The following is a 552,603-nucleotide window of genomic DNA, read 5'->3' on the forward strand; positions in this document are numbered from 1 at the left end:
TCTAAATAACCTGATGTGCATCAATGTATGTATACATGTGCATCTACATGCAGACATCCTCTGGAAAGTGCTGCCTGATGGTTTTGCCTGCTTCCCCATCTGCTGCTGAGAGTAAATGTTATACCAGGTCTAGAGATCACTTCAGGACAGAGGTAGTTGATGCAGGGAAAATTAAGATTCAAGACAACGTTGAGACTGTATATCAGGTAAGCAACACAATTCAAGTCAGAGAGATTTTGGAAGGATAGTTAACATTGGAAACTTCACATTTCTGCATTGGCCAGCAGTTGGTGGTTTTCTTGTCTGTCTTAGCCCTCACAAATCCCAACAGAGTATGCTCCAACACAAGCCCTCCTGTGCCTGGCTTCCCTGCCCACGTTTCCAGGCAATGGTCAATGTTTCTTTTATAGAGATATTGAGAAATTAAGGATGTCTTGGGTTCAATGCCAATCTCCCCATCAGTTCCCATCTGTACCCTGATTCACAATCTTTCGCTCTATATCCATGGGTGGTATCCAGGTGCATAGGATGCACCTCTCTGTGGATTATCATTGTATTTCCTCTGAGTCGGCAGGCTCACTGAGAGTCTATAACAGTTACTGATTCTGGCCTGACAAAACCATGCATATAATGAGACAGACAGGCCACAACCATTTAGTTTCTGAGAGCTCAGGTGAAATTTAAGACTTTGAAGAAGTTGGAGTCAAGATAAAATACCCTCTTACTGATACTGTTGACAAACTATAAGCCTGGATACTACTCACTTCTGACTCAATATAGGAGTGTTATATTAGGGCTTGTCCAAAAAGGAAGAGTGTGGAGGTAATAAATTGCTGCCCAAGAAGAGTTAATGATGAGCTGAGTTCTACATTACAGGGTATGAGTTAAAATCATTTCCTGCTGAACCATTTGATTTGGTGCAAAATATTTAACTTCTCTGGTCGCAGTGTCCCATTTGATAAGGCAAAGGACTAGAACTACCGACTCTTTATTTATATAGAGCAAGAGGCTATGGTTCAAAAATATTTTCCAGAATTAGAGTAGTTAAATATAAGTCTTCTGAGGACAATAGAAGGGGAAGACAAAGTCAAAACTTGGGAGATTTGAGAGGCACTAATCTACAAAGTGGCTTGTTAACCATCCAGTTGCAGGAGACAGAATTCTGGATTCCTTTCTTTACCATCTGCTGCCTGGTGCACCAGGCTGTTTTTGTGAACATACATTGATTATTCCCCTAAATTTACTCAAGCGGATATGATAGAAAATTATTCCAAAAGTACCATGACTGCATTTGTCAAGGAAGAAATGGGTTAATGTTAGGAAGCCAGTGACTCTTTTGAATTCCAGTGTCTAAATGGCTATTGTTCCTCTCAGCATAGAATTTTCTAGAAGACAAAACACATACTAAAGCTCTAACAAGAAAATATCCATTAAAGATACAAAGAGACTGGGGCTCCACTAATGTAATATAAAAATTCAACGTGCAAGTAAGATGCCAGAGTTGGATTGATTGCTGTGTACAACAGTGACATGAGTATAAAGACTCCCTAAGGTTAAATTGGGCTCCTGCATTGAAATTCTAATTAGAAATATGAGTGCCCCAACTCTGTGAAAAGTACATGTGTGTTTAATTATTCTCCTTTTCACCTTATCTCTTCCATTACTTTATACCCTTTTCCCTCCTCCTTTCTCACTGTTTTCAAGAAACCCATGCTCCTCGCTTAATCTAAGTGCAGGCCTTCCTTTAAGCTGGCATTAATTGACAAGCAGTGTTTAATTATTATTTTTCATGTCTGAAGAGGGCTAATATTAACTCTCCATGAGCCCAAAGGTGACCTCAGCCCCCTTGTTTCTGGTGGCACCACTCTGCCTTCATCACTGGCATTTCTTTAGTCAGAGAGACATGCCACATGCTCTTCTTCATTTTAATGGTCTATACCTATATTTGTGCTAATCGAGGCTGCTGGGTGCCTCACTTATCTTCTAGCATTGCACGTGAAAAACTGGCACCTTGGACAACTGAAGATTAAGTCATGTCTACAGGACCCAAGAAGTATATATGTGTATTTTAAAGTAGCTTTGATGACTGTCGACCTCGAGTCTTCTTAAGGCCAGGAATGTACCTTGTGAGATTGGCATCCTCAGCTGACACCCAGCACCTGATATTGCTCCATGTTTGATTGACTAATAGCTATATCTAAAAGGACCTGCAAACCACATGTTTATACATTGGTGCCCTGGATTAAGACTGGGAACTCACATATTGCCTTAATCCTGACGATCTGGCTTTTCCCTAAATTCATCAATCACCAGAAATCTAGCTAGTCCACCTGCCTAATCAAGTTTCCAAATCAAAGCTGGAGAAGCCCTGTTGACATTAAGTGTGAGATAATCTGCTTTTCAAAAAGAGGTTTTATTCAGTCTTCTTTATCACTATATGTGTACCATGAACCTCAAGGATAAATTTATTCAGCAGATTTTCTAACTTAGAAACTAAAAGGCAAAGAAGCTCATGGCCTGAAATCTGAGCCTTTTTCTAAACACTTCTTAAGTTACAATGGGACCTGAAATGCCAAAGAGAAATGAAAGTTACCCCGGTAAGTCAGAAGTCAAATCCAGTAAGGACAGTTAAAGTAGAAAAGTGTCAAGGATTAAGACACAAGGGACGAGTAGGTCCTCTTTCCAAGATCAACAGGTGCTAAGCCCAGGAAATTCAGGTCAAAAACATGTTAGCTTCAGAAGTTGGTGTTGTCAGGCACAGCCATATGTCCCCAGAGTCTCAGGGTTTTAGGTGGTCCTTAGAAGTAACATGGCAAGTGGAAAGAGCACAAGGTCTAGAGTCCACAAACCCTGCACAGCAATCCTGATTCCATTATACAATCTTAGGCAGAACGTATCTTTAAAGTTATTATATTAAAGAGCTTTCTCATGCGATTATTGTGGAGGATTAAATGAGATGATACATACGAACGCACTTTGAAGATTTTCAGTTGCTTTATAAATTTTAATTATTATTCACTTGGGACACGCATTTCCTTACAAGTACTGGAAAATAAGAGTTCAACTGGTACTGTGGTTCAGACAGATATAGATTTGATAGGATTTTTCCCCCATTAGTTAGTTCTGCCATCTATGGAACATACAAAAAGAAACAACAAACTTTGGAAAACAAGCCATTCGTAAACCAGGAACTGCCCGCGTATGCGTTGTGATTGAAAGCCTTCAAACTATTAATGCCCATAAGGGGCAAGAATTTGGAAGGGATCCTATGTCGAACATTCTTCTTTCAATCTAGATCTATTAACTTGCACTATTAGTCATGAAGTAAATAAATCACGGACTCAAATTTATCTCTGCCAGTCTCCACAAATACCCGCTTGTATGCTAATTATCAAAGAAAATAGTAATTGTAATTCAAAAAAAATCCATTAGTGGTTTTCAAAATGTGGCCCTGCACCAGCAGCATCAACATCACCTGGAAACTTGTTAGTTTCCACATTCTTGAGCCCCATTCAGATCTGCTGAATCAGAACCTCCAGAAATGGGGCCCAGCAATCTGTATTTTAATAAGCCCCTCTGGTGATTCTGATGCTCTGTAGAAGTCTGAGAACCACTACATTAGATTGAGAACAAAAACAGCAACATAGCATGGTGTTCTTATTTGTAAATTATTAGGGATCTTAAATCATTTTTAACATGTTTTAGTATGGCTGAAATTTCAATACAATATCTACCATTAAAAATCACAACTAGCGAATGCATGACCAAGACAGCATAGCTCTGTAACTTGTATCTATAGGCTTGTTGTTTAATAAAGTTCACTTTTTCATCCTTAGTCTTAATAGATAAATGCCTTGGCCAATAATTTCCTACAACACTCAAGCAAATCAAACACTCTCATAACATTTGAGCATATTTTTATTTACTAAAGACTCTAATCAAGGTGGAAGCTCTTACAAGTAGTCTTGGTAGTAGAAATGTAAATTAAACTCAGTTAATTAATTTTTAACAAAATTCTTTCTCGTTTAACTTTTATTTATTTATTTATTTATTTATTTATTTAAACAGAGTATCACTCTATCACCGAGGCTGGAGTGCAGTGGCACCGTCTCAGCTCACTGCAACCTCTGCCTCCCGGATTCAAATGATTCTCCTGCCTCAGACTCCCGAGTAGCTGGGATTACAGGCACATGCCACCACGCCTGGCTAATTTTTGTATTTTTAGTAGAGATGGGGTTTCACCATGTTGGCCAGGCTGGTCTCGAACTCCTGACCTAGGTGATCTGCCTGCCTCAGGCTCCCAAAGTGTTGGGATTACAGACGTGAGCCACTGTGCCCGGCTCTTGTTTGACTTTTAATGGTATTTAAGCCTGGCTATTATGTTAATACCATGCCTTATCAAGCTTATAATGCACTTTAATAATATAGATTATAAAAATCACAATTTAATGGGGGAGGGTGAGAACAACATAGACTTTCAGGAAAAATAGAGGTTGGCACTTTTTTTATATACAATTATAGAAAAGAAATTTTATTTGACAAATGATTAGCAGTAAAACATCAATTTTTCTCCTTTTACCCATTTTACCATCAGCTACACATGTATTAATAAGAGCGTAAACATCTCCTAAGAACCAGTCAACCATTTTTTCCTTTCATAAATACCATGGCTTTTAGATATTATGTAAAAATGAACTTTTATTGCATGCTTTACCCCAGTGTTTACTTCACATCATGTTTAGGTGTGAGGGTTAGTGCCCCTTGGTGGGAGGACTCAGAAATCTTGGCTGTAGAATACTACCAGTCTCCACCACACTTCTGGGTCACTGGAAATGATGCCCAGATAGTTTGGAGGAAGCACTGTATAAATATTTTCAGAATAAGTTGGATTTTCCCAAAAGTTCCTCATCTGCAATTACCAATACTAAATGCAATCTTCCTACCACAAACCATAGTTTGTGAAGCTAAAAATAAAGGCAGACCAGAGCACTCTCTACTTTAATTTATTCTCACCCACTCTCCTTGTCCTTGCAACATCTGGAACCAGCATCAGGGCTTCCTTCCATTTTCCAGTCCCCTCAGCACCAGTAGCATCCACCTGGGGAGAGAAAGCCCAGCCACACCCTCCAGCCTGACTATAATTCTGTCTCCAGGCAACTGCAGTAGGATGTCTACACTTCTCTATTACCCCCTATTTTAAGTGTTGCTCCACACAGCTTGACATGACACTTCTTGCCTATGAGAAAGTTCTGTTTCTCCCCAAATGAAAACTGAAATCGACAGAATAACATTTGTAGCCTTAGGGAGCCTACTGATGAGAAAACTGGTGGTCTAGGATTTAACATGTAAATCTTGGAGGTGTGGGATTGAGAAAAAGGGAGTGAGCTGCTAAATTTATGAGAATACCATAGATCATGAATCATGTAGGTATAAAACTTAACATATCTAAATACTTTTTAAATAATCCTTCATAATAGCATTTTATAATTACAGCGGGACCCTCTGGTGTGTGAATTATGGTGTATTCATGTTTAGTTGCATTGACTGCACTCGGCTTTTAGCCATGTGCATAGCAACACACTGGGTATGAATTAATGTGCAATAATTCATGGCCTGTTGTGCTGTATTAAATATAGCATTGATTCAATTTTAGAACTGCAACATAATGACTCAAATATTTTTCAGAATGCTAAGTGCCCCATACAATTTTCATTTGAGAGCCTGTTTTCACATTTGCAACCCTCAGTTACAATAGTAATATTTTTCTACTGCAGAGCAAAGAAAAATGCAATTGCCCACCAAAAATTAAAATCAAATGCCAAGAGGAATTACCTCCTGAATCACCCTATTTTTTCCCAATAAATCTGAGTCTCCAAAAAAAATCTACTCTAAATGGAGGGAGAGAAGGTTTGAGGGTTTTTATTTAGGCCATTTGAAAAACTATTTTTTAAAAACTTTCAATGTATTTGTTCTCTATTATGCTGGGAATCAGAGCAAAATAATAACAGATCATGTTTAGAGGGGAAAATGCCTGGCGGCAAGTCAGGAGAGTGGTGGTTTAATTTTGATTCTGCCAATTTATTCTACAATTGCCAATGGTCACATAATCACTCTGTGCCTCGGTTTCTCCATCTATAAAATAGGTTTAATAGTATCTCATTTTCTATTTAAGGAGTTGTGAGAATCAAACTACATAAATCTGTGAAGATGCTATATAAGTATAAATTAGTACAGGCAGTGTGCCTAGCCCCACGGTAAGTACACTTTTAGCTAAAGTGCTTTCCTATCCACTATCTCACTGAAAACTCCCAACAATATGGTGGGTGGACAGGGACTATTTTCCCATTTCAGAGCTGGCTTTGGCCACAGGACGCTCTTCCTCTCAGTGGAAGACACACATGAAGCAGTGAATGACCTACACAGAATAAACCATGATTTGCAGTGTCACAGTTAGAATGCCCTCATAACCATTGGAGGAAGAAGCAGAGACAAAATGACACAACTCAGTAGCAAAGTGAAAATCCAAATTCCAGTTGACTGACTTTCAGCCAGACCAAAGACCACCTTTTTTTGAAAAGGTTGAGCAATTGCCTTGTAATTTCTGCTTGAGCCAGTGAGAAGCCTGGCTTATAAACCAAATCACCATTTTATAAATGATGGTATTCAGTCAGTCCAAATCTCAGACTGCAATACTTTTCCAGTGGAGATCCTTCCAAGTCTTCATGTTCAGAATGTACTTTTTAAATGACTTTTGATTTACTTTAAACATATTAGAAGATCTAAATTTTATTAATTGAAAGGGGTTATGAGACTTTTCTTTCGTTATTAGTTAGCTACCATGCCCTACCTCTTCCAGAATTCTGATGTTCTGCAAGAATAGGTTGTAAAAAAACCTGCGACAAAACCAGTGTCTCACATCTAGCTCATGCTTTTGACCCTGCCGTTTCGAGCATAAAATCACCTCTGGCACCAATACTGCAATTAAAAATCTTGGCCTCGGACAATTTAATTATATCTTTTGTAATATGAGAAAAAAATAGTTTGGGATCACAACTCTGACCAGCCTTCCTGGGACAGAATATGTTATAAACTAGGGATCAGTGTATCTTGGTGTATTCACTGCAAATATACAGACGTGGGAACATACTAACAGAGTTCCTTTAGAGTAAGTCAGACCCAGGATTTAACTGCACCTTCATCATTACCATTAAATGGCCTTGGAAAAGGGACCTCATCTCTCTAAGTATGTTCTTCAATTGTGAACAGGACTGATAACAGTTTCTACCTCATATAGCAGGAGAAATCAATGAAATACTCCATTATAAGCCACTGAGGACAGACCCTAACATATAGTAAGCATTCAAAAATGCTAACTAATATTAGGTTAGAGAAACAACTGGGGTCCAGATTTTGCATGAGATATTAATCCAATGCTATTTATTACGGACCAAGTATATCTGAAGCCTCACCTTTGCTCTCATGTTATAGGTTCATCATTACAGGATATTATCAAATATATGAATACTCTTAGCATACTCCTATCACTACACATAACCCTCAATGCACTCAGTATGTTCCTATGTTACAGTTCACATTCTGCCTTATACTAGACAGGGACTGTATACGCTGTGCAAGGACTAGGACAGTGCTATGCATCTATCAAGCTGGAGTCCAGTAAGGGTCAGTTGAATCATATGAAAGATGGCTGGTCTACGTGAGGTATTTGCTGTTAAGAGTTTTGTTCGGGATCCCATAGAGTAAGGCATCCACCAGCCAGGGCTTGCCCAGCATATTGAAGCAGATGCGTTTAGATAATGCAGTTATTGCTTTCTGAATATCCCCAGAGGCTTAAGTAAGGCCATGTATGAACATAAACATGGGGAATGTTAGACGGACTAGCCCAGTTCAACCCTAAGTAAACAGTGACTGTCATTTTGGGTCAGGCTTTTTAGAATTCCAAAATATTCTTCTGCACACGGGAAGACAAAGGGTTAGATGCTCCATGATTCTGAAACACCAATGACTTTTTCACTCTTCAATGCAAAATGAGAGCCCATTTAGACTTCTTTTGCAATTATCACCTATTTGAATTCTGGTAACACTTATTTAGTTAGCAATATAGCTCATTTTCGTGTTTAAAAAAAGTAAATAGCCGAGTGTTTTTTTTTCTGTTTATGCATTCATGAGGCAGCCATAATTTTGATCTTTAATATGACAATAGAGCCTTCTTTAGCTGCAACTAGTCTTCTGAGGCCTCATATCCTCTCTCCACAATCTGACTGAGAAGAAGATAAGAGAAGGCAGGCAGACCTCTTGGCAACAGAAATGAAGAAGCAGGCCTTGCTTCTAAGATCTCAGGTAGGTGGACCATATCCACCCCGGTCAGTCATAGTGAGAGAATGACTCAGTAAATGGCAATAGAATAATGGGGTAGACAGTTGTAGGAGGGATGATGACAATTCCTCTTGTTTCTCCTTTATATGGAACTTCCTGTTATTCTTTCTACCTTCTTTCTTATCAACCTTATCAACCTACTGGTTTGATAACTACATCAAAATACAACTGCACAGGTATTTTTTGTGGACCATGCTTAATAGGTTTTCAGGAAAAAGAGCAAGATGGACCAAGCTTTCAGTATTATACCTGTCTCAGAGAAACCCTTACACATGTAACACAAAAGTTCAACTGTCACCACTCTGCCTCCTTGGAGAAGTCTGTAGGTCTTCAAAGCCCTGGAGAACATATTAGGCAGAGCAGCTGGTAGAATTGCTAAAACACCTTGACAGGTGTGGATAGACTTTGCTGCTTCTCCCATAACATGCTCATACACAAACACAAACACACAAATGTATACACACACATATATATACATGTACATGCAAACATGCACATATTTTCACATATACACACAAACATACACACACATATGCAAAACACCTACACATACACATATATACACATTTACACACCAACATGCATGCACACACACACGGCACTCACCCAGTCACAGATATTTATTCATTGAAAAAATTTTCTGGTCTTCTCTGCTGTCAGATCTCACAGGTTTTTGTTCTACCTCCATCGCAGCTGTCACCATTCTCCTGACCTTCAACTGGAACTCCTAGTCAACACCGTTTCATGCTGCTTCTTTTGGAGGTTGTCCCGTGGAGTTACCAGAGGCAATGGGACATGATTATGCATGTGGGCTCTCGAGCCAGGCAGCTAGATCTGAATCCTGCTTCAATCACTTACAACCTATTTATTTTAGAACAAATTTTTAATCTTTCAATATGACACTTTCCTCACTTAGGATAGCAGTAATAGTACCTATGTTTTATGTTATTATAAATATTAAATACATACATGCTATGTATCTAAAAAGTGCTTGGCACATAGTAAGTCCTCAATAAATGTTAGCTCCTGACAATGTTCTATCCTCCATCATCCCCATATTCTACAAGATATGACTCTGTTCTTGATTTTTTACTAATCTTGCTTTAAAACTCTGAATATCAGATTTCTTTCCCTTGTATGATTTATTTCTAAGAAGACCCTCCCTTTTTTCCAGTGTTCAAGGTCCTTAAGTTGCATAGGCTTCTTATGATGGAACAGGAGATGGGGAAACATACAAAACTGCCCTGAACACTAGATTTTCTGAGATAAATCAAAATTATAATTTTGAGAATTCAATAGTGTCTGGTACATAATATGCTCCATAGCTACTGAAACAAACAAATTTTCTTGCTTTTCTCATTGAATATGAGGTGACTAATCCCAGAAGGGGGAAAATATTCTCTTCCTTCTATCTCTAGCCTGTTTCTCCACTCTGACTCTCAAAGAATACTCTAAGCAGTCAAACATGACTGCCTTCTCTCTCCAATCAGGCACAGAAACCTAATATCATGCCTTAAAACCCTTATGCGCTTCATAGACCATAGAGATTCATTCATTCATTCAGCTGCAGACAGAGACAGTCTCCCCCTACATCTTAGCATACTTTCTTCCCCAAGCTCCTAACCACCAAACTCTCCAACTATTTTTCCTACCTCCAGACACTCTTTTTCAATCTCTTTTTTTTGGATCCTTGTCTGCTATTCAACCCTAAGGAATGGTGTGCCCAAGAGCTCAGTCCTTGGCACTCTTCTCTTCATATCCCTGCATGCTTCCAAAATGATCACCTCTTATAGCAGGTCTCCCAAGTCAGTCTACAACTCCAGGATAGGCCTCTCCCTTGAGTTCTGGACATGTATATTCACTCACCCTCTCAGTCTCTTCATTTAGATATCTAACACACATTTCAAGTCAACACATCCAAAACAGAAATCTTGATTTCCTACTCCAACCTGCTCCTCTCCCAAGGTTCTCACCTGTGTAAATGGCAACACTGTTCTCTGAGTTGCTTGGACCCAAAACTTCCGCCTCATTGCCTATTTCTGTCTCACACATACTCCACATCCACATCAATCAGAAAGTTCTGTTAGCTCCATCTTTAATATATGTCCCAAATCCTAACTCTCATCCCTGCCTTTTCTTCTACCAACCAAGTCCAAGCCATCATCATAATGATAGGGACAAGAGGCAAAGAAATTCTAGGCAGAAAAGGGTGCATCCCCTGGTGAAGCCCCACCCTCAAGCCAAAACGCCTGAGACCACAGTCTAAATTGAGCACTTACATCCCTGTTTTCCTGCTTGAATGTTGCCTTTTCCAAAACAATCCATGGCCCACTCTGCCCCCATCCTGTGCCTATAAAGACCCTAGGCTCAGCTGGCAGAGAGGAGAAGCAGCTGGATGTTGGACACTATGGCTGCACATCAGAGAGAAGTGGCTTGACTTCAGAGGGACAGCTTGATGGCATAACTTCAGAAAAGAATTTGACCAGAGGTAGCCAGACTTCAGGGGAAGATTACCTTCCCACCCTGTCCCCTTTTCAGCTTCCCTTCCCACTGAGAGCCATTTCCATCAGCCCAAATTTACTATCCTTCAATTCATTCTTGTGACCTCATTTTTCCTGGATGCAGGACAAGAATTCAGGAGCCAGAAGTGTGGATGCAAAAGGTGGTCACACTGACCCTCTGCCCTTGCTGGTGGATGGCAGCCACCTGACATGAAAAGGAAGAGGATCCACTGAGCTGTTAACACTTAAGCCATCCATGGATGGCAGAGCTAACAGAGCACTGTAACACTCCCTCTAGGGCTTCAGAGGTCCTGAGCACCATGCCCCCAGATGCTGCTGTGGGGCCCACACAAAGTTTGCTCCTGCCAGTGCCCAAAAGTGCTCACCCTGGCTCCTGCACCTGCTTACATGTATGTTCCCTCCCATGAGGGGTGGAATGCAATGGGTCTGGGTGAGTGGAGTTCTCCCCTGCCAGAACCAAAGCAGCCAGCTGGTTCCAGCATTCATGCACTCCAGTTCCCACCTTGTTCACTCTCAAACTCCCTTCCGCAAGAAGTTGAAAGCTGTGGACTGGGTAAACGAGGCACCCCTGCTGTGAGTCCCGCAAAGGGTTCAGGGAAATATCCTGCTTTAATGTCACACTAAACTGTAGCAATGCCTTCCTAACTGGCCTCTGCTTCCACTTATCCCTCCTTTCCCACCCTGATAGTCAATGCAATGCAGCCAGCAAAGTGATACTTTTAAAACAAAATTAGATCAGGTCACATCCCTATTAAAACACCTCACCTTTATCTCATACTCCTGCCCACTCTCCAACCACACTGGTCCTCTTGCTAAGCTCACACCCACCTGAGGTCATTTTTATCTGCATTCAAACCTTTTCAGGTATATATCCTTTCTCCTCAGCGATTTTCTTAATGGTGTCTGGGAACTTGTCTACTGCCTCTTGTTGGCAAAAGCTGAATCTCCTGTTACTTGACCTTTTTAAAAGCCACATCCTTTCTAAAATTATCAAACCATCCTTTGCTGAAATTAAATTATCCAGCTTTAGATGTGGTAAATTCTTCACCTTCCTTTGCTTTAAGTTGTCATATAATGACTTAACTCTTTCTTGAATCACATTAGAGTCTATAGATATGCCTTTCTTATGGTAAATCTGCACCCACATACAAGCTGCATTTCCAATATGAGATAAAAAGGTATTTTGCAAAAAGTGCGAGGGTTTTGTACCTACTGATGTAGCTGCAGTGGCAGTTTCATGAGTTTCCTTTTATCTTTTTACAGTGGTCCTTACATTTGATTCACTTATCTTAAATGGTGGGCAACCACAGCTGCAGACCTCAGTCCATGGTACATAACAAGCAATTCAGCTTTCTCTTGTAATGGCATGACTTTTCTCTGCTTCTCGGGAGCACTTCCAGTATCACCAGTGGCACTTTACATGGAACCCATGGTGTTATTCAAGGTTTATGATATTGCACTATACAAGATTTGAAGAATGTGTAAAACCTTGAGAGATCACTTTTTACTGTGATACACGATTAACTACAGAGATGAACGCTCATGCATGATTAATGTCACATGGTGTTTTAGGCAGATACTGGCAACACTTGAGCTCACCACAATGGGAACTGAAGGTGGCTACAAAATTATTACAACACAATAGTATCTGCTACAGTTAATAAATGCAGGTATGATTTAATACTACATCTTTACCTCTGTTTACATTTCTCTCAACTGGGAATGGCACTAACTATGGTCTGTGTTATGTAAGTTTTGCTAAATTTAAACTTTTTATAATGGATTTGCGTACATTTAATGATAGTAAATGATAAAATAGATGAGTAGCCACATATATTTTGTGCATTCATGGTATACCTTTTCTTCAATTTTTCAATATTTTCAGGCTATACAAGTTCTTCTGTAAGTTTTTTCAAATTGTTGCAAATCTCCAATTTTCCAATATATTTACTGAAAAAAAAATCCATGAAAAAATAAGTGGGCCTGTGCAGCTCAAACCTGTGTTGTTAAAGGGTCATTGTACACGCAGACACACACACACACACAAACACACACACACAGAATGAGAGAGTGAGTTTGGGAAGTCAATGAAGGCCCCCACCAAGGAAACAACATTTGATCTGTTAAAAGAAAACTTCAGACAAATTAAATTTAACAGAGTTTAATTGAGCAAGGAAAGAAAATGATTTGTGAATTGGGCAGCCCCCAGAATCACAGCATATTCAGAGGGACTCCAGGGATGCCTCATGGTCAGAACAAATTTACAGACAAAAAAAAAAGGAAAGTGACGTACAGAAGTCGGAGGTGAGGTACTGAAACAGCTAGATTGGTTATAGCTCAGCGTTTGCCTTATTTGAACACAGTTTGAACACTCAGCCGTATATGAGTGGTTGAAGCATGGCTGCTGGGATTGGCCGAGAATTAGCTGTTGTTACAGGCACATACTCCTAAATTAGGTTTTCAATTTTGTCTACCTATTAAGTTAGGTTACAGTTCATCCACAGGGACTCAAATACAGAAGTATGGAGTCCTTTCCAGGCTATATTTAGTTCACTTTAGCAAGTACAAGGGTAGACAGCAGACAGGACCAGTTCAAAGGGGGTATGGAGATTATTCTAGGCAAAGGAAACAGCCTTTTTAGTGCCATACGGTAAAAAAAAAAAAAAAAAAAAAAAAAAAGGATGGCACTGAAAGCGGATCAGCACTGGCAGGTTGATTGTCCTTGCATGAGAGGTGCAACCTAGATGTTTTATCCGGCAGGCCTCTTCCTGTGAAAGTCAAGCACGCTGCCACAAAACCCCTCTCAACAGAGGTCGCAGTCAGTCTGATCCAAAGAAAAACATTATACATATTCATTCTTCCTGTTGGCAAAGTTCATGCCCTCCCTCTCTACACAGAGATAGAATCAGTGAAGTCTGACATAACTCCAGGCTGCAGACTCCCAGGAAAAGAGCAAAGTCTTTATGAGGAGAGACCTCATTCAGCCTCGGAGTGGTCCAGTCAGCAGTCACTCTGCTCTGAACCTGTCAGACTGCACTGCTGCTCAAGGCTGTTGTTTTGACATTAGCTTGACACATTCACATGTCGCCCTCCTTGTGTGAACTCCTACTCAGTGTTTTGTAATAACAGCAAAGACATCAATATTTAAAAACAATCAAATGTATGTTTGGTTTAAATAGGCAGTTAAGCCACCATCCCTTCTGAAATGTCTTCTATGTGTATTTGCCCATTTATATATATATATATATATATATATATATATATATATATATATATATATATATATATTACGTGAACCACTCATATTGGAAGTCTCTCATATGCTTCAGTTCAGTACAAAGGATGAGTATCTAATGAATCCAGGGTTCTACTTTCCTCTTTAAAATACCATGATGCAAGTTACTTTTCCACTTCCTATCCTGCTTCCATCCTCACTTTAAAGATGACATAAGATTCTATAGGTATATACGAGTAGATGAATGTCCTCGAAGCTGGTCATAAGGTACAAATATCTTAACAGACAACTCCCCCATGGAGGAAAACTGCTGAACTCATTCGTTTTATTTTCACTCTTCTACTTGGCAAGTGTAGATGAGGACCGACACTAGGTGCCTATGAAAGTGGCTGACATGCCACCTCTATCCTACCCCATATTTCCTTGGGCCCCTACATTTCAATACAATTTTCTTTTTGCTAAGAGATTGATGAATGAGGGCTTGTCTGGAAGTTGTTACACAGACGACTCAGGTCCTCGAGCTCGCTCATGTTGGGTAGAATTAACCTAATATTAACCTAATATTCTCTCTGTGGGGTCAAGACTCAAAACTTAAGTGAACAGGATAGTTTAAAGGGGAGTTAGCTGAACAATCAGTCTGGCTAGTTGCTTAAAAATAGTTTTTGGATCTTTGGATAGAATCCTAAAATGTTGGTGAAAGTCTGGAAGCCCCTCTAGAAGAGTCTCCAAAGGTATGACATAGCTCTCCATACTTCCTCAAACCTGGTAGAAACCAGAAAGTTTTTTTCATCCTGCACTCCTAAATTTTGATGTTCCTTAAAAATTGAGTAAAGACAGTAACAAGTATCTGTGAGTTATTTTACTATTTTGAAAGCCAAATTGAAACTATACATCTAACTAAAATAAATATAAATACACACACCAGGTTTTCTTTCTTTTTGCTTTAACTTGGCATTACATCAAATCAATAACACTGGTTATCATACATCAATCAAAAACTCTGTTTGGCAGTTATCTCCAGCTTATCTTAATAAACAAGCAAAACGAAGCAATTATTACTTTGTAAGTGCTATTTGGTAAACAAAGTTGTTGAAGTGTGAGTCCCCAAGGGGAAGAAACTAGGTTTTAAGGAGCCCTTGTGATGGCAAAGTAAAGAGACCCCTCACCCTGACTGTACTTATGTCTCTGGATGTCTGCACAGCCTCCTGGATTCACTTCATTGGAAATGACAGAGTTAGGCCAAGCAACTCTAGGTGAGACACATGCCAGGTTAAACAAGTCCTTTCTAGTCCTCACATCCCAACCTCCTTCTTCACCTGTTCCCCATGGAAACAAGACTAAAGCAGAAGTGACCTGGATATCAGCTGATTTCAGAGAATGGCCATGGTATTCTCTTCAGAGTCAAACTACGGGAATCTTTTGCAATCTCTCTCTGAAAAATACCTTCAGACAAGACAAAATATATTAAGTCACAGGCATGAAAAGTAGAAAGGCGTGACTATCCTTTGAGAGAACATTGCTTATAATTGGCAAATGATCAGTAATCATTCTCCGACTAGGGATTTTCATTTCAATTTTTCAAAGGTCTTAATTCAGACTCATTGTTAGAAATGTCAAACGCCAAAGCAGAATGCATGCAGTGGCTGACTTGCATGAAAATACTTGGACTTCTGATTTTTCCTTTCAGTATTTGGTCTCTTTTAGCTACTGTTATCCGAAAATTTAAGACTTGGCTTGTCTTAAATGTTGCCAATAGTGAGAGTGAGCAGGGCTATCTTAGTGTACATCTGTAGAAGTCATCAAACTTTGTTGTGATAGTCTCAACATCTGGCCACTCCATCCCAATATTTTCCATCTCAGGTGACCCATATTCTCCAGGTCCTCTCCTATACAACCGTGTCCCTAGAAAAAAATCTTTAAAACTCATTCATGTGAAGGTATAGATGATTGGCTTTTCATCCTAGGGTTACTCTTTTCTGGACTGGAGCTAGGATCCAGGATGCATCTGGTGAGTAGAACTGGATAACCCTCTCCACTTCACCAATGTTTATTTGCATGAGTAATATTCATGGAAGGTTTGTGGAGGGCCCCTGGGGAGGAGTCAGGTGAGCTCAATACAGGGAGTGCATGGTTGTATCCTCATCTGCCTTTCTGCCACATACACACAAAACCTGACCAGATGGACTTATTTTGAGTCCCTATAAGACAGAGGTTAACTTAAGAAACAAAGGGGTATGTATTTACGAAAGACTGTGATAGAGAACTATTACCCCAACTCTGTCATAGACTGCAGGCTGTAGAGTCAGGACAGCCTCCAGGGAAGGAAAATTGTGCCACCAGGGCAACATGCTTATAGGGGCCCCCAGGACAGAGACAGTGTCAAGGTCCATTGATGAGGAGACAAAAACATCACAGGTGGCTCTTTCCAAGACACACATGAGACACTACCTGGCCTGAGGGTACCAGAAGAAAGTAGAGAAGAGTCTAGAAAAGAGGGGGTTGTGGGGATTGAGATCTATGGAACCCACATCCAGTGAGAGTTCCCTCACAATTGTATAAGTCAGGAGAAGTATTTAGAAGACAGTTTGGTCCACCTTGCAGCCTAAATTCACCCGTGTGGCTGACACCTTTTTAGGAAACCTCCTTCACTAATTGTGCCTTCCAATAAAGTGTATTATTAGTAGCATCATTATTGTCATTACTGGTTAGTGCATAGAGTTTCATCCTATTTTTTAATATTTTTTTTATCTTTTTTACCTATGAGATGGTATGATAATAAGTACCTTTGAAATTGGCATATCACTTTCCTTCTGCAGCAGTTTAGTTGCCTTGTACCAAAGCTTGAATTTAAATAAAATGACTATGACTATACATTGGCCCTGCCCATTAATGCCAGATGAATGCATTGCTGTATCAGTAAATACCAAATTCATTACGGAGTGTTACTCGGGCTCTTACAAATGAGGAGTCAGATCACTCCTCAATCTCTGTGCCTGCCTTTGCGTGTCTTCTACCAAGGAAAGTGATGCTCTGAAATCGTGTTAAGAATTTTGATCACAGATATTCGGTACACATTGCATAGGTGGGAAAAAAAGCGGGGGTGGGCTCCTGCTTCCCCGACTCACGTTCAACCCCTGCAGTTTTCCTCACCTTGGATGCTGTATTCAAGACTTTGATTCATTTTTCCATATTATTACCATCTCTTTCACAGCTGGGGTGAAGGAAAGGAGTGAGAGTGCTACATAGCTATAGGGAAAGTCCTACTTTAAGGGTCAGAAGCCTTTTGCAAGTGATGTGCTTGAGGCTTAGGGTTCTTTTTCTCCACTGTGTCTGAGAAGGGCTATGCTGATGCTCCTGACCCCTTCGGACCATCATGCCAAGGAAAATCTGGCCATGTGTTAGCTTGGCTCCACTAAAATTGAGCTGTTCACCCTGCTCTTATAGCTATCGTTATTTTTAAATTGTTGCACACTAACAGGGATTATATCATTTAATCCGTTCTGCAGCACTAAGAAATACAGGCACTATTACTAGCTCCTACTTTCCACAGGAGAAAATCGGAGCTTGGGGAGTTTTTTGTTGTTGTTGTTGTTGTTTGTTTGTTTGTTTGTTTTTTGAGACAGAGTCTGGCTCTGTCGCCCAGGCTGGAGTGCAGTGGCGCGATCTCGGCTCACTGCAAGCTCCGCCTCCCGGGTTCACGCCATTCTCCTGCCTCAGCCTCCTGCTTGGGGAGTTTAAATAACCACATCTATGGTCCCATCGACAATAAGAACACTTTCAAACCCGTGTCTGTGTGCCTGCCAGCTTGAGTGTTAACACGGCACGACTCAACTGCCCCACAGCTCCAGCTAGGGGAGTTAAATCCAGAACCCTCCCAGTCACCGGAGCAACATGCTGATAGGTTGTGCTGCAGATATGACTCTCTTTCCCAAACTCAGGGCCTGTTTTGGTTGCTTTCAGCTCCCATTTTAAAAGTAGCAGTCCGAGGATTTGCTCTTGGCCTGTGCATTGGAGTGCAGAATTTGAACCTTCAGCTGGTATTCCTGAGACCCATCATTTCTCAGTCTCTTAAGAGAGGTTGGTATTAACTATGTATCCCTTCTTTTCTCTATGTATGTATATTAAAAAAACTTTATTAAAAAAAACTACATGTTTTTATGGACTGGCAAAGGTAGAGATTTACTTGTTAAACCAGAAGGAAATTTTTAAATTATGACAGTGATTGTCAAATATATGCACCATTCCACTATCCTATTGAGCCTCATCATACCTCTATAAGGTGAATGCCATTAGTGTCTGTGCCAATGACAACTCAAAGTCTAGTCCACATACTGGTACCAATCCACAAACTGTTACTGGTCTGCAATCAAATACTGTAGTAATTGAGAGTAAATGTCTAGAAACAAAAGCAATTTGAGAGAGTAATTTTATGTCTGTCAAATTTAAGAATAAAACATTTAAACACTTCTAGGAATTTATTTTTATTGTGTTTTATAAAAGTATCACTCTATGACAGACTGGAAATTTTTTTGAAAATCTGGTTCTTTAACACAAGACAGTTTGAGAAACACTAGAATTGACTTTACAGCTAAGAGAACCAAGATTTAATGAGGGAGATTAAGTAATATGCCCAAAGACACATAGCCTAAGGAAAATGGAATTGCCTTCCCCTTAACCATGGGGGTTAGAATTGTAGAACCCTGCTGTGAGTTTTTTTCTTCTTTTGCCTCCTTTGGGGTCTATGTTCTAAATCTCTAGGCTTTAACTTGGTTGATTTCAATAACACAGGGCCAGGAGTTAAAGAGGTAACAGCCCTTCTCATTATTTACATTCAGCAGCTTCTCCACTGTTCCCTTCTCACCCTCCCTGCCTGCCTCTCCTTCCTCTGTCAAGCAGGTCCCACGCAAGCAGGCTAGTATGGAGCATCAATCCCAAGCAATTTCCATCTACCTTGTGGTTTGGGGTCATCAGGCTTTGCAGCAATTCCAGTTTTACTCCTTGAATGAGATGATTTCTGGCAGTTTTATTCTAAAACCCAGATGTCAATTAAAAGATGCCAGAAGAAATATCTGCAGGGATCAACATTTTACAGGGCATGAGGCAGAGGCCGTGCAGTGAGGACATCTCTCTGTCCACTGCTTTATGGGGGTCACTTTACCAAGGGCAAAACATCCCTTCCTAACTAGAAGGGATACACTGCAGAGAGTCTGTGTCCTTTCTTAGGGTAATCATGTTCCCACCCATCCCCACTTTGACATTGTACTTTGTTTGGCAAAAGAAAGTACCAACATGGCCAGTGTTACCAAATATAAGAACAGCGACTTTTTAAGACTTACAGTGCCTGTCCTCTTGAATAGAAAGTCATTAGAAAAATTCTACCAAGTCAACCAGGAGAAACTTTACCACCAACAGCAATCAAACTTGAAGAAAGACTTGTCTATATTCAGAAATCCTGCTCCCAAACACTGGGCAAAGCAGAGAGAACTGAGCTGTCAGATACAAACATGTCTGTCTCCTGCCTACTGAAGTTGACAGGATTAATGCTCTATGCCCAAAGGCCACTTTTTCTTCTTTTTTTTTTTTTTTAAAAAAAAAAAAAGAAAAGAAAAGAAAGAAAAAAAACAGGAGCAATAATGAAACCAAAGGAATAGCTGGAGCAATTAATCCAAAACTGTATTCTGAGAGCCCTGGGGTTTCTGGGATGGTGTCATAGGATCATGGGAGATGCAGGTGGAAAGAAGGAGGAGAAGAAGAGGGGAGAATGGGCCACTCCCTTCCTTCTTTAACCAGAGTAGTCTTGCTTTTATCCATTTCTCATTTAGGCTTCTCTGTAATATTCAATTTGAGGAAAACATTCTACTCTTTATTTAGAAAAAACTACTTATAGGTAGACCCCATTTTATTGCATTTTGCTTTATTTCACTTTGCAGATTTTGGATTTTTTACAAATCAGAGATTTGTGGCAACCCCTGGCATCAAGAAAGTCTATTGGTGCCATTTTTCCAACAGCATCTGCTCACTTCATGTCTTTGCATCACATTTTGGTAATTCTCACAGTATTTCAGACTTTTTCATTATTATTATATCTGTTACAGTGATTTGTGATCAGTGATCTTTGATGTTACTGTTGTGATTGTTTCAGGGCACCACAAACCACATCCAAATAAGACGGCGAACTTGATAAATGTTGTTTGTGTTCTGACGTGTTCCACTGACCACGCATTTATCCATCTCTCTCCCTCTCCTCAGGACCTCCTGTTCACTGTGACACAGTGATATTGAAATCAGGCCAGTTAATAATCCTACAGTGGTCTCTAAATGTTCAAGTGAAAGGAAGTGCCACACATCTCTCAAATTTAAATCAAAAGCTAGAAATGATTAAGCTTACTTAGAGAGGAAGGTATGTCAAAAGTCAAGATAGGCCAAGAGTTAGGCTTCTTGTGCCAAACAGCCAAGTTGTGAATGAAAAGGACAAGTTCTTGAAGGAAATTAAAAATACTGTCCTGTGAACATACAAATGATAAGAAAACCAAGCAGCCTTATTGCTGATATGGAGAAACTTTCAGAGATACACATGAAAGATCAAACCAGCTACAACATTCCCTTAAGCCAAAGCCTAATCCAGAGTGAGGCCCAATTCTCTTCAATTCTATAAAAACAGAGAGGTGAGGAAGCTGCAGAAGAAAAGTTTGAAGCTAGCAGAGTTTGGTTCCTGAAGGTTAAGGAAAGAAGCCATCTTCGTAACATGAAAGTGCAAAGTGAAGCAGCAAGTACCGATGTAGAAACTGCAGCAAGTTATCCAGAAGATCTAGCTAAAATCACTGATGAAGGTGGCTATGATAAACAACAGATTTTCAGTGAAGACAAAACAGTATTCTATTGGAAGAAGATGTCAACTAGGACTTTCATAGCTAACGAGGAGAAGTCAATGCCTGACTTCAAAACTTCGAAGGACAGACTGACTCTTGTTAGGGGCTAATGCAGCTGGTTGAAGCCAATGCTCATTTCCCACTCTGAAGATCCTATGGCCCTTGAGAATTATGTTAAATCTAATCTTCCTGTACTTTACAAATGGAGCAAGAAAGTTTGAATGGTATAACTTCTGTTTAGAGCATAGTTGCTGAATATTTTAAGCCCACTGTTTAGACCTACTCTTCAAAAAAAGATCTCTTGCAAAATATTACTGCTCACTGACAATGTGCCTAGTCACCCAAGAGCTCTGATGAAGAAGTACAAGGAGAATAATGTTGTTTTCATGCCTGCTAACACAACATCCATTCTGTGGCTCATGAATCCAAAAGTAATTTCAATTTTCAAGTCTTACTATGTAAGAAATTTATTTTTGCCAGGTGCAGTGGCTCACACCTGTAATCATAGCACTTTGGGAGACTGAGGTGGGAGAATTGCTTGAGGCCAGGAGTTTGAGACCAGCGTAGGGACCATAGTGAGATCCTGTCTCTACTAAACTTAGCCAGGCATGGTGGCATGCACCTGTGGTCCTAGCTACTCAGGAGGCTCGGGTGGAAGGATCTTTTGAGCCCAGGAGGTCAAGGCTACAGTGAGCCATGATCGTGCACTTCAGCCGGGGTGACAGAGCAAGAACCTGTCTCAAAAAAATAATTAAATAAATAAAAATTCAAAATAAAAATAAAAGAAATTTATTTTCTAAGGCTATAGCTGTCATGGGTGGTGTGATTCTCTGATGAATATGGGAAAAATAAATCAAAAACTTTCTGGATAGGATTCACCATTCTAGATGCCATTAAGAACATTCATGATTCATGAGAAGAGGTCAAAAAACCAACATGAACAGGCGTTTGGAAGAAGTTGATTCCAACCCTCATGGATGATTTTGAAGAGTTCAAGATTTTAGTAGAGGAAGTAAATGCAGATGTGGTGGAAATAGCAAAAGAATGAGAATTGGAAGTGGAGCCTGACAATGTGACAGAATTGCTACAATCTCATGATAAAATTTGAATGGATGAAAAGTTGCTTCTTAGGGAAGAGCAAAGAAAGTGCTTTCTTAATACGGCATGTATTGATACTTCTCATGAAGATGCTATAAACATTGTTGAAATGACAAAAAAGGATTTAGAATATTCCATAAACTTAGTTGATAAAGCAGTAGGATGGTTTCAGAGGACTGACTCCAATTTTGGAAGAAGTTCTACTGTGGGTAAAATGCTATCAAACAGCATCTCATGCTAAAGAGAAATCTTTCATAAAAGGAAGAGTTGACTGATACAGCAAACTTCATTGTGGTCTTATTTTAAGAAATTGCTCCAGCCACCCCAGCCTTCAGCAACCACCACCCTGATCAGTCAGCAGCCATGGCTCAGATGATCATTAGCATTTCTTAGAAATAAAGCATTTTTCAATTCAGGTATTTACATTTTTTAGACATAAAGCTTTTGCACACTTAATAGACTATATCGTAAACATAACTTTTACAGGCAATGGGAAACCAAAAAATGTGTGTGTCATTCACTTTATTGTAATATTTTGTTATGGTGGTCTGGAACCTGAACCCACAATATCTGCAAGGTATGACTGTATTTAATCACAGTTTTGTTCATAGACATTTTGGTTTGAAATCAGAAAGTTATAAGCCTATTTTTGAATTGAACTGGGTTTTAATTTTTTATTTTTGTAACTTCAAACTTTTATTTCAGAAATATTTGGCTCTAGAAATGAGTCAGACATCTCATTTTAACTGAGACATTTTTGCCAAACAAAATGAAAAGAAAATATGAATATTCTCTCCTCTTGAAAGAGAGATGTTGCTACAGGCTCTGACTTTTTTGTTGCTGTTATAAGAATTACTTAAACACTTGTTAAGGGAGATTTAATAACGGAAATGAGGAGCAGAGTAATGGCCTTTCTCCATTAAAATTTTTATTTGCATTTTACAAGATGCACTTAATTATTTTACAACTGAAACTATTCTCTAAGGTCTTGGTCTGTACATAACGAAAAACTTCTAACCATGGAAGTGATGTTTCCCTGGGCTCTATAGTTAACCAAATCCTCTTGTTGATAGCAGTAGGAATCCTGTGAAATCCACTGGGAGATATGAGTGAGATGAGCTTCCCTATTGTATTATAGGTTTGCAACCAAGAAACCAATAATTCAGTTGTGATGCAGCCATACCCAGAGATATTTTCCTTCTTGAAAAAATCTCAAGTTTCAATTTGGAATTTTGTCAGTTTTAAAATACCAGCATTAGTACCATATTAAATTTGTTATCTTTACAGAACAATCTGGTCCCCATTAAAAGGTTGTTATTCTAAGATTCCTTTCCATAATAATCATAATTATGGCTCTAAATCCTTTATGTACATTATCTCTAACATTCATGATAATCTGGTAAAAGAGGTATTATTATATCCACTTTATAAAGCAGGACATCAGAACTCTAAAAGTCAGATGACTTGCCTAGGACCATAGTACTCAAATAAATGGTATAACATGGTTCCAAGTTCTTCCTGACTGGAATCCATATAGCCACCTTGAGGGTAGGAAGGAGGGTATGAGTTAGCATCACTTTTATTGAGCATTTACTATATGCTAGGCACTGGGCAGAGCACTTTACATACACTATCATTTTTTAATCTTCACAATGCCACAAGATAGATACTAGAATTATCTTCATCTTACAGGTTAGGAAATGAACTGAGGCTTCACCTGGTTCAGTAACCCAAGTCATAGATCTGGAAATACATGAAGCCAGATCTAAAGCCCTGATCCACCTGACTCCAAAACACAAATAAGACCAAATTTATACTTCCAACAAATAATTCTTCTCGAAAGATGACTTGCTTAGTCTCATGATGCCGCCATTGTTTAAAATTTTTCTAGAGTTCATCTTTTGAAATTGCCTTCTTAGAATCAGTTTGTGAACCACATAAGAAAAATTGTTCCCTTAAACCAACTTTATAATAATACTACATTCCAGATGACTTTTGGATTTTTCCAAAAATCAAATTTATCTCCAAAGGATAAAGATTTGATATTACTGAGACATTACTCCCTTAGGGGCATAATTTCTGTATGTTCTTTTAAAAATTAGTATCTCACAGCTCATGACGATCTCTCAGTCCCATTGTCCAACCAACCTCAGCCGCATTCCCACACTGTCCCTATCCCCGGACATATTTTCTGTGCATGCTCTCATGTGATAATTCACAGAAGAAAGTCAGACATCTCTGTATGAAAGGAGCATGAACCTGAAAGAAGAAAAAGAGAATGATTATTTAGGAGAATTCTTAATTCCCCAGAATTCTCTTCATGACAACTCAGAGCCTTTTCCCATAAATGAACATTTTAACCTGGTAAAACAGTCCTATTCCCCGGAAATGACAGATCACTTTCAATATTAGCCTCCATTTTGCCAAAACCTTCTCAAAGGGGCAGGTGAAGCTTGTGTATCTGTAGCCATTGAGCATTTTGATGAAAATTAGTATCATTTTGAAATTCCAAATCACTCATAGGATATCACTTTTGAGCTAAAATCCTACTAAGTTGGGGAGAGATTGGCATTTAAACAGATGTCAGCAGTGTTTGGGGAAATGTAAATTGAGGTACAGATGGTGACTGCTAGGGAGTTAAGAGCATCTGTGTTCTAGGAGAAAAAAACCATATTTGTGAAAAAAAATTTTAAATAATAACTGAAATTCCCAACTCGATTTTGAAAGAAGACAAGAATATATTCTCATTGGATGGCACTGTTTGATAAGTTTCTTATCATGTCAAAGATGACTTGAATTTCTGGATCCTGGATCTAAATTAGATTCAATATGGGGAATTATATCCCACATCTTCAGTAAGCCAAAATTAGAACTTCTACTACAAAAAGCACAACTAACTGAGGGTTAACATGGTCAAGTAACCCAAGTCATACATTTGAAATATATGAAGCCTAGATTTTGGATTCTTCTGTTTCAGTCAATTACATACCTCAATGTAAGCTGTAGGGAAAACATCAGTTATCTGTGATACAGCGGTTAAGAGCAGGGCTCTGGAGACAAAGAGACTGAGTTCAAATTCTAGCACTACCCCTTTGTAGCTATGTGACCTTGGGACACATTACTTAATTTCTCTAGGCCTCAGTTTCCTCATTTGTAAAATGAAGATAAAAATAATAATACCTAAATCCATAGGATTGTTTTGAGGATCAGAGCCACATGTGAAGCGCATAAAGCCTATGGTAAGCATCACTAAATGTTAGCTAGTATTAAAATAGGCTTTCTTTCTAATCCTAGGAGATCTATACAGGACTGGGTATCACTAACCTACTGTCTCCCCGGGTCCCCCATCCCCACCCCTATCATGACCTAGTGAGAACAACAACCTATAAATCTCAGAAACTGGGAAATCCATAGTTTGTGCAGATCACCAGGCTTTAACAAAGGTCCTTTGTTCTCCCTTCTAATGGGTCTCTAGAGATTTCCCATCAAAAGAATCAGTCACTCTGAATATGAACACCTACAAGTTTTTGTTTTGTTTTATTTTGTTACTGTTGGGTTTATTTTTGTTGTGGTCAAAAACACCTAACACAAAATTTCTCATCTCAACCATTTTTAACACTACATATTTGTAGTTTTTAGGTTAGTCCTTTTTGTGAGATGCAGAAACCTTTTCAGGTCGCCAGGATAATTCAGAAAGTTACATTTCTATTAATGTCATTAGCATTCTAGAAACCTAGTGTGCTAAAACACTTTTCCACTAAAAGATCTAATTTACAAGGCGGAGAAGACTGAATCAACATCTCTCTATTCTGTGTGTTTGTTTGTTTGTTTGTTTGCCCCTAAGGATTCTTATGCTCAGCTGCTCATATTAATCTAGTTTTTCAATGAGTTTTCCCCTTAAGGGAAAATCAAGAAACCAAAAGGTTAATCAATTCAGTCATATTAGGGAGCCATGTAGGAACCATATCAAAATCCAGACTCCCAGGTTACAGTTTAATGTGCTGTACATCTTCCTGATTGGAATGAGTTTATGCATTAGATACCATACACAAATGGATGCATTTAACTTACTTCGTTCACGGCATACCCGCAAACTCATTTACTGGATCCATAAGCACTTGTAAACATTGCTAATGGAGTTTGCTAAATGAATATTATAAACGTAATCCAAATGAGCTCTCCACGGAAATTGCAAATCATATGAAAAATATAGTGCATTTGGTTATAGCACATTTCAGGAACGGTATGTTTTAGTTAATTGTGGTAGTATATTATACATGGCTAAATGTCAGTACTAGCACCTAGAAAAAAAAATAACTCTTTCTGCTTGCTGAATACCATTCAACTGAGGATATTAAATATGATATAATCCATAAATCAAAGGTACTTTATTACTAAAGTAGATCTTTGTGGCTCACACTGTATCCCTGGGAGGAAGCTAGGGCTCTTAAAAAGATGTGCAAACTCCTTTGGGCTGTTAGAATTATCATTAGGATCCCTGAGACAGTTTTCAAAATGGTGCACCCTGGTGGCTTGAAATAGTTACTACATCTTTCAAAAGACATTCACATTGGGATTTGAATCAAAAGTTATGCTCTTTAATTAATAAAACTACAGAGGCAGTTTTAAACATATGGTAGTCTTTTTTTCTTTCTTCTTTTTCAAATACTGTCATATTTTCAATTATGTTTTCTATAATTTACGGTTACTTTATTTGAATGAAAATTCGGTTTTAAAGTCATCTCTTGCCCAAACTGGAAGCAAGCCATAATCTGAGACTTCTAAAAGTTTTCTCATCTTGATGATAATGTATTTCAGGCATTTGCAAACTAAAAACGCTATTCACAAATGGAAGTCTGATGCTTATAAGAGTTCAATCCTCTCACAATGTGAACTTTCATTCTTTTGTTTTATAGAGTGAGAGACTGAATATACAAATGGACAGTGGTCAGATCATATGTAAAAACAGAGCTTTGACTTCTAAAATGGAGTCATCTTCCCAGGAAACCAACCCATCATCAATAATAGCTGGCCTCCTATAAGTCAGACTTGTAGGAAATCAGACTGCTATCTCTGGTAACAATCCAGAAAGCCAAACAATTTCCTCTGGAACAGTCAGCCTCAAAAGGTCAGGACTTCATTAATAACCCACATCTTCTCTAATCTTTGTCACTGCTCCCAACTTAGGATCAACCACAAAAAGCTAAACATGCACCCCTAATAAATCACATCAGATGCCCTGCTTCTATTAATGGTTAGTTCATCTACAGCTTTCCAATGCCAATAGCCTCCAGTTAGGGCATACCTGAAGCTTTCCCTTTGTCTACTGTGAAGTTTCTCCACTTCTCTACCTGCCTTTGAGTCTCTGCCAAAACAAAAGTGACAGTGATTGTTGTAGCTGACTCCCTTTCTAAAGCAATCTCTGAATAAATGACCTTTGCTTGTTCTCATTTGGTTGGTCTTTGCTTATTTCTACAAGAACAACCCAGATAATGTTTTAGAGACCAAAGTAAATGCTAAAATACATTTTATCTGGCATATGGAAAGAACTGTTGGGATTTATATTCTGGTAGAGATTATCCTTTGAAGCGTTACAGAGCCTATATCATTCTGGAAGAAACTCTTCTTGAGATATACTTTTCATGTATATAAACAGATTTCCCAGGACAAGAAGGTATGAGCCAAGTTATTATACAGTATCATGAAACTTTCCCTTTTTTTTTTCTTTTTTTGAGACAGAGTCTCACTCTGTTGGCCAGGCTGGAGTGCAGTGGTGCTATCTTGGCTCACTGCAACCTCCACCTCCGGAGTTCAAGTGATTCTCCTGCCTCAGCCTCCTGAGTATCTAGGGATTACAGGCACCTGCCACCATGCCTGGCTGGTTTTTGTCTTTTTAGTAGAGACAGGGTTTCACCATGCCGGCCAGGCTGGTCTCAAACTCCTGACCTCAGGCGATCTGCCCGCCTCGGCCTCCCAAAGTGCTGGGATTACAGGCATGAGCCACTGGCGCCTGGCTGAAACTACTTCTTATTAGCTATTGTTTCTTAATACCCAGAGTAATATAGCCCAACTGGATTATTACTTTAGCTACCAAGTACTAGATTCACCTCTTTTTGAACTCATCTTGGACATTATTTCTCGGTTCCTCATTCAAAGCAAATACTAAACGTCGGAGGCTGTGTTTGTAAATGCAAAGATAATAATGAAAATGGACCCCCCAGCCTTCACCCCAGTCCCCAGTGCCCAGGATGGAAAAGCATTAGTGTGTGACCTTTCCCTTTTTTAAGTTTCATAATGCTGCTTTATTTTTACCTCATTTTTATTCTTTTCTAACTTGGGTGGAGTTCTTAGGCTAAATAGAAACTGGAAAACAACCTAAAACAATAACTTACCTTTGGTAGCTGAGGATGAAATGTGCTGAGTAAACAAATACTATGGCTAGTAAATCAGTATACCTACCAAACATTAATGCCCAAGTTTTAGAACAATAGGTCAAATGTTATTTATTCAGTTATACTAAATGTGTGTTTTTCTTTGTTTAGGTTTTTTTTCTAAATCTAAAAGTGTTTTAAGAATCATGCAGTGACCTGGAGTTATCATTATGAACATGAATTATCATTATATACATAAAGCATAAACATGCATTGATTTGGCCCAGATAAAAGGAGTTTTCCAGGGAGATATGCATTTTTTTCCCCAAAAGATGCCACCAACTTCTACTACTTTCAACAGGACTCAAGATACTATTTGGAGATAAAAATGCTTTGATTACCCAGGTCTGAGACTACAGCACAAAATGTGAGTGCTTATTTTCTCTTTAATGGGCATACCCCAGATGCTACTGAGAATCATAAATCTCTTTTACATCACTATAGGATTTTCATTACAGGAGATCTTTAAACATGACATAAAAATATTCCCTTCATAATGAAGCTTATCTTATATTTCCAATCAGTTTAGCAGACCTTCAGGGAATTTTTCTGTTTCTTCCATTCCATTTTTATGACGAGGTGGCTAAAACTCAACATAATATTCTAGACAAGGATATGCTGTCAATTTATATAATGGCACCTTAATATTGTCCACATTATTCTCACTCCTCTTCCAGTGGCTTATTTTTAGCACTGTTGCCCATTGAGCAAGGCTTATGATCTTTCTCTTGGAAGGTTATGGCTAATTCAATACCCATCACTGTGTATGATTAGCTTAAATTGTTCTTTCAGATGTGCATCACCTCACACTTGCCTGTTTCAGATTTCATCTTCATCATATTGTCCAATTACCTGGTTTTGTTAAGTCTTGCTGGAATCTCTTGTGGTCCTTATTGGACTGAAAATTTAGGGTCATTGAATAATATCACTCCTTTATTCACCTCATCTTATAAATGGTTAATAAATATATTCAACAACAAAGATCTTTTCTGGCACAGATCTCCAGGGCATTCAGCTATTAACCTCATTCTGCATCCACAACTGGACCCACCGCCATTCTCTCAGGGCTCCTTCCCCGTCTTTTTAATCCCTGGTCTGGCTTTTACCTCTGAGGCTACAATGAATGACAAAGTTTTCTTATCAGCTGCTTGGAAGGTAATTTATCAAAATGCCTGTATGGGTCAAAAAAGCTCATATGCACGTCTGGCAGTGTTCATGTGATCAAAACTTAAATGGCAACCAGCATACACAATACCGTAGCCCGAGTTACGCTGATGAGCCATTTTGTATGCTGCTCCCCCTTCTCTTTCTCTCTCTTTACTTCTTTCTTTTTGTTAGAGGAATAAAATGCTTACTTTCAGTTACTTATAAGCCCTCTGGGCTCCTCTTATTAGAGGAGTCGTTGGACCTACCATCTGCCCACTCTATCTCCTTATCTGTTTAAAATAGTAACTGGATTTGACTTGAAACTCACATGACTGTGAGGTGGTTTATGATTCACACAAAGTGCATTATTTATCTTTTCCTGTGGAAACTACACAACCTAAAGAAAAGAATAAGGTTTCAATGTCATCTCGAGAAAAGGAAAGGTTTTACATTGCCAAATGAGTCAATATGAGGAGTCAATTCAAAATTGATTCTTCTGAACATTGGCCAAAAAAGGAAATAAAGTATGTCTTAAAGGGTTGGTTATTCACTCCCATGGCATAGTTTAACTTATATACAACTTTCTAGCAAGACACCCTCAACTACAGGGACATCTGTGTGTGTGTGTGTGTGTGTGTGTGTGTGCGCGCGCGCGCGCGCGCGCGTTTGGCTCTGTATAAATGTGAATTCTTAATTTAAGTGCAATGTGCATTGCCACCTTATCATCCTAACTACACAGAATTTTATACTCTAGCTAAAACTAACATAACACTCTCCTGCATCACCCCCAGATAAGTTCCAAAATGCCTCCTCAGAGCTCTAAGGTAAGTGGTATCTCATTTAAGGTAGGTGGTATCTCATTTCAACTTACAGTTTGAAATCACATAAATAGTGACAGATTCCATTTACCTTTCAGATTCTAGCAGCAGTTAAAAGAACCAAGAGGAAGAAGTGGTTATCTGGACAGGGCACTCATTTCAAAACATGTATTACATTTTCAAAGATCCTAAAATTGCTGATGATAAACCACTTAATGGCACAAACTCTCTCTTCACCAAGAGCATTTTTTGCTGCCCTCGTTGCCACCCTGTAAAACAAAATGTGGGGGAACAATCGTAAGGCTGCCCTTTTAAATCAGAAAAATCATACAGAGCAAGAGCAGATAAAGTAATAACATCTCAGTGGGAAAAGTTACATTCCACAGGTCTCAAATCCCATTCCAAACTTAAAATTGAGAGTTGTTTCATACCCAGATAATTTGCAGATTCAGACTAATGTGTGCCTGCTATTTCAAAGCTGGTATGTTGTGAAGTCTTCCTTAATATCTAGTACATTTATGATGGTTTTGGAGAAATTATCATCCAGCACTGGCATTGCCACTGCTAGCATAAATCAAGTAGTTTGGGGTTGTGCAAAGTGGGGGTAAAATCATATCAAGCCAAACAACAGATGCCAAAAGAAGGTGAACATCTCAGAGGTGAATAATAACTTGAGGGGAGATATCATGTCTTCACTTAAATCTTTCACAGCTTTTTAGTTCCAGGCATTTGGTTCAACCATCAGCTGTTTCACTGAGTTAGACAAGCCTGTGCTGCGTTCTGGTTTGGCTATGCATTTATTCAGTCAACAAAGATTGTTTACTGCCACTGTATGGCATTACTCACGATACATATGAGTATAAAAGTGAAAACAAGTGTCAGAACTTAATAAATGTCTCCTCTCAGGGCTCCACCTTGTCTAGGTTTCCTCATCCTAATTTTCTTTTGACATTGTATGATTTTAAGATATCATAAAGATGACAGCAGCAGGGGACAATTTTATCCCCACTTTGCACAACCCCAAACTACTTGATTTATGCTAGTGGTGGCAATGCTAGTGCTAGATGATAATTTCTCCAAAACCATCATAAATGTGCTAGATATTAAGGAAGACTTCACAACATACCAGCTTTGAAATAGCAGGCACACATTAGTCTGAATCTACAAATTATCTAGGTATGAAATTGAACTCTCAATTTTAGGTTTGGAAGGGGATTTTAAGATATCATTAAGATATCATCTGAAGATTGTTACCATACAAAGAACAGTGGGAAAACCCCTTATTTTATATATTTGCATTTTTCTTGCCTTCTACACTTCTTTTATAGAGCATGTAGTCATGCTAACTGAAGCACCAGAGTGTAGCATGCAACAACATGGACAACATGTCTGAATTTGGTTAAGCCCACAAAGCTTGAACAATCATTCAAGATATTCACCTAAAGACCTGGCTAATGTTACCCATTCTTGGCATCAAAATCTGTGAAATGATCACCTCTAGTAAATTTCTATTTTTAAATCTATTGAGTGAAGTGAAAAGCGTTTCACTATCAGTACCTTATTCTTTAATTATAAAGCGCTATTGAGTTTCAGTTATCATCTCAAAGAGATGGAGGAAAAGGGAAATAAGTTCTAAGTTAATACTTTCCATGTTGCTGGTGGGCCAGGGAGGAGGAGGTGAATTCATTTTCCATATGTGATAATATATTTTAGCAGAAATCCTTTGTTTCATTTTCGTTTTTAATTTGAATTGACAGCATAAACAATAGCCTGGATTCCTGCTTCCTGCTAAGCTATTTATTTTTGTAAGACCTATGTTGTCATATTAAGACTCTTTAATTTTTTTCTGATTACTCAATAAATCTCTGGTACTGACGGAATTCATGCCATTTATTCCTATACATCACAAATTAGTTGATTATATAATATTAACATATAAATGATAGTATTTTAATTTTGTGTGTGTGTGTGTGTGACAGAGTCTTGTTCCATCGCCCAGGCTGGAGGGCAGTGGCACGATCTCGGCTCACTGCAACCTCCACCTCCCGGGTTCAAGCGATTCTCCTGCCTCAGCCTCCTAGGTAGCTGGGATTACAGGCGCCGCCACCACATCCGCTAACTTTTGTATTTTTAGTAGAGACGGGGTTTTACTATGTTGGTCAGGCTGGTCTGGAACTCTTGACCTCGTGACCCACCTACCTCAGCCTCCCAGAGTGCTGGGAATACGGGCGTGAGCCATTGCGCTCGGCCAGTATTTTAACTTTTATGAAAAATGCTTCCAATGTTTTCCAAACATTAAGATATATCGGCCTGGCTTGGTGGCTCACGCCTGTAATCCCAGCACTTTGGGAGGCCGAGGGAGGGGGGGGGTGGGTCACCTGAGGTTAGGAGGTCGAGCCCAACCTGGCCAACATGGTGAAACCCTGTCTCTACTGAAAACACAAAAATTAGCCAGGCGTGGTGGCGGGCGCCTGTAATCTCAGCTACTCGGGAGGCTGAGGTGGGAGAATTGCTGGAACCCGGGAGACGGAGGTTGCAGTGAACCAAGATCGCACCATTACACTCCGACCCGGGACAACAACAGTGAGACTCCATCTCAAAAAAAAAAAAAAATAATAATAATAATAAATAAAAGATATATCACTACTCGCAAAGTCTTAACTAAGATTGTTCCCTACATTGAAGCCACTATTTTCTCGCTGATAATCACGCTCTCAAAGCCCTAAAGGGTTGCACAAATTGTTACTCCCCATTATCTCTTTCTTAATATCTGGCCATTTATTTTTATCATCATCTCTGTCTTAAAAATTCAGCTGTCTGAGTTTTCTTTTTAACCTTTTCCAATCAACAGTACCTCCCAAAAATGAGGAATAAGGAGAAAGAGGAAAAGAAGCAAAAATAGAAGAAAAGTTTTGAAAGTTTGTTTCTAGTGGCTTTGATGAGCAGTTAAAAATAACCAACTTTGTGCTTTTGAATTTGCTGGCGTTGCTTGACAAGAATGGGTGGGGGCCCAGGAAGCAGTCGTTGGACCTCTGGCTCTCTGCTCATCTGTTACTGTATTTACCCAGAGAGTGCTAAAGCAACATCGCTGAATACTTGGTCACAACCTCTTTCCTGTTCTTCTTGTTCTACTGCCTCAATTTGGCCTCAGAAAAAGTGAGGGAAAAGAGGAATTAAGAAGTACAAAATGGGGGGCGGGGAGATCCCCGCCCCATGGAATGGATCTTTGCCCTTTAAATATCCCATAAAGAGTTTTGGTTATCATACTTTGCAATCCTATTCAGTCCTTCAAAAATTTACTTTCAAAGAAAGATGTAAGCCCATAGAAAAGCATTCCACCTGATTCCCAGAACTTAGCACAAATTCTGGCATAATCCAGTCTTAGAAAAAATAATATAAAGAAGTATACAAGAGCTCAAATATAATATGAAATTGTAATAATACAAATGATATCAACAGGTTCTCCATGCTAAGTGCTTCAGAAATGCATCATTCTTTTTCTAAAGCTCTGTGGAGCTGAGACAAAATTCTTCCCCAAAACAGCAGAAAAAGTGAATGATGACTAACTAGAGTCATTTGCTCCCAATTTTCTGACCAGCCTGTGCTGTGTAGGAGCCCTGCCTCACTCCCACCTTTGGTGTTTGGGTCAAGACTCTGCAGGCAAGCCCTGTTATCTAGAAACCATATCTTAAGGTGTCAAGTGTCATAAAGCTGACCAACTTATAATCCTGTATTTGTCTCTCAAACACCCTTGGTTTTATCATGCATGGAAGCCATCTCACAAACAGCAAAGCAGAGAGGAATAAAGGTTTTTAAATATATATACAAAGCAGAGAGGAATAAAGGTTTTTAAATATATATATATATAATCAGGCCACATTGAAAGAGCTAAACACTGGACACTTAAGCAGCAAAAATCAGTGTGATATGTACAATAACAAGAGTAACTGCAAAACAAAAGTGTGTTTGTTCAATGACCCCACTCTAAATAATCCTACTCTCTAAAGTTGCAAATAAAGAATAAATAAGACTATGTGCCATGTTCTCCTTTATTCTTGATGCTGTCCAGAATAGGTAAATTGTCCTGTTTTAAAGTCGGGTCTCTTACTAAAAAAGCCAAGGTCTCAATGCAGGATTGACGGTAGTCACACGAAGTTAAGGGGTTGGTTGATACCTGGTAAAGATTATGTGAGCTGGGCCATCAAGTTAGTTTATTTCAAAGACCCCCAAATATGTGGTCTGTCCTCAAAAAAATAAACATTTTTAAAACCAAAATTGTATAAAATATACACCGAATACAAGTTAAACTAAGGAAGAACAATAGTGACATTAACTATGCCATCAGCCCAGACACTCACCCACAGAGCTAGAATCTTCTGAGCTCATTTTAATGACTGTTAAGTCTTTCACTAAAGCTTCAATACATCAAATATATTCATTATCTTCCAGGTTTTCAGGAGCTAATTACTAACGTGATCTTCTCCTGAAATACTGTGCTTTTAAGTTAAAACAGACAAATTCAGTGCAACATAAGCTGGTTCTGTGGAGGTTATCTCAATGCTCTGAAATTCTTACTCATCTGCTTTGGCTATGTAAGTGGTGACCCAGTGCCCTTATCTGGGTCATCATTTCACAAAAAGCCAACTTAGTTACTTGATTTAAAAAAAGAAATTCAAGTACAGAGTCTGAATAGTAAATATTTCTATTCGAAGTGTGAACACAAACATGTTTCCTTAACAGTTTATCCACTGGGAAATATTTTTAGAGATGGGTGATGCTGTTCTTTCTCTAAGTGCTCCTAGAGCAAAAATGTGTGTGACTTATTTCTAAACTCAAGAAATGGCATTAATTGAAAACCCAGGTGCCACAAACCTGACGAAGCTAAACGGTGCTTCCAGTGCACCTTGTTTTCTGTGTTTTCTCCTCCACTAGCTGTTCTGGCCTAAATCGAGTCCCTCGGACTTCCTTTGTTGTCTGCTGCTTTCATTACATGTTACACCATAGATTAGCCCAGATCATTGTCCATCTAAACCCAGAGCAATTTTAATTGAAAGAAAAAGAGCATTCGAAAGTTGAACATTAAGACTTTAAAAGTCACAAAGTAATAATAGTGAAATATCTCATTTCCTTCCGTTGCTGGATTCTTGGTGAAACTGATTGTTGTGGTATGTTGGTGCTTTCTGATTTGGAAGATGAAAATGTCAGAAATCTAAGCATCTAAGAAGTAGCTACTTAAAATAGCTAGTTGGGAGAAAACCAGCCAGAGGAGTTTAAAAAAAAAGTATAAAAGCAAGAGCCTATTGTTTCATTAAGAAAACAACAAAGATATCTAAAATCTGAATGAGAAAATATTTAATGAACAAAGAAATATACTTTATTAGCTATAAAACTAAATTAAGTCTCTCAGGTTTTAACTATAATTTCCCTATGATGACAGGATTAGGGGTCTGGGGAAGACACCAAACTGGGCCTCACATATGCCATCTCGGCAAAGAAACAGAGGAGACACACCACAGCAAAGTGAATCATGATGTCTGTCTTCATGATAGCTATATTGTGTCACATATTTAATACACTGAGCTCCCCCAAGGAAATAAAAACACTTTCTGCTTCAATTAACTGACTTTTTTTTCTTTTTTTTGAGACAGGGTTTTGCTCTGTCACCCAGGCTGGAGTGCAGTGGTATGATCTTGGCTCACTGCAACCTCTGCCTCCCAGGTTCAAGCGATTCTCCTGCCTCCGCCTCCCAAGTAGCTGGGATTACAGGTGCACACCACCACAACCAGCTAATTTTTGTATTTTTAGTAGAGACAGGGTTTCACCATGTTGGCCAGGCTGGTCTTGAACTCCTGGCCTCAACTGATCTGCCCACCTCAGCCTCCCAAAGTGCTGGGATTACAGGCATGAACCATAGTGCCTGGCCCCAGTTAACTGACTTTTAAGAATAATGAGAACTAAAACTTTTTTCTCAAATAAATATGTATAACTTTAAGGACTTTGGCACTTTCAAAAACTTCCCAGAGTCAAAAGAAAATAAAAATTTTAAATATTTTAGTATTTCTGTTGTTTCAGAAAGGAAGTGCTGTCTTAATGGACTTGATATCGTCATCTCCTCCCACAGCTCCCCAGGGTAGAGACTGTTTTATACAGTAGCTATTCTGCTCAAAGCTTGTCAGAAGCAGGTCCAGGACCAGGATCCAGATGTATTTCCTGCTATGATTTAATATTACATTTCAGGCAATAAGTGCCTAAAGCAATTGGTTTCTCCACTATAGGAGAAACAGAAGAAAACCCTAGTGAGAATATTTGCATGTGCTATTGTAATAGTAAAAGTGACAGTAATGTGAGTGTGTTTATTAGAGTACACCAAACTGGAATCTACTAATTTTTTGTCATTTGATTCTGGGTGGACAGTATATTCTGCCTTATTGTAACATTAAACCCTGTCATGCCGGACCCCTATTAACTTCAGCAGGAATGGCACAAGGTTCAAGAGGCCAAAGAGGAGACCTGGAACCAGAAAATGAGACATAGGGTTTTATTAGCAGGAAACTTACCTCCAGGAACAGTCCAGTGGCAGCGAGCTGGATAGCAGAACCTCATGGCCCAGTGGCAGCAGGCTGGGCAAGAGAACCGCAACTGCTTGCTAAAAGCATGCAGTTTATACAGCATTTTCACTTAGCACCCTTTCCCTAACAACCTCCAGCCAGCAACCTTCATCCAACCCCAAACAAAGGGCCCCAGTTCCCCACATGGCCTGCGTTCTGCGGGACAGACCATGGGTCCAGATGTTTATCATAGACAAGGAATGAATCTCTGGGTTGGCTAATCCTGGACTCCTCTGCTCAGAATTCCAAACACACATTCAGGTGTGCCTGCCATACAGGGTCATCTAGGATATGCTTAAGTTACTGCTATCAGGTGCATCTCCCATACAGACACATCATCCTATTACCTACATAATACCAAACAGACACTAAATCAATGAAATGAATTCAAGTAAGAATCTATTCTAATCCTCCCTGGACAGTAATGTGATGGATTTAGAGAAGGGCAGGGCTACTTTTCAACAGTTTTTACCATCTCAAGTGTGACTACCACTGGCTCACGGTACCAGCAAGGAATACAGCGTTGTTTGGGGAAGAACACATTCAAATAGTTCTACCATCTTTAAAACATGCCATTTTGCTGATAGGTATCTGAAAGATGAACAAGGTGTGTATTGAGAGAATGAACTCACCTGCCTTATATTTTGGACTTCATTGGTCTTTTCTGAGCTCCTGTTATTTAATCAATTTTCTTTTTCTTTTTCTTTTTTCACACAGTGCTTACAATTAGCTTTTTTATTTTTTCATGTTTATTCAACTTTCATTTTAGGTTTAGGGAATATATGTGAGGGTTTGTTATCTGGGTCTACTGTGTGATGCTGAGGTTTGGGATACAAATGACCCCATTACCCATATATTGAGCATAGTAGCCAATAGTTTTTCAACTCTTGCTCCCTCCTTCCTTCGCCTCTCTAGTAGTCCCCAGTTTCTACTGTTGCCCTCTTTATGTCCATGAGTACCCAGTGTTTAGATCAACTTACAAGTGAGAACATGCAGTATTGGTTTTCTGTTCCTGTGTTAACTCACTTAGAATAATGGCCTCCAGCTACATCCATGTTGCTGCAAAGAACATGATTTCATTCGTTTTTATGGATGCATAATAGTCCATGGTGTATATGTATCACATTTTCTTTATCCAATCCACCATTGATGGACACTTAGGTTGATTCCATATCTTTGCTATTGTGACTAGTGCTGCAATGAACATAAGAGCGCACATATCTTTTTGGTAAAACAATTTGTTTTCTTTTGGACATATACCCAGCAATGGGATTGCTGAGTCGAATGATAGTTCTGTTTGAAGTTTTTTCAGAAATCTCCAAACTGCTTTCCACAGTGACTGAACCAATTTACATTTCCACCAACCACATATACACATTCCCTTTTCTCCACAGCCTCACCAGTATCTGTTGGTTTTTGACTTTTTGGTAGTAGCCATTGTGACTGGTGTGAGGTGGTATTTCGTTGTTGTTTTGATTTGCATTTCTGTGATGATTAGTGATGTTGAGCATTTTTTCATATGCTTACTGGCCACTTGTATGTCTTTTTGGAGATGTGTTTGTTCATGTATTTTGTCCATTTTTTAACAGGGCTGTTTTTTGCTTGTTCAACTGTTGAAGTTCCTTATATATTCTTGGATGCATAATTTGCAAATATTTTCTCCCATTCTATAAGTTGTCTGTTTACTCTGTTGATAGTTTCTTTCGCTGTGCAGAAGCTGTTTAGTTTAGTTAGATTCTACTTGTCAATTTTTGTTTTTATTGCAATTGTTTTTGGGGACTTAGTCCTAAATTCTTTGCCATGGCTGAGGTCAGAATGGTGTTTCCAAGGTTTTTTCCTATAATTCTTATAGTTTGAGGTCTTACATTTAAATCTTTAATCCATTTTGATTAATTTGTATATATGGTGAAAGGTAAGGGTCCAGCTTCATTCTTCTGCATATCACTAGCCAGCTATTCCCAGCTATTCCAGCACCATTTATTGAATAGGATTTCCTTTCCCTGATGCTTATTTTTGTCAGTTTTATCAAAGGTCAGATGGCTATAGATGTGCAGTTTTATTTCTGGGTTCCCTATTCTGTTCCATTGGTCTACATATCTGTTTCTGTACCTGTAGCTGTTTGGGTTACTGTAGACTTATAGTAGTTTGAAGTCAGGTAATGTAATACCTCTGGCTGTGTTCTTTTTGCCTAATATTCCTTTGGCTGTTTGGGCTCTTTTTTTTTTTTTTTTTTTTTTTTTGTTCCATGTGAATTTTAGAATAGCTTTTCTAGTGCTGTGAAAAATGACATTTGTAGTTTGATAAGAATAGCATTGAATCTGTAGATTGCTTTGGGCAGTATGGCCATTTTAATGATATTGATTCTTTCAGTCCATGAGCATGGAATGTTTTTGCATTTGTTTGTGTCATCTATGATTTCTTTTAGCAGTGTTTTGTAGTTCTCCTTGTAAAGATCTTTCACCTCCTTGGTTAGATGTATTCCTAGGTTGTGTGTGTGTGTGTGTGTGTGTATGTGTGTGTGTGTGTCTACTGTAAATGGGATTATGTTCTTGTTTTGGCATTCAGCTTGAACATTATCAGTATATAAAAATGCTACTGATTTTTTGAACACTGGTTTTGTATCCTGAAACTTTACTAAAGTCGCGTACCAGTTCCGGGAGACTTTTGGCAGACTCTTTAAAGTTTTCTAGGTATAGAATCATATCATTCACAAAGAGAGATAGTTTGACTTCTTTTCTTATTTGGATGCTTTTCTTTTTTTTTTTTTTTTTTGAGACGGAGTCTCGCTCTGTCACCCGGGCTGGAGTGCAGTGGCATGATCATGGCTCACAGTAGTCTTGACCTCCCATCCTCCCACCTCTCAGCCTCCCAAGTAGCTGGGACTACAATAAGTAGCTGAGCGCCACCATGACTAATTTTTTTTTTTCATAGAGATGGGGTTTCATCATGTTGCCCAGGCTGGTCTCAAACTCCTGGGCTCAAGCAATCCACCTGCCTCAGACTCTGGATGCCTTTTAATTCCTTCTCTTGCCTGATTACTCTGACTAGGACTTCCAGTACTATATTGAACAGGAGTGGTGAGAATGGGCAGCCTTGTCTTGTTCTAGTTCTCAGGGGAAATGTTTCCAGCTTTTTCCAATTCATTATGATGTTGGCTGTAGGTTTGTCATAGACAGCTCTTATTTTGAGGTAGGTTCCTTCAATGCCTAGTTCCTTGAGGGTTTTATCATGAAGGGATACTGGATTTTGTCAAAAGCTTTTTCTGCATCAATTGAGATGATCATATGGTTTTTGTTTTTAATTCTGTTTATATGGTGAATCACATTTATCAATTTGCATATGTTGAAATAACCTTGCATTCAAGGAATTAAGCCTACTGGGTCATGGTGAATTAACTTTTTGATGTGCTGTTGGATTCAGTTTGCTAGTATTTTGTTGATGATTTTTGCATCTATGTTCATCAGAGATAGTGGCCTCTAGTTTTCTTTCTTCCCTGTGTCATTTCCGGCTTTTGGCATTAGGGTGATCCTGGCTTTGTAGAATGAGTTACAGAGCAGCCGCTCCTCCTCAATTTTTTGCAATCGTTTCAGTAGAATTGCTACCAGCTCTTCTTTGTATGTCTGGTACAATTTGGCTGTGAATCCATCTGATCCAGAGCTTTTTTTTTTTTGGTTAGTAGGCTTTTTACTGCTGATTCAAGTTTGGAATTTGATATTGGTCTGTTCATGGTTTCAATTTCTTCCTGATTCAATCTTGGGAGATTGTGTGTTTCCATAAACGTATCCATTTCCTTTAGGTTTTCTAATTTGTGTGCATAGAGGTGTTCATAAACTCTCTGAGGATGTTTTGTATTACTGTGGGATCAGTTGTAATGTCACCTTTGTCATTTCTGATCGTGCTTATTTGAGTCTTCCCTTTTTTCTTTGTTAATCTAGTTAGTGATCTATCAATCTTGTTTATCCTTTCAAAGAACCAACTTTTGATTTCATTGATTCTTTTTATAAATCTTTGCATCTCAATTTCATTCAGTTCTTCTCCAATTTTAATTATTTCATTTCTTCTGCTAGCTTTGGGGTTAGTTTGTTCTGGTTTTTCTAATTCCTTCCGGTGCAATGTTAGATTGTGAATTTGAGATCTTTCTAACTTTTTAAGGTAGACATTTAATGCTATAAGCTTTTCTCCTAACACTGCTTTTGCTCCATCCCAGAGATTTTAGTATGTTGTGTCTCTGTTTTCATTTACTTCTGCCTTAATTTTGTTGTTTACCCAAAAGTCATTTAGGATCAAGTTGTTTAATTTCCATGCAACTGTGTGGTTTTGAGAGTAATGCCCTTATCTGTCCTTTTTTACTTTTTGTTGTTGGTTTAAAGTCAGTTTCATCTGATATAAGAAGACCAGCCCTTGCCCTTTTTTGTTTTCCATTTGCATGATAGATCTTTCTCCAACACTTTACTTTGAGCCTATGGATTGTTACATGTGAGATGGGTCTCTTGCAAATAGCAGACACATGGGTCTTTTTTTCTATCCAACTGACACTCTGTGCCTTTTAAGTGGGATGGTTAGACCATTTACATTCAAAGTAAATATTGACACATGAGGCTTTGATCGTATCATGAACTTGTTAGCTGGTTGCTTTATAGTTTCTATTATGTGGTTGCTTAAAGAGTTGGTGGGCTATGTACTTAAGTATATTTTTGTGGTAGCAGATATCATTCTTGTTTCCATGTTTAGAACACCCTTAAGGATCTCTTATAGGCCTGGTCTAGTGGTAATAAATTCCCTTAGCACTTGCTGGCTTAGAAGAATTTTTATTTCTCTTTTGCTTATGAAGCTTAGTTTGGGGGGGTAAGAAATTCCTGGTTGGAATTTCTTTTATTTAAGAATGCTTAAGATAGGCCCCCAGTATCTCCTGGCTTGTAAGATTTCTGCTGAGTCAATTTTCTTTTTGAAGACATTAAGTAATATACTTTTCAAATTAATCCTTTTCCCTAAAAAGTCAAAGCTGGTGTTCATACAGTTCACACCAGTATAGTCATGCCAGTTATACACAACTGACAACCATTCTGATTAGTCAGAATTAGTGCCTGTGTTGATCGGTTGGTGAATATTTTGAATATCATCCCTCCCTACCCAAAGTTAGTATGTATGCTTACTTTTTGTTGTTTCTATTCATTGTTGGGCCAGATGGATCTGATAGGAAAGCCTGAATTTACTTTTAACTACTTAGATTTTAATCCAAGTTCCACAGTTTAACTAGTTTTGTGACTAATTTCTGGAGATTAATTTTCTCATCTGTAAAATAAAGATAATAACATATGTCATTATATATATATATATAATGGGTTTATTGAGAAGATAAATTTAATTCATGAAGAGTGCTTTGATCAGTACTGATTCACAGTAAAATGTTGCATTATTGGTAGCTATTATTAGGCATTTAAAGGCCTAACCTCTAACTGCACTCTTCTCACATACTTTCAACATTCTTCTCCTGAAAAAATAAAGGAAGGGAGGGATTAAGATTAATTCATAAGCATTGTAGATTATCTGACACAAAAAAGGACAGAAAAAGGAGACAGAAAAATATAATTTTAAGACAACCTCTTCGAGCTCAAGACAGACTTCCTAAACAGACATCACCTGCCTAGAAAGAAGTTACAAATATCAAGTGAGTTCAAACACAGTATATAATATACTTTCAAATATTTCATGCCATGTGGATTGATTTGTATTTTGTGAGAATATCCTTTAATCTTGTATTTATTTAATGTTTATATAACACAATTCCTTAAGAAATTTGTAAGCTAGTTTCTTCCTTTCTGTAATATATTTCATCTGGGTTAAATAATAATTAGCATTTATTGAATGTTTATGAAGTATCAGGCACTATTCTAGGTGCTTTGTGCATATTAACTATCTTAATGCTCCCAACAAACCTATGTGGTATAAGTACTATTATTATTTCCATCTTCCAGAAGACTAAGCTAATCCATAGAAATGTCTTTAAATTTATATAGATTATACACCTAACAATGATGAACCTGAGATTTGACCTAACATCTGGCTGTAGAGCTCTGGCTATCAGCCATTCTACTATACAGCTTCTTTTCTGGATGCAACATATGTAAAATTTCCTACTCTCTTTTATAGATGTGATTATTTCGGATGTTAAATAACAATTGAATTAACAATTGGACCCAAATCCACACCTACCATTTGCCACTTCCTGCATAGGTCATTCCAAAAGTGTTTTGAATTAAATTGAATATAAAAGTCTTTGAAATAAATTTTGGAAATAAGAGTTGACCAAGTAAATTCAAGAAAGGATACACTCAAAAAGGAATGGACCTTGATCAAGCAAGGTATGTTTTGTTAGTTTACTAGTGATGTCCAAAAAACCATTACAAATGATATTTGGATCCACCTGTTTCAGATAGATCCCTATACCAATAACTCTCAGTTTTATTTTTTAAATAATATTGGTTTAGGTTAGAAAAATAATCTATGATATTCATGGACATATAGGAAACATGAAAAAGCACAAAGGAGAAACTAAAAATCCGCCATTATCCTACCTCCCCAAAATAGTCATTCTTAATAATTGAGTTCTGTTAACTTACAGTTTTCTAGGGAACAAAAATATTACTTCATTAAGAATCTTATTAATAATTATATAATGACAGCATTTTCAATTATTGATAATTGAGGAGACTTGAATCCACAGTAACCATGGAAAGCAGTTTGGAGATTTCTGAAAGAACTTAAAACAGAGCTACCATTTGACCCAACAATTCCATTACTTGGTATATGTCCAAAAGAAAACAAATTGTTCTATCAACATAAAATGTTATCCATAAAAAGAATGAAATCATGTTCTTTGCACCAACATGGATGCAGCTGGAGGCCATTATCCTTAATGAATTAACACTTAGGTCTAAGAAATAATTAATGTATTCATAAATATACATATGCAACAAAGTATAAATAATACATAGGCATAACTAGGAATATGGGCTTTAGAATCATGCATTCAAACCGCTGGCTATATCCTTGCCAAAGTATATAACTTTGGTCAAAATAAGTAAGTTGTCTATGCCTCAGTTTCCTTGTCTATAAAGTAGAAATAATCAACTGTATGTTGTGGGCCTTTTGGGAGACATTAGAAGAAAAGATATATAGAAAACTCTTAAAGCCATTCCTGGCACATCAGGGCACTTAATACATTTAATTCTCCCCTTTTCTTCCTCTCTATGCTTTTGGGTTAGGAGCACATTTATCTCTTCAACAGTAAATGACATTTGTTTACTTATTTATTTATCTAGCTAGTAATAGTGGGTTCAGTGAATATTGAACTCAACTCAAGCATGGGTGGTCTTTACCAAAGATTTATTTACGCTGATTTTGCTTAGTTTCACAATCATTCGTAACATGTCATAATATGACAGTATGCATTTAAACTTGAACAACTCTCAAGTATATAACTGATGACTTTGACTTTAATTAGAATTATTGATCTAAACCTTCTGTGTCAAGCCCAGCAACAGTCAGCTCTTTGCTGAACATGTCAGCTGGTTAGGATGAAGAAATTAGGAAATTAGGGAAAACAATTTTTTTCTTCAAAATCTCAGGTGGGCTGCAACCCAATTTAAGATGGGATTAATTTGGTCACAGATCATATGTTGGACAGCCACGGTTTAAAAAAATTATTTGCCTGGAATGACTAGTTAGTATCTATCATGACTCTGCATTAAACATATTCTTCTTTGACCTCTTAGATCTGTTAGGATCCAAGATTTCCCTCTCTGTTTCATACTGGTTGGTATCTGGCAGTTTTTGTGTCAGAATTGCCTCCCTGATTGCAGAGTTCTCAAGCACTCTGCCTGAAATTACTCAAATTTGGAATTATAAGGGTTTTCCACAACTACACAGATTTGGTCAGCCATATTCCTATTATTCTGACAATTTCTGATCCTATTTACTATTACACAAATTCTTGTAACATGGGAAATTCTAGAGGCATGACACTCTTTGAGTATAAACTTACATCTTGATTTTATATATAAAATATCTCCTTTTGCCAGTGAATGTAGGTGCCACTGTGAAAAGATTATATTATTTTTCCCTGCTTTAAATGGGGACAAAATGAGTCTAAGCTGTTTCCTGGAAGATTCTTCTCTGTTACTCAACTTTCCTCTAGAATTATTTCTTTCCGTTTCTGTCAAATATCTCCCCCAACTCTCAGTTGCAGCAGTTAAGGTTAAAGCTTGTTCTTTGTGTGAGTTTGTGCCTCATGTGAGTTTGTTATTTAATATACGTATATGTATATGTGCATACATGCACATACAATAAAATACATATTTTAAATGTATATATATATTTATTATTTGTGAGGTACATGTGCGCTAATCTTACCTTAAGAAACAGTATCATTCAACTTAAACGATGGCAAAATTGATTTTCTAATTAAATCACTGCATGTTGTTTTCTCAGCAGCTCTGCTCTCATCTGAATCCCTTGCTCTCCTCAGTCCCACGCACCATCCATAGCTTGTTCTCTTCCTTCCCACTGTGCTGTCTTCTATCAACCAGAGCAGTCAAATCAACCCTTAGAGTGTTCTTAAAAGCACCATATGCCCAACAGAAGAGCACTTGAATTACTCTGTATACCAGAACCTGCTGTACATCACAACAGATTATTAACAGAGACCAAAAACTAGGACACTGTGTGATCTTATAACCCATCTGAAACTACCACCTGAGAGCACTTCTTGGTCCATTTATTGTATTTCCCAGAATCTCATTTCTACCAACTAAATTAGTCAGACACTTACAGGCAACTTGGATGCAAATGACTTCTGACCTAAAGCTTAGCCATCCTGCTCCTTTCTTTATAGGCATCACATATATTTTTAAAAAAAGAGTACTCCTTAGCAAGCTGCCTTCTCCAGAATGAAGAAAAGCAATAAAAACAAAGAAATTTTTCTAAGTAACTGACTTGAGCGTCTTTCTTTGTGGAGTTTCCCATAATAAAAGAAGGAGAATGACAGGGTCGAGATAATTTGTTTAAGAACACAGGCAAATAGCATGTAGTTTTTTCTTTTTTAATACATAAATGCTTCTGATAGCTTTATTTAGTTTTCTGATTTGCATTTTCTATTCAAGGCCAAGTCCTGCCTTGTGAAAATTTTTCAGATTGCCTCGCCTCCATTGCGCTATTTAACTTCCCCAGAGTTAAAAACTGTATCTTTTTCATGGAGGCCTGACAGCAGCCTAAAGAAGGCTGTGTTTCATTACCACATCAAATGATTTGGGGTCAGAAAAACTAGGTAGCCTCCCTCCAGCCTTACGTTCCTCCAGAAGAAAGACACTTTGAAAGAATACAGGAATGACAATCTATTCTTAATGACATTACCCTACAAGGCAAAGTATGTGATAAAGTGACCTTACATGGTATAACCTACGTAAATGCAGTTGAGTCTTGTGAGATGTGGCAGGTGAGAGGAATATAAGAAGTTTTACATGATGACACCAAAGGGAGAAGGCAGGATAGGAGATGATCACTTGAAGCAGCATTGGGAGGAATGGTTGCATGTGGACACAAATATGGGGATGGGCTTACTTCAAAGAGAGAGACTGTGGAATATTACAACTTCATGGCCATGCTCTTATACATACACATTTTTCCTAAAAAATATATATATCAATAGAGATGTATAGTTAATCTAAAATGATTCTTAAACTGTAGTATCTAAAATAGACACTGCAATGTAAAATAGATTAAAACTCACACATCAAAGTTGCAAAAGTCATTCAACTGTCCCTCTGCCAGTTATATAAAATCATAATAATGAAAAATTAAATTCATAATATTAGTATATCAAATTGTATTGTTATGAATATTTGTTTGCAGGCATTTTATATTGTCTAGGTGCATTAAAGGCATGGTTACAAATTATTAATACTAATAGCCCTCTAAGAAGAAGAATATTGATCTTCTTTAGTGTAGAAGAAAACAATTTTATTGAGAATTCAAAGACCTGGGTTCATGTTCCATTCTGCTCCATGACTGAAGCATGTCATTTTGTTGCTCTGACCCTGTCACATGTGCTTACAGGGATGCCTTCAGAATCAGGTACACTGTGAGGTACCATATAAATGAAAGATATCAGTACATAAAGGTTTGGGTACTTAAGAAAAGTTAAGTATCTTACACACACAGCTATAATGGATTGATTATAGAGTCAAAATACTTTCAATGCTGTTCTTGTACACTTTTGCTTACCACTGAATCAATTTCTTTCACAGGAGGATATGGATATGGCTGCCAACTTCAGATTAGGAGCACATTTTATGCCGAGATCTATAATATTTAGATAATATATTCACATATATTTCCCTGTTTTGCATTTTATTTTAACCCTGTATAAAGTGGCATTAGTTGAATGCTAGCATAGTATGCTACCATCTGAAACATATGGGGCTAGTCTCTATTAATTCAGGTAAGAAACTGATTAAAGATAGAAAGTGCCCTCCTTTCTTGTGAGAGGGAAAGGCAGGGTCAGCAGATGCAAAGATCTAAGTAATACAGCAGCATCCAGCTGCTCAAGAACTAAAATTAGGTTCCTGGGAAAAACGAATTGCTGAGGAGAAAGAAGAAATTAACAATAAGAAGCAAGGATTATCATTCCCTGCGGCCTCTAAGTAGAAGATAGGGATCAAATCTCCTTAAGTCTTGAGATACCGTCTAAGAAAAGCCAGTTCTTCAACCTTCCTCTTATTCTGCAAACAAGTTCTGCATCTCTCTACAGTGAAGCTTCAATGGAGTTAGAGAGAGCAAAGTTAGAGAGAGCCATAGAGATACCTTCAGGATCCATTCTGACTTCATTGTGCCTTCCTGGGCTGCTGACTACATCCCTCAGGCTTCCCTGAAACCAGAATTCAGGAACAAATGAGGTTTCCCCAATCAAATGTCAGCAAAAGCATCATAGCATGAGGTTTTCTTGGTTTGGTGTTCAGTGTTCAGTGTCCAGTGTCTAGTTTTCTAGGTGTCAAGAGGTAGTCGCACAGGGAAACGATAAATGTTTTAGATGATGGATATGCTAATTACCCTGATCTGAACACGATACATTATATGTATCAAAGCATCACTATGTACCCCATGAATATATACAACCATTATTTGCCCATTAAAAAAACTTAAAGATATCATTTGTTATCTTTCCACTCTTTCTTTCTTTTTTTTTTTGAGACAAAGCCCCACTCTACACCTAGGCTGGAGTACAGTGGTGCAATCTCAGCTCACTGCAACCTCCGTCTCTGGGGTTCGAGCGATTCTTGTGCCTCAGCCTCCCAAGTAGCTGGGATTCCAGGCATGTGACACCACACCCAGCTAATTTTTGTTATTTTTAGTAGAAACGGGGTTTCACCATGCTGCCCAGGCTGTTTTAAACTCCTGACCTCAGGTGATTCACCTGCCTCGGCCTCCCAAAGTGCTGAGATTACAGGCGTGAGCCGCGGCGCCTGGCCTCTTTTCACCTATCTTTAACACCTAGCATGATGCTGAAACGTACTGAAAATACTCATTAAGTAAATTGAATGATATAATCCTAAAAAGAAAAGAAAGTGCCACATTTTCTTAATCCAGTCTATCACTGATGGACATTTGTGTTGGTTCCAAGTCTTTGCTATTGTGAATAGTGCCACAATAAACGTAAGTGTGCATGTGTCCTTATAGCAGCATGATTTATAATCCTTTGGGTATATACCCAGTAATGGGATGGCTGGGTCAAATGGCCGGTCGTGGGGTAGGGGGAGGGGGAGGGATAGCATTAGGAGATATACCTAATGTAAATGACGAGTTAATGGGTGCAGCACACCAACATGGCACAGGTATACATATGTAACAAACCTGCACATTGTGCACATGTACCCTAGAACTTAAAGTATAATAATAAAAAAAAGAAAAGAAAAGAAAGTAAGAGGCAATGGCATCTGTGAGAGCAGCAGCTGTATTCTGTATCCCACTGTCCAGTGAACAGCTTCCTGGGTGCCGAGAGTCAGGGATGGTAATGCCAGCTTTCTGATCGCAGCTTTCTCATCCCTGGCTTGCAGCTACAGCAATGTATTCTGGAACTTCAGAATTTTCTGTTGTAGCCTCCTGATTCCTTCTATTCCCAATTGCAGCATCCAGCAGTTTCCTGGGGCCTCAGTTCTGCAGTCCTCCAGGAGCCATTCCTGAAGGTCAGGCCTGAGGCCTGCCCTTCCAGCCCTTCTAGCAATTTTGTAAGCGCTTAATATCCTGTATTACATTCCTTTCTGCAGAAAATATCTAAAGCAGGTTCTATTTTGTAAACTATACCCTGATGCCAAAGGTTTTGACACAAATGCCTACTTAACTAATTGTCAAGGACTGCCTAGAGCAATGCATTAAGAACATTGAAACTGAGTCCAAATTCAGTGAAAAAGATTTTTTATGCCTGGCATGGGAGAGAGGGTCATTATACGTTTGCCACCTTATAATACATCAGCCTTACCTAACAAATCTCCATGTGTATGTACTAATAAATATAAAATTTAAGATAGATAAAATTTCAAAATTTTATTCCTATGCAAACGGATATAGTGAAAATGAACTAGACAGACCAAAATTAAGCAAAGATCGCATAGAAGGAAATGTTAAATTTATTCACAGGAATGCTAATTGAACCATATGCGAGTTACAATTTATCAAACTCGAAATAGCAAAAGTTACTTCAATACAATCCCACTAGTCTAAACCTAGTCTTTAAAGATAAAATTGTCTGGCCATTTTGTTCTTTGAAGTTGCTGAATTGTGCATTGATGGAAAGGATTTTAAAGGATTAATTTTAAAGAAACTTCAAATCAAAAATCAAACTATTAGAAAAGAATATAACAACAACCCCCCAAAACCCCTGTGTTCCTGTTCCTTTATAACAATTTACCTTGGTAGGGTAGGTTGGTGAGGTTTAGCCCCCATTCCGAATGGTAATCATTCTTTTCCTGAGAGTGTTAATACTTCAGTCATTTAAGCTTCCTAATTTGATACTTTTTGGTTAAGAAGGAAACCTTAAATGAGGAAAGGAAATGCTGAGAGGAAATTACTTGAACAGAATTTAATAGTTTTGTGATGTGAAGCTGTGATCACATTTTTTTCACAGTATGAGTCAGTCATATAAATGTTTGGTTTACTTAGTTTCTTAATTTGATTTGAAACTAAACGAAGCAAAACTTGTCAGCAAAATGTAATTTTTCCTGAGTTACACTACACTGATTTCATTATAATATAACATTCATATTTGTAAATGAAACTGGTTTAAATGGCTTTTGGTCAGCATAAAACTGATTTTTAAAAGTATGTTTTTAAATGAATTTGTGGTCCATGCTATAATTTCAATAAACCTGCCTCCTACATGGGGATTTGAAGATCACGGTTATAGTTACTATTAGTGTCAACACAATGTAAGTAGAGTTCATTATGAAACTCACTGGGGAATTCTAAAGTGATTACATTCTCTTTGTAATCCACAAAAAGGAACTCTTCAAAAGATAACAATTCAGTGAGATGAAATGGGAATCATCTGGTTCACTTGTAAATCATATCCTCATTTTTTCTGCTATGTCATTGCTGTTCTATCCTATTAACACCAGAGAATGAAATTCAAGAAGGTTGGTTTTTATTTTGCATCCTTATAAAAATGGAGAGCGGATTGAGCATCAGCTATTAGGGTAGCTTCCTACCTAGTCTCTGGCAGAGGCCTCCATCAAACCCACAGAAACTCCAAACCACCTTTTTTAATGCAATCAAGTATGTTCCCTAGTGGTTTCATGTTATAAGCAATTACTCAGTACTAATTTTTTTCTTTTAAATTTTACACCAATCTTGTTTTCATTTTTCTATTCCCCACATATTATTCTCAAGTAGTCAGAATGAGCAGTAACCAACTTGACACCTGGAATGCTCCCATGACCAAGCATTGTTTTAAGCTACTACATTTGTGGTAACTTGTTAGAGATGCAATAAAAAACCAATACAGGAGTATTGTAAGAAAGCATAATTACAGGGCCTACTATAGTGCCTGATACAGATTAAGCCCTGAATAAGTCTTAGTTTCCTCCCATAACTTATCTAGGAAACTCCAATTCATTTACTCACCAAAAGCTTAATACTACTACTACTACTAATAATAGCATATTCTAGGCACTGAACGCAATTCTAGAAACTCACGGAGTTTACCTCTTAATCAAAGAAGCAAAATCACTTTACATACTTGAGGTAATTGTTCACACTCTATACAGATCAGGCTCAAGGAGGCGTTTGTTTTTCTCATCTATCACACCACAGGCTCCCACACACTCACACTCACACATGTCAACAAGACCTACCGACAGCTGCTCATTTCCTAATCTTTGACCTGCTTGCTTTGGGTGAGTTGGTTTCTGTGGCATTTTAAATGGAGAGACTTAGTTATGTTTTGCTTTGCATTCAGGGAGCAGATGAAAGCTAAATGCTACTGATAGATTTGGTCTTCGTGTGCCTATCTCTGCCCACACAACCACAAAAATTCCAAAGGTCAAGACAAAAATACCCCTATGACCTCTAATGGCCACAAAGCACAGAAGTTCAAATCACTCTCTTTAAAGGGTTAGACAGGAGCCAGGGAAGCCCGGAAGTGAGGATGGGGGTGGAGTAAAAATGAAATTGCTGCCATTCGCCTTAAAGGTTTCATAGTTGGAAACACTGAATCAAACATCTATTTTGGTAAGTTCAAACTTACAACCTTGAGTGCAGGTGAGCCAGGGCATAAACTCAAGCTGTTTTTCCAAAAGAACTGTAGAACTTGCTAGGCAAGAGTTTATTTAAACAGCCAAGCATCCTGCCTTTGCCTTCTCCTGCTCCACCTTTCCTAGAACGCTTCCTAATTTATCCAACGAACTCAGACCCATCACAGAAGAGAAACAGTTCTCTGACTAGTCCTTGGGACAAAATGCTTCCGGATGCAAGGGACTTAGAAAGTCCTTCATTATCCTGCCAGCGCTGGGTTCTGCAGGGTCTTCCACCCCAGACCAATTCCTCCCGGTAGGACTCAGGTAGTTCTGCTTCTGTAGTCACCATTAAAGTCCCCTTTCCAGAGTTAAGAATCCTACCCAGACATGAACAGCTGGGGGTCAGTAACCACTGAGGAGTGCTCAGCAGAACACATTCTCACCTTGTGATCTTTGTAGTTTGACTCTGCTTCCAGTTGTCTCCTTCTGCTATATTTGGGTCCCTGTGACTAAAAGGAGGACCTACTGGAGAGGAGCAGACTTTTATTAGAGCAGGGATCCTGGTCAGATAGGTTAGGGTCTCAGCGGGGGTTCTGCCAGCCTCATAAACTGATGTTCACTCTGTGATTGCAGCATTCCACTGTCCAGGGAAATCAAGCCTTGCTGTCAGAGAAGGATCTAGCTGCTCCCCTCCGGAGTGATTCTGGAGGTCTTTTGGTTTGCTGGAGCTCTCCTTTCTGCTTCCCTTTCTTCTCTGTGTGTAAATGTCTGTGTGATTTTTTTTAATGTTTTTATTGATGTTGAGACGTTGGTACAAAAACAATACTAACAGTGTACGATTTGGTCTCCTGGTTTCCCACATCTCCCCATCCCCTCTAGCAGCTGGTATAGCTGGAGGACTGTTTATTCCATGGCTTATTTCCCCTTTATCTTTGATGTCCCAGGATGTCAAAGGTTGTAAATTTAATATTGATTTTATAAAGTAGTTTTACTCTAACATGTCAGTTATGATTAACTTCAACCTGGAAGAAGCTCAGCCACCGATCTGGATTCGCACGCAATGTGGCTCCCCAGCTCTCAGACTCTCTGAGTGAATGTTTTATTTATTAGAGTATGTAGCAGGTTTGTAAAGGCCAGAACAGCCCTAAGCCCCCAGAACCTGGGCCCTTACATTAAGCTTGAAAACCTAAGTAGATCAGAGAGACATATCATTTGCTGGCATGTCAACAGACAGAAGAGTTTATAGATCACATTATACCCCAGTGCATATAACCAGAGAGAGAGGAATGAGAAGTCTTAGTTGAATTTCAACCCCTCCCTCCCTTTCTCCAGGCCTCTAGTGCTCTTATGTTCCACCATCAGGATGGGGGTTATTGCTATAATAACAGCGATAAAAGCTGACATTTATGGAAACTTTTCAGCGTGTTGGCCCCTTAAAAAGCGTCAAGCCCAGTGCTAAGAATTTTCTACGTGCCATCTCATTTAATACTTACATCAATCCTATGTAAAGAGTATTTATGATTACCATTATCATTATTTATTATTATTATTACTCCCATTCTACAGATGAAGGAACTAAGAAATCACACTGCTGCAACTTTTGAAGTTAGAATTCAATTCCAGGCATTCTGATCCCCAACACCCTACATTCTAGTCCCTAATGCCGTAATGCATTACATATCAGAAAGCTGGAAAGTGACATTTTTGCACCAATCATGCTGAGATGACATCTTTGGCTAAATTCATATTTTCTGCTCTTTTGATGCAAACTGATCTTCAAGCAAAATAGTAGAATTCATCCCCAAATTCCAATTCATCCCCAATTTCTCTGTTAAGCGAAGGCAAGTGGTGTTTTTTATCCTCGTTACTGAACCTCTCTCCCTCCTCCTACTTTGGAACAATTTCTCCCTGGATGATGAAGCGCAGGATGTTCACCACTTTGTAGCGGGAAGCTCTTCCTGAAGCCATGTGGCTGTGTTCCTGCTCGCCAGCTGCTCACTGCAGGTGCCGCGAAGGGGCCACACGGCCGCTCAGGTTAAAGATATGGATCACAGCCTTCTTATCTTGGGAATCTCAGCTTACAACATTTTAGCATTGCAGAGGCCAATACAACAGGGAGCAGAGGTGTACTTGGGTGCTTTATCACCCAAGTTCAATATACTGCTGGAGCTTATGCATGGCCTAGGTCCTCCACTTCTTCCTCCAGGCTGAGACAGACCAGGCAAAGAGTCTGTCTGGGACTGCTTTACCTGATATTTTCCTTCTTTCTCTTCCTGTATCTTAACAATAGGGGAAAGGATAGATTGAGGTAGAATGAAGATGGTGCCAAATTCTTTGACACACCTCCCATCAAGAGGTCGAATCTCTGTTTCATCCCCTTGAATCTGGGTGGGCTCTGTAACTCCTCTGTCCCACAGAATACCGTGGAAGGAATGCCGACTCCACTTCCACTTCCACTTACATGCCACAAATAAAAAGCCCAACTATCCTGATGGAGAAACCATAGACAAGGCCCTGAGATTACATGGCAAGGGACAAAGGCCCAGCTGAGCCTGCCAAGGCATCACACATGTGAGTAAAGCTGTCCTGAACCCTCCAGGCCAGACCAGACACCAGCCAAATGCCACCAAGTTATGCCAGTTAAAGCACAGGGAGCAGAATTGCCTGAATTCCTGACCCACGGAACTGTGAGATGTAATAAAATGGTAGCTGTTTTGTGGTAGTGGGCAACATAGCACTAGAAGAGAGATAGAGGTGCATAGGTGCCTGGCATAGATCACTTCAGCTTTGAAGGCCCCTGGACTTGCAGTTGGCATTCACAGGTGGAATGCTGCTCTACCTAGCCCAACTTGATGCATTCAAGCATAGAGAAGAGCGTGGTGCCTTCTCCAAATAACTCTTAATTTGTGACTTGAGACCATTTCTGCGAGACAATCACTTGTGTACTGTCCTGGGGAGCAAGTCTTCCCAAGTGATTACACATTGTTAATGAAAGATTCATCCTTTAGCACATTCGCGTCTCATAATTCATGGGCCAGTTGGAACCCAAGCCTAAGCCAAACACACTGAGCCCATGCTTTATTTTTCCCATTAATTTCCTCAGCTACCACATTATTTTCAACAGCCAGAAGGTAACTCTCTTCACTTCAGAAGAAACACATAGAAAGCCCTGCTCCCAAGTGGATAAGGAAACACATTATTTGTTGTAAGGCTTAACAGTTATGGTGAAAGACATAAAGGTAGGCTCTTTAGTTAACAGTTTTCAAAAATAATTTCATTCTTCTATTTAATGACGTGCTTTCATGTACACTCTCGTTTAAATGACTGAGAAAAGGCAGTATATTTTGGAAACATAATGCAAAGTCTTTGAATATTCACAGTTTGTCAACCCATAATATATTTTCATGGAAATGAAATGATTTAAAAACAACCCAAGAAAAAGAAATAACGGAGACTTGAGCCCATTGATTTGACAGAAGATGCTGAGGCTTTGGAGGTTTGGGGTTTGATTGCCAGACTTGCCATGTATCGAAGGTGTGATTTGGCACAAGTGACTTCAGCACATCTCTGAGCCTTACTTTCCTCCTATGAAAAATACCTACCCTATGTGATTGCACACAGGCAAGTCCTCATCTCTGGCTCTGCTGTAGTAGGAAACCAAGCTAAAACACTACCTACAGGGAAATATTAAGTTGGCAGGATTTTATTATTGGAGGAATATATAAAATTGACCATACACTGAAATATGCGACTGTATTAGTCCCTTTTCACACTGTTGATAAAGACATATCTGAGACTGGGTAATTTATAAAGAAAAACAGCTTTAATGGACTCACGGTTCCACGTGGCTGGGGAGGCCTCACAATCATGGTGGCAGGTAAAAGGCACATCTTACATGGTGGCAGGCAAGAGAGAATGAGAGCCAAGTGAAAGGGGAGGCCCCTTATAAAACCATGAGACCTCCTGAGTCTTATTCACTACCACGAGAACAGTATGGGGAAAACTACCCCCATGATTCAGTTGTCTCCCACTGGGTCCCTCCCACAGGACATAGGAATTATGGGAGCTACAACTCAAGATGAGATTTGGCTGGGGACACAGCCAAACCATATCAGCAACCATTAAGAAGAGTGAGAGGGCTGGGCGCGGTGGCTCACACCTGTAATCCCAGCACTTTGGGAGGTCGAGGCAGCCGAATCACGAGGTCAGGAGTTTGAGACAAGCCTAGCCAACATGGTGAAACCCCATCTCTACTAAAAAATACCAAAAAGTAGCTGGGCGTAGTGGCGGCCACCTGTAATCCCAGCTACTCGGGAGGCTGAAGCAGGAGAATCGCTTGAAGCTGGGAGGCAGAGGTTGCAGTGAGCTGAGATCGTGCCACCGCACTCCAGCCCAGGTGACAGCGTAAGACTCTGTCTAAAAAAGAAAAAAATGAAGAGTAAGAGAAATCAATCCAGTTGATTTGGGAAATTTCCATGACATACTGTTGAGTAAGAAAAGCAAGATGCAGGAAAAAAAAAAAAAAAAAAACTCAACCTTCTATCTGTATCTAAGCATAGCTATTTTTAATTTCATATATGTGAACTATAAAAGGGTACATTACTCATTTGCTAAATGAGGTAGGGGGTGTGGAAATGAAGGGAAGGAGGTTAGGAAAACAAAGCCAAAGAGGGCCTTAAAAGTGCCACATGTATGGCATGATGATATGACTCCATTCATGTAAAATCACACATACATGAATCCAGGCCTATGATGAATGAACAATAGTTGTCAACATGCTAATGGTAATTATATCTGGAATGTGGTGCTTCAGGTAGGCATTTACTTTCTTCACTCTTTTCTTGTTTTAAATTTATAATAAGTATAGATTAATTATAAAATCCAAAAAATATTAAAGCAACAAATATATAGACAAAAACTGAAGAAACAGTTTAGCATAGTGGTTAAGACCATGGACCCTGAGGCCAGATGGCCACATTTAAATTCTGGCTCTGTCACTTATGACTGTGTGGCATTGGGTGAGTTATTTCATTTCTTTGGGCTTCTGTTTCCCCATGTGTATGGAGATAATAATAATGTAGTACCAACTTCACTGGGCTATTAAGAAAATTAAGTGGCTGGGTGTGGTGGCTCATGCCTGTAGTCCCAGCACTTTGGGAGGCTGAGGCAGGCAAATCACTAGGTCAGGAGTTCGAGACCAACCTGAGCAACATGGTGAAACCCCATCTCTACTAAAAATACAAAAATTAGCCAGGCGTGGTGGTGCACCCCTGTAATCCCAGCTACTCAGGAGGCTGAGACAGGAGAATGACTTGAACCCGGGAGGCAGAGATTGCAGTAAGCAGAGATCGTGCCATTGCACTCCAGCCTGGAAAAAACAGAAGGAAAGAAAATTAAGTGAAAAATATAGGTAAAGTTTTTAGAATGGTGCCTGGCCCATAGTAAATGCTACACAAAGGCTAGCTGTTATAATTTCTTTTTAATTGATTGTTAAAAGGGGAAAACTGAAGGGCTTAAATGCTACAACCTTTAGTTTGTCAGGGAGAGAAGATATGCCTCACTGTAGTCATGGCCTGTATGAGCATCTGTACATAGCTATTCTACTCTGGCAGGTAAGGCAGCTTCTATTTCCAGAAAGAAAGAAGAGGAAGAAAAAAAGAAGAGAGAAGGAAGAAAGGGGGGTAGACAGAGTTGGAGGAAGAGGGGGAAGAAGGCAAACAGAAAGGGTGCAGGGGGAAGAGAGGAGGAGGAAGAGTTGGAGGAAGTAGAAAAAGAAAAGAATAAAACGCTTCAAAGATTCCACTTGGATGCTGGTGAGATAGGGTAGGTCTGACAAACTCCCCCATCCCCCAAGGTGTCCTACCTGGCCTGAAGAATTCACTTCCCAGCTTTCTGGTCACCCCAGTTCTTCATGAGGCATGCAAGTTCATGTTAGTGATTTTATTTTTCTTAATTGAAATGTAACTGATCATATAGTACATTTTGCTGACATTCATGTCACATTTCCTGGATACCAGATTAAAAAATACTTCTAATTAGTTATAAATGTGAATGTATACACAACAATTCTGAAACGGTTTCTTCATCAAAGTTTGCTTCCAAGTATGATACATGTGACTTTAGTGCCAATTCTTATTAACTGTGCACTGCAGTGTGCCGACACCCATGACACATTTCCCCAAATCCAATCACAAAAATATTTCTAATTAGCCATAAATGAGAATGTACACAAAACATTTCCAATAGCCACTCTGTTCCTATCAAAGTTCACATCAGAGAAAACTTAAACTGTTGCCGCTGAGAGCCTTGCTCCGATTTCAACAACTCCTGTTTCAGAAATGCTTAGAAAATTGACTCTTTAGATCTTGCTAGGTAACAGATCTGAGGCAGATTCATTTCAACCCAAGTCCTTTATTTGATATACATGTGCTCCTGAACCCACCTAAAATGCATACCATAGCCCTTCAAAGGCAGTGATAAAATTACTTGGTTAAATATTTTGGCTGGATTTCCTGTTTTCAGAGGCCTGGGCTTTGCAATCTGCAACTTCTGCATCTGCACGTGGCCACTGGGGCAGTATTAAATGGCACTACAACTGCCAACCTCCAAAAGAACCAGGCCTCACAGGGAAGGCTCCAGGCACCCATCCACCACTATGAGCCACACTGAACGATGACTCTAGGCCTCAGTAACTGCCTTCAAATCCTTGGACCTTTAGCTTTCTATAGCAACGCCTGGCTTTAAGCCTCTTAAGATGATCACAAATCATAAAGCACCCTCCTCAGTTCAAAGTGTCAAGTTTATAAAATCACATTAGTTATAATTCAGATATTCTCCATCCTCAAGGCTGTGAAGCATTCTGATCTGCTCTTAGATTTCTGTATAATCTTTCCTTCGTTTTATAACAGGCTTTGTCTTCTGTTGCTCTGTGCAAATAGCACCCCTTGACAAGTCATAAGGCCGTGATATGTGCACGGTACATCGCAGTGAAAGAGCAGCTTTATGCGAGGGGAGGAGAAACGGTTCTGTGCAACTTTGCTTACTTTCACTACCTTTAAAAACTCATTAAATAGGATTCTGCCTTTTACTTGCTGAAGTGTTTAAAATCCATTTTAATGAAAAATTCTAATCCTATATAATCACACCATAAGTACTTTCTTTCTGTTCAAAGAGGAAACAGTGTTAAATTTTAATGCATACCTCTGGCAGGCTATAATAAAAGTGTTCAGTCAGTTTTAAATCCGATTAGTGTAACTGTTACAGATTAGAAAAAAAATCCCAAGTGATTGGAGCAAGTCCCTAACTCAAGAAAACTAACTTAGGGGGCTTTCATGTCAGACTCAAAGAGAACATCAAGACCCCAGAATTTGTTCAGAAGCTAATAAAAACAAGGACTTGTGCCAGGGATTGCAGGGATGTAAAGGCAAGCTTGCAAATAGGAAGCAGATAGGACAGAATGCAACCCGGAACAAAGTGGACTTACAGCCGGAGAGAGAAAAGTGGGAAATCCTGCAGGAATTCTGAAAGGACAAAATGACATCCCAGGGAGAGAAGCACTGAGAATTTTTAGAGAATGTAGCTTCTAAAAGAAGCCTTGAGGGGGAGGAGCCAAGATGGCCGAATAGGAACAGCTCCGGTCTACAGCTCCCAGCGTGACCGACGCAGAAGACGGTGATTTCTGCATTTCCATCTGAGGTACCGGGTTCATCTCACTAGGGAGCGCCAGACAGTGGGCGCAGGCCAGTGGGTGCGCGCACGGTGAGCGAGCCAAAGCAGGGCGAGGCATTGCCTCACCTGGGAAGCGCAAGGGGTCAGGGAGTTCCCTTTCCGAGTCAAAGAAAGGGGTGACGGACGCACCTGGAAAATCGGGTCACTCCCACCCGAACATTGCGCTTTTCAGACCGGCTTAAAAAACGGCGCACCACGAGACTATATCCCACACCTGGCTCAGAGGGTCCTACGCCCACGGAATCTCGCTGATTGCTAGCACAGCAGTCTGTGATCAAACTGCAAGGCGGCAGCGAGGCTGGGGGAGGGGCGCCCGCCATTGCCCAGGCTTGCTTAGGTAAACAAAGCAGCCAGGAAGCTCGAACTGGGTGGAGCCCACCACAGCTCAAGGAGGCCTGCCTGCCTCTGTAGGCTCCACCTCTGGGGGCAGGGCACAGACAAACAAAAAGACAGCAGTAACCTCTGCAGACTTAAATGTCCCTGTCTGATAGCTTTGAAGGGAGCAGTGGTTCTCCCAGCACGCAGCTGGAGATCTGAGAACCGGCAGACTGCCTCCTCAAGTGGGTCCCTGACCCCTGACCCCTGAGCAGCCTAACTGGGAGGCACCCCCCAGCAGGGGCACACTGACACCTCACACGGCAGGGTATTCCAACAGACCTGCAGCTGAGGGTCCTGTCTGTTAGAAGGAAAGCTAACAAACAGAAAGGACATCCACACCAAAAACCCATCTGTACATCACCATCATCAAAGACCAAAAGTAGATAAAACCACAAAGATGGGGAAAAAACAGAACAGAAAAACTGGAAGCTCTAAAAATCAGAGCACCTCTCCTCCTCCAAAGGAACGCAGCTCCTCACCAGCAACAGAACAAAGCTGGATGGAGAATGACTTTGACGAGCTGAGAGAAGAAGGCTTCAGACGATCAAATTACTCTGAGCTATGGGAGGACATTCAAGCCAAAGGCAAAGAAGTTGAAAACTTTGAAAAAAATTTAGAAGAATGTATAACTAGAATAACCAATACAGAGAAGTGCTTAAAGGAGCTGATGGAGCTGAAAACCAAGGCTCGAGAACTACGTGAAGAATGCAGAAGCCTCAGGAGCCGATGCGATCAACTGGAAGAAAGGGTGTCAGCAATGGAAGATGAAATGAATGAAATGAAGCGAGAAGGGAAGTTTAGAGAAAAAAGAATAAAAAGAAATGAGCAAAGCCTCCAAGAAATATGGGACTATGTGAAAAGACCAAATCTACGTCTGATTGGTGTACCTGAAAGTGATGGGGAGAATGGAACCAAGTGGGAAAACACTCTGCAGGATATTATCCAGGAGAACTTCCCCAATCTAGCAAGGCAGGCCAACGTTCAGATTCAGGAAATACAGAGAACGCCACAAAGATACTCCTCGAGAAGAGCAACTCCAAGACACATAATTGTCAGATTCACCAAAGTTGAAATGAAGGAAAAAATGTTAAGGGCAGCCAGAGAGAAAGGTCGGGTTACCCTCAAAGGGAAGCCCATCAGACTAACAGCGGATCTCTCGGCAGAAACCCTACAAGCCAGAAGAGAGTGGGGGCCAATATTCAACATTCTTAAAGAAAAGAATTTTCAACCCAGAATTTCATATCCAGCCAAGCTAAGCTTCATAAGTGAAGGAGAAATAAAGTACTTTACAGACAAGCAAATGCTGAGAGATTTTGTCACCACCAGACCTGCCCTAAAAGAGCTCCTGAAGGAAGCGCTAAACATGGAAAGGAACAACCAGTACCAGCCGCTGCAAAATCATGCCAAAATGTAAAGACCATCGAGACTAGGAAGAAACTGCATCAACTAACGAGCAAAATCACCAGCTAACATCATAATGACAGGATCAAATTCACACATAACAATATTAACTTTAAATGTAAATGGACTAAATGCTCCAATTAAAAGACACAGACTGGCAAATTGGATAAAGAGTCAAGACCCATCAGTGTGCTGTATTCAGGAAACCCATCTCACGTGCAGAGACACACATAGGCTCAAAATAAAAGGATGGAGGAAGATCTACCAAGCAAATGGAAAACAAAAAAAGGCAGGGGTTGCAATCCTAGTCTCTGATAAAACAGACTTTAAACCAACAAAGATCAAAAGAGACAAAGAAGGCCATTACATAATGGTAAAGGGATCAATTCAACAAGAAGAGCTAACTATCCTAAATATATATGCACCCAATACAGGAGCACCCAGATTCATAAAGCAAGTCCTGAGTGACCTACAAAGAGACTTAGACTCCCACACAATAATAATGGGAGACTTTAACACCCCACTGTCAACATTAGACAGATCAACGAGACAGAAAGTCAACAAGGATACCCAGGAATTGAACTCAGCTCTGCACCAAGCAGACCTAATAGACATCTACAGAACTCTCCACCCCAAATCAACAGAATATACATTTTTTTCAGCACCACACCACACCTATTCCAAAATTGACCACATACTGGGAAGTAAAGCTCTCCTCAGCAAATGTAAAAGAACAGAAATTATAACAAACTATCTCTCAGACCACAGTGCAATCAAACTAGAACTCAGGATTAAGAATCTCACTCAAAGCCGCTCAACTACATGGAAACTGAACAACCTGCTCCTGAATGACTACTGGGTACATAATGAAATGAAGGCAGAAATAAAGATGTTCTTTGAAACCAACAAGAACAAAGACACAACATACCAGAATCTCTGGGACGCATTCAAAGCAGTGTGTAGAGGGAAATTTATAGCACTAAATGCCCACAAGAGAAAGCAGGAAAGATCCAAAATTGACACCCTAACATCACAATTAAAAGAACTAGAAAAGCAAGAGCAAACACATTCAAAAGCTAGCAGAAGGCAAGAAATAACTAAAATTAGAGCAGAACTGAAGGAAATAGAGACACAAAAAACCCTTCAAAAAATCAATGAATCCAGGAGCTGGTTTTTTGAAAGGATCAACAAAATTGATAGACCACTAGCAAGACTAATAAAGAAAAAAAGAGAGAAGAATCAAATAGACACAATAAAAAATGATAAAGGGGATATCACCACCGATCCCACAGAAATACAAACTACCATCAGAGAATACTACAAACACCTCTACGCAAATAAACTAGAAAATCTAGAAGAAATGGATAAATTCCTCGACACATATACTCTCCCAAGACTAAACCAGGAAGAAGTTGAATCTCCTAATAGACCAATAACAGGAGCTGAAATTGTGGCAATAAGCAATAGCTTACCAACCAAAAAGAGTCCAGGACCAGATGGATTCACAGCCGAATTCTACCAGAGGTACAAGGAGGAACTGGTACCATTCCTTCTGAAACTATTCCAATCAATAGAAAAAGAGGGAATCCTCCCTAACTCATTTTATGAGGCCAGCATCATTCTGATACCAAAGCCGGGCAGAGACACAACAAAAAAAGAGAATTTTAGACCAATATCCTTGATGAACATTGATGCAAAAATCCTCAATAAAATACTGGCAAACCGAATCCAGCAGCACATCAAAAAGCTTATCCACCATGATCAAGTGGGCTTCATCCCTGGGATGCAAGGCTGGTTCAATATACGCAAATCAATAAATGTAATCCAGCATATAAACAGAACCAAAGACAAAAACCACATGATTATCTCAATAGATGCAGAAAAAGCCTTTGACAAAATTCAACAACCCTTCATGCTAAAAACTCTCAATAAATTAGGTATTGATGGGACGTATTTCAAAATAATAAGAGCTATATATGACAAACCCACAGCCAATATCATACTGAATGGGCAAAAACTGGAAGCATTCCCTTTGAAAACTGGCACAAGACAGGGATGCCCTCTCTCACCACTCCTATTCAACATAGTGTTGGAAGTTCTGGCCAGGGCAATCAGGCAGGAGAAGGAAATAAAGGGTATTCAATTAGGAAAAGAGGAAGTCAAATTGTCCCTGTTTGCAGATGACATGATTGTATATCTAGAAAACCCCATTGTTTCAGCCCAAAATCTCCTTAAGCTGACAAGCAACTTCAGCAAAGTCTCAGGATACAAAATCAATGTACAAAAATCACAAGCATTCTTATACACCAACAACAGACAAACAGAGAGCCAAATCATGAGTGAACTCCCATTCACAATTGCTTCAAAGAGAATAAAATACCTAGGAATCCAACTTACAAGGGATGTGAAGGACCTCTTCAAGGAGAACTACAAACCACTGCTCAAGGAAATAAAAGAGGATACAAACAAATGGAAGAACATTCCATGCTCATGGGTCGGAAGAATCAATATTGTGAAAATGGCCATACTGCCCAAGGTAATTTACAGATTCAATGCCATCCCCATCAAGCTACCAATGACTTTCTTCACAGAATTGGAAAAAACTACTTTAAAGTTCATATAGAACCAAAAAAGAGCCCGCATCGCCAAGTCAATCCTAAGCCAAAAGAACAAAGCTGGAGGCATCACACTACCTGACTTCAAACTTTACTACAAGGCTACAGTAACCAAAACAGCATGGTACTGGTACCAAAACAGAGATATAGATCAATGGAACAGAACAGAGCCCTCAGAAATAACGCCGCATACCTACAACTGTCTGATCTTTGACAAACCTGAGAAAAACAAGAAATGGGGAAAGGATTCCCTATTTAATAAATGGTGCTGGGAAAACTGGCTAGCCGTATGTAGAAAGCTGAAACTGGATCCCTTCCTTACACCTTATACAAAAATCAATTCAAGATGGATTAAAGATTTAAACGTTAGACCTAAAACCATAAAAACCCTAGAAGAAAACCTAGGCATTACCATTCAGGACATAGGCATGGGCAAGGACTTCATGTCCAAAACACCAAAAGCAATGGCAACAAAAGACAAAATTGACAAATGGGATCTAATTAAACTCAAGAGCTTCTGCACAGCAAAAGAAACTACCATCAGAGTGAACAGGCAACCCACAAAATGGGAGAAAATTTTCGCAACCTACTCATCTGACAAAGGGCTAATATCCAGAATCTACAATGAACTCAAACAAATTTACAAGAAAAAAACAAACAACCCCATCAAAAAGTGGGCGAAGGACATGAACAGACACTTTTCAAAAGAAGACATTTATGCAGCCAAAAAACACATGAAAAAATGCTCATCATCACTGGCCATCAGAGAAATGCAAATCAAAACCACAATGAGATACCATCTCACACCAGTTAGAATGGCAATCATTAAAAAGTCAGGAAACAACAGGTGCTGGAGAGGATGTGGAGAAATAGGAACACTTTTACATTGTTGGTGGGACTGTAAACTAGTTCAACCATTGTGGAAGTCAGTGTGGCGATTCCTCAGGGATCTAGAACTAGAAATACCATTTGACCCAGCCATCCCATTACTGGGTATATACCCAAATGACTATAAATCATGCTGCTATAAAGACACATGCACACGTATGTTTATTGCGGCATTATTCTCAATAGCAAAGACTTGGAACCAACCCAAATGTCCAACAATGATAAACTGGATTAAGAAAATGTGGCACATATACACCATGGAATACTATGCAGCCATAAAAAATGATGAGTTCATGTCCTTTGTAGGGACATGGATGAAATTGGAAATCATCATTCTCAGTAAACTATCGCAAGAACAAAAAACCAAACACCGCATATTCTCACTCATAGGTGGGAATTGAACAATGAGATCACCTGGACACAGGAAGGGGAATATCACACTCTGGGGACTGTGGTGGGGTGGGGGGAGGGGGGAGGGATAGCATTGGGAGATATACCTAATGCTAGATGACGAGTTAGTGGGTGCAGCGCACCAGCGTGGCACATGTATACATATGTAACTAACCTGCACAACGTGCACATGTACCCTAAAACTTAAAGTATAATAAAAAAAAAAAAAAAGAAGCCATGAAGGACAGAGAGAACTCCATAGATGAGGGAATAAAGGCATTTCTGCTGAGGTGGGAAAGGTAGTTTCCATAGAATCAGGGAAAGTTCCTTTTTTTTTTTAGAACTTCTCATGGCCCCATGAGAAGGGGAGGGGAATTCCTCTTTGTTGAGTGCTGCAATTGTACAGGCACTAGACACATACATGTGTTTTCTCATTTAATCCCCACAGCATCCCAGCACAGTGGGCATTTTATCCCCATTTTATAGATGGGAAAACTGAAGCTCAGAGAGACTGTAAGACTTGCCTGAGGTCAAACAGCTAGCCACTGGTGACACTCAGAAAAAAAACACAGTTGAGCCCCTCTCAGTGTTTAGTCTCAGGAACTCCTTGAATCACACCTTCCTCTTAGCCATCATTAAGGCCTAACCTGTTCTGAAAGAGTTTCCTGACCTCCTGAGTCAGAAATGACATTTCTGGTCCCGAATTCACAGCATTCTGATTTTCTATTACCCACATGACACCAATTGTGCCCTGCCTTAGGTTGTTATTTCTCATGGAAACGTGCACCTCAGTGCTTCCGAATTGGTAGGGTCAGCCGCGGATGGCAGGAATGATTTTAAAACCTGAGAAAATGCACATACATGCACTTAAATATTTATATTTATAAAACTGCCCTGTCACTCACTTCACCTCACTTTCTCCCACAGTCTAATACATATAGAGGGGGTGATAGCTGTCTAAACCCTGAAGGCACCAGCAATGAGCACTTAAACACAGTCCAAAACCACCCCTACTCAGGTGAGAACAAGTAAGCTAGCTAGACTCAAAATCAGGTGACTTGATGTTGGGTCCTAATTATGACATTTACTAGCTGTGCCATCCTAAACAACTTATCCTCTCTGAGATCCAATTTTATCATCTATAAATTAAAAAACATTGTATCTGCTTTACCTGCACTTTAGGATTATTGTGCAGATAAGATGGACAAACCTGTAAAGTCATGCATAGCATTATGGTATTAACGTGTGTGGATTAGAAACACATTGAAAATAGAACCTTGTATCTTGCTTTTTTCTACATATCCTCAGTGATTGCCCATAGTAGATATTTAATAATAGGTGTTGAATCGCAGATGGAACTCTTATAACGTTGGGGAAGTAACAGCATATCCAACCATGATGTCAGGAAAGGTACTAAGACGTCCTCCACCTGGGATAACATTTGCCACCCTTGCCTCCCCAACCTAGATATGTTCTGAAGGCAATGTCTGTTTGAAAGGCATGGCTGTGTGGGGCTTTGTGCCTTGAAATGAAAAGCTTTGGGCTCTATTTTATGATCATTTACCAACTTTATTCCATCATGTTCTCCATTTTTTACCTCCAAACCAAGATGCTCACCTATACCTCTTCAAAGTTAAGATGCAACTTCTGCCTTAGATCAATCAGTGGCTGTTCAAGAGCAGAGGACACTTTTAACTTTTCAAAAAGAAAATTCTAATGGGTGACTTAAAAACTTAATTTCCTCATTAAAAAAGGACCACGAAGGGGAAGTGAAAGCCAAATACAAACCCCCACAATAAGAGAAAAAACTGTAAAAAATAAAAGTAAAAACAGGGATTCATGAATGCAGGAAGAAATTAAAACAAACCTGCAGGCCCTCATAAATACAGCAATCAGGCAGCTCCACGCATGCATCCCACATTTGAATTTTTATTTTATGTGGAGTATTTTTGTATCTGCTTTGCCTAAATTTGGCCTGTTACCAAAGCCTAATGACTCTACTTTATGTTAAGCTTTTCGAATGAACTAAACTTAAAACTAGGAAAAAAAAAACTGTTAATTTATCTTGCAGGAAAAGGTGTTATAATTTGAATGAAAAACAGCAAGCAGACAGATAAAAAGGAGCTGGTACAACACTTGGGCAATCAGTTATGGTGTTTTGTACCTGTAGGCTGAGAAATTGTCTCCAGTGTTGGATGATGTTATTACCATTGCCTATTTTCACTTGTACATTAGGTTCAAGCATAATCATGCAAAAATTTGAATGTTCTCCACAGATTTACTATTTTAATAAGCTCATAATGTTAAAACACTATATATGTTGACAGTGGTACTTACATTGTATTAAGAAAACAAATCAAATCATTTTCTTTAAAATGATAAGTAGCCTAGTTTGACCTTTCTATAGGCACTGGTCAGTAGAAATGAACCTCTACAATAGTCTTCTCTCCTACCTTCCAGTCTTTTATCCCATCTATCAATAAGGACACTATTCTCACAGACCATGTGGACTTATCATTTTGGAAACTGCCCTTGTCCTATTGAAGGCCATGGGGCAGAGTGAGACAACAATAAGCTATATTCATGAATATTCATGGCACCAAAAATATTTTCAGATATAAGAAAGCAGATGTGGTGTCTAGTTCATAAATCTGGATTATGAAGTAAAATCTATGGCTAAGTGGGTGATATTCAAACAGCAGTAGTCATAGCATCCATGCATGAGCAAGGGGGAGAATCATTGGCATAGGTAAATTCAAGTTCAGAGGAAACTGGAGGCTGACATTGAATTCAACATGGAAACAGAGAGACAGTAGTGTATCCAATCTCAGTAGGTCCTTTTGGGTCTCTATTTTGAGAAATAATTTAATAGCATTTTTAAAGATATGGGTTCATTGTAAAAAAAATTGGAAAATATAAACAAGCATGAAGAAATCTATGGTTCTATTTCTCAGAAATAATCCTTGCTACTGATTTCAGATCTTATTATTCTAGGCTTCTTCCATGCATATTTTAATAGGTTCATCTGACACATACTGATTTTTAAATTGCCTTTTCCACTTAATGTCTTGTTAATGTCTTTTCATGTGATTAAATATTCTCCAACTGCAGTAATACTTTAATAGCTATATAATATTCCATTAAGGAACACTATGCTGCCTATGGTTGGATATTTATGTGCCTCCACAACCTAAGATGGTAATGAACTTACAGCGAGTTCTTTTTGAATACCAAAGTCTGACCATCCCCCACGCCTCACGAGACATTTTGCAGCTTTCCTAAAGCCTCTGACTCTTGCGAATTTAGTGACTCAGACTGTCCCATCGACTTCTATTTAATTTTAAGGATGTATTACACACACACCGCTCAAAAAAAAGCTCCTCAAAATAATTGCATCTACATCAATTAACATTTTTATTCTATAATTCCATAAGGGCATTTCATATATACCTCTATTTTCTTCTGCAACAACACCCTTAGAATAAATACAACACGAGAAAGTATACACACTTAAGACGCACTGCACAATTACTTCCACCTAATCCAAAGACAATTTTCATTTATCTATTGATTCACTCAAGAAATATTTATTGAGCACCTATTGTATGACTTGCAATGTGCCACATGCTGAGACAGAAATATTTCAGAATCTACATTGGGTATGTCTTGACTTCAAAGCCAAAGCCACAAGGAAAGGTTTATGTTTTTCCTATATTTTCCTCAGATATTAAGTACAGAACCAGTACTTAATTTATGTTATATAAAGATGTCACTCTACTTTTGAATGGTATGTGAACCTTTTTCAGCTTGTTGCCTGATTGATTGATAACAAGAAAATCTAACGAGTCTCTCTGGACACAAATAATTGTACCAGTCAGGGCCAAATACCCAAGGTTTTCAGCAGTTCTGTCCTTCTGTGACCCTTAGATACCAGTTATGCAAGACGCTCATCTTGATAATTGAGATGAGCAAATGAACAGTTATGTTAATAACCTTCCCATCCCTTCCCTCATGACATTTTAGGCCCTGTCCATCAAAATTCATCCAATACTTCCCTTGTGTCTCCTCATGCTAACCTATGTCCTTTTATCCCATCATTTCACTTATACTACATCTGCCCTTATTTCTCAGTTCTTCACTGGTTCAGCTCTAAACCGAAGGCTCCCCCCATTCCATCTCCCAGCCTCCAAACACCCTCCAAAACTCCTATCAGACTAAACAATGGCCTTCTCCTCCTAAGTACTTCAAAGAACACTGAAAGCTGGCCTCAAAAATCTTCCCCGACTGGTTGGAAGGAAAAGCAGCTTTCCAAAGAGTTCCATCTCAACAGCATGCCATTCCCCATGGAAAGTGTATTTGGATATAGATAGTGTTGTTACATATGTATGAGAATATGTCTTACTTATTCACCTGCCTTTTTTCAGCCTGATTGTGAGCCCCTGAAGACTGAGAACATGTTTTCTCTGTATTCTATAATGATCCCACCCCCACAGAGTCATACTGCTAAATGTTGGTGCCACCTTTCTTCAAGGCAGCGATCAGTAATTACAATATTTTTTAACTGGTCAAGTCTAACTGGGAATAGATTTTTAGAGCTGAGAGGTGACATTGCAGGTTACCTAGTCCATCGCCCTCTCTTTTTTTTAAGCTACAATTCTTATCTACCATGTGTCACACACCATGCTAAGCTCTTTAAGTGAATTATCTCATGTGATCCTCACAAAAGCTCCGAGGGTAGGAACTCTAATCATCCATATTTTTGTGTGCATACCAAAACTCTCCTCATGCTTTTTCACAATTAAGTATACACAAATGAATGAATATTAACAGCTCAGCCAGGATCAGGACTTGAGTAAGACAGAAGAAGCACCTGGGGAAGAGAATGTAAGGAGACACTCACTCTCAGGGTTGTGAAAGTGCCTCCTTCGGTTTTGCACTCTGGGTGCCTCCCTTGCTTCACTCCAGTCCCAGCCCCATCCTAAACCTTGTTGCATGTCAGCTACTGCTCTAAATATATTTATATATTTAATACTTACAACAACCCCATGAGATAAGTAATGTTAGTATCTTCTTTTACAAATGAGGAAACAGATTAAGTACTACGCTTAAAAATCTCAGAGTTAGCAGAGACAGGGATGGGATTCAAATCCAGTCATCCTGACTGGAGGTAGACATATAATTGAATGAATACCTGAATGAAGGAATAAATAAATAGAATGCTATAAAATGTTGGGAAATGCAGAAACCTTTACATTTTATATTTACTTTTTATATTTTTACTTCTAATCCACTTCACTGTTTCAGTTAATAAATAAAGCCAGTGTAGTGAAATGGAACAAGTATAGATTTTGGAGCTAGACAAGACTGGTTTTGAACAGTGCTTCTGTGTGGACTTGGGAGATCACTTACTTATCTGCTTTAACTTGCATTATCTCATTTTGTAAATTTTTATGAGTATTAGCCAAAAAGTACATAACCAGCATACAATGCCTAGAGCTGGGTGCAGTGGCTCATGCTTGTAATCCCAGCACTTTGGGAGGCTGAGACAGGGAGATTGCTTTAAGCCAACAGTTCTAGGCTAGCCTGAGCAACATAGTGAGACCCCATCTCTACAAAAAAAAAAAAAAAAAAAAATTAGCAGGGCATGGTGGCATGTGCCTGCAGTCCTAGCTATTCAGGAGGCTGAGGCAAGAGAATCACTTGAGTGCAGGACTTCAAGGCTGTAGGGAGCTTCAAGGCTGTAGTGACCACGCCACTGCACTTCAGTCTGCAAACATTTATCAAGTACTCAATGTAAGGTAACTTTTATTATTTTATCATGTATATTTTTGGGACAAAAGAATCATACTGTAGAAACTATGGCAACTAGATATAATATTCACAACTCTAATGTAAAATATGGCTACCATGGACAAATCACATATTGAAGACTCTTGTATCAGTCAGGATAGGCTAAATTATGCTGAAGTCACAAACTAAAAGCCCACTTCTCAGTGGCTTCACACAACAAAGGTTTGTTTCTTATTAACTGTACGTATCTGAAGCCAGCCATCAGGGGCTCGGCTTTAGTTACTCAGGGACTGGAGCTGACAGAGGCACTATATTGTAATAGCCGCTCCTTCTGGAACGTGCAGTAGCCTCAGTCACCAGCAGAGGGGGGTGCTAGAGGGCCTCATATTGGTAAGCACATATTAGTATTGGAAATGACATATGTCACTTCCACCCACAACCAACTGCAAAAACTAGTCAACATGCTCCCATCCAACTGTAAAGTGGTAGAGAAATGCAGTCCTCCCATGTGCTTGGAAGGAAAAAGCAATCAGACATGGTGAGAACTAGATGATTTTCCCACAGACAGGTCCCTTAGCCCATAAAGCTATCAGAAACAGTCTTAGATTATGCAAACAACTGAAGGACTATTTCCCAAGTTGGTTTATTCTCATTGTTGAAGAAATGAAGCATAGAATTGGGTTCATAATTTAGTGGGGTTTTTTTTTGGTAAGAAATGCATTTTATCCTCATGCTGACTTAGCACGGTCTGAACTGGTCAGTTCAGGTTTGGGGAACAGCCTTATATACAATCATTGCTGGAGTTGTCCTGAGTATGCCAAAATAAAAAATGCTGTCAGCTAGAAAGAAACTTTGCACAACAAAGTGTTAAATGGAATAGTACCAGGCAAAATAAGGTAATGCTCTTTTGCTGTCTAGCACCACATAAGATGCTAACTGAAAGAGTAAATAAAAACACTCAACGTGCATTTAGCTTTCATAATTTACCTTCTGCAAGGTTGATTTCTAGTATGCAGAATATGCCACATTATTTAGGCTGTAAAAAGGAGCTGCTTTACACTACCTGCCATGTACAATTATAATAATCTGTCAGACAAATATAATTAGGGAGTGTGATGTCTGTTTGAGTGTGAAGGCTTTGATTGTGTGGTATTGTCTGCTCTCCCCTGTGGCACAGCATAAACAATTGTACTCAGTGGTAACTCTCAGCCAGGACTAATGCTCAGAGTCAGGAACGCCCCATCAAATAGCACAGATGGTTGGGTTTAGGTTTGAGGTTGTTGGCTTGTTTGCGTCCACCTCCCCACACACAACCCTTTCAAGTTTTGGTCAGCAAACTTGACTAAAATAAAGCCTTCTGCAATACAATCTGGTGGGTCTCCAAGATATTGTTAACAGATCATAAAAGTGAATGGGAGACTCATGCAGAGTATGGTCAATTAACAAGTCCCAACCATTTCAATGATGAAAAACAGGCTGAGAAAACAATGCGTGGGTCACTTTAATGATTAAAAAAAATTAGGTGACACTTCGTGGATTTAAAAGATAAAGTTGTTATTATGTAGAGTAAGTTGTGATTGTAACTTGCTATTAGATTCTCACACCAGCTGGCAAAATAGAAAAGGTAACCATCATTTCAGCTTTTCATAATAGTATTTAGTAAATTAGATTGGAAGCATGTTTCATTTTAAATTAGTCAGTAGTCTTCTTGCCATTCCATCTATACTAACATGAATCAGCCTATTTTACTTAATTTTATTTTATTATTATTTTTTGAGACAAGGTCTCGCTCTGTCACCCAGGCTGGAGTGCAATGATGCAATCTCAGCTCACAGCAACCTCCACCTCCCAGGCTAAAGCAACCTTCCCACCTCAGCCTCCTGAGTAGCTGGGACCACAGATGCATGCCATCACACCTGGCTATTTTTTTGTATATTTGGTAGAGATAGGGTTTTGTCATGTTACCCAGGCTGGTCTCAAGCTCCTGGACTCAAATGATCCTGCCACCTCAGCCTCCCAAAGTGTTGGGTTACAGGTGTGAGCCATGGCTCCCAGCTGATCAGGCCATTTTAAATTTTATTGCCTAATTGATTATCTTTTTATCACTGTAACCTTCATAACCAGAGATTTTGCCGTGGGACTTCTCTACAAGAGACTCTTTTTGCTCTTTAAGAGGAGACTTACCTAGATGGTACTTAAGAGGTATCAACTTACCAAATTCTGCTGTGTTGTAATTCATGTGGTAGAGAAGTTTGGTATTATAATCCGAAACACAGCACCTAAACTAATGGTCAACCCAAAGGAACAATGAAGATTCGACACCTTGTTTTCTTTTAAATTACAAATATGTAACATTCTAATGGTATCTGGACCAACTTAGAAAGATCAACAACTTTGCATTAACAACAGAGGTTTCTTGCGTCTACAAGAGAGCATTAATATTTTCTCTCTCTCTGGACAAATGAGAAAAGAACCCCAGAGATGAATTCTTATACTTCTGGTACTTTTATCCTAGCTAGAGATGTGAAATAATTTTCTGATTGAATCCACTATTGAGAAGGAATATTATTTTTACAATATTTTGATGTTTGAGTCTGCCAATGTAGACTCTAAGGAATATAACAAACCAATAATAAAATAATGACAGATCATAAAACCTTTGCATTGGAAAGACCTCTTCCCAAGTTGAAATGATTAGTTCCTCCCTTGGATCCCACTGCACCTTGTATAGTTTTCTTTTCTGGCTATTATAAGGATATGTCTAACTCTATTGGTCTACAAATTTCCTGATGCCAGAGGTTATGTTTTACTTCTCTTTGCCTCTCTAAGGCTTAAAATAGTGCCTACGTTATCATGAATAGGTTACCATGAATAGCTGAATTGATAGATGGATAGATGAAGGAAACAAATTCTATATTGTAATAGTGGATATTTGTTGGCCCCTCCCCAGAATCCATTTCCTGCCTTCCTATCCCCACTTTTCAACAGTTCCAACTTACATTCGAAGATGCAGGTGGTTCAAGGGAAGCACTTATCATCTCCAACTCCAAGAGTCAAATATGCAACCTATGTTAAACCAATCGGCACATTCCATCCAGCTAATCAGTGATTGGCTCTGCCTTGAGCACGTGACTTGAGTAAAGGCTTGCATTCAGAGTGAATCTCAGGATTGTTTCTGGAAAGGAAGAGACAAAGATGCCCTTTGCTGTTGGCTGTAAATGTGGAAATGTGTAGCCCTGGAGGCTGATGGCAGTTATCGCAGGACCATGAGGAGAACTAGTCTTAGGATGGAGCCAACAATAAGAAAAATATAGCAGAGGCAGAAAGAAATTGGAAACCTCACTTGAAGCCAATCTTATCTTTGGACTTTTCAGTTACAAAAAAAAAATGAAGAAGAAGAAGAAGAGGAAGAGGAAATTTTCTTATGTTTTCATATCAGCATGGGTCAGATGTTCTGTTCTTTGCAAAATGATGTATCCTGATACAATTGTGAATATCATTGAGCAGATGTGATTTGAACAAACACAATGTACTTCAAAAATGTTGACAAATCCTAATCCAAAAACATATATACCATTTCTGCCAACTAGAAGTGTTGAATACCCTTAATTCCCATTTTCCACTAAAAGGAACCAGGGCTTCTTGAAGAAACAATTGATTCTAGGTTTGGATAGGAAATGTACAAGTTCAGCGTGGAACATGTGGTTATACCAAAAATCAGGAAAGTTCTCAAAAGCTGCTGTGTCAAAGATCTTAGAAGCCAACTTGAAAAGGTTCCCCAAAATGGGACAACTTGAGCATCAACAACATAATAATAATTTCCATGGCTTAAAATTAATCAAATATAAACATTCACACATTCGTAATGGTATGAGGGGAAACAAATCTCATTCATCTTAGAGAATATTATGAGAACATCTAAATAAAGAGAAACAATCAAGCACATAACCTGCTTTCTTGTATGAACTGTATCCCAGGAAGATCTAATCATTATTGAGGAAAAGTTTCTCTCTATAGACATGAAGAGAGCCCCATGTCACAAATGCTTAATGCAATAATGGATTGAGGCAATAAGCATCAGTGGCTACTAAAACCCCCCAAAATAGAAACAACTAGACATGTATGCTTCTTGATGTAAGTACACCATATCACCAGTGAAGTGTTCTTGTCAGGTAATCAAACCTGAATGAGATCAAGCTTCTAAATCTAACTACTATTTCACAGGAAATTTTAAAAGAATGCAATCAACAAAATCCAAAATGTGAAACTCTGTAGAGAAAATGACTCAATTTTCGTCAACAAATAAATTGCAAGAAACAAAAAGAAATGAGGGAGAACTTATGGATTAAAAGATTTATAAGAGACATAACAACCAAAGGTAATATGAGGACCTTACTGAAATTTGGATTTGAACAAACCAACCATTTAAAAAATGAGATAATCAGAGATATTTGGAGGCTAACTAGCTATTTGATGATATTAAGGAATTAGTATTAATTTCAATTAATACTAATGATTATTTTTATTGGATGGTGATGATTTTTTAAGGATTCTTCATATTTTATAGACTCATACAAAAGTAGTTATGGGTGCAAACGTATGGTGTCTTGGGTTTGCTTCAAAATAATACTTCGGGAATGGGGGAGAGGAGTAGTAAAGATTAAACAAGATTGGCCATGAGTTAATTGTTGAAGATGAATGATGGGTATATGAGAGTTTATTAGACTATTATCTCTACTCTTGTGCAATAGTTAAAATTTGCCATAATAAAAATTGTAAGTATATCATTCTATTATCACTGAAAATCATACATATATGCCAACCTTCCTTGTTTTTACATAAACAGGCTGCCATTCTTTGATCACATTCTAATTTAACCATGTTCTATTTCACCTGCATACCTAGCCACCATCACTGCAGTCTGCCTGCCTTCTTCCCAATGAGCATTGTCCCGCATGTGCACACTCATCCCCATGGAGGTGGTCATAGCATATCCATCATTCTCCCAGACCACACACAAAATTCATTTTCATACACATGGTTTTCTTCCATTCATTCTCTGACACCTCTGCTCTACACCCATGGCACCGATCATTCCAATTCCCATATCTCTTTTAAAAGGGACATGCTTCCTAACTCATGCAGACAGAGACATAGAGCAAGTGCTAGTTTGAAGAGTTCCAACATCCACCTTCCTGTGGGCCTCTATACATAATCTGGCTCAGTCTAAACCTCTTAAGTGAAATGCTCTCCTGGAAATAAAATCTGCTTTCTATGTTCTATTTTATTTTAAACTCAATACAAAGCAATGGTCCCCAAAGAAAAGTTATGCTGGAGTTAGGTTCACACAATTTCCCTGAAATGTAATATGAGATTTAAACACAGATGATATGACTGGTTAATAAATGTCACCATTGAGCAGCTTTGTTCACCTAATAATATCATTCAGATCATTATAAACAAATTGAAGGGGTTCTTATGTGAAACAAACACGGCAGGACTTATTCCTGAGTAACACAAGACCAAGGCAGGGCAGCCAATCCTAACGGGCAGCGAGAAGGGGCAAGGCCAGCGTGCAGCTTTGTGGTATCCCGGGAGGATTTTATTTCCAAATATAAAATTCATGCCATGCTCACAGGCAGAACCTTAGAATAGTCATAATGATCTAATGACAGTATTACCATGGAAGGCTGCTACTAATACCTTGAACTACTGCCGTTCTATACAGATCCAGGGATATGATTTCAAAGCTCATGTGGAATGAAGACTGCCCCACCTGAAAGCAATCTACCCAAGTAAAAAGAAGAAGGAAGAAAAGAAAAGGGCAGAATGCAACTGAAGCCCACAATTTGGGATATCTAGGATGGGGAGGTCAGAGTTGGTTCTTTGTGGGGTTTCTTTTATTATTGTTGTAGTTTGGGGAGGGAGTGGTATTTTATGGCAAAGAACGAGAAAATATCTCTAAATTGGACAGCATTGCCTGCCTCGGACTTTTTGAATTACCTCTGACTTAAAGATTATAAAGTGTTTATTTTTCTCTTCCAAGAAGGGAGGGCATAGTAATTTCCTCCATTACCCTCATGCTCTCCTCCCTCTGCTGTTGAGGGGACAGTTCATTGATGATAGCTCCCTTGTGCTCAGTCAACACTGATGGCAAAAAGAAAGAAAATAAACAGCATATTACCTGTGAAAGAATGGGGAGCCCCTATAAGTCCAACCTAATAAACATCCAAGGACTATTGGGCCTGTCACTTGACATTTTGATGGAAATGGCTGTTGTTGTATTTCTAGAAATCAAAGGAAACATCAGAACCTTTGCAAACAGGAAAGCTGCATAACATTTCAAATACCAGTTAAGTGCCTATATTTATAGGTAGTGTTCACTGTTTCAAATATAACCCTGCAATTCTTTTGGAGAGAGGTTCTGACAGGGCTAACAGACCTGTTTAATATATATATATATATGTATATATATATCATTTTTAAATGATGCTGAAATTTCCTTTTATTCCTTCGATAATTTGCAGTTGGAATTCATAATTTTAGCAGTATTTCTCACATATAATGCCAAATTCGGTAACACCTACTTAAAGTGCATTGTAGCATGTGTTTAAGATACATTGAGCTCTTTGCAGAAAAGGTGCTATAGAAATCTAATAAATAATAAGTAGATGATTGACAAAGGATAACATTAGGAGCTCATTTTTGAAACTTTATAAAAATACATGCATTTGGGTTAATTCTCAGCTAGACAATCTCCTTGGCAGGTAGTGTGTAAGGGATCCTACATGCCCCAGATTTTAAGGTTCTGGAATATGATGGAGAGGAAAAAAAGGTCATGGCCTGCAGAAGATAGTTCTGAGGTTACAATAGTTCTCAACAAGAATCCAGGCAGGAATCCTCCCAATTTTGGCCTTGAAAATGCATTCACTGATGTTATTTGGAATGTGAAAGAAATCCAAAATATATAGAAGGTAGAGTTATAAAGGGCGGCTGGATTCAACCACATGGCCAAATTTGAATCAGCAAACTGACATTCTCTAAGATAACACACATTATGTCCTTTAAAATTAAAAAAGAAAAACAAGAGCCAAGTATCATTACTCATTTGTTATTTTGTGAGTTGGTTCAACTCAAGAATGCATAATTTTCTGGTTCTAATGCAAACTAAGGAAGGACGAGAGCCAGATATAAACAATTTCCTCCTTCTGGAGTAAAATATATAGCTATCCAGGGATTTAATGTGATTATGAAAAGAGACCAGATGCCTTGAATCTTGGCTGCTACAGGACCTGGCTTGGCAGCCTATAGGTTGATCTCAGAGAGGTAAAGATGAGTCTAAGAGGACTACTTTAAAAATGGAAATAAAATGGTTTATAAGTAAGCAAAAGCAGGAACAAGCTTATCGTAAGCAGAGTAAGCTGATGAAGGTGCAGATAAAACTTCATCAGAAAACCTGTGTAGTATCGTTTATGCCAAAGCATGACATTTGAATCTTCACATAGGAGTATGAGTTTCCAATGCATTTGGTTTTGGGATTACATCTTGGACAAGTTCTTTCTCTTTTTTTTTTAATTTTTCTTTGGTGATTTTATTGACTACTACTACTAATATGTGCATTTTGTAGAGAAGTTTTATATATGCCAGCTAAATAAAATCCTTCATACATGTCTCCAAATGTTGGACAAATGTAGATACATTGTTTATGCCAATGTCATTTGTTATATTGAAGTTGCCCTGATCATTTAATCTCCCTGTTTATTGTGGTTGGAAGTACTTTACATACTACCATATCATCTACAATTTGATCTTATACTATTTTATTTCTTCTTCTTAAAGTGTAATATGATATATTATATGCCCCTCCCTAATGAGACTAGAGAAAGAGACAGGCAGCCATCTTGACTCCATGAGAAAATAGTTTGCAAACCAAATCAATATACCAAGGATGGAGGAGTGGAGAGAAGGAAAAAGCCTGAATCATAATTGACATTGCTGTGCTATAAACCAACCCAAGAATTGTCCCCTGTCCCCACCTCCTCTCATATAATATCATTAAATCTTTTTATTATGGAGGCTACATTTTAGTTAGGCAATCTGTTTCTTGCAGAAGAAAGCCTCAGAATTAATAAAGTAGGGTTTGAGGTTTCAAAACCCTAATCCCTGAAAGACTCTGAGCATAATATTTATGCCAACAGATTTGGAAGCTAAGGTCAAGCCAATTTGACCTAAAAGCTAATTCCTTGGGGCAAAGAAAGAGAGAGAGAGAAGAAACTAAGAAACCTAAGACATTAGTATTTCCTAAGAAGAAGGCCTGCTCCTTGCTAAACTCCTGTCCTAATCTCAGGAAGAAGAGGAAATAAGAGAAATTCCAATTACATGTGCACAGAGAGGAGACAGAAGGAGTCAAGAGAGAACAGGCCAGCATAGCTTGTGATCTGGATCAGGAAGGTGTAGCCACTTGAATGACCCATAAATGGAGACCATGCAGGAGTGAGGAGGCTCAGGTACGCCAGATTGGACAATTAGGGACCAAACATATCCCATCCCCCACCCTCATTCACATCAGTACTTCATAACCTGCCTGGAACCTACACGATCCTTAGGGAAGTGGGGGCTGGGGACAGCAGTGTAGGAAATCTGAATTGATTAAATTTGAGAACTTAAAATCGAAATTTTTGAAAAATAAGAAGAGTGTTCAGACCAGAGCTTATGGTTTGACATTTACACTTACTATTTAATTAATTAACTGCTGGTAATAATGATAGAATGCCAGTTCCTACATTCAAGAAGCTCACAGTTTAATAGAAAAGACAGGCAAGAAAACAGTCAACCATGATACATGAAGTGTTTGACAGATAAATATGCAAGATGGCAGAGTACAAAGTGGGGGTTTGGGGTTGCAACTTGAGCTAAGTTTTGAAGGGCAAAAGCAGTTAACCACAGATGGTGTGGGGAAATGCGGAGTTCTGTTTGGGTCTTGTTGCATCTGAGGAATGATTTTTGTTGTTTACAATCAGGGAATCTTGGGTGTGTCTACCTGTTAAGGGGAATGAGGCAGTAGAGAAGTGGATGATGAAAAGAGTGGCTGGAAATTATGTCCGGAGAGCTCTGAGGAGGCAGAGAGCAAAGGGACACAGATCACAGGCTCAGAGGTTGGCTTTGGCCAGAATAAGGAAGTTGAGAAAAGGCATAGATGGAATACTGCAAATACATTGTACACACCTTGAGAGTTGACAGGAAGGTAAGAGAGTTCGTGCTAGATGACCTCTATTTTATGTGAGGAGTGGAAGTATGCAGGATTTTAAGGAGGGGAGTTCTGTGGACAGATTTGTATTTTAAACATCACACACCGGGGCCTGTCGTGGGGTGGGGGGCGGGGGAGGGATAGCATTAGGAGATATACCTAATGTAAATGACGAGTTAATGGGTGCAGCAAACCAACATGGCACAGGTATACATATGTAACAAACCTGCACGTTGTGCACGTGTATCCTAGAACTTAAAGTATAATAAGAAATAAAAGTAATAAATAATAAATAAAAAATGAAACACTCTGGTAGAGAGTCAAGGAATGAATATATGAGAGAAGCTAAGAAAAGACTAAAAGCTGACAGACTTATTAAGAGATTATTGGAGTCATTCGGTGAAAAGAATCATCAAGGCCTGAATTAAGACAGTGACATTGGAAGGGAATAAGAGGGAATCCATAGATATTTCTAAGCCAAAATCATTCTAAGAAGTGATTGTTTAGTTATCAGGAATGAGGGAGAGAGAGAAAAGGAGGAGGATACCTGAGACATATTTGGTTTATCAGAAATTTGAGCAGGAACAGGGAGAAGTTTTAGGGAGAAAATAATGAGCTTAACTTTGAACACATTGAGATTTAGATAAAGATATTGACAAATTATAGATTTAGACAGGAATTGATTTAGATGTAGATATAGGCAGTTGGATTTGTGGCTCCCGAGTTCAAGAGATGAGGTTTTAGCTGGAGAAAGTGTGGAGAAATCTGTTCTCTCCAGAAGGGTGGTTGAAACAATGGGGATGTAGGTGAGATCAGCCTGTAGGAGTATGTGAAGAAAGGGGTTTTACAGCCTTTGTTTTTAATCCACTCCGTAATTCATCAATTTGTTAACCTCCTCTGTATTCAATGATTCCTAAATATCTACTCCACTTTCACACTTGGAGTCAATATTATTTCCTCTCATTTGGTGCTCCTATTGGTCAAGGGAACCTCCAAAAGCCCACACAAGCCATGGGAAGTAAGATCCACTATAAATATGTCCTATTATAATGAATTTATTTGTTATAGTTCTACTGTGAAGGCTTAAGATTACCAAATGACTATCTCCTTAGAAGTATAAAGCAAGCATAGTAAGCTAAGAGTCAGAATCCCCTTTTGTCAACTCTGACACTACTTATGGCATATTGGACAAATTTTTGCAATAGCTGGTTACTGAGGTTGATGCTCTCATTATGAATACAGTACAATGTATTGTTTTGCTCTTTAAGCAATCTTATATACACAGACATGAAATTATCAAAAATGCTTTTAATCCATTTCAGTGCATGTATTATAATACACTAAATATATTTCCTTTTTTCATCACAGAAAGTCAAAAGATCTGTTTTTCTTGTAGTATTCATAAATGACCTTAAAACTGACCCACATATAACCTACTAATTACCCTCCATGTACCTTCCAGACCCTGATTAATTGTGTTTAGCGTTTATGTGAGACTGTGACTCTACTCTGGAAATCATCTGTATAGCTTGTAATTCCCAGTGGAAAAAAAAATTGCTGTGACCTATACAGTTGGAGAAAAGAAAACACAGCTACACTTTTCCAAAAGCAGAACAAAGCAATGAAATAACATACCTTTCACTAGGGACTTGGTGTTATCTGAAACCCTATAATCCACATCCCATTCTGCTTTTTCAATAGGTTGGATGATTTCAGTGTGCGAGTCAGAGAACTAATCAATTTTGAAACAGCATCTGCAAAAATAGATAATGTTCATGTAAAGGTCAACCTAGTCATAAAACCTCATTGGTGTGAGTAAATAAACACACAGGCTTTGTATAGAGGGGTTCCCCTAAACAGAACAGCAGTGCAGGATTGGCAATGTGATACTGCATCAATACCATCAAAAGAATTTACCAAGCACCAACATGTAGAATGAACTATGTGATTAAACTGACATGGTCCCTGAACTTCTATAATGTAATTTAACTTCTGTGCTCCTAATGGAACACTTAAGAATCTAAAACTCATTGGGTCCCAAACTAAACTTTTCTCCCAAATTGCTTTTTCTCCTGTGCTTTCTATGCTAGTGAAGGAATCCATGGCATCCAAGATTTCTTTCTCTCCCTTACCCGAGTTACCAATCCATCTTTAAAGTTTATTGGCTCGACCTCCTAATTATCCCCTGAACCATTGCCTTTTGCTTCATTTCTATAGCCATCACCGTTTTCACTAAGACTATTGTAATATCAATTGCTCTGAACTCCCCTCTTCCAATGTATCCCTCACACTGTTGCTAGAGTGATTTGACCTTCAAGTCTCAGTATATTGCTCATCTGCTCAAATGCCTCCCAGTCAAAACTCTCTACCTTTTCTTTTGTGCCATTCCTACTCATCTTTTAAGGCTCTCAGATCATTCAACTATTCATTCACTCAGTAAATATTTATTAAGCACAAACTTCATGTTACACAGTGCTAGGCACTGGAAAGACAGTGATGATATAGTCCTGGTCTCACAAAATTTGCAGTGGCAAGAAAGTAAATGAAATAACAAAATGTGGCCGGGCGCGGTGGCTCACGCCTGTAATGCCGGGAGCACTTTGGAAGGCGGAGGCGGGCGGATCATGAGATCAGAAGATGGAGACCATCCTGGCTAACACAGTGAAACCCCGACAATACTAAATATATTAAAAAAAAAAAAAATTAGCCGGGCATGGTGGTGGGCGCCTGTAGTCCCAGCTACTCGGGAGGCTGAGGCAGGAGGATGATGAGAACCCAGGAGGCAGAGGTTGCAGTGAGCCGAGATCGCGCCACTGCACTCCAGCCTGGGCGACAGAGCGAGACTCTGTCTCAAAAAAAAAAAAAGGAAAAGAAAAGAAAAGAAAAAAAGAAATAACAAAGTGTGATAAATATTGTGAGGAAATAACTTTGGTAGAAACAATTTAAAAAGAACTCTGGGGACCCCAAATATTTAAGGTGTGGGTAGAGGAAGAAAGGTCTCCAGAGGAATGGAAAGTAAGGTGGGAGAGAATATGCTGCCCTGGAATGTCAAAGAAAGAGAATATTTCTGAAAACAAAAGAATAATTAAGAGTATCAAATCCTGCCAAAAGGTCAAGGAAATAAGGACTGAAGATTATCTTGGAATTTTGCAGACACTTGAACACAATTTTGGTGGAGTGGTGTCGGCCAAAGCCAGCATGAAGTGAGTTGAGGAATGAATGAGAGATAAAGGAACGGGGGTAGCAAATATAGAAATTCAGCTGTGATGGAAAGCGATTTGGTAGCTGGAAGGGAATTTAGGGTTGAGGGAGACTCCCCAGAAGGACCCATGCAATTTTTAGTGCCTTCTTAATAATATGATTATTGTCTTATATTATGTAATATTTGGCTTTCTGTTCCAGCACTAAAAGGCAGGAAACACATTATTTCATCTTTATATCTGCAACTCTTAGCACGAGTTCAGGTACAAATAAGTACTCCATAAAAATCAGTTTAAAGGCTGAATAAATTAGTGATCTGCTGTAATCCAAATTTGAAATTCATTCAATTGCCATCATCCTTGACTTGTCTCTATTTTTCCTCTTATCTGCCCTTCCTGACTAGTAGCCCCAAGGGTTACACAAGCTTTGTGTCCTTGAACTCCTGCTCTGGCCTGTGTACACTCCTTCCGTACGCCAACCCCTGGAACTTAACACATGTGCAATTGCTCCCATCACTGTTCTCCCCCATAAGTCAGCCTGTGTACTTTTCCAACTTCTCTAAGACTTTTTATACCCAGAGGTATTTGAGGACTGTTCTGAATGTTGTGTTCCAATCCTTGCTTGTTCAGATGTGGTCATGGATATGGCTAGACTCGAGCATAGATCTTTCCATGTTCCAAAAAGGCAGGCTTCTACTTTTCCCAAATAATAAGGTATTGTTTTATTATATATTCCATCAACACTTTATGCCAGATGTTTGCTTGACAAATTACAGCTCTGAATTCTTGATCCAGTGTTTTACCTGATGAAGAGACATACTTTAGATATGATTATCTACCACAAAATAATTTACCAAGAACCAGATTTGATTATTTGTATATTTACTCACTTTATATTCATTACATGTATTTTTATTTACTTTCCCAGTCTTCATTACTCCAGACTGGTTAAGGTCTTAAGGTCATAGGCTAAAGTTAAACACTCTTAACATACAGACTCCCTGCATCATGATATTTCTGCAAAAAATTAAGACAGTAGGAATTTTCTCTGGACAAAGCACTTTTAAAAATCCAAGGGGAATATTTCCTTCTTATTTGTGTGACACAACTTTTTAATGAGCAAGGCATATGCCTTCTATATTTGATAACACAAAGACAGACAATATTTCATACATAAAAATAAGATTTTATCAGAATAACCTAAGATGATCTAGATTTGGCCATTTTGTGTTAGCTAAACATGACCTGAAAGAAGAATTTTAGCTGTAATAATGTAGTGATTCTAAAATTTAAGATATTCTTTTAAAAGTTTCCTCATTCGGTTGCCTCATTGTAAGTACATTTTGCAGACAGCTCGTATTTAGAGGATGCCTCAGAAAATAATCATTGTTCAATAGGGGCTTCATCGACATTTAGCTTAATTTAGCTTCACATCTTAACATTTTTTAGCCTCCTCCAACTAATTCCATTTAGAAAGCAAACTCTCCTGTTGTGCTGGTTAGTTCCTCTGGGAAGCAGACACCATGATGGAGTCTATAATGCAAGAGATATGCCTGAGAAAGGTAAAAGGGAGATGGGCTTAAAGGTAAAAGGGAGATGGGCTTAGACTGTATTTGCATGTACTATACAAAAGGTGGAGCACATGCCAATTATCCATGTCAAAGAATTTGGAGGCAGTGAGCCAGTGAAGATTATGCAGGGGCTAAATTCTCTCCTTGGCCACCTTTGACTTAGACACAGAGTGGTTGTTCAATCAATACTGGCTCATTTGAAATTTCATCGAGCAACAGCAAAGTTAAACATTTGCAAGGTCGCACGCAGTCTCCTCTGAATTATAAAGCACTTTTTGAACATCCTCAATGTAAAGAAGGCAAACTGAGGCACAGTTCATGGGCAGAGCCAGGCAGAGCCTGGAGCTCTTGCCCTCCAACGGGCGATCCTAACCCAGCACATTCATTCCCTTCCCCTCCCCCTGCTCCAAAGCTTGATGTGTGTTGAATACACTCGGTAGTTCTCAACATGTTTTTTCCTTACAGTTCTTTATTAGCAACATTCATTTAGGTTTTGGACTCTTGTCAAATGTAATGTGAATGGAGACCAGATGCCTTTTCTGAACTCAACAGAACAAGAGGAGAGTCACAGAGCCCATCTTGCCACAATCAAAACTAGTGCTTACAACAACACCCACTGTTGGTGACAGGCTGTGTGGAACAGGGCCAGTGCTGATCTAGCAGTATATGCCAGCTCAATGAGTCAGAAAAATGTTTCAGATGTGCCAGGTTGCTCAGAAATCCCCATGAGTTCCTGGGCAGAATAATTGTTGTGTTCCCCAAGAGCAAGGAACCAAGATGATCAGAAGCAACATCCCTGGGATGGTGTGTGTCATTCGTGTCCCTAGCTGGCAGCAGAGGGCCATTGCTTTGAAAAGGGTACCGTAGACCCACATGAAGGGCTGCAAAGGCCAGGGGTAGGGTATCTGGCAGCCATTCAAAAACACAGGATGGGGGAGAAGCAATTGTGGGAAGGAATTCAAGGCAGACAAAAGGATTAACAGCAAAAAGATGCAGGGTGTAGGGGGAAGGATGATTATCGTTTGCTGTGGGTTTAGCAACACTAACATGTTTTTATGAATATTTACAAGAACATTTGGAAGCTGTGTCTTCTGCCCACACAGCCTCCACCCCCAAGCCTCTTGGTAGGAACTGCATCATATTTAATGAGGCTGGGGGTGGAAGGGGGAACCAGGTCTTCTTTCCTTCCAGGTTGCCATTACCGAGCCTAGTTGCCAAGACTCCCAGGGGCAAATATTAAGTGAAGGAACGTTCGAACAAGAGAAGCCAGGCCTAGGTTTCTCTGCTCATAATATGAAGCCTGATGGGTGATGAAGGGAAATGAGAACTGAAAGCAATGGTATCAAAAAGACATGAAAGAGATGAAGTGAGAAAGTCTCAGGAGAAAGGTCCATTTTTATGCCAGTGTTCTTGACTTCTTCAGTAGAGTAAAAGAGTTTATCAGTGTCTCTAAGTTAAATGAACTGTTAACAAAATCCGATCAATTCTCATTTCTTGTGAGTGGACTAACAGGTCAGCCTCCTGTCCCTTCTGACTCCTGCTGCCTGGCTTTAGTCCACTTCCTTCTATCACTACTTCCACCACAAGAGGCTTCTATCCTCGTTGATAGTCTAAGTTTTCAATCCCCTAAAGCATTTATCTAATTATGTATTGAGGCAGAAGAGTAGCAGTCAGGACCACAAGTTCTGGAACTACACTGCCTCCAGTCTAATCCAAGCCCCATCACTCTGGGAAAGTTACCTAGCCTCTTTATATCTCAACGTTATCATCTGTAAAAAGGAGCTGGTAACAGATAAGGGTCAGTGGATGTAAACCAAGGAAAGCATTTGGCATTCAGTAAGAGCTCAATAAGTGTTAGCATTATTATTATAGACCATCCTCAACTTTCATGCAACAAGTGTCTTGCATATGACACGTGTTTACGTACATTATACATTGATACCCCTAAAATACTGAATTGAGACTTTCAAATGTCATCTGACTCACAATAGCGTCTAGTTAATCAAGGCACTTGACTACCAGCTACTGAGAGAGAACAGGAGGTTTCATGTGTGGGAATCTCTGGCAGTATTAACCTTGGGACTGATGCAAATCAAACGTTCTGGCAGATTTGTGTTATCTCTTCAGTCATGATCAGCTATATTGTAGAAAATCATAATTACAGTTGTTTGTTTGTTTGAGACGGAGTATCCCTCTGTCACCCAGGCTGAAGTGCAGTGGCACAATCTAGGCTCACTGCAACCTCCACCTCCCGGGTTCAAGCAACTCTCCTGCCTCAGCCTCCTGAGTAGATGGGACTACAGGCACGCGCCACCATGGCCGGCTAATTTTTGTATTTTTAGTAGAGATGAGGTTTCACCATGTTGGCCAGGCTGGTCTCAAACTCCTGACCTTGTGATCCACCTGCCTTGGCCTCCCAAAGTGCTGGGATTACAGGTGTGAGCCACCGCGCCTGGCCTAATTACATTTCTTTTCTAATAAAGTTGCAGTTTGTTTGTCCTGGAGTTAATGTTCACATCTTTTTATTGTTGTTCATTTGTTTGTTTCTTTGTTTGCTTGATTTTCTATGTTCTTTTCTCTAAACCTTTCCAAACTCTTTAAAAGAAACATAAAATCCCTTTTATCAAAATCTCCACATAATCAAGTGATCAAATTCATTTCATTTAACTGAAGACAGACTTGCTGGAACTTTCCATCCTCCTGCTCTGATCTGTACTAGTGGCTGTCAGCATTCATACTGAAATTTGTTCCTAACTATCATCTAAGGGACTTCTTATCTCTCTCCGACATTGGATTCTTTATTTGTTGTATCACCTATATTTCTCTCTGGTTCATTTCTCTCCTTTACTAAGCACAGTCACAAATAGCTTCTTAGGAAAGAGTGCATTGAATGTAAGCTTTTTGAAAATTTGTATACCAAAAAAATTATTTATTCCTCTTTGACACTACAATGATAGTATGGCTGCTGGGTGAATAATTCTAGGTTGAAATAGTAATTCCTCAGACCTTTGAATTCACGTTTCCACAGTATTCCAGTCCACTGGAAGGCAGACTTCCAGTGTTGCTGTTCAAACCTCAGATGTCATTCTCACTCAACCCTTTGATATGATCTGGTTTTGTTCTTCCTGGAAGCATTTAGTGTTTAATTCTTTATTCCCAGTGTTCTGAAATTTCAGGATGATGTTCTATCATGTGAGTCTTTTTTTCTTTCATTTTGCTGGATACTTAAAGACAATTTCCAATCTTTAGACTGATGATGTTCAATTTGAAAAAAAAACTGTCTTTTTCTTTTGTAATTTCTGCCTTATTATTTTCTATGTTCTTTTTTTTCAAACTTAGATGCTGACCTCTTGGATTGAACCTCCAGGGTTTTTTTAATTTATCTCCTACTTTATCTTTTTTTGTCTCATTCTATTTTCTTGGGGATTTCTTAAATTTTGTCTTCTTAGCCTTTAATTAATTTGAAAAATATTTCTATCACATTTGTTTTGGTTTCTTTTCTTTTTTTTTTTTTTTTTTTTTTTTTTTGAGATGTAGTCTTGCTCTGTCACTCAGGCTGGAGTGCAGTGGCACTATCTTGGCTCACTGCAACCTCTGCCTCCCAGATTCAAGCGATTCTCTTGCCTCAGCCTCCTGAGTAGATGGGATTACAGGCGCCTGCAAAAATGCCCAACTAGTTTTCTGAATTTTTAGTAGAGACGGGGTTTCGCCATGTTGGCCTGGCTTATCTTGAACGCCTGACCTCAAGTGATCCACCCACCTCAGCCTCCCAAAGTGCTGGGATTACAGGCATGAGCCACCACACGAAGCCATACTTTTTTTGTTGTTGTTTGTTTTTTGTTTTTGTTTATTTTTTTTAGTTTCTAAGATTTCTTACTTCTTTTCTGATTTTTTTAAAGTATCCTCTTCTGGTTCCATCAAAAGATATTACAAAGTGTTTTATTTTGTTGTTTACATTGTCTTAATCCTTGATTCTTTTTTCTTCTGAATTCTTTAGTGAGTTAGCTAGTTAGTTCTGTTATTTTGGTCTCTGTTGGAGGCTTTCCTTAAATGTCTGGCAATCTGTCTGTCTGCAGACATTTAAGAGTGAGATAATAAAAAGCTGACTGGAAGCCCATGTTCACCAATATACTTTTCTTATCGGCAATTAAGCAGAAATCCAGACTTTTCTTTAGGAAACTCCCCAGATGTCAGTATCCATAGGTCTTTCCTAGGAGCTGGTCTCTAATCTTCTGTCAGCTAGCATTAATGGAGCTTAGTAGCAGAAGGAGGCTGAGAGGAGCTACTTATTTTCCACTGTAAGAACTTTCATTCAACCTCTCTGTTTCTAGTGGGGCCCTTACTCCTGTCTTCCACTGTGCCTGGTGCACCAAAATCCAAAGGCTCTCTTATTCAACATATCTAATAAATAAATAATATAGTCACATTACATATACATATAAACACACAAATGGGATTATACCATCCACATTACTCTTTATCTTGCTTCTTTCTTTTAACAACTTGTCAGAGATGCTTTTCTGTGTCAGTACACACAGCTCTACTTTTCACTAAGCATAACTGTTCCCCAGAGGCATCATCCTTAAAATGACAATTTGATCTGAAAATCATGTTACCTCTTTAAGGAAAAATGTCCAATCAGAAGAAAACTCATTTGCATAAAAATTAATACTTGCTGTTTAACAGACCTATCACATCAAACATGATCTGAAACAGCAATGAAAATGTGTCAGTTTGTCATCATTTATGTTCATTTATTATATTTATGTCATCATTAATATTATTTGTACTTCTATTCATATATCTCTACCACCTTCTCACTATTCCCAAATCACTACACTGTAAGAACCCAAAATTCCAAAATCTTTTCACAGAAAATCCAGTGAGTGTTCTATCCATAGGCCTCCATTTTAATCCCAATAAAGATTTTCATGTGAAGCAATAATGAAAAACTGGGGGCAAAGAGTGGGAAGATGCAGAATATATAAATGCATTTTAGGCTGCTGATCAATTGTTTAGCTAAGTAAGTTAAGAATCTCTCCATACCCCCTCCAAAAAAACTAAAAACAGAAAACAAATGTAAATTTTTCTTTAAAATATGTTACTTTTTGTATTTTTCCCCTTAGGGATTATATTGGTCAAGTCATTTGATTGCAATTGACAGAATCCACTCCCATTATGTTAAGCAAGAAATGGATATATTAAAGTATGTTAAATAACTTACAGAATTTTTGGGAAGGCTGAACAAATGGACCAGAGGCTAGTGGTCTAAAGTGAAATCATGCCAGAAAAGTGGTCTGAGAAGAAAACTGCCACCACGCCATCAATATCCCTTGTGCCACTTCCTTGTCAAGAGTTCATCCTTGCAAATACTCATGTCCCCCAAAAGCTGGATACCTCTAACACAGGCTAACAGACTGGAAGCTATTTTGTTTTGTTGCTCATTTCCGAATTGACGTCTTGCTTAGATGGTCTGTGTCCTAGATTAAAAGTGGCTGAAGATTTTTTAATAATTAAAATAATAACTATGTTTATTGAATGCTTTCTAAGTTAGACTATTGTAAGTACTTCCCAGGTATGAAATTATGAATGCAAACGTCCTCCCAGCTCTCATGTTTGCCATAAAAGTTGAAATATTCTTCCAGTCCTTTTAAGATGTTTTTCCTTTTGGTCTTTGTAATTTTTCTTCAGCTTTATTAAAATTGATAATGCAATAAACTACATATATTTGAGGTGTATTGTTTGATAAGTTTTATTATATAACTTACTGTTGATAAGAGTAGTCTCCTGTTACCTGCAAAGAACATGTTCCCAGATCTCTCGGTGGATGCTTGAAATTGTGGAATGGTACCAAACCCTACAGGTATACTGTTTTTTCCTATATTGAACATATATGTATATATAATAAAGTTTAATATACAAATAGGTACGATAAGAGATCAACAATAATGAATAATAAAATAGAGCAATTATAACACTATACTGTAGTAAAAGTTATATAAATGTGGTTTCTCTCTCAAAATACTCTAACATTTTCAAACCACAACTGAAACCATGGAAAGCAAAACCACAGATAAGGGGGGACTATTGTATACACCTATGACATCATTACCATGAAAAATCCATTTCATGGTAATGATTTATCCATTTACCTCCAAAATTTTCTTCACAACCTTTGTAATCCATTCCACCCACTTCATATTCCCCTATCTATAGTCAATCACAGATCTGTTTATTGCTCATATAGATTAATATGCATTTTCCAGAAATTTTAACAAATGGAATCATTTAGCATGTATTTTTTTGCCTGACTTCTTTTATTCAGCATAATAATTTTGAGACTAATCCATGTTGCTGCATGTATCAATAGTTCATTCATTTTTATTTCTTGATAGCATTTCATTGTATAGATGTAGCATATTGCAGTTATCTATTTATCTGTTGATGGATAATTGGATTGTTTCCAGTTTGGGGCTAATTCAAATAAAGTTCCTATGGATATCCATGGGCAGGCATATGTTTTCATTTCTTTTGGATAGATACCCATAAGTAGAAAGGCTAGGTCAAATAGTAGGTATATATTTTACTTTCTAAGTAATTGTCAAATTGTTTTCCTAAATGGCCATACCATTTCCAAATGGCCATAACATGAGCAGTCTATGAGACTTCCAGTAACTCCAAATTCTCAGCACTTAATATGGTCAGTCTTATTAATTTTAGCCATTTTATTGGGTGCTTATTATAGTTTTAATTTGCATTTCCCTAAAGACTGTGATGTTGAGCATCCTTTGTGTGTTTAATTACCATTCATATCTCTTCTTTGATGAAGCATCTGTTAGAATCATATGCCCACTTTTAATTGGATTGTTTGTCTTCCTATAATTAAGTTGTGAGATTTCTTTATATATCCTAGATACAAGTCCTTTGTCAGATGAGTGTTTTCAAATATTTTCTCCCATTGTCTCACTTGCCTTTTCAATTTCCTAAACATTGTATTTCAAAAGCAAAAGTTCTTGATTTTGATGAGGTCCCACTTACTGATTTTGCAGTTTGTGCTTTTTGTTAGTACTTATAAAATCTTTGCCAAACCCAAAGGCACTAATATTTTTTCCTATGTTTTAGTTTAGGATTTTAAAAATTTTAGCCATTAAGACTGTGATTCATTTTGAGTCAAATTTTTATGTGGTGTGAGATCAGGGTGGCAGTTCATTCTTTTGCATAGGGTTATCCAATTGTTCTAGCACCATATGTTACAAAGATTATATTTTCTTCCTTGAATTTTCTTAGCATATTTGTCAAAAATCACTTGACCAAACCTATTCGGATCTATTTGTGGACTCCTGATTCATTGAGCTGTATTTCTAACTTTGTACCAATACCACACTGCCTTGATTATTATAGCTTTATAATAATTCTTGAATCCTACAGTTAGTACTTCTACTTTGTTCTTCTTTTGCAGTGTTATTCTGGTGTGCGTGTGTGTGTGTGTGTGTGTGTGTGTGTGTGTGTGTGTGTTATTCTAAATGCTTTGCATTTCCAAGTAAATTTTAGAAATGTATATTCTAAGCTGGACGATTTGTACAAAAGCCAACTGGAATTATGATTATATTACATCTATGCATTAATTTAGGGATAAATGACATCATAATAATAAGATGTCTGATCCATGAAAACAATGCATCTCTCCATTGACTTTGGCTTTTTTTAGTTGCTTTCAATGTTTTGTAGTTTTCAGTGTATATGTCTTATGTAAATTGTCAAATTTATCCCTAAGTATTTCATATTTTCGATGTTATAAATGGCATTGTTTTTATGTTAATTTCAATTTCTGCAAGGGAAAATGGCAGTGATTTTATACATATATATATAATTAATTCTCTTCATTCTTCATCTAGTTCATCCTTAGCTCAAGTTATTGTTATGTTTCATCAGCTGAATTCTCACTACAGGTCTCTATTTTCACTTACTTATTTAAAAAATTGATGTTAAGTTGTTACTTTCTAAATATGTTGATAACTAAGCTATCAGATGAGTCATTTAATCTATTCTGATTTTGTTTGAATGTTAATACATAAGTTATGATTAATTACATATTTTATGTATAAATGTATTTTATCAATTGATTGAGTTAATTGGTAAACATACCATGCCAGTCCATTTACTTAAGTTAATCATTAGAGTTAGATGAATAGTAATGTCAGAACTAATATATGTGATAACATGAAAAAAATGAAAGGGGAAGAAATAAGTATTTATAAAATCTAATTTACTTCAAAATAATATTTTTAAAACTGTACCTGAGTAAATGGAACTACAACCTGAAACTGTGACTTCAAATAGAGTTTAGGGTCCAATTTCTTGACACTCAAACAGGTTAAAGCATTGGAGAAAATTAGTGCTTCTCCAAGGAGATAAGCCATGACAGGTTGATCGTGACTGAGCTTCTCAATGAACCAAATGCACATACAACAACTAAATGGATTTCAAAATTCTGAATTGAAATCTGTGTTGTTAATGGTTTTACTGCATAATATCCGCAGAGATGCCTTGATAGTGAGCAAATGATCAAAATCAATGTCAATATGCGAAACAGTTTAAGTCAAAATACACATGACCCAAGCCTTTTAGTAGGTAACAAGTTGTCTTAATCATTTCAAACTATACTTAAAGAAGTTATTCAAAATTCCGAGTGAATAAAACACCTTTTTTCTTTCAAAATCTTTTTTTTCAAATTAGCTTGTCAAGGCCAAAATGATATATCATTACAGACCTTCAATATGACTGCTTTTCAAACACAAAATGTCTGTTACAAATTTCAGATTTGCCTGATTAAATTAATGTGAGGTTTTTTTTTTGTAGAGAAAAATTTTTTAATAAAAGACATATTTTAAAATATAGTCACTTGCTTCATTCCAGACACCTTCTATAAAATCAACACATTTCAAAGAAAAGTATTCAATTATTATGTTTCTCAGCTCAACCAAAATGAATTTGGATTTTGATATTATAGCTGTGCTTCCCAATTATAGATTTATGAACATTTGGCCAGTTTGAAGGGTGGTCCTAGACAAAACATTCATCATAGTCACAGTGGTCCTAAAAATGGGAAAGCAATGTTCTCATCTACATTGAACATTTCTCCAACTCAACAATCACCAGGGGAATTCTGAAAACTGCATTTCCCCAGGTGTGGGGAAGATAGGAAGTAGCCTGCCCTTGTCCTAATTGGCTTTGACCAAATCAAAGCCATTACTTCTGTTGTTTCTACAACAGTGAAGTGCTTTAGGTAGTCACAGCCATTCATAAAGCAGACATTCCTATGGGATTTTTGCTGTCGTTGTCAGAAGCTTCCTTACAAAATACACAAATAGTATAAGAAAAAGACACACAATACAGGAAATCAAGAAAGAGGTGTTATGAGGAGAGAGTTAAATGGTGAAGAACATCATAACAAATAGGTTAGACAAATATAGAAATTTTACATTTAAAATTGTTTGCAATGATAGCTTGAGAGAGAGAAAATTATATGTAACCTATATGCCTTTTGTTATGCAACTTCTCATAGGCAAAGGGTGTTCACAGCAGGGCCAGGAGTTTTATAGGTTAGTAGATAAAAAGAAAATACTAAGCATTCACAATATTCCAGCCAGAGATAGTACTTGTGCTGGTTACTTTCTGTTTGGATTGCTAGATCCATTCACCGTTCTTCTCTGCCCTGCTCTGTATACCAGAAGTCTGATCCCTAAGGACTGCATTACCCAGGCTTTTCATATCACGTGCCCAACCGGGAGCTCAGGACATCAGAGTGTAGGAAAAGAGCTGGTTTAAGATCTTTCACAGCTTCAGCTCTTTCCAGTCTCTGGTAATCATCCCTGCTCTTGGCCCCTTCAAGACTGGGTGGGAATGGTAGACCTATCCTCTGCTGTGAAGTCCCTGGATGTATTATCTTTGCCTTCTGATTTCCATAACTCTGCCCACATCTCTACAAATCATCCCTTCTTCAAACTTTCTTCAGCTAAACCTTACTGAGGATGTCAACTGTTACCTGCTAGGACCCCTACCTTCGGATCACTGCTAATATTCTGTTTTAATCCCATTTAGTATTTTAAGAGTATACTTTCATTTTGAATAATGTATTATACAGTAAGCCCCTGTATTAGTCAGGGTTCTCTAGAGGGACAGGACTAACAGGATACATGTATATACAAAAGGGAGTTTAAGGAGCGTTGACTCTCACGATCACAAGGTTAAGTCCCTCAATAGGCCGTCTGCGAGCTGAGGAGCAAGGAAGCCAGTCTGAGTCCCAAAAACTCAAAAGCAGGGAAGCCAACAGTGCAGCCTTCAGTCTGTGGCCAAAGACCCTAGAGCCCCTGGCAAACCACGGTATAAGTCCAAGAGTCTAAAAGCTGAAGAACTTGGAGTCCGATGTTTGAGGGCAGGAAGTATCCAGCATCAGAGAAAGATGAAGGCCAGAGGACTCAGCAAGTCTGCTCTTTCCACCTTCTGCCTGCTTTATTCTAGTCAGGCTGGCAGCTGATTAGATGGTGCCCACCCAGACTGAGGGCGGGTCTGCCACTCCCAGTCCACTGACTCAAATGTTTATCTCCTTCACAGACATACGCAGGAACAATACTTTGCATCCTTCAATCCAATGAAGTTGACACTCAATATTAACCATCACAGCCCCCATGTTATTGAAAACTTTTTACTAACATCATGTGAAACTAATTTATTTAACCTCCTCCTGGACTATGAAAATTTGAAATAACATAAACAATGCTACAAAGAACATTTTTATGTATAAAATGTTGTTTGGATTTTTGATTCTTTCCATAAGATGAATTTCTAGAATTTAATACTGGATCAAGAGTAAAAACACATTTAAAATTCTTTATACGTACTGCCAAATTGCTTTCCAGATTGTACAGATTCACAGTTACTACTATAAGTGCTCACCATGCTACATCATTGACAGCATTGAGTATTATCATCTTCTATCTTTGCTAATTCCATGAGTGAAAAGGCATGTATCTTTTTCATTTGCATTTTTGTGTTACTTGTAAGAAGAAATTTTCTAACACTGGTTAGTATTTTTTCTTTGATTTTTTTGAATATCTTTCTTTGTTTACCTAGTACAATTTGTATGAGCTCTTCATATTTACAACTTTAATTATATTCTTCTTGTGTTATTTTTATTGCAAATATTTTCCTAGCCTATATTTTGTCTTTGAATTTTGTTAATGATTTTACTGCTTTTTAATGTGATCAAATCTATCAATAATTTGTTTCTTCCTTTTATTAAGCTTGCAAAGTTCATCTTCACTTGAAGATCAAAAATATATCCACCTATATACTTTCTGTAGCATTTTGTTTCAAAACATTTTCAAACTCACAGAAAAGTTGTAAGAATAGCTTGAATAACTCATCTATTCTTTAGCAAGATGCATTAATTTTTAACATTTTGCCACATTTGCTTTATCATCTCTCACTGTCTCATGTATATGCATGTAATTTATTTTTCTAAACTATTTGAGAGTAGATTGCTACAACATGACCCTTTGCTTCTTGATAAATGAATGTGCATTTTCTAGGACCAAGAATATTTGGTTTCAGAACAGTTTTCAAATTCAGAGAATTTAATGTTGATACCATATTTTTACCTTATCTGCAGTCTATGTTCCAATCTTTTCAAATGTTCTCATAATGCCCCTTATGTCATTTTTCCCCCTCAGGTACAGGATCCAGTTAAGATGATGTATTGTATTTAGTTGCCATGTCTCTTTGGTCTCCCTTCATCTGGAGGAATTCCTCAGCTTTTCTATATCTTTCATATCTTAATTTTTGAATAATGCAAGTGAGTTATTTCATAGAATATCCTCAATTTGAGTTTATCTGTTTCCTCAAGAGTAGATTCAGGTTACACAGTCCCAGTAATGTTTTTATCCTTCTCATGGTATCACATCTAGAAGCACACAATATTCATCTACCCTCATTGGTGATTTTAATTTTGATTACCCGGTCATGGTATTGTAAGGTCTTTCTTCTGTGTAATTAGGGATTTTTCTTTTGTAATTAGTAACAATCCATAGGAAGATACATTGAGAGCAAGCAAATATCATCTTCTTCATACTTTCCCCATAGATTTAGCATCTGTGCGTGACTTGCTCCAACCAATCTTTACTATATGATTGCAAAATGCTAATTTTCCAACTCTACTTCTCCCTCTACACTTAGTGGACAGAAAAGTCCTCTAATCTTCCATTCATTCACTCATTTATCTATTTTTATCACTATGTATTCATAGATTTCTTTTTTATTCAATGTTTATTCTATTCTTACAATTGATTTTAAATCTTTGGTCTGCTTTGTTAATTTTTAGCACAGTTGATTTTATTATTATGAAAAAGCTTTATTCTTTGAGAATTTGTGCTACTGTAATTTCAAAATATTTTCATAATTATTATTCATTTTATCTTCATTTGAACTGTCTACTGCTACATAAAAAACCCTTCCAAAATCTAGTGGCTTAACACAACAACAATTTATTATTTCTCACAATCTCACTCATTCAGCCTCAGTTAACTGTAGGAAGATCCTGGAGGGTCTCACTCACATGCCAGGGTGGTTAGCTGGGTCTCTGTCACCACAAGCTCTTGCCTGGGCCTCTCTGCATGGTGATTTCAGGGTTCTACGAGGGCAAGAGTGGAAGCTGCCAGGCTACTTGAGGTCTTGCTTGGAAGTCAAAAGTCACATAAATTCATTAGAACAAGTCACCAGACCAGCGCAGAATCAAGAGGCAAGGAGATGTATTATTCCTCCTGCTGGGAGGAGAGGCAGAGTACTTGTAGCCATCTTTAATTCACCGCAGTCCCAACAGTAATCCCCAAAATGAAGACAGCTGGTTATTATCATTTGTCTTTAACGATGAGGAAACTGAGGTACGGAGAGGTACATCAATATAGTATAAAGCAGTGTCACTTTGAAAATGGACTGCACTCCAACACCACTAATATGAAAATTCTCAGATCCCACCCCAGGCCTACTAAGTTAGTATAGAGATACTATCTCCATACTATGTTATTACTATAATAATAGAGATACTATAGAAATAGATACCATAGTATCATTCCACAATAATACAGATGCTATGCCTAGGAATAGATACCAGGAATCTGCACATTAATAAACTCTTTAGGTGACTCTTATGCACCCTAGGGTTAGAGAAGCAGTGATACCAGAACAAATGAATTGGAAGTGAGTGAAATAACACTTGTGGTCCAGCCTTGCCACCTGCTAGCAGGGTGACCCTAAGTAGATCATGTACCCTTTCAGAAGTTCAGTTTTTCTTATAGGAAAAAAAACTGCTAATAATATCTGCTTTGCCTTCTCCAGCAACCTAATATGAATATCAAGAGATGTTGCATGGAAAAGCAGGCAGTGCAATAATGATGAATATGGTAATATTGTCCAAGATTAAATAATGTATTAGTAAGAGAATTAAGACTAAAACAGCTGATTTTCTGGTCTTAAATCTCTTTAGGAGCAAACACTAACTGGGCCAGAAGCTTTTCAGCCTTTCCTAGATCTTCAGAGCTACAGCAAACCGCAATACTAATTACAAAGAGCAGGCAAGGAGTCAAGTGTGATGTGCTTTCAATGAAATAAAGAATCCCTTTTCTCTCCTCTCTTCTTCCTCTGTGGCACAGACCACTTCATTCCCTAAACAAGCTCACAGACCATCACAGCAGGGCATGGCCATCTTCCTTTTCATGGGAAAGGATTATTGAGTGGGAAGTGCTCAAGATGAGTGAGTGTTACTGGGGAGTAGGAGGTGGAGTGACAATCCTGGCCTAGATTGTGTTTTTCAAGTTTGATGCATGTCAGTGAAATGGCATCTACAGCCTGCTGAAGCTTTTGGAGAGTCAGAATTTGAGAGCTTGTGGGTGAGAAATTGCAATCTCTCCCTGATTATTCACCTCCTCCAATCTATATGTTTAATTCACCCACTCTCAATCTAATCTTCCCTGCAAGCAATTTTCTAAATTTCAAAAAGCTGGTTGCTGTCTTCTCAACTGTCTCCATCTTCCTCAAACTCAGCCTAATGTAGAAAGGAGGTTGGAAAGTTTAGATAATTCCCTCATCCTACTTAACCATAAACCTAATTTTCCAACCGAGAAAAAAGGTGATGTATCCAGGCATTAAAAAGAAGTACCACCTATTGAAAAAAAAGGCAGCATAGATTTCCTGGGTTCAAAGCCTAGCTCCAACCATCCTTTAATGACCTTTGGCACTTACTCTGTTCCTTTCCTCTTCTTTAAAATGAGAATGATGATTATAACACAGAAATATTATAAGAACAATGTAAGTTAATACATACGAAGCCCTTAGAGCAATGCCTGCCACATGAAATGACATGGAGCATTATAGATATTTCTACACCGTACTAGATTACCACAGCAACTGCCTATCTGGTCTCCCGCTTTTAATTTTTCTTTGCATCTCATCCATCCTCCTATGATGAACCTTTCTCAATCACTGTTAAGTCCTCCTTCCCCCAACTTAAATAATGTATTACCCATTGCATGCACTACAAACTCCCTGGCTTACCATTTAAGATACTCTTCTCATCAGTCCCTTTAACTCTATTCAACCACATTACCCAATATCTCTACAACGCAGTTTCTTACCCTCAGTGCTATTGAAATTTGGGGCTAGATAATTCTTTGTTGTGGAGGGGCTGTTCTGTACATCTCATCAGGGATGTTTGGCAGCATCCCTGCCTCTACCCACTAGATGCCAGGAGCAACCTTCAACTGTGACAACCAAATAAGTTTCCAGATATTGCGCAATGTCCTCTAGGAAATAAAAATCTCCACCTAGCTGAGAATCACTGCTCTACAAGACCCATCTCTATTGCTACGCTTTCCTTATCATTTCTGAAATGTGCCTGAACCGATCTCATTTAGGTTCCTTTTCTCAAATAATGTTACTTTTTTAAATTTGGCATAATATACATAACATAAAATTTACCATTTTAAGTGTACAGTTCAGCGGCATTAAGTACATTCACGTTGCTATGAAATCATCACCACCATCTATCTCCAGAACTTTTTGATCTTTCTAAACTGAACTCCTTACTCATTAAACAATAATTCCCATTCCCCCTTCTTCCAGCCCCTGGCAACCACCATGCTACTTTTTGTCTCTGTGAATTTGACTACTTTAGGTATCTCTCAGAAATAAGCATCATAGGATAGTTCTTTTCATGTCTGCTTTATTTCACCTATAATAATATCTGCAAGGCTTATCTGTATTACAAAAGGTGTCAAACTTTCATTCTTTTTTGTTATTTATTTATATTTTATTATATTTTAAGTTCTGGGATACATGGGCAGAACGTGCAGGTTTGTTACATAGCTATACACGATCCATGGTGGTTTGCTGCACCCATCAACCTGTCATCTACATTAAGTATTTCTCCTAATGCTATCCCTCCCCTATCCCCCTACACCCCAACAGGCCCCGGTATGTGATGTTCCCTCCCTGTGTCCATGTGTTCTCATTGTTCAGCTCCCACTTATGAGTGAGAACATGCGGTGTTTGGTTTTCTGTTCCTGTGTTAGTTTGCTGAGAATGATGGTTTCCAGCTTCATCCATGTCCCTGCAAATGACATGAGCTCATCCTTTTTTATGGCTGCATAATATTCCATGGTGTATATGTGCCACATTTTCTTAATCCAGTCTATCATTGATGGGCATTTGGGTTGGTTCCAAGTCTTTGTTATTGTGAACAGTGCTGCAATAAACATACGTGTGCATGTGTCTTTACAGTAGAATGATTTGTAATCCTTTAGGTATATACCCAGTAATGAGATGGCTGGGTCAAATGGTATTTCTGGCTCTAGATCCTTGAGGAATCACCACACTGTCTTCCCCAGTGGCTGAACTAATTTATACTCTCACCAACAATGTAAAAGGGTTTCTATTTCTCCACATCCTCTCCAGCATCTGTTGTTTCCTGACTTTTTAATGATCTCCATTCTAACTGGCGTGAGATGGTATCTCATTGTGGTTTTGATTTGCATTTCTCTAACGACCAGTGATGATGAGCTTTTTTTCATATTTTTTTGGCTGCATATATGTCTTCTTTTGAGAAGTGTCTGTTCATATCCTTCGCCCACTTTTTTCTTGTAAATTTGTTTAAGTTCTTTGTAGATTCTGGATATTAGCCATTTGTCAGACTGATAGATTGCAAAAATTTTCCCCCATTCTGTAGGTAGTCTGTTCACTCTGATGGTAGTTACTTTTGCTGTGCAGAAGCTCTTTAGTTTAATTAGATATCATTTGTCAATTTTGGCTTTTGTTGCCATTGCTTTTGGTGTTTTAGTCATAAAGTCTTTGCCCATGCCTATGTCCTGAATGGTATTGCCTAGGTTTTCTTCTAGGGTTTTTATGGTTTTAGGACTTACGTTTAAGTATTTAATCCATCTTGAGTTAATTTTTGTATAAGGTGTAAGGAAGGGGTCCAATTTCAGTTTTCTGCATATGACTAGCCAGTTTTCCCAACACCATTTATTAAATAGGGAATCCTTTCCTCATTGCTTGTTTTTGTCAGGTTTGTCAAAGATCAGATGGCTGTAGATGTGTGGCGTTATTTTTGAGGCCTCTGTTCTGTTCCATTGGTTTATATGTCTGTTTTGGTACCAATACCATGCTGTTTCGGCTACTGTAGCCTGGTAGTATAGTTTGAAGTCAGGTAGCGTGATGCCTCCAGCTTTGTTCTTTTGCTTAGAATTGTCTTGGCTATATGGGCTCTTTTTTTGTTCCATATGAAATTTAAAGTAGTTTTTTCTAATTCTGTGAAAAAAGTCAGTGGTAGCTTAATGGGAATAGCACTGAATCTATAAATTACTTTGGGAAATATGGCCATTTTCACAAGATTGATTCATCCCATCCATGAGCATGGAATGTTTTTCCATTTGTTTGTATCCTCTCTTATTTCCTTGAGCAGTGGTTTGTAGTTCTCCTTGAAGAGGTCCTTCACATCCCTTGTAAGTTGTATTCCTAGGTATTTTATTCTCTTTGTAGCAATTGTGAATGGGAGTTCACTCAGGATTTGGCTCTCTGTTCGTCTATTATTGATGTATAGGAATGCTTGTGATTTTTGCACATCGATTTTGTAACCTGAGATTTTGCTGAAGTCCTTATCAGCTTAAGGAGATTTGGGGCTGAGATGATGGGATTTTCGAAATATACAATTATGTCATCTGCAAACAGAGACAATTTGACTTCCTCTCTTCCTATTTGGATACCCTTCATTTCTCTCACTTGCCTGATTGCCCTAGCCAGAAGTTCTAATACTATGTTGAATAGGAGTGGTGAGAGAGAGCATCCTTGTCTTGTGCTGGTTTTCAAAGGGAATGCTTCCAGCTTTTGCCCATTCAGTATGATATTGGCTGTGGGTTTGTCATAAATAGCTCTTATTATTTTGAGATATGTTCCACCAATACCTAGTTTATTGAGAGTTTTTAGCATGAAGAGGTGTTGAATTTTATCAAAGGCCTTTTCTGCATCTACTGAGATAATCATGTGGCTATTGTTCTTGGTTCTGTTTATGTGATTGATTGTGTTTATTGATTTGTGTATGTTGAACCAGCCTTGTATCCCAGGGCTGAAGCCGACCTGATCGTGGTGGGTAAGCTTTTTGATGTGCTGCTGGATTCAGTTTGCCAGTATTTTTCTGAGGATTTTCACATAGATATTCATCAGAGATATTGGCCTGAAATTTTCTTTTTTTGTTGTGTCTCTGCCAGGTTTTGGTATCAGGATGATGCTGGCCTCATAAAATGAGTTAGGGAGGAGGCCCTCTTTTTGTATTGTTTGGAATAGTTTCAGAAGGAATGGTACCAGCTCCTCTTTGTACCTCTGGTAGAATTCAACTGTGAATCTGGTCCTGGGCTTTTTTTGGTTGGTAGGCCATTAATTACTGCCTCAATTTCAGAACTTGTTATTGGTCTATTCGGAGATTCGACTTCTTCCTGGCTTAGTCTTTGGAGCATGTATGTGTCCAGGAATTTATCCATTTCTTCTAGATTTTCTAGTTTATTTGCATGGAGGTGTTTAAAGTATTCTCTGATGGTAGTTTGTATTTCTGTGGATCAGTGGTGATATCCCCTTTATCATTTTTTATTGTGTCTATTTGATTCTTCTCTCTTTTCTTCTTTATTAGTCTGGCTAGTGGTCTATCTATTTTGTTAAACTTTTCAAAAAACCAGCTCCTGGATTCATTGGTTTTTTGAAGGGATTTTGTGTCTCTATCTCCTTCATTTCTGCTCTGATCCTAGTTATTTTTTTGTCTTCTGCTAGCTTTTGCATTTGTTTGATCTTGCTTCTCTAGTTCTTTTAATTGTGATGTTAGGGTGTCGATTTTAGATCTTTCCTGCTTTCTCTTGTGGGCATTTAGTGCTATAAATTTCCCTCTAGCTGTGTCCCAGAGATTCTGGTATGTTGTGTCTTTGCTCTCATCAGTTGCAAAGCACTTATTTATTTCTGTCTTATTTTCGTTATTTATCCAGTAGTCATTCAGGAGCAGGTTGTTCAGTTTCCATGTAGTTGTGTGGTTTTGAGTGAGTTTCTTAATCCTGAGTTCTAATTTGATTGCACTGTGGTCTGAGAAACTGTTTGTTATGATTTCCATTCTTTTGCATTTGCTAAGGAGTGTTTTACTTTCAATTATGTGGTCAATTTTAGAATAAGTGCCATGTAGTGCTGAGAAGAATGTATATTCTGTTGATTTGGGGTGAAGAGTTCTGTAGATGTCTATTAGGTCTGCTTGATCCAGAGCTGAGTTCAAGTCCTGAATATCCTTGTTAATTTTCTGTCTCATTGATCTAATATTGATGGTAGGGTGTTAAAGTCTCCCACTATTATTGTGTGGGAGTCTAAGTCTCTATGTAGGTCTCTAAGAACTTGCTTTATGAATCTGGGTACTCCTGTATTGGGTGCATATGTATTTATGATAGTTAGCTCTTTTTGTTGCATTATTCCCTTTACCATTATGTAATGCCCTTGTCTTTTTTATCTTTGTTGGTTTAAAGTCTGTTTTATCAAAGACTAGGATTGTAACTCCTCCTTTTTTTAATTGTTTTTATTTTTTGATTTCCATTTGCTTGGTAAATATTCCTCCATCCCTTTATTTCAAGCCTATGTGTGTCTTTGCACATGAGACAAGTCTCCTGAATACAGCACACTGATGGGTCTTGACTCTATCCAATTTGCCAGTCTGTGTCTTTTAACTGGGGCATTTCGCCCATTTACATTTAAGGTTGTTATTGTTATGTGTGAATTTGATCCTGTCATTATGATGCTAGCTGGTTATTTTGCCCGTTAGTTGATGCAGTTTCTTTATAGTGTTGATGGTCTTTATTTGGTATGTTTTTGCAGTGGCTGGTACCAGTTTTTCCTTTCCATATTTAGTGCTTCCTTCGGGAGCTCTTGTAAGGCAGGCCTGGTAGTGAGACAAAAATCTCTCAGCATTTGCTTGTCTGTAGAGGATTTTATTTCTCCTTCGCTTACAAAGCTTAGTTTGGCTGGATGTGAAATTCTGGGTTGAAAATTCTTTCTTTTTAAGAATGTTGAATATTGGCCCCCACTCTCTTCTGGCTTTTAGGGTTTCTGCAGAGAGATCTGCTGTTAGTCTGATGGGCTTCCCTTTGTGGGTAACCCGATCTTTCTCTCTGGGTGCCCTTAACATTTTTTCCTTCATTTCAGCCTCGGTGAATCTGATGATTATGTGTCTTGGGGTTGCTCTTCTTGAGAAGTATCTTTGTGGTGTTCTCTGTATTTCCTGAATTTGAATGTTGGCCTGTCTTGCTAGGTTGGGGAAGTTCTCCTGGATAATATCCTGAAGAGTGTTTTCCAACTTGGTTACATTCTCCCTGTCACTTTCAGGTACACCAATCAAACATAGGTTTGGTCTTTACACATAGTCCCATATTTTCTGGAGGCTCTGTTTGTTCCTTTTCATTCTTTTTTCTCTAATATTGTCTTCACGCTTTATTTCATTAAGTTGATCTTCAATCTCCAACATCCTTTCTTCTGCTTGATCGATTTGGCTACTGATACTTGTGTGTGCTTCACAAAGTTCTCATGCTGTGATTTGCAGCTCCATCAGGCCATTTATGTTCTTCTCTAAACTGGTTATTCTAGTTAGCAATTCCTCTAACCTTTTTTCAAGGTTCTTAGCTTCCTTGCTTTGGGTTAGAACATGCTCCTTTAGCTCAGAGGAATTTGTTATTACCCACCTTCTGAAGCCTTCTTCTGTCAGTTCATCAAACTCGTTTTCCATCCCTTGCTGGTGAGGAGTTGTGATCCTTTGGAGGAGAAGAGGCCTTCTGGTTTTTGGAGTTTTCAGCCTTTTTGCACTGGTTTTTCCTCATCTTTGTGGATTTAACTACCTTTGGTCTTTGATGTTGGTGACCTTTGGACGGGGTTTGTGTGGTCATCCTGTGTGTTGACATTGATGCTATTCCTTTCTGTTTGTTAGTTTTCCTTCTAACAGTCAGGCCCCTCTGCTGCAGGTCTGCTGGAGGTCCACTCCAGAACCTGTTTGCCTGGGGTATCACCAGTGGAGGCTGCAGAATAGCAGACTGCTGCCTGTTCCTTCCTCTGGAAGTTTTGTCCCAGAGGGGCATTTGCCAAATGCCAGCTGGAGCTCTCCTGTATGAGGTGTCTGTCAACCCTGGCTGGGAAGTGTCTCCCAGTCAGGAGGCACAGGGGTCAGGGACCCACTTGAGGAGGCAGTCTGTCCCTTAGCAGAACTCAAGCTCTGTGCTGGGAGATCTGCTGCTCACTTCAGCGTCACCAGGCAGGAACTTTTAAGTCTGCTGAAGCTGTGTCCGCAGCCACCCCTTCCCCCAGGTGCTCTATCCCAGGTAGAGGAAAGTTTTATCTATAAGCCCCTGACTGGGGATGCTGCCTTTCTTTCAGAGATGCTCTGCTCAGAGAGGAAGAATCTAGAGAGGTAGTCTGGCTACAGTGGCTTTGCCAAGCTGTGGTGGACTCTGCCCAGTTCAAACTTCCAGGCAGCTTTGTCTACAAGGTGAAGGGAAAACCGCCTACTCAAGCCTCAGTAATGGCAGACAACCCTCCCCCAACCAAGCTCGAGTGTCCCAGGTCGACTTCAGACTTAACTGTGCTGGCAGTGAGAATTTCAAGCCAGCAGATCTTAGCTTGCTGGGCTCCATGGGCTTCAGCCCCCTTTCCAGTGGAGTGAACGATCTGTCTCACTGGCATTCCAGGCACCACTGGGGTATGAAAAAAAAAACTCCTGCAGCTAGCTCAGTGTCTGCCCAAATGGCCGCCCAGTTTTGTGCTTGAAACCCAGAGCCCTGGTGGGGTAGGCACCCAAGGGAATCTCCTGGTCTGTGGGTTGCAAAGACCATGGGAAAAGCGTGGTATCTGTGTGACAGCTACATCCCTCATGGCACAGTCCCTTACGGCTTCCCTTGGCTAGGGGAGGGAGTTCCCCAACCCCTTGCACTTCCTGGGTGAGATGATGCCCCACCCTGCTTTGGCTAGCCCTCCATGAGCTCCACCCACTGCCTAACCAGTGCCAATGAGATGAGCTGTGTACCCCAGTTGGAAATGCAGAAATCACCCACCTTCTGCATTGATCTTGCTAAGAGCTGCAGACTGGAGCTGTTCCTACTCGGCCATCTTTGATCTGGGATCCCCAGTTTCATTCCTTTTTCTTTTCTTCTTTTTTTTTTTTTTTTTTTTTTTTATGAGACAGAGTCTTGCTCTGTCACCCAGGCTGGAGTGCAGTGGTGCGATCTCAGCTCATTGCAACCTCCACCTCCCAGGTTCAAGCAATTCTCTGCCTCAGCCTCCCAAGCAGCTGGGATTACAGGTGCCTGCCACCACATAATTTTTTTATTTTTAGTAGAGACGAGGCTTCAGCAGTGCCTCTGCTTTCAGTTCTCTTAGGTATATACCCAGAAGTGAAACTGCTAGATCATAAAGTAATTCTGTTTAATTTTTTGCTGAATCATCATACTGTTTTCCACAGCAGTGGCACGATTTTACTTTCCCACTAACAATGCATTGGAATAACTTCAAGTAACTTCATACCCATTCTCACTGAGTTTTAGTTTCTGTTTTTTTAATAATAGCCATCCTAATGCATATGAAGCGATTTTGATTTGCGTTGAGATTTTGATTTGCCTTTCCCTAATGATTAGTGACTTTGAGCATCTTTTTATGTGTATATTGGCCATTTTTATATCTTCTTTAGAGAAATCTCTATCTAATTCTTTGCCTATTTTTTAATCAAGTTGCTTGGTTTTTTATTATTTGTAGGAGTTCTTTATTTATTTGGAATATTAATCCCATATAAGATACATAATCTGCAAATATTTTCTCCCATGCCATTGATTACCTCTTCACTCTGTTGGTAGGGTCTTTTGATGCACAGATGTTCAAAGTATATTGTTTTAATTTAAAAAACTAAATTAAAATTAAAATTAGATTTTAAATTAAAAACAGAGAGTCCTTGAAAGAGCTGTCCAGCCAGGTGTGGTGGCTTATACCTGTAATCTGAAAACTTTGGCAGGGCCAACGCAGGAGGATTGCTTGAGCACAGGAGTTTGAGATCAGCTTGGGAAAAATAGTGAGACCCCATCTCTACAAAAAAAAAAAAAAAAAAAAAAAAAAGCCAAAAAAAATTAGCCAGGTATGCTGGCACATGCATCTAGTCCTAGCTACATGCATGTGGGAGATATAGGTGGGAAGATGGATTAAGCCCAGGAATTTGAGGTTCCAGTGAGCTATCAACACACTGCTGCACTCCGGCCTGGTGACAGAGCAAGGTGCTATCTCTAAAAATAAAGAAAGAGCTGTCCTCAAACAAACATAAACCTGCAATATGTAATTTAGTACTACCTGCATAAAGCATATATTGATTTTCTGTTACTGCTATAATAAATTACCATAAATTTAGTGGCTTAAAACACTACAAACTTACAATCTTACAGTTCTGTAGGTCAGAGTTCTGAAATGGGTCTTTCAGGGCTAAAATTAAGGTGTCAGTGAGGCTGCATTTCTTCTGGAGGGTCTAGAGGAGAATATGTCTTCTTGCCTCTTCCAGCTCCTAGAAACCAACCATATTTCTTGGCTTATGGCCCCTTCTTCCATCTTCACAGCCAGCAGCTTTGCATTGCTCTCTGACCATTCTTCCATAGCCACATCTCCCTCAGACTCTCATCTCAGAGGAAAGGTTCTTTTAAGAATTCATTTGATGAATTTGGGCTTATTCAAATAATCCAGGATGATCTCCCCATCTCAAGGTCCTCAACTTTTCTCACACCTGCAAAGTTCCTTTTGCCATATAAAGTAACATATTCACAGGTTCCAGAGATTCAAATGTGGACATCTTGGAGACTCCATTTTTCTTCCTGCCACAAAGAGTAAAAAAAATATGAAGCATAAGTAAACCTGGAATTGGTGTTGTTATATGACTTTCTGAACACATTTTCTCTCTCTCATCTCAACTGAGCAGCATGGTAACTGCATCCTCTGGACTTGTGGATGCTAAGTGAATTTCTATAGACTCTCATGACCATCTGCTTTACTGACCAAGATATTTTATGAATTCACACTCTCTTTTCTGGTTTAGAATAATCAATATCAGAAACAGATGGGGTGAAATCTTCTGAAGTTTCTTCATAACTAAAGTTATCATAACTAAAGTTTGTCATACGTGAAACAAAGGAAGTTAGAAAAATCTAGAAAACTTTAAATGCTACCTCCAGATTAAGTTTTAGTATATACACTATAAATATATCCAGTATTCATAGAAAGTATGCTAATTACCTATATAAGTATGTAATAGATGTTCAACCAAAAGTAGACAATGGGATTCTCCCTTAAATATTAATACCCCAGAGATGCCTGGCACTAGACAATAGAGAAAGAGCCATCATATGTAATTATATAGGTTGTTTTCAGCACAAAGTGCCTAAAATCCCTCTTCTGCTCCATCCCTAATCCGTGCCCCCAGGACCATAGAGAAGACGGCGTATTAGTCCATTTTCATGCTGCTGATAAACATACCTGAGACTGGGCAATTAAAAAAAAAAAGAGGTTTAATTGGACTTGCATTTCCACGTGGCTGGTGAATCCTCACAATCATGGCAGAAAGCAAGGAGGAGCAAGTCACGTCTTACATGGATGGCAGTAGGCAAAGAGAGAGCTTGTATAGGGAAACTCCCCCTTATAATACCGTCAGATCTTGTGAGACTTATCTGCTATCACGAGAACAGCACGGGAAAGACCTGCCCCCATGATTCAGTTACCTCCCACTGGGTCCCTCCCACAACACATGAGAATTCTGGGAGCTACAAGATGAGATTTGGGTGGGGACACAGAGCCAAACCATATCAGATGGATAACCTTTTTCCTGGTTTTCACAAAGCTTTTTTTTTTTTTTTTTTTTTTTTTTTTTGAGACGGAGTCTCGCTCTGTCACCCAGGCTGGAGTGCAGTGGCGGGATCTCGGCTCACTGCAAGCTCCGCCTCCCGGGTTCACGCCATTCTCCTGCCTCAGCCTCCCAAGTAGCTGGGACTACAGGCGCCCGCCACTACGCCCGGCTAATTTTTTGTATTTTTAGTAGAGACGGGGTTTCACCGTTTTAGCCGGGATGGTCTCGATCTCCTGACCTCGTGATCCGCCCGCCTCGGCCTCCCAAAGTGCTGGGATTACAGGCGTGAGCCACCGTGCCCGGCCTTCACAAAGCTTTTGTATAAGCTATTGGTGGCCTGACTTGGAGGACATTGGGTAAGAAAGGAGAAACACCCTTAGCAGCTCCTTACTGGGACACACAGTTAGCCATCTTCAGGACCCTAAGAGAGGCTCAACATACACTTTCCAAAGTATTCTAGTTCACGGCCAGCAGAGTATGGAGTAGCCAACAGTGATATATAACTCCTATCCCTAGATATATAGCTGAAATATTCTGTGCAGAGTCAAGCTCACAGTCTCCATATGTAGACATCAGTCTTTCACGGCCTCCACCTTAGCTTCTATCATCCCATTCTATATCCATTTTGGCCAGGTCTACCATGAACTGTTCATTTTAATTCAATGGTCCCTTTACCAACCAATACAGATAGAGCACCAGATATAGCTGCTTTCTGAGAGAAAACATCAGCTTATCTAAAATAGGCCCCAAAAGTGACAAGGGGATCCACCAAAGTAAACCCCACTTACATAAGGCCAATCACTTTTAAGCTTCTCATTTTATCAAAATATATTTGACTAATCTCAACATCAGTCAGTTTAGAACTACAGGCTAGCCACTAAGTCAGGGGACATAGGTTAAGAAATGACTGGTTAATAGTAAAATACATATAAAATAATGTTATTATGTTTCCAGACTTTATTGTTACCCTGTACACAAGCAGAGAGGTAGTGAGGTGGGGTGGGGGAGGAAACAATGAGTCAGAGAGAGAGAAAGATGCATTAGAAACCACCCAGCATAACCTCATATACAAAGATAAAATTCATCATCATCGAAAGAATTCTCTGAGATGCTTTTTGTTAAGAGCCCACAATTTGCTTTTTCCCATGCAAAAATGTACTATTCAAACACTGACAAACAATATCTAAGAATCCCAAGTGGAGATAATGCTATACCATTGGCTTGTCATTCATTTTAAGGACTTTTTATTGTAGAATAGGGAAGAGCTGATAGAAATGATATGGTTCTGTAGAAATAAATATTTTAGTAAAATCACACACATTTCTGCAGATCCATACATTGAATGTCTGTTTCTTTTAGAAAATCAAATACAAATGAATGTTGTTGGAAAGAAATGTATTGGAATTCCTTTTCAAAATCTTTCTTTTCCTTTTGTATACATCTTAGAAGAAATGAAATGCAATCCTTTACAGAGGCAGTGAAGTGAGAGCCTGTCTAATGACTCCAGGATTTTGAGTAAAAGTACACTGTAGCACAATATTCACAACGAACAAATAAAGATGCAGTTTGCAGTCTGCCTGGTTAAGATTTCCAGGCTCGTGTGCAGCCTCTCCCCAGTGTGCGTGGTCATATCTCTAAGCACAGCAGATTTCCTACCCATGTCCTGAGTTTTCTGACCTTCAGTCCTTTGGACAGACTTCCCACTGTCTGTAATCCCCATTTCCCCTTATCAACCTGACAAACTCCCATTTATCAATTAAGGCCCAGCTGACATGCCATTTCTCATTAGTTGCCCTGACCTTTTTTCTGCCTTTTCCTCTACTGTGACTGCAGAATTATTAACTTAGCATTTGTGTTTCCAAGCACTTATATTATGTGTGCTTCTATTACAGCAACTATCACAATGCGTTCTTACTTGTGAATGTGTACATATGCCATCCACCTCTAGGCCTAGCTTCTTCAGGAAACTTTATTCCTCATTTTTCCAGTACCCAGAGGCTAGCACGTTACATGACATAGTTTGGTGAATAGAATTCAATAGAGGAAACGTATAATAAATGAACTTTCTTTTCCCTGAGATGATATCTGTCCCAGAGAATATAGAAATATCTTTACAAGACCAATAATGAGCTTAATGGTACTTAATATCAATTATGTTCAATCTTCAATTTCAGAAATAGCTTCAGTTAGGGTTTTTTTAAACCAATGGCAGTTAAACGAAGATATTAAAGGAAATCTTATTGCAGCAATTGCTCAAGTTGAAACAGGTTTGAGAACAAATCCAATTTAAATACATGCCATTTACTTCTATTTACCTATAGGATGTTTAAAATGGAACACTTTGGGACAGAATTATAAAAGTCTCCATCTTCAATTGTGAGTTGTGATGAAGTCTTTTTTACAGCTTTTCAAACATTATACTGTGGTTGGTTATTCAAAAGTTCAAATTATCACAGATTGTTCCACAGTCATAGATTGCTAACTATAACACTTATTTAAATGAACCTATCCTCTATGGAAAGCCCTGATTCCAAAGGATTAGCTGTTGACTTCCACAAAATGGCACAAATTAGGACAATTTTCCTAGGCCCTCTCTGTACAATTTCATGCTCTTGTAATGATGGCCAGCAACTCAGGGCACCAGCTGATGAAAAGAGGTGTACCTCCTCCAACTGGGGTTTTTTAAACACCTGTGGCTGCAAAGATTTTTAAAATCTTAATACCCAGCTAGTGATGTTATGGAGAAATTAGCATTTTCATAACATTTTGATGAGTTTTGGTAGACCAAAAAAATAACTAGTTTGGAGAGCCACGCCAAGAATATATATCAAGGCCTTTTTTTTTTTTTTTTTTTTTGAGATGGAGTCTCGCTCTGTCGCCCAGGCCGGAGTGTAGTGGTGCGATCTCGACTCACTGCAAGCTCCACCTCCCGGGTTCATGCCATTCTCCTGCCTCAGCCTCCCGAGTAGCTGGGACTACAGGTGCCCGCCACCACGCCTGGCTAATTTTTTGTATTTTTAGTGGAGACAGGGTTTCACCGTGTTAGCCAGGATGGTCTCGATCTCCTGACCTCGTGATTCGGCCGCCTCGGCCTCCCAAAGTGCTGGGATTACAGGCATGAGCCACCGTGCCCGGCCTATATCAAGGACTTTTTAAATGTTCAGATGCTTTCTACTGAATTTTATCCCTAAAACTCTCCCATAAAGATCTCAATGATGCCAGACGCAGTGGCTCATGCCTGTAATCCCAGCATTTTGGAAGGCTGAGGCAAGAGGATTGCTTGAGGCCAGAAGTTTTAGACCAGCCTGGTCAACATAATGAGACCTCGTCTCTACAAAAAAAAAAAAAATTTAATTAGCCAAGCATGATGGCACGCACCTGTAGTCCCAGCTACTCAGTAGGCTGAGGTGAGAGGATTACTTGAGATCAGAAATTTGAGGCTACAGTGAGCTATGATCACACCACTGCACTCCAGCCTGGGTAACAGATTGAGACCCTATCTATAAAGAGAGAAAAATAAAAAATGAAAGGATCTCAATGGTGATGTTTCCAGGTGCTCTCTGAGTCCTTGCTGCATGTAACACTTATTTCTTTGTGCCATTTGTTTTCTGAGAGCAAGTTCATCTTCCATTTACCCAAAAGATCTCAAAGCAGTGCCTATTATTTATGCGGTTGTCATGGCTGCTTTTCTGCTGGAGTCAGTTTTTCTCTCACTTGAATGGTTATGCAAGAATATTAGTCATTATTTGAATAACTTGGTCATATTTTCTTGCATTTATAGAATAACATATTCTGCTCTGTATCATTTGTAGCAGCAAACATAAAACCAGGTTTGATTTCAGAACAAATCCAATTGAGTTGTTCAGCTGATGGCATTTGGGGGAAAAGAAAAAAACTAGACTTGGAAACTGTCCCTCTGTTTTTAAATTGTTTAACCCTTTATCAAAGGAAATCTTACACATATGTGAAAACAAATACTTGTCTTAAAAAGCAGAGCATATGTGATGGGAGAAGAAGTCAAGAGCACTAGATACCATGATGGTCCCACCTCATTCCCTCCCCTGCTGCCTGGCCTCCTCTGAACACAATATGAAAAACACTGTCCCATTGTCTGTAAGTTCTTTTTTTTTTTTTTTTTTTTGTGACAGAGTCTCACTCTGTTGCCCAGGCTGGAGTGCAGTGGTGCAATCTTGGCTCACTGCAATGTCCACCTCCCGGGTTCAAATGATTCTCCTGCCTCATGTCTGCAAGTTCTTGATTGAGAGTTGAAACATTCTGGTTTTGGTTCTCTATATTTGAGTACAGAGAACTTTCATCTCAAACAGCACTTCTTGTATAGAGACCAAGAAGAATGCATAAATGGACACATTCAAGTATGTATTGCTTTTATTTCCCATTATTTGAGTTCTTAAACAAAAATGCTATTTTCCCTGATGCATAGTTTCACTCTCTCCAGCAGTTTGGGTCTTCTGAAATGCTTGCTCCCCTTTCCATGTTATGAGAAAAAAAGAACAGAGCAGGGCAAAGATTTCTGTGGTCAGAAGACCAGTATGGCAGTCCTGGTTTTGCTTTTATCACCATGTGACCTTTACTGAACATTCACCTCCTGGTGTGTTAAATGAAACTAGCAATATTTACCTCACAGAGTTGACATTTGCATTTGATTAAACGAAATAACACAGAAAGTGCTACATAGAAGTCCATTTCTGCTGTCAACAGTGATCTTAGAGTTGGAGAATTTTGCTGCAGGTGTAAAAGATGCAAGACAATCCCTAACAGCCATTGTTTTTACCACCATGGACTGATTCTCTTTCTTTTAAAAGACAAAATATCTAGCATTATCCCTTCCTAATTTTCTGGAGGAGGGAGGGGGTTAGCTTTCCTAAGAGCCCAGGGCTTGTTCAGGACCCCTAAAACTGTTTACCAAATGCACCCCCCAACGTGCCTGAAGTCAAATTGTGAAGTGGCATTGGTCGCTCAAGTGTCCCATCATCCTTAGGACATTTACCCAACCTCAAATCGCCACCTCCTTTTCCCAACACATACACACGGGAAAGCTTACCTATGTTTGATCTCATCTCCTCAGGAGCCCTCTTAGCGCAGCCAGCAGGGCGTGAGTCTCGTAATCTGAAGGTCCTGATCTCATCTCCTCAGGATACCCTTAAGTTGTCTAAATTAATGAAGAACCTGTGGGTTAAAAAGTGGTTCATGTATACATTTCACTATTGCCCTCTTGTCATTCCTATCTTCAGATCAACGTTCCTCATTATCAGGTCACTTACCTACTCAAAAGCCTTCCATTTCCTCCTGTTTTAATTCTAATTCTGATGCCCTTGAGATCCTGGCACAATCCTAACCACACAAAGTTATTTTCCACCACTTCTGTTGGGTTCCTGCCATTCAAGTCTTCAACTACCAATGTGACAAGGCCCTGGGATGATCTCTCTGCTTCTATCCACTCCCTAAAATTATTCCCTCCCTCAAGGCCTAATCCTCAGACACTGAAACCTTCCTCCTACTCCAGGCCTGCAAGACCTCTCCTCCCCAAACTTTCTACAACTCTTGGAAATGAGAACACATAGTTTAGTTATTAATTAACTACTGCCTTATCTTTGTTGTTTTGTTTTAGTGTCTCTTATCTGCCTTCTTTCTCCATCTACATTACAAACTCTTTAAAACAGGAGTAATCCATGTTTGTGTCTCTCATCCTTCCTAGCACATGGTAGAAAATGTTGGTGGCCTGTGTGGCTTACCTTGCATGGTATTTCATTGTAAAAGTCATAGTAACCACACCAATGGAGGAAATTGCAAGCCAGGAGGAATGCTTGGGGGAAAGACAAGTTGGCCCTCTGCGTTCTCCATGCATGCTATGTTCTCTTCTTTCCGCATAGAGATCAGACCTGGACACAAGCTCACATTTTTTGGCTCTAAGAATCACTATGAATTAACTCACTGCTACGTCTCACTAGAAGTTCCCTGGAAGAGGTAAGATTTGCTTGATTGATATACAATAGAGATTCAGCTATCTAGAATACACGGGTAACAAATGAGACTCCATAGTTACATTTCCAGGTAAACAACAATTTACTCCTAAATTTAAAGCATCATCATCTTTTATATTTTAACCATTTGAGGAAATGTGTGCTACATTCTAAAATGTGTAATATATTTCCCTGTTTTCTCAAACAGGCTAACAGCAGCTTGATTTAATAACAGAACAAAAGCTCTCAAATTTTTCCTGACAACTTCTCCTACCAGCAGAAAAGGGTAAACATCTGTCTCCGAGGGAAGAGTCACGAAATGCCCCACTTTTATCTTAAAATATTATCTAAATTTTGTATTTAATACTAGATCTTTGCTTGTTGAAAAGTGAAGTCAATAATTTAAATCAATGGTTCCCTAATATTAGTTCAAAGTGAAACTTTGCCAAATGACCTCTTTTAGGAGGTTTACATCCTTCTTATTTAGTTAATATTTTAAAAAGCCTTCCATTATCAAATGATGTTGACAGATGCCCTTAATTGACAAAAAAAAAAAGAGTTCCTCCCTTTTTAGTTTACTAGTACTTAAAAGAAAGAAAAAAACAGGACCTGCTATTCCAGTTTATAATAAAGCTGGAAAAAAAAGACATTTCAGAAAGGTGTTCACATGAGTCCCACATTTTCTATACCCCTAGCATGCTGCCTTATGCCCCAAGAGTATGCATCTTTATGAACCTCAGCTTTGGGGTTTGCTCTCAGGACCTCCAGAAGTAGGCAGGTTCCTGGCTCCACACTGAAAATCCCAGACCGTTATACGTGTCAGGTTTTCCCACTTTCCATCAAGTCATAGGCTGTCTGTATCTCCTTTCATGTGCCTGCTGGAACAGACTTTATCTCACTTTTACATTTTTATGATGAGGAAACCAGCTAGGAAAGATTTTATATTGAATGTAAGGATTAGAATAAGTATTCCTGAGTGTCTGAAGAATTCTCCTAGGAATAAATATAAGAGCATTAGTGTGTGAACATCGTATCTATTTGGTCCACTTGTTATAGCTACAGTCCTCTCTTCTGTATTCTTGGCTACACTACAGATTAGTAAGGTTCCTGGCAGCTAAATTTTGACTTGATGAATTATTACTGAACTTAAGCAATAGTATAAACAACAAATTTCCCACTTGAATTAAGAAATAGTACTTCATAGGAAAAGGCTGTGTAAAAAAAATCAGCCCCAAAACTCAGTGGCATGCAACAATAAACATCTATTCCAATGCTCATAGATCTGCAAGTCAGCTGGGACTCAACTCATCTAAGCTAGGCTCTGTAGGCAACTTTGCTTCAGATTGAGGATCTGACTGGGCACGACTCTGCTGCAGATTGGGCTCAGGTCTGTTCCATGTGTGTTCATTCTGAGATCCAGGCTGAAAGGGTAGCAGGTACCTGGGGAAACTCTTCTCATGGTGATGTCTAACAGGGCAAGCCCATCTACTTAAGCACATTTCAGTCCTCTGCTAAGGTATGTCTGCTAACATCTCGTTGGCCAAAGCAAGTCTCATGCCAAACCCCCAAAGTCAAAGGATAGGAAAGTATTCTTCACCCACCATGAGGCCATGGCAAAGGTATGGATGTATAATCTCCCTGCAGGAGAGTGAAGAATAGTGAGAAATTCAATCTATCACAGGCTGGATAACTTCTGACCACAGCCACTAATCATAATGGACTTTCTAGAAAAAAGAAAAAACAAGTTTTAAGGCAACTTCTGAAAGTGGAAGGGAGATACCTTGTTGGATATAAAGTGAAAGCTTTCAATTATGATATGCTGAATAAAGGACATTATGAAGGAAATGGAAAGTCATGCTTCCTAATATGGCAGTTGCATTAGGATGCATGTAAAACTGAGTTTGCTATAGGCTGGTTTTATAAGTGATAATTGATTGCAAATTATATTGACAGTTATTGAACATAATTATTCACCACAGGAACCATCCTTAATCAATTAATCAGGGCACAATTCAACTTCACTTCTTGCATGTGGGAACAACCAATTTTTTTTCTTTTTTGCTTTTTTTTCTTTACCTACTTTGTTTGCTGTTGAAACATTTTAACAAATTAATTAGATGCTAATTCTCAGCAATAAATGAAACCCTTAAGGTGCTCAAATTGTAAACTCCACAATAAAACCTGTTTATTCTCAAAGATGTGCCTCAGATTCTGAATAAACACAGATCTCTTCCAGGGGTTGCATTCAAGGAATGGGTCCAAGTTTCTCACTGTCATCAGCCAGGAGAGATATCTCCAAGGACATACTACAGGCCTATCTCTGTTTTATTCAAATTTTAACCAAATACTTAAAAAAATACACTGAAACCAGGCTTTCTGAGTTTTCAACTGACTCAAAGATGGAAAGGATAGATAGCATATTAGACACAGACTTCAACTTCTGAACAGGCAGAATGATACACAGAAGCTTACAAGGTAAAAGTCAATACGGAGAAAACTAATGCCGTGTTTTCAGTAGTGTTGCAAAGTCAAAGCCTCCAAACAGGATGGAGGAGATAAAAAGAGAGCCACTCACATTAAAAAAAAATCTAGCTGTTTCAGTTAACATCAAATAATAGAAATCAGCAGGGAAATGTAACTTCAAAAGCACTGTTGAATACGTGGACTGCATGCATATCAATAGCGCTCAAAATAAGAAATGTAATAGTCTCATTGTCTTCTGACCTGGTCAGACTCCAGGGAGAGTATCAGATTTAGTTACCAGTGTTATTGTTTACAAAGGAAATTAAAATACAGAACTGTATATACAGGGGTCTGAGATTAGGGTAGAGAAGAGTTTCAACACCAGATTATATGAAGAATGATGGAAGAAAAAGAAGATACATTGCATGAGCAAGGGAGAAGTCAGGAGAGACACGAGAGTTGTCTCTAAATAGTTATAGCATTGGTCTGACGGAGAGGGATGAAAATAGATTCTGAGCAGCAATCTCAAAAATCTGAGAAAGTCTTCATTGACAAAACCTTCAGGAAGGCAGCTTTCAGCTCAGTATGAATCTTAGAGGTCTCCTACCCAATCTCTTTGTCTCATGGAAGTGGCCCTCTTTTATAAGCACTCTGTGACCTAAGGCCCATGTCAGCCCCACAAGTCTCAAGATTCTGTACAGGAAGAACAGATGTGTCAAATTTGTTATTACACTGAATTTTTAAAGTTCTTTCCTCTATTGAAAAATCAAGTACATCTTTGCAAAATAAAAATAGAATTTTATTATAGCAGTACAAACATTTTATGCTATTCTTTATAGTTTCAAAACTATGAATATCCAATCAAACTTCATAATTGCTTTCATAAATGCCTAATTAAACTATAAATATTATTAAATATATCCATGTACAATAAGAAATGGAAACATCTGGATGAAAAATGGAAAATTTAGACAAGCAGCTGGATATTTTACCTACACAATGCTAGACACCAAGACATTCAGAAACATCAAATGGCTGATAGAATTTTGGCATTTCATCTGGATATTCAACTCTATCTTCAGCTTTATTTCAAATTATTTCTTAGAGTCTCAGCTTCTCTATTTTTTAATGGGAATATTTTATACACTCCTCCTACTGAATAGCATTATCCAGTCACAGATAAAACACTGTTTCTCTTCCTCTGCCAGCTCCCCCTACTCTGATCCCACCCTCCTTCACTTTACTATTCTACAGGGATACCAGAAATGCAGAAAGAATCAAGACGGGGCTTTGGGGATCCCCCCCCCTTCCTGCAGCCTCCTCTTACAGGCCATGTTGACTGCCAGAAAGTCCAACATGACTCTCCAATCTGGCTTTGGATGTTCTTCAACCCCTCACCACCCTGGCCCCCACTCGTGTTTCCATCTTAAATACCAGTGATTCATTTCCAATTCCATATCCTCTCTGACCTCAGTTTCCAAGGCACCATCTCCTTTGATATGCCTGATGGCCCACGCCTTCACGATGCCTGCAGTCAAAACAATATGATGAAAATACTAATTCCAACTTAATCAGCACTACATTAAATTCAAATATTGCTGTAAGTGGTCGACATGAATTAACTCATTTAATCTTCACAACAATCCTACAAGCAGGTACTGTTAATATGCCCATTTTGCATACATGGAAATTGAGGCAAGGTATTTAATAACTTGCCCAAATTCTCATAGACATAGCACCCCAGACCTCCAATACAAATTCTGGTTTTCTCACTTTGGAGCTTCTCTCTTAGCCACTACACTATACTGCCTGTCCCGTCAGTCTACTCTAATTTGTAAACTTTTTGCCAAAATTAGTGTTCTCAAACTCAAAGAAGATGGTTATAATGGATTATTCCCATGTTTGAAGCAGTATCTGAAACTCTGTCTCTTTCTAGAAGCCTACATATATTTGGTACATGGAAGATGACATTTTTTTCCTAAGAAATTCCAACAACTGCCTTCCAAGGATAAAAATACTTGTCCCTTATTTGTTCTCCTTGCTCTCCGAACAATATAAATGCAGCAGGTAATCTTGTACCATTTAAATATTTTACTTGTTTTATAAAGGTTAATCCACATGAATAAAATATCTCAGTTAGTCAGTCATTCATTTGACAAGTATTTACCAAACTGTTCTAGGCACTGATAAGACAAAAATCTCTACCCTCACGGAGCTGGCATTCTTGTAGGGAAGACATAATAAGCAAGATAAATATATAAATGATACAGTATGTTAAGTGATGACACATGCGAATGAGAATATAAAGTAAAGAAGAAAGAGATGCAATGCCAGAAAGGGAGTGAAACTTTAGATGCCAAATCCAGGGAGAGCATCGCAGAGAACATGACTTTTGAGTGAGACCTGTAGGAGGGAGGGCCTGGCCATGAAGCTGTGGAGGAGAGGAGCATTCAAGGCAGAAGGGACAGCCTGCATTTGGAATGGGTCCGGCATGTTCCACAAACACCAGGAAGTCAGTGTGGGCAGAGAAGAGAAAATGAGGCAGGGGTGGGGAGGGAGATGAAGGCGAGAAGGAGGGAAACAGAAGATAAAGGCATAAAGGCAAGGAAGAAAATAGGGAGGGGGATCTAGAACATGAAGAATCTTTTAGGCCATTATAAAGAGTTTGGCTTTCAAGAGTGGGCTGGGAAGCTACCGGAGGGTTTTGAGTCTAGGAGTGGCAAGATCTGACTTATGCTTAAGCGGGATCCTCCGACCGATGTTGAGAACAGACAGCAGCAGGGCAGGAGGAGAAAAGGGGCCAGGGAGGAGGTTAGCACAATGATTCAGGTGAAAGATGAGGGTAGCTTGGACTAGGTGGTAGCAATAGGAGAGATAAGAATTGATAGAATTCTATTTTGAAAATAGAACTGACAGAATTTGCTGACAGATGCGGGGCATGAAAGAAAAAGTGGAGTCAAGAAAGACAATGAGATTTTTGGTCTGAACAAATAGAAGAGGATTGATTAAAAACTCCTTGGAGAGAGAATCAGCCACATGTATTCACTTAATACATAATGAATATAAATTTTAAAATAGTAAAATGAATTGAAATTCCTCCAGAAACTGTTAAGTATGTGTAAAGAAAAGTAGAATAATATGAAGGTGTGTTATTAAAATATAGGATTCTTCTCCATTTAAATATGACATTGATGGTCCTATGTAACCAGTAAATAAAAAGAAAGGCTTAATTTTTTCCACGGTGATGTTCAGATAGCAGATACTAAACACAGCATTAAATATTTGCCAGAAAATCTGATAGTCAGATTTTGATATTTATTAAAGACTTTCCATATTGAGTTTAATTAAGGATTTGATTATGAATTCTACCTTGAAGGCATGATTACTACTTATCTCTTCACTCTTGGGCCAAAGAGAATTACAGATGCTGAATATCTCTCCATTGCATCCATGAAATAGTCATTAGTTTGAAAAGACATCTCTTTTCTCAGTGCTGAAAATTGCCTAGAGAAATTTAATTCATTCATCTTTTATGGTACTCTTGTAAGGAATACTGGATGTATTTTTAATATCAGAGCCAAGAAAATAAATGAATCATCCTAACTAATTTCCTGATAAATATACAATTGTCTTTTATTACCCTTTTATTATCACATATTAGTCTTTTATTCCTGTTAATACTGTGAAATATGGCAGGGAAATAATGCTGCTTTTTAGAGAGTGTGTATAAAATTCACCACTCACTTTCATTACGTAACTTGGCATCTTCTGTTCCTAGCTTTCCCATTTCCAGTGTGTCAATGGAAAAACCTCACCATGGATGGAGAGACTCACTCTTTAAGTAACCTTATTGTTAGCTAAATATCTTGCTATCGTAAAAAGATGAAGGGTTATGGCAGCCCATTTTAGCTCTTGGAAACTTTTGAAACACACTATTAAATGCATGAAGAGTCACATGGCTATTCAGCAAAGAAGGAACTTCTGGGACATAGCTGGTGTCTCTTCCCTAATGGGATCCAGTCAAAAGGCTAGAATATCATAAACTGGCAACCAATGGCAGGCCCACAATCCCTCAAAAAGTAATGGTTCACTGCCAGAAGATAAAGTATGCATCCCCAACACTCAGATTGCCAACTATTTCTCAGGGTTTGGTTCCCTGGCCTGGGACTCTGCCTTTGATTCCCCAGTCTGGGACTCTGCCTGAGGAGGTGGCATGGTGCGGGGTCCCTTCTCAGTGACCTAGGGCTCTGGTTTTCTTTCTAGCTCCCAGCCCAAAGAAAGCCTTTATTTTCCCCCTTTGTCATGGGAGTATGGGTGAGTGGGGAAGCACAGAGCCTGGCTTCATAAATATCTTTCATATCCATCATTGATACAGTGGTTTGATCTTGAGTTAATTTGGCTTCGATGTGGCCTCCCCAGCTGTAATTTATCTCTATTCCTCCTCCAGCACATCAAGCAACTGTACAACTTCTCACTTGATTCATCCATCACCAGTGTCAAAATATAACATAGAAGTTTTTCTTTCTAGTTAAAATATAAAAATATGAAAGGAAGGCTATTTTCTCTGATCTTTCTCTGACATGATCCTGTCAGAATCTTCAGGTTCTCTCTTCTCTTCTCTATACTTGTCCATGGGTTAAGTGTCATTTATTAGTGATATATCCCCTTTGTTTTAGACAATGTCAGTCATGACTGTAACCATAGGTAACCTGTTTCTCCAGAACTATAGCCTAGTTTTAATCTTCACTCCTTTCTCAGTAATCCTGCTGGGAGCTATCACATATTCAGATAGCTTTTGCAATCTCTACATTGCAGTTGGTTTCTATAACATTCCTTTCAAAAAGACAGCCTCATCATAATACTGAAAATAACTACGTTTTCAGATTGTTCTCTAATTGTCTTACATATAATAATAAATATAATTATAAAAAGAAGAAACTACAGTGTATCCATTTTGGGTATTAAAATTAGTTGAATCAGTTTTCCTGCTAATATTCTTCCATGAGAATCACATTCAGAACTTAGAAACTGCAAATGTTTATTTTTATTGAAGAAAGGTAGCTTGCTAAACATATTTAATATCAGGAATAAATATGGATTTGTGAGAGAGAGAATAGATTTAGTGCCAATCATATATCATTGTTTTAAAGGTAAACTAGAGAGCTTTATCCAAAACAAATTTAAATAAAGTAAAAACCCACCTCTCTCTCTCTCTTTGTAGCTCATAGACAAATATTTAAACATAAATATGCAAACCAAGGGATCCACCTTCATCTGGGTTAAAATGTATACTGAAAAAGTATTGAGAATAAGAGATATCCTATGTTAGTTACCAAATGTTTGGGAGCAACAATTAAAAAGTGTAGATTACAAGAGTTTTAAAGATGAAAAGATCATTCTGGGCTAAGATTATCCACAAATTTTTCAAGAAGGAGGCAGAATTTGAGGTGGGTCTTTAGGACAGGTAGGATTTAGAAAACTGTAGAGGAACTGGGAGGCATTTTTCAATGGGAAGAGTGACGTCATAGTGAGCATACTGAGATGGTTGTAAAAAATAAAAGGCAAATGCATCTAGTTAGAATTGATAGCATAAGCAATCACGAAAGATCATACTACAAGACAGAATGAGAGCAGACCTGGAGGACCTTAGATGGCCAAGAAATGTGAACTTCCAAGGATACTACCCAGAAAGTGAAAAGAAAACCCACAGAATAGAAGAAAATATTTGCAAATCATATATCTGATGAGTCTAATATCAAGAATATATAGAGAACACTAAAAAATCAGTAATAAGGGAAATAGCCCAATTAAATTGGGAAGAAGAAGTATTTGAATAGACATTTCCCCAAATAATAAATGCAAAGGACCAATAAGCACATGAAAAGATGTGCAGTATCATTAGTCATCAGGGAAATGCAAAACAAAGCCACATTGAAACTTTACACCTACTAGGATGGCTATGATGAAAAAGGCAGATAATAACAAGTGTTGGCAAAGATGTGGAGAAATCAGAACCATCACACATTGCTGTAAAATGCAAAATGATATTCCAACCTGGAAAACATTTTGGCAGTCCTCAAAAACTCAAAATAAAAGGGCCTCATAAACTTACATTTATGTTACCAGATGACTCAATAATTCCATACCTAGGTATATGCCCAAGAAAAATAAAAAGAAATGTTCACACAAAGCAACTTGTATACAAATGTTCATGGAAGCATTATTCTTAATAGTCAAAAGGCAGAAACAACCCAAATGTCCACCAAGTGAACAGTAAATAAAGAAAATGTGGTGTATCTACACCATGGAATATTATTTGTCCATAAAAAGGAATGAGGCCGGGCTTGGTGGCTCACGTCTGTAATCCCAGCACTTGGGAGGCCGAGGCAGGTGAATCACCTCATGTCAGGAGTTTGAGACCACCCTGGCCAACATGGTGAAACCGCATCTCTACCAAAAATACAAAAATTAGCTGGGCGTAGTGGCTTATGCCTGTAATCCCAGCTACTCAGGAGGCTGAGGCAGGAGAATTGCTTGAATCCGGGAGGCAAACGTTGCAGTGAGCCAAGATCATGCCACTACACTCTAGCCAGGGCGACAGAGCAAGACTCCATCTCAAAAAAAAAGGAATGAAGTATGGATACATGCTACAACACGTATAAACCTTGCAAACATTATGCTAAGTGAAAGAAGCCAGGCACAAAGGCATTTATTGTAAGATTCCATTTATACATGAAATGTCCAGAATAGGCAAATGCATGGAGACATAAGGTAGATTAGCGGTTCCTAGTGGCTGGGAGGAGGGAGAAATGGGGAGTGACTGTTAGCAGATATGGATTATTATTATTTTTTGATAGGGGGTGATGAAAATGTTCTGGAATTAGGCTGAGCATAGTAGCTCATGCCTGGAATCCCAACATTTTGGGAGGTCAAGGTGGGAGGATCACTTGAGCCTAGGAGTCAAGACCTGTTGTACAACATAGACAGATCCTGTCTCTACCAATCATATATATTTTTTAAATTAGCCAGGTCTGGTGGGGCATGCCTGTAGTCCCAGCTACTCGGGAGGCTGAAGTGGGAGGATCACTTGAGCCCAGGAATTTAAGGTAACAGTGAGCTATGATTGTACCACCGTATTCCAGCCTGGGTGACAGACTGAGACCCTGTTTCAAAAAAAAAAAAAAAAAAAAAAAAAGGGAAAAAGAAATGTTCTGGAATTAGATAGTAATAATGGTTGCACAACTCTGTGAATATACTAAAAACCATGGAATCATACACTTTAAAATAATGAATTTTATGCTATATAAATTATATCTCAGTAAGAAAAAAATACACAATGAAAGAAAGAAATATGAACTATTAATATATCTTTTAGGCCCTACATAGCTACTGAAGATTTTTGGGTAGCAGAGTGGAGTGTTCACCTTTGCATTTTGATGCATCTTTTTTTTTTTCAAACGGGGTCTTGCTCTGTTGCCCAAGCTGAAGTGCAGTGGCATGATCTCAGCTCACTGCAACCTGTCTCCCAGGTTCAAGCAATTCTCCTGCCTCAGCCGCCCAAGTAGCTGGGATTACAGGCATGTGCCACCATGCCCAGCTAATTTTTGTATTCTTAGTAGAGATGGGGTTTCACCACGTTGGCCAGGCTGGTCTCAAACTCCTGACCTCAGGCGATTCACCCACCTCTTCCTCCCAAAGTGCTGGGATTACAAGTGTGAGCCACCGCGCCCGGTCTTAATGCATTTCTTTACCTTAACTTATCCCTTGGCGTGTAATAGCATGTCTCACAATGTGTGCCTAGAATAATTTAATGCCATGAAATGCTCTAGCAAAAAAGCTCTCCCTGGTCAAAAAGCTGGTAAACTGTATATCTCTCAAATATTTCTTATTCATATCAATGCAATAATGGCCCTAAGCAGTCCTGCAATAAAGAAACCTATTTAACTTTGTTCACGAGTATTTTCTCAGACTCACTTGACCATGGAGCATCCGCTTATCTCTCAAGAGCACAGTGTTCCACAGAAATCACACATTGGGAAATGCTGGCCTCTCAACCTGCTTAAGTTCCTCTTATCTAAGATCCCATCACTCCCTCAATGACCTTTGTCTCCTTTCTTCTCTCCAAGCCCCGTTTTTGACCAGCCACATGCTCCTTGCCATCTGGCACCCAGCTTTATTACACTAAAATGTTTCTCTCAAAAGTTATCCAAAATTTCCTTGATACTGATCTAGTGGGTGGATGTTTGTTTGTTTGTGCCCCAAGTAAATAAAACTTTTTATGTGGTGATCATGATGACTATCTTTTTCTTGTAATTTTCTGCTCCTCACCTCTTTGAACACCTTTTTTCCTCCTCCTGATGCCTAAGTGATAGATATCCCCACAAAGTTGTATTCTTCACCTTTTTTCAATTTCTTGAGACAGGGTCTCACTCTGTGACCCGAGATGGAGTGCAGTGGCACGATCTTGGCTCACTGCAGCCTCGACCTCCAAGGCTCCAGCGATGCTCCCACCTCAGCCTCCAGAATAGCTGGGACTACAGGCATGCACCACCAAGCCTGGCTCTTTTGTATTTTTTGTAGAAACGGGGTTTCACCATGTTGCCCAGGCTGGTCTCAAACTCCTGGCCACAAGTGATCTGCCCACCTGGGCCTCCTAAAGTGCTGGGATTACAGGCATGAGCCCCCGCACCCAGCCCTCTGTACCTTTTTTATCTGCTGGAACCCTGGGTGATTTTATCTAACTCATGATTTCTGGAGGTCTTGAAACTCTTTGCCCCAGCGTCTCACCACCGCTCCAGTTGCTCATTTTCTACTGCTGGCTACACCTGCCCACCAGAACATATGAAAAGGCCTTCTCAGCCTCACTGTTCCCACAAAATAAGGCAGTGAAAACTATCTTCCCTACTACTGGAAACCCTGGAGTCAAGAAACATAATCACTAGAATATATTTTCCAATTTAAAATTTCTACTGCATCGCTTTTTACTCAACTAGTTCCTAAAGGAATTTAAACTAGCTCGCACCTTATATACAAGAAGCCCTCAATAGCTATCTGTTGAATGTGAAATATTAATGTGATCTTAATTTGTTTTATAAGAATTTCTCTCTTAAGCATTGCTGCTAGAATTTTAAATATTCAAAAAAAGAAATTAATCATCACAGGCCCCCAACTTACTTATATCTCATGCAACTAGCTCCTTATCTAGACTAAGATAGAAAGTCTCCTTCCCTTTGGTAATTACCATTACCATTACCATTATCACAATGTTCTTTTCCTTCTAGAGGGAAAAGTTCTCTCCCTTTATGGCAATAGACAGGACGTTGGTCAGGATAAGGTCAGAACTTTAGACCCCTGGCGATCCTTATCTCTCCCCAACCATCCCCTTCCTTCCCTTCACCCTGCACATCTCACTTATCTGGCTCCCATTTTAATCCTTCAGGTCATCCTCCTTCAACCTCTCTCTGCCAAAACTTCCTCTCCATCACAAGAGCCACCACCAGTGCCTTTGATCCACAGCACTCCACGTCCTATTGCCCACAGATGGGAGAGGGAGTTCTCCCATTCCACTTGGGGATGGGGAAAATGACCTACCCTGATATTCAATGGCATTCAGAATACATGTTTCTTTATTATACTCTTTAAATATTATTATTTAATAATTATTTAATATTAATATTTTTAATTGGTAGTATATTAATATTGTTTAATAATGTTTAAAATAATAATTGCCTTCTGCATTTCAAATACATTTCACCTACTGGCCAGGAAACTCAATAACCATTTATCACAGTGTTTTCATGGAAAAAAAATAGCTTCTGAGTTTTAAATGTAAATTTACAAATGAAATTAATTGCTCAAAAAATGTTCATATATTGGGAACTGTGTTTACCCTGGCATAGAATTATTATTATCTATATTATTATTATACTTGATTCTAAATTCCTGTCTATGTTTTGTTGCTATTGGTAGCTCAAGAGATTAAATCAATGCAATCCAAGAAAGACCTCCCCAATTAACTTTTAGAGTTGAAATTCAGGAGACTGTGTCTCAGACTCTTTCAGGTAAAGTGAACAAATATTTTGGATAAAACACAAATGAATATTTGATTTTCCAACTAACTCGATTTTGTGAACCTTTGTAGGTAAAGTCAGTCAAGGTTTTAATATTAAAATGATGAGAACTTTTTAGCCACTCTTCAATCTGCTTCGGATTTCTGCCACCACCTTAGGAAGATGTTATACTGCTGACGACGAGGTGTGACTTTGTCACATCAAAATACATATACACCTATGCTTAAGATGGAAAGGTGATTGTAAGTCTCACAGTTCGAAGGTACAGCAGGATGGGATGGAGCAGAAGGTTTAATAATGAGAAATTACAGTTTTCTGCAATTCTTGAGGATCGGAGGGAGGAAATTATTTGCTTTATGCTGGTGGCAATTTCCCTAAACCCTGTGAGATGACATAACTCAAGCTGTTGTAAATGCAGACATGGTAGCTACCAGCCACAGCTCTTGGTTGGAGCAAGATTCCCTGGGGCATAAAGTATATTGAAAAACCTTTCTAAATAGGATTGATCACTTAATTTGACTGTTTTAGAGAACATCTTATGTAGTCTTCCATTTCTGGCACTTGTGCACAGCCCCTTGGAAGCTTAATCATTTCCACCATAGATGTGTGTACATCTGCACATATATTTTAATTAGATCATCTAATCACAGAGATGATCATAAATATAATGTATTAAAAGTGTTAGACACTAGTTATAGAATATTCCTTACCTTGGCTTTCACAATATAGTACCATAGCCAGTAAGTTCTTCCTCCGAGAAAAAAGTTAAATCTATAGATGCATGCTTGTGTCTGTTTTCCAAAATACATATAGTGACATCAACAATTGCGACCAGGCCTCAAAACAAAACAACCTGCAGCACAAAGAGGACCATTGTGTTTAAACACAGAGGAGCTGATAGGTGTTCAGTTAGCCACACACTTTATTTTGAGGGGTTAACTTTTGCCTCTCACTTATACTTTTTCTTTCATGAATGAGCAATTAATTACTTCACTGCTGTCGCTGTTTCAGCACTTCAATTTACAATAGCCCTTTGTTTTCTTGCAAATGAAAAAAGCTTTGAAGGATTTCAATCTTCAAAAACACAGAACACTTTCTTTCTCTTTATTTCTGAACACATAAAAAAAAGTCTATTCTTATGTATATTTAATAACAGGCTTCAAAAAGAGCCTTATTGTGCACCTTAACATGATCTGATTGATTCTTGCAGCTAAGTCAAAGGAACACATACAAATCCTAGTTCTGGGAAACGTTTTCTATTTAAAAATTCTAAAGTGTAAACTTTATAATAAACTAGGGGAGAAACATAAATATGTTGTATTTCATTTTAGATACAGTTAAGTACAGTTTAAACACAGATGATATAATGTGACTTGTATAATTAAGTGCTTCATCTTAAGTCACAGAAAGTTCAGTGCTGTTACAGTTAACAATTAGAAAGAAAACTTTCTATGTCTTTATTTATGTTTGTATCTTGAAAACAAGGAGATACATGTTTGTATTTACACACACACACACACACACACACATTCTTCACGGGCAAAGGAAAATAAAACACTGAGGCATTGTCTGGTAGAATTAGTGGGCATTGATCATACCTGAGACATAAATCCCTAATATTCATCTTTTATTTCTCAAAAACAGATTGTTGATAGAGCAATAAATTTGGCTAGGATAATACAAATCCAATGATTTAGAATGTTTACAGAATTTAAATCTTCTAGCTGACTCACTAGTCTGATCAATTCAGCATTAACCAATATATACTTCCTGTTTTAGGCCATGAAATTAAAAATATGAGCAATTCAATTAAATGTATAGAATAACTTCCATCCTCAGTGAAGAGGAATTGAACTTAGTGTATGTTAATATCTTAGTCTTGCTATTAAAAGAAAAATTATAGTCCTGAAACAAGTTTGCTGATTGTAAATCACTTCTTTCTCATAATATTGGCGAGAATGCCCATGAGCATAATATCCAAATCAGTTAATAGAGGACTCTAAGTAGTTAAACTCCAGCAAATTGAGAATATACTGTAAGTACGCAGCTGTTCACTTAATCTTACATTTTACAAGTGCAGCATTTTGTGTTTTTTAATGTGAATGTCTTCTTCCTGGTCCACTGAGAACTCAAGGTGTTTTACCATTTATGTCAAAATCAGATACAAATTAAAACAGCAAGGCAAGATGTATGCTGACCTGACAACCCATCACCCCATCAGCTCATGTCTGCAGAAACAGCTTGCACTCTGGTGGTCAAAGTGACCATCAGCAAGGTCCTGAGCTTTGGAGCTGCACTCCATCATTTTTTTTTTTTTTTTTTTTTTTTTTTTTTTTTTGAGACGGAGTCTCGCTCTGTCGCCCAGGCTGGAGTGCAGCAGCGCGATCTCGGCTCACTGTAAGCTCCGCCTCCCGGGTTCACACCATTCTCCTGCCTCAGCCTCCTGAGTAGCTGGGACTACAGGCACCCGCCACCACGACCGGCTAATTTTTTTTTTTTTTTTTTTTTTTTTTTTTTGTATTTTTAGTAGAGACAGGGTTTCACTGTGCTAGCCAGGATATCTCGATCTCCTGACCTCGTGATCCGCCCGCCTAGGCCTCCCAAAGTGCTGGGATTACAGGCGTGAGCCACCTTGCCCGGCCCATCATTCTTTATTCAGTTAAATAGTGGTTCAAAGTCAGAGTCATCCTGCTGAGCTCCTTGGTGGATACTGGGCATCCACAGTTAGGTTAGATTGACGGGAACACAACTCTTTATTTATGGTTACCTCTGTACCACCAGAGATAACCATGGGATTTCAGGGCCTTCAACGAACACAGCTGGAATCCAGTGATCTAGAAGTCCTATGTTTCAGAGAACTGGAAGGATCTGGTGCAACCCTGAAACAAATACTCAGCTTTCCAACCTTGGAGTTCTATCTTAATACAACCACACGGAAACAGCCTCACATAAAATACAATGGACCACTTGAAAAGATATTCTATCTTGGCCTAAATTCCTGGCTGGGACACACTACTCATCTCTAGTATAATTTTTGATATTTGAATATATTACCCCATACATGGCTATGGCATAATGTGTTTAACCAATCTCCCAGTGCTGGCCATTTCTAGTGTTTCCCATTTTTACATTAAAATAGTAGCTCTGCAACAACTATCCACACAGCTGTATTCTTTAGAGGATAAACCTCAGGAGTTAAGAGTATAATCATGAGTGCACGGCAGACTGAAGTTCAAACATTAACTCTGTCACTTTCTAATGGTGTTTTCATGGGCAAACCACTTGTCATCTCAAAGCTTTAGTTCCTTCATCTGTAAAAGGAATATAATTGCTCCTAATTCTTCGGGGTCTTGTGAGACTCCAGTGAGAAAGTACATGTAAAATTATAGTAAATAATTTTCAGTTTTCTCTTAAACACCTAGTCGACTATATTTATTTCCTTAGGATAAATTCATAGAAGTGAAATTACTTTACCCATGTACATTTTTAAAACTCCTGATGCTTGTTGTCTAATTTTCCTCAATATACACAATTCCCAATAGTAATATCCAATTGTATAGTAATTATTTGTGAATTGGCTTGTACCTAGAACTAATCTGAGAAGTACTTAAAAGAAGTTCTAGGTCTTACTTCATCTCTGTCCTCTGCCTACCACAGGGACAGATATATAACAGATGCTCAATCAGTGTTTGTTTAGCAAATATCTATATTTTCCCTTCTAACATAAATAAGCACATCCTTTTTTTTTCTTTTTGTTTTTTTTTTTTGGATATGGAGTTTTGCTCTCATTGCCCATGCTGGAGTGCAATGGTGTAGTCTCAGCTCGCTGCAACCTCCGGCTCCCAGGTTCAAGCAATTCTCCTACCTCAGCCTCCCAAGTAGCTGGGATTACAGGTGCCCACCACTACGCCCAGCTAATTTTTGTATTTTTAGTAGAGATGGGGTTTCACCATGTTGACCAGGCTGGTCTCAAACCCCTGACCTCAGGTGATCTGCCTGCCTTGGCCTCCTAAAGTGCTGGGATTACAGGCATGAGTCACCGCGCCCAGCCAGCACATCCATTTTTCAAACAGCACCGCCTTTTCAGCACCACCTTTTCAGAAATGGGCAAAGGCCCTGCTTCTCATTCATTCTGGAGGCCACTGCTGGTAAACAGAATCAGGTGGGTGACATAGTCAATAGCAGCAGTTCTCACCTAAGGTGCTTATTTTAAAATGCAAATTCCCATGTTCTACTTGCAGAGATTCTGATTGAGAAGGTCTCAATAGGGTCCCAAGTATCTGAACATTTAATTATTAACTTCCAACCACCACCACTCCTGATATAGGTAGTGTATGTATTCAATTTTTATAGGCACTGTCTCTGGAATCTTTGCCTCAAAATACCAGAATTCTGAGTTCTTTCCAGCCCTGTGAATCTATAACACATTTTCTAAAAACATGACTAATCAGAATAAACTCAGAATGCTTGTAATTTATACATAATATTTACCGATTAGTAGAAGGTGCATTGTTGCTAAACTAGATAAGCTTTCTGTTGATATGGGGGGAAAACAGATAAAATAAGGATGAAGAGTTCATCCTGATACCTGTCCACACACAGCCAAATTTCATCCTGGTACTTGCTCATGGTATGATAAGAACTGAGTTGATCTGCTTGATTTTCACAGAAAATAGAAACTGTGCTACCATGAGTCTCATTTTGTTTGATCCAGATTTTCCAAAGACAAGAGCTGGGAGTGGCCTCCATAGAGGCCACCAGCATCGAAGCCCATGAAGGCAGAAATAATCAGCTTCCCTGTCACCTGCTGTCCTTTAAGGGGCATTCCAAAACTAAAAGACTCAGGTGAAGGTTTGAAGAAGGCAGCCCTCAGAAAGTTCTTCAAGGTCAGCAGGAAAAATTCAAGAACCATCTGCTCATTTTGCAATGGAGACCCAGAAGCCAAGCCCAAGAAAGGAGCATGCAGAACTAAAAGACAAATGATGCTAGTAAAGAGAAGCTCTTAAGCTTGACTGCCAGTTCATGTAGTTTTGGTTTGTATAGTTCTGGATATAGTTCTATATCCAGCTTTTCTCAGAATGGTTTCCAATTACCCAACTACCCTGAGTCTCAGATGAGAAAACAGGGATGCTATCGCATCACTTTTGTCTTATATAAAATAGGGTAGAGTTGTTGGGAGTAATATATTAGATGACTTAGCAGAGTGCCTGTTACAAAATATAGGTGGTAAATCATTTTCCTTCTCTTTCCCTCTCTACCCTCACCACATCTTTACCCCCAACCTCTATCTCTGTGCATCTGAATAGGCCTGCTAGCTCACACATTCCTATGACATATTCCTGTGGCACATTCCTATGTCTTTTTAAATAGCAAGCAATAATTTGTTGAAAACATGATTATATACCAGCATATTTGTTACAGAGTATATACTGAAAATATAAATCATGATTCACCTGGGTGTGGTGGCTCACGCCTGTAATCCCAGCACTTTGGGAGGCTGAGGTGGGAGGATTCGTTGAGCCTGAGAGTTTGAGACCAGCCTGGGCAACACAGGGAGACCCCATCTCTACCAAAAATTTAAAAAATTAGCCAGGTATGATTGCACACACCTGTAGTCCCAGCTGCTCTGGAGATTGAGGCAGGAAAATGGCTTGAGCCTGGGAGGTGAAAGCTGCAGTGAGTTATGATCATATCACTGCACTCCAGCCTGGGTGATAGAGAAAGACTCTGTCTCCAAAAAATAAATAAATAATGATTCATAATCTCAATGAATTTATAGTGTAATCCGGGAAAGAAAACTAACACACATGTATAATCAGGGAAAGAAAACTAACACATATGTAACAACTCTGGAGAATACTGAAAATTTTATTAAATTTTATTATTAAGTAATTTGATGTATTAAAATTTAATTCATTAAAAATTATCTGCTGAATCTTCCATAAGTACTTTAGAATTCAGAGAAAGAAGGAATCTATGAGCCCGAATCTCCAGGGAAGGCCTCGAGGAGTGGTCATGGTTTAACCTTAGTTCTGAAATAAAAACATTCACTGATTATTTACTATGTGTTAATTATACTGAATACTTTACAAGAATTATTTTATTCAATCTTCAAAACAACCCAATAGTTATGTATTATTATTCTCATTTACTGACATAGACGGTATTTTTCCCAAGGTCATAGTTGGTAAGCAAAATAAGTGGGACTCCATCCAAGGTCTGGTTGACAGCAAAACCTGTTCTCTAAAAGATGGGAAGGATTTGCATAAAGAGAAAATGCAGTGAGTGTTACAAGACAGCAGAATAGTATCACCAAGTGATTGGAACTGGTGATCAGATCAGGAATGACTGGCATAGTCAGGAAACTATGGGGTGGTGAAGGTGGCTAAAGGTGAGATTTCATAGTGAGAGAGAGGCCCAAGGAGCCCAACTGTTAACCTAGTGCCACAGATGAAGACATCAGGTTTTACAGACTGTCAGCCACAAGAAGAGATTCAATGAGTTCCCTGATCTGGTTAGAGAAATGCAGATGTGAGAGAGATCAGGCTTTGGTGTCTGTCACCAGACAGGTCTCCTGGTTCTGTCCAGGTGATTCAGCTGTGAGACAGGTCCCCATCCTCCCTCTCTGCTCCCCAAGAGAGGAGTAAATGTTGCTCTGTATCAAGACTTCCCAACAAGTTTAGAAGAATCTCTTTAAAATGACCCTTTTTATTTCAGACACTCAACTTGTTTTTGACTATAAAGGCAATTGCTTGAGAGGCTAAACTCCTCCAAATCACAGGGGGCCAGTTATTGCCTGTGACCTCCAGAGGGAATGAGGCTTTCTTCAGATGCGACATCTTAAAACTGGCAAATAAAAATGCCCATTTTAAACAGCAGAGACTTGAGTTAAAAGAAAATTATATTTTGATTCAACTTGCTCAAAAAACACTTTAATGCTTACCCCAGATTTGCTTTGCTTTGCAATCTAAAAACATATAAATGTGAGTAAATATGTATGTATATCTGTGTGTATATTATATTATGATGTATACATGTAAGTATATACTTGACAACATTCAAACAGGCTTTGAGAAACTTTGATTCTCTGTGTAGTGACAGGGTTCGGGATAGGGTACCCCAAAATCTAGCACCTTGGCATTTAGGAAAACAGCAGAAGCAGGACAGTCTCTCTGACCTCCTGTCCGCCCTCCCCTGAAATGTAGCATAGAAACTGGACTCCCCCTCCTCTCTTCTCCCCCAGTGCAAGCCATAAAACCTAGCTGATCTTCTCCTGAAGTAGGTCATGAGACCCCCATTCCAAAGGGGTCCTCCCTATACCAAGAGGAAATAAATGCCTGAAGACACAGAGGCACATAAAAGAATCTGAACAGGCCTTGATAATTCCCCCCAGATTATTATTATTATTAGGTCTTATCCTTCATCCTCCAATCACACTTTTGCATGACTATCCATAAAAATGCACCGGGTTTCCTGTTTCTTTGGGTCTTCGTTTCTGAAGGCGCTTGTACCACATGAAGCTTATATTAAATAAACGTGTATGCTTTTCTCTCATTAACCCATCTTTGGTTATAGAGGCCTCTCAGCCATAAGCCTTGTGGTGGGTGAGGAAAAAGATATTACTTTTATCCCCTACCATAGCTAAGTTTTAAAAGAATATTCTAGAGAGGTCTAATTATGGTTTAACAAATTAGGACAGTATAGGTCAGTTTCAGTTCACTGTTGGCTGGGATTCCAGTGTTTTCATTATGCCCTGGCTTTATTTTTATAGTAATAATCAGGAAATCATTTAACCCAGATATTAGCCAAATGTCTCATCAAAGAAAATATTTTTGCTCAGATAGCTTTGCCTTTATCATTACTCTCTCCTTTTTATGAAAGTACCATTCAGTTTACATTAAAGATGTAAGATATAACAGACAGGAATAAGAAAAGGGGCAACTCTGGGACAGAGAAATGTTGAGATTTGTCCCAAGCATTGTTCAGGCAACACTACTCTGCAAATAAGCCCTTTCAAGACCCCAGTGCACCAGGCATTCTGCACACTTTCACATCCAAATCAATTCTAGTCTATGCCATATACCTACACAATTCAAGTTCTCATCGTCGTATTGGTAAAACAAATAGTCCATGGTATTTGAGACTCAGATATAAAAACCATTCTATATAAAATGATGACAAGTAACATGAAGAATAAGGCAATATTATATTCTTGAATTTGTAGTCATGGAATCACTCTAACTGTCCTCGTATCAAGAGAATGCTGCTGGAAGGAAATGTGGCAGTGTGAGGTAGCAGAAAGTACACTGGCTTTGGCGACAAGTTCCCAGAGTTAGCGTTCCTTCACTCCCCCCACCCGACCCCTGTTCCCTGACACTTGCTGTGTGACCTTGAATAAGTTATTTCATCTCTCTGACTTTTTCCTTGTATGTAAATTGAAGGTATGAAAATATCTATTTATCCTATTCAAGATTTTTGTGAAGATCAAAGGAAACAATCCAGTTAAATGCCTTTTGGAAATTATAAAGCATCAATAAATATCATTGTTGCTGCTTTCACTATGATTTACAAGGCTAAGAATTCTTGTACCCTGACTAGATAGATTTAGATTTGCTTAGAAGGACGTGTTTCCTATAAAATGCATGCTTGGTCTTCCTTCAGACACTAAACCGACGCCATAATACAAGCTCATGCATTTAACTGTCGTTTCCACATAAGGTTTATTTGGGACTCATACCATCAGATCCCCTTGCCTTATGAGATGCTCAAAACACCTTTATCTATCCTAAAAATTAGAATTTCAGAAGCCATTGTGTTGTTCTCCAGGCCTAAGTACACTTTTTTCACTTATCAAAGAAAGATTATACAGCCAGAATAATTCGTATATTGCTGCCTCTTTAAGACATCTATTCATTGCTCCTGGCTTGTATTGAAACCAGATGGTAAAACCAAGACTGGAACATCCTTTGGTGTCCAGAAGGAGGCCAGTCTGGCCAAAGCATTGTCATTCCTGTCAGCAACCAGAGTCAAAAGCATTTTTATAGTTAATCATCAGGAGTGCCTACTGGCTCCAACAGGCATTCATGCAGTATTTGTCAGCGTGAAGGCTCTGTCCACACTACAGATGACACCATGTCGGCGAGAACTGTGTTTCAATATCCTTTAGCAATGAGCTGAGCAAATTTTCATGGCTGATTCCCAAAGCAAACCATAATATAAAATTTAGTGCCGGACTTCTTTTTTTACCAAATTGAGTGGATAATAATACCTTTTATTTCTAAAAACTAACCCCTCACATCAAGTTTGCCCTGGAGCATTCATTAAAACTCAGGAAGTTAAACAACTGCAGCAAATTACCACAGATAACTTTAAAGAAATTAACCCACCTTAAAACGAACTTTTATTTCAAAAGATGTGAAGCTGCAGTTTTAGACTCTGAGGGGCCTAAGTAATTTCATGGATGACAGCCGACTAGTAAAAATCCTGTCTCCACCTACAGTTGCAATAATCATTTGCAGCAAAGAGATGGTGAATACAAAAATAACATAATTGGGACAAATGCACTATGCTTTGGAGTTAAAATAGAGGAGTTTTCGTGGCCACAGAAAAGGAAGGCATTGAATAATAACACTTTAAAACATGTCGAGGGGGTGAACTGATCAGGCCTTGTATGTAGCTGATGGAGGCTATTCATCTTTCAAGTACTATCAAGAAGCAAATCCGGATATCTGGAAAGGAACATCCAAAAATGGCTTTTCCACTTCACAATAGAGGCTTGTCACCATATCAGAGTGACTCAGATGAATATTTCATATGAAAGATTCAGGTAAAGAAATTTGAAGGAGATGCTTGGGGCAGCAGAACTCAATTGCAATTACATACTAAAATATTGCAAGAGGATCTAACACAGATATGATTTCTTTATATGATGGAATTGTACAAGCAAAACAGTGTTTAGGACACAAACCACAGAAATTTCAGGTTGTAACTGATGAATACTTGCAGAAGCTAGAATCCCATAATACTGAAGCTATTCTGCCTTCCATGGTATCTATATAGTGCTTATAATTCATGGTTTTTTCACCAAGCAAAGTAAGATGAGATTTATAATGGCAACCCTAATATTCTCTAGTTCATGGAAGTTAAGATACCTGATGCAATGCAGATTGATTTGTTTTGGGTTGATAACATTTGAAATGTGATGATCAATGTCATTTATCTTCCTCTGTTTAAAAATGTTGCAGAAATTACCTAAGATATGTGGATGCTGATGGGAGCTTGCTGATTTGGTTTGGTCTTCATTGTTTCTGAACGAAGAGTGACTATTTTATCACAAGTAAACCCATGGTTGTCATCTGTAATGCTCTCTATTATTTTTGAGTTTTTACACTGAGAATATGTTATAACAGCCATCTAAAAGGACAGAAGAAATTTAAAATTAGGCATTTTAGTCATAAATCCTGTGAACAGGAATTATTTAATAGCCTCTGCTATTTTGAAAGGGCAGCAATTGAAAAAAAACATTTTAGAAAAAGAAACAATCTAAAAAATTTAGTCAGATTTTTGTTTACAAACTGTTGTGTTATGGCTTGTCCCGTGTGAAGTTTAAGAAAAATAGTACCACACATCTTAAAAAACCAAACACCACAGTAGAGAGCAATAATGTAGAATATAGTACAAAGGTTTATTTCCAAGAGCCCACTGCCTAATTTAAATGTCTTTTGACTGGCCAATCATTTTCACTGGTATGCCAAAATGACTGGAAACAAGCTTCCTCTAACCCCTCACTCTAGTTATTAACTGAGCCAATCAGAAAAAAAAAGACCGATTTTTAATCTACACAGTAAACAGGTTCATACATTTAAAGAAACATGGCTCTCTTAGCTGCCCTTTGTTAGATTAGAGAAAAGAAATCTATTTCATCCTCAAGGAAAAGTTATTTCCTTTGTTTTCTGACATATAAAATGAACTATAAACAGCTTTACCGTAATAAATTAAAATGTCCTAAAAATCATCCCAATACTATAAGAGATTTTTATTCATTAACCATGACTAAAAGACATTCAATGATGAAAGCTATATTAGGCTAAAAAATATTGTTCAGAAAGGAGTTGCAGGATTCTGTCCTTTTTTTACTCCACGTATTATATAAAAGGAGAGCTGAAAATCATCTGGAAATAATTTTTAAGCATTTTAAACAGGGCCCCTGATATTAATTTTCTCCTCACATTTATATTAAGAAGCTAATAAAATATGGATTACATAAAGTCAAAAGATCCATATAAGCCTTCACTTGTTATATAAAGGGCCAGAACCTTATGTAATATGCATTTTCTTACTAATTCTTCAAATTTTAAATGCTTTGTGTGATAACGAGGAATACTGAATAATGGGGTTTAAATGTTTCTAAAAACTGAATATGCACAGAGCGTTTGAGCTACTATTGCCAGTAGTTTGGTGACATCTAGTGGAAATAGCGACTTCAGCCTACCTTCCTGAGTTAACTTTAAATCCTATAGCAAAGGGAAAGTGTTTAGAAGATGGCTAAATCATCAATTCCCTACCTTCTTTGCTAAGTAACAAGAGTGAGCGAATTTAGCTAAGCCTTCTGAAGAAAAATAAAATCCACCCCAATTACTGTGAACAAATCTGTTCTAATTATAAAATACACGGTCTTTGTAAAGAATTTGGAATACGCAAAAACATACAAGAAAATAAAATTATCCATAATCCTTCCACCCGCAAGTAAACACCAGTGATATTGTATGTCTTTTCTTCTAAGCTTCATAATATATTCTTGTTGGTGTTGTTTTTTTTACTAAGTTTGGTTATTATAAATATATAATTTTATATCCTAATTTTTTTAACATTATGTGAGCAGTTTTTGTATTTATCAGGTATGAAAAATAATCTTAGTTATGAGAGGCAGAGAACTATATCATCACTTATTTTTCAAAGTAGGATGCAGCAAGCCAACAATTCTGTGAATCCTGTATGGCAATCCATGAATGATAGAAAAACATGGTTCCAATAAAGTTCTTTTATTAGCACAATACACAAAAAGACCATGTTATTTATAGAAATGTTAAAAATGTGTTTTACATCTACAAAATTTTAAGGACTTACTATATTATCAGACACTAAGGGTATCGTAAATGAGTGAGACCCAGACCTTACCGTAAGACACGAGTAGTCTGATAGGGAAGATTTAAATATTGTTTAAGACAATGGAATTATGATCAGCCTGTGAACTGTAACAAAGGAGGGAGGTATTTAGAGAATAGGTAAATGGAAAATCTTCAAACAGAAGATAATGCCTGTGTAGGACTTGGAAAAGTGAGTAAGAATGAAGGGTGTTTCACATAGAAGAAAGCCTAGACGAAAACAAGAAGCATGGAATGGCCTGGTGTAGGCTGGTATCCCTGGAGAAAAGTCATCACTTCAGAAGATGTGACTAGAAAGGTGAGCAGAAGCAGATGGCTGAAGATCTTTATCATGGAGGTTATGAAAACCCACTAAAACTTCTTTTTTAGTAACATGATTACATTAGCATTTTATAAAATCATGCTGACTGAAGTGTGGAAAATGAACAGCAGAGGAAAAGACCAGCCAGTGGGCTGTTGTAGCAATTCAGGGGGGAGACAGTAAGGCCTGGACTAAGAAAAAGCAATGAATTCAAACAGAAGACCAGAGAGCAGAAGGCTGTTTAAGAGGGGACAATCGCACAATTCAAATATGCTGGATGATGGAGGAGGTACCAAGGATGACCCTAGTTCTGGTATAGGGGATTGATGTCTAGAATAGCATTCAGACAATTATTAGCTAAATGTTTATGATTTTTAGATTATGTGCTGCAATACAGTTTAGGATTGGACAAATCCTAATTTATTTTACCATCATATGATAAATATTAGGGAAAGGGGTGTGAACAACTTATAACACCAGTCCTAGTTACTAAGCATTTTCTTTGGCATAGAGGTCAAAGAAAAAGAAAATCTGGCATGGTCTCACCACCCTGATGAGAAAAAAAAAAAATGCCTCTACTGTAGGCACCGAGTGGTTAACGTCTCTAATTGGCCTTAGCACAGTGCCAAGACTCAGGGGGTAAGAAGAGTGCTAAAGAGGTTGGAGACATAATCAAGGAGATTCAAAAGAAAAACTAATTTCAGCTGTCACTGAGCTTTGTCTATATAGAGTGTCATTAGAAAGAGTAAATGACCTGCTGAACTCTTTGGTATTGAGAACACATTTCTAAAATGTGGAGAAAATCAAAATTACATCACTCAAAGGCTGTCTCTATATGCCTCTGTGCACCTACATACATAAAAAGTGAAGAAGAGAGAGAGCTTGTACAGCATGCAACCTGGAGACCTGAATTCCCTGAGTAATGGTTACTAGTGATCTAATTCACTAAGTCAACAAGAACTATGTATCGTGCCCTTGCCATGTGCCCAGTGCACCTTGCTGCCAGGCAGTGGACATTTTCGGCTACCACTGATGGAGTGCTCACTTTGGGCTAAGTGCTTAACAAACATTATCCAGCTTAATCCTTTCAACGGCCTATGAGTTTGACCTCATGATGCTTAGGGAGGTTAAGCCATTTGTCCAGGGTCACTCAGCCAGTAAGCGGAGAAGCTAGGGTTCAAACTCTGCTTTCTTCTGACTCAGAGCTGTACTTTTAACCATTACACTATCCTGGGTCACTGTTCTTTTGTTTTCTTTTTAAAAATCATTTTTCTTACATTGCGCTGTTATTTACTATTCCACGAACACAAAGAACCATGCATGGCACTAGCTGAATCTTAATATCGATACAGAGTTCCATCCCAACTTCAGACTTGTGGCTCCACAACTGACTAGGCAGCGTGCTCCTATTTTGTTTCAGGGCATGCAGAGCTGGTATGTGAGAGACAGGTGGCAGCCAGTTGCTATGGCAATTGCCTGTCATTAATGATAAAGGGTAATTACTGCAGCAAATTTCTGTTTCGCTTGAAAATGTGACTTGCCCCTTCCCCAAAGGGAGCACAACCCTTTATACCCTCTCTACTCACCACGGCCTATCATCTTGTATAAGCTTTACCTAGACCACTTGGCTTTGCTGCAAGGAGCTAAGTAAAGCCTGACTTCTTAAAGATTCAGGAGAAGAAATATTAGATGAGTCACAGAACAAAAAAGGCTCAGAAGATACACATTTTCCTCCTCTACAGACTGTCTAAACTTGCTTTCCCTTAATTAAGTTTGCAGGAAATAATCCCAAGTATTGCACATTTGTGGACCAAGTTCAATGACTGCTTGAATGGCCATATGTGGTCAATTACTAGATGCTAAGACTGCAAGACCACGTAATTTTTTTTTAGATGATGAATTTTTTTTATACTTTAAGTTCTAGGGTACATGTGCACAACGTGCAGGTTTGCTACATATGTATACATGTGCCATGTTGGTTTGCTGCACCCATTAACTCATCATTTACATTAGGTATATCTCCTAATGCTATCCCTCCCTGCTCCCCGCACCCCACGACAGGCCCCGGTGTGGGATGTTCCCCACCCTGTGTCCAAGTGTTCTCATTGTTCAATTCCCACCTATGAGTGAGAACATGCGAAGACCACATAATATTTTCAAACTGACTTACAGAACTATAAATCTGTGTCTCAGTATGATTTTCAAATCTTTCCAAGCCAGCTAATAACCCTTTTGATGGTAGAAACTGTGCTTTGTATGGCAGGGGCAATATGGAATGAAAAATTTCATTAGTACCTTTTAATTCAGTGTTCTATATGAGTTTAAATAGGAAAACTTCTCTCCATAGTAGGTTACACATTATGGTAGGTAAATATTGTCATAAAATAAATGCAAAGTAAACAGCCAAGAAGCTGGAAAGCAACACAAAATCAAACACCTGTTAGTCTCTCGTTTCTTTCCACCCCTAAACTTGGGGTCCAAGTATGTCTCCTGCCTTAAGTTTCTTTTGAAATGCAACCCATAACTGCTTGGCACACTGATGATGGATCCCCAGGAACTGTTCCTACAAACAGGAGGTCTAGTGATGGCACTAAGTTCTGTCTCATAATCATCTTTTTCTTTTTCAATCTAGCTCCCACTTATATTCAATATCTAGCTCACAGAGAAGTAGACAACCTTTTGATCCAAAATAATGGTGCATTCTCCACAAGACTATGTGCTATTCCTTGGAGACTAATGTGCCAACATATCTAGAATCCTAGCCTCAGAGTTTGGCCTGTTAACTGGAGTTGCATTTTGTTCTGTCAAAACTTTTTTATGTGGCCACAGAGACACTGTAGCAGAGAAAGTTTGGGCAGAAAACAGTCCAAGGGGTGGCTCACCTATATGTGCTGTGCAACAAAGGTGGGAAAGGGGGAGGGTTCACTAGTATTTGTCATCCCCAAAACTGTGATTGTGAGAATCATAGAGATTTCAAGCACCCTGGAGCCTATGGCATAAAGACCAGGCTTTTAACCTGGGAGCAAACATCTGTTTTGATCAAGATAGGATGGCTCTTTTTCATCTTTCAAGCCTGCAACTGACAGAAAGAAGAGTTACATTCAAAAAGCTATATTCAGCTCACCTATTGCATTTCTGTTCCATAGTACAGCAAATTAAAGGCAGGAAGTCTGGAGGAGAAGGAAAATTGGTAGCAGAATGGATGTGAAAGAGGAAATTGGAGTCAATAGGGTTTGAGATCAATCTTAGCCCATATGCACATCCTTGTTCAATAGGGCTATTACTACTCCAAACATTTGATTAGCTAATTTTTATGAAGGACGGGGGTATTTTTACCTGTTTTGTCCCCAAATATATCCCAAACCTTCTGAAGAGTGCCTGGCCTATGATAAACTCCTGATTAATATTTGTTGAATATATGGCAAAACCATTTTACTCTGTTTCCTGCCATTCTAATCCTTAAATCATTTTATCTTCGTTTCAGTTGGAATAACCAGAAAGGCCCATTAATAAGAGGAAGCAAGACCAAATAAAAACAGGCTGAAATGTAAGACATAGCCCTGATTTCCTTACCTGCTTCCAAGATTTAAGACTGAGGCTAGCAATTTCACTCCTGCAATGTGCTTTGTTAATTGAAACAAAAGATACAGGTCTTATTTCACAGGCCTTCCTCTAACAAGGGATGCTCTCTGAGACAAAGGGAGCGGGGCTCAGGAGGCTCCCATCAATTGGGAGGAAAGCTAGTGAAAGACATAGAGCTCTGAAGCACCTGAAGAATCCCTAGACTCTGTAACTACAGACCTCTAAAGAGCCCCCGCCCCACCCCCAGGATTTAGGAGGAACTGGACACAATAGTTACTTCCTCTGAATTTATCCTTTCCCTTTCATCTTCCCATTGACAACAGGCTAGCTTCATCAAAGAGGAAAATCACACGTGGCTGGCCCTGTTTCCCAGTAAACTTCCTCTCCCTCAGCCTTACCCTTATTATAGTGTTCATTCTCAACCAAGGACAAATTTCCCCTACTCCTAGGAGACACTTGGCAATGCCTGGAGATATGTTTGGTTGTGACAGCTGGGGTGGCGGTGGGGAGGAGGAGGGATGCTACTGGCATCTAGTGGATTGAGGACAGGGATGTTACTGAACATCCTATAGTGCACAGGACTATAATAGCCCCCAAACAATGAATTATCTGACCCAAAATGTTCCTAGTGATGAGGTTGACAGACCCTATTCTCCATTACCAGGTACTGTGTGTCAGATGCTAATGCCAAATACTTTCCACATGCTTAATCTCATTTAATCCTCACAGGATGATTGAGGCCTCATAAGAAGTTGTGAAGTGAATTTTATTATTATCTTCATTTTACAGATGAAGAAAATAGAGGCTTACAGAGTTTAAGTAATTTGTCCCAAAGTCACACAGCCCATGATGGGGAGCCTGTCACTATACCCAGAACAACCTGGCTCTGAAGCCACACATTACTGCCCCTCTAACTTTTTTAAATGTATTTGTAGAGACAAGGTCTTGCTATGTTGCCCACGCTGGTCTTGAACTCCTGGCCTGGCCTCAAGCAATCCTCCTGCTTCTACTTCCCAAAGCCTCCCACATCGGCTCACAGGTGGGAGCCACTGCACTTGGCCTAGTTCACATTTTAAAAGTAATAGCCCTTGTAATAACAATGGGTGCATAGCCCTTGCTTTATGCCAGGGACTGTTATAAGTGCTTCCCTTCATATGTATTAACACACTAAATCCTCCAATCATATGAGGCAGGTATTAATGTTACCCACATTATACAGATGAGGAAACTGAGGTTTAGAGAGGTGAGGTCACACAGCAGCAAAGTGCAGACCTGGGATCTGGATGCAAGTCTGACTCCAGTTTCTGTAATCCTTCTTAGCCACTATTCTATTTTGCCTAGCACACCTACAAAGCTGGGGAAATGGCCAGATAAGCCTCTCAGTGGAATGTGACCCATCCTCCTTCACACCTGTACCTCATATATGTTAGTGGGAGCTAGTCTTCGCTCCCTTTGCTATTCTCTGTAGAGCTGGCTGCCAAGACCTCGGTAGATCATGATACTGAAAGTATGGAGATCAGAAATAAACTCCTCTAGCTTAACTAGCCCCTGAAGGCAAACCAGCATCACCCTCACTTACTGCTTTGAAATTCTCTTTCATTGTTTGCATAAAATTTCCTTTTATTAAGTGTAAGATTTGAAAAGGTTTTCAAATAATTACTACAGTTAGTCTAAATGTAGAAAAGCTAAAAGGAAAACTGTTTGCAATTAGGATTTGCATAATTTCTTTAAAACTGCCTAAGTCATCTACATTTGCAGCTAAAAGCAGGGCAGTATATTGGATGAAACAAAATGGTGAAAGCCATTTGCCTGACCTTTGACATTTCTTTTAAAAATACCTCAACTTGTTATAGGAACCCAAGTAATTAAACATTTAAGCCCTTTTTTGGAGAATTTTTATTAATTAAAAAAATTTCTTACATCTCATGTGAACTTTACAAAAGGACGAAGGTTAATTTGTGGGTTTTCAGACATGAGTCAGTATATCTTGTGAATCATTTTTCCTCATAGAGGGCCCTCATAATTTCTCAAATTCCATCAGAAAAATACTTAATTTCTCTCACTTAAAAAAACACAGGTTTTATGGGTACCTATATATAACTGTAAATTTACATAAATATATACATCGCCTACTGCCAATTAGTACGCATTTATGAACAGTGCTCAATAACCCTGTTGATAAGTGAAAGTACATCAGTGATGAGATGTCTCTGGGAAACCAATGGGAATCTCAGCAAGTATTTAACTTAAGAGTAGGTGGAGGAGACTCATTACTGGCCTGGCTTGTTGCCTTGTTCTGTTTGAAACCTCGATTAAAGAAATAACAAACATGGAATGCTAATTAAACTGTTTGACCAATTTCAATAAACAAGCAGTCTAATTTGGGGAGTGCAGAGAGGGGATAAAACACTATGGCTCTGCTATTCGTTTTCTTACACCAGTTCTTTGATTCCTGCTACAAGAGTTCATGTCCCCAAAGGCCTCCAGATCAGCAGGGTAGCTGATTCTAGGGTAAAGAGAGAGAGAAAATGTGTCAACTTGGTGAAGCTCACCACAAGCTACAGCTTGCAGGACTCCCTGAGATCACAGCCCATGATTGCAGCCTGTCCTGCTCACGGACTGTCACCTAGTACAGCATGTTATAAGCAGTGAAGAATGTGTTTAAGTATAAATAGCTTTGCCCGGCTTGAGCAAGCAAAACTGTTCCTTTAGTTCAGTGCACACACAGCTTGGAGGCCAGTGTCCTGGGCATACCAGTTGTATCTCCACATAAAATGAATGTCGGCAATGCCCTAGTATATAATATTGTCTATTAGACAGTGCATAAAGGCCTGCACTGTGTGTACATACCGTAGCCACACAGAAAACATTACCAAATGAGCCTGCTTTTAGCCTACTGCCTCATACGGTGGTAATGAAGGAGAACTGCCTTTTGATTTGCAACTATTTGCTGTTCTGTAGGAAAAACAGAGCTTAGACCATCTTGTTCCATTTGTTGTTGCCATGCTTAATCTTCTGATTCATGAGAAATTATTACACCCAGCACCTATGGGGAATTTAATTGTTTGGCTCCTACTCCTCTGGCAAATGTAATTGTGGAGGAGGATGTATAGATTAACATTTTTTAAAAGCTTCAGCCAAGAAAAAATAAATAAAAGGAGGTGGAGTTTTTTGTAAAACCTCATACTGAATAACATCCAGGGTTGAAATAATGCCAGAACTGAGCTTAAGAGAAAACATCAATACCTAAACGGGAGGTCAAACCAAGGCCACGCGGCCCAGAAGTTTGATCCCATCACCATTAACTTGGACATCAGCACACCCCATCTATCTCATGGATATTTGTAGATAACTGGAATACATTTTCCAAGTGTGGATAAAAATATAAGATGAAGTGGTTTTGTGCATTTCTTAAGTCTGTTTTCATCGCTTTTTAATGCTAAAGCTCCAGTGTAGGGGCCAAGGGAAAATTGCCCCTTTGCCCTCTGAAGCATCGCTGAAAAATCAACTCAAAAAGACAAATTAGGCAGGGCGCGGTGGCTCACGCCTGTAATCCTAGCACTTTGGGAGGCCGAGGCAGGCGGACCACAAGGTCAGGAGATCGAGACCATCCTGCCTAACACAGTGAAACCCCATCTCTACTAAAAATACAAAAAATTAGCCAAGCATGGTGCCACGTACCTGTAGTTCCCGCTACTCAGGAGGCTGAGGCGAGAGAATCGCTTGAACCCAGGACGCGAAGGTTGCAGTGAGCCCAGATCATGCCACTGCACTCCAGCCTGGGTGACAGAGCGAGACTCCATCTCAGAAGAAAAGACAAATTAATAGGAAAAAAAGGCATACAGATTTATTTAATGTGTATACACAGGAAACTTCAGAATGAAGACCCAAAGATACAGGGGAAATCATCCATTTTTACAGTTAAATTCAACAAAATATAGACAGCCATGTAGAAATATGACTGGACAAAAGGGGTATGATCTAAAGCTAATAGGCTGAGAGGGAAAACACAGCAAAGCCTGTGTGTTCGGATTCGTCCTGGCCTCTCTGAGCAGCATTCCTTCCTTCTGGGTGTGGGGCAGGACCCTCTCTAGAGCGAGGGTCTTATCACCTACAGTCAAAGGAGGTAGGTCAGATAATTTATTTATGGCCAGTTTTTACACAGAAAGGCAGAGGAAAAGTTAGAGTAATATTTTCAGGTTTTATGACTGGCTTTGGGAAAAAGGGGTTCTGGTTTCCATGCCTGCATTGGGGAAGAGGGATTCTAGTTTCTATAGCTAGCCTTAGGGAAGAATAGGACTGAGAGACAGGCAGGCAGGAGCAGAAGGTCCAAGAAAAACTTCTGCTTCTGAAATTGCTTCTGAGACCCTTAGTTTGGGGTATTGTTTTCTGAGCCCCACCAGCAGGAAAGACCTGATACTTCATATTGTGTCAATAAACTTTTGGGTGCTGCTAAGTTATGCAGACAGATGGATGAGTGCTACAGCAGACATCTTAAGCCCCACCCATGTTCCTGGGATGCTTGCATTTTAGCAGCAGGTTTACAGCTGCCAGGGTCAGTACCTCTGTACCTGGCAACTTTCTGGAGCTGTGGCAGACCCTGTTGCCTATAGTAACAGGACAATGACTCTCTCAGGAGTCAGTGAATAACTGCCCCAGCTCCCTCACCCATTAGGAAAGATCATTTGCACATTTGACTTTTATCCTTTCCCAGAGTGTCACCACAGGATTTAGCTCCAGTTGCCCATGGCGGTAGCTGGCTTATTACCACCATTTTTATTGGCTCCCTTTCCTTCCTTTAATCACCTCCCTATTCCTCTACAGATACTCCCTGCATCTGGAATCTTTGTCTCAGGATCTACTTCTGGGAGACCCCAAATAAAGATAGGTATTATCCCTCAAAGACCGCACAATCTGATGAGGAAGATGAGATTATAAAAGGACAGGAAAGGAGATGAAATAGCTACATCAATTGTATGGTAAATGTAATTATGTGGGTCAGAGACACCACACCCCAAGAAATGTGGTGTTTTCTTTGTTTATTATCTCTCTCCCTAGGCAAGCCCATATAATTTGTTTATTCAACAAATATTCATTGCATGCCTACTACCTGCAAGGCAATAGCAACAAACCAAAAAGTCCCAACTTACATGGCATATATATGTATAAACTCCCAGGTCATGTGGTAGTAAGTGTTGCAAAGAAAAATAAAGCAGGTGTATTTGCCTGGTTGGGCCACCATAATAAGATAACACAGACTGCGTGGTTTAAGAAACAGAGTTTTTTGTTTTTTGTTTTTTTTGTTTTGTTTTGTTTTGTTTTGTTTTTCTCACAGTTCTAGAAGCTAGAAGTCCAAGATCAAGGTGCCACCAGAGTTGGTTTCTGGTGAGGCCTCTCTTCCTGGCTTGTAGGTGACTGCCTGCTCACTGTGTCATTGCATGACCTCTTCTCTGTAAAGAGAGAGACCTCTCTGGTGTCTATTCTTCTTCTAATCACACTAATCCTATTGAAGTAGCCCCCCACCTTTGTGACCTCATTCAACCTTTATTACTTCCTTCTAGGCCCTATCTCTAAATACAGTCACACTGTGGGTTAGGGTTTCCTTATATGAATTTGGGGATGACACAATTCAGTTCATAAGACAAGGTAAAGGCAAAAGTAACCATAGAAATTAAGCTTATAATCTTCAAACCAATGAGGAATTTAGCTCTAACATTTATTCAGTATCTGCTTGGAACGCATGTGGCTGGGCAGTAGTTGACTACTGTCTTTGGTCTGAATTTTAATAGGATAAAATTTTTAATCATGACTCCAAAGGGATTTTATGAATGAAAATGCCTTCCATTCCATTTCTATCTCTATGGTTTGCCTTTCTCATGTTGCTATGATCTGCATGATAAAGTTACTTGTATATAAAGTCTTCAGTTGATAGTAGAAGCAGCTAATTTTAAATCTTTAAATGAATGTTCCTAAGCAGAAGGAATGAGTAAAACCATGGTGTGGAAACCCTAAACCAATCCATAGGAGAGCAGAGGGGTCTTTGAAGCTGCTATGCCAAGTATTGATGGGCTTCAGAGAACTTTTAGAAGAAGAAAAAGTTTAATTGTTAAGCTGTTTTCAAGGCCTGCCTGCTTTCTCCAGAATATGCTGGGCTCTCCTTCAAACATGCACAACATGACCAAATCAGGGAGCTGTATATAGATCACACACACTTCCCTCCTGCTCCCCACAAAAAAGACAGTCCATGCCTTCAGTATAATTATAGGGTACAAGTAATTAAGGTTTTGTTAACTACCAGCTCTTTTTGCAAAACCTATCAAATATCAGAGACAGTATAATGCTGTAATTGCATCTATGAACCTGTGTAACATTTGGACAAAGAGTTCTAAAGGTCAAGGTATATAATACACATCTAATATATTTCTCTGATGAACCTAAAATGTTTAGTATGATGTGAAATGAAGCTAAGCACAGAACATGTGTTTCTATATGAGATGTTCTTTTCTTTAGCTATTATCAAATACTATTTTCAAAGAATTTTTATCATGTACTTGCAATTTTACTTATTGAAATTACAGAAGGATTTCATTGAACATATACTTGGCTTAACCTTTAGGCAATAATGAATGGTATAAAAATCTCTGCTATGTTTTGCTATTGATATGGATCAAGACTCAGTTGATACTAATCAAACACAGGTTGCTTGGTCATATCAAGAAATGACCTCTTTAATGTTAGAGGGTCCCAAGGCTCAATAACTACATCTACAGGTTTTCATCCAGTCTTGGCTTTAAATCCCAGCTGTGATTCAATGACTGTCAAATTTACATCTTCAACACAGCCTTCAATCCTGAACTTAGGACTCATGTATCCAATTGTCTGCTTGATATCCCCACTTGAACATCTATTAGTTATCTCAAGGTCAACGGCTTCAAAACTGAGCTTCCTGATTTTATTCCATCAAATCTGTCCTACCCATAGCATTCCCCATTCCAGTCAATGGTAGTTCCAACCTCCCAGTGGCTCAAACCAAAAATCTGTGAGTTTTTACTCCTTTTTTCACATACCACATCAAATCCACTAGCAAATCATATTGGTTTTACCTTCACAACATATGCAAAATCCAACCTTTTCTTCCCTTCTCTACTGTTACTACCCTGGTCCAAGTCACGAAAATCCCATTCTTGAATTATTTCAATAGGCTTTCCTGTTTCCAGTTTTGACTGCCCTTTCTATTTTCACCACAACAGCCAAAGGAATCCTTTCAAATATGTCATATTATATCACTCATCTGCTTCTCATCTCACTCTGAATAAAATACAAAATTCCGTTATGGTCTTCAAGACTCTGCATGATAAGACCTTGAACCTCCTCTCTGCCTCACTCCATTCCGGTCATATTGGTCTCTTTGCTGTTCTTTTATCAGGCCTGGCAAGTTCCTTCATTAGGGCATTGGCCCTGCTGTGACTTTTGCCAAAAATTCTCTCACCTTAGATCCCTATGTGGCTGACTCCCTCATCTCCTACAAGCCTTTGCTCAAGAGTCACTGTCTCAGTGAGGCCTACCCTAACCACCCTGCTTGAAATTGCAACTCACAACACCTCTTCCTACATTCCTGCTGTTCTTTACTCCTCTGTTTTCTCTTTTATCACCTCCTACCCATTATACACTTTATTATTACATTTATTGTTTATTGTCCAGCTCACCCAGGCAGACTGCAAGGTCCATGAAGACAGAGAGCTTTCTCTGTTTTGTTCACTGCTGTATCCTAAGAACCTAGAACAGTGCTCAACACGCAGTAAATATCTGTTAAATTAATGCAATGCCTTCTTAGAGATTTCTTTGTCCAAGAAATATCACTAGGGTTTCATTATAAGAAAAACAAATCATCAAAGAGAAGGAACCACCTATGGTCACCACAAAATAATAATAATACATAATAAGAAGAAATCCAATCAAATAAAGTTTTAAATTTGAAAATGCTAACAATTTTATTTAATGATATGCTTGCTAGAAAAAATAATTTCTGAAACTTGGAAACTGGAAAAAGAAATGGGTATTATTTCAGTGCAAGGTTGTGCTTAATGTTATTGCCTGGATTATTTTCCAGTTCTGTAGGGGCAAAGGTTAAGGTATAGTGTTTTGTTTAATAAATGTACAAATCATTTCCGTCCAGTAGAACAAATGACCACAAAGACTTACAGTGCTGTTGGACATTAACTAATTCTGTATCCAACCCAGAAATCCATTAAATTTCTTATAGGCACCTATCTTCTCAAAGCTCTTTGGACTAAAATAACATCTTACTGGTTCCCTCATTACTTATGAGATAAATAAAATCTTTGACATCTGTTTATTCTACATATTCATAAGAGTCATGATTTACCCTCTTTGAAAATTATATTTTAACATATTCAATGAGCAGTTAATATTTTTAGTACTTGGGAACTATAGTGAAATATCTCAATATTTTAAAAATGAAAGAAGATTCTCAGAACATAAAACTCGACTATGTCGTGTTCATTAACACAAAGATTCAATGTGCTAAAGTCATCATTCTTTGTAAGTTAGTTCATAAATTTATTAGAATCCTAACAAAGCCCCAATCAAGTTTTTTATTTTTGTTTGTTTGATTTTTGAAACAATTCTAAAGTGTATTTGGAAAAAATAAAGAATAATAGTCAGGAAACCAATGAAAGAGAAGAGCTGAGGGAAGATTAGTCATACCAAATATTAAAACATATTTAAAAGCCTCAAATTAGAAGATATGATACCAACACATGAACAGATATGCCAATGGGACTAATAGAAATAGATCCAGATACATAAGGGAATTTAGCATAAGTTAAAATATAGCAAAAATGGCACCTCAACACTGTGGGTAAAAGATGGCCCATTGAATGAATGGAGCTGGAGTAAATTCTTGGGGAAAAATTATGCTGGATTCTTACCTTACGCTTTAAACCAAATAGATTCAAGATTTCACTGTAAAAGATTAAATCATATATATATATATAATGTATGTATTAGTCCATTCTCACGCTGCTATGAAGAAATACCTGAGACTGGATAATTTATAAAGGCAAGAGGTTCAATTGACTCACAGTTCTGCAGGGCTGGGGAGGCCTCACGGAACTTACAATCATGGCAGAAGTGGAGGCAAACACATCCTTCTTCACATGGCAGCACAAGAGAAAAGTGCTGAGCAAAAGGGAAAAAGGCCCCTTATAAAACCATCAGAGCTCGTGAGAACTCACTCACTATCACGAGAAAAGCGTGAGGGCAACCACTCCCATGATTCAATTACCTCCCACCGGTTCCCTCCCACAACACTTGGGGATTATGGAAACTACAATTCAAGATGAGATTTGGGTGGAGACAAAATCAAATCATATCAATATACTAGAAGAAAACCTAGGAGAATCCCTTTATGTCCTTGGAATAGCAAAGGCTTTGATAAGTATGACTCAAAATCCAGAAGCTCCTCCCCAAAATACTTGGCAAATTTAAGTACATGAAATGTTTTTAAAGTATATGCGTACTCTGTGTGTGTGTGTGTGTGTGTGTGTGTGTGTGTGTGTGTGTGTATTCCTCCCACATGTCAAATACCACGCACAGGTAGAAAGACAAGCAAGAAACTTGGAAGTTTCACCTCATTATCATAGATAAATGGGTAATCTCCCTCATATTTTTTAAACTCCCGTAAATCAATAAGAAAAAAATAACTCAATAGAAAAATAAGCCCAGTATAAGAACAGCCTGTTCACAGAAAAGAAAAATAAAATGCCTCAAATATCTATATTCAAATCAACTCTTTATAAAAAGATAAATGCAAAACAAAACTATGCTGAATATCACTTTTCACTTATTATATTGGCAAAAATCCAGACATTTGATAACAGTCAATTGGCTATGTGAACAAAAGGCACTTTTATACATCAGGAATATAACTAGGTATAACCCCTTTGTATAGGTTTCATGTTCTATGGAGAGTAATTTGACAACACCTGTCACAATTACCTGTATGTATCCTTTGACCCAGCAGTTCTTTTCTGGAATCTATCAATCTATCCTACAGATATATTTACATATATGCAAAATAGTGTCTGGAAAAGTTTTGAAACAACAGCATTTTTAGAATAGAAACAACTTAAATGCTCATCAGTAAAGACTGTTCAAAAAAATAAAGATCATGGTATAGCCAAACAATAGAACACTAGTGAACTGTAAAAGAATGAGGAAGTTTTGCAAGTATTAATATAGAAAGGTCTCTGAGATTTGGATGAAAAAGGCAAGTGGAATGTTCCCAATTTTGTGAAAAAAGAAGAAAAACAGAGAATTTCCTTACATTTGTTTTTTATATACAAAAAGATACTTTGTATTTTTAGTAGAGACGGGGTTTCACCGTGTTAGCCAGGATGGTCTCGATCTCCTGACCTCGTGATCTGCCCACCTCAGCCTCCCAAAGTGCTGGAATTACAGGCGTGAGCCACTGCAACCAGCCCAAAAAGATACTTTAAAGGGATTCATGAGAAACTATTAACAATGCATAATGGCCATGAACTGTGTCATTCAGATATGCTACTACAGGGAGCATCACTGGCTTATGGCCCCAGCCACCATCCCTCTGGATCTCTACCACTATATTTGTGCCAAGGCCAACGTCCCACAGGCTGCTCCTACACAATGACTAAGTAGGAGCACTAAGATTAGGGCACTAAGACAAACCCATCCCAGCAAACCAGGAAGCTTCTCTTATAAGAGACTCCCCATCATTATTAGCCCAGCTGACCTTTCTTGGAACTAGGCTGCAGTCTGACACTTCTATCCAATCCTATTTCCTTCTCTCTCCTTCCACAGGTTACAGACATACACATCTAATCCCATTTTGGTGGCTGCACCTCAGTGGGCCACAGGGGTGAGAGATGAGGCAGCTTTGAGAATGGCATTATTATTTTTGAACCACATATTATATAGTCAAAAATTTAATTTAAAATACTCTCTAGGGCCGGGCACGGGCTCACTCCTGTAATCCCAGCACTCTGGGAGGCCGAGGCAGGTGGATCACTTGAGGTCAGGAGTTCAAGACCAGCCTGGCCAACATGGTGAAACCCCTGTCTGTATTAAAATTCAAAAATTAGCCAGGTGTGGTGATGGGCTCCTGTAATCCCAGCTACTCGGGTCGCTGAGGCAGAAGAATTGCTTGAACTCGGGAGGCAGAGGTTGCAGTGAGCCAATATCATGCCACTGCACTCCACCCTGGGCAACAGAGTGAGACTCTGCCTCAAAAAATAAAATAAATAAAATACTCTCTAGCAGTGTTTTTCAAAGTGTTATCTATCCCAGGGTCTCCTGCAGCTAAGTCCTCTCCTGGGAGTCACTCCTGATCCACTAAAAAAGTATAACTCTTGGGGGTCCAGGAATCTTCATTTAAAGGTCCTAAGATAATACTGAAATACATAGTTAAAGGACCAGAGGGTTAAACTATAAGATGAGCATGAACTGGACCAAAATATAAACGTGTAAAGTGAACTGAAGGAACGAAATGGCCATTACACTTACATGTTGATTAAATTATGCAGCTCATCCTAAACAAAGAATATGTGGGATGGGTGAAAGCAAAACAAAGCAAAACTAGAAAGAAGGATCAAGCAGCCAAACATAACTTTTCCAAGCTTCTTCTAGGACAGAGGGAGCAATACTCAAAGGACCTCCAGTATTCTGGTTCCATTTATAAAACCAATTCTTCCCTAAGAAGGATAGCTCAGGCTATCTTCCTGCTTCCATTAAATATTAAATAAAACCTCATCCCATTTATTTGATTACCTGTCTCCAAGCGACTTTGTAATAATAATTTAGGTTTCCCACACAGTTCTGCCTATAGGAAGAGATTGATAGTTTCTAAAGAAAAAATACTCTATGATATCAGATAAGAGCATGAAAAACACTGTATTTTACACATAATTGAATTCATTCAAATTATGCTATTCTTTTAACTCACTATCCATTTCTAGAAATGCTTATATTTATTTCACTTTCATTCTCCTTTAATTGTCTGACCCATTATGTTCCAATCAAAACTAAATTCTAGGAAGTACTTGTGTACAGCCTTATTGTGAATCTTGTTTTGCCAAAATAGTGAATAGAAAACCAAGTCTTGTTAATTATAAATGCTGAGATCTCTATTTCTATTAAAGAATGCAAGACTATGAAGTTCACTGAGTTGTTAGAATTATTGCTTTAAAGTGGACATTATCTTTAATTATTTGGTATCATTGTGATGGGATGACAGAAAAAAATATAGGCACTCTTTTAAGACTATTTCTTTGATATAGTCGTGTGCCACATAACAAAGTTTCATCCAATCACAGATTACATATACCCTGATGGTCCCATAAGATTATAATGCTATATTTTTACTGTACATTTTCTATGCTTAGATAGACAAATATTTATCATTATGTTACAATGGCCTACAGTATTAAGTAGAGTAATATGCAAGCCTAGGAGCAATAGGCTATCCCATATAGTCTAGGTATGTAGTAGGCTATTATCATCTATGTTTGTGTGTGTGCATGCTATGATGTTCCCACAGTGACAAAACTGCCTAACGATGCATTTCTTGGAATGTGTCCTCATTGTTAAGTGAAAGTTTTCTATATGGTCTACATTCTGTGGGCTGACCTTAGTTAGTTATTGCATCTGCTTGCGAGTTTACAATTAATGGTCAATTTTTTTTAGTTGACTTTCCAGAATAACTAGCAAAGGCTAGCCACTCAGTTTTAACTTACTTTATTCTACAACTTAAAACATTGGTGTTGCCATACCTTGCACTTTGGCTCTACAAAAATGATAATATTTAATGTTTTCTTGAGCCTTTACTCCAAATCTTCAGAGGCTAAATGACCTGATTCCCTCTACAGGCAAGTGAAGATAAAAATGATGTGCTTTATTTTATAATTGATTCTAGATGGAAAGAGAAGAGAGAGAAAGAACTCAATATACTTTAAGTATGCTTTTCATTCTGAATATTTGCAAATGAAATCCGTGATGTAGAATGGAATTCCTATGAAAGCTCTGTTCTCATTATGTCTTTGGTTTGCCTGCTAGCTTCAGCTGTGTTACTTTTATTGCCGTTTTCAGCAAAAACTCAGAAGAGAAAGGATAGAAACTCAAACAGAATGACTAAATTGTAATACAAAGATAATGAACGCCAATGCAACAGGACAGCAAATTAGAAGCCTGGGAAGCTGTTAGCCATAAAAAAAAAAAAGAAGAAGAAGAAGAAAAGAAAAAGAGTTTTATTTCCACACTTTTGAGGCGTCCTTTGGAAACCAGAAAAACTTAACAATACAGTTAACCCAGTTACTGTCAGAGTGGTTCTACTTTCAAAAGAAAGCCAGGCTAACATTTTAAACAGCAATTACATTTCATGAAAAGGGAAGAAGAGGGAGTGAGAGGAACATCAAAACCCCAAAAAACATGATGATGACAAAACAATCAGAAAACAACTTAAGATCTCTATTCATCTCAGCTTTCTGAAATGAGCATTTCTAGTTCTTGGCACTCTATCAGTCTTGCAAGGACCTGGAGGGTGGTGGGGCAGGGTGGGTAGCACCAGTGGCTGCCAAAGGGATTCATATGTGAAACAGAAATTCTTGCTTCCCAAGATGAAGTAAAACAAGGGTCGTCCACCCAGTGAGGAACCAATGAAGTGAGTAAAGGCTCTTTTGTAGCCTTCTCAAGTGACTCCCCAGGAGTCTTAGAGAGAATGGCTCACCTTGAGCTTATCTAGGAGAGTTTTTCTAGAATAAGTTTTAATCTTCCAAGACACTAAATTAAGATCAAGATTCTTCTGAGTTTGTGGAAGTCATGATATGCCGGGGATTGATTACAAGTGGAGCATCTCAAAACAATAACAAGTAAATCAAACTCTGGGATAGGCTTTCAAAGCTGCAAAATCCAAATCAGTTTCCCCTGAATATTCCAAGTGATTTTTTGAGTTTCCAAAGAATTTTCCTCAAGAAAAAAAGCCTCAAAATCCTTAAGATGATCTTCACACATACTTCTGCCAAGATTTTAAATCTGATCAAATACATTTAATGAAGAAAATTACTTTTTATAGCAATTATCTTATTATCATAAAGGTGTTTTGAGAAAATTATTTATGAAACCTCTTTTTTTTTGTTTTAACCCGGCAAGCTAAACATCTTCCATTTATTTTTAAATGAAGTGAAAATTAGCCAGGTGTGTTAGATAAGCTTTCTATACACAGGTCTAAATATTGACAAAGGCAGATTTGTCACTGGAAAAATCATCAGTCTAGCAATTATCACGTTAGCATGTGAAGTGGAAAAAGATGTGAAACTTCCAAATGTGTCAATACAGATTATTTCATTTCCACTAGCTATCAGCTATACTGTGAACACCAGTTCTTTAATGTACACTGAGCAAGCAGTTCGGCTAAAGAAATTTCTCCTCTGTGCCTGAAAAAACTAAAATCACAAGGTAGAAGGTCTGGTGTGGAATCACATATGTTTCTAACTATTGTTTCAAATGACCTAAAAGAGGGGGATGGGGTACACATGATGACAAAAGTACTTTTCTGTATTGTTTGATTGTATAAGAACTGTATTTGGACTCCTCTTTCATTGGGTTATGTGAGTGTTTCTCTCAGTTCTCATCAGTCCCAACCCCACAGGCCTTTCAGGAACACCTGTAAAGTCCTATCACATTACTATACTGTGGCACGGGGAAAATACAGATTATCTCAGTAATAATTATCTTGTTGCACACTTTAGACTTCTATGGACTGCACTTGAAGGTGAGAGAGATTGCCACTAATTTTTGGTGTTAAGAAAGAAACAGGTGTACGTAAGAGTAAATTCAGGCAACATGAACATTCCTTTTTGTCATTAGAGGATTGAGTAACAAAGTAAGATAATGCCGTCCATGCTAGAACATTCCTAAATATATCCCTTGATGGATATATGCTCTCCCAAAATATGGCACCTTGGCATTTGAGGAAACAGCTGAAGCAAAAGTCTCTCTGAGGCCAAGGCAGGAGGATCACCTGAGGTTGGGAGCCCGAGACCAGCCTGGCCAACATGGTGAAACTCTGTCTCTACTAAAAATTAAAAAATTAGCTGGGCATGGTGGTGGGCATCTGTAGTCCCAGTTACTTGGGAGCCTGAGGCACAAGGATCGCTTGAACCTGGGAGGCAGAGGTTGCAGGAGCTGAGATCACGCCACTGCACTCCAGTCTGGGCAGCAGAGCCAGACTCCATCTCAAAGAAAAAAAAAAAGTCTCTCTGATTTTCCCCTACCCTTGTCTGACATACACCACAAATGCTCTGATCTTCCTCTAAAATATGTCATAAGGCCAGATGTGGTGGCTCACACCTGTAATTCCAACACTTCAGGAAGTTGAGGCAAGAAAATTGCTTGAGCTTTGGAGATTGGGACCAGCCTGAGCAACATAATGACACCCCATCTCCATTTTTAAAAATCAAAAAATTTAAAAGTGGGTCATAAGACTCTCGTATGCCCTATACACAGAAGAAAGGAATATCACACAGGGAGGGACACAGAGAAGAATTTGAGCAAACAGATTCTTGCTAAGTTCCCCCCAGTTTATTACCATTGGATTATACCCCCTTTGGTCTAATCATATTTCCCCACAACTTCTTTACCAAACTTGGCATAAAAATACACAATTTTCTCTCTTTCTTTGGGCCTCCATTTCTAAAGATTCCATGTCACCTATAACTTATATTAAATAAATTTGTTATGCTTTTCTCTCGTTAATCTATCTTTTGTTATAAGGGTCTCAGTTATGAACCTAGCAATGCGTGAAAAAAAGAAATGTTTCTCCTTTACATTCTCATGGACACATTTTTGTCCCTTTTGCCTTCCCCCTTTTCTATTTTTCTATCCACATCTCTCTTCTTCCTGTGCCTCAGTGTTGTTTCCATTTACTAAGCCACCACTCCTTTTCTTGCTTGGTGTTCATTGATCCTCATCTTGCTGCTAATCACAATTCCTTCCTGGTTTCACCAAACTCCCAGACACTAGCTTTTCAAATCTCTAAAAACATGGAGGTCATTCTCTCTGTCCAAGAGTGGCATGTTGAAACTCCCCAGTGAGTTTTCCTATATTTTTTTAAATATTGTTTTCTGAATTCCCATTTAGTTTTGTAAGGGCTGAAAGGTGTGATATCTTTCCTCACCCGTTATAATCATCACAGCCAACACTCCTATAACAAAAACCAGGATAACAAGAAAAAAACATATTTCTTTAATCAAACTTTTACATGACATAGGAGGCTTCAGAAATGAAAACCTAAAAATCCAGGGAAAATAATTTGTTTTTATACTTAGGTTCAATGAAGAATAGACAGCTGTGTAGAAATGTGATTAGACAAAAGGGTATGATCTAATGGTAACAGACTGAGGGAGGAGATCCAGCAAAGCCTGCTTGTTCAGATTCTTCTTGGCCTCTCTGTGCAACATTCTTCCTCCCAGATTTGGGCCAGGATCCTTATGGAATGAGGGCCTTCAAGAGAGAATGGAAAAGGGAAAGAGTAGCCTTTCTAGGATTGATGGCTTGCTTTGGGGGAGAAGGATTCTAGTTTCTATGACCCACATTAGGGAAATGGAATTCTGGTCTCTATGACTCGCTTCAGGGGAGAAGGAGGGGCAGGAGGCAGGAGGGCAGAAGAAGGGCAAAGAGAGGCTATGCTTCTGGGGCTGTTTCTGAGGCCTTCCAGTCTCCTTTAGCTCAAAGTACTCAGTTCAAAGTATCATTTTCTGATACAGTTTCAACTTAGTATTTGGTTGCCCTAGTGGTCTTCACTTTGTAACAATTTACTTACTCCTTAAGCTTTTATAATCTTTTCTCTGCCTTTCTACTTTGCAGAAATTTCTCTCTTAAAGGTCACCAATTGCTTCCTCATCACAGAATCTAATGACACTGGAGGCCACTCATCTTTTTCTGCAAGATTGGACCCTCTTGGCTCTTTGTTGAACCTTTCTCTACCTTTTTGCACTGAAACACTGTACTCTCCTGACCACTCCTGTTTCCTACTTATCCCACTTTGAGAAGGTAAGAATCTCCACAGTTCTGTTTTTGGCTCAGGCCTTTCAGTCTCACTGTATTTCCATATAGTGGGTGGAAATGAGTGATGATGGCTTGATGGCTCCAAAACTTCCATTTCTGATCCCAACCTCTCATAGATAAGAAGTCCCAAGTGTTTGCTGAGAATCTCCACCTAAGTATCTTTCTTGCATCTCAAATCCAGTAGGCATTACTGCATAAATAAATGCATTATCAATCTACCTCTTCAAGTAACCTTCCACAACTACCTCTATTAACATGACCACCAATCATATAAGTCTGATTCATGTCATCATGAACTCCCAACTTCATTCTCCATATCCTATAAGTTCCTGAGACATGGACTCTTCCACTCTGGTATCTTTCTATCCTATTGCCACCATTCTAGTTCAAGTGTTTCTTTTCTTTGCCTGGACCAGTGGTCAGCAAAATGAACCAACAGCATCAGAATTACCTGGAAACTTGTAAGAAATACAAATCCTCAAACCCCACCTCATACCCACTTAGTCTGAAACTCTGGGGATGAGACCAGCAGTCTGTGTTTTAACTGGACTCCGATAACTCTGATATGCACTAAAATTTGAGAACATAAAGTATTGCAGATGACTTTTATTTGGCCTTCCTGTCTCCAGTCTCTTCTTTCCCATGCCACTCTAAGAATTACCTTTCTAAAGAGTAACTCTGATCATGCCACTTCCTTGATAGAAACATTTGACCCTTTATTGTCAAATAAAAGCCAAACTCCTCATTATGACATCTGAATGTAAAAAACTCAACAAGTTAGAAATAGAAAGGAACTTCCTTAGCAAAAAAAAAAGACATCTATGAGAAACCTACAAACATCACACTTAATGGTAAAAACTGAATGCTTTTCCCCCCAAGATCAGGAAATAGATGAGATAGCTACTCTTCCCACTCCTATGCAACATGATACAGTAGGTTCTAGCCAGTGCAGTCAGGCAAGAAAAAGCAAGTAAATAATATAGATTCGATTTTAAAAAGAAAGAAAAAAACACAGATTGAAAAGAAAGAAGTAAAACTGTTTTTATGCACAAATTATATGATCCTAAAGGATCTTTTTTTTTTTTTTTATTTTACATTCCAAGATACATGTGCAGGTTTGTTACATAGGTAAATGTGTGCCATGGTGGTTTGCTGTACCTCTCAACCCATCACCTAGGTATTAAGCTTGGTAAGCATATTTTTCCTGATGCTCTGCCTCTCCCCGCCCCCCACCCCCAACAGGCCCCAATGTGTGTTGTTCCCCTCCCTGTGTCCATGTGTTCTCATTTGTCAGCCCCCACTTACAAGTGAGAACATGCAGTGTTTGGTTTTCTGTTCCTGCGTTAGTTTGCTGAGGATAATGGCTTCCAGCTCTATCCATGTCCCTGCAAAGGACATGATCTCATTCCTTTTTATGGCTGCATAGTATTCCATGGTGTATATATACCACATTTTCTCTATCCACTTTATCATTGATGAGCATTTGGGTCGATTTCATGTCTTTGAACTTGTGAATAGTGCTGCAATGAACATACACATACATGTATATTTATAACAGAATGATTTATATTCCTTTGAGTTATACCCAGTAATGGGATTGCTGGGTCAAATGGCATTTCTGGTTCTAGCTCTTTGAGGAATCACCACACTGTCTTCCACAATGGTTGAACTAATTTACGTTCCCACCAATAGTGTAAAAGCGTTCCTATTTCTCTACAGCCTCACCAGCATCTGTTGTTTCTTGACTTTTTAATAATTATCATTCTGACTGGTGTGAGATGGTATCTCATTGTGGTTTTGATCCGCATTTCTCTAATGATCAGTTACGCTGAGCTTTTTTCATATGTTTGTTGGCCACATAAATGTCTACTAAAACTAATAAATAAATTTAAAAGGCCACAGGATATGAGATCAATATGCAAAAATCAACTATTTTAGTTCTATGTAATAGCAACAAACACCAAAAGTAAAATTAAGAAATGATTTCATTCCCAATAAAATCAATAAAAATAAAATATTTAGTAATAAGTTTAACAAAAGAAGTGGAAAACTTATACTCTGAAAATTGTAAAACAGACTGAAAGAAATTAAAGATCTAAATAAATAAAGTTACATTCCATGTTCATAAACTGGAAGCTTCAATATTGTTAATATAGTAACATATCCCAAATTGTTCTGTGGATTCAATGCAATCCCAGTCAAGATCCCAGCAGTCATTTTTGTAGAAATTGACAAGCTGATCCTAAAATTCATATAAAAATTCAAAGAACCCAAAGTAGCCAAAATAATTTTTAAAAAGAACAAATTTAGAGAACGTATACTACTCAACTTCAAAACTTAATATAAAACTACAATAATGACAACAGTGTGATAGGTATAAAGGCAAATATATAAATCAGTGGAAAAGAATTCAGAGTCAGAAATAAATCCTGACATTTATGGTCAATTGAGTCGTTATGGGTACTATGATTTTTTTCAAAAAATGTTACTAGGGCAAATAGATGCCACATGCAACAAAACGAATTTAGACCCTTACCTTACACCTTACACAAAAATTTCCTTGAAACACATCAAATACCTAATTGGAAGAGCAAAAGTTATAAAACTTCTAAAAGAAACCATAGGAGAAACTCCTGGATATAAGCAGAAAATTCTTAGATATGACACTAAAAGCATGATCCAGAAAAGAAAAAAAAAAATGACAAATTGGGCTTCAGCAAAATTAAAACATTTTACTTTCAAAAGTTACCAATAAGAAAAATAAAAAGACAAATTACAGACTAGGAGAAAGTATATGCCAATCATGTGCCTGAAAAAAATGGATAATAGGCAAATGACAACATTCTCAATGTTATTAGTCATTAGGGAAATACAAATTAAAATCACAGCAAAATGGCATACCCACACATTAAAATGACCAATCAAAAAGAGTGACAATACTAGATATTGATGATAATATGAAGAAATTGGAACCCTCACACATTGCTGGAAAGAATGTGAAATGTTACAGCCGTTTGAAAAACAGTTTGGCAGTTTTTAAAAAGTTAAACCTAGAGTTACCAGATGACCTAGCAATGCCACTCCTAGGCATATACCCAAAAGAAATGAAAACATACATTGACACAAAACTTGTACAGAAATGTCCATAGCATTATTTATAATAGCCAAAAATTGGAAGCAATACAAATGTCCGTTGACATGAATGGAAAAAACCAACGGGATAAGCATATCCATACAATGAAATGCTATTGCGCAATGAAAAGGAATGAGCTTTTGATACACACTACAACTTGGTTGAACCCCTAAAACAGTATGCTAAGTGAAAGAAGTCAAAAATAAAAAACTGCAAATTGTACAGTTCCATTTATATGAAATTTCCAGGAAAGGCAAATTTATAGAGACTGGGAGCAGATAAATGGCTGCCTGGAGCCGGGTGGGGGGTGGGTACTGACTGCAAATGAGCATAAGAAAACTTCTTGGGGTGAGAAAAATGTTCTAAAATTGAATCACAGTGAAATTTACCCAAAACTCTATAAAGTTGCTAAAAAATCATTGAATTGTACACTTACAATGGGTGAATTTCATGGTATGTAAATTATGTCTCAATGGAGCTATTTTTAAAGAATTATTTTAAAACTCTTAAAAAAACACACATAAAATCACTTACATAAATTATGTACCATAAGTTCTGTTCTATTTGTTCTGCAGCAGTGTAAAAACCACATATTTCGCTAAGGTTGAAAATAAGTATGAAGAGAATTAAGAACATTTTGTTATGTTAACCCATGACGGCACTTTAGTTAATGTCGTTGTTACTCAGTTGCTTTTCTGTTTAATGGCTTATGCCAGCTAGTTTATTCATATCATACCTGTGGTGGTTAATTTTAAGTGTCAACTTGACTGGGCTAACAGATGCCCAGATGGCTGGTAAAACATTATTTCTGGTGAGTCTGTGAAGGTGTTTCCAGAAGAGGTGAGCAATTGAATCAGCAAACTAAACAAAGATTGTCCTCATCAATGTAGGTGAGCATCAGCTAACCCAGGAAGGGCCTGAACAGAACAAAAAGGCAGAGGAAGACTGAATTTGCTCTCTCTTCTTGAGCTGGGACACCCACCTTCTCCTGCCCTCAGACATTGGCGCTCCTGGTTCTCAGGCCTTCAGATGCAGACTGAGACTTACACCATTGATTCTTCTGGTTCTTAGGCCTTTGCGCTGGAGTTACAATGACACCACCAGTTTTCTGGTTCTCCAGCTTCCAGACAACAGATTGTAGACTTAGCCTCCATAATTGTGTGAGCCGGTCCCTCATAGTAAATCTCTTCCTATATATCCATATATGTCTTATTGGTTCTGACTAATACGATACATAAGCTGTATTTCATCACTTGGTAAAAGTTTTCTTACTCTCAATATTTTAGCCATGGTTAGTTATGGTTTCTTTATTACTAACTGTGATTATTTGGAAAGAATATTTAAAAGAAAGTCTTTTTCTCTCTGTGAAAATCTCCCCAGAACAATGTCCCATAACTTCTGTGCATTTCTGTCATGCTATTTGTTCTCTTTCTTCTGCCCTACTACCTCCTCTTCTCTCACCTGGTTCAGAATTTCTGAGACAAATAGAAGAAATCAGTAATATCCTCAAGTTAGGGAAACAACTATGCTTCAGCATGGTTTCTCCCCACTGTGCCATACTGCCTGTATGAAGACCAGAGAACAAATGCAGTAAAATTCTAATAAGACTCAATAAATAAAATCTGAAAATATAATCATGTAAAATGCACATGCATTATTGTGAAATAAATAAATAGACCAGGAGTGGCTACTGCCTACCGAGCCAAACAGAAATTCCTATGAATCTGGCTATGCATTCCAAGCCCACTTGGTTCTAGCAGCATTTTGTCATAAAATTGTTGTGGTTTTCTACTCTACCTTAATTTTAAGTGGAGATAATTTGGAGCCCTGTAGCTAGCTAGAATGACAAAAGAGTGGCAGTGATTCCAGGAACCCCCGATTGGTTGGTATACACTTTATCAACCTGATCTAAAGAGATTATGTAGAAAGAATACTGAGAATGTAGGGGTCTGTTTTTGCCTCCAATTCCCAAGAGCTGCCTGGATATCTCCACCCAATATTGTTCCTTCTCACACCTTACATTCTTCCTCCATGCTCAAAAGACAAGAATTTAGCCCACCCAATTTGTGAATGAGGGGTATAAGGAGAATGGGAGTCAACTGCCTATTGTGTTACATCTGAATGCACATTATCATTGTGAGTGTAATTGTAGAGTTTTACTAGATCTAGCAATCAAAAGAAAATTTTGAATCCAGTACAGAAAAGTTATAAAATATCTAATTCAAAGTTAAACAAAAAGTATTCTTCTAGTGCTGGTCATTGTGGTTGACTTAGCAAGATGATATGTCTAAGTTAATCATGGTAACCCATTTCTCGTTTCAATTACTGGTTTAAAATTGGCACGTGACTCAGTACAGCCATTAAATATGAGAGAAGTCAAGTGGGAGCTTCTGGAAAAGCCCTTTTTCCTTTAAAAATAAAATAGTTTCAAGGAAGAGACAGTAGCTCACATTCCCCTGGATGTTATTGGGTCTGGATAGGAAACTTGGAACTATTGCAGCTATATATACTATATATCTTGTAAATATGAAGCCAATGACAAAGATTCTCTCCTTGACCAAACTTTAGTCAGGCTCCTTTGAACCCTCTACTAGGTACAACCTTGGGCTTCTCTGTCCTTGGAGAGTCCAGTTTTAGTAGGAGTCCTGAGAAGTCAGTTTAGCCAGAATCCTCCCCCAACCCCCAATATCTGATCATCCTCAATATCCAACCAAATTATTCATCACCCAACTTCCCTCAGGTAATATCTGAACACCCTGGCCTGCCTTCAGCAACAATCCTATTAGGCCGGTTTAGCAAAGAATTGGCCTCTTCTCTAAATAATTTTCCACCCGCCCCAGCCCTGTTCCTTAGCTATGAATCCCCCTCTTTCCTTGTTGAATTCAGAATTGAGCCCATTTCTATTCTGAGGTCTCTTTCCCCTATTACAATAATTTCTGAGTGAAATCTGCCTTTACTTCTTTAACTACTTAACTGTCCACCTCTGGTTTTCTTTGACATCAGCCGCTGTAAGAAACCATGTTTGAGGACAGCAAAGCAGGAAGAAAAATGGACCTGGGTCCTCAATGATCTTTGTGAGCTGCTGATCATACAATGAGTCAAAGTTTATTTGTTTGTTTGTTTGGTGGTTTTTGTTTTGTTTTGTTTTGTTTTTATAACTTGCTGCAGAAAGTATCTTAACACAATGCTTTTCTGTGATTGTTGAACCCGGGCATTCCATCCTAGACTAAAAGCATTTTCATAGCTTTGATCACATAGAAGAAATATCATTTCAAAAGAAGATGGTAAAAGGGAAGAGGAATAGTAAGTGGTGGGTTCAGGAATGAAGGATGACTCTTATACTTAATCATATAGTATCCTCTTTTCCCCACATTTTGAGAACCATATCAGTACATCTCTGAAATCAAGAAAAACAAGACAAAGAAATAATATACTTGCCCATAGCCTTAGGGGTCCCAGGTCCTGGGTAAAGGCATATGCAATTTCACATTACCTAGACAACCACACCCAGTGATCTCTGTGGGAAACTAACACTGATCTTGGCCTTGCAGGGTGCCCAAGAAACTCCCCTTCCACCCATTAGAACAGCACAGAGCCTTTGAAGAATATGTTAAATGCCTTGTCTTTGTAGAACATTTTTAACTTGCTACAGTACTTTCAAATCCATTAGCTAATTGCAATCTTCAAAACAGTGTGCTAAGGTAGACATTACCCCCATTTGACAAATGACAAGTGCAGAGTGCATGGAGAAGGTGAAAACATTTGCTTAAAATAACCCAACTAACTACACTATGAATAGTCCATAGCCTAAGATTACTTGCTTAGAAAAGCAAATATACTTGGATCCTGTTATAAATATGCTCTGCTCAAGATTTTCCAAGATCCAGAAGGGCCACAGTGTATCTGAGTATATGGGTATATACTGAATACATGCTTACCTACCTTTAATCTCTGCTGTGGCCAGTTTCTATTTCAGCCTTATAATTTTCTGCATTTCCTTCCTCTATTGCTTTTCATCCACACTTTATTTAGGAAATGTTCAACAGAGAAGCCAGAAAGGTACCTCCTTGGAAAGGTAAGGAGAAGCAATGAACGACAGAGATCAGCTACAACTGGGAAAGGTGCAGCTTTTGCATTGATCAAACCAAAAAAAAGTGGTAAAGACTAATGCAGTTCAATTTTTAAATAGAGTTCAAAATAAAACCAAACCCTTAACATCACACATTTACAAAGGAGTCAGTTGTAAACATACCAAAACAACTAATGACAGAAAAGGGAAATTGGTCTCTGCTTTCTTTCTTTTTTTTTTTTTTCTGAGACGGAGTCTCACACTGTCGCCCAGGCTAGAGTACAGTGGCACAATCTCGGCTCACTGCAAGCTCCGCCTCCTGGGTTCCTGCCATTCTCCTGCCTCAGCCTCCCGTGTAGCTAGGACTACAGGCGCCCACCACCACGCCCAGCTAATTTTTTGTATTTTTAGTAGAGACGGGGTTTCACCATGTTAGCCAGGATGGTCTCGAGCTCCTGACCTCGTGATCTGCCTGCCTCGGCCTCCCAAAGTCCTGGGATTACAGGCATGAGCCACCGCGCCTCTAGAAAGTTTTAAAATAACAATCAAAGGACTAAATAACCAGTTTCAAAATATTTGTTGTTAAATTTAATCCTGTTAAAGATAAGATTCAAACTGTTAATTTCAAGTGCTAGAAAAACAAATCAGAAGTGATGGCCACTACTATAAACTATTCTTTCTTTGATTACCAGTGTAGGAACATATTATTTTACAATACTTTGGTTTTTTATTAGAACTTCACTGCGCCAAAAATAAAAAAATAAAATTTGCACTATAAGTTTTCCCGTTTTGTGTGATATAAGGCACAATCAATCTGTTCATTCTCCAGACTTACTGAAGACACGTATTTCTATATTTAAAATTACCCTAACAAGGTTTTATTACAATGACTCCTATAAGAAATATTCCTTTTCATATTCAATTATATGAAGATTTGTTACCTGGCTTGCCTTGACCTTTTCATTAGATATTATATATATAATTTATTAGAAAGAGAGATTGACCAGGGAATTACCTTCGGAAATGAGGAGGTAGGGAAAGAAGCAGCAAAAATTCTCAGCCAGACTTTGAACAGGAAGCTTTAGTAAGAGACCTAGAGAAGAAAGATTTAAAAAACTAGATGATACACGGAGAGTACAAGTTACTAGAAAATTGACTAAGCAATTTCTGATACAATAGTTTTCTACATTTATAAGCACTCTAAAAGTTTTATTTACATGTATGTACTGTGGGAAATAAAAAAGCAAAATGCATAATCACCGCCATTTAGTAACTTTATAAAGAACTTTCTTGAACATATTTCAGTAGCTTAGAATTTGTCTGTCATAATATTAAATATGGTAGAATAGATGAACTTAAATCTCATAATTGTATAATTTTTATCTTTAAGAAGTATATTTGAAGTTTCTAATGATAAAAAAAAGAATTTGAGGCAAAGAGAGACAATGCACATAACATATAGCCAAAGAAAAAAGAACTCCTTTAAAAACTTACAGTGAATATCTTTTAAAAATAAAAGAAGGTTGACACAGAGATCCAGGAGCCAAGATGGCCGAATAGGAACAGCTCCGGTCTACAGCTCCCAGCGTGAGCCACGCAGAAGACGGGTGATTTCTGCATTTCCATCTGAGGTACCGGGTTCATCTCACTAGGGAGTGCCACACAGTGGGCGCAGGTCAGTGGGTGCGTGCACCGTGCGCGAGCCGAAGCAGGGCGAGGCATTGCCTCACTCCGGAAGCGCAAGGGGTCAGGGAGTTCCCTTTCCTAGTCAAAGAAAGGGGTGACGGACGGCACCTGGAAAATCGGCTCGCTCCCACCCGAATACTGCGCTTTTCCGACGGGCTTAAAAAACGGCGCACCGCGAGATTATATCCCGCACCTGGCTCAGAGGGTCCTACGCCCACGGAATCTCGCTGATTGCTAGCACAGCAGTCTGAGATCAAACTGCAAGGCGGCAGCGAGGCTGGGGGAGGGGCGCCCACCATTGCCCAGGCTTGCTTAGGTAAACAAAGCAGCCAGGAAGCTCGAACTGGGTGGAGCCCACCACAGCTCAAGGAGGCCTGCCTGCCTCTGTAGGCTCCACCTCTGGGGGCAGGGCACAGACAAACAAAAAGACAGCAGTAACCTCTGCCGACTTAAATGTCCCTGTCTGACAGCTTTGAAGAGAGCAGTGGTTCTCCCAGCACACAGCTGGAGATCTGAGAACGGGCAGACTGCCTCCTCAAGTGGGTCCCTGACCCCTGACCACCGAGCAGCCTAACTGGGAGGCACCCCCAAGCAGGGGCACACTGACACCTCACACAGCAGGGTACTCCAACAGACCTGCAGCTGAGGGTCCTGTCTGTTAGAAGGAAAACTAACAAACAGAAAGGACATCCACACCAAAAACCCATCTGTACATCACCATCATCAAAGACCAAAAGTAGATAAAACCACAAAGATGGGGAAAAAACAGAACAGAAAAACTGGAAACTCTAAAAAGCAGAGTGCCTCTCCTCCTCCAAAGGAATGCAGTTCCTCACCAGCAACGGAACAAAGCTGGACGGAGAATGACTTTGACGAGCTGAGAGAAGAAGGCTTCAGACGATCAAATTACTCTGAGCTATGGGAGGACATTCAAACCAAAGGCAAAGAAGTTGAAAACTTTGAAAAAAATTTAGAAGAATGTATAACTAGAATAACCAATACAGAGAAGTGCTTAAAGGAGCTGATGGAGCTGAAGACCAAGGCTCGAGAACTACGTGAAGAATGTAGAAGCCTCAGGAGCCGATGCGATCAACTGGAAGAAAGGGTATCAGCAATGGAAGATGAAATGAAGCAAGAAGGGAAGTTTAGAGAAAAAAGAATAAAAAGAAACGAGCAAAGCCTCCAAGAAATATGGGACTATGTGAAAAGACCAAATCTACATCTGATTGGTGTACCTGAAAGTGATGGGGAGAATGGAACCAAGTTGGAAAACACTCTGCAGGATATTATCCAGGAGAACTTCCCCAATCTAGCAAGGCAGGCCAACGTTCAGATTCAGGAAATACAGAGAACGCCACAAAGATACTCCTCGAGAAGAGCAACTCCAAGACACATAATTGTCAGATTCACCAAAGTTGAAATGAAGGAAAAAATGTTAAGGGCAGCCAGAGAGAAAGGTCGGGTCACCCTCAAAGGGAAGCCCATCAGACTAACAGCGGATCTCTCGGCAGAAACCCTACAAGCCAGAAGAGAGTGGGGGCCAATATTCAACATTCTTTAAGAAAAGAATTTTCAACCCAGAATTTCATATCCAGCCAAACTAAGCTTCATCAGTGAAGGAGAAATAAAATGCTTTACAGACTAGCAAATGCTGAGAGATTTTGTCACCACCAGACCTGCCCTAAAAGAGCTCCTGAAGGAAGCACTAAACATGGAAAGAAACAACCGGTACCAGCCGCTGCAAAATCATGCCAAAATGTAAAGACCATCGAGACTAGGAAGAAACTGCATCAACTAACGAGCAAAATCACCAGCTAACATCATAATGACAGGATCAAATTCACACATAACAATATTAACTTTAAATGTAAATGGACTAAATGCTCCAATTAAAAGACACAGACTGGCAAATTGGATAAAGAGTCAAGACCCATCAGTGTGCTGTATTCAGGAAACCCATCTCACGTGCAAAGACACACATAGGCTCAAAATAAAAGGATGGAGGAAGATCTACCAAGCAAATGGAAAACACAAAAAGGCAGGGGTTGCAATCCTAGTCTCTGATAAAACAGACTTTAAACCAACAAAGATCAAAAGAGACAAAGAAGGCCATTACATAATGGTAAAGGGATCAATTCAACAAGAAGAGCTAACTATCCTAAATATATATGCACCCAATACAGGAGCACCCAGATTCATAAAGCAAGTCCTGAGTGACCTATAAAGAGACTTAGACTCCCACACATTGATAATGGGAGACTTTAACACACCACTGTCAACATTAGACAGATCAACGAGACAGAAAGTCAACAAGGATACCCAGGAATTGAACTCAGCTCTGCACCAAGCAGACCTAATAGACATCTACAGAACTCTTCACCCCAAATCAACAGAATATACATTTTTTTCAGCACCACACCACACCTATTCCAAAATTGACCACATACTTGGAAGTAAAGCTCTCCTCAGCAAATGTAAAAGAACAGAAATTATAACGAACTATCTGTCAGACCACAGTGCAATCAAACTAGAACTCAGGATTAAGAATCTCACTCAAAACCACTCAACTACATGGAAACTGAACAACCTGCTCCTGAATGACTACTGGGTACATAATGAAATGAAGGCAGAAATAAAGATGTTCTTTGAAACCAATGAGAACAAAGACACAACATACCAGAATCTCTGGGAAACATTCAAAGCAGTGTGTAGAGGGAAATTTATAGCACTAAATGCCCACAAGAGAAAGCAGGAAAGATCCAAAATTGACACCCTAACATCACAATTAAAAGAACTAGAAAAGCAAGAGCAAACACATTCAAAAGCTGGCAGAAGGCAAGAAATAACTAAAATCAGAGCAGAACTGAAGGAAATAGAGACACAAAAAAACCCTTCAAAAAATTAATGAATCCAGGAGCTGGTTTTTTGAAAGGATCAACAAAATTGATAGACCGCTAGCAAGACTAATAAAGAAAAAAAGAGAGAAGAATCAAATAGATGCAATAAAAAATGATAAAGGGGATATCACTACCGATCCCACAGAAATACAAACTACCATCAGAGAATACTATAAACACCTCTACGCAAATAAACTAGAAAATTTAGAAGAAATGGATAAATTCCTCGACACATACACTCTCCCAAGACTAAACCAGGAAGAAGTTGAATCTCTGAATAGACCAATAACAGGATCTGAAATTGTGGCAATAATCAATAGCTTACCAACCAAAAAGAGTCCAGGACCAGATGGATTCACAGCCGAATTCTACCAGAGGTACAAGGAGGAACTGGTACCATTCCTTCTGAAACTATTCCAATCAATAGAAAAAGAGGGAATCCTCCCTAACTCATTTTATGAGGCCAGCATCATCCTGATACCAAAGCCAGGCAGAGACACAACCAAAAAAGAGAATTTTAGACCAATATCCTTGATGAACATTGATGCAAAAATCCTCAATAAAATACTGGCAAAACGAATCCAGCAGCACATCAAAAAGCTTATCCACCATGATCAAGTGGGCTTCATCCCTGGGATGCAAGGCTGGTTCAATATATGCAAATCAATAAATGTAATCCAGCATATAAACAGAGCCAAAGACAAAAACCACATGATTATCTCAATAGATGCAGAAAAGGCCTTTGACAAAATTCAACAACCCTTCATGCTAAAAACTCTCAATAAATTAGGTATTGATGGGACGTATTTCAAAATAATAAGAGCTATCTATGACAACCCCACAGCCAATATCATACTGAATGGACAAAAACTGGAAGCATTCCCTTTGAAAACTGGCACAAGACAGGGATGTCCTCTCTCACCACTCCTATTCAACACAGTGTTGGAAGTTCTGGCCAGGGCAATCAGGCAGGAGAAGGAAATAAAGGGTATTCAATTAGGAAAAGAGGAAGTCAAATTGTCCCTCTTTGCAGATGACATGATTGTATATCTAGAAAACCCCATCATCTCAGCCCAAAATCTCCTCAAGCTGATAAGCAACTTCAGCAAAGTCTCAGGATACAAAATCAATGTACAAAAATCACAAGCATTCTTATACACCAACAACAGACAAACAGAGAGCCAAATCATGAGTGAACTCCCATTCACAATTGCTTCAAAGAGAATAAAATACCTAGGAATCCAACTTACAAGGGATGTGAAGGACCTCTTCAAGGAGAACTACAAACCACTGCTCAAGGAAATAAAAGAGGATACAAACAAATGGAAGAACATTCCATGCTCATGGGTAGGAAGAATCAATATCGTGAAAATGGTCATACTGCCCAAGGTAATTTATAGGTTCAATGCCATCCCCATCAAGCTACCAATGACTTTCTTCACAGAATTGGAAAAAACTACTTTAAAGTTCATATGGAACCAAAAAAGAGCCTGCATCGCCAAGTCAATCCTAAGCCAAAAGAACAAAGCTGGAGGCATCACACTACCTGACTTCAAACTATACGACAAGGCTACAGTAACCAAAACAGCACGGTACTGGTACCAAAACAGAGATATAGATCAATGGAACAGAACAGAGCCCTCAGAAATAACGCCACATATCTACAACTATCTGATCTTTGACAAACCTGAGAAAAACAAGCAATGGGGAAAGGATTCCCTATTTAATAAATGGTGCTGGGAAAACTGGCTGGCCATATGTAGAAAGCTGAAACTGGATCCCTTCCTTACACCTTATACAAAAATCAATTCAAGATGGATTAAAGACTTAAATGTTAGACCTAAAACCATAAAAACCCTAGAAGAAAACCTAGGCATTACCATTCAGGACATAGGCATGGGCAAGGACTTCATGTCTAAAACACCAAAAGCAATGGCAACAAAAGCCAAAATTGACAAATGGGATCTAATTAAACTAAAGAGCTTCTGCACAGCAAAAGAAACTACCATCAGAGTGAACAGGTAACCTACAAAATGGGAGAAAATTTTCGCAACCTACTCATCTGACAAAGGGCTAATATCCAGAATCTACAATGAACTCCAACAAATTTACAAGAAAAAAACAAACAGCCCATCAAAAAGTGAGCGAAGGACATGAACAGACACTTCTCAAAAGAAGACATTTATGCAGCCAAAAAACACATGAAAAAATGTTCATCATCACTGGCCATCAGAGAAATGCAAATCAAAACCACAATGAGATATCATCTCACACCAGTTAGAATGGCAATCATTAAAAAGTCAGGAAACAACAGGTGCTGGAGAGGATGTGGAGAAATAGGGACACTTTTACACTGTTGGTGGGACTGTAAACTAGTTCAACCAGTGTGGAAGTCAGTGTGGTGATTCCTCAGGGATCTAGAACTAGAAATACCATTTGACCCAGCCATCCCTTTACTGGGTATATACCCAAAGGACTATAAATCATGCTACTATAAAGACACATGTACACGTATGTTTATTGCGGCATTATTCACAATAGCAAAGACTTGGAACCAACCCAAATGTCCAGCAATGATAGACTGGATTAAGAAAATGTGGCACATATACACCATGGAATACTATGCAGCCATAAAAAATGATGAGTTCATGTCCTTTGTAGGGACATGGATGAAATTGGAAATCATCATTCTCAGTAAACTATCGCAAGAACAAAAAACCAAACACTGCATATTCTCACTCATAGGTGGGAATTGAACAATGAGATCACCTGGACACAGGAAGGGGAACATCACACTCTGGGGACTGTTGTGGGGTGGGGGGAGGGGGGAGGGATAGCATTGGGAGATATACCTAATGCTAGATGATGAGTTAGTGGGTGCAGCGCACCAGCATGGCACATGTATACATACGTAACTAACCTGCACAATGTGCACATGTACCCTAAAACTTAAAGTATAATAATAAAAATAAATAAATAAAAAATAAATAAAAAAAAGAAGTCAACACAGAGAATTTAAAAAAAAAATAAAAGAAGGTTGTATATTCATGAAAAAAGAATAGAAGAATAGAAGGGTATGAAAAGAGGGAAGTCAGAGAATATTCAGAGAAGGATTTCTTGGGAATTAAGCCAAATTTTTAATTTTTAATTGTAGGGTAGGAAAATCAGTTTGGGTAAATCTTCAATAAAGTATTACAGGGGGAACAAAGAAAACCAAGGGGAGGAAATTCTCAAAAATATAACACAAGACATGTTCTCAGAACTGAAAAACATAAATATCTAGAGAAGAGGACCCCCATAATGAATGAAGAAGAGCCACACTAAGGTATCGTCATGAAATTGCAGAACACCAGGGTAAAGAGAATGCTCTTCAGAAGCATATGAATACTAGAAAATAGTGCAGCAAGGCCTTCAAAATTCTGAGGGAAAATTATTTTTAACTTATAATTGTATACTTATTCAAACTATCAGCCAAATGTAAGATTAAATCCATTCAAATATGCAAGAATTTACAAATATTTTGGTCTCTCATATGCTGTTTTCTAGGAAGCTACTGGAGGATGTACTTCAGCAACATGAGGGAGAAAGAGCAAGACATGGATTTCAAAAAGCAGGAACTTCAACACATGAGGACAATGAAGGGAAATCCAGATTGACAGCTATGTAGCAGCCGGGAAAGCAACTAGTCCAACTGGAAGCAAGAGGAAGAACAATGGCTTCAGGAGGAATGTCTCAGGGTAAGAGTTTAAAATGTCGTAGTGCTTAAAATTGTGTTTGACTATTTAAAAAAAAAAATGATACTATATGACCAAAAAATATAGTGAAAAGTACATAGAAATTAGAAAATTTTAAAAGAGACAAGTATTAACTCCAGGGAAAACAAAAAGTTGCATGAGAAAGGAATCTACTTGCTTCTTACAGTCAAAAATATTTTACAAGATCATGATTTCACAAATTTGATTATTGAATTAAACACTAATATATATATATTTTTTCAGAATATGAGAGAGAAGAGGGCAGAGGAGAGCATAAAATATTTAAAACCCCTATTACTGAAATCACTGTTGCATAATTATAACTGAGAAAATTATTACAGTGAAAGAGACCTAACCTAACCAACTTTATCTTGCTTCTAACCTCTAAGCTGCCCTTGTTCATTCCTGGGCATAGGCCGAACTAATTTGGGGAGGAACTTAGCTTATAGTTTAACTTTGAAACAAAAACGATTAACAACCCTTTCCCAAAACAAACTCCCTTCCTACCTGGGGACTAGACTGTCTTTGCAGAACTAACAAATGAGCCACAAGATTAGAAATTATGGTTTAGAAGTCATGCAGCTGAAGGCTGCAAGACTCTGACATCCCAAAATGTTCCTGGGGGATAACATCACTATTGTAAAACCTAAGAACAGTGCTTGAGATATTTTGCAGCCCCTGCACTTGATGGATCAGCTGGCACCACCCAGATCAATAAACTGGCTCATCTGGTCTTATGGTCCCCACCCAGGAACCGGCTCAATACGAGAGGACAGCTTTGACTCCCTGTGATTTCATCTCTGATCAAACCAAGCACCACTCCCAACTCACTGGCCCCTACCCACAAAATTATCCTCAAAAACCCCCATCCCGAGTTTTCAGGAAGACTGATTTGAGTAATAATAAAACTCCAGTCTCCCATACTGCCAGCTTGCGTAAATTAAACTCTTTCTGTATTGCAATTCCCCTGTCAGTCTAGGCGGCAGGCAAGGAAAACCCATTGTGTGGTTACATTACCATTATGATAAAATGGTAAATGTCAAAATTTGATAAATTAAGGTTGGCAGGAGGTGAGAAAGGGTCAGAAACTGATCATTTTATTATAAAACTTTGAGTTCACTTTGGGGGCATTGATGGGTTAATGTATCACCTGGATAAAAATATAACTTAATTTTCTAAAAAGTGACAAAACTGTGAAAATACTACAGTGTGGTGATACAATGGGAGGCAAGAAATGTAGCTTCTCATTCCAGTCCTTCTAACTCCAAAAGATTGTGGCCGTGTCTCTCTACTTCCATGTCTTTATATGAGGTCATGGCTCTAAAAACTTCTCTCAACTTTACACTTTCAAGCTCAAATCTACCCATCTTCTGTGTGGCTATTTCTTGAGATCTCCCTTAACAATGATCCATTAACTAATCATAAAAATACTAAATGAACAGCATCCTCTCCAGGATCTTAAATAGCTAGAAATAAACACATTCTTCTCTGACCCAGAGACATTACATGCAAGAAATAAAGCATTACCAGGTAGTGAAAGGAATGCAGGGCTCTGACAAGATCTTAATTGACTCACTAAGTTATGGAGATTTTAGGCAACAATTTACTCTGTTCTTAAATTTTAAAAGTAGTTGCCATAGCAACTCCTAGACACAGCATATGGTATGTCTGGTACCTCCAAGATAACAGAGCAGATTCTTGATGAATTTCCCTTACAATATGTTGTGAACTTTTGTACTTTTTAGTGTTTCAGTGGGCAATGTTATATGGTGCTAGTATTCACTGATATTATCTATATATTTTAACGCTTATTTTGAAGGATTTACACTTGCAACACACAAAACTTAAATGCTTCTCACATCTCTTAATTTTTTTCTTCATAAAATATTACTACATACTAGTAGAAAAATTAGCAAATGAACAGTAATCTTTAAAGAATAAATATAAATAAGGATGAAATCATATGGAAAATGTCTAGCTCATTTATAGGGAAAGAAAGAAAAATTAAAACTAGATACTATTTCTCCTCTAATCAAACTCCTCTAATAAAATGTTGAAGAGTGGGAGGAATTTAAATTGGTACCGCCATTCCAGTAGTTAATTTGGGACTATAAGTTCAAAGCCTTTAAGACGTCTTGCCATTTGACCTAGTAATTTTGTTACTACAGGTTTTTATCCTAAAGGCATTTATAAAAAAAAAAACAAGGATTTATATGCAAATTTTTATGAAGAATTGTATATAATAGTTAAAAACTACAAATAATCTTAATCTACAGTAAGAGGAAATTTAAAATTAAAAGTTACATAAGCAGTCTCCTCTTATTGGGCATTCAGATTTGATGCAGTTTTTCTATTACAAATTTTACTACTATAAATTAGTATACATTTTATTACAAATTATAGCATTATTATAATTACAGCATATATGCATGTGCTATATGTATGTACTATATATACATATATTAAATTTAAAAACACATTTTTAAAGAATGTTGACAAAATAAACAATTATACTATATTTATAATATACTGCATTTATGCAATCATGGAAAAAGCATGGAAAGGTATATCTCCCCATGAAAAATAAAGTGGCTGTGGTGAACACCAGAAACTGACCTTCGACGAGTCAGGCCCTTGTATAATCCCCTACCCTTGAGTGAAGACAGAACTGATGACTTGCTTCTAACCAATAGAATATGGCAAGGTGATGGATGCAGACTGGAGAGAGAGATTATTATACTGGCTTGAAAATTCAAGCTGTCATGTGGCAAGGAACTGTGGCCTTCCCTGCCAGTGGTCAGTAAGAAAACAGAGCCCTCAGTCACACAGCTGCAGAGAAGTGAATTCTGCCAACAACCTGAATGAGTTTGGAAGCATATTTTTTCCTAGACAAGCCTCCAGATAATAACACAACACAGTCAACACGTTGACTGCAGCCTGGTGCGATCTAGAAGCACAGAATTATTCAGTTATAGTGTCCCAGGAATTCTGACCTGCAGAAACTGTGAAATAATCAACGTGTGCTGTTGTTTTAAGCTGCTAAGTTTGTGTTGATTTATCACACAGCCTAGAAAATGAATACAGTGACTGTCTCTAGAAAGTAGTAATTTGTACAAATTTTCCTTTCTTATTTGTACTTTTCTAAATTTTCTAAAATGTTATAATAAGAATTTCTTTGCTTTTAAAATCAAAAGATGTTATTTTCAACAAATCATCTGGAAGCAAAAAATAAGTATGCTCTGCAATTTTTTAACTGATTTTGAATGTGGCAAAAGAATATTTTTTAAAAGTGTACAATGAAAATATAGCACTAAGATTACCCCAGATTTCTATTTTTTTAAATGATCTTAACAGAAGATTTTATTTAAATCATGTTAACATAGACTGTTTCTGAAATTTTAAGCTTTCTATATTTAATAATGCCTGCTGGGAGGAAAAAAAAAGAAATCATACTTGTAAATTTTTCTTTCCAATTTTGACCATGACTTAAAATGGAAAAAGTTATGTTGATTGTGGCTAAATGTTCTCGTTTTTAGAGGCCATTATGCACTTTAAATTCTCTGTTGGCATTTTAATTTCATTTTACAAAATAAATCCCAACTGACAACAGAATAAAGCAAATTCTAAGTCAACTAAGCGAAAAAGTGTCACCGCAAACAGAAAGAACTTTGCAAACTGATGCAACATTTCATATGGCTCCTGAACCTAAATTTCCAAAGTTTCAACAGGAAATAAAATGTGTGTATGTTGGGGGGAAGTATTGACAACTGAAACCATCTCCACAACTTACTGTCTACAACATGATGTTACTATTCAACTGTCTGCATTAACATAAATTTACTATTGTAGGAAGTTCTTGCCAAGAAAGATTAAAATTGCAATAACCATTTCTTGTTTCAGGAACTTCCCAAAATTTCATTTATCTGACCACTAGACTACTCAACTTACCGTTATTAGAGTAAATACCCATTTCTCAAGATAATCGATAGCTTAAGCTCCTCAAATGACAGTTTACTCTTTAAGATTTGATTTGAAACCCTCACATTCGAAACTATCATATCATGAATCTGCCTAATCTTAAGCATTATAAGATGAATTTTAACTCAAATTCTCAAAACTTCATAAATATGCTACTGTTACTCTTCCTTCTCAGAGATGTCACTAAGATTGTCAAGGTAGTGATCTCTCATACTGCGGTAAACAATAAGCTTGGCTTTGTTTTATCAGCAGGGTATTTTGATGGTATTTTCAGGAAGCTAGCATTCAGCAGTCTTGGAGTTTCCCCCAGTGTATGACCAAGACCTGCTCCCTGCAGTGGCTCTCCACAAAGAACAGAGTGTTCCTCAAAGGCCACTTGAAACTCTTCCTCAGATATCTCCATGACAATAGTAGTGAGGTAAGTCTACTTTAGGTTTGAGCTTCAATTCATTTTATTTTATTTTTTAACCTCCCCACATGATGAGTTTATTTTGACTCCTAAAATACAAAATTCTTTTTTAGGAATTATTTTATTATCTGATAAGATTTACAAAACTTTTATCCTTAGTGAAAACCTGACAATTACTAACAATATTACTATTTAATTCTATCTGCCCTTATTTTTTATCCTTGTTGTGCATCTGTGAGAGGAAGTTCATTGGGAAGAGAACTTCCCAATGATAGGCCGGTGATAAGACCATTGAGCCATTCTGGAAATCGAGATTTTCAAAAGGTTTCTCCTCAGACTGGTGTCTTTTGGGCAAACTCTGTCCTGGGTCAATTATCAAAACATCATGAGACCTTTCCTCTGTCCTGAGTTGTCCCTGAGATTCTGGCTCTGAGAGACATTTCCTCTGTAAATCTTTTCATCCACTGGGAACTACAAATAAGTTGAGTTTGCAGCTGGAGATGGCACAACCATTAGGCTAGAGATCCAATTCACAAAGTGCATGAGCAGACTGTTCCCAGACCCCCATAGCTTAGTCTCTGTCTAAATCTATGTCCCTACCTACCCTGAGCTGGACTCCTCCTTCTCATGTGTATTTATGCCACATCTCAAATTCTTCTGCTTATCTTTCCAAGTAACATAATTTCACAATATAGAATTTATAGTAGCCATGTTGGTGAGCTTAGATATAAACAAAATTATTCATTTGAAGGGTATCATAGAACAAAAAAAAAAAAACAGTACCAGTGGTCTGCATGGTTTTATTGACATGAGGAAGTATGCCAAAGAAATTCAGATGGCAAAATTGCTTTATTAGAGATTCTTTGGCCAAGAGAAAATAAAAACTTGAAAAAATTAAAACTAGCTCTCTTCAAGATACCCCAAATCTTGATTTGAAGTGAATAACCTTTACTATTCTTATCCATCTTATGCTTCTACATTTCCTTCTGTTCCTATAACTCCTCCTGATCTGCCTCCCTTGCTTTCTAGCCACCCAGTAGCACCCAAAGCTAAATTAACTCTTAAAATTAAACATCCTGCAGAACAGAAAAACCCCTAATGGTTGAATATAAGTTCTGGTATCATTTAAGTGTAGCATCACTGTTAAAGAATTCCCAGAGTCTAGATAAGATAGGGAGTGATATGGTTTGGCTCTGTGTCCCCACCCAGATCTCTTCTCGAATTGTAATCCCCAGGTGTGGAGGGAGGGACAAGGTGGGAGGCAATTGGATCATTGGGATGGTTTCCTCCATGCTGTTCTTGGGTTAGTGAGTGAGTTCTCATGAGAGCTGATGGTTTTAAAAGTGTTTGGTAGTTCCCACTTTGCTCTTCTCTTTTGCCTGCCACCACGTAAGATGTACCTTGCTTCCCTTTTGCCTTCTGCCATGATCGTATGTTTCCTGAGGCCTCCCCAGCCATGCAGAACTGTGAGTCAATTAAACCTCTTTTGTTTATAAATTACCCTGTCTCAGGCAGTATCTTTACAGCAGTGTGAAAATGAACTAATACAGATAGAAATTTATAGAAGAATTTAGTATGATTTTAGGAACATAAACTCCAGAGCTCCCAAATCTATAGCAGTTGGTTCACATTTTATGAGAACCTTATATGCAAAAAAACTTATGCAAACAATAAAATGGGAAGACCCTAAGAGTAACTTAAGGACCCTAAATTTCATAGGTAACCCAGTTGTTGATAAAAGCAGTAGATGTTGGAGAAAGTTTTTTTGGAGACTCACCCAAAAGCATTTCGTGTGAAAATACATTTGACTCAAGCCTCCAGTTCCTGAAAGGGTACTGTGCAAAAGTATCCAGCAACTGTGCTATTCAGCAACTTTGGTATACCCTTGTGTAGCAGCAATGAATAAATGGAATTTGAAATAAAAACACAATACTATTTACATTAACATTCCCCCAAAATGAAACAATTAGGTATAAACCTAAAAAAAATGTACAGATCTATATGAGGAAAACTATAAAACTCTGATGAACAAAATCAAAGAACTAAATAAATTGAGAGATAGTCCATGTTCATGGGTAGGAAAACTCAATATTGTCAAGATGTTAGTTCTTCCCAACTTGATCTATAGATTCAAGGCAATCCCAATCAAAATCCCAGCAATTTACGTTGTGGATATAGACACACAGTGATATATAATAGAGAGCCCAGAAATAGACCCACATAAATATAGTCTACTGAGTTTTGACAAAGGAGCAGTAGCAACAAAATAGAGAAAAGACAATTTTCTCAACAAATGATGCTGAAAAAACTGGACAGCCACATGCAAAAAAAATGAATGTTTAGAACAGCTAGATGACCTTGGGTATAGTGATGACTTTTTAGATACAACACCAAAGGCAAGATTCATGAAAGAAAGCATTGATACGTTAATTCATTAAAATTAAAAACTTCTATTCTGCAAAAGACAAGGTCAAGAGAGTGAAAAGACAAGCCACAAGCTAGGAGAAAATATTTGCAAGAGACACATATGATAAAGAATTGTTATCTAAAATGTAAAAAATAACTCTTAAAACTCAACAATAAGAAAATAAATGACCCAATTTTAAAATCAACCAAATACCCAAACAGACATATCACCAAAAAAGATGTATAGGTATCAAGCCAGACACAGTGGCTCACGCCTGTAATCCTAACACTTTGGGAGGCTGAGGGAGGCAGATCACGACATCAAGAGATCGAGACCATCCTGGCCAACATGGTGAAACCCCGTTTCTACTAAAAACACAAAAAAATTAGCTGGGCATTGTGGTGCGTGCCTGTAATCCCAGCTACTCGGGAGGCTGAGGCAGGAGAACAGCTTGAACCAGGGAGTCGGAGGTTGCAGTGAGCTGATATCGCACCACTGCACTCCAGCCTGGGAGACAGAGTGAGACTCCATCTCAAAAAAAAAAAAAAAAGGAAAAAAAAAAGACGTATAGATGTCAAATAAGCATATGAAAAGAGGCTCCACATCATATTTCATTAGGGAAGTGCAAATTAAAGCAACAATGAGATACCACTACACACCTATTAGAATGGCCAATATCTAGGAAACTGACACCACCAAATGCTAGTGGGGATATGGAGCAACAGGAATGCTCATCCATTGCCGGTAGGAATGCAAAATGGTACAGCCTACTTTGGAAGACAGTTTGGCAGTTTCTTATAAAACTAAACATACTCTTACCATACCATGCAGCAATTGCACTCCTTGATATCTGCCCAGAGGAGTTGAAAACTTATGTTCATACAAAACTTACACATGGATCTTTATGGCAGATATATTCATAACTGTCAAAACTTGGAAGCAACCAAGATGTCTTTCAAGTAGATAAATGGGTAAACAAACTGTGGTACATTCAGAAGATAAAATACTATTCAACAATAAAAATAAATGAGGTATCAAACTACAAAAGATATGCAGGAAGCTTCTTACAAAAGACATGCATATTACTAAGTGAAAGAGGTCAATCTGAAAAGACTACATACTGCATGATTCCAATTATACGACATTCTGGAAAAGGCAAAACTATGGCAACAGTAAAACGATCAGTTGCTGCCAGGGCTGGGGCGAAGGGATGAGTAGGTGAAGCACAGAGTCTTTTTAGGGCAGTGAAAATAGTCTGTATGATACTTTAATGATGACTATATGTCACTATACATTTGTCCAAACCCATAGAATGTGAACTCTAAGGTAAAATATGGACTTCGAATGATTATGATGTGACAATGTAGGTTCATCAATTGCAACAAATGTACTCTTTGGTGATGGACGTTGATAATGGGGGAGGCTATGCATATGTGCAGGCAGGAGTATATGGAAAATTGCTGTACTTCCTCTCAATTTTACTGTGAACCTAAAACTGCTCTTTAAAAATAAAATTTAAAAATAAATATGTTGGACTCTAATTCAACCCTGTAAACAAAAAAAACGATGAATCCATTGAAGAGTTCAAAGATAACTCTCAGGATGATCCCCTGGTGGCACCAGAAGTTCTAAAACTAAACTTTATAAAATTTTTATGTTAAATTGCCCAGCATGATTAGGACAAAATTGCCTGCTATACTCAATTAACAGTAGTGGGAAAAATATCAATAAAATTCTGAGTATGCCAGTGATGCATAAGTTATTTGTCACTATCACAATCCTGGTATAGTTCTAAAAAAATAGAACATGCAAGAGCCCAAACCCCTATTCTCTACGGACATCTCCAAATGATTTTCATACAACTTCCTGAAATGGGTTTTGAATATCTTCTGGTCATTCTTTACATATTAGGGATGGATTGAAATAATCCTTACCAGAGAGTTGTGGCTCTTAGGGTAGCAAAAAATTACTTGATTTTGTGTTCCCAACTTGGGGGAATGCTAACATTTATCTCAAGTGACAGGACAGCCTATTTTACTAGGACTCATATTAAATAATTTTGCAAAGCTCTGTTGCTTACTTATAAACTTCACAGTCCATATTACTCCCAATCTTTTAGAAAAGCAGAAAGAATAAATGGAATTCTGCAGTTCAAATTAGGATAGTTCTTAAGACATTTGAGCTTTCATGACCTAAAGTATTTTTATTGGCTTTAATGACAATGAAATCAACTCCTTGAATTCACTGACTCTCTCCTTACAAATTATTGATATATTGTCCCATGAATCTAAAAATATCATCTCTAACGCTATACACTATTGCAAGCAGGCATAACTAAATACTGAAAGAGATTTATGCAATATACTCAATCTCATCATCAACATTTGTGAGCAGCCCTTCTTCAACATTTTCCTAGACAATCCTTGCATAACATAAAACTTAGAGACCTAATTCCTAGAAGAAACATGAGAGAAAGACAGCCCTTAAACTCCAAAGTAAAGACTCCATCATGTTCTAACATAGCAGTAAAACTTCAAAGGACTGATTCTTAGATTCACGTGTCTCAATGAAAAAGGGAATAATCATCCATGAATCACTAAAAGACTCTCCCAACCAGCAATCTCAAGCTAAAGATTCTCAGAAACCCTACAAAAGTAGACAGTCTTCAGGAGATGGCTTTGCCCAAAATCTTTGAACCAAATAAATGTCTACCTGTTATGTCAATAGCCTCCACCCAAAAGCCATTGAACAAGACCAGCGACTGCCCACTTCAATACACATTCTTTGGCTCTATTTTCCTAGTAATTTCTTCTTTTGCTGGTCTTAAGTCTATCTTTATGTTACCTATGAAGCTTTATTCAATGTCGTTTTTTACATTTCTAGTTACTCAGTTCCAATTTATGTATGAACTGGCTAAGCCAAAACCACTCTGACTATTGGATTTGTAGACATTTTCCTTTGGAAGCCACCCAGCTTCCCTTGGTACCAGTTCTTTGTAATAAAGCATTGGTTTAGTGGGTAATTGAACTCAACTAATAATTAAGGAACTTTAGATAGCAAATACCACAACAGGCCAGAAACACAGAAATCTAAAATGCCCTGTTACATTGTATTAGGAAAGGGAGGTTCCTGTCTCCACCAAATACTTGAGGACCTATTGTGATAGCTAGATTTTATCACTAAATTGCACAGATGTAAAATGTTAAAGAAAACTAGGAAACTAAAGCTGTGTATTTGGAAGTAATCTCACTTTTAAAGTAATCTCACTTTTACTCTCAAGTAAGACACACTACAGACTGCACCACAAATTATTTTGCTTTAGATAGGCCTAATGTTTTTGATACACATATTTATTGCATGGCACCAGACCATTCTTGACAAGTGGCCCCAAAATGTTACAATATTATTTAAAGCACCATATGGGTGTTTAGGGCAAAAAACATATTAACTGTGGCCCCCAACAACTGGTATTGGATTTGCTGCATGAAAGTCAATTGACCACTAGTTGCAAATTGGACAGTGCCTAGTTACTTCAATAAACTAATGCCTGACTTCGGGATAGTTCCAGGATCATTTCGAGCCATCAGATTCCCCCTCTCAGGAAAAAGGGATTACAGTCATACTCTATATTCTAGGGAATTGGTTCCAGAAACCCCATGGACACCAAAATCCTCAAATGCTCAAGTGCCTCACATTAAAATTCATACTATTTTTATATGACCTATACACATCCTCTTATATACTTTAAATCATCTCTAGGTTACTTACGATACCTAATACAATGGAAATGCTAAGCAAATAGTTGTTTTTACTTATTGTTTTTAAATTTTATATTATTTTTTATTGTGTTATTTTTATTGTTTTTTTTTTCCAAATATTTTTGATCCACAATTGGTCGTATCCACTGATGTGAAACCTGCAGATACGGAGTGCCAACTATATAAGGTAATTTAAGATTACAGGCATGAGCCATTTTTTTTTTTTTTTGAGACAGAGTCTTGCTCTGTTGCCCAGGCTGGAATGCAGGGGTGTGGTCAACAAGAGGCCCATAGTTCCCAGGGCTTTCCACCATAGGTCTCAACACACTTCTCTCCCCAAACACTGCTGAAACATCACAGAATGACCTTTGGTCCTTCCACAGACAAGGTAGCTCATTCTCCCTCAAAAGAACATGAGTTCAAGGCCAGGCGCAGTGGCTCACACCTGTAATCCCAGCACTTTGGGAGGCTGAGGTGGGCAGATCACTTGAGGTCAGGAGTTCAAGACCAGCCTGGCCAACATCATGAAACCCCCATCTCTACTAAAAATACAAAAAATAGCCCAGCATCATGGTGCATGCCTGTAATTCCAGCTTCTCTGGAGGCTGAGGCAGGAGAATTGCTGGAATCCGGGAGGCAGAGGTTGCAGTGAGCCGAGATCACACCACTGCATTCCAGCCTGGGCAACAGAACAAGACTGTCTCAAAAAGAAATAAAAGAAAAAAAAAGTGGCTCACACCTGTAATCCCAGCACTTTGGGAGGCCAAGGCAGGTGGATCACCTGAGGTCAGGAGTTTGAGACCAGCCTGGCCAGCATGGTGAAACCCTGTCTCTACTAAAAATACAAAAATTAGCCGGGTGTGGTGGCATGCATCTGTAGCCCCAGCTACTCGGGAGGCTGAGGCAGGAGAATTGCTTGAACCCGGCAGAGGTTGCAGTGACCCAAGATCATGCCACTGCACTCCAGCCTGGGTGACAGAGCATGACTCCAACTCAAAAAAAAAAAAAAAGAACATGAACTCAAAGGCCAGATTATCTAGACACCTAAGGAGATCACCTATTATAATAAAAGTCAACAACATGAATGACACACACCAACTGAAGTGAAAATATTGAAGTAGACATGACAAGAATATAAAATAAACAGAATAAATAATACTTAAACAGACAAGGTGACAAATGATATAAAATAGGAACAAGAAGTTTTTTTTTAAAGAGTGGGGCCAATCTCACAAAAGAATACATTAGAGGTTTACAAAAATATCTGACCATCTTTAGCTACTTAAAAATCAGTGGCAGGGGCCAGACACAGTGGTTCACACCTGTAATCCCAGTGCTTTGGGAGGCTGAGGCAGGAGGATCACTTGAAGCCAGGAGTTCAAGACCAGCCTTGGTAACATAGTGAGAACTTGTCTCTACAAAAAACTAAAAAAGAAAAAAAAAAACATTAGCTGGGTATGGTGGCATGCCCGTGTAGACCTAGCTACCTGTGGGGCTGAGGCAGTGGGGATAACTTGAGCCAAAGAGTTCAAGGTTGCAAAGAGCTATGATCACACCACTTCACTCGAGCCTGGGCAACAGAGCAAGATCCTATCTCTAAAAAATCAGTGATATATTGAGGGAGGGATATAACATATTTAAGCATGTTATTTTACTCTTAATCTAGTTATATTCTGGTGGTGTAGATAATCTAGTTGAGAATTAATTTTTTAAAAAACAACTGGAATTGTGGGTCACAGCTAGGACTAGAGATTCTATTTAAATTTTTTGTGTTTCCTATTCCCTGTATATCTTAAAAAAAAAAAAAAGCAAGCAAGCAAAAAGCCTTGCTGGCATGTATCTGAAAAAAAAAACAGAGATATTCCAGAATCAAAAATGTTGTTTTCTGTGTTTTTCTATATTGAAAGCATATTGCTTTAATAATAAAAGAAAACTATTTCCAGAAAATATTCAGGGTTTCTTCTCCTCCCTTGGAAATGAAAGAGACTATTTAGTTGTAACAGTCCATTGATCACAGATTTTTAGCTAAACCTGCTGCTACTAAAAATCAATGCTAAGTGAGCAATAGGTAATATTTCCCCACGCCTGTATTTGATTTCGACAGTTACGTTCATCCATACCAAATTCATACATTGCAATGCACCAGTGTAAGGAAGACTTTGCTTTTTGGCCTTATTTTTGAATTGAACTCACTATGCTCCACTCTGCATAAATGATCTATAGCAAACTGCACAACACCTTTATACATAACTTCCTTTAAAATGCAATTTGAAATGACTGCAATTGTTATAAATGGAAAATGCCAATAGGATTGCCCAAAGAAAATCTAGTGAGATACATAACAAATAAACCAAGAGTATTTATATATTAGAAAAACTGTAGCTCTAATGACTCTGAAATATGGTACACATAAAAACAATTTCTGTTTACAATTCTTCTTTTTAAAGCTTCTGATTCCCATACAAACAATTTGGAAGGTAATAAGCAAAGCAAGATTGAACTCTTAATCTTCCATTTCCCCACTCTCTGTCTGGACCTCTTTTAGGATTCCCTACTTTGTTGACTGACATCAACATCCTTTCAAGCCCACAAGTCATTTGTGATACCTCTCAACCCCCATATCCAATCCACTACCAAGTCCTGTGAATTCATCTGCTGGATATCTCTCAAATCTGTCCATCACTCTCTGTCTCCACCACCATCATTCTGGAGTAAGCCATTATCATGCTGGCCTGGACTACTGCAGTAAACTAACTTGTCTCCTGGAATCCACTGATTCATTCTTCAAGCCATTCTCCAAACTATAGCCAGACAGGACTTTCTTGATTCAAATGTGATATGATCTATATCCCCATACTTTGCTATCAAAAAAAATGAAAATATTTAAGCTAAACACATTAAGAGGTAAATATTTCTTGCCAAGCAAGGAAACATCTGCAAGTGAAAAATTCACAGGTAGTTCATTGAGCAGGGGAAACTCAGAAATGTGTGTGTCAGAAAGGGAGAGTTATGGTGTTTGTGTTAATTAAGCATTGAAAACTAGCACTCTGCATTGGCTAAAGATTGTTCTTTACATAGTTGGTTAAAACAAGTGAGTTCCGTTGTTCATTGGTCATGAAAGAGTCTTCAGTTAGATTCAATAAGGATCTGATATCCTACGGGCCCCCTGGTCACTCAAATTCATGATCCTTTATTAGCTTGACCTGGTGGAATTATCTGTGATGAAACACAGCGGTCAGTTTTAATATTTCTCGTGCAAGTACTACTGTTTGGAAAAAAATTTTCACTTACATTTAAGTGAAATTCCCACTCCCAGTATTGCAGGCTTCCCATTATTCTGCGATCTGATTATTTTTACTTCTCCAGCCCAGTCATGGTCCTCCTTAATTCCTGCCCACACTGACCTTGTCTCAACACTCTTCCTTGAATATTTAGTACTCCTTCCTACTACATGAGTACATACTGTTCCCACCATCCCACTGTTAAGTTGGCATCCCTTCAGCTTAGTTAAATTGGCATTAAGAACTCAACTGTCATATCTTTTTCCCCATCCCTCCAGTGCAGGTAAGACTCTTTCATTACACACCTGCCAATAAAACTTGTGTCTATCCAGGAGGACATTTATCTCAATTTATTTGATTAGTAGGCTTAGTTAATTAATATCTGTCTCCTCCTCTTGACTAAAAGCTACCTGACAACATGGACCGTATTTCCCTTTGCTCACCATTGTATCTTCGGGAACCTCCTAATGTGCCAAATAGAATAGTGCTCAAGGCCGGGCACAGTGGCTCACATCTGTAATCCCAGCACTTTGGGAGGCCGAGGCGGGTGGATTACCTGACGTCAGGAGTTCAAGAACAGCCTGGCCACCATGGTGAAACCCCATCTCTACAAAAATACAAAAATTAGCCAGGCATGATGGCAGGTGCCTAAAATCCCAGCTACTCAGGAGGCTGAGGCAAGGAGAATCACTTGAACCTGGAAGGCGGAGGTTGCAGTGAGCTGAGATTGTGTCACTGCACTCCATCCAGCCTGGGCAACAGAGAGAGACTCTGTCCCAAAAAAAAAAAAAAAAAAAAAGAATAGTGCTCAAAAAATATTTCTTGAACGAATGGTTGAATGAATAGCCTATGTTTACTGATGGGAGTTTGTGACTATAAAATATTTTTTAAAAAGGGAAATTTTATGAAAGTCTTAGTTTGCTCTGTTTTTCATAAAATTTAATTACAAAGGTATGAAGACATGATCTGTAGGTTTGGTAATATAGAAGAAGCAATGGTGAGAAGAAAAAAAAGACACAGAATCTTCCGTTATTTCCTGAAAGCTGTCATTAACTTGAGATTTTGAGAAGTCATTCTTGGACTATCCCATCAGCTATATTACCTGATGCCATCATTTTAAGTCCTCAGGCTCAGGTTATACTTAAATCCATAGTACCCACATAAATTCTTGGTTTCATTACTTTTTGCTGGTTGATTTCACAACTTTAATATTAATTAAATATAGCCATTTTTGTCCATGTGCCTTTTGTTTCTAATAGCTTTAGCTTTTCTTTTTAACATGGTAAGCCTGTTCTCCAAAAAGTTTTATGTAAATATATTTTTATTGATTTAGCAATTATCTGATGCAAATGGACTTAGAAAAAGGATGCCTGAAGAAACGTAAGGCACTAATAGCACTAAAACAATTGTAAAATAATTGAAGCTCCAAATACTGTCTGAGTTTATGGAGTATTTCTTTACAATAAGAATTATGAAATTATAGGAGGAAATTAGATTATGTACTTTATTAAGCTATTATCTTCCAGTACTTAAAATCATTATAGTCAGGCACTTTTTAGAAATTGCATTACTATTATACATGACAGATTAAACACAAGTTTATTTCTACTCCCTCCTGAATGACAGTGAAGAAAGCCTGCAAAGACAAACAGAACAGAACACATCACTAGATACGAATTTGGAAGCTGAAAAGCATATATAGATGGATGATGGTACTGATCTGGCAGGCCAGAGAAAGCATAAACTTGAGTCTGGAGAATGAAGCCAATAGGAGTCAAGCCGGTTCATATGCTCTCAAGCCTGGGAATTAGAAGCACCTTGGAATGGTAGAGGGCAAGGCTATAGACTGAAGAATTTGTTGAAAGAACCTGTAAATAGCAATGAGAGTCCCAGACCCCCTCTTCCAACCAGCAAGTGAGTTCACTTTTCCCACCCTGGCAGAAATTATTCCCTGGCAAGATTAAATCTAAAGAACTCTGGTCTTGGGTCATCAGATACAGCTAAGGGCAGAGGTGCTATAATTAAAACAAAAAATGACTAAAAATCCACATATTGGATGGTAAAGCCCAGAGCTCTCTTCTCTCATATGACTCCCAAAACACTGGCAGCCAAGTTTATATCTTCCCTCAAGAGAAGAAATTGGAAGACCAGCCCAAAAGAAAAATCTATAGTTGCTGGAATTTAAGACACCCTCACAAAAAGGCCAATGCACCCCCTACAATCCTACACCAGTCAGTAAACACCAACTTCAAAAGTTAGATCATCATATCAGCATTTTAGTGCATCATTCTTAAATGTAGAAAACCAAGGAGCATTTGTCAAAATTCTATCATTCTCTCAAGGCCCTCTCAAATGTCACCTTCTCCAAGAGGTTTTTCATGAGTCATCAATTTAGTGTGGCATTAACTATAATCTATCTTGTTGTGTAGTCATTGTAAATATCTTAACATCTGTTAGGCGGGTGGCTCTCTCCTTGACAGCAGGAACATGTTTATATATAACCAGTTACCTTCTGAACAATCACTTGGCTATCATACTTTCCTCAAACATGTCCCAAACTGAACTCATTATCCTGCCTTCCAAACCTGTGTTCTCTGTCTCACCAAATGGCACATCTATCTACCTGGTTGCTCTTGTCAGAAATCTAGCACCTCCTCTATTTCTTCATATACATTCTTTCAACAAGTTCTGCTCATTCTACTTTCTATATGTATCTCAAATACATCTCAGCTCCATTCCCTTGCTGAAAACCCATCAATGGCTTCCCATCCCATTTGAAATAAAATCTGAACTCCTTAAAAAGGCTGATGATGCCTTACACAATCCAACTTCTGCCTTCCTCTCCAGCTTCAAAGCCTCCACACTCTCTCTAGAAATGGAAACTTTGTAAGACTTCTTCCCTCTACTTGGAATATTTTCTTCCTACTCCTCCTCTAACTCCTACTTACTCCATAGGCCTCAGACAAGACTGCCCCACTTTCATCCCCAAAATATATCAGGTATCTATATTATCTTTCTGCTTGGCACTCTGTAGCACCTATGCTTTCCCTTCATAGCATGTATATTCATTTATTAAATGAATACAGTTATTCATTTAATATCTGCCTCATCTATGACCCCACAAACTCTGTGAAAGCAGGATGATGGCAATTTTACTTACTACTATATCCACAGCACAGGACATAGTCTGTAATAGGCATTGAAATATTTGTTGAATAAAGAAGCGAATGACCATGTTTAATTTGCTTGAAAGACCAATGCCTGGTGAGTGCAGGAATTGAAAAAAAAAAATCAGACAGAAGAGACATTATCAAAATGGAATCTTTAATATGTGGAAAACAAAGGAATGAATGAAAGATGGATCTCACGTCTGCTGTGACTGGGAAATGGACAGGGCCACTAAAATAAGTGGAAGAGTTAGAAAGACATGCTGTTTTGATAAGGAGATGATGAATTTGGATTTGGATAAGTTGAGTTATAGAAGCCAATTCCATTTAGGTTAAAAATGCAAGCATGTAATTGGGGATATAGGTCTATACCTCCGAAAAGAGGCTGAGATGAGAGATAAAGCTATTTTGGAGTCATCTTAGTAGTGCCAAATATTTCATCAGCAGCGACTTTCAAGTAAACATATACAGTTAGTGAATCCTGGACTTCCTTTTATAAGATTTCTCACACTTAAAATGACTTATTCAATGCCTGTCTCCTCCCACTCAACTGTAAGTTTCATGAGGACGGTATTGCTCTATCCTTAGGAAGGAAGCCACTACAGTGTAGGAAGTCTGGGAACAGGGTGGTATGGAAAGCCAAGTCTTAGGCTGTTAAGTGAAGAATTACTCCTTTTCTCCACTAGCAGTATTAGCAGCCATGCCAAAGAAATTCCCATTGTATGGTGAGTCACCATTGTTCCCCCAGTGGAATGAACAAATGATTTTAAATCACTCAATTGTCTAGTAGCATAGTTGTAATTAAAATGTGTGTTTCTCAGTTCAATATCCTCTCCCTGGTGTACAGCTATTATACAATGCACACTTCTACTAAATATCTACCTCAATTTACCCCACTGCGAAAAGAGATTATCCCACTATCTCAGGTACTTTTAAGATACAATTTGTTATTTAAAACCCCAGAGAAGTCTAGACTTGGAAAGCGTATACCCAGAGACCCGCTGATATCTTCTCGCTCTACTCTTATACACAGAGATTTGTATCTTGCCAAGTTGGTTAAAATTGATTCTCAAGCTCAAGTTATGGCTATTTGATTATGTTATATAGATGCAACTCAAAGTACTTCATCAGAAGTTTTGAACATCAGGGGCAACAGACAATCCCTATGATTAATCCATCTTCTATCTACAGATAATATGGTAACAATGTGACTTATTTTAAAATAATTTTATTTGATAAAAATATACCAGCACTCTCTCTCTTTGTTAATGTTTTTGCCCCTTGACTTCGATTAAATTCAACAAAACGTGCTTGAAGCATAAAGGCATTTAACAAATATTTCCTAAAATGAACTGAGAAGTACCGTTACAACATTCCCCATTTCTAGAAGATAAAGTAATATGGAACCTACCTTCAAGCAAAAATCCAAGATTCCTACCATTAACATTAATCCAGTCCTGATCTACTTCTCAGTCTGTTTTACTTTTTGTGAACTGTGCTATATTATGAAACCTAAAATCAGTGTTGAGAAAACTAAATTATATGCCTACATTTATACAAATTATATAATTGTTCACATGGTGGATTATTACAGAATATTACCAATTCATTAGTTACAATAAACTTCTTTTCCAAAGAGTTATATAAGAATATAAGACACACATGGAATTGCTTCATTTTCAGCTTTTCCCCCACAGTACAAATCATTTTTCTCTGTATAAGATGTCACTATCTCTCCAGCAGGTTAATCCCAGGAGGTTTAGCAACTGCAATTACTACATTTAAATATTCCACATATCTGTCAAGACTTCAAAGAATTCTGTGGTGTCAGTTTAAATATAAATATATATAATTCTAGTTAATCATCACTTAAGGCAGTTTTGAAAACCACATTACTTACTGCTGCAAATTTCAATGTTATATTGTGTATGTTGTATAGTTTTCTATATTGCAACTCTTTCTATTAATTTATTGGTTAAGAAAATGTCCATACTGATTCTGCCAAGCATAAGTAGTCTCTTTATATAGAAAATACGTAGTTTCTCACTAAGGTAAACTTGTCAAGATCATTTTGTCTAATCATGGAAGAGAAAAGAACACCAGAAAAAAAATCACTTTATGCTTTACATAGGGCTCAAAGTCAGGTTTGAAATCTCATATAAATACAGTATTTCAAGAAAATGCTAGCAAAACATATTACAAGCTTTTCATTTGTTTCCTCTGCTTCTAAAGGAAACCTTTATATTTACCAGTGACTACACTAATGGTCAATAGCTTTCATTCTTCTGTTGCTTTTTAATGTAAGTGTAGATTTTGTGCATTTTGTAAATTCATCTTATAAACAGCTTCTGTGACCCTCAATGAAAATCAAGCATTTTGACGGTGTAGTAACTACAGCTACATAATTTTGCACCAGGATGGGTCATAGGGTTGCTATATTTACCTTTAAGTTAGATTTGTTCATGTGTCTGTATTTATTTATCCTACTTGAATAGCCCTTACAGTGAAGATAAAAGTGTAATTATTATTACAACAATGAAACCTTCAGGGTGCCAGAACCTAATATCCTAGTGCCCAGCAACCATAACTAACACCAGTGAATAGCACTTCAAGGCTTTTAATCTCCATGACAACCTACCTTGCATTCTTCAATAAAATACCACTTTGCATGCATACAAACATATTCTTTATACACAGCCTACTTGTTAATAAATATCACCTGCACCGAACACCAAAAAAAAAAAACCCAAAGCCTTCTTTTTAAATAACTCTAAGTTCTCCCTATAAAACTAATTAATTGAACTCAGAAGGTACTTAATTTATATCTTTACATCCATAGCACACCTACACAACACGCCACCAAAAGACTTTCTGAAAGAGATATTGAAACTGATACCTTCTTCAATTTGAAATGCTATTCTACCCCTAAAGCCTTCGTGGGTATTGTATCAAAAACACTTTGCTGTCATGAGTAGGTCATTTCATTTTAGACCTAGGCATTGCTGATGTTCTGCCATGGGGTGAACTACACTGCTACAGGCTTAAGACTTTGTTTATTCCCTCAACTGTTGAAGACAAGTCTCTCATTTTTAGGGTAAGACTCATAGGTTTGTTGATTGTTCTGGCTCTTGCCTTCTTCTTTGGGACCCAGCTTTTGTTCATTTTGCTCCTTATTAATTCTTACAATCAAGAACAGATCAGAAAGAACTGGGAGAGAAAGCCTGAAACTTTTAGGGGGTGGTTTTTCCCACACACTTTACTTAAAGTTACCAGGGTAGAAGAAAAGGAGTGAAGTAGAAGTAGTATCTAAAGCGAGATTTGAGAGTCTCTGTTGATCTGGTTTATTCATATACCATTTTTCAAAAGGAACGAAACTGGCTTATTGCATAGAACCTTATCATCTTTTAAAATTGTCCATCTCAGGTGGCTTCTGTATAGATCAGGAAGCCATCAGAAGGAGTTCTTGTACATTCAAGAATCTCACAATGCAGGCCATTGAAGAATCTGATCAAGACAGATAACAATTCACTTTTTAGATGATATTTTGCTTTCTTTTGAAAATTATTTATCCTTTTGTGTCTCTGGTTCCTTTTTAAAATGGTTTCTTTACTCTGTTGCCTACTTAAGAGACTAAGGTTCTATTAATTACTATACTGATCACATAAAACTCAATAGAATTTGAAAAGAATATTTTGAATATAACAACCTATCTAAAGAAAACAGCTAAAAGGCCTCTTTCATAAATATGTCAAAAAATAAATTCATATTGTCTAAACTAGCATTTTCTTCCAGATAACAGTTTAGGTGTACAGAAGTGGAATTCTTCTCATTACGCCAATAATGTCCTCAATGCTATAGTCTCACCTTCCTAAAACTAAAATAATGTGGAAGCAAAGCCTAGCCATGACTCCTCCTGTCTAGATAATTTCAAATTAGTTGTACTCATCACACCCATAAGCCACTATTTTGTTTTACCTGCACAGGATGACAAGTCTATTTCGCTGTCTCCTTTTTCATAGTTTCATAGTGGCAGTGTTTTCAGGACTCCGAGGTTCATTCTATTCATTACATCAAACAACCGGTACAAAATCAAAAAAGCAATTATGCAAACACTGTAACGAATTCTAACAAACATTTTATTAAAATAATTCATTGTTCTCTTTGAATTTTACAAAACAACCAATTTAAGTAATTTTTCTTTTTATTGTATGATATAACTGGATTGTTTTTCCTCAATTGACTGGCTATTTTGTCATGTAAAAATAGTTTTCAGTGTATTAATTATCACATGACTACAGCAGACAACAAGGCAAGGGCCTATTTTAGGGTTCTGAGAGCTTAGGCAACCAGGCATACTTTATAAAATCACATGGATCTAATGTTGTTGGGATTTGGGTCAGTCTAACAATGATGGTTTTTCTGTTTATGTGACAGCCCTTCCAACTATGCTTTGACCACTTTGAGGTCAACACTGAGAGCCAACACTGTGTGTCTTCCCAATATTCTCTAATTTCCAAAGCAGTGGCCACCATATTTTTTTAAAATGCATCACAAATGTCTGTTTAATTGAGCCCAGTTGAACCCCAACTAAAATCACTTTTGAGCACAATATTCCAATTAGTTTCTAGCACATTTCTTGCTTGGTATTGGTTAGAAGTCTTTTGCATTTAAAAAATTTAAAACTGGCCCACTTAAGCAATTTCCAATTGCTTTGATTTGGGCATTAAAACAGAATATCAACGTTTCTATTTTTGTGTCTTTAAATATTGCTGTGAATAGTAATAATGCATCCTCAGCAGTAGCCTCATTCCCTGACACTATCATGGTGAGAAAAGCACTATAGTAAGACCCAGTAACTCTGATTGAAAATAACACTTCCCCCACTATTTTTAGGTGAATGTAATTCTTACAAGAAATTTAAAAGAAATTATGAAAATACCATGTAATTTTCCTTCTGCCTTCAGGAAAAATAAAACCAACCCCCCACCCCCAACCCCTGCCTCAAAAAAATTCTGGTCTCTGAAAAGTCACCAAAGAAGAAGACTTTATGTGACTAACTTTGTCACACATTCCAGTGATTCACAGCACTTATATGTAACCCAAATTTCAAATGCAGCTAAAACATAAACTTATCATTTCTTGGTTAGCCCTCGGTAAGGCTAGTAAGATGTCTTCCTATGTAAGGAATAAAATAATTCTCAGGCCCTTTGTGGCCTTGTTTACTGCAAGCCAAAGAATTGAGAGCTGCAATTGTTCTTCCCATCCCAGAATTCGCTTCCGACCAGCCAGCAATTTAATGTTTTCATTTTCCACAAGCTGTTCACCAAGCTCTCAAAGGCTGGGTTTTGCCAAAATTAGTGAGGTATGAAGGCAGCCATGCCCCACCTTCTGTATTTATGTGTTTATAGTTGCTGTTTATAGAATCAACTGACTACTCTTTCAGGTTATGTAGAGATGCTGCTTGCCTGTAGATTGCTGGTAAGCAGATTCTCTAAAATCAAAACCCTGAATTTTAGTGTTGCCAGTTTCCATGGTGCAAATGTTCCCATCTTTGCTGATGTCATAATACCAACATGAGGTCACTGAACAGGAAGTTAGGAAAAGATGCACATCCTCTGCTCTCCTGAACCAATAAGAGCCAGTTCCAAGACACCATAACTGATTGCTATATTTTAGGATTTTTTTCTGATTATAAAGGTAATTGGCATAGAAAATTGGAAATAATTAAAAGTAAAATGAAGTAGAAAACAATACCTAGAATTCTAAAAGCTAGAAATGCCAATGATGTAATTGTTAATGTGGGACACGGTACTACTGCCTACCACAAATAACCCTTATGTGGAATTCTAATAAATCTGGATTTCAGTGTATCTTTCTAGAAACCATAGAAATTTCAATATATGCTCAAACTGAAGCCATTCCTAATGGGAATATCAGAAAAAGAAGAACTTGGAATTCAGAAGGAAAAGTAAAGAAACTGGTTAAGAATTAATAAAGGCTTTAGCAGTGAACTTTTAAGATAGCTAAAGCTGGAAGAAAATAAACTCCGAAGTTCAAACTGTGTTCCTGTATTTGTTAGCTCTCAAGGGAATTGAGGGTGAAGAAGGAGCTAAAGGCAGGAGCTTTGGCAAGATATCATCAAGCCAAATATCAGATAATCTCATATGTTTAACTAAGCTGAGTTAATTAAATAATGATTGCCCAAGATTTTTCCACCTCGAACATCCAAATAACGACAGATGTCTGACACCAAAAACACAACCCTAGAAGTTGGAGTCAACAGTTCAGTTCCAAGTCCTATCACAAAAGTATTAAGCACGGAAATTATCTGCAATATAGCAAAACAAATTTAAAATGATTTTGTAAAAGAATGTAGAAGGAAGGAGACCTTGAAGCATGAGAATGGTAATAAAAATATTATTGCAAATTCAAGATATATAAAGTGATGTGGGTATCTCCTTATTTATGGTGCTATGCTTATTTTTTTAAATAAACTTCAAAAGCATTTACAAAGTATTCTAAAGAGTTATCATTAATTATGATTCACTATCCATAGCTCCAAACTGTTGAGGTTTTCAAAAACTTAAAATTTTTATAGATGAGTATTTCTTTTACGTATTTCCCTCAAAATATACTCTTTCTTTGCACTATGATTTTATTGGTGAGACAATTCATTAATTGTGTGGTATTTCTCTAGATTTTACATAGCCTAATTCAGCCCATCTTTTAAAACAAACATTCTTATTGAAGTAAAACATGGATAAAGTACACAAATCTTAAGTGTCCAGTTCAATTAGTAACAAAGTAAGCACACTGATGTAAACAGTACCCACAGCAAGAAATAAGAACATTATTCAGCACTTTGAAGGTCCCCTTGTATACTTATCCAGCACCTACTGCCCAATCTTCCCTAAAGAAAACCACCATCCTGACAACAAACACCATAGATTAGTTTTGCTTTTTTGAACTTAATATAAATGAAATTATTCAATTGCATTTTTTTATATGTGACTGGGTTTTCATTCAGTATTATTTGTGAGGAGCATCCTTATTGTTGTGCATAGTTATTTATTCATTTTCATTGCTGCATAATGTTTCATTCAACACTATTTCTGACACTTTTAATCTATTATACATTTCGTGCTTATTGTTTGCCTGGTATATACTTTTTACATCCTTTTCTTGCAACTTATTTGGTCCTTTTTAGAAAAAGCAAAAAAATGTATCTCTTGCAGACAGCATACAATTGGGTCTTATTTATTTTAAACAGTCTGACAATCTCTGCTTCTTACAGTATTCAGCATAATAATGATATTCAATGGTATACCTAAATCGAACTATATTTGGTATAATCATATCTTTGGATTTAGATCTACCTCATTTTGCTATGTTTTCCATTTTTCTCATCTATTCTTGTGATTTATGGGTTTTTTTTTTTTCAGTTTGTTTGTTTGTTTTTTGTTTTATTTTTGAGAAAGGGTCTCAGTCTGTCGCTCAGGCTGGAGTGCAGTGGTGTGATCTTGGCCAACCACAGCCTCTGCTTCCTGGGCCCAAGCAATTCTCCCACCTTAGCCTTCCAAGTAGCTGGGAGTTGTGCGTCCCCACACCTGGCTAATTTTTGCATATTTTTGTAGAGATGGGATTTCACCATGTTACCCAAGCTGGTCTCAAACTCCTGGGCTCAAGCAATCCTCCTGCCTCCGCCTCCCAAAGTGCTGGGATTAACAGGCGTGAGTCACCATTCCTGGACTATTCTTGTCATTTCTATTCCTCTGTTCCTCCTATTCTGACCTCTTTGGGGTTAAATATTTTTAATAATTTTATTTTAATTATTCTATTAGCTTTTTAGCTATACCTCTACTCCTAGTGGTTGATCTAGAGATATGCATCTTTAACTTGTCACAGTACATTTAGAGTCAATATTATACCATTTCATTTAAAATATGAGAATCTTGCAACCAAATAGCTCTGTTAACCCTCTCATTCCTTGTGCTATTGTTGTTATTAAAGACCCCAATACAGAAAACAGTACTATAATTTTTGCTTTTAATAATGTCTTTTAAAGAAATTAAGAGAGCCAGGCACAGTGGTGCATGCCTGTAGTCCCAGCTACTTGCAGGCTGAGGTAGGAGAATTGCTTGAACCCAGGAGTTCAAGTCCAGTCTGGGCAACACAGCAAGATCCTGTCTCTATTTAAATGTTTTCTGGAAGAGATAGATTAAGAGAAAATAGAAAAATATATGTAGCCTTTTATATTTACTCAAATATTTATCATTTTTAATGCTCTTTATCTGTTCCTGTATATACAAGTTACAATTGTGTCATTTCTCTTCCATCTAAAGAATTTCCTTTAGTATTTCTATATTACAGTCTTGTGGCAACAAATTCTCTTGGTTTTTGTTTATCTTCAAAGGTCTTTGTTTCATCTTCATTTTTGATGGATAGTTTTTCTTGTTTTAGAATTCTTGACTGACTTTTTTTCTTCTTTCAGTGGTCTAAAAATGTTCCATTGTCAACCGGTCTCAGTGATTTCAGAGGAGTAGGCAGTGGAAGCAGAATGCTTACTGTTATTTCCTTGTTTGTAATATATTGTCTTTCTCTGGCTGCTTTCAAGATTTTCTCTTTCAGATTTATGATTTTGACTATGATGTGCCTAGGTGTGGTGTTCCTTATAATAATTCTCTTTGGAGTTTGTTGTTTCTTGGATCTGTAAGTTTATTTTTTATAAATTTTCAACCATTATGTTTCAGGATGTTTTATCCTTCCCTATTCTATCCCCTCACCTTTGGGAGATCAGTTTACACATATATGAGACCCCTTGATATTGTCCCGTTTGCCTCTGAGACACTATTCATTTTCCTTCATTCTTTTCTTCTTTTTGTCTACTCTTCAGATTAATAACTTGTATTGATCCACCCTCAAGTTTACTGACTGTTGTTTTCTGCCATCTCTAATCTACTTTTAATCTCACCCATTTAATTTTTAAATTTAATTAATGTATTTTTCATTTCTATAATTTTTTGGCTCTTTTTTTAGTTTCTTGTTCTCTGCCAAAATTTTCAGTTAATTTGTTATTTTTCCTTTAAGTTTTTTTAATGCATTTATAATAGCAGCTTTTAAATATTTACGTTTTAATTGTAGCATCTGAATCATCTGGTGACTAGATCTTAATAATTGCATTTTCTCCTATAGATCACATTTTCCCACAAGTTTGCATACCTAGTTTTTTATCGTATTCTAGACATTACAAAAGCTATATTATAGAGACTCTGGAATTTATATTCTTCTTAAGAGCGCTGATTTTTGTCCTAGCAGGTAGTTAACTTGGCTAATCTCACAATCTGAACTCTATTTCTCTAGTAGTGGGCAGCAGCTAAAATTTCTGCCCAATTCTTTCATATTCCAGCTGCTGATTTTCACCAGGACACTGGAGTCTCTTGGGCATATATAGTAGTCAAGTGGGGGTTTGGGTGGAATTTATACACAAATTTTGAAGTTCCCTCCTTCCGCAGCTTCCTCCTTTCCAGGAATTTCCTCCTCAATCCTTCCAGCTTCTCTGCCAATCTAGAACTCACTTCCTCTTTTACCTCAAGCCAGTAAAACTGCAACTTTCTGTTACCCAGAGCCCATGAAGTTTGGTACTATGGGGCCTCAGAAAACAACACTCCAAAATGAAGGCCACAGAAGCAGACTCACAGGCAAAGGTTTTTCTTTGACCCCTCCTACCCTTGTATCTCTCAGTCCCGTTCTTCCCGGAGGCCAGCCACAGAAACTAGAAACCGTATTCCCCAAGACAGTCATAGAAACCAGAAGAACCCCTTCACCCCAAAGCCAACCATAACACCTAAAATATTCTGTGTAAGAACTAGCCATAAAGAAATTAATCTGACCTACGTTGTTTGCCTGTAGGTCATAAGACCCCCTATTCCAAAGAGGGTCCTGCCCCACACCCAAAAGGAAGGAATACTGCTCGGAGAGGCCAAGAATCCAGACAGACAGGCCATGCTGGGCTTCCCCACTCAGTCTATTACTATTATATTTTTGTCCAACCATATTTCTACATGGCTGTTTATAATTTATTGAACCTAAGCATTGAAATGGACAGTTTCCTCTATATCTTTGGGTCTTCATTCTGAAGGCTCCTGTGTATACTCATTAAATACATTTGTATGCCTTTTCTCCAATTAATCTGCCTTTGCCAAGTTGATTTTTCAGTGAACTTTCAGAGGACCAAGCTCTTGGTCCCTACAGGATGTACCCTCAGGCAAAAAGGTGCATACTCACAAATCTCACTGTTGCAATTCCTGTCTTTCAAAGGTAGACTCTCTCTGGTATCTGAGTGTTTTGTTGGTCTCCAGTACTTTCAAATGGGTGGTTAGGGTGTGGAGAGAGGTGTAAATATATCATATATAATAGTTATCTGTGCGAAGGTTATTCTGGTTAAATAACTCTGCCATTTCTGAAAGTCTGAGTAAATACATATTTTCACTTTCTGCTTTTTTCACTTAACATTATATCATCTGGCTTTTTGTGTGTTATTTACTGTGTGATGTTGCTTTATGTGCTCTGATTAGCTGTATTCATTACATCTGTTGTTCATCTGGATTCAGAGCCTTTAATTCTACCTTCACATTTCCTATGTGAAGTCCTAACATTGTTTTGTACTGTCAGTTCAGTCTGTAAAACCTGGCAAAGCAGTTAGAAAATGAAACACCAGTCATTTTACGTCATGAAGCCAAATTGAGTATTTTAATCAATTCAACTTTTAATAATATGATTTGATCCACATAATAGTATATTTCTAATTTACAGTCAACAAAACCATTTCCTTGCTTTTCTCATAGTAAAAAATATTTCATTTCTCTGATTTTAAAAAGTTGATTTTTGTTCTTCCATTATATAACTTTATGGGGAAGTGTTGTTTTTCTCTTTTATTTTTCTCAGCAAATTTTAGCATAAGAGTAATTTGTAGCATTTTGGAGTTATCATGGCAAAAAGTTTACTTTTCTACAGATCACATGAAAGTTTATTTAAGAAAGACTCAGCTAAAGTTTCTTTATTCATTTATTCAGCAGATGTTTCATAAGGGTTTATTGCATGCGAGACAGTATGGGAGGTACAAGGGATATTAGAATAAATAAGACACCATTCAGAGCCTCCAAAGGCTTATAATCTCTAAGGAAAAACAGAGAAGTCATTTAAAATAACAATAAATTTAAATAAGTACTATCAGTGATAAGGATAAGAAGAAGAAATGAAAAAATTCACAGGAAGGAAGTGTTTCCTTCTGCTTGGAGAGATCTAGAGAGTCTACTTAAGTGTCAACAGTTGTGCATAATCTTGAAAAATGACTGTTTGCCAGAAGCAAGAACTTGAGGAAAAATACCACACATCTGGTACACTGCAAGTACTTTGTCATAATAGGATATACTAAGCAAGCAGAGAAATGGCAGAATATGAGACTAGAAAAGCAGGCAGGGGACAAATGAATAACAGCCCTGTGAATTATATTTGGTATAGAAGTATCTGAATTTTATTCTGTGGATGATGAGAAGTTATTGCAAGATTTTAAGTAGGATTAACATAACGAGATTTGAGTCTTTGAAATATTACTCTGACTGCAGAGTGGAGAATGGATTACATCAAAGGCTGATACAGACGGGATTTGGCCCATAAGCCATATTGTTTGCCAACACCTGGAATAGATGATTCCTCCCAAAGCAACGAGATTAGCTAGAAACCTATTGCAATAGTCCAAGTGAGTTATAATGAGAGTTTGAATCAGAGCAGTGAAAATGAATGTGCAGAGGAGGAGAAAATTCTAGAAACATTAAGAAAGACTTGGTGACCAATTGGATTTTGTGGCTACTTGGGGAAGAAATTTAGGAGGACCTTCTTGAACAATACTCCACAAGCATAGGCAACAAAGGAAAAATGGACAAATGGGATCACATCAGGTTGAAAAGCTTTTGTGCAGCAAAGGATACAATCCACAAAGTGAAGAGATAACCCACAGAATGGGAGAAAATATTTGCAAACTCTTCATCTGACAAGGGATTAATAACCGGAATGTATAAGGAGCTCAAACAACTCTATAGGAAAAAGTCTAATAATCTGATCAAAAAATGGCCAAAAAATTGAATAGATATTTCTCCAAAGAAGACATACAAATGGCAAGCAGGCATACGAAAAGGTGCTCAAGATCATTGATCATCAGAGAAATGCAAATCAAAACTACAATGAGATATCATCTCACCCCAGATAAAATGGCTTATGTCCAAAAGATAGGCAATAACAAATGCTGGCGAAGATGTGGAGAAAAGGGAACACCAAACACTGTTGCAGGGAATGTAAATTAATACAGCCACTACAGAGAACAGTTTGGAGATTCCTCAAGAAACTAAAAATTGAGCTATCATATGATCCAGCAATCCCACTGCTGGGTATACACCCAAAAGAAAGGAAATCAATATATCGAAGAAATATCTGCACTCCTATGTTTGTTGCAGCAATGTTTACAATAGCTAGGGTTTGGAAGCAACCTAAGTGTTCATCAACAGATGAATAGATAAAGAAAATACAATACATATACACAATGGAGCACAATTCAGTCATAAAAAAGAATGAGATCCAGACATTTGCAGCAATATGATGGAACTGGAGATCATGATATTAAGTGAAATAAGCCAGGCACAGGAAGACAAACATTGCATGTTCTCACTTATTTGTAGAATCTAAAAATCAAAATGATTGAACTCATGGACATAGAGAGTAGAAGGGTGGTTATTAGAGGCTGGGAAGGGTAGTGGAGGCCTCAGGGGCAGTTAATGGGTTCCAAAAAAAACTAGAAAGAATGAATAAAACCTATTATTTGATAGTGCAATAGGGTGACTATAGTTAATAATAACTTAGTTGTACATTTTAAAATAAGTTAAAGAGTGTAATACGATTGTTTGCAACTCAAAGAATAAATGCTTGAAGGTCATGGATACCCCATTCCCCAAGATGTGCTTATTTCAGGTTGCATACCTGTATCAAAACATCTTATATACCCCATAAATATATACACATAGTATGTATCCATAAACATTTTAAAAAATAAAAACAAAATAAAATAATAAAAATATTTTAAAGAAATTTAAGAGGACGCCAGGTTTGGGTGACTTGAACAATCAGGTTATGATCAATAAGAATGAAAAAAAAAAAAGAGGATCAAGAGATCAGTGATCCAAAAACCTGACCAGGTCACAAATTACAGGTTTGTTAATTGTATTATTACAATACATTAAATATTTTAATCACTATATAATGAACATATTTTCAATAGAAAATTGTATTTGTCCACTTAATCCAAAGAATATGTTTGTTATAGAAAACTGAATTTGCTCACGTAAACTGCAATGAACTAACTCACAAGTCTCATTTAGTTTCCCCTGAGGAACAGAAAATTTCAGATTCCCTTGGTTTAGCTTTTTCCTTGAGGATTTTTGAAATAAAGGCTACTTCTAGCTGCTTCAAACCTGCTACACCCAGTGTAAAAGCACTTTCTTCCACATCCTGGAAGCCCCATTTAAATACAATGCTGAGCCGATGGACCATAAATGCAACCCAATGTGGTAATTCCTAAATTCCTATTTAACACACTTGATCTCCAACATTTTAGTATGAATAACAATTAGATCCTGTGAGACGGGGTGTTTATAGTATAAAAACAGGATGAAACTCAGAAAGAAATAAAGCCCCAGAAAATCATCAGTCTATGTAGCTTAGTTATAGTAGCTGTACTTCATTAAATTCAGGTTCATTTTAGTTCATATACGTTAGTATTCTGCAAAGTTTATTGCCATCTTCTCTAGGCATTCATTTTCTCAGATAGGATAGTTTTGCTTTTTTTCTTTCCAAATCTTACATTAGTCCCTGTCTCTATAATTACTATTCTCTAGATTTATAATTGTTCCACTATGTCTTTCTTGAGTTGCAACAACCAGCTATGCACACAACCTTCCAGGTGTGGATTCACTATACTTCTATTAAAAGGTAGGATTTTATTTCCCCTGTTTTCTATTCTATGCCAGTTATGTGAAGCATTTTTATTGTTTTGGGGGCTCCAAGACAAATTAGATTCTCAAGGAAACTCTATTATTATTAATGTCATCAGCTAATGTCTTAGTCTGTTTTAGCTGCTACAACAAAATCAGAGGCTGGGTGGCTTATATACAACAGAAACTTATTTCCTGCAGTTCTGGAGGCTGGGAAGTCCAAAATCAAGGTGCTGGCAGATTCAGTGTCTCTGAAATGGGCCCATTTCCTGGTTCATAAGTGGTGCCTTCTCACTCATCCTCACAAGGTGGAAAGAGCAAGGCAGCTCTCTGGAGTCTCCTTTATAAGAGCACTAATCCCATTCTTGGGTGAAGAGCACTCATGATTTATTCACCTCCCAAAGGCTCCACTTCCTAATACTATCGCCTTTGGGTTAGGATTTCAACATACGATTTGGGGAGGGGGAGGAAATATGAACATTCAGACCATAGCAGCATACTAAAATTTTTCCTGTCTATATCCTGTTTCAAGTTATTATAAAAAATATAAAAGCAGTCTGCTCCCATATACAAAGGACCAAGCAATAAGACCAAAGCAGCTAAAAACATAAAACTTAAACTAAAAAGAAACTCAGGAACCACTACCCTTATACTTCCCAACCAATTAGTTTCAAATTTGAATTTGTGACCCTAATTATGTATATAAAAGAGACAAAATTGGAAACTAAACATTGTTTTGGCTTGCCAGGTGCCAAGTGAATAATGTTCAAAAAAGGTTTGCCTTGCCTTTTATTAACTACACCTAGGGGAAAAAAACAAAAACAAAAACAAAAACAAACTGTGCACTGATTACTAAGAGCTAGTATGAGTTCTTTGAGAAAGTATGCTGCTAGGAAGTGACTGAATAAGAATTACATGAAACTAATCTGATTTTTAATTTTCTCACCCTGCCCCACCCCCAGCTATATAATTACTGGCCTGGAAAAGTCAAAAAGGTGCTGTAAACTGAGTGTATCTATTTTCGGCCACAGACAAAGAAGATTGAATTAACCACACTCCTCCATTCCTAGCATAAGCCTTGTGTCTTGTTTATTGTTGTTTTATTTATTTTCTCTCATCCCCATACCTCTCTCCCAATCTCCTCAACCCCATAGCACCTATTTTAATTATTTGAATATATATCTTTTGTGTCTGTGTTCTTTCCAAATGGATATTTGTTTGCACATAATTATGCACACACATGCACACACACATATATAAAACTCTGTAACTTTCATTACACAGTATGTCTGTAAGATTCATCCATGTTGCCATGCAGATAGCATACACCTAATATATTACTTTTAGCTGCTGTTAAAGCAGCATCAGATATTTCCCTAAGATATTTGGCAAAATATCTCATGTTATCTTTAAGAATAAGATGGATAGACTGAAACTGTGGCAGCAGAGTACAGGGAAATTCAAAGTTGGAAAACAATATTAAAAGTGTGTTGCTTTGACAGATATCCCAATTATGCAAACTATATGAATGTATTGAATTATTACTTGCATCTCAAAAATATGTATGTCTATTATGTATCAATAAAAAAAGTAAGTGTGTGACTTAATGTAACAATGTCAACCTCTCTAAAGGAAGTTACCAAACCTGTCCTTCGGCCACATTTCAATACTCAATAGCTACACATCATTAATGGTCACCATATTATACAGCATAGATGTAACATTTCCATCATCATGGAAAATCCTACTGAAACACTGTTCTGGAGCTATGCCCAAATTTCCTCATCCACATTGTTACCAGCTAGTCAGGAAAGGAGTTATTGGTAATTCTGGAAGAAATAACTAATAAGATGAATTTAAATGTCAAGATTCAGAAAGATCACAATAGGTGATAATGTTAGCCATACACTGAAAAGCTTAAATTTAATAACAGTAACTATAAACCCCTGCACTTAGATTCAAAGTTCAAAACACAGTTGCTCAAGTATAACATTCAAGGAAAAACCTACCCTGTTAGAAGTTCAAATTTAAAAATCCTAGCGGGTAGAAATGGGGTGGTGCTGTTAGATAATCATAAGCTTACTCTGGGCCAACAGTGTGCCAAAGTGGCTAAATGTAATTCAAACATAGCCTACTAAATGGGAGGACAGTGTGAAATAGTGCCTATGTAGGTCCATCTCTATGCAGAGAATCATGTTCATCTCTGACTGTAATGCTTTGAGAAAGAGCTATCCAAGTGTATTAGTCCATTTTCACGCTACCTGAGACTGGGAAATTTACAAAAGAAAGAGGTTTAAGGGGACTTACAGTTCCACGTGGCTGGGGAGGCTTCACAATCATGGTGGAAGGCAAGGAGGAGCAAGTCACATCTTACATGGATGAGAGCAGGAAAAAGAGAGAGTTGTACAAGGGAACTCCTCTTTTTAAAACCATCAGATCTCGTGAGACTTATTCATTATCATGAGAACAGCAGGGGAAAGATTTGCCTCCATGATTTAATTACCTCACACTTGGTCCCTCCCACAACAGGTAGGAATTCAAGATGAGATTTGGGTGGGGACACAGCCAAACTATATCACCAAGATTATGCCCAGAGATGGGAAATCATGAGGGTAAAGCATGTCATACCAAGTGGAGGTGAGGTCTTTAAATATTTTAAGATCTGTTTAATTAAAATAGAGTGTTGTTACAAATAACAATACTGAGTACAGCCAGGCATGGTGGCTCATGCCTGTAATCCCAGTACTTTGGGAGGCCAAGGTGGGCAGATCACTTGAGGCCAGGACTTCAAAATCAGCCTGGCTAACATGGTGAAATCCTGTCTCTACCAAAAAATACAAAAATTAGCCAGGCGTAGTGCTGCACACCTGTAGTCCAAGTTACTCAGGAGGCTGAGGCATGAGAATCTCTTGAACCCGGGAGGCAGAGGTTGCAGTAAGCTGAGATCATGCCACTGCACTCCAGCCTGGGTGACAGGATGAGACTCTGATTCAAAAAACCAAACAAAGAAACAAAAACAAAAAACAATACTAAGTCCAGGGATTTGAAGTTACAGGAAAGTGGATTTCAGACTCAACAAGGAAGATATTTTTCTAACAAGTAGAACTGCCCCAAAATGAAATGGGTGTCTTATATAGAAAAAAGCCTATAGTCTTTGCACCTGTTCATGCAAACGTTGAATACATTATTTTTCAGAACATTGTTCTTAAGAATAATTATTGTATGGAATGAAGATTGAGACAATCTCTAAACTTTTCCAAGAGATTATAATATAAACATGTATCTATCTAAACCCCAAGTAATCTTGTATAATTTTAGTGATCTGCCTTCAGAAATCTATAGGACCACATTCTTTACCTGAGTTACTATGTTTAACACCTACTTTGGATTCATAGTGGTCAAGCAGCTAGCAGAACACTCTTTAGTTTTGCTGGGTCATTTCTAAAGAAAAGGTAGATATTCGCACCTGTCAATCAGCTTCAGTAAGGAGCCAAAAGTGAAATCAGTTGTCAGTAACCCTTACAAAGCCACCTGGTATTGTTCTCTTGCCTTTCTTTTTTCTGTTTTCTGTTCATTCCCTTATTTTTGTTTCCATACTGCCTTATCTTTCTTTTCCTTTTCAAATTTCACTATACCTCTTTTAGTCTTTCCCTTGTCTTTCTGATTTCTAGACTTTTCTTATTTTTAGCTCCTATTCTTCATCCAAATACATGCCTTTCTGAAGACCCACCACAATTATTTTAAGTTAACTCTCATCAACCAGAGATTTCCCTTTACAGAGAGAATCATTGTTTTCTGTTTTTACCTGAAGCATGCTAGATCAATATAACAGGAACTATACAAAAGAATACTACTTTAATTCATTTTATGAGCAGTATATCAAGAGTAGATACAGGTTTTGTGGTACCTAAATCTTATATAATCTAGAGGTACTATCTTTAATTAAAATAGCAAACACTTAGATATGAAAGCAAGTATCAGTTTGTAATGAGTGCAATCAAAACAAAGCAAATTGAAAAATTCTTAAAGCTGATAAATGCTATAAATATCTTAATACCACAAAAATTACTATTTTGTGAATGAACTGTCTGATACACTTCTGTTATTTTTTCCCATGTTTTTTGTCTATTGTTTGAATCCCTCCTATGGCAATGATTTTGCAATATTCTCCACAGAAAGAATAACAGTACTGCTATAAATTTGTCCCTGACAAATAGGAATATGAGATGAGTCCTATCTCATGCAATTCCTATCAATAAAGAAAAGACTTAGTGGTGCATTTATTATCAACTCTGCTCTATTATCAAGTATATGCCTGACAGGATAGAAATTCTACTTTAACTGGAGTCAGTGAGAATGAAATCCTACAATTTTCCATGTATAATGATTGGAAAAATTTTCCACAGGCTAGCTCTGGTTTAATGCATTTCTAAAGTGTTTTTCTCCTCCGCTACCCACATATTACTGGTGGCAGTTTCATAAGATACATTGATATCATGATAAGACTCTAGCCCTGAAACATTACACTGTAACATGGAGTGAGTTGGCACAGTAGGTAGTAGAAGTATTCCTGACAGCCATCCCTACACCAGAATGGCTAGAAGTGTAACTATACCTGGAGTGGTTGCAGACCGTATAAATGAATCTCCTTACTCTAAGCTCAATGAATTCTCAGGCACTCTTACAAATAAAAATGCACTGGCTTCTAAATTAAGATGTTTGCCCTGATACATTGGGTAATTTCCTGGTTGTTCTAGTCTAGGGTATATTTTGAATATCAAATAACATGTTTAGGATATTTTCCCTTTTGAAAATGACAAAAATCACAGAGACTCTTATCAAAAAGCTTTCCTTTTATTCGTGCTCATGTTACTTGCTGCAATTGTGCATCAGGTGGGAAGTAGAACATGGCATGGGTGCCAAAGGGTGCAGTAGTTAGACTCTTCAAGTGACTCCAACACAAATGAGATCATGCTTGAATCTCCTGATCAAATTTTAAATAACAGATCTGTAGCCAGTTAAAGGCATATGAGAACTATCAACACAAAAGCACGTATCCTCAATCTTCACTGCACGGAAAACCCCCTGGGAGACTTCAGCAATGTCAATGCTTTGACTAGTCTCAAATCAATTAAATCTGAATCTGTGAGCATAGGACCCAGGCACCAGTGTTTGCATTTTGTTTTGTTTGTTTTTAATATTCCTTTTTGTAGCCAGGGTTGAGAACCACCCCCTGGTTTCAGCTTTGAAAACTAGTAAGTCAATGCTGTCAGACGACCCAGTGCCCAGTTTTACTTCAACTGACCCTTGGGGTGACATTTCTCTTGTACAATTGTATAGCACCAAATATTTTTTACTCTCTGGCCCGCCATGACAATCCCAAGCAGAAAAAGAATGCAACAGGTTTAAAGAGAAAGGCCTCTGATTTTGTTGTAGCAGCTAAAACAGACTAAGACATTAGCTGATGACATTAATAATAATAGAGTTTCCTTGAGAATCTAATTTGTCTTGGAGCCCCCAAAACAATAAAAATGCTTCACATAACTGGCATAGAATAGAAAACAGGGGAAATAAAATCCTACCTTTTCTCTATTATTTCAAGAAATTATTGGACACATCAAAGCCCATTATAAACCATGTATGGTCCATTGATGCCACCATTAGAACTTCTGAGGATTTGAATGTGGCAGGAAATTGTACTGCCCCCATGATTTACTGAGAATAGTTTACCAAGAGCAACACACTACTGAGAATCCACCCAACTTCTCAAAGAGCAAACTATTTTCCATTCTGAGGAAGATTTTATTTTTTAACAGTGTTGTGATGGCAGCAAAATTGTGGAAAAACCATTAGTCTCCAATAACTGTTGGTAACAGATTCTACCTACATTCCCCCTTTCCTTTGAAAATCCTGCTATCAGGTAATAATTAGCAATTAGCGAACACTCAACTCTACATGACTAAGAAGAGCATTTCTCAATCTGTGTTCTTGGGAACACTAGTTTCCTGCAATGTTAATATGTGTTATATAAAATGCTGCATATTCTGCCTTCTTTGAGAGTCAACAGACACATTTGAACATTAAAGGCTCTTCGAATTCCACATAAATAAATCTGCTTAACATTACTTAACCAAATGTTTCCCAAATTTATGTAACCATGGAATCCCCACCTCAAACACACATAGACACATATACATTTCTAATATGTGGGGGTTTTAGTGATTTGGGGATTTTGTTTTGGTTTTTAGAAGAACACCTATAAAACTAGTAGTTTTCTGTGAATCATGGTTTGGAAAACAACTTCTCCTGAGGAAATCAAAACCAAAGTTAAACAATAATGCTTCAGGCCTGGAATTTCAAGCTTGTGGGGACAGTAGGCATTCTCATAGCTGCTAAAATCATATCGGGTGGGCAGTTATTTGTCACCATCCAGCATAAAGACCCTTATCAAGCCTATTGCTATGTCATTAATTCTAAAAAAGATATGTCCAGTAATTCAGTCCCTCTGATTTCTCCGGTTTTGGGAATGTCTGCTTCAATGTGGCACACAAGCTATAGCAGATTGGGCTCATTTTGAGCCACAGGCAAAATATTCTAAGTTCAAGTATTTACCGAATTTTACTTGCCAGTTTTCATGGCATGTGTGATATTTTTAGCTGACTAGTGATAGTCTTTAAATCCAACAACAGTACACATTTTATATGAAAAATGCAGGATATTGACAAAAACTGCCTCCGTGACCAAACTTGAATCAGACTCCTTTGAATCCTCTCCTCTGCTAGGCCTCAACCTTTGCACTTCTATGTCCATCTTTGTATCACCCAGTTTCAGCAAAAATGCTGCCAAGTCAGTTTAGTGAGAATCTGTGCCCTCAATATCTGATCACCTGGATATCTGAGCAAATTCCTCATACCCAAACCATCCCCCAAGTGATATCAGATCACTCTGGCCTGCCTTCAGGTCCATTGGTTTAGCCAGAATCCCCCCTTACCTCTGATGCTTCCTCTTAGTAATTTTCCATCCACTGAGCCCTATCCAACTGTAAGTCCCCACTTGTCCGTGCTGTGTTCAGAATTGAGTCCGGTTCTATACTGAGGTCTCTTTTCTCCTACTGCAATCATTCCCAAATAAAATCTGTTCTTACCACTTTACTGTCTAACTCTGTTTTTTCTTTAACAATATGCAAGCTTGCAATAATAAATTTACAGCAAAAATAAACACTTTCATCTGCTTAAGAGGGCCTTATTAAAAGTACTTCGATGTATTGAAAAATTAGACTGACAGCTTTGAAACACAAAGTCCTCTGTTTATCCATAAAACATATATATGATTGCCACCAGCAATTCTAAGCTTCCTTTATGAGTTTACCTCTGTCTGCCCCTCTAAAGAGTGAGAAGAGGGTTCAGATTCCAGGCCCATTCAATTCTTGGCTCCTCTGCAAAGACTGCCAATTAGAGTATTTTGTGATATGGACATCTGTCCACTGGACTGAGACCAGCTCATTTCACAAAGCAGTTGTCAAGTGGTATCAACTTTCTGTGACAACCTGTGTTGGATTCAAACCCGTGCCCTTTGAGGTTACATGGCTTCCTCTTCTATCACTAAATCTTTTAAATGCCCAGAAGTTAGACACACTAATTTTCAAAACTAGCTAATTATAAAATCATAAAGTCATCTTTATTTCCCTTAATTCATGGAAATTTTTCTGATGCTTGCATTTATTGTCAAAAAATGATCCTCTATGTACACTTTTATTCTTGGAAATCTGGGCATTTTTCCAGTCACTTTGAAAGAAACGTATGTATTTAACATTATTTAAATGGGTGCTTTTTGGGCACCTACTACCTATTAGGCAGTGTGGAAATGCTACCAGTTTCCATTATTTTTTTTCTGAATTTATCTGCTGAATAGCTGAACAATTTTTCTCTCCACTATACCTAGTTTTTCTTTTTCTTTTTCTGTTTTTAAACTCAGTACAGTACAAGGTAAGAAGAGCAAAAAGTTTTATAAGGGGAAAGGTAATGTTTGAAGTTACATTAGTTTGAATGTAGTTTAGTTTCTCAACTATATATAATTACTTTGAAGGGGAAAAATCATAAAAATAGCTTTATTGTTACATTTTTGCCAGTGGGTGTGTGAAGTAATTTAACTTACAGGTAATGATTATGTAATTGTATTGATACAGGGCATACAGCCTACCAAGCTTAGTGAATCATCCAGACTGACAAGAGGAGGTGTAAAAATTCTGCCTGCTTCTTTTCTGTCTCACATCCCTGCCTTTACAAAGGAGAGAAGTCTTTCTCACAAGTTGGGGAGGGTGGTGGTAAGTGAGGCATCAAAGCTCCAAGATCACGGATATAAATGCATCAAGACAATGTGTCAATTCCTTGTGGTATAATTTTAAAAATTAATTGGATGGTGGTGAAGCTACCCAGCCCAAATGATGACTGTGCCATAAGAGATACAATGCAAATGGCTGACAGCAGCTACTTACCATTCAGAAATGAAGCTCTAAACTTTCACAAAGCTCCATTAAGATACAAATTAATTTCACTGAACTGTTCCATGTTGTTTGTCCCTGTTTTACCTCTGTAGGATACATTTGTTGCATAAACCCAACCATTTATTTGGACAGGAAGAAACAACACAAAATATAAAGGTCTAGTTATAGCATGGTATGCTGAGGTAATTAAAATTTCTATTTTTGCAGCCAATGACCTCTGTAGCCATAGCTGATTAAAAGTACAAAAATTTTAGATCTGGAGAATATTTGTGCCAAGGACAATGCTTGACCAAATATAATTAACTGAATTTAGATAAATTCTCAATCTGGCTTTCTTTAACTTGAATAGAAAAATCACACACTTCGTTGAACATGAATGGATTTGAAAATGAACATTTGGATTATATGCGAGGATATTTTCCCAGAATAATAGACCCAAGATTTTTTGATGTGCTGCATAGAAGTTCTTTGTTGACCCAAAGAATATATCAGCCTTCTGTTTTTACTCTCTAGTTCTATTTGCTGATTTTTGTTAATATTTATAATAACAGAAATAGTAGGTGAGGGAAAGCAGGAGAATAACAGATCCATTTAAATCTTTACTCTTTGTTTTTTCAGTGCTTCTTGTTCTTTTTCTTGGGGATAATTAGAGATAAATGGTATGGTATTATATTTGCTTGGATAGCAATACAAAAATGCCTATTTCCATCATTTTCAGTAATAGACTTTCAAGCTATATTTTCCTCAAACTTGATCCTCATTATTCCAGTAATATTTAAGCTATTAATTTCTCCAGAGAGTGCTTTTTGAAAATGGTAAATTATAAGACAAATCCCAAAATTACATTTTCTTTAATTTACAGTATTGTTCAAGCTCTACTGTTAGCATAAATGAATAGTCTGAACTGCAGTCTGAAATAAAGCCTTGAGCATTAAACAGTTGGCTTGGAAACAGAAACATTAAGAATATGATTGAAATTTTTTTACAGAAGATGAAATAACAGCATGCGCAAAAGCTCATTTATGATAATTCTAACATTTCTGCTACAGTTACAGAAAAGTAACAACATTTACCAAAAAAAGAAAGAAAAGAAAGAAAGAAAGGTGAAGGGTTTCACTTTCTAATCAACTGCAATGATATCAATTTTGCCCTTACTGAAAAGTGATTTTCACAGTTATAGAAATTTAATTTTTTTTCTGAGTTTCAAATTTGCCTTTTGGAAGGAACACAAAACAGGGCTTTTCAAAACAAAAGTCAATTGAAGCAAAAGTTTTTGTACTTGATGTAGGCATGTTGTAAACACATAACAATAGCAATAAATACAGTCAAACAGCATGATACTCAGAAAGACAATGAAGTCTATAAAGGTCTACAAACATCATATTTATTTTATTATAAAAAGGCATTAATTATGCTAATATGTGATGAAATCATATGAAATTCAAGGTATATTTAAAATCATTTGTTTAATATGTTTTATTTCATACTAGTTATGTCTGTTCCTTTATTTTTGTTTTGCCTTTTTTACGGGTGGGATTTGAAAAAGGAAGATAGAGAATACTTTTTATAAAATTATAAAGAAGACCAATCTTCTTGAAAATATTGATAATCTGATAAATTGCCAACAATAACCATCTGAGGCCTAAGCAAGCGTTTGTGATTCTTCAAACGAAAAGCTTCAAATTCACTCCAACTAAGAAAATCACTTCCTCCATCTAGTGGTGACTGATTGTAATGCTACCGAATTCTAGAACACTTTTCAACTTTTTTAAAATGTCGTTTTGTTTTTATACCTATGCTTGGGTCAGATAATTGTATTTATGTGGGAAATTAGGCTAAATTGTGTTAGTTTTCTTAAACATTTTACTACAATCTGAAGAAACACGGCATTACTATCTGCAATATTTTATCTCTGAGCCAAAATGCATAAAACATAGCCCTTACCATTGTAGGGCTTACAATTGAGCTAGGGAGACTTGACATATATGTATGAAAGGATAAACTAAAAAGAACACACATGAACTCTCAAATGGGTGATAAAGGCAATGTCAGGGCTCAGAACGCAATGCTCTAAAACATGGCATCTTGGCGTACTGAGTATTTTCAGCTGAAGGAAATTGAGAAAACCACAAAGCAGAAGGTCTCTCTCACCTTCTCTCTTGAAGGCCTTCATGTGACAGGTGTCCTGGAGGGGAGAAATGTTTCACAGAGATGCTAAAAAGAATCTGAACAAGCAGGCCTTGCTAAGTTTCCTCCCAACTTCCCCCTCCCCGCCCCAGTTTATTACCAATAGATCATGACTTTTGATGGTCATCATTGCTTGAAAAAGATTTGGCAGAATATATGGAACTGAAATGGCCTTTATTAAAGAGATAGAAGGAATTACATAACCAGGGAAGACTAAGAAAGGCATTTCAGACAAAAGGAACAGTTACAAACTGTTACAAGAGACAAGATAGATGCCTCCAATTCTGAAATCTTTGGAAGACAATGGGTAAGTCGTGTTCTGCAAAAATGGGTCTATGTGTTTGGTCAAGAGGAGTGAGAATGGAGTAGAAAGTAAAGTCGTTATAGCTATTGTAGATATAATACAGAGATTTTGTAGAGGGTCTTGAATGTCAAGATAAAAATGCTGGACTATATATTATTAGAATGAACCTCAGAAGTTCTAATGGTGGCATCAATGGACCATACATGGTTTATAATGGGCTTTGATGTGTCCAATAATTTCTTGAAATAATAGAGAAAAATATCTTTACATGTGCACATATGAATTTCTCTAGAAAGAATGTCCATAATTGTCATCAGATTCTCAATGGGGATCATTGCTCTGTTAATAGGTTTTGAATAGCAAACTGACATATTGAGTTTTGGAAAGATTCGTCTGACATTGATGTGTAGGATAGTTTGATATGGGCAGATAACTTATTCTTCATATTTAGGCTGATCCATCCCCCCAGCACAATATGCTGCCCTGGTTACTTGGTACTTTACTTCTCCCCTCTCTGGGCACTCAGTATTTCTTTATAAAATATTTTAAGTCTTTAACTAATTCTATGATAATCTATAGATCCATATACACGATCTCATCAAAAATAGCCTTAAGCATTCATAAAATTTAGATTTGGTGAGTACCGTGTATTTTTCTCAACACTGAGGTGCTTTCTGTCTGCACTTATATTTATATTTGGGATTCAGGCCTTTAATGATAGCAGTCATCATAAAAGTTTCCATTTGTTGAAGACTATATGCTAGGCACAAAATTAAGTATATGTGTTCAACAAATACTTACTGAGTGCTTTTTATGTGCCAGGTAGGTCATAAATCTTACAATAATCTAATGAGTTATATTCCCAATATATCCAATATGAGTTACAGTCCCCTGACTTTGTACATGAGGAACCTGAAGTTTAGGAGTTAGGCAACATTCACATCATCACCTTTTTCATAGCTAGTACAGCTTTGATTTCAACCTAGATATCTTTGATTCAATAAGCTGTGTCAAAGGTGGAACTAAAAAAGTATTTGGTCAGGATGCAAGATTTCTGAATGCCTGTATCTTGTCCTACCATTACCTTACCTTTCCTTCCTTTCCCTTTCCTCCATCCAACCAAGCTTTATCCTCCCTAGCCCCTTTCCATAACAAAAATGCCCAAGGGATACAAGCACAGGGCCCAAAGCCAGGTAAATGTACTTTTTTACTCTGATGCTTTTGTCCAAAGGTCCAGTGTCTGAACTAATCAGGAATCAGTGGCCAAGGCCCTTTTCATAGCTTGGTAGTCCCCAGACTGCTTTCCTAATAAACTATCTGAAAGTTGTTAACTGGTATTGTACCAGAGAAAAAGTAGTATCTTTTCCTCACCCATTGCAAGGCTCATGGCTGAGGCCCCCGTAAAAAAAACACAGATTAACAAGAGAAAAGTTTACAAATTTAAATTCATGTGACATAGGGAGCCTTCAAAAATAAAGACCCAAAGAAACAGAAAACGTGCATGTTTCCATGGTAGGGTTTGATGAAGAGTAGACAATTGTGTAGAAGTATGATTGGACAAAGAGGGTAAGATCTAATGATAATAAAATCAGGGGAACTTAGCAAGGCCTGCCTGTTCAGATTCTTCTCGGTATCTCTGTATTTTCAAGGCTAAGGATGTTCCTTTTCTCCAGATAGAGGGAAGGTATGATCTGCTTCAGGGGAGAAGGACGAGAGGAAGATGAGAATGGCCTTTCTGCTTGTGCTATTTTTTCAAATGCCAAGGTGTCATATGTTGGGGTAGCATGTCCTAAACTCCACCAGTATGCAAAATTAAAGTATTCCATAACCAAAAACATCAGAGAAGTACTGCACTGCATAGTTCCCTCTTGGGGTTTAAATGTGAATATTCACAGATTAAAAACTGAGAAGCCTCACAGGAAGATAAAGATGGGTAAATCTGCTCAAGACTGCTTTTCTCAAGTTTGTTTGACCAAGAATTTTCTTATCTTAAAACTCCTAATAGGGAGCAGAATAATGTCCCATGTCTGGGAAACAGTGGCTATCACAACAATAGGCTACAATGCTAAAAACAGGCCTCCTCCAGTGTTCCATTGCAGGAAAGCCTTCAGCACTTACAAAATTGACTTTCTCTGACCCCCAAATATTTCATGTGTTCACTTGTCCTAAATGCCAGACATTCAGCATGTGGCATAAGAATATGAGTACAAGCCTCACACTCATGAAAAATTATAAAACACAAATTAAATGTGATCACTGCTTCAGCACTTTACAATGTAAGCATCAATTACTTGTTAACTATGATTTCCCAAACAAACCCAATGTAATTGAATCAGGAAATATCAATATCCAGACCCACATGATTCTTACTAGCCATAAACTATAACAAAAAAAAAAATCAAAGAGAAAAAGAAAAAATCCTGGTTTCAGCTTCACTGGGGTGCTCGCCGATCTATGCCCGCTGTCATGAGTGCCCCACCTGTGAACGTAAATTTCACTTGGAAGATAGAGCATGTAAGGAGGTTAACTGTGACCTAGAATTTCAAATCTGAGGGGACGGGGGAGCAGATGTGGACTCCAACGCTTATCCACACTGCCTTTCTCTAGAGAGTACTTGAAACACTCCTGTTTTCTTTGGGATTTTAGAAATTGCATTTCTGGCACCTCCACTAGCAATTCTTTCCTGAAACCCCATTCTCCACCTCACATCTATCCCATATATTTAAAACCTCAAGTTTTCTCTACCTTTCTTTGGTCTCTGCATTCCTGGCACCAAACTCTGAAGTGACCGAAAGTTCCCTCTGAGAAACAGCGAAACAGCGAAACAGCGAAACAGCTCCCATGCCTAACTTTTGTATTTTTAGTAGAGACAGGGTTTCACTATGTTGTTTGGCCAGGCTGGTCTCAAACTCCTGACCTCAGGTGATCCGCCTGTGTCAGCCTCCCAAAGTGCTGGGATTATAGGCGTGAGCCACCACACCTGGACCATGCCTTCTTATGAGCAAGGAAAACCACATTAATATTAGGCAATTTGCATAGCCGTAATCTGATGCACTCTCTCTGTTTCTTCATCCCCAGTGGTATTCCTGGTTGTGGGTAGCCTAGGGCTGTCAGAGAGGCCTTGTTCCCACATTGCTTCAGCTGGAAGGAATGACCCAGGCCAGTGAACTGGTCTGCTATTGGTGGTGTGGCTCAAGGGATCTAATGCTATGCATGTGCTCATAATACAACCCAGATCTGCACTGCTGCTTTCAGCTGAAGTCCATAACAGAGGCATCTGGAGAAAGCAGACCCCAAAAATGGGAGAGGAAAACAAGAAAAAGCCTCATGCTTTCAAGCTTGCTAGAGTATTTGTTAAGTTCACATGGAGAAACAACAATCTTTGCAGTGAAAAACTGTAGAAGGAATTATCATAAGAGTATTTTTATCACCGTTACTTGCTAAGTTAATGGATTGTGCTTTAATTCTTGAATGGTAGAAAATACTAAAAGAGCTGATGAAGTTCTCGGCCTTAAAAGACACAGTCTCCGAACTTCTCTAATTTTATTTTGATACTTATATGTGTCCCACAGTAAGTATTTGCTGCTAACACTACATAATGAGTGGCAATCTCAAAGTTACAATAAATTATGCATAATTTAGTCTCTTAGAAGGTCTATAAATACAGCGTGAAGTGTTCAGCTTGTTATTTGATGCAACATCTGAAATCAGATTGCTCTGATGCAAATGTTTATCTCAATGTTATAATTGTGGCATGAATTCTTCTGAATTTATTTTGTTTGCAAAGAGCATTTTATTAATTAGTTACACCAGTCTCAAGGGTATTAGGTTTTTTAGAGCCATCAGTGTCAAAACTTCTGCAAATATAAAATTATAACTCATTTTTAAAAGAAAATAAGTTTTACGAAATGATTTTTAAAATACCATTTGAAGAGCATAATATATTCCTAGGGGGTATATTTTCCAAACATTTTGAAGCATTGAAATATTTATTAATATTACTATTTATTGCTTATTATCATCCCATGTTGTTTTTTTTTTGACAAAAATTAGAGTACACAGGTCTTTGCATCCAGTTGTGATGAACTAAAATGTAAAACCAAGAAATTTTACCTTATTTTATGAAAAACTTGTCTATGATTCTTGCTTTTTTGTTTCATTTATACGTATTATCAAGCTATCAATTGTGTTGAATTTTAATACAGGAATATATTGCCTCCATTTGTTCCTATTTATAGGCACAACTTCCACTATTGGAAAGCATATTTTGTATGTTGTTAGGTTTTAGCCCAAGCTGAGGTTTGAGGGGAGTTGGTGGACAGGTGGCAGGTAGCTGGAAAAACACTTGAGGAATTGTAGGCAGTTGCAACATGACTTTATTTTTGGTGGGGCGTTAGCCATATATACAACATTAGCTATATCTTTTACAAACAATAGTGGCTCCAAGCTAAGCACGAGCTATGTGAGTGGTTACCTAATGTGCCTTACATGGAGTGGTTGCATAATGTGTGGGGTTGCGCACCTGCGCTCCAAACCGGCTGAGTTATTCTTCACTGGAAGGCCACCTCAGCCTAATCCTGACTAAAGTGCCGCCATCTCCCTTACACTCCACCAGTTAGGCCAAGGGCATTTTTTGGGTAATGACACATGCTCATAGAGCAGAGTCCTGAATTTATAACCTCCTAGGATTTTAGCTATGCTACTTATGACTATTCGGGCCCAGCATAGGCTAGAGCCCAGGAATGTTTACCATTTTTGCGGGGGGTTTGTAGTAAGGCTTTTGACCACCTTAATTTTTCACGGGACCCCTTGCAGGGCTGCTGTTATATTTTGCTGATTATTAGGTATAAAAGTACAACATTGTGTTTTTAAGAGGGCACAGGTGCCTTCTTGGGCAGCAGTTACTATGTTTAAGGCCATTTGGTTCCAAAAGGTAACACCACCTTTTGATTTAACTTTATTAACAGGATGAAGGCCACTTGCATGTAATTTAGAGCCTGAGCAGTCTGCTTTGCAAGAGAGGTAACTTGTGCTTTTACACTTATGATGCCCGCTTTAGGAACAATTAATGCCAAGGAGTAGAACCACCAGGGGCTTGTGGCCTTTGCAAAAACCAAGAGCGTAGTGCTTTTCAGTTATGTGGGTGTTGGGGCAATGTGGGGAGAACAGTAGCAGGTACATAAGGCCACCCCCAGGTACAACGTTTAGTTCAGTTTGCTGTAGGTAAGGCTATCCTGTATTTTTACAAACCCATAAACTCCCAGGGGGCACAAAGTTTAGTGGGGCCTGATCTTGGCGGGGCCACTTGTCTCAACAAACCTTTGGTGTAGTGACACGTGTTATGTTTGCAGAGGCCATGACGGGTACCCATTCCACAGTGGTGTTACCATAATGTTGCTTTGTGCACTTCAGCACCAGGGCCAGGGGTACTATATGTTCCCCCACTAGCCAGCCCCACCTATTACAAATGCTACGGGCCAGTTAGGGGTTGGGCATGCCGTGGGCTTTGCAGCTTTCTTTCTTTAAAGCTTGCTGTGTTGTGTTCCAGGTGTTAGCTATGGGACCCCAAGTTTTTAGCCATGTTTAGTTTTTGGCAGACACTGAATGTATATGCCAAGGCAAGCCATTTGCAGCTGCTGCAGGAAGGGCAGTGCAGATTTAAGAGTTGGAAACATTGATTATGTTAGCATTAAGTGTGGGCCCAGTTTACAAGGCAATTGGAGCATGGTAACCTATGGTTGAAATGACAGAGCAGGCACAGGTACTAACAGAGGTAAATTACATTTTTTAGGCAAAATACAGGCTAACTTTTTATTCCTGGATAAAAATGCAGCCGCCAAGGGCTTCTGCCCTGGGTGATGGTACTACACCTTTTTAGCTCCCCATGGTTTCCTTGGGTTTTGTATTTGTCCCAAAGTTACGAGGGAGCTTATAATAGGCCACACAGATAGTACATATGTTTACTGGAGAAGAGTTGTTTCCTGTCTGTTTTTCTACAAACAGTTGACCGCAGAGGCCATGTACTGAACACTTAAGGAGTGACATGCAAGTTATGCTGTAGGCCCTCCCCACAGGGAGCTTCAGTGGCCAACCACCCGTAACTGGGGGCTTGGAGGGTTTATGGCCGTAGCCAGGTTGTTTCCCTGCCTTTGGGGGTGCTGCAGCAAGCAACAACAAACTACTGTTTGTTTTTATACCTGGTTGGAGAAGGTTATTTTTAGTGTGTATTTGCAACTGAATGGGGGGTGGTTGCTTGGTGTAACAATGCCTTTACAGGGCGAGCTGCCTTTCTGTGGCCACTTATTTAAGGTTTGGAGCACCAGGTTTAGCCTGGAACTTTAGCCCTGCAAAGAAGGGGGTGTGACATGCAAGTGTAACTTATTTTTTAAGAGCCCTTTATGTTTTTAAATTATACCCACAGTTTGCGGGTTGTACGGCACATGGAATTCCCACTTTATGTTTATTTGTTGTGCCCAGTGTTGTACCTGTTGTTTAGTAAAATGTGTTTTCCTGTTACTTTTAACAGCCAGGGGGAACCATACAGGGCACATAAGTGTTGAAGGGCTGGGATGGTGTGCTGTTGGTCAGCCACCCTACAAGGGTAGGTGAACAACAGGCCTGTGACCGTGTTTACCGCTGTTAGCGCATGCTTATACCTTTGAGACGTTGGCAGTAGCCCGATGTAGTTTGCTTGCCACCTGGTTAAGGGCACTTGCTGTATTGTTACTTGTGTAACACTGGGCAGCTGCCTCCATTTAGGGTATGCCTGAGCACAAGCCGGGCATTTTTGGCAAGCCTCCCAAATATTTCGCGTGGGCAGGGACAGACCCCAACACTTATTGACTTGTGGTGTTAGTTTACCCCCTGCATGTTCCAGTTTTTGGTGTAGCCACAAGGCCACATTTTGTGTAGATGCTGACTTCAGCCACTGGACCTTAGTCAAGGCATCTGCCTTATTATTGCCAGGGGTGGCCAAAAGCACATGGCTTGACAAATGATAAATAGTTACACTTTTTTGATAACCCATTTTTCAGAGGTTTTGCCACATGGCTTGGCCCCAAATGGATTGGTGGCTGACTAGCCAATTTTGTATTTTTAAAGTAGTTAACCATAAGGTAGACCTTGATAGACTCCCCAGCTATTGGTACAGATTACCATAGGTGGTTTTTTTTTTTTTTTTTTTTTTTTGGTGATTACTATTTACACTGCTTTAAGTTTAGCCCATTGGCTACTTTGTTTACACCTGGCTTCAAACCACATGGTGTTGGTACTAGGTTGGACTGCAACAGCAGTTTAAGCAGCAGTAGCACCTTGGCTAGACCCATTTGTGTATCATGCCCCATTGGGAATCGGCGGATGCCCTTCCTTAAATACTGAAGGCTTGGCGTTTAAGGGTGCTTTAGGCTGACCCCTGGCCTTTTTTGTGTGTTAGAACTACAGGTTTGAAGACTTTTTGCAATGTTGCTGCTACGGGGCTTGTACTTAGAAGTTCAGCTTCTACCTTCATCACTATACTGAGAGCGTAGTGGTTAGGACTACCTGGGTTGGAATCACGGTGCAGCCAGCTTACACCTGTAATGCTTTGCACAATGCTGTTCACCTCCATGTACTCAGTCTCCTCGTCGGTAAAGTGGAGATCATAATTATACATGCTTGCTGGGATTACTGTGGAAGTGAAATGAGTCAGCGTATATTCAGTATTTGGAACTTGCCTGGTACATAGTCAGTATATATACAGCATTCGGAACTTTCTCATACATGTCAGATAACATTGTTTCTAAAGTGTCTAGTGACTAATTTTCAGTTCTTACATTACTGAACTTTTCTGAGACATCTGCAACTTTAAATCAGTCCCTTCCTTGGAATTTATTCTCCCCTTTTATGTTTATGAGACCTTTTGTTCCTGATCGCCCCTTCTTCTCTAATCTCGCTAAGTCTTCTTAGCTGTCTCCTTGATTTCTACTGGCAGTGTTTCCTTGGATACTTTTTTCAGACCTCCTTTATTCTTACTAAATATCTTCTCTCCGAATGACAGCTTCCATTTTCATGGCTGCTACCTGTATACCAATGACTTTAAACTGCTTTCTTCATCCCTGAACTTTCTTGAGCTCCGGATCTTAAATGTTGACAACCCTGATGTCTTAGCAGTTTGGGGTCTACTCAAAGCCCAGTTATCATTGATGAGGTCTATAAAACATTTATAGAAGAATTAATGCCAATTCTAGAGAAACTCTTACATATAATCAATGAGAAAGGAATATTCCAAAATCACTCTCGAAGAGGCCAGTATAACCCTGATGCGAAAACCTAACAAAAACATTAAAGTGTTAGAGTGTTTGAGAAAAGTGAAAATTACCTTTCTGATAAAGACTATGTGAAGATCTCTCGAAACTAAGCAATAGGAAAATTAACAACTCAATAAAAATGAATGAAGGATTTGAACACATATTTCATGCACATGGAAGAGGCCCAACGTCATTAATTATTAGGGAATTGCAATTTAAAACCACCATTAGATGCCACTACATACCTACTAGAGTGGCTGAATTTTTAAAATCATACTGATCATACTAAGTATTGGCAAGGATAAGGAAGAACAGGGACCCTCATACATTGCTAATGGAATGTAAAATAGTTGTACCATTTTGGAAAGCCTTTGAGTAGTACATACTCCTACAAGGTAATCCAGCCATTCCACTTTTAAGTATTTACCCAAAAGAAATCAAATCATATAGTTATACCTGTTACTTGCACTTAAATGTTATAGCAGCTTTATTTGTAGTAGCCCAAAACTGGAAACATCACAAACGCCTATTAATAAATAAACAAATTGTGTATTCATACAATGGAATACACAAAACAATAAGGATGATGCATCTCCAAATAATTATGCTGTGTGAAAGAAGCCATACCCACTGATTCCATTCTTATAAAATTCCGGAAAATGTAAACAAATCTATAGTGGCAGGCAGCAGATCTGTGGTTGCCTTGAGACAGAAAAATAGGAAGGAAGGATTACAAAAGGATGTAAGAGGAAACTTTTGGGGATGACAGATGTGTTCATGCTATGTTCGTGTCTTGATTGCGGTGGTGGTTTTACAGGTGTATTTATAATATGGGTAGTTTATTGTATGTCAATTATACCTAAGGAAATCTGCTAAAAATAGATTTAACAAGAGAGACAATAGCTTAGAGATTATTTTAAAAAAGATTCTTTTAAAGGGTTTTAAGTGACTGAAGATGAATTCCTGAAATGGAGGTAATTTTGTCGAATAAATATATAAATATAAATGCTTACTCTTTATTATAGAATGTATATAATATATGTATTTTTATTACATTGCCAGCTCATGAACAGCAAACTCAGTTATGACAATAATTAAATTCTCATCATTGATATATTCCTTTCAGTCATACAAAAATTATAGCTTTACACATTTTTTAAATGTTGTAAATGAAAGTATATTTGTCAAGTAGAAGGTCATAATATATTTTATTTAACAGCCCCAAATCATAAAACTTTTCAGTTGGCAATATGCCAGAAAGACTTGCGAAACTGTTTGAGGTCAAGGGTCACGGTGTATTTCAGTTGTGCCTATCAGATAGATCGAGCCATGGCGAGAGTCACACTGTAATCCCATTATGCCATAGCTACACCTTCTTGTCGGATGCTCCCAGGGATTTATATGCATAAAGGACAAGGCCAGGTAAATGTATACTCTTTGTTACCATGAGAGTTTTTCTCCAAACTCAAGTCTTCTAGCAAGATGTGCATCACCCACTGTCTTTTTTTTTTTTTTTTTTTTTTTTCCTAGGCAAGAAACAGGCTATATTGGACATCCTTTACATCTAATGTTGCATCCTCTTGGCCCACTTCTTGGTCCCAGAACTGTTGTTACAACAAACTGTAGGAAGATGCAGCCTGGGAGCACCCCGTTTTAGACTTAGTAAGACTCTCTTGTTTTGTGCTAGACTTCTGTCAGCATGTGGGATGGCTTTAGAAGCTGTCTGATCCATTCTGGTGTACTAAAACAAACCATTGATAAATGGGAGGTACTATGGTTTTTGTGCCCACAAAGTCCATGTGTTGGAAACATAATCTATTGCAATAGTGTTGAGAGATAGGACCTTTAAGAAATGATTAGGTCATGAGGGGTCTGCCCTTATGAATGGATTAATGCCATTATCACTGGAGTGGGTTAGTTATCCAGGAGTGGCTTCCTGATAGAACAGTGAATTCGGCCCACTTTCCTGTTGCGTGCACTCACTCTCTCTTTCTCTTTCTCTTGCCCACTCTTTGCCCTACAGCCATGGGATGATGCAGCAGGAAGGCCCTTATCAGATGCTGGCCCCTCACTCTTGAGATTCTCAGCCTCCAGAGCTGTAAGTGAATAAATTTTGTTCACTTTAAATTACCTAGTCTCAGATATTCTGTTATATCAGCACAAAACAGACTAAGACAGGACAGGAATTTGAGAATAAATACTCCCACCTTGTCTATTCAGCAGATAATTCTAATGCACATCCTACACAGTTCTTATCCCACCTGCCCCATGGTGAAGAGAGAGAAAATCCCATAAGAAACTAGACCTCAAGAAAGACACACCTAGGTAGAGTCAGGAAGTTAGATGAGGGAGAAGAGGAGTCTGGCATTCTCTCTAGGCTGTGCCAGCATTTATGTATCTTTGTATCCCTCTAATATTTAGCTAGTGTAGCTGTTTAATAAATGTTTTGAAAAAAAATTAATATAGGGAGTACAGTAGGGTAAAAATAAAGGAAGTGTATTTCTAGAATATATTTAATTATAAATTATTATAGAAGTAGGTGTGATGGCACATGCTTGTAGTCCCAGCTACTCAGGAGGCTGAGGCAGGAGGATCACTTGAGGCCAGGAGTTTGGGCTGCAGTGCACTGTGATCATGCCTATGAACCACTGCACTCAAGCCTAGGCAACAAAGCAAAACCCTATGTCTAGAAAAGAAACAATTATTAATGAACAGCCAATATATTAGCTGTCAAGAAGAATTTGCTAAAAAATTTTTCATTTAAAATTCAGAGACTAGAGAAACACCATGTGTAGTATTTGGCTTCTAATCAGAATTTTATTGAAATAAGCCTATTATTTCTTCTATAATGAAAATTTTTATTTACATCTTCTCTCTGCAAACAAAATGTTAGCAAGGGTTAGCAAGAATTGATTGGAAGCAAGAGAAGGATAACAGGAGGGAACTTGAATAAATGCTGGCAAAGACTCCCCTCCTGCTGACTTTACTATTTTCAAAAAGCAAATGAAGAAGTATGGAAGTTATTTAGTGGAATGTTTAATAGTTTTTAAGGAGCTTAGTTTCAGTGTAAAAACATTGACAAGAGCTATTGACATTAATTTATGTGAATAGATGAAAACATAGTGAAACTTCTATTCAGGAATATTATAAACAATAAGTTTTATAAATATTTATTGCAAAATCTACCAAATTATAACTCTTTACAGTGCATTGTTCACTTAAATTTTACTGTCATAAAGTCACAGCACAGTCAGAGTCTGGAGTGCCTGGTATAAATGTTTAGTGAATGAATTATAATCAGAGGAGGTCTCCCCACCATGCTGACTCTCTCTAATACCATCAGGGCTTTCCCTTTGATATTGCCATAGCTGGGGGTAGTCTAGGAGGTCCCTAAAGGAGCACCCTCCCTAGGAAGACCCCATTTTCCCATAGGAGAAGGACCTTACTAGTGTTCTATTAATAAGAGGAAAGTGTTCACATTTGCATTAAATTGAATGCTCAACAAAGTCTTGGACAGAGTAGGTATCCTGAGGAGGTAGGTAGGGGCCTTGGAAGGGATCAGGTACATCTGCATCTATTTTAGTTTCTTATCTTTGTTTTAGTACTAATTATGTTCTTCTTTCTTTTCAGGACCTTAACATTATATTATTCTTTTTTTTTTTTTCCAGAGATAGGGTCTCGCTCTGTCACCCAGGCTGGGGTGCGGTGGTACAATCATAGCTCACGGCAGCCTCAAACTCCTAGGCTCAAGCAATCCTCCCAATTCAGCCTCCCACGTAGCTGGGACTACAAGCATGTGCCACCATGCCTGGCTAATATTTTTTTGTTTTTGTAGAAATGGAGTCTCACTGTGTTGCTCAGGCTGGTCTCAAACTTCTAGGTTCAAGCGATCCTCACGCCTTGGCCTACCAAAGTGCTGGGATTATAGGCATGAGCCACCTCACCCAGCCTATTTTATTCTTAAGAGACTTACCTGAAGTTTTAAAATGGTAAAATTTGTATTTATTTTTGCAATAACAATTTTAGTTTTCCCCAGGATAATGGAGATGACACCGTCAACTAAAGAACAAGTTAGGAAGTTCAGGAAAGAAAGAAAACCACAAAGAAAAAAATGAATAAGTTAGTGTTGGAAGACGCTCTTAAGTAGTTGTTCCCAGTTACTGGTCAGTGGGCCAATATAGAAAAGTGATAAAATTTTCACTTAACCATTGATTAGTGAGAGAGAGAGAGAGAAATAAAGGGAGAGCAACAAAAAGAGGAGTCGCATAATTTGCAAGGTTTCTTTTTGAAGTAATCAAAATGTTCTAAAATTATATCCTGGTCATTTTTGCACAAGTCTGTAAATATACTAACTACCATTGTATTGCACACCTAACAGGTGAGTTTTACAGTATGCAAATTATAGCTCAAAGATGTTTCTTAAAAGTTAAACAACTGGGCGCGGTAGCTCACACCTGTAATCCTAGCACTTTGAGAGGCCGAGGCAGGTGGATCACCTGGAGCTCGAGACCAGCATGGACAACATGGTGAAACCCTGTCTATACTAAAAATACAAAAAAAAAAAAAAAAAAGACATAGCTGGGCATGATGGTGGGCACCTGTAATCCCAGCTACTCAGGAGACTGAAGCAGGAGAATCACTTGAACCTGGGAGATGGAGTTTGCAATGAGCCTAGACTGCACCACTGCACTCCAGCCTGGGCAACAACAGCAAAAACTCCGTCTCAAAAAAAAAAAAAAAAAGTTAAAACAAAAAGGAACAAACATAGAATATGATAAATTGAAGTTTGCTGAGCACTGGCAAAGTATAGAAATGTGTTTTTTTTATGTCTGGAGAAAGGAATGGATATTGAAGAGTTAAATAAGAATCTTTGTTGCTGCCCACTTGTACCAGCTATTTTCTTTGTGGGAATGCTCTTCCCATTCCTCCACCCACTCCCACCCCCATATTAACAAGGCTAGCTTCTCTCTATCAGTCGTAACTCAGGTTCAATATCATCTTTTCATTAAAGTATTTTCTGAATGCTTAATCTAGAATAGCCACCCATTTACTCTCTGTAACTTACCATATTTTAATACTTGCATTGCAGTTATCATGATCTGATGTGTTTATGATTAAAAATAAATATATACATATTTATTTTGAAAATTGAAACCATATATAACAAAATAAGTTACTGTCTATGTAAATATGACTTCACTATTCTACTGTCTCTATTAACAAGACTTTATTATTCCTCCATCTTCATCAATATGATTTACTTTTCCTGGAAACTCTTACCCAAATGGACAAAAGATGCAAACAATTTTTCAAAAGAAGTTTCATTGAGATGTAATTAACATACCATAAAACTCACCCATGTTGGATATAGAAGGCAATAATAGTTATTACAATTAAGTATTTGTGCAAAAATTGCCACAGTATAATTTTAGAACATTTTGATCACCCCACAAAAAAATTTTGTGCCCATTTGCAGTCAATTCCCATCTCTCTCTAACAATGTGAGGCAACCATCAATCTCTTTTGGTCTCCATAGATTAGCCTATTCTAGACATTTCATATATGCAGAATCAGACAATATGTGATCTTTTGTGTCTTCTTTCACTGAATATACTGTTTTAGAGATTCATCCATGTTGAAGCATGTATCAGCACTTCATGACTTTTCATTGTTAAATAGTATTCCACTTTATAGATATACTAAATTTTGTTTATCCATTTATCAGTCGATGAACATTTGGGTTGTTTTCACTTTGAGATTATTATGACTAATGCTACTATGAACATTTGTGCACAAGTCTCTGTGTGAAGACACACTCTCATTTCTCTTGGGTAGATTCCTTGGATGGTTGGGTCATGTGGTAACTCCTATGTTTAACACTTGAAGAAACTACCACACTGTTTCCCAACAAGTCTGAACCATTTTTACATTCCCAGTAGTTGATACATGAGGGTCCTCATTTCTCCACATCTTCATCAACACTTGCTATTTTCTGGATTTAAAAATATACATCTATTGGTTATATGTCTTATGGGATCTCTTGTGGTTCTGATTTGCATTTTCCTACTGCCTAATGACATTGAGCATCCTTTCATGTGCTGACTGACAATCTGTGTATCTTCTTTGGATAAATGTCCATGTAAACCCCTTGTCTATTTTTAAATTGAATCATTTGTCTTTTTCTTGTTGAGTTGTGAAGGATAGCAAAATTTGCCACCCCAAATTACACCATTTTGGCATAAAGATTATTTTGAGCTAAAGGCGATTGAGAAGAAACAGATACAAGGAAAGCTCTCTGCTCTTCCCCTAGTTACCGAAAAGCAGGACATAAATTTGTAATTTCCTCTGCCAAGAAATACAGAAGTGAATTGCTAGAACAAACTCTAGACCTTTATCTGCTTAGGGATGTCACCAATGGAATCTGCCTAACAAACCTTGCTAAAACTAGCCCTTATCTACCACTAGTTTCCCCATATATTTGCCTTCCCACAACTTGCCACCCCAGAAGCTGAAAGTCCTTTTGCTTTGTTTTGTCACTTCTCTAAAAATGTATGTTTCTTTCATTAAGATGCTATGTAAGCCCAAGTTCTAACCACCCCTTTGAGTTACTCATCTTTAAATGCTCCCACGTGTATGTGCAATGCACATATTAATAAACTCCTGTTTGTTTCTCTCTTGTTAATCTCTTTTGTCCATTTAATTTACAGGGCACCGCCAGAGAAGGGCAGAGGGAAAAAGACTTTCTTCCCCTAAAGTTGTAAGTTCTCAATATATTCCAGATACAAGTCCCTTATCAAATTATGTGATTTGGAAATATTTTCTTCCAGCCTCTAGGTTTGTCTTTTGCCTTTCCTGATCATGTCATTTGAAGCATGAATGTTTCTAATATTGATGAAGTCTAATTTACCAAATGTTTCTTTTATCACTATGATTTAGTATTGAATCTAAGAAATCATTACCTAACCCTGGGTCACAATTTACTCCTATGTTTACTTCTAAGAGCATTAAAATTTTAGCTCCTGTATTTAGGTCTATGATCCATTTTGAGTTAACTTTTGTGTGTGGTGTATGATACGAGTCCAAATTTTTGTGTGTAGTGTATGGTAGGCATCCAAATTACTTTAGCAAGTGGATAGCCAATTGTTCTAGCACCAATTATTTAAATGACTCTTTTTTCCTCCATTGAATTGTCTTTGCACCTTTGTCAAAAGTCAATTGCCCATAACAGCTAACACAATCTTGTTAAACAAAAATTAAGTTGGAAGACTTATACTTCCTCACATCTAAACTTAACACAAAGCTATTATAATTGAACAGTATAGTGCTGGCATAAGGATAGACATATAGATCAATGGAATAGAACTGAGAGTCTAGAAATAAATCTATATATATGTAGCTAATTGATATTTGACAAGAGTAACAAAACCACTCAATAAAGAAAGAATAGGCCGGGCGCGGTGGCTCACGCCTGTAATCCCAGCACTTTGGGAGGCCGAGGCGGGTGGATCATGAGGTCAGGAGATCGAGACCATCCTGGCTAACAAGGTGAAACCCCGTCTCTACTAAAAATACAAAAAATTAGCCGGGCGTGGTGGCGGGCGCCTGTAATCCCAGCTACTCGGGAGGCTGAGGCAGGAGAATGGCGTGAACCCGTGAAGCGGAGCTTGCAGTGAGCCGAGATTGCGCCACTGCAGTCCGCAGTCCGGCCTGGGCGACAGAGCGAGACTCCGTCTCAAAAAAAAAAAAAAAAAAAAAAAAAAGAATAGTCTCTCCAACAAAGATATCAGGACAATTAAATAGCCATATGCAAAAGAATGAAGTTTGATCCCCACCTTGTTCCATCTACAAAAATTTACTCAAAATGAATAAACTCAAGACTTAAATGTAGGAGCTAAAACTATAAAACTGTTATGAAAAAGAAATAGGGATAAATCCTTATCACCTTGAATTTGGCAATGGATTCTGAGAAATTACATCAAAAGCACAAGCAACGAAAGAAAAAATAAATTGGACTTCAAAATTTTAAAGTTTTATGCATCAAAGCACATGATAAAGAGAAAAATAAACAATGAATGGGAGAAAACAGTTGCAAATCATATATTTGATATGAGTCTACAAGTATGCAGAATACGTAAAGAATTCTTACAACTCAACAGAAAAAAAATAAAAATGAGCAAAGGACTTTAACAGACATTTTTCTAAAGATATACAAATGGCCAATAAACACATGAAAAGATGCTAAACATGATTAGTCAATTAGGGAAATGCAAATCAAAACCATAATGAAGTACTGCTTCACACAATTAGGATAGCTATAATTTTTTTAAGAAAGAAAAACAAACAAAAACAAGTGTTAGTAAGGATGCAGAGAATATCAGAGCCCTCAAACATTGCTGGTGAGAATGTAAAATGGGTCAGCCACTGTGAAAAACAATTTGGTGATTCCTTAATAAGGTAACATATCATTACCATATGATCAAGCAATTCCACTCCTAGGTATATATCCAAAAGAATTAAAAACAGGTATTCCAACAAATACTTGTACACAAATGTTCACAGAAACACTATTAACAATTGCCAAAAGGTAGAAACCACCCAAGTGTCTATCAACTGAAGAATGGATAAACAAACTGTGATATGTCCATATGATAGAACATTATTCAAAGCTGGGCGCGGTGGCACATGCCTGTAATCCCAGCTACTCAAGATGCTGAGGAGGAAGGATCATTCTTTTTTTTTTTTTTTGGAGGGGGGGAGGATTTAAAGATAGTAAACTTTATTTCTTAACATATGATCCGTCAAGTTTGAGACACATTTGCAAGCAATGATACTAGCCTTTTAGTCCATCCCTAAAGAACAGAGGATCCTGGAAATGTAACCATATCAATGCAGACCCTTTTACGTTATTAAATGAAGTAAAATGGGTACCCTTGAGTGATTTTTTTTTTAATTTTTACAATCTTTCTTTAGAGATGGGGTCTTATTCTGTTGCCCAGACTAGAATGCTGTGGTGCCACCATAGCTCACTGCAGCTTCCAATTCCTTGGCTCAAGCAATCCTCCTGCCTTAGCCCTCAGAGTAGCTAGGACTACAGGTGTGTGCTACCATGCCCAGTTACAAACCTCTTTTTATATAGACATATTATAAGCATCTTTTCATGTCAATATAGATCTGCCTCATTCTATAATTGTATGAATGTATCATAATGTTATAATTTCTCTACTAATAATACATTGAATATACATACCTTTATTAATATGCATTTCTATTACCATCTTTACTTAACGGTCCATTATTCACTAAATCAGAGCTTCCTTCTAGTATGCCTGACTTTTGCATCTCATTCATCCCAGTCATGCTTTTATTATATAACAGGGCACACAGTAGACACGAAAGATATTCTGTAAACTGGAGGGGATACAGGACATTTTTGAGAAGGTACAAAGTCCTCAGATGGGCTTAGAAAATTCACTGTGTAATCCATACATTATTCTACTCAATTTGCACATCTTTGGGTTGATGTATATACTGCTACGGTGTCCTCGCCATCACCTAAATGTGACTCAGTCTGTTCTACTGTAATTATCTTGTGAATTTCCTTGTCCTGTACTTTTATTGTTGGTCTTCTTGCATTGATGATACAACAGCAACAACATTTTTAATTATTGTCAAAAGATTAACTTGCAATGTACAGAGTTTACTCAAAATTTTCTTCTTTAAGGAAAAACACTGCAAAAAGTCAAGAGGATACCAAATTGAAACACACAATGGTGCCTCTGAGTCAATATGAAATCATGATGAAGTAGAAATAAAGCCTTTCCGAGATCGCAAATTAAAAAAAAAATGATGCAAATAGAAAATATCCTTCACTTTTAAGGCGTAGTCCTAACTTCAGGTTTTCTGTCCTGTATTTCCCATAATTACTACACATGCCTCATGCTCTAATTTTTTAGTTACAGTTGAAATAAGGTTTAAACTCCAATTAGGCTTTTTTCCTTGCCAAATTGTATTATATATATTTTAAATACTACTTCTACCAAATGTTTTAACTTACTTTCTTCCAAGGATATTTGCTTTTTGACATTTTACGGAAGGCTATTAGAGGATCAGCCTCCTATTCCCTATGTTTGCCCACATAAATGCACGTGGGCTGTGGGGGTAGAGCATGGAACAGGCAAGCGCCTGTAATTGTGACTATTTCTGTAGAAGAGGAGGGCCTAGGGTGAATTTCCAATAGCCATTGTTGCTCTCCTTTCACCATCTACCATAGCTTGCAAGAAAAAATTACTATCAGTTTAGCATCATACACCTGAAGCTGCCAAGTTCAACTCCAGCTCAAATCAGATATATGACAAATTTCAGGACAACAATGACTCATACATTTGTAGCTAAGAATTTTAAGCCCAGGAGGTTTCACACATTAAACACATACTTTAAACACAGAAATAGAAGATAGTCTTTGCTAAAATAAGTGAATAATAAGAATATGTAAGCATGAAAATACATGGACATTCATAGAACATCTCTCTACAGCTTATTAAAGGAGAGGTACAGACAGGGTCCTGGTTTACTGGTACAATTTGGCAATCAAAACAGTTCCTGAAGGAGATTAAGATGGCTGTTCCTCTTTCTAGATTTTGTTTAATTTCAGCTTTATACATTTTTCAGCTTTATATATTTTCCATAGAATCCTTCTACCTTTTTGCTGAATTTAGCATCCCTTTCATTAATGTAGTCAATATCTGCATCATTATTATAGGGACATCTTGAGCTATATTTGTCTCATGCTTCAATTTGCTTTTCCCAGTCTATGAGCATCCTATCGATTTCCTCTGTGGAAGGCACATATTCCGTGAAGAAGGCTGCTGGATATTGGGTAGAACTCCTGTCCATAGTTTTCTCTTAGTTTTAATTTCTATGTCAGGTTTGATCTGTTTCGTCGACCATGGCACTGGCATACCTGGGCAGCAGCATAATATGAAATTCCCAGATCAGGGTTTTTCCTCTTCTATTTCCTTCCCCACCTCAGAAGGATCACTTGAGCCCACGGGTTCAAGACCAGCCTTGGCAACATAGTAAGATCCCATTTCAAAAAATAGAACATTATTCAGCAATAAAAAGGAATAAAGTACTGATCCATGCTACAATGCAGATGAGCCTCCAAAACATTATATGAAGTATAAGAAGTCAGGCACAAAAGATCACAGACTATATGACCCCATTTTTATGAAACTTCCAGAATAGGTAAATCTATAAAGACAAGAAGCTGACTAGTGGTTTTCAGTGGATAAGGATAAGTGGATGGAAGTATATGCTTGATGGTTATGGGGTTTGCTTTGGGGATGATGAAAATATATTGGAAATAGATAGAGGTAATGGTTGCACAACATTATGAATGTACTAAGTGCCATTAAATTGTACACTTTGAAGTAGTTGATTTTTATGTTATGCGAAATTTACCTCAATTCAATTTTTAAAAATCTATTGATCATAAATATAAGGGCATTTCTGGACTCTCAGTTTGATTCTACTATCTATATGTCTATTCTTATGTTACACACAAAAAATTTTATTCTTCTCAAGAATTCCCTGAAAAACTCATTTAAATGAATGTCAAACTCTTCACCTATTTAATAAATAGCATCAAATGACTATTTACTCCCAGACTTCAAAGATTTGCTTCAAAATCCTTGCCTTTCTGGGTTCACAATTCCTAAACTATTGTATCATAATTTTTATCCAATCTTAATCAAGCCTTTATATTAAAAGAAGTACCTTAAAACATCCTCCAAAACTTTATAAATATTGTGAATTTGTCTTCTCCACTATCAGGTGTTACTAAAAATATCTATCAAGGTAGTGCTCTCCCTCACCACAGTAAGAATAAACTCAGCCTTGTCTTACTAACAGATTATTTTGGTGAACTTTTCAGGGAGGCCGAATTCAATGATCTTATAGGTTTTACCAAGAACCAATGAAGGGCTCCAAGGCTCTTCATGATGGCCCCAAGGCTCTGGACAGTACACTCTTCAGAAATCGTTTAAGCCTCGCATTTGGTGGGCAAAGGGTATCTCTGACCATAACAGGGAGGTAAATATTGCAATGGGCCAAGCTCTGAATACTTTTTGTTGAAAAAATCTCAGCTTTATTTTTGCCTCCCAGTACTTAGGAACTAGTTTTAGGAATCTTTTCATTATCTGATAAAGTAACTTTTATCTTGGTGGAAATCTGCCTTTGTACTAATAACATTACTTGTCTTTGTCCTTGTCAAATATGTCTTTGTAACATGCCCTTAAGGAGAATGTTCCTAGGGAAAGAATGGGTACAGGCCCCAATAAATGTCTGTTTTCACAAGCTGGACCTGAGGACTGAAATGTATAGGCATTCTTTAGACAAACTCTTCCTCGTGTCACTTAAAACTTAATGTAAATTTTCCTGAGTCTTTTGTTTTGCTCTTTTGTCTGTGGATGCCTGGTTTGGTGAGAGCTTTTATTAAAACTTGTTATACAGAAGCTGCAAATTAGTGAGATTTACAGATAGAGATGGCATAGCCATTAGGCTGGGGAAATGATTCATGACATATATAAGCAATACTTTCAACTTTAGGGCTTTTTCTCAGTCTAAACCTATATTTGCAACAACTCTGGGTTGGCTCCTAGTTTTTACATGTATTTATGCTGTAACAAATTTGTGTGCTAAATTATCTGTATGGCATAATTTCACCGAGTATAATTTAGAATTAGGGTGGCCATTTGATGCAATTTGACATAAACAAAATTATTCAGTTGAGAGGTGATTTAAGGGCAAAAATGAAACAGAATCCCAAAGACCCAATGGTCTGCTGTTTTTTTTGTTTGTTTTTGTTTTTTTTACTGGTTTGAGGAAGGCTTAATTCCAAAAAGAACTAATATTCAAAAATATCTTTCTGAAGAGGAAGGCAGAGGAAGAATTGAAACAGAAGAGGAAAATTCCATGTGATAATGGAAACAGAATTTCGAAGGTGATAATGCTGCTGGCTTTAAAGATGAAAGAAGGGACCATAAGCCAAGGAATGCAGCTCTAGAAGCTGGAGAAGGCAAGGAAACTGATTCTCCCTTAAAGCTTCTAGGAGGAACAAGCCCTGCCAATACTTTGACTTGAACCTAGGGAAACTGACTGGGGCTGGCCGGGCCTGGTGGTTCACGCCTGTTGTAATCTCAGCACTTTGGGAGGCCGAGGCGGGTGGATCACCTGAGGTCAGGATTTGGAGACCAGCCTGGCCAACATGGTGAAACCCTGTCTCTACTAAAAATACAAAAATTAGCTGGGCGTGGTGGCACCCGCCTGTAGTCCCAGCTACTCGAGAGGCTGAGGCAGGAGAACCACTTGAACCTGGGAGGTGTAGGTTGCAGTGAGCTGAGATCGCGCCCCCTACACTCCAGCCTGGGCGACAGAGCGAGACTCCATATCAAACAAACAAACAAAAGAAACAAAAGAAATTGATTGCCTTCTAGCCTCCAGACTATAAGAAAATAAATGTGTGGTGTTATGAGCTACCAAGTTTGTAACTAATAAGAGACAAATGTAGCTAGTTACCTAAAAATCTTCTCCTCTATTTTTTCTAGCAATGTTATTGATGTATAATTGACTTAAAATAAGTCATATATATTTAATAGTACAATTTGATAAGTTTTGACATACGTAAGCACCTATGAAACCATCACCATGTATAATCAAGACACTGAATATATACATTACTCCCCCAAATTTCCTTGTGCTCCTTTGTAACTTCTCCCCATTCCCCACCCAATCCCCGGGCAACCACATATCTACTTTCTATCATTATAAATTAGTTTGTATTTTCTAGAATCTTACGTAAGTGAAACTATACAGTATGTATTTTTTCTGACTTTCACTAAGCATAATTATTTTAAGATTCATTCTTGAAATATTGTGTATCAATAGTTAATTTATTGTAATATGTATTGTATTGTTTATACATTTATCAGTTGTTAGGCATTTTCCATTTTTGGTTATTTACAAAGTTGCTATGAACATATGTATGCAAGTCTTTGCTGGAATGACAGGATTATAAGGTAAACGTGTATTTAACATTTTAAGAAACTAGTGAACTATTTTCAAAAGTGTTCATATCATTTTACATTCCCACACAATGTATGAGAATTCCAGCTCCTCTATATCCTTGCTAACATTTGATATAATCAGTCCGTTTAATTTTAGTCATTCTAATATTAGTTTAGATACTACCATTCTCCTTTTGTTACTATTTGCATAGAACAACCCTTTCCATCCTTTCACTGTTAACCTATTTGTGTCTTTGAATCTAAAGTGAGTCTTTTAGAGACAGTATATAGTTGGATCATGTTTTTTTTTTTTTTTTTTTTTTGGTCCATTCTGCCTATCTCTGTCTTTTGACTGGAGAATTTAATCCACTTACATTTGGAATAATCATTGATAAGGAAAGACTTATTCCTTTATTTTGCTATTTGTTTTCTACATGCCTTATAGCTTTTTTGTCCATTTCCTGCATTACTGTCTTTTGTATTGAGTTGATATTTTGTAGTGAAATGTTTAAATTTCTCATATCATTTTGTATACATTCTTCAGTTATTTTCTTGTGGTTACCATGGGATTACATAACACCCTAAAGTTATAACACTCTAATTTGAATTTATAGCAGATTAACTTTAATAACATACACTACTTCTCTAACAGCTCTATCCCCAACCCTTTTGATTGTCAATGTCATAAACTTATATTTTTATACACTGTCCAAAAACATAAGCTAATAACTTTCTAACACATCAGTGTCTTAAATTACACAGAGAATAAAGCATGGAGTTGCAAAACATGATTATCGTAACAGCTTTTAGACTAATACTTGTTTATTTTTAAATGTATCAGTCTTTTAAACCATTTAGAAAAAACAGTTACACATTATTTTTATAATACTAGGTTTTATAATGCAATTTTGATTTGACAATTTTTTTTCTTTTAGTACTTAAAAAACATAAGTGCATTGTCTTCTGGCCTCCAAAGTATCTGACGATAAATCTGCTGTTAATCTTATTGTGTCCAGAATTGGTGGGTTCTTGGTCTCACCGACTTCAAGAATGAAGCCGGGGACCCTCACAGTGAGTGTTACGGTTCTTAAAGATGGTGTGTCCAGAGTTTGTTCCTTCTGATGTTCAGACGTGTTCGGAGTTTCTTCCTTCTGGTGGGTTCATGGTCTCGCTGGCTTCAGGAGTGAAACTGCAGACCTTCGCAGTGAGTGTTACAGCTCTTAAGGTGGAGCATCTGGAGTTGTTCATTCCTCCCAGTGGCCTCGTGATCTCGCTGGCCTCAGGAGTGAAGGTGCAGACCTTTTCAGTAAATGTTACAGCCCATAAACGCAGTGCTGATCCAAAGAGTGAGCATCAGCAAGATTTATTCCAAAGAGTGACAGAACAAAGCTCCCACAGTGTGGAAGGGGACCCTAGCTGGTTGCCGCTGCTGGCTCAGGCAGCCTGCTTTTATTCCCTTCTCTGGCCCCACTCACATCCTGCTGATTGGTCCATTTTACACAGAGCTGATTGGTCCATTTTACAGACAGATGATTAGTCCGTTTTACAGAGAGCTGATTGTTCCGTTTTGACAGGGTGCTGATTGGTGCATTTACAATCCCTGAGCTAGACACAGAGTGCTGATTGGTGCATTTACAATCCTCTAGCTAGACATAAAAGTTCTCCAAGTCCTCACCAGATTAACTTGACACAGAGCACCGACTGGTGAGTTTACAAACCTTGAGCTAGACACAGGGTGCTGATTGGTGCGTTTACAAACCTTGAGCTAGACACAGGGTGCTGATTGGTGTGTTTACAAACCTTGAGCTAGACACAGAGTGCTGATTGGTGTGTTTACAAACCTTAAGCTAGAAACAGAGTGCTGATTGGTGTATTTACAATCCTTTAGCTAGACATAAAGGTTCTCCAAGTCTCCACTAGAGTAGCTAGACACAGAGCATTGATTGGTGCGTTTACAAACCTTGAGCTAGAGACAGGGTGCTGATGGGTGTGTTTACAAACCTTGAGCTAGATACAGAGTGCTGATTGGTGTATTCACAATCCTTTAGCTAGACATAGGTTCTCCAAGTCCCCACCAGATTAGCTAGATACAGAGTGCTGATTGGTGCATCCACGAGCCCCGAGCTAGACACAGAGTGCCGATTGGTGCATATACAACCCTCCAGCTAGACATAAAAGTTCTCCAAGTCACCACTGGACTCAGGAGCCCAGCTGGCTTCGCCTAGTGGATCCCGCCCCAGGGCTGAAGGCGGAACTGCCTACCAGTCCCGCACTGCACGCCTGCACTCCTCAGCCCTTGGGCGGTCAATGGAACCGGGTGCGGCGGAGCAAGGGACGGCGCCCCTCTGGGAGGCTCGGGCCCCACGGGAGCCCACTACGGGGTGCGGGTGGCAGGGGGGGCTTAGGCATGGTGGGCTGCAGGTCTGAGCCCTGCCCTGCGGGGAGGCAGCTGAGACCCAGTGAGAATTCGAGTGCAGCGCGGGTGGGCCATTAGTGCTGGGGTACCCGGCACCCTGTCTGCAGCTACTGGCCCGGGTGCTAAGCCCCTCACTGCCCAGGGCTGGCAGTGCCGGCCGGAGGCTCTGAGTGTGGGGCCTGCCGAGCCTACGCCCACCCGGAACTCGCATTGGTCCGCCAGAGCTGTGCGCAGCCCGGATTCCCGCCCACACCTCTCCCTCCACACCTCCCTGCAAGCAGAGGGAGTCGGCTCCAGCCTCGGCCAGCCCAGAGAGGGGCTCCGACAGTGCAGCGGAGGGCTAAAGGGCTCCTCAAGCGTGGCCAGAGCAGACGCAGAGGCTGAGGAGGCGCTGAGAGCGAGCGAGGGCCACCAGCACGTTGTCACCTCTCATTATGACCCCTTGTGACAAGTCACTTCTCTCTTGCAGCTTTCAAAATTCTCTTTGTGTTTGTCTTCCAATATTTTGATGATAATATCTTGGTGTGGGTCTCTGAGTTCATCACACATTGAGCTTGTTGAGCTTCTTGGATGTTTATATTCATATCGTCCATCAAATTTGGGAAGTTTTTAGCCACTACTTTTTCAGATATTCTCTCTTTTTCTTTCTCTTCTTTTTCTAGGAATACCATAATGCCTGTGTTGTTTAGCTTTATGGTGTCACATAGGTCTCTTGGGCTCAGTTCCGTTTTCTTCAATCTTTTTCTTTCTGTTTCTCAAACTCAGTAATTTTCATTGTTCTATTTTCAAGTTCACTGATTCTTTCTCCTGCCTGCCCAAATCTGCCTTTGAATACTTCTAGTGATTTTTTTCATTTCAGTTACTATAATTTTCAGCTCCACGATTTTTTTCTTTTTAGGCTTTTTATTTCTTTAATGATTTTTCCATTTTGTTCAGACATCATTTTGTTGACTGTCATTTCTTCCTTTAGTTCTTTGAGCATCTTTAAGACAGTTGTTTTAAAGTCTTTGTCTGTCTAGTAGATCTGCCATCCAGTCTTTTTCAAAGATAGTTTATTGTTTTTTTCCTTTTGAAAAGACCATACTTTCCTGTTTCTTTGTATGCTTTGTGATTTTTTTGTTGTTGTTGAAAACTGTATATTTGCATCTAATAATGTCGTACCTTTGGAAATCAGGTTCTCTCCCTTCCCTAGGTTTTGCTGGTGTTTTGGGTTTTATTATTATTTTTGTTGCTGTTATTGTTATAGGTTGTGTCTGTGCTGAGGATCAGCCTGAGGTTTAAACTTAAGGCCTTCTCTGGTCTTTGCTGAGCCTGCACCTTCACCTGGGCGTGTGTGGTGACTTTCTAGTTTTCCTTACATATGCAGTTGCTTTTGAATGTCCTAGTCTTCAATGTCTTACTTCCATAAGGGGAGACAGAGAAAAATAACAGGAGAGAAAAGGCTCTGCCTCTTTAAATCTCCTGGATATTACTTTAGCCAGAGGAGTGGGAGGGTTTGCAACAATGGGGGTTAGTGCAACCGTAATGACCACCACCTCTTTTTCTATACCTCTGTGATCAGATGCAGCAATCAATGATCACAGCACAGATCCCCAATATTTTTAGGACATGGTCCTTTTTGCCTGTTCTGGTTCCTGCAAGCTGTGTGCAAGCTGCTCCAGAAACATATTCACAGCTGCCCACTATTGGGCTGAAGGGTGGGACTGTTATTTAAAATAACGTTATGAAACTACATGCTAACATAAATATTTGTGTTTTCTAAAACAAAAATAATTTAGTGAGAAGAATGGCATTGTTTTACCTTTATATAAATCTCTCTGGTGGATAATTTAATATAAAATCACTGGATTGGCTGGGCACAGTGGCTCATGCCTGTAATCCCAGCACTTTGAGAGGTCAAGGCAGGCAGATCACAAGGTCAGGAGATCGAGACCATCCTGGCTAACACGGTGAAACCCTGTCTCTACTAAAAATACAAAAAAATTAGCGGGGTGTGGTGGTGGGTGCCTGTAGTCCCAACTACCAGGGAGGCTGAGGCAGGAGAATCACTGAAACCCGGGAGGCGGAGGTTGCAGTGAGCTCAGATCACGCTGCCGCACTCCAGCCTGGGTGGCAGAGTGAGACTCCATTTCAAAAAAAAAAGAAGAAAAGAAAAAGAAAATCACTGGATTTTCATATCAGTTTCTGCATTCAGTCTGTTGCAATATCACACCCCATGCAGCCTCTGGAAAACTCTATTGTACACTTGTGAGAGAATATAAGTGAAAAGGCAAACGGTCTTAGTATTATTTTGAAGATAGTTTGACCTCATGAACCACATTTTGAAAATTGTTGATCTAATTCATCCTTCAGTCTAGTACTAAAAAGTCGTCTCTGTACTAATATTAACAAAGCTTCTACCTAATACTAGATGATATCTGAGGTTCTTTATTAAACTAACGTCCTACAGTTCTATAGATGAACAAGCAAATTTCTCACAAAAAAAAACTTTGCTATTAGCTAATTGTTTTAGATTAATATTAGGTTTCTTATCACTGCTCCTATCTCTGCTGGGTGTGTGAATTGAAATATTGTAATGGAAAATGAACAAGCTTTGTGTCCAACCAAACAAGCTATAGTTAAAATACCAGTTCTGCCTACTGTGGCCTTGGACAAATTATTTAATCTTATTAAGCCCTAGTTTCATCACCTACTTTGTCAAGATTAAGTAAATCAACATTTAGTTTTAGCACAGTGTTTTGAATGTAGAAAGCATTAAACAAATGTTAGTTCCTTTTATGTTTTTCCAATCATATACCTTTTATTAGTTAACCTCACCTACAGGAAGACTCATTGCCCCATTATGACCACTGTGGGAAGGCTAAAGTTTAATATCTATTACTGTACAATACCTAAGAAGTGAGTCAACTTGGAGATACTAGACTTGCAAACCCAAACAATTTAAAAAATTGTACAGGGGTTAAATAGCAAACATTACATCAAACTGCCCTGAAATTCTCACTATTTCAGCTACAAATATGACCTATTAGAGCTAGTTTATTAGCTCTTTCTATAAACATGGATTAACTCAAATCACTACCAAGGTGGAAAGTAGACAGCAGGTCACTAAGGAATGTATCATATGTTCTGAAGGGCAGAGAAAAGGAATATGAGGCTAAGATCCACCTGGGAGGAGAGTTCCTTTGTGCCTTTCAGTGGCTCACAAGCCTAAGGATACTGGGCATGGAATGCCAGATGCCATTGAAAGGAGAAGGAAGGGGATGTTAACTGTATGTCTTACCCATTTGCCTAATTATAATTACCATTAAATGTCCTCTCACTTAGAGCTCACAAGAAACCTGTCAGGTAGTTATTATTTACATCTGATTAATGTGTAGTGAAGCTCAAAGGATTGGGTACTTCATACTTAGCTAGTAAGTAAAACGGCTAGTATTTAAACCTCAGCCTGTTTTGCTTTCAGGTTCGCCTCTTAACATTGCACTACTTACTATCCTTGAAAAATGTTTCCTAAAGAATGGCCCTAAGTGTTGAAGCTAAACTTTGAGCAAGTGCCTGCTTCCTAAGTGATGATTCTGTGCCCTAGACCTTTGTGAGAATTTGAAGTTTTCTTTCACCCCCAACAAAACACTCAGGTAAGGATTGGGCTTATTATAACTGAGTCACTTTATCAATTCAGTTGCGGAGTCATTTTCCGCAAGTATTCTGGGAGGGATTAAAAAATCAAAGTACACAAACTGAAAACAGTTTTGATTGCCAGCAATTGTATCCAAGAATGTTAAAGATTCAGTTCAAGCATGTTGTTCATTACTTGATTTATTCTGGGTGGCATTACCAATGTGTGTTCCTGCATTTGGAGTTACTCTTAACTGTAAAGAGGCTCTGATTTCTATGTAAACACTTCAGGCCAAAAGACAGCAATTTTAAAAAGCAATCCAGACAATCATTTGTTTGAAACACCAACTTAGAGAGGAGTAATGTTAACATAAACATACCACATCTTTGACCTATATTAAAACACATGTCTCATATTGGCTACAAGCAAACTTTGAGTCCTTTGTAAAATCCATACAGTTACCCAGCAGGCATGATGTCAATCCAAATCACTGTGGTTACTGTATAGCTACTTATTATCCAAACAACCCTGAAACAAAAGACCTGAAATTCGCTGTTTTGGATGCTGCTTCCTGCTGCCAGGAGGAGGTGTGTTTAACTTACAAGAGACTGAACAGCAGTTAGATGAACACTTTAGATCAAAAGATCCAAGTAAATAGACAATGAAGAAAAGACTTCTGTTTGATAGCAGACAACATACTTTCCCAAAAATGTATCTTAATTCAAGTTCAAAAATTGATATAAAAAGACTGGTCACGCAAATGAATGTAAGAAACATATTAGTAAACACATGAATGAAACTGTGCTCCAAAGAGTTAAAGAAACCAATAACTAACAGACATTCTTGAATTTGAAGGTTAGTCAATAATAAAAGGAAACAACTTGCCGAAAAGCTGAAACTCCCTCTACTTGAGGGATTTTAAAAAACTGGATGAAACAATGAACTGAACTGTTGGAAACAATGTGGCCAACTGGAGTTTGCGCAGAGCAAATTTGTTGATGTCACAGCCTGAATTTCTACCACATTTCATATTAAGTCCCCCTAAATTTGCACCTGTGACCCATGAGGAGGCACAAAGGGATAACTGGGCGTGCCTGAGGACTTTCCAGACCTCCCCTTTTCTTCCACCAATCACCTACTAGTCTCAGAATCACCCCCTAAACCTTTTCTAATAAAAGTAAAGCCAACACAGAGAGACGGCTTTGAGCTGGACTCCTGTCTTCTTGTGAGTTGACATATAACAAAAAGCTTTTCTTTTCCCAACAGCCCAGAGTCATTGTATATTGGCTTTTAGTGCATCAGGCATCAAGCCCTTTCTGCTTGAGAAAATGAATACAACTCCATTCAGAAACATATTAGCACTGCTGACAGCATAGCAGAAGCTTGGCAAATTATTATTAATCATGGAGTCATACACTAATAATGGTCATGTACTTATTTCGTATGATATTATCATTATGTCTTCAACACAAGAGATGATCAACAATATGGGCTATGGCTGGGGGCAGTGGTTCACACCCGTAATCTCAGCACTTTTGAAGGCTGAGGCAGGAGGATCACTTGAACCCAGGAGTTCAAGACCAGCCTGGGCAAAATAGCGAGATTCCCCCATCTCTACAAAAATTAAAAAAAAAAAAAATTAGCTGGGCATAGCAGTGCGTGCCTGTGGCCCCAGCTACTTGAAAAGCTGAAATGAGAGGATCACTTGAGCCCAGGTGGTTGAGACTGCAGTGAGCCATGATCATATCCCTGCACTTGCAACCTGAGTGACAGAACATGATCCTGTCTCAACAATTAATAGTAATAATAATGATAATATAGGCTAATTTATTTTGGAATCATGGGATGAAAATTTTGTAGCATTAATGCCATAATTAGAAATACTAAGTATATTCCAAAGTATTCAAATATTGCTGAGAATCATAGAGGAAGCCTAAGTAACAGATAAGGACAGTGAGCACAGAGAGGGGAAGAAGAAAAAAAGACCATTAAAGGAGGAAGTAAAAAACAAACCTGAGGTAAATACGGGAGCAGTAACAAGATCATGAGTACAGTAGGAATGATTAAGATATAAAGTCACCTGGAGAGAAGAGAATTACCTCTATTTCATGCTTTTACATTCTTGTTAGAGGTTAGTGAAGTAGAAGTTTGGGAATAGAGTCCTACAGTGGCCTGTATTCTGAGTAGCTGATTGTGACATATTTTATGTGAGCCACATAAAATGCAGGTGTGAGCCACTGCACCCGGCCTCAAAGTACACTTCTTATAGTATGACTCTATTAGGGCTCTGAGTCACAGAAAACTTAATTAAAAACTTTCATTCTAAGATCTCAGGGATGGTCTCTAATCAAGGCAACAGATAAGTGAGGGGTTATCAGATACCAGGCAGAATATTAATCGGTATTGCTGAGGAGACAGGCTAGAGAGAAAGCTAGAAATTTATCCTCAAGGTGGAAGATAAAAGAAAAGTGAACAGACATTCAGGGATGGATCTGCCTTAAGTATGAGTCAAGTATTTGCTTCAAATGTGGGTAGTGGCTGAGGGTAAAACAAAAATCTGATTCATCTGAAAGGCAGGAAGGGTTACCAGAAGTTCAATATGGCTAACACAGAGGAGGAATGAGTTCCTGTAAAGGACAATTTAGTCCAAAAGTGTATACTAATTCTAGTGGGCGCTAATTTAAGAATGAGTGCCAGGTTTATCAGCTTTACAGTATAAGATAGCATTGTTATTTCTCTAATTAAAGAATACCATACCTTCTTATTTGCATGTCTTTGGGGGTTCAATAGCCCTAACTCTGGAGGCAATGGTTTAGGGGGCAAAGCAACACAACTTTGGATGGCCTCCTAACAGGATGGATGTACCCTAACTCATTCAATTATCTTCCTCTTTATAGTTGTTTCCAGTTAGCAGCCACTGTAAGTAGTGCTTCAAAAAGCACTAGCATGCTTATTTCTATAGGAGAATCCCAAAGTTGAGAAAAGCCTGAGTTACTTTCCAAGAGCTGTAGCAATGTATGCTCCTGTGGATAAGAGTGTACATTTGGCCGGGCGCAGTGGCTCACGCCTGTAATCCTAGCACTTTGGGAGGCCGAGGCGGGCAGATTACGAGGTCAGGAGTTCAAGACCAGCCTGACCAACATGGGGAAACCTCCATCTCTACTAGAAAAATACAAAAATTAGCCTGGCATGGTGGCACATGCCTGTAATCCCAGCTACTCAGGAGGCTGAGGCAGGAGAATTGCTTAAATCTGGGAGGTGGAGGTTGCAGTGATACGCCACTGCACTCCAGCTATATGGAAGATATAAAGTTAGGCCTGTACCTTTTATCATATACCAAATGCAAGCTCCAAGATCGCGCCACTGCACTCCAGCCTGGGTGACAGAGCAAGACTCTGTCTCAAAAAAAAAAAAAAAAAAAGAGTGTACATTTTACCACCACACTCTCCCAGTGTGGGATATTGTGAATTGTTTTAATTTTTGCTAATCCAATAAACTTGGTATTTGGTTGGTTGATTTGTATTCCCAAAAGTGAGGTAGTACAGTTGAGTATTTTCTGTGTCTTGTCCTCTTTCATTTCCTTTTCAATGAATTACTTGTTCATTTCTTCTGCCCATTTTTATTGCTTTTTGAAAAAAATTATAAAAGTTTTTACATTAGAATTGTTAACCTAGTGTCCTATGTTTTATAAATATTTTATCATTGTCCCTCATTTATCTTTCAATGTGTCATGGTGACTTTTGCTGTTCAAATATTTTAAACTTTAACATAATGAAACATACTCATCTTTTATTTTATGGTTTCTAGGATTCCGGTCTTGCTCTGTCACCCAGGCTGGAGTGCAGTGGTGCAACAGCTCACTGCAACCTCCAACTCTTGGGCTCAAGGGATCCTCCCACCTCAGCCTCCTGAGTAGCTGGGACTACAGGTGCACACCACCACACCCAGCTAAATTTTTTAAAAAATTGTTTTTCGTAGAGCCAGCAGTCTCACTATGTTGCCCAGGCTGGTCTCAAACTCCTGGCTTGAAGTGCTCTTCCCGCCTTGGCTTTCTCAAAGTGCGAGGATTACAGGCAAGAGCTACTGCACCTGGCCCTGCCTTGTTTGAGAAGTCTCTTCTACCCTAAAGTCACAGTTACCGTTCTAAACTTCTCCCCAATATACTTTTGTTTTATTTTTTAAAATTTCAATCTTTAATGTTTCTAGAATTTATTTTGGTATATGATAAAAGGTACAGGCCTAACTTTATATCTTCCATATAGCTGGCCAGTTATTTCCAGTTCTTGTTAATTTATGAATGAACCCATCCTTTTCCTGAAAAGGAAATATCACCTTTATAATATATTAATATTCTCTATATAGTTTCATTTTTCTGGATTCTCTTTTTCTTTTTTGTGCTAATACTATATTTTTTGTCTGATTTTTTTTTTTGGCTACTCTTTGTAGCAGCTTTGTGGTAAGTTTTTACTCTCTAGTAAGACAAATTGTCTACTCCTGACCTCTGTTTTCTTTTTCTAATATGTCTTAACAATTCTTACATATTAATTTTCCTATATGAACATTGAAATCACTTATGTTCTCAAATTATATTTTAAAGTAGCAGGTTCTATATCTTTCTTTAAAGAAAATTTCTTTAAAACTGTATTTAAAATTTAAAAATTATTTTAAATTAAATTGAATTCTAATTTGATTTTGTGAATTTTCTTTAAAATTTATTTCTACGCATTTTATCATTTCTGTTACTCATGTTGGTTGTGGTAAAAACCTTTTAGAGTAGATTATAGGAATTCTTCTGCCAAAGCAGTTTATGTTGTTTCTTCCATGTAAAATTGATGACCCTTGGTCCCAGGAGTGTTTTTGTTTTGTTTTCTGCTGTATGTGGATTGAATAGGAAGAGGAAAGCAGGAAAGAGAGGTTACATTAGCTATGACTAAAATTTTCTAAGAATTCAGTTCTCAGCTAGTTCACATTACTGAGGGATTATCAGAGACTGAATAAAATTCTTAATTTTATTCTTCATTTTTTGCAGCATGTATTAAGTGGAATACTTATATCAATTTCACTCAATTTAAAATGTTTATAAGCTCTCAGAATGCCTGGTCTGATGGCCAGGTTTGTTAGATTTAAGTACGTCCTGCAATGAATATTTTCTTTCAAAAGTCCTTAAATTGTGGCCGGGCGCGGTGGCTCACGCCTGTAATCCCAGCACTTTGGGAGGCTGAGGCAGGAGAATGGCATAAACTCAGGAGGCGGAGCTTGCAGTGAGCAGAGATCACGCCACTGCATTCCAGCCTGGGCGACAGAGAGAGACTCCGTCTCAAAGAAGTCCTTAAGTTGTATGTACTCAGGCTCTTTGATTTAGTCAGTGGGTATTTATTGAAGATCTTTTTTGTTCACAAAATGCTGTAACATTACTTGAATATTGTTTGTATTCAAAATCACCTATACTCACTCTGGGTGAAAAAAAAAGAACAACATTTTAATTAGTACAGATAACCAGATAGTCCATTCAGTGAACACCAACCCTAGACAATTAATACAATTAAGCCTGGCTAATCTTATGGAAAAAAATGTGAATGACTTTACAGGGCTCTCCACCACTGATGAGAACTGAATCTCATTATTCCAAGTGATGGCCAGGCTGCGGGGTGATAATGACTTTGACAACATTTTAGCGGAAGAAATTGAAGAATTAATTAAGGGTTGTAGAGAAGAACTGACCAAGGAGAACTCAGGGGACAAACTGAAAAAAAAAAAAAAAAACACAAAACCTTGCTCATAGAGTTGTATAAAGAAAATCATATATATATATATAATCTTTTGGGTGGCTTTTCCAGGGCATTTTTAACTTTTGTATACAGGTCAACTTGAGAATTTAATTCCTGTGAAGGATAAGAATGGTGGGAAGGTGCCAAGAATTATGAAAGACATAGGAAAATATATAACATAGTTTCTGCCTTCAAGAAACTTCAAGGAGCAATATATTTAACGGGGTCATATTAGATATGTAAACATAAAATAATACACTATATCATGAATGACAAAATGTGTGGTCAAATCATTATATGTAATTGTAGAAAGAACTGTTGAATGAATGAATGGACATAGACTATCCAAACATTAGAAATTTATACGCTCATTAAACCTGATTTTGTATCTAGAATGTATTCAATTTCTAGCAATCTTCCTTAAAGAACAAAATTGCAAAATTAAAAAAAAAGTTTATTATCTTAAAAATTCAACTGGTGATAAAGTGAAAGGTAAAAGTTCTCCATCTCTTCCTACTCTTATTTACCAGCCCGCTCCCAGAGATGTTTACAGCTTAGGTATCCATCCCAAAACTTTGTATACCATATACACACACATACTTTCAAACAAGGATACTACAGTCCTTCTTAAACTTTTTCAGTATTTCATTTCAGTACCCGCTGATCTACTTCATTACTTTTAGTGCCCGCAGCGTCAGTATATCAGATGCTAAAGTATCATAACTTACATGTATTTAACCCCTTCCTTATTTGTAGACACAGATTATTTTCTATCTTCCACTGTTAAAAACAGTACATCAGTTAATAGCTTTACACACCCCCTGTGTCAGATTACCTGTAGCATAGGTTCTCAGAAATCTAGTAAACCTTTCAAACTGTATTTTTTTTTTTTTTTTTTTTTTTTTTTTGAGACAGAGCCTCGCTCTGTCGCCCAGGCTGGAGTGCAGTGGCGCAATTTCTGCTCACTGCAAGCTCCGTCTCCCGGGTTCACACCATTCTCCTGCCTCAGCCTCCCGAGTAGCTGGGACTACAGGCGCCTGCCATCACGCCCAGCTAATTTTTTGTACATTTAGTAGAGACGGGGTTTCACCATGTTAGCCAGGATGGTCTCGATCTCCTGACCTCGTGATCCACCCGCCTCGGCCTACCAAAGTGCTGGGATTACAGGCGTGAGCCACCGCGCCCGGCCCTCAAACTGTATTTTTGACAAAGGCTAAAGGTATGCTGTCATGGTTTGGTTTGTACTGATCCGTTTAGGTAATTCAATGTTATTAGATGTGAGGATGATCTGGTGGCAACATCAATCACAGCCATAAAGGTCAGAGTTATTTAGCGCCCCTCACCCCCTAGCATTTCCAGTCCTTCCTTTAGTTTCTGGAAGCTCCCAGATGTCTCTTCAGAAGCTTAAGACGTTTTGGATCAAAGACATACTGTGGTCCTCGATAAAGGAAAAGATACTGTTGTTTCAATAATCTCACGGGACAATACTTAATAATCTCGTAAAGTGAGCCCTTATCTGAGGGGGGAAATAAAATTTATTGCCTTCTAACACCATCAAATAGTTTATTTGAGACCAGGAATTGGTCCGACCACTTATTTTCAACTTTTGGCTGAATACGGGTGAACTTGGCTTTTTGTTTTCCCTAAACCCAGGACAGAAATAAATTAAAAGCCCTGACTGTGCCGGGATAGGACTGAGAGGCCCAGGAAAGGCTGCACTAAGTACTTGGAGGGTTTGTTTTTTTCCTTCTTGCTGCTGCTGCTGTTTCCTCGAGGATGAAGGGAAAGATAAAACCCTCCTGCCTCCGTTCGTGCTTTCATTCGCCCCATTCCTCGAAGGTGACGAAACTTCAGCACATCTCTGTCCATTTTGGAAAAAAGAGGATCCCCTCAAGAGCAAATAGGCGGAAACAATGACCCCGCGCCCGGAGTTTTTCTGAGCTCCTAAATAGGGAGAGAGACCCGACAAAACAAACAAGCGAAGGCGACACAGCCAGGTTAGCACCGAGCAGCAGCGCAGGAGCGCCAGAAGGGCGGGAGCACACGGGCCCTTCCCCACAGCCAGCGCCTCCGCGGGTCCCACCCCTCGAGGGCGGGGCCGACCGCTCTTTCCGGGTTTGCGAGCGGAAGTGGACGAATTTGAATCCTGTGGGCCGTTGAATGTGGCTGCTCGCGGTCGGCGTGCCCCGACGTACAGCGGGCCGGGAAAAGTGGCACTGAGGCTCTGGAACTTCTGCCCAGCTCTCCTTGGTGAGTAAATGGGGAACGGGAAGACGCAGAACGTTCCAGAGAGAGAAGCAGGACCGTGGGGTGGGAGAGGGTGTCAGGAGGCCGGACGTCGCAGCCGGGGCCTCGCAGTGCTTTTGGGGACGTCTGGTGCTGGGGCCCGGCCTGGAGACTAAGGGAATTCGGGGCACTGGGGGCGTTTGCTGGACCAGCGCTCTCGACGGTTGCGCACGCCAGCCAGCTCTCAGTGTTGAGGATTCGGAGGCCCTGCCGGTCCCCCGCGAGTAAACCTTGTTTATACGCATCCTCCGTGGCTTTTTTTAAACCCGTAGTTTATTATTTCCACCAATTCGGCTCGAATGCTGAAATTTTAACAGTAGTTAAATCTCACTGTGAAGGCGTTGCCACGTTTAAACAAATCTCTTTTAATGAAAGATGGAAGGTTGGGGCGGGTTTAGAATGAAAAGATGCTCTACGTGGCTCCGCGTTCCTCCTGAGAGAGATACCCGGGCAACCTTGATTAACTCTGGACTGCAGGGAAGTGACAGTCTTTGAAATGCCTGAGTGGGATTTAAACTGAAATTCGAGTGTCCTTTGTATTTAAAACCCGGATATTTTTCTTTCACGGTTGACATTTTTCATGTACCGCAAAAATCCGAGACTCCTATTTAAACCGGCTGTGGTAACAGCGGTGGTGATTAACTAGGGTCTTAGTTTGCAAACAATAGGGATAAGGTTTAGTTCCACCGCCCTGCCTTTTCGCCTCCCTCATTCATTGGCCAACTGGGTTATTATGGAGTCTTTTTGGAAGTAATCCACTAATGCTTTGAGCATCTGTTTCTTTGGGTTTTATTGTTTTGGGCTTTTTTTTTTTTAATTTTTAATGATGAACTATCTGAAATATGGAACTCTGTCTAACCCAGTAGTAAAGTCATGCCTTCTGGAATGGTTTAAAAGTGTGCCATAAATGTAAACTATAAATGGGAACTTTAAATGTGTACAAGTTTTACATCTTTATTAAAAATCGTCAGTTTTGTGTAGCTTAATACGAAAAGATATTTTAAGTTCCTTTTAAGGTTTTAACACCAGGATATTGTACCATTTAAATGTATAAATATATTTTTAAAAGTAGGACTTCATAATAATCAGAATAAAAACATTCCTTCATCCAGTGCTGGCTATTCCAGCACCCCCATTCTTCCTGCTATTGAACTTTTAAGTGTTAGCCAGGAAGAATAGACTTAAATACTCGGTGTTTAGGATAGTTAAAATATGAGCATTTTTCATATAGTGTCTTTGTAACAGAGACATTGGCTATACTTCTCTAAGCCTTTCTGCTCATTTCATATGTGCTGTCAACAAATGGTAATTTTTAAAAATTGATCGCTATATCCTAATCTCTTTATTTTTTTCTACCTGAATTATTTTCATTGGATTTTTGCTCTTTCTTAAATCAGTGAGTTTCAGAATTTATTGTGTATACACTACCTTGAAGGATTTGTTCAACAATGCTGATTCCTGCACTTCAGATCTCAGATTCTGAATCAGTAGGTCTGGAGGATGGCATTGAACAGTCTGCATATTTAACTGAAAGGTTAGAAAATACTGTGAGTTTTCAAAACACTGATTTGATCTTTCCTAGAAAGGCATTATAATGTGTTGATTAAAGACATGGAACTGGGGCCAGATTGCCTTGGTTTGAAGCCCATCTCCACCACTTGATAGCTAGGTGACCCTGGGCAAGCTGTTTAACCTCTCTGCTTCATTTCCCTCTACCGTATGATGAGGTTACCTACTTTGTAGGATTATTGTGAGGATTGAATGAGTTAATATATACAAAGACCTTAAAATAGTGTGTGCCACATAGCAAATGATACATAAGTCTCCAATTACATTGAGTTACTAAACTGTAAAAACCGCATCACATACATTCTCTCATTAATCTTTACAATATCGCTGAGGTAGTTACTATCTTCAAATAAGAAAACAGGCTAAGAGGGGCTCGGTAATTTGTTCTCACACAACTAGTAACACGTTGGAACTGAAGTCGGAAATTAGATTTAACTCAAAAGTTTATGCTTTTTTAAAAAAGTAATATTTCTTGCCTCTCTTCAGTCTCCCTCCAGATGTTGCTCCATAAGTATCTCTGATGGCTTCTCATTGTCTACCATATATAATTCAAATTTCTTAGCTTTGCTTTTTATTTACAGAGCCCTTCAGAGTCTGGTACCAACTTCTCTTCCCAAGGACCATCTTCATAATATTACACCAGTCTCTTCCAACCTGCTGATGTTCTATCAATACTACTAGAATTCTCCAAATCTATCTCTTATTACATTTTATGCATATTTAGCCATTGGCCTTTTTATTTCCCCTTAAGATTTTACTCAAATGGGTTTAAAGACTTCTCCAGGCTGTGCTTTTTGCTTATAAATATATAGTGCGAGACTGCCCTTGTCCTTTTAATTTTTATGTCTGCAGTGCACAGTGCAGAACAGTGAGTGTCATGATACTCTGAAACTGTGTATGTTCAGTGAGTACTTATTATTTTAACAATTTAACACATTTTGTCTTGGGTTAATGACTCAAAAAGTTGTTGCTTTTTTTTTTTTAAGGCTTGGCTTTTTTCTGAGATGATAGCATATAATTCTGTGTAGTTTAGTAGAGATTTTAGTGATAGCATATGGTTTATAAACTATGGAAAAATAAGTATTGAAATTATAGGCTCAGAGGACATTTCAAGTGGCAAAAAATCAGGAGCAATGTTTGTTAATATTCATGAATTTAAAATGCTTTATACATATTTTCTCACTTAATCCTCACAACCATTTTATTATCTCTATATTAAGATGAAGAAACTGAGGCACCAAAAGATTTAGTAGCTTTTAAAATGTATTTTTAAAATATTTAATTTCCTCTTGTGTGGGCGGCAAGCCACCCAGGTGCCGAGGCAAGAGACTGGGGGCACGAGCTGTTCCAGTATAATAAAATAATAAAATAAGAATAGTTATACTAGATATAGATCTTAGATATGATTATATATGAATATCATTAATCATTAGTTTGTAGCAATTACTCTTTATTCCAATATTATAATAATCCTCGCTCTACAATCATAACCTAGGAAAAACCAGGCCATACAGAGATAGGAGCTGAGGGGACATAGTGAGAAGTGACCAGAAGACAAGTGTGAGCCTTCTGTTATGCCCGGACAGGGCCACCAGAGGGCTCCTTGTTCTAGCGGTAACACCAGCGTCTGGGAAGACGCCCGTTGCCAAGAGGACCATGGTCTAGCGATAGCGTCAGTGTCAAGGAAAAACACCCGCTACTTAGCAGACCGGGAAAGGGAGTCTCCCTTTCCCCGGGGGAGTTTAGAGAAGACTCTACTCCTCCACCTCTTGTGGAGGGCCTGACACCAGTCAGGCCCACCCGCAGTTACCTGGAGGCCTAACCGTCTCCCTGTGGTGCTGTGCTTCAATGGTCACACTCCTCGTCTGCCTTCATGTTCCATCCTGTACACCTGGCTCTGCCTTTTAGATAGCGGTAGCAAATTAGGGAAAGTACTAAAAGTCTTTGATATGCAGAAATAATGGTGTAAGCTGTCTCTCTCTCTGCCTCGGCTGCCAGGCAGGGAAGGGCCCCCTGTCCAGTGGACACGTGACCCACGTGAACTTACCTATCATTGGAGATGGCTCACTGCCCCTTTGTCTTGTATCCAATAAATATCAGCACAGCCTGGCATTTGGGGCCACTACCAGTCTCCGTGTCTTGGTGATAGTGGTCCCCCGGGCCCAGCTGTCTTTTCTTTTATCTCTTTGTCTTGTGTCTTTATTTCTACAATCTCTCGTCTCCGCACACGGGGAGAAAAACCCACCGATCCTGTGGGGCTGGTCCCTACACTCTTGGTACAGTTTTTTTTTTTTTTAATTATGAGTGGTATGTTAGATGTAATAAAAAGTATCTTAATTCAAAATGTTAGGGAATTAAAAAACAAAACTTTTCTTTTTCCGTTTGATCACTTAAGACAGTTGCCTAATCTTGCCCACAGCTTTTCTTTAAAAACCTGCCCAACAATGTAGGGACATCATTCTCATGACCAGTAGGTAGGGTTGGTCTAAGGGACATAAAGCCCCATACCACTTAAAGTCCCATACCACTTCCCCAACAAAACTGGTACAGGTATTTATATCAGAGCTGCATATCTGATGCAGGCTAGACCATTCATGTGATTTCTTGATTTTGGAGTTGGGATATCACAAGACTATTGGAAGCCAAGCTGGAAAGGTCTTATGTGTTGCTATGACAGTGGAATCATGAAGAAACATGAAAATGGACATATGGAGCCAATGGGTGGTAGGGTGGGGTGGGGTAGGGGAGGATGACATCTGTTTCCTGGGGACTAGTTATATATTGATAACTTAATGTAAACTTGTAACTTTGTTACTTTTGTGTGTGTGTGTGTGTGTGTGTGTGTGTGTGTGTGTGTGTGTGATATAGAGTCTCACTCTGTTGCCCAGGCTGAATGCAATGGTGGGATCTTGACTCACTGCAACCTCCGCCTTCCCGGTTCCAGTGATTCTCCTGCCTCAACCTCCTGAGTAGCTGGATTACAGGCACCTGCCACCACGCCCGGCTAATTTTTGTGATTTTAGTAGAGACAGGGTTTCGCCATGTTGGTCAGGCTTGTCTCAAATTCCTGACCTCAAGGGATCTGCCCGCTTCAGCCTCCCAAAGTCCTGGGATTACAGGCGTGAGCCACCGCGCCCAGCCATTGCTTTTTATCTTAAACTTATCCTTTTGTTTTAAATAAAAATTGTTAACTTTTAAACAAGTATCTGGTATACAATTTGTATGCAATAAAAGTCACCCATTTTAGGGGTATAGTTCAATGAGTTTTAGTAAATGTATTCTCTTGTATGAATATACCACAGTTTGTTTTATCCATATACATTGTTACAGTTTTTAGTTATCACAAATAAAGTTTCTGTTGACCTTTGTGTACAATGGACATATGCCTTATTTCTCTTGGCTGCATCATATGATAGGTGTACATTTGACCTTTTTTTGAGGTAAAATTCCCATTTATAAAATTAGCCATTTTATTTGAGACAAGATCTCTGTCACCCAAAGCTGGAGCTCAGTGGCACAATCATAGTTCACTGCAGCCTCCAACTCTTGGACTCCAGCTGTCCTCCCACCTCAGCTTCCCAGGCAGCTAGGACTACAGGCATTTGCCACCAAGACTGGCTAATTAAAAATTTTTTTTATAGAGACAGGATATCACCATGTTGTCCAGGCTGGTTGCAAACACCTAGCCTCAAGCGATCCTTCCACCTCAGCCTCCCAAAGTGCTGGAATTACAGGTGTGAGCCACCATGCCCAGTCAAAAATTAGCCATTTTAAAGTAGACATTTCAGTGACAGTACATTCACGATGTTGTGCAACCATCACCTCTACCTAGTTCCAAAACATGTAACCTTTTATGTCTGACTTCCCTCATTTAATATAATGTTTTCAAGGTTATCTATGTTGTAGCATGTTTCAGTACTTTATTCCTTTTTATTGCCACATAATCATTCTATGGATATACCACATTTTGTATATCCATTCATCAATTGATGTATAATTAGGTTGTTTCTTTGTAATGTATTGATTTAGTGATCTCTTTTGTGAATAGTGCTGCTGTGAACATATGTATGCAAGTTTTTGTTTGAACTGAAATATTTCAATTGTTTTGGTTACATAGCTAGTGGAATTGCTGGGTGATATGGTAGTCTTGTTTAATGTGTTGTGGAATTGCCAAACTGTTTTCCACCCTTGCATCATTTTACTTTCCCACTAGCAATATGTAAGGGTTCTAATTTCTCCATATCATCATTAACACTTACTATTTTAGTTTGTAAAAATTATTATTATAGCTATTATAGTGGACATGAAGTGGTGTCTCATTGTGGCTTTGATTTACTTATCACTAATATAATGAGCATTTTTTCATGTGCTGTTGGCCATTTGAATATTTTCTTTGGAGAAATGTCTTCAGATATTTTGTTCATTTTTAAGTTGGATTACTTGTCTTTTTGTTGTTGCATTGTAAGAGTTTCTAATGTATTCTAGATACTAGACCCTTTTCAGGTTATATGATTTCTGAATATTTTTTCCCATTCTGTAGATTGTCATTAGATGCACAAGTTTTATACTTTGGTAAAGTTCAATTTATTTTTTTCTTGTTGCTTGTGCTTTTGGTGTCATATCTCAGAAACCATTGCCAAATACAAGGTCATGAAAATTTACCCCTAGATTTTCATTTAAGAGATTTATAGTTCTGTCTTTTACATTTAGGTCTTGATCCATTTCGAGTTGATTTTTTTTAATGCGTGTGAGGTAGGGGTTCAACTTCATTCCTTTTTTTTTTTTTTTTTTTTTTTTTTTTTGAGATGGAGTCTCGCTTTGTTGCCCAGGCTGGAGTGCAGTGGCACAATCTCGGCTCACTGCAAGCTCCACTTCCTGGGTTCATGCCATTCTCCTGCCTCAGCCTCCCAAGTAGCTGGGACTATAGGCACCCACCACCACACCCGGCTAATTTTTTTGTATTTTTAGTAGAGACTGGGTTTCACCATGTTATCCAGGATGGTCTTGATCTCCTGACCTCATGATCTGTCGCCTCGGCCTCCCAAAGTGCTGGATTACAGACGTGAGCCACCACACCTGGCCAACTTCATTCTTATTTACATGGCTGTCTGGTCGTCCCAGGACCATTTGTCGAAGAGACTGTTTTCTTCCCATTTAATGGTCTTGGCACCCTTATTGAAAATTAGTTTACTATAAAACGTGAGTTTATTTATTGACTCTTTCTTCTTTTCTATTGATGTGTATGTCTGTCCTTGTGCCAGTACCACATTGTCTTGATTACAGTGGATTTGTAGTAAGTTTGGAATTGGAAAATTTGAATCCTCCAACTTTTTCTTTTTGGGGATCCTTTTGACTATTCAGGATCCCTTGCAGTTTAGGCTTAGCTTTTCCATTCCTGCAAAAAAAGGCCATCGGGATTTTGACAGGAATTGTATCAAATCCATAAATTGCTTTGGGGAGTATAACCATCTTAATGAAATAGTTTTTCAACCTATGGATGCAAAATGTCTTTTCATTTATTTACAGTTCTTTAATTTCTTTCAGCACTGTTTTGTAGTTTTCAGTGCAAAAATCTTGCACCACCATGGTTAAATTTATTACTAAGTAATTTTTATGCTATTGTAAATGGAATTGTTTACTTAATTTCCTTTTTGGATTGTTCATTGTTATATAGAAATACAACTGATATTTGTGTGTTGATCTTGCATCCTGTAACTTAGCTGAATTCGTTTAGTAGCTCTAACAGTTTTTTGTGAATTCTGTAGGAAATTCTACATATAAGATCATGCCTTCTTTGAATAGAGTTACTTCTTGCTTTCTTGCTTTATTATTCTGAATAGACCTTCTGGTTCAGTGTTGACTACAAGTGGTGGAAGTGTGTATCTTTGTTTTGTTCCAGATCTTAGGTGGAAAGTGTGCAGTCTTTCACTGATAATTATGTTAATTACAGGTTTTTCCATAGATGCTGAGGAAGTTCCCTTATATTCCTAAATGTTTGAGTGTTTTTATCATCAATGAGTTGTATTTTGTCAAATGCTTTTTCTGCATCTATTGAGATGAGCATGTGACCTTTTCCTTTTTCTCTATTAGTATGGTATATTATATTGGTTGATTTCCATATGCTGAACCACCTTTGCATTTCTGGGATAAATCCCACTTGGTTATGGTACAAAATTTTCTTTATCAGAATCAGTTTGCTGGTAGTTTGTTAAGGATATTTGCATCTATGTTCATAAGAGATAATTGGCTTGTAGTTTTATTTTCTGTGATGTCTTTTTCTGGCTTTGGTATCGGGGTATTGGTGGCTTCATAAAATGAGTTAGGAAGTGTCATAATATCTTTTGGAGGGGTTTGAGAAAGATTGGTGCCAATTTTTCTTCAAAGGTTTAATAGGGTTCACCAGTGAACCCATCTGGGCTAGGACTTTATTCGTTGGGAGGTTCTTCATTAGTGATTCAATCTCTTGTTTGTAGATTTGTTGAAATTTTCTATTTCTTCTTGTCACTTTTGTTATTTGTTTAACCTATTGTTTAATTTGTTAACTTTTAACTTCTTAGAGTACAATTGTTCATAATAGTCTCATTTAATTCTTTTTATTTGTATTAGGTCTGTAGCAGTGTCCCACTTTCATTTCTTCTGATTTAGTAATTTGAGTCTTCTCTTTTTTTTCTCTGGGTCATCTAACTAAACGTTTTCAATTTTGTCGATCTTCTCAAGCAATTTTTATTTTATTGATTCTCAATTTAAAAATTTTTTTATTACATTATCTGGACTCTAAATTATTTCCTTCCTTCTGCTAGCTTTGGGTTTAGTTTGGTCTTTTTCTAGTTTCTTTGGGCATATAGTTGGGTCATTGTTTTGGGGGCTTGATTTTATTTGTCTCTAAGTATTTTCTAATTTCCCTTGTGATTTCTTTTTTGACTTTTTGTCTATTTAAAGTTGTTATTTAATCTCCATATGTTTCTCAGTTTTCCAGTTTTCCTTTTATTGATTTCTAGTTTCATTCCATAGTCATTGGAGAGGATATTTTGTGTGATTTCAGTCTTGTAAAATGTATTATTTTGTGGTCTAACATGGTATATCCATGGATATTGTTCCACGTGCATTTGAGAAGAATGTTTCATTCTGTTGTAGGGTGGAGTGTTCTGTATATGTTAAGTCTAAACTATTTCTCCTTTCATTTCTGTCAAATTTTGCCTTGTATATTTTGGGGCTCTTATTAGGTGGGTTTGTGTTTATAATTGTCATGTCTTCTTGATGGATTGAACTTTTTAGTCAGTCTTTAATGTCCTTTGAGTCCTGTAACAATCTTCAACTTAAAGCCTGTTTTGTCTGACATTAGTATAAACACCCAAGCTTACTTTTGATTACTGTTTGTATGAAGTATCTTATTCTGTCATTTTACTTTCCATCTATTTGTGTTTTGATATCTATAGCTTGACCCTAGTAGATAGTGTATGTATGGATTTTAAAAAAATTCATTCTGTCAACCTTTGCCTTTTAATTGGAGCGTGTAATTCATTTACATTTAATTACTGTTAAGGAAGGATTTCTGACATTTTAGTATTTGTTTTCTAAATACTATCTTTCTGTTCCTCATTTCCTTCCTTATTGCCTTTTGTTTAATTGATTTGTATAGTGTACCATTTTGATTCCCTTCTCATTACCTTTTCTGCACATATTTTTTAGTTATATTCTTAGTGGCTATCTTGGGGATTACAATTAATATCTTAAACTTATAACAACCTAGTTTGAATTAATACCCACTCAGCTTTCATAGTATACAAAAATTACACTTCTGTATATCTCATCCTTCTTCCTAAATGTTATTGTGTCAAATTACATTTTATATTTTTTGCTTATTTTACATTTATACATAATGTGCCCAATAACATTGATTTATATTTATTTTACGTGTTTTTCTTTTAAATCATAAAGGAAAAAGAGAATTACCAAAAGTGCAATAATACTACTGGCTTTTATATTTACTTCTGTAATTACCTTTACTGGTGTTTTTATTTCCTCGTATGGCTTTGACTTACTGTCTGGTGTCCCATTAGCATCTCTAGTAGGACAGATCTACTAAAAGTTTCCCTTTCACCCTAGACCCCAGGTCTACCAGACCTTCTGAGAAACAGCCATTCTTGTCTGTCTCCTGGATGATTTTCCAGAGAATATAAGCTTTTAAGAAACTTTTTATTGAGGTATAATATATATGCCAAATATATTTTAAGTACATAATTATGTTCATTGTAAAAAGTCAAACAATGCCAAAATTTATAAGAAATTAAAAGAAAAAGCCCCTACCCCTTCTCTCTCCCCAGGGATAACCACCATTAACAGTTAGGGACCTAAAAACTTTATGGTCTTTCTTGATCTCAGAAACTTCTGATCTTTCTGAATTCCTTTCACCCTTCCTTCTCTCCATCGAATTACTTCTCCTGCTTTGCATATAAGAACCCTAATAGGTAGGTATTATCATCTCCATTGGACACAAGGCAGAGCAAGGAGTTCAAACACAGAAAATGTATAATTCAAGTGTAATGTTCTTTCTGCCATGTTCCTCTGCCTGGGTCCTGCCTGGAATCTTAAAAGTTTAATTGCTCTGTCACATAAGGTAGCAGATACATTGTCCTGTTAAAATATAATTAAGGCCTTATTTTTTAGACAGGAGAAGACCTGGTTCTGTGGGAGTTGTGACAGAATAGCCTTTATTGCCTGAACTGTAGTAAAAAAGATGCCACCTGCTTTAAGAAGGGTACTTTGGATTGGGCTGGTTATTTAGAGCCTGACTTGGTCAGTGGAAGGGGCTAGGACTGGAATAAGACCTGCCCACGAAGTCAGGGTTAGGACCAGCTGGTGAAGGGGGGGGATTATATTACTTACTATCTGATAATCCAATCCAAGGAGATTTATATAATCCAACCAAATGGCAGAATCAGCAAGAGCAACTTCCAGAAGAAATTCCTGACATTCCCCAAACATCCCAGGCTTTCACACACTGTTGTACCTTTGCACACACTCTACTTAGAATGCTTTTTCTGCCTTGTCTGCTCAGAATATTTATTTTTCACAATTACGTTATAATATCACCACCTCTGTAAGGCTACACTGCATGTGTGTGAAATATTTGTTTACTTGCCTGCCTCCCATGTGAGTATGTGTACTCATCTTCACTTTTGAAACATAGTTTTGCTGCAGATAGGATTCTTTGCTTACAGGTTTGGGTTTTTTTCCTGTCTTTCAGCACTTTAAATATGTCATCTCACTGCCTTCTGGAACTCTATGGTTTCAAATGAGAATTTGGCTCTTAATCTTATTGGGGATATTTTGTATGTGTTAATCACTTCTCTCTTGCTGCTTTCAAGATTCTTTGTCTTTGTTTTTGTCAGTTTGACTATACTGTGTCTCAATGTGGATCTCCTAGAATTTGTCCTGATTAAAGATCTTGAGCTTCTTAAAAATGTGTAGATTGAAGTCTTACCTGTATAGATTTCAGTCTTCCATGAAATTTGGGAAGTTTTTGGCTATTATTTCTTCAAACATTCTTTCTGTTCCACTTTCTCCGGTCCCTCTTGGACTCCTATTAAGCATATATTGGTATACTTGATGGTGTCTCATAGTCTCTTGGGCTCTGTTTATTTTTCATTTTTTTTCTTTCTGCTCTTCAGACTGGATAATTTCAACTAACCTGTCTTCAAGTTCGCTGATTCTTTCTCCTGCCTGCTCAAACGTGCTGTTAAACCTCTGTAATGAATTTATTATTTCAGTTATTGTACTTTTCAGCTGCAGAATTTCTATTTCCTTTTTATCATTTCTACTTCTTTATTGATATTCTCTATTTGTTGAGACATTGTTGATTGTGAGTTTTTTGCCAGGTTTTTCTGTGTTTCTAGGGAGGTACAGGCCTGCAGAGCCCCTTGCTCCACCATTTTCGTGGATGTGTTCTGTATTACTAAGTTTGAAGAGTTTTTTCAGAAAATATATTGTGGATCTAACTAAGTCCTTTATCAGATTATGATTTGCAAATACTTTCTCAGTCTGAGGCTTGTCTTATTCTCTTAACAGTGTCTTTTGATGAGCAGAAGATACTAACTTTAAGTACAGTTTATCTTTTTTTGTCTTGTGCTGTCAGTATTGTATCTAAGAAATCTTACGTAACATAAGGTCACAGAAATTTTCTCCTCTGTGTTTTTTCTAGAAATTTTATAGTTTTACATTTTGTATTTAGAGCTGTAATTCATTTTGAGTTCATTTTTTGTGAGACAAGTATTCTTGTGGGTGCTGTAGTGGGTTTGCTTTTTTTTTTTTGCTATTTTAATGTGCATTTCCTTTATGACCAGTGATGTTCATATTTTCTTTTGCTTGTTGGCTATGTTGTGTTTTTTTTAAATGTCTGGTCAAATCTTTTGTCCATTTTGTTCATTTTATTGTGATGTCTATTTGAGTTGTAAGCATTCTTTATGCATTGTGGATATAAATCCTTTGTCAGGTATATGTTTTGCCAGTGTTTATTCCCAATCTGTGTTTTGCCTTTTTCTTTGCTTAACTATGTTTTTTTGATTAGAAAGTTCTTAATTTTGATGTTTAATTCATCAGTGTTTTTTATGATTCAGTTTCCTAAGAAATCTTTGCCAAACCCCAAGATCATGAAGATTCTTCACTATGTTTTCTTCTAGAAGTTTTTTTTCTTGTGATCCAATTTGAATTAAGTTTTAATATATGAGGTCAATGTTCTTCCCCCCACCCTCCGCCCAAAGCATTCAGTTATTTCAATACTATTTATTGAATAGACTACCATTTGAATACAGTGAATTACCTTGGTATCTTTGTTGAAAAGCAATTGTCTGGGTCTGTTTCTGGCCTTTCCCTTGTGTTCTATTGAGCTATATATCTGACTTTTCCCTTATGATCTATTGAGCTACACATCTGTCTTGATTAACATAGCTCTATAAGAAGTCATGAAATCACATAGTTGGAGACCACTTTTTCTTTTTAAAAATGTTTTTGCTATTACAAGACTTTTGCATTTTTATATAGGTTTTAGAATCAGCATGCCAGTATCTTAAAAAAAAAAAAAACCTGCTGGGGATTTTGGTTGGGATTGTGTTAAATTGACATCTTAACAATATTACGCCCATGAGCATTGTCTATCTCTTCATTTATTTAGGTCTTTCATTTCTCTCAGCAGTGTTTTGTAGCTTTTCAGAGTGTAGTCTTTTTCCACATCTTTTACTAAGTTTTTACCTATTGTGAATAGAATTGTTCTCTAATTTTCTGATTAATTCTTGCTGTTATACAGATTTGCCTTGTTTCATTACAACTTGTTAAAGTCACTTATTCTTATAAATATGTTGGTAGGATTTTCTATGTAGATGATCATATGTGAAAACAGTTTTACTTCATCCTTCACAGTTTTGTCTTCTTTTCCCTTGGAGTACACTGTTGAATCAGAGACTAAGGTGAACGTTTGTAGATTCCCTTCGCTAGGTTGAAAAAATTTATTTTACCCACAGTTTGCTTTACAGTTTTGTTATGATTGGATATTGACATTTGTCAGATGCCCTTTTGTATCTGTTGACATTGTGTCACAGTACAGTGTGGAAATTAATGCACATTTGTAGATGCCCTTTATTAGGTTGAGAAAATTCCCGTCTGTTTCTGGTTTGTCCTACAGTTTTATCATGATTGGTTGTTGAATTTTGTCAAATGCTCTTTCTGCATCTATTGAGATGGTCATACTTTTTTCACCCCTTATTGTATTAACATGGTGTATTACTTTACTTTTCAGATGATATCTAATCTTATATTTCTAAGATAAATCCAGTTAAGATATATTATCCTTTTTTTTTTAATTAAAAGAAAAACTACCAATGATTGACTAAATTTGCCAGGTACTCTTGTGGCGTTTATGTGTTGTTTCTAATTCTTACAATAACCTGTAATTAGCTTCTAGTTTGAGGGATGATAAAATTGAGGCTGAGGTCTCAGGAAAAAACATATAGAACATGAAGGAAAGTCTAAACTTCATACCTTCAATGCCCCTAGTACTCTTTCTACTATACCATGCTACTTTTTGTAATAATTTATGGTTAAAAAACATTGAAGATCATATTGATGTTTTATGTACTTTTTTTTTGGATGGAGGTCTCACTATGTTGCTCAAGGTGGACTCAAATTCCTGGGCTCAAGCAATCCTCCTGCTTCAGCCTTTCAAGTAGCTGGGACTACAGGTGCATAACACTGTGCCTGGCTTTTATGTACATTTTTAAGATATGTTTATTATTTCCTAGAATGTAAATAATTGATTCATGAAAAAAAAATTCTAATAGCTTTTGACCTCTACCATTGAATGTCTTTCTTCTAATTTTATCTTAGCTGTTGCTGTGAACCAAAGTAACTAACAAATCTTTAAGAGTATTTCTTTTTGTCTCCAAATTTGTAGGAGCACATAAAGTGTATTAACTATCTATCCCGAGGTAACATGGGTGTATTAGTCACAGTTCTCCAGAGAAACAGAAACAACAGGATATGTGTGTGTGTGTGTGTGTGTGCGTGTGTGTGTGTCTCTGTGTGTGTAGAGAAGGAGAGGGAAGGATTGATTAATTTATTATAAGGTATTGACTCACATGATTATGTAGTGTGAACAGTCCCATTATCTGTTTGCAAACTGGAGACCCAGGAAAGTCCCGCAGTGTAGTTTGAATGTCTGGAGCCAAACAGCTGATGGTATAGGTTCCAGTCCGGATCTGAAGGCCTGAGAACCAGGAACACCAAGGACAGAAGATTGATGTCCTACCTCAAGCAGTCAGACAGCAAATTTAACCTTTTTCTGCCTTCTGGTTTTATTCAGGCCCTCAGTGGACTAGCTAATGTCTACCCACGCTGGGGATGGCCATCTGCTTTGCTCAGTTCACCAGTAAACTGAGTAAAGTTTACCAATCTTTTCCAGAAACACTCTCACAGACACATCCAAACATAAGTTTAACCAGATATCTGGGCGTCCTGTGGCCTGGTAAAGGTAACACATAAAATTAACCATCACACTGTATTAATCTTGATCTTGAATTTTTTGGGAATGTTTTATATTACTTTTAATTCAATTATTTTTAAACCTTTTTTTATTTTGAAATTATTCTAAAGTTACAGGAAAGTTGCAAGAAAAGTACAAAGAACTACATATGCCCTTACCTAGATTAACCACTCTTTATTATTTTCCACATTCACTTTATCATCCTGCAGTATTGTACATTTGCATGTAACTTCCCTTTTCTGAACCGTTGGAGAGTAGGTTGCATATATCTGGTCCCCCTACCCCTTAATGCTTCAGTATTTCCTAAGAACAGTGATAGTCTACTAAATAACCTAAATATGGATACCAATTTCAGGAAACTTAGCATAAATACAATACTTTCAACTAAATATTGTTTTGGTCAATTGCCTCGGTGATGTCCTTTGGAGCAGTTTTATTCCCCAGTGCAGGATACAGTCCAGGATCCTTCATGCATTTGTAGTAAATAAAATACAGTTCATCTTTTTTTTTTAACTTTTTTTTTTTTTTAGGTTTGGGGGTACATGTGAAGGTTTGTTACATAGGTAAACAACATGTCATGGGGGTTTGTTGCACATATTATTTCATCACCCAGGTATTAAGCCCAATAGCCAATAGTTATCTTTTCTGCTCCTCTCCCTCCTCCCACCCTCCTGCGTCAGGTAGACCCCAGTGTCTCTTGTTTCCTTCTTTGTGTTCATGAGTTCTTATCATTTAGCTCCCACTTACAAGTGAGAACATGCGGTATTTGGTTTTTTGTTCCTGTATTACTGTGCTAAGGATAATAGCCTCCGGCTCCATCCATGTTCCTGCAAAAGACATGATCTTACTCTTTTTTATGGCTGCACAATATTTTATCGTGTATTTGTACCCTATTTTCTTTATCCAGTCTGTCACTGATGGGCATTTAGGCTGATTCCACGTCTTTGCTATTGTGAATAGTGCTGCAGTGAACATTTGTGTGCATGTGTCTTTATGGTAGAATGATTTATAGTCCTCTGGCTATATACCCAGTAATGAGATTGCTGGGTAAAATGGTAGTTCTGCTTTTTGCTCTTTGTGGATTGCCATACTGCTTTCCACAGTGGTTGGACTAATTTACACTACCACCAACAGGGTATAAGTGTTTCCTTTTCTCCACAACCTTACCCGCATCTGTTATTTTTTGACTTTGTGATAATAGCCATTCTGACTGGTGTGAGATGGTATCTCATTGTAGTTTTGATTTGCATTTCTCTAATGATTAGTGATGTTGAGCTTTTTTTCATATGCCTGTTGGTCGCGTATATGTCTTCTTTTGAGAAGTATCTGCTTATGTCCTTTGGCCACTTTTTAATGGGGTTGTTTTTTTCTTGTAAATTAAAGTTCCTTATAAATGCTTTTGATAAAATTCAGCAGCCCTTCATGTTAAAAACTCTCAATAAACTACATATTGAGGGAACATACCTCAAAATAATAAGAGCCATCTATGACAAACCCACAGCCAACATTATACTGAATGGGCAAAAGCTAGAAGCATTCCTCTTGAGAACCGACACAAGACGAGGATACTCTCTCACCACTTCAACATAGTTTTGGGAGTCCTAGCCAGAGCAGTCAGGCAAGAGAAGGAAATAAAGGGCATCCAAATAGGAAGAGAGGAAGTCAAACTATCTCTTTGCAGATTACATGATTCTGTATCTAGAAAACCCCTTAGTCTTGGCCCAAAAGCTTCTCCAGCTGATAAACAACTTCAGCAAAGTTGCAGGATGCAAAATCAACATACAAAATTCACTAGCATTCCTATACACCAAAAACAGCCAAACCTAGAGCCAAATCAGAAAGGCAATCCCATTCACAGTGGCTACAAAAAGAATGAAATACCTAGGAATACAGCTAACAAGGGAGGTGAAAGATCTCTACAATGAGAATTACAAAGCACTGCTCAAAGAAATCAGAGAAAATACAAACAAATGGAAAAACATCCCATGCTCATGTATAGGAAGAATCAATATCATTAAAATGGCTATTGTGCCCAAAACAATTTACAGATTCACTGCTATTCCTGTCAAACTACCAACAACATTCTTCACAAAACTAGAAAAAGCTATTTTAAAATTCATGTGGAACGAAAAAAGAGCACAAATAGCCAAGGCAATCCTAAGCAAAAAGAACAAAGCTGGAGGCATCACATTACCCATCTTCAAACTATACTACAAGGCTCCAGTAACCAAAACAGCATAGTACTGGTACAAAAACAGGCACATAGACCAGTGGAACAGAATACAGAGCCCAGAAATGAGGCCACACATCTACAACCATCTGATCTTTGACAAAGATGACAAAAAACAAGCAATAGGGAAAAGACTCTCTGTTTATTAAATGGTGCTGGGATATCTGGCTAGCCATATGCAGAAGATTGAAGCTGGACCCCTTCCTAACACCATACACAAAAACCACCTCAAGATGGATTAAAGACTTAGATGTAAAACCCAAAACTATAAAAACCCTGGAAGACAACCTAGGCATTATCATCCTGGACATAAGAATGGGCAAAGATTTCATGACAAGGACTCCAAAACCAATCGCAACAAAAGCAAAAATTGACAAGTGGGATCTAGTTAAACTTAAGGGTTTCTGCACAGCAAAAGAAACTACCAACAGAGTAAACAGACAACCTACAGAATAGGAGAAAATATTTGCAAACTATGCATCTGACAAACATCATGTTTTATTATGCAGTGCTGAATCAGAGAAATTAATTCTTTATTATGTATGGGACATCCATAGACAACATTTCTGAGTTGTAAAAGGAATTTAGAGTACATCGAATAATGCAATGCATAGACTAAGTTGAACCTTTCTGATTAGTGATTTAAATCAAGTCATTTCTATAGCAAGAATGTTCATTTCTTAAAAATGCTAGATTAAAAAAATCAATCAATTTCTCTTTCAAGTGCCTGATTCCAGCATGTTTTCTGTATATTCAATGTCACCTTTTTCAGTAAGATTAGGCACTTTAGAAAATGTTGGATGGGGCCAGGCACGATGGCTCACACCTGTAATCCCAGCACTTTGGGAGGCAGAGGCAGGCGGATCATGAGGTCAAGAGATTAAGACCATCCTGGCCAACATGGTGAAACCCCGTCTGTACTAAAAATACAAAAATTAGCTAGGCGTGGTGGCGTATGCCTGTAGTCCCAGCTACTCGGGAGGCTGAGGCAGGAGAATCACTTGAACCCAGGAGGCGGAGGTTGCAGTGAGCCGAGATTGCGTCACTGCAATCCAGCCTAGCAACAGAGCAAGACTCTGTCTCAAAAAAAAAAAAAAAAAAAAGAAAAAGAAAAAATGTTGGGTGGTTAGGATCTGTTTATTTATTCAAATGTTAGCCATCAGCTGGAATGAGAAGGAATTTGACTTACTTTTTTTGTGTTAGTTATCTGTTGTCGTGTAACAGATAACTCCAGAACTTGCTGGTTTTAAACAATAAACATTTAATTACTGATAGTTTCTGTTGATCAGGGATTTGGGAGCTGCTTAGCTGTGTGGTTCTGGCTTAGGGTCTTGTATGAAGTTGCTCTCAGGCTGTTAGCCAAATTGCAGTCGTATGAAGGCTTGATTGGGGCTGGAGGATTCACTTCTAACATGGCTTATTCACATAACAGAAGGTAGAATGGCCTCCATTCCTTACCAACTGGGTGTCTCCATGGTGTATGTTGAAAATTTTTATGACATGGCAGCTGGCTTCCTCCATAGCATGTGATCCATGATAGTGAGGAGGAAGTCACAATGCCTTTTATGACATTGTCATTTCTGCCACAGTCTTTTTTGTTGAAGCAAGTTAGCAAGCACTAAGCACATCTACAATCAAGGAGAGGGGCAGGCTTTACCTTTTGAAGGAAGAAGTATGAAAGTGTATCACTGACTGATCAAGTAGAGGTAAGCAGTGGAGGACACTCAGAATACCTTTTGACAGAAGGTATTAATTAAATTGTTTATTTTCCAGGGAAGGGAATGGTTTTATTTTGTTTCTAAAGTCCAGTCTGTTATTAAGACTTGGACTGTTATTGAACTATACACTTAGATATTATTTTTTTTTAATTCTGCTTGGGAAGTCTTAAAATTCATATTCTTGAAGGAAAACATCTAAAAGAAATTATGAAATTCAACTGAAATATGTGAATAGTACTTATTTTTTTTACTAAGGTTTTGTTTTGGAGACTTGTTTGAAATAAAGTGATCCTCATTCAGGATTTAGAAACAAAAGTTATACTCCACATGCTAGGGATTAGGAAGGCTAATGTGAACTGATCAAAAGTATGAATTATGGAATGCCTTTAGAATAATCAACTTTTAGGTAATTTGATACTGCTATAATTTCAAGCTTAGAGAAAAGTTGTAAGAATGGCATAAGGAACTCCTATATATCCTTTATCTAGATTCACTAAATGTTCATTTTGTGCCATTTGTGTTATTCTTTGTCTCATCCTAGCCCAGTCAGCCTAACACCACCAGGGATAAACCAGTAGTCTGATAAAATTAAGTTTATTGACCCACGCCAGTGAGAGAGAGTGCAAACAAGAGGGACCACAGGGCTTCTTACCAAATGGAGTTACAGTAGATTTTATACAGGATTTTGGAGAAGGATAGCATTTAGGTAAAATTTAAATGCACTACATTTTGTGGTGTCTAGGTTGGATGACAGTGTAAATCTGTATTGTCGAATGACTAAAACATCCTTTATAAATTAAACTTTTTATGTTTAAGTGAAGTACTATTTATCATGTGTTTATGGAATTTTCTGCAATAAATTCATGTGTATGGATGGATTTATGATATGTTGAATTCATCACCAGAGGTTGAACTGTAGAGAAGTCCTTTAAGAGGAGGCATTTTATCTTCCTATTATATTTTATCAATTTTAAGATGGACTCAACCCTTCTACACACACGCTTCTTTCCATATGGATATTCAGTTTTTCTTGTACCATTTGTTTAAAAGATTTTATTTTCCCTCGTTGAATTGCTTTGGTGTCTTTGTTGAAAATGACTGGAAAAATATGGATCTGTTTCTGAGTTTTATTGAGAACTGGTCTTAGATGTATCAGCATGTTTAAAATGATGTTCTATAGATTGTGATCCTCAATCAATTTGTTCACTTAAGGCAGTTCTGTAGTTATTGTTTGAGAATGTATAAACATCAAAAGCGCCATCGTATACCTGTAGAGAATTACTAGTGCCTCTAAAAGGAAGAAAAGAAAGAAAAAAATCCAAGAGACAATAAAGGAGTGCTCCTTTAACCCTACATTAATAGTTGTGGAGAGGAGCTAGGAAAAATAGTACTCTAGACCTACTTAACTCTAAAGCCCCCTTAAAACTGGGCTCTTAGTTGTTTTATACATTCTTTTAAGAATACCAATCTTAATGGCATAGAATATTATTTTGTAAGGAATAAACAAAATATTGAAAGCTTAGAGTCAAAGCCATTTAAGAGATTTGAACTATGACTTTTTAGGAAAGCACAGAAATATATATGAGCAAAACTATGTTTAAATCCAAAACACTTTTTACAGTCAGTATGAAATATAAATTCTAATTGTAAGGAAGCATTGTATAAGTTTAATTTGGTTAATCAGTCTTCATAAAATAATCTGTGTCCTACATTTTGTGGTGTCTTAGATTTGATGAAATCTGATAGCAGTTTGTATTTGTGGTTTTCACTCTTTGATATATAATATTCTGTATTATTTTTTGTTCTCTTTCATTATTTTCACATGAAGTACCATGGTGTAACCTGCAGTCACTCAGTTATGGGTTAGTGTATTCCCACTAACTAACTCCTTGACCTTGGACAGGTGTTTAACCTTTCTGAGAACTGGTTTTTGCAACTATAAATGAGATTATATTTACCTAGTGGCATTATTATGTTTTATTCTTTTCCACTTAAATACCAAGAGATTGCACATACATTGTACTTAAATCTCATTAACATTTCTAGTAGGCTGTTCATATACCCTTGGTGAAGTGAAACTTTAATGTTATTAAGATGTTGGTCTTCTTTTCTTTGATCTTTTAGAGAAAAGTTATATTTCAGTAATGATTATAAGTATTTTTATTTGTTTAACTAGTGGAGAGTGAGGAGATAGGGACAGACCAATGTCTTTCAGTATGTAAATGGTTGAGCACTACCGTACTAGAAGAGGTAACAAGACAGTCAGGTGCCTGCAGCCCTGTATAGAATCCTGGCAAATGCAACAGCCACAAATACGGTATAGACTAATAAAGGATTGTTTTTGTTTTTTTTTGTTGTTGTTTTTGAGATGGAGTTTCGCTGTTGTTGCCCAAGCTAGAGTGCAATGGTGTGATCTTGGCTCACTGCAACCTCCACCTCCCGAGTTCAAGCAATTCTCTTGCCTCAGCCTCCCGAGTAGCTGGGATTACAGGCATGCACCACCACGCCCTGCTAACTTTGTATTTTTGGTAGAAACAGGGTTTCACCATGTTAGCCAGGCTGGTCTCGAACTCCTGACCTCAGGTGATCCACCTGCCTCAGCCTCCCAAAGTGCTGGGATTACAGGTGTGAGCCACCAAGCCCAGCCAAAGGATTGTTTTATAGGCTGCACAAATACGAATGGCATGGCTATTGATGATGTGATTTTTCTTTTTTCCTAAATGATGAACAATTCTGGGTAAAGCTTTGAAGAAAAATTAAATAGAAATTTCCTTGATTGACATAGGAGTTGTAGTTCTGCAAATATAATTTGTTAATATGTAAAATGGGCTTAGGTTCTAGGTTAATTACAAGTAGATTTTTTTAACCTACTTGAATGTCCAGATGGAAATTTGAAAGTCTAGACTATCGTTTGTTGTGTAGGACTGTTTGGAGCATTGCAAGATGTCCTATAATCCTGGCCTCTTTCCACTAAATACCAGTGGTCATCTTAATTGTTTTGACAGCTAAAAAACATTCCCTTCAATTTAAAAAATGTTCCCGACTCTTAACACCCCAGTTGAGAACTACTGATCTTAGATGTATTAAAGGTAAGAAAAATTTAAATACTAGAGTATTAGATGACTTATTTGTCATTATGCATTGACTGCAAGTAATAAAAGTTGTTAATTTGAGACTTTTACAATTAAGATGACTGTATTAATGTTATTTTTCCTAGTAAAATGAATGAAAGTAAACCTGGTGACTCACAGAACCTTGGTAAGTAACTGTATTTAAAATAATTTTATTACAATGAGTGTTTTAAATATGTTACTTAAACATTAGGACTGAAGAGGAATGAATTCCCTGGCACAAGCTTAGTTTGTATGTCCACATACTAAAGTATAATATTGCATATATTTATTTCAACAAAAACCTATCAGAAGGCAATTTATTTGCCAAATTTTATATTTGTTTTATGTATATAAGATATGGTTCGTATCTCAATAAAACAGTTATTTAAAGGAAAAAATGCAGATGAGAACAATTTAAACAGTGTGTAAAAGTTTAACAGGAAAAGGAAAACTGGCCAGGTGCAGTGGCTCACGCCTGCAATTCCAGCACTTTACGAGGCTGAAGCAGGCAAATCACTTGAGGTCAAGAGTTCAAGACCAGCCTGGCCAACATGACAAAACCTCATCTCTGCTAAAAATACAAAAATTAGCCAGGAGGCGCATGCCTGTAATCCCAGCTACTCGCTAGGCCGAGGCAGGAGAATCGCTTGAACCCGGGAGGCAGAAGTTGCAGTGAGCAGAGATCGCACCACTACACTTCAGCCTAAGTGACAGAGCGAGACCCTGTATCAAAAAAAAGAAGAAAAGTTAAAGAAAATAAAAGGAAAACTTACCTCTACGTGCTCACAACAATCTTCCCAAATAGATGCGGTCCGTTTTGACCTTTGCTTTTAATTGTTGTTTTCTTCATTTATTATAAACAGTATCTGTTGTCTTGCTACAATGAAATATGAGGAATTTAAATGATTACACTCTTCTGCCACTTCTACCTCATCCACTGTATTTTAGATCCTTTTAAATTCACTCTAAAATTAAAATATTATTCTTACAACTCTATATCTTGATCATTACTTTTAAAGTATCTTTTGACACCACATTATGTTGGATAAGGAAATTTATGCTCCTAAACCTCTTCTACTTTCTTTCCCTGCTTCTACCTCCAGCCTTCTGTCAGCTATGCTAATAGTTCTGAAACTTTTAGTACTTCATGGACTACCTCTATGCATTTGCCAAATGCAAATACACATCTACTATTGATACTTTTTCCTAAGATGGACTGTTTCTTTATTTACATGAATGTATTTAAGGTAGAAACTTTACTTCATTATTGTAATAGAAACCAGTATCATTTACTACACTAGACACCAATCTTAATAATAAATATAATGAAATCAGGACAATTTTACCAAATTTTAAACATTAAAAGCAGGAAGGTACAAATGAATATAAAAATAATCTACTTATAAAAATGCATGCCTGAAACCTAGTCTGTTCTGCATTCAAGGCCCTCCATACTGGGTAGAGGGAGACAAGGGGAGAGAGGAACAAATGGAAAACCACAGGTCCACAGCATACAGCAGATGTACCTCCATCCAGGGTTCATGGCAAGAGTTTCCCCTCTTCTATAGTTTCAGCCAGTTCACAAGGACTCCTCTTTTGTAGACTCAGCTAATTCTACATAATTCTCTTTCTCTTGAGCTTTATGCACACTTGCGGGTAAAAGTGTAGGTATTGGGGATGGAGTTAAGGTGGAGCTTACTGGTGTAGAATGTCCAATATGAACAAATGGCAATTTGCTGGAGTTAATGTGAACAGTTCCCTTGTATGGAAGGGAAGGAAGAGGAGCTGAAATCTTTTAAAGGGTTAGGAGAGATACTTCGAGTTATGACTTATCCCTTTAAACCAGAGTGAGGGAGGGCAGAGTAGTTAGGCTATTTCACTATATTAAATACGAGCTCATCTTATTTCTTTTCAGTTCTAGAATCTATTTGGTGAGCAGCCTATTAACAAATATAATACCTTTTAACATGTGACATCTATTCTTGATTGCATGTATTATTCAAGGTAAATAATACTAGTTTCCATAACTGGTAAACCCTGACATCTTACTGGTTTAAAACAAGAGAAGTTTATTGCTTGGTCAGGTTACAGTCCAGTGTGCATGGTTTAAGGAAGATGGAGCAGTTAGGGAGTTTCTGCGGTATGCAATCATTTAGAGATGCAAGCACCCTTCATCTTGTAGGGATCTACTTCTTAGGGATCCTGTCTTTTCAGCTAGTGATTTTCAACTTGTTTCATTAGCATCTTAATAAAATTTTCTGTATAAATAAACATGTAACAGAAAAGATTAGTTATTATACTAACATTTGGTTCTATGTATATGTCATATCCTGTTAATTATTTTAATATACACTGTCTTAGTCCTCACTAAGGCATAGTTTGAGGTAGGTACTATTATCCTCATTTTTATGATGAGGAAATGGAGTCATAAAGCACTAGTGAAGTAAGCTAGTCATGGAAAGACAATACTGCATAATCTCCCTTATGTGTGGAATATAAAAAAGTCAAACTCATAGAAACGGTATAGTGCTGGTTACCAGCGGTTGGGAGGATTGGGAGATGTTGGTGAAGGGATACAAAATTTTATAATAGACTGGTGGAATAAGTTCAAGAGATCTGTTGTACAACATGGTGACTATAGTTGATAACAATGTATTGTGTACTTGAAAATTAGTAAATTTTAAGTATTCTCACCACAAGTGGTAAATATGTGAAGTAATGCATATGATAATTAGCTCCATTTAGCTGTTCCACAATATGTACATATATCAAAACATCGTGCTAAACATTGTAAGTATATACAGTTTTCTAAAAAAGGATTAGTTGAGTCTTAACTCAGGTCTCTCTGACTCTTCAAGTTGTATTTTTGTGTGTGTTGGGAGGGGTGGATAAAATAGGCATAAAATTCATACTTTAACTATTTTGAGATATACAGTTTGGTGGCATTTAGTACATTTACAATGTTGTGAAACCATCACCACTATCTAGTTCTAAAACATTTTAATCGCCCTCAAAGGAAACTCTGTACCTATTAAGTAGTCACCCCTCATTTTCCGTGTCCCCAGCCCCTGGTAACCACTAATCTGCTTTTTGTGTGTCCCTGTGGATTTACTTATGTTGGATAAAGTAATCCATAAGTAAATTGAGTAATATTGTGACCCTTTGTGTGTGTTTGACTTCTTTCACTTAACATAATATTTCTAGGTTTATTCATGCTGTAGCATGTATTACTACTTTCATCCTTTTTATTGCTGAATAATATTCCATCATATGGGCATACCATATTTTGTTTATCCACTTATCCATCCTTTGATGGACATTTGGCTTGTTTCTGCTTAGCTATTGTGAACAGTGCTGCTGTGAACATTAGTTTACAAGTATTTGTGTGAACATCTGTTTTCAGTTCTTTGGTATGTATATCCAGGAATAGAATTACTGTGTCATATGGTAACTCTTTGTTTAAATTTTGAAGAACTGCTGGACTATTTCCCAAAGCTCTACATCATTTTATATTTCTACCAGCAGTGTGTGATGGTTTTGATTTTTTCCAGTCCTTTGTCAATACTTGTTATTGTCAGACATTTTGATTACAGCTATCCTTGTGAGTGTGAAGTGGTATCTCACTGTTGTTATTATTTACATTTCTCTGTTGACTGCTGACCAGTGATATTAAGCATCTTTTAATGTGTTTAATGGCTCTTTGTATATCTTCTTTGGAGAAATGTCTATTCAAATCTAGTGCCTATTTTTAAATTGGATTGTTGGTGATTTTGTTGTTATCAGAGTTTTTTTAATGCATCCTGGCTACTAGACCTTTAGATGTGTAGAGTGTCTTTCACTCTCTTGATAGTGTCCTTTTTTTTTTTTTTTTTTTTGAGACGGAGTCTTGCTCTGTCGCCCAGGCTGGAGTGCAGTCACACAATCTTGGCTCACCACTGCAACCTCCACCTCCCAGGTTCAAGCAATTCTTCTTCCTCAGCCTCCCGAGTAGCTGGGATTACAGGCACACACCACCATGCCCAGCTAATTTTTGTATTTTTTTTTAGTAGAGATGGGGTTTCACCATGTTGGGCAGGCTGGTCTCGAACTCCTGACCTTGTGATCTGCCCGCCTGGGCCTCCCAAAGTGCTAGGATTATAGGCATGAGCCACTGTACCCAGACAATAGTGTCCTTTGAGTCACAAAAGTTTTACATTTTAATGAAGTCCAATTATCATTTTTTTCTTTTGTTACCTGTGCTTTTAGTATCATGTGAACTCTGAGAAGCCATTGCCAAATCCAAAGTCACACAGATTTACCCTTATTCTTTCTGCTAAGAATTTTATTGTTAGATCCTTGGCTGGTATTTAATTAATTTGTATATATGGTGTGAGGTAGGGGTTCACCTATGTTCTTTTGCATGTAAGGAGCTAATTGTCCCAGCAGTATTTGTTGATGAGACTATTCTTTCACCATTGAATGGTCTTGGCACTCTTGTTGAAAATCATTTGACCATAGATGTATATATTTATTTCTGGACTCTTCTTTTTCATTGATCTATATGTTTATCCTTATGTCACTACCACACTGTTTTGCTTACTGTAGTTTTGTTGTAAGTTTTTAATCTTCTCCCCCTTTTTTTTTTTGGTTAGTCTAGTTAAAGGTTTATCAGTTTTGTTGATCTTTAAAAAGAACCAACTTTTTTTTTTTACTCCCTCTATTGTTTTTCCATTCTCTATTTTGATTATATCTACTCTAATCTTTATTTTTTTGTTTCTTCTGCTAGCTTTGGGTTTAGTTTCTTCTTTTTTTCTAGTTCTTTAAATTGTAAAAGTAGGTTATTGATTTGGGATTTTCTTTTTTAACATAGGCTTGCATGAGCCTAAACATCAGCCAGAGGTGAGAGCTTAGGATTTCTTGGGTCATTTCTGAGTATGTGTACATCTCTGGGCATGCATGTGGACTTCTAGATTCTCCAGTTATTATGCAGAAGGTTTTCCAAATTTTTATTCCCTCATGTACCCTCTTTTCCCAGTTTCTTCTTTCCTATGCCTTTCAGTCTATCTGCTGCTTTCCCTATCTGTTATCCCTTGTCCTAGGCTGCTACAGCTAGTATATTTGTTTCAAATGTTTTTTGACAAACAGCAGAGGCTCCAGCCCTGAGAAAGTTCTGAGGCAGGTGAAAGAAAGGCAAGCATCTGAGCTCATCCCTCAGGGAGCCATCATACAGGTCAAAACAATCACATTTTTTAAAGAACAAGGTCCATTTTACCCCCTCTTGGACCAGTAATCTGCACCAGGAACACGGGCCACCCCAAGACCACTGCCCAGCTGGGCAGTGGGGAATGGTAGGTGGGTAAGTTAAGATGTTCTCATCAAAATTAGTAGTTTGTTTCTTCATTAAGCATTCTCCTAATTTTTGTAAGTTTTTATTTAGATTGTACAGCTTCTAAAAATTAATTCTAACAGTTTTTGGCAGTTTAATCAGAGTTTTGTAGTTCCCCAGTGTGTCATTTTCAGTGACGTTACTTCATAAATTGCCATTTTAACTACACAGTGAAATTCATCATTAAAGACTGGTGAAGAACATAAAGTTACATTAATGTTTCAGAAGTAGGTATTGGAAATTTTAAGTTACTGATATCAATATTATATGATTTGCTCTCAGAAAGAATTTAACACAGAAATTTAGAGAAGCACCAATTCCATAGGGTTTTTTTGAAATATTTAAATATATTTTTATATCTATTTACTTTTTCACTGTTAGCTTGTGTTTTCTGTCGAAAACATGATGACTGTCCTAATAAATACGGAGAAAAGAAAACTAAGGAGAAATGGAATCTCACTGTACATTACTACTGTTTGGTGAGTATAATTTATAATTAAATTCTAGAAATTTGGTGTTCTAAAGAAGATAGTAAGATTCTGACACTGATTTCTGAGAATTGGATAAGTCATTTAACTTCTCCAGATCTCATTTTGTCTATCTCTAAAAATAGACATTTTGTTTTTTGATATTGAATTCTAAGATTCTGAAGTTACTTAGTACATACAAAGACCTATCATTATTTCGTGTTTGTTTGTTTGTTTGTTTTTCTTTCTTTCTGTTTAAGGCCTAAGTGAAAAAAGGAAAAAATGATTAGGTCTATAAAGGAGGTATTTCTTTTACCACTTTCTTATTTCATTTGTTGCTAGTGATAAATCTGAGAAAAGATTTGTTTGAGGGTTCAGGGAGTGGAATAAAAGTATTTTATTTCACACAGAACCTGAAAAGAAACGTCTTGGCTAAAGGTGATAAATATTTTTGGAAAAGGAAACCAGTTACTTTATGTATCACTCAGAAGAAAGCAAACGAGTGATTTCATACTCAGAATTAGTCTCCCTTTGTTCCCCCTCCCCTCCACCAATTTCTCACCTCACTGAATTCATGCCTTAAGATATTAGTGGCACATTACCACCTTAGCATGCCAGGCTTGCATTAGTACATACAGTGTTTCTTGATACTATATAGTTATCTGCTGCTTAAAAAATTATTCTGAAATTTAGCAGATAAAACGTTTGTCATCTCACATAGTATCTGAGGGTCAGGAATTTGGCTGAGCTGGATAGTTCAGGCTCAGAGTCTCATGATATTATCATTGAGATGTCAGATTACAGCTGAAGACTTTACTAGGTTGCAGGATCCATTCACCTCTGATGGCTCTGTCATGTGGCTTTTGGCCTCAATTTCTCCTAGCTAGCGTCAGGAAACCTCAGCTCCTTACCTCCTGGGCCTCTTAGTAAATAAGGCTACTCGTGGCATGGCATCTGGCTTCTCCCAAAGCAAGTGATGAGAGAGACAGAGAGAGAGAAATCAAGATGGAACCATATGACCTAGTCATCACAGCCACACACTAATGTCACTTTTGCTTTATTCTGTTAGAAACAAATCATTAAGTCTAGTAGCCCACACTCAAGAGGAATTAAGCCCCACTTCTTGAAGTATCAACAAATTGTGGACATATTTTCAAATCTACCACCATCCATGTTAAAATTATTTCAGTGCTTCTTTGAGAAACCACCTGAAGTATTCCTTGGTCCTCTAAGACTACAGTCTTGTGCCTCCGTACCTCAAAGGTTAAATAGAGTAGTAGACTGGCCTGGGAGCTTATTTATAAGAGAACATGAAGTTGTCATTCCAAATATGTTTATAAGTTACAGACGATTATGTTTTGCAGTAAAAAGAAAATCTTTCCATTTTTGTAAGTTTATTTTACTTTTTTTTCAGTCAGGAAAGGATTATTTTACTTTTCTATAAAGTAAAAGGATTATTTTATTTTTTTCTATAAAAAGTAAAATAAAAAGTATTATTTTACTTTTTATGCAGTAGAATTAGGAGAGCCATTTTATGTGTCTGCAGGTTATGTTTTCATAACAAATTCTTAGTGTGTATCACTTGTTATCACTTGTTTTTCTTTACGATATACTGGTTAAAATTCTAATCACAAATTTGCTCTACATGGTGTTTTCAAATTATGTAATACATTTAAGTTGATCAGATCAAAATTTCTCTTATGTTCTGTCTTATTCAATGAATATAATACTTTAAAAAAAAAGTACTGACCCCAGACTTAACCCTTTTAATATTCTATTTCATTATGAACAGAAAAGTATAGTGATGTTACAAATGGCAATAGAATGCTAGAGCGGAAAGAGACTTAGATATAGTCTAATCCAGTGTTTTTATTTTCATGTTTAAGGTTTGAGACATTAATACTTGCCTAGGGTTCCAGAAGTTTCAGCAGAGCCTGGCTTGCAAGCCAGGATTTCTTATTCACATTCTACACTTTCTCTGATTCAGGCTTTCTTAACATGTATAAACAATGAAGCTTAAGTCAAATTTTTAAAAAGTCAAACATTTATTACTGTCACATTGGGGGTTAAGGAAACTTTCTAAAATCAAACATTTATGTTAACTAGGGTTCAATAGGTTTTCTTGTAAATAATGCCTTAATGATTCAGAATTCAGCTAGATTTAGAGTTAGCCTGAAATGTCACTGAATTAATCTGAATTGTCTCCATCTGTATTCACCACTCCTTTTTGTTAAGCTTAATTGTAGGTGTTCTTTCTTTCTTTTTTTCTTCCTCTAACCCACCTAACCACTCACTGCCTTCTTTCCTATCTTTTCTTTTTCTTTCTTTTTCTGTTACTTCCTGGAATACTTTTAGAAACTAATTAGGATATACAAACTGATAATATACAGTGCCATCTAAATCAAACAATGTAAGTAGCCTCTTACTTTGACCATGAAAAATAACTACTATAGATAACTACTTGAAATTTGAGCCATTTTATGTCTGTTTTTTATTAGACTGAATAGTATGGATATATATTTTTTTAATGCCCAACTAGTTTCTTAGAGTTTATTTTCTAATTGAGAATATATTCATAGTTGATGTCAAGTGGAATTTGGCAGAGAGGCAAAGAAGAAGAAGGAGTTTATGGTTTTCTAATAGAAGATATCAGGAAGGAAGTGAATAGAGCTTCTAAACTGGTAAGTAAATTATTTTACTATTAAGTAATGTCATAAATATTGTCAATACTTGGGAAGTCTTTTCTATCAGTTTCTGTACTAGAAATTTATGACTTTGATTATAGGTTTCAATGCATATTTTGTCATTTAAATATGGTAAGTTTTAGGAGGACAGTTTATATTTTTGCCCATTAAAGAAAGCTTAATTGACCCTGGATAATACATGTGACAATACTGACTTCACTTCCTTATCTTATTCCAACATGTCCATCAGAATTGACCATCAGAATTATGATCTGATGGTCAATCTTCTCTGACCATCAGAATTATGATCATAACTCCACTCTGCTGTTCTCTAAACCTTTGATCCTGAGTCAACCCAACCATATACTTTTTTATTCTTATACCTCAGTTTCTGAGATTGGAATGTTGGGTTGAGTTAGAAATTACACAGCTTTCCAGACTGGCAATTCATGATCTCCATATCTCCTGACCCTTCTCTAACATTGTGTGATTATATTCAGTACCCTTTTCTATTCTCTAGGATAGGCATTCTAAACTTTAACTCCTTGCTCATTCAGTTATCATTTGTGCATCTTCTATATAACAGCCACTATGCTGTATGCAGGGAAACGTCTCCATATTGTCTAAGTAAAAATAATGAGAAAGAATGAGAAGATTTGAAGTACAGGGAGTTCTGTTTAGAGAATGTGATACTGGCATTAATGATTTTCATGGGGGAGCATTTTGGGTGATGAAGGGATTCATCATTACACTGGAGGGGAAATGAAGGACACTGACACATTATAGTTGAAGAAGTCAAAGAAAGATTATCCCATAAATGCTGAAGTTGTTTAGACTTTGTTTTCCACAGATGCCAAAGTCTTGAGGTGGAGGAGTGACTAGGAAGTTAGCAGATAACAGAAGGGTAAATGTCATTAGGCTCAAAGGTCCAAATTTTTCAAAGTGTGAAAATCAAGTAGTGGCCTATAATATTCAACAGAGAACTAAAATAATGTTCTCTTTGTCCCCTTTCCTGCCCCTGTCCATGTCCCACCCCATGTCAAGTCTGGAAATTAAGGAGGATGGAAAAATAAGCAGCTTTATTCAAGAAGGTCTACAAGGGAAGCACATAAGAAACATTTATTCTTTTAGTTGAGGCAAAGAAGTGGAGGCAATTATTTTTGAAGATATCAAGAAGGTAGGAGAGTTAATGGTAAAAACAGAGGTTCTAGGGCACAAGGAAGAACCGTGGGAGAAAGGTGAGCATGAATCTAAGGACTACGTGAGATGTTAAACGTGAGATATTAGTATCATAATTCCTAAACTTCCTGGTGATAGTGAGCTTGTGGTAAAAGGTGGTCTCTAAAGGTCCCCTTATGGTTTGGAACTACAGATTGAATATCCCTTATCCAAAATGCTTGGAACCAGAATTTTAGATTTGAAATTTTTTTCAGATTTAGGAATATTTGCTTACCAGTTGAGCACCTCTAATCTGAAAATCCAAAACCCAAAATGTTCCAATGAGCATTTCCTTTGAGCATCATGTTGGCACTCAGAAAGTTTCCTATTTTGAAGCATTTTGGATTTTAGATTTTTGGATTAAGGGATATTCAACCTGTACTTATTTTCTTAAAACATCCGAATCCTCTCCAAGTATATTGTGAACCCTTGAAAAGAAGAGTCTCATTTGTGAACTCAAACTAGAATTCCTTGTTGTCAGTTCATTGGGAGAGTTTCGGGTTGGCAGGTATTCTCCAGTGACCTAGGTGGTGCTCAAAGGGGTCAGCAGTAACTCTGTAATCCCTGAATCAGTGACCATTTTAATTGCCGTCTTAAGGGTTCCAAGGTGTTTTAGGTACTGTTCTGTATTTTGCTAATGATTGATTCATTTAATAATTTTTCTATTTATGTACCACTGTTACATTTCAGTTAGCGGCACTGGTAGTATATTCATTTCCTAGGGCTGCCATAGCAAATTGGCTGCTTAAAACAAATTTATTCTCTCACCATTCTGGAGGCCAGAATTGTAAATCAAAGTGTCAAAAGGGTTCCTTCTAGAGGCACTAAGGGAGAATTGATTCCATGCTTCTCCCCTAGCTTCACATGGCTGCTGGCAACCTTTGGAGTACCTTGGCTTGTGGCAGCATAACTCCAATCTGTTTCTATCTTCACAGGCCTTTCTCTGTATATGCCTGTGTCTTAAATCTCCCTCTCCTTTCTCTTGTAAAGACCTCAGTTATTTGATTTAAGGACTACCCTAAATCCAGGATGATCTCAAGATCCTTAACTTAATTACATCTGCAAAGACCGTATTTCCAAGTAAGTTCACATTCACAGGTACTGGGAGTCGGGACCTGAGCATAACTTTTTGGAGACCACTCTAAATCCACTGTAGGTGTCTCAACACTTTTTCATTTGGTCAGAATAGAGTGATCTTAGCCTTTTTTACAAATTGGTTTATAGTATTTTCCTATTCTTCTTGGTGAGTGTTGCCTAATTTATGTGCTTTCTCTTGAGATTTCAATGAGGTGTTTATGTATATAGCTTTTATGTTTATAAACCCTTCAGTTTAAAATATTTTAGTAGGAAGGAAAAGGGGCTTCTCTGTCTTATCCACATGTTAGGCTAGAGATGTTTTCTTTATCGAAATTGTTATAGGAGTGAATCTTTGGTGTCTTTAGATTGTTTCTGGGTAGAACAGTTTTTCAGGAAATTTATTTAATATACCCTTACCACAGCTGTTACATGATGAAATAATTTTCAGATTCCCCACCAGGAGTATTTATTTATGTCTTGATCATATTATAATACTCAGATTTTTTATGTTGTGACCCCTATTTTCACATACTCTTCTAGAAATGCTGTGTTTGCAAGAAAAATGGTGCTTCAATTGGATGTGTTGCACCCCGATGTAAACGAAGTTATCATTTCCCATGTGGACTTCAGAGAGAATGTATTTTCCAGTTTACTGGCAATTTTGCGTGAGTTATTTAACTGTTAAATATGAAAGTTCAGTGTTAAAGAATAGTGGAAAATACATATCCCAATGATATAATACTACAATAAATTTTCTGTTTAGAGCATCAGAGTTTAGATATAACATTATATGTATTACCCTCCCGCCCACCCTTATGGGGTCATTTCTATGTGCCAAGTCTTGAGAATTACCATGTCTAGGATGGACCTAATGATTAGCTTTCATTTTCAATTTTCAGCTTTTGGATATAACATGAAATTGTTAATTTATCCATAATTCAGTGAAAATCTCCACCTTTACATAATTCTAGATTTCTGTGTCACTCTTTAGAATTATTGTAGACTTATTCTTCACAGGGCTGTATGCATTTCGAGTAAATCAAAGGCATGTAAATTTGATTGAGTACACAAAGTAAATATTATGCCCTAGGATACCCCTGAAAATATTTGCTTCCTGAGTACAACTTTAAACATCAAGGTTTTATGAATTTTGACTTTTGGTATCATAAGTATTCCATTTCTTTTAGTAGTTGTGTTTTTGACCTATTTAATGGATTGTTATCATGTAAGAAAACTACAGTTTAGAAAATACAAATGGAAATAAAGTGAATTGGGAATAGGTTATTAATTGCATTTTATGTGTTATATGACTAAACTATTTTTTAGGCGTAAGTTCCTGCCTCCCTTAATTTTATACGATTTTGAGCACAACGTATGCACCCATTTGTTGAATACAATAATGTATATACTGTATTGCTGACAATATTACACAGGATTCTCAACATAATTATTAGTTTCTGAAATTCTGTATAAGTAAGTCTCACTACCAGAAAAGTTCAGATTTCGAAGGTCCAGCTCTCTCCTTGGTCATAGATTGTGAGACTTAATTTTTAGTGCCAAGGCTCCAGTCTGTTGTAGGTGAATTATGAGACAGACACAAATGAATTTCATTTTATATATGTGAATTACAGTGTTTTCCAAGTTTTGCTTTGCAGTTCATGAGATTTTTTTAAAATAATTTACATTTTTAGGTCATTTTGTTGGGACCATCGACCTGTTCAAATAATTACATCTAATAATTATAGAGAGTCCTTACCATGCACCATTTGCTTGGAATTTATTGAGCCTATTCCAAGTTATAACATATTACGAAGTCCTTGTTGTAAGAACGCTTGGTTTCATAGAGACTGTTTACAGGTAAGATACATATTTTGTAAGCTTTCTCTGATTGATATAAAATTATGGCTTGCTGATTTAAATTTTAAATTAGAAAGAATTGACGTGTATATTACCTCTTACTACTTGTTACTTTTAAAACAGCTTTAAAGCACTTAATTTGAAGCAGATTTTACATACAAAATTCACCCTATTTAAGTATACAATTAACATTCAATAAATACTTCAGATGAAACTTTTTAATGTATATTTATACTTAAAGAATTTTGTTGTTTTTACCTAAGGATTTTGTTTGATTTCACAATGAATAAACTAGATTTTAATTCCTAAGTTTCATTTACATATTTATGCTGGAAAACCAGGATATTTGAAATGATAAGAAGCTTGATAGCAAGTTAAGATATTTAAACATTAGTAGGCTTTTCTTCCCAATGGTAAGCACTTTACCATAACTTCTTAACAGGGAGCTGATTACTGTCAATTAATTAAAAATATTGGTTCTTTGAGAGTCATCTTACGTATCAAACCTTATTACTACTTTTCAAGTAAATAGAATATGATAAGACATAACATTAGACAATTTAATAATTCTTTGATTCTGAAAATACTTGAAAACTTGAAAAAGATTCCAGTTATTAGTAACATCAAATATGTAATATGTACATGTGAAAGTGCCAGCTGATGAACTTAAGTTTAATACTGTTTTTTAAAGTTTATTATTGTTTATTAAAATGAAAGGTTATTATTACTAATTGTCCACAGACATATTTTTAAAAGTTAAAAGATGTAGGCCGGGTGTGGTGGCTCACGCCTGTAATCCCAGCACTTTGGGAGGCCGAGGAGGGTGGATCACGAGGTCAGGAGATCAAGACCATCCTGGCTAACACGGTGAAACCCCGTCTCTACTAAAAATACAAAAAAAAAATTAGCCGGGCATGGTGGCGGGTGCCTGTAGTCCCAGCTACTAGGGAGGCTGAGGCGGGAGAATGGCATGAACCCGGAAGACGGAGCTTGCACTGAGCCAAGATGGCACCACTGCATTCCAGCCTGGGCCACAGAGCGAGACTCCATCTCAAAAAAAAAAAGATGTAAATTCTCTTATTTCAATAAAGTCTTAAAAATACTAACAGTACTAAAAGTAGTAAAGTTTGACTGATACCTTTTTTTTTTTTTGTATGGACCTTGAACTTTTATACTTAGGATTATTCAGTTAAAAGTGCAGGATGAAGGCAGGGCACAGTGGCTCATGCCTGTAATCCCAGCATTCTGGGAGGCCGAGGAGGGCGGATCACCTGAGGTCAGGAGTTCGAGACCAGCATGGCCAACATGGTGAAACCCTTTCTCTACTAAAAATACAAAAAAAAAAAAAATTAGCTGGGCGTGGTGGTGCACACCTGTGATCCCAGCTACTTAGGAGGCGGAGGCAGGAGAATCGCTTGAACCCGGGAGGTAGAGGTTGCGGTATGCTGAGATAGCACCACTGCACTCCTGTCTGGGCGACAGAGCAAGATTCTGTCTTTAAAAAAAATGCAGGATGAAGCCTGTTTTGTTGGGGAAATATTAGAAATTCGGTTAATACTTGCAAAGAGGTGTTTATAAAAGGATCCTAGAGAGTGCAGTTAATAAACAACATTGTGAAGTGTTATCCTTACCTGTTCATATTATATGAGAATCTTTAAAAAGTAATTTGTTTTAATTAAGGGTTTGTATTTGGATGAATATAATTGCTGCCAAATGTGTCATCTTGTTAATTTTGTAGCAGTATGTTATTTTTCATAAGATTTTTCTCATTTATTTGTTAATAATTAAGCAAAGAAAGGTTCTCATACTTGACCTAGTATCATTAAGGCCTTTTGTGAACACTCTGAAAATACTGAGTTTTAATTTTGTCGTTAAAAAAGTAGAAATAATATTACTAACAAAAAAGACTAGGTCTACTTTATGCAAATATAACTGAAGATCACAGCCACATGGACACCTGTCTATGATGTAAGAAATATCACTAAGCAATTATTATTATACTCGATTAGAGCATACTAAGGATGGGGCTAATTCTTGAGTCACTCTCTCTAAAGGAGTTCCAATAACTTTTGTACTCTGGTATCGGTCTTAACTGAAATAACATATGGAGTCTTATCCAATCTAGATAGCTGTATGTGGTTAAACAAATGTCATTATTTGTAACCACTACAAATAATATACATTGGGATTTTGGGAGAAGAGACTAGAGATTGCTATCAAAGAAACTGGTAAAAACTTTCCACTCTGTGTCTACAGAATTGTCACTATTTTTGTTCAGCTTGGATTTTTCCATCATTGCTCTAGTCTTGTTGGTATCTTCCATGTGTCTTATCCTGTTTTTTCTCCTCTATACCAGATACTTCCTTTTATCGTATACCATATTTAGTTAAAGATCTTGGCATCTGTCTGCAATTGCTCAAATATCCTTTAGGTTCAGAGATTTCAATAACCTGTTGTTTCCCTCCCTTATATGGGTGGGTGGGTGGGTGGGTGTGCGTGTGTGTGTGTGTGTGTGTGTGTGTGTGTCACTTGCTAATTGTCTGAACCTGGAATCCTCTTTATTAGCTTCTCTCTTCACCATCCGTAAATCATTCCCCAAGTGTAATCAAGTCTACTTAGTATATTCTGTGTATCCTTTTTATTGTAATCCTACTCTCACTGCTTTAATTTCAGACACTCTTTTTGGTAGGAGACCACTAGTTGGTCTTTCTCTAGGGCCTTAGTCCCTATCAATTTATTCTTCATACTACTGTCTTTAACTTACCTACCTAGCCTCTACTTAGTTCAGTTTGGCAAGAATGTAATCCTTAACTATATTATTAATTGTATTTTCCTAATTACACATTCTCTCTCTTGCCGGGGAAACTTCATATATATTATTCCCCATCCTTGGAATGTCTTTTGTCCTATTTTCCTGGCAAACCTCTATTTCTTCTTCTAAACTTAGCTTTTGCTTTACTAACCCTCTGACATAATTATCAGTATAGACTTAGGTACTCCTTCTTGTTTCTTTCATGTGTATACTTAAAATACTCACATACTTTTACACAGTATTGTAGTTTTATACCTGTATACCTACTCACTAGAATTCCTTGAAGTCGAAGCTGTCATGTTTTTTGGTACATAATACCAAATGTTGTTTGTATTTTTGGTACATAGCATGGTGTTTGGCATCTATAAAGCAGGAGTTAACTATCTGTTAAATAAATGCATGCTACTAGTTTTTACTGGGGACTGGCTCTTCTTTCCAGTAGGCTTACAGTTTCCTGTTTCCTTCTGAGTACCCTCTGTCTGGTGCTTCTGTATCTGTATTTGCTATAGCAATGAGGATAGGTTTTATACTTCTCCCGTTTTGGGAAGAAAGCTGTCTTAGAGATTGAGTTAAAAACAGAACCAGTGATGATTTTTATGTAACATTTAAACCCCATTTCTAGATGAGGTAACTCAGGAGTTTCATTTTTTTCTCACATTTTAAAGGGCAACACAACATTTAGTAACATTACACAGTAAGTAAAATGACATTGCACAATAAGATTGAAAAAAATATATGGGTGATGTAAAGCTAAGTATTAATTAGCTTTTTTTTTAACCATTGGAAAAAAGAATTATAGATTTTAGCAGTGGGATAACTTAGTTTATAAGGACAAAGTTTGAGAACCCACTAGCATAGAAAATGTTTTCATAATATATTGTTAAAAATAGCACATGTTCTGTTACATAATATATCACCTGATAACAGATTTAAATCATTAACAGTAGACTTTTTATTTTCCACTGTAGGTTCAAGCAATAAATGCGGGAGTGTTTTTCTTTAGGTGTACAATATGCAATAATAGTGACATCTTTCAGAAAGAGATGTTGAGAATGGGAATTCATATTCCTGAAAAGTGAGTAACATTTAGCCTTATGATAAAAAAAAGATATTTTAAATGTAGGATTTAATAGCAATGGAAATGATCACTTATGTCTGATTCAGTGAGCATGGACAGGTAGCCATTTCAAATGGTGAAATGCAAAACCTTCTCCTCCCCCACATGGCCAGTTCTTGGAAAGCAGGGACTGTGTCATAAATGTCTCATTCATTGATTTATAATCTCTTTATAAGTAGCTCAGCTATGTCCAATTTTAATTGATTGACTTTGTACACTTATAATAGGCTTCAAAATGTATAAATTAAGAGAATCAAGATGTGATTTAAAATATGTAAGAATTTTTTTAATACTTAAACATGAAGAATCCAGAAATAATGATAGTGAACTTAAAATTAAAAATCGAAAGTGAAATATTTGGAAAAATGTGTTATAAAAAATTTCTTGTTAACTTTTCATTTAGCATGTGAAAATTCATTGAGACTAATTAACTGTATGATAAAATAACACTAATGGATTTATATCTTAAAGAGAATCCTGAAAAGGACAAGTTTTATTATTCTCCTAAGTATATAAAAGTTTTTATTTTAGGCCAGGCATGGTGGCTCACGCCTGTAATCCCTCCCCTCACTTTGGGAGGCCGAGGCGGGCAGATCACCCAAGGTCAGGAGTTCAAGACCAGCCTTGCCAACATGGCGAAACCCTGTCTCTACTAAAAAATACAAAAACCAGCCGGGCATGGTGGCAGGCCCCTGTAATCCCAGCTACTTGGGAGGCTGAGGCAGGGAGAATCGCTTGAACCCGGCAGGCGGAGGTTGCAGTGACCTGAGATTGCACCACTGTACTCCAGCCTGGGCGAAAGAGCAAGACTGCGTCTCAAGAACAAAAAAAGGTTTTTATTTTTAGATTCATTCCTGATCCTCTTATGTAACATTATTTATAGGTCAAAGCATATTTTATATCTTCTTTTATAGAGATGCTTCCTGGGAATTAGAGGAAAACGCTTATCAAGAGCTTCTGCAGCACTATGAGCGTTGTGATGTTCGAAGATGTCGTTGCAAAGAAGGGCGAGACTATAATGCACCTGATAGGTATTTCTGAAAGTTCAGTTGTGCTTAGTGGTTCCTTGTTTAAACCTTCTGCTGAGAAAGTAGATTTTATAGTTAGTGAAACGTAGTTTTTCTCTTAGGATGTTAGAAGTTTAAATTGAGATGAGGGATATTTTCTAATGCACATTTACGTCTGTTTACAGAGAAATTTTTGCAGTTAGTATAGTTGTAACCTATTTCTCTGTTGTCTTATCACGAGACTATTTTCTAGAGCCACACTGTCCTATCTGGTGGCCACTAGCCACATGTGGCTGTTGAGCACTTGAGATTTCCCTTTTCCAAATTGCAAGGGTGCTGTAAATACATACCAAAGACTTAGTTCACTAGGGCTGCCATTAACAAAATGCCACAGACTGGGTGGCTTAAAATAAATTTATTTTCTCATAATTTTAGAGGCTGGAAGTTTAAGATCAAGTTATTGACAGGTTTGGTTTTTTCTGAGGCCTCCCTCCTTGGCTTGCAGATGGCTGTGTTCTAGCTATGTCCTCACACGAGTTGTCCCTCTGTCGGTGTGTTGTCTACGTCCTAATCTCTTTTATTTTTATAAGAACACCAGTCATTTGGTTTAGGGCCCACCTATCTGACCTTATTTTACTGTAATTACCTCTTTTTTTTGTTTGTTTGTTTTGAGATGGAGTCTTGCTCTGTTGCCCAGACTGGAGTACAGTGGCATGATCTCAGCTCACTGCAACCTCTGCCTCCCGGGTTCAAGCAGTTCTCCTGCCTCAGCCTCCCGAGTAGTTGGGATTACAGGCGCATGCCACCATGCCTGGCTAATTTTTGTATTTTTTAGTAGAGATCGGGTTTCACCATGTTGGTCAGCCTGGTCTCAAATGCCTGACCTCGTGATCTGCCCGCCTCGGCCTCCCAAAGTGCTGGGATTACAGGCATGAGCCACTGCGCTCGGCCATAATTACCTCTTAAAAGGCCTTATCTCCATATATAGTCACCTTCTGATGTACTAGGACTTAGGATTTACTTCAACATATGAAGTGGGGAGAGACACATTTCAGCCCATAGTCATATTATTTTAATACGACTTAAAGAACTTACATGACCAAATAACTTAAAATTTGTTGTTAATAATTTTTATGTAGATTACATATTGAACAAAATTATAACATTTTGGAAATAAAAATATATGTTATTTAACTTTTTTATATTTTTTAATGTGGCTACTGGAAAATTTTAAATTACATATATGGTTTACATTGTATTTCTATTGGACAGCACTGTTCTAGAGGGTAATTTAACTAGATTCATCTAGCACTGTTCCTTTTGGACCACCATAAAAAGGGTTTGGCATTTGAAATTTATTGATTACTCTTTTGTAATGTCAGTGGATACGGCTCTTTTCTACAACAGTCATTTTGTGCATTTGAGGTACAGTGTACTGTGTTGCATAGTAGGAACTAAGAATATCTTCAGTTTTTAAGATGTAGGATAAGTAACAAATCCAGTTTACAAAATTTATATAGGAAATTTCAATAATTTGTTATCACTGTTATGTAGTCTTACTTAACATAGTAAGCTCAGTGTATAGAGCAGAATACTGGGAGCCTTGTTTCATGAAACAAGGTTGAGTCAGCTACTACTTAATTGTGAAGATTCAGCTGAGGTCTAGCCTGCTCTGGAAAGTTTCCTGTTAGCAGCTCTCCTCATTCCTGATTCCCTACTCTGGGCTAGGGGTTCCCTTCATTGTGCTTGTTACAATATAGTTGGCGTTATTTAAATTTAATGCTATTAAACCAAAAATTCTTAGAAGGCAGAGATCTCATTGAAGGTATCAAGTAACATGTATTCTTGCCTGTGTTACTTGATCTAGTGACCCTGATTATTCATTCGTTAACACCAATAATATCTCCCTCAAGAGTTTTGCTGAGGCACAGATGAAATAATGTATATAGAATTTTAAGAAGCAATACATTCATAATATTGATATTTTTCAAATTTATTTTAGGCTGTTCTTAACCTATATGTATTTCTTGTATACCATTGGTCTCTCAATCAGTAGCTACAACTCTTCTTTCCAGGACAAAGATATTGTCTATCTGAATGACTGCTTTGTAATCTCACGCCCTCTCATCCTAGTGAGAAGAAGGCAGTTTTAGTGAAAGGCAGCATGGTTAGTGCTTAAGAGCATGTCTGAAGCTAGATAAACTGAAATGGAATCCTCACTCTGAGACTTGGCTAGTGTGAACTTGAGTGGACAAGTTATTGACCCCTCTGTGCCTTGATTTCCTCTTTATAATGGAAGTGACAGTGGTTCTCTCTACCTTCTACAATTGTGAGGATTAAACTTTTCATATGAACACAGAGAGAACTGGACCTGGAGCATAATAAGCACTTAGGTTAGCTGTTTCTTCCTCCGCACTGTTGTCACTGGGCAGAGACACACACATACACAGGACAGAAATTAACATACGCACACCCACACAGAGGGATGATATGCCCCCACCTCTGGGGTAGGGATGATATCTAGTTACCTCTCTTGCCACTCACACACACGGGGAGCTAAATCTGTTTCTAAACAGAGAAGGCATAGTCATACCCAACAAAAAGGCTGGAGCCCTACACTACAGCCCACACTTGTAGTCATGGAGAAAATATGAATATGGACTGGCATACACCACATAACACAGTGGGGAAACATGGAGCTGGGAACAGATGACAGAGAATATAAATATGAGCCAGGTAGATCTGGATTCTGTTGAACTGCACAATACCTGAGGTGTTTGAGCAAGCTTATTTTAGGAAATATTCCTCACCTTGAAATTTACTGAATGTTTCTTCCATATCAGACACACTGACACAGCAATCTCCCTGTAAGCATAGTCATCTCTAAGTAGAAAGGAAAATTTATTTTCTCCCTCTTAGTCATATTTTGTCTGATGTTTATATTCTTTGTATGTGCATATACATACAAAATATTTGTTTATATTCTTTGTATGTGCATATGAGTGTGATAAGTTAGTTTTGGTTTTTACATTAGAGATATTTAGAGAAGCAGATAATCTTTTTCTTCCTTTAGTAAATCGATTGGGCGGGTGTGTGCGTGTTTGTGTGTAAGAAGGCAGGCCCTGTGGACATTGCTAGTGGTTGAAACTAGAATAATAACAAAATGTAAGTTCTGCTTTTCTTTGTGTCCTCAGCAAATGGGAAATAAAGCGCTGTCAGTGTTGTGGTTCCAGTGGCACACATTTAGCCTGCTCCTCATTACGGTCATGGGAGCAAAATTGGGAGTGTTTGGAATGTAGGGGTATTATCTACAATTCAGGTAATTTTTTTGTAATTTTGAATAAAGTTTTTATTCAAATGTATATGATTTAAAAGTTTTTACCTATATCTCTATTATGCTAACATGGAAATTTAAATCTGTAGGAGAGTTCCAAAAAGCCAAAAAACATGTATTACCCAATTCTAATAATGTGGGGATTACAGATTGTTTGTTGGAAGAGTCATCACCTAAATTACCCAGACAGTCACCTGGATCCCAGAGTAAAGATCTACTGAGGTATGTATTTTGAATTGGAGAAATACATAAAAATCTATTTGGAGAAAATTATGATAGGAAATGCCATATACATTTAGAATATTAGGTGATCATACAGTAGTCTAGAAGAATGTTTTTCAGCCTTCAGGACCCAACATTTGATCATGAAATCAATGCAACCAGCATTTTAAAGAAAATGAAATGGGATAGAATAGAATACAAAATACCAAACTGCATCATACGTGGGAAAAGTGTATCTATCCTACTGCATCATACGTGGGAAAAGTGTATCTATCCTAATTATTTTTTTGTGTACTGAGTAATGATGTAAAATATATTTTTTATTATAGATCACTTTCAAGATAGTTTGAAAAACACTGGTCTGGAAAATGTACTTAAAATGTTATTTGATTATAGAGTAAGACAGGAAAGTAAAATATCAAGCATACCGTGTCACCTTATTAAAAGGAAAGAATCCTATTTAATATAGAAATTTTTTTTTCTTTTTTCTTTTTTTTAGAAATAAAGTCTCGCTCTGTTACCCAGGCTGGAGTACAGTGGCATGATCATGGCTCACTGCAGCCCCGACCTCCTGGGCACAAGTGATCCTCCCACCTGAGCCTACCAAGTGGCTGGAACTACAGATGCATGCCACCATGCTTGGCTAATTTTTAAATTTTTGTAGAGATGGACATCTTGCTATGTTGCCCAGACTGGTCTTGAACTCCTGGTCTCAAGTAGTCCTCCCACCTTTGCCTCCCAAAATGTTGGGATTACAGGTGTGCGCCACTATGCCCTGCCATTTTTTGATGTTATAATCATTGTTTGCCTGTTTACTGTCAATGGCAGGAGTCTAAATGTCAGCTCTTCCCTTTAGAAAGTTTAAGGCATACATACTATTATCAAATTAATTTCTGTTCCCATGAGACAAAATAGGCCGGGCATCGTGGCTCACGCCTGTAATCCCAGCACTTTGGGAAACCTAGGCGGGCGGATCCCGAGGTCAAGAGATCGAGAACATCCTGGCCAATATGGTGAAACCCCGTCTCTATTAAAAATACAAAAATTAGCTGGGCATAGTGTTGTGCATCTGTAGTCCCAGCTACTTGGGAGGCTGAGGCAGGAGAATTGCTTGAACCCAGGAGGCGGAGGTTGCAGTCAGCCAAGGTCGCGCCACTGTACTCCAGCCTGGTGACAGAGCCGAGACTCTGTCTCAAAAAAAAAAAAAAAAGGTAGCAAAATAATAAGTTACTTTCAAAATCTTAAACATTTAAATAAGACTGGAATTACATCTTTATAATGTTGGGTATTTGTTCAGCTGTAGTTAAGATTTTTAAGTTTATATAGATTTGCAAAAGAGTTTTTAGAGCCTTGCTTTACCCAATAGGGAAGAAGTAGAAAATTAGTCGCTAAGCATGATGAAATACTTTCTTGTTAAAAATAATTTCAGGCTGGGCATGGTGACTCATACCTGTAATCCCAACAGTTTGGGAGGCTAAGGTGGGAGGATCATTTGAACCCTGGAGTTCGAAACCAGTCTGGGCAATATTACGAAACTCTGTCTCAACAAAAATATTTTGAGAAAATAGCCAGGTATGGTGGTGTGCACCTGTAGTCCTAGCTAGGCAAGAGGCTGAGGTGGGAGGATCATTTGAGCCCAGGAGTTCAAGCTGCAATGAGCTATGATCATGCCACTATACTCTCACCTGAGTGACACAGCAAGACCTTGTCTCTAAAAAGTTTCAAGTTTAAAACCTTAGAAGATAGTAAAGAGAATTTTTGTGAAAACATTTGATAACTGGATTTGCAGACAGGTAGAATATTAAGTACTCTTTCAAAATGTGAAGAATATCTGTTTTACTATGCCACTTGTGTTAGCTCTACTGAAAAATCTGTTACAAATATTGTTATAACACTTTTAGTATCAAAATAGATGTTCACATTATTTTAAAATAATTTTAATATTGAGATTTCCAAAGACGCTACACCAGGGAAGCTTGACTCCTTGCTCCTGCTTTAACATGCAGTCATATTTAGAAGAATAGCATCAGCATTCCCCTGATCCAGGCAGGAGCAAGGAATCAACCTGCTATAAAAAAGGTATGTTTCTGAAGAATTATCTTACTTCCAAAGGACTTTCGCTTTTATTCAACATGAGTTAATGAAGAGAGGATCATAAGAAAAAAGAAAAAGCAAAACCTGGCCTACACTAGGGCACTGTAACGTCTTGGGGTGGGACAGATTCATACTTGGTATGGAAAATGATCCATGGGCATTGCCCAAAACAAGATTATTTTTGAGAACATTAATTCCAGTTACAGATGGAGAAACTGAGGGAAGGAGTGATTGAGCTGGTTTATATCGTCACTTGGATTGTTAAAACAGATTGCTGGGCTTCATGCCGACAGGTTCTGATTCTATAGATGCGCTGTAGGGCTCAGTAATTTGCATTTCTAACAAGTTCTGGGGTAATGCTGCTGCTGCTGCTGCTGCTGGTCTGGGAGCACACTTTGTGACTTACTGATCTAGACTAAAAGGTACTATTTTAGGAATTGTGAATTCTGTTTATAATATTAGCTCTACTGTTAATTATGACTTTATGATTTAAAATATATTGTGTAATCTCTCAAAGACATTTTCTTATATAGTAAGGAGAGATTACATTTGCTTTTTTTAAAAAAGGACATAGTAAATGTGAAGTAAACTACAATTAAGAAAGTTAATTATAGCCATTAGCCAGGAAGGTGAGAGTTTGAGCTTGCTTCATTCATTCATTCATTCATTCATTCATTCATTCATTTATGAGACGGAGTTTCGCTCTTGTTGCCCAGGCTGGAGTGCAATGGCGTGATCTTGGCTCAACGCAACCTCTGCTTCCCGGGTTCAAGTGATTCTCCTGCCTCAGCCTCCTGAGTAGCTGGGATTACAGGCATACGCCACGACGCCCAGCTTATTTTGTATTTTCAGTAGAGACAGGGTTTCTCCCTGTGGGTCACACTGGTCTCGAACTCATGACCTCAGGTGATCCGCCTGCCTCTGCCTCCCAAAGTGCTGGGATTACAGGTGTGAGCCACCGCGCCTGGCCTGAGATTCTGATTCTTAAACCGGAATTCACTGGTTGGTCAAATTTGAGATAATTATCTATCAACTTTCTTGTACATGATTCTAATTTGGTAAAAGATTGGGGTGAGGAATCAAGAATTTAAAACTAAGATTATCAAATAACTGTTTTTGGTTCTAGTAGCAGCCATTGTTACAATTTTGGGTGGGAATTGGGGAAGAATATCCTATTAATCTTTTTTTCCCCTCGTCTTGTTTTATTGGCTATATAACTGCTGTTTCACATAAAGTACTTTAAAGTACTTATCTCTATATTTAAATTCATGTTTTATAGGCAAGGCAGCAAATTTAGAAGAAATGTATCAACACTATTAATAGAGTTAGGATTCCAAATTAAAAAAAAAACTAAAAGATTGTATATCAACAAAGCCAATATCTGGAATAGTGCCTTAGATGCATTCAGAAATCGAAACTTTAATCCTTCATATGCAATTGAAGTAGCATATGTTATTGAAAATGATAATTTTGGAAGTGAGCATCCTGGATCAAAGCAAGAATTTCTGAGTCTCTTAATGCAACATCTTGAGAACTCATCATTGTTTGAAGGGTCCTTGTCAAAGAACTTGTCTCTAAATTCTCAAGGTAATTATTTTATTTATTGTTGTATATACCAAATATCACATGTATAGAAAAAGAGATAGATAGCTGGTTAGAATTGATATTTAATACCTGTGCTCTAAATATACTGTTCACTTTGTTAATAAACTACTGATAGAATCACAGGAAAGTGGGAAGGGGGAGTGATAGTTTAAAAAGTAAATTTTGTGGTGAAACATTTTTTATTTAAGAATATACATTCTTTATAGCAATATTCTCCTTAAAATAATCCATAATTAAGTGTAACTTTATCTTAACTCTAATTTCATTTTAATAGAGTGGCCAAATGGGGATGATTATTTGAATTCTTCCTGTTTGTATATTTGGAATTTGCGGTTAACATAGAGTTTTTATAACATAGTTTCCTGGTCCACATGTAACCAATTTTTCAGTATACTTTTGTTTGCAATATTTTTTTTTTTGCACAATTATGTATATGATGGTTTTCTGTCTTCACTATTGGTGAGAACTTAAGGTAATTATAACAGGCATCTCAAAACAGTGGGTAATTCTGGCATTCTCTTTTAGGGGCTTTTATACTACTTTTGCTGTAATAGGAAATTTGAAAGAAAATGAGAAGGCATTTCATTTCATTTGAATTTCCTACTATATTTTCTGTAAACATCCTAACCATTGCCTAAAGCATCATTTTTACTCTGTATAGTTCACACAGTTTAATTATAAACTCCCTTTAAAATAAAATGTAAAAATAAAGAAAAAACTTTCCAAATAGTAATGTTAACTCAAGGCAGCTTTGGTATGGTGGAGAGTACGTGAATTTAAATCACAGAATCTGAATTCAAGTTTGTACACATCTAGTTCTTTACATCCTTAATTACTTACTCTCTCTGGATCTCAGTTTCTTCATCTGTAAAATGTGACTATGAATATGTAGCTTGTAAGGTTATTACACAGGTATTGTTAATGTCACTTATTAATAAGTTGCTTTCAACAATTTAAAAATTAAGGAAAAATTTACTTGTTTTGGCACATCAAAGTTGCTAATACATTTGAAATGACAATTTTAATTCAAGCTCTGACAGTAAGGTAAGACAGCATATACTGTTGGGAGTAAACTTGTGCCTTTGGGAAAGATTATTTAGTGATATAGATCAAGAACCTTAAAAATGTTCCTATCCTTTGACCTACTAATACCATCTGTAGGAATCCTAATCAAATAAATATAAACAAGAATATGTGAGTATGTTGACTGTAACATTATGTCTCATAAAGTTAGAAATATCACTTAGCCAGGATAGCCAGGGGGATGGTTTGCATTATAGTACATCTCTAAGTTAGTCTAAATGCATTTATTAACTGTAGATTTGAGTAATTTTGAGTAGTATGATAAAAAGTTTACAATATAATAAGTGGATAAAGCATAAGTCAAACTTTTTATATTTATATACACAAAGAGGTACAAGTACAGTCATTTGTCACTTAGTAACAGGGATATGTTCTGAGAAATGTGTCAGTAGGCAATTTCATCATGCAAAGATCATAAAGTATACTTACGCAAACCTAGTTGGTGTAGCCTACTACACACCAAGGCTCTATGGTAAAGCCTATTGGTTCTAGACTGCAAACCTGTATAACATGTTACTGTACTGAATACTGTAGACAATTGTAACACAATGGTAAGTATATGTATATCTAAATATACAAAAGGTAATGCATTGTGCTATGACAGTATAACATCACTAGGTCATAGGAGTTTTTCAGCTTCATTATAATCTTAGGGACCACCTTAGTGTATTTGGTCATTCTTGACCACAACATCCTTATATGGTGCATGACTGTACACCAAAGTGTTCACAGTGGTTATTATGGTGGTAGGTTTATTGTGTTTTATGTTTTCTACAATAGATTTTTACTTTATATTCAGAAAAATGTGTCTTTTTTTATATTTTAGGTAAGATCTATATTTTCTACATAATGATAGCTTCTAAGAATTATATTTATCTAATGCTTAGATTTTTGGACTAATTTTTAATATAAAAAATGATGGTTATCTTATAATAATAGAAGTGTATTTGATATATTTTCATCTGTATTTACAGCTCTGAAAGAGAATCTTTACTATGAAGCTGGCAAAATGCTTGCCATTTCTTTAGTTCACGGTGGTCCTTCACCTGGTTTCTTTTCTAAAACCTTGTTTAACTGCCTTGTTTATGGACCAGAAAATACCCAGCCAATTTTAGATGATGTTTCAGACTTTGATGTGGCACAGATTATAATCAGGGTAAGCAATGTATCTGTTTATTAAAATGCACACTACATTCTAGGTATCTTTTAATGTAAATGACTGATCTGCAATAAAATAATAGTATTATCTATGAAGGAGTTAGGGATTGTAAACATATATTTCTGTTTACCAGTGGAGTTCTGAACCAGTTAAAAGATAGTTTTAAAAGTCAGATGGCTGGAGATTAAAGTGCCACGTTTAATGTTGGTAAAACCAGTTGGATAATGTGATTTTGGTCTGTGTTCACCATGGCTTGTGAATACTCCTCAGAAATACATGGATTTGCCTGCCTTGCTAGAGACAACGTGAGGCAGATTCCCTATTGCAAGCTAGAAAGCAGATGAAAGTGCACTTTGATGGAGGCCGATGGGTCTGAAGAGAGGAAGGATTTGGCTTACCAGTTAGAATACTTTTCCTTCCTTCTATAGGGAGGTATGAATGATAGATGGAGAGAAAGACTAGGCTGAATTTCTTCCAAAGGGAAACAAGTGGTAGGGATCGGGGAGGACTTAATGCGTCCGCCTAAAAATAGTTCATTTATTCAGCACTTATAATGGGACCTGTACTAAACATGTCACATGTGCAAACACTCATTTATCATAATGCCATATAAGTGTCATTGCCAACATGTTACTGCTTTAAAAACTGAGACAATGCAAGCCATTTAACTTTTCTTCCTTAACCTCCCTCCTACTTAAGCATATTCTATCCATTGTCTCAATTAACAGGCAGTGTTGTTTAATGATTAAAAGCATAGGCCTTAGCCAGGCGTGGTGGCATGTGCCTGTAATCCCAGCTACTCTGGAGGCTGAGTCACAAGAATAATTTGAATCCGGCAGATGGAGGTTACAGTGAGCTGAGCTCACACCACTGCACTCCAACCTGGGCAACAGAGGGAGACACTGTCTCAAAAAAAAAGCACAGGCTTGGAAGTCAGATTTTACTTTGAATGCCAACTCTTATAACTACTATATGTTGTGTCACTTTGGGCATATTAATCTTACTAAACCTCAGTTTCTAAATCACACAGTAAGCACTATTGAAGTGTGAGTTGCTACAGTGTATTACAACAATTCTGTTTATTTGCCCTAAGACTGCTTATCCTAACATCATGTTTTAAATTGACCCTTTAATTCTTCGTTTTTCTTTTTGTGCCCTCTTTACTAAAAAAAAAGTATATTTAAGCTTCATTGTCTCTACTTCGTATTTCCTATTTATTTCTTGTAATCAGGCTTCTGTCCCTACCACCAGTCTCAAGTTAGCTAGTTCATAGTTTATATCCAGGGAGCTAAATATCCATGTCCAAAGGCCTTTTCTAATTTTTCATCTGCTGTGACTTCTGCAATTACCACTTAGAATTTCTCTGCAATATTTTATTTAATATTGTACTTCCTCCTACTTCTGATGATTCTCTCTTCTTTAATGCTTCTTACTTCTTCTTACCCCTGAAACTTAGCATTTTTCAGTGTTGTCTTAACAGTCATCATTCTTTATTATTTGGAGAGCTTCTTCTCTCCTGTAATCTTTCTGAATGATTTACAGACCTGTATTTTTGAGCCCCCGGACTTTTATATACAGATAAGACCTGGGTCTTGCTAGCACATTGAGTCTAACATGTTTAAGATAAAAATAGTATTTTTCCCAGAATTTTTTGTTTGATTGTTTTTTGTGGGGCTTTTTTGTGTTTTTACCTGTTTGCCTTTTCTTTCCAAGAGACTTCTTACTTCCAAGCTGTCTTGGAGAGTCATTTTCATACTCCTCCATTTTCCAGTTATATGTCAAGTCACCTGCCTCTAAGACTGACTTATTGTCAACCTTTCCTTCCTGTTTCTAGTGTGCCTATTTTACCAAACTCAAATTTTCCCTAGGCTTAGACAATTAGAATGTTGTTCTAATATTCTTATTTGGGATGATTCTTCCAAAAGTACAGTTTTGACCATATTGCTTTCTTCCTCAGGAATCCCCCAGTGGCTTCTCATTGCCTGTTGAACGAAGTTGAAGCTCTTCATTAGGGCATTTAAGACCTTCACCTCTCTTCATGGCTTTATCTACTCCAGTTTCTGTACTTTTTATCCAGTGTTTGTTCATTTATTTAAGAAATACTATGTATTCTGTACTGTTTTGTTACTAAAGATAGAGTAGTGAAGCAAAGTATCTGCCTTCTTGGAATTTACATTAAGAGAGAACACAGAAGATAAACAACAAATGTAATATGCCATCACGTAGTAAAATGTATTATAATGCTAAATAAAACAGAATATGGCCGGGCGCAGTGGGTCACGCCTGTAATCCCAACACTTTGGGAGAACAGGTGGGTGGATCACCGGGGTCAGCAGTTCGAGACCAGCCTGGCCAACATGGTGAAACCCCATCTTTACTAAAAATACAAAAAAATTAGCCAGGTGTGGTGGCGCGCGCCTATAGTCCCAGCTGCTTGAAAGGCTCGCTTGAGCCCGGGAGGCAGAGGTGGCAGTGAGCCGGGATCATGCCACTGCACTCCAGCATGGGCAACAGAGTGAGACTCCATCCCAAATAAATAAATGTATACATAAATACATACATGCATACATACAACAGAATAAAAGGAGATGGATAAGGGTTGGAGTATATACAAGTTAGGTTTTAGGCTAAACTTCTGTATCTCATAGACCCAGAAAGACAGTGGCTCAAACAAGGCAGATGTTTACTGTTCTGTAAAATCCATTGTCTAGATTTTAGGGTAAGAGTTGGCAAAAAATGGCCTGTAAGTCACGTTCTGGCTTGTTGCCTGTTTGGTAAATAGTTACATTGGAATGCAGCCATGCCCATTTGCTACTGATCTGACTGCTTTCACGCTACAGTGGCAGAGTTGAGTAGCTGCAACAGATACCATATAGTTTGAAAAGCATAAAATGCTATCTGGCCCTTTATACAGATGGCCCTCTGTTTTCGAGATAGAGTTGTGATTTACAAAACCGTCTAAGGACTTGAGTTCCTTCCTCTCATTATCGTGTAACACTTAGCATTATTGTTTGCATCCACATGGTTGAAGCTTGCTCTTAAAGGAGAAAAGTGGAAGTTGAGAGCAGGGAAGTTTGACATGTTGTTTTTACTTACATCCCATTGAACAGTCATGTAGCCCCACCTAGCTGCAGCAAAAGTTTGGCTATGTGCCCAGCTGAAACTCAGGGTTGAGGGTTTGCAGGGATGAGGCAACATATACCCAATTATTACTCCGACAGGGTGTAAAGATAGTATTTTGAGCAGAATAGTCATGAAAAACTTAGGAGATTTCAGCAGAGATTTTGAATGAATGAAAAGAAGTCATGTAAATCTCTAAGAATGTTTTAGGAAAAGGAAATTGCAAGTAAATTTTCTGTTAATGGATTGTTTCCTATTTTTAACTTTCTCCATCTGTACCTTTAAGAGCTAACCTGTATGAAAGTGTCTTGCACATAAATGGCCAAGTATTTCTTTGTTTATGCTGTTCACTAAAATATTCTTGATAAAATTCTGTCCATCTTTTAATTCTCAGCTGTTACTCTTTTTCATGAATTCTCAGGTCATCTTTCTTGCCTATCTAGTACTAGGTAACTTTTCTCTTTTTTTTTCTTTTCTTTTTAAGAGATAAGGTCTCAGTCTGTCACCCAGGCTGGAGTACATTGGTGTGATCATAGCTCACTGAACCTCCAACTCCTGGGCTCAAAATCCTTCTACCTCATCTTCCAGAGTAGCTAGGACTACAGGTGTATACCACCCACACCAGGCCTTTTTTTTTTTTCTTTAGAGGGGGGCTAGCTGTGTTGCCCAGGATGTTCTTGAACTTCTGGCCTCAAGCAGGCCTCCCACCTCAGCCTCCCTAGTAGCTAGTCTTACCTAGTGCTATATAATTTTTCAATGTCAGTTATTTCCTTTTTTATAAATAGTTTCACGTAGTAAAGTGGCATTATACTCTGGATTTCTTGAAGGCAGAAATAGACAAATTTGTTGAACTGGATGATCAGACATTTATTCTAGAAGAATATTTCTTGGTTTACTTTTACTGCACCCATATGTACTAAGAAATTTGAGTATAAATTAACAAGTATCATTTGAAATGTGCATGTCACTCAAAAGTAAATGAGTAAAGTGGCTGTATTTTCTCCTTCATTACAGATAAATACTGCAACAACTGTAGCTGACTTAAAGTCAATAATAAATGAATGCTATAACTACCTTGAGTTAATTGGATGTCTCAGACTTATAACGACATTAAGTGATAAATATATGTTAGTAAAAGACATACTTGGCTACCATGTAATTCAGAGAGTCCACACACCCTTTGAAAGGTAAGTTGTTTCTATTAATATATGGCTCTTTCAAATTACATGTTTAAAGTGGTTAATTATCTTGTAATGTGAGATATATTTGGTAATAAGTGAGATGTTTTTCTCAGAAAAAAATTTAAATGCTATTTTTAAATAATAACTTAAGCCTTTTTAGGATGGTTACTGTTCTGATCATTTAATAAGCATTGTGTAGGTCGGGCATGGTGGCTCACTCACACCTGTAATCCCAGCACTTCGGGAGGCTGGGGCAGGCAGATCATTTGAGGTCAGGAGTTTGAGACCAGCCTGACCAACATGGTGAAACCCCGTCTGTACTAAAATACAAAAATTAGCCGGGCGTGGTGGTGGGTTCCTGTAATCTCAGCTACTTGGGAGGCTGAGGCAGGAGAATTGCTTGAACCCAAGAGGCGGAGGTTGCAGTGAGCTAAGATCATGCCACTGCACTCCAGCCTGGGTGACAGAGCAAGATTCCCTCTCAAAAAAATGAAAAAAGAATTGTGTAAATGTATGATGCTTTCATAGAAATAACCACTGCTTCAGATTATAATTTTTTTCTAAAAAATATTCTTTTTAAAACTCTTACCACATGAGCCAACTATTCTGTCTCTGTGCATTCATTTAATAACTATTTATTGAGTACCTTTTATCTGCTGGGTAATACATATATTGACCGTTCTTTGATTAACAAGGTATGTATGATTCCTGCTGTCCTTTAGTTTAGAACACTGGTCTAAGTTAGACAACTTATGTATCTCCTTACACTCTTACAATTTTTTTAAACAATGGAAATACACATATGAAAGTCTGTAATCACCATCCAGATCTAACACTTATTAACTTGTGCCTGTCTTGTTCATCTTTATCCTACCCTTGTTATTGACTCCAGTATTATTTTAAAGCCAATACCAGATATCATCTCAAACCTGATAAATTCATTTAAAAAAAAGTAGTATCATTAATCCATAGATTTAAATATATTTGATGTGTTTAAAATCTTTATAGTTACTATTACTACTGAAGTTTATATGTCTTGGACCAGTATAAGTCTCTTTATATTATTGTTTTTAATTCTTTCGATGTGAGCCTTAATGGTCTTTGTAAGCTTTTTTGCTATATGGTATCACAAGGTGTTTCAGACTCATTTTGTACATTTTAGCCTAAGGAACCTTTGTTATTTTTAATGGGAAATGGGTAATTCACAACCACAGTCTGGATGCTAGAGATTCTTAGTTTTGGTGGGTTGGTCATGGTATCTAGACCTTTTCATTGAACCCAAATTAGAAAATCAAGGGTTTTTAAATCTATTTTAATCTATTTTGTTTTTTTTTTTAAAATCAAACTTTTTTTTAAAGATACATTATGAGTGTGTCCTGATAATTCTAATTCAGATTCTCTATTGCATGATTTTTACTTAACATTTTCTTTGTCCTGTGTTGAGAATTCCAGTTCTTAATGACACTGGAGAATTTAAGTATGAAGCAACTATTTCATGTGATTTATTCCACATTTCATAACCAATAGTCTCAGAATAACAATACTAACATTATCAAATTGTTGTGCTTATAAGTCATTGGAATATTTTATGTGTGGCTAAAAATTGAGCATAAATTGCATTTTCATTTTTTATTTTTAGTGATTAGTTTTTATTAACATTTCATTTTATTTTAAAATTATATAAAATGTTTTATATAGTTCCAAAGTCAAATGTATAATAAGAATATATTGAAAGTATATACAAAGAAGTATAGGTTTCATCCTTACTATGTCCACCATTCAACCCTTTATGAAGTAACCATTTTGGCAACTTTTTTGTGGTTTATTCTTTTATTATTTGTTTTTCTTTTTAATGATAACAGATAAACATGTGTGTTCTTAGCTCATTTTATGCTGCTATAACAATACCTGAGACTTGGTAATTTATAAAGAAAAGAAATTTATTTCTCACAGTTCTGGAGGCTGGGAAGTCCAAAGGCATAGTGCCAGTATCTGCTCAGCATCTGGTGAGAGCTGTCTTGCTGTGTCATAGCATTGTGGAAGAGCAAGTGAGCACTCAACCCATAGGTGTGCCCTCGAAATCAGGCTGAACTTACCCTTTTTATCAGGAGCTCACTCCCACAATAATGATATTAATCCATTTATGAGGGCGGAGCCCTTGTGACCTACTCACCTCTTAAGGACCCTATCTCCCATTGCTGTTATACTGGCCATTAAATTTCAACATGAGTTTCGAAGGAACTCATTTGAAACCATAACATTCTGCTCCTGGCACTCTAAAACTCACGTCCCACTCACATACAAAAGAGTATCTGAGGAGGTGAATAGGAAATTTAGAAAGTCAGGCAAAAATGATATGTTTGTTCTTTGCTTATTAATGAAAATGTGCATTTTAAAATATTCAGTTGTTACTTGCATTTCTTTTGTTAATCATATATTTTTTGTTCATTTTCCCTATTGATCTTTCAGAAGAATTTGTATTCTTTGCATAAAATTAATTTTCTGTCATATAAAATATCTGTCATTTGCTTTATCTTAATTTCTTTTTAGCAATACATGGGTTTTAAATTTTTATGTAATGAAGATTTATCACTCTTGGTAATATCTGGGAAACTTTATTTTTATAATAATTAGCTTTGAAGTGTAAAACACTTCAGATTTTGATGTCTTTCTTACTAATAAAAACTTGTTAGTTTTGAAACTATAAAGCCAAATAATGTAGGTACATAAAATATTCATTTGATATTAATGTATTTGCTTGTTATGGATTTGAAAGTATCATGTGTAGTATATCCATATCTTCTCTTTTTCCTCACATCTGAAAATATGATTGTCTCTTGTGGGGGTTTTTTGGTTGTTTTTTAAAAATCATTAGCTGTTTTGAAAACATGCCAGATAAAATGCTGGAAATATTCCCTAATATAATACCAAACACACATGTATGAATGTTGGCTCATTATTTTTCTTCTCTTAAGTTTTAAGCAGGGTCTGAAAACCCTTGGTGTTTTGGAGAAAATTCAGGCTTATCCAGAAGCATTTTGTAGCATCCTGTGTCATAAACCTGAGAGTCTTTCTGCAAAAATCCTTAGTGAGCTTTTTACAGTACACACATTACCTGATGTGAAAGCTTTGGGGTTTTGGAACAGTTACTTACAGGCTGTTGAAGGTATGTGGATATTTTATTTTACTTTTAACGATCTCAGAATATTTGTTTCAGCATATTTGTTGGGGGTTTTATTTGTGTATGTTTTGCCTTTTGGTATTAATATTAAGATGCTAACTCCGTATTTACAAAAGAAAGTTATTTCAAAGCAAGTTTATATGACTGAATTAAAAATAATGAGAAAAGATTACAGAGTAAATTTATATTTTGTAATTTTTTTCTCTAGATAAGTTTAGGTGAAAGGCATTCTTTCTAGAAAACATTATTGTCACCGCATAGAACAGTTTTAATCCTAATAATCTATTTCATCATTTTCAATTTGAAGTTAAACTAAATTATTCTTCACCCACTGGTCAGGGCTATAACAATGATATTTATCATTGAGCATTAGCAGTGTAAAATCATTCTGCCTGATAGAGTGGAGAAGAATTTAACTTATAGTTGAAATTTTGTTTAGCTAGATTTTTGGTTTTTTACCGTTTAGTCTTTCTGTCTGTATTTGTTATATACAATAAGTAGTTGTACTAAATGATTGTATTAGTCCTTCTACTTTGAGATTCATTTATGTACTGTTTGCCTGTTACTACATCTGACTTTGTGATTTAGTTTGCCCAAAACAAATGTGGGAGTCTGTGCCTTTCAGTATTCCAAGTCTATTTGGAGAAGAATCTATGATGATAGCAATATATAACATGGATTTACTTTTGTTTCTTTTACTCTTTTATTGGTAAATTTTTTCAGATGGTAAATCTACAACAACAATGGAAGACATTCTTATTTTTGCAACTGGTTGCAGTTCCATTCCTCCAGCTGGATTTAAACCCACTCCTTCAATTGAGTGTCTGCATGTGGATTTTCCTGTTGGAAACAAGTGTAATAACTGTTTAGCAATTCCCATCACCAATACATATAAAGAGTTTCAAGAAAATATGGACTTCACCATAAGAAACACTCTAAGACTAGAAAAGGAAGAAAGTTCTCATTACATTGGACATTAAAATGTTTCCTTGAACAAAGAGAAGCTTCTTTAAAAGCTGCTATTGATAACTCTCTTTTATTTCACTAACCTTTTCATCATCACTTTGAACAAACTAGTTAGCTTCTTGACCTAATAAAATTTATGATATGAATATAAAGGAATATTATAGCCACTTAGGCTAAAAAAAGGTTTTTTTTGTTAAAGCATACTAGTCAAAATTGGTGATAATTTCTCATTTTCTTGATATAGATACTTCATAAACCTCAATATAAATACTCTCAAAATGGTTGTATGGATTTTATTTAGGTATGGTAGCATGGTTAATAAAAGTAAAAACTGTTTTACTCACATTTTTTGTAAATTAGGATTACATATAGAATGCCACAATTTCTCTAGGTTTATTCAATTTTCAAATTATTCCTCATTTTATTTTAAAGCATTAAATAGAAAAGCTAATTGGTTAAATTTTGTTATATAAATCAGAGTCATATATTCTGGGATTTGTGTTACTATGCATACTTTTCTAGGATGTCACCAAATTAGTTGTTTAAAATGTTTTTAGATTACTGATTTATATTAAGATGACCCACACTGCAATTAGATTATGCCTAGTGGGAAGTATTATATAAAAAGCAGAATTAAGCTGGGCACATGTGCTTGTAATCTCAGTTATAAGGGAGGCTGAGGTGGGAGAATCGAGATACTCAGCCAGCCTGGCAATGTAGCAAAGACTCCATCTCAAAAAAAAAAACAGAATTGCACAAATTTTCTGGAATCTATGGACATTCCATGAGCTTAAACACTTTTGAGGTGGATAACATTTAGTTGAAAATACCTAAGAAAGTGTGTCTTCTTTAAAGCCTTGGCTTTAATCATGGGAAATTGTTGTTGTTGTTGTTGTTGTTTGTATCCTATGTTTGGTATTCTGTATGTCTGATCCATAATCATTTTAGATATTTGAATGATCTCTGTGGATTGGTAGGTTTGGCCATTTGACCATTATTTATTATCAAGTTGGTTGTATGCTAAGGTAAGTTGACGCCATAGCATTATACAGTTATCTTCATTGCTCTTGAATGATATCTGTTATATAAGCAATGTATAAATAAAGTAAAAAGGATAGAATGAAAAACCCATTCTAATGTCACCACTCAGAGATAAGTACCGTATTTCTGTGTATCCTTCTATAAACTCTTTACTTCTGTTTCCTTTATTTTTTAACTTTAATAATGCTACTAAAAGACAATACCTAAAAGTAACTGTACTAACAAAGTGCTAACAATGTGAAAATATATAGTCCCATAGTCATGTCCCCATATTTATACTCCCACAGAAGAAAAAATTGGAAAACAAAGTCTGATGTCCTTAATCTATTAACATATTTAAATGATATAATGGTTCAGTTTTCCATGAAAGTAAATCATTATGGGAAGTAAAATGTTTTAACCATATTTTTCTTAATACACAAAGCAGGTGTCAGCTGTTGTATTCTCACCCTTCTTAAGAAAAATCATTACATTATTGATATTTTTTAAGTAACAGAATAGATTTGAAAGAGATAATATATCTCTTAATACCAAAGGAAAACTAAAACATAATTCTAGTGTACTTTTCTTTGTTCCCTCATGTCTTTTTCAATCTGTACACTAACATACCTAGCAAATTTGTTTTACTTTAACTTGAAATATTTAAGAACATTAAACAAGACATTTCTTTGGCTTTGGTTGAATTTTTTTGTCTCACCAATAGTAATTGAAAGATCAATTATCAAAGAGTTTGAATAGCTAATATAAACCCCAAAGTCACCATACAGTTTTTATTCCAAATATGTTGATAAAAAGATATTTGTTTCTTTATCCACCTTATTTTTATTACAGCTAAAAACCAATACAAACCAATAAAACCTAGTTAAAGCTATTTTCTGGTTTTTAGTTGCAATTAATTTCCCCTAGGGTAGAAATTAAAGCTGATTAAGTCACACACACATACTTTGTTGGGGTGGGGGTGGCAGGTGGAGAGGCAGTGTACTTGGGTTAGCTACAATTAAAAACAGTATTTCAATTCCTCATTTGACTTATTTTATATATAGACAGGGCCTTAGTGATAAGATGGTGTAAATAATTTAGGATATTCATGTTTTAAAGTGAAGCATAAATATTTATTTTGCAAAATGTTTTCTAGTTTGAAGGATGTTCCATTATTACCATTTTTAGATTAATCTGTATGGTCAAGGAATATCAGAGAAACCTGTAGGTTATTTATTTTCTGCAGTGTCATTTTGTCAAATGGTTGGTATTATAATTGTTCTTTTCTTATTAATTTTATAACCAGTGCATAATTCTTACATTAGATTTTAAAAAAGAATTATGCTATAAATCTTTATAAATGTGTACATATATTTCTTAAATATTGCAATTGCCTAAATGTTGTATATTTTAAGGCTGTTTTCTCTTGCTCTTAATGTTGAGGAAAACTATAAATTGATCTATAATGCATCTACTGTTAATGGTTTTGGTTAGTTTGATATTCATTGTTTTTAAACACTTTCCAATATGGAAACTTTAACACCTTTTATACAATTCTCTACTATTCAAGATATTCTTTAAAATATCTCACCAGAAACTTACAATTTTATACTTTGTAATTTTTAGTTTCTGTAATTTGAGGAAGTGACTTTTTTTGTTTGGGTTAAGTAAAAAGCCTTTGATTGATTACCAGCATGAGAATTCACCTTGGTTTCTATTTTATGCATTTGTAAATTTTTCCCCTAATTATATGGAAGCTATTGGAACTTTTGTATTCAGTGCTAAATACTAAGTCAAGGGGAGTATATTAGGTAAGTTTTTTCAGTGACTGTGCCTTTAGCATTCAGTCATTATAAGAAAATGATCAGAACAAAATCATTACATTATAAACATGTAATTCTTTTATATAGTGATTATCATGTACTGCATTGTTACTTTAAAATAAGCTATTAAACTAGTTTTTATGGTTCAAGTAATGCAATACAAAGTTTCATGCTTCAAGTAATGCAATACAAAACATAACCCATTTAATGATGAATTACTTGAATGTATATTATCTGTGGTTTAGGAAAATTTGGATTGTCTTGAAGAGACTCAGTTTTCAAGTTCTGATTTTGACCATTATCTCTTCTAATTCATAAACATATCCCAGTACCTACACTATGCCAGGTATTATGCTAGGTGATCGTTTATATGTCAGCCTATTTCCCCCCCTTTTAAAGACTGCCAGATTAACCAAAAAGCGTGACATTTATAACAATGTTTTATAAATAAATAAATGTGTTTATGCCACTAAAGGTAAACTGCCTATTTAAACTAAGTAATTTTTTGGGATTTAATAAGATTAAGATTCTGACGAAACTGAAAGATACAAGATTCCTTTACTCTCCACATTTGAGAGATCCTATAAGCAAGCAGTTAGTGTCTGACACCCAGGAACCTATAGAAATGAGGGAATCTGTGTTAAAACTATGTATCCTCTAATGTAAAATAGCTTACCAGAATAAATTATTTAAGCCAAAAATCTGGACTCAGATAAATGGCTATAGTAAATTAGGTTAATGAACAATCTGTAGCCATAGATTATTTTCAGTCTTTCTGATTCTAATAAAACAAATACCTTATTCAGTCTCAGCCTTACAAGGGCTATTTGTCTATGGTTGCTGTTCTTCTGTGAGGTGTATTTTTCTATAAATTTATTGCCCACATTCTGTGCACTTGGTCAGGAGTTTTTATCATTTCATATATATGCAGTGTACATCAATTTTAAAATTGTCTTCGTGGTTTTAACATGACTCATAGTCTTGGGAGAGAATCTGTGATGGAACTGAAGTGGCTCAATGATGGATTTGCATTTGAAAGTGGAAGTACCCAAATGAGCAAAATTGGGCTCTCAGACATTTTATATTTCATAGAGACTGTAGAATGCAGTAGAACTTTCCCATAGGGCAGAAATAATTTGTTTAGTTGGAACACACCTAGATCATTGAAGATTCCTTCAAAATATTAGTAATAGTACTGAAGACACACATGTATTCCAGTTAATTTCTTAATGAATGTGCCAATTAGCTATAAAAATGAGATTACATAATTTTTTTTTCTTTTTTGAGACAGAATCTCACTCAGTCACCCAGGCTGGAGTGCAGTGGCGCGATCTCTGCTCACTGCATCCTCCGCCTCCCAGGTTCAAGCAGTTCTTCCTGCCTCAGCCTCCCCAGTAGCTGGGATTAAAGGCGCCCACCACCACACCCGGCTAATTTTGTATTTTTAGTAGAGACCGGGTTTCACCATGTTGGCCAGGCTGGTCTCGAACTACTGACGTCAGGTGATCTGCCCACCTCTACCTCCCAAAGTGCTGGGATTACAGGCGTGAGCCACCGCACCCGGCAGAGATTATGTAATAAGATAACCTGTTTTAAATGTCACAAAAATAAATTTTTATTAATGAAAAAAGCCAGTGTTTCACACTATAAAACAATATATAATCGTTAGGCTAACCATTTCATTTATATAATTGTGAAAGTTAAGCTTTTGAGGTACAGAGTGATTTCATTTCAGAATTTGGTGCAACTTCATAATGAAGCGTCATCAATGAACTCGGGAAATGAGGTGTCATTGTGTATCCATTTTGGTCATACAGTAAAATCTATGGATTAAGTTAGAAATCATCTATCCCATATATTTTGCGGTCACGTGGCTTCAAGTGTACATTAAACCGCCAGCACAAGACCAGCCTGGCCAACATGGTGAATCCCCGTCTCTACAAAAAAAAAAAAAAAAAATTTAGCCGGGCGTGGTGACCCCTGCCTATAGTCCCAACTAGTGGGCAGTCTGAGGTGGAAGGATAGTTTGGGAGGATCGCTTGAGTCCGGGAGGTCGAGACTACAGTGAGCCGAGATTCTGCCACTGCACTCCAGCCTGAGCGACAGACAGTGAGATACTATCTCAAAAACAAAACAACAACAAAAACCAGCACATCAGCCTGGCCTGATGGTGTGCCCCTGTAGTCCCTAGCTACTTGGGAGACTGAAGCAGGAGGATCGTTTGACCGTCAGAATTTGAGGCTGCAGTGATCCCTGATTGCGCGCTCCAGCCTAGGCAACACACCCCACTACTGCTTGACTTCCTTCCCACGGCAAGGTGATTTTGCAATTACTACAAGGAAAGAGGAGAAATGCTAATTTCTCATTTTGTACCTCCCTGGATCCCGTGTCCATGCCGGCAGAACGCCACCATAAAGCTACACCTTTTTTTTTAAAGAGATGCGACTGAGAAATATGCCAGATCAGAGTAATGCTCCAATGCTTTCCGTTTCTCTGGAGAAAGGAGCAAAGGGAAGACTCCTGCTGCACTGAGAAACGAGAGCTAACGTTAAAATGTTGCCTGTGTTTCAGGAGCTTCATTTACTTCAGTCCTGTGGTCCTTATACTCCTAGAGCATTATCACCCTTTAAGTGCTCTGTAAGTCACCAAACCAACAGTTCAGTAATTAGGTTCTTAGCACTACACGCTCCTACCCTAACAGCTCAATTTAATGTTGCTACCATTTGAGAGAGTGTGGCTTGATTCGGTAGGATAAAAACTCTTAGTATTCGCCTAACATTACGGGCCACTGAATTAACCTGCACCGGGTCTCCCAGTTCTACCGAGAGTGGAGGTCTTCCTGGAGGAGGTGGGGTCCGGAACTCAGGCACACCCTTTGGCCCCGCCCTTCCGGGCTTTGCTTCCGGGGCGGTAAGGGCAGCCACGTCATCCCCCCGCTCCGCTCCCCAGCCGGGCAGTGGCTCGTGGGAGCCAAGATGGCGGCGGCGGCGGCAGCGACAGCAGCAGCAGCAGCCAGTATTCGGGAAAGGCAGACAGGTACTGACTTATTCTCTTCTCCTTGAAGCTTCGTGACTGCCCCGACGACATCCTTCTCCTCTGGTGCGTGCAGCTCAGAGACCGATCTCCAGGAGTTTAATCCAGTCCCTAGAACATCAAGAGCCCCTCCCCTTTGAGTTTTTGGGGAGAAGTTGCCATTAGCTTGAGGACTCGGTTCCTCCTGTGGTGCAGGAGAAGGAGCTTCAGCGGTGGGCGGATTGCTACGGCCCTGCTCTTGTCTCCTTCCTAGTGGGCATCAGAAGGCCATCACAACAAGATCTAGCAGCTGATAGCTTCTTATCTATGTTGCCACCTATGAGGTCTCCGAGTTTCTGTGCGTGGTTCAGTTCTCCTGGTTTTGATTTTTAAGAGAACTCCCATTTTCTGACACTCAGAGAATTTAGGTATTTTCACAGCGGCTTGCTTTGCGCCACTTCTCTACTTCGGACCAGTCTTTTGGGGGTACCTGCAGAAAAATGCCTGGTGATAAACATTTTCTCCTTCAGCTTGCTGGAAGGCATTGAAGAATGGCAAAACAAATGAATTAATAGCTTTCTCATTTTAATTGTTTGACACATTGTTTTAAAATAATATTTTATCTTCAATAGAGCATGTTTATATAGCTTCTATTTATGCAGAGAAATGTAAAAAGGCACATATTCTTCTCTTGAGTTTTGGGTTTTTTTCCGTCTTAGAAATTAGTTTTGCCTTACTTGAAAACTTCTCATGACAACTTGGTTTATACCTGTTAGCTACAAACTAAAGGTTTATACTTGTTAACTAGTTGTCTTAAAAGTTTTCAAGCAATTTATTCTGAGGAGCTAATAGAAATAAGGCATCAAGAATGTGCATACTTGGAATTCTGTTTCCTGAAATTATGCTCTGTTGGATATAAATATGAATAGGAAAATAAATTTATAATTCATATGACCTACAGAAGGGATTTGGGCTGTACTTGATTCCTTCCTTTGGCATTTAAAGAAAAAGTGATAGACTTCAATTTAGTAATGACACACAAAAGATACTGAGTTGCGTTCTGCTTTTCCCAGTAAATAATTTAGTATAACCTATCAGGTGAAGTCAGGCATAACTAAATATAGGGAAGTTCAAATAAGATTTGGGGCATACCTGCCATTCGTTGTATATGTTTAAACAAATGGAAGCTCCATTTGTTTTAATACTGTGTTTCTGATGACTATACTACATATTAAAATAACGTGTCAGTAAAACTGTACCAATACAAGAGAGCTTTTTGAAAAATAAATTTGCGTGGCCGTAAACTTGTATGCAGAAATTTTGTAGATCATTAAAATCTAATCGTTTGTATTTCTGCAGAAATAAACATAGTAAGATTTTACAGAATTACTAGGTAGTGCTAGATCTATTTTTTATCAAATTTTTACTGTCATTGAATTCTGCCTTATTTTCAGAGGAAGGTAAATCCTTGTATATATATTATAATGCAGAATTAGCTATTTCCCTCATGCCTATGGAGAATGTTTTGGGAGATAACTCACAGTCCTTAAATATTCTAGATACTAGAATATTTGGGTGGATGAGATAATAGTTGGCATTTATTGAGCATTTACTATTGTTAGGCATTGCATTAGGTGATTATGTATTATCTCCATTTTACAGGTGAGGAAAGTAAGATAGAGGTAAACTAACGTGCCTGTTTCTTGCTTTGCCTGCCTGAAAAATCTTTATTGGTCTCCTGAAAAATCTTTATTGATCTTTTGAAGGTCATCCCACAAGCCATCTCCTTTCTTCCTGGTTCACTGTCCCCTCTATCCATACCTTCAGTTCAATAGGTAGAATCAGTTGCCTCCTGCTCCGTGTTACTGTTGTTCTTCATTGAATGCGTCTTCGTTACAGGTTCTTGCACATCTTCCCAGCTTCTCAACATTGCAGGGTCCCATTAGTGTTCTCATCTAGCGCCTTAGCTTTCAGTATTATCTGTATGTTGATGATTCCCAGGTTTATATCCCTAGTCTGGCCGTCCCATCTGAACTCAGTCTACTCCATATCAGTTAATGGCAGTTCCGTCCTTTTAGTTGTTCAGGTCAAAAACCTTGAAGTTTTCTTGACTTGTCTCTTTCATGTCTCATGTAAGATCTTTCAGTAAATCTTGTCAGTTCTACTCTGAAAATACATCCAGGATCTGACTGTTGTCATTGCTATTCCGAGGTCCTGTCCACCATGAATTTCTGCAGTAACCTATTTGGTCTCTTTGCTTTTACAATCCTGTTCTCCTTCATTATTTTTCACACAGTACCCAAACTGATCATGCCATATGTTTGCTCAAAATCTTCCAGCATCTTCCCATTTCAACCATGATAAAAGCCAAAGTGATCTTACAGTGTTCTACAAGGCTTTATACGATCTGGTTTCCATGTAGCTTTTGGACCTCACTCCCTATTTCTCTTCCCTCTCCTTGAACCCACCAGGAATGCTCCCACCTTCGAGCCTTTGTATTTGTTTCTTCTTTGTGGAGTACTGTTTCAGAGATAATCTCCATGGCTCACTCCCTCACTTCCTTTAGGTCTTTACTCAAATGTTACCTTCTCAGGAGGCTTTCCCCAATTATTCTGTTTAAAATTACACCTCAACTCCATCTTCCCCTTTCCCAATCTTACCTTTCTTCAAAGCACTTACCATGATCTACATACCATATGTTTTACTTTTTTTTTATTTTATTTTTTTTATCCCCCAATTAGAATGAAAGCTACTTGAGGACAGGCGATTTTATTCACTGTTTTGTTCAGTTGCTAGATCCCCAATAACTACAGTGCCTGTGGTGAGCACTCATCAAACGTGTTGAATGAATGAATAGTGTGTATGTAAGTAATGACATTAACCAAGTCTAGGAATATGGATACAGGTTGAGTATCCCTTATCCAAAATGCTTGCGACCAGGAGTGTTTTTGATTTTGGAATATTTGCATTATTACTGGTTGAGCATCCCAAATTTCAAAATCCGAGCACCAGCTTAAAAAATTTTGATTTTGGAGCATTTCAGGTTTCAGATATTAAGACTTGGGATGCTCAACCTGTAGTATATTTAGAGCCAATAAGAAAAATGGTTTGTCATTTCAGATAAAGTCATGGTTTAAGCCTTGGGTAAACTCTGATAAAAGTAAAATTACGTTCTTGTAAACTCTGAACACAGGCCGTGTACTCCATTAACAAATCCTTTTTGTTATAGGTATAGGTATACCTATATAGGTATAGGTATATAGGCATATAGGTATACCTATATAGGTATAGGTATATAGGCATATAGGTATACCTATATAGGTATAGGTATATAGGTATATAGGTATATAGGTATATCAATAGGTATATTGATATAGGTAAAAGGTATATCAAAATACCTTTTAATAAGTTAGCCAAGGCTCAAAGTTGGAGAAAATCTCAGACTGGGCTGAGAAGGCGAATGTAGGATTATCTTATTTGCTGCTGCTGGCCTCTTTCAGTTAGCTAAGGCCTAACTGTGCAGCATACTAAACACCTGAGGCTCACATGGCAGCTCAGGCTTTCGTTCTTCCAAGTTGTCAGGCTTCAAGAGTGTGAACAGCTGTTCCCAGAAACAGGGTTTCCTCCCTCTTGGGCGTGAGTGCCAGGGTGGTGGTGTCTTTATTGCCTGGAGGTGGAGGAAGAGCTCTGCAAATGCACAGTGGGAGAGTTAATCCTGAAACCCCCTCCGTGCTTCCTGTGTTATTTCAGTTTTAAGTGTTAAACTGTTTTTTTGTTTATATTAAATATATTTAATATTATAAATACATTAAATAAAATACATTTTTATTTAATGTAAAACCTGTGGGCCTCTGAAGTAGGTAATATTGGTAATGTGTATTTTTGGCTGGACATTAGGTAATAACATTTTACCAAAAATTATGTCTGTAGGTGTATGGTAAATACACCTGATAGCAATAACTTAAGCGTGCCCTGAGAATGACCCTGTATTGCAGACACACCTGGATATGTGTTTCAAGCTAGGGAATCAAAATGGCCCACCTGGAGATTCATTCCTTGTCTGTGAGGAACATCTGAGCCCCCAGCCCATCCAGTGAAACATAGGCCATGCAGTGGATCAAGGCCCCGAGTTTTGGGTTGAATGAAGGTTGCCAGGTGGAGGTTGTTAGGGAAATGTTAAGTGAAAATGCTGTATAAACCACATTTTTGCTATATAAACCACTTTTTGCATGCAGTTATGGTTCTCCTGCCCAGCGCATTGCCACTGAGTATACAGTTCTCCTGTCCAGCCCACTGTCACTGGACTCTCCTATGTGTGTTGCCCCCATTAAAACCCTGTGTCTCATTTCCTGGCTCCGGGTCTCTTCTTAGGCCTCTCAAACATGGGTATCTTCCCCACTGGAGGCAATAAGGGTTCGGCACAACAGTATGTACACACACATAAGTATGCAAATGTATCACTGAAGTACAATCTGTTCAGTAATAGCAGTTTTAACAGCATTATACCTACCTCAGCAAGCAAGCATTTAATAGAAGTTTTTCTTGTGAGTGAATGAATATGCTGTAAGTTGATATTCAGGTGATTTTAGTATTACATAGTTCTCTCGTAGGACTTTGGAGTATAGGTTATTCTGTATTACTTAAAGCCTGATGCAAATGTTTTTAACAATCAACCAAGTGGATTTTAAGGCTGTCAATTTTATAAAAATTAAATCAAGAAATTACAACTAGTATACTCTCTTGAATATTTGGCCATCTCAGTTTCACGAAGAAGTATATTAAGGGATTTTCATTTTCTGTAACACTGTTACAGATGAGTGATAAATAACACAAAATACTGTAACAGACCCGTAACTGTGATTTTTGATGTTGTATATTTGCTTAGCTGGAATTATCAGTTATCTACTATATGGGAAAGTCTGTTTTCCCAAGGGACATAGAATTTTAAGCAACTTTTCGGTGAATCTGACAGGATAAATTGTTTGTAAAATATACTCTTACATAACTATAGACAGATCTGTATGAAGGTTTTGTATATGAACCAATTGAATATGCCATGGATAATTTTGTTTTTAGAAAGACTGATCCAGGCCGGGCGTGGTGGCTCACGCCTGTAATCCCAGCACTTTGGGAGGCCAAGGCGGGTGGATCACCTGAGGTCGGGAGTTCTAGACCAGCCTGACCAACACGGAGAAACCTCATCTCTACTAGAAATACAAAATTAGCCGGGCATGGCAGCGCATGCCTGTAATCCCAGCTACTCGGGAGGCTGAAGCAGAACTGCTTGAACCTGGGAGGCAGAGGTTGTGGTGAGCCGAGATCACGCCATTGCACTCCAGCCTGGGCAACAAGAGCGAAACTCTGTCTCAGAAAAAAAAAAAAAAAAAAAAAAGAAAGACTGATCTTTCTCACTAGGCCACTCACACTTAAAAAAAAAAACAGACAGACAGACTGATCCTTCTCACTAGACCACTCAGACTTAAAAAAAAAAAAAAAAAAGACTTACCTTAATCTATGCTTTCAGCCAGACAGTACACAGGCAACAGCATCAGTATATTGAGGCCATTGCAAGTTCTTCCTGAACATTTCCCGCGATTTCATCTGTGGACAGATGCTTATTGTGTTTTGGGAAATCTCCCAAATACATGTCAATTAGCTGTCGATGGAATAGTCTTACAAGATCTGACCCCTAGTTCTACACATATAGTCATTTGGTTAATCAGTTTTACTAGAGTTGATTAGTTTATTTTGCTTTGGGGTAGTGAATGATGATGGAGGAAAAATAAAATCCTAAAAAACAATGACAATATTTGATAAAACTTTTTATTTTCAGTGGCTTTGAAGCGTATGTTGAATTTCAATGTGCCTCATATTAAAAACAGCACAGGAGAACCAGTATGGAAGGTAAGAGTTTATCTTAATGGGAACTGATTTCTGTTTTTCTCAGCCCTTATTGGTGGTAATTGGAGGGAATTTATTGTAATATGGAAGAAGTAACACATATTAGTTATCATGAATGTTTTATCCTTATTTAACATGATCTCTTAATATGAATTGTTTTGACAGACATTCTATGGAGTGAGACAAGTGATAAAATAGTAATTTTCATCTAGGGAGTCCAGTTGATCTCTTTGGTAGGATGTCACTGATAGGTCTTTTTCCTGGTTGATATTTTGTTCCTTAGCTTTTCAAGTCCAGACTTTGGATTTTATAAGCTTGCTCGGAGTTAGTCACATTCAGAGGGCCTGGATTATTTTAACAAACTCATGAGAAAATGATCTGTAAACTGTAATACCACTTTAATAATTTATGAGATATAAAACTTAATTGAACCAGAAAGCAATCTACAATCTTTTCCTTTGAGAAATACTGGAGAGCCTTTAAAAATTCCAATTCTTTAGGCTTCTTCATTTTAAACTTCATGCAGACTCTCTTTCTTCAGATGTTATAATACAGTTGATTGGGTTTAAACTTACTGGTTAACAGTCTCTTTATATTTCTCTCTTGCTAAAAATTAAGAACAAATCAACATGTTTAGAATTTAGGGTGTTTTGAAAACTCTCTTGAGTCTTTATAAGTCCTTTGGGTTAACTCTAAAAGTAGTTAAAGTTGTCTGTATTGATTTCATAGTTTAAGCTCCAGAGTATTCCCTAATTTTCTCCTTCTTGTTCCTTTGTGGGCATCTTCCTATTGCCTCTTGCATAAACTATACTTGCTTGTTTCTAAGACCAATATTGAGCTTTTGGTTGAAATAGTTTGAGAATTTCTTGGGTACAAATTTTTGTCAGATACTTTTCCTACCCATCACTTTTTATATCATTAAAATTAATAATACACATGTATTGAGATTAAAAGAGGGAAGATTTTTGAAAGATGCAACGTGAACCTTTTATAACTAGAGCAGAAAGATTTTTAGCCTCTTTAAAGGAAATCCTGGCATTTAAGAAAATGTGTTTTCATAACAACATGTTTCATTCTCTCATTAACAATTTCTTACTCCATAAATAATTATTGAGGTAGTTGTGAAAAATGCTTACCAGTTGAGGATCTCTTTTATTTGTCTTAACCGTGAAACTAATTTTGAGTTAAAAAGCCCATTTGGAGTTCTTACCACACCTCAAAGCTGTCTGTTTTAATACTTTGAGAATGTGAGGAAGTGTATTTGATAGACTAAGTCTATCAAATACTCTTTAGGGACTTAATTTTTTTTTTTTTTTTTTTGAGATGGAATCTCGCTTTGTCGCCAGGCTGGAATGTAGTGGCGCAATCTCAGCTCACTGCAGCCTCCGCCTCCCAAGTTCAAGTGATTCTCCTTCCTCAGCCTTCAGAGTAGCTGGGATTACAGGCACGTGCCACCACACCCAGCTAATTTTTGTATTTTTAGTAGAGAAAGGGTTTCACCATGTTGGCCAGGATGGTCTCTATCTCTTGACCTAGTGATCCGCCCACCTCGGCCTCCAAAAGTGCTGAGATTACAGGCGTGAGCCACTGTGCCACAGCCAGGGACTTAATTTTTTTTAATGAGTATCTTTTTAACCTGAGATGCTTAAAATACTAAATTTTTTATTGTGGTCCTGGAACTTGTTATATATTAGTTTTGAAAATGGCTAATTTTTACATCTCTGTTTTTAGAAAAGATATATGTGAACTGGAAAAAAAATAAGGGTATGAACGTGAATTGGCTTTAAGTTCAAAGTTTATGATAGCTTAAGGATTTTATAGTCTCTATTTTTTTAAAACCTAGAAAAAAGAATTTTATAAGAAGAAATTGATATAATTATTTATTTTAGCCTGAGTAGTAATGCTTTAAGAACGTATTACTGCCTGGATGGACATTTGGGTAAATAATGATGGAAAATATTAAATTGAGGCAAGGATAACAATTCAGTATATATGATGTATTAAAATTTACTTCAACATTGTCTTAATATAGGTTCACTATTGGTTGTTCACTGATAATGATGGAAAATGTTAAATTGAGGCAAGGATAACAATTCAGTATATATGATGTATTAAAATAAAATTTACTTCAACATTGTCTTAATATAGGTTCACTATTGGTTGTTCACTGATAATGATGACACATGGTTTTTTTTAATAGGTACTCATTTATGACAGATTTGGCCAAGATATAATCTCTCCTCTGCTATCTGTGAAGGAGCTAAGAGACATGGGAATCACTCTGCATCTGTGAGTTTTTACATATTTCTAATAGTGGTATTCATTTAAAGAACATTTATAGAGAAAAATAGTGTTAGGTTACAGTATTTATGTAGTATTGAACATTTTTTCCCTGTATCTTCTTTATTCAACCCCTTATTTCTGGGATTTAAAAAAATCCTCAGTCTGAGGCTTTATAATTTCAGAATTTAAATTTTCTGCCTTGTGGCTTTTCCTTAGATTTGGTTTACCCTCTATGTAAAGGAAAAGAACTAGTAATCTTAAGGTCTCTTCCAGCTCTAAAAGTGTTTTGTTCCTTTAATTTAAATACACAGATTCTCCTTGACCTACAATGGGGTTACATACTTATAAACCCATCATAAGTTGAAATTTTGTAAGTCAAAAAAATGCATTTAATACACCTAACCTACCAAACATCATAGCTTAGCCTCTCCTACCCTCAGCATGCTCAGAATACTTACATTGGCCTACAGTTGGGCAGAGTCAGATCTAACACATAGCCTCCTTTATAATAAAACCGGGCACGGTGGCTCACGCCTGTAATCCCAGTACTTTGGGAGGCCAAGGCGGGCAAATCACAAGGTCAGGAGTTCGAGACCAGCCTGGTCACGTGGTGAAACGCCATCTTCACTAAAAAAAATACAGAAAATTAGCCAGGCATGGTGGCAGGCACCTGTAATCCCAGCTACTTGAGGCTGAGGCAGGAGAATCACTTGAACCCGGGAGGCAGAGGTTGCAGTGAGCCGAGACTGTGCCACTGCACTCCAGCCTGGGCAAAAGAGCAAGACTCTGTCTCAAAATTTAAAAAAAATTAATTAATTAAAATAAAAATAAACTGTTGAATATCTCACGTAATTTATTGACTGCAGTGCTGAAAGTTGAAAACAGAATGTTTTTATAGGTGCTTAAAATATGATTTCTATTGAATATGCACTGCTTTTGCACCATCATAAAGTCAAAAAATCCTAAGTTGAACCATTGTAAGTCAGGGAGTGTCTATATTTTTTTAAAAAAAAGGAATATCTAATTAATCATTAATATGAAAAATTTAAGTGACTATGAAGTAATGACTGTTAATCACCATAGTGGGCTATCTGTGTTGTCTTAACTGTTAAGTTTGTGTGATTATATTGCTTCTGATATGTTTAATAAAAATAAAACAAATGCAGTACTTTATGGGCTTGCCTAGTAGAACATTTGGAGAAGGGGCCAGGCACAGTGGCTCATGCCAGTAATCCTAGCACTTCTGGAGGCCCGGGTGGGCGGATCACTTGAGGTCAGGAGTTCGAGACCAGCCTGGCCAACATGGTGAAACCCCGTCTCTACTAAAAGTACAAAAATTAGCTGGGCATGGTGGCGTACCCACCTGTAATCCTAGCTACTTGGGAGGCTGAGGAAGGACAATTGCTTGAACCCAGGAGGCAGAGGTTGTAGTGAACCGAGATCGTGACACTACACTCTGGCCTGGGCAGCAGAGCAAGATTCTGTTGAAAAAAAAAAAAAAAAAAAAAAAAAGAACGTTTGGAGAAGGACTGTGTTCATGGATAGATACTAATACTTCTGTATACTAAAAGAGTCCAATTTTATGGTGTTCTAAGCTATTTGCATTTTGTTCTATTTATGATGTTATAACCAATTTTTATGATATCATATATTGAATTGAAATGTACTCTTACTGGGAATATAGTTTTAGATTTTCGATAAGTAACTTGACAGAATCTGGTTTAATCAGCTCAAATTCTTCAGTTGTATAATGAGCATTTGTTAATAGACTGTTATAGTTTGTCAATTCCAAATGTCCTTTTTTACATTTCTGAAATTAGGATCTATCTTATCACTGATGATATGTCATAACTGGCAGCATTTTTATTTCTCAGTAGTATATAAAATATATTTTAAAAATTATGTTTTAAAATTGTTACCACCTTGGGTTTCATGAAATACGGTATTTGATGAGTTTTCCTTTCATTTTTATGTCAGACTGAAATAAGCAGGTTTGCTTTGATAATGTGTTAATTTTTATGGACTGAAGTAAAGTTTAACTTCATGCTATCCTTGGAAATTGTGGTTTATTAATAAACATTGAGTGCCATTGTCTCTGTACTAAGTGTTTAACTCCTTTATTTACTAATGGAAGGACTGAAGTTTAGAAGGCTTAAGTGATTGTCTCACATTTGTACAACCAGTTAATAACAGAGCCATGGCCACATTGCTTGACCACTAATTCTGTGCTGTTTATCTACTGAACTGTAATGGCTCAGTAACAGTAACTAACAGAAGTGAGGCCTTACTCAGTACTTCATTCAGGGGTAATAGGATAGTCTACCAGTTTGAGAGTCTCGTAATCTCTGCCTAACTTGCTACTTGCCACCAGAGCATGGAAATATTACACAGCTACCATGGTGAACTCTTGTGTACTTTGCCTCCAACCATTCTCCTCTATTTGCTGGAGAATACTGTATCAGTTACTTTATACCCTGCAAGCTGGTTTAGGCTAATTTGTAGGAAACAGTAATTACAAGTTTCCACAGTATGAAATGGTGGTTGTAGCCCATTAGACAGTTGGACAAGCAGTGTGAAAAAGACCACAACCTATGGCAGCCATCACATTATCATTCTTGATATCAGTGGCAACAGTTATTAAACACAGACTCACTGGCAGCATGTGCCTCTTTCCTCTCTCTCCTTGATTATAGAAGGATGACTAGAGAGAGGTGAATATTCCTCATATAAGCATGGTTTGATGTTGGGATATTTGTATGGAAATTGTTCCTAAATTGTAAAAGGAGAAAACTGTAAAATGACTTAATCTATAAGATGCTTACATTCTCTTATGAAACAATAAATAGACAAAAATAGATTGTCTTTAATTTTTAAGGAAACATTTATATACCTTTCATTTAAAAAATATATTTGATTTCATGTTTGGTTAAATTTTTTTATAGCTTCTAAAGAATTGCTTCTAAAATTTTTTTCATTGCGTCCCCTAGCTTTCTGATTTTCCCCTCAGAGAGCCACACTTTCCTCACATTCACCCTTCCCCTCTGACCACCACATTTCTATGAAAAGTGGGAATAAGATTGATTCTGAATATGTTTTAGTTCTCATTCAAGGAGAGTGTTGGTAGAAAAGAATGTCTGACCATAAGCAGTGCTAAAAGTGTGAGCAGAATAGAACAAATGAAGACTAACAAGAAATTAGGGTCTTACTAATGCTAATAAATAATAACAACACTGACATGGGAGAAAGATAGGTTAACTCACTGATTAATTGCAACAAGAGCTTTTAGAGCACTGGTTACTGTCCTTGAGCTAGTGAACTCCCATTTTGAGGAATATTGTTTTAAATAAGTGAATAAAAAAATAAGTTTTAGTTCCTTATGTCTTCTAGGCTTTTACACTCTGATCGAGATCCTATTCCAGATGTTCCTGCAGTATACTTTGTAATGCCAACTGAAGAAAATATTGACAGAATGTGCCAGGTAATATGGGTTCTTATTTTCTGGACTCCTGAATTTGGAAATGGATTTTTTTTTCAAGAAAAATTCCTAGATGTCCAGGGTGAAAAATCAGAAATTCCTATGCCTACTTTCTCACTCTGATTTTTGAGACTATCTTTGAATTCCAAATAGCCTGAAAGACTTAAAACTTTTGGCTGAAGAAGTATTATACAGTAGTCCTCTCATGTCCACAGTTTCACTTTCCACAGTTTCAGTTATCCACAGTTAACCAGGTACTGAATATATTACAGTATTTTGAGAGACCACATTCATATAACTTTCATTACAGAATATATTTTCTGTAATATATTTCATTACAGAATATATTTTATAATTGCTCTATTTTATTTCTAGCTATTGTTGCTAATCATTTACCGTGCCCAATTTATAAATTATAAATTAAGTTTTATCATAAATATGTATGTATAGGAAAAAACATATACGGTTCAGTACTACCTGGTTTCAGGCATCCACTGGAGTCTTGGAAAATAACCCCTGCAAATAAGGGCAACCACTGTACTGGTAAAGTCTGAGTCTGGCTTTAACAAACAGAAAGCCTAGGTATATTGCCTTTCTAACTTATATAGGGTTTTCCTTTTCTAAAATAAGGGTGAGATTAGGAAGTCCACACTGGTGCAGAAGTACTATAAGGTAATCAAAGACCCAGGCTCCTTCTGTCGCTGATCATTCGTCTTTAGTTTGTTGGTTTTCCTTGTCTTGCTTGTCGCTGCGCCTGTAGGCATCAAATCTATGTTCACATCAACAAGAAGAGGGACATGGACTGTGCCAGCCCTGACTGTTGATTTTGATCAGGAATTTAAGCCTTTCCAGAAACTCCCAGAAGACCTTTATTTATTTCTCACTAGGTAGAATCAGTTACAAGGGTGGCTGCAAAAGTCAATATTTAGATGAGTCACCCCAAAGAAAATCTAGCAAGATTCTTTTAGCAAGGAAAAGGAGAAAAGTAGATATTGGATAGGTAAGTAACAGTGTCTTCCACAAGTCACAACATCTTTGTTATTGACTGTTGAATCAAATTGCTATTTAAATTGTTAGTGACGTTTGCAAATTTTGTGTCCTGTGTAGCTTTATGATGCCCAGCTTTCTCTTTTACCCTGCGTAAACTCAAGTATGCTATTCATGAAAGAGGTACCACTTGCAATCTCTTCTTCTTTCATTATTTAAATAACACCTTTATTGAAATTATAATTTACATACCATACAATTCACACATTTAAGGAGCACAAGTGTATGGTTCATTGGTTTTTAATATAGTCACAGAGTTTTGCAACCATCACCACAGTCAATTTTAGAACATTGTCATTACCTCAAAAAGAAACCTGGTACCATTTATCACATCCTCAACCCTCCCCCATCCTCTTCCATCCCTAAGCTACCTTCTGTTTCTGTATATTTGCCTACTCTGACCATTACATATGAATGAAATCCTATAATATGTGGTCTTTTGTATATGGCTGATTTCTCTTAGCATAATGTTTCCAAGGTTCATCCATATTGTAGCATGAATTGGTACCTTATTCCTTTTCGTGGCTGAATATATTCCATTGTATGGATGTACGAAATTTTATTCATCCTTTTACCACTTGATGGACATTTGGATTGTTTCTACCTTTTGGCTATTAATAATGTTGCCATAAATATTCATGTGCAGGTTTCTCTGTGGACATGTTTTCAATTCTCTTGTGGCCGTAAACACATAGGAATAAAATTGCATGGTCAAATGATAACTCTATGTTTACCTTTTTAGTAATAGACTGTTTTGCGAAGTGTGGTTGCACCATTTTATATTCCCACCAGTAGTGTGTGAGGGTTCTGATTTCTCCAGATCCTTGCTGAACACTTACTATCCGATATTTTTATTGTAGCCATCCTAATAGGTTTGAAGTGGCATCTCATTATAGTTTTGATTTGCATTTCTGTAATTAATGATATTAAGCATCTTTTAACATGCTTATTGGCCATTTGTATGTCTTTCTAGAAATATCTATTCAGATCATTCACCCAGTTTTTAATTGGGTTGTCTTTTTATTGTTGAGTTGATAGAATTCTTTTTCTGTTTTGGATACTAGACACTCACAAGTTTATGATTTGTAAATATTTTCTCCCAGTCTATGGGTTATCTTTTCATTCTCTGGATAATGTCCTTTGAAGCACAAACATTTTTGATTTTGATGAAGCCCAGTTTATCGGTTTTTTTTTTTCTTGAGTTGCTTATGCTTTTGGTGTCATATTTAGGAAACCATTCCAGATTCTTGTGTTTTCTTCTAAGAATTTTATAGTTTTGGCTCTTACCTGTAGGTCTTGATTCCCCTTTGCATTATTTTTATATATGGTGGGATGTAGGTGTCCAACTTTATTCTTTTGCATGTGGCTATCCAGTTGTCCCAGCGTAATTTATTAAAGAGACTATTCTTTCCCTAGTGAATGGTCTTGGCAGCCTTGTCAAAAATCAGCTGACCACAGATATCTTGTTTGATTTCTGAACTCTCAGTTCTATTGCATTGATATCTATGTCTTTCCTTATGCCTGTACCACACAGTGTTGATATCTCTTGCTTGATAGCAAGTTTTGAAATTGAGAAATTGTGTCCTCCAACTTTGTACTTTTTTTCAGACTGTTTTGGCTTTTCTTGAATTTCCAAATTACGATTAGCTTGTCATAAGTTTTGTGCTTCTTTTGTTAAATTTATTCTTTCATGTGTTTAATGCTTATTATGAATGGAATTCTTAATTCCATTTTTAGGATTCTTCATTGCAATTGTATAAAAATTCAATTGATTTTTATGTATTTATCTTGTATCCTGCAACCTTGCTGAACTTATATGTCCTTTTGAAATGTATGCATCATTCTTTGACCACTTCCTTACTTTCTGGCACAATAAGATGTTCCAATATAGCCTAGGATTTTACTTTCTCTGTCTCAGCCCAGGATTCAGACATTTTTCTGAGGAGCTCTGGTTGCTTTCTGTAAAGAATGGTATTTAGGAATCAGGATCTAGGCATTAGGTATATTCATTGTGACTAGAGTGTCACTGTTCTTAGGTCCTCTCAATGGAAAAAGTTAGGAAATTATGTATTTATACATACACTTTTATATCTGTATTTATTTCTACAATTCTCCCTCTCTTCCCCTCACCTATCCAGATAAACAGATAACCTCCAAAACTGTTTCAGCTCAGCAACACAGGATTCACTCTAGCGTTTCCCTTTTCTCTTTACAAATTTGTAACTCCTTTCTCAGAGTGAAAAACATGGTTCCCAGTATCGTGAACATATTACTTATTTCTCAATCCTCATACATAAATAATTTCTTGACCTTGATTGAACCACTACCCTGATCACCTTCCTCACAAAGGCTCCAACCCCTCAATGTTTCACATTTTAACATCGCTAAAATCAGGTGCATCTTAAAATTGATCATGCCACAAAATTTTATTGGCATCATTAATTCTTAGTGTTACATAAAATGATGGTTCTTGTTACAGTCAATGACATCTTAGATTTAAGGAAGTATGGTTATTTCGATATCTATTTGCTAAAAGTATAAGAAGATAAGTAAATTTGACTTAAGAATTTGCATAACTTAAATTGCACTACTTTTGAGCAGTTGAAAAGAAATACCTCTAGAATTGGTAATTGGATTTATAACTTGTCTGTGTGCAATGAAGGATTTGTTGTGTCATCACATGTCCAGAACAGTTGAAGATCGTGTCTGCCAAATATAACAAGCATTTTACTATATTAGTGGACCATATCTGGATATTTTAAGAAGAATGCAGATAGGCTGTATGAAAGCAGTTTGTACTGTATTGTAATTAATGAGATTTTGTTGATAATATAATTTTATTACTTTATTAAGAAACATTTTAGTTACATCTGATAACCAGATAACCAGTACTACTTCAAAGGTTTTTTCTCTTGGGATACTTTTTTTGATTGTCATTTAAATATCCTGTCTTTTAAATATAACTTTGCCTTATAGTAGTTGAAACATATGTATTCATGGTCTTCTTTATCCTATAAGAATAAAGTTTTCATTGTATTGATAGGATCTTCGAAATCAACTATATGAATCATATTATTTAAATTTTATTTCTGCTATTTCAAGAAGTAAACTGGAAGATATTGCAAATGCAGCGTTAGCAGCTAGTGCAGTAACACAAGTAGCCAAGGTAAGAGAGTTTGGTGGGTTGATGACATTTTGTCAATGTAAAATTTAACACTGTTCTGAAACCCGTAGTTGGCATAGATATCTATTTGACAGATGACCAGAACAACAGAATTGTTTAGGCTCAATACTTTTATAAAGAGTTCTGATAATATAAATTATATTCAAGTTGAACTAGGCAAAATAAGCCAAACTAAAGGAACCTATTATTTAATGAATTTGAAAGACAGAAATAAAAAGCAGAATGAGTTTTGCTTTAGTCTGTGATTTGTATAATATTTTTAGGTCAACTCAGAAATCATTTGACAGTTGTATTGTCATAAACTGTATTGAAAGTATGTTGACATTGTTTTATCTGTAATCATTATAATCATCATACTATTTCCAGATATTTTTTTTACTTAGGAAAGAGGATCCAAAGTGCCCGTGTTGCATATTGAGATCCAAAGTGCCTCTGTTGCATATTAAGAGAAAAAGAACCCATGACAGGCCTGCAATTCTACATCATAGTGACTTTTTAGTCAGGTTCAGCTTCAGTTATAAATCAATTTGTAAAATATATTTCAGGTTATAATCCTGTAATGCTCTGTGTTTCTTGAATTTGGACAAGATATGCATTAAAGTTCCAGACAACTATCTAGGACAAATAAAAGACTAAACAACCATGCATATACTTTCTATTCTTTTTCTACTGATAGATTTTTCATTGTTAGAGTTAAATAGACCACTAATATTTCTGATTAGTTTTTGAGGCTTATGCCTTTAATCTTTGTGCTCAAAATTTATTAACTTCACATAAAATAATGGGAACAACTTTTGTTTTCCTTCTTGTTTTGTTTTGAGACAGTGTCTCGCTCGCCCAGGCTGGAATGCAGTGGTGCAATCACTGCTTGCTGCAATCTTCAGCTCCTGGGCTCGTACCACCCCACCCAGCTAATTTTTTTAATATGTTGCCCAGGTCTCAAACTTCTGGCCTCAAACAGTCCTCCCACCTCAGCCTCCCAAAGCTCTGGGATTACAGGTGCAAGCCACCTCACTCAGCCTTAATTTGGTTAACTAAATTCAGTGTATTTCAAATAGTTCTCTTAATTTTTCTCCTACTCTGCACTTCCAAAGAACTGGCATAACTTTTTCCCACTTTATTAGAAAAGTTCTTGGTGTAAAACAATTACTGTGACTTTTTTAGGAAAATGTGATGAAAATGATTGTTAAAATTGTATGTTTTCTTCAAAATTGATATCCATTCCCATCACAACCACAATTTAAGTTCTTGTATCTGCTTAAATTTTGTTTTCTGAAAATGTTATTCTCCTCCTTCATATTTATTGCCCAAAGACTTGTTTTTATTGCCTTAACTTACTCTTTACTCCTCATTCTTGTTCAATTAGGCTGTTACACAGTACAATTTTTAGTTATTGAATGTAATTAGGATTTTTTTTCATTTCTACCATTGGTAGGTTAGAGCAAACTAAATTTACTTTCAATATGGCTATATTGTAAGATTGATTTGTAAACCTTTTCTTTTGTTTCTAGGTTTTTGACCAATATCTCAATTTTATTACTTTGGAAGATGATATGTTTGTATTATGTAATCAAAATAAGGAGCTTGTTTCATATCGTGGTATGTAAAAATAGAAATGTTGCAATTCTTTGTTAACAAAATGAATGGTATACTGTAAGAAAAAAAGTGAATATGTTTAATGGACTTCAAAACCAGCTTGTTTACAGCAGTAGAGCTATAGAAGCTTTTTAAAAGCACACAGAGAAAACAAGGCTCAGACTGAATTTTATTACATTTAAACGTTTAATAAACCTGTTTTGTAAATTCAAAGAAGTACCAATTCTCTGACCTTTTCTATACCCCCACAGCAACTTGCATGAATGGTTCACTCATGGCAAGTAAGACAATATTTTAGTAGCAGATTTCAAATTTATCATCTAGTACTTTGATCTTGGACAAGAACAAGTTAGCTTGCTTCTCTGTGCTTATAAAACACTGGAACCAGATGATAAGCTCCCTGAGAGAAGAGAATGAATCTTTTGGTTTCATTGAGCTCTAGAGCATCTGTTCTTGTGGAAATTCCTAAGAGGATATAAGTATTTGCTCAATTGTTCATGTGAGAGATTTTTGACAACGGTTATTATTCACAGAAATCTATTTACAGTTGCATTTTAAATGAATTAGCAACTTATTTAAGTTACATATTTTAAAACCTAGTTTTCCTTAAGCCTTTAAATTGAATATGAATTGTGTTATATTGTTTATAAATCTGGTAAAGTAAAAACAAGCATCTTTACTTTATTCTTGATGGATTAACTCATATTGAACAGATTAAATTCTCCTAATCAGTCCCCTTTAACAAGTTTAATCAGAAAAATTGGTGTGTTGAATTCCCTTAAACATTTTAAATTTTATTAATAAATTCAGAATATTAAGTGGTTTTTTTTTAGGTACTGTACTTCATATACCAGACCAGACAAGTTTATAATTCTAACAAGCAAAATCTGCCCAAGTGTTTAAATAATTCTGTAAAAATAATTAAATTTGTAATGAGTGTAAAATTTGCTAAATATTCGTATACTTATAAGTTTAATTACATTTTTATACCTGCCAGCTTTTTTGAAAGATCACATGTTTGAGATTAATTACAAATTTCAAAGTGTAATCACATGGCTAATCACCCAGATTCTTAATAATGATAATAGTAATAGCTTGCTCTATGCCAATCAGTGTTTTAAGCATGTTACAATATGAGCTAATTTACTCCTCAGAATAACTTTATGAAGTAGAAATTATTTCCATTTTCAAGATGAGAAAACAGACATAGCTGTAAGTAACTTGATGAGGAAATGGTAGAGCCAGCTTACTAAACACAGGCAGTCTCACTCCAGAGATAACATTCTTTATCATTATGTAATCATATACCTAATTGTCTCAAATGGTACAATGCTTTAAAAATTTTAAACAAATATTCCTAAATATGATTATATTAATAGCGTGGTATTGATTTGCAAATATTTTTCATTCTAAACTTTCCATGGATTGGGAGCAAGGAGATTTATTATCTCAGTCAAACTAAGGCTGCTATCTTAGACAAAGCAACTGTTATCTCAAGTTGAGGTTATTGATTAGCAGTTTATGACTGTTAGGTCATAAACATAAAAGTTAGGGTTACTTTTCATTGAGAGATGTGGAACTAGGATATAGGACTCAAGGGCTGGATGCTTCCATGTAGATTTTTCTAGTGCCAGTAATTAACAAAAATGTACAAGTGATTTAACTAAAAGGTTTGAAGTGTCTACAGATCACTTGTGCCACTGATTAATGAAATGAATTGGGTATGTTTCCTTGAATTGATATCCCCTGAATTCACATAATGCAAATTGTATTCTTTATGATATTGATTTCTTCTGATTGAAATAGATGGTATTTGCAACACCTGAGTAATGGCCCATTTCCTTCTTTTAGATTCTGTGTTGCCTGATTGAATTATTTTATTATGTGTTGTCTGGGTGGGCCACGCTTTCTGTAGATACTTGGAGATATCCAGTTGAATTCTGCTTTCCTCTTATAGTAACCACAAGTGGTATTAAATTTTATATGTGTTTTCACTTTCAGGATATTGGGACATTAAAAATACTTTGTAGATAATAGTTTAGACACTAATCTTTCAACATATAGTTATTGATGTACTTCATCAGACACTGGGCCTTGATATTGTGAGAGGAAGATAAGTAAGTCAAGGTCTTTGTCAAAGACAGTCTACTCAACAATGTTTCTTAAAGTGTAGCCCCAAGGCCTATTTGCATTAGAATTGCCTGAGGTGCTTGTCAAAATTATAGGTTGTTCCCCCGCCACCCCGAGACAGAGTCTCTCTCTGTCGCCCAGGCTGGAGTGCAGTGGTATGATCTCAGCTCACTGCAACCTCTGTCTCCCAGTTTCAAGCAATCCTCCTGCCTCAGCCTCCCAAGTAGCTGGGATTACAGGTGTGTGCCACCACACCTGGCTAATTTTTGTATTTTTAGTAGAGACGGGGTTTCACCGTGTTAGCCAGGCTAGTAGTCTCAAACTCCTAACCTTAGGTGATCTGCCCCCTCAGCCTCCCAGAGTGCTGGGATTACAGGTGTGAGCTACCACACCCAGCCTCAAAATTATAGGTTTTTTAGAATTATTCATATCCATACAGAATCCCTAAAGGAAAGGGATAAGAATCTTTAATTTTTAAAAACGTCCAGAGAATTTTTCCCCATATTCCCTGGGTGATTCTTATACTCAGTAAAGTTTGGGAACTACTTATATACACTCTTGTAGATTAGAAGAGAAATTTATATAACTTAATATAAAGAAAATGATATGCAATGTTGGTTGTGCTGTAATTTATTTGCATTTCCTTTTCTGGCTGTAGTTGGGTAACAGAATCAGTAGTTTCTTGAGGCCATCTAGTGTTTATGAATAAAACTATGGAATATGATATTTATTTTCCTTTTTGTCAAAAATTTTGTAAGTTTACATCGTGGGGTTGTTTTTCTTAGTAGTAGTCTCCTAATGTCTGATATTAAGGTAGTTTGTTGTGGTTATTTATTTTTCTCTTTGAGGTGGTATAATTTTTAACAGATATTTATTCATTTAAAAGAAGTTTAAAGCAGGCAGGGTGTGGTGGCTCATGCCTATAATTCCAGCCCTTTGGGAGGCCAAGGTAGGAGGATCGCTTGAGCCCAGGAGTTCAAGACCAGCCTGGGCAACATAGGGAGACCCATCTCTACAAAAAAAATTGTTTAATTAGCCGGGCGTGGTGGCATGTGCCTGTGGTCCCAGCTATTCTGAAGGCTGAGATGGGAGGATCACTTGAGCCCAGGAGGTTGAGGCTGCAGTAAGCCGTGATCATGTCTCTGCACTCCCTCCTGGGTGACAGAGCAAGATCCTGTCTGAAAAAAAAAAATTTAAACCAAAAAATTTCACTTGCTGAGTTTTATTATATGTCAATTAAGAATTTAGTAATAATTTTAGGAGTTTTAGAAAGATGAGGCATAAGTTTGGGTCAACTTTTTCTCCTTTTCCTATGTCATTTTAGCCATTAACAGGCCAGATATCACAGACACGGAAATGGAAACTGTTATGGACACTATAGTTGACAGCCTCTTCTGCTTTTTTGTTACTCTGGGTAAGTTTTCCAGTCTTTCTGGTTATTCTTCAAAGTAAATTATTTAACAAGTAATTTTAATGTATTACACTGTAATGTGATTCGTTCTCACTTACCTGGATCTCTAGAGGTTCTCGAGTGGAGTAAAATATATATTCAATAGTATATAAAAACAATTCTTCCAATAACTTGATGTGGTTCTCTTAACATTTAACAGATCTATTGAGTTGTCATTTTAGATGTCTTTGGTAGTTATAATTTTCTACCATATTATTTGAATGGCTTGGTGGTGACTTCACCTATGTGCCTGTTAATTTTCTTTTAATATTTCATTATGAAAAATTTCAAACACATTTCTAAATAGAGAAATAAATGTTTGGTAACTATTAAGTTCAGATGCCCAAGGCTCCAGAAAACATTATGTATGTAATACTAATCTACCTATACCTTCAAATTTTATTTTTAATTTTTTTTTATTTTCAACTTTTATTTTAGGTTTGGGGGATACATGTGCAAGTTTGTTACATGGGTAAATTGCGTGTCACTGGGGTTTGGTGTACAAATGAATTCGTCACCCAGGCCATGGGCATGGTACCTGATAGGGAGTTTTTTGACCCTCATCCTCTATGCTCAGGTAGACCCCAATATCTATTATTCTCATCTTTGTGTCTTTTCTTTTTGTTTAGCTCCCACTTACAAGTGAGAACATAGGGTGTTTTGTTTTCTGTTTCTGTTAATTCCCTTAGAATAATGACCTCCAGCTATATCTATGTTGCTGCAAAGCATATGATTTCACTCTTTTTTTATGGCTCTATAAGTATTCCATGATGTATGTGTATCACAAATTGTTTATCCAGTCCACCCTTGATAGGCATCTAGGTTGATTCCATGTCTTTGCTATTGTGAATATTACAGCAATGAACATATGGGTAGATGTGTCTTTTTCGTAGAATGAGTTATATTCTTTTGGCTGTATACCCAGTAATGGGATTGCTGAGTCGGATGGTAGTTCTGTTTTAAGTTCTTTGAGAAGCCTCCAAATTGCTTTCCACAGTGGCTGAACTAATTTACATTCCTACCAACAGCGTATAAGTGTTCCCTTTCCTCTGCAACCTCGCCAACATCTGTTATTTTTTGACTTTTTAATAATAGACATTCTGACTGGTGTGAGATGGTATCTCATTGTGGTTTTGATTTGCATTTCTCTAATGATTAGTGATGTTGAGCATTTTTTCATATGCTTGCTGGCCACGTATGTCCTTTTGTTTTTCTTGAGAAGTGTCTGTTCATGTCCTTTGCCCATTTTTAATGGGGTTGTTTTTGCTTGTCGATTTGTTTAAGTTCCTTATAAATTCTGTTGGATGCATAGTTTGCGAATATTTTTTCCCATTCTGTAGGTTGTCCATTCACTTTGCTGATAGTTTGTTTTGCTGTGCAGAAGCTCTTTAGTTTAATTAGGTCCAATTTGTCTGTTTTTGTTTTTCTGGTGGTTGTTTTTGGAGACTTCAGCATGAAATCTTTGCCAAGGCCTGTGTTCAGAATGTTGTCTAGGTTTTCTTCTAGGATTTTTATAGTTTGAGGTCTTACATTTAAGTCTTTAATCCATTTTGAGTTTATTTTTGTATATGGTGAAAGGAAGGGGTTCAGTTTTAATCTCCTGCGTATAGCTAGCCAGTTATCCCAGCACCACTTACTGAATAGGGAGTTCTTTCCCTATTGCTTGTTATTATCAACATTGTCGAAGATCAGATGGTTGTAGGTATGTGGCTTTATTTCTGGGTTCTCTAACCTGTTCCATTGGTCCATGTGTCTGTTTTTGTACCATGCTGTTTTGGTTACTACCGTAAAAGCCGTGTAGTAGTATACTTCGAAGTCAGGTTGTGTAATGCTCCCAGCTTTGTTATTTTTGCTTAGATTTGCTTTGGCTATTCAGGCTCTTTTTTGGTTCTGTATGACTTTTAGAAAAGTTTTTTCTAATTCTGTGAAAACTGGCATTGGTAGTTTGGTAGGAATAGCACTGAATTTGTAAATTGCTTTGGCAGTGTGGCCATTTTAATATTGAGTCTTCTTATCCATGAACATGGAACGTTTTTCCATTTGTTTGTGTCATCTCTGATTTCTTTTCGTTTCGTAATTCTTGTTGTAGAGCTCTCTCACCTCCCTAATTAGCTGTATTCCTAGGTATTTTCTTCTTTTTGTGGCTATTGTGAATGGGATTGCATTTTTGATTTGGCTCTCAGCTTGGATATTATTGGTGTATAGAAATGCTGCTGGTTTTTGTACATTGACTTTTGCATCCTGAAACTTTACTGAAGCTGCTTATTAGTTCTGGGAGCCTTTGGGCAGAGAGTATGGAATTTGTGAGGTATAAGATCATATAACCTGCAAAGAGATAGTATGACTTCCTCTCTTCCTATTAGGATGCCTTTTATTTCTTTCTCTTGCCTGATTGCTTTGGCTACGACTTCCAGTACTATGTTAAATGGGAATGGGTGTCCTTGTCTTATTCAAGTTCTCAGGGGGAATGCGTACAGCTTTTGCCCATTTATTATGACATTGGCTGTGTGTTTGTCATAGATTACTCTTATTATTTTGAGGTATGTTTCTTCATTGCCTAATTTGTTGAGGGTTTTTTTGTGTGTTTTTTTTTGTTTTTGTTTTAGATGAAGTCTTGCTCTGTCACTAGGCTGGAGTGCAGTGGCACAACCTCAGCTCACTGCAACCTCCACCTCCTGGATTCAAGCAATTCTGCCTCAGCCTCCCGAGTAGCTGGGACTACAGGCACATGCCACCACGCCCAGCTAATTTTTCTATTTTTACTAGAGATGGGGTTTCACCATGTTGGTCAGGATGGTCTCAATCTCTTGACCTCGTGATCCACCTGCCTCGGCCTCCCAAAGTGCTGGAATTACAGGCGTGAGCCACCACGCCCAGCTGAGGGTTTTTTAAATGAAGTGATGGTGAATTTTTTCAAAAGCCTTTTCTGTGTCTGTTGAGATGATCATATGGTTTTTGTTTTTAGTTCTTTTTATGTAATGAATCACATTTTCTGATTTGCATGTGTTGAATCAACCTTGCATCCTGGGAATAAAGCATACTTGATCGTGGTGGATTCATTTTTTTGGATTCAGTTTGTTAATATTCTGTTGAAGATTTTTGCACCTGTATTCATCAGGGGTATCAGACTGAAGTTTTATTTTTTTGTTGTGTCTCTGCTAGGTTTTGGTATGAGAATGATACTGGCCTCATTGAATGAGATAGGGAAGAGTCCCTCCTCCTCAATTTTTTGGAATAATATTAGTAGTATTGGTGCCAGCTCTTCTTTGTATATCTGTTAGAATTTGGCTGTGAATCCATCTGGTCCAGGGCTTTTTCTGGTTCATAGATTTTTTATTACTGATTCAGTTTTGGAATTTGTTATTCCAGAACTTCAGTTTCTTCCTTGTTAAACCTTGGCAGGTTCTATGTTTCCAGAAATTTACTCATTTCTGTTAGGTTTTCTAGTTTGTGTTCATAGGGGTGTTTGTAATAGTCTCTGACGGTTTTTTATATTTCTGTGGGGTCGATGATAATGTTACCCTTGTCATTTCTCATTGTGTTTATTTGGATCGTCTCTTTTTTTCTTTGTTGACCTAACTAGTGGTCTACCTATCTTGTTTATTCTTTCAAAGAAACAACTTCTGGTTTCCTTGATTCAAAATGTAAAGCACTGATGTAGATTGTCTAAAATTTTGTTTAGTATCTAATATGTGACTTTGTGCTTTACTATCACTAATGGATCAGTTTAAAAGCCTAATTGCAATTTTAATTTTTTAGACACTTAAAACCTTTTTGTTAAAATGATTCTCACACTAGATTAATAAAATATGTCACACAAAAAAATTAAGAACTACCATGTATAGTCTTAAGATTTAGACAAATGTTTAGACATGTAGAGAATTTATATGCAAATTGTATGGCTCCCTCCTTTCAGGGATTTTTTTTTTCCCTTAATTTCCAGCCCTGAGCTCCAATTTTTGATTCTTCAGCTCAGTAATTTTCCTGTTTTCTGCTTGAGTTCTTTCTCCTGTGTGCCATGTAATGTGTCAGGTACCCTCAGGAGAAAAGCTGGTTAAAAATATATATTACCTTATGTGATTCTCTTCTTTCAAGAGTTAACCCCTCCAGTTTCTGCCTGCTTTGAACTGCTTTCATTGCCCTCATATGGTTTGTTGTTGTTGTTGTTTTATATATAAAGAAAGTACACGTATACAACTTTTAGTGTTAAACAGACATAATTTTCTTTCTATTTTGTCACCCCACACGGTCTGTAAAATTTTGCCAAATGCTAGGGAGGTTGCACTGCAACCTCTGCCTCCCAGGTTCAAGCGATTCTCCTGCCTCAGCCTCCTGAGTAGCTGGGATTATAGGCATGCTCTACCACGCCTGGCTAATTTTTGTATTTTTAGCAGAGACGGGGTTTCACCATGTTGGCCAGGCTGGTCTCGAACTCCTGACCTCAGGTGATCCGCCCGCCTCAGCCTCCCAAAGTGCTGGGATTACAGGCATGAGCCACCATGCCCGGCCAGTGATTTATTTTTCAAAGGAGAAATTGAAATTATTGCCAATCTGACATAGAAGGATGTCAACACTAAATTGTTACATGGGGAAAAACAAGTTTTAGAACAGTATATATACTATCGTATTTTTGTTTTTTTACATATACACACAGACTTAGTAGATTATATGTAGAAAACAACATGGAGGCATCCATTTCTAATTCTAATGGGGGTTGTGAGGGCTGGAATCAAGAGGGTTACGTTTATACATTTCTAATGTTAATTTAAATTTTTTATTACAAACATTTATAACTTTTGCCATCAAAAGAAAACACAGTTTTGAAAAATTTGCTATTTTGTGTTTTTACTTTTGCAATTGACTGAGTATATTCATATTTCCTATAGAATCTAAAATGTGACAGTTTGAGCATATAAATATTACAGTGTTCTCAGTTTGTCTTATGAGACTTTCAGTGCAGTTGGACTTTTTTTCTATTTAGGATTTCAACCTATATGAATAATGTGTTTTCTATTATTTAAATTGGTATTTTTAAAAAACTACAATTTTTTATTGTCAATTTGTAAAATAAACAAAAACTAGCAGTCCCCAAACTGCTGAATTAGCTAAGCTCTTTTCATTCTTTTCTTTTAAGTCAAATTAATGTGAAACCTGTGAGTAGAGTAAGCTTATGTATTGAAACTGCCTAGACCAGGTGCAGAGGCTCACACTTGTTATCCCAGCACTTTAGGTGGTTGAGGTAGCAGGATCACTTGAGCTCAGACCAGCCTGGACAGCATAGTGAAACTTTGTCTACAACCTTTCGAGTAGCTGGGAACACAGGCACACACCACCATGCCCAGCAAATTTTTTGCAATTTTTGTAGAGACAGAGTTTTGCCAAATTAGCCAGGCTTGGTGGCCTGTGCCTGCGGTCCCAGCTACTCAGGAGGCTGAGGTGGGAGGATGGTTTGAGCCCAGCAGGTCAAGGCTAGCCATGACTGCACCACTACACTCCAGCCTCCTAGCCTGGGTGACAGAGTGACACCCCGTCTCAAAAAAAAAAAAAAAAGGAAAGAAAAACTGCCCATAGGGGATCAAAATACTGATTTAGTCAATCCTTTGGAAAAAATGCAGTCACATTGATTGGTCAGCTCCATATAAAAATAGTTTTCTTCTGACTCCCTGTTGTTTTCTTTATTAATGGGAAGGTTCATTTCTGAAACTTATTTTTACCCTTGAAATTATAAATCCTTTTATGTGAGCTTGTGAGGGAAATTATAAATCCTTTTATGTGTGCTTGTCGGGGGAGGGTTGAAAAATTACCTTTTGAGTACAGTGTTCACTGTTCGGGTGATGGGTGCACTAAAAGCCCAGACATCACCACTATGCAATATATGCATGTAAGAAGGCTGTACTTGTACCCCCTAAATATATTTTTTAGTTTTTTAAAAATTAAAAAAATGTGGAAAAATAAATACATAAAATCGTGTGTAACGTGAAATTGTATGTATCTATCACATCTGTTATTTTTGATGCTGATGTATTTTATAAGTATCTATTTTAATTAAGAGCCAAGATCATTTCTAACATTTATTGTTAAAATAGGTGCTGTTCCTATAATCAGATGTTCAAGAGGAACAGCAGCAGAAATGGTAGCAGTGGTAAGTTCATGCGGATATCACGTGGAGATAAATAACATTGTGTGAATTGTTTTCCCACAAGTAACGCAACTGTTTTGTTAATATTTAAATATATGATTGCTTGGTTGTAGGTACCAATAGCAAATATTTTTATTTTATTACATTGAGATTGCACCGAAGATAAAAAGTAATCATTTATTTCCACACGAGAAAGTAAAATTATTTACTCCGGTGTGCTATTCCAGTCCTATTTCTTTTTTTAAAACTAAAATGTATATTCCTCATTCAACCTTGTCTCTCCAAGCAGTATTTTACACTTATTTGATCCCCCAGATTACTTAATATTTAACTTCATTTAGCAAATATTACTAATCATAACCATTTTTAAAATGAAGTGCTTTTTGCTATCCCACTATATTGAAGTAAAATATTAAGTATAAAGTAGGTGTTCATAAATTTGCTTTAAAGATTAAGAAATGAGTAAGGGATTAGAGAAATTATAGAATTACTGAAAAAGAAGGAGGTATTTTGGAACTTTATTAGCCCAAGTGAATTACTGACTGGTGGAAGACTGCCTTCTTTCATATATTCCATTTCTCTTCTGAGGCTTCTTGTACCCACCACTACTTTGTTCACTCCTACCCACCCAAGTCAACGTTTTCTCCATATAGACACCTTCCTTGATAAAACAGTCATGCTTAGGAAAAGAGTGTGCGTCATTACTGCAAATCGTTTCCCATAGCCAAAGTAAAATTAGTCAATGAAAGGTTCTTCTTAGTGACATCAGGCCCGACTCACAGTGGAAAAGGCACTGATCTTTGTTAAGTCCAAGTTATGATGATATGGAAGTGGTAAGACGGAGCTAAAATATTTAGATATTAGATTTGCTATTTGTAAAGAAATTCCAGGTTTCTTGGTTATGAAACTAAAAACACATTTTGAATTAACCTCCATAAAGTTATATGAAACTGTTAAGAGTTAATCTAAAATTTTATTTTTCAGAAACTAGACAAGAAACTTCGAGAAAATCTAAGAGATGCAAGAAACAGTCTTTTTACAGGTGATACACTTGGAGCTGGCCAATTCAGGTATTACTGTTATTAAATACACTTGTAAGACTTTAAAATATTTGTAGAGTTTTTTTGTTACTTTTCTTGGCTGATAGAATATCCTTGTAATTGAAATTTGTTTCTTTTTAATGAGCTAATCAGGATCAAGGTTTTGACTCATATTGTTCTTAAAATACAAGTGGAATATTTTATTCAATTTACCTTTTGGTAAAAATTTCTAAGCATTTTATCATCTATAAGAAAAATTTTTCTGTGTATAAGGCTTTGAAGGTCAGAAGCCATTTTCTTTCAATTATCATTAAACCGCTTGGTTATTTTTCACAGAGTGAAAAACTTGTGATACTTATATCTGTTTCTACCTTTATTAATCTGATTTCCATTTTATACTTAAATACTAATAGCCTAAACTTGAAAAACATTTTATTATTGTTAGCATTTCTAGCATAAGTAAGGCCAATGTTTTTGGCTGCTTATTATTGAATAGAAATACTAAAAAACCCTATACATTATAGTATATTTAACTTCTGATTGTTAATAGTAATGGAGTAAAGAAGTAAAGAAACCCACTCAAATGGCTGAGAATTGTTTAAAGAAGAGATTATATTCTGGAAAATTAATTCTTAACCCCAGTTTAGATGAATTAATAAATAAAGCCCAAAATAAACAGATGCCCAGAGAAATAACTGCCCACTAGAAGTAATAATTTCATAATAACTTTCTGTAGACTTCATCTCAAGTCAATTTGGTGTCTCCTACAGCCTTATAAACTGCTTGTATAATTGGGAGTTCACACTAACACTGTGTTTCAATTGTTTGGTTAACTGTCTCAGTTTCCACATTATTTTAAATGGTTCTATGATTTCATTTCTGGTCTTAAGTATTCTTCAAAATGTTTCTCATTAGGTAGAAGAAAAACATCAAATTCTCACCTGATCTTTTTTTTTTTTTAACAGAACCAACCACTGTGTCATATCTTACTTAATAGTTCCCTTTTTATAGCTCTCTGGGATAGGCCTTAGAAACCAGTATAAAGGCACTGTTTTATTTGGATAATTTTTTTAAATTTATTCACATTATCATAATATGGGCGTCTTGTTTCTCAACTTGTTGGATCTATTTCTTAATCATTTTCCTTAGTGGTCACAACCTTGCTGGACTATTGTTAAATACATTTGAATCCAACCATAGGCTGGTGATTTTCAACTAAGGGCAGTTTTTGCCTCCCATAGCCATTTGGTAATGTCTGGAGACATGTTTGGTTGTCATAACTGGTAGGTGTTACTAGAATCTTGTATACATTGTAGGATGCTGCTAAACATCCTATAATGCACACCACAACCCCCTATAACAAGAAATTATCCAGCCCCAAATGTCAGCAGTTCTAGGGTTAAGAAACCCTGCGGTAGGCCATCCTCCCTTACCTTCCATCTAGCTCTGGTAAATCATAGTAGATCGCAAGGGTGCCACTCTGACTTTTTATCCCCGAGTCAATGCAGTTAGGAAATCCACTGTCCTATACCCAGAAGAGTGTAATGAGTTAATTCTATTGCGAAAGGAAATATGTAAACAGATAGTGATGCCTTTTGAAAAGTGGTGCGTACTCCTGATATGATAGTGCCTCTAAAGCAGATCTCTAAAACTTCTGTAGACACATGATAACCAAATGACTGTGCCTCAATTTGCTTTCGGTGGTACTTTATTTCACATCTAAATTGTAATAATGGAGCAACAGTACATGAGGTATCATATGCCTTCTCTGTTAAGGGGATAATAATATAATTAGGTACCATTATGGCATTATGTTTTCATTTTGTATATTATAGTGGTATAGCGTTTTTTGAGGCTCTTCTCCAGAGTCTGCTTGAGTTTGTGTTTATAGGAAAAAAATTATAATTTATGAAACTGTCAAACATTTGTGTAAATTTATAAGCTCCTACTCTTTGTTTTCCCTGAAGCTGACAATAACTATTCCTTATTGCCTTTTTTTACAGAAACATCAAAAACTTCTGAGTAGAAGCAGCTTATTATTTTGCTAACCACAAAAATTATTCTTTAGAAATATTTATATAGATTTTTTTCCTTAAAGTTTCCTGGCAGGGCATGATAGTTCACACCTGTAATCCTAGTACTTTGGGAGGCCAAGGTGGGAGGATCACTTGAGCCTAGGAGTTCAAGACCAGCCTGGGCAATGTGGTTAGTTGCCCCGTCTCTAAAAAAAATTTAAAAATTAGCCAAGAGTGGTGGTGCACACCTGGAGTCTCAGCTAATTGGGAGACTGAGGTGGGAGGATTACTTGAGCCTGGGAAGTCAAGGCTGCAGTGACCTGTGATTGTGCCACTACACTCCAACCTGGGTGACAGAGTCTCAAAAAAAAAAATAAAGTTTCCTAAGTAAAATTTATAATCTGGCATCATACACAAGCTGTAACTAGTCCAAAGCATTACTGTAATTGTGTGACCACGTTAAATTTGTTTTTTAAAAGCCAGCCTCCCCCGTCTCTATAAAAATGTTTAAAAATTAGCCAGGTGTGTGATGGTGCATGCCTGTAGTCCCAGCTACTCCAGAAACCAAGGCAGAAGGATTGCTTGAGCCCAGGAGTTCAAGGCTGCAGTTAGCTATGATCGCGCCACTGCACTCCAGCCTGGGTGACATAGCAAGACCCTGTCTCAACAAAAAGCAAAGTATTGTGGTGCTTGCTTCAGCAGCACATATACTAAAAAACAAAGTATTAGGAATTGTCAATATTAGCATACTATTATTCATATCAAAATGGCATATACTGGAAAGTAGTAGAATATTTTAGATGTATACACTGGTATCAAGAGTTATGTAATTTTTTTATATGTATATTTACAGCTTCCAGAGGCCCTTATTAGTCCTTGTTGACAGAAACATAGATTTGGCAACTCCTTTACATCATACTTGGACATATCAAGCATTGGTGCACGATGTACTGGTAAGAGACTAAATGCAGCACTTATTACTGAAATATAGTAACATGCAGTGTTCCCTTTAATTTAAAATTAACATCATGGCTACAGAAACAAAAATGAGAAGGATGGAACTGAGACCTATGAACAAAACAAGTGATGGGATTTGGTATTACTGGGTGTGGATGCTGGAAAATGTGAAGCATTAAAGTTTAGTTTCAAATTTATGATCTTTATAGGGTAAAGTAGTGGTTTTGTTGGCCATGGAAAAGAAGGAAAAGAAAACAATTGAAGAAAATGGATTATTTTGTTTTATTTTTAATTTTCTAACCGAATAAGTAAATAAATGTGTTCTCCCTTAGGAGAAAAGCAGTAATTTCTCCCTTTTCTCTGGGAGTCAGTTAAACCTCATTTTACGTTAAAAAAAAAATAGTATTTTTTATGTTACACCATATGTTTTCTGAAGTAATTCCACATATCTGATTTTATGCTTATAGCAAAAATTTGTATTTATGCATATGTAAATTTAGCTGCTAAGTGTTGTGTTTAGCATGTGACATACACAGGTGATAAAACACGGCTTCAGTCTTCAAAGACAATGGAAAGAAAATAGGTACACAAATAATTTCTCTATGAGACACTATGTAATCAGGCCAGAATAGTCTCTATTTGATAGACAGACGTTAAAGAATTTGAACTCAAATCATGGGCTTTGTTAAAACTAACACTGTAGTTTACTAACTCCTAGCTCAGGACTCTAGGGATTACACTATATAATCATATCATGATAGTAAAGACTGCCCAACATGTCATATAAACAGGGAATGAAAGCTGAGTGTAGTGGCTCATGCCTATAATCCCAGCACTTTGGGAGGCCAAGGCAGGCGGATCACATGAGGCCAGGAGCTAAAGACCAGCCTGGCCAACGTGGCGAAATCCTGTCTCTATTGAAAATACAAAAATTAGCCAAGCGTGGTGGCACACGCCTGTAATCCTAACTATTTGGGTGGCTGAGGCTTGAGAATTGCTTGAACCCAGGAGGCGGAGGTTGCAGTGGGCCAAGATTGTGCCACTGCACTCCAGCCTGGGTGACAGAGCAAGACCTAGTCTCAAAAAAAAAAAAAAAAGGAAATGAAAGACATGCAATAGATGATTTGGTTTATTTCTTTAAAACCTGGATATTGGCTCTAAAGTGTTTATTTAAATAAATCAGATTTAGAATTACTGATGGAAATTGGCCATTCTTCTATGCCATGACTCTAGGATGAGTGTCGAAGAAATAGCAGTCAACTTTAATTCAGTAGACAGGGCAAGAAGAATCAAAGGGACTCTTAAATTAAACCCTAAGTAGTAGAACATGGAATCAGGCTTTAGGAGGTCAAGTAAGAGGTGGGAGAGGAGGAATTCAGTTCTACCAATATTTGAGTGCCTACTCTTTAACACACTTTCTAAACCCTGGCTTCAATAGTAACAAAAACAATAGCTTTCCTGTCTTTCTAGAGCTTACATTCTAGTAGGGGAAACAGGCAATAAAGAAAATAAAACTTGCAGCATTTCAGAAGGTGGAAGATACCCTGAAAGACAGTAAAGTAGATAATGGTGAACAGGAGTGAAATTTTAAAACAGGGAAGTTCTCACTGATAAAATGACATTTGAGTAAAGATCTAAAGGAGGTAAGGTAGTGAATTATATAGCTATGTGGGAAAAGAACATAAGCAGAAGGATGACTAATATGTTTGGAAAATGGCAGGGCAGCCAGATGGCTACAATGAAGAGAGGCAGGGGAAGAGAAGCAGGAGAAAAGGTTAAATAAATAGGACCCAGGAAGCAATATAATACAGGACTCTAGGGATTATAGTATATGATTGTATTGTGATTGTAAAGGCCATTGACTTTAATTTGATGGAAATGGGGAACCACATGGGATTCTAATATACATTTGAAGACTGTCACTCTAGCTGTTATACTGAAAATGGACTCCTTGGGGGCACAGGAAGAGCAAGATCGGTTAGGAGGCTGTTGCAGTTATCTTAGCTGAGATGATAGCAGCTTATAGCAGGACAGAAATGGTAAGGGCTGTGTTTTTTATACTGACTGTAGAGTATAGGATTTGCTGATAAGTTAGATGTGGGAGTTAGATGTAGAGAGAGAGAGAACTCAAAGATGACTCCAAGGTTTTAGCCTTTGCAAATGGCAAGACGTTGTTGTTTAGTGGGATGGAAAAGGCAGTTTCCCCAGGGAAGATCAGATGTTTAGTTTTGGGTATGTTAAATGTGAGATGCCGGCCAGGCATGGTGGCTCATACCTGTAATCTCAGCACTTGGGGAGGCCAAGGCAGGAGGATCACGTGGGCCCAGGAGTTCAAGACCAGCCTGGCAACATAAGGAAGCACCATCTTTACAAAAAATAAAAATTAGTGACTTGTGGTGGCACACCTACTCAGGAGGCTTAGGTGGGAGGATCAGTTGATCCCCAACAGGTTGTGGCTACTACAGTGAACTGTGATCACATCACTGTCCTCCAGCCTGGGTAACAGAGTAAAGACCCTGTCTCAAAAAAAAAAAAATGAGGTGCCCATTAAGATATCAAAATGTAAATGTTGAGTAGGTAGTTACATGAGTCTGGAGTTCAGGAAAAAAGTCTGGTCCTCAGCCTCCCAAAGTGCTGAGATTACAAGCATGAGCCACTGCACCCGGACAGAAAATATTTTTAAATGACGGAAATTACAACATGTTTGTATACTAATGGGAATGATCCAAACAGCGAAGTTAATGATGCAGGAGATAAGAGCGTCCTGCAGGTGGCATTAGTGAGCACTGTGGACCAGGATTTCTCAACCTTGGCATTATTGACGTTTTGGACCTGATCATTCTTTGTTGGGGGGCAGGGGGAGCTGTCCTGTGCATTGTAGGATGTTTAGCATCATTCCTGGCCTTGACTCTCTAGGTGCCAGTGGAACTCCCTCAGTTGTGACAATCAAAACGTCTTACACACGCCAATTATACCCCGGGTGGCAGAAAGGGGCAAAATTGCCCAATTGAGAACCATGGTTACAGGCTGACAACATGAGTTTCAAAGCTAGTTTTAGGAAAGAGGGCAAGTAAAGAGTCTGGGAGTAGCAAGGAAGACACCTAATTCCAGTCTCAGATCCAGTGGTATGAGCTGTGAGAGGTTAAAGAAAAAAAAAAATCAGGTTCCCATTTGAGAAGGCTCCAGGGGTTAGCCAGTTGGAGTTCAATTAGAGCAAGAAAGAACAGGGAAAGTTTAGAGAGGATGTTCAGAATAGGAGATTTTGCTGATGACTGAGTATGGGTTCCAGAAGTGATGACAGGATTTCTAGAGTAGGGTAAGAATAGGAGATGGGGTCTCAGTGGGATTGGAGGTTAAAGAGTTGTACAGGGATTAATGGGCATAATAAGATAGTATTGGTAGTCTCAAATCATATTTGGTTGGTGGGGCCCTTACTGTTGGGTAGGAGCAAGGGGCAAGTGTCTTAATAAGAGCATAGCATACAGATCACGGGTGCCTCATCACACCTGCCAGTGGTGTTGGTGTTAAGGCAATCTAAAACACCGAGATGTCTAGGGATCCTTTCCAATTCTTGAACTTTAAGAGTCCCTGGGCTCCCTCTTCATTCCCCTGGATGGAGGAAATTAAAGTACAGGGTGCTTTGAGTACAGGAGATAAGACACATGTACAAATAATTGCAACATAAAAAGGGTAGACTCAGTCTCCATTGTCAGAAGAGGAAATTGGGAAATATAACTTAGGGCAGAGATTCCCTAAAACCAAACAAGGATAATACTGGTCCTTGATGAGGTTTTCACTGTTTCAGAATGAGATGAGAATAAAAAGGACTATGAAATGTGTTTTTATACTGGCCTTTATACAATTTTTATTTCCTACTATTTGAAGTGAAAATATCCTTTTAAAAATAAAAGGTGGTGAAAGTAGATGGTAGAGTTTTTTTGTTTAATCTTCACATAAAAAGTTGGGAATCTTTGAAGAGGTTGGTTATAATTAACTATGCAACTTAAAATGACTTAATTCTGTTTATTAATCTTAATGCAGTTTCTGGATATGAACAAACTATAACTGAGATGTCATAAATTATAATCACAAAAATTTTTGTTGATTGCTAAACCTGCTACTTTTGAAGGTCTTCAGAGCTTTTAAAACGCTTAATAATTATACCCTTTGCCTCCACAAGATGGAGTAAGTAAATAGTAAATGTTAACTTAAAATTGCAGTTTACTTTTTATATTAAATGTCTTTGCCTGAAAATCTGCACCATTGATAATTGTTTATATATTAGAACTTACAAACAACTATGAAAATTCACACAGCTTCCCTCTGTGTCAGAAAGATGATTTTTCTCATTTTAAACGGGAAATACACACTTCTGGTTAAAAAAAAAAAGAAAAAGCAACTTTGCAGTGCCCATCTCCTTTTATTGGGATATAAGAAGCAAAATTAGTAATTAGAAGCCCTGATTCTTTTTTATTATATCTTGGTTGCAGGAGAGGTGGATTTGATTGTTCAGCTGCAGAGCTGTGGACTTCAGTCAAAGGGATGGACATTATTTTATCTCTGTTTTTTTACTTGGCCTTTATTTTTTCAAATCTTAGGTTCTCTTTTTGTACCTTTCACCCTCTGCTACTGACTCTTATTATTTGAAACATTAAATCGGAAGTTATACTAATAGACATAGGGACTTTAATTAAAGTTTACCTTTTTTTCCAGTCAAGAATAAAAAAAAAATGGTTTCCAAATAAATATGTATTTTTTAAAAGGTTGTAAGAGAAGCATTTTTTTTATTTTTTATTTTATTTATTTATTTATTTTTTTGAGATGGAGTCTTGCCCCGTCGCCCCGGCTGGAGTGCAGGAGTGCGATCTCGGCTCACTGCAACCTCTGCCTACCAGGTTCGAGCGATTCTCCTGCCTCAGCCTCCTGAGTAGCTGGGACTACAGGCATGTGCAACCATGCCCGGCTAATTTTTGTATGTTTAATAGAGATGGGGTTTCGCCATGTTAGCCAGACTGCTCTAGAATTCCTGACCTCAGGTGATCCACCTGCCTCAGCCTCCCAAAGTGCTGGGATTACAGGCGTGAGCTAACGCACCTAGCTAAGATTATAGCTAATGCACCTAGCTAAGGTTATAAGAGAAGCACTTCAGGAACACCTATTTCCTTAAAGACGTGTGATTGCAATGTAACAGGTGCCTAGATATAGTTCAAGATTGATGCTTTGGGTCCAAGGTTGACATTCTTTGATCCTCTAATCTTTATTAACACAAAACCTCTTGGTCAGCACTATGTAGCCTAATTTCAAGCATTTGCCTAAAAGTCAAAAGTGTAATGTAAACTTTTACTCATTTAATCCAAGCAAATATATATTTTACTGTACTTGATAGGAAGTGTCTACTGAAGGTCTGTAGGCTATGTAAAAGCCCAAAAGATATCCCTGATTTCATTCACTTTTTAAAAATAGCAGTGTTTCAGTATATCTCCATATTTGTTGCTGTGTCTGAACTTGGATTGAATTTTTATTTAATCTAAGGGAGAAAAAGAGTATGTACTATTTACTGATCTAACTGTAGCTGCTATAGTTTTTTTTTTTTTTTTTGCCTTATATTCTAGTTGTATAACATTTGTCTATATGATGGAACATTTTACAAAGTTTTAATAATATATTTTATAATCAAATATATTCAAAATATTTGCATTTCAACATAATATAGGATCATGTAATCAATTAATAATTTAAGATATTAGATGTTTTCTTTTCATATTTAAGTCTTATATATTTTACATTTACATCACATCTCAATTCAGACTAACCACATTGAAGGTACTCAGTAGCCACCTGTGACTATTGGCGACTGTATTGGACAGTGCAATTCTAAATCATAAGACCCAAATTCTTTACTACTTTTAGAGATTGAATGAATTGCTTATGAGTTGAAATTATCACATGAAGACTGGTAGAAATGTTTGCATATGGCCGGCAATGTATCTGGTGGGTGGGAGGGTTCCAGCTCATGAGTCCTAGGGTTGTAAACAGCTCTGCTTTAATAAAAATGAACAAGCTTCCCAAATATATTGCTGATGCTGTAAAGAATACCTTGGCCTCTGAATTAAGATAGGTTAGGTTGTGCTACTTAGTCTAACCCTCTAACCTCAGTGGCATAAAATAATAAAGATTTTTTTTTCTTGGTCATAGTATTTATTGTTCCTTGTCCAGTATGGATGAGCAAAACGATTGTGGGTTGTACTTCATATTTTTAGGTTCTGGTATGAATAAAATTTTTTAAACTTTTACTAGGGAATATTTCAAATAACACAAATACAGAGAATACTGTAATGAACTCATGTTTACATTGTTCAGCTTCCCTGGTATTATATGATCTAAGCATGAATACTTCAGCATGTATCTATTTTTTAAAGTTATAATTTTACGCAACAAAATTAATGATAATTTCCTGGTGATATACCCGCTCTGTATTGATTGTTTCAAAGATGCTTCTTTACAGTTGGCTTGTTCAAATAAGGATCCAGAAATACATCTATACATGGCATTAGTTGATATGGCTCTTAAATCTCTCAGTTCCTCCCTCCTCACTTCTTTTTAATTGCCATTTTTTGATTGAAAGAATTAGGTCATTTTTCTATAGAATTTCCTACATTTTGGCATTTGGCTGATTGTATCCTTTTGTATTCCCGATACTTTCTGTAAACTAATTGATTGTGGAAATTGATTAGATCTCATTCAATTCTTTGTCAAGGCCACTTTAACTAGCAGTGTTCTTTAGTTTCTGTTTTATTACATCAGGAGGTACATAATGTCTGTTTGTCCTAATGTTAGTGAACAGATTGATCAGTAGTTTCAGGTATTGTCAGCATGATCCATCCATTAAGGGTTCTCCATAAATCTTTTACCTAAAGGTTTAAATGTCACTGATAATTATTGCCTCTTTATTTTAATTACTGATGGCAAATGGTGATTTTCTGTTATTCCTCCTCCATCTTTTTAGCCAACATGCTTATATAAATAACTTTTTTTTTTTATCACCTACTTAGGACAAATGCTTGTCTTCCTTTGTCAATTTTCAGAATTAGTGAGTACCCTAGTAATTTGCAGAGACAATCAATAAAGTCATTTGTTTAAGTATCATTTTATGAACTAACAGATTTTTATATTTGAGATGTTTTTACACTATTACAGTTGTTCATTTTGATGCTTGAATTATCTCGTTTTTGGCCTATCATGTTGGCCTTGATAGCTTCTTGACATAACCCCATCAGTCTTTGATAGTTTCTTTGCTTCCTGGTATGAAAAATATCCTAAGCTAATCATATTCATTTTCTGCCTCAGACCTGGCTGCATCCGTTTCTCAAAAAGCCTCTGGTTCCTTTGAGTAACAAATAGTGGATACCACAGTCTGGGCTATTAGCGCTGTTTATTTCTACTGGGATACTTTTGCTTCCAGACATTTTCCATGGCGAAAAAGACAGCATCTTCCAGTTTTCTCATTCTCTGAGATTAAAGAACCCATTTTTTTAATAACAAGTAGCATTGTGAAATTGTAAAATTACATTAGTGACTGTTGACTTTGCACACAATTTGAAAGCATCAATGGAAGGCTGAGTCTTCCTGTTTCTTCCTAACAAACATGTTTTAATCCTTGCTCTACTCGAGTTTCGTTTGAGAGACTGATTTGTGTGAACCAAAGAAACCAGATGACTGTTATGTAAAGCAGAAAATATTTGGATTTAAATTGTTAGATGGATTAAAACCACATATCATCACCATGACTGGGAGTTTTGTTTCTTCAGCCACTCAGGACAGCTGTGCCATTATAAATTTACATTTATATCATTTTAGCTAGAAGCCCATCTTAATATATATGTATCTGTTGTAGAGTGATGGATGTCAAATAACATCTGATGTGTAACTCGTTCTCTAGAGTAAAGCTTCTGATCTCTTCTCATTGAGTTCCATAGTTATCCATGCTCTTTGAGGGTAGGAAATTGTTTATTGGTTGTGTATAATTGATGTCTCCGTAAGAAATAGAATTACAGTCTCTAGGAGCTTCTGTAAATTGTGTCGTTAGAGGCATTATCACCACTTTATCAAATGTTGAACAGAAACTGGTTTTGAAGCATTTAGGAAGAGTAGAAATAAGTTTTAAACTCCCTTTTGCTTAGGTGTCTAGTCTTTAACATTTTCTCTTGTGGAAATTAGTTTTAGGGATGAGCTTTGAAAAATAAATTTTTCACATAATGCTTTAATTTTCCCTAAATCCAATTGAAACTGTTATAGGTATTGAAACCCTGATATATTAGTCTGTTGATTTATCTTATGAAGGCAATGATCCTTATTCCTGTCTTAGAATTCTATCTTCTGTTTAATATATTAAAGATCATATTTTGTCTTTTACCCACCTTTGGCAAAAAGTGATGAAACTCACAGCTTTTATTTTACAATTAAAATCTTAAGTATGAAAGAAATAATTGTGATTTACAGGAGGAATATTTGCCTGCTTTAGAGAAAATACACACAAATGTATTCATGTGCATTAAACATTTTCTTTATCATTTCTTCTCTCATTGGTGTCAACCCTATTCCCCAAACTATTTAACTCCTAAGATGAAGATTTTCTCCAGAGAAAATGCTTCTTTTTGGAGATGAGAATTCTCCCTAGGTTTGTGTGCAAGGATGAGACAATATAGGTGTGCTCATCTTCAAATGACTGATGGGACATTTCTTTAATGTAGGCGAGGATGGAAGCCAAAGCTGTGGAAGATGTTGGTGGAGCCAATGGGTAGTTTCCTTTCCTCTTCCTCACATCCCTTAGTTCTGTTCACTTCCATCGTTATCAAGAAGTATTTATATGTGTTCCCTAGTTTTAAATAGATTCTCCCTTGTATTTTATTTCTCTTGTTGGTTAATTTGATAGTGGAAGTTGAAGACTCACCTTAGTGTGTCACCTCAATATGAAAATTCTGGCATTGTGTTTATGACTCCAAAGTACATCTGTTGAAACAATAGATGTTTAATGATTGCTGTAATAGCATTTAGAGTTGAGATAGTAAATTCTTGCCAAAATAAAAGATATTTTTATTTTACTTTCCTTTTCTTTGCCTGTGAACTGCAAGTCTGCATAAATAGGTATTGCCTATATTATCCAGAGATTATTTTGTTAACATTAACTCTCTCTGGCTCTACTGATTGCTCTAACTTGGGAAAAGAAAACAAGACTGCTGAAGGCTTCTACATGTTTTTAGCATTTCCTGATGGGATCTATTTATATGTAGTGATTTGGGGCACCTTTGTCCTATCTTCTAAGTTAGGAAAATGTGACTGTCAATGGAAACAGATTAGACTCTATCATGTTAAAACTAATTCTGTTGTCTTATTTGTGTATAAACGTTCAGTTGCTTTAACATGATTGAGTACAGCACAGGATGTTTTAATTTCCTAACTTGGAAGATTGAAATTACCTTTATTTGCCTTACTATTATGCAAACAATGGAAATATCCTTGCTATTAAATTACTTCTCAGAATTCTTAACATCTTTTATTCCTTTATTATTTTGTGTTTTAAGTATTCCATCAATACTTCAGTAATAACATGCTTTCCTACTTTTAGAGCAGTAATTTTGCTAGCAAGTTAACTTTATTTTGAATGAGCTGTGTCATCACCATGGAAATAGTACTTCACTAGAAATTCTAGTTAATAAAACTTAACTGTTTAAAGATGTTTCTCTTCAATATCTTTTATTTTGTTAGATAGTTTTTTAAATCTAAGGTTCTTTCCAGATGTAGCTGTTACTGTTTAAAATAGTTTTCCACAATTGTGCTATTTTTACTTTCTCTCTATATGGATGATTTTTGTGCAAAGTGAAGTTTAGATACGAGGATGGGAAACTGAGAGGATTAAGTAAAGTCACTTTCTTGCCCTATGATAATATGAGGGGTCTATAGGAAAAACAGTAATAGAGTGAAATATACTAAACTTTCGTCATTCCAACCATTTATTGTAACTCTCTAGTCTTTAAATTGCCTATTTTTCACCTGAGGCTACCCATGTTCTGCACTACAGGGAATTTCAAGTGATAGAATCTAATTCCACTCACTCTGTTCTCACTGTGATACAACTAAAACATAATGCTTAAAAGCACTGCCTCTGAAGTCAGACTGCCTAGATTTTAATCTTGATTCTGCCACATATTTATGTATAACTTTGGACAATTAACTTCTTTATGCCTCAGTTTTTTCATCTTGAATGGGAATTTTATTACTGCTTCTACAGGTTATTGTAAGGATCAAATGACTTAATATAAGGTGCTAAGAATAGTGCCTTGCAAATGAAAGATAGCCATGCTTCTGAACAAAAGGCAGCAGAAACTTCTGCAGACTTAAACGTCCCTGTCTGACAGCTCTGAAGAGAGCAGTGGTTCTCCTAGCATGGTGTTTGAGCTCTGAGAATGGACAGACTGCCTCCTCAAGTGGATCCCTGACCCCTGTGTAGGCTAACATGGAGACATCTCCCAGTAGGGGCTGACTGACACCTCATACACCCGGGCGCCCCTCTGAGATGAAGCTTCCAGAGGAAGGATCAGGCAGCAATATTTGTTGTTCTGCAACATTTGCTGTTCTGCAGCCTCCGCTGGTGATTACCCAGGCAAACAGGGTCTGGAGTGGACCTCCAGCAAACTCCAACAGACCTGCAGCTGAAGGACCTGTTAGAAGGAAAACTAACAAGCAGAAAGGAATAGCATCAACCTCAACAAAAAGGACATCCACACCAAAACTGCATCTGTAGGTCACCATCATCAAAGACCAAAGGTAGATAAAACCACAAAGATTGGGAGAAAACAGAGCAGAAAACCTGGAAATTCTAAAAACCAGAGCGCCCCTTCTTCTCCAAAGGATTGCAGCTCCTCGCCAGCAACGGAACAAAGCTGGACGGAGAATGATGAGTTGACAGAAGTAGGCTTCAGAAAGTCGATAATAACAAGTTTCTCCAAGCTGAAGGAGGATGTTTGAACCGGTCACAAGGAAGCTAAAAACCTTGAAAAAAGATTAAAAGAATGGCTAACTAGAATAAACAGTGTAAAGAAGACCTTAAATGACCTGATGGAGCTGAAAACCATGGCACGAGAACTACGTGATGCATGCACAAGCTTCAGTAGCCAATTCGATCAAGTGGAAGAAAGAGTATCAATGATTGAAGATCAAATTAACGATATGAAACAAGAAGAGAAGTTTAGAGAAAAAAAGAGTAAAAAGAAATGAACAAAGCCTCCAAGAAATGTGGGACTATGTGAAAAGACCAAATCTGCGTTTGATTGGTGTACCTGAAAGTGACAGGGAGAATGGAACCAAGTTGGAAAACACTCTTCAGGATATTATCCAGGAGAACTTCCCCAACCTAGCAAGACAGGCCAACATTCAAATTCAGGAAATACAGAGAACACCACAAAGATACTCAAGAAGAGCAACCCCAAGACACATAATTGTCAGATTCACCAAGGTGAAATGAAGGAAAAAATGTTAAGGGCAGCCAGAGAGAAAGGTTGGGTTACCCACAGAGGGAAGCCCATCCGACTAACAGTGGATCTCTCAGCAGAAACTGTACAAGCAAGAAGAGAGTGGGGGGCAATATTCAACATTCTTAAAGAAAAGAATTTTCAACTCAGAATTTCATATACAGCCAAACTAAGCTTCAGAAGTGAAGGAGAAATAAAATCCTTTACAGACAAGCAAATGCTGAGAGATTTTGTCACTACCAGGCCTGCCTTACAAGAGCTCCTGAAGGAAGCACTAAACATGGAAAGGAACAACCAGTACCAGCCACTGCAAAAACATGCCAAATTGTAAAGACCATAGATGCTAGGAAGAAACTGCATCAGCTAATGGGCAGAATAACCAGCAAATATCATAATGACAGGATCAAATTCACACATAATAATATTAACCTTAAACATAAATGGGCTAAATACCCCAATTAAAAGACACAGACTGGCAAATTGGATAAAGAGTCAAGACCCATCAGTGTGCTGTATTCAGGAGACCCATCACATGTGCAGAGACACACAAAGGCTCAAAATAAAGGGATGGAGGAAGATCTACCAAGCAAATGGAAAGCAAAAAAAAGCAGGGGTTGCAATCCTAGTCTATGATAAAAGAGACTTTAAACCAACAAAGATCAAAAGAGACAAAGAAGGCCATTACATAATGGTAAAGGGATCAATTCAACAAGAAGAGCTAACTATTGTAAATATATATGCACCTAATACAGGAGCAAAACAAGATTCATAAAACAAATCCCAGATTCACAAAACAAGTCCTTAGAGACCTACAAAGAGACTTAGACTCCCACACAATAATAATGGGAGACTTTAACACCCCACTGTCAATATTAGACAGATCAACGAGACAGAAGGTTAACAAGGATATCCAGGAATTGAACTGAGCTCTGCACTAATAGACATCTACAGAACTCTCCACCCCAAATCAACAGAATATACATTCTTCTCAACACCACATCACACTTATTCCAAAACTGACCACATAGTTGGTAGTAAAGCACTCCTCAGCAAATGTAAAAGAACAGAAATCACAACAAACTGTCTCTCAGACCACAGTGCAATCAAACTAGAACTCAGGATTAAGAAACTTACTCAAAACCGCACAACTACCTGGAAACTGAACAACCTGCTTCTGAATGACTAATGGGTAAATAACGAAGGCAGAAATAAAGATGTTCTTTGAAACCAATGAGAACAAAGACACAACATACCAGAATCTCTGGGACACATTTAAAGCAGTGTGTAGAGGGAAATTTATAGCACTAAATGCCCACAAGAGAAAGCGGGAAAGACCTAAAACTGACACCCTAACATCACAGTTAAAAGAACTAGAGAAGCAAGAGCAAACACATTCAAAAGCTAGCGGAAGGCAAGAAATAACTAAGATCAGAGCAGAAATGAAGGAGATAGAGACACAAAAAACCCTTCAAAAAAATCAATGAATCCAGGAGCTGGTTTTTTGAAAAGATCAACAAAATTGATAGACTGCTAGCAAGACTAATAAAGAAGAAAAGAGAGAAGAATCAAATAGACGCAATAAAAAATGATAAAGGGGATATCATCACTGATCCCACAGAAATACAAACTACCATCAGAGAATACTATAAACACCTCTATGCAAATAAACTAGAAAATCTAGAAGAAATGGATAAATTCCTGGACACATATACCCTCCCAAGACTAAACTGGGAAGAATTTGAATTGCTGAATAGACCAATAACAGGCTCTGAAATTGAGGCAGTAATCAATAGCCTACCAACCCAAAAAAAAAGTCCAGGACCAGGTGAATTCACAGCTGAATTCTACCAGAGATACAAAGAGAAGCTGGTACCATTCCTTCTGAAACTATTCCAGTCAATAGAAGAAGAGGGAATCCTCCCTAACTCATTTTATGAGGCCAGCATCATCCTGATACCAAAGCCTGGCAGAGACACAACAAAAAACGAGAATTTTAGACCAATATCCCTGATGAACATCAATGCGAAAATCCTCAATAAAATACTGGCAAAGCAAATCCAACAGTACATCAAAAAGCTTATCCACCACAAACAAGTTGGCTTCATCCCTGGGATGCAAGGCTGGTTCAACATATGCAAATCAATAAACATAATCCATCATATAAACAGAACCAAAGACAAAAACCACATGATTATCTCAATAGATGCAGAAGAGGCCTTCGACAAAATTCAACAGCCCTTCATGCTAAAACCTCTCAATAAATTAGGTATTGATGGAACGTATCTCAAAATAATAAGACCTATTTATGACAAACCTACAGCCAATATCATACTGAATGGGCAAAAACTGGAAGCATTCCCTTTGAAAACTGGCACAAGACAGGGATGCCCTCTCTCACCACTCTTATTCAACATAGTGTTGGAAGTTCTGGCCAGGGCAGTCAGGCAAGAGAAAGAAATAAAGGGTATTCAATTAGGAAAAGAGGAAGTCAAATTGTCCCTGTTGGTAGATGACATGATTGTATATTTAGAAAACCCTATTGTCTCAGCCCAGAATCTCCTTAAGCTGATAAGCAACTTCAGCAAAGTCTCAGGATACAAAATCAATGTGCAAAAATCACAAGCATTCTTATACGCAAATAACAGACAAAGAGCCAAATCCTGAGTGAACTCCCATTCACAATTGCTACAAAGAGAATAAAATACCTAGGAATTCAACTTACAAGGGATGTGAAGGACCTCTTCAAGGAGAACTACAAACCACTGCTCAACGAAATAAAAGAGGACACAAACAAATGGAAGAACATTCCATGCTCATGGATAGGAAGAATCAATATCGTGAAAACGGCCATACTGCCCAAGGTAATTTATAGATTCAATGCCATCCCCATCAAGCTACCAATGACTTTCTTCACAGAATTGGAAAAAAACTAAAGTTCATATGGAACCAAAAAAGAGCCCGCATTGCCAAGTCAATCCTAAGCAAAAAGAACAAAGCTGGAGGCATCACACTACCTGACTTCAAACTATACTACAAGGCTACAGTAACGAAAACAGCATGGTACTGGTACCAAAACAGAGATATAGACCAGTGGAACAGAACAGAGGCCTCAGAAATAACACCACACATCTGCAACCATCTGATCTTTGACAAACCTGACAAAAACAAGAAATGGGGAATGGGTTCCCTATTTAATAAATGGTGCTGGGAAAACTGGCTAGCCATATGTAGAAAGCTGAAACTGGATCACTTCCTTAAACCTTATACAAAAATTAATTCAAGATGGATTAAAGACTTAAATGTTAGACCTAAAACCATAAAAACCCTAGAAGAAAACCTAGGCAATACCATTCAGGACATAGGCATGGGCAAGGACTTCATGACTAAAACACCAAAAGCAATGGCAACAAAAGCCAAAATAGACAAATGGGATCTAATTAAACTAAAGAGCTTCTGCACAGCAAAAGAAACTACCATCGGAGTGAACAGGCGGCCTACAGAATGGGAGAAAATTTTTACAATCTACCCATCTGACAAAGGGCTAATAACCAGAATCTACAAAGAACGTAAACAAATTTACAAGAAAAAAATCAAACAACCCCATCAAAAAGTGAGCGAAGGATATGAACAGACACTTTTCAAAAGAAGACATTTATGCAGCCAAAAGACACATGAAAAAATGCTCATCGTCACTGGTCATCAGAGAAATGCAAATGAAAACCACAATGAGATACCATCTCACACCAGTTAAAATGGTGATCAGTAAAAATTCAGGAAACAACAGGTGCTGGAGAGGCTGTGGAGAAATAGGAACGCTTTTACACTGTTGGTGGGAGTGTAGACTAGTTCAACCATTGTGGAAGACAGTGTGGTGATTCCTTAAGGATCTAGAACTAGAAATACCATTTGACCCAGCAATCCCATTACTGGGTATGTAGACATCTGTAATTTTTCAAATCCTGCTTTTTATGTCAAAGAGAAAAATGGCAAGGAAATAAACTATTATAAAAGATTTATTTGAGAAAGTTACAAGGTTTATGTTAAGGACCTAGAGTCAGTATTGATAACCTTGTTTTATCTAAAGGAGACTGAATTGCATTCAGTATATTTAATTTGCTAAGACCTAGAATAATCATTAATTCAAAATATATACAGATACCTTAGAACTAAGATAATTATATTTCAGTCATGCTGGATAATTTCTCCATACTGTGTCTTCCTTCTTCATCAATCATTTACTTGTTGATAGTCATGTTTTATCTTTCACTATTCTTTAGTTGGCATTAAACCATAAAATGCTGCTATTTGTGAGGGAACCCATAGATGTAATGCAAGAAGTTGGGGGAAAGAAAAAAGATACTTACTTTTATTTTTGCCTAATGGTTTTTGTGGGTTTGGTTTGGTTTGGTTTTGGGTTTTGGGGGGTTTTTTGGTTTTTTTTACAGAAAAGGTACAAAAATCAAGCCTCACGTGAATAAAATTAGTCCTAGGCAAGAAAGTTTAGCCACTACTGGCCTGACTCTTAAAGTTTGTGTGAAAGAGGGGCATCACTTATTATTATAGCATCTATTGTAATTTTTAAAATTGCAGTTCATCACTCAAGTGACACATCAGAATGTTGACTCTCTAAGAGTTTAAAAATATTTAAGATAACATTTGTTACTGGAAATGACCAAGCATCAGGAGGCCTGGTTGCATAAGTTGATTTAGCCAAACATTGGACTACTGTGTAGTTATGATAAAGATGAAGTAAATGTACATATACAGATACAGAAAGAGCTGTAAAATGTATTATTAGATGAAAAAAGATATAACATGTACCCTGTAATCCCATTTTAAAAAATAAAATTAAGAGGATGTGTATGTGCTATTATATGCATCAATGTTTTTCTAGAAGGATACACAAGCATATTGACATGTTTTTCTCTTTTTCTTGTTTGAAATTTTAATATACATCTAATACTTTCATTAAAATACAGAAACAAAATTACATTTGTATGTAACAAAAGATTGGGAGGAGATGTTTTAAATTTCAGATCTATATTTTGTCCTTGGAAACATTAGAAAGGGCAACAAGATTCTATTTTTATTAGACTTAGAAAACAGTTGTTTAACACAAGATTACTTTTTCCTAGGATTTCCATTTAAACAGGGTTAATTTGGAAGAATCTTCAGGAGTGGAAAACTCTCCAGCTGGTGCTAGACCAAAGAGAAAAAACAAGAAGTCTTATGATTTAACTCCGGTTGATAAATTTTGGCAAAAACATAAAGGAAGGTAAGCAAAATATCAATAAGTAAAAGATTCATTTTTTTAAAGAGAAATTAAGGTGTCATCCACCTTAATGAATTTGAGAAAAAAAAGGGTCATGTAGGTTCGTTCACCCAATGAGTGGGGGCTGTAATTAGATAGTCTGTAGATATTTGTCTTTATTTCTCCATTTCTCACTGATTCCTAAGTTGTTTTTTGTTCATTGTTGTTTTATAGGGACCGCTTCTCCTTTCAATGAGATCATCCTATACAGATAGTCTTTTTCAATTTTGTTGCTGTCTCCACTGACTCTATAAGACCATCTCTGCCTTTCATTTAAATTGGCTTTTGTGATTTTGGGGGTGATTTTTTCCTTTTTGTTACATGTTGCCCTCATGTAAACCTTGTTTTAGATACTTGTGGAGAGAGTACCTAAGCCTAAAAGCCTAGAAATTTATTCAAAGTACATTAGAAATAATGAGTGATAAAACTGCATTAATTTGCCATGTGATTTACTGTGGGCAGATATACATATCCCATGTGATGCTATGCCCCCTTAAAGTTTAGGGTACTTCATGGGCTCAGTTACTGCTATAAAAGTTATCTAGTGATCATTATGGCTAGAGCCATCATTCTAAACAAACAAAAATATTATTCCTCAGAGAAAAAGAATACTGTTCATCAACAATTATGAAAATATGATTTTTAAAAAATATTTCAAAATGTGTGTGTGTCCTTGATATAGCTGTTCTTTTTGGGCTTATATTTATTGTTTAAAGAGAAGTCGAATATAGACTTGGTTCAACATGCTGGGTTTTTAATATGCTTTATCTTTTTTTTACTTACAACTTTTTTTTAAGCTGGAAAATCAAATCGCCATAACAAAGATTTGACTTTCTCTGCAGAGAAAAGTCACTGTCTTTCTCTTTCTCACTATGGCAGTTTTAGGTACTATTTTAATTAATTTTAATAAATTTGATTTTAAATAATACTCTTCCCTTTGGAATTCCATAATCTACGTTTCCCTCCAGAATGGTGAAGTACAAGAAATTACTTTTATTAGAGAGGCATTATTTATAGAGAATACAGAATATTTTGAAGTTGGCATTCCCTAATAGAGAAAAGCTTAAGAAAAAAATCTCTGTATTCAAATATGGAAATTTTGAATTTTTTTAGAACATATGTTTAAGAACAATTTAAGAGGTCAGTTGAATAGTAAGAATTTTAACCTCCTATTCATTAAGTAGGAATAGCTCTTTTGCTCTGCATCTTACATACAATAGTAACATGGGCACAAAGACACTTGGAGATAGCATAAACAAGTGACCTAAACCTCTCTGAGCTTCAGTTTCCTCATCAGTAAAATAGGGAGATAATAATTCTACCTATTGCCCTATTTCAGAAGGTTGTTGAGAAGATTGAGATAATGAATTTAAAGGAGTAATTTGCCCAAGTCATCCAGCTTTCGTTGGTAAAGCCAGGGATGAAACCCAGGTCTTGCAGACCATAAAGCACCCAGTCTTAACATTGAATAGTTAAGTTATGATAGTTACCTCAACAGATTCATCAGGATTAAATGAGGTTGCAGTGAGCCGAGATCACGCCATTGCACTCCAGCCTGGGCAACAAGAGCAAAACTCCATCTTAAAAAAAAAAAAAAGAAAGAAAAGATAAATTCTTAGCATGGTGTTTGATGTATAGTAAAATCACTTAATAAATGTGAGCAATTATTCTCTGTTAACTCTGAGACCTAAAGATATCAGAGATTTTGAGGATTATCCAGTTCAACCCACACATTTTACAGATAAAGCTAGGGCCCTGAGAGGGTAAGAGCTTGCCTGTAAAGGAAGTTTCCATTATAATTAGATGGAACAAGGGTTTCTGACTCCCCAGTGCAATGCTGAGGCCTCAGTGCTATTTTTTGCCAACATAGACTCAACTGGAGCTGGAGTAAATGCCTGTGCTTGTGAGGTAAAATTGGACTGTGTTCCTCAGAATCCTTTCTGAGCTCCTGTCTTTTCTGCTAGTCTCCATTGGATAAAATGTGCTTGTTATTAGAGAGGTATTTTCAGATGTCAGAGCTGAGGAAGGGGGGAAAGGTTTTTGTTCACTGTTAATGAGACATGACCTTTTCTTTCTTAAAGGAGAAAAGGCTTCTGGCCTCCCCCTAGGCTGTAGATGAAAAATACTCATTTTAAGAAACATTTAATGATCAACATGTATTCACCTAGAGTTTGTCAAGATTAGTACAGTGTTTTCTACCTGAGTGCTCATGATTGCAGATCACTTCTGCCTAAAGTCTATGTAAGTTACTGCTAAACCACAATGTCCTGGTAGAAGACATCAGGTATTAGGCCACCAAAACTGTGGCCCAAGTGCTATTTTTACCAGTAGTGTTCTGGGATATTATGAGTTCTGAGTTACAAGAATTTTTTCACAGTTACTTGCAGGTGATATTTTTAAATGCTGTCTTTGTAGTTGCATGGACCCTTTGACATGACGTGTTAATTTGGATGGGAATATTTAATTGATATTTGATATAACATGACTTGTCTTCCATTGATTTTCAGTCATGTAAATATTTTACTTTTTCTTCTAAAAACGTATAAGTGAAGAGAATGTATGATACTGTTAATGAAAAATAGAAATGAAATTTAAATTTTAGATGTATATTATATGCATTTTAAAGAAATAGTATTATATAGATATCAGAAAGATATGTAGTTGTATTTGTGCTGAATCTTTTCTGCCTTTGTTATATATAACATATATTCAAATCCAAATAAGTATATTTAAAATAATAAATGTTCATTGTATATATTTTAGAATTTACACAAAAATTGGTCTTTTAATGTCATCCTCATAGTTCTTGTGCAATACTGTTTTAGTCCATTCCCAGAAGTTGCAGAATCAGTTCAGCAAGAACTAGAATCTTACAGAGCACAGGAAGATGAGGTCAAACGACTTAAAAGCATTATGGTAAGATTCTATTTGCTTTCTAAGAATTATAGGAAAGAGGAGGATTATCTGTTAGATAAAGAGATTTGGGTTTTTTTCCTTATAAAAATTGAAGGCCATTTAATGCTTTTATAACAAAAATATTTTCAACTTGCGTAAGTGATCAAAAAGAAATCTAAATATTGAGAAGAGAAAAAATAATATATGATTTGAAAAAATATATAATGTAGCATCATTTTAGAGATGTATGTTCCAATGCTGCTCATTCTACCATACTTCGATGTAACTTCAGATTTCAGCTCTACTGTTTATTGCTGTGTGACCTATGGCACGTCTCTGGGCCTGTCTCCTTATCCAAAAATGCCAGCTGATCATTTAGACATCTAACCATTAGACTGGCGATTACTAGAACTTTTATGTAACATTAAAATATATATGCTTGCACCTCAGAGGAGGAGAATTACTATTCTAGGTGACTTAAAAATCTTACGGTATATCAATAATCTTAGGATATTTGCTCCAATCTTAGGATGTGTTGATTTTTATGCTTGTGCCTGGGATTTTTGAGTAGCTATTGAGACCTTTTTTCTTTACAAGGGACTAGAAGGGGAAGATGAAGGAGCCATAAGTATGCTTTCTGACAATACCGCTAAGCTAACATCAGCTGTTAGGTAAGTGAGCAGTATATCCTCTTTGAAGTCTTTCTGTTGATAGGATTTTTTTTTTATTTAACTAAAAAATTGTTAATGTTTTTAACTAGTAGGAAACTGTAGGCAATAGCAAATATAACTTTGAATTTAAAGAACTAAATTGTATTTAGCTAAATGTTTAAGCCGATTTTAGTTCCCTCTTAGATATAGGAGATTATTCATTCTTTCACCAGTTAGAACTGTGTAATAGGGGTAATTTTATGAGGAAAATACTATTAATGATAAAGTAGGGCAAGCGATTATTAATTTTATTATAGATACTGTTTTCTTAACTAAAAGTTAAACAGTTTTTTCTGTACTTTGAATGCCATTAAGGAGGGAGGAGGCTGGGCGCGGTAGCTCACGCCTGTAATCCCAACACTTTGGGAGGCTGAGGCGGGCAGATCACAAGGTCAAGAGATTGAGACCATCCTGGCCAACATGGTGAAACTCCATCTCTACTTAAAAAAATAAATAAATAAATTAGCTGAGAGTGGTGGTGCACGCCTGTAGTCCCAGCTACTTGGGAGGCTAAGGCAGGAGAATCGCTTGAACCTGGGTGGCGGAGGTTGCAGTGAGCCGAGATAGCACCATTGCACTCCAGCCCAGGCGACAGAGACTCTGTCTCAAAAAAAAGAAGGAGGGAGGAAATGTGTTTTAGAAATACAGATAACGCATGTTTCCATTAATTTGATTTTATTTAAACCTCCAAAATTTGGAATCAGAAAGTAAAGTGATAGAAATAATGATATTTGGGAGCCAGATTATTTTAAAATAAGCATTTCACCTGTATTAATAAATACTGTAGGTGTTCAAGTCTAGAGATTAAATTAGTTGATAGTTTAATTCGTCATCTTGTTACTGTTTCACTGTTCTGAGTTTCCACAGGGGAAACACCAGGCATGAGATAAAGTCTATGTCATTTTAGAAAATTTATTGGTTAATATTTAATTTTTTGATACTTGCAGTTCTTTGCCAGAACTCCTTGAGAAAAAAAGACTTATTGATCTCCATACAAATGTTGCCACTGCTGTTTTAGAACATATAAAGGTAAATTTAACTTTTTCCCCCCCACAATATGACTTGCATTTACATAGGGTTTTATACTTTGTAAGATGCTTTAGTATTCATTATCTTATTGAGTCCCCACTGTAACATGAAGTATAATTATGGAAGACAGCAGTATTATAGTTATTTTTTTGCAAATAAAGTAACCTAGGAATCCAGAAAGATAAGTGATTTCCAAGGTCACATGTTTAGTAAATAGAAGTGGGAATCTATGATATTTCTATTATATTGCACTGCCTCAATATCACTGCTGTACATACTACTGTATTAATAGTAGACTTGTATCTCAGCATCAGTAATAGATTTGGAAATCTCTTTTACCAGAGTTCTATCTAAAATATCCATTAATAACATCACTTTTATTTATGTGACTTTGTTCTGAACTTTTTAAATTTAGAGAATCTGTTAACATTGAAGCTTCTTACTGTGTATCATTGAACTGTGATTTTGAAACAAGTATGTTGGGAGTTCTATATATTGTTATAGTTCTTTTTCTCATTACCGTGTTCATGATTGCCCCATTGTCAGCTTACTTAATCAGTCCTTCAGTATTCTGCTATTATTTGTTCTCCACACTTGGAGCTGAATTTCTGTGGCAGATTGACCATATGCTAAAACTTGGCTAATATTGACCCCTCCTTTCCATTTTATATGATGCATTTGAAACTGTTTAAAAAGCTGAATATAATTGCTGGCTGTCAGAGAAGTTGATAACACCTGGGATTTATTGAGAAGGTACTTAAAGGTATTATTTAAATAATTTTAAAAGCCACAAAAGCATTAGAAAGGCACTAACATAGATAATGGGCAGCATGCAGTTTAAACCTGCATAATTACTATTACGCCAACAACCTAATTTTTTTCTTTGTTTCACATCTTGGTACTTGATATTTTTCAGGTTCATACAGGAATAGAAACAGAACTGCAGTCTGTAGGTGATTCTGCTGATGTTTTCACTTCTATATGTAGTGTCTCTGTGAAATGGCAAAAGGCTGTTCAGATCTGTTTACCTGAGGTCATTGTCTCTTGTGGAGGTGATACAGATACAGATATAGATGTATAGATATATCACCAGGTGAAATACAACAGAGAGCTATATTGAGAATTTCCTTCAGGTCGGAGACTAGAACTTATAGTTTGAGAAAATTTTGGTTAATTTACTTATTCAATCATGTTTATTGAGTGGCTCTATGTATATTGTACTAGGCCCTGAAGATACTGTAGTAAACAAGACAGACAAGTTCTCTGTTCTCTTGAAGCTTATATTGTAGTGACAGTAAACAGAGTAAGCAAATTAGAAAACAAGTTAACTTCAGGCATTTTAGTGACATGAGAACAACAAAAACAGCAGGGTGATGTGAGGCAATGGGATATGAGAATGGCTGAGAGGCCTACTCTGGAGTAAGTCTGCAAGTGAAATCACCTTTGATGAGGTGATGTTTGAGTTGAGACAGGAATCACAGAAAGGAGCCAATTAGTGAAGATCTCAGGGCCAACCATGCCAGGCAGAGGGAATAAGAAGTGCAAAGGCCCTACGACAAACAAATTCGGTATGTTTGAGAACCTAGAAAAAGACAAATTGTGCTTTATTGAGGAGGGAAAGAGTGATGGTAGAATATGGAATCAAAAAAAGTAGAAATTTAAGTATGATAACTCATTAGAGGTTAATGACATGATCTGATTTATGTTTTAAAATAAAGAAGACTGTGGAGGATAAGGGACAATGAGTTCTGGAAATAAAAGTGGAACTGGAAGACAACTATTATAGATGTGTAGGTGAAAAATGATTTATAAGACATAATTTACTTACGAAATTTTTATCGTGCTTATTATAATTTTACACTAATGATTTTAGGTGAGTTTTTCAGATCAGTTTTTGCTAACAGAGGCCATCTGTCTGAGATAGTTTAATATGCTACCATGCCCAACCTAAACAATTCTACTTGAAGACCTCTTGGTCTTATAAAAGAAAGTGTTCCCTTTAGGGTTGCTAGTTCTCTGGCAGAGCATCTTATGCCAAGAAACTAATCTGTCATTCAAGATATTGAGTGATTTTATGTAAAAGATAGATTTTATTTATTCACTTATTTATTTATTTTGACAGGGTCTCTCCCTGTCACCCAGGCTGGAGTACAGTGGCACAATCATAGCTCAATATAGCCTTAACCTCCTGGGCTCAAGGATCCTCCTGCCTTGCCTCCCTAGTAACTAAGACTATTGGTGCATTCCACCACACCCAGTCAAAAAAATAGATATTATTGAATCATTATCTTGCTAATGATCCTTTTTCATCATAAGATCTGATTTAAACAAAGTGTGCTATTGAGGACATTCACTTTACAGAGGGAAAATAATGTCATCTGTAGAACACACTACTCCTAGTTGGGTCATTCTAAGAAGCCCAATTAAAAATCAGAAGTTTTTTTTATATCCTAGATAAAGAAGCATATTTATTTTAAATATTTTAAGTTCTTCCTTGTCAAAAGTAGCAGATAAACTGTATTGTTCTCATTATTTCTCATTATTCCTAGTTACAGAATTTCTTATAACTTTTCATAACTCTTAAATTTCCATCCTTATAAGCGGCATGTTTATTTATACCATTACTATGTTAAGCCACCTACTGCTGGCTGTGTTAATGTTAATTAAAGAAATATTTTGCTCCGTAATCTCTTCTCTTTTCACCAGAATTTCTTGACCATCTGAGCTTTACTTACTTGTGAACATACATTCACCTAAGCACCTTTTTTTTTTTTTTTTTTTTTTTTTTTTTTTGAGACAGAGTCTCACTCTGTCACCAGGCCGGAGTGCAGTGGCACACTCTCAGCTCACTGCAACCTCCACCTCCTGGGTTCAAGCGATTCTTCTGCCTCAGCCTCCTGAGTAGCTGAGACTACAGGCACGGACCACCATGCCCAGCTAATTTATGTATTTTTAGTAGAGACAGGATTTCACCATGTTGGGCAGGATGGTCACCATCTCTTGACCTCATGATCCACCCGCCTCGGCCCCGCGAAGTGCTGGGATTACAGGCGTGAGCCACCGCGCCTGGCCGTAAATATTTTTTACTAGCTAGAAGATTGTGTCATGTAGAGGTCTCAGCATTTCTCTTAGTATTTGACTGTATTAGTTTTACATATTTCTTCTTTTGTTTAGAGTATAACCGCTTCTTACATTTCCTTCAGTCGTTTTCTAAAGAAGAAATTAACCTTTTTAGAAATCCTGGCAGTTACCCCGCAATTGATGTTTTGGTGGAAAATTAGAGCACACCAGTTTGTCATAACTTTAAGAAACATTTTCACTTTATTGATATTCTGAGGATTTTAGTGATTTGGGTAATTTGGGTCTAATAAAGAGTAAATTGTTGAATACTCATTTGTTTTGAGTCATCTATATTTTTAAACCCTTTCTTTAGTTGTTTTTTCATCCCTAATACAAATGCAACTTTCCCACTTGCTGGTTGTTAGAGAATGGCTTCTGGGATTACTTACATAATTTGTAGACAGCCTGTTTTAATTATTCTTAGCTCACCTATGTAGCAAACCTGAATAAAGTACTCTTTAGCTCCAGATACCTAAAGAAAAGAAGCCTACTTGTAAAGCATAGTTGATGAGATGAGAGAGAGAAATGGTATCATGGGTTCTTTCCCCCAGTGTTCCCACCTTAGAGGAAAAGCACCCACATCTGAATGCTCCAACCAACCGGATATAGCTGGTAAAAAATAAGCTATCAATAAACTTTGTGAGGCAAGGCTTAATTGTTACTGGATCCTCATTTTTGTTTTACTTGTTCTTATAGACAGTCTTATAGGGACTGAATTAGATCTAAAGACATCATCTGATTAGGTGATGATGTCTGTACTCTAAAGAAGGCTTAACCCTTGTTGGCAATGCTAGCTTTTCACTAGTGTTCCTTCTGAGGACTGACTTTTTATTTTTATTTTTTGGTTCAACTGCCTTATATTTTTATGGGGAAGATAAGCTTTCAAAATAAAGTGGAAACTCTCTTAACTGATCTCCACTTAGTCACCACACCAAATTAACTGATGCCCTCTGTAAACCACAGTGGCCAGTAGCCACATTATTAACATGTCATAACAATTTCCTTATTATCATCTTGTGCCTTTTTCTGCTCTCATGATTGGATTTTTTTTTTTTTGCTTACTAATGAGTTATTTGTGTTTTATTGCATTTATGTCAATTGTATGAGTATGAAAAGATTGTTTCTATAAAACTAAGTTGCACATCTTAGAAAGACTCAGTGAACATGATGGTTTAAATAAATATTGTTTGAATTAGGTGTGGGTAAAAAACCTTAACCATAAAAGATTGGAAAGCCTCAGAAAATACTGTATTTTACGGAAATTGCTTTGCAATGTCTCTAAAATTTTTTATTCCACTCCCAAAGAACTGAACCTGGAAATCATAGGTGATTTCTGATAGGTGTGCTTTATGCAAGAAAGAAAAAAAATGTCAGTCACTGAATCTCTGTACTCAAAGAAGAAGTCTTGGACATAGATCAGTGATTGACAGACTGCGTATTTTAGGTCTTAAGTTAAACATACAACATAGATCCTGTTTTATTCTTCACATAAACTGACTTTTTTTTTTTTTTTAACATTAACTGACTTTGATTAACTGATCACTATTGCTCCTGATCACATTAGAGGTCTTTTACTGAACTAGAAGTCAGAACATTTCTTTGGCTGGATTTTGTGCTGATTTGTTTAAAATGATCTCTTGTCCAGTATGCATATCAAGTGAAAGTTCTTATTACCTTGGTGTCTTTTCTTTAAGACAGAGGAAAAATATATTCTGTATCAGAAAGTTCACAGTGGATGAGCTATCACTTGTCTTTTATCTCTTCTCATCTCAAGATTAGTTACTATGAGAATCTGAAGTATTTTGTTTTGCTTTGTTTTGTTTTTTATTGCAAGTATGACAAAAGATAGCTCTTCAGTGAGTGGAATATCCTTCAACTCCTTACTGTGAATTTCTGGAACTACTTCTACATCTCAAAAAAAATATGTATGAAATCAACTTTTTCTTGCTCTTGGCTCTCACTTCCCTAATACCTACTTTTATGAGGATAAAGCATTGTCATTTAGCAAGACCTAGTTTAATAGGTTCATAAAGATTAAATTCAAAGGAATAAAGACATCTCAAAACTCAATAATGAGAAAGCAAACAACCTGTGTTAGCCAGGGTTCCCCAGAGAACAGAACTAATCCTTGGCTGAAAATACAAACATAGGATGTGGGGTTTTTTTTCTTTTAAAGGGAGAATGAACTTTTTTTTTCACTGTTACATAAGATATTTAACATAGTAGGTATATTCCCACATTCTACAGAGGAGCTGAATCTCAGAAATACTGAATACTTGCCTTAAGACCATCTACCAAAGCCTGAATTTTAACTTGGGTTTTTAAGTCCCATGTTCTCTCTACCATGCTGTAGTTCCATAAAACATATCTACTAAAATTCAGTGAGAATGGTTTGCTCTTTTGTAATCCCTTTGGAGTAACCATAGGATTAGGAATAATTTAAACTGAAAAATAACAACTAAGCAAGGTTTGGTGGCATGCACCTGTAATCCTGGCCACTCAAAGGCTGAGGTGGGAGGATCTCTTGAGCCTGGGAGTTCAAGTCCAGTTGACCAACATAGCAAGACCCCCATCTCATAAAAAATAAAAATAACAAAAAATAGAGAGTAGAAGGGAACCTCTATAGTCTGTGATTTTTCTTTGTTGATGTCCTGTTTTTAATTTCACTGGTTCTGCTCTAATTTTTATTATTTATTTTCTTCTGCCTATTTTGGATTTAACTTGCTGTTCTTTTTCTAAGTATATCTTTTAAGAGTTCAACATTCAGCTGGGCGCGGTGGCTCACACCTGTCATCCCAGCACTTTGGGAGGCCAAGGCAGGCAGATCACTTCAGGCCAGGAGACCGGCCTGGCCAACATGGCAAAACCTCATCTCTACTAAAAATACAAAACTTAGCTGAACATGGTGGCGCACACCTGTAGTCACTCTGGAGGCTGAGGCATGAGAATTGCTTGAACCTAGGAGGCAAAGGTTGCAGTGAGCCGAGATCGTGCTATTGCACTCCAGCCTGAGTGACAGAGTGAGACTCTGTCTCAAAAAAAAAAAAAAAGCGCTCAACATACTGGTTGAATAAATTAAAACTAAGTGATTTCTGAGAGCCATAAAAAACAAGACAACAGTTTACAAATACCACGGAAATATCATAAAGCAGTTTTCAGTATTTCGTGATAATAAGGTCACTTCTGTTTATATTTTTTATACTTGCCATCTATAAAGATCATTTTGTGTACATTTTAAATTTTTTATATAGATCATTTTAGTCTGAATTTAAATATTTTTAGCATAAGTCAATACATAGGATAAATTTACAGATTAAATATTGTGTTCATATTCTAAAACAGATTTAAGGCAGCTCCCTCAAATAGCACATAGAATGAAAACAATCTGATAAAAGCTCACAAATAATTCAGTAAAAGCTCAATAGTTATAATGTTAATTCTCAAATTTGGCTTTGAATTTTCTCACAGCCAAGATAAAAAAGAGAGAGATGATTAAGATAAAAAAACCTCTGTCAGAAAGATTTTCTGTTTTTTATTCTAAGCAAACCATTTCTTAGCATCACATTACAAAAGACATTGCTCATATTGGGCATTATCTAGAATAAATTAAGTGATGTAATGAGGTAGTAATTAATATCAGTTACCCTTATAGATTTCATGTGACTGTTTCGTATAGCAACTTTCATGAAACCCAGGGATATAATATTAAATACAATTCAATGAGAGCAGTTCTATGAGTTACCAAGGTAGCCAAGTCTATCGCCCTCTAATGGTTCCCTGTATATGTCCTGTTCTTAAACTAATAGAATTTTTATTATCTAGAGTGGAAAGATTGCATATTCTTTGAATAATCTATAATATCATTTTTTCATTTTGGCTTTTGATAGGAGTTAGATAACAAGTTGAGGTTATACATTCTGATTTGGTCCTGGAATGCTAGAAATTCAATGTTTTTGGTTGAGAGAAAAAATGCATATGTTTGGAAATGAAATAACCAACTAGTAAGATTGATAATCTGTTGTAGAAATTGAAGAAATAAGCTGGTCTCTCACCTTGATAGTATACTGTCCCATCTGTGTACAGAAGAGAGGTAGAAGTAAAATGAATTTTGTTCAAGATTCCTAAGTCACTATGGCACATGAGCTAAGTTCATTGTAGCTTGGAAACCCAACAAGTAAATATTTTCAGTCACTTGTATCATAGAACACCTTTAAATACAATTTTATGGTTCATCTTGATTTTTTGTAACATAATTTTTCACATTGACAAATCCATGCATATAGTGGCAAACCCACCGGTATGAATTGCAACAAAATGCACACCTGAATAACTGAAAATAAATTAACCAGCTATTTTGTTATATTATACAAAGCAATTGAGTTTTGGAGAATTCCAGTTATCTTGCAGGGCACTATACATACAATAATGAACAAGCAGTCTCAAGGAGTTTTTACTGTAGTGACATATACCAACCATAGATGATTATAATGCAGCATTACTGGTGCTACCCACCTGGATATCCAAATACAGCCCTGAAAGATGCCAGGAATTAAACATGTGAAGAAGTAAGAAGAAACAGGAATGGCTAGAATATAAACAGTCTTCAGCTTAGGTGTAGGTGATATTCTAAAAGTCTGGTTCTAAGTTCATTGTAGCTTGAGATATACTTTTTTTTTAATGACCAAAATGTATTTATTTAATATACATCACAAGGGCTCAACTGAGGCTTAATTTAAAAGACAAAAACAAAAATAATATCACAGCTCATGATACAGAGTCTATACAGAAATCACAAAAAAAGACAGACCATCTAAGGAAAAGTTAAAAAGACGACACAAGGACAGGCTGGGCAGCCTGGGTCAGGGCTCCTGACTGGTGACCTGTTTTGAGTAGGTTTCTTGCAGATACTTCTTAAAAGCTGTGGGGTTTTTCCAGGGTTTGGCAGCATGTGTGTTCAAGGGGCTATCAATGTTGGGTTCTCCTAGTAGGCTGGAGATGGAGAGTGTTCTGGATGGAGAGCAGAATGGTCCTGATGTCATACAGGGCAGACCACTTGTCCTTCAGGATGTCCAGGCATATGTTACCCTGGGTGTCCACACTGGGATAGTAGCAGGGTGTGAGGAATTTCACCTGGGTGCATTGTAAGGGTAGTCACTGGGGAACTCTAGTGAGAGCTTATGCTTATACCTCAGGTCTTCATATATTGTGGCAGCTGCTCCATGGATGGCCCCTACCCATGTGAAAAGGTGGTCTGATTCAGGGAAGGCAGAAATGCCCTTGCTGCCACACATTATGAGTCATGAGCTCCTGTTGTTTTGCCCATGGGACCCCCAGCGGCACCCCAGCTTGGCTCTGCTCCTTTGTGGGAGGCTGCGATGCTAGTGGTGGCTGGGTCGCAATTTTGGGAGGCCATCCAGGCGGTGCTGGCAGAGACAGGAACTCGGGAGAGCTCATGACTGCAACTGGGGGGTATACTTTCCTATAGATATTACGTCGTAGGTAGATTTCTGTCTCACAAACCCTATCTAATTCATAATCTGGAATATTCCTAACATAGCATTGCAACATAGAAAGGTTTATCATTCCCTGTACCTCCTGAGAAGTAGGGAGAAAGGAATATTGAGTTCTTACTGGTAGAAAGGAGGTATAACTCTTTATTCCCTTCTTGTCTTTCTTTTCACTGCTGAATGGTTATTGGGGATAGAATTGGGGCTGAAGAAGAGGGAAAGCCAAGAAGTGTCACTCTAGACTTGGTCATCAACCCAGTCATTAGACTGAGGTAAGAAATGGGAATTATCGCTAGCAGCAAATGGAGTTCCAGAACAGTAGTGTCTATAGCTAGAATGGGGAGAGAAATAGTAAAAAGAAGGAAAAATCCCTGCAATTACTTATAGGAAGGAAAAGGGAATTTCTTTTGTGTCCTTTCTTGGTCGTCTGGCAAATGTCCCAGGTTATGGATTTTCAAAAAGCAAACGATGTGTACTTACCTGTACTTCTCAGATAAGTCTTTTTTAGAGACAAGTCTATGTTACCCAGGCTGCTGTTGAACTCCTGGGCTCAAGTGATCCTCATGCCTCAACTTCCTGAATAGCTGGGATTACAGGTGCATGCCACAGTGTCCAACTTTAGCGTCAGATAGGTTTTAAGATTATTCCCTTTTGGTGAGAGAAGGGACAAACTAGTTTTAGAAAGTGCTCCCTTTGTTCTTTCCAAACCCTGTGGGCTATAGCCAGTCAAATGTCTTACACAATCTGTATATGTATGTATGTGCGCACAGCATGTTAATGTTAATTTGATATAATATAAATTGAGGCAGTGTACTGAAAAATGAATGTAAAATCAGTCTGATTGTTTACCTGATGACTGAAATTTGGAGAAAAGCACTAGAATTTTTTTTTAATGAGATTCCTCCCATAGAATGTCCTTCTAAAAGGATTTTTGAGAAATGCATGGCTCTCAGAGTTTATGTTCATTATATATAATCTATATTCCACGCATAGTGCTTTTGATTGTCTAGAATGTTCCCCTTTTACTCACTTATTCTTTTTTTTTTTTTTTTTTTACTTTTTAAAATATATTTAAAGTCTCCAACACAATGCTGTATGTTGCAATTGTTTCTTTTTTTTTTTTTTTTTTTATTATACTCTAAGTTTTAGGGTACATGTGCACATTGTGCAGGTTAGTTACATATGTATACATGTGCCATGCTGGTGCGCTGCACCCACTAACGTGTCATCTAGCATTAGGTATATCTCCCAATGCTATCCCTCCCCCCTCCCCCAACCCCACCACAGTCCCCAGAGTGTGATATTCCCCTTCCTGTGTCCATGTGATCTCATTGTTCAATTCCCACCTATGAGTGAGAATATGCGGTGTTTGGTTTTTTGTTCTTGCGATAGTTTACTGAGAATGATGGTTTCCAATTTCATCCATGTCCCTACAAAGGATATGAACTCATCATTTTTTATGGCTGCATAGTATTCCATGGTGTATATGTGCCACATTTTCTTAATCCAGACTATCATTGTTGGACATTTGGGTTGGTTCCAAGTCTTTGCTATTGTGAATAGTGCCGCAATAAACATACGTGTGCATGTGTCTTTATAGCAGCATGATTTATACTCATTTGGGTATATACCCAGTAATGGGATGGCTGGGTCAAATGGTATTTCTAGTTCTAGATCCCTGAGGAATCGCCACACTGACTTCCACAATGGTTGAACTACTTTACAGTCCCACCAACAGTGTAAAAGTGTTCCTATTTCTCCACATCCTCTCCAGCACCTGTTGTTTCCTGACTTTTTAATGATTGCCATTCTAACTGGTGTGAGATGATATCTCATAGTGGTTTTGATTTGCATTTCTCTGATGGCCAGTGATGATGAGCATTTCTTCATGTGTTTTTTGGCTGCATAAATGTCTTCTTTTGAGAAGTGTCTGTTCATGTCCTTCGCCCACTTTTTGATGGGGTTGTTTGTTTTTTTCTTGTAAATTTGTTTGAGTTCATTGTAGATTCTGGATATTAGCCCTTTGTCAGATGAGTAGGTTGCGAAAATTTTCTCCCATGTTGTAGGTTGCCTGTTCACTCTGATGGTAGTTTCTTTTGCTGTGCAGAAGCTCTTGAGTTTAATTAGATCCCATTTGTCAATTTTGTCTTTTGTTGCCATTGCTTTTGGTGTTTTGGACATGAAGTCCTTGCCCACGCCTATGTCCTGAATGGTAATGCCTAGGTTTTCTTCTAGGGTTTTTATGGTTTTAGGTTTAACGTTTAAATCTTTAATCCATCTTGAATTGATTTTTGTATAAGGTGTAAGGAAGGGATCCAGTTTCAGCTTTCTACATATGGCTAGCCAGTTTTCCCAGCACCATTTATTAATTAGGGAATCCTTTCCCCATTGCTTGTTTTTCTCAGGTTTGTCAAAGATCAGATAGTTGTAGATATGCAGCATTATTTCTGAGGGCTCTGTTCTGTTCCATTGATCTATATCTCTGTTTTGGTACCAGTACCATGCTGTTTTGGTTACTGTAGCCTTGTAGTATAGTTTGAAGTCAGGTAGTGTGATGCCTCCAGCTTTGTTCTTTTGTCTTAGGATTGACTTGGCAATGCGGGCTCTTTTTTGGTTCCATATGAACTTTAAAGTAGTTTTTTCCAATTCTGTGAAGAAAGTCATTGGTAGCTTGATGGGGATGGCATTGAATCTGTAAATTACCTTGGGCAGTATGGCCATTTTCACGATATTGATTCTTCCTACCCATGAGCATGGAATGTTCTTCCATTTGTTTGTGTCCTCTTTTATTTCCTTGAGCAGTGGTTTGTAGTTCTCCTTGAAGAGGTCCTTCACATCCCTTGTAAGTTGGATTCCTAGGTATTTTATTCTCTTTGAAGCAATTGTGAATGGGAGTTCACCCATGATTTGGCTCTCTGTTTGTCTGTTGTTGGTGTATAAGAATGCTTGTGATTTTTGTACATTGATTTTGTATCCTGAGACTTTGCTGAAGTTGCTTATCAGCTTAAGGAGATTTTGGGCTGAGACGATGGGGTTTTCTAGATAAACAATCATGTCGTCTGCAAACAGGGACAATTTGACTTCCTCTTTTCCTAATTGAATACCCTTTATTTCCTTCTCCTGCCTGATTGCCCTGGCCAGAACTTCCAACACTATGTTGAATAGGAGAGGTGAGAGAGGGCATCCCTGTCTTGTGCCAGTTTTCAAAGGGAATGCTTCCAGTTTTTGCCCATTCAGTATGATATTGGCTGTGGGTTTGTCATAGATAGCTCTTATTATTTTGAAATACGTCCCATCAATACCTAATTTATTGAGAGTTTTTAGCATGAAGGGTTGTTGAATTTTGTCAAAGGCTTTTTCTGCATCTATTGAGATAATCATGTGGTTTTTGTCTTTGGCTCTGTTTATATGCTGGATTACATTTATTGATTTGCGTATATTGAACCAGCCTTGCATCCCAGGGATGAAGCCCACTTGATCATGGTGGATAAGCTTTTTGATGTGCTGCTGGATTCGGTTTGCCAGTATTTTATTGAGGATTTTTGCATCAATGTTCATCAAGGATATTGGTCTAAAATTCTCTTTTTTGGTTGTGTCTCTGCCCGGCTTTGGTATCAGAATGATGCTGGCCTCATAAAATGAGTTAGGGAGGATTCCCTCTTTTTCTATTGATTGGAATAGTTTCAGAAGGAATGGTACCAGTTCCTCCTTGTACCTCTGGTAGAATTCGGCTGTGAATCCATCTGGTCCTGGACTCTTTTTGGTTGGTAAACTATTGATTATTGCCACAATTTCAGAGCCTGTTATTGGTCTATTCAGAGATTCAACTTCTTCCTGGTTTAGTCTTGGGAGAGTGTATGTGTCGAGGAATGTATCCATTTCTTCTAGATTTTCTAGTTTATTTGCGTAGAAGTGTTTGTAGTATTCTCTGATGGTAGTTTGTATTTCTGTGGGATCAGTGGTGATATCCCCTTTATCATTTTTTATTGTGTCTATTTGATTCTTCTCTCTTTTTTTCTTTATTAGTCTTGCTAGCGGTCTATCAATTTTGTTGATCCTTTCAAAAAACCAGCTCCTGGATTCATTGATTTTTTGAAGGGTTTTTTGTGTCTCTATTTCCTTCAGTTCTGCTCTGATTTTAGTTATTTCTTGCCTTCTGCTAGCTTTTGAATGTGTTTGCTCTTGCTTTTCTAGTTCTTTTAATTGTGATGTTAGGGTGTCAATTTTGGATCTTTCCTGCTTTCTCTTGTAGGCATTTAGTGCTATAAATTTCCCTCTACACACTGCTTTGAATGCGTCCCAGAGATTCTGGTATGTGGTGTCTTTGTTCTCGTTGGTTTCAAAGAACATCTTTATTTCTGCCTTCATTTCGTTATGTACCCAGTAGTCATTCAGGAGCAGGTTGTTCAGTTTCCATGTAGTTGAGCGGCTTTGAGTGAGATTCTTAATCCTGAGTTCTAGTTTGATTGCACTGTGGTCTGAGAGATAGTTTGTTATAATTTCTGTTCTTTTACATTTGCTGAGGAGAGCTTTACTTCCAACTATGTGGTCAATTTTGGAATAGGTGTGGTGTGGTGCTGAAAAAAATGTATATTCTGTTGATTTGGGGTGGAGAGTTCTGTAGATGTCTATTAGGTCTGCTTGGTGCAGAGCTGAGTTCAATTCCTGGGTATCCTTGTTGACTTTCTGTCTCGTTGATCTGTCTAATGTTGACAGTGGGGTGTTAAAGTCTCCCATTATTAATGTGTGGGAGTCTAAGTCTCTTTGTAGGTCACTGAGGACTTGCTTTATGAATCTGGGTGCTCCTGTATTGGGTGCATAAATATTTAGGATAGTTAGCTCCTCTTGTTGAATTGATCCCTTTACCATTATGTAATGGCCTTCTTTGTCTCTTTTGATCTTTGTTGGTTTAAGTCTGTTTTATCAGAGACTAGGATTGCAACCCCTGCCTTTTTTTGTTTTCCATTTGCTTGGTAGATCTTCCTCCATCCTTTTATTTTGAGCCTATGTGTGTCTCTGCACGTGAGATGGGTTTCCTGAATACAGCACACTGATGGGTCTTGACTCTTTATCCAACTTGCCAGTCTGTGTCTTTTAATTGCAGAATTTAGTCCATTTATATTTAAAGTTAATATTGTTATGTGTGAATTTGATCCTGTCATTAGGATGTTAGCTGGTGATTTTGCTCATTAGTTGATGCAATTTCTTCCTAGTCTCGATGGTCTTTACATTTTGGCATGATTTTGCAGCGGCTGGTACCGGTTGTTCCTTTCCATGTTTAGCGCTTCCTTCAGGAGCTCTTTTAGGGCAGGCCTGGTGGTGACAAAATCTCTCAGCATTTGCTTGTCTATAAAGTATTTTATTTCTCCTTCACTTATGAAGCTTAGTTTGGCTGGATATGAAATTCTGGGTTGAAAATTCTTTTCTTTAAGAATGTTGAATATTGGCCCCCACTCTCTTCTGGCTTGTAGGGTTTCTGCCGAGAGATCCGCTGTTAGTCTGATGGGCTTCCCTTTGAGGGTAACCCGACCTTTCTCTCTGGCTGCCCTTAACATTTTTTCCTTCATTTCAACTTTGGTGAATCTGACAATTATGTGTCTTGGAGTTGCTCTTCTCGAGGAGTATCTTTGTGGCGTTCTCTGTATTTCCTGAATCTGAACGTTGGCCTGCCTTGCTAGATTGGGGAAGTTCTCCTGGATAATATCCTGCAGAGTGTTTTCCAACTTGGTTCCATTCTCCACATCACTTTCAGGTACACCAATCAGACGTAGATTTGGTCTTTTCACATAGTCCCATATTTCTTGGAGGCTTTGCTCATTTCTTTTTATTCTTTTTTCTCTAAACTTCCCTTCTCGCTTCATTTCATTCATTTCATCTTCCATTGCTGATACCCTTTCTTCCAGTTGATCGCATCGGCTCCTGAGGCTTCTGCATTCTTCACGTAGTTCTCGAGCCTTGGTTTTCAGCTCCATCAGCTCCTTTAAGCACTTCTCTGTATTGGTTATTCTAGTTATACATTCTTCTAAATTTTTTTCAAAGTTTTCAACTTCTTTGCCTTTGGTTTGAATGTCCTCCCGTAGCTCAGAGTAATTTGATCGTCTGAAGCCTTCTCTCAGCTCGTCAAAATCATTCTCCATCCAGCTTTGTTCTGTTGCTGGTGAGGAACTGCGTTCCTTTGGAGGAGGAGAGGCGCTCTGCGTTTTAGAGTTTCCAGTTTTTCTGTTCTGTTTTTTCCCCATCTTTGTGGTTTTATCTACTTTTGGTCTTTGATGATGGTGATGTACAGATGGGTTTTCGGTGTAGATGTCCTTTCTGGTTGTTAGTTTTCCTTCTAACAGACAGGACCCTCAGCTGCAGGTCTGTTGGAATACCCTGCCGTGTGAGGTGTCAGTGTGCCCCTGCTGGGGGGTGCCTCCCAGTTAGGCTGCTCGGGGGTCAGGGGTCAGGGACCCACTTGAGGAGGCAGTCTGCCCGTTCTCAGATCTCCAGCTGCGTGCTGGGAGAACCACTGCTCTCTTCAAAGCTGTCAGACAGGGACACTTAAGTCTGCAGAGGTTACTGCTGTCTTTTTGTTTGTCTGTGCCCTGCCCCCAGAGGTGGAGCCTACAGAGGCAGGCAGGCCTCCTTGAGCTGTGGTGGGCTCCACCCAGTTCGAGCTTCCTGGCTGCTTTGTTTACCTAAGCAAGCCTGGGCAATGGCGGGCGCCCCTCCCCCAGCCTCGCTGCCGCCTTGCAGTTTGATCTCAGACTGCTGTGCTAGCAATCAGCGAGATTCCGTGGGCGTAGGACCCTCTGAGCCAGGTGTGGGATATAGTCTCGTGGTGCGCCGTTTCTTAAGCCGGTCTGAAAAGCGCAATATTCGGGTGGAAGTGACCCGATTTTCCAGGTGCGTCCGTCACCCCTTTTTTTGACTCGGAAAGGGAACTCCCTGACCCCTTGCGCTTCCCAGGTGAGGCAATGCCTCGCCCTGCTTCGGCTCGCGCACGGTGCGCACACACACTGGCCTGCGCCCACTGTCTGGCGCTCCCTAGTGAGATGAACCCGGTACTTCAGATGGAAATGCAGAAATCACCCGTCTTCTGCGTCGCTCACGCTGGGAGCTGTAGACCGGAGCTGTTCCTATTCGGCCATCTTGGCTCCTCGCCCACTTATTCTTAATATTTATTGAAGCTACTGAAGAATCTCAGTTTATTATCTTGACCTTGTTATTTTGTTTTATATTTTTAATTTGTTCATTTTTTATGTCACTCTTATTACCCAAACTGTATTCTCTTTTGAGCCCATGTTGTAGAAGAAGATTAATCTTTGGAATTACAGAAGTTGCTTCTCTTAGTGTTTTCTCTCATTTCAAGAATTTGAGAAAAGGCCTATAGAAGGAAGCCATAAAATCGTTCTTGAGGGTAGTGTAATTTTCCCTATTTTCTGTGGTATACATTAGAGTATGACCTGTATTTGGATCTCAACTCTGTACTACTTCTACTCTGGTAGTCTTGAACAAATACATGTTTCTGTATGTCTGTTTCTTCATCTTTAAAATGAGATTAATAATTCCTAGCTCATAGTGTTATTTGGAGAATTAAATGAGATAATGTAAGTTAGTAATTTTTGAACACTGTTCTCTGGTACCCTAGAGCTGTATGGAGACATTTAATGGATCACTTGTATCTATTTTATGTTTAGGGTTCTGTAGAAGATTTGGTTTGAGAAAGAGGGTCCTGAGGCTCTCTCTTTAAAAACTCTTGAAAGCCATAGTTGTAAGTAAAGTGCCTTACACATGATAGGTGCCTTGAAGAGATACTAGTTCTCTTATGCAGGTTAGAAAATCTGTATAGCACTTCACTCCTTTTCCTCTTGGATGGTGCTCCCTCATAATCAGTATATTAAAGGGCTGTTACTTTTAACAGCTTTGTTGAGATGTAACTCACGTACTTTGCAATTCATCAATTTAAAACAAAACATTCAATGGATTTTAGGATATTTACAGAGTTGTTGCAACCACAATCTAATGTTAAAGCATTTTTGTCACCTCAAAAAGAAACCCCCTACCTAGTACCAATCACATTAAGTTGTTTTTGGACCCTATTTCCATTGTTCATTAGAAGCTGATGTTAATAAGTAAGTTACTACATCAAAAAGAGCAAAATGAACCAAATGCCTGTACTTACATAAGTCAGTGAGCCATGTTTTTTTACTGATTTATATAGTTCCAGAAATTAGAATCTGCTATGGCATTTAGCATACTTTATTTATTTATTTATTTATTTATTTATTTATTTATAGACAGGGTCTCACTATGTTTCCCAGGCTAGTCTCAAACTCCCAAGGCTCAAGCGATCCTCTCACCTCAGCCTCCCAAGTACCTGGGACTACAGGAATGTGCCACTGCACCTTAGCATACTGAGTTTTACATATGCAGTCACAAAATACTAGATTCTTTACGTTTTCCACTTCTAGAAGTTCGTTCATCTATTTTTATGACTTTTAAAAATGATTACTTGGTCTGTATACACCCCGTTCTTAGTTTCGAAATTCAGCAAATGCAAGTGCTTGTTATAAGCCAGGTGGTGGTAGACTCCTAGGGTTAAACAATTAATTAAACATGCTCTAAGGAGTTTACAGTTTTAGAAAGACACATAAACAAAGGACAGTAATATACTGTGATCTTTGTTATTATGATGAGGTGTATAAAGTGCTGTTGATACACAGATAAGGGAGTAATGAGTTATTTTGGCCAAGGAGGAGACTGGGAGAGGGTCAGAAAAGGGAGAGAGTAGGGATTGAAGGAAGAGTTGTAGAAAAGCTACAGAGAAGGTAGACGTTGAATGAGTAGAATTCACTGAGTAGATGGTAAGGAGGAATATATTCTGCAAAAGCTGAGAGAATAACTTGAGCCTAAGACTAGAGAATTAAAAGCAAACACAGTATTTAATGACAAGTTAAAGTTTAATGAAATAACTATTTGATGTGACTAGCGGAAACTGAATTTAGTGAATAGTGATAAAACAGAAAAGGTTAGCTGGATCAGAGGGCCTGAAAGTTAGTTTAACAGCTTATTTTAGCACCTTTCCCCTTCCATTCCTGACTTCACTCTGCAGATAACAGCTTTTCCCAAGCTAATATTCACATTAACAGTTCCTAGTATCATCATTGTCATTCCCCAAAGTTTTCTTTTTCTTCTTTCACTACTTTGTATCCCATATCCTTTCTCATGTAAATTATTAAATACCCGTCTTGTCCTTTCCATTCCCACAGCCACTACTGTGGCCTTTTTCCTAGAATCTCATATTTCTTTTGCTCATTTTTAGTATTATTGGTAGGACTTTCTCATTTCTAGGACTTTACTGTGTATCAATTTTAGTATTCAAACTAGCTTTATAGAGTAGCTAAAATAGTTCCTATATCAGAGAGTCTGAAGAATATGAAGGGCTGGAGAATTCATAGATAAGAGCTCACTGATAGGGAATCCTCTACATGCTGATGTAGAATATATTGTTCAGTGAAAGGAAAGGGCAGAAAAGTACAGTATCATACTTCTTGTGTCAGAAAGGAGGCGGATATTAGAATACAGACTCTGCTGATATTTGCACAAAGAAACTCTAAAAAAAACTAGAAGAAATAATAAAAGAAAATACCTATAGAAGCAGGTAGAAATGGGGTGGAAGAGGACGGGGTGAAAAATAAGGCTTCTCAGTATATGTCTTTTTATGTTGTATTCATTTTTGAACTATCTGGATATTTCATCTATAAAACTTTGGCCTTGCGTGCCACTGCAAGGGAGTAGCAGTGAAATGACTCTGATTTCTTGTTGCTCCATGTATCAAATTCACTCCTTAGTCTACTGTTTAGATGTTTCTACCTTGTGCCTTGGCATGATCTGTTTAACTGAAATGAACTATATCTATGTCCCTAAATCACTTTCAAACTTCAACTCAAAATATATCACTTCCTCCTCAATTGGCTATTTATTTCATTCTGCCTTTTAGCATAATGTATTTATGTTGTATATTTGTATATTGGTTCTACGTTGGTATTACTATAAATCCTAATATAGTTCATGAATGGTTTCCACTCCCACTTTGATTGTTTACACCCTTAATTATAAAAATTGTTTTTATAATTTCATGAATGGTTTCTACTCCCACTTGATTATTAACACCCTCAATAGTATCTGAATTATCTGAAGCATAACTTAAGAGTTATTTGATAATTTTTATTTGCTTTTGAGGATCTTAATATGTTAACTTTATTTGGATAATTTTAATCAACAAAATTTTCAATTAGGAAAGGTCTCACACAGCAAAGTTTTACTACGTTTCCGTTATCTTAAACTTCAAGATATTAAATAGGAAAACTAATAAGGAAAAAGTTTTTTTAAAAAAACAAAAAGGACAATAATTTAGTTTAAGGTAACTTTCCATCTAGTTAAGGTGAATATATGTGGATTTGCACACTAAAATAGTAAACATAACTTGACCACCTGACATGAATTTTGCATGGAGTACAATATGATTTGTATGCCAGTAACTAATTAATACAATAAGTAACAATTGTGTTTTTATCTTTGCTAATATATGTACGTTATGCAGAATTACTGCTGAATTTATCCATCAAATATGGTAAACAAAATAATCTGTTGGTTTTTTTCTATATTAAATATATATTCAAAAGTAAGACACTTTAAATTCTTTTAAGAAATGAAAGCCAGGCACAGTTGCTCACACCTGTAATCCCGCACTTTGGGAGGCTGAGACGGGCAGATTGCTTGAGCTCAGGAGTTTAAGACCAGCCTGCACAACATAGCAAAACCCCATCTCTATAAAAAAAAAATACGGAAAAATTAGCCAGGTGTGGTGACACATACCTGTGGTCTCAGCTACTCGGGAGACTGGGTTAGGAATGAGCCTGGGAAGTTGAGATTGCACCACTGTACTTCAGCCTGGTACTTCTGAACTGTACTTTTGACCTGTCTGAAAGAACATATCTTAAAATTGATCATAGAAAATAGAAACTTATAAGGTGAGTAGATCATTATGTATTTTAATGACTTAATATATTCTCATCTAATGTTTATTTTGAAACAGGCAAGAAAATTGGATGTATATTTTGAATATGAAGAAAAAATAATGAGCAAAACTACTCTGGATAAATCTCTTCTAGATATAATATCAGACCCTGATGGTATGTACCAAAAATTTGAGGTTAATGTAAGTTTCATATCTGACGAAAGCAGCATTTTCAATTGAGTAAACTTTGAATAGAATTGTTGTTTTTCTGACAGTCAATGCTAATATCAAGATAATTAAATGAGCTATTTTCTGGTAAAATTTTATAACTTAGCAGTTCCTACAGTGGAAAAATAATTTGCATTTCATTTCATTGAACTTTTATTTGATAGTATTTAGGCACATTTTATATTCACTTGTTTAAGGTGATATATGTAAAGCTTAATATCTGCTGGTTCCAGGAAGATTTGAAGGTATAACATTCAAAGCAAGTGTCTCTAAGTGATTCGCTTCCTAATTACTTTGGTCTACCCTCAATTTCCTGAAAAGATGTATCTAAAACTAAATTCTGTTTTACATGTTTAGGGAGTTTACTTTTAAAGGAACTCTATGGCCAATCACTTTAAATATTTGTATGTTAGATTTTCTTAAAATATAACTATTTGTACTTAGAAAATATGATCTATGGAGGCCAATATGTTAAGCAAAAGAAGCCAGGCGCAGAAAGACAAGTATCACATGTTCTCACTCATGTGGAAGCTTAAAAAGTAGATCTTATGATGATAGAGTTACCAGAGGCCAGGAAAGGGAGAGAGGTGGAGGGATGAAGGGAACAAAAAAATATAAACGTATTTTTTACCACTGAACTGTGCACTTAACAATGGTAAAGACTGGCCAGGCACAGTGGTTCATACCTGTAATCCCAGTACTTTGGGAGCTTGAGGCAGGAGGATTGCTTAAGCCCAGGAGTTTGAGACCAGCCTAGGCAATAAAGCAAGACCCCATATACACACAAAAAATGAAGAAAGTTAGCCAGGCAGGGTGGCATGCATCTGTAGTCCCAGCTACTTGGGAGACTGAGGTGGGAGGATCCGTTGAGCCTAGGAGTACGATGTTGCAGTAAGCTAAGATCGCACAACTGCACTCCAGCCTGGGTGGCAGAGCAAGACCTGGTCTCAAAAACAAACAAACAAAAAAAACCACAGGCAAAAATAGTAAAAAAAAAATTTAATGTAATCCAATTGTAGTTTTTAATTATAAAGATTGTGGGATCTACATAGAGTCTTAGTCTCTGAAATTCCCTAAACTTTAGAGACCTGTAGATCATTTCACAATAGTTTTGAATTCAAATCTCAGCTTTTTCCAAAACAAATGGAAAGCCTAGGACCCATTTTGCATATAAGCTATTTAAGCTGCATAATTATGGTTTTTGAGTTATAGTTTTGGTATGAATTTTAGACTATAATCCAAATTAGAAAATAATTTAAAAGTCCAAACTGTTTTATAATTAAAGATTCTATTTATACAAACATCTGAGAAGCCATAAGTATTGCTCACACTTTTAGAAAGCTAGATTTGTGGTGAGAACATAGCATTTTAAAGGTATATGCATTTTACAGTGAAAGAAATTTAAAAAGTTATATAAGTCTATCATTTCTGAGCTATTCCTTGTTATTTACAGTAACTTTCGAGTAAAGTTGAAACAAAAAAAACATGTTGACAGAAAGGCAATCAGTCCTGCTTTTTCCTTTCCCCTTTCTCAAACGATTTATCCCTAAAGATATTTAAGTAGGATAGAGCAAGGTAGGCATTCTTGCAAAGTAGCAGTCTGGTGCCACTTCGGTCCAGAATAAGATGTTGGAACCTGAGCAAGATGACTAAGGGCATCCACTCATGGAATAGAGGGAGGATTAGTAATCTGGCATGTCAAAGTTCAGGAAAGGAAAGCAGAGTGTCCACATGTGGGAGTAGTCTAGCAAGGTGTGTGAGAACCATAACAGATTGAGGAGGGTGACCCCTGCACAGGAACAAACCAGCTTGGGCCTAGGTGAGGTGAGACGTATGTCTAGGTATGTGGATGGGTCCACTGCAGGAAATCAGAGCTCAAGTGAAGTAAGAAGGGCATCCATGCAGCAAGCCCATGGAAGCAGAGATGGGATATTTGTTATATACAGGGGACTGGCTAAATAAATATATTGGATAATATAAAGAAAGCCCAATTTCCCATTGTCAGAGGAGGAATTTATAAATATAGAAAGGGAAAAAATTAGAATGAACCCTGTAGTGTTGGATTGGAATTAGAGGTGTTGGTGTGAACTTAGTGTTTTCGCTATATATCTGTTCAGATACAGAAATAAATATAGATTGTATGTTGGGGGGGGCGGTGTATACTCATGTATTCCGTAACTCTGCCAACTGAAAGGGCCTGGGAGCAGCAATGCCCAACTAGTAAAGATGCTGCCTTATAAATACAGTTTCCACTAGGACTCCTTGGAGAGGTAGCTGATTCCAGAGGTGGGGCAGGGAGCAAAAGTACAAAATGAGTCTGGAACATTTTTGTTGTGTCAGAAGGCAAGGAAGCTACTCCAAAAATGATGGAACTTGTCAAAAGAACCCAGAAGTCAGCTTGAATAGGCTCCAGATGATGACAATTTGAGCATCAAAATAAATAATAACAGATTATAACCCACTGATAAAAGAGGATGCCAAGAGTCCATGTGGACATAATAAATGAATAAATTGAAATTTCATAGGATATTTATGCAGTTTCAGAATACCTCCCCACAAAATACTTATTAACTGTAAGAAAAAGTAACGGTGCGGTGGAGAAGCCTGATAAATACCTTATTAGGTAACCACAGTGAACGTCGTCAGTAGAGAGACATAAAATAGTGGGAAAGTACTAAGCAGATTGTGGAGAGGAAGGAGCTCAGGAAAGGCTGAGAGGTAAAGGGCTAGTAGGATTCAGTGCAAAGAACACAGCATCACTGTTGTGATATTCTTGCCTCGGTATAACCTAAATCTAATCATGAGGAAATATTAGACAAAACTTAATTGTGTGATATTCTAGGAAGAAACCAGCCTATAGTCTTAAAAAGTAACCAAGGCCATGCAAGTCAAGGAAAAATGGAGGAACTGTTTCATACAGAAGAAGACTAAAGAGGCATGACAACTGTATGTGGCACATGATTCTGAAATTGATCCTTTTTCCATTAAATATACTGTAGACATAATTGGTAAAACTTCAACTAGGATCTGAGAATTAAATGATAGTGAATGTGTCATGTAGTATATCACATCGCTGTAATGGTGCCAGTGTTAATATCACATTTTGCTAATTGTTTTACTGAGGCTGTGTTAGAGAATGTCTTTGACATTTGGGGGTAATGGGACAGCAGGTCAGCATCTTACTCTCAAAATTTCAGGGAGAACAAAAGCTCTCCAAACTGTACTTAAAATTTTTCTCTAAAATACATCAGATTACTCAGTAAGGGAATTCTAACTTTAAAGCAGCAGTCAAAGGAGAGAGGTGCGTGTGACAAGAGGTTCCAAGCTGTAGCTACAGGCTTTAGAATAATCATAGTTGTAAAGGACACATGCTGACAATTTCAGTTTGGTTTCCCTGTGGTTATGTCATTATAACCATCAGTATGCTCCCCAGCCCTTAGCATCAGATTGGTCTTTAAAACCTTAGCAGATGTTCTAAGGCAGTTATTAACACTGTAGCAGTTTTAAAGTATGTTTCCTCTTGAAGAAGAGTGGGAGCTGTTCTTTCTTTAAGCAAAGTAAGTATCTACTATTAGAAAAGGCTGTGCTAGATGCTGAAGATGCTGGAAGCAAACTCGGGGACCCACAGGCCCTAAAACTCGGAGGGAGGGGAACCTTCCTCTTGTATATTAGGATCTGTGGTCCCAAGCGGGTAGGACAAGCCTCATTACTCTTTTGCCCTTTGTCCTCTAGCTGGTTGATCATAGTTGCGGCAGTTACGGCAGGAAGTGCTCAGTGAAGCAGGGTGACCAAAGCCAAAGCTTTCTAGCTGGGGCACCAAAAAGGGAAGGCCAAGGAAATGGGAAAGTACCAGGGAGATTGTGGAGAGGAAGGAGCTCAGGAAAGTAACCTCATAAAGTTGTTCATGAATTCCTGGGTTCACCCCTGAACTGCACATCTATGAAGCTGATCCTAAACAGCATTTCAAAGACTGAGAGGGGAAGAGCTAGAAGACGACCTCCCAGTCCCCAGACTGACCACTGGTTCATGGGACAGATCTCAATAGCACTTCAAGAGGTTTTGAAAATAGAATCGATGATGGAAGAATAACCTACGGAAGGCTGGTAGGAACATTAGCCTGTACTGAATCAGGCTAATTACCTGTTAAAACAAAAATATCAGTATTGTCCTAGGATTTAACAGGACCTGGAGTCTCATAACCTAATATTCCAAATGCCCCAAATACAATATTTATTTGTAAACATGAGAACTTTAGAGAACTTACCATTATCTTTATTTTACCATTCTTTGTCATCTTCAGGGAGTACGGATAATTAGAGAATGAGCGTTAGTGTTCCAAATCATATAAAAAATAAGTGTCTTATCAGTCATTATGTTTTGAAGAAAATCAGCTAGTTTTTATTCTATCATAAAATACAACAATTCTGAGTTCTTGCATCTTAGGATGCACTTTAAAGTGAGACTGAATATTGTTATTTGTCGAGAACAATGCTTTATCACCTTTCCACCAAAGTGCACATACATGATAGAAGAACAGACAATAAATGAGTTTCTCTGGACAGTCTTGGGCTTTGGGTACTAAGAGTAGTAACTCAGAGCACTGCAAGCAAGACATTACTTTGAAGTCTTATGTTTTGTCTTAAAATTTGAGGCAAATATATTCTATGTGATATAACAATTTTTTTAATAAAAATATATTGTTTTCCCATTCTTATAGTAATATAAAAGCCTTCAGAAACATGTGTATTTAGGGGCCCCCCAATTTGAGAAGTATGGCTTTAGGCTCAGCTAGATGATTTTGTTTAGCCAGCAAAGTCTCATAACCCAATTCCTAGGGTGACCATACATCTGGTTTCCCAGGATAGTCCCACTTTCATACCAGTTGTCCTTATGTAATTGTTACTGGCACCCCTTTTGCCACCTCAAAAGTATCCTGTTTCAGAATTGTATGGTTACCCTGCTTATATCCTTTCCTTTCATTGTGAGTTTATATCTAAAAGGGAAATCTCAACATTATACACAATTTGGAAGATACAATAGAGATGCTCTCATAATCACAGCCCTCTAATCCCACCTCATTTAATCTTTTCCATATTTGTATTTTACATGGTTATAATTATATGCCTGTTACCTTAGTTAAATCAAGAGCCATGTTTTGTTTTGTCACATTTATATATGCCTTGAAATGTAACATACTTGTGTTGACTATAATACATAATAACCACAATTATGAAAATATTTTTTAACCTCTTTTCCCCTATGCAGCAGGAACTCCAGAAGATAAAATGAGGTTGTTTCTTATCTATTATATAAGCACACAGCAAGCACCTTCTGAGGTATGTCCTTTATTCAGTTATTGGGAGGAAGGGGAATGCTTGTTTGTAGACTACTACAATTCAGATTTTAAAACAGAAGTAAAAATCACTGTGGCTAAATATCTGCTTCATTTCTTTCTTTAAAAGAAAAATGGCCAGGCGTGGTGACTCACACCTGTAATCCCAACACTTTGGGAGGCCGAGGCAGGCAGATCACTTTGAGCGCAGGAGTTTGAGACCAGTCTGGGCAACATGACAAAACCCCGTCTCTACTAAAAATACAAAAATTAGCCAAGTGTGGTGGCGTGCGCCTGTAATCCCAGCTGCTGGGGAGGCTGAGGCAGGAGAATCGCTTGAACCTGGGAGGCAGAGGTTGCAGTGAGCCAAGATCATGCCACTGCACTCTAGCCTGGGTGACAGAGCAATACTCCATCTCAAATAAAATAAAAGAAAAAAAAGAAAAACAATTTGTTAAGGCTGCTTCTATGTACTGCTGTGTTTTATAGCAACTTTTATTGTTACCAGGGGAAACTACCCGTGAAACATCTGACTACTTTTAAGTTGTTGGAATGTAAACTGAATTTCAGTGGCCAACATTCTTATTTTTGGAAAATAACTATTCTAAACTAAGTTAATCAGATTTGCTATGCTTTTTGAAAGGTTGACCTTATTTTAAGATTGTTTTAAAACTAATGTCCAATGTAGAAAATACGTTGTCTATTCTGTAAAAGAAAGTGGTGATTTTGGTATCAGACTTCTTCTGGGTTAGAGACTGTTGACTTTAATGTTAACTGTATACTTTTACTGGATGAGCAAGAAGCATAAGAACCTCAAGATGACATTTAGAATGTGGCTGTTCTAAGCTCCATTCCTTTGCTGGTAGCAATTTTTTGTTGTTGCTGTTGTTAGTATCTGGTAAATTGATAGGGTTTCTGTTGGTCAAAAATCTTTGGCATATTAAGACAGCAAAACTAAACCTGATATTTGCTCTCAGCCATTCTGCTTTACCCTGGGAACACAAAGCTTTACTTCTAATTTTTTAAGAAAGTGTGGTTTTCTTTTTGTAAGTATCTCTTTCAGGCCAAGGTGGGAAGATCACCTGAGGTCAGGAGTTTGAGACCAGCCTGGCCAACATGGTGAAACCCCATCTCTACTAAAAATACAAAAATTAGCTGGGCGTGGTGGTGCACATCTGTAATCTCAGCTACTCGGGAGGCTGAGGCAGGAGAATGCCTTGAACCTGGGAGGCAGAGGTTGCAGTGAGCCAAGATTGCTCCACTGCACTCCAGCCTGGACAAGAGTGGAACTCCATCTCAAAAAAAAAAAGTATCTCTCTCATCAACAGGGGTTTACCTATATATCTCAGGGTATTCTAATAGCCTAATTAAAATATTTTTCTTAAGAATATGTGATTTTAAAACTTAATTCAGTGTTCCCTTAATTTAACCACATTATTTTTATTTACTTTTGGTAAGGATTATGTCTTTTCATAAATTTAAGTGATCGTTAAGATAGGCTCCTTTAAGTTACACAAATTCAGCCAGACTTATCAGAAAATGAGTAAGGAAGAGTGAAAAAAAAAAAATTTAAAAGTGCGGGACACCTGTTGTCCAGTTAATGAATCTGGACCCCTAGAATGAAAATGAGATGAGAAACCGAAATCTGCAGCTCCCCTCAGTTGGTGTCATTCCTCTTGTGTTTCTGGTTTAGAAATATTCTTGGTCAAACCAAATCATTCATTTAGTGTGTGTCCTGAAGAAAAGCAGTCTATCCCAGCAGTAAAGGAAAAAATAGCTTTGTTGGACTTGCTGAGAAATTTAAAAATACTGTACTTTTATAGGTGATTTGGGAGCCTCTTAAAGGTAATTTTCATTATATGTGATTTTCTTGTCTTGGGTGCTCACTTGGGTACTCACTTAAGACGTGACTCCACTCTACTTGGGTGCCAAGAATTTAAACTCATGCCTTTGGTCTTACTTTTTAATTAATCAAATGGCAACAAATAACATCTTTCTTGAAAGTAAAATTTTTTGTCATATAGTTCTTTTCTTATTTCAGGCTGATTTGGAGCAATATAAAAAAGCTTTAACTGATGCAGGATGCAACCTTAATCCTTTACAATATATCAAACAGTGGAAGTAAGTTTTATTTTCTTCTTTAATTCCTGTCATTTAAAAGAGTACAATTGAGGCTTCATTCCCAAGAAAATGGGAATGCTAATAAGAAAACTGAACAATGCCTTGGTGGTTTTATATATCCAGTGGCATAAATATTTCCTTATCTGGCCCACCCTGTTTACAACTTAAAATTACATAAAACAGTGATGCCTTTCTTTCCTGGGCAAGCTTTATAGTTTCTTTACTGATAAGGTGAGAAAGTCAAAGACCGAAATGTCTGGAGTCAAATGTCTCCAAGGCATTAAGAGGAAATTTTAATTTGACTAGTAATCAAAGAAATGCAAATTAACATAATGCAAATGTTTAGAAAATACCATGCCAAGGATACAGGAAAATTCACTTGTGCATTTTATACTCTGCTATTAGGAATATAAATTGTCAAAATTTTTCTGGATGGTATAAAGAGTTCTTTAAAAATAGCTCTGACCTAGTACTTCTCTTAAGGATTTATCCCAAAGAAGTAATTGGAGCTAAGACTTTAGACACAATTGTAATAATGAAATTTTTAAAAGCAACCTAAATGTCTAGCAGTAGTGTTAGTAAGTATATTGTGGTATTTCTGCAAGATAAATACAGTCAAGTCATTAAAAATCAGAAGGCTTACTTAATGACATTGAGAAATGCTCACGTTATATTGCAAAGTAAAAAAAAAAAAAATTATAACACTCTTCATTGATTTGTTTAATAAATATTTCCTAATAGCGAGCATGATAAACAAGGCCCCAACTGTCAGTGAATTCACATTTGTGTTGAGGAAACAATTAACAAATAAGCAAATAAATGAACAGAATAATGTTAAACCATGTTAAATGACATAAGAAATAAAACTAAGTGGTAAGATTTTAACCTGCTGGGGGTGATAGCTAAATTTGCTTAGGAGATCAGGGAAAGCATCTAGTAGGCAGTCACATTTGAGCCAAAACTTAAATGACATTTTTTACAGTTATGATCCCTGTTTATCCATTTTTTCATCCATATGTATGTGTTCATATAAGCATACACATAAAAACATGTAATTACAGAGTTGAAATGGCATACAACTAAATGTTAATAGTAGATAATTCCAAATAGTAGAATTTTTTTTCCTTTTGGGTGCTTTTCTTTATTTTTCAAATTTTCTACAAAAACTATTACCTTCAAAATAGTTTTTAAAATAATTAATTTTTTAAGACTAAAGGATTAAATAGGCTTTCTGATCACAATTACATTAAAAAAAAGCATAACAAGAGAATTACACCAAGTTGTTAACAGTAGTTATCTCTTGAGTGCTGAGATTATGAGTGCTTTTTATTATCTATACTTTTGACTTTTGAAACTTACTTTTGTCTGTGTTCTTGTAATAAGAAAAAAAAATACACAACAAACCTTTGTTTAAAAGGAAAACTGAAAACTGTCTTTCCCAATTTTTATAATACAGGTTGAATCCCCCTTATCCAAAATGCTTGGAACCAGAAGTGTTTTGGATTTTTGATTTTTTCAGATTTGGGAATATTTGCATATATATATATATATATATATATATATATATATATATATATATATATATATAAATAATGAGATATCTTGGGGATGGGACCCAAGTCTAAACAAAAAATCAATTATTGTCTCATATGCATAGCCTAAAGGTAATTTTATCAATATTCTTAAGTTGTGCATTTGGACTGCAACCTGACAAGAGGTCAGTGTGGAATTTTCTCATTGTGGCATCATGTCTGCACTACAAGTAAACATTAGTGTATATTCTTTCATTGTTTATACATATGACAGATTTTTTTTCTAGAGACAAGGTCTTGCTCTGCCACTCAGGCTGGAGTGCAGTGATACAATCATAGCTCACTGTAACCTCACAGTCCTGGGCTCATGATCCTTCCATTTCAGCCTCCTTAGTAGCTAGGACTACAGGTGTGCACCACTGCACCCAGCCAGATATTTTTTAAAACTGGGAAATCATTTTTAGAGATACAGTTTTGTATTCTAGTTCTTAATAACTTTCATCATGCCAGTTCATGGAAGTATTTACTGTTTGCCTAATATTAAATCATATAAATATACTGTTATTTATTTAACCCTTCTTTGTTGTTTAGATATTGTTTCTAGTGAAAAACTATTTTTTGTTGTTGTTGTTAATGCAGAAATTCTAATCCACTGCTGATTCACATCATCCTTTCTGAACAAGACTGAAATTTTTGTTTGGGATTTCTCTAAGGGTATTGTTGGCACATTTTGTCAAGATTGAAATTGAATATTTTTAGCATTTCTACTACCACATCTTAGTGATTTACATTTTTTTCCCTTATAAAATTTTCTTTAGGTACTCTTTTTTTCCCAGTTACAAAGCATTTAAAATAAGAATCATTATGAAAGAATACTGACTGGCATAAAATGTCTATGGTGTGCCACTAAAATGTGTTATAAAACAGTGTATACAATATGATGCTAATTTTGGTTTTTAAATCATATATGTTAAATAGGCATATGTCCTAAGATTAGAAGACTATACACCAACATCTTAACAGGGGTTACCTCAAAGTGGTAGGATTCTTCTGGGAGCATTTTATATTTTCTGGATTCTCTACAGTGAAAATACTCTCAGAATAAAAATATTTTTTAAGGCACATCTAAATGCCATCTTTCTGCCCATCCTTCATCAATCGTATTGTTTAGTTACAGAGATTCTGGACATTTAGAAAGAGTTGAAAATAAACAACTGTATGCAATTAAGTGTAAAATCTGTGGTATATAATATAACTAAAGGGAAAAATCATTGAGTGGTAGAGTTAGAAGTGTTAACAAAGAAAGTGGTTTTGAACTTAGTCTTAAAAGGAAATGTACAGTTTCTATTGAAGAAGGTAGTGAATTTATACTCCCTAAAGGACAGCATGAGCAAAGGCATGTACCTGGAAACAAGGGAGCATAGAATGTAGGAAACAATAAAAAGACTAAATTATTACATGGTTGTTCTTTTAAGCCATCAAGTCTCTACATCAGTTCTTTTTATTTAAATGATCAGATAGAAATGAAGAAAAATAGGAAGTTTGGAAAACTAATGCATTTGTGCTTCTTTAAGAATTTCAGGCTGGGCGCAGTGGCTCACACCTGTAATCCCAGCACTTTGGGAGGCCAAGTTGGGAGGATCACTTGAGCCTGGGAGGTCAAGGCTGCAGTGAGCCATGATGGCACCACTGCATTCCAGCCTGGGTGACAGAGTGAGATCTTGTCTCAAAAAATAATAATAATAATTCAGTGTTTTAGTACTAATTGTAGTGTACTTGTATTCGTTGAAAAATTCTCTTTTCAGAAAATGTCTGCATCATAGAAGTTAGAGTTAGTCAGTAGATATTTTAATACCGTGACACCCAGAGTTAGTTCTAATAATTAGCTTTTAAGTACAACTTCCTTCTTTCATAGGGCTTTTACCAAGATGGCCTCAGCTCCGGCCAGCTATGGCAGCACTACCACTAAACCAATGGGGTAAGTATTTTTAATAATTCTTTTGCATCTTTGTACTCAAAACCTTACTTAGACTTTCATGCCTTAAAAACACAATGTCTGATACTTTGAATGCGGAAAATGTCACCATGCCTTTGGTGACATTTAGATGGCTGAAGTTCTCCTGGTTTTTTTTTTCTATTTTTTAACTTATTTTTCATTGACATTTAATAATTGTACATATTTATGGGGTACAGTGTGCTAATACATACCATGTGTAATTATCCAATCAGAGTAATTAGCATATCACCTCAAACATTTATCATTTTTTAGTGTTGGGCACATTCAGATTCTCACTTTAAAATGTAAGTTAATGTCTTTTACATGGTATGAGCTGAAACTTAGATAACATTTTTTATAGTATCATCCCTATTTATCCATTTATCCATCTGTGTGTATCTGTGTGGATGAGTAAACACATACATACATTTAATTGCATAGCTGAAATGATATACACCTAAATGTTAATAGTGGGTAATTCCAAGGGGTATAGTTTTTTTCTTTGGGGTACTTTTCTTTATTTTCCAAATTTTCTACAACAAATATTGTCTTCTCGATGGTTTTTATTCATATGCTTGTTTGTTATTATAACATAGTTTTCATTTTCAGAAAACATTTGAAGGTTAAAACTGTTTTAGTACCAATGTTGATAACTAATATAGACTTGAAGCTAGGCCTGGCTTCAGGATAGATTCAAGCAGTGCTAAATGATAGGAAGTCCTCAGGGCTAGGTATGACATCTTACTCCAGAGACCCCAGTGGAGTATGTGTGATTTTCAGAGAAACTGAACAAGGTAATTCTGACTACTCTTTTTGGTACCATACAGTTTCCAATTCCTAGCTTACTTTTTAGAGCTAAAACAAAAGCAGGAAGCCAGAGGAGAACAGGTTTATCCTAGCCCCACACTGAGTAACTGGTTTTAATGAAATAATTTCCAAAAACAAAAGCACTCAGCCTTATAAGTACTTGGCAAAAGGAATCCAGCTGGCCTCACCTTCAGACAGTGCTGCGCAGGTTAGCACACCCCCACAGAGTTGCCTGGTGACAGGAATCGCTCCAGGGCCATTCATTCCAACAAGGATTACTTTCTCTTGCTTCTGTTAATGAAAAGATTTCCATCCTGTCCATCTCTTCATTTCAGAGGGGAGTAAGGCAAGATGAGGAAAAGGAAAATATTTTTGGAAAATTACTTCCATGTGTTTAATAAAATAGACTTTTCAGTTTCATCCCTTAAAAATCTTATTGAACATTAGCCTATTAGAGTTCTTATGATTTTACAATTGGGATTTTGATAAATATGTTATAAGAAGCTCTTGGGTGATCTGAAAGCTGTCCCTAGCCTTCTGAGATTTTAATGCAGGATTACTAATCTGTCCCACAAAACATCTTTTAATTCCATGTGAGAGACTGTTTGAACCACAGATATAAACCCAGTATGGCAAGTCACTTATTGGTGTTTTGTTGTTGTTGTTTAAAATGTAGACAACATTCTCAGAGTTGAGGCAAAATTCGCTAAGTCTGTTCTGTTTCACATTTTTTTATGATAGATTTTATGTATAGAGAGGAGAGAAAATATACAATGTAGAATTGGATCCAGCTGCTGATAAAAGAGAACACAGTAATGTTTGACTTACTCGTAATACTTGCATATATATTTTCAATATGTTCATATGGTTTGAACTCCTAAAGCAAATTGTCCAAGTTACTAGCTTTAAATTGGTTTTTTTTAGCATTAGACAATCAGGAAGGCAAGGAATTCTCTTCAAATTATAACTCGCAAAAAAAAAATATAGCTAAGACTAGGAAATTAAGATGTTTATTTTGAGGGCAGCTCTTTATTTTTGTATTTTTTAATAATTATTGACTAATCAGAGTATTTTAATTACTATTTTATTGTTAAATAAAATTGCAGCTGTGATACCCATGGCAGCAGAAATTCTCAAGACCCTTCTGTTTAGTGAAAACAAAGGTGGTAGGTACAGCGAGCATCAGCATGTGGTGTGTAATCAGGTAAATATTTTATCGATAACAGATTGGAGAGGCACTTTGTACTTAGAATGGTCCTTCTCTTTTGCCCCTACCTAGTCTTTTATCACGAGTCATGAATACAGGATCACAGTTTGTGATGGAAGGAGTGAAGAACCTGGTTTTGAAACAGCAAGTAAGTACACTTGTTAGAAAACATACTGGTAACTTTTAAACATAAATGTTGACAGGCTAACTGCTCAGGTAAAGCAACTCCTGGATTTATTCAAGTAATAAATAGGAATCATAAAATCAAGGAGTTCCTTTTTTTTTAAGTTCTGGGGTACATGTGCAGGGTGTGCTGGTTTGTTACATAGGTAAATGTGTGCCTTGGTGGTTTGCTGCACAGATCAGCCCATCACCTAGGTATTAAGCCCAGCATCCATTAGCTCACTTCCCTATTGCTCTCCCGGCCTCCTACAGGCCCCGATGTGTGTTGTTCCTCTCCCTGTGTCCATGTGTTCTCATTGTTGAGCTCCCATGTGGTATTTGGTTTTCTGTTCCTGAGTTAGAAATCAAGGAGTTCTTTATTAGTGTATTTAAGACTCTGAGGGTATTTTTTACATGTGTAGCTCAGAGCTCTGTAATTTTATACTTTTTTAAAAAAAAATTGTTCATTTGGATTTGGACTTTACTTACATTTTGATTTGTATTTACCATCAGGTTGTTGAAAGTACGTTAATTGAAAGAATGAACCTAACCTATTTAGAATAGTGAACTGTTACATAATGAATATCATTTCTTTTAACATATAATCAGAGAATATTAATAAGCTAATGAACTTCATATCTAAAGTCCTATGTAAATTGGACTAAACAAAATATTTTAAATAGAATTTATATTTGGGGATAATAAAATTGTACCTCGATTTCGCATTTTCTTTCTTTTAGTCCTTCATTTTGTATATAGGACACTTTTAAATGACTTTTTTGTTTCTGTGATTTTTCTATTCTAATATATAGATATTCTGCTTCAGTCATTATTAATTTGGTATCTTTTCAAAAGATTTGTTTTTTACTTTTAATTTTGGAAATTTTCAAATATGCATTATCAAACTCTCCTGAATCCTTCAATTAAGTCAGTATCCATTCTTGTTTCATCTATCCCATTTGTGTTTTTTATTTACTTTTACTGGAATATTTTAAGGCAAAACTGAGATAATATTTTACACAGAAACTCAGTTTGCAGTGAGAAGGGTTTTAAAGGCCAAATCAAAAGAATCAGTTATTCAGACCTGAATATTGTTTATTTACCTGTATTCAGAAAAAAACAAGATCTTTTCTTTCCTCCACACTTTTCTTTCTTATAATGTTTGCTTGTGGTATTTTATATACTTAATCTTTATTTGTGGTTTAATAAGTTATTTTTTTCTTTTTCTTTTTTTCTGAGACAAGGTCAGGCTCTCTTGCCCAGGCTGGAGTGCAGTGATGCTAGCTGGGACTACAGGCACGCACCGCCACACCTGGCTAATCTTTGTATATTTTGTAGAGATGGGGTTTCACTATGTCGCCCAGGCAGGTCTTGAACTCCTGGGCTCAAGTGATCTTCCCACCTCAGCCTCTCAAGTGCTGGGATTACAGGTATGAGCCACTGTGCCTGGCCTCATTATCCCTTTTAGAAATTATTGTCAATCTCTCTCATTCTACCTCCTGGTAAGGAGCTACTACCAAATACTAAAGCTACTTTTTCTTACTCGTTCGTAGTACTGTCGAGAATCAGCTTATCTTCACCCTCTTAGACTATATGTGAAAAGGCACAATAGGAAGTTTGGGCACATTAGAGACAAATGTGCTATACTTTACGGCTTAGCCTGCGCCCGGTTCTTATTTATCGTCAACTGTGGACAAAATGATTTTGTTTCATGAGACAAAGGGGGACCACCAACTTCTACGGTAATGTCTGCCTTTTGCTAGATAGACTGGCTATTACATAACCATATGTAGTTTATTTTTAAGGAGAATTACATATTTTTCTTCACATGTCACTGTTAGAAGTAAATCCCAATAGTAAGATTTCCCTAAACAAAGTATTTCTTGTAACATATAACTCATAATATTTAGAAATTACAGACTTTAACCTTTAGAATAATCATGGTTTGTTTTGTTTTTGAACTTACTACCTCAGAGTCACATGGTATATATCCCCTATGATACCTGTAAAAGACATCTAAATTGGTCAATTCTTAAATATTTTATTGTGCTAACACAAAAGTTTTATTTTATTTGGAGTGCATAAGATACAGAAACAATTCTTTATGATCTTACATCTCTGTTTTTTTAATATTGCAAATAACATACCACTTTGACATAGGCAGTTTCTCACTTACAAAAGTAAAATTTGAAATGATCAGTGGTCACCCCATCTGTATATTTTTGCCACCACTACCAGAAGAGCCATGTCATTAAAAAAAAAAAAAAAAAAAAAAAGTTCAGAATTAGAGAAATAGGTATTGACAGGGGGTAGGAATGGTTCATTTTATATTATCATCAAGTAAAAGTAATAGTCATACAGTATAGTTCAATGTAGTCTTTTTTTTGTTGCTCTTTAAAAAGAGAAAAAATAGATGGTACTGAAGGACAAATACTCAGGCTTACCTAAGCTTTAAATGTTAGTTTTTTCTGGGTACATCTTCATCTCTGGTTACTACTGTCCACGACAAATTGCTAGGATTGAAATCTAGAATCAAGAGTGTAGACATTTCTAATTGTTCTTAATAAATATTACCAAATTATCCTCGAGTAAAGAGTCTCTAGAAATATGTAAACTCAGAGAAATCCATGTTAAAGCTCTATTACCCTTATATTCTAAAATTTAGAGGTACTATGGTGGGAGGTCTTGGGCAGTTTGGGAACTGAGAGGTAAGAGGTATCAAAGAAGACACTGCTGAAGATCAGTTCTGTTTCACTCTTGGAATATTATGAGTAATTTATGCCTGTTAAATCTCTAAATATTGTTTTGGATCTTTTTATCTGAATAAACAGTTTAAACTATAAATAAATTAGAATAGGATTAACTACATCCAGTTTTCTAGGTCACTTATAAGAGCTTTTTATACCTTGTTTTATGGGCAGCATAAGTTTTGTGCATCACAAGTATCAACTATCACATAAAACCAGTTGAATGTTATTCACAGATTTGGAATCTATTTGTGTGAGGATAATTGTACAAGAATGTGAAGATGAATAATGTAGCATACAGTTGCATAATTTTAGATTTCTGTTTTACTCTCTTTGGCCTGTTTGCAAAAATAATCCCTCCTTTAAAAATGAATTAACAACACATAAATTACAAGCAGTGAAAATCCATAGATTAAAAAAAGACTTAAAATACACAGTTGCAATGTCTGGCCCTTAAGATTATGATATGAACAAGAAAACTATAAAACATGATTTTATATGTCGGGTGCAGTGGCTCACGCCTGTAACCCCAGTACTTTGGGAGGCCAAGGCAGGCAGATTGCTTGAGCCCAGGCATTCAAGACCAGCCTGGGCAACATGGCAAAAGTCCATCTATCTCTACAAAAAATACAAAAAAATTAGCTGGGCATGGTGGCACATGCTTGGGAGGCTGAGGTGGGAGGATCACGTGAGCCTGGGAGATGGATGATAATTTATACAACAGTGACTGGATATCAAGTTGTGTAGTAATTGTTTCATAACAAATACATACATCAAAACATCATGTTGTACACCCAAAATATATACAACTTATTTGTCAGTCATACCTCAGTGAATCTGCAGAAGAGAATAAATCACTGTTAATTATGTAATATTATAACTTATAAATTATTTAATAATTATTAAATTATTATTTTAGGAGTGGTAATAGTGTTTTGGGGTTTTTAAGAGTTTTTATATTTTGGATATGTGTACTGAAATATTTATGGCTAAAATGATTGATTGTATATTGGAGACTTTCTTTAAAACAACGTAGGGGAATGGGTAGTAGGTGATAGTACAGGTGAAATAAGATTTGCCACGAGTTAATACTTGTGGAAGCTGGGTGAGAGAGGGATAGATGTGTCTTGGTGAGTTCACATAATCTCATTTTCTTTATTGCCATGAACACGAGATGATTTTTAAACTCATCTGTAAGATAAGGGTATTAGATACACTCTGTAGATCACAGTCTGGTTTATAATTTTAAATTTTGGAAAGAGACAGCCCATCTTATTCCCTCTCCTCGTAGCTTCACTTCACTGGCAACTTTCCACCCTTCTATCATTGATACATCTCTCATCTCCAGTGTTTCCAGTGTCCACACACGCCATCTAATTCTTTACTTGGCTGATAACTGCCTTCAAGATAAGCGTCCTCTTACAGGAGGTCCACATAGGGCTTTTTCATTCTCCAGGGCTCTGATAATCAAGACAGTAGCAATTCTTGTCCCAATCCCACTGCCAGCTTCGACATCAGAGTATCATCTGAAGCCCAGGGCTGCAAGGGAAAAGTTACAAATAGTCACCATAGATCAGTTGTCAATATAGGCAACAAGTGGCTAATTCTAAGAGAACTCAAAGGAAAAAAAACACTTCCCTATTTTGGTTATAGAACTATATTATATTTCTTAGTTGTCTTTTTTTTAAGTTTTTGTGCATATTTTATTTTGTTTTGTAATACACCATCAGAAATAAAGTTACCATTGTTTTTACCTAAGCTTTTCCGGTGACTAAAATCATAAAACACGACTAAAGTCATAAAATGAGTTAGGATTTTTGGAAATAGATTTCTCACTATATTTTTTTCAGATAAAGTTCCTAGTTCATGTATTTGAAATTTGAAGAACTTTAATTTAGGATATTCCTGTGTATAGGACTCTGTCTCTCAAATCTATATCTATAATGGCTTTCTAATAAAAATTTAGTTGCTAACTATACAATAATGTTTTCCATTTTATTTCTAAACAACAATTTCTAAGAACAAAAAATATGCTTGAGAATTCTTACAACAATGGAGTTTTTCATTTGATAAAATTTTATTTATACCCCTTTTACTGAAGCACACAGACTTTTTATGTTTCTAAAGACACATAAGTAACACTATTTGTTGAGCAAAGAATATTGTATGGTTTTGTTCTGATGTTTTCCATGTGCTAATATGTTAGCTGCTAAAATCCGGTTTTTTTAACCAGTAAAACTTGATTAACCTGGTATGTAAATTATTCTAAATATATAATTGATTTTTTTTAATGATTAAGTCAATTCAGGCCTTTATCTAGGCAAAGAATGAAGGCTAGCTAGAGCATTAGCTGGTGACAGATCTCAAAAGTTGTTTCCTGAAGTACTCTTTCCTACGTTTTAAAGACATTATGTATTTTTTAAAATCATTCTCTGTACTTGAAGCTTCCATTAATGTATGGGAGTATGTGAATATTGTATTGTATGGGAGTGGTAGATGTGTAGATGGTTTTGGTGTGTTATTTGGTTGTAAAAACCAGACAAAAACATACGAAAGAGTTGTCTCTGAAAAACCAGACAAAAACATACGAAAGAGTTGTCTCTGGGCTCTTTAATTTTTGAACAATTTTGCTGGAAAGAAATTTTTCTCATGTTACTTAATGACCTATTTGGCAGACTTGTCTTCAGATATAGCAGAACTATAAAACACAAAGTAAAATTTAATTGTATCCTTAGGAAAATCTCATTTTAGACTAAATAAAGATTTATCATGGAATATTGGTATGAATATTCAGACTTCCAATTATTTTCACAAATATAATAAAAATAATATGACCCTTATGGTTTATCATTATATATAACCTTTTCTAAATTTTCCTCCATTGTATAGATCTAAGAGTACAATGCAGGAAGATAAACACAGAATTCAGTGTAAATAGAGAAATTGATATAAAGCTCTCAATTTTCGTAAAATTTTACAAAACAATTTACAATGTTCTTTTGTTCCAGAATTTTTTAATTATTTATTCTTGTTATGTTGCAAAGTACTTCATTATCTTTTGTTGGTATTACTTGGAATTCCTAACTATAGTTTTCTCTTTTGGATAAAGCATTTTAAAATCTTTATTTAAAGCACATTTAAATCTGCACCCAGTTACTCTTTAGAGAAACTGGTTTAGACTCACTCTTAAGTGAACAGACTCAATTTTATTTGAAACAAAACTTAAAAGGTAAAATTTTGGCCGGGCGCGGTGGCTCACGCCTGTAATCCCAGCACTTTGGGAGGCCGAGGCAGGTGGATCATGAGGTCAGGAGATCGAGACCATCCTGGCTAACAAGGTGAAACCCCGTCTCTACTAAAAATACAAAAAAAAAAAAATTAGCCGGGCGCAGTGGCGGGCGCCTGTAGTCCCAGCTACTCGGGAGGCTGAGGCAGGAGAACGGCGTGAACCCGGGAAGCGGAGCTTGCAGTGAGCCGAGATTGCGCCACTGCAGTCCGCAGTCCGGCCTGGGCGACAGAGCGAGACTCCGTCTCAAAAAAAAAAAAAAAAGGTAAAATTTTGAGCCACCTTTAAAAAAAAAAATTCTGAATAGTATTCAGAAGTATATTCAGACAGCTTGAACATTTGATGCTTGTATTTATATTTGAAAGTACCTAGCCAACACAAATGAAATAGCTTTAATTTTAATTTTACTTGCCTGAGACAATCTTAAAAGGTTTTCACTTTACCAGTCTAGGGAAGGCAGCAGTATCCTTAGTGACAGTCCATTTTAATAACAATAAAATGTTTTATGATCTAAGAAAATGGAAAATCCTTATATAATAGTAATGTGTTATCAAAATGGAAAATCCTTATATAATAGTAATGTGTTATTTATAGATTTTTATCTGATCTATAAACAATCAGATTGAATGTTTTTGTTGTATGAAGTCTCTGAAATACATAAAGTACAATAGATACAAGACTGTTCTCTTCAGAACATCCTGTACAATTCACAAAGGAAATACCAGTTGAAAATGAACAGAATAACACTTCATTAGGAATGCACTTTGAATAGCCATAATTTTCTAAATTTTCTAAATTTGACTTATGTTCAAAATAATAAAACTTGTCAGACTGAAATGTAACAGTACTTCTTATGCCACAGCCTATAAACAAGTCAGGAGACAACCTTTTGCCAGCACCTGTGTTGTACATTTCGTGTTCAAAGTGGAATCTGTTCTGTAAGATGATGCAGTGCAACATTGAAAACTTGGAACTTATCCCAGGCAAAATAAAAATGGTCAATAAAGTTGTTTGTGTATCCATATACCCATTTTCCTAAGTACAAAAAATACCTTTTTATTAGAAATGAACGAACTCTTACATCATTTAATCTCATACGTTTTCACGAACTTTAAAAGTTACTTTATTTTTAAAGAGAACTTTTATAATCCACAGAGAGGAAATGAAAAAAATACAGTGGGATTCTGGCCAGGCATGGTGGCTCACGCCTGTAATCCCAGCAGTTTGGGAAGCTGATCACCTAAGGTCAGGAGTTTGAGACCAGCCTGGCCAACATGGCGAAACCCTGTCTCTACTAAAAATATAAAAATTAGCCGGGCGTGGTGGCAAGAGCCTGTATTCCCAGCTACTTGGGAGGCTGAGGCAGGAGGATCACTTGAACCCAGGAGGCAGAGGCTGCAGTGAGCTGAGATTGCGCCACTGCACTCCAGCCTGGGCGACAGCGAGTCTCCATGTCAAAAAAAAAAAAAAAACGGGATTCTTGTTTGATCAAAACAAAAGCTTGCAGTTACTAGTATTAAAAGCAAACACCCAACAAAGTAAAAAGCCCAAACATGTATTTGTACTAAAACCTGAATACACCTATACATTTAAAGAAGCATTTTACTTAGAATTATATTTTCCTGTGGAAACTTGAGTAGTGCCAAGAGTATTTACATCTTTGACATCACCTTTACCATTCACAGACTACTTAATCTTAGAATGTGTTTAATTGAAAGGTAAGCATACTTAACTGTAGAATGATCAGGTTGTTTTAATAGAGAAGAACTTTGGTTTAATATTCTAATATTTAACAAAATACTTTTCCACAGAATCTACCTGTTACTCGTATTTTGGACAATCTTATGGAGATGAAGTCAAACCCCGTGAGTACCATATAACATATTTTGTGTAAATTCCCGAATGTGTCAAACTGACTAGTATGAAAGAGGATAAAATCAGATTGAGTTCCTTGTGAGCTTAATCACAGCAGAATACATGAGGAAAAGGAAGAGTCCATGTTCTCAAGAAGCCTTTTTTAGCCATTATCACGGATTCTGGGAATTGGTTTTCTCAGCTGCCATACCCATTCTGGCCAGCTCTCATTCAAATGTCATGTAGATTATATCCTATATGTATAATTAAATGTAAAATATATCCTAAGGAACAAATTTCTATAAATGAAAAAAGAACCAGTGAGCATCTGTTGATATAGTATAAAGAGTACCAAACCAATTTAATTTTATAAAAGTTAAATTAGGAAAGAAGTGCATAGTAAAAATGTTAAGTACATATGTTTACAGGGCACTAAATTCTTTTGGGCTGAAGAAGTAAATTGACAATGAAATCATTGGGTGAATAGACAAATGGGTCAATACCGTTAGCATTGACTTAAAGAATGGGTTTCTAAGCTATCTGTTTGTAATTCAAGAAAGGAATGTAAAAATCATCACAATCTGTTTCATAAAACATCCCATCCTGTCACTGTCGCAACCAAAAGGTGGTTATTACCACAAGAATCTGGAATCAAAAACAGGCAGCATGAGCCTACCGACATCAAAACCCTGGTTTGAGTTTATCTAAAACCCTATAGATTTGGCAGTGAGGCTTAGGATTCCAATTCTAAGAAAGAGTGAGAACAGTGTCTTCAGATGAGTGTCACCTTTTTTGTAATTGTCAGAACATGACTGTAATAACAAGAAACTAACAAATTTTAAAATTCACTGGTGTGAAAACAAAGATACAGTGTAATAAAACATCTCAAAAGGGCAGTTAATATTAGGAATGGGAGAATCATTTATAATGATAAACTAAAAAGGATTGGATTCTTCCATCTGGGAATCAATACAGATAAAGTGGTATACAATGAAGTAATAATAGACTTTGTCACTACATCCTAGAATACATGAAGAAAAGGTTCTTCCTGAAAAGCCTAAGAGAGGTATACATTCATGACTAATTGACTTACAGAATACTGCTTCCTAATAGGCAATAAACTTCCAGAAGATACTATGCCAAGCAACTATAAAGATTAAAAATATAAGTAAATGCAAAACTTTAGACAGGTGCCAAATACACAGGGGGTTAAGAAATTTTGATATTTTCCAGGCATGTTTGCTTATGCCTGTAATCCCAGCACTTTAGGTGGCCAAGGCTGACAGATCACTTGAGTTCAGGAGTTTGAGACCAGCCTAGGCCATGTGGTGAAACCCTGTCTCTACAAAAAATACAAAAAATTAGCCTGGTGTGGTGATACACACCTGTAGTCCCAGCTATTCAGGAGGCTGAGGTGGGAGGATCACTTGAGCTCAGGAGGTTGAGGCTACATTGAGCCAAGATTGTGCCACTGCACTCCATCCTGGGTGACAGAGTGAGACCCTGTCTCAAAAAAAGAAAGAAAAAATTCTGTGATATTTGTTACTGTCCCTAATCTTGAAGTTGAGATGAAAAATAATGACAGTAATAATGATAATAGCTAACATTTATTGAGTACTTATCATGTTCCAGAAATCATTCAAAGCATTTTGCGGTGGTTCAAGCCTGTAATCCTAGCACTTTGGGAGGCCGAAGCAGGTGGATCACTTGAGGTCAGGAGTTCAAAACCAGCCTGGCCAACATGGTGAAACCCCGTCTCTACAAAAAATTAGTGGGGCATGGTGGCACGCACCTGTAATCCAAGCTACTCTGGAGGCTGAGGCAGGAGAATTGCTTGAACCTGGGAGGTAGAGTTTGCAGTAAGCCGAGATCATGCCACTGCACTCCAGCCTGGGTGACAGAGCAAGACTCTGCCTCAAAAAAAAGAAAAAAAAAAAAAAAGCATTTTTCACCTATTATCTCACTTAATCCTCATTAGAACTTTCTGAGAAAAGTACTAGTATTATTATTTTCATTTTATAGGTGAGGACACTGTAGTGCAATGTAACTTACCCAAGGACACACAGCTAATAAATGTCAAACTGAAGATTTTAACTAAAGGCCAAGTTTTCTACCATTATGCTGTATTGATTAGGGCAAGAATCATTCCCTTCATGGAATCCCAGAACTAGAGAGTTAAAGAAACATAAGTCATCTTAACAGTGGAAGAGAGGCAACCAAGAAATGTTGTGACTTCCCACGTCACACTACTTTTAGTAGCAGAATTGGAACCAGAAACCTACTACTGCTATATTCCTGCTTGGTGCTCATTCCAGCATACACATTCCTTCCACATTTCTCTGTCATAAACACATGGATGGCTACCTTGTGGATCTTACTGAAATGTTTTCCAAGCTGTGAAAGTTCATTGATCAGTTCCCTTGACTTTCACTTTATAACTCAAGGCATATTATTGCAGACGGATATTTTTTTACTTAACTAGGAAAAAGTAACTTTCTGTTTTGAAAGTGTTTCTTCATCTGCTAGGTGAGGCAGCTGCCTGCATTATCATCCTTCTCCTGTTCCCAGATGGACAAATTGATTTGGAGGCAATGAAGAGATTAGCAAAATGCTAAAGAGATTAGCAAAGTATACTAAGTTAGACCTGATAAATAATCTTGATTGTATCCATTTGAAATGCTGTAATCTAATTCTAGATGCATTTTTATCAGTTCATTTATTAAATGTTTTCCTTTCATTTCTTAATTGAATAAATTAAAACTAAGGCAGGATATCAGATAGGTTATCTTGCCTTGTAAGTCTGGCTGGTAGTGGTTTCTTGGAGCAAAGTGTTGAAGGATCCTTACACTATGTTTGGGTTTACTGAGAGTGCTATGATTGATTAGCAGTGTCCACCCCATTGGGTACAGGACTAAATAGTAGCAACATGTGTAGCATATTTGTCAAGAATCAGGTTTTGATAGTCCTGTCAACACTCCAGAAGAGAATTAGTTTCTCTGGCATGGTAATTAAGAACTTGGGCATTGAAAATAGACTGCCTGGGTTCAAATCCTGTAGTTCCCATACTTACTAATCATGTGACTTTAGAAAAGTTACATAACTTTTCTCTACCCCAGACTGTCAATCTGAAAAATGAGGGTAACAGTAACAACCTGATAGACCATTATTAGGATTGAGTAATTTCATCTAAAGCACTTAGAATAAAGGTTAGCACATAGTAAGTGCTCATTAAGTATTAGGGATGGTTGTTATACATTCTACAAAATTGATAGATTCATTAAAATAGGATACTCTAAGCCAAACTGACCTTCTGAAGAGAAATTCCACAGTCATGGTAAAGTTCTATTTTTTTTAATAGGAAACTGATGACTATAGATATTTTGATCCCAAAATGCTGCGGGGCAATGACAGGTAAGCAGCTTTTGTCTTGTTTAACTTGTGGATTTTTTCCCCTCGAGAATGGAAATAATTTTTTTATTATATAGTACTGCTTATTAAAAATCCAAACTATATGGAAAACTCGTAAGGAAACAAGGATGTATAATCTCATTATCCAGAGATATCTCTAGTAATGATACTTGGCATTCAGATGTTTTTCCTTCCACATATACACACACACAAATCCATTTAGACGTTTACTGGTGTTTTTATGAAATGGTGGAGGTATTAGAAACTAATTGTGGGTGAGGGAAATTTCGATAACGTGTTTTTAAATGAATATTCTTATTGGACCAATTGAAAAAAATAGGAGCTTTATATTGGATACCAGTTGTTTGGTTGTTTTTTATTTAACTGGTCCATAAAATTAAAGTCACTGGGAACCATTGCTATGTAACACCTTGTGTCAATGAAACATTCTATAAATAAATTCTGCATTTTATCACAGACATTGGATGGTAAGATATCCTTATGGATATTATTTTTCATGATTTAATTAGCGGTGGTATGACAAATAGCCTACAAGATACAGAAAAAGAATAGGCAGAATTGGGGGCAGGGGGGTGGGGGGCGGGAATAACTGCCTTGGACTGATTTGTCTGTAGCACTGAAACTCAGATGAAGCTAGTGAAGCTAGTTTGTTGCCTGTTCCTTATGTTTGGGATCTTCAGAACTTTACATTTGCTGTATCCCAAGCTTTCGTATCTTTGTAGATGGTGTGAAAATAATCTAGTCATTAGATTAAATTGTTTGATAACTTGAAACGTTATTCCCTTTTCTGAATTTACCAGAAATATCACCAAAATTGCATAAGAACTGCCAATAGCAGCTGCTGTTGGCAAGAGAGAATTTGACAAAGAATGGATTGTGGAAAGGGGGATGAGGATTGACTGCTAATGGGTACAGGACTTCTTCTAGGGGTGATAAAAATGTTCTGAAATTAGACAGTGATGGTTGTACAACTCTGTAAATATACTAAAAACCACTGATTGTACACTTTACAACAATGGATTAGCAACTTTTTTCTATATTAATGATTCTCCAGCTTACATTTTTTCCTTCCTTGCATTTAGCTAACAAGTAGATATACAGTTAGCCCTCAATATGCGTGGGTTCCTCATCCATGGGTTCAACCAATCAGGGTTCGAAAATATTTGGGGGGAAAAACGGATGGTTGAATCTATACAGAGCATGTACACACTATTTTTTTCTTGTGTTTATTCTCTAAGCAATACCTAATACAGTGTAAACTATATAGTTCGTAATACTGTTTATATAGCATTTACATTATATTAGGTATCATAAGTAATCTAGAGATTATTTAAAGTATATAGGAAGATGTGAGTAGGTTATATGCAAACACTACACCATTTTACATAAGGTACTTGAGCATCTGTGGACTTTGGTGTCTATGGAGGTTCCTGGAACCAGTCCTTCATGGATATCAAGGGAGACTATACTTGGCTTCTTGGAAATTTACTGAGAAATATTTAATCCTTAATGTAGTTTATGCATGGTAATGAGGAAGAATATTAGCATTGATAAGACAGATAAGCTTAGAGTTTCATTTTTAACAGAGCCTTCTCCTGAGCTATCCCATCACAGTTAAATCTTGGTGACTAATAACTAGTAATACTATTCTATAAGTCTTACCTCTCCTCATCCATGTCTACTGTTTAAGGAACTGGAACACTGAAGAGGCATTTCAGTCAGGTGGACTTGTAGCTTCTTCTGTGGAATATTCAGACAGGCCATAGAAATGAGGAAAAGATGATAGAACTGTGTCATCAGCCTCTGAACAATTAAGGAAAGTTATGATAGCCCTCTTTTCTCAGTTGATATTTTCAAAAATTACTTAGGGGAAAATCTAAGTTGTCCTTTTAAGTCATACTCTACAGCCTGTTTTAGCACTCAAATATGTAAGTCTAGACTCGCAAAAGCTTTGAAAAATGTCTTTATAATACTTTGGTGTCTAAGAGATCTTTAATAAATAAGCTACAGCAAAATTCAGATCCCTCCCTCCCTCCCTTCCCCATTTGCTTCCTGAGTTGTTATTCTTCCCATACATGTATTTATATAGTTTTTCCACAAATGTAGATACCCACAAACTATATATAATATTGAGTTTGGTAAAAATTTACCACATAAAATATATGCCTTATCCATTCACCACAAACCCAGACTTACGCTCCTCCTCGTGGGAGTTGCTGCTCAGTCATCTAGAATTTTATTTTAAAGTAATAGGGTTGACCCATTTCCTTTTAGACTCTGAGATATCTCCCTTTTCTAGCTGCTTCTTAATGAAACCCAGTTCACTACCTGGCTCAGCAAAATTAAAGGACCCACCCCTCTAAGAAGGTGAAGGAGGTAGAATTGTAAATACTTACCTAATAGTGCATGTGTGTGTATTTCCCATACCTATTTTATTCATAATAAAAGCCATGGGTGAAATTTTCATTACGGTTTTTCTTTATTACAGCTCAGTTCCCAGAAATAAAAATCCATTCCAAGAGGTAAGTTTCATATAAAAATTCTCTGTTCCTAGAAAGGGAAGATGAAAGGTGACCAATCTTGAAGACTGTCTGTACCAAACATGGCTTTATGATGATTAGTGTATGATAATTTGGCCTAGCAATTATATTTTTCTAATTTATAAAGCTGCTTATATTTATAATATTTTAAGCTTAAAAATAACGGACAATTCACAGGAAATGAAGTATTTCAAATTGCAGTGAGAGTTTTACATGTGTGGAACCTTTTTCTGAAATTGGATTCCAAACATTTGTGAAGATACTATGACTGTTTTCATTTGAAATACAAAGAAGCTTCTCCGTAAAAAATACAGTAAATAACATATATTGGAAATTATAGTTATTTTCCTCTAAATTGTTTCTGAAAAATCTCTTCTTCATACTACTCAAGAGACATTAGAAATTTATAAATTGACTTTTTAGAAACATTTCTTAATAATTAAAATAGCATCAGGGGCTTAGAATATGACTTTTGGCTAGCATTTTTTAACCTTAATTTTAGAAGAGGTTTCAGACTAAAAACTGTGTTTTTTTTTTTTTAATCTGTTTGCATTTTAGGCCATTGTTTTTGTGGTGGGAGGAGGCAACTACATTGAATATCAGAATCTTGTTGACTACATAAAGGTACATTTTATTTAGCCTTTTTATTCTGTTGTTAGATGGTTTCATAGGTAGAACACTAGCATACTCTGATGGCTATCCTGATCCTTCTATAACTTCTTTTCTAAAAGGTAGTTTTAAAATCATGCATATATGATTTTTAAATGTTTATTGTTTTCCTATTCCTGTCACATTCATTTCTGGCCTAAAATTGTACTTAATCTAGAAAACAATGTATCTTATTGATATAATGCACTTTGCAGCTACCTGTCTTAATATAACCTCAAATGCTTAGAGACCTCTTCCCAAAAAAAAAAAACTCTTGTGGTGAAATGATTTACAAAACTCATTTATCTGAATAATATGCACTTTACTCCTATCCTATTAGCTTAAATCAGTGACATACTTCTAACAAACTTGGATTTTTTTGTTTTGTTTTTTCAGCAAACAGGAGCTATAGAGGTAGCAAATGAAAGGGAGTGCAGGGAGTAGCAGACAGCTAAGCAAAAAGGAAGGAAGGAAGGGGCATACTTTGAAGAGGAAAAACACTATTTAAAATTCAGGGGCAACAGAATTAGCTATTTTTAGGATGTCATTTTGTAATCTTCACTTATTCACTTAACATTAAATAAAGATCATTCTTTATGTCCTTATGTCATGTATGGCCCTAATAATGGTAGAGGGTTATGGTACAATGAAGACAAAAACACACAGGCAGATGCCACAGAGCTCCAAAACAAATAACTACTCTTGGGAGTCTATCTGTTTCATAGGACACGCTTCATCTTTGCATCGTGAACCACCAAGATATATGTAAGATACCTTAGTTTCAGAAGAGCCCTGGTCTTGTACAAAGGTTTTTTATTTTTATTTTTTTAACTTTTAAGTTCAGGGGTACAAGTGCAGTTTTGCTACATAGGTAAACTCGTGTCATGGGGTTTGTTGTACAGATTATTTCATCACTCAGGTATTAAGCCTAGTACCCATTTGTTATTTTTCCTGATCCTCTCCCTCTTCCCACCCTCCACCAGGCCCCAGTCTGTGTTGTTCCCCTCTGATGTGTCCATGTGTTCTCATCATTTAGCTCCCGCTTATAAATGAGAACATGAAGTATTTGGTTTTCTGTTCCTGAGTTAGTTTGCTAATGATAATGGCCTGCAGCTCCATCTATGTCCCTGCAAAGAACATGATCTTATTCTTTTTTATGCCTGCATGGTATTCCATGGTATATATGTACCACATTTTCTTTGTCTAGTCTAACATCAGTGGACATTTAGGTTGATTCCATGTCTTTGCTATCGTGAACAGTGCTGCAAGTGAACATACCTGTGCATGCATCTTTATAATAGAATGATTTATATTATTTGGGGTATATACCCAGTAATGGGATTGCAGGGTTGAATGGTATTTCTGTCTAGGTCTTTGAGGAATCACCACACTGTCTTCCACAATGGCTGAACTAATTTATACTCCCATCGTGTTCCAAAAAGGGATGTGTATAAGTGTTCCCTTTTCTCCAAAACCTCACCAGTATCTTAAAAAAAAAAAAAAAAAAAAAAAAGGCTGACTGGTGTAAGATGGTATCTCATTGTGGTTTCGATTTGCATTTCTCTAATGATCAGTGATGTTGAGCTTTTTTTCATAAGATTTTTGGCCACATGTATGTCTTCTTTTGAAAATGTTCATGTCCTTTGCCCACTTTTTTATGGGTTTTTTTTTTTTTTTTTTTTTTTTTTTGAGACAGTCTTACTCCATCGCCCAGGTTGGAGTGCAGTGGTGCCATCTCGGCTCACAGCGACGTCTGCCTCCCAGATTCAAGCGATTCTCCTGCCTCAGCCTCTCAAGTAGCTGAGATTACAGGCGCACCCTTCCACAACCAGCTAATTTTTGTATTTTTAGTAGACACGGAGTTACACCACGTTGGCCAGATTGGTCTTGAACTCCTGACCTCAAGTGATCTGCCCACCTCAGCCTCCTAAAGTGCTGAGATTACAGGTGTGAGCCACCGTATCTGGGCTGGGGTAGTTTTTTCTTGTAAAGTTCCTTATAGATGCGGGATATTAGACCTTTGCTGGATGCATAGTTTGCACAAACTTTCTACCATCCTATAGGTTTTCTGTTGATAATTTCTTTTGCTATGTAGAAGCTCTTTAGTTTGATCCCATTTGTCAATTTTTGCTTTTGTTGTAGTTACTTTTGGTATCTTTGTCATGAAATCTTTGCCCATTCCTATGTCCAGAATGATATTGCCTAGGTTGTCTTCCAGGGTTTTTATAGTTTTGGGTTTAACATTTGAGTCTTTAATCCATCTTGAGTTGATTTTTGTATGTGGTGTAAGGAAGAGGTCCGGTTTGAGTTTTCTGCATATGGCTAGCCAGTTATCCTAGCACCATTTATTGAATAGGGAGTCGTTTCTCCATTGCTTTTGTCAGGTTTGTCGAAGATCAGATGGTTGTAGGTATGCAGTCTTATTTCTTGGTTCTCTGTTCTGTTTGATTGGTCTGTAGGTCTGTTTTTGTACCAGTAGCATGCTGTTTTGGCTACTGTATAGCCCTGTACTATAGTTTGAAGTCTGGTAGCATGATGCCTCCAGCTTTGTTCTTTTTCCTTACGATTGCCCTGGCTATTTTGGCTCTTTTTTGATTCCATATGAATTTTAAAATAGTTTTCTCTAGTTCTGTAAAGAATGTCAGTGGTGATTTAATAGGAATAGCATTGAATCTACCAATTGCTTTGGGCAGTATGGCCATTTTAATGCTATTTCTTCTTCCTATCCATGAGCATGGAATGTTTTTCCATTTGTTTGTGTCATCTCTGATTTATTTGAGCAGTGGTTTGTAGTTCTGCTTGTAGAGATCTTTCACCTCCCTAGTTAGCTGTTTTCTTGGGTATTTTATTCTTTTTGTGGCAATTGTGAATGGGAGCTTCTTCCTGATTTGGCTCTCTGCTTGACTGTTACTGTTGTATAGGCATGCTAGTGATTTTTGCACATTGATTTTGTATCCTGAGACCTTGCTGAAGTTGTTTATCAGCTTAAGAAGCTTTTGGGCTGAGACTGTGTGGGCTTTTCTAAATATAGGATCATGTCATCTGCATACAGAGACAGTTTGACTTCCTGTCTTCCTATTTGGATATCTTTTTTCTTTCTCTTGCCTGATTGCCCTGGCCAGAACTTCCAATACTATGTTGAATAGCAGTGGTCAGAGAAGGCATCCTTGTCTTGTGCCAGTTTTCAAGTGGGAATGGTTAGTACTCCTCTAGTTTCATAGCAAAAATTAAGTTGCTTGACCAGGCTCAAAAGCAGAAACCAAGGGAATATGACAGAAACCAGATGCAAACCGTCTCTATAAACGGTGCTGACAAGCTAGTACAAGTTGCCCCCTAGTCTTGACTCTAGCACAGGACTATATTCATCACTAGTTAGAACATTTCATTCAGGTTTGGCCAACAGTTAGCAACATGACTGGTTCCAGGTGTTCCCGGGGATAAACACATGGTTGCAATAGACACTTACGCATTCCACACGCTCTTACCCTTGGTTAAGCTTTTTAAATCACTTGTCATCATTCTTCTTTTGGCATCTTTTACATTATATAACAGAAAAACAAGAAGATAAACACCAAAATACTAATCATTTGTAGTTACTGAAGTAGATTATAACTTTTAAAAAAATTGCAGTTTACCAGATAATCCAGTGAAAACTTGTTCTTAATCATGTACAAGCTTGACAGTTTTACCTCTTTCTACCACAGAAAGTTGAGTTTTGTGAAATTTTATAACAATTATTAATCTAGTTATTTCTCTGATAATCTAGTCTTTTACCAGAAGACCATCTTGTAGGGATTTTAATTCAGTTTCCTTATACATTTGCTCATTCATTTGGTCATAGGATGTGTTCATATGAACCTCACCAATGATACCATTTGCACCAAGTAGCAATTACATTATGATTTAGATTGCTTACTAAATGTTTTCTCATCTTTCTCAACAAAATCAGCTCTTGCTTATATACCAAAATGTTGTAATTGACTGAGGCACCATAAGTTTCCCATAAATTCATTCTTTTTGCTCGCTCTGCCAAGATACCAGGCCATTTTCCTTGCACTACCTTGGCTTTTAATTGAGGAGCGTACTTAATCCTTCTTGAGTCTGGGTACATGTGTCTTCCCATCTTTATGTAACTGTTGAGTTTGTTTTATCATTTTTCCAGGCTGCTTGCCACCATTTCCCTTCCTCCTGAAATAACATTTCTTGTCAACAACCAGTAGGTCATTAAGTCGTCTTGCTCAGTATGTCTCTTTTCATTAAAGGCAAATCGGGCTTACCATAGGACTCATAGAACTGTGCCAGTGTTTCTGCCCAAATTGGTTTAACCATTAAATAAGTTGTTGCCATTGAGTTTTTATTGCTTGAATATAGTTTGAATATACCTTTTGGATCCAAAATCTTTCAGGAACCTTTTGAGAGATGGCGGGCGAGGGAAGACAAAAGTTTTCAGTTCCCCGAGACAGTGTCTTATGAGTAGTAATTATTCTCAGCAAAAGATCAGGGCTATAAGTGTGTAAGCCCACCTAGTTATCCTTTACTTGGTTTCAGTACTAAGAATTTTTTTAACCTTAGTGCCTTCCGCCCACAGAAACAAGGTACATAGGCATTAGAGCACATGTTACTATGAGTAGTTGGAAATGCAGCAGTTATTTTATGTCTGTGTTTCTGGACACCTTTCTTAACAAATCATAACTGCGTTTAATAGTTACGTGGTGGTCTGTGACTTCGTTGTTCAACAAAATCGTTTGTGTGCATTTCAGAGACAACGTGTCCTAATTTTGCCTCCCAAAAGTGGTTCTCTACAATAGATAAAACCAATGGGAGCCAAAAGGCAAGCATTAGAATTATTCTGTGTTTATCCTCAAGATGTTGTTATTAGCATCATCAAGATTCAGACAAAATTCTACAGATTAAATTATTAAATCTCCTGCAACCCATCTTAGACAGCTTCAAATAAAGGAGACAATTTCATCAGGTCTTATGGGCATCTGTAAATATAGCTAAGAGCATTCTCTTGCTCCCAGGCTCTTACGAGATACCAAAATAATGTTACCTTTCTTTTTTGCATTATTCATTTATTGGCTCCCTTTCTGAGAGTAAAGACTTTTCCTCCTTTCTCCTGTTGTTAGTTTTTTACCCAGACCTTGATCCCTGAGTTAGGAGACCATCACATTCGGCAAGAGGACTTACCTGTGGAGCTGACAGCAATGTGAGACTGGCCAGTGCTTTTCCCCTTTGTCCATTCCCAGTCACATGATGTTGAGGTGGATAACTACAAGTTTATAGGACTGTCTTGTCCACATGTGAGGAAAGATGAAAAAAAAACATTAATTCCAAGCTTAGATAGGTGAAAATAAAAACAGTCCATTCCATCATTCCTCAGACAGTTATATTTAGAGGTATTATCTTCATGTCATGTTTGCAACTGATCCGTCTTCCTGAGCTTGTAAATGTAATCCATATCCATGTTCTACATGATCAGTCAGAGAAAAAGAAAAATGTTCAGAAATATGGAGGAAATTGTTATCAGTTCCTGTGTTATTACTCCACCCCTCCCTTATTTTTCCTGAAGTATCTCTATAATCTGTTTAGTGTTGAGTCCCCCTTTAATTTCATGCCTTTTATGTTTTGACACACATTCCATCATGCAACTCTGTCTCTCATTACCACTTTGAAAAGTGTTTCAAACATTTGCTCCAATACTTTGTGTTTGGTAAGGTATATAAGTTAGTCTGTGGTAGATAATGGTTGTTAGCACATTGTTGAACTGCACCTGCAGTAAAGTGAGTTTCTTTATCAAATGATATATAAGTAGGAGGTCTAAATTGAAATTGTTTCTGCTGCGGCCTCTAATAATGTTAAAGGTGATTCCTGCAGCTAACAGGTATACACATCCAAATGAGTGTGTATTCTAGACAAGACCTGTTGCTGTCCACGTGGAACCATAGATAATGGCCACCATAATTCTGTGTGAATGTATGTTTTCACTTCTTTTAGGTATATACCTAAGAGTGGAATTGTTGCGTCACTTAGTAACTGTAATCATTTGAAGAACTACAGACTGTTTTCCAAAGCAGCTGCACCATTTTACATTCCCCCCAGCAGTGCATGAGGGTTCTCACTTCTCCACTTCATTACTAACACTTGCTTTGTTATCTATATTTTCCTGATGACTTACGAAGTCAAGAATCTTTTCACATGTGTATTGGCCATTTGTATATCTTTGGAGAAATGTCTGTTTAGATCCTTTGTCCCTTTTTTTTTTTTTTTTTTCCCCCCGAGACGGAGTCTCGTTCTGTCACCCAGGCTGGAGTGCAGTGGCGCAATTTTGGCTCACTGCAGCCTCTGCCTCCAGGGTTCAAGCGATTCTCCTGCCTCAGCCTCCCAAGTAACTGGGATTACAGGTGCACACCACCATCATCCACCTTGGCCTCCCAGAGTGTTGGGATTACAGGCTTGAACCACCACGCCTGGCCCCTTTGTCCATTTGTCCATTTTTAATTGGGTTATTTTGCCTTTTTATGATTGAGTTGTAAGAATTCTTTATGTAATATTGATACAAATCCCGTATCAGATACATGATTTCCAGATTTTTTCCCCCATTCTCTGGGTTGTCTTTTCTCTTTTTGTGATGGTGTCTTTTAAAGTGCAAAAGTTTATTTCGGCGAAGTCCAGTGTATCTCTTTTTTTCTTTTGTTGCCTGGGCTTTTCGTGGCATATCTAAGAATCCTTTGCCAAATCTAAGGTCATAAAGATTTGACCCTGAGTTTTCCTCTAAGAATTGTATAATTTTAAAATATGGTATGAAGATCCAGTTTCATCTTTTTGCATATCCAGTTGTTCCACTGCCATCTGTTGAAAAGACTATTCTTTCCCCCATGTAATGGTTTTTTGGCAACCTTGTTGAAAATCACTTGATGTGTATGGGTTTATTTCTGAACTCTCAATTCCATTATTTGGATCTATAGGTCTTTTCTTGCACCAGTATTACACTGTGTTGATCATCATGGCTTCCTTAGTATGTTTTTGAAATCAGGACACATGTGAGTCCTACTTTATTGTTTAGGCTTTTCTGGGTCTTTTGCAATTTTTTATGAATTTTAGAATTTGCAAATGTCTACAAAGACTGTGTTAAATCTCTGGATCAGTTTGGGGAGTATTTTCATCTTAATGTTAATTAAGGCTTCTGGTCCATGAATAGGGGATGTTTTCCTTTTATATCTTTAATTTCTTTCAATAATATTTTGTAGTCTTCAGAGTATATTTTTATGCTGTTACGAAAGGCATTTTTTTTTTTTAAGTTCTAGGGTGCGTGTGCACAACGTGCAGGTTTGTTACATGTGTATAAATGTGCCATGTTGGTGTGCTGCGCCCATTAACTCATCGTTTACGTTAGGTATATCTCCTAATGCTTTCTCTCCCCGCTTCCCTTACCCCACTACAGGTCCCGGTGTGTGATGTTCCCCTTCCTGTGTCCAAGTGTTCTCATTGTTCATTTCCCACCTATGAGTGAGAACATGCAGTGTTTGGTTTTTTGTTCTTGCTATAGTTTGCTGGGAATGATGGTTTCCAGCTTCATCTATGTCCCTACAAATGACATGAACTCATCCTTTTTTATGGCTGCATAGTATTCCATGGTGTATATGTGCCACATTTTCTTAATCCAGTCTATCATTGATGGACATTTGGGTTGGTTCCAAGTCTTTGCTGTTGTGAATAGTGCCGCAATAAACATACCTGTGCATGTGTCTTTATAGCAGCATGATTTATAATCCTTTGGGTATATACCCAGTAATGGGATGGCTGGGTCAAATGGTATTTCTAGTTCTACATCCTTGAGGAATCGCCACACTGTCTTCCCCAATGGTTGAACTAGTTTACAGTCCCACCAACAGTGTAAAAGTGTTCCTATTTCTCCACATCCTCTCCAGCACCTGTTGTTCCCTGACTTTTTAATGATTGCCATTCTAACTGGTGTGAGATGTATCTCATTGTGGTTTTGATTTGCATTTCTCTGATGGCCAGTGATGATGAGCACTTTTTCATGTGTCTGTTGGCTGCATAAATGTCTTCTTTTTAGAAGTATCTGTTCATATCCTTCGCCCACTTTTTGATGGGGTTGCTTTTTTCTTGTAAAGTTGAGTTCTTTGTAGATTCTGGATATTAGCCCTTTGTCAGATGAGTAGATTGCAAAAATTTTCTCCCATTCTTTAGGTTGCCTGTTCACTCTGATGGTAGTTTCTTTTGCTGTGCAGAAGCTCCTTAGTTTAGTTAGATCCCATTTGTCAATTTTGGCTTTTGTTGCCATTGCTTTTGGTGTTTTAGACATGAAGTCCTTGCCCATGTCTATGTCCTGAATGGTATTGCCTAGGTTTTCTTCTAGGGTTTTTATGGTTTTAGGTCTAACATTTAAGTCTTTAATCCATCTTGAATTAATTTTTGTATAGGGTGTAAGGAAGGGATCCAGTTTCAGCTTTCTACATATGGCTAGCCAGTTTTCCCAGCACCATTTATTAAATAGGGAACCCATTCCCCATTTCTTGTTTTTGTCAGGTTTGTCAAAGATCAGATGGTTGTAGATGTGTGGTATTATATCTGAGGGCTCTGTTCTGTTCCACTGGTCTATATCTCTGTTTTGGTACCAGTACCATGCTGTTTTGGTTACTGTAGCCTTGTAGTATAGTTTGAAGTCAGGTAGTGTGATGCCTCCAGCTTTGTTCTTTTTGCTTAGGATTGACTTGGCAATGCAGGCTCTTTTTTGGTTCCATATGAACTTTAAAGTAGTTTTTTCCAATTCTGTGAAGAAAGTCATTGGTAGCTTGATGGGGATGGCATTGAATCTATAAATTACCTTGGGCAGTATGGCCATTTTCAGGATAATTGATTCTTCCTATCCATGGGCATGGAATGTTCTTCCATTTGTTTGTGTCCTCTTTTACTTCGTTGAGCAGTGGTTTGTAGTTCTCCTTGAAGAGGTCCTTCACATCCCTTGTAAGTTGGATTCCTAGGTATTTTATTCTCTTTGAAGCAATTGTGAATGGGAGTTCACTCATGATTTGGCTCTCTGTTTGTCTATTATTGATGTTTGGGAATGCTTGTGATTTTTGCACATTGATTTTTGTATCCTGAGACTTTGCTGAAGTTGCTTATCTGCTTAAGGAGATTTTGGGCTGAGATAATGGGGTTTTCTAGATATACAATCATGTCATCTGCAAACAGGGACAATTTGACTTCCTCTTTTCCTAATTGAATACCCTGTATTTCTTTCTCCTGCCTGATTGCCCTGGCCAGAACTTCCAACACTATGTTGAATAGGAGAGGTGAGAGAGGGCATCCCTGTCTTGTGCCAGTTTTCAAAGGGAATGCTTCCAGTTTTTGCCCATTCAGTATGATATTGGCTGTGGGCTTGTCATAAATAGCTCTTATTATTTTGAGATACGTCCCATCAATACCTAATTCATTGAGAGTTTTTAGCATGAAGGGCTGTTGAATTTTGTCAAAGACAAAAGGCATTTTCTTAAGTTCATTTTTGGATTCCTCATTCCAAGTGCATAAAAATCCAACCGATTTTTATGTTGATCTTACGTTTCACAGCCTTGCTGAGTTTATTAGTTCCAATTGTTTTTAATGGATTTTTAGAAGTTTCTATATACAAGATCATGTTATCTATTAATAGAGATAGTTTTGCTTCTTTTCTATCTTCTGCAACTGCCCTGGCTAGAACCTTCAGTACATTGTTGAATAGAAGAGGCAAGAGCAGACATCCTTGTCTTCTTTCTCATCATACGGGCAAAGCATCTAGTCTTTGACCATTATATATTTTATTACATTATTCATAGATGCCCTTTAGATCCATTAAATTTTTAGTAGCTACTAAGCTCCCCAGTTTATTGTCCTGAGAGGATTTTTAAATCCCTTTTAGTTTTTTTGTCCTGAATAATCCTAATCTTTTCCCTACCATTCAGCCCTATTAAGAAGGAACTGAGCTAGGTCTATGACAGCCTTCCTCACATCATTAGAAACCTGTGTCAGTACAGTCTCGTAGTATGAAACTAAACATGCGACTATGCCTACATGAGACTGGCAATACAGAATTAACTAACATGGCCCTTGGTTTATACTAGTCCACAACATAAGGGGCAAGTGCCAGAAAATACTGCTGTAATTCTGATTTATTTAGTAATGTTGTTAATCTAACTCACAATGTAAATGCTATTTGGTATAACTTTGGTATAATTGGTAAAAAATAATTTGACTGATTTTATCAAAACATTTGATAATACTAATATTGATGAATTGGGAACTTGACTTAAAACCACAAGGTATTCTCTTGATGGAAGGTGATTGGTTAGAGAAAGAACTACACTGAGTTAATTTTACATTGAATCAATATACTGGTACATTTTATAAAGTTCGATTTTTTTTTCTTTTTTTTTTTTTGAGACAGAGTCTCATTCTCTCACCCAGGCTGGAGTGCAGTGGCGCAGTCTTGGCTCACTGCAACCTCTGCCTCCCGAGTTCAATCAATCAGTTCTCCTGCCTTAGCCTCCTGGGTAGCTGGGATTACAGGCATGCGCCACCACACCTGGCTAATTTTTGTATTTTTAGTAGAGATGGGGTTTCACCATGCTGGCCAGGCTGGTCTCGAACTCCTGACCTTGTGATCCACTTGCCTCGGCCTCCCAAAGTGCTGAGATTACAGGCATGAGCCACTGCGCCCAGCCCATAAAGTTCAATTTTTAACTGACAGAGTAAGTAAAGGGGTCATCAAGCTTGTACATGATTAAGAACAAGTTTGCACTGGAATGTTTGGTAAACTACAGTGTTTCTTTAAAATTACACCTACACTTCATTGGATGGCTAAAAACGATTAGAAAAGAATGATGATGAGTAATTTGGTTAAGAAAGCTTGGTCCAGGGTGGGGACTGTACAAGTCAGGATTAATCTCAACTGGGCTACTGTACCCCTGTGCTTATCTCCAAGAATACCAGGATCCATGGTGCTGATGTTTAGCCAAACCTGAATGAAGTATTAACTAGTGATGAATTCTGGGCCTGGGCTAGAGACTACGATAAACCAGGGGGCAACCTTGGGCTGGCTTGCCAGCATTGTTTAATAGAAAATGTAAAGATTGATTTTACATTTTTCACCTGGTTTCTGTCATGTTCCCTTGGTTTCTGCAGTTGAGCCTGGTCATGCTGGTCATGCAGCCCAATTTTGCCTACCTGACCAGAGAGGCATAAAAGACCTCTCCTTGAACAAGAATCAGGTTCTCCTGGGAGCTATGCCTAGAAGTTCTGGACCCCTCTAATGTTTCCCTGTGCCTGCTTTCTCCTTGCATACTGTGACCTCTACCTTTAATTAATGCCTGTTAGCCACAAGAATCCCAATTATATGACCCATATACCATCTCATTTTGAAAAAAATATGAGTTGTGGCTTTTGTTTTATTTATTCTCAGAGATGGCCATCTAGGACATGTATTCAGCCAACAATATTTGCTCAGCTTATACATCACAGAGTTGTGTTACAAAGCCATCATTCCTCTGTCCTTTGATGAATCCTCAAATTACTTTGTTCTAGAATAAACTTTTTTATATTACAAAAGAAATCTCATGAATTTACCTTCAGGTTCACGATACATACAAGAAATTAGCAAATCGCTAATAGAGAAGTTTTGGCTGTTGTGATTGGGTTCCAACATTGTAACTGTGACTTTTATTCCTGATGTTGACAATGTGGAATGAGATGTATTAACTTATAAATACTGTGTTGCTCAAGTGAGACTAAAAGCACAATCCATGCCACCTGCACCATAGCCCACTTTCAGCATAAAGAAACTCGAATGTATTCTTCAAGTAGTACACATCCTACATTGGAAGAATGTTGTTCTAAGATTTTATAGGTAACTGTTGCTCCTGTGAAATTTGACAGTGAGATTCCTTCTATTTTTAGTGTAATAGGAAATGGCACCAATAGTATGCCATAGTATATATTTTGGGGGACAAAAATACTATGCTCATTTCACCACTTTATTCCTCTTTATTTCATGCAATTTTAGGTAGATGTGTATACTAAAATCCAACAGTATCCCAAAGAAAGACTGTTAAGAATAACAAAAAAACTAGCATATTAATCTCTTTTCTTGGGAATATTGAATATATTTCTTGTTACTTGTATCTAAGTTCTGACTCTGATTTTTACAGGGGAAACAAGGCAAACACATTTTATATGGCTGCAGTGAGCTTTTTAATGCTACACAGTTCATAAAACAGGTAAAGTATACATTTGTTGTTTGTTTCTGTTAACATACCCCTAGTTGCTATTGGTATTTTTCAAAAGAGAGAAAGAAAACCACTTACTCACCTGAACCAGCCGAAACCAAAGCCATCCAGCTATACCAAGATAAGGTGTTTTCATGGACGACTAAGAAAACCTTGATAAGTAATAATGTTTCCAGTAGGAGTTTGCCCATCCTTCCAGAACTGAAAGCCTTTTCTTTGGCTTTTAATGATCCTTTAGAAATACAAAAATATATGAGAACTGTCAGTAGTGTGTCACTCATGACATTTCTCTTTATATTGTCACAAAGTTAGCACTAATTTTTTTAATTCCCAGGGTTTTTCTTTTCCATCAATTGAACGTTACCTAATAATGTTTACATTTCTTTACTATGACGACGTTTATTGCAATTCCATTTTCTTTTCTTTTTCTTGGTAGAGACAGTCTCTTGCTATGTTGCCAAGGCTGGTCTCAAACTCCTGGCCTCAAGTGATCCTCCCACCTCAGCCTCCCAAATAGCTAGGATTACAGGCATGAGCCACCATGACCAGCCTTCAGTTTTAACATTTGAGTTAGTGGTGAACATTAAGATTTATTATTCTAGGAATGCAGTGAATAAAATAGGAAGTGTAATTTATTAAGGGGTTTACAAATATGTTTGAATGTTTCTTTTATGATCTTTTTTAAAAGTTTTATGTATGATTTTGTGTTTTGTTTTAGTTGTCACAACTTGGACAAAAGTAACACAGAAGAACCTTACTATGATAATCTACTTGGAATGTGGATAAATGTAAAAAGAAGAAAAGTTAGAAGAGCAATATGTTTCCTTCTCTGTAACAGTGTCCTAACAGTGAAAATCAGAGTTATTTGTTAATTTTTAAGGAAATTATATACTTAATATGTATTGATTAAAAGAAACATTTCAGAAATAAAATTTCAACATTGTTCATTTTCTCTGATAAATCAGAAAGTACTAATATAATAACTAATAGGTTATGATTGAAGCTGGTGACATTTTAAGGTTATCATATTTAAATTTTATTTGATTGGTTCGTGAGTCCCCTACTTGTATGCATTTTAATTATACAACTACTTTCTCATAGTTTGTTGGGTATCCATGTTGCCTATAGATTTTAGATGGAGATTTTAAGCCACTTTAAGTTCCCTTCTTCTGGCACACCTATGTATATTTTATCACATAAAGTCCCTCCTTCATGTAATGGTGATCAAGGCAACACTAACATGATTTGGAATGGACAAATACAAAACAGTCATCTCATAAAGTTGTAAATAATACGTAAAAGTTAGTGTTAAACTTGATTCCAAGCTTCTTTGGTATGCAGTACTGACAAGAAGTATTGATCAGTCATACCGTTCAGTACGTCTGTAAGATAAAAAGCAAGCCAATTGCTTGAAAGGGAAGAAAAATAAACACTTCCTATTATAAAGGCCAGGGAGCCTTCCCTCCTAATGAGCCTCATATCAACAGGAATCTGTAATGTTACTGACAATACATACAAGATTCACAGGTCAAGAAAAATAATTCTAGATAGGTAGGGGTCTGTTAATCTGACTGACTTATTCCTGAGACAAAAGTGTGTGGTGGAATGGAAGGACTGAGAATACATCAAGCAGTTTTTGTAAGTAACATAAGTAACGTTTATCCTATGCAGCCAGCTAGTTAAAGTCATATCCCTAAAAAAGGATCCTAGAAAGAACACAATCCCCAAACAGTAAGCCTCTCTACCTCACTGGGGTATGAGCTGAAAGAAAGAATCTCTAGTCAGGGTCCAGATTATATTTTTTTAACTTAATACAGACACAAGTAATCAGGGTACTAAAGTTTGATGACACCAGTAATTATAGCCTAGAAAAAAATGTTATAGCAAATGTAATCAAATACTAACCTTGGCTGTTAAAAAAAAGCACTGTGGAAATGTGTTCAGGACAAACACAAAATGGCAGAGAATAGCTCACACCAAATACGATATTTCCTCTCTTAGTGCCAGCAATGTGCATCACCCATTTACTTTATTCAGTGTTCATCAAGCTTGCAAAACTTTTACACTGCTCCTGACAGTGTACTAATAGTATTTGAAATGTAATTTCAGGACTTTCCCTGCACATTAATTTGTTTAAATGTTGTTATACTGAGTCTTTGAGACATAAATATAAATATTCCACACATAAACATGAAAAATCTCTCTCTTCAAGCAATAAATTATGACATAGGGCTAGAGAGGAAAAAAAGATGAAATTTAGGTATAAAATTCAAGATCCTTTCTATAAAGAAAACACTGGGCCGGGCCCGGTGGCTAATGCCTGTAATCCCAGCACTTTGGGAGGCCAAGGCGGGCAGATTGCCTGAGGTCAGGAGTTCGAGACCAGCCTGGCCAACATGGTGAAATCCTGTCTCCACTAAAAATACAAAAATTAGCTGGACGTGGTGGCAGGCACCTGTAATCCCAGCTACTCAGGAGGCTGAGACAAGAGAATCTGTTGAACCTGGGAGATGGAGGTTGCAATGAGCCAAGATCACACCACTGCACTCCAGCCTGGGCTGCAAGAGCAAAACTCTGTCTCAAAAAAAAAGAAAAAAAGAAAACATTAACTGGAGAAAGATTTAGTGAGCGTACAGATATAAAAGATGTTAGAAAATACTTAAAGGATAGAAAAATATAAAAGCATATTTGAAAAAAACTAGAAGTTAAAAATAAAATACCTAAAATTTAACTCAGTGGATAGTTTAGCAACAGATGAAATGTGACTAAGAAGAAAATCTGAACCAGAAGATGGAGCAAAAGAAATTATCTGCAATGTAACACAAAGAGATAATGGAAGCAAAGGAAAATAAAATAGATGAATAATGGGAAGGTCAACCAGACTGGGCAACAAAGGGAGCCCCCCACGCCTACAAAAAATAAAATTACCCGGGCTTGGTGGCACGTGCCTGTGGTCCCAGCACTCCAGCCTGGGAAACAGCAAGACCTTGTTTAAAGAATGGGAAGGTCTAACAGTCATCTGGAGTTCCCAAAGGAGAAAAGAGATAAAATGTGGCAGTGATAACACTTGAGGAGATGATACCTAATAATTTTTCAAAATAGACACCTCCTAGCAGAATAAAAAAAAGTTCACCCCTTGATATCATGAAACTGCAGAATACTAAAAGTAACTCTTAACAAAAACAGTACAAGAAAAATAAGATTCACTTCTAAGGAGGGAGGAGGAAGGGAAGGGGGCGGGAGGAGGAGGAGAGAGCTGACTTCTCAGGTGCAACCGTGAGACATAAAATTGTGGAATGGCATCTTTGAAACTAATGAAAGTGAACTGCCAACTTATATGTTAATATCTAGCAAAATGCTCTTAAGAGGACAAAGTACACACAGACAAAAAAAGTTTGCCACCAGCAGAATCTCACCAAAGGAATGTCTAAAGTGTATACTTCACGTGGGAGTAAAGTGATTCCAGGTGTGAAAAGGATTGAAAATAAAAATTATGTAAAACTAAAACAACATTGTTTGAAACAACTTATGGCTTTAAAAAAAGAATTTAAATACATCACAACACAAACTGGAAGAACTCTTTTTTTTTTTTAGTATATGTGCTGCCGAAGCGAGCACTGGAAGAACTCTTAATGATCCGAAACTGTAGGATCTCCCAAATCCCAATTTTTCTTTGCCCTGACACAGGACAAACAAAATGCCTTGGCCACTGTGTGACCTGGCTAGCTTCATGTTTTCCCCTACAAGCTTGGACATTCCCAGGCACTGATAAGTTTTTTTATATTGCTGCCCAAAACACTCTTAAGATAAAATGTAGAAGCTAGCCCTGGCTCTCAGCTGTATTCCTTAAACCCCACATAAACTCCATATCCCAATCCCCTTGTTGCAGACATCGTAGAACATCTTTTTTTTCTTACTCCATCACAAGTACCATTCTAGCACCCTGTAAGTTCCCTAATAAATGTTTTGGACTGATTTTGGAATCCCAACCAGCGCCATCTCAGAACAGTTGGGGGTAGTCACTTGCAACAATTTAACTGCCACTACTTTTGGGGTAACCAACCACAGGTTTGGCCAGACAGTGTCATAAGGTCCTTGATTGGATAAAATGTGGCAGTGATAACACTTGAGATGATATCTAATAATTTTTTAAAACAGATAAACCCATTTTGCCATCTGTTAAGTACTCATTAACTTTATGTGTTTGTATATATGTACATATGTATGTATGTATGTATGTATGTATGTATGTATGTATGTATGAGACAGGGGCTTGCTCTGTCGCCCAGCCTGGAGTACAGTGGCATGATTACAGCTCACTGCAGCCTTAACCTCCCGGGCTATGGGAGGTATACGGGAAGGGGTGTGGAGCTTCCGTGTCCTGTGTGGGGCACCACCCTTCCAGCTACCTCCCCATGTTCAGCAACCCAGAAGCTCTTGAAACTCTGTACTTGTGGGTTTTTAATGGAGACTTCATTAACAGGCAGGACTGATTAAATCACTGGCCATTGCTCATCAACTCAACTTTCAGTCCCTCTTCTTTTTATTTATTTATTTATTTATTATTATTATACTTTAAGTTTTAGGGTACATGTGCACATTGTGCAGGTTAGTTACATATGTATACATGTGCCACGCTGGTGCGCTGCACCCACTAACTCGTCATCTAGCATTAGGTATATCTCCCAATGCTATCCCTCCCCCCTCCCCCCACCCCACAACAGTCCCCAGAGTGTGATGTTCCCCTTCCTGTGTCCATGTGTTCTCTTCTATCCTTGGAGATCAAAGGATAGGACTGAAAGTTCCAACCCTCTAATCACATGGTGAGTTCCCCTAGCAACCAGCCTCCGTCCTGTGGCTATCAAGGAGCCCCCAGCTATCAGGCATCTCATAACCTTACAAAAAGACATTACTTTGGCTATTACAAGGGTTTCTGCACCTGTGTGCCAGGAATTGGGAACAAAGACCAAATCTATATGTGTTATTACAAATCACAGTATCACACTGTATAACCCAGCAATTCTATTGCTAGATATCTTCTCAAAAGAACTGAAAATGACTGAACAAATCTTGTACACCAACGTATTATGCACAATAGCCAAAAGGTGGAAACAACCCAAATATCCATCATTGAATAAATAAATGTGATATATTCATTCAATGGAATATTTTTCAGCCATAAAAGAGAGTGAAGTACTGATACACGCTACAACATAGTTGAATCTTGAAAGCATTACGCGGAGTGAAAGAAACTAGACATAAAAGCTACATATTGTATTACTCCCTTTATATGAAATGTCCAGAACAGGCAAATGCATAAAGACAGGAAGCAGATTTGTGGTTGCAGGGGTTAGGGGAATAGAGGGTGGGGAGTGACTGCTTAATGGGTACGATGTTTCATTTGGGGTGATGAAAAAGTTTTGGAATTAGATAGTGGTGATGGTTACACATTGTGAATATATGTAATACACTGAATTGTAAACTTTAAAATACATTTTATGTGTATTTTACATCAATAACTTTATAATTATACTGGGAGATTCTTACATGGCATTCACAAACAGGAAAAAATAAAGATGTAAAATATTTGAAAGTACAATTAACAAACGTTGCTAATTGACTACAGTGAACCTGTACTCAACAATTACAGAACATATAATCTTCTGAAGCAGGTATGGAATATTTTTAAAATCTGATCTTACCATGAAGCAAGCCAAATGGCTGAAATCATTTTGAGCATATCTGAATCACAATGTAAGTTAGAAATCAATAACAGACTTTCAATTCAAAAGCCCACACTGGGCTTAGTTGAGACACAGTTCTAATTAACCCAATAAGTTATAAATTAGGAAATATTTTAAAATGAATAAGTTGAACAACCACAAAAATACTACATATTAAAACGTGTTGATACAACTACAGAATTTTAAGGCCCATTTAGAGTTCAAAAACAAATTATAAAAATTAAGGTTAAAATTGATAAACTAAGCATCCATCACAAGAAGTTAGAAAAATAATAAAATCAACAAGAAAAAGGTAGTAAAATGAAATAACAAAGCAGAAATTAATGAGTCAGAATCCAACGTGATAGAGAATGTTAAGGACTAAATTGTGTTACCACCCCCACCCCCTGGCATATTCACATGCTGAAGCTTTAATCTCCAATGTGACTACATTTACTTACAGATAGGGCTTTAGGTGGTAATTAAGGTTAAGTGAGGTCATAAAGATGAGGCGCTAATCCAATAGGACTGGTGTCCTTCTAAGAGGAGAAAGAGACACCAGACACCTCTCCCTCTCTCCACATGTGCACAGAAGAAAGGCTGCATGAGGACCCAGCAAGAAGGTGGATATCTACAAGCCACCAAGAGACTTCACTGGGAACCAGCCCTGAGAGCACCTTGATCTTAGACTTCCAGCCTCTGAACTGTGAGAAAATAAATGTCTGTTCTTTTAGCAACCGAGTCTACAGTATCTTGTCATGGCAGCCCAAGCTGATATACAGAAGAACAAACTTCTGGCAAAACAGATGGAAGAAAAAAAAAAAAAAAGAAAATGAAAAGACACAAAACTCCAATACTAGGAATGAAAAAAGGGACATTACTACTCATCTTGTAGACATCATATAAGTAAAATGAAACTACTTCATATTAAAAAATGAAACCACCACTTTCTTCCAAGATGGAGTCATATTTGCCAGGTTTAACCTCCCATCAGAAACAACTTTAAAACTGGACAGAATACACGCAGCAAAAGTTCTTAACACATTGGACATCAACAACAAGGACTGTGATCCCTGAGAGACAGGAAAAAAATGCGAGCGTCCTTAGATTGCCTCGGCTTATTGCCTGGAGAAAGGTTCTGGACAGCGGTGCCAGAAGGGCGAACCCAGGTGGAGACCCCTTGTCTCCTCTAGTTGAGGCGGCAGTTCTGGGAGTCCAAGGTGACCAAGAGGGCTATAGTTTTCAAGATGGAGTACCAGAAAGGAGAGCGCTGCATAGAGAACTCAAGCTCAGCAGAGGGTTCTCCTCTGTTACAGCTCGACATGTGCAAGTGAAGAAGCTACCTGAGGCTGGGAGAAGAACCACCCAAAAGCATTAGAAGGAATAGTCCTCAGACGGACCAGGAACCAACCAGAATATAAAAATGCATAATTCCCAGAGAATCGCATTTAAAAACTCACAAATATTTTGCCTTAGTAGCGAGGAAAAAATAACCTTAGTCTAAGCACTGTTCTGGTCCTGCCTAACAAAGCTTGAAAGCAATGCCCAAAAGCATCAAACTGTTTCCAAGTAACTGAACTATATCCCAGACTAAATCTCAAGAATAACTATAGCAATACAAAAATATCCAGCACCCAACAAGGTAAAATTTGCATTTAAAATCTAATCAAAACTTACCAGGAATGCAAAGCAACAGGCAAACACAAAACATAATGAGGATTAAAAAATCAATTTAAACTTAACCAAAAACATCACAGATGCTATAATTAGTAGATGAGGATAGTAAAGTATTTATTATAGCTATTTCATATGTTCAAGAAGTTAGGGGAAGACTGACCTTTTTGAGTAGAGGCATGAAACATACAACAAAGACCCAAATCAAACTTCTAAAGACAAAACCTACAATATCTGTATTAGTCTTCTATTGGTGCTATAACAAATTATCACAAATGTAGTGGCTTAAAATACCACAAATATATTACCTTACAGTTCTAGGGGTAAGAAGCCCAAAATGGTTCTCACTGGGCCAAAATCCAGAAAGGGTGGCATTTTGCATTCCTGGGAAGTATTGATTAGATTGATTTTAAATGCAAATTGTACCTGTTGGGTGCTGGCTATTTTCGTATTCCCACAGTTATTCTCAAGCTTTGGTCTGGGATGTAGTTAAGTTACTTGGAAACAGTTTGATGCTTGTCTTCTCCATGTTGTGAGCCAGTGATGGCCAGTCAAGTCTTTCTCACAATGATATTTGTTTGGTCGTGTCCCCACCCAAATCTCATCTTGAATTGTAGCTCCCATAATGCCCACATGTCATGGAAGTTACCCGGTGGAAGGTAACTGAATCATGGGAGTGGGTTTTTCCCATGCTATTCCCTTGGTAGTGAATAAGCCTCATGAGATCTGATAGTTTTACAAACAGGAGTCCCCCTGCACAAGCTCTCTTGCCTGCCACCATGTAAGACATGCCTTTGTTCTTCCTTTGCCTTCCACCATGATTGTGAGGCCTCCCCAGCCATGCGGAACTGTGAGTCCATTAAACTTCTTTCGTTTATAAATTACCTAGTCTTGGGTATATCTTTATTAGCGGCACGAGAATGGACTAATACACACAGGTAGCATTCTGACAGCGATTTTTCTGCCTGTCTCTTCTACATTTAAAGGATCCACATGGTTACACTGGGTCCACCTAAATAATCCACGATAATGTCTTTATAACACTCCGCCCCTAAAACAGCAGCATACACACACTTTTCAAGTTCTTTCAGAACATTTACTAAAGTATACCATATTCTGAACCTTTAAAAAGGTCTCAATAAATTTTAAATTTACTTAAGTTTTAAAATAAATCAATAACAGAAATGTGGAACGTGGTTGTCACAGGTTAGGCCCCCAGAAGGCAGACTCAGACCACATTTAGCATACAGGAAGGCTATTTATTAGGGAAGGTTATTGGCATGAGGAAGATGATCGGGACTAACACGCATGGCAGAAGGGATAGAAGCAGGAGTAGGCAGCAAAGGCCCAGCCCTCCAAGAGGAAGCTTCAGAGCTAGGATGGCCTTTCTGACTCATCCTGAGTTGGAGTGAAGAGGTCGGTACTTCATACCCCTTGCCAAGTAGTCACTGATACAGGCTGTCCCCAGGAAGCAGGTGTGACTTTGGGCCAGGAGACAGCTTCTGGCCAGGCATATTCCCTGAGGAAGAGGAGTCTGGCCAGTGCTGCGCGCACTTTAGCTGAATGAAACAGGGACAGGAAAAGAAGGGAAGGAGCTACCTCAAAGTGGAAAGAAGTGTAGGGGTCACATACACCCGACCTTGCCTAGCAAAGCAGAGGCCACGTCATCTGCCAAAGCCATCAAAGCAGTTGGTGCCCAGGACTCCAGGAGAGAACATTGTTTGAAGACAAGGTTGAGAAGTTAAGCTACAGAGGAGATAATGTCCCTGTTTCCTTAGAAATGGAGAAGTCCTACTTGAACTATTTAACATTTGTTCAGAAATATTTTATCAGGTAGAAACTATACAAAAACTATACAAAGAAGATGGTCTCTTTTCATGTAGTCTTTGCATTTAAAAATAAGTTGGAAAGAAATAGCCTTATTAATGGGCCAGGCGTGGTGGCTCACGCCTGTAATCCCATCACTTTGGGAGGCCGAGGCAGGCAGATCACTTGAGGTCAGGAGTTTGAGACCAGCCTCACCAACATGGAGAAAACCCATCTCTACTAAAAATACAAAAATTAGCCGGGCGTGGTGGTACATGCCTGTAATCCCAGCTACTCAGGAGGCTGAGGAAGGAGAATTGCTTGAATCCAGCAGGCGGAGATTACAGTGAGTCGAGATTGCACCACTGCACTCCAGCCTGGAGGACAGAGCGAGACTCTGTCTAAAGAAAGAAAGAAAGAGCCTTATTAATGAATATATAGGATTTTTTGCAAGGTTGTCTTAAGTTCATATAAACACTTTGTCTTGTAGATATAAAGAAGGTCATTGCCAAGGTTCTGAGAGCAAAACTTTTTCATGGGACCTATAAAAATTCTTGATCCTTAAAATATCTTTATGGGGAAGCCCTAGGCTTTATTTTATTTTATTTTATTTTTTGAGACAGAGTCTCACTCGGTCGCCCAGCCTGGAGTACAATGGAGCAATCTTGGCTCACTCTACCCTCCGCCTCCCGGGTTCAAGTGATTCTCCTGCCTCAGCCTCCCAAGTAGCTGGGATTACAGGCACCTACCACCATGCCCAGCTAATTTTTGTATTTTTAGTGGAGACAGGGTTTCACCAGGTTGACCAGGCTGGTCTCGAACTTCTGACCTCAGGTGATCCACCTGCCTCGGCCTCCGAAAGTGCTGGGATTACAGGCGTGAGCCACCGCACCCGGCCGCCCTATCCTTTCTCAAACTGTCTACAGCTAAGCCCTATCTGTCCTGGCATGGGTCATCCAGCATGGCCATCCACAACACTGCCTGCTCGCTCAGGCTGGGCAGCTCAGCAGTGCTGTACCAGCAAGCCCACAGTTTGGCTAATTCAGAAGCCAGTTTGATCTGCCTTCCAAAGGGTGACTCTCCTCAGAGGAACCGATCCCTTCCTTGAGAACACTCAGAGCAGGGTGGAGAGCAGTAAGAAAGGGAACTCCTCCACCAGGAGATTCCCAAAATTACATCAATTAATCCTCACAACAGCACTGCCACATAGGTGTTACAGCTCCAATTCTAGAGATGGAAACAAGCTCAGAGAGGATAAGTACCGTGCTCAAGGTCATAGCTGGTACATCGTGAGCCAAAGAGCAAATGCGCATCTGTCTGCTCCAAATCCATCCCCTTTCCACTGCTCAGAATTCCCTGGCTGGGGAGGCAGGAGGCTGAGCGCCTTGAGGGGCTTCTGCTCACCAATCAACCCAAGCTGGTCACTTTACCTCTCTGCTTCCTCCTGTGTGCAACGACAGTTACACAGACTAGGAGCATCTGACAGGGCCGTGGAGGCAATGCAGCCCACCTGAACCAGCCGGCTCAGGATGTTCAACAACATGAGCACCTTATCTAATGAGCTCTCCCACAGGGACGAGCAGGCTTAGATACTGCTGGAAAAAATTTGAGTAATTTTGGCACAAACATGGGAAAGGCCAATTCACTTGGCATAAAATGGGGCTGTGTGGTGGGGTAAAAAAGGTAAAGAAAAGGCCGGGCGCAGTGGCTCACGCTTGTAATCCCAGCACTTTGGGAGGCCGAGGCGGGCAGATCACGAGGTCAGGAGATCGAGACTATCCTGGCTAACACGGTGAAACCCCGTCTCTACTAAAAATACAAAAAAATTAGCCAGGCGTGGTGGCGGGCGCCTGTAGTCCCAGCTACTCAGGAGGCTGAGGCAGGAGAATGGTGTGAACCTGGGAGGCAGAGCTTGCAGTGAGCCGAGATTGCACCACTGCACTCCAGCCTGGGTGACACAGCGAGACTCCATCTCAAGAAAAAGAAAAAAAAAAAAGGTAAAGAAAAAAGGGCTGAGAGGAAATACAAGTCAAAACATAAGTTTGTCTTAAAACAGAAACATCCATTTCATCACTGATCAGGTAGTTTTTATATAGTGACAACCTGCAAGTCAGACTCACATCCTGGTGTGTTCAAAATTGTGAATTTTCAACTAATACCTTTAAAGTTTTCAATCTTTAAGTACTAGTCAAAAGAAGCTGAAGCAGGATGTAAAGAATTGAATTCACTTAAATGCATCCAGATCAGTCTGTGGACACTTGGTGAATTTTTTTGAGGTTTTGTTTTCCGTTTTTTTGTTGTTGTTGTTTGTTTTAATCATAAGGCATGGGACAACCTGACTCCAGGGGCTGAGGAGACTGTACTAATATGTGTATCAAGAAAATTAGAAACTGGATTTCTGATTTCTTCAAGTGACCACATCAAAATAAACATGCATTAAGCAGAGACAACTAGGTACTGTTCAACTTGAATTTGATGAATTGCCCCGGGCTCAACAGAATTGTAGGATTTCAAAAACTGATACCCGAAGAGATTCCTGGATGTTGGTGAGTATGTATCAGTCTTTAAATATCTGTAGATGCTTTTACAGTGGAAACCTCAGGATGTTTTTAGATTCTCAAGCATCAGCCCATCAATGTGGCTCAACTTCAAAAGGAACAGCTGATTGCACTAAAGCAAGCTGTATGTACTAAGATGGCATGGTACCCTAAGAATGCAGAGACAGTGATGCGAACTCTGGGACCTCCTGGGATGATGGCTGACTGTAATAACAGTATGTGGAATTTACCTGCCAGCATCATTATCCCTGATTTTTGTCATCCCGATCTTTCTTTCCCCACTTTCATCCACTTGTCTCAGGTGAAGCTGATGCCATTCCTGACAACAGTAATTGGTTAGGGGATAGATATGTAACCAAACCCAGCAAATAAGAGGTAATTAGGCTCCTGCTGAGGTCACTGCTTATGAGGCACAAGAGGGCCACTCTCTCTTCTGCTAAACTTAAACTGGAGGGCCTTAAACATGAGGCTGTGGATATCACCCCAACAAGCCTGAGAATGTGGAGCCCAGAGATGTCCTAGTGACATCATTTGAACACCCTGGGTCTATCCATTAGTGTAACCTGAGAGTTGCAGCCACAGAGGCAAAGAAAACCTTGAGACAGACGCAAAATCCAATAGATGATTTAAATATCCTAAAAGAGCCAAAGACAGGCAAACAAAAATAAGAAACAATGGTTTTTAGATGATGGACATCTGGAAGCATAGGACAGTGATCCCCCAGAGAGGAGAAACAAAGTGAACCCTGTGATTTCCCCCGCTCTCTTCCTGGAGAGGTTTTTCAGGCTGCAGCACAGGCAAGGCTAGCCCAGAGTCTCCCTGAATGGAAGGGACAGAGTGGGGCATCCAGGGAGGTCAAGGAAGCTAGAATTCACAGGGCAGAGTACCAGAGAGAAGAAGAGAGGGACCCCAGAAGAGAGCTCCAGAGATGTGTAGAAGTTCCCCCTTGAGTATTCAGCTCATCAGTGCCTGTGTGTGAGGAAACTACCAAAGGCCAAAGAAAGAACCCCACAAAAGGATGAAAGAGAAGCAAACAACCCTCTGTGCTCTTGTGGGGCCAGGAATAGTGTCTGCTCCCACCAGCCAGAGTGGAAAGCTTCTCAACTCATGGGGTATTCGGCAGAGGACTCAAAAGAGTTTTGCCTCAGTAATGGGAAAAATTAGACCTAAACTAAATACTATTCTATTCCCACCTAACAATCTTGAAAGCAAGACACAAAAAGATCAAACTGTTTCCAAGTAACTTAACCATGTCCCAGAAAGCTCAAGAATAAAGGAATATAAAAATATCTTATCACCCAACAAGGTAAACGTCACAATGTCTGGAACCAAATTAAAACTTACCAAATAAGAAACAGGGCAATCAAACCCATAATAAAAGGAAAAATTCTCAATAGAAACAGATCCAGAAATGTCACAGATGTTAGGATTACTTGTCAATAAGGACTTTAAGTATTATAAATAGATTCCATTTATTCAAGGCAGAAAAATGTGAGCATTTAAAAATAGAAATGTAGAACATATAAGACCCAAGTTGAACTCCCAGAAATTGAAAAATTATCTAAGATGAAAAATTTGCTAAGTATGTTAGTAGAATGTTTATAAATTGAACTTTGCCTATGAAGAACTGAGTTTTTTCAGTTTAGTTTTAATGAATCAAAAATTAACTTTTTAAACAAAAATAGCTCCTAAATATATTTTGTCACTAAAAACTGTAAGTTTTTAGTGACAAAACTATACCTGACCTACAGCTCAGGTCACTACCGTTTTAGTGACAAAAACTGACCTACAGCTCTTTCAATTACCCATCAATAAATCCCCTTTTTGGATTAAGAAAGTTTGAAAGGATTTTCATTTGCAAAACAACAAGTCATGAGATAATTGCCAAACCCTGGACAATAATCAGTCTAACTGGTTCTGAGAAAACACATCCTCTTTCACAGAACTGCTATCTGATGCCAAAGCACATTAGTGACATAGACACAGATTCAGAATTGAGATGTACCCACAGAATAAAAACCACAGTTCAAGAACTCCCAGAAGTCTCTTTGATTTTTATTATATTTGACCAATTACGTACACTAGGCCTATAACTATGAACCTTCCTCAGGTAAAAATTAAGTTGGTTTTGGACTACCTTTTGTATCACGCTGTGAAAATGTGTTTTGAATATTAATTCTGTTAATTTTTAAAATTATACAGTTCATATTGTGTAATTCATACACAAATGAATTTCTAATCATGTATCCCCTACTTTACCTTGGATTAGATAATCCTCAAATGCCCCACTATCATTAATATTCTAAGATTGCAAACAAACTTACAGAAAGCTGATTTATAAACTTGTAATTTGGGGTTGGTTGGGGTGGAGAATAGGGTCTCACTCTGTTGCCCATGCTGGAGTGCAGTGGTGCAATAACAGCTCACTGCAGCCTCGACCTCCCAGACTCAAGCTATCCTCCCATGTAGCTGGGACTACAGGCATGCACCACGATGCCCGGCTAATTTTTTTTATTTTTTGAGACAGGGTTTTGACATGTTGCCCAGGCTAGTCTTGAACTCCTGGGCTCAAGTGACCCTCACACTTCAGCCTCCCAAAGTGCTGGAATTACAGGTGTGAGCCACCACACCCGGCCTAAACTTGTAATTTGTAAGTTAACATATACCAAGAATCAGCAATGATCAATCACATGGGTCACCTCTTGTAAGAGGCAGAAGGAAATTACAAAGAAGAGGAAGTTAACAGTTTGCGCTTCTGTCATCCCTCAGGGGCTTTGTTAGGTGCTCTGTATGTTAGCTCATTTAATCCTAATAAAAATCCCAGGAAAATGTATAACACTATGGCTGCTTTACAGATGAGGAAACGCAAGTCCAGAATTCAGCCACTGCCCAAGGTCCTTCAGTTAGTGAGTGGTGGAATCTGAACTGGTGAGATCCAAATCTAGAACCTCTTCCATTTGAAACGAGGAGTTTGAGGGCAGAAAACTGAGTGACTTAGAAATACTCCCACCAAATTATTTCAGCCTGATGACTTGTCAAGGTATATGTCTGCTTAATACCCAAGATTAATTAGCAGACACTGGTACTTAAAGCAAATGTTTGATGGAAGAACAGGTGATAAATGAGGACAGATTCTAGTCACAAACCCTCATTTGTTGACTACTTCAAAAATCCAGTGTGGCCATATGGCCTCATTCATTCATTCATTCAAGTAAACAAATATTCATTAAATGCCTCTTATGTGCAAGATACTCTAGGGATGCTAGAATTACAAAGAAGAAAAGACAGGTTTATAACTTGCCTCATTTCCCAAAAGACTGGAGCCCATATCATAGCTGCTTCTGACTGATATATAAAAAGAGGTGCCATTTTCATAACTGAAGTTTCTAAATCATAATGTAAGGTTGTAGGATGTAAGAAAACCCCTCAGCAGTAATCTAATTATTAGGAGCAGTTAGACCTAGGACAGGTAACCCTTAGTGCACAAATGGTCCTCAGCCCTATCTGCTTCTCCAGAGAGCTATCTTGCCAAACCCTGAGGGAATGAATAGAGCTGTCCTTGAAAGAGAAAGATGCCATTTCCAGCATCTTTTCTAGATATTGGTGCTTTTTCAGCATCAGTTCAAAACATACCTTCACAGCTGGGCGCAGTGGCTCACACCTGTAATCCCAGCACTTTGGGAGGCTGAGATGGGCAGATCACCTGAGGTCAGGAGTTCGAGACCAGCCTGGCCAACATGGCAAAACCCCGTCTCCATTAAAACAAAACAAAAAAACACAAAAATTAGCTGGGCATGGTGGCACATGCCTGTAGTCCCAGCTACTCAGGAGGCTGAGGCAGGAGAATCACTCAAACCTGGGAGTCGGAGGTTGCAGTGAGCCGAGATCGTGCCACTAAACTCCAGCCTAGGCAACAGAGCGAGACTCCGCCTCAAAAACAAACAAACAACAACAACAAAAAAAACCTTCATTAAATAAATTACAACACATCTGTACCATGGAACCCTGTGCAGCTGCCAAAAGCAGTGAGGAAACTCTTTCTTAGTGTTATGGGATGTATAACTCTAAGACTACAAATGTATTGTTCAATTTAAAAAGTGAAAAGGTGCAGAACACTGGATATGGTGTGGTACCATATGTGTAAAAAAGAAAAAGAGTATATATACTTAATATATGTATAGAGTATCTCAGGAAGGATACCCAATACACTGATAAATTATTTTCCTGGAAAGGGAATAGATGCCTGGGATGCACAGATGGGAGGCAGGCCTGGAGGCTATTCATTGTATACTTTTATATATTTTACATTTAGGACCATGTGTATAAAAAAAACCCTCCCATTATTAAGGAGACAATTTTAGCTCACTAAATCTTGCTGCGAATCTGCTCGAATCTCTTAAGTTCCCATCTTACTTTATCTCTCTGTAGTATTTAACATTGTTGCCTACTCCCTTCTTGAAATTCTTTTTGGGCATCCTTTGCTTAAAGTACCAAGGTAGAGTCATTTGATTTGCAGTCTGTTCCTGTCATTCCTGAGGTCCAGACATTCTGGATAAGAATCAAGGTAAGAAAAAGTGCAACTGGATGTGTCATACAACACGCTGTAGAGAAGCACCTTGTTTTCTACATCTTGCCATCAGTGAAAACCTAAGAATGGATATTCGTTACTAGAAGAGTAATTACTAGTGTCAATATTTAAAAATATTCGTTCACAGCTGAGCACCTGGAGTCAGATTGCCTGAATGCAGTCCCAGCCTCATCTCTTATTAGCTGTGTACCACTGAGCAGGGTACTTAATCTCTGTAAATGCCAATCCCCTCATCTCTAGAAAAGGGGACATAATTGTCCAACCTCAAAAGGTTGTTATGCATATAAGATGACCTAATCCATAAAAGTGCTAGAGACAAGATTTGAAGCTCAATGCACGTTAGCTCTTACTATGCCTGCATGTAAGTTCCATGAGGGCAGGGCTCCGTGATGCACCCAGAGCTGCTAACTGTTCCCAGCAGAGGACTTACTGCCCCAGGTGCTGTGGGTCCTCTTGGAGTGGTTCTTACCGACAAGAATCCAGGCACCAGACTCTTGACAGTGCAACCATGAGAGTCTATGTGGTTATATCAGAAATGTGCCTAGACCTTTCTAATGCCTCAGAGGCTCTGGTGCCATTGTTGCTCAAGAAGCCCGCTACGGTCATGACGCAAGCTCTAGAGTGTAGGTGTGAGATTCTGCAGATAGCAAAGCAAGATTCCATGTCCCATTCTGCACCTTTCCTAGGCTGCTAAAAGTTGGGGTCAAAGGTGCAGCCCCCGTGAGTGAGCAATCACATTTCTCCCTCAGGAAGGCAAGTCTCTCTCACTAGACTTTGTGCAGGCAGTGGTTCAAATATCTCCTCTCTGAGTGCCGCAAAATGTTCCCAGTTGTCCTCAAGCTGTAGTAACAGGAAGAGAGGAAATAAGTCAACCAGTTTTCTCGATCCTAGGTGTCATGTGTGATTTGCTTTGCCTCCCGCCTGGCACAGCGTCTGACATGATCACCCCCATGTGGTCTGCATGGGAGATGCGTGCCAGCTGTCACCTTTCTCCTGGCTGCCCTCATGGCCAAGTGTGCCAGTGTCCACCCCCGTGCATCTGCCTTGGCACAGACTCTGAAGCCTGACATGACATCAAGAGGCTGCTCCAGGTCTCAACAAACACCAAGACTCAGCCTTACAAGTCCTGGCACCCAGGCTCCCAGAATTCAGAGAAATGTTTGGTGGCCAACAACCCTGATGCTGATAGCAGAGTGGATGTCACCTCAGAGACAATCCTGGGGCTCCAGAATGCTTCATGCTCAGGTTTCTAATGAGCTGCTTGTGTTTAGAGGAAAAGCAATCCAAAGGTGAGGGTGAAGGAGAGCACTCTGAATCTGAAGCTGGTAAAAATAAAAATATTTTTCAAAAAGTAAAAATAAACTCCCGCCTCAAAGGGGCCTTTGTTCTTTGTCCTCTTCGGGGAATCGCCCTTCTCACCTAATGTTTTATTTTCCTCCTCTACTTGCTTACACACTCGACCTTTCATATCAATAGGAAACTCCATAATCTGATAGATTTACTCCAGATAGATCCAGAAAATTGATGTCGAGGGAGAAGCAACATTGAAGTAGTTTTTCCCAACTCCTTTCAAATATTCCAGTTTAATTTGCCTTCTCACCAGGGTGCCCCTGTGCACACTGACTGGGGAGCTGTAGCCTCATATCATTTGACCCCTGGTCCAAGTCCCCATCTCTGCCTGTAGGAACTATGTCTTGTTTTTTAAAATTATGAGGACATTATTTCATTTTGAAAAAGAGAAAGAAGGGATGGTAGTAAGTGAATAGAGAGCGTCGGGGCTGACGTCAAACCAGGTTTGGGAGCCATTGCCTTAGTATTCTCTGAGATAGAAGCTTCTGAAACTTAGAAAAGCTTGGGAATGGATCTCCCAAACCAACTGCTCAAACTACCCCTATCACCCTTCCACCAACCAGGCCTCCACCCAGGCCAGCAGTCCTTCAGGGTCAGGGTTATATTTGATGCATGAGACAGTTGCAGCCGTCATAGGACAGCCAGGCCAGACGATAAGAAAGCTCAGGAAATTCCACCTCATTTGCAAGTCCAACTTCAGACACTGTTCTTCTTGTCATCATTGTAATGGTAGCAATTTGGTTTGAAGGAAATGAGCATCATCGGCGAGCAGGTGGTTCTAGGACTGCTGGTGTGTGTGTTGCGGCAGAAGTCTTCCTGCAGAGGAAGCCTCACCAATTCTTCAAAAGTCTTTGTTTCCATGGAGCTACTGAGGGTCCTGACAGTGTTTATGAGCTCCACTTACTGAAAAGCATCTCCTGTGTAGCATAGCATGGTACATGTGTGAACAGAATCCCTGGATGACTTCATGCAATACATAGGCCTTGTGTATGAGGTCCCACTAGCATCCTCCCGGATGAAATGTGTGCACGATCCCATCAGGCAACAGACACTAGGAATGCTTAATCAGCACAGGAAAACTGATGCATCAGATTGCATCCTTTTGCCTTCTTTGGATTAAATCCAAACCTTCCTTTTGCCTGGCTGGTGTTTTTTCTGGTGCCCCATATACCTACAGAAGTGGCCCATGGTCACTGGGTATGCAGAGGCCACAGCAGGGCTCGAGATTTCACGTCCTTTAAGTTTCAGTAGAGATTTCAGCTGAGTACAAAGGAAAATAGAAAATCAAAACATCCTGAAAAAGTTCTGCCTACTCTTAACTACAGGGTACATGGTTCTGTAAGTTATATCAGCTACATATGCATACACACACAAAATAAATAACAAAGATCTTTCATGGAATTCCTCCTCAACAAACTTGCACCTCATGTAAGAGTTGCTAAAGCAATGAAAGCTGAACACAGACCACCTAAAAAGCCTTGAAAATGTTAGTATGATCAGTAACCAGCGAAAGTGGAAATTACTCAAGGAACTGAATATGTGTATATAATGTGTGTGTGTGTGTGTGTGTGTGTGTGTATACACACATTTAAAATGTATATGCACAAATGATGTATATATGTGTGTATATATATCTGAATATTTATACTAGGTAGGTAGGTAGATTAGATAAATTAGACAGATGATTACAGAGATAGAACCAGAGAACAATAATTTCAAAGCAGCGCTGGGCAGAGATGGAAATAATGGTTGCAGCAATCATTTGTTGAGCATCTCCCACACAACAGGAACTGGCCAAGCACTTTACACATGTGTCCAGGGGTTGCAGCTGGACAGTGGGGAGGATTTCAGCATGCTGACTGTGGCGTTGAAGCACCACCCTGCAAGAGTTCCATGTGCACAACACAGCCACTGCCTCCTTGCCTGTACCCAGCGCCTCCTCGGATTCCCCTGAGCCACATGAGAGAGAACAGAATCCCTGTCTACAGTCTGTTCAGACGCGGGTAATGAACAAGAGTGGGAGCCATGGAGATGCTTGAGGAGGAAAATCACCATTAAGTGAGGAAGAGATTTAGGAAAATCAGGCTTCTGGGGAACCTCTGGGGATCCTGGAAAGGAAGGGTTCTGGGGTAAAAACAGACTGTGTCACTAAAGCCCAAGCCGCTCTGCGGGAAGTACCCTGTTGGAAGGACGCAAGGTGGTTAAAATGGAAGCCATGCTGCCACTGTGGGTTCTGCCCACCTCCAAACCAGAACTGGTCATAATGGGGAAAAATTTCCTTCTGGACGGAGAGAGGAGTTCAGTGAAAAGATGGCCAGCAGGCTGGAAGGAAGACACCAAAACCACATCAAAAGAATGAGAGTCACAGGAAGCAGCCTGGACAAAGTGGAGGGGAAGCTCAGGCCTCACTGGGGACTTCAGAATAGCCACAAGAACAGGGAAGACTGAGGGCCCCATCTCTGCCCTCAGGGGACATTAGAGGCATTAAGCAGCGGACCACATTGTACACTGAGCTGCTGAAGCCTGAACATTCCAGCTCCATACTCCGCTCCCTCTGCCTCCACAACCACCCCACAAGGTAGGCACTCACACACCCATTTTGCCAGCAAGGAGAACCGAGGCGTGGAGAGGTTTTTCCACCGCCACCGGTCTAGAAAGGAAGTGGTAATCCTGGGGTTGGAAGCCGAGACTGTGACTCCAAGGACTGCTCTTCCCTGCATTGCCCGTCCACTTAGCAGCATTTGGGTTACCTGGACAAAGACCCAGACATGTGCGGGCAGACAAGTGGAGTGTCCCCGTGAGCTCTGTGCTCCCATAGCTGGTTGACGACGGGAGGTGGAGTCTGACATCATGGCCATCCTCAATCCTTTGCATGTGATATACGTCACCTAGCGTCAGCCTTGGCGTGACACTAGGCTCATTATCTTCCGGTCACAATAAAACTGCCCCAGCAAAAAGTTTGAGTGCCTATCTTGTTTGATCCTCACTGAGAGAGACTGTCGCACTTGCGGGCCCTGTGCCCCTAAGCATGTTCCGGAACTCATCACCTTCCACTGTAGCCATTGGCAATTGGACCCAGTGGCACTTAAACCTATCAGCTGGCATGGGACAGTCCCAGCCCAAGAGGAGAATCTCATATTTGGAAGTGGCTGAGCCAGTAGATCCTCTCTCTCAAGGAGTCTGGGGACAGGGTACGCAGAGAGGAGCAGTAGTTAGGAGAAGGTATAAAGCAGAATGCCATTCGGAGCAACCGGAACTAACAGGACTCAGAGTGACTGAATCCAGCTAATAGTAGAGTTAGAGTTGATTTAGGGAAGTCCAGACTCTGAGGGGAGATGTTAAAATCACAGCATCCTCACTGACCTTTCAGGACTCATGAGTCCTGTCTGCAGGATTGTTCAGGGCTCCCATGGGATTGGCAAGATGACTGTAATCTGGGTCTATGTGAATCCTCACAGTGAAGCCATCCAATCTCTGACTCAGTCAGAGGGGGAGTCTCTGATCATGCAGCTAGCAACCATCAAAAGAATTACCCTGTTTTTGTTTTTTGTTTGTTTTTGGGGGATTTTATTGAGACAGGTTCTCTGTCACCTAGGCCAGAATGCAGTGACTCAGTCAGCTCACTGCAGCCTCAAATTCCTGGGCTCAAGTGATCCTCACACCTCAGCCTCCCAAGTAGCTGGGACTATAGGCATGCACCACCACACCCAGCTAAACTTTTTATTTTTATTTTTTGTAGAGACAGAGTCTCACTATGTTGCCCAGACTAGTCTTGAACCCTTGTCTTCAAGTGATCCTCCTGCTTCAGCCTCCCAAAGTGTTCGGATTACAGGTGTGAGCCACCATGCCCAGCCAAATTACACTGTTAAACCAATCAACTGGGGTTAGTTTTTGTTTTATGGAAATATTTTGGGAATGGTTGCTTCTTCTAATACAGTCTTGAGACTCAGCAGCACTAAAGAGGAAAGCAAACAATAGCCGCAGAGAGCAGTGCTTCCTGGGATCACCTCTGGCTTGGCTTTTCCATGCTGCTGTTGCCTTGTTGGTATTCTTGGTCCCCAACCCCGTCTCATGAGCACTCCTTCTTAGCCTCCACGTCTCCATCAATTTATACACACTCATGAACTTGTTTCTTATCTGACAATGAGATTCTAACACTCCTGGGAGTTGGGCAGCAAAAAGCACTGATAACAAACTATTACATTAGCTGGAGCCTTCCACTGCCATCTTGAGGACACTGTTATGTCTCTGTTGGCTTTTGTCTAATTCCCTGGGCAAATCAACAGTCACACAAAGGCAATGGTGGTCTGGCCACCTCTCCAGGCTCTGCAGAATATCCCATGCTATTCAAGGTTTGCCATCAGAGTTTTTACTCTCTGCTAAATTGGAGCAAACACAATTCTGCTTTCCCAATTCCAAGGCACACTGCTGGCCTTAATCTATAATCATGTTGTACTTTTCTCATGCCTGGGACTTGGGATGGCTTTGGGAATAGGAAAATCTCTGAGCCCTCTGGTTTGCTGCTGTTATTAGAAAGGCCTTAATGTATTTAAAACTCGATTTTTAAGAAAACAATGTTTCTTCAGGTGTGAGACTATTAATGTGTTATTCCTAAGAGACTAAAGAGTATTCATTCTCCTTACCACATCCAATCTTGACATCTGTGACAGAATCTAAACAACAAAGGTCTGTAATATACAAACTTACCCACGCGTTAAACCACAAGATATGAACTAAGCTGTGAGCTACTCTAGAATAGTGTGAAAGTTTTATTCATCTCAGTTTCCTCACAACCTAGCATGATGCCTGATACATGAAAAAGCCTCAAAAATGATTGAATGACAGAGGGAGAGAGAAAGAGAAAAGGAGAGAGGGCTGAATGAATGAACAAGCCATGAAACCATATATCAGAACCATGAATTTCACATTATAAATCTCCCAGACATATCCATTGCCAGGTGAAAAGATGTGCCTATCGTATTCCTGGCTTTTCCTGACTACCACAGTCTTCTTTGGGTCAGATAATCCACTGGAAGTGTAAATTCCGTGATGTAAAGAAAAACGGCCAAAATCATCAAAGTCCTCAGCCACCAAGCAGGACAAGAACTGAACCTATTTGTGTTTAAAGCAATGTGGCTATCCTCTTCGTGTTTTTAAGGATGCTGTTTGAAGACGTCACTGGGCTGCGCGGCCTTCCTGCGTGTCCTCTTAAATACCCCCACCCATTGCTCTGAGTTATCCTAGAACAGAGCCTACTCTGGCTATAATAAGCACATGAATTACTTTTTTGAGATGGAGTCTCGCTCTGTCACCCAGGCTGGAGTGCAATGGCGCGACCTCGGCTCACTGCAACCTCACCTCCCGGATTCAAGCAATTCTCCTGCCTCAGCCTCCTGAGTAGCTGGGATTACAGGTGCCCGCCACTACACCTGGCTAATTTTTGTCTTGTTAGTAGAGACGGGGTTTCACCATGTTAGTCAGTCTGATCTAGAACTCCCAGCCTCGGGTGATCTGCCCACCTCAGCCTCCCAAAGTGCTGGGATCACACGTGTGAGCCACCGTGCCCGGCCATGAATTACTTTTAAGCTAACATTTGAATGTTAAATTATGTAGGGGAAACTTTTTTTTTAAAGTGACTCTTACTAGCCAAACTAGCTCTTTTTTAACAGTTGGCAACATCATTATCTAGTGTTTCCAATGTGGCTAAAAAATTGTACACATTGCACTTTCAACTGTTTCACTGAAGTTCAAAATCAACACTAACATGCAAGATAAAAACTAATTTTTTATTGAGAAGATTTCCACAGAAGTCAGATGTCTTTGAATTAGATATCCAGTAGGAATGACCTTGAGAACAATAGAGACCTTCAGCTCTACCCGATCACTACCAGCTGAATGATATTAGGTAAGTAAAGTTGTGTCCAAGTTGTCAGAAGGCCAATATAATTACCTGGAAAAGGATGTTAATTTCTCACAATGAAAATGGGCAAGCAGATCGCCCCTCAAGGAGTTTGCATTCTAGAGAAGGGAGACAGAAAATAAGCAATAAAGTTGACAAGTTACCTATTATGTTAAAAGATTATAAATTCTGGCCAGGCACGGTGGCTCACACCTGTAATCCTAGCACTTTGGGAGGATGAGGCAGGCAGATCACTTGAGGCCAGGAGTTCGGGACTAGCCTGACCAACATAGCAAAACCCCATCTCTACTAAAAAAAAAATATAGATATATAGATAGATAGATAGATAGATAGATAGATAGATACAAAAACTAGCCAGGCGTGGTGGCACATGCCTGTAATCCCAGCTACTGGGGGGCTGAGGCATGAGAATTGCTTGAACCCATGAGGCAGAGGTTGCAGGGAGCCGAGATTGTGCCACTGCACTCCAGCCTGGGTGACAGGGTAAGACTCTGTCTAAAATATATATATATACACATATATATATATTCTATTGGAAAAAGAAAACGTTCTACAAGGTGAGGGCTGAGAAATGTGTCAGGAAGAGTAGTATTAAGTAGTCCAGGGCAGGCTTCATTGAAAGGTCAGGGTTCAGCAAAGACTTGAAGGAGATGAAACTTGGAAGAAACACTGTGAGACTTCTTAAGACCATTTGAGTCACTATGACCTCAGAATCAGAATAAATTGGTCCTCAGGATCGCAATAGAGACACAGGGGCTAATGATAAGAAAAAAACGTGAATCCTAGCAGTTCTGTGCTCTTCAGCAGGGTCAGGTGCAAGCCCTCCTTCTGCACCGCTGTTCAGCAATGCTCCCTGGCCACGCACTCCAGTGCTGTTTGTGAGCCAGGATGCTGAACAGGCGTTTGGATGACATAGGCCCCTCTCCTTCCACTGCCTCTCTAGTGTTTTTAGGTGCCCAGCATTATCCTCCATGGTCAATTTCAAGGCAAGCTTTCTATTAGGTTCATTCTTTTTAAATAAATTTGTATATCTATACTTGAGATGATAGTAATGGTGATAAAAATTGATATCAGGACATACTTCTACATTCACAAAACTGAACTTTGATCTGACAGTTTTACCACTGAAAAGACTTAAACCACACCCACAGTCTATAATGGTTAGATCAAGTGATTACCCAACACTATAAAAATCATTTTAACAATACCATAAGCTTAGATTGACAGTAAGTCTATAAACATCCATGTACTTTGGATTTTACTATATTGTACATTATTCAGACATTGCCTGCATTTGCACATTTTACGAGTATTTTGTAATGTTCTCCCTTGTCTCTGGGTCTCCAACAGATCTGGGTCACCTTAGCCCAAACCCCACTGCTGTTGACTCAGATAGTCAAAAGCCTTCTAGTTCTCTCCAGGTGTTCCTGCAATCTACTTCCTTTCACTAATTCCATGTTCTCCTGTCCATCCTGGCTTCCCTCTTCAATCCATATACATTCAGAGCCCAGCACCTACATGGGTTTTTTTATTGTGGTAAAATATAAAACATAAAATTTATCATTTTAAAGTACACAATTCAGTGATATTTGCAATGTTATGCAATCGTCACCACTGTCTAGTTCCAGAGCTTTTTAATCAGAAAAACAGAAACAGAAATGGCATAACCATAAGCAGTCACTACACATTTCCCACGGGCAATCACTCATCTGCTTTCTGTCTTTATAGATTTGCCTCCTCTAGGCCAGGCGTGGTGGCTCACACCTGTAATCCCAGTACTTTGGGAGGCCAAGGCAGGCAGATCATTTGAGGTCAGGAGTTTGAGACCAGCCTGGGCAACATGGTGAAACCCTGTATACACTAAAAATACAAAAATTAGCTGGGTGTGGTGGCCCACACCTGTAATCTCAGCTACTAGGGAGGCTGAGGCGGGAAAATTGCTTGAACCCAGAGGTGGAGGTTGCAGTGAGCCAAGAGTGTACCACTACAGTCCAGCCTGGGTGATAGAGTGAGACTCTGTCTCAAAAAAAAAAAAAAAGAAAAAAGAAAAAGAAAAAAAGAAAAAACAAGAAAAGAAAAGATTTGCCTTCTCTGGGTATTCCATACGAATGGAATGATACAATCGCTGGCTTTTGTGTCTGGTTCCTTTCACTTGGCGTAATGCTTTCAAGGTTTATCCACATGTAGCATGTACAGTACTCCTTCCTTTCATTGACTGAATAATATTCCATTGTATGGATGTACCATATTTGTGGGTCCATTCATCCACTGATGGACAGTTGGGTTGCTTTCACCTTTTGGCTATTGTGAATGGTGCTGCTAAGAACATTCATGTTCAAGTTTTTGTTTAAACACCTGCTTTCAATTCTTTTATATTAGGTTTTATTTTTGAGCTTCTCACTCCAAGCATGATACAAAGTTGGTGACTTTACTGATGATGTGGGAGATAAGACGGAAGATTCAAGAGGAGTCACATTACAAAGAAAGCTGCCTTCCGTCATCTCTCCAGCTCCAGGTTCTGAGTTTCCTGCAGGGGCCAGAGACAAATCTTCCACCTTTTCACTCAGATTTGTTCTCTTCCCAGTGAGGTCCCTTGAGGTATCAATTTTTACTCCGAAAAGGTTTATCAAGAAAATTCTTATAAACAAAAACAGCCCCCTTGCTGAAAGGAATTCTGCTGAATATGATTTTTTCTTTCATCTGGTTACATAAGGACCTTTGCAGAACTGGCATGGGTCTAGAAGCTGATAAGCCCAAGAAGCCAGAAGGCAGAGAGACCAACAGGGATTTCCTATGGTGAGGGAGATACATTCACTGGCAGCACAGGTAACTATAGGTACCCTATTGATTATCCACATACTAAGAGTCAATGAAATTGGAACCTAAATCAAGAAAAGCATCTTTGGGGTGTCTGATATAGACAGATGCAAGAGAGTATAAAGCTCCCAAACAAATCAAAGCAGTGGGACATTCTGGCTGCTTGGTAGAGGTCTAGGTCCCCAACACATTTCAGTTTGCCCCTGTTCTGGCCTTGTCTCCCCCAACAGACCAACAAGGGATAGGACAAGATCACCAGAAAATCCAATGTTTGGCTGAAATCAGAACAGAGGGGTTACTCAGCTTGTTACAGCTACTGAGATAGAAATGCTCAACATTGTGCATTTAGCTGCAGACAATTTGAACAGTGATTTAGTAGCAAAAAAAGGACATAACTTTCCTGTTGAGTTTAAGTCAATGAACTTATTGATTCCTACTATGTGCTGGACCCTCCATGAAGCATCAGAGATACACTTATGGGAAACAGACATGGCCCATCTCTCAAAGACTTCACATGTAGTAGGGAGGGAAAGACAGCCAAACAAACACTTGCTGTTGTGTAAAACTAAACTGAACACAAGTTGATAGAGAAGATAGAGAAGTACTGGGATGATGGAATAACCAGCACATGACACAACATGAGGGGACTATTGTTTATACATAAGCCATTTCAGGTCAGCCTCTTCTATCTTCTTTGTTGTGGAGCATTTCAAGCCTTTATGATTCTCATGTGATCTCCTGAATTTATTTGCTAACTGGTCTTTCAGCTGCTAGTCTCTCCTTTCTACAGGGTACCCTCCAGTCTGTCACCAGGCTTACTCATATAAAATTCAAACCTGATAATGGTGACCAATCAGAGCATTTTCTATGAGCCAGGCATTAAGTGTTAAAAATTGCTACTATTGTGTGCTGATACATACACAATTCTCATGTGATCTCCTGAATTTATTTGCTAACTGGTCTTCCAGCCACTAGTCTCTCCTTTCTACAGGGTACCCTCCAGTCTGTCACCAGGCTTACTCATATAAAATTCAAACCTGATAATGGTGACCAATCAGAGCATTTTCTATGAGCCAGGCATTAAGTGTTAAAAATTGCTAATATTGTGTGCTAATATTGTGTGTGCTAATATTGCAAATATTATATCATTCTATCCTTATCTTACAAATGAGGAAACTGAATGACAGAGTTAAATAATGTGCTCAATTATCTGACTAGTAAAGTTAGTGATAAGGTAAGTGGCAGAGTAGGATTCAAAACCAGTTGTGTCTGAATCCTATTTTGTACGCCCTTAACTATTACCATACTTTGTCTCCTCTATTAGGAAAAAATATTAGTGGTGTAAAACTGATTTAAACAGAAAAGGGGGTTTATTAAAAGAATACCAAGTGTAGTAGATATAGAAAACTGCTTCAGATGTAGAAAACCACAAGAGAATGTTGTTCCCACCCTAAGAACATGAAAAAAGTAATAATTTAGTTTACAAAACTGTAACTTTTGTTGAGCCTATCACACCACAAGGACCTGCTAAAAGTTGTAGGTACGATGTGTAAACTGAGAAAAAACCTTCAGCATCCTGGACTACTAACAAAGTATAAGGTAACAGCCATTCACCCCCAGAAGAAGTTGAATTCTGTGGTGCACTTAAGGTAACCAAAGGAAGGTAACCAAAGGAAAACAAAACTCAAGCCCAGCTAAACTGCTGACTAGATTGACTCAACTCTCCACAGTAATGGCTTGACAGAATAAAAAGCATGCCCAATTCTGATTTACCTCAGTCTCTTCTGTTCTACACACAGTGTTCAGCAACCAGTGAAAAATTATACAAGTATCACAAAAGGCAAAAAAGAAAAGTAAAAACAACATTTTCAAGATACAAAGCAGTCAACAGAACCAGACCCATAAATGTCCCAGATGTTGAAACTATCAGAATAGAATTTTTTTTCTTTTTTTTTTTTGTGAGACAGGGTCTCACTCTGTCATCCAGGCTGGAGTGCAATGGTGCAATCATGGCTCACTGAAGCCTTGACCTCCTGGGTTCTACCTCAGCCTCTTGGGTAGCTGGCACTACAAGCACATGCGATCACACCTGGCTAATTTTTTTTTAATTTTTTGTAGAAATGGGATCTCTCTATGTTGCGCAGACTGGTCTTCAACTCCTGGGCTCAAGTGATCCTCCTGCCTCAGCCTCCCAAATTGCTGGGATTATAGGTATGAGTCATCACACCTGGCCCAGAATGGAATTTTAAAATAGCTATAAGTAATCTGTTAAAAGCTAGTGGAAAAAGTGAACAACATCCATAAACAGAAGGAAACTTTCAGCAGATCAATAGAAATTAATTTTTTAAATTCAAATGAATATTCTGGAAATTAAAAACACTATATTGGACAGGAAATGTTCCTTTAATAGATTTATCAGCAGACTAAATGCTCAAGAGAAAAGAATCAATGAACTTGAAACAGGTAAGTAGAAATTATGCAAACTGAAGCATCAGGAGGAAAAAGAGTAGAAAATAAGAGCATAGGATTAATTGAAGATGTAAAAGGAAAGGAGATAAAGAATTGGGGCAGAAGAAAATATTTGAAAACATAATGGCCTTGAATTTTTCAAATTAGTGAATCACAGATCTAAGAAGCTCAGAGAACCCCAAATAGAATTAGCAAATTTAAGACACACACTCCCCACACCCAACAGACACATCAGTCAAACTACTATGAATCAATATCAAGAGATCAGCTAGATGGCATCCAGAGAAATATGAAAGATTACATAATAAGGAAGAAAGGTAAGACATACAGCAAACTTTGTGTCAAAAAATATGAATGTCAGAGGATAATAGAAGTGGCATTTTTTATTTGCTGAAAGGAAAAAAAGGAGGAGTTAACACAGAATTCTATACCCAGCGAAAATCTTTCAAAAATAATGACATAAAGGCTTTTTCAGAAAAAAAAATGAATTGCCAGCACTAGTACACAACAAGGATATTAAAGACAAGAAGACTGTGAAGCCAGATGGAAATTTTGATTTATACAAAGAATTGAAGAATCCTGAAGATGGTAAAAAATGGAAGTAAACAAATTTTTACTCTTTTTAAAAGAGTATTGACTGTTTAAGGCAAAACAGTAACTATATATTTTGAGGTTATAACATGTTTGGAAGTAAAAAACAATAGCACAACGAATGGAAGGGAGGAAATAAAAGTATATTGATATAAGATGTTTTAAGGTTAAGAGTGAAGAGTTAAAGATGTACATTGTGAACCCAAGAGCAACAACTTTAAAAAAATATGTAACTTATAAGCAAATAGTAGAAATAAAATGGAATTACTGAAAATACCCAATAACTTCAAAAGAATACAGGAAAAAAGGAGAATAAAAACAAAGAGAATGGGACAAGTGGAAAACTAGCAAGATAGGTAGATGTAAATTAACTGCATGAATGATCACATGAAATGTAAATGACCTAACAATTAAAAGATAGAGATTGTCAGACTGAAAGAAAAATCTATTGACAAGGAGACTATTTTAATATAAAGACATATATATGTTACATGTTAAAGAATGGGAAAAGATATACTATACAAACACTAAACAAAAAGGAGCTAGAAAGACTATATTAATATCAAATAGACATCAGAACAAATAATATTTCCGGAGATAAAGAGAAGCATTAAATACAGATAAAAGGGTCAATTCACCAAGAAGATATAAGAATTCTGAATGCCTTTGCACCCAATAACAAAGCCTTCAAAATATATAAAAGACAACTGATGAAAATCAAAGGAAAAATAGACAAATCCACAACATATCTGTAGATGTCAACACACTCGTTTCTTAGAATTTGATAAAACAAGTACCAAAAAAATATTTGCAGTGATATAGATGACTTGAACAACACCATCAACTAACTTGACCTAAATGATATTAATAGAATCCTCTACACAAAAGCAGCAGAATAAACTTTTTTTTTTTTAGTTCACATGAAACCCTCATAAGGATAGACCATAGTTTGGGCCATAAAACAAATCAAGAAATTTTAAAGGACTGAAATTATACAAAGCATGTTCTTGGAACAGAGTAGAATTAAATGAGGTATCAATAACAGAAATATATTTGGAAGATCCCCCCCAAAGAGTTGGGAACTAAACAATCCATTTCTAGATAACCTTGGAGCCAAAGAAGAAATTACAAATAAATTAGTAAATATTTTCAATGGAATGAAAATGAAAATACAACAAATTAAAATTTTGTGGAATACAGTTAAAGCAGTGCCTGGAGAGAAATTTATAGCATTAATCCCAGCACTTTGGGATGCTAACGCAGGATAATCACTTGGTTGAAGACCAGCCTGGGCAACATGGCAAGACTCTACCTCTACAAAATAAAAATAAAAATAAAAATTAGCCAGGCTTGGTGGTGCATGACTATAGTTCCGACTACTCGGGAGGCTGACGTGGGAGGATCACTTGAGCCCAGGAGTTCAAGGCTTCGGCGAGATATGATCATGCCACTGCACTCTAACCTGGGCAACAGAGTGAAGACTTGTCCCTTAAAAAAAAAGAAGAAAAAAAAAGAAAAAAGGTCTTTAATCAATTATCTAATCTTTAACATTTATTAATTAGGAAAATATCTCTTCTCAGCCTTTTGGATAAGATCAAGTGTTAAAAAACTAAGAAAAGAAGACCAGGTGAAAGAAAAATAGGCAGAAGGGAGGACATGATAAAATAAGAGCAGAAACCATGAAATGGAACACAGAAAATTCATGAAACCAAAAGCAAGTTCTTTGAAAAGTTCAAAATTTATAAACATTTTGTCAGACTGTTCAAGAACAAAGAAGGAAGATACAAACTATAAATATCAGAAATAAAAGAGGAAATATCACCACAGATCCTACAAATATTAAAAGAACAATAAGGAAAAATAAGGAACAGCTTTAGGCCAACTTAGATGAAATGGAGGATTTGTTCGAAATCAATTGTATATACTAACCACAAACAGTTGGAAATTTAAAAACAATATCATTTACAAGAGTCTTATAAAACATGACATACTTACGAATAATTCTAACAAAAAATGCATAATACATGTACATTGATTATAAAACATTACTGAGAGAAACTAAAGACCCTAACAGATAAATCATATTCATAGTTCAGACTATCCAATATTATTATATTTCATAACTTTCTGCAAAGACTTCTTAGGACACAAAAAAATCATGAACTATAAAAAGTTAATTATACCTCTTCAAAATTAAAAATTCAGCTCTTTGAAAAGTAGTATTAAGAAAATAAAAAAGACAAGCCACAGACTTGGAAAAATAGTTGGAAAACAAATACCTGATCATTGACTTGTATTAGGATAAGAATTCCTATAATACAATGATAAATATGCAACACAATAAAAACTGGGCAAAATATTTAACATGCACTTCACCAAAAATGATGTATGGATGCAAATAAGCACACGAAAAGATGTTCAACATTAATAGCTTTTAGGGAAATGCAAATTAAAACCACCATGACATATCACTACACACCTACTAAAATGACTAAAATTATATGACTGACAATCCCAATTGCTGTTGAGGACTGCAGAGGAAATGGAACTTACATGCATTGCTAGTGGGAATGCAAAAGGGTATAATCTTTGGAAAACAGTTTGGCAGTTTCTTATAAAGTTTTACACTTTCCATATGACCCAGTGATCTCATTCCTAGGTATTTACCAAAGGAAAAAAAAAAAAACTTGTATGAATGTTCACAGTATAATAATGTTATGCATAATACCGCAAAACTGGAAAGAAACCAAATGTCCATCAACTAGTGAATATATAAACAAATTGTGATATAACCAAACAGTCTAATAACAACAATAAAAAGAAACTGATATATACAACAACAATTAATCTCAAAAGCACTGTGCTAAATGAAAAAAAATCTCAGACACAACAGCTTCATGCCACATGATCCATTTATATGAGTGTTTGGAAAAGGCAAAACTGCAGGAACAAAAATTCAAATTAGAGGTTGCTGGGAGTTGGGAATAGAGAGGCAGTTGACTTCAAAGCGGCATGAGGGAACTTTCTGGCCTAATGGAAATAGTCTATATTTTATGGTAGTGATCACACAACTATATTTGTCAAAACTCATTGAACTATAAACTTTAAAAGGGTACATCTTACTGTCAGTAAGTTAAACCTTAAAAGACATGACTTAAAAAATTTTTTAAACATCAGGCAGCTCATTGGATCTCTTGGAGAGCTAAAAAGCCAGGTTTGGAGGCTATGCGGCCAGCAGCAATGCCCAAATTCATGCTGAGGAGACGGTGAGGGGAAAGCATCATTGATCCTGCTGGGCAGAGACACACAAGCTTCCATCACCACCCTGAACCACTGGACACTTGACCCTGACCCTCAGGTGTTTGCCCTCTGCTGCTTCTAGAACTGATGGCTCCATCTCCAGAAATGGATCTTGCTTGAGGTCCTTGCTTCTTCATGTCACTATTCAGTCTGGAGTGGAGACATCTGATTGGCAGAGCCTAGGTCACGTGCCCATTCCTGAACTGCGAGGAAGACTGGAAAGAGGGTACATCACACTTTCAGCACCTACAGCAGAGGCCGACTTGCATCATAAGGTGGGGAACTCCTCTAACACAGAAAGCAAGTTCTCCACCATCTCTCCAGCATCATTCTTTGCTGGCCAGCCAAGATAAGTGCAAAATGTTCACTATACCTCCCATATCATGACCCTGATTAAGAATTTTAGATGACAGTTCAATGCTTGAAGGACAAAATCTGAATTCTTTTCTTGGCATACAAAGCCTGACCCTAATCTGTGTTTCTTTTTTTTTTTTTTTTTTTTTTTTTTTTTTTTTTTTTTGAGACGGAGTCTCCCTGTCGCCCAGGCTGGAGTGCAGTGGCGCAATCTCGGCTCACTGCAAGCTCTGCCTCCCAGGTTCACACCATTCTCCTGCCTCAGCCTCCTGAGTAGCTGGGACTACAGGCACCCGCCACCACGCCCGGCTAATTTTTTGTATTTTTAGTAGAGACGGGGTTTCATCATGTTAGCCAGGATGGTCTAGATCTCCTGACCTCGTGATCCGCCCGCCTCGGCCTCCCAAAGTGCTGGGATTACAGGCGTGAGCCACCACACCCAGCTGCCTAATCTGTCTTTCTAACCTCAATGCCTACCTCTCACTCCACCATCTGGTTGGCTGGCCTCACTCAGGAGCTGTTGCTGCCCCTCGCAAGCCCTTTATTTGCATGGCTCTGGGGCTCTGCTATGCTTGAAATATCCTCCTCTTCTGTCTTCATCAGGGAAGCTCCTACTCATTTGTCAAAGCCCACTTCAGGGAAGCCTGCCCAAATCTATGGGCCACATCAACCAGGCCCTCTCCACACTCTGCTCTGTTATAGCATTTAGTAGGTACTAAATTAATAAATGGTTGGTGGGTGAGAATTATCCTTCTCCAAAATCAAAGCAGCAGCTCTTAAAAGCAAGAAGTACTTTAAAATTTAAATAAATACAATTTAAAACTCTACTTTTACAGTCAAAAGAAGTAATGTTTTTGATATTTTCCAGAAATTCTGAACAAACAGATGAACTTTGGCCCAATATCCTTATTTTTCACTGTGTCCTGAAGGTTATCTCTGAGCAAATGAGTAAAGATAAGACGTATCTGACAATTTTCATTAAGCCAAGAAACACAGAGAAATGAAACACACTCAGATCCCAAAGGGGCCCAAGACCAGGTCCAATCTAAGCCTAAGTGGAAATGGGAGCATGGTATGCAGCTGAAATTTGATGTGAAATGCTTCTCAGTGACAACTAGTAAAATCAGCAATTACATTGGAGTTCCTAAATTACTCCCTGCAAAACAAACAAATGAAATATAGCTAGTGGGTACAGCTGATCTGAAACTCAAATAACTGCCTCGTTTTTATTTCTGTCCCCATTGAATGACACAGCCAATGGCACAAGACATGAAGAAGAGGAGTTCCGGGGAAAAGCATGCTGGGGATGACCCCCACCAGAATCCCTGGTGGTGCGGTGGACAGATCCCACTGTCTCCCACATTTCACATCCCCAAATGGTGCCACTGGTACTTATACTAGGTGAGAATTCACTGATCAACTCCGTGTGACCTGGACTTCAAGTCTGCCTTGTATTCCTGTGTTTGGACATTCTTCCCTCTACAAAGGTCCCTTCACATTAATTTATTCTTCTTTCCTTGTTTAAGATGGCAGGGTGCCCTTTGCTTTCTTTCATCTTTGCTTTTCTCTCTACAGTAGCCTCTGAGCATATAAGGTTTTTGAATTCCTTATTTGTGGATTTTTAAATTTTCGGTTTCATTTTTCAGGTTTCTTGAAGGCTGTGTGAAGCCCTCCACTCTCCCCACACATATTACATGTTGCCCTCTTTCTAGAGGGGCTCCAGTAATGCTAATTTCACCTGACAGGCAACAAGTGGAAGCTGATGGCCAGAAGGTCACAAGAAAAAAAAACTGGAGAAATTGTATTCAGCCAGGTCAAAAAAAAAGTCATGGTGGTCATCCGGAGAGGCCAGAGGCACCAGTCAGGAGCTGGAGTCACTGCTGCAAGGACCCCACCACCTCCTCCCACCCAACAAAGGAGCTCCATGGCTGCCATGCTAGATCACCCCTGACCGTTCACCTCACAGGGCCTGAGAACAGCTCTCAGGGACAAGAGAAATGATCTAAGGTACCCAGTTCCCAACAACCATTCCTAAGAACTTGCAGAGCAGAATGTTAAAAACAACCTTTTTTTTTTCTACAAGGGAGAAAGGCTAAAGTCATTAGCAAAGGAAAATCTCAAGAGATATCATTGCTTTCCCAAACAACCTCTCTAGGCTTGGGAACACATACCGTACCCATTTTGTACCCAGAGAGAGAGAGAGAAAAAAAAAAAACTTTTTATAACCTTACAAAAAAGTTACATAAACAACACTATCCTCTTTGTTGCTTTCTTTTTTTAAAAGGGGTTGTTTTGAAAATAGATAATTTTACTGATTCCGGAGCCAAGAATTGTTGCTCTGTCTTAAGGAACTGTTGGATGCCCTTTTTGGCAGGATTGTTTGTTTGTCTAAGATTATGCATGTTTGCTGGGGACATAAAAATGAGCTCAGGATTGGAGATGGCTGCACCTGAGTGGCGGGGCTTGTTGGAGCCGATGCATGGCCTGGCTCCCAAGGAGCTCCTGCCTGCTCACTCACAATTCCCTCAAATCAAACCTCTCCCTATCCAGGATACAAAGATGAGTGGGGAGGGCGGGGGCGAGGGGAGAGGTTAACAATGTCTTTACAGTCATACTCATCAAGTAAGTGTCACAAAGAAAAGGAACATAAATCCTGAAGTATGGGGAGGCAGGAAGGCAAGAGGAAAGAGAAGATGAGAGAAAAGGTAAACCATCGGGTAAAACTCAGCAAGATAGAGCTGGTTGTTTTGAGGCGACTATTTCCTGTAAGTGGACATACCACAGAAAGAAATGGAGAAAGCTCCAAGAGCACGGTGGTTTGAAACGGGTACACGCAACAGGAACCTGGTTAGTTCCACTTCTACATTCCTGACTCAATCTCAACAGAGATGTTTCCGATTATCCCAAAGGAAATGGTTAGAGAATCAATGCAGCACCGAAGTATGGTTACAATTATGCAAAATAATAGGATACAACCTAGTGGGAAGGTCTTCAACAGTGCATGAAGCTTATGCTTTGATGCAAATCTGCTTGAAATATAAGGATAGAAACTTCTTCAAATGTATGCTCCTTGGTATAAAAACACAAAAGCTCTGAGACAGTTAAACTTCCTTCAAATAAGAATGCATCCCACGGATGTTCTTTGTGAGACAGATATCTACAAAAAATTCTCCTACTAAAATCACAAGCCTCTGCAGTTTTTTTCTCTTGAATTATGGCCACTCAGAATAGTAATTTTGATATTAAATGCTCCTCCCTAATAAAAGGACAAAAAGCAAAATCTTTGAGGAGTTATATGTAGTGTTTAATACCATTTGTTTTCAAACCTGTGTTTTCAATGTTCAATTCTTCTATGCAATACCACCTCAAAACTAACCAAGTTCTTTCCTTAAATATTGAAACATCCCCAGGGTAGAGACTTGTTCTCTGCTCTGATCCCACTGCCAAGCACAGATCCAAGCTCATAGTGGTGCCCAACAAATATTAGCTGAATTATCATTAATTCATACTTTGTGTATGAACAAACATACACAAAGTTACAACCACTTTCTGGGCAATGCCTTTCCTACAAATATTCTTCAGAGTAATTTTCTGAGCGGAGGGGAATGTTCTTAAATTGGCACATCAGGATTTAGAAAATGAGCTGAAGCTCTGCACTTGTTGATTTACAAAAACACGTCGATTTTATTAGTTTTGAGCTGAAAATCAGCTTGGGAACATGAGAGGAGGCAGAAACGTGGGCTTGTTGATTCTTTAGAGACCTGCCAGTCAGCAACTCCTGTACCTCAACACAAGTGCATTCTTTGCTATTTTTCTTGGAAAACCTTGACAGTGTGCAGTGAGGGTGTCTTATCAGCTTCCAGGTAGAGGCAATGTGCCCAGCCACTTCAAACAGGGAAGCGGGGCAGGGGAAGGGACACCAGAGAAATGGAACCCAGGATGTGCCTGCTGAGGCTAGGGGCTTTGCAGATACAATATCCGACTATTTCCATGTCACCTGACTTCCCACTGTCTCCTTTGATTTTTAAAAGACTTAGTAGCACATATAACGGAGGGTTTTGTTTACCTTTAAGTATGAAATAACAGAAAAACAAACAAACGAATAGGCTGCACTACCTCTTCTCACTCTATCAAACCTGTGTTGACTCTTTGTGATCACATTGATTGAAACAAGAAAGAAGAAAAAAAAAAGATCATCCTATAGTCTAAAACAGACATACCTTCTATGTTTAAAAGGCTGTTTTCTACTGCTCTGAGATCATCCAACTCTCTCCCTTTCTTCTCTAGTGTTCAAGATTAATGTTCTCTTCCTTTGTCCCTTCCACATGCCGTGCTGGAAGAAATAAGGACCAAAACAAATACAAAAGGGTAGGGAAGAGTCTTGTTTTGTGACTTTTGTTTTGGTCCTTATGTCTTCCCACATTGCTGCTGAGGCTCTGGGATTTCCCCGAGGACTGCTCTTCTGCACATATTGTTTTTCTGACACCTTTTAAGTGGCTGTGCCCTTTCACACCTAGAGAAAACTGTTCCTGTATCCCTTCAAAATCTACGATAATCTCTACAACCTTCTGAAAACAAACAACAATGTATTCTTTGATATGTCAATAGGGTTCAATTTAGCAGTGATTCACATATGGTACTGCATTTTGAACTGGTGACTTCCATTTGTGAGCTACTGCTGAATACTCATCTCTTGAATTCTCAAACATAATTTGCTGTTTTCTGTGCTGTTGAGAGGCATAACCCTCTTTCCATCTAAGTCTTCAGCACAGACTGGAGGTCATCCTCCTTTCCTCTCTAAAATCCCAGGAAAAGCTCTCCTGGACTTTGGCTTCTCAATATCAGTGGTTGAGAAACATGCTGTAGCTTCAAACTACAAAATAGTTGGGGTGATCTTAGCTATATAACAGGCAGAGGAAAATGGCAAGGAATGCCAAGACTATGAAAGTTTTCAACACAATTTGCAGTATTAGAATCTGAGAGCTACGAATTAAATTTGTTCATGCATTCACACACTGATTCACACATATTCTGAGTGTATAATTCATTGCCATACAATGTGCTAGAGGCTGAGGAACGTCCTCTATGCTACATTTGCCAGCATAAAAATCTTCCCCACCATTGTCTGATTTCATGTGTGAAATGTAGAGTGCTTCCTCTAACTTCATCTGTCCAACAATATTATGGTGTAATAGATTATATTTAATAAGTTCTATGCCATATCCCTTGGGGGTACAAGTTTGACTGCATATTTCCAGACAGTGGGGAAGCAGCTTTCTCATTAGATGAGGAGATTGTCAAGGCACTCTGCAACTGCCCTGTTTTGTTGACTGTATACAGACTTCAAGACAAACCACTGACCCAGGCCCATTCAAAGCATCAGCTTGTTAACAAGGACTGAAGCCCAAGTCTGGTTATGGTCACATAGCACCCAGATCATGTAAGGACTGGGCCAGCAACACTTCCCGGTAACGCAGAGCTAAATGGTCCCACTGAACTCTGCTTCACAGACAGTATTCGGTCCAAAACACATGGGTCATCCAAGAAATATGAAGCCAAATTAAGGCGGCCAGAATTCCCTTTGAAAGGCCAGCAGACAGCATGGCGCCAGCATGGCATCAAGCTCCAGACCAACATCAACTTCTATAAATCAGTGGTAGGAGGATCTAACTTCTTTTAATGTAGGATAAAACTTGGACCCACCACAGATGTCACATCTGACTTCTTCCTCAGGCCCTCTAGTGTTCCCGGTCAGCACTCCTGAATATTAAGTAACAGATCCAAAGTCACTTAAATCCTGGGATGTGATCAGTCCACCAAAACTGGAGCCACATTTTACTGTAGTGTAAGTCCATAGACCACATAGTCACAACACAAAATCACAGCAGCAGTTACCTTGGGGGGTTCCTAGCTGGGAGAGGGCATGTGAGTGTTTTTTAGATGGTGGTAATAGAAGAGAGAGACACACACCGTGCAATTACTAACTAGCACAGTGTCGATTTCACATTAATGTTTTCTTAGAAAGAAAACGAGAAAGTTTGGGTTGGGTTTCTTGATTTTTTTCTGGATATTTTAGGTGTTGGGTAAATCTTAAACACCATTATTCCGCTAAATACCTCCCCACCCTCCTCCTCTTCACCTCACTGAAACAACTGATGACTAAGAGCAAATATCCAGCCAAACCAATAATGGTATCATCAAATTGTGGGGACAAGGGCTTACAAGCACACCTGTGCTGTATGATTTTTTTTAAGGTAACTGGACAACAATCACACACTAATAGAGGAAGGATTCCAAATTTCCAGGTTTTCATTCCAAGGCTTTTTCTGCTAGGTAAGAGCAAAGGAAAGATATTTAAAATGAAGCCAGGCTGAACTACTTTATTGATGAGGCAGTCCTAATAAAGCCTGAAACCCATAAGATTTAAGTGATAAACTATGAAAGTAAAGACTTTCAGCTTAGTGTTACGGGGGGAGGGAAAAGAAAGTGCACTAATTAAGACATACCACCCTGTTATATTCAGGTGGTCCATTCAGGAATCACAGTTCTTAACCAAAAAGCAAGGACATTTACTTTTAGAAACATTCCAACAGAGTGAAATTCAGTACAAAAAAAGAGACGGGGAAAGTGGAAAAACAAGTTCACAAGTTTGGTGCTTTGAGCTTGTATTGAATTCATAATTTTGAAAAACAAATGTATGATATTTCATACATAAACCTAAAACTCATGGAATGGTAGCACACACTCACAGTGAAAAACAGCCAAAGATAATGGTAAGCTATAAACTCCATTAGAGTTCATCTAGTTTACCCACCCCACCTTTATAGATGGAAAGAACAGAAGCCATACCTAGGGATGAGGACAAACCATAGGTTTGGCAAGGACAGTAACCTTAATGCCACACAAAAGCCTAACACCTTTGAGATGGCCTCCTCGCCACACTGGCTTTGCCATCTTTCCAAAAACTACATCTGGTTTGTAGAAGACTTGAAGATGGTCCAGAGAAGAGCAACACAACTTTCTGGAAGAATGGAAAGAGAAGCCACAAAGAAAGGATGAATAACAAATGGAACAGAGCAAACAATTCCGTAGCAGATGCAGTTACTAGGTAATGGTTTCTCTGATATCCCCAAAGGGTAAATATATGCCTCTCTACATACCTATACAATTGTTTTTTGAGCATCTTAATCATTTTTAAATGTACAGTTCAGTAGCATTAAGTGCATTCACAGTGTTATGTTACCATCACTACCATCCATCCACAGAGCTCTATTCATCTTGAAATATTAAAACTCTGTGACCATTAAACAATAACTCTTTTTTCACCCTTCCTCCAGGCCCGGCAACCACCATTCTACTTTCTGTCTCTATGAATTTGACTACTCTAAGTACTTCATATAAGTGGAATCATACAGTATTTATCCTCTTGTGACTGGTTTTTTCACTTAGCTTAATGTCCTCAAGCTAAAGGATTGTTTTTAAGAAGGCGTTTAACAAGGATTAGCTGAGGATTCTCACCAGCTGTTTTCCATCTTCCATAAGAACAAAGAAAACAAGTTTAAATTGTTAAAGAGAAAGTGAGTTTGAATTGCAAGGGTAGAAAAAGTTGTCAGATGCTAGAATATAAACTTTATAGACATCTTAGAGAAGTGCTATAAACAATAATGTGTTTACATATATTGAGTTGACTTATTTCCTTATAAGATCTCTTAAAAATTATGAAATGAGGTCAGGGACAGTGGCTCACGCCTGTAATCCCAGCACTTTGGGAGGCTGAGGCGGGAGGATCACTTGAGCCCATGAGTTCCAGACCAGCCTGGGCAACATAGGGAGACCCCCCCCTCCCGCTGCCCCACCCCACACACACACCCATCTCTGCCAAAAACAAAAAATTTAGCCAGGTGTGGTGGCACACAGCTACTCTGTGGTCCCAGCTACTCCGGAAACTGAGGCAGGAGGACTGCTTGAGCTCAGGAGGTCAAGACTACAGTGAGCCATGTTTGCTCCACTGCACTCCAAGCTAGGCAACAGAGAGATCCTGTCTCAAAAAGTAAAGTAATGAAATGAATTCAATAAGCCCCAACTGAGCCTTTGATTGTAATGGTGTGGGCACTACTAAAGAAACAGAACATATCTGTTTCCTTGAAAGACAAACAATCTACTCTGGGAAACAATATAACTTTCTATAAAATTCTTATGGTACTTAACCATTTTTAACATAATCCAAGGATAGCAAATAGCTTTCAACTTCAAGCTCCAACTCTCATAAACTGTTAGAGGCTGCCTAAAGCCCTGTGATGAATTCTGCGTCCAAGACAGAGCACAGAAAAGACAGTGATTAGCTATTGTTTGTCGTGGGTCAAGAAGAGACCGGCAAGGGTTAGGGTGCCATAATCTTGCCATTCTTGTCAAAACTCTTATACTTTGTCAAGCATTATTGTTGCTTAGCACTGTTTAATACTTGTTTCATGTTTCTCTGGCTACCGTGAGCTTAACAATGGTCATTAGTACTGCATTTTCTACTTATTTAGCATGCCCATCATATGCACCAGATAAATATACAATGTGACGAACAGGTACCAAGGCAATTACCTCACCCATTTACCTGTCCTGGGATCCTATCTTCCCTTTTATTTTTTTGGTCTTTGTTCCGTCAATATTCCTTCCCTTTCCTTCATCTTTACCCTTTCCTTCATCCTTTCTTCCTCTTTTATCATATTCTTTTCAAGAGTCAGTGACTCTTTCCCGCATAGCATATGAACATGCTTCACCTCTTCCATAAGTGGAAAGCAGCTGCCATTCCTAGGCCTGTGTGTTTGCGACTTCTAGGCTATCTTTTCTCTTGTCCTTCACAGTGAAACATAAATACAGCGTTCTCAACCGGCTGCCGGGAGGTCTTCATCACCCACCTCCTCTTTCAAGCACTGCAATCGGGGCGTTACCTCATGTAAGCAGCTGAAACTGTTTTAATCACCATTTATCCATTAGTGCCCAAATTCAATGCACTCTTTTTTGCCCTTACAGAGCTTGCTATCTGTAGCATATCAGATGCCCTTAACCCCTTCATCCTCCTCAGAATTATTTCATCCCTTGACTTTGGTTACTTACATTCTCCCTGGTTATTTCTCTTCCCTCTCTGGCTGCTCCTGACCACAATTAGAGTAGCCGCGTCTCCAAGAGTCAGTACCTCTTCTCCTCTCACCATGCAAACACTTTCTGAGCATTCTCTTCAAAAACCGTCACTTATCTCTGATTATCCAACTGTCTCCTACATAATCCAACTGGATAGTCCCCATACAGAATTTTTTTTTTTTTTTTTTTTCTGAGACAGAGTCTCTCTCTGTCACGCAGGCTGGAGTGCAATGGCACGATCTCAGCTCACTGCAACCTCCGCTTCCCAGGTTCAAGTAATTCTCCTGCCTCAGCCTCCCGACTAGCTGGGATTACAGGCGCCCACTAACACGCCCGCTAATTTTTGTATTTTTAGTAGAGACGGGGTTTCACCACGTGGCCAGGCTGGTCTCAAACTCCTGACCTCAGGCTATCTGCCCGCCTCGGCCTCCCAAAGTGCTGGGATTACAGGCGTGAGCCACTGCACCCGCCCCGCACCAGCCCGCATACACTTCTGTCTCAACGTATCCATAATTAAACTCAGCATCTTTCTTCCCCACATCATCCACATAACTTATGTCCTGTCTTGAGAATCAGCATCTTCATCAATACCGCTATTCCAACCAGGAAGCCGAGAGTCCTCCCAGAATCCTCCCTGTTCTCTGTTCTCCACCACAGGCAGCCCTTATCACTGTTCATGCCTCCTCCTTCATAGCTTTCATATTCTGGACTTTCCCTTCTCTCCATGCCCACTGTCAGTGTGCTAGCTCAGGCTTTCGTCATCTCTCACCCAGACAACGGTAACCGACCCATAACTTGTGTTCTTGCCTCCATTAGTACAACCCTCCAAGCCCACAAATCTGCTCATATCGCTCCTTTGCTCAAAATTCTTTACTGACCTCCCCATTGCATATAGAACACAATCTAGACACCTTGCAGGGCTTTTAAGGCCCTTTGTGATTTGGTCTGTGTGTAGAGCCTCTTCCTCCTACCTGTATCCCTTTCTTTTGAAACGGAGTCTCGCTCTGTCACCCAGGCTGGAGTGCAAGGGTGCGATCTCGGCTCACCGCAACCTCTACCTCCCGGGTTCAAGAGATTCTCCTGCCTCAGCCTCCCGAGTAGCTGGGATTACAGGCACACGCCACCACCCCCAGCTAATTTTTGTATTTTTAGTAGAGACGGGGTTTCACCATGTTGGGCAGGCTGCTTTCAAACTCCTGACCTCAGGTGATTCATCCGCCTCTGCCTCCCAACGTGCTGGCGTGAACCACCGCTCCCGGCCCCTTTATCCCTTTTTACTTTGGTTTCTGGGAACAATAAAGTCCTTGCCGTTCCCAAAACACACAATTTTCTCACTTAAGTCCATGTCCTTGCACAAGCCCTTCCTTCTGCCTGGGCCCTGGTCCCTCCCTGTCCAGCTAGTACCCAGCCATCATCCTCCAAATCTCAACTCCAAGAGGAAGTCCCCTGTATTGGCTAGGACTCTTTAAGCTGCAGATGACAGAGCCCGGGGTCCTAGGGCAGGTCATAGATGCCGATTTGCATTTCCTCGGCCCATGCCCCGGCCTAGCCTCTCAAACCAAAAGGTTGTTCCCTTCACACTTCTGCTTCAGTCTAAATTTTGATTCAGTTGAGCTTCTTAAAGAGTGTTTTTAAAGACAACAGCTAGTGGTCTAGACTTTGAAATGAGATATTAAACAGTTTTCCTAGCTGTCTGTCCTGTTACTAGTTATATCAATAACTAGTATAATTTTATGGGCACTTTCACTGTAATAGAAATAGGAGAAGTACATGAAAGAGTTTAAACTGAGTGAAAATAACTGATGAAATTAATAGGCGAATTAAATAAATATTCCTGTTGTTCTCAGATTTTTTTGAAGTCGTTAATAATGAGAATAAGTTGTTCCTAAAGGTGGCTTGGAAATTCTATCTGATTTAGTTTTAAATGACTCTAAGATGCTGTCCTAGCAATAACACAAAAATTTTTAAAGAAAGAGACAAATAATCTCTGCAAAATTAATCAATTGACCCACCCAAGGATAGTGAGAAGCCAAGTACAATTGTAAAACATCTGTGTAGGAAAAATAAAAAGCATCCTCCCTTGTCCATTTTCAGGTTTCTATAGAAAGAAATCTCAAGAATCTCTCCTTTTATCTACACCAGGGATCAGCAAACTAGAACCTGTGGGTCAAATCCAGCCCAACACCTGTTTTTTTGTAAATAAAGTTTTATTGGAATACAATCATACCTGTTTGTTTATTTATGGTCTGTGGCTGCTTTTGCACCACAACTGCAGGGCTGAGTAATTGAAACAGAAATCTATGACTCACAAAACTAAAAATATATACTATCCAGATTTTTACAAACAAAGCTTGCTGGCCCTGTCTACACAAATAGAAGAAGAATTTTCTTTATTTACCAGTGACCATGAAGAAGGGCTTTTGATCTATGATTCAAGATTCCTGCAATAACACAGCATTGCACTTATTTTCTCAAATCAAGTCATGGATTTCTATGGAGTCTCTTACTAGGATACCAAACTCTCTACTTGTCTTTTTTATTTTCATAACTTTGGGCAGCATGTGAGGGATGTAATGACGGGTGACTAGTGTGTGTATTAGATCCAAAACAATGACCTAGAACCTAAATTGATGAGACTATAGAGGCTGAAGGAAATGAGTAAATCCACTGTGTGTCCCCATCCCAGAAAGACCCTTAAGGCACAAGTAACAGGCTCCAACAGCAACATGCTGATGGGTCATTTACTGATTGTTTTCTATCCTTTAAATAAATCTCCCAGGTCTTATCTACACTTCATTGGGATTAAAGCAGTATTGATTAATGCTCAACATTATTAACGATCAGGAAATGCAAATCAAAACCACTGTAAGGTACCACTTCACACTCGGGACAGCTATATTCAAAAATAAAAATAATAATATGTGTTGGGGAGAATGTGGTGAAATCGGAATCCTCATACACTGCTGGTGGAATTGCAAAATGGTACAGCCTCTTTGGAAAACAGTGTGGCAGTTCCTGAAAAGGTTAAACATCAAATTGCCATATGACCCAGCAATTCCACACTTAGATATATACCCAAGAGAAATGAAGACATGTCCATACAAAAACTTGTACATAAATGTTAATAGCAGCCAAAAAATAGCAGCCATTCACAGTAGCCAAAAAACAGAGACAACCCAAATGCCCATTCAATAGACAAATAATAGATAAACAAAACCTGTTCTATCCATACAATGAGATATTATTCAGCAATAAAAAGGAATGAAGTGGTGATACATGCTACACCACAGATGGAACTTGAAATAGTATGCTAAGTGAAAGAAGTAACAAAGAGCCTCTCCTGAACCAACTTTAGTCAGCTTCCTCTAAGCTCTTTTCTCAACTAGGCCTCACCCTTGGACCTTGTGCTCAGGACTGCATAGCCCAGATTTAGCAAGAATCCTGTTAAGTCAATTTAGCAAAATCTCTCACCCTCAAAACCTGATTATCCTCAATATCTGACCAAATTCCTCATCTTCCATCATCCCACACATGACGTCTGATCATCACCTTAGCCTGCCTTCTGCAAGAATCCCATTAGGTAGGTTTAGCAAGAATTCCCCCTACCCTTGATGTCTCCTCTAGTAATTTTCCTCCACCCCTTCACCTTCAACCGGCTCCACTTGTCTTATATTCGGAATTAAGCACCATTCTACACTGAGGTCTCTTTTTCCCCGTTGTCATAGTTCCTGGATAAAATCGCTGTTCGCAGCTTGAACCTATTGTCTGGCTCTGGTTTTCTTTAACAGAAGCCAACCACAAAAGATTACATATCGTATGATTCCATTTATATGAAATATCCAGAATAGGCAAATCTATAGAGACAGAAAGTAGATTAGTTACTGCCTTGGGATAGGGGATTTGGGGGTCACAGAGAGTCTGCTAATGGGTACAGAATTCCTTTTGGGGTGATGAAAATGTTCTAACACAAACTGTGGTGATGGTTGCACAATTCTGTGACTATATTAAACACCACTGAATGGTACATTTTAAATGGGAGAATTGTATGGTATGTGAATCATATCTTAATAAAGCCATTAAAAAGGAAGCATTAGTTATATTCTTTGGATGATGGGAAAGGAGGAAAGTTACTTTTTTATTAGCAAAATATTTAGAATTTTTAAAATTAAAATAATATATTCTATAGAGTGTAATAGGTTTTAAAACATTTTAAAATTTCTATCTGAAAATGGCAACTAGTAATTACAACTTCTGTTTTTGAGTGTGCGCTATAGACCAGGCAATGCTGGGTGCTTTGCATATATCAACTCTTGCAACAGCCCCATCTACAAACTGGTAATGATTATTCTTACAAATATTAACAGGTTCAGGAAAGGTAAGTGATAACTGGTTCAGGAAAGTTAAGTGGTCTGCCCCAAACCAAAACATTGTAGAACCCAAGCCTAAAGAGAATTTCTCATCTCCAAATCTTATGTTACACACTCTGAGACCAATATGTTTAGAGGCATAGGGGGAAATGCTGATAATATTAATAATACTGAATTTCCTCTACCTAGTTACTGAAACTAGAAGTGAGATCATACTTAGTATAGGGCCTGGCATAAAATAAGCTTTCAATAAATATCAACAACTAGTCATTATTATTATTATTGTTATTATTCCCCAAATTTAGTGACCTTTTTGCCTCATTCGTCCTTTTTGGACATTTTGCAGGTTTTGACACCAGTGCTTATTCCCCTTCTTCCTAATACTTTAACTTCTCTGGGGTTCCATGACACGTTTTCTGGTTTTCTTCTTACCCCTCTGATGGTTCCTCAATTTCTTAGATATGACACCAAAAACACGATCTGTAAAGGAAAGAAATAATGAATTGGACTTCATCAAAATTACAAAAGACACCATTAAGACCATAAAAAGTTTGAGAAATAATATTTGAAAATCCTACACCTGATAAAAGACATTTAACCTATGTGTGTGTGTGTGTGTATGTGTATATATATATATATATATATATATATATATATATATATACTCACAATTCAAAAGGAAAACAACACAATTAACAAATGGGCAAATTATTTGAAACGATGCATCACTAGGAAAGGTATATGAATAGCTACTGCATATGGGAAAAGATGCTCAACATCATTTACCACTTAAAATGCTAATAAAATCACAATGAGGTACCATTACATATTCACTAGAATGGCTATAAAGAAGACAATAACGGTTGTTGGTAAGGATGTGAAGAACATTCCTCCATTGCTGGAGGGAGTGTAAATGGTACGGCAGCTTTGGAAAACAGTTTGGCAGTTTTTTAGAGTTGAACTTATCATATCACACAAAGACTTTGACACAAGCAGGCAGAGTAGTATTATTCAGAATGCCCCAAACTGGAAATAATCCAAATATGCATGAACTGGTGACTGGATAAAAACAATGTAGTATACAATGGAATACTATTCAGCAACAGAAAGGAGCAAAGTACTGATATAAAAGACATGGATATCTTAGTCCGTTCCTGCTGCTATAACAAAATGCCACAGCCTGGGTTATTTATAAATAATAGAAATTTATTTCTCCCAATTCTGGAGGCTGGGAAGTTCAAGATCAGGGTGCCAGCAGGTTTGGTGTCTGATGAGGGTTTGCTGTCTGCTTCAAGACAGTATCTTGTTGCTGCATCCTCTGGAGGGATGAGTGGTATGTCCTCACATGGTGGAAGAGATGGAAGAGACAGACAGCTCTTTAAAGCCTCTTTTATAAGGGCATTAATCACTCCCCAAAGGGCCCCATCTCTTAATATCATCACCTTGGAAGTTGAGTTTCAATACATAAATCTTAGAGGGACACAAACATCACACCATAGCAATTGTTGTACCCCAAAATCATTGTGCTAAGTAAAAGAAGCCAGATACAAAACACAATATATGTAATTTATATGGTTCCATTTATGTAATAGTTCTAGAAAAGGCAAAAATAGAAACAAAAAGTGGATGAGTGTCTGGAGCTGGAGGTTGGAGATTGACTGCAAATGGGCATGAGGGCACTTTTTGGGGTGATGGAGATGTTCTAAAACTGGATTATGTTGATGGTTGCACAACTTTATAAATTTACTAAACATCATAAAATTGCACACTTACAGAGGCTGAATTTTATGCTATATACCTCAAGAAAGCTATGGAAGAATAAAGCTATTAAATAATTTTTTAAAGACATTAGAATTGTTACTGTTAATTCTATGGGCATTTTCATTAGTGAACTATTTGAAAGACTAAAGAGACAAGAAGAATTTTCATTGCCTGAAAATAAATAGAAGAGAAAAAGAGTTACCTGTGATTTAATCTAAGGGCAGGGAAGAACAGCCCTACAGAATGAACTGGAGCAGGCACATTGAGGGAAAAATAAATGAAGTTATTTTCTGATATTTCATAAGTTTGGTTTTTTCATATAAAGATTACAAATATAATGTTGTGAGCACAACTATGGAAGTACCCAAGACATTTAACCAGTGTGAGGAAGGAGGTTAAGCAGGGAATGTTTTACCAGTGTCCTAAAGGAAGAAAGGAGTTAGCCAGATAAGCTTAGGCAGGGAATGACATCTGGGCAGAAGCAGCAGCTTGAGCAAAGACAAAGAAGCAAGGAACAGCATAGGATCATAGTTCAAATCCTGGAACTGCCTATTGACTGGGCAGTCTTTTTTTAATATGATTTTTTATTGTGTTAAAATACACGTAACACAAAATTTACCATCTTAACTACTTTTAAGTGTATTTATAGTTCCATGGTATTAAATACGTTCATAACGTGCAACCCTCACCACCATTCATCTCCATAGCTCTTTTCATCTTTTAAAACTGAAAGTCTACATCCATTAAACAAATAATTCCCATTTTGTTCATATCCCAGCTTCAGGCAACCATCACTCTACTGTCTGTTTCTATGATTTTCACTAATCTAGGTACCTTATATAAGTGGAATTATACAGTACTTCTTTGTTTTTATGACTGGCTTATTTTACTAAGACTAATATCCTCAAGGCTCATCCATGTTACACCGTATATCAGGATTTTCTTCCTTTTTAATGCTGAGTAATATTCCACTGTATGGATATGCTACATTTGCTTATCCATTCATCTGTCAATGAATATTTAGGTTGCTTATACATTTTAGCTATTGTGAATAATGCTACTATATACATGGGAGTGCAAATATCACTTTGAGACCCTGTTTTCAAAGTTTGGGGGGCATATACCCAGAAATGGAATGGCTGGATCATATGCTAATTCTATTTTCAATTCTTGAGGAGTTGCTATACTTGTTTTCCACAGAGGCTATGTCATTTTACATCTCCACCCACAGTGCACAAGGGTTCCAATTTCTCCATATCCTCTCCAACACTTGTTATTTTGTTTTTTTGATAGTAGCCATCTTTTTAAATTTAAGATGTTATCTCAGTGAAGTTTTGATTTACATTTTCCTAATGATTAAATGATTGTAAAATCTTTTGCAAGTTATTTAACCTCTTTAAATGTTTGTTTCTTGGCATGTAAAATGGAGGTGATACAAAATTAACTATCTACTTAATTGAGGCACTATGATGATTGAACCAGAAAAACCCATGAAAAACATTTAGCTCTGTGTTCACCAATGATAAATGTTCGATCCTATGTGAGGAGCTACCAAAACAGTGGCTCTTAGCCTAGAGTTTTTAGAGTATGTGAATGTTCCCTTCACATACATGGGGTGCACTCCTATGATAATATTTTTTACCCTGTATTATTGAAAAGAATTAGTTAATAGGCATGTTAGATATGCTGATATGCTCCAATGTAAGGTGATCTTCCATTTTTCAAATAATGAGAATCCCAAAGATGTTTGCTCAACTGAAATATTTAACTAGATAACACTATCCTATGTTTATTTATAACACTTTAATTAAACATACAGATTTAAAATACATGAAATTTCCATTTTCACATTTCAATTTTATTCCAATTTTTAAAATATCAGCATCTACAACACAGTTACTCCTATTTTTTGAGACATCTAAGCTTTCCAATAAAATTATGTTCACTTCCTTCCAAGTAGTCTGAGATAAGGCACTTTTTGAATTCATATCTATGTATATATTCAACATATGAGTCTATGCTAAGTAAAAGAAACTGGTCACAAAAGACCACATATTGTATTATTCCATTTATATAAATGTCCAGAACAGTCAAATTTATAAAGCCAGAAAGTAGATTAGTGGTTTCCAAAGGTAGTAGTAAAGGAGGTGTGGGGAAAGAATAGGAAGTGATTATTAATGGATATGAAGTTTCTTCTTGGGATGATAAAAATGTTTAAAATTAGATTTTGTTAATGGCTGTGCAACTCTGTACATACTAAAGCCATTGACTCGTACAATTTAAAAAGATGAATTTCATGTTATATGAATTATATCTCAATAAAACTGCTTTTAAAAAGCCCTGGTAAGTATAACAGGAAATATGAAACTATTTAAAGTTGTATGTACTATATCACATGTTCCAAAAAGGTATAAAGCTAAAACTAATGGAAGAAAAAGGGAACACAAAAACCTGTCATCTAAGTGGAAGATTTTAACACATACCTCTCAATTCTGCACATCTCTCAATAAATACACAAAAACAATGAATACAAATATAAATAATTTGGGCCAGGCACGGTGGCTCATGCCTGTAATACCAGCAGTTTGGGAGGCAGAGATGGGTGGATCACAAGATCAGGAGTTCAAGACCAGCCTGGCTAAGATGGTGAAACCCTGTCTCTACTAAAAATATAAAAATTAATCGGGCACGGTGGTGGGCGCCTGTAATCCCAGGTACTCGGGAGGCTGAGGCAGAGAACTGCTTGAACCCTGGAGGTGGAGGTTGCAGTGAGCCAAGATCGCGCCACTGCACTTCAGCCTGGGTGACAGCGCGAGACTCCATCTCTAAATAAATAAATAAACACACAAATTGAACAATATGATAAACAAACTTGACATAATTGACATAGATAAAACACAGCACTGAACAGATGCAGAATGCATATTCTCATCAAATTTCCTCAGAATATTTACAAAAGTAAACCCTGTGCCATGTCACTAAGGAAATTCAACAGATTTTGCAATACAGAAATCATATAAAATATAGTTTTTGTCGACATAAGGATAAGCTAAAAAAAAAAAAACACCCAGATATATTCTATGTGGAATTCACCACATTTATACAATAAAGGAGGAAAAACAAATGATTATCTCAAAAGATACAGAAAAAGCACTTGACAAACATCAGTGTTGATTCATACTAGCTACTGAATCCAACAGCACGTCAAAAAGATAATACATCATCTAAATGGGTTTCATCCCAGAGATGCCAGGATGGTTTAACATACATCACATAACAGAATTAAAAACAAAAACCATACGATCATCTCAGTAGATGCAGAAAAAGCAAAAACTCTCAAAAAACTAAGCATAAAAGGGACTTACCTCAAAATAATAAAAGTCATATATGACAAACCCAGAGCCAACATCAATTAAATGGGGAAAAGTTGAAAGCATTCCCCCTGAGAACAGAAACAAGACAAGTACCCCCACTGTCACCACTCCTATTCAACATCGTTCTGCAAGTCCGAGCCAGAGCAGTGAAGCAAAAGAAAGAAATAAAGGGCATCCCAATTGGAAAAGAGGAAGTCAAACTATCACTGTTTGCAGACAATATGATCGCATACCTAGAAAATCCTAAAGACGCCACAAAAAGAGGCCTAGATGTGATAAACAAATTCAGTAAAGTCTCAGGTTACAAAATCAATGTACTTAAATCAGTGGCACTGCTATACACCAACAGTGACCAAGATGAGAATTACATCAAGAACTCAATCCCTTTTACAAGTGAAACAAACAAACAAACAAACAAACAAAAACCTACGAATATACTTAACTAAGGAGGTGAAAGGTTGCTACAAGAAAAACTGCAAAACGCTGCCAAAAGAAATCATAGATGACACAAACAAGTGGAAATGCATCCCATGTTTGTGGATTGGAAGAGTAAATATTATGAAAATGACCATACTGCCCAAAGCAATCTACAGATTCAATGCAATACCCATCAAACATAAACATTATTTTTCACAGAATTAGAAAAAATAATCCTAAAATTCACATGGAACAAAAAAGAGCCCAAATAGCCAAGCAATCCTAAGCAAAAAGAACAAATCTGGAAGTATCACATTACCAGACTTCAAATTATACTACAGAACTATAGTTATCAAAATAGCATGGTACTGGTATAAAAGTAGACCAATGGAACAGAATAGAGAACCCAGAAATAAAGCCAAATATTTGCAACAAACTGATCTTCAACAAAGCATACAAAAACATAAATTGGGGAATTAACACCCTATTTAATAAATGGTGTGGGACTGGCAAACCACATGTAGAAAAATGAAAATGGATCTCTATCTCTCATCTTGTAAAAAAAAAATCAACAGGAGATGGATCAAAGACTTAAATCTAAGACGTGAAACCATAAAAATTCTAGAAGACAATATTGGAAAAACTCTTCTAGACATCGGTCTGACTAAAAATTCACGACTAAGACCCCAAAAGCAAAGGCAACAAAACCAAAAATAAATAATGGAGCCTAATTAAACTAAAAAGCTTCTGCACAGCAAAAGAAATAATCATCACAGTAAACAGCCCAAAGAATGGGAGAAAATATTTGCAAACTATGCATCTGATGAAGGACTAGTATCCAGAACCTACAAATAACTCAAACAAATCAGCAAGAAAAAAAAAAATCCCATCAAAAAGTGGGCAAAGGACACGAATAGATATTTCTCAAAAGAAGATATATAAATGGCCAACAAACATATGAAAAATGCTCAAAATCACTGAGCATCAAGGAAATACAAATTAAAACCACAATGAGATACCCTCCTTACTCCTGCAAGAATGGCCATAATTAAAAAGTCAAAAAACAATAGATGTTGGTATGGATGGGGAGAAAAGGGAAGGCTTATACGTTGCTGGCGGAAATGTAAATGAGTATAACCTCTACGGAAAACAGTATGGAGATTTGTTAAAGAACTAAAAGTAGATCTACCATTTGATTCAGCAATCCCACTACTGGGTATTTACCCAAAGGGAAGGGAGTCATTATATGAAAAAGACACATGCACACATATGTTCATAGCAGCACAATTCACAATTGCAAAGATGTGGAACCAACTTAAGTGCCCATCAACTAATGAGCAGATAAAGAAAGTGTGGTATATACACACCATGGAATATTACTCAGCCATAAAAAGGAATGAAATAATGTCTTTTGCAGCAACTTGGATGGAGCTGAAGGCCATTATTCTAAGTGAAATAACACAAAAGTGGAAAACCAAAAATCATATGTTCTCACTTATAAGTGGGAGCTGAGCTATGAGTACACAAAGGCATTTAGAGTGATATAATGGACTTTAGAGACTCAGAAGGGGGAGGATGAGAGGAGAGCTAGGGATAAAAAAAAGTTATCAATTGTCTCTATCATGAGGGTGAAAAGCATACTATAGACTGGACTTGACAAGAGACTCATATCCAAAATACAAAAAGCTCCTACAACTCAATAAAAAATGGCCAAAAGCTACATTAAAAATTAGGCAATGAACTTGAAAAAGCATAAAAAAGGATATCCAAATACCCAATTAACTTATGAAACTTAGCTATTATAGACATGCAAAATAAGCCAATGATGAAATATTACTAAATGCCTACAAAAGAATGGCTAGTTAAAGAGTGGTGATATCAAGTATTAACTAGAGCCACCAGAACTTCCATGTACTCCTGGCCAGCACATAAACTGATGCAATAGTTTAGAAAAAATGTTGATACTACTATAGCATTTGAAAACACTGTATGTAAAAACCATAGAATACAGTTAAGATAGTGCTCAGAAAAAAGTTTATAGCATTAAATATTCAATATTACAAATAAAGATAAAAACTAATGAAATATGTATCCATTTTAACAAATTTAAAAAAGAACAGCAAAATAAACCCAAAGGAAATGGAAGCAAGGAAATAAAGTTCAGAGTAGAAATTAGTAAAATAGAAAGCAAACATGCAATAGAGAAAATGGTTAACAAAGCAAAAGTATAATTAAATTGATAAACCTCTAATGAGATTAATCTAGGGGAAAAAAGAGAGATCATGCATATAACAAACATTAAGAATGAAAAGAGAAAGTAAATGTAGATTCTTCAAATACGAAAAGATTAAAATCTATTATGAATAACTTTTTACTAATATATTAGAAAATTTAGATGAAATGAGTTTCTAGAGAAATAGAACATACAGCTAACTCAAGAAGAAATTGAAAGCCTGAATAGTCATATACCATAAGAAATTGAATCAGCACTCAAAGATCTTTCCAAAAAAAACAATTTATAAGCTTAGATGGCTGCAACAGGGTATCTGCCAACATTCAAAAAAGAAATAATTTTACACATACTATTCCAGAAAATAGAAAAATAAGGATACTCCCCAATTCATTTTATGAAGCTTACATAACCTTAATAGCAAACTCTAATGAAGATGTTATAAAATAGGAAAATTACAAGCCAACTTTACTTATGAACATATATGCAAAAATCCTGAACAAATAATTAGCAAATTTACTTCAATGTCAGATTGATCTACTTTAGGAATTCAAGATTGGTTTAACTTTAGACAGTCAATTACTGTAATTCACTACATTAACAGATTAGAGGGAAAAAACAATAGAAACAAGAAAAATAGTGTGATAGAAAATTCAACATACATTCATGATTAAAACAAACAAAAAACAAAAAACCTTAGCAACCTAAGACTAGAAGGGAACTTCCTCAATCTTAAAAATTTCCCCCTAAGCAGTATTCCCAGCTACTCAGGAGGCTGAGGGAGGAGGTTCACTTGAGCCCAGGAGTTTGAGTTCAGCCTGGGCAACATAGCAAGGTCCCATCTCTACATAAATAAATAAATGTCCCCTTGAGAGCAGGAATAAAACAAGAGTGCTTTTATTTAGCATTGTACTGGGGAGAAGGTTGTATAAGCATTGCAAAGGATATCAAATCAATGTACTAAATTCAGTTACAGTCATAAATATATGTAATATCTAGAATTAAAGCTAACAAAAGATATGAAATACTTCTATGGAAAAAATATAAAACCTTATTGAAAGACAGTAAAGGAGATCTGCATAGTGTCGAAATATATAATATCAATGCTTTAAAAAACTCAATATTGTGAAATGGCAATTTAGTACAATACCAATAAGAAACAAGTCTGTTTTGGTTTTGATTTGCTTTGATCTGATCTTTTCAGTGAAACTTGGCAAGCTAATTCTAAAATTTACATGGAGGTACAAAGAGCCAAAAATAGCCAAAACATTTTGGAAAAGAGAAGGTAGGTGAATTTGAGATATACTGGATCTCAAGACTTATTTTTAAATCCATAGTAATGTACATAGTGCAATATTAGTCTAGGAACAGACAAATGGGACATAAGGCACAGTGATAGATGACAGAAGTGACACTGCCTATTCAGAAGGTAGTGGTATACTTTTCAATAACTACTGCTGGAAATATTGAATATCCATACAAAAAATTCACATAGAAAAATAAAATTGAAGGGCCAGCTGCAATGACTCACACCTGTAATCCCACATTTTCGGAGGCTGAGGCATGAGGATGGCTTGAGGCCAGGAGTTTGAGACTAGCCTGGGTAAGATAACAAGACCCCGTCTCTACAAAAAATAAAAAATTTAGTGAGGCATAGTAGTGCATGACTATAGTCTCGGCTACTCAGGAGACTGAGGTGGGAGGATTGCTTGAGCCCAGAAGTTCAAGGCTGCAGTGAGCTATGATTGTGCCACTGCACTCCAGCCTGGGCAACAGAGCAAGACCTCATTGTCTGTCATGTCTGTCTCCAAAAAAGGTTGGTGATGACATCACCAAGGCAACTAGTGACTGGAAGGGTCTGAGGATTACAATGAAACTGACCATTCAGAACAGACCAGCCCAGATTGAGGTGGTAACTTCTGCCTCTGTACTGACCATCAAAGGCCTCAAGGAACTGCCAAGAGACTGAAAGAAACAGACGAACATTAAACACAGTGGAAATACCACTTTTGATGAGACTGTCAACACTGACAGATAGATATGGCATCGATCTTTAGCCTGAGAACTCTCCAGAAATGTTAACGAGATCCTGGGGACTGCCCAGTCTGTGGGCTGCAATGGTGATGGCCACCACTCTCAGGACATCATAGATAACATCAACAGTGGGACAGTGGAATGCCCAACTAGTTAAAGAGTATTGAAATATAAAAATACCTTAATAATGGACCATTTGACAATCAAAATAAAGAAAAAGGTTTTTGGATCACTACAAAAGCAGCAACGACTTGGCCAAGGTTCAGGAGAGGAAGATAGCCCAGAGAAGTAAGCCCAAAGTTTGAAACTGGTTTTGTCCTCAAGGCATATGCCAACTTGAATATGAGAGCTGAGAGGCTGAGAATGTAAACAGTAAGTGGTAGCTAAGAGACTGAGAAGCCAGGCAGAATTTACAGGACTGGATACTGAAGTTCACAGCCTGCAGAGGAGAGGCTCTGGCTTTTGGTGAGAATCCCAAACAGTCTTGTCTCGGAAATAAGGATAAACTGGAAATAGACCCCTCAAGAGGACTGGAGTCCAGTTTTCTTTTCTTTTTTTTTTTTTTTTTTTTTTTTTCGCCCAGGCTGGAAGTGCAGTGATGCAATCTTGGCTCACTGCAACCTCCACCTCCCGAGTTCAAGCAGTTCTCCTGCCTCAGCCTCCTGAGTAGCTGGGATTACAGGCGCCCACCACCACGCCCAGCTAATTTTTGTATTTTTAGTAGAAACGAATTTCACCATGTTGGCCAGGGTGGTTCACACTCCTGTCCTCAGGTGATCCGCCCACCTCAGCCTCCCAAAGTGTTGGGATTACAGGTGTTAGCCACAGTGCCCGGCCAGAGTCCAGTTTTCAATCAGCTCAATATTTAACCAGATTAAGTTGATCAGTCCCTAGCCTAACTGACTGACAGATGGAACAGTAAATTCTCTCTAGAAGACAAAAATCAGCCAAAGCCTGAAATAATCCCTACGATTTTCTACATATACTTCCCAGAAACAATCAAAACTAACCAGCAATTTGAAAAGAAAAAATTTTTTTTAACAAAAACATAGAATTTTGTTAAAGCAGCAAATAAAATACACTCATAAACAAGCCAGATATTAAAGCTATGAAATATGAATGTTTAAATAACTGCAATTAATATGTTCAAGAAATCGGAAGACAAAATGAGAGATTTCAGTAAATAAGAAAATGATCCTAAAAGAATCAGTGGAAATTCTAAGGCTAAAAACAACAATATCTGAAATTAAGAATTCAATGAGTGGGTTTAATAGCAAATTAGATAAAACTGAAGAGAAACAGTAACTCAGAAGATGATAGGTCAGGAATAAAATCCTGAATGTCAAATGGAGAAATAAAAGAGTGGAAAATACAGAAAATCGCCTAAGAAACAAAGGTCTAATATAAGTATAATCAAAGTTCAGAACAAAGGGAAAGAGAGAATGAAGTAGAAGCGATATTTGAAGACATAATGGCACAGAATTTTCCAAAACCAGCAGAAGATTCAGGAAGGACAAACAACCCCTACATGTATCTTAGTAAAACTGCTGAAAACCAAAGACAAAAAGAAAATCTTAAAAGCGGCTAGAGATATAATTCAAAAGCAGACAAAACTCGACTATATTGTTTAGGGATGCTTAGCTAGGTAGCTTAACTTTTTAAAAAGCAATAAATTATTGTTTTAAAATGTAAGACATCTGTTGTCTCTAAAGGACGATGGGGGAAGTGATCGGGAAGGACTTCCTTTGGTGCTGGCAATGTTCAATTTCCTAACCTCAATAGTGGTTACCTGGGCAGTTGCCTTATAATTATTCATTAAACTGCACATGCATGTTGTGTGTACTTTCTGTATTTATTTATAATGTGCAATAAAAGGGAAAAAGCTAAGTAATGTTTTTAAAATATGTTTTACAAGTGATGTTGTTGGTTTTTTTCTTAGAGACTGATGACATAGACTACTTTCTGTGGAAATGTTTTTCATCTTAGTGTTTTCATTAGCATTATCAGCTAAGTGGATGTATAATTCTGAATCTTTTGTTGTCATTTCAACAATGTTCATAGTATCTTTACCAGGAGTAGATTCCATCTCAAGACACCACTGTCTTTGCTCATCTATAAAAAGCAACTCTTTAACCCTTCAAGTTTGATCATGAGATTGCAGCAAGTCAGCTCCATCTTCAGGCTCCACTTCTAATTCTAATTCTCTTGCTATTTCCACCACATCTACAGTTACTTCCTCCACTGAAGTCTTGAATCCCTGAGAGTCATCCATAAGAGTTGAAACCAACTTCTTCCAAACTTCTGTTCATGTTGATATTTTAACCTTCTCCCATGAATCATTAATGGTCTTAATGTCATCTACAATGGCAAATCTTTCCCAGAAGTTTTTCAGTTTACTTTGCCCAGATCCATCAGAACAACCACTACCTATGACATCTAAAGCCTTACAAAATGTATTTCTTTTTTTTTTTTTTTTTTTTTTTTTTTTTTTTTTTGAGACGGAGTCTCGCTCTGTCGCCCAGGCTGGAGTGCAGTGGCGGGATCTCGGCTCACTGCAAGCTCCGCCTCCCGGGTTCACGCCATTCTCCTGCCTCAGCCTCCCAAGTAGCTGGGACTACAGGCGCCCGCCACTACGCCCGGCTAATTTTTTGTATTTTTAGTAGAGACGGGGTTTCACCGTTTTAGCCGGGATGGTCTCGATCTCCTGACCTCGCGATCCGCCCACCTCGGCCTCCCAAAGTGCTGGGATTACAGGCGTGAGCCACCGCGCCCGGCCACAAAATGTATTTCTTAAACAATAAGACTTGAAAGGTGAACTTACTCCTTGATCCATGGCTGAAGAACGGATATTGTGCTAGCAGACGTGAAAATAACATTAATCTTCTTGTACATCTCCATCGGAACTCTTGGGTGATAGGTGCATTGTCAATGAGCAGTATATTTTGAAATATTTTTCTGAGCAGTAGATCTTAACAGCAGGCTTAAAATATTCAGTAAACCATGCTAAAAACAAGTATGTTGTCAACCAGGGATTGTTGTTCCATTTATAAAGCATATGCAGAATAGATTTAGTACAATTCTTAAGGTCCCTAGAATTCTCAGAATGGTAAATGAGCACTGGCTTCAACTTAAAGTCACCAGCTTCATTAGCCCCAAACAAGAGAGTCAGCCTGTCCTGTGAAGCTTTGAATCCAGGCATTGACTTCTCCTTTCTAGCTATGTAAGTCCTAAATGGCATCTTCTTCCACTAGAAGGCTTTTGCATTTACAATGAAAATCTGTTGTTTAGTGTAGCCACCTTCAGCAGTTATCTTGGTTAGATCTTCTAGCTAACTTGGCGAAACTTCCATATCAGCACTTGCTGCTTCACCTTGCATTTTTGTTATGGACATGGCTTCTTTCCTTAAACCTCACGAACCAATCTCTGCTAACTTCCAATTTTTCTCCTCACATCTCAGCTTTCATGGACTTGAAGAGACTTAGGGCCTTGCTCTAGATTAGGCTTTGGCTTAGGGAATGTTGTGGCTGGCTTTAGTATCTAGACTAAAATGGGATACTAAACTAGAGACTAAAACTTTCTCCATATCAGCAATAAGCCTGTTTCTCTTTCTCAACATTCATGTATTCACCACAGTAGCACTTTTAATTTTCTTCAAAAACTTTTCCTTTGCACTCACAACTTGGCTAACTGTTTGGTGCAAGAGGCCTAGCTTTTGACCTGTCTGGACTTTTAACATGACTTCCTCACTAAGTTTAATCATTTCTACCTTTTGATTTAAAGTGAGAGATATGTGACTCTTCCTTTCACTTGAACGCTTAGAGGCCATTGTAGGTTATTACTTGGCTTAATTTCAACATTGTTGTGTCTCAGGGAATAGGGAGGCTTGAAGAGAGGAAGAGACTCGGAGGAATGGCTGGTCAATGGAGCAGTCAGAACATACACATTTATTGATTAAGTTCACCTTATGGACACAGTTTATGGTTCCTCAAAATAAATTACAATAGTAACATCAAAAAATTACTGATAATGGATCACCATAAGAGATATAATATTAATATAAAATTTTAAAATATTGCAACAGTTACCAAAATGTGACATAGAGACACAAAGTGAGAACATGCTGTTGGGAAAATGGCACCAATAGACTTCCTCCTTACTCGACGCAGGGCTGCCACAAACCTTCAATTTGTAAAAAATGCAACATCTATAAAGCACAATAAATCAATCCACAAGAACATGAGGTAGGTTTGTACTTGACATATTCAACCACCCACTTCTTTAAACAACCTTCTTCAATGAACAGGCTTCAGTGGCACAAAACAAAACAAACAAGCAAACCTTGTGTTTCTCCTCTCTCCAATTGTCCTCTCTTGCTTTCCTGTTGGCACTTCCATTTTACCAAGTGAAAAGTCATAAGTGTGGGCATTTCTCATACACTCTGCCGTTCTCTTTATGACTATGTATTCCTTCTGGTAACTCCTGTCTTCAGAATTAAATTACCACTCTGTGGTAATGGCTTTCAACACTTTAAATCTGAGAGCTTAAGCCACCAGCGCTCCAACAGTGTGCAAACCATCTGCACTGGGATGGCCCACCGTCAACTCAATCTTTCCATCTTCCACACTGAATGCATTTTGTTCTCCACCAAACCAGCTTACCCTTGCAAGTGTCCAGTTTCCATCAGGCACTTTAATGGCAACAAAAACCTCATTGTTCTTTTATCCTTCTTTCTCTTTCATGTTCTAAATCCAATTGTCCCTCAAGTCCTTTTGATCCATTTTTCAAAATCTCAACTCACAAACTTTGGAGAGAAGAAGACCTGAATTTGATTCTAGCCTCTGGCACTTAATATCTAAAAGATCTTTGGAAAAATTGCTTACTTTCTCTGTGCCTTTGTAAAATGTGGCCAATAATACCTGCTCTGCTTGGAAACGTTAGTTTATTTTTTTTCCTCCATTCTCATTAATACCGCCTGACTTCAAGCCCTCATTTTCTAACTGTTAGGCTGATGAAACGGCCACTTAGCTGAGTTTCCTACTTCTCATCTTCTTTTATTCCAGCCTACTCTGCTAGCACAATCAGATCAAATTCGAAGAAATCAAATCAACCATGTCACTCCAGTTCCTCATAGCTGTGAATGCTTCCCCACTTAGCTGTTGGATGTTTATATTCACAGACACGGTATTAAGCATCTCAGGGTCTCATACTATCTATTTAATTTTTTCTCAAAAAAACCCCCCAAAAACCTCTTAACTTCTACAGGATGATTTTTACTAATCCCGTTCAAACTTCCCATATGGTGCTTCCCCAGCCTGGAATGTACTTAACTTTCTTTCCTTCTGTCTATTCAAATTCACTCTTCAAATTACCTCTCCTCCAGGTCCTCTCTACTTACTGCAGGAACTTGAATTTCCAAGCTTGTTTAGAACTTAATTCTACTCCTTGTTTTGATACATAATTATATGCTCCCTTCCATGGCTTAACTGTTCAGTGTAAGGGTGTATTATCATTTCAACCAAGACAGCAGGCTTCTGGAAGGCAAGGCCTATGTCCTACGTGACTTCTCTGGAACCCTTAGCAACCAGCACAATAACACACACACAGTTGGTTCTCAATTCCTGTTGAATGAATGTGACAGGTCATCACTTGATGCAGATACAGCTTACTTCCTTTTTTAAAATTCTAAAATGTTTCAAATATACAGCAAACTCTAGAGAATAACAGCAAACATCTTGATCACTTAAATATTAATATATTCTCATGTTAGATTCCAAGTTTTCTAAGGAAACAAAACTTTGCGAATGCTGTTGAAGTCTGTTGTACCTGTCCCTGATCCCATTCCCTACCCTTTTGTCCCAGACGTACCCATCCAGATGTGTCCTTAGAGTCAACATGTTTAAAACTTGAATTACTCATCTATGTGATCATAGAGTCCACTTTTTGTGTTTTTAAATTTTATATAAATGTTTACAGCATATTTTGCATCTACTAATTGCTCTTTTCAACTCATTACTAGGTTTTTGAGGTCTACTTACACTGATAAAATAGAGACATGGGTTAGTCATTTTACTGTTCCATAATGCTTCATTGTACGACTATATCATAATGTATTTGTCTGTTCCTAAGTTGATGAAAATTTAAGTTGTTTCCAGTTGTTTGTTATTATAAGTAATGTTGCAATAAACATCCTCAAGAATGTGAGGCAGCCTACTTCAAAACAAGCAAACCCACAAATTAAGTCTGTAATTCCCAAACAATGTTTCACATATGTCCTCAAATTTTTAAACTTCCAAATATTCCAGTCAGGCCTCAGCCTGGTTCATAATATTCCACAGCTGATGTAGCATATAAAGAGCAGGACCCAGTCTCCCAGTCTCAGTACAATTGATTTTTCCTTTTTCCTGAAGTTCATCAACCTCAAAATATTAGTAATCACTTTATTCCTCACTATCAATATACCACAGTTAATAGCTGGGAGCCACGTGAAAATGAGTACACTGTGTCTAGGTAAACATTTCTCTTCTTAGCCCAAAGCTTTTTAAATGTCTGATCAGCCATCATTTAATAAATATTTGTTGAACTCGGTAACATCAGGCCCTGTTCTAGGCACTGGGAATCAAATGGTGAAGCAGAACATGCTTCCATGGAGCTTGTATTCTAATAGGAAAATACAGGTAATAAATGCTGTATAAAGAAATAAATAAATAAACAAACAAGTAAACACAAAATATATCAGAGAGCAATAAGTGCTATGATATTAAAGTGGCAACATGATAGAATAAAACTGGGAAAGGCAATGCACCTACTCTAGACCACCATGTCCAGTGGGACTTCCTGCAGTAATGGAATAGTTCTATATTTGTGTCATCCAATGCGGTAGCCCCTAACCCCACTTGAAATGTGACTAGTCCAAATGAAGAACTGAATTTTTAATTTAATTTTAATTAATATAAACTTTAAATGGCCACATGTGGCTAGTGGCTCCGCTACTGAACAAGGTGGTTTGCCCAGGATCACAGTGGGGGTTAGTGGCAGAGAAATTGGAACCCAAAGAGTCTGCCATCAGAGTTTATGTTCATAACCACTACATCATACAACCTCTGCTGGTATATTAGCTGAAAGAAGGGATCCTGACAGGTTTTGCCTATTTGTTAGTTTGATAATAGTGCGTTTTTATGCTGATGGAAGTTAGTTCATGGAAAGTGAACAAGGGATGACATAGAAGAGAGAGAATGCAAAAGGAGGTGTCTTGAAAAATAAGAGGAGATGAGATCCAGAACACAAGTGAAGGAGTTGGCCTTTGAGAGGGAGAGTTAATTCTTAGCACAGCAGGGAGGGCAGACACTGTGGGTGCTGGAGATGGGATAGTGAGGGAGTTTCTGATCTTTGCTCTGACTTCCTCAGTGAAGTGTGAAGCAAGAGCATTAGCTGAGAGTCAGGAAAGGAGGGGCAGGAATAGGAAGTTTGAGAAGAAGGAAAGGTATGATAGCAGTAATTTTGGGGAATGGCAAGTGTAACTGAACATTTAGACAGTTTTGAGCACCCATTTGAGATCCGTGGTCATGAATTTTAAATGAAACCACTCAGTATAGTTATTTGTTCTGGTCATGCCCTGATCTTCTTAGTTCCAAAGGGAACTAACCAAGTCTCTGGACCCCCAAACTTCTGTGAGGAAGCAGGCTGAGAAAATTACTCAGTTGCAAACATGAGCTATTTCTTATGGAAGATGAAGAGTGACTCAGAATCCAGAGCCAACAGCCATGGTAAATCATTCTCAGGGAGCAAGATTGGACCCACTCAAAACAACAGGTGACATGTGTTTTATGTGACTACCATGTGTCGGTCCCTTCCCTTTTGTACAGGAATGTTTCTTGTAGCCATGGTCGCCTGTATCACCATTGCATCTTGGGCATACAGAGAGCAAATAAACTGGTCTCTTTGGCTCAAGGTCTTCCCATTAAGAGAAACCATATTCAAGGTGTGGTACCAAAAAGAACTACAGTTGTATCTGATTAGATGACAAGATCCTGGAGTTTGACTCAATGCTGAAATAAAAGGACACTGGGGATCTTAGGAGGGAATGATATAATTTTGCATGTAGGAGGGATACAAATTGTAGTGGCAAGAAGGCAGACAGTGGATGAAAATCAAAGATGACACCATCAATTCCTTCCCTACTTGCAAATGCATGCTGTTCCTCCATCAAAAGGTGGAGTTTAATTTCCCATTCCTTGAATCTGGGCTGGCTTTAATGATTTGTCTTGACCAATAGAATACAGTGAAAATGAAGTTCTGGGACATCCAAGAATATGTTATAAAAAGCCTTGCAACTTCTGCCTTAGAACATATGCTCTTGGCACATTCTTCTTCGATCCCTGAACCCCATATAAAAATCCCAGCCCACTCTTCTGAAAAAGAAATGTATGGGGGAGGACTGAGGTATCAGACATATGAGTGAATATTATCCAGCCCAGTCAAGTCTTCAGGTGGCTCCAAGACCACCCACAATTTAAGTGCCAATGCATGAGAAATCCCCAAGAGAGAACTGTGCAGGTGAGCACAGTCAACTCTCAGAACCATGGAGAAAATAATAAATTGTTGTTTTAAGCCACTGCATTTTTAGGATGTTTGTTACACAGCAACAGATAACAAGAATATCATGGTTTTGAGCCCCTCACCAGTCTGTTCTACGTATGTTCTCATTTTTGCCATCTAAGTCACAGATGTTAAATCTTTCTATTTATACTCCTGCCTGCTTTCCAAAGAGGATTTGTCCTGTTAGGCTAGAGAGTTTCCTGTTTTGACTAGTGCCCTGATGGTGTTGGGTATAGAAACTTGCAGGGAGGAACTGAAAGTAGAAACTAGGTTCAAGTTTAATTGCTCTAATTTATAAAGAAAAAAGGAATTTGAAATTCCTGAGGGAAATTGAGGAAAGAGGAGAAACAAGAGCCAAGAATGATGGGGAAAGTATCAGAGAAATTGAAAAGAAATCTCAGTGGTGGCACAGCAGCCAAAGGACAATAAAACACAGGCATCTGATGGAAGGGTTAACTTGTCAACTTGGGAGGATATAACATAAAATCTCTCCTTTGACTTAGCAAAGTTTCAAGAAAATCTACATTGCTCACATATCATTTTTTGTGGTGAGATCTACCGTTTTAGTGATTTTCAAACATATAATATATTGTTATTAACAGTAGCCACCATGGCCAATCAATCAATCTCTTGAACTCATTCCTCTTGTCTCACTGAAATTCTGTGTCCTTTGACCAATATCGCCCTAGCCCCCAAATCTCCAGTTTCTGGTAACCACCACTTTATTCACTGTTTATATGAATTCAACTTTTTTTATACTCCACATATAAGTGAGATCATGTAGTATTTGTCTCTCTGTGCCTGGCTTATTTCACCTAATTTAATGTCCTCGAGGTTCAACCACGTTGTCACACGTGACAGTATCACCTTCATTTTTAAGGCAGAATAGTATTGCATTGTGTATATTTACCACATTTTCATTATCCATTCATCTGTTGATGGATACTTTGGCTGCTTCCATTCACTTAGGCTGTTATGAATAATGCTACAATGAACCTTGGAGTGCAGATGTTTCTTTGACATATTGATTTCATTTCCTTTGAATGTATACCCAGAAGTGGGATTGCTGGATCATAAGGCAGTTCTTCTATTTTTAATTTTTTGAGGAACTTCATACTATTTTCCATAATAGCTACGTTAATTTACATTCCCACCAACAGTATATAAAAGTTCCCTTTTCTCCACATCCATGCCAACATTTGTTATCTTTTTTCTTTTGGATAATAGCTATTTTAACAGGTGTGAGGTGGTAGCTCATTGTAGTTTTAATTTGCATTCCCCTGATGATTAGTGATGTTAAACATTTTTCCATATAACTGTTAGCTATTTCTGTTTTCTTTCAAGAAATGTTTATTCAGGTCCTTTGCTCATTTTTAATTAGGTTATTTGTTCCCTTACTATTCAGTTGTTTGAATTCTTTTTTTGAAATATATTAACCCTTCATCACATATACAGTTTGCAAATATATTATCCCATTCTGTAGGTTGTTTCTCATTCTGTTGATTGTTTCTTTTGCTATCCAGAAGATTTTTAGTTTGAGGTAATCCCATTTGCATGAATGGATTCTTTAGTGAAATTCCAAGAGGTAATGCATTGGCATGCAAGCATAATGGAATGGAAGAATAATGAGGCAGCCAATATCTGGGTTACATTTCAGAAAAATGTTGACTAGAACAGGTGTTCAATCTTGTAACCTGACATTAAAGAACTTCCCTCAAACCAACGTTGATCTACTAAAAATGCATGTTTCCATAAAATTGTTTGATAATTTTGAGTCATTAAACTTACTGTTATCTATCCTATTTCTCTCCAAGTTATTTCAAAGGATATCACAGGAAAGAGTTAAAAGTCTTAATAAAATCCTTATATATATAGGACAGTCCTCTTAACTACAGTTTAGCAGCCCTGTAAAAGAGATAATTAGATTGATTTGACATATGTTGTTACAATCATGCAGCTTCCCTATGTGCTCCAAAAAAATTCATCCTTTTAATTAATCATTAGGTAATTTTAACAGGAATTGACATTAGGCCCACCTATAGTTGCCTTTTAGAAAGTATTCATTGCTGCCTGAAACCCAGAGTGCTTATTAAAATCTAGTCACATTTAGGACAGAATTTCACAGATACAGGGTACTACTGGACTTTCATTGATGGCTCTGATATATCTCTGTTATTATACCATTGGTAACTTGTATATACATGTGGGATGAGTTGGCGCCTTAGAGATGTTGCCTCATCCAAATTATTGGCTACCTTTAATGATCCTAAATCTTGGCTTTATATCAGTTAAATAGTCTCCTAAGAATAGATGCCCTGGGAAACATCTAACTAGACCTGAGGTGTCTAATTAGAGAGTTTGATATCTCTGATATCAGCTAGTAGCTTGGCCTTCCAAGGTTTTACAATTACAGTGGTCAATCAGCAGTTTTTGTTTAAGATCAGAGAAGTTGAAACACGACAGTGACAAGGAATGGGAGTTTGTCAGAACAGTAGCAGAGTTGAAATTTAAATGCATATTTGGGAAAGAAGAGATGTTGACTAAAGTTGCTGACCCAAGAAAAAAGAATTTGGTTCTGAAATAAAGCTGGAGAGGCAAAGTTGGGACAAGCATATTTCTATATTTCTTAGTATAAGATGTCTGGACATGATGAAAGATTTAGAAATTTAAATGAAAAATGAATAAAGGAGTTTCTTTAAAAAAAAAAAAGCTGGCAATAAGACTAGGAATGTCCCTGGATATCTGGGATTTCCTTCCTGTTAATAATACACAGAGCCTGGTGATTCTTTCCTCTTACATCTCTTCTTACTTTCTGAAGATAAACTATTTCAAGCAGTTTGGATCTGTGAAGGGTATGATGAATAAACATGTTCTTCAGCTTTAACAAAGGTATAGAGATTGCAGGAAGTGAACAGCCACTTTAAAAAATGAAGAGAATCCCAAATGTGTAAAATAATACACTCTAAAAGGAGTGCTCTGTAACCCAGGAATGACTGAATTTTTTGAGGCGCTGGTGTGAATCTTTATGAAAGGATGTGTATCAGACACCGCAGGATAGCTCACCTAGGCACATTGCCAGATACCCTCCCACCTTCCTCTTCCATAGAGGGGGATGTATTGATTAAAGAATCTCCAACTCTCCATTGCAGCGTGTGTGTGTGTGTGTGTGTGTGTGTGTGTGTGTGTGTGTGTGTGTGAGACTCTGGTATATCTCTGTGTATGGTTGCTTTGGGTATTGTTAGAGGTCAGTTTTTCCTATTGTGCATGCCCAGGATACACGACTTCTAGGCCAAGGGCTCCCTTGCTTCTGAAGGAGTTCTGACATTCAGGTTCTGGTCATGCCCTGATCTTCTTAGTTCCAAAGGGAGGAATGGTTGCTTTGGGTGTTGTTAGAGGTCAAAGTTTTTCCTATTGTACATGCCCAGGCCACATGACTTGCATGCTGTAAACTCAGAGCCAGCACATTCCTTGCTATTTAAATTGCTGGACAAAATACAACAGAGAAAATATATCCTTATTGTTCACTCTGTAATGTATTCAACAAGCAGTCATTAAGCTTTGTAAAGAAAACATTACTAGATGCCTGCTACTATGGTAGATGGTGGAGCTAAAATGATGAGCGAGACAAAGTCTCAGACCCAAGGAACTCATTATTTATTCTGAAAAACAGAGTAGTAGTGCTCAAAGTTGTAAATGTTAGGAGAAGGGCAAGAAGAGAGTATATTACAGGGTTCTGTTCTGGGATAGGGGAAGGAAAGGTTTGCAAAGATGGTGACCACTAAGCTGACTCTGAAAAAAGAAATTAAAGTTCACCAGATGGTCAAGAGAGAATATGGCTTTTGGAAACACTGTGAGCTAGCTGAATTTGCTCAGAGTGCAATAACTTTCAGTTTTTGCTACTTACTGATTTATATAGAACAGTCTAAAAAATGACAATAGTTGATCACTGGATCATTAATTTCCTGCATTACTGCTTCAGTTACTCCAAAGAAACTTGCATTTGTCTCATTCACCAAAGGCAATGCTGTGGTTTGGCCTTCTTTATATATTAAGACAAACTTTAGGATGTTCATCATTGACCTCAGGTTCCTTTGCATTAAGCCTGGTATAAATTACTGAGAAAAAAAAATTAGCTAATGAAGAAGAAATGTAGAAATGTCCTATCATTCCTTTTTCATTCCTCTGGCTCTGAAAAAAAATTCTAAAACCAGCCTGGAGCTATTTTTGGACAATCATAATATATCCAACATAGAAAAGTTAGAACCCCAATTGATCAAAATGACATTTTACTATAATGGAAAGAAAAATGCAAACAGGCTAACTACCCGCCAATTTGGTGTAATAAATTATGGTGCATCCACATGACGGAAAATTATTCATTCTCTAAAAATGATCATGAAGATGATTACGCATGGCATGCAGGAGAAGAAAATGCAAAAAAAATTATATATTATGATTGCAGTAAAATGCAAACACATGTGAAAATGTTACCTGGAAATAACGTGAAAAAATCTTAAATGAGTAGTTGTGGTGGTGAAATATCATAAATATTTTTCTTTTCAAATTTTTCCTTAATACTACTGATGGTTCATCTTTCAATTTTTAAAAGATAGATGTTTTATAAAGAGTGCTCCAAGTGTGGTCTGACCAGTTGCTGAATTGAGTAAGTCCATCATCTTCCCTATACTTCATGCAAGGGCTTGGGCTGAATGCAGCCCAGGACCACGAGCACTCTAACATGTTACTGAGCTCAGTGACAACAACAAAAATATTTTATTTTATACTTTGTGGTGCAAAAAAAATTTTAATATAGAACCTTTCCTTTAACCTCATTAAAACTTTCTTTGCTGTATTAGAACCACACTTCTATCTGTTGGCGTATATTTGGCTAACACAGGAAGAATAAGACAATAATTAAGAGCACAGCCAGCCTTCTTTCTTCTGGTTGCATTATCTTGGACAAGTTACTTAGCTTCTCTGTAGTTCCCTGTCTTGTCAGTAAAGGGGGATAACAATAATTGTGTCTACTTCATGGGGTTGTCATAAAGATCCAATGCGATGACCCATGAAAAGCTTGGCCTGTGGCACGTGCTCCATCAGTGGTAGCTATTTATTGTCCTTAGACTTTTAAAAGTGTCCTTATGTTATCAAGCAAATAGGCTCACTTCCTTAAGTGCACAGAAGCCAATACTATGGCACCAGCTTTTGAGAAAAGAAAGGCATTATTGCAAAACTGGCCAGCAAGGAGACAGGAGTGGGAGTCAAATCTATCTCCCCAGTTTGGGATCTGGGATAAGTTTTAAGGGTTCAGAGGGTAAGGGAAAGGATTTAGGAATGTTGGCTTGGCAGAGTCTGATTGGAGGACCTCAAATTTGAACACTTACATAAGGTATGTTGAGGCAGATTTTAGCACCAGATCTTCTAGGCCAAGGGCTCCCTTGCTTCTGAAGGAGTCCTGACATTCAGGTTCTGGTCATGCCCTGATCTTCTTAGTTCCAAGGGAGGAATGGTTGCTTTGGGTGTTGCAAGAGGTCAAAGTTTTTCCTATTGTGAATGCCCAGACTATATGACTTGCAGTTTTGGGCTCTGTTATACCTACAAGGTAACCTGATGTTCTGTTATCAACAGAGTAGGCCCAGTTTGGGATGACGGTACTTACCCCCAACTCATGTAAAAGTTAGAATTACATTGTATCTGGCTCGTGTCCTATCCTGCGTGAACCACATTTTCTTTGAAAAGTCTCATTTCACAGAACCATGCCCATCTCCTATATGAAATTTTTCAAATTTGAATTCCTACCTGTGAGGTTCGTGTGGCATGATTCTAGCCTTCCTCCTCTGTGACAATCCTGAACTGATATGAAACTGTATCTTTCCTTTCTTCTAAATTAAAAAAAAGATATATGGATATACAAAAGAGTATAAAAATAAAGCCACCCTCCTCCTCTCCCAGAGGCAAACATTATTACGTGTTGTGTGTATCCTTTGGAAGTAGTCTATGCATTTTCAAGCATATTCACACTTGCATACATATACCTGTGTACATAGCACATTTTTAACCCAAATTGAATCACACCATACACACTGTCCTACAAGTTGCCCTTTTACTTAGCAATATGCCTTGGAGACTGTTTCATAAAAGCACAAATAACACCTCATTTTTGTTCACAGCTGCACAATTTTCCATTGTATGAAAAAAATCCCAATTTTTTCACCAATTTCATATTGATGTTCAAATGTTTCCATTCTTATGTTATTATAAACATGCTGCAATAAATATCTTTTGCCACATATATACATATTTTATATAGTATATAAACAACTGTAGCACATACATAATTTTGTATGCTCTTTTTTCCACATATACATTTTGGAAGTTTTTGCTATTATAGATAAAGCAAAATAAATATCCTCATTAATTCAAATGTTATAAGAAAATGACATTTTGATTAATTGTGATACTAGCCTTTGTGGGTATAGGATATATTAGAGTTGTCTAGACAAAGCTTCCAGCAGATTACAGAATTCCGCAGAGCCAATGAAATAAGAAAAAAATTGAATGAAATACTTCGTGTCCTTAGCAAACTGTATTAGGCTGTTCTTGCACAGCTATAAAGAAATACCTGACACTGGTAGTTTATAAGAAAAGAGGTGTAACTGCTCATGGTTCTGCAGGCTGTACATGAAGCATAGCAGTATCTGCTTCTAGGGAGACCTCAGGAAGCTTCCAATCATGGTGGAAGGTGAAGGGGGAGTAGGCACATCACATGGGAAAAGCAGGAGCAAGAGGGCGGGGAGGTGCCACACACTTTTGAACAACCAGATCTTGTGAGAACTCACTATTCTAAAGATAGCACCAAGCCATGAGGGATCCACCCCCACGACCCAAACACCTCCCATCAGGCCCCACCTCCAAGAGTGGGGATTACAATTCAACATAAGATTTGGGCAAGGACAAATATACAAACTATATTGCAAACTATTTCTGTCAGTGACAAACCAGAATTGTTAAGAAAAGAAACTTAAGGTCAATATCTCTGTTATAGCAAATGTACAAAAACATCTATTAAATTCCTAGAAATGTAATTGCTGATTTAAAGAATACAAGCATTAGTTGACATATATAGTCAAACTATCCTCTAAAGAGGTTGTTATATACGGTAGCCATCTGCCTCAAGTTTCTTATTATTTATCCATTACCAACAAATTCTATTATATAGACAAAGTTTGATCTAGGGCATCATTTCTTGTATTTGATGCCCTAACATTCTGAGAGGTAAGTCAAGAATTGTTCCCTGCACTGTTCATAGCCAAACAAGGCTTTGGGAAGAGTGCAAATCCATCAGTATTCGTTTCACCAACATTATTTAAGAATTGACTGTCAGGTTCTAAGGGAATATCTGGAAGATCTAGAAATTTAAAATAAGGGTGGCCCTGATTCTGCAGTGTCATTAGTTCATGCTTCTAATGGCGAATCAGCTTAACCATTTGGATCTGATTTGTTGGTTAGTGTCTCTAGACTGTAATGCTAGTTAGTAAAAACCAAAATTGATTTCCAATTTTGTCAGCAGGTTATCCACTCTGTAATTGCCTAAGACACGAAAGGGAGCTTCTAGGGCAGAAAAGCAAAGGCTTGTTTGGCTCTTTCTGGACTACAGATCTTAACTTCTATAGCACTCCTGTGACAAATACTGCTGCCAACAGTTTGCTGCACTGTATCCATCCCTTATACAGAGTCCAGTATAAGAGACTATACTATTAATTCACTAACTCACCAAAAATGTGTAAGGACCCACTATGCCAGACTCTGTTCCAGTGATGTGAACAAACCACACAAAAATCACCACCCTCCTGGAGCTTACATTCTGGTAAAATAAAATAAACAAAATAAGTAAAATATATAGGATGGTAAGAAGTGCTATGAAAAAAATATATAATTTTTAAATTAAAATGGAAAATCCAAACAGGATGGGTGGATTCTATCAATGTTAATATACTGGTTGTAATATTTTTCTATTGTTTTGTAAAATGCTTCCATTGGGAAAAATTGTGTAAAGGGTACATGGGATCTTTCTGTATTAGTTCTTACCACTGCATGTGAATCTACAATTATCTCAATAAAAATTTACATAAACTTTTTTTTTTTTTTGAGACAGAGTCTCTGCTCTGTCACCCAGGCTGGAGTGCAGTGGTGTGATCTTGGCTCACTGCAACCTCCGCCTCCCAGGCTCAAGCGATTCTCGTGCCTCAGCCTCCCAAGTAGCTGTTACTATAGGTGCATGCCACCATGCCCAGCTAATGTTTTTGTATTTTTTGTAGAGACAGGGTTCCACCACATTGGCCAGGCTACTCTCGAACTCCTGGCCTCTAGTAATTGGCCCACCTTGGCCACCCAAAGTGCTGGAATTACAGACGTGAGCCACCGTGCCCTGCCAAAATTTAAAAAAACTTAAATTTTATGGTCTAATTTTAGGTCTAATTTATATAGTGCTGTCAGGTAAGTACTGAAAGGTAACACAGAGTAAAGACCTGAAGTCAGTGGAAGAGCAAGAGATGTGGTAATATGGGGTGACAGTATGCCAAAGGAACCAGAAGAAACAGACAGAACAGGCCAGCAAAGTCCAGGACACAGCTACTAATGAAGTAGATGTCCAGAGAGGAGTGGCTGGACAGAGTAGAATGAGGAGACAGGTCATTGTATAGACTTTGGCTGTTACTCTGAGTAAGAGGGAAAGCAATTGGAGCACTCTGGGCAAAGGAGAAGCACAATCTGACCTAAAGTTTCATTAGTGTCATTCTGGCTGCTATGTTGATATAAGACCATAGAAACTAATAGATGAACCACAGTCTCAGGACATGGATGGCATTTTGCTGAATCACTCAAATGCCAAAGTAAAATGCTTCTGTCCATGCCATTGACTTATACCAGATCCTGAAATGAAACCCAGTGAGTTTCCTCTGATACATAAGAAATACTGTGATGAAATGTACCCCAGCCCGGAAAACTATAAGATGAATTAAAATATCTGAATGCTGTGCATAAACTCCTCCTATGATGTATCCTAGGATGTATGCTTTGCTTATATTTTTTAAACCATCAATACTAAAATTCCATAGGAGAGTAGGTCTAAGCAGTTATAATGAATAAAACGTTCCTTTGAAAAACTATGTTTCTTCTCTTTCCAGAAGAATTTTTAAAATAAATATTATTTTGCTTTTTATGTTTTAAAAGTGTCTCCTGAATTTGACATTTGGAGAATCATACATGGTCTTTAAGCATATGATGGTACAGTGAAAAATAAAGATGTAAATAGAAGAGATACTCTCTTCTTTTGAGACTAATAAATTTAAGAAGAAAGCGGTAATTGATCATTTAGATGAAGACTCTGCAAGAGGCTGGTTTTCATCAGCAGTTTTTCTTCAAGATTGGTGACATCTTTAAATTATTGAAAATGGGAATGTAAATGGTAGCTTACATTCTGTAAGATTCTGGCAACTAGAAATTTCTATCAACTGGTATCTTTATAAACCCAAAATACAGAGCTGGGCGTCGTGGCGCATACCTGTAATCCTGGCACTTTGGGAGGCTGAGTGGGGAGGATCCCTTGAAGCCAGGAGCTCAAGACCAGCCTGGGCAATATAGTGAGACTCCCCCTTGCTACAAAATATACTTTAAAAAATTAACCAAGTGTGGTGTCATACACTTATAATATCAGCTATTCGGGAGGCTGAGGCAAGAGGATCACCTGAATCTAGAAGGTCGAGGCTGCAGTGAGCTATGATCGCCACTGCACTCCAGCTTGGACAACAGAACAAGACTCTGTCTCAAAGAAAAAAATAATAATAAACCCAAAGTACAATGATAATTCACATTCATAATGCTCACATGAGGAAATATCCTGAAACACCTTCTGAATTACATAAGAAAAACTGTGTTCGATACAGAATTTTGAATATGTTATTAATTTTTAAGAAAGTATGCTTTTAAATTGTGTGTAGTATGTTTGATAATAAGCTATTAGCCAGAATATTTCATTACTCAGAACAACATATTCTCCCCCATCTGTGTTGGTTTACTGTATACAATTTCAGACATAAAATTTCTAGACTAAAGCTGTAAAATCTGGTCATTTAATATTTGTAGTAAAAATTTTTATTAAAACTGATTACTATAGAGGCAATCAGAGAATTTCTGTAAGGAACTTTATTTCACTTAACTCAACAGCACCACGTTTTACAAATAAGAATTATCCAAAAATGTTAATACATACAATTAGTTGTAGAGCTGGGATAAGATCCTAGTTTTTCCTGACTTCTAGAGTAGCATGCATTCCCTCCACCACACTCAAACATATACCATTTTATTTTTTATAAATTATAGTACTAGAGAATACAACAGGATTCCAGTATATCCTGTTACTTGGCCTACCAATAGTCTCGTATTTTTTGTTAGTGTATTACCATTATTTTAATATTTTTAAAAATCTAAATAATCTCCATTTGGAGATCAAGATCAATGATTCATTGTATATAAAAGTGTCAACTGATGTGCTCTCCAACTCGCAACAGGTACAAAGTAACTATAAATAACAATACTATTGTACTATGCAAAGTTTCTCTTGCAAGAGTAATTCTTATTCTAGGACCAAGACTTTCCAAAGCAGTAGAAAAACAATATGACAGAGCTGAAATTAATATGTGAATTCAGTCTAGGAATATACATTCATACATTATAAAAGTAAAGAAAGTGAGGACAATAAAAAACTACTTTTTGAGAGAAAAATGAGAGCTCACTATTAATAATATTATAGTATCTGCAAAGGAAAAAAGTTATTGTTCAAAAACTTTTCCTCAGTTATGAAATAGGAGAGAAAATTATTCAAAGATGAAGAAGTCAGAGAAAAATATCTGGAGCTTGCTTATAATATTTCTCATCCTTCTCTCAAATAGCAGTGTAAATAAAAAACTCTCAGCAGCTGGAAAAATCTGCACAGAAAATAAGGTGACAACTCCACAATAACATATGTAAACATTTCCTTTTTAAAATTCACATTTTTAAGATAGATTTTTAAAAATCAAATGTTTATTTTATTTTTAAATTTATGTGTATGTCTAATTTTTATGTGTATGTTTTTCATACATAATTTTTTAATGTGTACATACATATATATATAGAGAGAGAGAGCGAGAAGGAGAGACAGGATCTCACTCTGACACCCAGGCTATAGTGCAGTGACACAATCATAGCTCACTGTAGCCTTGATCTCCTGGGCTCAAGTGATTCTCCTGCCCCAGCCTCCCAAGCAACTGGGACTACAGGCATGCGCCATCATGCCTGGCTAGTTTTTTTCTTTTTGTTAGAGACAGGGTCTCCCTATGTCACCCAGGCTGGTCCAGAACTCTGGGCTTAAGCAATCCTGTCACTTCTGCCTCCTAAAATGCTGGGATTGCAGGTATGAGCCACCATGCCTGGCCCTATATTTTAAATATATCATAAAATATCTTCATTGTCATGTTTAAGTTATTTTAAGAATAATATCTTCTTTTTATTACCTTATGTGCTAATAATTTATATTAAATTTATAATGCTTAATGTTTACATTTTATAAATTTACATTTTACATTTATTGTTTATATACTTATTTGAAATGAATTAAACATTTAATTTTAGTAATTTTTATTTTACTTCTAAAATACGTAAATAGAATATCATCATTCATTCTGTATACCAAATATACAAACATTAAATAGTCTTCTTAAAACACTGTCATGCTCATATGTTGGGCATATTCTTCAACATAACTTGGGACTTCCAAAGCAAGTTATAAAAGACTGAATTAGCCAGGCACAGTGGCTCACACCTGTAATATCAAAACTTTGGGAGGCCAAGGTGAGAGAATGACTTCAGCCCAGGAATTTGAGACTAGCTTGGGCAACATAGGGGGCCCCCCATCTCTATAAGACTGTAGGCTTGCACTTATAGTCCCAGCAACTCGGGAGGCTGAGGTGGGAGGATCACTTGAGTCCAGAAGATCAAGGCTGTAGTGAGCTGTGATCCTGCTGAAACGGGCCTTGTTGTCTGAGGTGGCACCTGAAGTTCTTGGTGTCACGGCCAAGAAAATGAAGGATGCAGACACTCCAAAGGTGAGGTTGGAGCAGAAGTTTAATAAGCGAAAGGAGGAAAGCTCTCTGGAGCAGAGAGGGGTCCCAGAAAGATGGGTTGCCATTTTACAGTGAAGTGCAAGGGTTTTTATAGGCAAGCTGGAGGGGAGGGGTGTTCCATTTGCATAAGGCACAAATTTCTGAGTTCCCACCCCACTCTTTCTAGTGCCCATTCAGCTTCTTAGCCTGAGTTACTCCATGTTGTTTATCTTTTCCTGCTGCGCATGTGTAAAAAAGGTGGGGGAGGGGTGGGGAAGGGGGCGCGGGGGCGCCGGGGCGCCAGAACACCATTTGGTGTTCTTATTGGTGCTGCTGCAGGCACTTCACCTGCACAAGCCTCCTTGTCTGAGTATTTCCGGGAAGACAGGGGACTGTGCTTACTGAGGTCCACTGTATGTCTGTATGTCACACAGGAGACCCCTTTCTGTGTTAGAGCTTGCCTTCATTAACTGTGTTTGCAGCCTGATCTCTCAGGCTGCTCTTTGCTGAAGGAGAAATGACCTCTTGGGCTGCTTTTTATTAGAAGGGAATTCTACCGAGGACCCTTGCCCTATCTGCCTAGTTGATTTCTCTCTCTCTCCTCTCACACTGCTGTACTCCAGCTGGGGTAACAGTGCAAGACCCAGTGCCAAAAAAACAAACAAATAAAGAAATGAAATCAAGAAATAATAGCGATAGAAAAAAGAAATAAAAGCTATAAATCTGTAAGACTCTCCCTTCCAGCCGTGATTGAGGAACTGGTCCTGGGCTAGTCTTTCAGGCATAAACAAATACAAAACTCAACAAAATGGCTCAGTGCGGTGACTCACGCCTGTAATCCCAGCACTTTGGGAGACCAAGATGGGCGGATCACCTGAGGTCAGGAGTTCAAGACCAGCGTGGCCAACATGGTGAAATCCTGTCTCTATTAAAAATACAAAAATTAGCCAGGCGTGGTGGTGCACACCTGTAATCCCACCTACTTGGGAGGCTGAGCCAGAGGAATCGCTTGAACCCAGGAAGTGGAGGTTGCAGTGAGCCAAGATTGTGCCACTGCACTCCAGCCTGGGCAACAGAATGAGGCTCTGTCTCAAAAAAAAAAAAAAAAAAAAAAACCACACAGAACATAATGTATAAATTAACTATTTCAGACATTGCACAACAGGCTAGAATATGATCCCTAGAAGGCTGATACCTGTATCAGAAGACTGTGATCCTTAAAAGGACTGTGATCCCAGCAAGAATTGAAGCAAATGTGCAGTAAGCCGAGATTGCGCCACTGAACGCCAGCCTGGGCAACAGAGCGAGACTCCATCTCAAAAAAAGAAGAATTGAAGCAAATGAGGTGAACCCACAATTGCTCTGCCTTTCTGCTTGGAGGTGCATTTCAGGGCACAGTGCCGGGAGGGAGGCCCAAACTCAGCAGTTTTGCCAAATGGAGGAAACAGATGTTAGAATTCAAAGCCACTGAGGCTCCTGAAGCCTTCAGGGCAGGGTCACAGAGAAAAGGGAGCTGAATAGAAAAGAAACTCCAGATAGCTGGATAGGATAACTCGCATTTTGAGCCCAAAAATAAGCAGCACGTGCCTAGGATGAGGCTTTACAAAAGTAGGCAGCAAAGAAATACCAAGGAAAGATCAACTATGTGCTGGGAAAAGAATAATTACTGGAATCTGGAAGTTGAACAAATACTGGAGCTCACACAGAGAGAGGAGATATTCTAGCTCTGATTAGCCACAGCAGAGAGACCTCATTGAACATCCCAGGCTTTCAACAGTAAGACCAGGCTTTCCAGCAAGACCAGGTCTTCAACGTGGAGCTAATCTAGCTCTAAAGTAAAGGCAATTCTAGAGCCAATAATAAAACTAAAAGACAGATTTGCAAAAATCAAGCTGATCCACGAGTAAATTAACTGCTTGCTGGAACAAACTTCAACATTCTATTAAAGAAAACCACAAATTCCACACACTCAGTGATGCACCATTCATAATGTCCAGTATACAATAAAATTTTTTTTACTAGACAATCTAAGAAACAGGAAATTGTGACCTTAATCAGACAAAAAATCATCAACAAAATAGATTCAGAAACGATAGCAATTTTCAGCAAATAATTTTAAATAGCTGTCACAAATATGTTCTGGAATATAAAAAGAAACATGAACATAACACAGAAACAATCAGAAATATTAATACAAAAATAAAAATACAGGAAAACAACCAAATGGAAAATCTACAATTAAAAATTCAATATCTGAAATTTTTTTTAAACTCACAAGATGGCTTAATAACACATTTTACAGTGAAAAAAAAGGACCAGTGAACTTGAAAATGGGCAATAGAAACTATCTAAGCTGAAACACAAAGGGACAAAGGCTAATAAAAATGACCAGTGTCTCAGTAGCCTTGTGTGCTTATAACTGGAGGACCAGAGGGGTACAAGACAGCAATTGGGGCAGAAAAATATTCAAAAAATGGTCAAAATCTTTCCAAATTTCACAAAAAAATTAAATTCAACAATCCCAAGCAGTACATACACACACCCCCCAAAGCACACCATAATCAAATTTCTGAAAGAAAAAAATCTTAGCCAGGGAATGAAGACACATTACATACCAGAGAATAACGAAAAGTATTTCAACTGACTTGTCAGAATTGATACAAGTCGAAGACAATGGAGCAACATCTTAAGGTGCTGAATGAAAAAACAGCCTAGAGGCCAGGCACGGTGGCTCACGCCTGTAATCCCAGCATTCTGGGAGGCCGAGGTGGGTGGATCACATGACGTCAGGAGTTTGAGAAAAGCCCGGCCAACATGGCGAAACCCCATCTCTACTAAAAATACAAAAATTAGCCAGGTGTGGTGGCGCATTCCTTTAGTCCCAGCTACTCAGGAGGCTGAGGCAGGAGAATCGCTTGAATCCGGGAGGTGGAGGTTGCAGTGAACCGAGATCACACCACTGCACTCCAGCCTGGGTGACAGAGTGAGACTTCGTCTCAAAAAAAAAAAGGAAAGAAAAAACAGCCTAGAATTCTGTATCTACTAAAAATGTCCTTCAAAAATGTAAGTGAAGTAAAGACATTTTCAAATATAGGGTAGGAGAATTCACAGCAGCACTTCAGTATTCCAAGTAACATTAAAGGAAATTCCTCAGGCTGAAAGAAAATAATATCAGATGGAAACTAGAAAGAATAAAAAGCAGAAGAAATGGTAAATATATGAAAAATTTAGGAGATTTTTTCTCATTTCTTAATTTCTGTAAAAGATAATTGACTGTGACTGTTTAGAGCAAAATAATAACAGGGTATTTGTAGGTTATAACTTACAGAAGTACATTCTATAATTATAAATTGTAGGTTGTAAGGTGAATTATATATAAAGTGGTACAATATTATTTGCAGGGAAGCTGGCATACATTTAAGATACATACTATAAAGCATGGTATAGCCGTGGAAAAGAATTAAAGAAGTATAACTAATAAGAAATAGAAGAGATAAAATGTAATTTTTAAAATACTTCTAAAAACACACAGAAAAAACTGAAATAACGATGGAACAAAGAGAAAGCAAATAGCAAAATCATACATTTAAACCAAACTAAATCAATAACTACATTAAAAATAAATGGAATAAACATTTAAGTTAAAAGGCAGAGGTAGTGAGACTGGTATTTTTATTTAAGCAAGATCAAATTATTTGCAGTTTACAAGAGACATACTAAAGAATATCTAAATAAATTGAGAGATATACCATGATCATAAATTGGAAGACTCAATAGTGTTTCAAACATTCTCCAATCTCCTCATGCCCCACTCTCTTTTAGTCTCTCCAGATACATTGAATCTGACTTTTCAGAGAAAATGGAACTATCTTAACTTCTGATTGTAAATATATAAACTTACCTACATCTGTTCCCATCTATCCTCCTTCTTACCCATTAAAATAAAGAAACACTCTGTCCTCCTATACAGGATTAATCTCTCCACCTGTGCATTCTTTAATTCTTCTCAAGTAACTGATTATTTTGCTACCAAATTATTCACTCTTGCTCTTAAAAATTTAAATTCTTGTGGCTGGGGGCGGTGGCTCATGCTTGTAATCCTAGCACTTTGGGAGGCCAAGGCGGGCAGATCATCTGAGGTCAGGAGTTCGAGACCAGCCTGACCAACATGGTGAAACCCCGTCTCTACTAACAATACAAAAGTAGCTGGGCATGGTGGCGCATGCCTGTAATCCCAGCTACTTGGGAGGCTGAGGCAGGAGAATCGCTTGAACCCGGGAGGCAGAGGTTGCAGTGGGCAGAGATTGCGCCATTGCACTCCAGCCTGGGCGACAGAGTGAAACACTGTCTCAAAAAATAAATAAATAAAATAAATAAAATTCTCCCTTTGGTAACTGGATTATTGCCATTCTTTTTTTTTTTTTTTTTTTTGAGATGGAGTCTCACTCTTGTTTCCCAGGCTGGAGTGCAATGGCACGATCTCGGCTCACGGCAACCTCCGCCTCCTGGTTTCAAGCGATTCTCCCGCCTCAGCCTCCCAAGTAGCTGAGATTATAAGCGCCCGCCACTACGCCCGGCCAATTTTTGTATTTTAATAGAGACGGGGTTTCACCATGTTGGTCAGGCTGGTCTCAAACTCCTGACCTCAGGTGATCCGCCCACCTCAGCCTCCCAAAGTGCTGGGATAACAGGTGTGAGCCACCGCGCCCTGCTATTCCCATTCATTTTTAACCCTCTACCACTTAAGAAAACAACAAAATAATTTGGTTCCTATGTCCTGTCATCTACAATCCTAACTCCCTACCTCTCTCTCTTTCTTCACAATCAAAGTCACCCCCATCCACACTGGCGATCATTCTCTCCATGAAATACACTCTTCACTTGCCTTCTGGTCTTCTCACATCTCTTGTTATGAACTGAATCTTTGTATCCTCCTCTCAAAATTCATATGTTGAAGCTCTAACCCTCAATGTGATGGCGTTAGGGGGTGAAGCCTTTGGGAGATAATTAGGTTTAGATGAGATTCTGAAGGTGGAGCCCCAGTGCTGGGATTAGTGCCCTTGTGAGAAGAGGAAGGGACACCATAGCTTCCTGTCTTCACTACTGAGGATACTGCAAGAAGGGCAACCATTCGCAAGCCAGGCAGAAGGTCTTCACCAAAAATTGAATCTTTTGATGACACCTTGATCTTGGACTTCCCATCCTCCAGAACTGTGATGATAAAATGTTTATTGCCTAAATAACCCAGTCTATGGTATTAGTTATAGTAGCCTGAGCTAAGATACCTCTCTGCACACTTTTTCTGTCTAATCTACAGCCTCAGCCTCCTTGACTTTGAATTTAAATGTAGAGCTCTTCAAGGTTCAGCCCTAAATCTGTGCTACTACTACAGCTCCAATCGCAACAGCCTTCCCCTGGCCCCCATATTTACCAGAACCTTTTCCATCCAAATCAGGCCTTTGTATATATTATTATCTCTGTTAGAAAAGTTTCTTTCTCTTTCTCACCAGCCTAAGCATATGTTTTTCACATCTGAGTTAGTTGTCACTTCTGGGAATCCTTCTCCTACTTACCTTGCTAGGTCAAATCCCCCTATTATTTGCCTTCATAGTACTGTGTTATTCTTATGAGTACTAAACACTGTAGCAATCTACACTCTAATTTTTTTAGTGTCTGTCTCTAACACTAGACTGTTAGTTCCTATACACTAAAAGCCTTGATTAATATTTATAGAATATATGAATAAATGTCCTCCCAAAAAATGATTTTATAGATTGTTTTCAACAAATTTTCCTAATGGTCAATAAGTATTTGTTGAAAGAATTAATGAATCTCTTTATGCCCCCACTACCTTTAAAATAGGGGCTTTAAATATATAGAAAATAATTAAAAGTTTAAAATGGCATCTGTATTAGTTTGGATGGGCTAAATAAACTACTCAATCAAATAGACACAAATATATTGTGGCTTGAATACAACAGAAATTTTTGCCTTGTTTATATAATGGTTCAGAATAGGAGTTCAGGTCAGGTGGCAGCTTTTCTCCATGCATTGATTCAGGAACCCCAGTGCCTTTCATTCTGTGGCTTCCCCATGGTCTTCCTATCATCTGCATTTAGCCAATAGAAAAGAGTGCAGAGGAGGAATTCATATTCTCCAAGAAGCCCCCTTCTAGAAGTGGCACACATCACTTCTATTCATCAGGTAACTGACTATACTCTCATTACTCTGCAAGAATAAAAGAATGGATTTTGCAGACAACCAGTGGTCTCTGCTACCATCATCCAAATACAAGGTCTCTTATTATTTTAGTTTTGCTGAGTTTTTTGAACATGTAACTATTACAAATAGTAATAACATTCTGGGTTAAAATTAGGTCATACTGAATGGCAATTTAAAAACTTATCTTACCATCTCCTATTAATGAGAGACAATGGCACTCTAATTTGGTTCCACAAAAATTTGGTTGTTAGGGGATGGAGGGATTGAGGAGATATTGGTCAAAGGACACAAAATTTCAATTAGGAGGAATAAGTTCAAGAGGTCTATTGTGCACCTTGGTGACTATAGTTAATAACAATATAATGTATACTTGAAAATTGCGAGGAGAGTAGACTTAAAGTGTTCTCACCACCAAAAAAAGTAAGTATGTTAAATAATGACTATGTTAAATAGTATGATTTGGCCATTCCCCAATATATCAAAACATCATGTTGTACACCATAAATATATACAATTTTTACTTGTCAATTTTAAAAACTAGGCCAAGAGAGCTTGTTCACCCATTTCCACCATGTGAGGACACAGCAACAAGGCACCATCTATGAACCAGGAAATGGGTCCTCCCCAGACATCACATCTGCTGGTGCCTCGATCTTCGACTTCCCAGTCTCCAGAACTGTGAGAAATAAATTTCTGTTGTTCCTAAGGTATTTTAAAAAATGCAGTTGTGGCAGTTAAGTCTTTTCTCATTCTCTGTTGTGTAAAATATGAAGAGAAAAAGGAAACATACCTGGGATACTATTTGTTCACAGGTAATTCACATAATCTCTTTTAATGACAGTTTAAAAGTTATGAGGGCTAAAAGCTGATTTACTCTCCCAAGATAATCAGTATATAATATATCTATTATATAATAATTATTATATATTATATATAATTATATATGTTCAGCATGTATATTATATATATTCAGCATGTATCATATATATAATATATATTCAGCATGCATAATATATATGCTGAATATTATCTGTTTGCCCCTCCAGATCTACTCTCCACCCTTTTCTGTGCCTCAAGAAGCTGACTGTATGGACTAAATCAACTGACTGTCTTAGCCTCTGGCTTCCCACTGGGTTTAGCCAAAGTAAAGCACAAACAGGATCAAAGCAGACAAGGTGCCACTGGCGAATAGCTCAGCCAAAGGCTGCAACTTCTATCAGGAAGTCCTCTCCCCATAATTCTCGCTCTTCAAGTGCCTGTAATCGTTTCTTCCCCTTCCCCTTCTCCTTTGGGATCAGCAGTGATGTCTCCCTGCTGGCCTGCCCCAGCCTACTGTAATATCTCTTGTGATTTCTCTGAATTCTATCCACACCTTTGCAAATCATTTCTTTATCAAACTCTCCTTAATTATCCATCAATTTCCTGCTTTTGTGAAAGTTTGTAACTACAATTACCTAATACCTACAAGGTACTCTATGGATAGCCCCTTGGACAAAACTGTCATCAATAAGGATGTCTTCAGAGACCCTGCTGTTAAACGCAGGGCTGGATGAGAGGCCAAGGTCAAGTTTGAAAAGAGGTACAAGACAGGCAAGAACAAGTGGTTCTTCCAGGACCTAGATTTTTCAAAGTGATTCCACAGTGTCCTAGTTCTAATATTTAAACCTACATTAGAAAATGTTTAAAAGAAAAAACTTCACCTATGAAAAAAATTGGGGAACACTGAATAAAAAAAACTATTTATATATTGTATACTTCATTTCCCAGGCATTTTTGTTCACAGACTTTTCCCTTTTTATAAAAAAGCACCTAGGAACTAGTGTTCCGCAGAATATAATTGATAAAATTCTGATTTATATCAACAGAAAGAAGAGAAGAAAGACAAATGTAACACTACACAATTTCTAAGAATGCTCATGTTGTTTTTATTTTGGCTTTAAAGCACAGCCAGCCACTCACTTGAAGATAGCATGGTACATACAGTGTTGTCCTTCCACAGACATGTACATACCCTCTGCACCTGGCCTCGGTCCACTGCTAAGACCCCAGGACCCCTCTCTCTGACCTCAAAGTCATCATCCAGGTCACTAGAGATAGCTCACCACAGAAATCTGTGACCATAGACATACAGCCTTGAACTCCAGCTTACATGAGCCGCACTGGACAAAGGAAAACCAACTGAAGACAAATTACCAGAGAGAAAGCATGGAAGCTACCAAATTGTCGGAACCCTTTCATTTCATGGGCTGTATCTGTATTCTATCTACACCTTTGCAAATCATTTCTTTATCAAACTCTCCTTAAATTTCCTGCTTTTGTGAAAGTTTATAACTACAATCACCTAATTTCCACAAGGTACTCTGTGGATATTACACAGAAAGTACTAATTTTTTCTTTCTTTTTATTATTTTAAAGACGGGGTCTCACTTCTTGTCCATGCTGAGGTGCAGTGGCTATTTATAGGCATGATTATAGTATACTACAGCCTCTAACTCCTGGGCTCAAGTGATCCTCTCACCTCAGCCTCCCACGTAGCTGGGACGACAGGCACATGCCACTGCACCCAGTGTGTACTAATTTTCAAATTGAAGATTTCAGAAACACTGAACTTGGAAAGACCCTGAGAGATGACTTTTTTCACTTTCAAATCAGTGCTGAGTCATCTCAGATACTCAATTATCTGTTTTTTAAAAAATTTAAACCTCCAAGCAGATCACGATGCCTTTCCTCTTCTTTGTGTTTTCTGTTTATATCCTTAATAGCACCTACCACATTGATTAGTAATTGATAGTTTAATGTTCTGTCTCTTCAAACATAATGCAAGCTCTTTCAGGTAAGAAAATGAATCATTGTTGTTAAAGCCTTAACACTTGACCCAGTATATATTTAATAAAAATTTTTGAACAAACGAAAAACATTGGCCAAATGAATAAATGTTTCCTAATAATGTTGGTAAATGTTGGTAAGTTCTTTCACTATCAATCGTATCATAAAATTTTTCTTAATACCAACTTAAATGCCATTTTGTGTATAGAAAAATCCCTAAAAGATCCTAGAGGTTATCCACTCTGGGCAGAGGTGCATTTAAAAACTAAAGTTTTTCCTTCTTTCCTTTCTGCTGTAGGCCCCAGTGGTTACTGTCAAAATGGGCAAGTTCCTGAAACCTCGGAAAGTGGTGTTTGTCCTGGCTGGATGCTACTCCAGACACAAAGCTGTCATCGTGAAGAACATTGATGATGGCACCTCAGATCGCCCCTACAGCCATGCCCTGGTGGCTGGAATTGACCACTATCCCTGCAAAGTAAGAGCTGCCATGGGCAAGAAGAAGATCACCAAGAGGTCAAAGATCAAGTCTTTTGTGAAAGTTTATAACTAATCACCTAATGCCCACAAGGTACTCTGTGGATATCCTCTTGGACAAAACTGTCATTAATAAGGATGTCTGCAGACACCCTGCTCTTAAACCCAAGGCTGGACAAGAAGCCAAGATCAAGTTTGAAAAGAGGTACAAGACGGGCAAGAACAAGTGGTTCTTCCAGAAGCTGCAGTTTTAGAGGCTTTGTTTTGGTCATTAAAAATTAAAAAGAAAAAAAAAACTACTTTTCTTGGGTTTTGTTCATTGTATTTCTTTTTAATCTTCAGAGAAGAAAATATATAACCATCCTTGCAGATGTATTTCAATTTCACAAACCTTTAGAATTAGAAAAATTCCTCCTCCTAGCTACAGAGTCTCCATCCAAATATGTACATGGGCTTGACAAGCAAGGTAAATGAGTTAAGGAAGGTGTTTTGTCATAAGACCTGAAACTAAGATGCAGTGTTCTGTGCTGCTTCGATATCTGGTGAAATCAGGAGGGCCTTAAATGGCCTAAATGTAAGTTCCCCTGCTGCTCTGTTCCCAGAGATAAGATTCCCTAGCCAAATAACCCTCTGTATCAAGAGAACCAGGTGTAGTTCCTGCTTATCTCTGAGTAGTGAATTTCCGTTCCCTATCAGCCTGTGATATTATTCAAACAAGCGAATCACACCTTCCTGTTGGAACCAAGGGACACCTCACCCTTTAGATACTACAAAGCCTGTCTCCCAAAGCCCGTCCTTGTTCACTGTGTTCCTGAGTGCAACTCCGATGTGGCCCTGTGTGGCATACAATGTCCTCCTCCTCAGGCAGTGAGTATATGTGATGAATAAACTGCTGTTGATCTTACCTGTCCAGTGTTGGGTGTCAGGTGTTTGGCCGTTTCCATAAACCTAGGTCAAGAATCACTTCCTCAACGACAGAGTGAACAGGAGGCAATTAAAACAGGTACGGACCTGGTATGGGAAAAACGATTGCTGGGGAAAGAACTGTAACAATACCCGGCGCTAGTGGCTTAGAGCTAGAAGTGGGGGAAACCATGGAGGTCTGGACAGGACAGACCCCAATTTAAGTAAGCAGCTACTGTTCAGCACGAGTCTATTGTAGACAGGCTAGTCACAACAATACACAGTATTGCCAAACATTTCAAGAGACACTGGAAATCTGGATTTTATGTCAAAATTCTCACTTTTTAAAAGTTGGAAACTTCTTCCTTTCTTTCATTTTCCCTCTCCTTTTCCCACTCTCTGTCTCTCAGCCCAACCAAAACCCATCAGGGGTGGTTTTGTGAGGTGCCAGTTTGTAACCTGTCCTAGAAGTTAAGCCTAGTCCCTAGAACACTGCTCTGATCCCAACACTTAAATAACATTCTGCCATTACATCTTCTAATATCACATATACTAACATTGCTGATTCAAGTTAGATTTACTATACCCCTGAAATTTAAATCTTAGCCATATTTATCTATAAGTCCCCATTATATATTAGGGCAGTCTTATTTTTCCTCCTAGCAACAATTCACTACACTGCATTTTATTCTGACCACATTTCACACTCCCTCAATTACTAAGTCATTTTGAATTCTAATAATATCCTTCCAGGCACTTCCAATCACACTCAGCTTGTGCTGTTCCTTCCATTATATCATTCCAAACATCAAAAAATATAAAGGAATCTAGCTTAAAAATAAGACTTCTAAAACACCCGTTGTTATGTTCCTCCCAAATTGACATGACACAAATAATAACTTTCTTAACTATTTCCAGGAAATGTAATAGTGCATTTTTTCTAAATTGTCACTTTTTAAAGACTGGTAAATACGAGTTTCAGAAGAATTAATATAATTGCTATGGGGAGAAACAACAGTACTCTTTAACCATGCCAAAACATTTTAATAAGTTTGATGAATTTAAAAGCATATTTAAGACCAGGCACAGTGACTCACACCTGTAATCCCAGCACTTTGGGAGGCCGTGGCAGAAGGATTGCTTGAGCTTAGGAGTTCAAGACCAGCCTGGGCAACATGGCAGAAACTCCATGTCTACCAAAAATTCAAAAAATTATCTGGCCATGGTGGCACATGCCTGTGGTCCCAGCTATTCAGGAGGCTGAGGTGGGAGGATCACTTGAGCACGGGAGGTGGAGTTTGCAGTGAGCCATGATCATGCCACTGTACTCCACCCTGGGTAACACAGCAAGACTGCATCTCAAAAAAAAATTTTTTTAAGAATATTTAAAAGAAATACTTTTAAAGCATATTCATTAATTTCTTCATTCAGCAAACTTCATTCAGCACCTACTCTGTGCCAGTCACTGTTTGAGAAGCTGGGAATATATTCAAAATAGAATAAAATTCCCACTGTCATTGAGTTTGCTGTCCATAATATTAGGCAGAATATAAAATCAACTCCTGTTAGTTGCAGTTAGATAAAAATGGGTAAGCCAATAGACAGAATCAGAAGAGAATATGTTAAACTTAAAATAGTAGCTGGGTATGTCGAGAAGGTTACAGACTATTTCTTTCTTTATTCAATATAAAGTGCATGAGTTCATAATGAAATGACATAAAAATTAAAGATAAACAACTCATCATTCACCTGTGAAGACTACTAGTGTACTAACTCATTATTCTGAAAATTGATAAATAAGTAGAATAACCATATAATTTGTTGTCCCAAATGGAACATTTTAACGAGTAATATTCAATTCAAAGTTCACACATTACATTTGGTTGATGTATCTCTTAATTTTCTTTTAACCTATAACTTCACAAACCATAAGTATAAATTAAATAAGTTTAACGTATAACTTTATGCTAACATCACCTGTCACCTGGACTATCACAACTGCCTTCACTCTTGACTCCTAGAACTCATTTACCACTCTGCATCAAGAATCATCTTTGTAAAAAGTATATATCAGAGGAATTAACTGGAGGATAACGGTGGTAACCTGAATTCAAATCTCCATACACATCCCAAAAAAATAAATAATAGCAACAAGGAGTACAAATAAAACAAAATGTTACACATGCCACCGAAATCACAATCAACCAGAGTATAGCGGGAATTTCAAACTACCTGAAAGTAGAGAAATGAAACTTGAAGTCCCACCACCAACGCAAGCCTGTGGATGTACAGAACAGTGACACGGGAGGCCTAAGTCATTCTAAAGAGAAGAGAAGACAGGTTAGGATTTAAAACATAAACAAAACTACCTGCAGAAAAAGAAAGCACAACATATGTGATAAAATACCACACACAGGTCCATGACTTGGTAGCTCATGGCACCCAGTAGAGGGAAAGAGCTTGAAAGTAAGTAGAACGGAGGAGGCAGAAGAGGAAATACTACATCTGTGAGACAAAGAGATATGAGGGAGAACAGCCCCTTGGAGAGTGGCAGTGAAGGAAAATAAGGAAGTCGATGGCAAAAAATTAAAGATGCTGCAGAAAAAGAACAGAAACAAGACATGGCAAGACGCCCACCCCGGCTCCCGCCGACAACTACCACTACCACAATCACCATCTTACTTGGAAGAAAAATAATGTATTTTACTAAAATGAGAGAAGAGCATGCTCACGAACCAGAAACTCTGTCCAAAAAATGCCCTGGAATAAAAATAAAATCAAACAAATTCCATACAAAGTTATCGTAAGGAAAAAAAAATAGAACATATATAATCAAAACGTTTCAGCCAGGCACAGTGGCTCATGCCTTTAATCCCAGTACTTAGGGAGGCCGAGGCCAGCAGATTACCTGAGGTCAGGAGTTCAAGACCAGCCTGGCCAACATGGTGTTGTGGTGGGCGCCTGTAATCCCAGCTACTCAGGAGGCTGAGGCAGGAGAATCACTTGAACCTGGGAGGTGGAGGTTGCAGTGAGCCAATATCACCCCACTACACCCCAGCCTGGGTGACAGAACAGGACTCTGTCTCAAAAAAGAAAACAGACAAAAAAACAAAATGTTTCAACTGGTGAGAATTACTCTAAAAATGCCAACCACAAAACACAATACATTCAAACTGGTTTAAATAATGTCAAACAACATTTGGAGATATTAAAAAGTCTAGAATCATAAATTTAAAACAAATAACATAAATAGGCCCAGGAAAATCTATGAGATCTATGCAAGGGGAAAATGCAATGAGAGTAGATTGGACCAAAAAAGAAAATCCAAGAAAAAGACAAAATTATCTCAGAAAGGAGGAATAAATTGCAAGGTGCCCAAGGGAAAATATATTTGGATGAAAATTTAATAAGAAAAAAAACAAGAACAAAAATATAAGATAGGCCAGGCATTGTGGCTCATGCTTGTAATTCCAGTATTCTGGGAGTCCAAGGCAGGAAGATCACTTGAGCTCAGGGGTTCAAGGCAAGCCTGGGAAAAGTAGTGAGACCCCATCTCTATAAAAAATTTAAAAAATTACCCAGGCATGGATGCATGTGCCTATTGTCCCAGTTCCTTGGGAGGCTGAAGCAGAAGAGTCACTTGAGCCCAGGAGATTGAGGCTGCAGTGAGTGGTGATCATACCACCGCACTCCAGCCTGGAGGATAGAGTGACACTCTGTCTCAAAACTCATAATAATAAGATAAAGAAAGAAGCAAAAAAGCATCAGAGAGTAGAAAGTGATCAAAATTGAAGACATGCAAAGAAGGCTCAACATATGTATAACTGGAACTCTTGACAAAGGAAAACAATACAATGAGGCAGAACTAATATTTAACACTACAATCCAAGAAAACTTTCTGGAAATAAAAGAAAAGCCTGTAATACTAGCACTTTGGTAGGCCAAGATGGGAGGATTGCTTGATGCCAAGAGTTCAAGACCAACCTGGTCAACATAGCGAGACTCTATCTCTATAAAAAATAAAAAGAAAATAAATAAAAATAAAATTATACATTAAAAGGGCCCATATTTACCTGAAAATATTGACCTAAAATGATCAACTCTAAGATATATGTTAATACAACTATTAGAATAAAAGATCGAATTGCTAATAGGCATAAGAAAATTAGATTGGCATTAGTCTCCACAAAAGCAGCATTTAAAGCCAAGAGGCCAGTATTTTCAAGAAACTCAAGGAAAGAAATAATAAGCAAAGTATTTTATAGCAAAGTTCTTCTAGCATCAAGGCTATATAAAAACAGTTTTGAACATGCAAGAGCTCAAGAAACACGGTACTCAAAAGTCCTTTTTGAAGTGTCTACTTAGGCAGGAGTTGACACGCAATAGTCCACAGGTCAAATCTGGCCTGGCATCTATTTTTGTACAGCCCACAAGCTAAGAATGTTTTACATTTTTAAAGCATTTTAAGATAAGAAAAAGGAGTGACAGAAGGAAAAGGAGAAGCAGCAGCAGCAGCAGCAGTAGCAGTAAAGAATGTATATATGGCCCGCAAGGCCTAAAACATTTACTCTCTGACTCTTTATAGAAAAACTTTGCTGACTCCTGCCCTAGACTATGATAAGCTTTATCCACACAAAAGATGACTGGGGAAATATCAGTAAACAGACATGGTAAGCACTTAATATACCTAATTGTAGAACCAAGAATAAAAGAAAAGTAGGGACAAGGTTGAAAGAATAGTACATGAGCAGTATACATTCTGACAAAGTAGAAAGAATGCAACCAGCGGGGGGAAAAAGAGAGGAATGGGGGTAGTAGAATAAGATAATTGAATATTATAAAGATGATAGGAGCCCAAGGACATCACTTAAAACTTATAAACCAGCTAGTAAAAAAAAATTAGCCAAAAAAGGAGGAATTAAGCACTATTAAAAGCATAAATACAAAGATAACCACAAGAATAACAATACTAATTTCCCTAAATGCCTCTCTATAAAAGAGGGGCACAGTAAATATAATTACATCCAGTAATTATAACACAAAATAATATAAGAAAGTTGAGAATAAACATATCAGTCATACCAATAATGTTAGTGGGCTTAACTTGCCCATTAAAAGAAAAACAATTTCAAATTGGCTTACAAATCAAAACTGAACTTTGGGGGCCAGGTGTGGTGGCTCATGCCTGTAATCCCAGCACTTTGGGAGGCCAAGGTGGGTGATCACCTGAGGTTAGGAGTTCAAGATCAGCCTGGCCAACAAGGTGAAACCCCCTCTCTACTAAAAATACAAAAAAAATAGCCAGGTGTGGTGGTGCACGCCTGTAGTTCCAGCTACTTGGGAGGCTGAGACAGGAGAATCACTTGAACCTGGGAGGTGGAGGTTGCAGTGAGCCAAGATCATGCCACTGCACTCCAGCCTGGGCAACAGAGTGAGACTCCATCTCAAACAAAACAAAACAAAAACAACAACAAAAAACTGAACTCTGTGCTTTTTACAAGAGACATTCCTAAACCATGGTAAAAAGGCTACAAATGAAGGAATAGTCAAAAATATATTAAGCAGGCTGGGCGCAGTGGCTCACGCCTGTAATCCCAGCACTTTGGGAGGTCAAGGTGGGTGGATCATGAGGTCAAGAGACTGAGACCGTCCTGGCCAACATGGTGAAACCCTGTCTCTACTAAAAATACAAAAATTAGCTGGGCACGGTGGCACACACTTGTACTACCAGCTGCTTGGGAGGCTGAGGCAAGAGAATCGCTTAAACCCAGGAGGTGGAGGTTGCAGTGAGCCGAGATCTTGCCACTGCCCTCCAGCCTGGCAACAGAGTGAGACTCTGTCTCAAAAAAAAAAAATTATATATATACACTAGACAAATGAAAATCATAAAAAAGCAAGGGTTGTCATCTTGATATCAGGTATAATTCAGGCCAAAAAGCATTAAATAAAACAAATGATGACACTTTATGATGCTAAAAGCCACGACTCACAAAGCAGATATAATAGTTATAAATATCCATGTACCAAATAACCCAGTGACCAACTATACAAAGCAGAAACTACATGAGATAGAATGAGAAATAGATAGACACTATACAGGATGCTTCACCACCCATTCTCAGCACAGAGATGTCAAGTGTATGAAAGACAAGGATATGGAATATGGATAGATATTGGACAGATAATGATGTAGAAACAACATAATTCATAAGGCCACTCATATGGATATTTCTTGAATATTATACCCCGATAATAAAGAATAGTTCACATTCTCTTACAGGTCAGACAGCTTGCTCTACTCTTTCTCCCTTCTCATTACTGTGCTTGACTATGCATATACACACACACACATACACACACACACACACACACACACACACACACTTTCTTCTTAAGTACATATGGAATATTCTTAAAATTAATTATATTTTAGGTCACAAGAAAATATCATTAAGTTCCATAGAATAGAGATAGCACAGCCAGGCGCGGTGGCTCACGCCTGTAATCCCAGCACTTTGGGAGGCTAAGGCAGGTGGATCACGAGGTCAGGAGATCAAGACCATCTTGGCTAACACGGTGAAACCCCGTCTCTACTAAAAAAATACAAAAAATTAGCCGGGCGCGGTGGCAGGCGCCTGTAGTCCCAGCTACTTGGGAGGCTGAGGCAGGAGAATGGTGTGAACCCGGGAGGCGGAGCTTGTAGTGAGCCGAGATCGCGCCACTGCAGTTCCGCCTGGGCGAAAGAGGGAGACTCCATCTCAAAAAAAAGAAAAGAAAAGAAAAGAAATAGCACAACAGGCCAGGCGCAGTGGTTCATGCCTGCAATCCCAGCTCAAGCGGGAGGATCACCTGAGCCCAGGAGTTCAAGACCAGCCTGGGCAACATGACAAGGCCCCTATCTCTATGAAAAAACCTTTTTTAATTACCCAGGCATAATGGCACACACCTGTGGTCTCAGCTACTCAGGAGGCTGAGATGGGAGCATTAGCTCCTTCAGCCCAGGTGGTTGAGTCTGCAGTGAGCCATGTTCTTGCCAGTATACTTCAGTTTGGTGACAAAGAGATCCTGTCTCCAAAAAAAAAAAAACAAAAAAAAAAAAAAAAAGAAATACCACAAACAATGCTATCTCACCACAATGTAATAAAACCAGAAATTTAAAATTGAAATTATAAAATAAAAAGCCACTTCTGCTGAAAATTAGAAAGTCTTCTATGATATGTCTTGGGTGAAATGAGAACACACTTACAGAATATCTGAAAAATGATGATGAAAACACTGTTTATCAAAATCTATGGTTATGTTTAACAGAGTGATCAAGGAGAATTTGTAACCTTTGTGGGCAGCTGAAAAAAAAAATGGCCTTCCAAAGATACATTCACTTCTTAATCCACGGAACCAGTGAATATTGCCTTGTATAGCAAAATATGTGATTAAATTAAAGATCTTGAGAGGAAGGGCTTATCCTGAATTATGCAGATGAGCCCTAAATACCATCACATGCATCCTTATGAGGGAGAGGCACAGTGGGACAGGCAGACGCAGAGAGGAGAAAGCAATGTAAAGTCCGAGGCTGAGACTGGAGTGATGTAACCACCAGCCAACCAATGCCAACAGCCACCAGAAGCTGGAAGGAACAAGAAATTGATTCTCCTCTAGAGCTTCTGTAGGGAATACAGCCCTGTGGAAGCCTTGATTTTGAACTTCTGGCCTTCAGAACCATGCGAGAATGAATTTCTGTAGTTTTAAGTCACTAAGGTGGTAATTTATTATAAAAGCCCTAAGAAACTAACATAACCTTAAACACCCATATCAGTAAAAATGAAAGAATAATAAAAAATGAATTAAGTCCTCAACTCAAAAAAACTAGAAAAAGCCTATAAAGTATTTCTAAAATAAAGCACAATTAAGGAATTAATAGAAATAAAAACAGAAATTAAGGAGATGAAGAACAGAAAAATAGTACATCAAATTATTAATATGAACATCCCGATTATTTTTTAAAAGTCAACAAAATAGACAAAATACTAGGTAATTCAATCAAGACAAAAAGGAAGACAGCAAAATATAACAAGAATAACTGTTGATGAAGAAAATTTTAAATCATAAAATATTTTGTACATATCTAAACAAATAAATTCTAAAATCTAGATGGCATAGAAAACTTCTTAGAAACATATAACTCACTGAAATTTACCCCAATAAAGATAGGAAGCTTACATCCACCCATTTTCATAGCAAAAACTTGAAAACATTATCAAAAAAACTACCCCCCACCAAAAAGAACTAGGCCCAGATGGTTTCAGAGAAGGATGCTGCCAAACCTTTAGAGAACAGATAGTACCAATGTTGGTAAACTGTTTCAGAGAATTAAAGCTAAAGGAAATTTGGCTGGGTGCAGTGGCTCATGCCTGTAATCCCAGCACTTTGGGAGGCTGAGGCAGGTGCATCACTAGGTCAGGAGTTCGAGACCAGCCTGACCAACATGGTGAAACCGCGTCTCTACTAAAAATACAAAAATTAGCTGGGCATGGTAGCACACACGTGTAATCCCAGCTACTCAGGAGGCTGAGGCAGGAGAATTGCTTGAACCTGGGAGGTGGAGGTTGCAGTGAGCTGAGATCGCAGCATTGCACTCCAGTCTGTGCAACAGAGCAAGACTCCATCTCAAAAAAAAAAGCTACAGGAAATTTGCAAATTCTTTTAATGGAGTATAACATCTAATATCACTTATAAATGTAAATATAAAATATCCCAAATAAAATATTATTGTATAGACCCTAACATCACATTAAGAATATAACACACTATGACCAAGGGAATTTATACCAGAATTGCAAGGATAATTCAATTTTAGGAAATCTATTAATGTTGTCCACCGTTATAATAGATCTATGGAGAAAAAAATCATATGATTACCTTTATACATGCTGAAACCATCTTTGAAAAAAATTAACACGAATTCCAAATCAAAACTCTCAAGAAAACAGGACTGGATGAATACTTTCTTAACATGTCATATACCTTAATCCTAAAGCCAAATCTTACTTAATGGAGAAACACTAGAAAGTTTTTCACCTTGTACCAACAAGGCTCTTTTTTTCTGGAACTAAATAAGTTGATACTAAAATTCATATGGAGAAGCAAACATGCAAGAAAACCAGGAAAAAGAAAAGGTCATCAGAGAGGATTAGCCTCTATAATTTAACAGATTAATAAAATAGGATACTCAATTACATACAGAAATTTATTATATAATAAGGGTGGCTTATTAAATTACTATGTCAAAGATGAATTTTTGAATAAATGCTGTTGGTACCAATGGGTAGCCATTTGAAAAAAGACAAAATTAGATTCATTCCTCATACCAAACAAAAGAACAAACTCCTAATGAATCAGAGATTGAAATATAAAACAATACACTACACTAAAAGTATTAAAATAAAATATAGACAAATTCCTCCAAATCTGAGTGTGGGAAAAGGCCTTCTAACCATAACTCAAAATCCAAGTGCAATAAAATAAAACATAAAAAATTTTGACTACATAAAAAACTATTGCATGACAAAATTTAAGTCACAAGACGAATGACTAACTGGGAAAAAAATTTAAATTTTGCTATACACACACATACACATATATATGTGATATATGTCTGTACATATATATCTTTAAAGGGCTAATAGACAACTTTTAAAATTAAGGGAAAATATAAATAATTCTATAGAAAAATGGGCAAAAGAAATGAACAGATAAGTCATAAAGAAAATGGTGCAAAAATGGCCTTTAAACAAATGAAACTATGTTCGAAATCATGCAAAATAAAAGAAATAAAAAGTAAAATTACACTAAGATACAATTTTTCTCCAATTAGATTGTCAAAAATTCAAAAGCTTAACTAGATACTCTATTGCCAAGACTGTGAGGAAACAGGCATTGGTAGTAAAGGAAAACAGTGTCCCACCTATGGGAGAAAAATTTTGCAATATCAAACAAAACTACATATGTATTGACCCTTAGATCCAGCAATTCCACTCACTGAATTTTTACTCTAAAGATTCAACTCTAGCAACATGAAAGTACATCTCTAAAAGGTTATTCATTGTAGCATCGTTCACAGTTACAAAATACCAGAATACTATCTAAAGGACCAAAGTAAAGGATATTAGTTGAATAAACTATAGTAGTACATTCACTATGCAACTATTTAAAAAATGATGTGAAAGATATCTATATAGTGATATGGAGATATTCCAGAATAATTTTTAGTAAAAAAATATTGAAGTTTAAAAACGTAAAAAGTTTCAACTGTAAAAAATTTAAAGTATGTTTCTTTTTGTATGAGAAAATGCGGGGAAGGGCCAGGTGCAGTGGCTTACACCTATAATCCCAGAGCTTTAGGAGGCCAGGGCAGGAAGATTGCTGAGGTCAAGAGTTCTAGACCAGCCTGGGCAGCATACCAAGACCCCTGTCTCTACAAAAATTATTTTTAAAGTTAGCCTGGTGCAATGGCATGTGCCTGTAGTCCTAGCTACTCTGGAGGCTGAGGGAGGAGGATTGCCTGAGCCTAGGAATTCGAGGCTTCATGGAGCTCTGATCACTCCACTGCACTCTAGCCTAAGGGACAGAGCAAGAACCTGTCTCACAAAAGAAAAAAAAGAAACAAAGAAAAGTAAAGAAAATAAGGGAAAAGAAAATACATACACATATCTCCTTACTTTTGCAAAAAGAAACATAGAAATGATAAAAACAAAACAAAAAATGAAATTAATACCTACAAAGACAGGGTAATGAGGGTGTGTATTAGTCTGTTTTCATGCTGCTGATAAACACATACCTGAGACTGGGTAATTTATAAAGAAAAAGAGTTTTAATGGACTCACAGTTCCACATGGCTAGGGAGGCCTCACAATCATGGTGGAAGGTGAAAGGCATGTCTTATATGGTGGCAGACAAGAGAGAATGAGAACCAAGTGAAAGGGGAAACCCCTTATAAAACCATTAGATCTCGTGAGACTTATTCACTACCACGAGAACAGTATGAGAGAAACCGTCCCCATGATTCCATTATCTCCCACTGGGTCCCTCCCATGACACATGGGAATTATGCAAGCTACAACGCAAGATGAGATTTGGGTGGGGACACAGCAAAACCATATCATTCAGCCCCTGGCCCCTCCCAAATCTCATGTCTTCACATTTCAAAACCAATCATGCCTTCCCAATAGTCCCCCAAAGTCTTAACTCATTTCAGCATTAACTCAAAAGTCCACAGTCCAAAGTCTCATCTGAGACAAGGCAAGTCCCTTCTGCCTATGAGCCTGTAAAATCAAAAGCAAGTTAGTTACTTCCTAGATACAATGGGGGTACAGGCATTGAGTAAACAGACCCATTCCACATGGGAAAAATTGGCCAAAATGAAGGAGGTAAAGGCCCCATGCAAATCCGAAATCCAGCAGGGCATTCAAATCGTAAAGCTCCAAATGGTCTCTTTTGACTCCACGTCTTACATCTAGGTCATACTGATGCAAGAGGTGGGTTCCCATGGTCTTGGGCAGCTCCACCCCTATGGCTTTGCAGGGTACCGCCTCTCCCTCCTCCCTCCCAGCTGCTTGCACAAGCTGGCATTGAATGTCTGCGGCTTTTCCAGGTGCATGGTGCAAGCTGTCAGTGGATCTACCATTCCAGGGTCTGGAGGATGGTGGCTCCCTTCTCACAGCTCCACTAGGCAGTGCCCCAGTGGGGATTCTGTGTGGGGGCTTCAACCCTACATTTCCCTTCTGCACTGCCCTAGCAGAGGATCTCAGGGCAGTGCAGAAGGGAAGGCCCCGCCCCTGCAGTAAACGTCTACCTGGGCATCCCACTGTTTCCATACATTCTCTGAAATCTAGGTGGAAGTTCCTAAACCTCAATTCTTGACTTCTGTGTACCTGCAGGCTCACCACCACATGGAAGCTGCCAAGGCTTGGGGCTTGTGCCATCTGAAGCCATGGCCCAAGCTGTACCTTGGTCCCTTTTAGCTGTGGCTAGAGTGGCTGGGACACAGGGCACCAAGTCCCTAGCCTGCACACAGCAGATGGGCCCATGAAACCATTTATTCCTCCTAGGCCTTCAGGCCTGTGATGGGAGGGGCTGCTGCAAAGGTCTCTGACATGTCCTGGAGGCATTTTCCCCATACTCTTGGCAATTAACATTTGGCTCCTCATTATTACACAAATTTCTTGCAGCTGGCTTGAATTTATCCTCAGAAAATGGGTTTTTCTTTTCTAGCTCATCATCAGGCTGCAAAATTTCCAAACTTTTATGCTCTGTTTCCCTTTTGAAACTGAATGCTTTTACAGTACCCAAGTCACCTCTTGAATGCTTTGTTGCTTAGAAATTTCTTCCACCAGATACCCTAAATCATCTCCCTGAAGTTCAAAGTTTCACAGATCTCTAGGGCAGGAGGAAAATGCCACCAGTCTCTTTGCTAAAACATTACAAGGGTAACCTATACTCCAATTTCCAACAAGTTCCTCATCTCCATCTGAGACCACCTCAGCCTGGATTTCATTGTTCATATCATTATCAGCATTTTGGTCAAAGCCATTCAACAAGTCTCTAGGAAGTTCCAAACTTTGCCACATTTTCCTGTCTTCTTTTGAGCCCTCCAAACTGTTCCTACCTCTGCCCGTTACCCAGTTCCAAAGTCGCTTCCTCATTTTGGGGTATCTTTACAGCAGCATTCCACTCTTGGTACCAATTTACTGTATTAACCTGTTTTCACACTGCTGATAAAGACATACATTAGACTGGGCAATTTATAAAGAAAAAGAGGTTTAATGGACTCACAGTTCCACATGGCTGGGGAGGCCTCACAATCATGGCAGAAGGTGAAAGGCATGTCTTACATGGTGGCAGACAAGAGAGAATGAAAGCCAAGCAAAAGGATTTCCCCTTATAAAACTGTAAGATCTCATGAGACTTATTCACTACCACAAGAAAAGTGTTGGGGAACCACCCCCATGATTCCATTATCTCCCACTGGGTCCCTCCCACAACATGAGGCAATTATGGGAGCTGCAATTCAAGATGAGATTTGGGTGGGGATACAGCCAAACCATATCGGGGGTAACATTGGAAACTACAGAGGAAGAAAGAGACATATCTTAAAATAATTTCTTATATAGTTTGACTCTTGAAAACACGTCAGGCTGGGCGTGGTGGCTCATGCCTGTAATCCCAGCACTTTGGGAGGCTGAGGCGGGCAGATGACCAGGTCAGGAAATCGAGACCATCCTGGCTAACATGGTGAAACCCCGTCTCTACTAAAAATACAAAAAATTAGCCAGGTGTGGTGGCAGGCGCCTGTAGTCCCAGCTACTCGGGAGGCTGAGGCAGGAGAATGGCGTGAACCCGGGAGGCAGAGCTTGCAGTGAGCCAAGATCACGCCACTGTACTCCAGCCTGGGAGACACAGCAAGACTCCATCTCAAAAATAAGAAAGAAAGAAAGAAAGAAAACACGTCAACATTCTACACAAATAAATACCAAATAAATTTTAACATAAATAAATACAAAAAATATATTAAATTGAATCAATAAGAACAAGAAAATCAATAAGGAGTGTGGTAAAGCATAAAATTGAACACAAAACAAATGTCTCCTACTGCATTTCAAATAAATAACAACCATATTTAAGGGCAGAAAGCACTAATCCAAGAAACTTTCCAACACAGTACTTCAACAACTATATGCCATAAGTCTAGATAAAAGAAAGAACCCCCCCAACAAACCTTAAACTCTTGTTTTTCTGTGGTATGGCTGCAGAATGCACTGTAGAATTGAGCCAATGAACAAATGTGTTAAGGTTCTTAATGTGAAAGAAGAAGGAAACAAATACGGAAGAAGAAAGGCAAAGAAGAACCCTACAGAGTTAGGTTGGAATTGGAAGCATTGATATGATCTCATGATTTCTAAGAAAAAAAATAGGGTTTTGCCCCCAGAACTATTTTGTAAAAGGGCCTAGAAGCAATGACATCTCAGAAACAGTAAGCAAAACTAGCACCCAGGTCACAGTTTCTTTTTCTCTCTCTCTCTCTGTGTGTGTGTGTGTGTGTGTGTGTGTGTGTGTGTGTGTTTTACAATAGAGATGGGGGTTTCACCTTTTAGGCCAGGCTGGTCTCGAACTCCTGAGCTCAAGTGATCCACCCGCCTTGGCCTCCCAAATTGCTGGGATTACAGGCATGAGCCACCGTGCCCAGTCCCAGGTTATGGTTTCTAAACATCATTCCTCACTAAAAGGAACAAGGGTTCTTTCAAGAAAAGGCATATTCCAGGAGTAGGGGAGAAAAGGGACAAGATTAGCCTGAAACATCTTTTGTATCAGAAAATAAATATGTACCGAAAAGAAAGAAAGAAGAAGGCATTTTGAAAGAACACAAGAATCAGTTTGATGGGGCAAATCTAAGGCAATTTGATCATCAAAATAGTGGAATTAATGGATTATAGCCCACTGAAAAAATAGGAATCCATGAGTCCATACTAATCATAAATAAATGCATACCTACATAAGTAAATTAAGATTGGGTTGGGCTCTTTCCTAAAGTAGAGTGATGATAGCAAATGCGAAGGTAGGGCCAGCTCCGCTGGGCCCATGCTCAGAAAGACCTCAGGCTTGGTTTAATGTTCTTCTATTGCCATCTCAAAATTTTTCATAATTTTATCGTGTGTGTGTGTGTGTGTGTGTGTGTGTGTGTGTGTGACTGAGTCTCGCTCTGTCGTCCAGGCTAGAGTGCGATGGCATAATCTCAACTCACTGCAACCTCTGCCTCCCAGGTTCAAGTGATTCTCGTGCTTCAGCCTCCTGAGTAGCTGGGATTACAGGCACCTGCCACCACGCCTGGCTAATTTTTGTCTTTTTAGTAGAGACAGGGTTTCACCTGTTGGCCAGGCTTGTCTCAAAGTCCTGACCTCAGGTGATCGCCTGCCTCGGCCTCCCAAAGTGCTGGGATTACAGGCATGAGCCACCATGCGTGGCCATAATTTTATCTTTTAACTTGTATTTTTAAGCCTTTTTCCATTTGCCCCAATAATACTGGCTGGTGACACTTGCAGCAGTAGTGTTTACCCTGAGATAACTTTGCCATGAAATATGTCAATTTTATTATTATTTTTGCATTGCTCTACTATATTGACTTTGGAAACAAAAGACATCGTTCTATTTATAGCATTCTGTTTTTAGTAGTGATGTTTCCATTTACAAACATAGTAATTCTCGATTGCTGAAAATGTCACATTATAGAAAACATAGCACTCCTACACGTTGATGTTAACATTGTTCTCAAACAGTTGTTGGCCAAAGATTCATTTGATGAATCTGATTTTTCTGAAATAGATGATTCTGATGATTCAGACCAGAAGTGTCCAATCTTTTGGCTTTCCTGGGCCCCATTGGAAGAAGAATTGTCTTGGGCCACACATAAAATACACTAACACTAACAATAGTTGATGAGCTTAAAAAAATTGCAAAAAAATCTCATAATGTTTTAAGAAAGTTTATGAATATATGTTGGCCACATTCAAAGCCATCCTGGGCCACATGCAGCCCATCAGCCACATGCAGCCCATGGGCCACAAGTTGGATGAGCTTGATTCAGATGATTCTAATGTTAGTTCTGTTTAGAAATAAGAACAATTTTATATTTTATTTTCACATTGAAAATCTGTCAGATTTGCTTCAGCCTCAAAGAGCTTGTTTATGTAAAACTAAATGAGCACCGGCAGTAAGTTGCACTTGTTTTTTCTAAACGAGAAAAGGTTTAAATAAAGTCCTAAGGGACAATGAAGCATGTGTCTAAGCAGATGAGGTTTATGCACCATATGTGTCTGTAGTTCGTTGCCACTCCATATGCATATAGCATTCCCAGTGTCCCAAGAACACAGAATTCCAGGGGAACCACAGTACATGGGAGTTCAGCAAAACTCAACACAAGTACAAGCTAAGCATGTCATGTCCACAACTAAGTAGGGCACTGACATCCATGAAATGCTACCCTTTCTGTTTCTACTTGAATACTTCAAACATGGAAAGAAGGAAATGGGATTCTAAAAACAAGAACAATCCATACTCCTTTTGCTTTCAGTCTTTCTTACTCATCAGTGAGCCAAAAGTAAAGTGTCAGTAGAATGTGAGCATATCAAGAAACAAAACAAATAAAAATCCTTGAGTTTAGTTGTGTGCAGTGTTTCCAGCGCTCTGGTGAGAATGAAATATACTATATGCATGTGTGAACTATAAAATACATTTTGTGATTTTAGATGATTCCACAAATGAGTTAAATGCTCCTATGGCCAGGCATAGTGACTCATGCCTGTAATCCCAGCACTTTGGGAGGCCAAGGAGGGAGGATTGTTTGAGGCCAGGAATTCAAGACCAGCCTGGACAACAGAGAGAGACCACCTCTTCTGTACAAAACTTTTTTAAAAAAATTAGCCAGGTGTAGTGGCTCTCAGTTACTCAGGAGGCAAAGGTAGGAGCATCACTTGAGTCCAGGAGTTTGAGGCTGCAGCGAGCTATGATTGCCACTGCATTTTAGCTTGGGCAACAAAAGGGAGAGCCTGTCTCTTAAAAAAAAATTTTTAATAAAAAAAAAAGCTCTAATATTTGCACTTTAAGCTGGTACAATATAAAGAACAGTAAAATTTATGCTAATAATTAAAATTTTTAATATTTCTTAAGAATGACATTAAACAGCAAATTTTTTTATTTTGTAAAGACGGGTCTCCCTATGTTGCCCACGCTGGTCTCAAACTCCTGGGCTCAAGTGATACTCCCGCCTATGGCCTCCCAAAATGCTGGGATTACAGGCATGGGCCACCATGCCCAACCTAAATAGCAAATTTAAAAAACATGAAGTCCTTTGGGAGGCCGAGGTGGGTGGATCATTTGCAGTCAGGAGTTCGAGACCAGCCTGACCAACATGGTGAAACCCCACCTCTACTAAAAATACAAAAATTAGCTGGGCATGGTGGTGGGAACCTGTAGTCTCAGCTACTAAGGAGGCTGAGGCAGGATAGTTGCTGGAACCCAGGAGGTGGAGGTTGCAGTGAGCTGAGATCACGCCACTGCACTCCAGACTGGGTGACAGAGCAAGACTCCATCTCAAAAAAATAAAAAATAAAAATAAATTTAAAAAGTGAAGTCAAGAAAGAGCCAAGGAAGAAGGGAAAAGTAACTGGAGACATTGCAGAAAGTCCTGACCAGGTGATCAAAATTAAAATCACCAATTAGAAACAAGCAGATGTGGCCCTGTGAGAAGCACACAGCACACATCAATTGTGTAGCATTCCAACTGGAAAAGAACAATGTGAATCTAGTCAAGAGGAAACAACAGACAAACATAACTAAGAATATTTTCTAAAATAACTGACCTGTTTTCCCCAAAACTGTCAATGTCACGAAAGACAAAAAAAGGCTGAAGAGTTTTCTGTAAGTTTCCTATAAAACAGACTAAAAAGACTTGGCAACTAAATGCATTATGTTGCTGAGGGGAAGGAGTGGAAATATGCTATATAAAGGACATTATGGAACAATTAACAAAACTGGAATAAGGAGTGATAGGAAGTACTGTATCAATGCTTCATTGTGAACTTTCCTGAATTGGATAACTATACTGTGGCTAGATAAGAGGACATCTTTATTCTTAGGAAATACACATTGTAAGGAATATGGATGTGCTTTGGTCAAGGAATAGGCCGAGATGGATATCCAGGCCTGCATAAGTCAGCGAGTTGGGCGCGCCGGTGCACACCTCCACTTGCTATAAACCTGTTTGTGTAAGTTCATACTTGGCTTGGAGCCACTATTGTCTGTAAAAGGTATAACTGCCCCATTGACGCTGTGCATGAGAGACATGGTTCTTGGGCTCTTGGGGCTCAGCTCAACTCAACGTGGCTTCACATGGTGGGCACGCTGGTGCCCAGGGAGAGAGAGAGAGACAAAGATGTCCATCTTGCAGACAGACAGGAGGGAGACAGGTCACAGCTTGGCTTGCTCCTGCCCAGAGAGAGAAAGAGTTAAGCTGCTGACCCTGAAGGCAAGGGAGAGCCACCTGTGCAGCTGCAGGCGTTGGGGCACCAGGAGCCTCAGAGCTGGAGCAGACAGCCGAGATAAAGGTGGACAGTGTGAGAAAGCTGTTGATGAGAGTTGCTGCTGAATAAAATCATCTTTCACCTGCCTACAGCTCCCTGAGTATTCTTTCTGCTCATCCACCCACACCCCTTGGACTTCAGCATGGCCTGGACCTGGACCCTGGGATCTGACACACACTGATATATAGTATTAAGACATAAAATATTAAAAAGCTTAAAAATGGTAAATCTGGATAAAGGTATAGGCTATTTCTCTGTACTATTCTGAAGCTTCGAGATATTTAAAAATGTAATTATGCTGAAGTATATTTATCAGATCATATCCTTTCCCCCACTCCTTTCTCCAAACCCCTCCAGCAGTTTCCTTTCACATTTTAAATTGAATACAAAATGCTTACCCTGCCCCTTGTGATCTGGCCTCAAAACAAGTACAAGCTAAGATAATTTTATCTCATCCCTACCTTTCTATCCCACCAACCTTCCCGTTGCTCACTGTGTTCAGCTCCACTCCCCTCCTTGCCATTCTTCATCGCACCAAACAAGTTTGTCTTTGCAGTCGCTGGTTGCTCTCTGTAATGCTTTGCCCCTGATCTTCACGAGGCTGATCCCTTTGCCTTATTCAAGCATCGACTCACACGCACTTCCTCAGAATAACCTTTTCTAAGTAATTATAAAGTACCTGGCTCCCAACCCAGCCACTCTCTCCCCTCTGTTTTATTTTTATTAGGATATTTATCACTATCAAATGGCTCCATTCATTTGTTTATTGTCTATTTTTTTATTGTCTATTTATTTGTTTATTGCCTGCTATTTGTTTATTGTACAAGCAATCCTCCCGCCTCAGCCTCCAGAGTAACTGGGATCACAAGTGCGAGCCAACAAGCCTGGCTTCTTTTTTTAAAAAAAAAAATTTTTATAGATGGGGTCTTGCTATGTTGTCCAGGCTGGTCTTGAACTCCTGGCTTCATGTGATCTTCCCACCTCAACTTCTCAAAGTGTGGAGATTACAGGCGTGAGCCACCATGCTCAGCCCACCCAGCTTCTTAATGTACACTTTCTAACAAAAGCTTTAAAGGAAACTCCTTCTTTAAAACAAAAAAAAAGTTAATTGCTTTACTGTATCTTTCTTGTGGGTTTTATGACTTTGTAATAACCTCTGCTGAAATAGAAGAATGTAAGAGTACTTTAGTAGGCAAATTAAAAATGTTTAATTTCTAGGGACTAAGGTGCTATAACTTTCTTAAGATGACTTCAATAATATTAACAATTCAACAATATTACAACATAATTTTAAGAACCCCAAATATCAGTGAGGCTAGAACTCAGAAGAAGAAGATATACTGACTTCAAATAAAGGACAAAGTGAGAATCTCAATACTTTGGGACCTAATTACTCTTCAGCTAGAGGTAGAACATCTGTCTTCTTCCAAGTTAGCTAGGCTTGCCTTCTTTTTGTTTTGTTTTAGGTTCTGTGTTTGATTAATTTCATGGTCACAACTAATATATTTGCAAAAAAATTATAGTGGACATTTGACCTCAATAAGCTCTCTTTAATTTTCTGCAATTCTTATAAAATCTTAAGAAGAAAGCAGTAATTACACTACACCCCTGTGAATGCTCAGTGAAATAAAAACTAAAAGGTTTGCTAGAGGGAGACTCATGAGAAAAGCAATTTCAACCATGTAATACCAAGACATGGGCTACAGATCTCAGTCCTAAAGTTAGTCGGGACTGAGCCATAGGACCTCCTGGTGACATTTCAGAATCACAAATCAGAAATTCAAGAATCATTTATCAATGTCATTCCTCAGTTTTCTGGCAGTTCCAGGATTCTAATAAGTTAGTTCAACTGCTTTGGACAAGTTCTTTAATGAATAATCTGAATGAGTCCCTACTAAAGATGCTAACAATTGCTGAACATGCAAACAACCCAAGTCCATTAAACAAGTATTTTCCTTTATGTAGTTATATGTATACATAGGCACAAACCTATCAAGAATAAGGATTTATGACAGTTGCACTGTCACTGTTTAAACCATAACATTTTTTATTAGGGTTTACCAGGCATCATGTCCTATATTAAAAGCTTTACATACTTCCTGTTTAATCCACACAAACTCTGCTAGGTAAGAATTATTTTCCCCTTTTGACAGTCAAGAAACCAGTTCTGAGAGAAAAAATTACTTGCTCAAGATCACATGGATAATAAGTTGTGGATCTGGACCCCTTTCCTACCACTTCAGGTTAGCTATTCTTCCCACATTGAAACAAACCTGAACAAATGTTAAGAAGCTATCATCCCAGCAGAAAATGGCAAGAAAGTACTGCACACTTTCCCTTCCAGACATACATGGCCCTCAAAGGCCACATTCAGATTGGTAATGGGGAAAGGCACCTCCACTGTGATACCCTCCCCCGTAAAGCACCCATGCTCAGCCCTGATCACAGTTTGAACTGTGGCTGTGAGTTTCACAGAAGAGTTCATATCAGAATCCCATGAAGATATGTGTATATTTTGAAAGAGTCCTTCAAGAGATTCTGAAACCCTGGGGCTTTGACCCGAATTTAAGAATCACTGACAAAGGAATGTTAGAAGATTTTAGAGAATTTTTTCCACCTATTTTCTGTAATGCTGCATTTATCTTATAAAGAGGCAGTTAAGTACTGGCTCGTTTGCTGTAACTTCCAACACATGAGTCCAAATTGCATTTTTAAATTTAATTTAATTTTTATTTTATTTATTTATTATTATTATTGAAACAGAGTCTCACTCTGTCACCCAGGCTGTAGTGCAGTGGCGTGATCTCAACTCACTGCAACCTCCACCTCCTAGGTTCAAGGGATTCTCCTGCCTCAGCCTCCTGAGTAGCTGGGATCACAGGTGTGCACCACCAAGCCTGACTAATTTTTGTGTATTTAGTAGAGACGGGGTTTTACCATGTTGGCCAGGCTGGTCTCGAACTCCTGACCTCAGGTGATCCACCTGCCTCTGCCTCCCAAAGTGCTGGAATTACAGGCATGAGCCACCGTGCCCGGCCTACATTTTTTAATTATAAATTTTTAATTTGAGTGGATACATAGTACATTTATATATTTATGGGCTACATAGATATTTTGATACAGGCACGCAATGTACAATAATCACATCAGGGTAAATGGGGTATCCATCGTCCCAAGCATTTATCCTTTGTTACAAACTATCCAATTATACTCCTTTAGTTATTTAGTTATTTTTACTATTTTCTACTTTTTTTTTTTTTTTTTGAGAGGGAGTCTCACTGTTGCCCAGACTGGAGTGCAGTGTAGTAATCTTGGCTCACTACAACCTCTGCCCCCCAGGTTCAAGCAATTCTCCTGTCTCAGCCTCCCGAATAGCTGGGACTACAGGCGCGTGCCACCATGCCCACCACATTTTGTACTTTTAGTAGAGACAGGGTTTCTCCATGTTGGTCAGGCTGGTCTCAAACTCCTGACCTCAGGTGATCCACCCGCCATGGACTCCCAAAGTGCTGGGATTATAGGCATGAGCCGCCATGCCCAGCCCTCCTTTTGTTATTTTTAAATGTACAATTAAATTATTGTTGACTATAGTCATCCTGTTGTGCTCTGAAATATTCAGTCTTATTCATTCTTTCTATTTTTTGTACCCATTAACTAGCTCCACTTTCTCCCTACAGCCCCACTACCCTTCCCAGCCTCTGGTAACCATCCTTCTACTCTCTATGTTCATGAGTTCAATTGATTTGATTTTTAGTTTCCCAAAATAAGTGAGAACATGCAAAGTTTGTCTTTCTATGCCTGGCTCATTTCACATAACATAATGACCTCCAGTTCCATCCATGTTGTTATGAGTGACTAGATCTTATTCTTTTTCATGGCTAAATAGCACTCCATGTGTATATGTACCACATTTTCCTTATTAATTCATCTGTTGATGGATACCTAGATTGCTTCCAAATCTTGGCTACTGTGAATAGTGCTGCAATAAACATGGGTGTGTGGATCTCTTCAATATACTGATTTCCTTTATTTTAGATAGAACCTAACAGTGGGATTGCTGGATCATATGGTACCTCTATTTTTGGTTTTTTGAGGAACTTCCAAACTGTTCTCCATAGTGGTTGTACTAATTTACTTTCCCACCAACAGTGCACGAGGATTCTGTTTTCTCCACCTCCTCGCCAACATTTGTTATCGTTAGTCTTTTGGAAAAAGCCATTTTAACTGGGGTGAGATGATATCTCATTGTAGCTTTGATTTGCATTTCTCTGATGATTAATGATGTTGAGCACACTTTCATGTGCCTGTTTGCCATTTGTATGTCTTCTTTTGAAAAATGTCTGTTCACATCTTTTGCTTATTTTTAAATCAGATTATTATAATAGATATTTTTCCTGCACAGTCGTGTGAGCTCCTTATATGTCCTGGTTATTAATCCCTTGTCAGGTGGATAGTTTGCAAATATTTTCTCCCATTCTGTGGGTTATCTTTTCAATTTGCTGATTGTTTCCTCTGCTGTGCAGAAGCTTTTTAACTTGGTGTGATCCCATGTGTCCATTTTTGCTTTGCTTGCCTGTGCTTGTGGGGTATTACTCAAGAAATCTTTGCCAGTCCAATGTCCTGGAGAGTTTTGTCAACGTTTCCTTTTAGTAGTTTCATAATTTGAGATCTTAGATTAAAGTGAAAATGGATTAAAATAAATCCATTAAAGTTGAAAAGGCTTTAATCCATCTTGATTTGATCTTTGTATATGGTGAGAGAAAGGAGTCTAGTTTTATTCTCCTGCATATGGATATCCAGTTTTCCCAGCACCCTTTATTGAAGAGTGTCCTTTCCCCAATGTATGTTTCTGGTATCTTCATCAATAAGAGTTCACTGTAGATGTATGGTTTACTTTCTGGGTTCTCTATTCTGTTCCATTGGTCTACGTGTCTGTTTTTATGCTAGTACCATGCTATTTTGGTTACTATAGCACTGTAGTATAACTTGAAGTCAGGGAATGGGATTCCTCCAGTTTTGTTCTTTTTGCTCAGGATAGTTTTGGCTACCTTGGGTCTAAGCTGGGTCTTTTGTGGTTCCATATAAATTTTAGAATTATTTTCCTACCTCTGTGAAGAATGTCATTGGTATTTTGATAGAGATTGCATTGAATCTGTAGATTGCCTTGTGTACTATGGACATTTTTTAAAGTATTGATTCTTCCAATCCATGAACATTAAATATATTTCCATTTTTTCAGTGTTCTCTTCAATTTCTTTCATCAATGTTTTATAGCTTTCATTGTAAAGATCTTTCACTTCTTTTAAGTTAATTTCCAGGTAATTTTATTTGTTGCTATTGTAAATTAGATTACTTTTTTATTTTTTTCAGATTGTTTTCTGTTGTCATATAAATGATACTGGTTTTTTTTATGTTGATTTTGTATCCTGCAACTTTACTCAATGTATCAGTTCTAATAGTTTTTGGTGGAGTCTTTAGGTTTTTCCTAATATAAGATCATATCATCTTCAAACAAAGATAATTTGACTTCTTCCTTTCCTATTTGGATGCCTTTTATATCGTTCTCTGGTCTGATTGCTCTAGCTAGGATTTCTAGTACTACGTTGAATAACAGTGGTGAAGGTGGGCAGCCTTGTCATGTTACAGATCTTAGAGGAAAGGCTTTTAGTTTTTCCCCATTCAGTGTGATACCAGCTGTGACTCTGTCATATATGATGTTTATTACATTGAGGTATATTTCTAGCCCCAGTATTTTTTTAAGGGTTTTATCATGAATGGATGTTGAATTTTATCAAATGCTTTTTCAGCATCAGTTGAAATGATCATGTGGTTTTTGTCCTTCATTTTGTTGATATGATGGATCACATTGATTTGACTATATCGAACCATCCTTACACCCTGGGATGCATCACACTTGTTGATGATAAATGATCTTTTTAATGTGTTGTCAAATTCTGTTTGCTAGCATTTTGTTGAGGATTTTTGCATCAATGTTCATAAGAGATACTGGTCTGCAGTTTTCTTTTTTTGTTGTGTCTTTGTCTGGTTTCGGTACTGGGTAACACTGACCTTGAAGAATGAGTTTGAAAGTATTCCCTCCTTCTTTGTTTTTTGGAATAGTTTGAGTAGGACTGGTATTAGTTTTTCTTTACATGTTTGGTAGAATTCAGCAGTGAATTCATCAGGTCCTGGACTTTTCTTTACGGCGAGATTTTTTATTGCGGCTTTAATCTCATCGCTTGTTATTGGTCTGCTCAGGTTTTGAATTTCTCTATAGTTGAATCTTAGTAGGCTGTATGTGCCTAGGAGTTTATCAATTTCTTCTAGGTTTTTCAATTTTTGGCACATAGTTGCTCAAAATAACCTGTAATGATCTTTCGAATTGCTGTGGTATCAGTTGTAATGTCTCCTTTTTCATCTGTTTATTTATTTGGGTCTTCTCTCTTCTTTGCTTAATTAGTCTGGCTAAAGGTTTGTCACTTTTATCTTTTCAAAAAACCAACTTTTGGTTTCATTAATCTTTTTCAAATTGCATTTTATCTGGCTGATATTTCCAAAAATGCATGGCTTATGCTTAGCATGATTTCCTAGTTTCAGTGTCAATGCAGTTTTGTCCTAATTACTTCTCTTTGGCCATTTTGTTCCATTACAAGCTTGTTTTTATGCCATCCCCTTTCCATTGAAGAAAAATATATATCACATACCCAAATATGTACACACATGTATACACATGTATATATAATTCTTGATATAATCAAAAGAATATATGTAATGTATATGTAAGTTTTAAGTAAAATAAGACAAAGAACAACACTCTGTATCCTTGACAATATAAGAAACAGAACACTGCAAAAAATTGTAACTATATACTTGCCCTCCCCTTATGGTGGAAGGTGCCCTCTTCATATAGGGAGAAGTACACAGAATATACCTGGCAGTGTTTCCTGATTTTAATGCTAGTAAATTTTATTCCCTTTTTTTTTTACTTATCTTTAGCCATTTCATTGAAATTTTGTATTAGAGACCTTTGGGTGTTCATTATCAACTGATAGATTCAGTCTGTGTATGTGTTAATGAGAAAGAGTGACTGTAATAACCCATTTTCATACTGACGTTGCCTGGATTTGGTATCAAGGTAGCAGTGACCTCATAGAATGAGTTTTCTATCCTCTCAAAGAATTATTACATTTGGAATAATATGCTCCTTAGAAATTTGGTAGAACTACCTGTAAAACATCCAAGACATAGAGTTTTCTTAGTGGGAAAACATCACTGATAGTTTGATTTTTTTTAAATAGTCTTAGGACAATTCAGGCTTTCTATTTATTTTTTCTAAATTTTTATTTATTTGTTTTAATTGAGAAATAAAAATTGTATATATTTATCATGTACAGCATGCTTTGAAATAGGTACACATTGTGGAATAGCTAAATCGAGCTAATTAATATATATATTACCTCACATACATATCATTGCTTTGTGATGAGAACACTTCAAATCTATACTTAGCAATTTTCAAGAATATAATGCATTGTTATTAACTATAGTCTGCATATTTTACAACAGCTCTCCTTTTTTTTCAAAACAGGTTTTTCCTAGGATCTATGGAATAGATTAGTTCTGGAAAATTTAAAGCCCATATCTCTTTAAATATTGCCTACAATTTTCTCTCTAGTCTCACTTTTTGGGACTCGGTTAAATATATATTAGATTTCCTCACATATCTACTTTTTTATGTTTTCCAATTCCTTTTCTGCCTTTCCTGGAGTGATTATGGCTGTATTAAATCTGCTGTCAAACCCATTCATTGAGTCCTTAAATTTTTAACAATTGTATTTTACATTTTCAGAAATTCCCTTTTATTTCCAAGTCTACCTATTTATTCCTGCTGGTTTTTTTGTTACTTACTTATCTTTTTGATTGTGTCCATTATTTCTTTAAGTTTTTTTTTTTCTTAGAGACAGAGTCTCACTCTGTTGCCCAGACTAGAGTGCAGTGGTGAGATCATAGCTCGCTGCAATCTCCAACTCCTGGGCTCAAGAGAGCCTCTTGCTTCAGCCTCCCAGGTAGGTAGGGCAACAGGCGTGCCCCACCATACCTGGCTACTTTTTTCTTATTTTTTGTAGAGATGGGGCTCTCAATATGTTATCTAGTGTGGTCTCAAATTCCCAGCCTCCAGCGATCCTCTTGCCTCCATCTCCAAAAGAGATTACAGGCATGATCCACCACACCCTCCCCTTTAAATATTTTTAACATAGCTTCCCTATATTGTGCAACTGACAACTCTAATAACTGAAGTCTATGGGGAAGGGTCTAAATCTGTTTTTTTTTTTTCTATTGATCTCACTCAGCTTGGCTTGCATTGCAATGTGCATGGTGAACTTTGATTGTGAAATGATTGCTTAATCTGCAAACTAAATTGTTGAAGATTTCCCCCAGAGACAATTTGTTTTTTGCTTCTTCTTTTACCAGCAGCAAAAGGCAGTACTACCCTGGGATGACATCAGCCCCTTGGCACAGTCGAAGCTCACATTGGATGTTCCAAGCTCAGTTTTCTTACCTGGCCACCAATATCTTGGTAGCAGCATGACTATTGACATCTACTCTCAGGGAAAGCTCATCTCACACTTTCATTGCCCACGGCTCTGCTGGTTGTTGTATTTGCTGGGAGAGGGTCCTTGGAGATCTTACTACCTCTTATGAGACCAGACGTGCCTGAGAGACTGTCCTAAAGAGCCACACTGACAGAAGCAGAAATCTGTGGTGGTTTGTTCTGTGTTGACTCGGTCAAACTGAAATCATGTTTCCCAAAATCTTCTCCCTTCTATGGCTGTGGGCTTAATTGGCCAAGAGGATCTTGTGTGAGATTTAGAAGACAGAAGTGAAACAATAGCCATTATGTTCTGAAAGTCTGTCATCAGACACAGTGACAGAAATATGCAAAGGTGCCCAGCAGGCTCCAGCTGGTCTTTGGTCTCCTGTGTTCTAGAACAGTTCCTCTGTATAGCTCTTCTTCCCAACCACTGACCTTGTTGGCCAACAGCAGCCCATACCTACAACCAGACACACAGCTGGTGGCCAAACAGCTTCCTGCAGACCTTCCCAAGGGGTTCCCAATCAACAGATGTGGTTTCTCCTATCCTGGCTGATGACCTCTTCTATCACCTTATTCCCCTACAGGGCCTTCACTTCCCAGCTCCTTCCCAATTGTGTAAGATCTAATTCCCATACGAATCACTTATCTCATAACACTCATAATCTCTCTTCTCTTCAGACTGAATTCTGACTAATATATCCCCATGGCTTTTTTATTTAGCATAATCAATTATTTTTTTTAAGCCCAGAATGTACGTATGAACCTTTCCCTCAACCAATCAACATTTACTTACTTCTGCTGTATGCTAGACACTGTCCCAGTCTTTGAGAAAATTTAAAAAATTGTTTTCAAGGATAGACAAATACCTATGAATCATATTGTTGTGAGATAAATTAAATGACAGAACTCTGCACAGACCCAAAAGAGGAGCATCTATCATGCTCGGTTTAGTCACAGAAGACTTTCAAATGAAGTAAGCCTCAAGCTGAGTCTTAAAACAAGTCACTCAAATTTGAGAAATGCAGGGCCTCTTCTTTTAAGAGGGTTTAGTCTGTTCATGAGCTGCTGTGTATTGATAATTCTTCCACCATTTTCCTCCATCCTAAATCAAAATATCCTCTACTATAGCAGTCTATGTTATATTTAGATATTTAGTTTGCAAATAGTGATTCAGTTCTACCAAAACATTTGTCACATTAAATGAATGTTGTTAATTTAGAATTAACAGGTTTCATAGTTTTTATATTTAATTTGTAAGTTTTTTTGCTTTTATAAGACTAATAAAAGAAATATATACCTAATTTTGTGTATATACATAGTTAAGTAATGCTTTTATATAATTAATTCAAGTTAACACCAGAACTTTATTTTCTTTAGGGGAAATCTCTTCATTGCTCATCTTGAGAAACACTGGGAGTCATCACTGACTACTTCCTCTAACCCTCACCTCCTAACCTTCCATCCTCAGGAGATAAACAATCACCAAGTCATGTTGATTGAGCATCATAAATATTTCTTCTTCTCCACTCCATCTTCACTACCTCCACCTTAGTTGAGTCTCTTCAATGGTTTTTCATCAGAAGATCTATCTACAAGATCAGATCCAAGCTCCTTCATATTGGGTCTCTGTACTCTGTGTTCTGATCTTCACTTGCCACAAGTGTGTCATTGCACAGCAAGCTGTCTCTGTTTTTTTCTCATAAATGCATGAGTTTCATAAAAATGCATGGCCCCCAACACAACTGTCATAAACACAGATGCATACACGGGCAATGAAATATGATGGCAGAACTTAGTTGTGAAGTGGTCAGCCTGATGACCTAGAATATACCTGCATCACATTTTTAAAATTATCATCAAAATAAGAAACACAACATTTTGGCCAGGCACAGTGGCTCATGCCTGTAATCCCAGCACTTTGGGAGGCCAAGGTGGGCGGATCACAAGGTCAGGAGTTCAAGACCAGCCTGGCCAATATAGTGAAACCCCATCTCTACTAAAAATACAAAAATTAGCCGGACGTGGTGGCAGGCACCTGTAGTCCCAGCTACTCGGGAGGCTAAGGCAGGAGAATCGCTTGAACTTGGGAAGCAGAGATTGCAGGTTTTAAAATTCTCACAGGTAACTCATGAACAATGCCCTCTGCCCTTCTGAGTAAATCCTAAGCAAATGCATGGCACAGTACTCTCAACCCAGGCTGCACCCATGAAGAGGAGATCCTCAGTTAAAAGTTCTAATGGCCAATAATACTGGCTACTAGGCAATTATTCGAGAGGATTTAACCCAAAAATAGGAGCATTAAATCAAGAAACTATACAGGCTAAGGAAGAGGTATTATTAAGCAGAACAAGCTAAGATGTTTTATTAATCTTAAAGTCTTGACGATAATTATAAGGAGGTCAATAACTCAAAGTATTCGATGTGCTGCCTTTGCCCATTCTCTGCCAGAGTGCCCCAACTTGTTAACCTACACAATTGTTTCAGAATGCCACTGTTATTCCTACATGCTGCTGATAGAATGTAGTCCTTCAAATCTATAACAGTTAGGTAATCTGCTTTTTTAAAGGAAAGTGCCAAATCTATTGGTGTGTTGATAATTTGGTAATGAGATAAGTTGCTGAACAAGATAGATTCATTCATTCGTTCATCAAATATTCATCAAGTGACAATTACATGGCACTGGGAACGCAATAGTGAACAAGAAAAAGTCCCTGCCATCATTGCATGTACATTCAATGGTGACAGATGGTTTAATAAATAAGCAAATTTAATAAATCAGCAAATAAATAAGGAAATAAGATCCAATGTAAAAAGTACTATAGAAAAAATAAGCCAGGGTAAAAAAAAAGAGAGCAACTGGAGGTGGTTATTTTTGCTAGTCATTTCTAGGGATTTTCAGATCAATAGGCACTTTTCCTCTTTGCATCTAGGGGTCTGTACTAAAAATTTCAAGCTTCCTTTCCTAACTGCCATCCAGATGTTAAGAGATTGAGGCTCAGGTGGGTGCTGTGGCTCATGCCTGTAATCCCAGCACTTTGAGAGGCCGAGGCGGGTGGATCATGAGGTCAGGAGTTTGAGACCAGCTGGCCAACATGGTGAAACTGTCTCTACTAAAAATACAAAAAAATTAGGGGGGAATGGTGGTGGGTGCCTGTCATCCCAGCTACTTGGGAGGCTGAGGCAGGAGAATCTCTTGAACCAAGGAGGCAGGGTTTGCAGTGAGCCAAGATCGCGCCCCTGCACTCCAGTCTGGGTGACAGAGTGAGACTCCATCTCAAGTAAAAAAAAAAAAAAAAAAGAGATTGAGGCTCAAGCTTAGTGTCTGATCTACTTGTTGTCCCTCAGACCACATGAAAATGATTGACAAATATTTCAGTTCTGCAGGGTTACTGAAAACAAACAAAACAATTCCAGGCACCTGTTATTTAAACAGAAAGAAACTCAAAGACTCTTTTGTTTTATTCATATTAAAAAGCTTCTCGTTACAACAGGTCTACCATGCCAATTAAACAAAATATGGTCTCAACTATGGGGGTCACATCTCATCAACAGTGGTTGAAATTTGAGGATCCAGCCTGTGGGATATGATCAAAAGTCATCTGAGTGTGATGAGACATTCAGCTCTAACATCTCTAACCCTGGCAGCTCCAACTCTTTCCAGGACACCAACAAACTCCCCAGGTGTAGCAGATGCCACGTGGTCAACACAGCCTCTTAAAGTCCTTCCAGTGGAATGTTGCTAGGTTCTGGCTGCTTATGAACTGATTAGAGTTCCTCTAATTTATAGTTTTGTACCTCTTGAAAACCCTTATTAACAGTAGGCATTTTGGCCGGGCACTATGGCTCATGCCTGTAATCCCAGCACTTTGGAGGCCAAGGCAGGTGGATCACTTGAGGTCAAGAGTTCGAGACCAGCCTGGCCAACATGGTAAAACCCCATCCCTACTAAAAATACAAATATTAGCCAGGTGCGGTATCATGCGCCTGTAGTCCCAGCTACTCAGGAGGCTGAGGCAGGAGAATGGCTTGAACCTGGGAGGTGGAGGTTGCAGTGAGCCAAGATCACGCCACTGCACTCTAGCCTGGGCGACAGAGTGAGACTTTGACTCAGAAAAAAAAAAAAAAAGAAGAAGTAGGCATTTTAAGGGCTACTCAGGGGTAATAAAAATATCCGGTTAGAAGATTTGAACTAATATCTATGAAACTTATATATCTAAAGCAGTGTTTCTCAAAGTTTGGCCTCCAAACCAGCAGCATAGTACCACCTGAGAACTTGTTAGAAAAGCAAATTATAAGACCCCACCCCACACATACTGAATCAGAAATTATGGGGGTGAGGCCCAGCAATCTGTATTCAACAAGGTTATTCTGACGCACACTAAAGTTTGAGAGCCCACTGATCAAAGGCATCCTAAAAAGACACTGTCAATATTATGAAGGAGAAGCATAGTAGTAAACAGTCTGATGGATAATGCACCTAAAAATTCCAAGAACATGGCAAGCTGATGGAAAAAGCAAATCATTTAACTTTGGTTTTTTCCTTTTCTAAGAATTGGGTGCTGGTAACACATGGAACCATTTAGTTCTCTGGTTTAAGAAGCTGGCCAGAATCTGGGTCCAGATCTGGACAGAAGACAGGGATGTTGGAGAGGCCAAAGAAGAAACTATAAAAGTTCCATAACACCAGCAGATCTTAATATTTTATGGTAGAACTGGGCATTTTCATGCTCCACCCCATACCATGGCACATTAAAAACATGCCCTTCTGCTTTAAGCACAATCCCACCCTGCTTGTAAATTATTTTTTTGACCCTAAATATGGCACACATTTAAAAAGACATCATTGCAGTTTATGGATCTGTGTTTTTTTGCAAATGCAGGGGCCATTAATTGCATTCACAGCTGTGGTCTTCCCCATGCTATATGCATTAGGCTGCCAGTAATGCATTCTCTGTGAGAGCCAAGAAGAAAAGCCTCCTGTGTCCCTCTTATGGAGTGGCTTCCTTAAGCTCTCAGGCCCAAGCAGCACAGAAATCTAGCCCCTTGATATTTTGTCAATAAAAATGGGAAAAAAAACCTAACAAATAAAAAATAAGAAATTACATTCTCCAAAATAACTGTCATTACCAACTAAAATAGATGATGCACTTGGAAGAGAAATACAGAACTTACAATCAAGCAAACTTGTGGCCCCAATTTCCAAACCCTGGACTAAACTACAAGAAAAGTCCCTTTCCAGGCTAATTTCAAAGATGAATAAAGAACTGGATTCAACAGCCTCAGGGACTTGAGAACTCAAATGGCAGGCAAAATGATAAAGACAATGAAATTCATCTTTGGTGCTCCATCTTACCCCCATTTCTGTAACCCTCTCCCACCTCCAGGTAACCCTTCCTCAACACCCACATCCAATCTGTCAAATTACTTCACCTGTGCAATGTCTCACTCATCACCTTGACCCAAATGTCTAAGGCTGTGTAAAAACAGCATTGTCAGATTTCATAAATGTGCAATGATGACTCAAACTGAAAAGAGACATTCTGTCACAAGGAAAACAGAGCTTGTCAAATAAACTCATATTAAGATTAGGTAGCTCTCAAATTACAGGTTAGAGAGCTTTATTTTTAGACATAAGTTTTATATTTTGTATTTTATCTCAAAAACTAAATTTTAATAAATGGTACTTCATTTTAAAAACCAGGATTAATATTCATCATGAATCCATTAAAATGTATATTTGTCAATAATTAAGACCATTTCTGTTCTTCAAGAATTTTCACTTTTGGACTCTATTCTACTTTCTCTTGAGATTGAATAGCTTTTTTTTTTTTTTTTTTTGCCCGTAAAACACTTCATTCTTTTGCCATGTCCAAAATAAACCAATGTATATGTCTTTTACATTCAAATACCAGTCACTTAGGAGTTGGTAAAATTTGGTGCACTGCCTTCAGTAAAGTCAGAGAGGTTCTCAACAATGCTTAAATGTCTATCACTGGATAGTCTACTTCTAGGAGTCAAGTTCCCAAGCTTTCTTTGAACTTTGGTTTTCTCTCATCTCTTCTTTTTTCTTTCTCTGTTTCTCCCTGACAGCAAAAGGTCTAAGGAAAATAAACTAGATGTGAAAATATTTACAGGGTGTAGCTCAGAGAATTTCCACCTTGGACTCCCCACTTGAAGGAAAGTGTGACATTCAGGACTTTCATTTCCTGGTTTCATTTTCCCCTTGGCCATGTGTGGAAGGTGCGCTTGGTTTTCTCTTCTTTGTCATCTTGGTGAGGACCGAACAAACCACTCTATATGGTAACCTCCATGCTGCCTAAGGAGAAGGAGACGGATCAGCATGTGAGGACACGCTAGAACAGTGTGCCCCCAGCAACCCTGCAGGGAAGAACAGACACTGCAAAGTCAACAGCAGCAACCCAACCTGCCTTGGCTGTCCCTTGTCCCTCAGAATTATACCCTCAGATAAATGTATATAGGGAGGGAGTGAAGCCCCTTGGACAGAACTCACCCACAGCAAGTCAGTTGATGTGGCCCTGCTCTAGAAGGGAAAGAACCTAGTAGGAGAAACGCCTCCCAGCAATGGGGCTTCCCAGCCTGCAGTGGAGAGTGGGTGGGGACAGCACGGTGCCCAGTTCTGTCAGTAACTGGTAGTTTTCCATTAGACAACACAAGGCCCTCCCCAAAGCTGCCCAGTGGTGTTCAATCCAGTATGCCAGAAAAGTAACAGTATTACAATTCAGCTGTTACAAAGGACAACAAGGACAACAGCACAACTTTCTGGGAAGGAAAGACTCCTTTATGGAGAAAAAAGAGGGAGGTACAAAGACATTAACTCTAAATAAATCAAAGAATCTAGGAGGAACAGTTCAGGAAATTTGGAATGATAACTAGAAAACTAAGAACTATGAAAGAATAGGAAACTATACAAGATATGCTGTAATTACGACTTTTTAAAAGAGAAGGCTAAGAAACGAATGAGTATGTTTAGGTCTTTGAGAGCTATTTTACAATTCATTGAAAAAATTAAGAAGGCATAGGTAAAGAATGAAAGGTTTAGGAGGTTATATAGTGAAAAGAACTTACAATGCATGTTGATACACATCAAAAAGAGTTATGGAGTAGTTGTGGAGTTTAATTATTTGGAGAAGTATAAAAAGTAGATTTTATTTATTTATTTATATTTTATTTTATTTTTTGAGATAGAGTCTCACTCTGTTGCCCAGGCTGGAGTGCAGCGGTGCAATCTCAGCTCACTGCAACCTCCGCCTCCCGGGTTCAAGCAATTCTCCTGCCTCAGCCTCCTGAGTAGCTGGGATTACAGGCGCCCACCACCATGCCCAGCTAATTTTTGTATTTTTAGTAGAGATGGGATTTCACCATGTTGGCCAGGCTGGTTTCAAACTCCTGATCTCAAGTGAT

The 552,603-nt window shown here is 37.8% G+C and overlaps 2 protein-coding genes, 4 long non-coding RNA genes and 4 pseudogenes across 31 annotated transcripts, besides 13 other annotated features; 6 read left to right on the top strand and 4 right to left on the bottom strand.

Moving 5' to 3' along the window:
* Positions 51,425 to 51,474: a silencer, noted in NCBI's record as "silent region_5647". NCBI's record gives its function as "represses an Ori minimal core promoter by ATAC-STARR-seq in GM12878 lymphoblastoid cells {active_cell/tissue: GM12878}" and the evidence as "EXISTENCE:reporter gene assay evidence [ECO:0000049][PMID:35858748]".
* Positions 59,956 to 60,719: an enhancer, noted in NCBI's record as "NANOG-H3K27ac-H3K4me1 hESC enhancer chr14:30833197-30833960 (GRCh37/hg19 assembly coordinates)". NCBI's record gives its function as "activates a minimal SCP1, AML or CMV promoter by ChIP-STARR-seq in naive and primed H9 embryonic stem cells {active_cell/tissue: H9 hESC(naive and primed)}" and the evidence as "EXISTENCE:reporter gene assay evidence [ECO:0000049][PMID:30033119]".
* LOC112267868 (uncharacterized) lies at positions 74,145 to 170,502 on the bottom strand. 4 transcript variants are annotated; one of them, XR_007064106.1, is made up of 7 exons: positions 169,966 to 170,483; positions 169,487 to 169,564; positions 168,345 to 168,468; positions 114,653 to 114,777; positions 108,136 to 108,565; positions 81,977 to 82,095; positions 74,145 to 74,269 (listed from the first exon to the last, which is right to left on the bottom strand). It is a non-coding gene; the product is annotated as an uncharacterized LOC112267868 (long non-coding RNA). The 4 variants fall into 4 exon arrangements; XR_943707.2 differs by lacking the exons at positions 74,145 to 74,269; positions 81,977 to 82,095 and having other exon boundaries at positions 107,455 to 108,565; positions 169,966 to 170,461; XR_007064108.1 differs by lacking the exons at positions 74,145 to 74,269; positions 81,977 to 82,095; positions 168,345 to 168,468 and having other exon boundaries at positions 107,455 to 108,565; positions 169,966 to 170,502.
* LOC105370430 (uncharacterized) lies at positions 75,152 to 79,586 on the top strand. Its single transcript, XR_943705.2, has 4 exons — positions 75,152 to 75,228; positions 75,319 to 75,472; positions 76,823 to 76,965; positions 79,442 to 79,586. It is a non-coding gene; the product is annotated as an uncharacterized LOC105370430 (long non-coding RNA).
* G2E3-AS1 (G2E3 antisense RNA 1) lies at positions 133,957 to 273,322 on the bottom strand. The gene is made up of 4 exons (NR_151720.1): positions 273,295 to 273,322; positions 269,472 to 269,599; positions 256,702 to 256,800; positions 133,957 to 134,136 (listed from the first exon to the last, which is right to left on the bottom strand). It is a non-coding gene; the product is annotated as a G2E3 antisense RNA 1 (long non-coding RNA).
* Positions 169,579 to 170,778: an enhancer, noted in NCBI's record as "MED14-independent group 3 enhancer chr14:30942820-30944019 (GRCh37/hg19 assembly coordinates)". NCBI's record gives its function as "activates an origin of replication core promoter dependent on BRD2, BRD4, P300/CBP and CDK7 cofactors, and independent of MED14, by STARR-seq in HCT116 cells {active_cell/tissue: HCT116}" and the evidence as "EXISTENCE:reporter gene assay evidence [ECO:0000049][PMID:35650434]".
* Positions 169,579 to 170,814: a biological region, named in NCBI's record as "MED14-independent group 3 enhancer GRCh37_chr14:30942820-30944019".
* Positions 169,724 to 170,269: an enhancer, noted in NCBI's record as "NANOG-H3K27ac-H3K4me1 hESC enhancer chr14:30942965-30943510 (GRCh37/hg19 assembly coordinates)". NCBI's record gives its function as "activates a minimal SCP1, AML or CMV promoter by ChIP-STARR-seq in naive and primed H9 embryonic stem cells {active_cell/tissue: H9 hESC(naive and primed)}" and the evidence as "EXISTENCE:reporter gene assay evidence [ECO:0000049][PMID:30033119]".
* Positions 170,270 to 170,814: an enhancer, noted in NCBI's record as "NANOG-H3K27ac-H3K4me1 hESC enhancer chr14:30943511-30944055 (GRCh37/hg19 assembly coordinates)". NCBI's record gives its function as "activates a minimal SCP1, AML or CMV promoter by ChIP-STARR-seq in naive and primed H9 embryonic stem cells {active_cell/tissue: H9 hESC(naive and primed)}" and the evidence as "EXISTENCE:reporter gene assay evidence [ECO:0000049][PMID:30033119]".
* On the top strand, positions 199,405 to 209,159 carry LOC105370432 (uncharacterized). The gene is made up of 3 exons (XR_943713.2): positions 199,405 to 199,506; positions 207,753 to 207,846; positions 208,811 to 209,159. It is a non-coding gene; the product is annotated as an uncharacterized LOC105370432 (long non-coding RNA).
* On the bottom strand, positions 237,715 to 238,153 carry SYF2P1 (SYF2 pre-mRNA splicing factor pseudogene 1; annotated as a pseudogene).
* Positions 254,789 to 254,978: an enhancer, noted in NCBI's record as "active region_8224". NCBI's record gives its function as "activates an Ori minimal core promoter by ATAC-STARR-seq in GM12878 lymphoblastoid cells {active_cell/tissue: GM12878}" and the evidence as "EXISTENCE:reporter gene assay evidence [ECO:0000049][PMID:35858748]".
* G2E3 (G2/M-phase specific E3 ubiquitin protein ligase) lies at positions 255,123 to 316,029 on the top strand. Of its 10 annotated transcripts, none has more exons than NM_017769.5 (15): positions 255,123 to 255,237; positions 277,041 to 277,081; positions 282,683 to 282,780; positions 285,348 to 285,449; positions 288,288 to 288,412; positions 289,439 to 289,604; positions 293,385 to 293,491; positions 294,448 to 294,564; positions 297,735 to 297,859; positions 297,964 to 298,096; positions 301,470 to 301,777; positions 303,853 to 304,034; positions 308,172 to 308,344; positions 311,314 to 311,504; positions 312,243 to 316,029. In NM_017769.5, the coding sequence occupies exons 2-15, from the start codon at positions 277,045 to 277,047 to the stop codon at positions 312,497 to 312,499; spliced, it is 2,121 nt and encodes a 706-aa protein (NP_060239.2). In that variant the 5' UTR covers positions 255,123 to 255,237; positions 277,041 to 277,044; the 3' UTR covers positions 312,500 to 316,029. The 10 variants fall into 10 exon arrangements, with proteins under 10 accessions (NP_060239.2, XP_011535228.1, NP_001295026.1 ...); XM_011536925.3 differs by lacking the exon at positions 255,123 to 255,237 and adding an exon at positions 273,726 to 273,811; XM_011536926.3 differs by lacking the exon at positions 294,448 to 294,564.
* Positions 317,618 to 318,817: an enhancer, noted in NCBI's record as "P300/CBP strongly-dependent group 1 enhancer chr14:31090859-31092058 (GRCh37/hg19 assembly coordinates)". NCBI's record gives its function as "activates an origin of replication core promoter dependent on BRD2, BRD4, P300/CBP, MED14 and CDK7 cofactors, with strong dependence on P300/CBP, by STARR-seq in HCT116 cells {active_cell/tissue: HCT116}" and the evidence as "EXISTENCE:reporter gene assay evidence [ECO:0000049][PMID:35650434]".
* Positions 317,887 to 318,566: an enhancer, noted in NCBI's record as "active region_8225". NCBI's record gives its function as "activates an Ori minimal core promoter by ATAC-STARR-seq in GM12878 lymphoblastoid cells {active_cell/tissue: GM12878}" and the evidence as "EXISTENCE:reporter gene assay evidence [ECO:0000049][PMID:35858748]".
* SCFD1 (sec1 family domain containing 1) lies at positions 318,219 to 431,815 on the top strand. 14 transcript variants are annotated; one of them, XM_005267469.3, is made up of 25 exons: positions 318,284 to 318,427; positions 324,174 to 324,244; positions 326,442 to 326,530; positions 329,912 to 330,002; positions 334,090 to 334,212; positions 335,742 to 335,829; positions 339,281 to 339,370; positions 345,493 to 345,548; positions 346,530 to 346,615; positions 349,454 to 349,553; positions 366,221 to 366,360; positions 369,222 to 369,312; positions 369,889 to 369,962; positions 370,949 to 371,030; positions 390,738 to 390,834; positions 396,153 to 396,223; positions 398,261 to 398,340; positions 401,788 to 401,850; positions 403,955 to 404,030; positions 411,889 to 411,942; positions 415,290 to 415,342; positions 417,849 to 417,882; positions 418,459 to 418,524; positions 430,755 to 430,823; positions 431,551 to 431,815. In XM_005267469.3, exons 2-25 carry the CDS (start codon positions 324,188 to 324,190, stop codon positions 431,572 to 431,574), a joined length of 1,854 nt encoding a protein of 617 aa, XP_005267526.1. In that variant the 5' UTR covers positions 318,284 to 318,427; positions 324,174 to 324,187; the 3' UTR covers positions 431,575 to 431,815. The 14 variants fall into 14 exon arrangements, 10 of the variants coding, with proteins under 10 accessions (NP_001269960.1, NP_001269961.1, NP_878255.1 ...); NM_016106.4 differs by having other exon boundaries at positions 318,284 to 318,364; NM_001283031.1 differs by lacking the exon at positions 335,742 to 335,829 and having other exon boundaries at positions 318,219 to 318,364; positions 431,551 to 431,793.
* Positions 370,202 to 371,401: an enhancer, noted in NCBI's record as "BRD4-independent group 4 enhancer chr14:31143443-31144642 (GRCh37/hg19 assembly coordinates)". NCBI's record gives its function as "activates an origin of replication core promoter dependent on BRD2, P300/CBP, MED14 and CDK7 cofactors, and independent of BRD4, by STARR-seq in HCT116 cells {active_cell/tissue: HCT116}" and the evidence as "EXISTENCE:reporter gene assay evidence [ECO:0000049][PMID:35650434]".
* Positions 378,827 to 379,615, bottom strand: UBE2CP1 (ubiquitin conjugating enzyme E2 C pseudogene 1; annotated as a pseudogene).
* Positions 386,236 to 386,325: an enhancer, noted in NCBI's record as "active region_8226". NCBI's record gives its function as "activates an Ori minimal core promoter by ATAC-STARR-seq in GM12878 lymphoblastoid cells {active_cell/tissue: GM12878}" and the evidence as "EXISTENCE:reporter gene assay evidence [ECO:0000049][PMID:35858748]".
* Positions 388,510 to 389,069: an enhancer, noted in NCBI's record as "NANOG hESC enhancer chr14:31161751-31162310 (GRCh37/hg19 assembly coordinates)". NCBI's record gives its function as "activates a minimal SCP1, AML or CMV promoter by ChIP-STARR-seq in primed H9 embryonic stem cells {active_cell/tissue: H9 hESC(primed)}" and the evidence as "EXISTENCE:reporter gene assay evidence [ECO:0000049][PMID:30033119]".
* Positions 487,063 to 487,454, top strand: RPL12P5 (ribosomal protein L12 pseudogene 5; annotated as a pseudogene).
* On the top strand, positions 517,356 to 517,847 carry RPL27P1 (ribosomal protein L27 pseudogene 1; annotated as a pseudogene).
* Positions 550,667 to 550,786: a silencer, noted in NCBI's record as "silent region_5648". NCBI's record gives its function as "represses an Ori minimal core promoter by ATAC-STARR-seq in GM12878 lymphoblastoid cells {active_cell/tissue: GM12878}" and the evidence as "EXISTENCE:reporter gene assay evidence [ECO:0000049][PMID:35858748]".

The sequence above is a fragment of the Homo sapiens genome, chromosome 14, assembly GCF_000001405.40.
Source record: "Homo sapiens chromosome 14, GRCh38.p14 Primary Assembly".
NCBI lineage: Eukaryota > Metazoa > Chordata > Mammalia > Primates > Hominidae > Homo > Homo sapiens.

What these genes read in the sequence shown, in the direction of transcription:
- SCFD1 (NM_016106.4), top strand. Translation starts at nt 318,304, where the DNA reads ATGGCGGCGGCGGCGGCAGCGACAGCAGCAGCAGCAGCCAGTATTCGG. An exon ending in TATAATATCAGACCCTGATG is followed by an intron (nt 390,835 to 396,152) that starts GTATGTACCAAA and finishes TCCCCTATGCAG; the next exon opens with CAGGAACTCCAGAAGATAAA. An exon ending in ATCTTGTTGACTACATAAAG is followed by an intron (nt 418,525 to 430,754) that starts GTACATTTTATT and finishes TGATTTTTACAG; the next exon opens with GGGAAACAAGGCAAACACAT.
- G2E3 (NM_017769.5), top strand. Translation starts at nt 277,045, where the DNA reads ATGAATGAAAGTAAACCTGGTGACTCACAGAACCTTG. An exon ending in GACTATAATGCACCTGATAG is followed by an intron (nt 294,565 to 297,734) that starts GTATTTCTGAAA and finishes TTGTGTCCTCAG; the next exon opens with CAAATGGGAAATAAAGCGCT. An exon ending in GGGTATTATCTACAATTCAG is followed by an intron (nt 297,860 to 297,963) that starts GTAATTTTTTTG and finishes TTAAATCTGTAG; the next exon opens with GAGAGTTCCAAAAAGCCAAA.